Below are 450,270 nucleotides of genomic sequence, written 5' to 3' on the forward strand. Positions count from 1 at the left end.
TCTTGAAGTGAAGCGAGCTCACAGTCTGGGGAAGGGTGGACGTCGGGGCCTTCCATCCTTGACCACCCTGATGCTTCAGGAGCTTCCTTTAGGGGAGAAACAATCCATGTTTCTGCACCTGGGTACCCCCGCCCCCTAACAGGTCCCTTTGTGGGAGAATTCCTGGTCAGAGAAACCTGTGCCCCTGCGCTGCCCCTTGAGTTGAACACCTCATCTCCATCTCTGCTCCTTAGTTAGATCTTTCCCACAAGGCCCAGGCTTCCTGGTGTCTTTCTGTTTGGTGCAAGAGGTTGTAAGTGGTGGGACATTTTGCCATCAGTCAGAGGGGAGGAAAGCGGAGATTTGGACAGAAAGTAATGGGAAACCATTAACAGAAGTCCTCCCTTTCCTCTGAACGCCTTCCAGGTTGAAGCAAAGTCTTTAGCACTTGCTCAGTGCTCTGAGGACCCTTTGCTTCCTGAGACTCCCTCTACACCTTCACCCCAGCTACCTGAAGCCTTGGAAGGAAATAGTGGTCTGGAGCTCACCTGGTCAACAAGTGGTTCACTCCCAGCCCCGGCTGTTAGCTCATGTGTTGACAGGGCGGCGGGTCCTGCTCAAATTCAAAAGGCGGGGTGGTGGGGTGGTCCTGGGAGAGTCCCAGGTCTGAGCCGTCTTTCCTGCTTCAGATTTTCTGCGGGCACAGCGCTCCTCCTTCACGTGGAGGCAAAACCCAGAATTGAACAGCAGGGGGCGCGCGCAGCCCGTCTTTGGCGCTCAGCCTGGGCTCCAGTCCAAGAGCTGGCTGGCTCCTCCCCATGGAACTTAGGCCACACAGAAAATACAGAACTACTTAAGAGAATGCCTCCCAAGGGCCCACTCTGGTTTCCTTCCAAATCCATCACCTATGTCGCTCTCACATGTCCACCCAGGTGGAAACACAGCTTTTGCCTAGTCAGGCTTGTGTTTCTCAGAGACTTACAGAGGGAATATAACTTCATTTCTGATTCTTTTGCAGTAGACAAGCCTTCGCCTGCCTACTGCGGGAGCTTAAACGTCTTCCTCCTCCCTCTGTCTCACGAGGAAGGGGTAAATCTGTGGACACGTGGACATGCAGGAGAGGAACGCTCTGCTTCTGAGGGCCCCGAATCCTCTATAAGAAGCACCTGTTGGTAACGAGGCCCATCAACTCCTCAGCTAAGGGATTCTTAAAGTGAGCCCCCCGCCCCCGCGACCCCTGCACTTTGTGCTTCAGTAATATCGTTGCCAAAGAGGGTGAAAACCCCATCCCAGCAGAGCCCGGGGTGAAATGTTTCTTGAGCAAAATGTAAAGAAGTCGGAGCAGAGGCAGGCTCCGTCACTCCCAGCGCCACCCGAGGCCGGGGCGCCCCAGGCCAGGAGTTCTGCTCCTCTTTGCGGGGGAGTCTGGATCCCACGCGACTGCGGCGCCCGGTCCGCAGCCCGCGGCCGCGGCGCAGGTGCTGTTGGTTCCGGCGATCGGCAGCGCCGGGTCTGCTCGGACAGGCAATGGCGTTCCCGCTCCCGTCTGGCACTGCGGGGATCTGGTTGTTTTTTAAGGTCCCCTTTCGGTGGCATCACGGAGGTCTCAGCCCCACAACTTTCAGCTCTTGTCTAACTTTCACCCCTTGTCGGGAGACGCCACAGAGAAACCCTGAGCGTAGTGATGCGGGGCCGACGTTGCCAAGGTGTATCAGAGGAACTGAGGTCTGCCGTCCCCTGGCTCAGACGCCACAGGAGCCTGGGCTGGAGCATCCGAAGGCAGTGGGGACCAGGGTGAGTATGAAATGAGAGATTCCTAACTGGCTGAAGAGGCTTCTCGAGGAGTCCCGTTTAAAATGATGGACCGCGGCCTGGATGGCAGTGGTGGTGGACGCAGGCCCTGCCCTCGGCCTCGGTTGGCGTCACTGGCCTCCAGGACGCACATGGGCCACCCTTGCATGTGACACTCCTTGCGGGTTGGCTTGTGCTAAATGACAGAACCGGTATTGTTAAAAGGATTCAAGAGACTGAAACAGTCAGTCACATCTCACAAGATGAAATTTAATGCAAGTAAATGTCCAGTGTTGAGGGCGGGAGGCACACCCTCCGGTGCTGCAGGTGAACAAGTCACAGGTTTGGGGGGTGCCTGTGACCTCATGTGGGATTTGGGGGTGCGCAGAGACGGGCATCCTGGGCTGCATGGCAGGGACCTGGGCCCCAGGACGGAGAGGTGGTCTCCAGTGCTGGGATGTTGTGTCGGGTCTGCACGTCACCTTCTGAAGGGCACCCAGGCAAACAAGTCTCCTGACCGTGAAGGGACTGACGAGACAATGAGAAGTCCAAGGGCGCTTGGTCCCGGAAAAAAGCCTGGGGTGTAAAGAGGCCCAGGAAGAAGGGTGACACTTTTCTTTGGTGTTTGGAGGATAGAACCAGGCTCGGCTGGCTGGGCGGCACAGCGGTCCAGAGCCCTGGGACCCCACAAACCTGTGTGCAAATGGAGCTGAGACTCAGTGGCCTCGTAGCTGTGAAGCGGGGATGCTGGGAGCAGGGCCCGAGGGCCACCCCCGGGACAGGACTGCAGCAAACAGTTGTGAAATGCTCATTAACCAAGGGCCAGAAACATTGCTTGATAACATGTTCCTTTTGTTACTACTAGGTAACAGTTGGAGGGGGGCAATTTTGGGTTTGAGTGCAAAAGAACCTCTAGCACTTGGACCTTCTGGCCACACAGTGCCATTTGGGCAGGTTATGAACATTTAGGTGGTTATAATACTGAAGACAGAACACTCTTGTGCCCTGGCTGGTATGACTCAGTGGACTGAGCACCGGCCTGTGAACCAAAGGGTCACCAGTTTGATTCCCAGTCAGGGCACATGCCGGGGTTGCAGGCCAGGTCCCCAGTGTGGGTTCCATGAGGGGCAACCACACACTGACATTTCTCTCCCTCTTTTTCTCCCTCCCTCCCTCCCCCCTCTCTAAAAATAAACAAACATTTTTTAAAAATGAAAAAAAAACAACACTTGTGTACTTCGCAGCCCTGGCTAGATGGGTGGCAAGAATATTTCCCTTTTGCCTCAAGGCAACCCCTTTAAGGGAGTCCTGCTTTGAGAGAAGAACTGTGCGGGGCCCCTATCCTATCACCCGCTGCGGAGCCGCTTCTGCCTCTGCGCTGCAGAACGGCCCGTCAGAGGAGAGGCGTGAGTCCCACAGCCGGACAAGGGGAAGCGGAAACGAACCTGGGGCTGTGCTCACATCACCCCAGTGAGTGAGACTTAGTGGCGTGAAGTCAGAGAGAGGCTGGCCCAGACTGGGAGGTTGAGAAGCATTTAGGTCTGAGAGGGAGGTGGGTGTCCCTTTCCATAGCTGCTTTCTTAAAGTCACAATAATGCTGTAATAAATAGTAAAAAATAATGCAATGAAGTCACTGCTCCCCCGCCGAGGGCTTTCCTTGATTCCTCTTCCTGCTGCTCCTTGTGGCCAGTTCCCTGGCACGTTCAGAGCTTGGGCCCAGCTGGTCAGGCTCATGGCTGAGCAAAGGCTCACAGGAGGGAGAGGTCTGGGGGATTCAGCCGCCAGGTCTCCCACCCTAAGCTCACCCTGGCCTGAGGAACTGCAGGCAGGGCAGCCGGCCTGTCTCCCATCCCTCTGGATGGCAAGCAGAGGGTGTCTCAGCCCCACAGACTGCAGTTCTGGTGCGTCACTTCCCTGTCATTGTTTTGCAGAGGCAGCTAGAGGACTTCCCCAGGCCCTTGGCTGCTGGCTCTGCCTGGGACCTGAAACGCTGCCTGCTGGCCCGGGGTTTCTGGTACCCCTCATGCCAGTCACCTCTCCACTGCCCTGCTTGCTCCTTCTGGTCCTTAGCTGGTCTGTTGGAGGTTGTAAGGGCTGTGCAAAATAGGTAGCAAACCCTGCCTTCTCAGGAATGAGTTGAGAACCTGGGGAGCCTGCATTTTCTTGGTCTTTCAGGGTTGTAAGCCCTCTTGGGACCCAAAACAGCTATCGCAGTTGTCAGCGTTTTGGGGTGGAGAGTCTTGGTCTTAACAGGCAGAGGGGCCGGGGAAGGTTGATGTCCTCTTCCCCTGCCAGTCCCTTCTGATGGGGGGCCGTGGCACTCAGACCGGCTGGCGATGAACATGGGAGAGCGTGCCTGTCATCTGGGGAACTCCAGGCACGTGGTTGGAGGAGCGGGGCAGGAGAGGAGAGGGAAACAGTGGGGCTTCCTGGGCCAGTGGGCAAGTTGAAGAGGGTCTGCCCGTGCCCCCGGGGCTGCGTGAGGAAGGGACATGTCCTCAGGAGCCATTACTATTCATGTTTTTATGGTTCCTGGAAACTTCTAGTATTCCAGCCTTTTAAAATTGAGATATAATCAACATATAGCACTACGTTAGTTTCTGGTGGTTCTCAAATCTCTGTGATATCCACGTGGCCTACGTTATTTTCAGTGACTCCCCGCAGTTGAGGGTGTGTCAGGTCCATCAGTGTCCCAAAGCGGAGGAGCTCTGTTAGCATGTAGATTCTGGCAGCAGCTTTTTTTTTCTTTTTTAGTTTTATCGCAGCAGCTTTAAAAAAAAAATTGTTTATTTCTAGAGAGAGGGAAAAGGAGGGAGAAAGAGAGGAAGGGAAACATCAATGTCCCAGAGATACATCCATTGGTTGCACGCCCCTAACTGGGGACCTGGCCCAGACCCCAGGCATGTGCCCTGACTGGGAATTGAACTGGTGACCTTTTGGTTCACAGGCTGGCACTCAATCCACTGAGCCACACCAGCCAGGGCTGGTAGCAGCTTTTAAAGTATGCAAATACATGTCTGCCACAGGAAGCCTGGGAGATGACCCTTTCTTTCAATGCCCTCTCTACTGAGCCCTGGGGTGAGAGCTGGTTAAGGGCTGTGTCTCTCTTTGCTACCATCCATTGAACTCATCAACACCAGCCCTGCTGGTCAGAAGAGCCAGATAATCCAGGGGTGGCAGCTCCAAGAATCAGGGCCCCAGACACACGTGCAGGCTTCTCAGGAGAGGCCAGCCCTGCGAAGTGTGGCAGAGGGACAGTGCGAAGATAGTTCCCACCCTCCAAAGCCTTTGGAGAGGATTACAGTGGGCACTTAGATGTGTGTTTAATGAGAAGCCTGCCCCTCGGGCCACAGCTACGAAAATAAGCTAACAGGTCTTTTTCACAGAGCGACTGGGTGCCTCCGTTGCCTCTCTGCTGTGCCCTGGGAGTGGTAGCAGGTTAATAACACTTTCTCCATTTGTTACAGTCCTGTGTGGCCCATGGGCATAATCGCCACTGGCTACCAGAGCCAGGCAACCTAGAGGTGTCCTTTGGGCTGAAGCTGCAAAAATTGGGGTGCCCAATAAGGGTACAAGCGCCTTTCTGGGAGCTACTGAGGAGCTGGAGTGAGGGAGCGGAGGGAGAGGACAGACATGGCATGCGCTGGCCTCCATCTTTGGAAAGACACAGTGGGCCCCTAGGTGTGTTAAATCAGCTGCCTGCTCCTCAGGTCCGCACTTTCAAATCAGCAAATAAGCCTCTCCCACAGAACGGCTGGGTGCTGTTCAGTCTGCTGCCCCTACCCTGGGCCCTGGGGTGTGGGTGTCCATGTGCAAGCCCTCGGAGAACTATTTCTTAGTTTGCTGTAGCCTCGTGGGTCTTGTGGACACAAGCCCCCTTGGCTTTCAAAGTTAGATGATTTGGGCGCTTGTCTCTCAGGTGCAAGTCTTAAAACTTGGGGTGCCAGGTGTAGGGCTCAAACCCTTCATGCCTCAGGGAGGACCACAGGTGTGTGAGCTTCCTCCAGACGGCGGGTTGCCACTCTGGCGCTGAGATACATGGCGAGATATTGTCTCAGGCTTCTCCTTGCCACTTTGATGTGTTTTTCTCATTTGCCCAATGTGTAGGAGTTGCTCAGCTAGTTTTGTTTTGTTTTTTTCCCCCGAGGAAATTTTTCTGTACATAGCTGCACATTTGTTGTGTCCATGGGAGAAAGTGAATTCATGATCCTCCTATATCGCCACCTTGAACTAGAACCTGCTCTTCTGGTGTTGATTAAGGGTTTAGGAGCCCGTGAGGGTAGAAGAGCTCTCCTGTGGGAACTGGAGAAGAGGCTGGCCATGGGGGAGCGCAAATGCTGTGGCAGCTTCTCCTGGGGAGGTGGGGTCTATTTCCCCTGCCTTTGACTCTGGGTTTGACAAAACATGGGAAGTGACCTTATGCCATCTCTGGACCTATTGGGTTGTCCAAAAAGTCCATATGATTTTTTTCCATAAAAGATACATTTTTCATTTTCACCAATAACTTTGTTAATTTAGATATTTTTAGTATGTCGGCTATGTCCCACATGGTAGAATGTTGATTGTTCTCAATAAGGTTTTGGTTTGATTGCTATCAACTTCATCTGGTCTTCCCAACCATGAAGCATCATCCAGCGAGAAATTTCTAGCACAAAACTTCGCAGACCACTTTTGACATGTCTAATCAGTCACAGCACCTTTTCTATACATTGCACAAATCTTTTTGCATTTCAGTTTTTTCCTTTCTTGAAATAATAAAGCATAATATGCTAAAAATATTGCATATTTTCTTCTGTTTTCAATATTAAAATGGCTATGCAAAAATTCACCAATTTTGATAAGTTTTTTTATTGAACACTGATATGACAGGTGTCACCATACAATCTAACAAAATAGTTTCAAATGAAGTTAAAGACAACTAAGCACTACTAGAGCCATCTTATGGGGAAAAAAATAAACTTTGGAGCCTTGAGTACCATGTTAGAAGCCTAACCACCCACTGGAAAGGGCACACAGAGAGGCTCTGAGGCTGAAGAGAGAGAGCTAAAGGGCCCGGCTGAGCCCAGCTTTCTGCTCTCTCTGCTGAGCAAGCAGGAATATAAGAGGAGCCATCCTGGGCTCTCAACCAGCCCAGCAGAACACCACTGAGTGATCCCAGTTACAGCCCAGGGGATAGAAGAATCACCCAGCTGAGCCCTGCTCAAATTCCTCAGCTGTGAAACTGTATAAATAAGATGGTGGTTGTTTCAAGCCATCCAGGCATACCTCATTTTATTGCACTTCATTTTGTTGCATTTCACATAGGTTGCATTCTTTTTTTCCCCACAAACTGAAGCCAAGACGCTCCACCAGAAAGATTATGACTAATTTTATTGCAGTGTTCTGGACCCAAACCCGCAGCAGCTCTGAGGCATGTCTGTAGTTTCAGCAGCCATCAGTCACCGGTGCACTGGCTAAAGGAAGCGGTCCTGGATGGGAACGCTGACTCCCAGGTGCCCTGCCACGGTCTCGACGGTCGGGAAGTATTTGTGGTTTTGCCAGGGTTTGTACTTGGGAGCTGGGCTTGTTTTATTCCTCTCAGTCTGTTGCTTTAGCAAGCAGACTGCAAGGACCTGGGGCACAGTTTTCTAACAGATGGGCTTAGAAGCATAAACTGGAACTCACTACTTTGGCTTTTGGTTGCTGAAAACAGTGACCGGCTTTGAAATCCATGACCCCTATCTGATCGCTGATGGGATACAGCCCTGGAAGCGGGATAACACAGCAACATCAGTAACCAGATCCGATTAGACCAGAGTGTGAAATTAACATCATTGCAGTTTATCCTAAGGAGGGAAGAGTGTTATATACAATATTTAGAAGTTGGTTTTGAAACAAAGAATTTAATTGGCTTCCACTGAGCAAATGCTTCTTGCTTAAAAAAATGAAAGAAAAAGAAAAGGAAAGTCTGGGTGTAGAGTGGGCTGAGAATTTATGAGCCCCTGAGTGAACGGCTCCTCAAATGGCAACTGCACCCTTCTCTCCTAGGGGTGCCTGCCCGCCGCCCGGGCTCGGCCAGCCCTTCTCCACCTGCTGAGGAGCAGCAGAGTGTCGGGGTACGTCAAGCCAGACAACACCTTGCCTTAGCTCACTGCTCCCTGGTCAGAAGAGCCGCCCAGGAGCTTTTCAAAGCTTAGGGTGGAGTTTCTCCAAGAAGCTGGTTCAGGAACCATCTGTGTCATAAACACTTGGGGTGCTTATTAAAATAAAGATTCTGTGGTCCACCCCAGACCCGTTGATGCCAACTGCGTCTAGAGCTGAAGAACAGGAATTTAAACAACCTCTCCAGGCGGTGCTGATGTCCAGGAACTGTCAAAGGACGTTTCATGGCTCAGGCTTTTCAAAGCCTTTCATGCCTCTAGATTTGGCCGAGGATTAGACGGAGCAGGTGTTTTCTTGGACTGAAATTCGTGGAGTGAACATCTGCGTTGTAAGAGAATGTTGAAGCGCTTCAAAGCTCCCTCTCTGCTAAGGGTCCCCCAAAGGGGTGGTTCCCTCGTCCTCTGGCCTTCGTGTACACGGTTAGTTGTCTTCCCTGGCCCGAGCCCCACCCCATTCATGGCCCAGTGTCCATGACGATGCTCACTGTCCAGGTCCCTTCAGCAAGGACCCACGCATCCAGGCCACGCAGAGGATGCAGAGGCTGTGACCAGTACAACTGAGAAGGTACAGCTTCATTATTGTCTCTGTAATCAAAGGCCTGGTTTGAATCCCGGCTCTACCATTCACCAGCTATTTTACTGCAAACAAATTATTTGACCTCGCTAGGCTTCAGCTTCTTGTTTTGCAAAATGAGGACAATAGTAGCACCCAGCTGATAGGACCATTGAGGGGACTCAGTAGGCTAATGCACATAAAACGGTCATGTCCTCAATACATATTATGTATGATGATGTTCTTGCGGTGAAGGCCAGTGTCCATGACCTGGGAAGAAAAGTTGAAATACTGCGGAAATTTTGCCCTGGGGAAGAAATAACTGTGGGAGGGTGACATTATTCAACTGTTTGCCAGCATATTGATGGTTATTTACTGGGAAGAGAAATTTATATTCATATAATCTGAAGTGGCAGGACTGGCAGTAGTTACACAAATTAAAAGGAAATGGATGTTTCATGAATAAAAGGAAGGTCTTACAAGAGAAGTTGAAATGTAAAATGTGCTGCCCCAGGAGGTAGTAAGCTCCCCGTCATTGGATGTGCTCAATTCCAGGTGGCTGAATGCAGGGTAGCTGGGCGATGAGGAAGAGACCGAATCCTGGGCTGGGAGTGAAACCCGGATAACTTCAAATGTAGGTCCCTTTTCATGTGGGGTCTGTGACTCATGGCTCCATGTTTATTTAAAGAGAGCAAGAGTCCACTAGAAAAGGTGAAAGGATGGCATTTTTCGCAGAGGGCTTTCTCGTCTAACTCCTGCTCCTTGGCTTCAAGCCACGGAAATCGCCTTTGATCAGCCACCTCAGGTACAATAAGCTGAGTGCCACAACTCACGTTCACCGAGGCCGATTTTGCCCCTAGAACCACAGGGACCAAGGCTCCTTCATACCAGGGGGTGTCATATCCTTAAGACAGTGCTCAGTACAGTTGCTTGTTCCCAGTGCCTGTGAATGGAACCCTAGTCCTGTTCTAGCTGGAACTTTAATGTCAAGCTGGACTCCACAGACAGTCCCTGTTTCAACAGGCATAGCCTCGTCAGTTTGAAATGTGCTTACACTGAGCTGAGTTTGTTTTTGTACCAACTAAAACAAAAGAGTTCGCTAAGCATTTTCATTGTCTTAGGATTGCAGAGCAATGTTTAAGCTGCTTATGAGACATAACTGTTCAAATACCTTAAGCACTTGAGAAAAATTAGTAGGTCAGCTATCAATCCATCCTAGCTCCTTACTAAGTGACTAAAGGAGCCCCTCCAGGCACCTTTATTAGTCACTTCTCATTTACTAATGAGTTTGAGTAAAACTCCTTTCTTAAATGTATTTTCTAAAGGCTTTCACTCCCAGGAACACAGGATAGGCGAGGGTGGGGGTGTGGGGGGAGAAGCGTGTGTGTGTGTGTGTGTGTGTGTGTGCGCGCGCACACACACATGCACGAATGACGGGTCTGTGCCGGGTGAAGGAAGTGGATGACTTGGTTTTGACGATGGGTCACAGAGGATACCAACTCAACTGTCCACCTAGCGAGGGGGACGGAAATGTGTGCCGTGAGCAGGGAGTATGTGAGGCAGCAGGGAGTGGCGGGGTCCGCGCTGAAGTGCGGAACACATACCCTCCCAAGCCGTTTATCCTTTTGCAAGGGAGCCTGGATTTTGTTGGTGGGTAGCCATTTTGTGATGCTTTGCATACGTGCTGGCTTACAGACGTGCATGATGGGTGTGCCTGCACGTGTCATGAGGCGACCCAGGGGAGTGCTAGCAAGACTGACAGAAAAGAAACATGGAGAGAGATCAGCCCATTTAAAAGAACACAGCACTTCAGTTAAGGAAAAGGAGTGCTAGTTACATCCCCAGAACATGTGAGGAGATCCCTTGCAGAATCCATTTATCTAAAGATACAGGGCAAGGTGCCCAAAGGGTATTTTGCCTGGGAGATCATTCAGGTTGAAATGGATCACGAGGACCAAACAGAAGGATAAAATGAGCTGCATGTGTTTAAATGGGGTGGTGCCCGGCAGAGGCGCTGTTTAAGAGGCATAATGGGATGTGCATGTTTAGAGTAAGGAAGGAAGTTTGAGAGAAGCATGTTCTCGGGACTGAAGGCAAGCACAGTCGAAAGGGTACAGTGAGGTGTGATGAGAGGAGAAGATGAAAGCTCTCTTGGGGCTCAGGCATGAGGAGTCAGGTGCATAAAGGGGAGACAGGAGGAGGTGGGTTTGCAAGGAGGGGTGTTGGAAAGGCTAGTCTGGCAAGGAATCAAGGGAGCGCAACGTGGCAGGCCTGGGGAGGGTGGGAGACCGGCAGAAAGATGAGCAAGATGGTGCCAAAGCACTGGGAAGTAAAACCAACTTTATAATGATCTCAGAATAGACAGCCAGTGTCTCCAAGATTTTGAGCTGCAGCTTATTAAAAGCTATAGAGGATAAGCAACCCTTCTTTCTTTCCATATAGTAGCAGAGAAATGGGCTGTTATGCAGCAGAAGGGTATAAGTAAAGATTTATTGTTTGTTTGTTTACTTGTTTAACTTTAATTTTTATTGACTCGTTAAATTATAGTTGACATATACTAGTTTTAGGTGTACGGAATAGTGGTTCAATATTTATATACTTTACAGTGTGATCACTGCAAGTCTAGTAACCAACTGTCACAAAGTTATGATATTACTGACTGCATTCCCTGTACTGTATGTTATATCCCATGACTGATTTATTTAATCCCTGGACATTTGTTGTTCTTCTTCCCATTTACCTTTCCACCGATCCACTCCAACCCCCTCCCCTCTGGCAACCATCAGTTTGTTGTCTGTATCCATGAATCTGTTTCTGTTTGCATATTTATTCTGGTTTTTGTTTTGTTTTGTTTTTTAGATTCCACACAGAAGTGAAATCATACTGTATTTGTTTTTCTCTGTCAGACTTATTTCACTTAGCACAATATCCTCTAGGTTCATCCATGTTGTTGCAAGTGACAAGATTTTAATTTTTTTATTGTGGAGTAATATCCATTGTGTATATATATGTGTGTGTGTGTGTGTGTGTATATATATATATATATATATACACACACACACACACACAAATACTATGTTGAAAAAAGTGCCGAGGATGGGGATCCTTGTCTTTTCCTGATATTACAGGGAAAACTTTCAGCTTTTCACTGTATGATGTTGGCTGTGGGCTTGTCATATATGGCCTTTATTATGTTAAGGTATGTTCCCTGTATAACAACTTTGTTGAGAGTTTTTAATAATAAGTGGGTGTTGAATTTTCTCAAGTGCTTCTTCTACATCTATTGAGACAATCATGTGATTTTTATCCTTGGTTATGTTAATATAATGCATCACATTGATTTACAAGTATTGAACCATCCTTCTATCCCTGGAATAAATCCCACTTGATCATGGTGCATGGTTTTTTTAATGTATTGTGGAATTTGGTTTGCTAAAATTTTATTGAGAATTTTGCAGCTATGTTCATCAAGGATAGTAGCCTGTAATATTCCCTTTTTGTAGTGTCTTTGTTTAATATTAACATCAGGATAATGCTGACCTCATAGTGTGAGTTTGAAAGAATTTATTTCTGTTCAATGTTGTGAAATAGTTTGAGAAGGATAGCTATTAATAGCTATTAATTCTTCTTTAAATGTTTGGTAAAATTCACCTGTGAAGATGTCAGGTCCTGGATTTTGTTTATTGAGAGTTTTTTAATTACTGCTTCAATTTTGTAACTAGTAACTGGTTTGTTCAAATTTTCTGCTAGGTTGGTTGTCCAATATGTTGGACATATAATTGTTCATAGTATAATTTTTTTTAAATTCTCACCCAAGGATATGTTTATGATTTTAGAAAGGTGGGGGGAGGAGAGAGAGAGAGGGAAAAAACGGCCAGTGGCCTCCTGTGTGTGCCCCAACTGAGGATCAAATCCATAAACTAGGCACATGCCCTGACTGAAGATCAAACCCTCAGACCTTTGGTACATAGGATGACACTTCAACCAACTGAGACACATGGCCAGGCTGTTTGTAATATTCTTTTATGATCTTTTGTATTTCTGTGGTGTCCGTTATAACTTCTCTTTCATTTCTGATTTTATTTATTTGGGCTCTTTTTTTTCTTGATTGTCAATTTTATTATCCTTTCAAAGAACCACATCTTAGTTTTATTGACCTATTCTACTGGGTTTTTTTTTCTTTTTAGTCTCTATTTAATTTACTTCCATTCTGATCTTTATTATTTCCTTCTTTCTACTTACTTTAGGTTTTGTTTGTTCTTCTTTTTCTAGTTTCTTTAGGTATAAATTTATGTTCTTTATTTGAGATTTTTTCTGCTTCTTGAGGTAAGCCTGTACAGCTACGAACTTCCCCTTTAGAACTGCTTTGGCTGCATCCATAAATTTCAGAAAGTTGTTTTCATTTGCATTTGTCTCATAGTTTTTTATTTCCTCTTTGATCCACTTGGTTGTTTGGTAGCATGTTGTTTGATCTCCATGTATTTGAGTTTTTCTGCTTTCTTCCTGTAGTTGATTTCTAGTTTCATGCCATTGTGGTTGGAAAAAATGTGCTTGATATAATTTTAATCTTCTTGAATTTGTCAAGGATTGTTTTGTGCCATAATATATGGTCTCTCCTGGAAAATGTTCTATGCACACTTGATAAAAATGTATATTCTGCAGATTTAGGATGAAATGTTCTATAACTGTCTATTAAATTGATCTGATCAAATGTAACATTTAGGGCCATTATTTCCTTATTAATGGTCTGTTTGGGTAATCTATCCATTGAGGTAAGTGGGGAATTAAAGTTCCCAACTATTATTGTATTACTCTTAATTTCTGCCTTTTTGTCCATTAATATTTGCTTTATATACTTAGGTGCTCCTATGTTAGGTGTGTATATATAGTTACAATTGTTACATCCTCTTCATGGATTGACCCTTTTATCATTTGGTAATGTCCTTCTTTGTCTCTTTTTAGTCTTTGTTTTGAAGTCTATTTTTTCTGATGTGAGTATTGTTACCCAGCTTTCTCTTCATTTCTATTCTCATGAAATATCTTTGTCCATCCCTTCACTTTCAGTCTGTATCTTTTTATCTGAAGTGAGTCTCTTGTAGGTAGCTTATAGCGGGTTTTGTTTATTTTTATCTATTTAGCCTATGTATATTAATTGGAATATTTAGTCTATTTACATTTAAATTAGTTATTGATAGGTACGTATTTATTGCCATTTTGTTAATTGGGTTTTTGGGTTGTCTTTGTAATTCTTCTATGTTCTTCTTTTCTTAATCTCTTCCCTTATGGTTTGCTGGTTTTCTTTAGTGTTATGTTCGGGTTCCTTTCTCTTTATTTTTTATGTATCTTTTGTTGATGCATGGTTTGTGGTTACCATGAAGTTCATATGTATCAACATATATCTGTTTTAAACAGCATATTTTAAGCCAATAGTCATTTATGTTCAAACATATTCTAAAAGCACTGTATTTTTACTCTCTACTTCCACTTTGTTTTCAACATTGTATTTTATATCTTTTTGTTTTAGGTTTCTCCTAACCACTTATTGTAGTTATAGTTGATTCTGATATATTTTTATTTTAATCTTATGGTAGCTTTTTAAGTGGCTGATCCATTGTTTTTATCAGCAAGATTTTTTTCTTTCACATATTTTCTTATTTCTGGTTATGGCCCTTTATTTCCTACTTAAAGAAGACCCTATAATACTTATTATACAGTTGATTTAGTGGTGATGAACTCCTTTAGGTTCTGCTTGTCTTGGAAACTCTTCTTCAGTTCTGAATGATAACTTTGCCTGGTAGAGAATATTCGAGATTGTAGATTCTTTCCTTTCAGCACTTTAAATATATTCTGCCCTTTTGGCCTGGAAAATTTCTGCTGAGCAATCAGATGATAGGCTTTGGGAGTTTCCCTTTTATGTGAAAATAAAAATCTTGCTACCTTCCAGATTCTCTATTTTTAACTTTTGCCACTTTAATTATATCATGATATGGATCTCTTTGAGTTCATCTTGTTTGGGACTCTCTGTACTTCAGGGACCTGGATGTCTGCTTCCTTCCCCAGGTTAGGCAGGTGTTCAGCCATTATTTCTTCAGATGGGTGTTCTGCCCCTTTCTCTCTTTTCCTTCTGATACCCCTATAATGTACATGTTAGGACACTTGATGTTTTCCAAGAAGTATCTTAAACTGTCCTCATTTTAAAAAAAAAAGTCTTTTTTCTTTTTGCTTTTCTGATTGGGTGATTTTCTACTAGTCTGTCTCCCAGATCTCTAATGTGTTCTTTTGTATTATCTAATCTGCTGCCGATTCCCTTTAGTGTACTTTTCTTTCAGTTATTGTATTCTTCAGCTCTGATTAGTTCTTTTTAAATATTTTCTAACTTGTTGTTAAATTCTCACTGTGTTCCTCTATTCTCTCAAGCCCAGTGAGCATCTTCATGACCCTTTCTTTGAATTCTCTATCAGGTAAATTACTTCTCTCTGCCTCAGGACTTTTTTCTGGTTTTATTTTCTTGGTCTTTCATTTGGAACATATTTCTGTGTCTCCTCATTTTGACTGTCTGCATTTGTTCCTATTAATTAGACGAAACAGCTGCTTCTCCTGATCTTCACAGAGTGGCCTTGTGCAGGAGTGACCTCCATGCAGGCTGTGTGTACCAGGTGGCTTTGGCAGGTTGACTGGAATTGAATGGTTGCTCATGGGGCCAGGGATACCTCAGCAGGCCAGCTGGCTTGACTGCGGCTGGTACTTGCTGAGAGTTCCTGAGACATGTGGCTCCGGGGGCCCCCGGTGGGCCAACTGGCTGGGCCTGCAGCGGGAGCAGGGCAGAGCCGTTTTGTTGCCGGGCCCCAGGGGAGGTGAGTCTGCACAGGGGCCTCTCAGTGATTTTCCTCCTTAAGGCAGGGGGCCACACTGGGGTAGCATTCGCACAGCTACCGGGTCTCCAGCTCTCCTGCCCTGCGTTTCTGTGGGGTCTCTCTCTCATTTGTTGTGCAGATGCTGTTCGATCAGCCCTTGGTTGTTCTTCAGGAGGAACTGAGCTATATGTAGGTGTATATTTGGTGTGTTCATGGGAGGTGAGTTCAAGGTGTTTTTACTCTGCTATTTTGAACCCTCCTTTAAGTGAACATTCCTTAACAGTTTTGGGTAGGTATGAGGGCAGGAGGGAAACTTTGTGTGTCTAGTTAAGTTTGAAGTTGGATAGGTTCTTGGCGATTGGGGCAAGGTGACTGTGCTGGGTTTGGAAGTCAGGGACTGGAATTCAGCTCTCCGGCCTGGACACCAGGTCTCTCTGCCTTTAACCCCCAAGTGGCCACACACCGTGGGCCTGGCTAATGGCCCCTCCACTGCCATCCCGGGGCCTGCTTTCCTCTGCAGCACTGTCTTCCAAACTGTCAGGGCCCCCCCACCCCACCCCAGTCACCAAGGTCATTCCTTGCTGACCTGGGAACTCATCTCATACTATTAACAGTCGGCGGAGAGGACACACCGATCCTGTCCAGGAGACAGAGGAATTAAAATAATCAACTGGCAGGAAGATTCATGCAAATGGGGCTCTAAATTACCTTTTTAGTAAAAAAGAAAATTCTTTTACCTGACTAAACTCTGTTTAGCTACAGTTTAAGCCTGTTTCCCCCTGCAAAGTGCTCTGTGATCAGCTAACCTGTCAGAGTAACACTCAGGTATCAGGACGTAGTTAAGTGCCTTGCCCTGTGATATCTATTTCTTTAGTTATTGATGGGTATGGCTATCCTCCTGTTAGTCCTATTTTCCAAAAGCCCTGCTTCTAAACCATCACCTGGGAAATTGTAAAAAATGTAAATGCTAAGCTCCCACCCCAGACTTGCTAAATGACAGAGCCAGGGGACGCAGTTGAGCGCCCTGCGGTTTAGCAAACCCTCTGGGTGACTGACACAAGCTCCAGTTTGAAAGTCGCTGTCCATAACACACAGCAAAGGGTTTAAAGCACCTGACCCGTATTAACCAGAGTGGGGGAGCTAATCCCGGCTCTTCCATTCAAACTCTGCTATTAATGCATCAGGGATCTCCTAGAAAAACAATGTAAAAGCCTTAACATATTGGAAATGGAGAATGAAGGAAGACATGTTTGAGTGTCTTCAATTTCCAGTCATTGGCTTTACATATATCCCATTTAATCCTTAAAAAGTACTTATTATATGTAAGGCTGTTCCTATTTCACCAGATGAGTTAAACCAGGCTCAGAAAGATTAGCTAATTTACCTGAAGACACAGTGCTACATAATGGCTGGGATTTGAGTCCCCATCTAAGTCAAATGTCTTTTTATTTTTTAATTAGAGAATGAAAATTCCATATGGACAGGTCATATGGGGAAATGATATCCAACATTATTGTGGTATCATTCCTTTAAAAACACACGCACACACACACACTTATGTTTAGCTGTGCGCAAGTCTTTACTGGTTATGTGTGTGTGTTTCTGACCAAGGTGTGCCATCTTGCACTTCAATCTCAATTTTGTTCGGTTTGGGGAAGTGGCACCAGAATGTTGCTGGAATGTATCTGCTGTGAGATGGGAATCTGTTCAGGTCATTATTCTGCATTTAACTAGAGGCAAGTGACTCAAGCTTGCCTGTTTCCTTTGCTCCTGGACTATCCTTTGTATCTGCATCTGAAGAGTTATTAATCCACCCCAATCCGACCTGTTTATGTCCTGCAGCAGATCTGGAGTGCAACCAACTGGCTCCACCAGTCGACTCCTGAACTCAAGACCCTACGTCAGTGTAGGCCAGCGTCACCTTCTCCCAGGGACGCCCAACGGACACCCGAGTCCTTCAGAAGTAATGTATAAACTCTCCAGACCAGGTGAGGATCATGGTCTGAACGGACCTTTTGAGCTTGTTCATCAGAGTATCTTGTGGGATTCCGTCTTATTCTTTATAGTTAATTCTAGAATTTGTAGAATTGTTGAACCAAGTAAAGGGAAGAAACTCAACTGTTAGCTCTCAATTAGCTGCACCACTGGAGAAGAACAGTGCCGTGGTAGATTTTAAAATTTTGTTCCATTTGGCTTTGGAATGCACTGTTTTTTTTTTTTTTCCAGTAGATTAACTTTTCTAATTACATTTTGCACAGCCTAATATTAACTGGCATTTGTATTCCCTGAGCACACAACCTCTAACACTGAGAGCTGGGAGACACAGTCCAAAAATGTGCTGGTCGCAGGGAATGACAGTGTCGTTATGGAAAATCCACACATGGATAATGAAGAGAGAACTAATTATAAAGAGCTCTGCAAATATTAAATCATAAGCAGAGAAGGCAAATTAGGGATTCTCTATGGACATGTGAACGGAGAGTAAGAAATCTTTTTAAAATTCTAAAAGGGACAGAAAGTTTCAAGAACTATCTTCAGTGTCAGTGGAGCCTGATGAGAAGATTGGGCTGCGAGGAGGGCCACTGGGTCACTGGGTGGTCTTTCCAATAAGAAAACCTCAAGCAACAATACCAATGCATTTTAAAAGAGCATTTAAAATGAATTTTATTGTTTGAATTTTACAAGTAGTCTTTAAAGGCTTCAAACAAGAACTCTGTTGCAAAACTCTAATAAATAGCTTGCCCCAAGCCCCCAAACAAAATGTCAAACAAAATAAAAACTAAACTCAGAAGGATACGCAAGCCTTCAGAATGCTTAAATGTTACTGATATTTCTCATTTATAAAGAGATATCAGGCAATGTACAATCTCCTTCATACAAGTCAAAGGGAGAAAGAGACACTTGAGACCTTTACAAAGCACTCTGAACTCTTCCTATTTCCATGATAGAAATCTCACCAGAAAAAGAAAACCCTATGGAGAAATCACATCATGAATGAAACTGTAGCGTAAAAGTCTGGTGGTGGGTGGGGAGAGAAGGGAGGAAAACCAAACCCATTCTGTGTTTTTCAGGGATGGAGAGAGGAGCGAGTTGGGATGACTTGGGGCAGGGAACGTCCAAGCAGATGACACTAGATGGCTGCACGTTCCCCCTGAAAGGGCACAGGTGTCAGTTTAGTGACAATTACGAAGGCTAGAAACCGGGCCACCAGGGGCTCCCCTGAGGTCCCTCCACACTGGTGGGCCCCGTGTCTCTGTGCTCTGCAGGACCGAGGGCCTTGGAACAATGGCCACATGCCCAAAGCAGCAGCATCACTAGACAGGAGAAAGAGCACGCGGACCATTTCTGCAGCAGACTCCTTTGGATGCCACAGAAGGATGCAGAAAGTGCCGTGCTTCCACTGCACACCGGGACATGCAGGTTTCAAAAGCCCATTCTAGCATCACAGTCATTGCTCCGAACAAGCAAGTAGTAAAATTCACAAGTTAACACTCATTTCTCCTAGTTACAAATACTGGTGAAATCTTGCTTTATAGACGAGGAAAGTATTAATTTTTTAAAAGTCATTTTGAGTGAGCTAAAAATACAATTTTGCTGCATTTTCAACTTTAAAAATCTCCGACACTGTACTTTTGGCCAAAATGCACATAAATAATATTTCAGGTTGAAGGAATTCTGAAACCAATTAATGTTTGGAGCCAGGAAGTTGTAGGGAAGCTGATTCCAATTTGCTGGGATTTGCTTAAGCCGAACCCCAAGGGCTCTAGCTCCGAGGAGCACACAACACCTGGGACCCTCTCCCTGGGGAAGGAAGGAGGGAATAATGTCACAGGGCAGGACTGAAAGGGGCGTGGCCTGTGGGCACTCACTCTGCCTCCCTCCGGTTCACTGATTTGCTATTGTCAAATAACACCGTCCCACTAATAATCTCTGTAAGACAGGTACAAACAGCATTCGTTCATGCACAAGTCATTCAAGAGAGGTAGGCCCCTCCCTCCCCAGGCATTTTAGGAATGAAGGTAAGGACATGCCCCTCCCCCAATAAACAATTTTTAAAAACATTTACTTTCCTAGGAACAGTGACATTTGTCAGGATAGTAAGGGAAAGCTTGGGTTACCTGAAATAGTCAAAGAGCTGATGGAAATAGAGGCAGATGGGCCGGGGGAACGTTATCCTAGGCCCAGTTTCTTTTTAAATACATAACAGATAAAGATATTGTGCAAAAAAAATAAAGACATTCACATTTTAGCAGTTAAACTTTATTTTACTTTTTAAAATTTTTACTTTTTTTTCTTTTCTACAAAAGGCAGATAATGATTGTTGACCTGCAAGTGTTGTATTGTGCGCCCCCTGCAAGAGGGCAGAGTAGGTAGGAAGCTGGGGAGGGCGGGCTGAGGACGCGTCCATGGGCCTGGCTCGGGGTTGCAGAGCCTGCCCTAGCTCATGTCTATGGTGTTGAAGACCCACTCCGTGAACTTCTTCAGCTTGTCGGAGGCATTCTGGGACTCCTCTTGCAGCCTCAGGTTGTCCTCTCGCAAGTGCTGAACTTCTGCCTGAAGGTGGGCTTTGTCTTCTTTTTCCTGGGAGGTAGAGCAGAAGGGGACTAAGGGGGTGGCCCCGCCTCGCTGGGCTGCCAGGGAGAGTGGCTACGGGTCTGTCCGACCGTCTGCCTGTCTCCACTTTTCGTGTGTCTAAACATCTGTATGCAAGGCCTGGTCCTGGGTTAGAACCCAGGGAACAGGAATTCCAGAGAAATTCACTACAGGTTTATTCTGGAATGTAAATAATGTATATTTTAATGTCTTTGCTAATAAGGGCTGTCTTAAATTTTAGATATTGGTTTGGTGGTTGCTGTCTTAATATAATCAAAGCAGCTCAAGAAACAAAACAGGATGCAGATATTTTGGCACAAAAGTGTGAATCACAGTGACAACACGTGGTCTGGGCTCTTCACCCACACTATACGAGGGACCAGGAAGCCAGGAGGGGGCTTGGGGCGTGCTGGGGTTCTAGGCTTCCCCACAAAGGAAACAACTGACGGCCTTCTCGCAATGCGTGTCAGCGGGAACTGAGCTCCAGGCAGCTGCTGAAGCCCGGCCTCTCACTGCACTAACACTCCTTTAAAAGGGCCGCTTGCACATCCTGGGCAATCTGCTTTGAGAATATGTTTACCTTCTTCAGATCTTCCCGAAGCATCTTCAGCATGCCTTCCAGTTGGTCCACTTTAGAAGCCAGAGTGGGAGAGGAATCTTTGCTGCTGGGAACAAGAAACAAAAGACCACGTTGGCAGGAGCCTCTGTGCTGGGTTTGTTTGGCATTTTTAAAGATGACGTGGCTGTGTTTGTCTGACGGCCGTCTTAATATGAGGTTATAAAAGCAAGAGCTACAGATAATCAGTAGCTTCCTTTGTTAAAGATTCTGCATTTTTGTGTCACAAAATTTAGGATAGTAAGGGAAAATGGTCTCTCTGGCAGGCACCACAGTCAAGCAGGGAAATGATTCCTCTCTCTTCAGTGGCTCCGAGGAGAGGAGCGGGTGGGGGAGGGGCAGATGCAGCCTCTATCGCGCCTTGGGGCCACTAGGAGACAGCAAGCCTGGTCCCCCCAGGAAACAGTCTGTGGCCGCTGTCCAGTTGCAGTTTAGTTGCTGTGTTCATATCTAAAAACCTAGTCTAAATAGCTTATAATATTAAAAAAAGACGTACATGTTTCTAAAGCTTGTCAGTCCAATCTTAATGTCTTATATATTCTCTGCTACTATGATCAGCAAGCTCGACACACAGTTCTCCTATTTTCTCCTATGTAAGGACTGATCATGAATGCCCTGCCGGAGGAGTGAAAGAAGGTGAGCCAGAGGGGGAGACGGCCGCCCCAATGGCTCGACAGAGGACATGCTGGGCGAGGCCGAGGGCCCCTGTCAGCTGTCCTCCCACGGCTGCCCTCGAAGGAATTCCAGGCGAGCCAAGCTCCGAGGTGAGCTCTACCCAGGCGCGACTGCAGAGCCGCATGACTGGGAGCCTAGCGCCTTCCACGGGAATAAAGTGCGGCGGCCTCTTTCCAGAGGTCAAAGGGGACGAGGAAGTGACTCTGAATTTTCAATATAATGGAATAGAAGGTATTCTTTATTTTAAAATCAAAGTTCGAATTCCTGACCTAAAATGAGCTGTGGTGTTGTCTTCTGCTCATTCTAGAGCTGTAACAAGCCCAAAAAGTAAACTCACAGTGGCATGAGTGCACAGGCTGCAAATAAGTGGGATGATAATGATCTTCAAACTCCTAGGACAGGACAACCAATTAAAAGCTGACAACAAGTGGACTGTCAAAGGTGAGTGGTCAGCTGCGGCCCCCACCGCACATATGGCACCACACGCCGGTCGGGTCTGGGTGGGTTGAATATGCCGTGGACGGTGAGGGTGGTGCTGGACAGGATCACTGGGGAGGCCTGGGGCGCCCTCACGAGGCACCCAGCCCCCTCTCAGCCATGGCAGGGCCGACGCGGCCGCTGTGCGCTGTCAGCGTGCAAGCGGCTCCCAGCAGCCTGTCTTGACTTCTGGAGGTTTTTAAAATGAATTGTGTGTGTGTGCACACTGGTAATTTTTAAAAATAAATTTAACCCCTTTTACATTTGTTCATCACAGTGAACAAAGAGCCAATCATCGTATGATTCCACAAAGGTTTAAGAACTGCTCAATAGTCAGTCCTTCCTTAGGAAAATGGACTTTGCCTGCTCTAACTTCTCTCTGCCGGAGACCTCATCCTAAGAAGGGAGGTCCTGGACTCTCCCGCCCCGAGCCTGCAGTTTGAAAGTCATCAGCAGCCAAACTAAATGCCACTCTTCTTCCCCAGCTGTCCCAGCGGTGACAGTGAATGCAGCATCTATTCGTCCCACTCATGACAGATGACCCACCGCTCTCGTGCTTGCCCTGTGTACAGTGTCTCCTCGCAGGCTCACTCCTTCCGAGGGGCCTTCAAGCACAAGCTCCCATGTACCTGTGTGCTCTGTGCCTGCCTCGCTTTGCCTCTTACTCAGTTTAAGAGAGACCTGGATTCTTAACCATGCTCAAGAGGTTTTAAGGGAAGAGGTTGCAAACTGATGAAATTATTCTGCATCAAGGAGGGCGCACTGCGTGTTCCATGGCTGACTGCCGAGGTGCCTTCATATACAGCGAGCCCTCACTGACCGCCACACACAGGTTCTGCCACCGATTTCCCCACAGGCTAACTGGCACAACCAAGAGTTATGTTCCTACAGCATCTCATCAACGTTACAGCAAACGATGTTGTTGAAGGGTCTTTGGTACAATAATATCACACACACGGATATCCAATATCCTTACCATGTGGGACTGGGGGAAAATGAGCCTCTGCATCATTAAACAGAATTCAAAGTCCATGTTTTCATACGAAAGCCCCTGGGTCTCAGTTACTGCTTATTTATTTTACACACAATCTGAGCTGTCCTGGTGGCCCAGATGTAACACGGATTGGAAACAGCTAAGACGCAGACATGTACATAAGCGCGACCTGCAGGCAGCCGCGGAAGAGACTGAGGGCTGACCACGCAGCAATCGGAGGCTATTTTAGTGCGAATGATTTTTCTCACCTTACCCAATAAATGCCAAGAACATAACTACAGAATAGTTTTAAATAACAAAGACTATTCATGATTACCATTTTGATCAAGGACAGTTTGATTGTGTTTGCAGTGCTGAGGGACAAAGTGTTCTAACTAAAGTGTGAAGTGCCTGGCGCTTTGGCGATGAGTCTCCCTCAGCTGACCCATGCGCCTCCTCCCCGACACCCGCCAGCTGCGGAGGTGATGGGTGGCAACCTCGCCACGCGGGGACCCACCTGCTGTACGACTTCATTGGGGCCAGGTCCTCAAGCTGGTCGTTGTTGGAGGCAGCACTCAGGGGCCGATGGTTTTCATCATTAGCAGCAAAGAATGAGGCTCTCTGGACTGGAAAGGAGGCAGAAACCGCGCCGCAGTCAACAGGCAGCAGATGGCCCGCACTGACCCGTAGTCAATGTGCGGGGAAGCACCGCGCACCTCCTCTCCCAACCCTCACAGGAAAAAACTGTTTTAAGCTATCACACTGTAAATTTCCCTTAAAAAGGGGGTTGTCGTGAGTCAATTTTTAGTCCTTCCTTTCTCTTGCTTATTAAAGTAGCATTCTGTTAAATGTTTCCCTGGAAACAGGCCTTGTGCCAAATTTCCAGACCAAGGCTTTCCACTCAGTGATGACATCAAATGCATTGATGAGCTCGTATTAAGCTTCCTGAGACTCTTGAAGTATGTTCTCCACGAGACACCTGGCCACCTGGGAAGGCTGTAAGTAACCCCAGTCCACACACGTGCTTCAAAATGTACCAACTTAAAACTTGAGCAAAAACAGTCAAATTTAAAAAAACTCCCATTAGAAACACAAAACTACTACCACTTTATATATATATATAAAACAGAGTGCCCAACACACTGAAACTTAAATTGGGTTAATATGGGATTGCAGTCAGCTACCAGGGGACCCCTTGCTTCTGACTTCTGAATTCAGTGGCTTCATCCGTTTCTCCTGGATTTGGGCTCGACGGACGAGCTACTTTCAATTCTTTAAGGAAAACCAATACCGCCCCGGCCGCCACTAAGGAAATCACCTGCTCCCATCCTCATTTTATGCAGAACTACTTAACAGCTACAAGTTGGGAATGATAATCTTAGAATGAAGTCAGTCTGTTCTAAAAAAGGCACCCGACAGCCTGTGACAACATATAGGACAGCACTACCTGTAGTTTTATAGACGTCAGCACCGTCGAAGGGCCTGGATTTAAAAACCAGAGGCTGAGGCAAGCCCCAGCCAGTGAGCCGGCCAGGTAGGATGCAGACGGGAAGTGTGCTGCCACGCTCGGGGCACGGATGGGAAGGGCAGGGGCACCCTGCATTGGGCGACATGGGGCAGGGCCCTGCAGGACAAGCATCCTAACAGATCCAACTGTGCGCTTAGCAATAATGTCTTTATGATGAGATGAAGGACCGTGTTATTTTCAGTCAAGTGGCAGCTGGGATTCCCCTGCCACCTGCCCTTCCCACATACAGTGAGGCGGGGCGGGGGTGGGGGGCGGGGACGGCATCCGTATTAGGAATTCCTAAGCAGAGGAAACACCAGGTTCTATGTGACTGAATCAGACGATGTGTGTGTGCCCTTGCTAAGTGCTCAGTTACTGTTAGCTCCAGTGGTTCCTGGCTGTGCCAGTGACGTGTGTGAGCTGTCACTGTGTCTGAAGAAGCAGAGTGAACAGAGACTTGACCAGAGATTTGAACAGAGTGTGGCCCTGCTGAAGTCTGGAGCGGGACTGCTCGGACCGTCAGTGGACTCACCCTCATAGGCCTTGGCGGCATCCACCAAGTTGGACCAATCCAAATCCGCAGCAGCGTCAGGCAGGGGCATCAGGCCGGGGTCGGGCATGGGCCTCCGGGTCTCTTGGATGTCGGTGAGGGAGCTGTCTGAAGCCGAGAACTCTCCTGTAGGAAGAGACGAGGGATCAGATACTTCTCGTGCTCACAAGAGAGCCACTTGAGAGCTTACCTATTTCCTGTTACCAGAATAGATTGCACGTCATTCGGGTTCTACGATCAGTCTAGCCTAGCAGCCCATTAGTGGCCATTCCAAAGCTGAGTTCAGCTATAAATGGACTTCCTCCAGTCTTAAATCATTCTTTTTAACCTCTTACTATCTCATCTCTAGGAATATGACTCACAGAAAAGTTAGTGTTGCACCAAGGCAACAAGTCTGCTTTTTCAAGAGCTGTTTGTCTAAGGGGGGTCCAGGGCGGGTCCAGCATCTGCTTTTCCTCCCAGAGTCAAGGGGTTGAGGCTGGAAGGGATGCTTCTCCTTCCCAAAAACACAAGGAGCAACTCCTGGGGTCAGTTTTGGGTTACAGCATCCAACATCCCGAGCCCCTGCCAAGGTGATCATTTTTAAAACACAAATAGTGACCCATTATAACAACTAGCCTCTGCTCGGCCTGGGCCTGGGAGGATGGAGAAGGAGCCGCCCATGCAGTGCACGGCGCGCTGCTGCCACTGAAGCTCATGCACGCGGAGAGCAGAGAGGGGAGGCTGGTGGGGCTCCAGAAATGTAAACGCTCTCAATAGGGCAGGAGGGGGAGGTGATGGGCCAGAGCACGCAGTTTCATGAGAAGGGCCTGCCCCTGGGAGTGGGACTGGGACATGAACATCCCGGCAGACACAGAACCTAAAGTGACGCTCTCAGTAAAAACATGTAAGCAACTCCAGTAATACCTGTTTACAAGGAGTTAAAAACTGCCATCAATTATGAGAGCCTGGTAAACTAGAGTATATTTAGTGCTTGTTTTCCCTTTCAAATTACATGAAGAACTGCTCTGAAATGCAGCTGCTAGTTATTAATGTGCTTAAAATTAGCAAAATTATGAGTGAATAGGAATCAACAAATACTGCCAGATATTAAATGCTCAGTTCTATTGAAACTTGCTCCCACGAAGGGTAAGGAGGTGGAACAGACAATTTTGTGTGTCACTCATAACCCTCTGCCCTTTTATATCTGGTGCTCAAATTTCCATATGGGAGAAAAAAGAAGTCAGCACCCCGCCCCCGCCCCATTGCCCAAACACATTGCAGTGGTATTCACACCCAGCGAGGCCAGGCTGGGGGGCAGCTCAGCAAGGATCGCTCAGTTTAGGACACAGGATCATGGCACTGCTGCCTGACCTTCGAGAAAGCAAGATGATGGGCAGGTGCTCAGAGAAGGAGACTTCTCTTTCCATTCCTCAGGGCTGGGTCTTTAACCCCAGGCTTCATCAGCTGAGCAATGACCGTGTGTGGGTTTTCCGGGCTGCTGTCTCAGAATGTGAGCCTCTAGAAGACAGGGCCTACCCTGACAGACACATGCAGAGAAGCCTTCACAAAGGGTTTATTTTTAGTGCTGCAAAGGCTTAAATGAGTGCAGGGAAGTTAGAAAAGCCCCCAAGACAAGCAGAAGGTTGTAGGGGCACTGGAATCCAGGGGACAGTGGCCCCGATGTGGGGACAACAAGGGAGAAAAGGTTGCTGGCTACTGGGGTACCACCAGGCAATTACTTCTAGAGTCTGGATGGTAAAAAGTGGACATTTCATGCATCTATTTTGGTTCTTTGGGCATGGCCTCCTGGAGCAAAGAGAAACAAGATTCAAGCTGCAGTTGGATGGGGGAGGGAGCAGGGGAGGCCGGCACGGTCCTGAGTGACACCTGCCGGGGGGGGGAGGGATGGGAACAGTGAGTGGGATGGGGACGGCGAGGGAACATTCATGAGTGGGCTGGGAGCTCACAAAAGGTGCACGGTGAGAGCAAAGCAGGCAAGCAGCAGATTTAAAGAGAATACTGCTCTGAGAAGCGGCAGAAGGAAAGGAAACACGGATATGAACGAATGGCACAGAGTTCCCAGGGAAAAAAACGGGTAGAAGGGAGGTGGCGTTACAGCTGTCTGGATAATGAACAAGCAGGAACACCAGTTCCGTAACAGGTACCTGCTGTGCTGGGTCACAGTGGGGAAGGAGTGGAGTTGGATGGAGAGAGGAGAAGGAAAAAGAACAAATTCAAACTCATAGTCCCAGAATATGGCCCTTCATAAAACTGGGATCTAGACAGAGCAAACAAAGCATTTATGAAGAAAGGCGGGAACATGGAGATACTCCCCCAGCATCAACATCCTTTTCCTAAAGTGCCTGCTCACTCACCTAATCAATGAAAAAGTCAACAAACAAGTGGTTGACACGACAGGTGACATCTTCACAGCCTGGGAGACAGGGAACAAGGGCAAGCCGGGGTTCTGTGGTAGCTGTGGCCGTGAATAACGTCTAAGAAATAACTACACTGTTAGCCAAATTTACCCAATCATAACAGCCTCTGCGATGTTTGGTAAACTACTAATTCTCAGACTTTTATATTCAAGCTTCATTTCGGCAGGTCTTGGGGAAAGGTCTGAAAATCTGTATTTTTAACAAAGATCCGAAAGGGCAGCTTTTACACGCCTTCTGGTGCCCTTGCTTCTGCAGCTGTGAACCAGGAGGGGGGTCCTTGGACTGCCTGGCTCTGGTGGCCAAGGGGGCTTGTATTCCTGGGTCCCCTGGCACCGCAACAATCGGAGTCTTTCTGTGCAAAAGACTTATTTGCTTGTTCGGGAACTTTGGCCTAGGGGAAGGTTCAGATTTGGCACACAGCTAGACTCTATGAGGGGGCTCCCGGGGAACAGAGGCCGATGGAAGCCATCTTTCTTCTTGTCCTCTCTCCAGCTCCCCAGCATCTCCCGGAAAGAAGTTTATACAGTCGTCTGGCACATCGATTTTGTGTCTGCCACCAGGTGACACCTCTAGATTGCTTGGTCCTGAAGACCAGCAGGGCTAGTGTTTCCAGTCCCACAGGACTACATATATTTGCATACTTTAAAAGCTGCTGCCAAAGGATCTGGCTGCCTATCAGCCTGCGTATACATATTGACTGATCTCCTCCCCTCTGAGACACTGACAGGTAGGTCTTGGCACACCCTCAACTATGGGGAGTCACTAAAGTAGAGCTGGCTGCTTGGACATCACAGAGGTTTGAGGGAAAAGAGTTAGGGCAGGCGTGAGCGATGAGGTTCACTCCTTCAAGGCTTGGAGAAGTGGTTGTTTCATCTAGTGCATAGAAACCAACACAGAGAATCAAGGGAGATAAAGAAACAGAAAAATATGTTCCAAACAAAAACACAAGGTAAAACCTCTAAACTGGTTAATAAACAGAGATAAGTTATTTACCTGACAAAGACTTGGAAATACTGGTCTTTCCAAGGTTGTTTCTAAGGTTGTTCACTGAACTTGGGAAAAGAATGGATGAACAAAGAGACAGAAAATATAAGAAGGTACCAAGGAGAAGTCACAGAGTTGAAGAATACAACAACCGAATTGAAAACCACACTGGAGGGGTTAACGGCAGGGCAATGAAGAAGAGAAGAGGAGCAGCGAACTCAGAAGACAGCAATGGCGCTCAATCAGAGAAGTAAAAAGAGAAAAAAAAAAAGGAACAAAAATTTGTGAGGGAAGCTTAAGGGACTTACAAGACAATATCACGTAGACCAACATTCTTATTATAAGAATTCTGAAAGGAGAAAAGAGAAAGAGGAAAAAACTTATTTGAAGAATTAATGGCTGAAAACTTCCCTAAGCTGTGGAAGAAACAGACGCACAGTTCCAAAATGTCAAGAGAGTTCCAAATAAGATAAACCCCAACGGACCCACACCACGACACACTGTAATTAAACTATTAAAAACTAAAGACAAGGAATTTTAAAAGCAGCAAGAGAAAAACAACTTATTAGGTACAGGGGAGTGCACATAAGACTATGAGCAGAAACTTTTCAGGCCAGAAAGCAGTGGCGCGATATATTCAAACTCGTTAATGAAGAAACTCCCAACCAAGACTGCACCACTCAGTAAAGTTGTCATTCAGAATTGGAGAGAAAAAGATTTCCATACACGCAAAAGCTAAAAGAGTTCAATACAACTAGACTGACCTTATAGGAAATGTTAAAGGGACATCTTTATGCTGAAAAGAATGAGTGTTAATTAATAACAAGAAAACATGAAAGTATAAATCTCACTAGAAAAGGCAAATATATAAAAAGGTGGTAGATTAATCACTTATGAAACTAGGATGAATGTTAAAAGACAAAAGTAGTAAAAATAACTATAATAATTAGGTAAGGAATACACAAAATAAAAAGATATAAATTTTGACATCAGAAACAATACTGGGGGAAAGAGTAAAAGTATAGAGCTTTAGAATGCCTTTAAACTGAAGTTGTTATCAACTAAAAGTAGACTTATAAGTTGTTATATGTGAGCATCATGGTAACCACAAAGCAAAAAAACCTATAGTAGATACACAAAAGATAGAAAGGAATCTAACCACTACCTAAAGTCATCAAACCACAAAGGAAGCAGAGTAAGAAAGAAGGAACAGAGAAATTACAAAAAGAAAAATTAACAAAATGGCAATAAATACATACCTATTAATAATTACTTTAAATATAAATACACTAAATGCTCCAATCAAAAAACACAGAGTGGCTGAATAAGTAAAAAACAAACAAACAAACAAAAAAACCCCCCAAAACCCCCTCATATATCCACTGCTTAAGAGATTCACTTCAGATCTAACTGCATACACAGACTGAAAATGAAATGATGGAAAAAGCTATCCCTGGCAAATGGAAACCAAAAGAAAACTGGGGTAGCTATACTGATATCAGGTGAAAAGACAAAGGAGGGCATTACATAATAATAAAGGGGTAAATTCAACAAGAAGTTATAACATTTGTAAATATTTTCACATTAATAGAGGAGCACCTACATATATAAAACAAATATTAACAGATCTAAAGGGAGAAATAGAGAGCAATACAATAACATAAGGGACTTTAATACCCCATTTACATCAATGGATGGATCTCAACCATATGGGAAATCAATAAGCAAACATTGGCCTTAAATGCCACATTAGACCCAATGGACTTAACAAATATACTAAAAACATTCTATCCCAAAGTGACAGAATATACGGTCTTCTCAAGTGTACATGTAGCACTACCCAAGACATATCATATGCTGGACTACAAAACAAGTCTTAATGAATTTAAAAAGACTGAAATCAAATAAAGCATTTTTTCCTACCACAATGGTATGAAGGTAAAGATTACAAGAAGAAAACAAAAATTCATTAATACATGCAGTTTAAACAACATGCTACTGAATAACCACCAGGTCAAAGAAGAATCAGAAGGGAAATAAAAAATACCATGAGACAAATGAAAATGGAAACATACCACACCAATGGGATGCAACCAAAACTTTCCTCTTTTCTAAAAGGAAAAATTTTAGTAATAAATGCCTACATCAAGGAATAAAAAAAATCTCAAACAACATAATTTTACACAAGGATCTAGAAAAACAATAACAAAGAAGCCCCAAATTAGGAGAAGGAAGGAAATAAATGAAACAAAGACTAAAAAGAAATTAAAGATCAATAAAACTGAGATCTGGTTGTTAGAAAATATAAACAAAAGAGACAAACCTTTAGTTAGACTCACCAAGAAAAAAAGAGAGAAGACTCAAAATCAGAAATGAAAGAGGAGACATTACAACGATACCACAGAAATAGAGAAGATCATTAGAGACTACTATGAATAATCACACACCAACCAACTGGACAACCTAGAATAAATAAATAAATTCCTAGAAGCATATATCCTACCAAGACTGAATGATAAAGAAATAGAAAATCGAAACATATTACTAGTAAGAATATCAAATCAGTAATCACAAACCTCCCAATAAACAAAAGTCCAGGACCAGAGAGAGGGCTTTACAGGTGAAATCTATCAAATATCCAAAGCAGAATTAAAACTAACCTTTCAAACTCTTCCAAAAATGGAAACGGAAGGAACAGTTCCAAACTCATTTTATGAGGCTAGCATTACCCTGATACCAAAACTAGACAGGGATGCCACTAGAAAAAATAATTACAGGCCAATATCCTTGATGAACATAAATGCAAAAATCCTCAAAAAATATTAGCAGACTGAATTCAACAACACATCAAAAGGATCAAACACCATGATCACGATCAAGTGGGATTTATTATAGGGATGCAAGGGTGGTTCAACACTTATGAATCAATCAATCAATATAACACTACATTAATAAAGTATAAAAAGCATATGATCACCAAAATAGATGCAGAAAAAATGTTTGACAAAAATCAACATCCATTTATGATTAAAAAAACTGTCAGTACAGTGGATACAGAGGGAATGTACCCCGATATAATAAAAGCCATATATAAGCCCACAGCTAACATCATACTCAATGGTGAAAAGCTAAAGCCTTTCCTCTAAGATCAGAAACAAGACAGGGATGCCCACTCTCAACACTTTTACTCAACTTAGTATTGGAAATCGTAGCCACTGCAATTAAACAGGGAAAAGAAATGAAAGTCTTCCACATATGAAAGGAAGAAGTAAAACTCACTATTTGCAGATGACATATTAGAGAGCTTTAAAGATTCCACCAAAAAACTGTAAGGACTGATAATGAATTCAGTAAAGCTGCAGGATGCAAAGTCAGTGAACAAAATTTGTTGTGTTTCTATAAACTAAAAACAATCAGAAATAGAAATTAAGAAAATCATTCTATTTACAATTGCATCAAAGAGAATAAAATACCTAGGAATAAATTTAACCAAGGGAGTAAAAGATCTGTACTCTGAAGATGATAAGACATTGATGAAAGAAATTGAATATAGCACAAGTAAATGGAAGGATATACCATGCTGATGGACTGGAAGAACTAATATCATTAAAATGTCTACACTACCCAAAGCAATCTACAGGTTCAGTGCAATCCCTATCAAACTACTGATGGCATTTTTCATAGAACTAGAACAAACAATCCTAAAATTGGTTTGGAATCCCAAGAGACCTCAAATACTAAAGTAATTTTGGGAAAGAAGAAGAAAGTAATCTTGGGAAAGAACAAAGAATAAATGTGGAGGCATCACATTTCCTGATTTCAAACTATATTATAAAGCTATAGTAACCAAAACTACAGTATTGGTATAAAGAGACATATACATCATTGGAACAGAATAAAGAGTCCAGAAATAAACCCACACACATGGTCAATTAATTAACATCATAGGAACCAAGACCAGAAAATGGGGAAGGGACAGTCTCTTCAATAAATCGTGTTGGGAAAACTGAACAACCACATACAAAAGAATGAACTGGACTATTATCTTACATCATACACAAAAATTACCACAGGATGGATGAAAGGCTTGAATGTAAGACATAAAACCATAAACTCCTAGTGGACAACACAGGTGGTAATTTTATAATCCACTGCTCTTAGACATACTCCTTTAAATCAGTTGTGGCAATAACACTGGTTTTAGCAATAAATTTTTAGATTTGACACCAAAAGCAAAAATAAACAAGTGTGACTACATCAAACTAAACAGCTCCTGCACAGCAAAGAGGCCATCAAAAAAATGAAAAGGCAACCCACTGAATAAGAGAAAAATATTTTCAAATAATTAATGGGATAAAGGGTTAACATCCAAAATATACAGACCTCACAACTCAACAGCAAATACCAAACAATATGATGACAAAATGGGCAGGTGATCTACAGACTTTTTTCTAGACATAGAGATGGCCAACAGGTACATAAAAAGATACTCAATATCACTAATCATTAGGAAAATGCAAATCAATACCACAATGAGATGCTACCTCACACCTGTTAAAATGGCTGTTATCAAAAAGGCAAGATATAAGTGTGGCCAACGGTGTGGGGAAAAGAACCCTTGTGCCCTTCCAGCAGGAATGTAAACTGGTGCAGCCCCTACGGAAAACAGTGCAGAGGCTCCGCAATAAAACTACCACGTGATCTGGCACTTCCACTTGTGGGTATTTACTCAAGGAAAATAAAAACTCTAATTTGAAAAGATATATGCAATCCTATGTTCATTGCAGTATTATTTGCAATAGCCAAGGTACGGAAACAACCTAAGTGTTCACTGATGAATGAATGGATACTATGAAATATTATTCAGCCATAAAAAACCAAAATCTTGCTATTAGCAACATGCTGGACGTTAAGGGCACTGTACTAACTGCAAACTGTCTGACAGAGAAAGACAAATCACGAGTACATACAGCATGGTGACTACAGTTAATAACACAGGGGGGATAAGTACGTTCATAGTCATGACTATATGAAACACAAAGTTTATTCTTGTATTATTAATTATTGTATTCTTTTCCACATGAACAACTGTGAACCTATTTTGGCCCCATTCTGTACTGTACTGTACAGTTGAAAGTTGCTAGGAGAGTAAATCTTCGAAGTTCTCATCCAAAAACAAAAAACCCAACAACTTTATGTGGTGATGGATGGTAACTAGACTCATTATGGTGATCATTTTGCAATATGAATATCAATCATTTTGCTGAACACCTGAAACTAATACAATGTTATATGTCAAGCATACCTTAATTAAAAAACCCCCACAAGCATCCCAGGTGACTTATGGCCTGGTGAGGTTGCCTGTTTGTGCCCTATGGTCTGGGACTACTGCTGAGAGGCTGAATGAGGGAGGTGTGTGTAAGCTGAGATAATGTGAGCCTGTTAGCAGGACTTCCTCCAGCTGTCATTCCCTGAGCAAAGTGAATCACAGTTGTTTCTGGGGACACTGTTCCCCACGAGCAGGGCGATTCAGCTGAAGCTACAAACTTACCATGCAATGACTTCATTCCCAAGGTGTACGAAGGCCTCCGCAATGGAAGAGACTTGGGGAGAGAAGGGTACGTGCTACTGAAGAGGACATCGTTGGGCAGAGCTTGGTCCAGAAGCGAAGCCCTTGAGGCGAAAAAGTGCTCCCTCTGGCCACTGTAAATACTCTCATCCGACAGTGTTCGGTGCAAGGTCCGCCTTGAGGTGGGGGTGGTGGGAAAAGGAGACTGCGGCGAGGAGAGTGCCTGGAACTGCAAAACAGTGCGGACAACAGAAGGTCAATGTTCTGGGTCGCACGCACAAGACCCAGGTTTTGGGGAATAAGTGGTTTAACAAAATCACTGTTCTTAGACACACCCCAGCAAATCCCGGAGCCCACAAAGGAAGCTTCTATGACCACCACCTTAGAGCCAAAATGGGAGTTCCTGGTCGTCATATCCTCATAGACCAGCACGCTGCCCATCAGTGTTCAGTACATAATTCAGATATGGAATTAAGTGAACTCACCAATATTGTGTCATGGTTAAGAACAAGATGAGGAACAGACAAATGTGAGTTGTATTTGAATGCTCTGTCATTGACCAAATCATGCAATCTCTCTGAGCCCAACTCCTTGTCTATGAAATGGGGCACAACATCTCTCAGTATTATTAGGAGGTTAAATGAAACACTGGGCTGTTTAGAGTGGCATATATTAGTAATATGTTTTATGAAATAATGTTGTGGCCCCCAAGAGAGCAGCCACGGTGCCAGGAAGGTATCCTCAGAAGCTTGCCAAGTGATTACACGTTTGCTGGGCTACAGGAGCATTTGGTCGTCACAAAATATTAACTCAAATAATAGGTGGCTCTTGATGAACATTAACTACTATAATTATATTTAATGAGTGTTGGCAATAATTTATTTTTTGAGATAGATTTCTATTCATGGAATGAAAATAGGGAAGTCATCTTTATAAATGACAAATATTTATGTGTGTATAGAAAAATGACACGTTTCCAGATAGCTGTATCTCTTATTGATGTCTTTTGTCTTTGTGACCAGACTTAAGTTATATGAGATTTTTCTGCAAACAGCAAGCTTTTGAGAATCCCATCATTGAGAAACAACAGACACACTAATAATATTTAAATATCCAGTATCCTAAAAACCAATGGAGTGTTTGATCTATTAACAATAAAGCTTTTTTATTCAATTCCTCTGAGACTACCATTCACCTTGGCAGGGAGAACAATGAGGGGAACAGGTAAAGATGTGAGTAGGAGGACTGAGTCACTGCTGGCAGAAAGTCACGGTGGGACTTTCCATGACACTTTGAAGAGGCAGAGAGACAATCACACAGCAATGGCTCCACTTAGAGAGTGCTGAGGACACCGAGCTGACACTTGGGTTCATTCTTGTGCTCCGGGTCTAACACAATTCCATTCAACAAACCAAGGGTTAATCAAGTTGACATAACCCATGATGTGGTATGCACAGTTGCTGCATAAATATATTTAAAAAAGTATTAATCAAAAACATTGTGAATGAGTCTCAGGAGTAGCCAATTGTGTAAAAATTGTGCTCACTTTTAAAAATTCATGATGAGCTAAGCCCAAGGTACATATGTGCTTACCTAGAGAACTAAGCTGCTGTGATAAATGCTTTGTGAGTCTTTAAGTGGAGGGAAGTTGGTATGGAAATAACGATTTCTCTTCTCACAGAGAAGAGTGGGCATTAGAGAGGTTAAATGGCTTGTCAATTGCAATTTAAAACAGCAACAAACACACCAGGTCATCTTTCTTCCATCTAGGACTATCCCATGGGCTTCTGTCTACCAAGTCAGACCTCAAATCTGTGTATTCAAAACCTGCTCTCGATCTTTTTTTAGCACTTCTGGGTTCAGCAAAGAGATTTCCTTTTTCAGTGAGTATTTCCACCCTGGTGGTTTCATAGGAGAGAAATGTTTCCCCAATTCTAGTTTCAGCCTCTTTGGGAAATATTAGTATACCTCATAGCAGTAAACAGTTGCGTTGAAGAGAGGTCCTTTTAGCGGTGTGCTTTATTAAAAGTTGTAACATCCTGCAGGAAAGGGAGGCAGGATACATGGCGGAAGGAAGCAATATGCCTAGATGCGTTCTGCCCATCAAAAAGTAGCAGGACTGAGTCTTGCCCAAACTCGTTAGGATGGTCCCTCCACCCATTCCTCTTCAATTCCTACAGTGTGCATACCTCTCCGGTTCTTGCAACACCTCTACCTTTCTTGCAGGTCAAACCTGAGACTGCCACAGGCCCTGCCCAGGGCAACCAGCTTCTGAGAAAGAACCACAATGAAATTGGTGGCCGACAGGGAAGGGATCTGAGAGAGCATCAGGCTGGGGGGTTTCAAACTGTACTCCGCGGAGCCCCAGGGCTCACCACAGCATCGCTTCCTGAGGGGAGGAGATGTTCAGGTGGAACCCAAGGGCCGTAACACCCACCCCTCCCATCAGAGAGATTCTGCTTTCTCAGTTCTACATACTGGCTTCCACGGATAATTTTATTTAAAAAAGGGGGGAGGGGAGAGGTTTGAGCTTTAAAATCATTTGTGCACCATTGATCTACCCTGGTCCTCTTTTTCAAAGCCGAGGAACTGGGCCTGGAGAGGTGGTGCCTTGCTCCAGGTCAGTCTCCTGTTCTCTCTTGTTTCCAGTCCTCGTGGCTGCCAGCAAATTGGGTTCCCCGCACCTGCAATAAGCAGGTACCAGGTCTTCCTAAACAAGGGAGCTGCACGGCTCTCTTCCTTTGCTCTGTACCTGAGAGTGTTGGCAGGGAAGCAGGACGATTGGTTTGCACTACTGTCTCTTCGCTTGCCGCTGTATGCAGCCCTCACAGAAAACAAGGCTGTCCCCCTCTGCCTGCCAAGGGGGTTGCTTGAGTGCCGCGGCTCTGCCGTCTCCCTGGAGGCGGAGCCCCCACAGCCTCTGCACGGCCCGCAGCCCCACCTCTCCGCACAGCCTGCCCCGGAGGGCACCACCACAGACATCGACGTCTCGCTCTGCTGGCAAATGAGCCTGGGAGTGACCCTGTCACTTGCATTAATGATCTCTCGTAGGTAGCACTTGCTAGCCAATGAAGCCAGTGTGGTGTGCGCGGGCTTCAAGTACCACAGCCTGAAGCTGGCCCCGGCTGGCATCTGAAGTCTGCTGCAGTCACGCCTCGGGCCAGGCGTGACCTGGAGGACTCTCCAAGGGCACGCTGGCCTTACTGACACAGCAGAGCCACTGTCATTCAGATGATAAATCTCACAAGACACACCGAGCTCCTTAGCTGAACTTCTCTGAAACCAAACCAAAAAGGATGAAAACTGGAGAAAAAAACAGGATGTTTCCAGCTCCCGCTTCCAGCTTTTTTACAGTAATAGTTTCGCTGGCAGAAGCATTTTCTTTGCAGGGGGTCTGACAATAATATCATCACAGCAGAAAGAACGGGCACCCCCGTTTCAAATAGGAATGTTTTAAAGTAATTCGTTTTGGAAATAAAAGCCAAGACCTAAAATAATGGCAAAACAGACATTTGTTTTCAATTATTTCCAGTGCAGGAATGAATGAAAAGAACGAAAGCTTTAAGCTTGCCCCTTTCCAAAAATGTTCAACTAAGAAGTGGAGGAAAGATGCCTTTCATGGCAAGTTTAATTTTCCTCTAAATCAAAGGAAAAATGTGAAATAATTTTTATTTTTAAACTTGTCTTTAAACACTGTAATACACCTCTCTGGGTTTTGATGGATAAAGAAAGAAATTTCAAGCACAATCTTTTGCACGGTTGCTAAGGAAACCATTTGTACTCTGGGTGATGAGTCAGAACTCTTAAGTGCTGGCTTATAGAACAGAAATTACAGAAATCAAGAATGGCAAGTCTTTAAAATGATTTATGATCTTAATGTTTATGTTAATAAATCATTTCTTTCGCAAAACTCCAGAATGGTCTTTGGAGTGCACTTCAGTCCTATGAGCGCTGAGTGTTAGGTTCAGGAGGCATATCTGACCCATCTGGAGGAAAACGCGCACATGTGCACGCTAGAATCGCGGCGAGAAAGCCTGGACGGGACAAGACCACACGGCTCCTCCAGACAGGCACGTTTCCTGGCATTCTGATCACAGTTGGGGGATGGCAAGTAGTTAATAGCCTAGCTTCCATTTCAATCGAGACTCCAAGTTCTTAAATTAAGCTTGCTAGTCACTTCAGACAGACTTCAAATCATTTAACGAAGCACCCAGTGAACGGAGCACGTTAACTGCTATGACCTTCCTGGGGAAGGACACCCTTCCCCTGGGGCTGCCTGGGACACCGCAGCCAGGTGGGCCTCCCCCTCAGAGGGGAATGTCTGTGGGCGCTGCGCGGCACATGCCAGCTCCGAGCCCCGGGGGGTGAGCCTGCATGTCTCGGACGACCAGAACGGGGAGCCTTAAGGAGGCTTCAGGGGTCCTCCAAGCTGAGGTGAGCCGAGCAAACCCTTTCACATGGGCGCGCAAAGGTGTGGTCACTGACACGCAAACATCAACTCTGGGCAAGCGCTTGGGGCTTGACAGGGAGGGAGGCTGGGTCCTCGAGGAGGCGGGTGTAGTCTGGAATTCTGAGAGGGAGTGGAGAGAAGGTTTCATGAAGTAGAGAGCCCAGGGAGTTCTGAAGGCAAGTGTGTCGACTTATTTTGCCGGACCGGGGAGAACACAGGGTACAGCCGGCACGACTGCCTGGCCAGGGCCGGGGCAGAAGCAAGGCCGGAGCGCAGAGCACTGCGGGCATGTGGGGCGGGGGCTCTCTGAGGGAGAAGGGGAGCCCTCTGGGCGAAGACCCTGAGGAAAGTTTCTGTCTGACAAGGGGCCACAGAAGCCTCTGCAGAGGTCTGAGGAGTGATGGCACTTGAGTAATAATGTTCAAGGAAGAGTGCAGCTCGTGCAGTACGAGTAGGGCACGCTGGGAGGAGACAGGGCCACGGGGGCTGGGACAGGCTGATTTAAACCCAGGCTTGAGGGATGTGGCTGCAGGAACAGACCATTCAGAAAATGCTGTGAACTAATTATTGGGAAGATGGGGGAACGGCAGGAGGAGCTAGGGACTCCGCTTCTTGGAGGGTGTAACTGGTAGGCAGCTCCGTCCCGCCTGGCCTCCCTCTACCTGCTATTTACCCCCAAGCTGTCTTGTACCTTAAAGTTCTTCTGGGACTCAGGAGTCGGGCTTTCAAGGTCGATGAGTTTCTTGAGATCCTCTTCAATGGTGGACTTGGAGCTTGGCTTGGGAGACGCCCGGAGGTCCCTGGTTGAGGCGCGCAGCCGGGTGTGGGCTATTTCGCTGCCATCACTCTGATGACGTCTTGAATAAAAGGAACAAGATGGCAGGAACTAAATCAGTAAGGTTGACTGAAGGGCACAACGAGCTCGGAAGGATGTTAAGTCAATGGAGAAATATTATCCGAGAGAAAAGGAGAATTACTTCCGTTCGATTACATTAGAAGCTGCTCAGATGAATTCTTGTTACAGAAACAAAACCAATTAAAAAACAAAATAAAAAGTCTGATGAAAAAAATCACTCTTTAACAGGAAATAATTAACTCTACTAAGCCAAAATTAGCAACAGGCTTATTAATAAAAGACCACAGGTTATGAATCCCAAATGCAATCTTTGTACCGACAAAAACAAAATAATCGAATGAATCATTTATTTATTTATTTTTTGCTGTACTTTGTAAAAAGCTCTTTATATATGTAGTCACTTTCTTTCTAACACTCCTGGTTTTCTAACACTCCTTCTGGTGGCCCCTGGCCCAGTTAAGAAGTAAATGGAAAGGCTGTGATTGGTACCATCAAAGGGACAGGGGTGGCCTTCGCACCAGAGGGCTGGTTATTCTGAGGTTTGTTCTTCAAGACGCGCCGTTAGGCCCCCCTTATCTGAGGTTTTGCTTTCTGTGGTTACATTTACTCACGGTCAACCATGATCCGAAAGTATTAAATGGCAGAATCCAGAAACAGACGATTCATGAGTTTTAAATTGTGTGCCATTCGGAGTGGCAGGACTGGAAGGGAACCTTGTACCCTCCTGTCTGGGACATGAATCACCCCTTTGTCCAGTGTATCCGGAGATGTGCATACTACCCACCTATTAGTCACTTAGTAGCTAAGTCTCAGTTATCACAGAGAGACCACATTTACATGACTTTTATTGCAGTATATTATTATAATTGTTCTATTTTACTATTAGTTGTTAATCTCTTACTGTGTCTAATTTATAAATTAAATTATCAAAGGTATGTATGGATATGAAAAAACATAGTATACACAGGATTCAGTATTATCTGTGGTTTCAGGCATTCACTAGGGGTTATAGAATGTATCTCCCATGGATAATGGGGGCTGCTGTACTGTTTCCTGGGAGATCGAAGATTCTCAAATCTGAGTATATTATATCTTTTTTAAGGAATGAGGTGTAGAAATAATTTGAGACAAGTTTTACTTAGGAAAATAATGATCATCTATCCCCCTAGCAAATCAACTCTTCCCCACCTCCCAGCCTGGCCACCTTGGTTACAGAAGATTGTCCCAAACTTTTCTGTTTTCTGTCACGTTAAAAGCAAATCACCAAGAGATGCAAAAGAATTCTTACTTTCTTGTGTCCATAAATCCCACAGAGTTTATGGTTCCCTCGGGTTTTTTCCATCCAATCAGGTACTTGCTAGTAGCGCCCTGGCGAGGGTAGAAAGTCCGAGGACCAGATGAAGAGGCCGAGGAAGAGGAGAAGGAAGGTGCGAGCTGCGAGGAGGCGGCAGGGTGGAGCTCTTCTTTGGGCGAGCTTCTGGCACTGGTGAAGACGACCGGGCTGGCAGAATGACGGGAGCTCATGGTGCTGAGGGGAAGCAGGGCAAAGACAAGAGGACCCAGCTGTGCATGTGTGCGCCCGGGGTCAATCTGTCAGCTATGAAAGTGTCATAAAAGTGTCATCCAGGATGAAGGTTACAGCTGGGGTAAGAACAATGAATATTTCATAAAATTCTGGCTGGCCTGCCTTGCTTCCTCACTATAATTTAAATGTCTGCTGTCAAAGGGAAAGACAAGTACAAACAGTTAAGACTGTCAGGGACACTTTGACACATGTTGGCACCACTTAAGTTTGTTATAGTGAAGTCGACCGGAGGCAAGTGACTGGAAGGTCTGCAGTGAAAGATCTAGCAGTCTCGGTGCCTCTCTGTCTTGTCTTCCTCACAACTAGGGGTCGTGGTGACGCTGCCCTGGCCCAAGCTAAAAGTGGGAGAGGAGGCTGGATCAGGCATACAGTTTTCCAACATTCACACCCAAGGTCACAGGGGCACACTGAGGTCTCCTTACCCATGGCACCTGGCACCTAAAAGCTGATTAGAAGGAACTATCTTATACTAAACACAAAACTCAACTCAACATGGATTAAAGACTTAAGTATAAGATCTGAAACCATAAAACACCTAGAAGAAAACATAGGGGGTAAGTTCCTTGACTTCACAACGATTTTTTGGGTTTGACACCAAAAGTTAAGGCAACAAAAACAAAAACAAACAAGTAGGACTACATTGGTTTTAAAAGCTGCTTACAGCGAAGAAAACTGTCAACAAAATAAAGAGGCAATGTACGAAATGAGAGAAAATATCTATCTGATAAGGGGTTAATATCCCCCCAAAATATATATAGAACTCATACAATTCAACAGAAGAGAAAGACACATTGATTAAAAAATGGGTAGAGGATCTGAAAAGATAGTTTTTCCAGAGACATACAGATGGCCAACATCAATGATCATCAAAAAATTGATGCAAATCAAAAATCACCTCATACCTGTTAGAATGGTTATTATCAGAAAGACAAGAAATAACAAGTGTTGGTGAGGATTTGAAGAAAAGGGAACCCTTATGCACTGTTGGTGGGAATGCAGACTGGTGCAACCACTATGGAAAACAGTATGGAGGGTCCTCAAAATATGAAAAATAGAATTACCATATGTTCCAGCAATTCCACTTCTTGGTATTTATCCAACAAAAACAAAAATATGATCTCAAAGATATCTATGCCCCCTTGTGTTCACTGTAGCATTATTTATAATAGCCAATACATGAAAGCAAGCTAAGTGTCCATCAATAAATGAATGGATAAAGAAAATGTGGTATATTACACATACACACGCAATGAATAGTATTCAGTCATACAAAGAAAACTTGCCATTTGCAACAAAGTAAATGGACCATGAGCGCATTATGGTAAATGAAATAAGTCAGACGAAGACAAATACAGTATGATTTCACTTATACCTGAAATCTAAACAAAACAAAAACTTCACAGAAACAGAGACCAGATTAGGGGTTGCCAGAGGTGGGGGAGGAGCTGAAATGGGTGAAGGTGGTCAAAAGGTACAAACTCCAGTTGTAAGATAAACAATGTAGAGCCAGTGACTAAAAGTAAAAGATAAAAAGCTGTTCACCATCAACGTATTTTAAACTTTGGTTAAAGATTATGAAACTCCAGACTATTGGGTTTAAAGACAAGGCTACTTACTGATTACACTTTTAAAACTCAGACAGGCAGAGTACCTGGAGGGCCCTTAACAGCGGGATTTCCGCCCTTCCTTCCCAGCGACCTCACAGGATCTACATTCACACCACTTGAGGCCTGCTGAGTTCTCTCAGCTTAGGCTGAGACCAAAGACAGCTGTCTCTTACTCTGGTGGACTTTGTGACTGCAGATTTAAAAGGATGTGATCTTAAACCATCCTTTAACAGCCCTTCCATTAGTCAAAACCTGATGGTGCTACTCTGGATAATGTCCAGACTTCAGTGCATAATAACATATCAATATCGAGGCCTTAGCTGTAACCAATGTGCTACAGCACTGTGAGATGGTAACAAGGGAGACTGCTGAGGGGCACACAGGCACTCTCTGTACTACTTATGCAACTTTTCAGTAAATCAAAAACTACTCTACAATTTTTTTAAAAAGGAAAGCAAAACAAGCAAAAAACCCCAAACCATAATGGTCCTGAGACAATACACATAGGTGAAAATGAATCTTAAATCCCCACCTCATACCTTACATAAAAATCATTTGCAGTTGGATTGTGTATTTAACTATAAATCAAAAGATTCTAGATTATAATGTGTAAGAACATTTTCATGAAAGAAGCAGAGGTTCTTTAATAAGATCATAAAGGAAATGACTGAACCCCATTAAAAGAACTTCTATTCATCCAAAGATACAGAGTAGGAAAACATGTAAAATACATGTCCAACTATGGGCTCTATCCAGAATATACAACTCCTAAGACAAGCCAATAGGAAAATGGGTAAAGACCTGGAAAGGAATTTCACAAAAGAGGGTATCTAAAAAACCAATAAACACTGGTGCTCAGTATCATCAGTTATCAAAAAATGCAAATTAAAGTCACAAGGAGGGACCACTACACGCCCTTCAGCAAAACTAAAACTATATACTTACAATAGTAAGTGATATAAAGGATCTGAATCAATTAGAACTCTTATACAGTATGGCTGGTGGGAGTGTTACCTGTTACAACCACTTCAGCAAACTGGTTGACAGTCTCTATTAAAGTTGAATGTGTATATACCTATCCTGTGACTTAGCAATCTACTCCTAGGTAGACATGCAAAAGAAATTCATATATGTTGTATACCAAAGGACATGTACAAGAATTTGTAATATCCCCAAACTGGAAACACTCAAAATGTCCATCAAGAGTAGAATGGATAAATGAGTTGTGGTGTGTTCCCAAAATGTAATTATATTCCAGCAATGAAAATAAGCTACTGCAACCTGCAGCACATGGCTGAATCTCACCAACATAATGTTGATAAAGACACCAGGCATAGAATAAAACTCATGGTATGATTCCATGTATATAAAGCTCTCAAATAGGCCAACTTGAGTCTAGGAGTTTAGGATTCAGGGTTGTTTACCTTGGGGAGGAGACAAGTGTGCCTGGGGAAGGTGTGTGGGAGGATGGCTGTCTGGATGTTGATGGTGTTCCAGGCCTTGATCTGGGGAGTGATTACATGGGTACGTTCACATTGTGAACATTCATCTTGATGTACACACACGACCTGTGCCTTTCTCGGTATGTGTGCTGTATTTTAGTGGAAACACCCACAAGAATGAAACAAAAGGACCTCAAGGGAAAGGAGAAAACCCTCGCATAACATCTCTAACATACACTGAAAAGCAACGCAATCTCATTTAGTTTTTACCTCCTGGTAAAAATTATCCCATTTGTTTCCTTTTAAAATTAAGAAAAGGGAATGCAAAACTCTTGCATAAGTGCAGTACATTAGGTCAATAAACACAAAATAATAGTAGGTCTCTCTTATGGAAAGAGACTAAATGGGCAAAGGTGAACTAAGAGTGAACAAGAAAGTGGGGACAGATATAAAGATAGAGGCAGACAAGCTCATAGAGAGCTACACCGAAACCCAGGTCAACAGCCACATGAACTAACACAGGGAGAAGGTTCTGAAATGGTAGAGTGCAGCCTTCAGGACACTTTAAAACACTATGACAGGCTTGTGGCTATTTGTTGGTTACTTAGCAACAAGGTCCAATCTTTGGTTTGCAGATTTTTTTCACCTGACTATACCTACCCCATAGACATTTATAACACAGATGTGGTGAGTCTCCGCCTCAACTGTGGTGCGTGTCGGAAGCAGATGTCAATAAAGTGAAGTGTAATGAATCAGGATCTAACATATGCATCTCTCAGCTTTGATAATCATGTGCTTGCTTTACCTGCCTTGATTAGTGTCCCCAAGTGAGTGAAAGTGTGTTAGAATTACTGGAGCTGGTTCTCACACTCTAAGTAAGTGTTAAAATAGAAGTGGCAGGGCCCCGCCTGAGGTTCTGATTCAGTGAGTTGGGAGGGGTGGAGGGACCTGAGAATTTGCTCTTTGAAGGCGTGTTCAGCTGATGCTGCAGTCACTGACTCATTCCGAAAACCACTGCACCCAAGGCACATATGAATTGCCCATTTTTATCTTTCTCAGCAATGAGCATCTTCGTATGATAGCATCAGTATTCAAAACGCTGAGGCTTTCAAAGCCTAAATGTTTGGTCAGAACAGAAATAATTAGTCATGAAAATAGAAAGTAGATTGTATCATCTGTTAATTTACAAATCATTCCTCCATGTTTTACAAAATAGCTATGCTGGCTGTAGCCAAATGTGCATACTGCATAATAACAAAAGTTATAAAAAAGGGTAAGAAATGTCAAAGGAAAGAGCAATATATATAGCATGTACAGTTTGTGGAGCTCTTTCCTTGCTGTCTGAATTTAATTACAAACATTATTATTCTGAGAGGCATTTAAGTTTTTGTGCTAGACTATAAACTCTTTGAAGATAGAAGTTTACTTTAGTACCCTTGTATATCTAACAGTGCTAGAATATAGTGGACTCCAAGTAAAATAACTGTTGAACAAAGAGCTTCTCTTTCGCATTTATGTAGCACACTATATATTTTACTTGTTATTCTTGTTTATAGCCTGTCTCCTTGTTTAAATGTAAGCTCTGTGAGGAATAAAATTTTTGTTTTGTTCACTACTATATTCTTCATTCCTAGAATAGTCCCTGGCCATTGTAGGCAGACAATTTTTGATGAAAGAAACTGTCAAATAAATGATAAATTAGTCAGCCCTTTAACTCAAAGGAAGAGTTATGCATGAAGATACTGTATTTTACTCATAGTGTATTTAAAACTAGATGTTGCTTAACTTTTACTGCAAGAAATTAAATATACAGTTAAACTTCTGTTCACAAGTGTATTCTTAAAAGGGCAATCGCTTAAGTAGGACCATAAGCCCTGATAACTGGTTTTATCTGTGAACGTGATGGCTGACACTAGCTCCCGGATCTGAAATGCCAGCATGATTTTGATCACTAACAGTTATAATCTAGACAGCCCAACTTAACAAGTGGTTAGGTTTGGGAACAAAGATAAAAACAAGTCATTCATTAATGTATATAACCCACACATGAAGGTGTACACTTTAGTATCTACGCAGCCTCTGATTCAGTAGGCACGTGAGGGTCACCTGAGAGTTTTTAGAACACACATTCTTGGGCCGTAATCCCAGTGACTTTAATCTGGGTGACCTGTACATTTTGTGAAACCAGAAGTGTGTACACTGCTCGAATCCACTGAATTATTCCTATTGTTGTGACCTCACCAAAATCCTACTTCATATTGTCAAGATCAAGAAGGTGACATCATTGGAGCAGCGTTTCTCCAGACGTGGGCTGTGGCCACCTGCAGCTGTCGATGTGAATGAAGACCACCTACGGCACGTGGGGTTTCTGTACAGGAATTGTGGAAGAAGGCAACGAGCCAACAACAGGTATGTTACCAGCGACAACAGCAATGTCTGCTCTCTCCTCATTATATCAAAGTGAGTTTAATGACGAGTATGGCCAAACTGGAGGGACCACTAAAAATTCAGTCAGGGTGTTTCTGGATTCCATGTGAAGAGACCACTAGCTTGACACTTGACATAAACAATAGGGCATTTCCCTTTCCTAAAAGTGAACTGACCTTTGATTCACTGGGTCATTCCACAACGTGAATTTTGAAGAGAGAATACACACACATACATGTGAGGCCTCGTATAACTGAGAAAGAGAGAGGCAACGAAGTAACTGAGAGTTGGGGATGGTCTGAATTTGTCCAAACTGCTAGCCTTGATCTGATGAAACCATGAACCAAGGACCTGCGGCCTGGCTATTTGACATTCCCAGCTGTGGAAAACTTTGCAGGAGAGGATGCTAGAGACCAGTCTGCAGAAAGGGTGCCCATCACGGCAGTGCCACTTTACAAAGGAGGCTCTGCATCTGCCTGTGGGCCTTGCAAAGGGATGAACGACACAGGGTGGGGCAGCCTGGATGATGCAAACCTGAGCCCCAAGGGCCAAAGCTCTGCAGGTCTGGGAAACTGCGCTGCATCTCTGCATCGCCATGGAGACCACCTCCTCCAGTGGGAAACATCCGCCAGCCACCCTTCTGTGCAGCTGAAAGCCACAGAAGGAAACACCTGGAGTCATGTTCTGCTCAGGGATGACACGAAAGGACAGACTTTAGACAGGCTGGGCCTGCTAAGCGTGGTAGTTTCAGGAAGGGGAGAGCAGCAATTAATCACCTGTCAAATGGCAGTGGCAAAGCTGCATGGTAGCCTAGTATCAAGGGAGGGGAGCTGGGAGGATGTCCTGATTTCTTGTACAAGTAACAAGTAAGCCTTTGGGTGACAGATAATGTGGAGGATAATGAAAGAGGAGGTCTGTGTCCTCCCACTGTATTCAGCACTAGCCAATCCTGTCCAACACTAGACTCTACAATTTAGGAGGTCTTCAGAAGACACTGATTCTAAATGATTAGGGGGAAAAGAAATAAGTTGGAAGGATTAAGCAAAAGGGACAGTCAAGTGACTGCAGTAACGAAAACTGTTCATCAATGACAGGGAGATAGTAAGGACAAGAGCACCCTGGTGCATAAAGCACAGGGAAACGAGGCTAAGCGTGTGCAGCCGGAGGGACCTCCAGGGTCACTGCGGACCACAAGCTGAGTACGTCTGCAGTGCCGAGCTACTTACTAGGAAGCTAACAAGGATATTATAAGTATTATCATTTTATTAGGCACAGCTGAGAAGAGTGTCATGTCCAGGTTTGGCATCTCAAAGAAGAGAGAAAACAAAGAAGGAAAACTGAGAAGCAAAACTGTGAAAGAGGGCTTGAAAGAGATACATGTTTGTCAAAGGAAAAGTAGCTAGATAACTGCATTAAGGTGGCTGATGGAGAACTTAAAGAAATGACCAAAACTTTCTGTCTTAAAAGGATGTTACAGTTTGCAATACATTTGATAAATATTTTTGCTCTCAACAAACACATAAAAACAACCATTTAGTAAGTGGCCCAGGTATTATTAGGTCACTGATCAGGGACCAGCTCGGGGCTGTGGCATGGCTGCCCAAAGGCCACATCGCTGGACAACAGAGCTGAGGCGTGGACTTGGCTCTTGGGATCCAAATCGGCTTTCCCTGTACTTCCCTCTGGACTTGCCTGGAAGTGGAGGGACGTGACAAGGTTTCCCTCTTTTTTAAAAATTGTTTTCAAACGGACTTTTGATGGTGCCTACAAATTCCATAATCTTTGACTTCAAAAACCTTCATGTTTAGAAAGACTCAGTGCCGCCCCCCCCCCCCGACATTTATTCTTTCTTAATTGCCAATTTAAACTGCAGCTCAAGGACTTTCAAATAGGCAGACATGGGACAAAACTTTGAAGAGGAAGAGGACTTCAGTACTGAAATTACTCAGAAAGGTGGTGGGATCTCTCTTCTTGAGATTATCCCTCACCTCTTTTTAAGCAATTGGATACATTCTCATCCTGGTAGGATGGTTTAAAGATGGCAAGGAATGGACTCTCTGTCCATTCAGAATCATGTTGCTCTTATAATTTAATGGCATTTGGAGAATTTGGGCTTTCCACATTGACTGAATAAATGAATTAGTTGCTTCACAGAACAAAGTAATGATACATTTCGCTGGGGAGTTCTACATCAAGCAATCTGACATTTGTGGCTTGACAGAGGTCTCATTTTCTCAATGTTCACTTGAAATTTCAACCACAGTGGTTCTGTATTTCAGTCTTTGAGGTTAGTTCTGGATAAAATAATTACCCGCTCCCATAAGCTAGAAGAAACGGGGGCAAGAAAGCATAGGACAGATCACCTGTAGTTCTGTGGTATGAAAGGAAATTGAAATACAATCTCGAATGCTAACTGTGGGTGGAACCACAAAGCAAATTTGTCCATGAAAACGATCCATTAATGTAAGCCATGTTGTGCCCACCCCAGGTTGAGGAGAAGTCCTGGGTTCATCTATTTAGAGGCTGCACTTTCCAATTCTGAATTAGTCCATAAACCTTAAGAAAACAAATAGCCCTGGCTGGTGTGGCTCAGTGGATGGAGTGCTGGTCTGTGGACTGAAAAGTAGTCCGGGTTCGATTCCTGGTCAGGGCACATGCCTGGGTTGCAGGCCAGGTCCCCAGTTGGGAGCGTGCAACAGGCAACTGATCTATGTTCCCCTCACAAGTATTTCTCTCTCTCTTTCTCCATCCTTTTCCCTCTCTCTAAAAATAAACAAATAAATGAATAAATAAAATCTTTAAAAAGATTTTACAGGTGAGAGGCAAGTAACTGTCAGCAAATAAAAAAAAAAAATCCAGGAAGATGTGATTTAAGAGAGAAATGTTAAAGATAAAGACAACAAAATAATTTCTAAACAAAGAAGGAAGGCACATACATACACGCCAATGAGGACAGAGAATAAAATGTAACCACCTGGCTGTAACACACACACAGAGGCACATGGCAGCCTAAGGCGTGCCTTCAAGTTCATGTAAACTAACTACAAAGAAGCCCTTCTTTACCTCTCCTCTGAAGAAGCACACCGTTTTCTTTGGCATGAAGAGTGAACTTACTAGATCAGCCAGAGAAAGCATGTTCATGAAACTGAACTGTACTGACAACTATAGGCAGCATTTCTCCTGGTCTTTAACCAGCCCCTCTAGTGAGGTTCAGAAAGTGACCATCTTATATCCAGATTTAACTGATATTTGCATCTCAGCTGTTAGAAAGTCCCTCCTTATTATACAGGGTCCAGCAGAAGTGAGGCTGTTTGAGTGGTTCGTAGGGTACGTGAATGTCTCGCACGAGACGGACAGCAATTTGAACATTTCACCTGAAATGTCCTAGGGTGTGCCTGAGTGTGATATTGTTATGTTACAGAATTACATGCTTATGCTTTTGTAATAAAAGATTTTCTAACAAAAAGGGGGTATTATTTGTGCCAGACCCTGTATTTTTCAGATTAAAAAGAAAATCTTACACAGAAATGACTTTACTAAAAATGTATGCTGTGCAAGGGCCTTATGTATAATATTCTCATACATACATCTATCTATACATCAAACACTACAGCTCTCTGCAAATACTGATCACTCTATACAAGCAGCTTGGAAATGTAACAGTGGTTTTCTATAAGCCAGGAGTTGAGGATTTATGTTCTTTTTGAAATGGTTTGCAGGTCAGAGGCCTTGAGTCATCACGCGAAAAGTGGGAACATTAAGGAGTCATTCCTATTTATTCAGCAAAATGAGCAACTATCTACTATGCACAGTGGCACATGCTGGGAAAAGGTGTTGAGGATGAACACAGTGGGTGAGAAATCCTCTTGAACTGGGTGGCAGTAAGGATGTACGAGCATATGTGGTCACCTAAGTGGGTAGTAACTGGCTCCCTGAGGAACCAATGGGAGGCAAGAGGGAGGCAGCAGAAAGGCTGGCCAACGAGGGTAGGTGCAGAAGCCTGGGTACTCCGGTCAGGTCAGGAAGTGAAGAGATGTGCATAAGCCCGCACGCAGTGGGGTTTTCAGCCTTACAATGTGCCTTCTTTAACCGGGTTCTAATGTTGGCAATGCCAATGGTTACCAGGACTGGAGCTCTGTTTACTAACTAAGGATGTCTTTGGTCACCACAGAAACTGGCCCTGCCTACAGACAAGGCCAGAACTCTTGAGAAGAAAATGAACCCAGCTGGTGAAAGTATATTAAAATTAGAATTATTCTTACCTGTCCTACGCTTTCCACAAATCATTTTATTGTGTCATTCATTTTCAGGACCAGAAAGTAAAATAGCCATTACAAAAATAAAAAAAATTAAAATCTCTCCCTAATTTCTAAGCTTTATAGAAAATATGTAATTTTTTCTAGGGTGCAACACTTTAGAGCAATTAATGGACTTTTTAATTGTAGAAAGTTAGTGTGTATGGCTTCTCTTAATGACATTCGAATATAACAATCCTATGTAATTACCAACCTACATTAATGCAGTTCTCATGGGGTGCCATAAAAAAAAAATAAAAAATAAACACTGCATAATCATCAACAGGGAGACTAGGGGACGGAGGGGGTAGGAACACAGCAGAAATACACAGTAGAGCTTAATCACTGTAATTTAGATTTTGTCACCAAGTCCCAGGTACAAGCTCTTTCATGCACTGTCAAGAGATCTCTACATTAATTGCTGTTCCTGTCTTCTGAGGACACAAAACACTCTAATTTGCAGTGATTTTAGTTTCTCTAGCAATGTGCATTTGGTGGCTAAGTTCTCCTTTCCTCCAGAAAAGGAAGGCTGCTAAAGCTCTGATTACCCAGCTCACTCTGCCAAGATCAACAGACTGAAGTCACACAGCATCCCCGTTTACCAGAGTCCAGAAGCGAATGTGACTCAACCCATCAGTGAGTGGGAGGCCCTGCCATCCTCCCTGAGAGGCTACATTCTTCCCTTCTCCAGTGAGTTTGACTTACAACAGAAGAGTTGTTTTTACATGACAATTTAAATAATTCCTGCATGGTCAGTTGGAAGCAGAAAATTTGCATTATCCTCTGAGGCCTTCAGGCGGCCCCAGTCAGCACATTCTGATAATGCAATTCCAGGTGCCTGCTTTCCAGCGGAGACTCTGTAGGTCCCCTGGGATTTGTCTGATTGGCTAGGTGGTGTAGAAGGTGCCCGATGCTCTCTGCTTTGGCTTCGGAGGCCGAGCCTTCCCAACCGCACTCCCTGCTGATGCCATGTGAGACGAGACCTCTATAACCAGTTTTCTTCCACTACCATCAAATGAGACCAGAGATATATCCCCAGGTTGAATATCATTGTTAAAAAAGACCACCCTCTTTTCAAAACAAAGAACTGGAAATCAAAGAAACAAGAATGAATCTAAGCTGAGAAACCACAGAGAAACTATTCTGAACTCAAAAATGGGGCGTGTCAAAAACCAGTGAGTGTCCTAATTCCATGTCATGTGATTCTTCCATATTATATTGTTATGGTATTTGATGCCCAGCTTTCTGTTCTACTTTTCCAAACACTTCCTTAACCCACTTGAATCACATTCTATGTCCTGAATTGTGGAAAGGCAACTGGGTGTCTGGTGCTCAGGACTGAGGCTACTTTGCTAATATTCTTTTTGTTTGGGGGCCATGTAGTTTCCAGACCTACCACAATAACTTTTTATTACTGGAATGTGGGAATGTTAAACAGAAACAAACATGTAAAATGCTGGGCCAATCTGGAATTTTAGAAGATAGGAAATTCAAGAATCTTATCAGTAACATCACAGAGGCAACGAGACAGCTGAATATTTAACTGATCAAGTTAAACAAAACCAAATTAAGTGGAAGATGTTCTCTCTCATGAAGGTTATCTGAAGTTTACTGACAGATTTTTTTTTTTTTTTTTTTTTTCGGGGGTGGGGGAACCTGGATTCCCATTTGAAAAGTAAAACTAAATTCAGCTTATCTGCTACTTTTCCTCAGGACATAATAATAAAAGAGGCCCAGAGGAAGCAAGGTTAGATGCTCTCACACAAGCTGGTCAATGACAGACAACAGCAATAAAAGGTAAAAGGAGAAGCCACCACAGAGATCAGAAGGCCCCAACAGATAGTGATGAAGTGTTTCCTCCCCAAAGGGAAGAATCTTGTCATCCTTTGGGTTTTAGGCCCAAATCCAGAGGAGGAGATGAAAAATGGTACTTACTTTGCCTATCCAAGAATACAGGGGAATGTGTACTTTTCTGTTTTGAAAGGTAGATGGGATGTCTAATTTTAGCTACACTTTTCTGCTGTATTCCCCCACCCTCAACGCGCTGCTGTCAGGAGCCAATTAATGAAAAAAATTACCATGTAAGCACAGGATAAGTAATGTTCTCGGAAGAACCGGCAGTTTAAAAGTAAAGGTTGTGTTCAGCAGCGTAACTAACGCCATGTTAGTCTTAGAAAAAAGATCCCTTCCTTTAAAAAGTACAGTCAAGATTTTCTTTTAATGTCTTCAAAAGACAGTTCCATTCTACTTTCTCTATCACTAGCTGAAAGCCTAAATTACAAAATTCTTTCTAATTCTGGTACACACTAGGACAATTTTTGTAAAATATAAGACAACTTTACAAAGAGCAAATCTGTAACCTTTTCTTACAGTTTAAAATAAAGCATTAGGATTGGAAGAAGAAAGTATTTTGGTGGCAAATAAAAGGCACTAGATAAATAAAAACAACTGTTGCTGCACGAAAAACCCCTTTCTTTATATGCTACTGAGCAAAGCGAAGTGGGATGGGGCTGGAACTCGACTCAGGAAGGGGCTGCGGATGGAGAAGCAGCAGGGAAGGGCAGTTACCTCGTGTGGGACGCGGCATCGTTTATACTGAAGGTGCTGTTCTCCCGCATCAGAGGGCTGGAGCCGGCCTGGCTCTTGCTGTGGATGTCCAGGCTCAGGGAAGATTCTGTTTTCCGGTCCATGCCATGGCCCTCTGTCTCCAAAGTCCGATCAACCATGGAGATCACTTCACTGGAACTGTGCCACAGGGGTGCCACTTTCTCCTTGCCTGGCCCCGAGCGAGGTGACGACGTGGCAGCCCCCAGGGAGGCGGTGCTGCCGTGGCTGGGGCCATAGGAGGTGGTGTCGATGCCGCTGTCAGCGGAGGTGCCTTGCAGATAGTTGTAGCTGTTGAGCTCAGATTCCGCGCGGTCCCCATCATACCACTTCTCGTCACTGTGGGCGCTCGATGCGTTGCTGGAGAGGGTGTTGCTGCTGGAGTGGCTCGAGTAGTGGCTGTCAGACTGCAAGCAAAGCAAGATTTACTTAGTGTACAGGTTTTGCTTCCTGAACACCAGGGAAAACACACGAGAATGGCCCTGCGGCATGTGTCTGGTTGTGGGGTCCTCAAGGCAAAACCTTCTAATGATGATAAACTGAAGTAAGACTGGAGGTGCCTGGAAAACCCCTGCAAAAGTTTCAATGGCAGAGAGCACTGGAAGAGTCATTTTAAGAATCCATTTTTCACTATTTGACTTATGCCACAGTATGAATAGTACTGAGATAATTTTAATCAGAAAATAAATCTAATCTGTCATTAGTCTTTCATATTTTAATCTTAAAATAGAAAAAACCCCCAACACTTCCAAAAGGTTTATAATTAGAAAAGACCTACTGTGCTCAGGGTATAAAGAAGGCAGAATATAAGACTTATTCCTAAAGAGAGCTCTTTTCCAATTAGCATCTATTTAGGAGACAGCTTCTGGGGAGTTCTTAGAGGTATAATTTATACAGAGGCGCCAAGTCAATCCGAGGGTTGGGGGAGATAGCCTTTTTAAGAGACAAGCTGGGACAACTGGATATCCACAAAGAATGAAGTTGGATCCTTATCACATAGAAAAATAAACTCAAAAGGATCAAAGGCCTAAATGCAAGAGCTAAAACTATAAAACTCTTAGAACAAAACATAAGTACACATCTTCATGACTTCGGATTATGTAACGGTTTCTTAGAAATGACACTGAAAGGGCACAAAAAGGAAAGAAAAAGATAAATTGGACTTCGTCAAAACTCAACACTTTTGTTTCAAATAGCCAATTAAAATATGGGCAAAGGATTTAAATGGACTTTTCTCCAAAGAAGATATACAAATGGCCAACAAGCACGTGAAAAGATACTCGATATCTTCAGTCACGAAGGAAATGCTAGTCAAAACCACAATGACATAACCCTTCACACACTAAGAGGCGAAGTCTAAAGGGCAGACAATGCTGGCGGCTGGCACTGCTGGTGGGCATGTAAGATGGGGCGGCCGCTGCGGGAAGAGGTGCAATTCCACTCTTAGTATCTAGTCCAGAGAAATGAAAACGTATGTTCACACAAAAACTTCCACATGAGTGTTCATAGCAGCATTATTATATCAGCCAAAAAGCACAAACAACCCAAATTTCCATTGCTGATAAATGGATAAGGAAACATGGTATTTCTATACAATGGAACATTATTCAGTCATACAAAGGAATGAAGTACTGACGCATGATACAACATGTATGAACCCTGAAAACGCGAAACTACATGAAAGAAGCCAGACACTAAAGTCCACATATTCTACTCCATTCATGTGAAATGTCCAAAATAGACACTTCAACAGAGATAGAAAATAGATTAATGGTTGTCAAGAGCTTGGAGTAGGCGGGAAGAGACAGGGTGACTAAGGGTAGAGGGTTTTTGGGGTGGGGTGGGGATACAAATTTCTAGAGTTAGATCTTAGTGCTGGTTGCACAACTCTGTGATATTAAAAACCACTAAATTGTATGCTTTAAATGAGTGAATATTATGGTATGTGAACTGTATCCCAATTAGTAAAATGAGTACAGAACCCTGTCTATTCAGTGGCTACTTAGAACACTTTATAGTTTACCAAGGAAATTGATAATTTACACAATAAATTTTCAATTCTGAATAAATTAATATTTTACATTAGATGGCAGCAGAAAGTCCCGACACAGGGTGGGGATTAAGAGGAGAGAGAGAAGAGGAGGAATTCCGCTGGCTGAGGGTGGGGCAGGGGGAGGGCACTCCAGCTCCAGTGCAAAGTGAAAAGAGAAAGATCTCTTCTCCTTGAACAAGAGTCCACCCCAGTTGCTCCCTCACTGCTAGTCCAGTTTTTCTCAACAACTTTGACATTACAGGCCTTCATTTATTTTTAATATTAGTTGGGCAGAATTTCTTTAGTCTCGTGTCTGTGCTGTGGAACCGGCAGCCCCCAGCCACGCGTGGCCACAGAGCACCGTGGCAAGTCTGCATTGAGATGTGGTGAGAGGGTTAAAGTATGTTTCTTTTCTAAAGAAATATGAGCTGGACCGCATTTGTCATTTTAAATTTTCTAGTGGCCAAATTTTAAAAAGAAAAAAGGAACAGGTGAAATTAATTTTAAGAAGGTATTTCCTCTAACTGAACCTATTTAAAATATTTTACCATGTAATCAATATAAAAATTATTAATGAAGGTGAGGAAATGGATAGGTTAATTGGGGCAATCTATCAATTACAAGTGGAACTGCGATAACATCAAGTTTCATCAGCTCATCTCTCTCTGCCCAGTCTGTGCACGCATGGGTGCTCTCTGTCACCCTCTCTCGTTTTTTTAGCTTCAATATTCATTTCACTAGAGCAAAGCTTACAAAAGCCCTCGCATTAAAAGTTCTCTGAGCATTTTATAAATTAGTAAACATGAAATACAGTGTTTCCTCATCCTATAGAATGCCATAAATATAAACACATATTCCAGTGAACAGACCAAGAAATCAAATACATTTAAAGGGGGGAGGAAATGATAATCTCCCATTCCAGATTAAGTGATGAGGAACTGTATATAACTATGGTAAGAGGGCAAAAATGTGTGCAGCTATGGAAGGTAAGAGAAGCAGTAGCGGGAGTTAACAGGAAGTTGTCTGTTGACTGTTGCTCCAACTGTATTTCATGTTTGCAATTGTGTGGGCAAATAAAATCCATTCCTAAAACACCCCTGGTCCCTAATGTTTTAGGATTGTTTGTGATTGGATCACACGGCCTTCCATCCAGATGGTGGGGGTAGCAGGTGAATACCAAAGAGGTCAATTTACTCAAAGCACACTTGCGGCCACTGGCAGCAGAAATTCCGGGGCCATGACAGCAAGCGCCCTCCTTTTGCCAGGAGGACTTCCTCTTTGACCATGTGGAAGAAAGCACAACAGATCTGTACTATTTTCACACTGCAAGGAAGGCATGTAGCTAGGAATCTATCACTTTTATTATTTTACAGTGAACTTACGTGCCCTTGTTTGTTTGGAGACAAATGAACCACCGGATCCTGCCGCATTAGCCTCCCACTGGGGCTCTCCCGGAAAGCTGGCAGCACCTTTGATACTGCTGGGAGATGGCACGTTGGCTCTGGAATACAGCACAGGGCATTATGGTGCGGGCACCAAACACACCCAAGCACATGTTGACAAATGAAGACAGCTTGCCACTGCATCTCTTAGTTGACTGACCAGCAAACTGTGAATTTCAGCAATAAGCTTATTGAGAGTTTACACAATAGACAGCATGTCAGAAACTAAGTGGCTGATGGGTAAAGCTGGCAGCTGGTGACCATGTGTCATGTCATACACATTAGCATAGCCAAATACCACCAAACCAAAGGCCATGAACAATGTGGCAAAGTTAGGAATCAACTTTTGGTTTGGGGGAAAAGTCTAAAACACATGGACTGAATTTATGAAATTCATTCATTGCAAAGTGTAGCTAACCTGGCTCACTCTATGATACCTAGACAGGCATGGATGCAATCACGTGTTACTTACCATGACACTTTGGAAATATTTTACCTGTATATTCATGCTGCTCGAGGAAAAAAGAATTGAAATCCTGAGGTCCTCTATAACTGTAAGCTAAGCACAACAGAAAAGACACACAGCAACTAGTTTACTCAAAACAATTGCTTCCTTTTGGAGTCTAAGCTGGCGTTCATGATGGGGTTCCAAACGTGAAAGCTAAGCGATTTTGCTTCTTTAACACACCTCTAGCTAACAGCAACGATTCTGGACTTAAGCAACACAGTCCCTAACACATAATGGAGTGGGCAACACACTCTTTTACTCTGATTTTCAACCATTTCCAAAAGCAGGGAGGCAGAAAATGAACATCCACGGACTGGAGGGAGTTAATTAAGCAAGCTAAAGTCCGCATCTCCACTGGGGCACCAGTGGATAACACACTGAGGTATAAAGGCAGGAGCCTGGCTAACAAACAAGAATCTCCTCAACATTTTCAATGAGTGACCTGAGAGTCATTAGAGAATTTTGTCCTTACAAACTGAGTGTATAAAGGTCTGACCTTTATACATTCAATATAATGTAATGAGAACATAATTATTTTTATCGATTTCTCATAGCGTGGCTTATACCAACTAAGCCCCAGGGATTCCTTCTGACATGCCAATTAGAAAAGGCTGGGTTATTCTTCTGGAATGTAAAAACTTATACAAATTTATTTTATTTTAACATTTTATTTCAAGCCTTATATTTTGGATAGAGAAGGACCACCGATTGGCGAAAAGCCTTCTCTGGCAGGGTCTTTAGGTATCTTAAAAAAAAAAAAAAAAAAAAAAAAGTAAAGGTATATCTTTATCTTTATATACCTTTATATAAAAAGGTAAAAAGATGAACAAGTGATATTAGTTTCAGAGTTTTATCTATGAAAAGTGGATGCAACTAAATTAAAGGGGATGCAGGGAAAAGAAAGACCAGAGGGAGGTTTATGTGAAAGAATGAATACGGGTCTAGGATGAACCTTATAATTACCCTTTCCAGTCCCAAGATACCTTTTCATTCCTCACATGACTTCACATGAGTAGGAAGGGTGACACTGAACACCGAACAAAGGGCTTGCTGGCAGCTTTGCTCGAAGCCTGTGCTAGGGGCCAAAAAAAGCTGCTAAAGTCATGATGAAGAAGGGATCCTTTGCATGTGTGTCGTTACCATCTCAACAGTATCAAAACATATGGGATTAAAAACATTCTGTCAAGAGCAGAGCAGCAGATCAGAATATGCTCAGGTTTTCTGTGTGCTGGGTGGGTGGGATGAGAGGGGAATGACAGATGGCTTCAATAACAAGGCACATCTCACTGAAGTTATGAGAACGAAGCATGTCTTCAGAACCTAGGAATTACATTTCTTTTCCTCAACTCGTGTGTGTCTCAGCTCAATATATCTCCAGTCTCTCCCATGTTCATGGTCAGTACCTTTACGTGGGCATGGTCATTGAAACGGAACAAGACAATGCATTTGCTGAGAGAATAAAAGGATGGGCCTTGCCCTGGCCAGCTGGCTCAGTTGGTTAGGGCATCATCCCATACACCAAAAAGGTTGCAGGATGGATCCCTGGTCAGGGCATAGGTACGAGAGGCAACTGGTCAATGTCTCTTTCTCAAATCAATAAACATATCCTCAGGTGAGGATTAAAAAAAAAAGAAAAGAAAAGAAAAGATGGTCCTTTGTCTTTAAAAGTATCTTCATCTGACCTGAAATTTATTTCTTTTTAATACCACACTGATGGTAATGCTACTGAAGATAAAGGAAAAAACAACTAACAGTAGATTCAACACCCTGATGTATCAACTTTGTTGATATTTAATCTGATGCCACTGTGTTGAAACTTCATCATGTTTCATGGCAAAATTTCATTGTATCACCTAGTGTTATGGTGTCATTTTAGCAAACTGCATATATAGAGAGAGAAAGGACTATGTACCAGAAATCCAAATGAAGGCTCACGAGAGAAAATCTTCCCCATCTGGCTGTTTTATCCTGCTAAGACATGTCCTTAGTTGACAGCTTAATAGCAGAGTAGAGGGGCAAAAAGTATATGGGGGAGGAAAGAGACCCTAACCAAGCTCTACATGTGTGACTAAACAACAATTGTATCTCTTTCCCATTTTGTACATAATTTTTTTTTTAACTCACAGTATGAATACCAACAAATCTTTCAGGGCACTTGTAAGGGGCAAAAACAGACAAATAAGGGTTGGGGGTGATGCTTAGGACACCTGTGGTTTGGCAGTCTGCATTTTAATTTCGGTCCTGAAAATACTTCCTATGTCACTTCTATTTTTAGATTTGGGGTCACTTAGAATTCCTTGACCTTTCCCTTAGGTCTTGTTGCTTTCACTTATACATAATCTAACCGAGACTTCGTTCTTGTTCACATTTACTAACCAGCACTGTATTATATATCAGGTTGCTCTGATGACATCATCAAGAGGCAGCCACAGTCACCTTGGTGTAAAGGCAAGCTGCATTTTGTAGAAATTTAGTTACTTACCCATCTGGTCGGCAATGCTATCCTCACTTCTTTGCCAGCTGGGTGTGGATTTTCCACTGCCGCCAAGATCTGACTGAGTGTTCTGCCTGTCAATGGAGGCTGGGGATCGGCGGCTTACTCCAAACCTGCGGTGATGTCCCCAAACAAAGGCAAAGACGACATCAGAAACCTCACCCAGGAAGGGAAGGTAGTCCTGGGTGTAGTGAACTACACTCTAAGGACAGGTTCTACTAGTTTCGCTTGCGTGTCTGTACTTGCGTACTCATCCTTGTTTGCCTGTGAACACGGGTGTCAGAACTGTTTGCTACAGTTAAAACACACCGCTCTATTCAGAAAGCTGTATGTAGGTTAAGTCTGTAGACTGTAAACAAGGCTGGAAGCCAACAGGATTGAGCTAACCTAAGACGCATAGAGTAAGAAACCAGAATTTTCTCGCCCCTGTGTAGCTAACTTCAGACTATCACTCACAGCCAAAGAAAAACTTTCACCATCCTAACGTGCTATGTGTGTCTTTCAATTGGTACATTTCAGGAATTTCTCTTAACTCAGTAATCTGCTAAATCACTAAGTCACTAAATTTGCTGAATTACTCATTCCTGGAACAAGTATTTGTTAAGCACTCTAAGGTCTGAAAGACAAAGATTGCTATCATTTACAATACCTAGAGACCACTTTCAAAATATATACATTTTATACTGCCTTTGGGAAGGGCATCTTAGTAGTAGGTAAGCTGCCATATATAAAGACAAATGTCTATTTATAGAAAGAATATTAAGCTATTTAAAGAGCCAGTTTTATTTTTCCCTGTGTAGAATAATAATACTTTAATAATTTAATTAATAATGCTTTAATTAAAAAAGCATGGGCTTTGATTAGCAATATCAGCCCAGTACATCCTGACTGAGCCCAGGAAAAAGGGCCAGAGCATAAATTCAACATTCAGGTGGAAATTTACAAATTTGTGTCTGTTTACAAATGAACATACATAAGTGATACATACAATAAAAAACTAACGAGGGCTTGAATTGTCAATGCAGGTGACAGATGTCTTATTGACTACCAACTGGTAAATGCATGGGGAGAGCCACCAACGTGGTGCTGGAAGGAGCAAGAGGTTCGGAAGAGGAGGACCTGGAGCCTGACTCCAGCTCCCGCACTCCACGTCACTCAGGTTTCACCTTTGTGCCTGTAACTGTGAAATGGCAGTTCTATTATATGACTCCAGGGAGGAAAATCCTTGTGAAAGCATTTGCAAAGCAGAGAATTAACAGATTTTCATAAAACTCCTACTGTACCATTTCCCTAGGTACTTTTGCACAAATGGCAATCGCTTAGAAATGCAATCACAAGCCCTAAACAGAGTTACCTCCATTATTAAAAACAAAAACCTTGATTTATGAAAACCTTGATGACTGCACATTTTCCCCTAAAAAAGAATTTTCACTAATTATGAGCTTTGCCCTCTCCTCCCTAAGTAGGGTCCTTGTTTAATTTAGAACAGCAAATATCCTTGAAATGGCAGAATGATACTATTCTAAATTTGCACTAAATTAAGATTTTTTCAAAGAGGAAGAGAGAAAAATTAGAATTGGATTCTGACTTTGCTTTTACTTTTGGTAGAAATGGAAACTAAAGACAACTTCTGAAACGTCCGGATTTACAGCCGAGCCCTTTTCTGGCTGTCTGGTTTTAAATAAATGATAAAGTAAGGCTGTCTTTAAATTTTGCCTTAAAAAATATTCTTATCCTGTGGACTTTTAATTTCAGTTCTCACACACTCATTTACTATGCGCCAGGGTATTAGGGTTACAAAGGTCCCATTCTTGAGCTCAGACAAAACCTGCTCAAATTTTACACTCTACCTCTTTTTGAAGAGATTCATTGTACCTCTGGAGGAACACCTAATACAGGTTAAGAGCCACAGTTCAGATTTGATGGAGTTTTTAAGTGATTATTTGGCTGATGCATGAGACACGTTCGGTGCCCAGGAAGTCTCCCCCTCAGGAACCAGTGCGTTGCTCTCCGGAGCTGGCTGACGGCTTGGAAATAGCTCCCTCAAATGGGCTGAAAACTTCTCCTATAACTTGCATTTAAAGGTAGCAGGTGTTCACAGACAAGTTTAATCCTTCACCTAAGGGGGCCTCCTTGCTCCACAAGTCTCTTCTGCAGCTTGTATGTCCTTAGTTATATTCCTCACGTCATGGTCTCCAAAATCCTCAGTTAGCCAGTCCATCCCTCCCTCTGGACACACCTTGCCCTATCAACGTTCTTCAAAGTGTGAGGCCCAAAAGTAAGTCTCCAAGGATAGCAGAACAGAGCCTACCTAAGTCTTTTCAACAGAGCTGCTTTATAACTACTGCTCATGCTCATCCTAAACTTCTGCAGGTGCCGTATTTTTCTCACTCACTCAAGTGGAGAAGGCATGCTCAGCCACCCAATTAGATTTTGCCCCTCAACTGATTTGGATGGTTTCAATGTCCTCAGGCCAGGGAGTGAGCAGACACACATCCTACACGTGCAGACACTGAGCCCAATGAGTCAAGAGAGGACAACAAAAAGGAGATCACATGTATGGACAACAATTGTGTACTGACCTATTGCCAATGTCTCACACTTTTGAGCTTTTTAAAGTTTAACATTAATGAGTTTGTAGCAGACTACACTCACTCTTGTTTTACTGTCAACCTGTATGTACTTATTTTTACTGGGCTGAGTTGTAGAGGAGATGTAATCATTTTCCACTTGGTATGGGTAACTTTAGAATTAAACTTGGCCCATGAGCAATATATATGAATCAGACAGTGAACCAGGTCCTCCTGCCTCACTGATATAGGCAAACACTGTATTGCAGGGGTTCAGAATGAGTCACCCCAATATGTGAATCTGTGGTATGTGGATGATTTTTGAGCTACAGGCAACCAAGACCTTTGGGCTCAAGAGAAACTTTGGCCCCCTCCTTAACTACCTAGAACTTAAATTAGGGGCTTTGTCCATAATAGATTATTACTGACAACTTTTTATGGTCTATCCATAGGATAGGACACACTACCAATATTGAACACCTGCTCTCATTGTCCTGGGAATGACCTTATTCCTTCTGGAGCCCCAAGTGTCTCACCTTACGCTTAGCTCAGCATGTCATATATATCTCATTTTCCCTGTCTCTGAACCTCTCATGTATGTGGGGCTCTCATTTGTACATATGTAATTAAATTTGGTTATTTTCTCTTGTTAATCTATTGTATGTAATTTAATTATTAAACCAGAGAAAGAACCTTGAAGGGTAGAGGAAAGTTTCTCCTTCTCCACAGTATCATCGCCATCTCGTATATCATTCTACATTAAAAAGGATGTTATACAGTATGGTAAATAGTCACTGGGTAAGCTCACAAACAATGGGGAAAACCCTTAATACCACTTACGGTACACTCAGTACTCGACATCAAGTTGAATAGTAATCAACTTATTAAAAAAAAATTGCACAGAATGGGCATTGGAACCATGTTTCTAATATAAATATTCACCAAACATTAATGTTTCAACTTACATTTTTGGTATACATTAAAAGTATATCATAGAAGAAAACAATGTTTTTTTGCTATTGTTGCTAGCTCATTTATATTTTATTGCTGTGCTAACACTGATGTTGCAATGAATTCTTATTTTTGAAGTCAAACTAGGCCATTTAAAATCTACTAATTAAAAAAATAATTAGTTGGGTTTATGGTATGATATAATACTACTTAACTCATAAAAACTCTGTCTTAACTCATAAAACTCATGAATAAGGGCTAAAAGTTTTTTCTAATTGTCACTAAAGTAATTAAAATAAGATGTGCATTTTAGATATGCTACCAAGGGAATCCTAGGGGAGATATTGAGGATGGGAGGTGGGTAGAGAATATATGTTATAGTGGTTTTATTATCTACTTTCTGCTAACAAACATTTTGCTCCCCTCACCCACCCCCAAAAAACCAAACTTGATAGCTGTGAAAACCAACAAAACACTATAGGATAGAAATACCTGCTATGAAGGTGTTCTTGTAACCATGATTATTTTGTAACAAATAAAATAAAATATTTTTCAAATAAAATCTGAAGAAAATAAACAAATCATGTGTGTATTTGTTAAAATATATATATTTGGGGGAAACTCAGAACAAAAACATCAGTTTTTATAAACTCCTTACATTTGATCTTCAAATGGTCCCAAGTTCTCCCAGAGGCACAGCCCCCCAGGAAGTCACTGACGGTTCCTTTGCCGCTGCTTTGGTCAAAGGCTAAAGCTCATGTGTCATGTGTACTGTTTTGTTGCTAATTACTTCCCAACTTCAGATATTCCAATTTTTTTTTCCTTTTTAGTAGCCTCTAAAATCATGTACATTTAGCTTTTTTGTTTATCTTATCAGAAGCAAATAGTTACTTTGGGGTATTTAGTGTTTTCAAAAACCATGAAAAACAAAGCCAAAAACCAACCCACAGGCAGACATCATAGAAGACTTTTAAAGTGTGAAAATAGTAATTGTAAGCTTTGGGTATGATGATCATTTCTCCTACTTCAACAGCAAAACAAACTCCAACGAGTGCAAGCAGTAAACTGCTGAGTTCGCTTCGGAGGAAATATTAAGAAATCACAAAGTCTGTACTATGAAAATAGACAATATATATCATGGAGGAACAGATGTAATTTGATTTGTCTGTCACTGAGTCCTTAGAGAGGAGAATGATATACATCCTACAAAGTGGTTTGGAGTAGCCATTAAAACATTTTTCTATCTGAAATATTAACCACATTTTCCCTTTTGTTCTTTTGTAAATTGATCAAGGCTGGCTAAATGGAAATCAGTTCACACATCTGAATTACAGATGAACGACAGAGATGTCCATGGGACCACATATAGTGGGGGCAAGGGCATACCTACCCTTCGGGCATGGACTTCTGCCGGTAAGTGCCGCCCCCAGAGCCAGTCTCGCTGGATGAAGACAGGTTGCTGGGGGAGTTACGACACTGCTGGGATCTTGCTAAAGCCATGGACGAGACCGTCACGTAGATGTCGGAACCAGGAGACAGGCTGCATGTACAAACCAAAAATATGAAGTCAACAATTCAAAGGGAAAAGTCCCAAGGCAGGCATGATGGATAATGTCCTACAAATGCGACAGGCAGCGACTTCATGCAGATAGTGAAAATGAAGCCAGCTGGAAGCCAACAAAAGAAACTTCCCCATGAAACCACTCCCTAAGGGAACAGCTGGAAAACTGCCCTGAAGGGGGCGGGGGTGGGTGGGGGGGGTGTCAAAAAATAACAGGGGAAAAAACATGTATGTTTCCAAAAACTGCCAGAATTCAATGGGCTGAATTGTGTATGCAGTTTCCTAGTATGGCAGCGTAGAGCATAAATGAACCCCAGTGACATTAACACAGCAATTAATTCCACTTTTTCACACTAGTTCTGCCAGAGTACACAACCACAGTGAGCCTGGTACATTCTTTGTGTGCTCCTTTGTTTTCTATGTAAGAGTCTGGAATGAGTATTCAGAGTCTGCTATTTAGTTATTTATGAATTTGGTTGATAGTACCATCACCATATAAAACCTTCCATGAAAAAAAATGACTGGAACTGCGGTTGCTGAACTTAAGTGGAATTAGTGAATTTTGGTATGCTCCACATAACCACCCAATACATCTACTTCTAAAGCTATGGGTCCTTCACCCTGCTGGCTGGCGCTCCAGACAGCAACTGGAGCTTTGTAGTCAGGGCAGATTTATTTTTTTACCTCTACTCTAGTTGGCGACGAGGTAACCACTGGAATACCAACGTGACGCTAACAACGGTTACTAGGTGTGAACTAAACCGTAATAGCAAGGATCTTTTATTCCCTAAGTGGAAGCCGGGGCTAGGCACTTGACCTCTGCAGCAGGGCGGTCCCTCTCCCTGTCAACAGCCGCAGAAGCGCAACTGAAGGCATCTGCTCACTAAGCCAGGTCTTGTGATTCTAAGCCCACCATACCGTGCAGAACTGAGGCTGCCCTCCAGAGAAGCCTGGGTTTTCTTTTCTTAATAGGTCAGTTTGCAGCGGGTCTGCACAGTCAGACGATTTTGCACATAAGGGCAGCTTACACTCAAAGCTAAATTCTGAAGCCTGGGGATAGAACTTGGCCCACTGAACTATGGCAGGCTCCCACAGTGAAGCTATAAACTTTCAGGGTGGAATGGGGTTTTGGGTACAGCAAGTTGGCAGAAGGGATAATAGAATCACAATGAGGAGTTTTTCTAACAGAAAAAGAATAAGGATAGATACTAAAAAGTGTGATGCCCAAATCCATGTATGCCCAAGGGCAGAACTGACTTGAAACAAACGGTTTTCAGGGACAGACCTGCTGTCTCCAGCTTTCTCCGAGATATTTCCATGGGACAATTGTTTGATCAGTAATTCCGATCAAACCTCCTAAAGACTAGCCAATGTTTTCTCCAGTTCCACCCCGATACTCTAAACCTATCCCTCTAATACGTGTTGTTCCAAGTTAAATATTTTGACATCCCTCCCCCCTCTTCATCTTCCATCGTCAATTGGTCTAATTAAATTCAACTGTTTACTGAGCACAAACGCTGTGCTCAGGGACCCCCGGTGCCAGTCTGGAAAACAGAAAGACAAAGAAGATAACTCATCTGCAACCTGCTGACTGCCCTCTAAGCTCCCCTCCTCCACCCTGGCTCAGTACAACAGTGCTCTAACTGGCCTTCTGACTTCCACGCTTTGTCCACCCCGTATCTCCCAGGTCCCCTCCCATCCCGAGTCGTGTGACTTCTAGCACCTCTCCATAGCTTCCCTGTGCCTACACGACAGAAGACCAAATAATCCCTGGCACCCTCTTCCAGACCTTGGACCATCTCACCCAAGCCCATCCTCACAACCATCCTAATCTGCGTGCCCTTTACCTGCCTCCACGCACCCTACATTCTGGTCACACTCAGCGCACCCCTTTCTCAGACTCACTCTCCAAATTCATACCTTTAGTCAGCTGGTCCTTTCTGCCTGGAATACCTCCTCCCTTTTCCACTTACATAAAATCCTTTTTGTCCAAGGCCTAATTCCAACATCATATGCCTGAATTCACAGATTAATTCGATCCTTAAGTCCCACAACAGTCCCTTCTTTGCACCACTATAGCACATCCTATGGAATGGTCACTTTTATGTGTTTCCATCTCCTCAACTAGAGTCCGTCCTGAAGAGGCAGGACTGAGCCCTATTTATCTTTTTATCTCTGCTTGCTTAACACAGTTGAAACAGAATTCCCATCAGCGATGCAGAAAATGTCGAAGTACTGGAAGTGGTTCAGGATGACGAGCCACAGTTATATCAGGTGCCCCATGCCAGGGTTCTCAACCATGGTAGGTTTACATCAGATAAAAAACAGTTGGTCACTAATACTACAGTGCCAAGATTTTGTGAATTATTTGCTAAAAACAATCATAACACACTCAAAGTTAATAGGCTTTCTTAAATGCAAGAAAAGGGGATGATGGAATTCTACCCAGGCACCCCTGTACATATATCATCAATCTGACATATAACGACAAGAGCACTTACTGGCATTGCCAGCTCTATGTAGTGTGAAATGGGCAAGGAAAGAGACCTGGGATCCTAGGTCCTCGGGCAATGTGATGAGAAGCCAGGAAAAGAGGCAGAGTTCCTAAGTCCTCCTGGTTAATTAACATCACCAACCTAACCTGGTCACTGACACACAGATTCAGAGAAAACGGGCTAACTGCATGGCCGGTATCCTGGCTAGGATGCCAGGGTCAAGAGAGGGACCAAGCGTGGGGCAGTGACGGGGGGGTCACGGGCTGTCGGGGTCTTGCAACCACAGGCTCATCCCTCCTTTGGATTATGTGTTTTGATAAAAGATCAAGACATGTATCTGGGTACCATAAAATGGGTGCCCCTTTATCCTTTTCCCCTAAGACACCTTCCGAAGATCTCACCAGTTATTCTGGGATGACTGGAAGGGGACTGCCGGCTGCAGCGCAGGAGGAAGGGGAGGTGTAGAGTACAAAGAACAAAAATTAAGTAAGGGTTAAGGAAGGGCGTAAACCCAAATGTAACAAGAGACCACACTACCTGCTGCCTTAACAGTTTGGCTTTTATATGCACTTAATACAGAGAAACTTCAAATACAGTCTCATTTTGTAGCTGCTTTGATTTTCTTACTGCAAAGAGGAGGAGGTGTTACGGCAAGATGGGGAAAAAAGGAGACGGCAGTAGAATGTTAACATGGTCGGGGCCTAGAGATTTAACGCTCTTCAGGGTAAACAAGTAATGCCAATGATTTATATTTATGGTGAATGTGAAAATGTTTATGCTTCTATGAGGAAGTGACAACATGATTCCACAGGGAAAGTCAAAATGTAACATTTATATTTGTATTTAGAGCTTGCATTTCTTACCCTACTCTCCAAAATGTACGTTAAGCTACAATTTCTCATGCTTGTCTCAACCTCAGCTCTTTTATTTGGCAAATGCATCAGAAAATTCTACTTGGTTACTGGAGTTATCCCAAAGTGAAAAAATAGCATTTCCAGAAGGCCAGCATTCATTTCCATCCCTTCTCTGCATTTATATAATTCAATAGTGGCTTTGTTTTCTGACTGTTCACACACATAGAATATACATACAGCAATTGATGGAATGGTACCTAAATGTTTTTTAGGACTCTAGATACATGTATGATGGGGGGAAAAAATCATAATTATTCTTTATTCTCATGCCTTACAATCCTTTCCAAATATTCTGAATTTGATACTATTCCACAGATATTATTTGAGAACAGGCCTAGTTTAGGGAGAGGGAGGCACTGGCAGCCCACCTCTGCTAGAGGCAGCCTGCAACAGATCATTCTCGGACGTCGGGTAGGCTGCGGTCCTGGCACTTTGGGGACGAGTACCCCCACAACGGGCTCACAGGGGAAGGGCAAGGTGACCGCTTGAATCTCTGCCCTCCCACTCACTCTATTTTAAAGGTTGCTGAGGCCCATGATGAGATAGAGCAAGATTACAAGCCTTTCCTTCCCTTTTGAGATAAAACCAGGTCTTTGTGCATTCTCTTAGTCTTAATAAACCTGGGAAATTCTAGATGTGAGGGCCCAAATAGGTCAAGAGAACTAAAATTATTACATCTTTCAGTTGCTGTGAGACCTTTTATTTCTGTGGAATAATATTTTTAAGGAATCCTCTGGTCACCATCAGAAAGGAACTTTCTAGACCATTTAGCATTAATTTCAGATTTTCTTCCCTCTATTTTTATAAATTTAGCCAAGAAATAACTAAATGTTTTTAAAGTAACTGATGTTAAATGTTCTCTTAAATGCTTTCTCTCAAGTCCCTCTGCAAATAAAATACCAGGGTTTTCTGATTTTATAAAGAACGCAGTGATTGAAAAAGTCATGCTCATGAGCCCAACAGACAATACTTCCATAGTCCGCAGGATAAACACCAGCTTTTCATTTACATGCAGTGCGCTTTGTTGCAACAAAAGCAGAGTTGAAGGGGACAGACATTTAAGAAGAGATGGTCCAGGATCAATATCAGTTCCTCATTTTTACAGAAGCGGTCTCACACCAGGATAAAGGAGAGCAAAGAACTGCTAACAAGTCTCAGATTTCTAATAAAATAACCCCTGCCCTCCACTACATCCTTCCTATGAATCAATTCACAGGACTACGCTGCAGTGTTAACATTAACAGACTCTGATTATTAAATCAATCTCCTCAGATTGTGACTAATTATAATTATCAATTTATGGATAAGGAATTTTCAGTGTCTGTGTAACTAATGCTAAAATCTTTTCTCTGAGTAGTGATTAAATATAGGTCAAATTATGCCTGTATTTCCTGCTTTTTACTCCAAAGTGACAGCACTGCTTAGATGTGACCAAGGAGATAAGACCCTCTGTAATTCTAGCGCAAACAGAGGATGATGGCAAAAACAGCTGAGAGGGTCTTGAATAGCAGCAATGACTGAAAAATTAGATACTGGAGTCTATAATTAAGCACAGCATTTTACCACAACTTAGCAATTAAAACACAAGTCATCCAGGGAACAGGATCAAGTTCAAGTCTGTCTTCAGCAATGTATATCCACCAGAGATTCTTCCAGAATTATGTAAAAAAAAAAAAAAATTCTCTGGAAATGATTCAAGGTAATGCAATTTGGGTGCTATAATCACAGTAGATCCGAAGAAGATGTGTTCAAATTTGAACAACTCATCTCTTTGTCTTCTCCTATTTTCCCACTGTGCACTTTGAAAACCAGCGCTACCCCTGGCTTGAGGACCATATGATTCACATCAGCTCTTCAGACTGGATCATGGAAATCCTGTTCTGATGAGCCTCCTGTGTGACAAGGTCAATTTACAACAAGGAATAACTCTCTTGTACAGTTAGGAAAATAAGGCAATTCATCAAGCTGTGATAAACGGGTCGTCACTTCGCAGCTGTTGGCAAGCTGTTGGAGGTTCACAGCCTGGCACACGTTATGGGTGCCTCTGGAGAACATTCGATTTGATATCTAAGGGGGATTGCAAAGAAAAGAAAGTAAAAATGGATTGCAGGCAGGACCAGCTACATCATTTGTGGGACTCGGTGCAAAGTGAAAATATGGGTTCCCTTGGTCAAACACTATTGCAAATTTCATGGGAGAGACAGCAGAGCATTAAGCCAGCGGGGGCTCTTTCAGGGACGGGGACCCGTGCAACTGCGGGCCCTGACTGCAGCACGAGTGCCGGGCCCCTCAGCAGGCCAACACGCATGCGTTCATTCGGCAAGCGTGTCTTGAGTGCTGTATACATGTGGTGGTGGGTTAAATTCACACGGCATGGGAGCTAAAATAGGGGCAGTAAAATCTGACCGTCTTAATGCTAATCTCAGCTCCACCACTAACCAGCTATGACTCTGCACAAGTTATTTCATCTGTCAATATCTGGGCATTCTTATCTGTGAAAGCGATGAACAGCAACCAACTCAACAGGCTGTTGGGTGGATTACCTGAGAAAAGTTGCACAAAGAACTTTGAACAGAGCCTGAGCCCAATAATAGCTACCTATAGTTTTTAAGAAAAACCCAAGTAAAATGAGACTGTCACGAGGGCAGTACAAAGAGAGAATAAAGGGGCTCCGGCAGGGTAGAAGTCAAATCTTGCTGGGAAACCCAGGGGAAAAACGCCTTAGGAAGGAGGGCACTTTAGAGGGGTCTTTTAGGAAACCAAGGATTTTCGCAGCCATCAGGAATTAGGACAGGGGAACGTGAGGCCACCACAATGCATGCCAGGTGCAAGTATCCGACCTGGGCGGGGGTGGGCGGGGTCCATGACCAGAAGAACGAGCGGGACTTGCAGAGTGAGCTCTCACATGGTAAGCTGAGGAGGCAAAAAACTTCATCTGTGAGGGAGCAGGGAAGGACCGCAGGTTCTGCAGCAAAGCAGTGGTGTGGTCAGAGCTGACCCTGAAGACCCTGAAGACCCTTGGTCAGCAGGCGCAGAAGGGAGAGCCCAAAGAATGTTGTGGGTTTTTTTTTGTTTGTTTGTTTTTGCCAAAGAATGAGAGAACTGATGAAATATGTCTAAAATTTGAGAACTGTACAGACAGGTAAGGATCATTAGCCTAACACACACACACTAACCTCTTTGGTTAGTTCTATTCTCCACCAATACAGATATTTCACCTAAAGAAGTCAACAACCAAATCCTTTGGTGAGACGCTAAGGGGGCTGGTTTGGGTTTTTTTTTTGGGGGGGGGGAGCATTCTAGGATTTTTAAGACTGGAAAAAACTTAAAAAAAAATTTTTTTTTCATTCCCTATCCCATTATACAAACAAAAACAAGGGACCAGAAGCCAAAGTACAGAACGCCACACGGGTGTGAGCCTGGGCAGCTGCCCACATGCGCCTTCCTCACATGGTCCCCAGAATCCCAGTCCCTGCCTCAACCGCCCTGAGCCGGGAGAGGCGCAAACCACCGCTCAGGCTACTTTCCTTTCCCAGAGAATTCTGCCAGTACTAATGCTCTTGGTTTTCAGAAATGTCAAGTTCTACAATAAAGTCCCATCTGCAAACTGGCTCATCAATTACTTAATGAGCACAGCGCTGACGTGGCTCAGGGCTGCATCATGTCTTATATCTACATCCCTGCTTTTACTTTGTGCCATTTTAGTATGCCGCTATCATTCACTATTTGTTAAATATAATGTGAAACCAAAAAGAGGCCAAGAAAAAGCAATAAATTGGGAGTCCACAGGCTGTTTAGTTAGGCTGGTTTCTGATCCTCTCTGGGCGTGGAGACTGGTGGGGAGATAGTGACTTTCTACATACACTGCAAGCAGAGCCCCAAGCAGATGAGCCAAACCCCTCCTCTGCCATTTCTCCTAGTGTGTCTGTGCTTGTTCCTTAAAATGAGCCTGCAGAACCTAAAGAAGTGGGTCCAGAGCAAATGGTGCAGGGCCATCCTTATGTGACGTGAAACAGTGTCCATCAAAGCCTCTTGTGGTAGAGTCACCAGCTTAGTGCCCTGTGGTCAGAGAGCACACACCCAGCCCACAGACACACACGCGGGTGAGAGACCCACTGGACTCTGCGGGCCCACCCTGAGGACACTCCGCCCACCTCGCTCTTTCACGACAGTTGTGCCTTCAGGTAGAAGGGAAACTAAACCCACTTTTCTCCTCAAGCCCTGATGGGCCGGCTTGAAACTGCCATTTCACAGGGATTTTCACAAGTGGAAGCAGACCTTGGTCTGGCAGTTCAGTGTCCAGGTCTCTGAACAAGAGGCTTATGGAAAATTTCACACTGATGATGGTGGGGCTGGGTTTAGGTCGCTAATTTGTCTTAATTATCACTAATTTCTATCAATACATGTTTAAAAGTGTGTTGTGCAATCAACAAATCTTAAAGAAAAATGCCAGTGGTTTCAGATACAAAGCAGAATATACTTTCTTCCCTGGAGAGTAATTTAAATTCCCAGTGATAGATACATTCATGTGTCTGAAGTGCACTCATCAGGCAAGGGGCCGACTGACCTCGCCCCTTTCTTCTGGCTCCGTGTGCAGGAGGGTTACAGCAGGACACAGCTTAGCTCTGGCTTCTGGGAAGGCCTTCCCCCAGCTGTGCGCGTCGGGGGGGGTGGGGCTTGAGGAAGGTCCAGGGCCACTGTGGGCCTTTGTAGGCCCTCCTATAAGATATGACTGGGCCAGGCCTCTCGGGGTGGTCCCAAGGCAGAACACTCCCTGAGACGGGTAGGAGGGCACAACCCCACGGCTGGATGCATACAGAAGCATGGTTTCTTACTGACACACAGAGAACTAGGACCACAAGCCACCCCACTGCTCTTCTCAGAGTACACATAATGATCTTTTTTTTTTTTTTTTTTTACAAGATCGTCTCTCAGGCCCATTCTAATTTGCAAGGACAGTTTTTGCAGTATTCCCTACAATGCCTGCATCGGCACAGTTCATCATGCCTCCTTCTAGCACTGCAGGCCTCCTGAATTAATCTTCTGTGTCACCAAAGTTAACCACGACACCATCACTGAAGACAACACAACTTGCTTGTGGAAACACTGACCCACGCCACTCGTAGCCTAGACGAGGCTGAAGACTGACCTACCAGCCTAGGCAGCCGGCTCTACCCATACCCTACAGCGCTCAGTTCAAACAAGCTCTCTTTGACCTCTACGTGGCTGGGTTTGGGAAAGTATTGATGAAATGACAACCTTCATCTTCACATGGGACTGAGAGGTGGGGCTAAGCCCCATTTAATTCTTGGGAACACTGAGGGGTCGAGGGGATAAGGAACTTCCCACTGTCACATCACTCCCAAGGGGTGGGACCGGAACGCAAATCAGGTCCCTGCCTGAGAGCCAGGCAGGAACTCACAGGGGGGATGGCAGTGGAAGGCATGGCCCCAGGAGTGCTTCCATTTCTAGTGGACCCTCCACGCACATGCAGCATAGGACAATGGAGAGGTGCTGTGGCCAGAAAAATCTTCCTGTGAAATGAGAGCTGCTAACACCAAGACAAGGAAGAGGCTTAAAAATAAGGAATTCAACCGATGTTAAGGACTTGAAAAGTGAACGGTGGAATGGTATGGAGATGGGGACGAGGGTGGAGAGGAAGGTGATTATAAATCCTAGTTCTGCTCTGGATACTCAGGTAGATGGCAAAGTCCCTCAGCAAAGTGGGTTAACATGTGAGAACGGAGAGGTGATGGAGGAAAACTGGTCGGTTTGTACTTGTAGGAGACACTGTGACATTTAAGCGCAGGTGTTTCAGTAGGCAGTTAGGATATGAATATAAAAAGTAAAAGAGAGATCAAGGCAAAATATATACTATTGAGGGACAGCTCACATGGCTAAGGTTACTGAAATAAACGAGCCCAAGATAATGCACAGTGTGGGATTAAAAGAACAATGAGGAAGAAATTGTAGGGGACACAAAATTTTGGGAGTGATGAGACAGGTTTGAAAGAAACGACCAGAACAGAAAGAGAGCAAAGTTTTGGAAGACAAGCAACAGGACTTTGAGGGAGGGCGCGGCAGCTTTCGAAACGTGGAGTCAGGGGCTGCAGCCCAAGCGGCCCCAGGGAAGGGCCGTAGTTCCAAGGTTTAAGGGTCCTTAGGTCCAGTCGAACAACTGTGATGCAGATAGACTGTATTTGGAAAATACAGGTCCTGAAACTTTGAACCACAGCTAATATTCAAAGGACGAGTAAGGATTAAACAGGTGTTTGCTTTGTCTCAAAGCAGTAAATGACGCAGTGAAAATTAGCCCAGAATCTGTACGAAATAACTTAAAGAGCATTTTCTTAAAAATAAAAATTGGATGAGCACATGACTAACGTGCTCTCTGAGGGGAGAATTCTACATTTGCTTCAACAATATCCACCAGGCATACTCTTCACCCCCTGTGGGCTGCTATTAAGGTCTTCAACTCCAGTGGGCCATGCAAGATCCAGTCATGGTGAATGAGGCCGGCAGGTTTAGTTGCGGAGCATGCGCAGGGCGGACTGGAGATGGCTGCTAACTCAAGCTCACCCAGCGGGTTTCTCTATAGTTAACACAACTTGCCTAACCTGGGAGAGAAGAATGAGTGTAATGGAAGTATGTAAAGGCAATATGTCGGTCCCAATGTTAGGCTCACGCTGTTATTGTAAGGCAAGATTCAGTTTATGGCAGACCTTGTCATTTGTTCTATTGGTGATTCATCTGAAAGGTTCACACCATATGGTAGTGACTGCCCAGGTACAAATGTAAGTGGAGCCCAGGGCAGGGCTGGTTTGAAGGGGAGAGTACAATGGATGAATGTCCAGCCAGGGTCCTCACTTCCACATCTCAACAAGGTGTTTTGTTCTCAGCAAAACTATAAAAGGAATGTTTAAAATTTCATCTATATTTTAGTATATTTTATGGAAGAAATTATATTCCCAGGTAAACTTCATGAATCTGTGGATTCACGAAGGACTCAAGAATTATTGCTGGTGATGTCACGAGTCCGCTCTATACCCGAATATTCCTGAAATAGTAGCTAGCAAAAAGTGTTTCTCAATTATAACTTTCTATGTGATTCAAGTTAAAACTTAAAAAATAAATATTGTATGCCCTGGCCAGGCGGCTCAGTTGGTTGCAGTGTTGTCCCCTACACCAAAAAAAGTTATGGGTTCGATCTCTGGTCAGGGAGCATGCAGGAGGCAACTGATCAACATTTCTCTCTCACACAGATGTCTCTCTCCCTCCCTACTTCCTTTCTAAAAAAGGAAAAAAAAAAAATCAATAAACATATCCTTGGGATTATAAAAATAAATAAATAAAAAGAAATACTGTATATTACTAAAAATACAGAATGATGGGATAGGAAATCTAACTCTTAAATTTTCACCAAAAAAGACCCATCTAAATTCATATACTTCAAAATGAAAATGAGCCTAATAACCTAAATATCTTGAAAATGTAGGGCTGGGATTTTCCAAGTCACCTATACCCTCCATCATAACGTCTGAAATCCGAGCTCGCTGTCCTAAAGGATACCCGAAACTAAGAAGCCCCACAGGGAACTAAGTAGAGGTAAAATTTCCCCAAAAACCACTGGTGGCCTCACTTTTGCCGCTTTATCTATATAGCTTAGAGAGTCACAGTCTTTTATGGCGAGCACGCCTTAAGACTCATTTCTCTCTGGGTAGAGTTAAGATGAAAGGCAGACACAAGGACACACAGAAATACCCTCTAGAACTCAACGAGCTCCATCTGGGGAAGAGATGGAGCTGATGCACTGTCTAGCCCTAAACGTTGCTTGTATCATGGGATGATAATTAGCTACAAAAAATATTTTTACTTTTTTGAGGTCAGTATGTTTAGCAACAATCTTTGGTTTCTATTGCAGAAATTAAACTCAGTGTGGGATTGAAATATATTTTGTTATTGTATCATATGGAAGATTGTGTAAAGAAAATAATGCAAAACCAATCTGATTTGTAAAAGCCTGGTGATTGTTCTAGAGAGAAAATAGCATTGGGAGGAAAAGAAGGTCCTTCTCTAAACAATGGTTTCCTGGGTTCATCTTTCAAAATGCAGGCCAAGTCATGAATTCCAGTTAGCACACACCTCAGAGCGAGCCAACTTGGGAAGGTGTAGGACAAAGAATTTATTCAGAGATCTCTTGGATGTTTTCCCTTCTCAAAAATAACGAAAACGAGGAGTCCAGATGGGTATGTAGCTACTTTGGGAGAGGAATCATTTGAGATAAATAGCTAGGCTCTGTAAATAAATCTCCAGGATTAAATGAAGAATTTTGGAAAGACAACTCATGTTTTTTGTTTGTCTGTTTTTTCACTAAATTACTTATATATGGTTTTCTAGTGGTTTGGAAATAACTAAGTGACAATGTTTTTATGCAATAGCTCAAAATTTAGACTAAGATAAAAGATAACATAGTGTGATTTTTAAAACCTCCAGCTTTCTGCTCCCAATTTGAACCAATGACTGTTTAAGCATCAGGCCCATTTTCACTAATCCATGCTGTTCTTGTGAGACCTGCTTCCTGCTGCTCAGATGATCCAGGATCACATTTGGTTCCACAGGGACCTTCCTTCTACCCAACCCGGCTTCTGAAACAGAGGCTTCTCCCCGTTGAAGTTTCTGATCCCTCTCTAGTGCAGAAGCCACATATACTTTTGGAGATGGGATCAAGACCAGCAGAGGTGATGGGGAAAGGACAGCGGATGGACAGAAAGAAGCTGCTTCCTTTAGCAGGTGACTAGCAGATTACAAAATTAAACTGCCCCCTTCAGTAACCTAGGTAAGTAGGGGTAACAAATTTAGAGGGCGATTTAAAATTTTATAGCCAATTTTTATTTACATTGTAAAAATACTTAATCTAGTTTAACTTTTGGATTTTTGGCCTATTCTATTTCAAAGTGCTGCATTTTACAGTGAATTCCAGATAAAAGTGCTAGGGCGTCCTTGTGAAGGAAGAGTTAAACCAGTTATCGTTTGCAAGGGCATCTTCGGTGCTTGGTTTCTCACTTTCTGGATCCCTCAATCCCTCTTCCTTTTGTTTATTTTACTCAGGACTGAGTGTTTTAACATATCTGCTATTTTTTTCCTCCTTCTTTCAGAGCAGTGGAAAATATGCTTATGCTGTACTGGTTCTTTTCATTTCTCACAATTTTTTATTAACGAAGGGAAAGATCCTCAACCAGAAACCTGCATTCTGTTGCTATTATATCACTTATCCCCAAGAGACAAGACTGTCAAAGACGATAATATGGTCAATGTCACCTCAAAGTGTGTGTTGAGTTCTAATCCATATGGCTACTAAGTGTGTGTGAATGATTTCTGCTGGTCCCACGTGGAAATGAAAGAGCAGAGCGCAAACACCATTACACGGAGCCGAATGCTATGTGAGAAGAGATCCTCATTTGTCCTTATGGCTTTGGGATGCTACCATGCTTTGAAAGCTGCTTGTGCTACATCTCTGTTTTAATTCTTAATTTCTACTAAAACATGGGAAGACCTAAAAGCTTCTGCTTACTTATGAGTCTGCGGTTATTTAAATCAGGGGCAGAGATTTAGAGCAAACCTGAGCAGGTGTACTCACCGCCTCTCCAGAGGGCGCCCGTCACTGGAGATGCTGCGAGGAATGTTGGCAGCTCTCTCTGGAGGAGGCATCTTCCCGTCTCCTTTCCCAGCATTCAACCTCGAGGTCATGGGGCTCTGCACCTGGGACGGGACGGGGGGAGCGTGAGGCCCCTTGTTGGCGTTCCTCTGCCATTTGTTATTATTTCGGAAGGGGAACTTGAATTCGTATGACACCCCTTCGTTCATTTTGTACTCCATCACTGGCATGCGGTAGGTTTCAGAGCAACTCCTATGGGGGAGGGGCAAAGAGAAGAAAAATTAATATTGTTTTTCCTTGCTGGTGCAACCACACTGCTTCTCATTAACAGTTAAAATGGATCAAACACTTCATCCTCTGTTTCCAACCATCTTTTAATCACTGATCCCTATAATTAGTTTCCTTTCAAAAACCAGAACCCCAGGAAGTCTTACACTTCCTTTGCTCAATCCTGACTGTTAAGTCTGAGGCATGGAGTCCTTGAAAAACAGAGACCCAAGGTCACCTTGGTAGGGCCGGGGTGGGGGCAGGGGGATGTTGGGGGACAGAGTCAGTACTGAGACTTGAGGAGGGAAGGCCACCAGGGCAGCCTGCTAGGCAGGGAGCAGACCCCCTAGAATGGGGCCTCAGAGGAAACAAGCACCCAGTTTCACACACCCGTCATTGTGTATTATGGATCAGGGATCTATAGAGGTGTACACTTTTGAATTTGCTGGGATCCTGATATCAAAAAATAAAGTGGGGAGAAATCTTAAAACCCAAACTGAGAGCCAAATTTAGCTCAGAGGGGAAAAAAAGCTAATTATAGAAATTCTGCAATTATCAAATTACCACGGAACAAAGGATAATTTGAAATCAGGTGTTCTTTTTTGCTTCCCCCAGAGTTATAAATCTCCCACAGTGGGGCTGTCCCCAGGTAGTGAAGTTAATGGCAAGCAGAGATGTCTCCTGCCACTTTAGCCCCTTTTAGTGCCATCATCCCAACCCCCAAACCTTAGGAAACGTGAAATCCACTTTCCATTCCCTTCTCCCAAAACAACCAAGGAAAGATCAGGAAATCATTAACTTGATTGATAGATAATGATTGAAAAAAACCTATTCCCACTAAAGCATCAACTCAAACCGTTTTTGAATTTCATCGCTAAGTGGGGAGGAAAAAAAAGGGGACTTTCTTTCTTAAAGGAATTTCCAAGATTGAGAAGCAGGTGGGAAGACCTGGAAACGAATGGTTAGGGTGATTATGAAACAGCCCTTGAGGGGCACTGCAGAGGTAACATAGGAGAGTCCAAACCAATGCTCTCCAACAGAAATAAAAGGAACTTAAAAATGTTTAGCATCATATTAAAAAAGGAAATAAATCAGGTAAAGTTAATTTAATGTTTTTATTTAACCCAATATATCCAAACATTTAATACTAAAACTGGTTAAAAGAACCCATGAGCCAAAGATTTTGTCTTCTCTATAGTCAATACTTCATTTCCATCTCTCTTAATACATAACTAGAAACCTTCTGCATATTCTCTAATTACAGAATGTAGTTTAACAAAGCCTAGGCAAGGAGAGAAGATTCAGCCACAGAGAACGGAAGGCCAAGCCTCCAGAGAGCCACGCCTCAAGCTGCCCTGCCATTTCTGACTATTTCCCAAGGCAGGCTGGACTATACACTTGCTTCTGACAATCAGTTACTGATCTCTGTAACATGTAAGAATTATACACAGGATCTAGAAGTGAGCAGTCCACTGATGAACAAAGATAAAAGCAGATGTGTATGAAAATTCCTAAAGGGATTTTTATTATACCGTCCCAAGTGGTATCTGGTGTTGAACAACAGTAACTCTAACACTCAGAGCTCACCATGGATCAGGTACTAATCAAGCCTCACTACAAACTCTCTGAAGTGTGTACATCATCATGGCCACTTATCAGGTGAAAAACTGAAGGCCTGGAGAGATTAACTTGCCCACCACCACAAAGCCACAAAGTGGAAGAGGCAGGATATGAACTCACAAAATCAATCTACTTTTGGTTAGTCTTAGTTCAGTCACTAATGAAAGTATACTTCTACTCCAAGTCTTCAAGTTCCTTCACCTTAGAGTGTCTGTCACATTTCACCAAGGGCAGAGCCTATGACAAAATGGAAAACTCAGCAATTTTTAAAGAGCTATGGTCAACAGGAATTACAAATTCAGTGCTAAAAGTGATACATGGTGACATGCTGAAACCCTAAGTTAACCGAAATACGACTTTATCTCCTTATTCTCTTTTTCAATTTTTAAAAACGTTATTTGTTTCCTTTAACTTCTTATTACCTATTACTCTCTCCTTTTTCCTTAAGACACTAAGAAATATAGATAGAAAAACATTTAAATGGTATATTGAACAAAAAACATCATTAATGGACTCTTGAATCAGAAAAATTAGGTGTTTCGGGACAGCTAGGTCCCTGATAAGCCACGTGACGTTGGCTTAGGAAAAACACCCTCGTCTGAAAAATAAGAGATTTGAACCAGATGATCTCTAACAGCTGCTCTTCTAGCTTTTGCATTTTGAAATACTTGTTTTTTAAAATGAAGAAAAACCTCTGTGACCCATTCTTATTTACAAGGTAATTTGGTCCTTTTATGTAACTTGTTTGTTTTTCGTTCTTCCTCTTGAATGGCCCTTGATTGCTTTCTTTAAAAACTGTGGGCTATTGGCTCCCCACAGCATGAAGGTCTCCGCTCCCAGCAACACCATCACAGCATCAGAATTTAATCTGCTCTCTGGGTGTTTTTCATCTTGCCAAGAGAATGCCTGTTGAAGATTCTGAGGTCATAGACACCAACAGATCAACCCTGGTCATGAACTCCAGGGTCTGTGAGGGATGGAAGGGGGTGGAGGTGGGGGTGGGCGATGAGGGGCCGTCCTGCGGTCTGACACCTCACTCCAGGGAGCAGGCCTTCTGGTGAAGCCCACAGGTAAGTACTGAACCTGCTTCTGCAGCAGCTGGTGGGCTGGCTCCTTGGGCTTCTATGGAACCTTTCTGAGCCTCATTCTCATTGTTTTAATGGAAATAAGGCTGCCATGAAGATTCCTTTAAAAAGCCCACTACACAGGAAGGGCTCAGAAATTTTGCTTGATTTTCCTTGTCCCTTCTTCTCCTTAAAAACCTTTTCTTAGAAAAATATTCACAGACAGGGCCTTTTTTAAAATTTCCTGAGAACAGGGAAAAGAGCCCCATTTTATATTTGTTATTGAAATCCCACTTTGTTGTTGTTAAACTGGACTTTTTCATTAAAAAAACCCCTGCCTTTTCAAAACTAATGAGGCTCCCACGTAAACACACATGGGTGCTTGTACTTATGTACGATCACCAGATCACCACTTCAGGTACCTGGTGATCCTGAGCAGGGGGTGGGGCGTGGCGGGGGGCGGGGGGCGCGCAGCGAGCCTCCAGGAGGCCTGTTTTGCCTCACGCAGCACAGGGGTAACAACTGACAAAGAAGAGAGTGACTAGTCAAAGGAGAGAATAATTAATTAGTTGTGAGAAAACAGCAGTGGGAGTGTGAAGTGTACAGGAGAAAGAAAAAAAAGACAGAAGAGAATTATCTTATTTTGCTGAAAGTTGTAGCAAGGTATTGATGCTCCCGCTGTTCCTTTGAAGGCGCTCTAAAGGCGGGGTGGGGAGAGCAGGGCTCAGGCTGCCCAGAGCCACCCCTGCTCAGAAGGGGGGGCAGGGCCCCTTCGGAGGGGAACTGCAGTGAAAGGCGCAGAGGGCCTCTGAGCGCACTGGTCCTTCATCCCAGCCTCCTGCCCGCGCCCAGACCCCCTCCGTCATGTCACCATCGGCTCCGCTGGCTCGCGAGGGCAGCAACTACTGAGTTAGAAGCAGTGTTGGGAGAAGACAAATTCGGCTCATTCATTCAGGGGTGGGCGGGAGGGAGCAGCTTGTTTGGGTTTGCAAGAACAAATGGTGAGCCTGTACCCCAACTTTGCATTCAGTGGTGTCAAGTTTGTAGCTTGGAATGGGCTGCACCGGGAGTATTTACACAGCAATCATCAGAAAATGTTCCAAGCGCAGGGTCTTCTCCCCAGTGGAAAGCTAGTTCATCAACCAGGCCTGGCTCATGCTGGTATATGAGGAAAGGATTTGTACCCCAAGCATACAAAGCAGCAGTTAAGAGCTTGACTGAATCTTGGTTTCTTTTAAATATTATAGAAATTATATTAACAGTATCACCTCACAGGGCTGTTACAAGGATTAAATGCACTAACCCCTATAAAAGTGCTTTTTCCAGGACCTGGCTCATTAATACTCAGCAAATGTTAGTTATTTTTACTAACACAACACCGGAGACACACCTAGTATAGTATCTTACAGCAGATCAACCATCTCTTATCGCAGACCTCTCTGTCCGGCACCAGGCCCCTGGGCCTATCTTCCTGCAACAACCTTCCACAATGTTGCCCACTCCCTCCTTTTTCCTCACACACGTTCACATACCTATTTCCCTCCTTGCCCTTGCCCCCGCCCCCCACCCCCAATACAAACTGGAGACTATAAATAAGGGGAAAGATCTCTGAACAAACAACATGGTGGCATGAGATATACAGGCTTTTTTTGAGTAAATCAGTCCTTAGACTAGTAGCTATAATGTATTGTGTGCAATTAGGGTTGAGAAGTTACGAAGCCTGGTTTTCTTCTCCAGTTTTTAACTGCTTGTTTAGAAGCAACAATGCAGGCAATCTGTAGGAGAGTTCAAGGGACAGAGGACAGACGAGCACAGAGCAGCCAGAGTGTTTGTAAGAACCTAACTACCTTTCTGATGCACTTCAAGAGCCATTCTTGAATCCTATTGAACAAAATGCTGACCCTCAATGATGATGGGTTTGAAGGAGCCAGAAGAGACCTGATTAGCTCAAAGGCAGGGTATGTGTGTAAGGCGATTTCAGAATATTTCCTTCTACCCATCCTAAAAGGGCTCAGGTAAAAAGCTCATCATATATATTTTGGATTCCAGAGAAATCATCCAAAATGGAGCACTTCTTAAAGCTGTTAGATGAAGGGATTTCACCACAGGCCATCAAGGGGGTAAACAGTATTAAGAAATACCATCACAGCCTGGTATGTAATGTTTGGTTTGAAGAATGGAAGTACATTTAGATTGTCATTGCTGCTTACTTTTTAAAGGACACCAATGACCCATTGTAACTTCCATACATTCCACCATCTGCTGTTCATGAATCTGTGAGAGTTCAGGTGCAGACTAGTCATGTTTTGGGGAAAAAATAGGATAAAGAGTATTGTCTTGGCTTTAGAAGGCCTAGGAATTAACTGACAAACATTAAGATAACCCTCTTAGAAAAGAATGGGTTCAAAGCAAGGTAACAGTTTGGGGGGAAAAAAAAACTAGCAAAAACAGGGTTTGTGTGCCCAAAGGAAAAAAAGAAACAGTTGATTAAATTTGTTTCATCAAGAAACCTCCCCAGAGGCAGAGAAATTAAATTTTCAACAGTGCTGCTGGCTTGGCAGGAGCCAGGAGGGGCAGGGAGCTGGTGGGTTTCCCTCTGGGAAAAGGCCAGAACCAGTCGCCAAAGAACCAAGAGCAGGATCAGCTCATCTGAAGCCAGTTCCTGACACACGGATGCAGTTCGGAAAAAGCCTGGTCAGTCACGTTCAACCCTCCAGGCTGAGAGAGCCGGGGTCAAAGCAGCACTGTGAGTTTTGGACAGCACTTGGGTACAAACAGTAGATTCAGACACGCAACACAAAAGAAAAGAGTCTGACAGTCTGTGATGCTGAGCATCTTTTAATGCTAAGTGTGCAATGTTTCTCAGCTACTGGTGCAAGATGTTTAGATGGCTATTACCAGACTCTTCTATCTGAAACAGCAACTTTATAAATTGAGAGCTATAAATCCTGGGAATGATCCAAGTTAGTCATTCTTTCCAGCTGCTGCTGCCACATGCTGAGAGGAAGCTGCGTGCTGAGTCAGACTTTCCATGGAGAGGCCGTTCGCCATCGCGCCCCGCGCCCCTACCCAGCAGGAGCCCTTCTACGTGAAACATAGACGCGGCCCTGGGCTCCAGGCTCACAGCTGCCAAGGCAGACCTACCTCCGCGGGGTGCAGTCATCATGGGGCGGGATGATGACAACCTTCACCGTGACGGACGTTCTCAGGAGATCGATCATCTGCTCATGGCTCAGGGTGGCCACCGCCACCTTGCAGATCTCCACCAGCCGGCTGCCCTGCCTCAGCCCCGCCTGCCAGGCATAGCCGTAGGGCTCCACATCCGCCACGATGCCCTCGTAGTTGACATGGAAGCCGAGCTGTCCTAGCCCATTCCTGCGTAGAGTCATCTCCACCGATTCACAACCTTTTGACACAAACTAGATGAGGAAACAAGAGGTAGCATGGTTTAATGACACAGGGTATTAAGTGGTAGACATGGCCTGGCAAAACACTGTAAGCAGTGTCATTTCTGAATACTCTACTGCCAGCTGAACAGCCGTCTGGTTATCTCCCCTACTCTAGTTTCAGTTCATTAGGCCAAAAGGAACATGCTTATTGCATCCAAAGAACTCAATAGCTTCACTGAAATTACAAGGAAACCTCAAACAGAAACCTACAAGGAAGGGGCAGACAAGAGAAACCATATTCTACTACTCATTTTGTCCTTAAGAAATTCAAGGCGGCAGATGCCCAATCAAACAATTCTTTTCAACAACTAAAGCAGACTGGCTGGGCTACCTCATCAGTCATGTGGGCAGCGGGATCAGGTCACATGCAAATGGGTCTCTCTCTCTCACCACACACGCACATACGCACACAGTAAGTGTGCCTCTCCCGCTTGTTCTAAGATAAGCTTGGTGTTGCTTCACATCATCAAGGGGAGTTTTCAAGGAGCTAATAAACAGTACAAGCTTCAGTAACTTGGCTCTGGTCTGTACTGAAAGCTTTGTAAAAGGGAAACTGCATAGGGGTAAGTGGGAGGGAAAGACTCACCTGTAGCCTTTTGACAATTTCCTTGATATCCTCATTGTTAATGAAACTCTCTACCGAAACACATTCCCCTCGTTCGTAGAAGATTTTGAGGTTGGTATCAGTTGAAGTCCACCCTATCACGTCTCTGCAGGAGCAGTTGAAAACCACACTCTTTGTTTCCTGTTCAATGAGGATGATGAACTCATTGGAGATTCCCAGAAGGCAGTCTATTTCCATAGCCTTGTTGTAGTCTTTGGCACGGAGAGCCCACACAATGGCCCCCATGCTGCTGAGCTCGGCTCCTGGGTATGGCTTAGACTTTTCCTTCTTCTTGGAGGCCAGAGAGATGAAAGGGAACTTGCCAGATGGGTCAATAGGGGTGTTGGTAACATTCTTTTCTGCCAGATCTTTCAGGTACTCCTGGCGCGTCCGAGTTGCCATAGCCCGGAACTTTTCTGATTTATGAGCAGCGTTTTCTGCATTTATCACTTTGGCCAAAAGGAAGTCCCTGAACACATTTGACTTAGGGAAAGTGACTCCTTTGGGGATGGGAGGTCCAAAGGAAGGCACATCTCTGGACCTGGTGACAGCCACACTACAAGGGAGAAAAGCAAAGATCAAAGAGAAAGGGGTGAGTCAACAATTCTCAGTCTCAAAGCGTGAGAATAAAATACACTTTCCCCAAGACTAAGATGTCCCTCAAAAGGAAAAGAACTGTCATTGTCCCACAAGAAATAATGCACATTTCCAATTAATATGAGCACATTTTTTTATTCAACCACATTTAGGATTTATAGAACAATTTTTTTCTAGGCCAAAAAACTTAAAAATAAAAATATTATTTTCATTGACAGATGGCAAGCCAACCATAACTCCATGGAAAAAAAATATTTACTGACTTAGTCTTCATAAAAAGACAAGATTTTAAATATCTACTGATTATTTCCAAGAGGAGTTACTATAATCGCATGACCTTTCAGAATAAGCATAGATTCTCGAAGAACATTAACGTGGTCTTCATTTGAGATAAGATGCCCATAAGTGGAGAGCATACCGTGAAAAATATAAGATACATGACATAAGGGACATGGGTTAAAATTCTTTCTAACTAAACAAACATTACTTGTTGGCCTATATGTCAGGTATTATGCAACAAACCAAAAGCATAATTTAAAAGTTAAAATTGACATTTGAATAAGATATTAAAATAACTTTGATCTTTATAGTAATAGCAACAGTGCTTTAAAATCTTATTTTTAAACTGAGCTGCTCTTTGGTCCACACTCACTTTTGGTGTTTGACCATTTGTTTGTGAAGACAGTATTTTCCTTTTCCCATTCCTTTAAGCAAGGCTGATTTAAGAAAGCATGTTCCAGTCATTTCGGTATGTTGCTAAAATTGGGCCTAAGAAAAGGATCATATGAGCATCTGTAATAACCTATTATTTTTAATCTCAGAAGGAAAAAGAATTTCCTAAAACAACAAGAACAGAAGTTAAATAACAACAAAGAGGCTGTTTGTCTTCTATCATGTTCCATGATCTTGTCCAGGGCTGCAGCAAAGTTTGAGAGTGCTGGAAATGACGATTCTAACAGGTCAAACTCTCTCCTTTCAAATTACTTAACTATTTAAAAGTGAGTCAATTATACGATTGTACTACATATTAGAAGAGCAGTACAAACCTGTTTCTTCTGAACTCCCAGAATGGAAAGAACATACACAGCATGCATCTTTCAAATTAAATTGAAGCACTCTGCTTCATTATTTTATATATACATTATATATTTTATATTATATATAAAATTATATATATTATATATATATAATATATATATATAGCCTTTGCTTTTCAAAAAAAGAGATTACTTCTTATGACAATAGAATAACAATTAAAAACAGCAACCTCAGGATACAAATTATATATTTTGTCAGAAAATGCCACGGAATGGCCTATTTGTTGCTTTTCAGAAATTTATTTTTTTTAAAAAAAGACTACCTACTTCACTTCATGACAAACAAAGGTAGCAAGCCAACACTCCATTTTTTTAACTGGAGAAAGAATTCACAGAAACCTCCACATGCATTATACCCTAATTATACCAGTATTAGAGAAGCAATTTCTCTTGTCTATTGTGAACTCTCTGGCTTAAATTCTGACAGCTGTATAATTTGAATTTGATCACATTTTTTTTTTTTTTTTAAGTCAAGCAAAGATGATAAAATTCAGATTTGCTGGCTTTTCTAAGAGGAATCCTGTGAGGATCCAGAAATATTTAACATCTTTCGTTTTTAAATTGGCAATTTCTTTTCTTGCTAATTTCACTTTGTTATTTTTTTCTCAAGAAGCAGCTGTGATTTTATTTTAAATAAGGAGAGGAAAATACTTGGCAGGGGGTATGAATATGAGCACCATTCATCCACTTGCCCCTTAAACTCACTGGCTTTCCACAGATTCATTTATTAACTGATGGAACTTGAGACATATACTGAAAACCCAGCAATAATTAGAAACCTCTAGAATGCACTATGAGGAAAAGAACCAAATCCTTAACCTGTAATTATCACTGATTCACCATGTTAGGGAGGTAAATAATACAGACACTAAAATCAGCTTTACATCATTAGAAACAGAATCCTCATTGAAGAAGGTGAGGAAGATGGTACCCTAGAATGCTCTTTTCAAATAAAGGGTTTTGTTTTGGGTAAATCCAACTTTCAAGGTTTTCTACAAGGTTAAAAGCCTGTTGAGTTATATGCCACAAATTCTGAATGCTTGATAATAAGGCTGCCTAAAGCTAAGTAGAAAGAGTATTTTTGTCTGTATAAGAAATGTTTCTAGAATTCCAGCTTGCTATATATAGGTACTTAAAATGTATTAATTTTACATTGTTCTTGCTATTTTAAAAAGCAGATTCCAAAGGGCTTCTGCTTGGCATTCTCATGTTTGTTGTGCGTGCAATATTGTATCTCCTTAGAAATCATACATTCTTTAAAATCACAGCCATGCCTTATTTACCCGGAATCATTGAGGGTTAGGATGTTCTACTAAAGAGGGTTATCTGGAGGACGGACAGACAGACAGACAGAAGTTCAGAGGCTAAAACAGTTATGGAAAGTGAGCACTAGAAGGAAAGGAAACTTGGAGAATTCAATGTTCCTCAAACTATGCCAATAAAATCTTGAGTTTCATCTTAAAATTCATCGTGATTTTGCATTCTATTGAAGAATATTTGTGTTCCTTTTAACACAAAATATGTTCTGTGTCCAAAATCTTGGAGTACGACTGAGGGACCAGGAAGGTGTTCTGTGTCTTACTCATCTGATATATCCTTGAACCTGCATTTGAACAGCTGGTACAAATTCTTCATTTCTCCAGGAAACAGACTCAGAGAAGTAAAATGATTTGCCCAGAGCTTGTTAGAGCCAGGATTGGAATTTGAGCTTCTGGACAGTCAACAGCCTGCTCTATGACAAGGCCACACTTATTTTCCCTGAAAGAACATTTTTAAACCTCCCAGTCTTGAGGTACTTGCAAAATGGACCATCCATAAAAGTCACAAGGCCAAAGAGATCACCCTTAGGCTGTTTCTAATGGGCCTGGACCCTGTAACATTTGCTTCATCCAAACACTTTGGATGAAGTAGCAATTCTCGATACCCAGAGCCAATTTCCAGTTAATACATGGGAATGTTACAGACACATCTGAACATAAGTCTCAATGGAAAAAAGTGATAAGACACCTGAACTTTTGAAACACCATAGAACAGCAATAAACAATTCCCATCCCCCCAAAAAATTTAAAAGGAAGGGGATTTAGCATCACAACTGTAGAGGGAAATTTCCTTTTCTTGGAGCCTGGATCAGGTTTCCAGCTTTTTAAGAAAGCAGAGCAGGGGGAAGGAGAGAAAAGACCGGTGGCAAAATGAACGTGTGCCCCCCATTCCCTGCCTGGGGGCTCTTGCCTTCTCATAGCATTCATTCACCATCATTCACTCAACACCAGCTACACACGAGGCACCGTGCTGCTGTTGGGGATCAATGATGAGGTGCCACAGGCTCCAGAAGCTCAAAGGCTGGTGGGGGCTATAGCCAGTGGTTTGCATGCTCCCCTGCGGAGGTGCAAGGTGCTACTGGAAACGCTTAGGAAAAGCACTTCAGCTAGCCCTGGGAGGTGAGGGGAGCCTTCCAGAAAAAAAGAAAAGCAGTAATTCACCGGAGGAAGGAGGGTGTGTGAGGAGAGCAGTCCTGCCCAGACAGCAGCACGTGCAAAGAGGAGGGGCAGAGTACGGTGTGTTCTGGGAGCTGTCAGTAGCTCCACATGTCTCAAGGATGAGAAAGAGGGTGAGGAGAGGACTGGCTGAGGTGCCAGTGGAGGCTGAGACAGGGGAGGCTAGACCGGCAGTCTGAACTTTTCCCTAAGGGGGTTAGGTATGCATGTAGAGTGATGTGTTCAGATCTTTGTCTGAGGAAGTTCAGCTACATTGGACAATAGGAATGCTAATTATTCATGGCTTGGAATAGACATTCTGAAAGAAATTTCCACCACTTGACCCACTTTGATTTCTCCTGCTAGTTGAAGCTTGCATATTTATTTATTTTTATTCAAAAGAAGAAAAGAAAAAGTGTATGGGCATTTAAAGTGCATGCAGCACACTCCCTGCCTCCATGAGATACTTTACTTATGAGATTTTAAGATGTCAAGCAACCTTCCACTGCACAGGAAGGGAAATTTAAGATCTGAGAGGTTTAACAATCTGGTCTGATTCCAAGTGCTTTTTGGGCTACATCATACTAACTCCTTTCAGCATGTATTACATTTTAACCACTGGATACGGAAATCTTTCCGAGAGGAACAACACATATTTCTACCTCGCTAAACATAGTTACTGACCATAATGTAACATTTATTTCAAAGGCTCAGAGTCATTATTATAAACACATTACTATACTAGTTCTAAAATTAGTAATTCTTTAATTTCATCAAATAGCAAGTCAATGTTCCAATTTTCAATTAAAACATTGTACGATTTATTAATAGCTTTTTTGTCTCAATTCGTGCCAAATAAGGCCAACACATTGCAATTAATTCTATCTTTAAAAAAATTTATATTCTGTTTATTCCACTCCACCTCTCTCACGTTGTTTTTCTTGTAATTTATTTATCGACAAAATTAGGCTGTTTGTCACACAGAGCTGTCTGGAGTGTGAATTTTGCTGAATACAAACCTGCTCTGTCTTTTGTATTTCCCTTAAATTGGCTTCTCTAAAGGTTTGATCATATTCTGATTCAATTTTGTTTTAGGTGGGGGATGGGGTGGGGACAGGACTAATTAATTCATGGGTTGCGTTCTCCCATTAAGTTACATTGGTCTCTTTTGGTGATATTTGCAGCAGCCTTTCATGATTAATGCCTATATCCATTAATTCATTAGTTGTCAAAAAATGGTGAACAATAATTTTGCACTGTTTTTGCACAGTGAGGCCCTCAGGTGTGAGTGAAGTATATTTGGTTGGTTGTTCTCAAACCAAATGACCCCAGATTGCAGTGCTTATTAAATTTGTATTTTTGATATGAATAGTTTTTCTGCATCCCCCTTATCAGTAATCACTTACCGATGTTTTCAGTATATCCTTTATGCCACTAAACAGCTTCTTTATCTTTTTGATTCGTTGCATCTAACCTGCTCCATCAACTGGGACCAGACAATTAAGCTCATTGTAATCACACAAAAAACAAACAATAGAGACTGGAGGGCTGTCTTATCAGAGATGGGCATAAGCTTTAGTACACAGGCTTAGTGATTAATTTCTTAGTTCTTGGCTCTACTACTCAAGGTTAGCTGGCCGCTGTAATTCGTATGAATTAGTCAGTTTTTCCTACAGAAACTTTCCAGGGAGAGGAAACACCCGTTCCAGGGCCTCATTTCCATATCTACCATAAGGATTTTCTCTCTTGGTTCCCTTGTTGCATCCCAGGGCCTTGAATAGTGCCTAACACATATATGACAAGGTCTGTCAAGAAATGGTGACAAATAAATGAATAACAACAACAAGTTCTAAATTTGTCTTTTTGAAATTACCTTGTATGGTTACATTGGATAAATTTTCCTAAAACTTTGTTTATATTGTACAGTGTTATTTGATGCCCTAGAATTCTAAGAGTCTCTACTGGCTAGTAAGCTTTCATACAGTAGTAGTCTTCTTACTCTACTTTCTACCTTCCTGTGGCTACACTTCCATATATTCCGCTGGACTCTTCTAGAATTATTTGTTTTCCCCACTGAATTCCATCCATCTGTGCTTTGAAACACACACCAACTCCCATTTTCTCATGAAACGTTTCTTATGACTTACGTCTATACAGATCCCACACATCTCTGCACAATTATAGCAAGAAGCTCCTTCGAGAAAACAACTTTCGCACTTTCTACAGTGCAGGCACTGGGTAGATGTCAGTAAATAAACTCTCACAGTGGGGAGAGTGGGGAACAAGAGGTTTTAAATGATAAAGAGCATTTCAATTACTCTACATCACTTAGGGATATTCACATAAATTTAAATAAAATTTAAATTAAAAGATTTAATGAAATTAAATATTAGTATAAGTAAAATTAACAAAAATTAGTATAAGTAAGTCCATCGTTAAACTCTTCAACCAAAGTACTCCTAATGAAAGGGGTCCATACATTCCCTAGGAGTTTATCCCTAGGAGTTTGGGGAGTGGCTCAGCTATGAGAAAACTCACAGGTATAAAAACTCTTTGAAGACCCATGTTTTATCTTAAAATCGATACAAATTTTCCATTCTACTTCATAATATTGTACTTTTCATGAGAAAATAAACCCATTCACACCCTTTCTCCCAAGCATTAAAGACCACGAGAGAGGTTCCCTCCTTCTTCTGGGCCACTGAACCTCTCTGACCTCACCTCGCGCACCGGGGAAACTTGCCTACCTCAGTTGGAGAAGGACTGAAAAAATTAATGCACCTTACGTTTACAACAGGAAAAGATCACTATTTTAGTTGCTTGTGATTCCTTCAGTGAAGTTACAAACTGATTATGCTGGCTTCGATTTACAAAAGGGCAAAGTTCAGTTTCTAAGCAGTGAACTGTGTCTCCAAACAAGCTTGGCAACTAGGAGACTGAGACTGCCTGTGTGGCTTTGAGCAGAGTGTTTGGGGTCCCCCTGCAGGGGCTCCCAGCATCGGGGTTAAGGAGATGGGCTCTCCAGGCAACACATTAAAAGTGAAAAGAAGACAGCAAAAATCATGATTGCTAGGGCTGGGTGGGGGGGAGGGGTGCAGGCTTGAAAAAACAGGTGTCACCTCCTCCTCCAGCCAAGTGGTGAAGAAGGTGGAGAGAACTTTCCTCCTTATCCTTCTGTGGAGACTAGCACTGGCCCCATGTGGCTACTGAGCACTCCAAATGTGGCTAGTGGGACTAAGGAATATTAAAGTATATTAAATTTTAAAAGTTGACACTCGATTCAGTTCTGTAAAGAGGTTTTTTAAAAGCATGCTTAGAAAAATATGAGTATGTGAATCTACTTTTCCAACTGAAAATTTTAAGAAATCTAAATCCAGATTATTCCCAATAAAAACTGAGTGAGCAGTAAGTCTAAAATGCATCCTAGATTTCATAGTCTTAGTCCAAAAACTTAAGTATCTCGATAACTTTAAAATTAAAAAATTACTTGTTGAAATAATATTCAGGTATTAGCAGGTAAATAAAATATATTAGTGGGTCAAAAACATATCATTAAAATTTTACCTATTTCTTGTTACTTTATTTTTTAAAAATATTTTATTTATTTATTTTTAGAGAGAGGGGAAGGGAGGGAGAACCAGAGGGAAAGAAACATCAATGTGTGGTTGCCTCTTGCACGCCCTCTACTGGGGACCTGGCCTGCAACCCAGGCATGTGCCCTGACTGGGAATCGAACTGGCAACCCTTGGTTTTCAAACAAGCACTCAATCCACTGAGTCACACCAGCCAGGGCTATTTCTTGTTACTTTAAAAAGCATGGCTATTAACAAATATATAATTATATATATATTATATTGCATTATATAATGCAGTTGCATTATATTTCTAGTGGATACAAAGGCTTTTTGAAGAAGAATCCCTCCTTAAAGGGAGCTACATAGGTTCCTGTATTCCCAAACTTCTAGTGACCATTCACAAAGGTTTAGCTTTCTATATACAAAATAGCATGGAATCCTTTGCAGGAACACAATACAGGTCGCATGTTACAATGGCTTGAGGAATTTTCTAACTGCAAACGGTTATCCATCTCAATTATCGTCAAATGTCCTACATTTATTTTTTCATTCCACACCTAACTAAAGCAGCTTTCAGAGGCCATATTCTTGAGAAGAGGCTTCAGATCCAGGTCTCCTCTGTTTATGTTTTCACCCCTAAGCCTAGGAAACCACAGACTTAGCTGGTATGTCAGCAGCAGGGGCAGCAAAGACCCCTGCTTCCCATGGCATCTGAGTGAGGCACTAGGAGGCTGGGCTCTAGAGTCAGACTCAGTGCATGTGAACCTCAGCTCCGCCCAGTACCAGCTGACCTCAGACAAGTTACCTCTCCCCACATGCTTAATTTTCCTCACCTGAAAAAGGGGATGGAAACAGTACCTACATCATAGGTGTTTTAAATGAGGGAACACATGTAAAGTGCCTAGAATAGCTCAGGGCTTATAATAAGATCTCAACATATGCAGTTATTATGGAATATCCAAGGGCAGTGACAGCCAGCAGTAGTCTAAAATAATAACCTTTATTTGTTTTGTTCCTTGAACTTGCTCACTCTATGCCTATAATTAACTTGCATTACATGTAGAATTAGACAGTTGTGGATCTCACAACAATCCAATTACCAGTCTGTGTAGGCCACTTTCTGCAGAGGTGGCTATATAATTAAAAAATACATATTCAAAATTAACAAAGCCCCATCTTCCAAATTTTAGGGACTGATCTCATAAAATTTCATATTTTGAAAGGATAGATTCATATTAGGAACATCTTACAAAGGCTAGAATATGCTTTCAAGTCTTTCTTTGGTACTACCCCCTATCAACCCAGCATCTTACTCGACACCAAACCCCTCCAGTATTTTTGCACAAAGGCCTCTCTGCAGATAGATGCCTGAATTCTGAGACTCGTGAGACTAGGTCAACGAGGGACATTGAAACAATTCCACCAAATGCTTAATAAAGCAAAGAAATGCCTCTAACATTGCAACCAGAAATCTTAGAGTGAATCAGTCCTCAGCAAGGGTTTAGGCTCTTTGAATGTTTAGTAATAAATAATAATAATAAAAAAGAAAAAAACCACCTTCTCATCCCTACTTGTTAAGATCAGTCTTCTCTGTTCTTGCCATGCCAAAAGCAAAATACAATTAGCAGTATGAGTAATTAGTTGGTGACCAGATGGCACAGATGAAGGATCCCACCTAAGGAGGAGGTGCGAATGGAAACGGCAGGTGTCTAACCAACATGTCTGGGTAATGTCACTGCCATCAGGTTACGTCACCATGTGAATAAACCATCAGCACGCACAGTGTAAAGACAAAAATAAGTAGTAAGAGACTTCCTATTGCCCATTAGAAAAGCAGAGCTGGACGGGCCCGCCTGTGTGCCCAGCCGGTGCCCACCGGGCCACTGTGGCAGCACCCATACCTGTAACAGACACTGTCCGTGCAGGGGTTGTGAACCCGGACGATGACGAAAACGTGCTGAAAGTGGGATCGAATGTTTTTTGGGCTGAATGGCTGTGCTCCAGGCTCTTGGAAAACAATTGTTACGATATCATTTCCAATATGCCGCTTCCGTAGGAGCTAAAAGAAAAAAATAAGCAAATATAAATAATGTTTTGCTTTTTCCTCCTCAGTTCTCTAATGTAACAGTATTTAAAACATTCATTATTAATCAGTGCATATTAAGGTACGTAATCTACACGGTTACTGTCAATATTTAGCCCGCCTTTTCATTCCAACCAAGGAAGAATGTGGAAAAGAATATTCTGAAATTTACATAACATACATAGCTGATTCAAATACATCTATCCAATATCTGGCATATTATTCCAAGTCCCAGTGTCTCTGACTCCTTAGTTTCCATAACAACAGTTTCGTTCCATTTTCATATAAGAAAGGAACTTGCCATAGGGAAAATTTTTTTAGAGATGAGAATGGCTGAAGTAATTACAACACAATTTATGTTCTGCTTTAATTAGCTCCATTTGAAGAAACATGGCAAAGGTGTTTTCTGATATCTTTTTGTGTCATAAACTGGGAAAGTAGAAATTAGTAATATTCCAGAATGTTGTAACAATTTAAAAACAGGTTAAAATTCAAGTTTAAACAGCATCTTTAATTATAGTGAAAGCTACTTAAGACCACCTAATGTCCAACATTAAATGCTGTTTAGGAAAGTTGGCTTTCAAATTCAGGCACCCAGATCGTTCTAGACCAATGCCTTTTCAGGAGGCATTTACTAGATAGTTTAATATTATGAAGAAAAAATAAATGAATTTTGTATTTCTCGTGTTTATTACACTGAGGCTTTTATAAGAAGGAAAATAACATGACATTTATATAAACTATCCACCATTAGACACAAGCCTGAACTTATAAAACTTGTTTTTAAATGAGGAACCAAATTTTTTATTTTTTTAAGTTTTTTTTTTTAATTGTTCAAATACATTTGTCTCCATTTTCCCGCCACCACTTTCCCCCGCCCCACCCACCCCCACCTCCCACCCTCAGTCCTTCCCCACTTTGGCTTTGTCCAGGGGTTCTTTATACATGTTCTTAATTTGACCCTTCCCCTACTTTTCCCCATTCATTTATAAAACTTTAAAAAAATTCTCCAGTGACTCTAACTTACATAAACTACATACCAGTAAAATCAATGATCTAGTATTGGCTGCCAGCTGAGAGAAACAATGGCCTTTTAGATTAGGGTTGAGAATTGGGAGTTAGAATGTTCAGAAAATGTACTTTTAACCTTAGGAATTTTAAAGAATCCCAAATTAACCTCTGTTCAGGCCATTTACTTCATTTCTACACATGACATATTATCAGATGTTACTGAAATAAAGGCTAGTCTGTATTGATTGCTACACAGAATATACTCATTATTAAAGATTATTAATCCACTCAGGATCACATACATACCAAAAGCACATACAATTTGTCTCTGCATTATGTCATTCCTGGCTACATGATGTCATTGTCTATTTGATAGGTTCTTTCTTCAAACTATAGCTTGATATGTATTAGTAATGTCTTAATAAAGGACCCAAGTAGAAATAAATCTATCCATCTCACATTAAATAAATGAAAATATTTATAAACAAATTCTTACAAAAAGATTTTTTAGAAAAGATTCTATTTATTTTTAAAGAGAAGGGAAGGGAGGGAGAGAGGGAGAGAAACACCGATGTGACAGAGCAACATCGATAGGTTGCCTCCAGCACGCACCGCAACCAGGGGCTGAACCTGCAACCTGGGCATGTTGCCCTGCCTGGGAATTTAACCAGCAGCCTTTCACTTTGTGGGACGATGCCCAACCTACTGAGCCACACCAGTCAGGGTACAGAAAGATTGTAAAAGATGCATTCTCTCTGGTTTTCCCCGCAAGCATAAAGTAATCTCTATAGAGGAAGTAATTTCTTTAGCTAGAAAATGAAAATTTCTTTTTTTATTATTGTTCTATTACAGTTGTCCCAATTTTCCCCTGTTGCTAAAATTTGTTAATATGTAACAATACCAATTATGCTTTCATTCTAATTTAGGAAGATGATATTTTCCCTTGATTGGACTTCAAAATTAAATAATTTAAGTAGCTGCCCATTTAAATGCCAACTCACTCTGCTTAGCGTTTCAACTCATGTAGTTAGAATAAACCATTAATTGAATCTTGTTAATAATCAGGTAGAGAAAGACTTTATCTCCTCTTTAAAGATCATTTGTCAATGTTACTAAATCTTTTGTCTACTGACTGGTCAGAATAAGTTTAGCACATTTTTCTTAGCATGATGTTTTTCCTCTCAGAGAAATCTGAAACTTGGAATTTGCATAAAACAAATTGTCAACAAACTCAGATCAGAGAATTTATCTTAAAATTGGCTTATTTCAGAGTTATAGCTGATTCACTGTTTTGCTTCCTATTTTTGATTACTTTGGTAATCATAACAGGCAAAACTTTATTACCCAGATTTGTGATTTAATCAAACAAAAAGTGACAAAGTGTTAGATGAGATCTGTGTTTGGTTAAATTTTATGAAAGTGGCTGTGATTCATTCTGCAGCAGGCCCGTATTCTGTCAGTACAAAAACTGACAATAACAAAATCCATACCCATTTTAAGGTCAGAAGTAATATTGGACTCCTTGTGTTTATAATAGTTGTTGAAAGGACAGTAACTCTGGTTCTTTTAAATTTCAGTTTGGTATCATTTATTTTGAAATCTTTTTTTAAAAACAACTACCATATACCCTAAAACAATACTTACTGCCAGTTTCCATTTTGCTCTGTAACAATCTGACACTTCTTAGTTTCCACACTGCAGTGGCTACAATTGAATAATAGGCATTGTGCTTTTACATGTTTTATAAAGAAACTGTGTATGATATGCATAAATGCAATTGTTATTTATGTCCTTTGCTATTTCCTGACAAACATTTCAAGAAAAAATTTTTCTGAGATCCCACTGCCACTTACTCTACTTTTTCTCCGCATTAGTGTACCAAACCTCCTTTGCAATAGGAAATGAAACATCAATACTTTCCTGCTCTGTACAGGGGCCTCTTGAGATGAAACTTCACCCACTCATATACGTTCTTTGCAACCCTGCAGAGTCATCTAATCACCGTGATTTCAACTTGTTCTCTTCAGATTTCATAAAAAACTCAATCTCCGTGGGTGAAAAGCAAGCGATTAATTCACAAAGCTATCCAGCTGGCTGTTAACCTAGAATTTGTGTCTCTTCATTTTGTTTTCAGCTCATTTGCTGTTTCTTACTTCCACAATGTAAAAAGTTTCCTGCTGCTATGGCAGGTGCAACATTAAATTCTGGTTTAAGATTTTACAAACTTGCCACTTAGGCTTCTGGGGGAAATAAAACAAGGGTGAAGAAACACAATAACACAAGGATCTCTTACCTGTTGCTTGTTGTTGGGTGTGTATGGCAGCATGGTAGAAACATGGAACATAATTTCATAGTCTTTGTATGTTGTATAGAGAGAATGGGTTCCAGTGGAGTCAGCTACAGTAAAAATAATAATTATAATAATAAAATAATACAAGAATGATAACATGATTATAAGAATAGGGAAAATAGTTAACATAAAAGAACTATCCCAAAACAAAGGAGATAGTTTATGATGAAAAGATCCAAGACAAGATCGAGAATAGGTGTTCTCACTCATTTTTCTGTACCTTGATTCTCTTTGGCAGTCTAGTGAAGCTCAGAATAATATTTATAAATGCATAAAATAAAATACGTAAGGTTTAAACAAATCAATTATATTGAAAATTCAGGTATCAAAATAATTTTAAAATAAGATACAATAACAAAAGATTTATTTAACAAGTTTTAGCAGCTGGTCTAATAACTATTATAAATTTGTAGTGCTGCAGTTTTTTAAGATATCTATAATAACCTACAATATGATCTGAAAAGACCTGTGCTTTCTTTTGACAATAAAATAACAGGTAGAGCTTATACTAACTACTGTGGTTTGTTGCCTACATTCTTAATTGAAGGAAATGCTGAATTTTACTGAGGGGTTGTGGACCCTGAGGGAGAAGATACCCTCCAAGGAGGACTCCTGATGGCTAACTGGGCTCAAACGTGAAAACAGAGCCTAGCAGCTCTTTCTAACCTGCAGCCTCTCATGTAAGCCATGCTTTATGGAGAGGCCTGCACTGTGTTCCTGCCATCTAGCCAGCCCTTACAAAGGAGTTTCTGGAATCATATTTCAACCAATAGAACTGAGACCTTCCCTGTGCATTAGCATCTTTTCCAACCGATCACTAACAGAACTAAGACTTTCCCTGTCCAAACAGAGCCACACAGCTATATCCCCATTGGCATCTTCTCCAACCAGTCAGGACAGTGCTTTTTGGACCAATCACATGGTGAGGATTTGGAGTTCTCATCTGCATGTGGAGGGACCAAACAGGGACCAGGGTGGGCACTTCTGTAAGTCAGCTCCCCTCTGGCTCAGGGAGGGAACTTCCCTTTCCACAGCAGACTGCATTTTCCCAGCTAGTGCTGAAACACCAAAGACAAAACAATGAAGACATCTCTCGGACCAGCCGAGCGCAGAGACGAGCAGGCAGAACAGGGCGGGGCTGTCTAGCCAGAGAAGCACCTTGCCCTAGGGCGGCCTCGCTGCCGGGTCACCTCAAGGCCATTCCACAGCCATGTTGTTTTTACAGCTTTGCTGTATCACAATTGAGCTGTTTGCACTGAATAAAGTTTCCTTCTTCACCACGCCCCAAATTGGGGACTCCTGTTGGTGTTGAATCAGCACCATGACCATCAGGTCACAGGTCAAGGAAAATAAATGTAAAATTATTTCTCATTTAAGTTTATAAATTTCTGACTTCTTTCCACAGACATCAAGGTAAGAACATCTTTTCAAATATTTCTGATTCAAGCAAGAAAACTACTTTGTTCTTAACAAATAGACTGAAATTTAACATGATTGTAACAATGAATAACATAGGTATTACAGCAACATGTAACAATTTTTAAAGACTGTTCTATCTACTCTCATCTTCCTTAAGGGGGGAAAAATATCTCTACTCCCTTAATCATGAACAAATCAATGTGCCCCTAAATACCTGGAAACCAGAGAATTACCAATTGCTCTACTGAAAGGAACTACCTTTAGATTTGAAGGACCAGGATTTACAAGCTGCTAAATGAACAGAAGCGCATTCATCCTGGATCAACCCAAACCTCCCTCACCCATAATTTTGAGGACCAAAACACGTCACTGAATTTTAGAGAATGATGCTACAAGACAAAGTCTCTGGCATATAATTTCAAAAGGATAGTAGGTCTCAACATTTAGCACGCACACGGTCTCTTCGGGAGCTAGTTTAAAAGACAAATTCCCATGTCTCACCCCCAGAAACATTGCTCACTAAGTGTAGCGCTGAGTAGAGGAATCTATTTTAATAAACACCCCCGGGGAGCCAGTAATGCAGTGGCTCCACTGCCCCTCAGGCACTGCTCCGAGAATAGACCGCAGGGTAACTTGCAGACGCTTGTAAAGAAGCTCTAGAGCCCTGAGTTTCAATCTTGAGCTTCTTGGAGGATCTTAATTTTGAAGCTGACATAAAGTGCAAAGGCTTTTAAAAACAAGCTAAAAGAAGAATAAAGTAAAGGCTCCTTTTCAAAAATAGCAAAAATATGTACCAACATATATAACTCTCCAAGAAAAATATCTTCTAAAATGTTAATGATTACCATCACACACACACCCCCCAAATTACTACAATAAATAACTGAACTATTTAAGACAGGTCATGAGTCTGAAGAACTTATCTATTGCTAAGGATCCTTGCTATAAATACCTCTAGAACAAATTAGTACATTTTAAAATTTTAAAGTGAATGTGTCAGCTTTGACATGTACTTACATGTGTTTCAAGTCAATTTTAAGCAAAATTAATGAACTAGAAAAAAATGGTCAGCCCCTATCCATTTATTGCATTTTGCTTCATATGTCTGTCTAATTCTAAGAGGATTGCTGCCAGAGAGGAAAACTCCAGTCAGAAAGCCCTGAAGATAATTTGTTTTTGTTTCTAGTTCTTTCTCTTCCTCCTCTGCATGCCTTGTTTTATGTAATGTATGTTGCTTGAGCAGCCTTTTTTCTAGAGACCTTAGAAAACCCCAGTTTTGCTGATAATTTAAACCAGTGTGGAAACAGTTTCAAAAGCTTTAAAGATGAAACTAGGGCCAAAAGAATGAAATTTTCCTTTCTGAGAAGAAAGGAATTCCCAAATCTTGAAATTACTACATACATAATGGAATTGCTAAACTTTACCAGAAAGAATGGAAAATGAAATCTTGCTATATTCACTAAAGAATAAGGCATCCAATGTTGTTATTATATTTTTAATAACCTTAAAACCCTGAAACCATGAAAAATGTAATGGAATGACAATCAGGAAAATGACAAATCCTTTTTTCTTTGGGTGAAGAGTATATTGAGCAATTTTTAAGGGAAAAATGTCTGTACAAGAGGAATGAAAAGAAGATAATGATTCTTCATATTCGTATGGAGCTTTCAAACTTAAAAAGTGAATTCAGGCAGCATACGGGTCATCTTGATAATCATGAGGTTTGCCTCTAAGTCATCCTACTAGCAAGTGGTGTATATCCACTATTAAGGTCAGCATTCTATGCTAAGCCGTAGAAAGTAAAATTTCTAATATTTAAACTAGATGATAAGAAGACATTGAATCATTTAGGAATGATAAGAACAGTCTTCTCAGCTGCTTTGAAAAGTATAGATAAGTGAAAATATCCTACACATTAGGTAGGCATTTCTATTGGAAGACGGTATGAACAGGTTAATAAGCTTGCAGAGCAGTTCCAGAGATGGTCAATGCTGTGTCATCCTTGACTTCTCTTTTGGCTCAACTCTTTTGCTTTTAGTTAATCCAAAACTTGGAGGATAAAGGTGTACATGTATGAATCTGAATCAGGAAAAAGCTAGTTAGACTCTTATATAACCACTCTCTGAGGGTTACTAATGGATATGTTTGAGTTAAGAAAAGGTAAGTGAAGGAAAACAAGCCTACGCAATTGACTTTTGGAAAGTTCCTAGTTTTAAAGATTTGTGAACACAAGGAGAAAAGTAATCTTGTTAAATAAACGAATGTAGACTAATACAGTCAATAGAATGAAGAAACCTTAAGCTCAGTTTGTTCATGTCCTCACCATTGGAGAACACATCAAATGCCAAGACAAAAATCACAGGTTGTGGGTCTGACTCTTACCAGAGTTTGCAACATTATAATAGGTAGCTGCTGGGCACCACCCACGGAAGACCCCCGAGCTCCCATCCATGCCTCAGGCTCTGAGTCAGCGCTCAGAAACACAGCCAGGGATTGATCTCTGGGATGCTGCCTTGGATTTGTGAGGGGGCACACTTCTGCCCTGGGGTACCATTTCTCTTACTCACTAATGAAATATTCAGGAAAGTCAAGAATTCCACCTGAGTTCCATCTAGCATATTTACTAATATTTTTCCATGTATCTTTAGCCATGATTAGGAGATGAGTTAACTTTAACCTCAGTGAGGACGGTGGTCGAGAAGAGTCTGTGCTAACCTTTGCCATGACAGGCAAATCCATACTCTGTGTCAGTGTCAGGAATCTGTGAATGTGCAAGAGGATGACTTCAGGCTTCTCAACACTGCTAATATACTGAGAGGACAGGACAAGAGAAGGGGCGAGGCTGATACATAGGATACTACACTTTCTACCTACTGCTCACATGGCAAGATACCTGCATTTACCTGGGTTCCCAACTTGGAAGTAAGAAGATCTGAATCTGAATGCCAGTAGCATCATTTGCTAAATTACCACAAACAAGCCACTTTACATTGTCTCTGCTCCTATATAATCTCACTGTTCTGAGGATTAAGTGAAATAATGTATATGAATGTTATAGCCCATAAAAGATGATCAAGAAATGTGTTGATAAGAATTTAAAATTCTGTGCAGGCAAAAAGTGTAGTTTCCTTAAATAAGGCCTTCTATATATTTTAATTTCTTTGCCAAGTGCATCTCAGGAACACTCAAAGAAGAAGACCTTACACTATAACACAATTCACAGTTAAGGAGGTTAAAAAAGAACCCTCTTCTTCATCAGTCTCCAGGACTCCAAGGAGCCCTTTCCATGTGCAAAGCTTTTAAAGATCTAGTTTCACCCTTTTCCCTATCAAAGTTTAAATATTCCAAGTAAAGAAGCGTTTATTTTATGAAAAGTCTTAATGTCTTCTCTAAGACCCTGAATCTCAATGTTTTTTTAACAACACACACTTAAAAAATGGGAGAAGAAACAAGCATTCACTAATATTGTAGCAAATTAATGAAGGCTTTAAAGGAATGATTAACATAGGGCTTCTAAGTCTCTTATGTGCTGACTTAACAAATAAGCCTCAGGCAAAAAAGAATTTCCAAAATAATAATCCACACGCACAGCTTAAAATAAGGGTGGTCTCCAGCTTTCAAATAACAAACTGCTTGGTGGGAAGTTTATTTTTGTATTTACTTCGGAGTGAGAGGATTCAGTCTGTAAGTTCCTAGAAGCTATGTCATCCAAGTAAGGAAACAGGAAAAGGAACCAAAACTACTGCAAACTTCTTCATTATAGAACTCTTCCAACCTCTGACACACTTGTAGCTTATTTGTTAGAAATCCTTATTTCTGAGATGGGAAATGGACTTTGTAAAAAAAAAAAAAAAAAAAAATGGGGGAAAAAGAATGGTTCCGTAACTCCATCAAGTCTTCCTTCCTTAGGCCTCTCTCTCCTTTACAAAGCACTAAAATATGAATATAGTTATAGTTCAGGACAAGTAGAACGGTCTCATGAGATGGCTTGGGTATTTTTGGCCCAAGGGCTCAGAGAGGGGAAGACAGAGCCAAAAGGCAGAGCTCTGGGCTTCGCTGGGCTTAATTCTACATTTGTGTTTTCTCTGAGTACTTCATTAACTGTATCACTAGGATCTGTTCATTTTCCCTAATGCTTACTAGCTGCCTAACCATGGACTTGTTGGTTAATTAAAAAAAAAAATTTTTGTAAAAGGGGGGCTAACTGATATCTCCTAGGGTTTGTGGAGATTACATGAGATGGCATCTATGAAAAGTATCAGGGGCTTCCCTTTCTGGCCATAACAGTACTTAGTACAGAACTTGCTCTCCCATTGTAAGTAAGTAGAAAAGGTGACAACATATCTGAAGCAACTGTTCACACATTTTACAATAGGTAGCACTGCACAGTGATCCTTCAGAAAGGAGAATCAAAGGTGAGCCCTCTGATTCTACTTGGCTTTCCACCGCGGCGGGGGCACTTTGGGAACAATGGCACAGAACAGGGCTTTGAGGAGGGAGCCCAAAATAGGCCCGTGTTTAGGAAGCCTGTGGTGGCTGGTATTTGCTGAGGACAGTACCACAGAGGAGAAAGAGGTTCACAATCTGCATAGGGACCCCCTACAATATGCTGGCTGAATATTAAACTGCACATTTATAGAGTGAAATTCCAAAGTAATGCAAAGAAAAACTATTAGTGAAAGAACCATTACCAGAGAACTATAAGCCAAACAGTTGTCACAGTTGACATGGGAGGGCCTCAGCAGAGACACCTCACTGAGTATGCAGGCATTCATGTGCAAGGGAAGTCATGCCTTAGTGGTAAAGCTAAATTAGCTCTGCTTCAATAAAGCTCAAGAATAAGATTCATGAAGATCAGGCTGTTCTATAATTTAACTGCCTACCAGAACAAAATTCAACACATCCATACATTCTACAGTGAAAGATTTATAATGTCTACTACCAGGCATATGAGGCAGAAAAATGTAACTCAGAGGCAGGAGAAAATTCCAAATGACAGAGATGATGGAATCAGCTCATGAAGACTTTAAAAGCAGCTGTTGGAAGTATGTTCAAGGATTTAAAGGACAATATGAACTTAATGAGGAGTAAATGGAAAATATAAGAGAATCAAATGTAACTGAAAATTACAATATTCTAAATGAAAATTTCACTGACTTGGATTAACAGCAGATTAAAACACCGTGGAAGAAAAGAAAAACAGTGAATTTGGATATATATTAATAGGAATTATACGAACAAAAACATACAGAAAAACCAGTTAAAAACTAAATCAGTGGTGTCTCATTATAATTGGAGATTGAGAGGGAAGGGGGAGGCAGAAAAAATAGAGAAATGAAGATTGGCAAATAATATTTTAATTTGATGAAGACTCCAAATCCACAGATCTAAGTGACTTCTACATTGTCACATGTAGATGACCTCACTGTTTAAGAATGTTTGTTCATTGTCTCTTTTTAAGGATTACCCTGAAAGAAAAAGTTTCTTGACACAAAATAAAGCTAGATGAAGTGTAGTGCTATTACCTCACAATGCACGGAGCAAAGCCCCACCTCCCCTGTGCGTGTGCTGCGGCCAGGAAGGGGCCAGGAAGGGGCTGCTGGCGCGTGCAGGGGCTGGCTGTTCCCTATTTCTGTGGTCTGGTATTTAACACCTGTTTAAATGATGACACTAAGGGTTCCGTCTACTTTTTGACCATTTAGCTTGGAGTAAGAGAGATAAATATACATAGTGTCTTCTTCAGGGCTTTAGAATAAAAACCCTTTCCTAATTTTCACTCACTTTAAGAAATGCAACACTGAAGGAACAGACAACTAGGAACTTGTCCCCAAAGCTATGCTCTGAAAGGCCACAAGGAGCCTTAAAGGAGAGTAGGTTAGTGAAGAGGAAGCCTTCCCTGCTGCGTGTAGAATATAACGGGAAACCTGGCTGTCCAGGCTCACCCTCTCTAGCCTTTACTGTCATTGAAATATTGGGGCAAAACACCCACAGAATGATTCTTTTGCTTATCCATGGCCTTACTCAGTGCCACAGTGCTCAGGTATGGCCTTGCTATACATTTCTCACATTGTTTTTCATCATCAAGAGGTGGCTAGGAATGGGTAAATACACAAATAATATATAATCTTATCTTTCCTGAAGTGGCCATTCATTTACAGAATCAGGGTGCTTACTACATTCTCTTCCCAGACCTTTTCAGTAGCTCTTTGTGGTGATGATAATTTATATAATACAACAAACTGGGACAACATGAATGATCTGTACAGAGTAAATGTCAGAATATCTGGATAAAAAGAGTTTAAGGACATATTGAAATTTAAAGGACAAATTGAGATTTAAAATTTTGTGCAGCTGCAAGCAGAGCATGGAATGTTAAAATAATATTTAAGAGTCTAGGCTATCTATGGGTTTAATAGTCTCTCTAACATGTCGTTTCCAAGTTGGCAACAGCAAAACCATGGCAACAGGAAATTCTTCCCTGCAGTAGTTTATGAATGCTTTTCTGTTTTCATGACTCAACTTCTTATTTAATTTCCTGTGCGGAAAATCAGAGAGATTACTACAGACTGCGATACAGATGTGCTAATCCAAAGACCTTCTCAAAGAAAAAGGTCGCAGATGTATATCCAGATCCATCCAGACAACTTAAAATTGCCTTCACATAGCCACACAGCTGTTCTTGACATACTCTAATCAAAACAGGTACTTGTGAACTTAACTATTTTATTAATGACTTGGGGAGTGAGAGTAGACAACCTTGTATGCTCATGAGCAGTAAGTAAATAGATTGCTTCATTACTATGCTTTTAATCAACACATTTTATGAGCCAAACTAATACTGAACTAAGAAGCTTATTTTCTTAGAGATTTGACAATGGACAATAATAATATAAAATAAACAAACAAAGCCCTCCTAGATTGTAAAAGAATACAAAAATGAATAAGAAGAACCATGCAAAGCCTCACTCAGAGATAAGCATGAGGATTATGAAATGCATTAATGGAAGCTGAAAATTCTAGGGCTTATGACCAGATGGTTTTAAACTGCTAGAGTTTTTAATCACTTTAACATTCAGCTAAATACAGTGGGATTTAGGCCACACTGTCCAGAAGCAACTCTGCACCCACTACTCTGTTCCGTCCACACCTCTGACAACACTGTTGTTTAGTCTAACCCCAGATGCTTTGATTATGGTCTTCACTTATTCTGCAGCCACATACCTCCCTCTCCAGCTGCCTCTCCTTCCTCACTAGAAGTTTTCTGCAACAAGTGGTGGCAAGTGGTGGTGGTTTTATGGGCAATTGAGCAGGTGAACATCAACACAGCAGGAGGAAAATAAACCTAGTAGGAAGATCTAAGTTTTTCTTACTTTTGGTGTCAAGCTGTGCACGATACTTCTCAAATCCTTTGAGCCGAACACGTTCTCCCAATAGCTGAAGGAATTCTTCAAAGGCTGGGCCAGCTGATTCATTGTTGTACATCTCTTCCTCGGTGCTCTGTCCAGCTTTGCAGTACATGATGCCGACTTTTTGCTGATAGTTCAGCTGTGAAGGCAGGCAACGCAATACAAATAAACAGAGGCCGATCTACTTTGGCTCACTTAAGTGCTACTAAGTCCTGTAGAGCACATGCCCATCAAAGAACTAACATCTCTATTCTTTTGAAGTCCACGTTTTACTTCTTCTATCTCTGTTCTAAACAACATAGTAGAGCAAACATCTGTAATTATAACCTTCATGAATTAAGAGGAAAGGCCGGAAAAATAAAATCTCCTGTATGTGAAGATCATGCATCATTAGAACAAATGATACTTTACGGGATTTTCTGTTGATGGATTACAGAGTACAAGATAAGACTATAAAAAACACCTTGACAATAAAAGACAATTCTTTTTCAATGATCTTCCCATCCCCGCTCATCCTTTTAAAAGAAAAGCCTTTACAAATTTAAAAGCAGAGGCTCACTTTACAGAAGTTTAAAATAAATTGTTTTGCCCTACAAAGCTCATTAATGTCCTTGCAATTTTTTTTTTTTTTTGGAAAAATTGGAAAGACATCGTGTAATGCCATTTCCAATATACTAAATTATAAACCTCAGTTATATCTCTGCTTGAGCGCTGACATCATCAACCACGCCCTTTTCAGATATTTTCCTAAAAGATGAGGGACTGGACAGAAACTGTAAGAGGGCCTCATCATGGCAAATATTGCTTCCTCAGATACAGTTATAATGAAGCATTCAGGAGATTTAAATATAATGATAATCAAAACATGCGTTCAGCATTGAGAAGTCTAATCAGTTTGCAAACAAATTTTAAGGTGGGATTAGTCATTTAACAAGAAACAAGTTTTCAATATAAAAATTTTGAGTTCTTAATTCTCCAGTGAAACCAGGGCCGCCCCCACGGCGGAGGCCCCTTTCCGGAGCAGCACCGCCACCGCAGCTCAGTGACTCTTCATCTCACACAAGGCGGGGGCAGGGACGAGGCAAAATTTTAATAGCTAACATTTAATTCATACTCATTATATGCCAATCACTATGTCCCTATTAATGTTAGCTTATCCTTACAACAGCCCATAAAGCAAACATTACTCCTGTCTGACAGAAAAGCAAAGAGGATGGAAGAGAAGGTAGCTCCGCGAGGAGAGTCACAAGATCGCAAGGGTCAGTCCTGTGGCCCGGCTAAATTGCGTATCACCAGGCCTCAACCAGGCCTGTCCTGCTCCATTTCTATCACTGCAGCTTACGCCCACAGCCCCTTACTCACAATTTGAAAGTGGAAAGATAAAAACACATCTGGCAGCAAAACTTGATATGAGCTGACATGAGTGCTTTTAATTTATTCCTCATTGTGTGAATATTTTTTTCCTGAAGAAATAGTAATGTGGGGTGCTGTCCCCAATCCCACTGGGAACATTACTATACGCTACGTGCATTTTATTACCCTGCTAAAATCTGGACATTTCTGAATTCTGAAACCTACCTAGCTCTTACGATTGTACACAAGGGACTGTGAACCTGAACAACACTTTCCAACCTTTCAAACCAAATGTTCCTGAATAATGATAACACAGAAAACGCCACAGGAGAAAAATCTTTCCTGCTTACCCCCGCCACTGCATGCTACCTAGTTGACAAGTAGCTCAGCAGCCTTTACATGACCCATGGACATGAGGGCTGCCCAGAAGCTCTGTACAGAACTGACTCTACCCTGCCTGCTCCAGGGAGTAGGAGGTAAAATTCCAAGTCTGAAACTTACAAATAACTGGATATATTGATATATTGGAATATTTTTAAAATAGCATACAACCTTACATTATTGAAGCTTCATTGTAATTATTATTAACAGAAACAGATTTAGGACTTAGTCATTTTGTATACCACACTTAGGAAAAACCAAACAAAACAAATCAGAGTAAAACCTATTGCACATCACTGACATTTCAGCCTTATCTCAGCTCGTCTGCTTCAAATATTGGAATGTAGCTGATGCTTAGATCAGATATCCCACAGGTAGAGATTTCATCCTGGCGTTAGAATTAAGCTGAGTACCCTATCAGGTCTCAACAAATAAGACAGTAGTGGCAAGCTCTGGTCTACTACAAAAGAAGTCCTTAATATAGCCAGACCCTTGCTCTCTCCCTGCAGGGAGAACTATGGAGAGGAAGCAATCCAAAGAAAGGAAGGGGCTTTGAGTCACTTGCTGTTTGGCTCTGTGCCTCCAAGATCAGCCTTCTCATGCAACAATGTAAGACAAAAGTCACCCTGTTCAATAGAAAGCATCAGTGACACTGGATTTGTGGATGGCTTTTTAAAACTTCTTAGATAAAGGCTTAAGATTTCACTGTGCAACATTCAAAAGGAATCACTTAGGAAAAAAGAAGAGAGGGGAAAAATAAGAGTTCAGAGGAGAGAAGGTAAGTAAGGAAACTTCCTCAAAACCACTGGAGAAGCAGAATCCCAGGACAATGAGACTGTGCGCTGTCTTGTTTGGACTGATTTCTCATAGTCTAGAGAACTCCACTTACAGACAGGAGAACAAACTTTTTTTCTGGTTGTGAAAGGAAGGCTCTTTTAAGAGGGTTAGGAAATTTCTCAGACTGTCAAATTTCCCCTGGTTTGAAACTGTGCCAAATGTCACTGCTCCATCCTATAAGGTGACAACATGACTGCATCCTGAGTTTCTACTGCAATTAAATCAAGGTAGGTGGCATTCTCTGAACTCGAGCTCCTAATATCCTCAATTAGCAACCATGTGTCCTGCCAGAATATGAGAAGTTATTAAGGAGGAGTTATGGAAATGTGATAAGGAACATTCCAAGCAAAAGCACAAATGTAGATGGCATTACCACTAATGTTTGGGGGTTTTGAGACACACAGACATACATCTGTATGGGCTCATGTATGTGGACATATAATACTTTCATGCAATGCTCAAAATAGAGCTCTGATGGCACCAGAAGCTACCCTGGGAACAGGATGGGTTTCTCTTCACCTTGCTTCAAATAATCTTAGGGTCATGCTATCCAATTCCGTGCTTACACATCAAACATTCACCTGGAGCATGGATGGGAGTGTCTGGAAACTCAACAAATGTTTGTATTAGGGATGATTTGAAAAAGGGATGATTTTTGCTGTTATTACAGACAAGATTATTCTGAAATTCACATGGAAAGGCAAAGGAACTAGAATAGCTAAAAGAATTTTTAGAAAGAATAAAGTGGGAAAAATTATTCTTCCTGGTTTCTGGACCACAGTTATATTTGAGATGAAGGTAAATCTCAACAAAGCAAAGTGTTTTTCAACACCCGTCAAAAGTGACTTCTATAGCAGGGAACAGACAAAACATAAAGCTGCTGTTCCTCTCATCAAAAAAAAAAAAAAAAAAAAAAAAAAAAGGAGAAAGAAAAGAAAGGAAAAGGAAAAGGAAAGGAAAGGAAAAAAACCAAACCAAACCAACAAAACATGGACTGCAATCTGACTTACACAGCCCTGAGTTTCCGGAAGGATGAATGAGAGTTCAGAGTCCCCTCCCGCTGGAAACCACTGAGGATCACCAAGTTCTCAGAGCCTGCTCCAGAAGTTCTGCCTTTGCATCTCTTCTTCCCTGGTGTCCCAGCCAGAGAAAGGCCACTGGGGCGGCATAGACCACTAGAGAACCCAGTTCTTACCTTTCTCACAAAACCATCTAAATTGTCTGACTTAATCTAGAAATTCAAAACAGTCACTATGAAGTATTTCACTGTATCTCACTTTGGAGACAGTTTGATCCTTTCATTTCTTGCTGTTAGGTTGTACCAGAGCAGGGTTTAATTCGAGGATAATTTTGCCCACTGCTGCAGCAAGACCATTCTGAGACTTGGCCCAATGCCGTGTGAACTTGGAAGTTTTCCAGGCTGCCTGGTGGGACCTGCTCCCACCTATGTGTGAGGACTGAGGATTTGCCCTTCCCAACCTTTAGGGTGATTCTGACTCTGGTCTCAAGTAGTTTCCTCAAGTGCATGCACTTATCAGTGTTCCGCTCTGCGAACCCAAGCCTCCCTGGCCTCACATCTCAGTCTCTCCCAGGGGGACCCCTGCGCTTCAGCTGGGCGCCCCGCCTCCCAGAGACCACCGTCTTTCATTGCCTGATGTCCAATGTCATAAAAATCACTGTTTCTTTGTTTTGTGTAGTTTCTAAGTTGTTTCAGATGGAAGGGTAAATCTAGTCCCTCCTTTCTTGATCTTAGCCACAAGCAGAAATCTGCCTTCAGTTTTTAAGTCAATTTATTAGTATGTAATTTCTAAACAGTAAACTGCTTCTGTTTGAGGCATACAATGTGATGAGTTTTAATAAACCTCCACTACAACCAAGGAACAGAACATTTCTTCCATCACCTCAAAAGGTTCCTGGTTTCCATTTGCAATGCATCCCTGCATTAACTAAGAGCCTCAAACAGCCACTGTTCTTTGTTTTCCCACTAAAAATTAGTTTTGCCTACCTTTTAAAAGAAAATTTTTGTTGTGTAAACTTCATTGTGAGAGTTAGTATCTCTCAGCACTCTGGATATGTTTTCTCACTTCCGCCCTTTCTTCATGCTTTATAGTGAGCAAATACTAATTTTTAATAGCCAGTCTGTCTCACTGTTCTTCATTGAAGGTATTTTTCTTTTGGCTATTTTAAAAATTTGTCTTGTTTTATTTTCAGCAATATTCTCTTTTCAGCAGTTTTTTATTTTCCTATAATGGGTTCATGTTTGATTTTCTGTGTATTTATCTTGTTTTAGGCAAGCAGAGCTCCTTGACTCTGTCTTAAATCATGTCTCTCATCAGTTTTGGAAATTTCTCTGTAAGTAATTCTTCCAATGCTGATTCTTCCACTGAGTAATGCTTTAATCTCTCTGCCTCCTCCTGGGAAGTGAATTATCTGTATGTACTCCACTGTGGTTCACATGTCTCTAGGCACTTTCTCTATTTCTCATATTGTCTTTTCCCCATTTTTCAGTTAAAATTTTTCTGATAACCAGTCTTCAATTCATCAATTTTCTCTTCTGCTGTGTCGAATATGCTCTTAAACCCATCTTACTGAGATTTTAACTTTTGGTTATTTTCTTCAGTTCTAGAATTTCAATTTGATTGTTTAACATACCTGAGTTCTCCAGTGACCCCTGAACTATATTTTTTTATTTCTGCAGCTGCCATGAAATCAATGAAAGTTGATCTGTCACCAAACTTTTTAGTTGTAGCTTTATGCTGGACCTAAGTCCCAAGTCTTATATAAATCAGCAAATGTCCAAGGAAAGGAAGCACGCAGAATGTTTTGAATTTGGACGAACTCTAATTTCTCAATTATATCTTTTCTGAATTAAGTTTTCGGGGTTATGCCTAAGAACTCTTCACCAAACCCTAGGTGCCAAAGATTTTCTATGTTTTTGTAAAAAATTTTTATCATTTTACATTTCAAGCAGAGATCCTTCTGAATGAATTTTTGTATAATGTAGTAAGGTTTAGGTCAAGTTTATTATTTTTGTCTATGGATGTCTAATTGCCTAGTACCTTTGTTTGAAAAGCCCATCCTTCCTCCACTGAACTGTTTTCACACCCTTGTTAAAAATCAGTTGGATATATTTGTGTGGGGCTATTTTTGGTTTCTCTATTCTGTTTCATTGATCCATGTGTCCTTCTTTCCAATAAATAATAAGATATAGTTTTGATTATTGTAGTTATATAGTAAGTCTTGATATCAGGTAGAATAATCTCTCTTACTTTATATTCATTTTCAAAATTGTTTTAGCTATTCTAGTTGCTCTGCCTTTCCATACACAGCTCAGAGTAATCTCGCCTATAATCACAAAAAATCTTGCTGGTTTAACTGTGTTAAACTGTACCAATTAGGGTAGAACGGACATCATTAATATGTTGAATCTTTCAATTCATGAACATGGTATGTCTCTCCATTTATTTAGGTCATCTTTGATTTCTTTCATCATCAGTTTTCACCAAATAAGTTCTATGTATATTTTGTTAGATATATACCCAAGTATTTCATTTTTTTTTGTTGTTGTTGAAGGATCACAAAAGGTACTATATATAAATTTTTGGTTTCCCCATCACCAAAAGAAATCTAACTGATTTGAGTTGATGTTGAATCACACAACCTTGCTGAAAACACCTCATAGTTCTAGGAAATTTTTGTAAATTCCTTGGTGCTTTGTACATAGACTACCATGTTATCTGAAATAGGGATTTTTCCCCCCTTGCCTTTACCTATATGCCTTTTATTTCCTTTATTTTTTTTTGCCTTACTGTGCTGACAGGAACTTCCAGTACTGTGCTGAACAGCAGTGGTGATAATGTACATTTTTGTTCCCATTAAGTTTTTCATCATTAAGTATGATAATATAAGCTTTAGGTTTTTATAGTTTTTTTCAGTCAAGTTCAGGAAATTTCTCTGTATTTCAGTTTTGATCATGAATGACCACTGGGTCATTCCTCAAATCCTCAGGTCCCTACCTAATCTGCTTTCCTCTCTCCCTTTTCTGATTTGCTTTGTACATTACAATGTACAAGGTTTTTAGTTGTATGTAGCAAGAAGAACGGGGGAAAAAAAAATCTATTCCCTATTTCCAGAAATCCAAATTTATTTATTTTTTAATATTTTGTCTAGTGCTTCTAGTTATTCTCAGTGGGTGGGCTAGTCTGTGACAAGCTATGACATTACTGAACATAAAGGCCTTGGCCATTTTTTAAAAATCTTCATGGCTCATATTGATAGCATTTATTTTGGTTTGTTCTTCATAAATATAACGGTCTTAACTACTTCCTAAATATTCATCACTATACTGTCCTCCAAAAAAAAAAAAAAAAAAAAGTCAAAGACACAGAAAAAATTCTGTATTGGGAACAAAAAATGCTAGTTGAACATTATATCCTCATTGGAAATTACTCAGGAAAATCAAATTGCTTTTTAAAATGACATATGGATACTGGGTAGAACAGTTATTTAAAAATTCTGACAAAGATGCTGTCAAAATTATTTATATATGCGCATAGACATACTCTAATCTATTTTTATCTGTGGCATAATGTATAGGAAATATTCTGTACACACAATAATATTCTCTATCTTCTCTCATGCTTTGTTATGTAAAATCTGTCATACAATAAAATCTTCATGTTGGGTATTAAACTGAAAATAAATGTATGCATTTTGATTTGACATTGAGATGAATTTCAGTTATGCAGGGAAAGGCTCTTCATTGCAACAATGTTTGTAATAGGAAAAGACTGGAATCAACCCAAATGCCCATCAATAGGGAAAATAATGAAATAAACCATGGAATAGCAATAACATGCAGCAGTAAAAGCAGCAGGAAAGCAATCTATGTACTGACACAGAAAGATCTCCAAAACACATGACTAAGTGAAAAAGCAAATGCTTACAGCATACTATATTTTGTAAAAGAAAATGGAGAAATAAGACTACACATGCATATTTGGTGATACCTGTATAAAGATACATAGGAATACATAAGAAAAAGAAGAGCAGTTACTAGGGGGAGGAGAGGAGATAGGAACGAGGTAGAAATGGGATCGTCTGATGCACACACAAGTATCAGTACTTTGGTTTTTGGACCATTTAAAGATAGTAACCGGGTAAATCCTGTAGGAAAGCAAACTATTTTAACTTTTTATTTTAAAGCTGAATTTAAAATACAATCCATAACTTAAAATTAAGAAGACTGAAAGATCTGCAATCAGTTATTCTGTCTTTTTGGACTGTGAAACAGAGAATCCTCACGCATGTCTTAGCCATGCTGAGCTCCGTCACTGCAAACGGCAGTCCTTCACAGCCAAACAATTTCAAGTGCTATGCTATCAGTCACAATAATCACGGAAGCTATCACAAAAAAGGACGCCATGCAGTCACCCCACCCAGCCTCAGCTGGGAAAAGGAGCATGGATGGGCCAGTAGAGAGAAATCATTACTTGTGAACAGATGAGGCAAGGCTGCCAATGCCCCGCCTTCTTTCCCTGTCCTGACGGCTGTCGTGTATATTTCCTCCTGATAATGTGCATACGGGCCCATGAGTTGTCTGGAACCAATTTGGCCATTTAACTTTAAATATGCATTAGCTGATATCATAATCTAAGAAAAGATTAAAATTTCAGGATTGGTAATTATTCTGCCAAAGCTTCCTTGAAAATGGGTTTTAAGAAAAGTTTTCCCCATAGTTCATTCTTTAAATTTAGTGGCCTAAATCAAAGGAGAAGGTGACTGGTCAAACTCATTCATCTTCAATAAAATAATGCAACAGGGCAATGAATTAGGCTAGGACAACAAGGAATTTTACCCATGTCCTCAATCAAAGGATGAGTGCTATTCACTATCAAATAAACATTGCTTCTTTCCTTACATCTATTCTTGAGATATATATTGCAGAACTAATTAGATAACTCTCCCTCTTAACTTCAATAACTTGAAGGTTAACTTTTTAAAGAACAGAGAACTCAAATATTTTCATTTCTTTGCATTTTTAATAAGTATCTAGAAAAACAGTGGAGATATTCATTTAGGTAAAATCACTACTGTGTACATAAAACCTGACATATCCTAATAAAAACAGGATAGCAATTTTCTCTACTGCAAACTGGCAATAGCACTTTAAATATTTTTTAAGCTCTACACCAATTTTACTTGGGTTTAACATGTTACACTCAGTTTTGGGCACTGAAGCCTACAGCAGTAAAGCGTGGATTCCTCCTTCCAGTTGCTTCTCCCTCTGACAGGGAGGGAAGCGGAGGACAGAGGTATGGGTGCTGGTTAACAGTGCGGCTCTCCAGTCTGAATGCCTGGATGTGAGACCTGCCTCCACCGGGTCCTAACTGTGATCTGGGGCGTCTTTCAGCCTCTTAATGCCCCAGTGCTCTTGTCTGTAAAACAAGGATAAGAATAGCACCTACATCAAAGGCTGCTGAGTAGTAAAACAGTCCATGTAAATTGTTCACTTAATGCCTCCCTTAGTCACTGCTCAATAAGAATAATCTATTTTTACTATCCTCTTGCCTGTGCCTCACACTCCTGCTCAAAGGGACAGCTTGCGCCCTTTCCGCTCTCTGTGTTTTGTTCTTATTATTCTGAGTCTAGACCACTGTACTGCTTATTCTCTGGCCTGGTGAATCCTCTTTCCTCCCAAAGGCCATCTCATCCCAATCCATCTAATCAATGATGACTCGGCCCCACTGGTTGCATCTCCATTGCTCTTTGTTTACAAGTCTTTTATTATGCTCAGTATATTAAACCTGACTTCCATTACAGTAATTTAGGGCCTTGTCTCCTCTGTGGGTAAGGACTGTCTTACCAGCCTATTTATTCTTTACAGTATTTAATAACCTTCAAAGAATGGTTACTCAATAAGCATTTATGGATTTGAAAGTTATGCTTATTTATAAAAGTAAGCATAATACATTCTACTACCTATAAGTGAGCAGCTCTCTCATAGGATACTTATGAAGATTAAATGAGAAAATGCATGCAAAAGGCTACTAACAGGTTATCACTTTATCATTATCAATCACAGCTACTAGTTCTTCAATGCTCACCATGTGCCTGGCATTGTACCAAATGCTTATATGTGTCAACCTGAAACAGGGCCTGGCACAATGACCTTCCATTCCCCGTGCACACAGTAGATGAGAAAAAGATGTTTTCTAAATGACTGATGAAGAAAAATGTCGAAATTAAAAGTAGATGAACTGGCCATATTATTAAAAAATTGGCTTGAATAGGTAATAAAATTCCTGATATTTCACAGCATAGTTTTGAGGATCAGAAAAATTCAAGATGTGAAAAAGTACATGAAAACTCGCAAATCATAAAAACACAAGTTAGTATCATGAAAATTTGTATCCAGCGTTCAGGGACAATAGCCCCGAGGACTTCTCCAAGTCTCAGTCCTCTCAATTAAAACAGGCCCAGAGCCGGAACCTACCGCACAGGGAGCTAAGGAGGTGAAATCAGATGATGCCGGTGACAGGCTTAGAACAGTATAACAGGTAAATTTATATACTCACGTAATTTGTTTTTATCCTAACAGATGCTCTCAATTACCTAATAAATGAAGAGCTAGGATCACGGTAGATAAACTAAATCCAGACTGGAACCAAATTTTCTGAGTCACAACCTGCTCTAAATTCTTGACAGCAGGAAATCATTGACAGGTCACTTTCATCTTTTTACTGCGCATTATCTGATAGTGGGAGTGGACATCAGTAAATAGTGAAGGGCCCAGAAAGTTTTCAGGAAGAAGAATGCGAAAGCTTAAGTACATCACAAAGCATATATTCATTTTCTAAAATCTCAGGAATTAAAATGCCAACTCTAGTTCCCACATACATATCAAGAGTCTAGTCAAATAAAAACCAAATTTTTATATTTCTGTGAAATGCTTTCTTTCATATTTTATAGATAAAATTTTCATTTGTTCTCTGTTCATTTCCACTTTTAAAAGTGGTAAAATGAGAAAATAAGATACCAAAGAACTGAAAGGCAAAATGCCATCATATAGCAATCAAGTAGTTTTATTTCCAAGCATAATTATGTAAGCCATTTAAAGTAGAGAAGATATTAAAGGAATCATGTAAGTAAACTTTAAAAGGAGATTTAGAATTACCTTTTAGTGAATCTAATTTCTTGGTATCATACTATAAATCCCTTCACATATAAGGATGTACAAAGCATGAAATTTTAAAGAATAATGATACAGATAGAAACCAAAAGTGTTTTTGTAATAAATCAAATGCGTAATTTGCTGCACTAATAAGCATTTCTGTTTTAAAATCTGTATTTGTAAAGGCGCCAAAATAATCAGTTTCTCAAAATGATTCCAAGGCATTGAGATTTCCTACCAAAAAAAATGACTCCCCAGACTAAATGACTAAGTATGTGTATCTGTTTTCTATCAGCATAATCCTGGCTTTGAATGCTATGAAAAGACAGGGGCTAAGTGGAGGTGCCCCTTAGTCCAGATATATTGCTGCTAGTATAAAATAGCAGTTCCTGCTGCTATTTTAATATTCCTAGCCTCCACTACCTAGTAAAATTTCCAAAATAAAACTGAGGAGACCCACTGAGATTGCCAAATTTTAATTTTTTCAACAAAGCCATTTAAAAAACAACTGACCCATATTATTATAAAAAATTTATGAAGAAAAGTATGTTTTAATACCCCCAGGAATAAAAAGCCCATAATTGCAGAATAATGGACAGTTTTGTGAATTAAATAAATTTAGCTTTAAATTAAACTCATTTTAGTGTTCTTATCGTTCCCATGTTGATAAGACCGTCACAGACAGATCAGCCCCCACTGTGGTTCAACATTTGCAGTCATAAAGAGGGCATCAAATGTGCCATAGACCTCAAAATTTGTACAATTGTGGTGCCTATTTCTTACTTAATATGGGTAAAACAAGCGAGAAGAAATGGCAACAAATACCTCCTATATATAAAATATATTCTAATATAGCACTTAGAATGTTTAGTATATGATTATATTATCAATGTCTAAATGTTATTTTCCTTAAATGCACAGTAATTAAAAAGACTGACTCCATAAAGTTGAACCTCATCATCATTTTCCTGCTCTTCCTTTGTTACAATAAGCATTCAAAATATTTACTTGAAAACAGCCCCCAAATAGTTAAGTTTAGGCATTAGCATCTTCTGAAGCATACAAACCACTTCATATTTATATGTCCTAAAAATGAATACTCACAGCATACTTGAAATAGACATACAAAATAGACACCTGTGCTTTATGACAAGTGAAATGAATACACTGTGCCATGACGAGAAAAGATACATCCAACTATTGGTCCACGGTACATCCAATTGGCTGAATTAAAAGAATAAATATACCTTGAAAGTGATATTTTTTGAACTTCCATTCATTTTGATAAAATTGAAATTTTTGATTAATTTTGGAAATCAAAATTGTTCATAAAATGGCATTTGCAACTTGACCTAATGGCCCCCACATTAAGGTATAGGAAATATGGAAGTGAGAAAATCTTGAGCATTTTCATTTTGTTACTGATTAGAATCCAAATTTTTAAAACTTCGTATTCAGAAATCTTGGCTTAAACACTTTGTTGGTGGACTTTAAAATTTTAAGCTTTCAAGAAACGATGTTGTAGCAGCTAACAGTACAGGCTTTGTGTGAACTTGGACTTACTACTTAATTTCTCTGGGCCTCAGATTCTTCATCTCTAAAATGGATAATAATGGCACCATTCTCACAGGGCTGGGGGATTAAACGGCATAACATATTCAAGGCACTCAAAATTGAGTGTGGTGAATATGTTCATTAGTGTTAGCTATTATTATTACTGTTATTGCTGCAACTTACGGAAGATTACCAAGGGAACTGAACATAGTTTAAGTACCATAGCTCTCAATTCTGACATAGAGAATTTCATCAGATGAGAAACATTCAGAAAGCCAAGAAAAAAAAATGAGTAACTGCAAAGAGAACATCCTTCACAATAAATGACGTCAGTTCTCCTTGTCGAAAAATAAATATCAAGGTCTATACTCTGGAAGCCTAGCAGGAAACCTGAGCATTAAGAACGTGCTCTGGAAGCCACACTCACCCCTTGTTCATCCAGTTTCATGAGCTGCTCGGTGACTTTTGGAGTGTTGAAGGCCAAGCGCAGGCACTGGACGTTCAGCTCGGGAACCACGTGCTCCAGCACTTCTTTCAGGGGCAGCCCCCTGGCTGTCGAGTGCTTTGCCGTGGAGGGAATGGCGTCCTCCAGGACCGAACCTCTCAGTGTCATGAGCTGAAAGACAGAAACATGTTCTGGTGAGAGAAGTAAATATAGTGGCCCCCCCCTTATCCATGGGGATATGCTCCAAGACCACCCAGTGGATGCCTGAAACTGCAGCTAGCACTGAACCCTATATACACTGTTTTCCCTACACAGATACACCTATGATAAAGCTTAATTTATAAATCAGGCACAGTCAAAGATAACAATAACTAATATTAGAAGAGAATGATTATAACAATATCCTATAATAAAAGTTATGTGAATGTGGCCTCTCTGTCTCCTCAAATTATCTTCACTGTGCTCACTGTGCTTCTTGTGTGATGTGAAATGATTTGCCTGTGTAAGGAGATAAAGCAAGGTGAATGACGGAAGCATTGTGACATAACATTGTGCGTCTGACGATATGCCAGACGGAGGATCATCTGCTTTGGGTGACCCAGGATCATCAAGCCATGGTGATGTTGATGGGTCATCGTCAGGAGCAGACGATGTTGACGGTTGGGGAAATTTAGTATTTTTGATTTGCAGTGGACTGTGGGTAAAACCATGGAAAGCAAAACCACTGATAAGGGGAAACTACTGCACATCAGTCAAATGCACTGAAAGCCTCGACTGTGAGCCTCCTTAGTTATCTGGAAATGACTTCTGACGGGTTAAGCCAGAGAGGGAGAAAGGATGAGGGAAGTGATGAGATACTTTATATATGAAAAAACAAGGCCAACACTTTGAATAAGACGAAGGCAAGTCCAAAGGAACTCATAATCAAGCCTTCTAAGGACATTTAGTTAAAGGTCAAATGTAATATTTCTTTAAGGAGCTCAGTAAGATAGAGGGCTCTATGTAGCTACAAAATGCCACTAAGTACACTAACCAGGAAATTAAGAAGGAAATATTCCAGAGAAATATCCGAAGAATAAATGCTTAGAAAACCTTTTTGAATGATGAAAGGTAAGAGGAGGGATAAATTTTAAAATTTCATAATGTACTGCTGGCAAGCATAAACTATTCATATTCCCAAATGCATCTACAACAGGACAATGATTATAGTTAGTTTGGCAGCAAAATCGACAGCACTAAAATTAATTTGTCCCTCATTTTTTGAAACATCTTCCATTATTATGAAATATAACAACAAGCAAAGAAATTTCTCTATGTAACAATTTGTTGGGGCAAAGTTAACCAGACATGAAGCATAAAGTTGTCATAATTTCCAAAAGTGGTCACATAGCAAAGTTGCTAATATAATCAAAACATGGTATGCTGACTAAGAAACACCAGCACACTGGATAAGCCTGTAGGCTATGGTACTGCTCTGCAATAGGAGCTACAGTGGCGCGATCAGAGGAGGAGTGGATGGGAATGGTGTGCCACTCGGTGAGAGGTAACAAATACAGAGGTGCAACTCAGGAAGGCTGTATGTACTAGGAAAAGTGTAACAAGTTCAAGTCCTAACAGAATCCAAAGGCAGAAGGCGGAGAGCTGGGGTTCAGGGCATAAGGAAAGGGCCTCATGGAAGGGGTGTGGCTAAAAAAGGGGCCATGAAGTCTAGAAAAATTCTACCAAAGTGAAAAAAAAAAAAAAGGTCAGAGAGCAGCAGTATGGAGGTGAGGAGGAAGAGGCTGCAAGCGGGAGAGAGTGGTTGCTAGAGTTTAGCTGGACCTAAAGAGAGCACAAGGGAGAGGTGGGTGTGGGGCGAGTCCCAGGGCTGGGACCCTGGTGTGGGCTTGGGGTGTGCACCCCATCCGTCTCCAAAGGGCAATCTCAGAACTAGTTTGAAATGGGATGATGACAATGACATAAACGTTAATTAAGTTGGCAAATAATGTGATTGCAAGAAGGAAGTTCTAACAGTGTCCAAGGAACAAGCAAAGAGGGCAAGATACAGGACTAACAGGAAAATAGAAACCAAAGGGAGAACCATCAGGGAAGCAAAATCTATAGTATTTTCCAACAATGGAGAAGAGAGACAAGGGGAGGGAAAGTATAATTCACCAACCTCTTACTCTCAACACAATAAAAGGGCACTTGAGGAATTCGCAGTCTATTCATCTGATTAATATCTTCTCTTTCATTTTTAAAGTTTTAAACAACACTTGTGTAAAAAAAAACAAAACATCATTTCTCTATGACTTAATATCTAATAGGACATAAAGAGTTTTGTTTTGTTTTTTAAATCATGGGAAACTACTGGACAACTCAGTTACCATGAGCTCACACGTGACTGGGGACAGGAAGCTACAAAGGAAGTATTTTCAGTGGAGAACCAGGACCCGGCATGCTAATCATTGCTCATTCTGTGCCACAGAAAGGTAGCAGCTCACCTCAAGAGAGCCAAGGCAGATGAGAAAAACAATGACTGGTTTTTCTATTTGGATCACTAGTGTAACCGGTATTTTTGTTAATGACTTCCGGAAAGGAAAGAATCCTTGTACATTTCTGTATACCTATGGTTAAAAGCATGCACGTGCCATAACATTTTGTTCATAAACACACTGTCATGCTTACAAAGACATGCAAGTTTTTAAAAAATTTGTTATGAAATGAATATTTCTATTGAAATGAAAGATCTGTTTGTATCTCTGTTATCTTGATGCCATTTACTGAAGCAACTGGAGGGGCACTGAGGTGTCCATGTTCTTTCTTCATGATGTATTTATTAACACGAGAAATTAACAGCAGGAGAAGTCCCTACAAAAGCATGAAAACTGTCTTACTTTATTATATATACCTGTCCCACAAAGTCCAGGAGCTACAGACTGGAACCAACACCTGAAACATCTCTACCAAAAGACTTTTGTTAAGTTCTATGAAAAGTCTCATAAAGATATTATAATTAATCCACATTAAAGATTATTTTCACTGGAAAGAAAAAACTTTTACAAAAGCCAGTGGCAATTAAATAAAACAGGAGAACGAAAGGAAAAAAGGACAGTACTATTGATATTGTGCATTAGGTGTGTAGTAATGAACAACTCATAAAAGTTCCACACTCACTGGGTTTATATTCTAGTGGCAGAAGCAGGAAAAGAACAACATTCTAAGTGCAATATGTGAGACAGTGTTAAGTATTCATGAAAAACTAAAGCTTGAAATTGGATATGAAACAGGGTATGAGGGAGTAGAAATTTGAGATGAAGACCCCTGTGATTTATGAGTAAAGGCCAGAAGGAAATGAGGGAGCGCTGGCCAGGAAGATGCCTGCGGAAGAACATCACACCACGGAGGAACAGGGAGCATCCAAGGCCTGACACAGAGGTGTCCAGAGGTCGTCAGGAGAGAAAGGAGGCCAGTGTGGCTGGAAAAGACTAAAGAGGGGGAACAGGACACGAGTTCCCTCGCAGATGTGCGTGGTCTCCTAGGTCACCAGGGAGCCTGGCTTTTACTCAAAGGGAGATGAGAAACCATTACAGGATTTTGAATTGAGGAATGACAAGATCTGGATTACATTTCCGAAGGCTCCCTACTGGGCTGAAAGAATGCAGGGTTTAAAGGCTGAAGCAGAAACACTTCTCAGGGAAAGATGCTGGGGGCTTGGCCCTGGCCCAGACCCAGGCAGAGGGATGGGAGAAGTGGCTGAATTCGGGGCATACTTTGAAGACAAAGTCAACAAATGCTGCTTATACTTGGAGGTTCAAGAGGAAGGAGAAGATTTGGGGGGGCGGGGTGGACGGAGGTAAAAAGAGGAGTCAAGTGCGGCTTCATGATTTCTGGCCTGAACTAGAATAATAAAGTTGTCATCAGTTAAACATTAATTTGAACATGAAAACAAGTGTTAATGGCTTTTTGAACCATGAACAACATTTGACTTGGATGTCTCAATCAAAGGCTAAGGAACTGGACCCAAGGGACCCAATTCACTCTAATGGGTTAGCAGGAAAAGGACTGAGTACAAGACCAGAGAACCAGAGGGAGGCGCAGGTGGAGCATTTTAGGCTGAGGTAGCAGGAGATGAAAGAAGAGAGGTGGGGAAGGCAAGAGTCAGTGTGGTCCACCCACCGCAGCAGGGGGATCATTTTCCTGTAAGACGGGAGTTATCTTGGAGAGGGAGGCTGGGGCCAGCTGTGGTGTGCCTGGACGCAAGCTGAGAGGAGCGGGCGTCAGAACCAGTGACCAGCTCAGAGAAAATGCTGATTTAGAAAATGTCAACCTCTGGCTGAGGGATGATAGAACAGTGGCAAGAGGAGTGACTTAAATGGATTGAAAACATAGAAAAGGAAGATTATGATGGGAGGTGGCTTAAATCAGAGTGGCCTTGGGAGGATGAAAAAATATGAACAGGAAGGGAAAAAAAACACACTTGGGAGCAAGGTAACTGAGGCTCACAGCAATCGGGTGGGATCTGTGTGGGCTGGGTGGGGGTGGGGGGGCGAAGGGGCAAAACACCCCCCCCAAAAACCCAAACCAACGAGACATCTGTAATAGCATAAACAATTAAAAAAAAAAAATCTGGCGGGATCTGAGAAGCTAGAAACGAGCAACTACCTACACTCAACTTCAAAACCACAGTGTGTTCTCAGTGTTTTCATGTTCAACAAAAGAATTTGCACTGCTTAACAATTAGCTCTGTTGTGGAGGAAATACACTGGAGCGTGTTAGTTCTTCATTTCACTCTGGCCGCTATATAAAACACATTAGATATTAAAGTCATGCCTTTAAAAATCTTATTTTTAATTTCCCTAGAGTTCAAGCTTAGTAACTTAAGTGAGACCAATCCCTGAAACTCAATGAGGGAAATAAAGCCAAATGCCCAATTTAAACTAGTTTCAAAACTATTATTTTCTAGATACCTCAAGGGGGTATTAGACATGAATGTATAACAACAATCCTAAAGTGCTCAGAGGCAATAAATGGATAAGAGGCAGAAATACATATGTTTAGAAAGAAAACAATAACTTTATAATCCGAAACTTGTTCTTGAGTTTTTAAGAAATGGTTTGTTTGCTATTTTATTTTTCCTTTTTTTTAAACCTGGATTTCATTTTAAAATAAAAATGTATAGATTCCTAAACTGCTCCAAGATCCTGTTTCACCCACATGAGACAGCCTGTAGCGCCAACAGTCTACATCCTAGGCCTCAGAGAATAGATCCAAGAGACAGCAAGGTGAACGTGGAAGCAGAAAAATCTTTCCTCCCTTCTTGGGTCAAGAAATGTCCTATGCAACAGTTTGGAAGAGTGAGTTAAGTGCTGGGTGACTCCCTCTCATATGTAAGTACTCTAGCTCCTCAATTGCCTTGGTGTTTTCAGCTGCCCAAGCAGGATAGGCAATATCCCATTTGGGATTCTGAGGGCTCCAATTTCCTCGCACCACACTTAATGGACATCGCTTTCTTGGAACCAAAACTCCCATTCATTTAATGCATCTACCCAGAGCTAAGGGGAAAGAAAGGATCCAGATCTAACCATTATATCCACTCCTATCACCACCAGAATAAATGAAAAGGGACTTTGTTTCCTCTAAAGACATTTGTAACCATGCGATATTAAATTTAATTGCTTTGCTGCTGCTACTACTATTATACTTCTTTCTCACTTTCATTAAGCTTCATCTTTTCATTTGCAACTTACCTCACTAGTTCTAAATATTATTCGGTAGTTGTAAGGAGATCCATTGTCTTTCATTTCTTCTGGTTTTTCCCTTCGAATGCTCACAGCCACTGGGCCAAGATTCTCATCAGCCCCAAAATAGTTCCAGTGTTCTTAAGTAGAATAAGACAAAACAAAATTAAAATGTTATGTTCTGCTTGATATTTATTTAGATCATCCAGAAATCATATCAATAAAATGTAAACATACTTAACAAATGTATTCTTGAATATGTTATAAAAACAAAGACTTGGCTACATAAGTGTAGTTTTAGAGCAGGCAACATTGAAGAGAGGTTTGTTTTGTTTTGTTTTGTTTTTTTACTACTGTACGACTTGCTGCATTACTATTTTTTAAAAAATTTTTGTATTTTCTCCCTATATTCTACCATTTAAATAGGCTACATTGTGTGTTCTTTCCTGCCTAAGGGAAAGTTTGTGTCAGAGCTTTTTAAAAGCTTTTCTTTGAAAACAAAACAAACAAACAAAAAAAATCCTACATCTATTGAAAATAGAATTTGAAGAAGGAGGGACTTCTCTCAATTAAAAAAGATTTCCCTGGGCCCAGGCACGCTAGCTCAGTTGGTTAGAGCATTGTCCCGCTACACCAAGGTTGCAGGTTCGATCCTTGGTCATGGCACATATAAGAAGCAAACAATGAATGCATAAATAAGTGGAACAACAAATAAATCTCTCTCTCTCCCCCACTCCCATCCTCTTTCTAAAAGTCAATAAATTAAAAAAAATTTTTTTAAATGAAAAAAGATTTCCCTGGATTGGAGTGAGATGAAAGGTCTGTGAGTCACTGAGCAGCACTCTGCTCCCAGGGAGCCCAAGCAAGATGGGCTCAGAGGAAAGAGCGGAGTGCCCCAGAGAGGCAAGAAGCCCAGTCCCGGAGCTCTGGGCCTCACCAATGGTTGTTACCATGTAGTGAGCACCAAAGGCCTCCCACAAAACCACTGAACCCCGAAGGCATGTGTGGCCTGGCGCGACAGGCATCTCCTAGGTAAACTGTGTGGCCAGGGGACATATTATGATTCAGGGAACTCTCTTCAAGACTCCCAACCTTCGGACAACCGTGGGGGTTGGGGTAAAGTCTCCTTATGAATGGTGCCGACTCTGCCTTCTCCTGACAAGAACAAAGGTCAGCATCAAAATGAAATTAATTTATAGAAAATTTTAAAAAGTGGTATTTACTGTGTACCTGAGTGCGTGTATATACACATATATATATTTCTTTAAAAATTAAAGTTATTGATACATGAGATATATACAGATGAGAAAGTCCATAACATATAGAAATATATGAAAAGCTTGAGTAAATAACTTATTTTTCAAACTTCCAAAATACTTTAGATTGTCCTATTTCATTTACATGTGACATAACTGAATGACCAAGTTGTGACATGATATGTTATTCTCATCCAAAATGCAGAAACATTTGAAAATACACATTATACCCATACAAAAAATGTATTTGAAAATCCATGAGAATAATAAGAAATAACAGCATAAAATATCTAATTTGTACTTTTAAAATTCAGGTAATACATATGAAAATACTTTGCAAATATTAAACTATATGATATAATCATAAATATTGAGTATTCTCTAAGATTATCATAATCCATGGAGATTCAAAAAAGTACATGAGAATACAGGCAACAAGCATCTCATATATGGACAACTGAGAAACAACCCAAGAAGTGTCACACAAAATTTATGTACAAACACTTATGTACACCCTCAAAGCACAGCACGTGAGAATCACACTCAGAGGTGATTTACTCTTACTTTGCACATAATTTTAATAAGCTTGGTTGTCTGGTCTTCAAGCCCACAGCTTTATTTCAGAGGCGTGATAATTCCAGATGTTGACAAAGTCCACAGTGTAGGGCTGATACAGACTTGCATGCAGACAGCAATGTGATAGAACAACTGACAACAAGGAAGAAAACAAAGGGAGGAGACAGAAATAGCATAAAAAAGCAGACAAGAACTTAAAGAAAAACAAGACAGCAGTCTGGGGCCATTTACTGAAGGAGCAAGAGTTAACACACTTCAATAACTTCAGAAAATAATTTAATACTGCAGCACAGAACAATAGCGGAGGGGTCAAAGGTGAATGTGAGATGAATTCATTATATTCTGCTCCTTGCGTATCAGGGACTCAACTGAAATCCAACTCTCTAGAAACTCCTCCATCACACCCAACAAATCCCAGGGAGGGCAGGTGCGAGGGCTGTTCCCTGCTGCTGGGGAAATTCACAAACAAGTATACTGGGCCACTACTGATTCATCTTCAACAAGCTCAACTCATTCCCAAGCTCTCCCAGGTCAGCCCCCTTCTCCGGAGTAGGTATTTCAAACATCCTCTATCCTCCTTCAGCACCCCCAACCTGCTTTCTTCTTAGTCTTAGCAAATGAAAATGCTCTGTAAATTGCAGAAAAAATAAAGGAAGCCAGGTCATAAGCAAATGTCCTTATATTCCATCATACATACAAACTTACCTGGATCCAGGCTGTTGCTTTCTTTTCTTTACAATCCAAAGCTCAACCACACCCTAAATTGTGACTCCACACAGTCCGCCTCCCCAGGGACTCTGATGCTGTGACCACCCTCTCTTGATCTTTGACTTGTCCTTCTCTACTTGCTCATTTCCACGATCATCTAATCAAGCTCCAGCCTCCTTCATCTTCAAATATAACACACGTTCAACTCCTTATCCCCCTTCAGGACAACTCCTCTTTTTCTTCCATTGGAAAATTACTGTAAGGGCTGCCTAACTCCTTACCTTAGAAATACTGTAATCTGACTTCCATTGCAGTAACCAATGACAGCCTTGAAGTTAAAAACAAATAGACATGTTGGTCCTTCTCTTGCTCAAGCTCTTCCTAGCATCTGGCACAGTTGATCATTTCATTTTTTTCTAGAAACCCTCTTCCTGGCTTCTATGACAGCACCCCCTCCTGATTTTCCTTTTACTCCTCTGGCTGTTACTCCATTTCCTTTCCTTTTCCCATCCTGAATATTCCATACACTCTCAGAACTTCAACTGCCATCTTGATGCTGATGACTCAAAAGTTTACATGCCCACTCCAGACTTCTCTAAGCCACTGACCTTTACGTCTACCTAGTAGTGGAACTCAACTGTTTGTCCCATGGGCATCCGCAAAAGTGAACCCTTTACCTTCCACCAAACCTATGAAACTCTTCCTGCAGTCCGATTTCTACCGACTGATACCACATTCACCTAGCTGCTCAGGCCAGATTCACTATCATACTGGGAGCTGTAGTTCCTAAATCTCTCTCAAATCTATCTCCTTTTTTCCCATTTCACAGCTACTGATTCCCCCACATCATCATTTGCTTGGATATTTGTAAGTCTTCTAAATTGGTGTGCTTTTTATCCAATTCATTTACATAGCAACCAGAGGACCCTTCTAGAATGCAAATCTTACCATCACTATTAAGTTTAAAATCCTTCCCCAGGATTCCAAGGGTCCTTGCATACTTTTCGTGGCTTCCCAAAGGCCCTCACAACCTGTCACCAGCCCATCACTCCAGTTTCAACTTAAACCTTTCCATCATCCTTCTCACCTCTAAGGACCACGTATGCTGAACTTCTCTCAGGTGTTCAAACTCACTCTGCCCCTTCCTACCTGGAATATTCTTTCCACAACTCTTCTTTATTTGACTACCTCCTCTAAACCCTTCAGGTCTCATCTGAAATACTACTTAGACACACTCTAAAAGAGTGACTGAATAATTGAGATAAATGAAAGTGTTTACTTTGCATTTTAATACTAATACTTTAAAGTGTTAAGAATTTATAAAAATACCCATCAGTGAAACAAATATTTAATACATTTTAAATACAAAAATTTAGAAATGCTACAACACAAAAATGTAAATTTATAAAAATATTAATAAGCACAATCATTTTAGGATAAATTGTCAAATAATACAATGTTATTTTAAAATTAAATTAAACCCTACATAAAAATGACATATGCTAATTTTTAAAAAATGGAAAATTAAAGATAATTCAAATTTTTTTTGGTGTGTCATCATCAACACCCGACTATATTTTTGTGTAATTTTCCCCAGCTGCTTAGGAAGTACATTTCTGAGTTGGGGGAATGGAGATGAGATAATTATAAACTAACTTCTAACACTCTCTGCAGGTTGTACCTTTAAACAAACCAATCTCTGGTTTGATAACTCTGGGAAGATCTTTCAAAACTTCTATGTGTGTGTGTGCAGAAACATCAATCTTTTTTTTACTAAAAGAGAGCTTTAGCTATTATTTCCAGAAAGCATTTCCATTTGGTCTTTCTGTTAAATTTACTAGTATCACAATTAGATTAGACTCTGTTTATTCAAAAAGTCTTTCAACTTAAGCCAGAATTATCCTAACAATAAAAGCCTTGTTTTTTTTTTCTTTTTTTTCTTTTTTTGGCCCGTTTGCTCCTGAAAATTATAGAGGTGTAGAAAAACAACCATTTCTACACAAACACAACTTTAATTCTAAATCCTAATACAGTGGCAAGAGTCTGGTTCAGCAAGTCATCTTAGATTGAGTTTGAATCCTTAAACTTTGATCCCGAGACAAATGCCTCAGATTTTTTTCTTGAACTAAAAAATCCAGCCTTTTAGAGGGACCCTCAGTCTGGTCCTTCTGGCCACTCTGAGTTCTGCCTGTCCCTCCCTTTCACTGGACTGCAGGACCCTCCCCTCAGACCACAGCCTTCGGGCAGCACCCCTTACTTGCTACTCGCTGCAGCACTTCTCATTTATTCCTACCAGCCATCCTCCATCCTTTGTTAAGGAGCCATCCACCAACTGCAGAGAGCTCTTCCAGCCAGACTCACAGTCAGCTTTGCCTTGTGGGGGGGGGGGGGGGGGGCGGGGGCGAGAACGGGGTGGGGGGGGGCAGTGCAGAAAGGGGAAGAGAAGGAACAAGGACAGGGGAGCTACAGCCTGTGTTAAAAAGCTGGGCAGCCTTTGATCAGAAAACTCAGGATGATGAAAGTCAAAGAAGGGAAGAGCAATTGGATAGTAGGGTGGATAAGTCTGCTGATGGATGAATTGAAATGCAGGTATTACATGGACCAAAAATAATAACGAATATTTTAGTGCCAGCATACTGGAATGTTCAAAGCCAATACTGCAATCACTGTATTAGAATCACTATATTAGAATCATATAAGGCAGCGAAGTGAGGCACTTTGCCAAGCATTCCAATATGCACATCAACCATGAAAATACAGGTATTTCCTTCTTTTTCATAGATGTGGAAACTATAATTTAGAGAGAGTAAGTCACTTCCCAACCACAATGAGTAACGAGCAGTGCCAGAGTTCAAATGTTACTTCACTGATTCCAAAGTTCATTTTCTTAGCCAGTACATACAATGTTATCTTCCCCAAAGTTCCTAAAATTGTATTATAAATAAAACAGCTACATAAAATTTGGTACCTAAAGGGATCAACTTGCCAGATCACATATAAAGCTTTAGTTCTTCAGGCGCTACTATTGAAGGTTTCACTGTATATAAAAGGAGAGATACTAATGCTTTTCCCTTCATTTTTCATATTTAACACCTAAACAAATGTTTAGCCTGAAGTTGTCTTATTAGTTCTGGTTCATGAGTTTTAACAAGGATGGTACAGAGTGCCAATGAGTAGTTCTGCCATCACTAGAATATTCCATGTATTTTTGGTTCACACATTTACAGTAATAAATAATAATTTCACTTTCTTAGGGGAAACAGTAAATAGTTCAAAGCTCCAAGAAATTAGATCAAGTACCAGTCACATCACCAGGTTATGACATATATATATATAAGCATGTGTGCACAAGGCAAAAAAAGTTAAGCCTGGCATTTTAATTGTAAAAAAGGGAAAGAAAATATAATCACAAGAGCTGAAGGGTTTCAACTAGCAGGTTCTGATTTCTTGTACCACTTTTTTCATGATATTGCAGACTTCACATTAATATTCAGTTGTACATTTCCCTAGTGAGACCAGTATACTCTGGACTGTGTATAGTTATAAACAGAAACACATTTTTATTTTTTTCTAAAAAATATGCAGTTATAATTCTTGGCTTAACTATTTCTTTAGAGTTGTTAACATAGAATTTGAAATAGAAAAATAAACTGCTAAACACAAATCAAAGAAACAGAAGGCAAGTAGCACTTAGCCACTATCTCACACCTAAGAAAATTAGCAACAACATTTCTGAAGTGAAAAACAGTCTGTGGGAAAGGAATAATACATTCTTTCATACACTGCTGGTGGCACTGGGACTTGGTACCAACCATTTCAGAAAGTATTTATATATCAACATGTTATATATAATACAGTAATATATGTTCTATATAATATAGCGACTAATGTTAAAATCACAGAAAGGTTTACATTCGAATCTTAGTTATTGCAACGGACCACACAGAAGGGAAAATGAAAACTCACTTTCTCTAGAAAAAGCATCAAGTCACACACAGTAGGGGGACACTAAAGATACTAGTAAAGAATGGAACAATGGCAACTTTACTAGCTGGAATTAAAATTATTTCACAACTTTAAATTATTTCTTCATAAAATAGTCTTATGGGGTGTCCAACCTGCGGCCCGTGGGCCACATGTGGCTCAGGATGGCTATGAATAGGGCCCGACACAAAATCGTAAATTTACTTAAAACATTATGAGATTTCTTTTGTGATTATGTGTTGCAATGTATTTAATGTGTGGCCCAAGACAAGTGTTCTTCCAGTGTGGCCCAGAGACACCAAAAGGTGGGACACCCCTGGTAGGCTCTAAGTGTGCCCCTGTTAGTGCAGTCCACAATATGAACTTTGACCCTCAAAATATATTTTCATGAGACAGAAAATTTGGATGAAACTAGGAAGAAGCTGGATGCAACTGTAGCTTCTATAAAGCTGCTTACATCTTGCCTACTGGGTTCAAGTTGTTCAGCTGTTTTGTTCTCATGCAACTTATTACATCTTCATATGACTAACAAGTGGATTAGAAAGGACAGGCACAAAAGAGAATTTTTTTTAAAGTCAGCAGCAGCATATTCTTCTTTTCAAATGAAACACAGATTTGACAAAGTGAAGGCAGTAAGCATCCAACTGTTAAAGAACAGCTCTTTCAGAGAAGTGCACTGCACCGCTCAGAGATTCCCAGTTTCTGGCCCTCACAGGGCTCATCCTAATTATAAGGGTGGAGGTTCCATGAGAACTAAACAGTTTAAGACTTTGCATCATAATCCAAAGCAGGTCAGAGAAATGGATGGGGGAACATTTACATAGGACTGGCCACCTGCCAGAATTGTGTCCCAAAACAATCCCCTAAGCTTATAATTACTGTTACATAAGAGTAATTGCCCACATTTACATAGTGCACAGTACTCTGAAGTTCCAATTCTTCTTTCCATAAGTAACTTAAGAATTGGGGTGGTCTATCATGAATTCATGGATACAGAGAATAAACTCATGGTTGCCAGATGGGAGAGGGTTTGGGGGGGCTGAGTGAAAAAGGTGAAGGGATTAAAAAGTACAGAATGGTAGTTACAAAATAGTCATGGGGATGTGAAGTACAGCACAGGAAATATAATCAGTAACATTGAACTACGTTGGTATGGTGCCAGGTTGCTACCAGACCTATCGAGGGGACACTTCATAAATTATAAATATCTAACCACTATGCCATTCACCTGAAACTATTATAAAATAACATTCAATGTTGGCTATAATTAAAATATAAAATTTTTTTAAAAAGGAAAAATATGTAGGGTGGTCTATTTGCCAGAGTTGCATTCAATTGTGGGGCTTAAAACTGCAAGTGACTAAACAGCTCTTAATAGGTCCCTAACTTGCCAATAAAAGGTAGACTTTTATATGACGTTAGGTTGACATTAATAAATTTATCAAAGTGATTAAAGAAAAAAAGTACAAAGAAAACTCTATTTGAAACAAAGGGAGAATAAAGAATAACAGTCAAAACGGGAGATTATTTTATTGGCCACTATCAACAACTAGTGATCAAAGAAAGAAAAATGTTTTGGGCCTATAATAAATATTCAAAAATAAAAACTGTAAATATTCAATGCAGGTAAGAAAATGTTAAACTACGCAGTCTTAAACCTATCAGTCAGACCTTTCTGATCTAAGGTCTCTTAAGAAACGCCTATAAAGTTCACACCATTCCATTTACAAGACTCTACCTTATGGAATAATTGAACATGTGGGAAAAAAATTATATAACAAGGGTCATTTATATAAGATCAGAAGTTTTTAAACTTCTCAATGGATAGAAATTATAGGGGAGGGGGATCTACGAACATGAAAAAATTGTATCTTTATTTTCACTAACTTCTAAATGAAATGTAGCATTTCTGTCCATTAAACATGTAGGCAACAAACTACAGTAATATTAGTTGTACCCACAATTTTGACATTAGAAATCATAGTTACTTTCATAGCACATTACATTTGTTGCAGACATATCAAGATATTGATTATGCTCATCACAACTTTGAAAATATGGCAGTTATCATACCTGAAGCTAGATCTTTTGTCAACGCAATAAGAAGTATAGATATTAGTATGACACAAAATTTTAAACACTCTTGTAATTGTATTTTAATATGCTTAGGTTGCTTTGTATTTTCATTTAATGCACTTAAAAACGTTTTAAGTACAGTTAATACATTTCATCAAACTGCAGAAGGGTCAATGGGAGAAAAATTTAGGAACACCTGATGTAAGCATTATTTATAATAAGAAACAGGAAAACCTGCATTTACAACAGCTGAAAACTTTAAATGATGGCATAACCAATTATGAAATTATGAAAAACTATATAAAACTGTATTTAATGATCCTTATTTGATTTAAAAAATGAATATGCATGTATTAAAAAAGGTGAGACCAAAATAATATCACTAGTAATCAAACAAGATTTTATTTTCTATCATCACTACTTTTTCTGTAATGAATGTATATAACTTTTGTAATAGGATGATTTTTAAAAGTATAAAAATATATTTGATTTGCAAATGGTCCATGAGTATTAAATATTTTAAAAGGTTGTATATTAATGCAAGTCTTTACTTATAATGTTAGTTAATATTAATTCAAATGCCAGCTCAGGGGGGGAAAAAAAGCATTTAACATCCCAATGAGAGAAATTACAATGAGACACCTGTTTCTAACTCATCTTTCTTGTTTTTAACAAAACACCCTTTGTTACCTGTTACCAGAGATATTGTGGTAAGATGACTTCCAATATGAAATGCTTTTGAAAGGGAAGGAAGGCCCTCAGGGACAGTCAGAAATTTAGTCACGGCAGAAGTCAGTGTTGCTCATGACGGCAGGGACCATGCATAGTCTACATGCTTGTTGACTAACTGTCCATATGAATTTAGAGGTTGCTTCTGCTGATGTTTTTACATCACCAAATGTTTCTACTTGACTTGATTTCAGTCAGGAAGATCTCCCCTTTCACTGCTGTGAAGCTCAGATGATGGCCTCCCCTTGAGAAGAGGAAGCTCCATGAGAAGACTAGGAAAGAAATTGATACAATAAAGCAAATGGTTTTTTGAGCCCCGAATTTTGGTGCTCAGGCTTACTGGTATCCGAAGGTATAATGAGGTATGCATTTGGAACACAGGTGATAAGCTCTATTATGTGTTATCAACTGTACTAAAATAATAGATGTAAAGGGCCCTTTTTATCTTGAGACACAGAACAGCATGGAATTCGTTGGACTCTGGGAATCAGAAAGCGTGACATCATTCTGATGCACTTGGACACAGGAAGTTGGGGAAACACGGGCTTTTTCACATGGATGGTTCATGTGTTAGCCGTTGTTATTGACTGTACCTGAAGGGTTTTTTGTTTGTTTTTCACTTTTTATCTTAACTGCTTTTAGACTTACAGAAAAGTTCCAAAAATAGTACAAGGAGTTTCCGTAGATCCCTAACCCAAGTCTTCCCCAATGGATGTTAACACCTTGTGTCATTACACACCACACAATCATCTTTGATCAGAACCAGCAAATTACCATTGGTACAATCCCACTGACTAAAGACCTGACTCAAACTTCACCAATCTTTTCACTATGCCCATTTTCTGGTTTCAAAATATCATTTAGAATCCCATGTTGCATTTAGTTGTTAGTTCCCCTTAGTTCCCTGCAGTCTGTAACAGTTTTTCAATCTTTAGTTGTCTTTCATGACTTTGACACCTTTGAAGAGATTTTATTACTCAATTTGGGTTTGGTGATTCCACATAATTGGCCTGAGGTTACGCATTTTGGACAAGTGAACTGGAGAAATGATGAACCTTCTCAGTTCATCATTTCATGGGGTTCATGATATGGACCTTGATTCACTTGGTTAAGGTGCTGTCTGCCAAGTGTCTTCACCATAACGTTACCATCCCCTTCCTTATGGTTTACAAATATCTTAGGTGAGATTCTTTGACATGATGCAAATCTTGCTTCTTTTCCCATTGCTCCTCAAACTGTCACCCACTGATTACAGCATCATTAGTTGTGTCTAATAAAGTTTACGGTAGTAAAAATCAGCCTCCATAATGGTGTTTTGGGCCTTTGGGGATCAGTTGGTGGTCCTGGTTAATTTCCACAAAACCACGGTGACCACACACAGGCTTATTTGTGGTCTCATTTCCTGAAAAGAGAGGAAAAGGAACTACAATATATTAATTCAGTGTTTGGCATATAGCACAGGTCATATAAACAGAGGGCCCTCGTTGCCTCTATCTGATGTTGTAAATACAAGATTCATTGGCTCCTCAGTTCGGTAAATCTTATACTTTGCATCAAAACCAAACATTCATTCAACGCTGAAACATCCACTGGGCCTGCCTAATCTGTGGTCCTTGCCTTCAAGTAGTGCTCAGACTGGCTGTGAACCAGTGCATGATGGAAAGCATTGTACAGAAATGAGGGTGCAGGGAGACTCAGAAAAGTGGTGGGAGAGCCATCTGCACCTTTGGGTGGTAGGGGGTTACAAAGACATCACAAGCCCAAGGGAGGCAGGAGCTTTTCAGGTGGGTAAGAGGAGGAGGAAGTACAACCCATTCATTCCAGGGTATGCATGGGGCAGAGGAGGAAAGGAAGCTCCATGCAGGAATGCATGGAGCATGATAAAGCCCTCCCAACTCTGGTGCTCACGTGGGCTTCTAATCCGCACCTTGTTCACTGGCCTTCTCACTCTGCAAAGACACTTCCCTAGTAAGGGATCTCACCAGTTTGCTGGTGTTAGCCCTCAGCACCCCCTGTAAGACAAGGCCGGTTGGGGATGAAACCCACAGCACTTCAAGGGAAGCCTGCCGCATACACTGACCCCCATAGATCTTCATTCATAAATATGGTACGATCACTAGACCACCAAGGAAAACCAGTAATAGCATGACAGAAAGAATGAGAAAAGAGAAAATACAACTCAGAAGATACAGATCATACAAAGAAAAGAACTTAGATAAAAATTTTACAATAATACTAATGGAGAAATGTGGGGTATATAAAATAAAGATAAGCTATTATTTAAAAAAAAACCTATATTAGAAAAAAAAAATAAGTTCCTGGGGAATAAAAATATGACTGCTGAAATAACAGTGAAAGGATAATAGAATGTAGAGAGCTACATGTCAATTCCTTATCTTTAAGATAAAATTGATGAACATAGAACAAAAATGAAAAGAAATGGAATTACAAAAGAAAAACATGAAGAACAAAATCCAGAGCTTCCCCCATCCATCAAAATGGAGTTCTGGACAGAGGGAACAAAGAAATTATAGAAAATATTTTAAAAATCAGAAAAAGAATAATGTTCACTATCTTCTCATTTGTCTTAATAGCACGAATGGCAGACTGTAAATACCATGAAGATAAGTGTACCTCCTTTGTTCTCCTTCAGGCACCATAGCTGGCACAGACCAGATGCTTAATAAGTTTTACCTCATGAATGAATAAGTAAGTGTATAAATGGGCAGTTGTTAATTTTTAAAATTACTTACAAAACATGAAGGGCACTCTTGTTAATAGTAAGCGTGATAATAAATGTGTGTGTAAGAAAAGGCATAGATTACAAACCAAATTATTGGAATGAGAGAGGAATTACTTTTTCCACCTTTGTATGACTAATTCTTATAAGCAGCACACGCGCACATACACACTTTTGTGTGATTTGTTCATTGCCTGCTTACTGCCAAGCTCCATGGAGGCACTCATGCATATGCGGCGGCTCTGGAGGTACAACACTTGGATCTCCCTTCCAGGAAGGACTTGCAACAGATTCAACCACAAGAACTACAACCAGCTGGAAGTCTCTGGCTGTAGTGTCCTTGGACCTGGTCCAGCTTTCCAGCCCAGCCACACTCCTCCTGGGCAGCCCCATCCAGGAACTGAGCACGTCCCAGGGAACAGGGCCTGGCAATTTCTGCCCAGCACGGGACTTCTCCAATGCTCCCTCTTTGCTCCACTGCACTGGCGGCATCTTGCCAGATCTGCCTTGCAGTCTGAGACTCCCAGTGCCCATCTTTGCTTCCTTTCCCCTTTTCCCCTGCCTGCCATCAGATCTGCGTTATAGACCAAAGGCTTTCCCTGCTAAACTCTGCTTCCTCCCCCTTTTTTCTTTCACAAGTCCAACAAACCAACTGCATACCTCTACTGTCAACATCTGCATCCCAGAGGATTCAACTGACAACACATACTCGTCACATGATTAAATCGTAAATTTAACCATGCAAAATGTAAGTTGTTATATGATTAGATGGCATTTGACAAAGGCAAGAGGCTGGACTGGAGTGGGGCAGGCTAGAGATGGAGATACTAAGACACCTACTGCCAGAATCTGGGCAGGAGGCCATGGGGGCCTGAGGCCCTTGAACTGGGAATGGGGCATAAAAAACAGGCCATCAGCAGCAATTCTGAGGCAGGAGGAAAGGCCTTCCCAACTGACTGGAGGTTGAGAAAAATGGAGAGAGAGACATCAGTGTTGCACATCCTAATAACTGATAATAATGGTGGCATTTATAGCAAGAGGGCAATGACGAGGGAGGATTGTTTACAAAACCTGTGTGTATGGCTTTGAGTTGCCAACTAGATAACCATCCAGGTGGAAGCAGGTAACAGTTGCTGAGAAACATAGCCAGAACTGAGGAGAAAGCCTGGGAACAGAGTTATTTTATTTGGATATAAATGCATATTAATTACCTCCTCCAAAAAGAATTTTTAAGCTCACTAATAATAAAGGAAATATATAAACTCTGCTCAATATAAAAATGCAAGAGGAAAGTGGAGACAAGTGTGTTAATAATGAAGGCCGTATAGTCAAACATCAACTTTGGCTCTGGGAGTTGAGGTAAAACAGAAAATGCAGTACACAAAACAAGTAAGCAAATAAAACATATCTATCATTAGAAAGGCAGGCACCTGGTAGCTCCCAGAAAACAATCCCTGGCATCAAATTCTAACCCACATCTGTCCCACGGAACTTGTTAAAAGGGCCAAAGAATGACATAATGAGCAATGTCTTCATCATTAGTTTTACTGCAAAAGCAAATTCTGTTTCTATGTGACTGGACCTTCAGAAAAGATGTCCTTGAATAGTCAAGTGTCCAAAAAAACATGGCCTTCTGATACTCTATGCTGATCTTAAAAATAAAACCTACGGAGGAGCAGTGGAAGCGTAAGCCCTTTTAATCAACTTCCACCACCCTTTAACCTGACATGGCACAGGGGACAGGGAACCCTGAATGCTTTCCAGGTCAGCATTCAAACAGCAGTGCTGGGACACAGGAGATCACAGCCAGGAAGGGAGAGGATGTTTGTTTTCAAAGGAGTAAATGCTCACACTGTCACACCTAATGGCCCCCTTGGTACTAGAAGCCCTGAGCAGATAAAAAGACAACAGCAGAACATTCCTAGGTTGGTTTCTCAAGAAGTAGGTTAGTGTCCCAAATTATCCTGAGGACTACATAGAGCTCCCTTCAAATTATACACAGTTTATGTGATCACAACATAAAGTAAAAGACAAGTAAGTACATTAAAACAATAAATTATACATATATAAAACCTTTCCCTATTAATTTTGGCAGAAATTAACTGTTAAGTTCAAGAGCACAGAGTACAACATGGTTCAATGAAACAGACTTGTGTTGAAGTTATCACTTACTTGAAATATAACACCATCCAAATAAAAAAACAGTATAACCCCCTTTTAAACTCTGAATTATAAGGCATCCCATAGTAGTTTCTTCAAGCCTAATGTTGCTATACTCATAGGATTTAAAAAAGAAAAACAAAAAACAAAATAAGCAAGATTTTTACAAATAAGCTTAACTGTATGGTGTTCCCTGATGTTCAAGGGGGTGAAAGACAAATAAAGAAAACCAAACACTACAATAGCAACTGAAACCCAAGTTGTTTGTGACCTCACACCAATAATCCTGGCCCCCAGCATACTGCTGACCTGGTCTGTGTGTGGGTACGCGCATGTGTGCTCTAAAACATGGGTGTATGGTGGGGTGGGGAGAAGTGGGGGTATAGGAGGAAGGTGAACAATAGAAAACAATCAAATCTGGTGGTTTAAAGTTATCGGAAGAATAATCAGGTGCATAAGCATTAGTATTCCCTCTTTTCAGGAGGGGGAAAATATCCTCAGATGAGCTTCAAATCAGGTGATGGCTGTGTCTCTGGGCCACTGGGCAGGGAGAGGCCCTTCCCTATCAGAGCATCTTTAATAATGACTTTGAGAGTGACACCCCACCTAGCATCAGATAAGGCTATCAATATTTTGATCACTGGAGAAACAAACACCTCAGCGGAGGCAACCACGGGCTCCTCTCTTTTCTATTAATGCATAGCTCTGAATGGCATTCAGGGAGGTCATGCCTCAAACAATCTATGCACTCAGTGCAAAATTGAAAAATGTCCTGTATGGGCACGGCAAAGGAGGTGAGTAATGGTGAGGAAAAAGTCTCTTCCTCAGTAAGCCATGCTGGCTATAGGTAACAATTATTCTATAACTTCATATTTTCCACTTACAAATTTCCCTGGTGCTTTGATCATGGTGACTGTGTAAATAAAAGCTAAATACAAAATATACACGCACTCAAAGGGAGAAGACCAGATTAATCTGAATGCTATCTACTGCCAAGCGTGTGCCTCCTCTCTAGGAAGGCTGTGGTTGCATCCTTTGGACTTATCGCAAGGACAGCTTCACCTTGGGGTCCTCTGAGCCCTAAGTGTGGAGGTCTGCATAAAGCACAAAGTAACAATACAATACATCACTTCTACCATTTAATCTCAGTAAGTCTTAGTAGACACCTCACACACACTCGAAAAGCAGCAGAGAGAAGTAGGCAGCAGGAAGGGCCGGAAAGAACACTACTGATGGTGTGTTGCTCATGTTAATAGGTGCAAACAGTGGGATTCCTCTGTTGGTCCAGCTTCTTTCCAGCAATGGACTGGACTTACATGTTGAAGCCAAATACCCTCTAAAGACTAAATTTTCAAAATAATGATGTTTATAAAAACAATGTAATATTTAAAAAGTAACTGCAGCTTCATCATCCAAACACAACTGAATTTTACATCTAATGTTGCTGGTAGAGTATACTAGTAAAGTGAGTTGTTTTCCCTAGAGACTTAGCTATGTTGAAGTCAGGAATGCATTAAACAGAAAAATGGAAGCTACATGGTGATAAAGAGGTTAGAATGACAGCCAGGTCAGGAGCACTCTACCCTGTTGCTGGAAGACAAATTACATCTGACATTGATGCAATTCTTCAAAAGGACAGACTCGCCATAAGGTTCTGAGTAGTAAAAATGAGTTAGTGCACTCACTTCAGTGGATCAATTTGTATGTAAAAATTATAAGACAATTTCTTAACTATATTACATACAGTGATAAAAGTATAGATATTATATAAATGTTTTAATATACAGATATACTTTCGGGGGCTTAATAACAGCTTCAAATGATGCTATTCATCGTCATGATTTGTTGTATGTTATTTTGTGACAAATGACTTGTTTGATTTAAAAATTCTAAGTTGTGTTGCCCAAGAAAACACAGCAGGCACTAACTGCCTTTCACTGGCTCAACTTCTCAGATGAACTACAGCTCCAGTTCCCTCTGTAAACCGTGATGACGAACACCCACTAGCGATGGCATGCGAACTCTAGTGCCACACACGCAGGATTGCTGCTCCCACCAGCTAGACTGCATGCTGATCAGACCTGTTTATGCCAGTTGACTTGTTACTGTAATTATGAAATTTAATTAAATATTATGAAAGCTTATGGAATATGAGGACCAAAGATAAGTCTTGTTTCTACTAAAAACTAGGTTGGAGGCTTTGGAAAGACTTAATAGAGACAAGTCACACACACACAAAAAGGCTGTTGGATTAGATGTGAGTGAAATAAAAAAATATGAAACCTAAGATTTTATAATATTCAGATTGTTTTGCTAATGTCTATGTTTTTGCTCTTGTGGTTTATACTACTAATATAATATAGAATTCAAAATAGTAGAATCTCTCTAAAAGAAAAGCCTTTGGCCTCACAAGAGTTTGGTAAATATATTTTAATGAAAATATTTTGAATATGTACACTTTTAAAAGATTTCCTAATTTAACCGATATTTTCAATTAACCAGTTCTAATTATGTTGGATAATAGGGTATTTTCCATGCTTCAAATTAGAACGTAATTTGGATGGGTGACTTTTAAATTAATGAAGTATTATGATCTAAACTGGATTACTCTGGAATACAGACATTCAGATTTTCATCCCAAACTTTGGAGGGGGGAAAATACTTTAGATTTCTACCAGGCTTAAACATAAAAATATACTCCTCCCCTTTAGACTAATATAAGAGAACAGGGCACAGAGGTTAAAAATATGGCCAGTTCCAACATTACCAGCTCTCCATGACAGCTTACCCACTAATGTCACTTAAGCCCAGTTTTTTTATCCAGAAAATATCACCAATAAAAACATCTACCTCAGTGGGCAGAGAGGTTGAAATGAGAAAATGAATGTCATATCAAAGTTTGGCAAAGTGCCTGGTACATAATAAGTGCTCAAAAAATGTTCATTATTAATACTATAATATTGCCTAATTGGAAAAAAAGTGCCTACTATCACATAAGTAAGATTATAACTAATTTGTTCTCTCTTATGTTAGACTTAAAGTGTCAGTTTTTAGTAAGATGGCCTCCACCTATAAATAGCTCAGAATCACCTGTGGAAAGCTTCCCCAGGTACAATGAATCAGGCATTCTCAGCTACGAACAATATCACTACTGTCTAAGGGATATTTGGCAATGCCTGGAGATGTTTTAAATTGTCACATCTGGGGTGGGGGGAGGGGGACTCGTACTGGCACCTAGGGTGTAGAGGCCAGCGGTGCTGCTATACATTCTACAATGCCTAGGATAGCTCCTCTTCAAAAAACTATCTGTCCCCAAATGCCAAGATGGCAATATTGAGAAACCCTATATTTTAAAGGACAGTATAAGAAAAAAGTGATTTCCAAAATCTGAACTCCAGAAAATTATTCTGAGAGAATAAAGTTTCCTTAAAAATGAAATTGGGGTCTTCGTTATCATCATATTGATTCCAGGGCCGCTGCCACAAATATTTAAGAGACATATGTACTTGCAACAACATTAAGATTCTTTTGGTCAATAAACCCTCTTAAAGGGGGTCTATCATGTAATAACCTTTATGACAAGGTTCATTCTAAAGCCATAATAATGAGTACTAGAAATGAAACATCATTTGGAAAAATAAATCTAAAAAAGATTCAAAACTCCAAAACAGTGAGTGAGAAATCAGTACTGTAGTCATTTGCATACAGGGGGCCACTCAGCCGGCTGCAGAGATTGATTGCTCAGCCAGGCAGTGCAATGGACCGCAGGTGAACGCCCTTCCTTGGTAAGCACCCTGTTTCCTAGCTTAGATGCTTCTATGACAAACTTATTCTTCAATTAATAATGCTGCTCAAAAACACTATTAGAAAGCTCTTAAGAGTTCATTTAAGTTACTTTTTAATAAATCACAGGGCCTTTTTTCAAAGTATGAGATAAAACAATATACAAAGTATAATCCACCAATATAGGTATATATATATGTTTTCCCCCCACAGAACAAAAAGGACTAGAAAGGAAGTCACTGACATGTTAAGGGTACTTATCTCTTCAGTGCTTTCTTCTCCTCCTCAAATACAGAAGACCTAAATTTGATTCCTGGCTCTGACACTTATTGGCTCTGTGACTTTTGTCAAATAATGTAATTAATTCCCCACTAAAATTCTTGTGAAACAGATAGAAATGTATTACAATCCCCATTAACTGATGAGAACATTGGGAAGGAAAAGTAATGATCTGGTACTAACTGCAAAAGAGCTGAATTAATGAAACATAGCATTGTTTTTGTAACCTTTAAGATAAAGCTATATTTAAAGTATTTTCAACTTTAAAATTTATCCCTAAAGGTGACACAAGTCTTCTACACAGAGTATAATCTCATCCACTAAATCAAAGGGTCTTTATTATTTTTTTTTTTTGAAAACATGAATATTTAACATACATGGCATTACCTGAAAGGAAAAAGTAACTCAAAAAAATGCAAAATAAAAAATACATTGCAGCAAATATCTATTTTACCATCAAGAAAAAAGCAATATATGAAAATCTTATATCACACTGTTGAAAAAAAATAGCACTCTTTCAGAAAGTACAGCACAGAAAATTAAAATAACAAAAGCTATCTACTCACCCTTCTGATAGAAGAATTTCCTGTAATAGTATGCGCCGAGGTCCACATGTTCCACAATGTACCTTTTCACTCGATCCAGATGCAACACCAAGTTCTCCTTGGGCACTTCAAGTACTGCCACTCCTGCATTTGTGCAATGGGAGCTGAGTGCAGACTCAAAGGAGGCACTTTCACATCCACTAAAGGAACCAGAATTGGATTTTGACAGACTGATTTTCCTTTCACCTTCTCCACCTATCTCATTCCGAAAATAAGGGCAGCTCATTACAAGCTCATTGCTTTTATCGTCTCCCTGGTCCATGCCTAGGCTTCCTTTAGAATTCAGATCCTCTGTGCTGCCCATTGGGGAGCTAAAACTGGTTGAGTGAGACAATGGTCCTGAAACCAAGGATGCCACAGCAGCTGCCGAAGCCCCCGTGGTGGTGTTTCTCCTCTTAATAACATTGTGCCTGTTCATAATCGCCTCATTCAAGTCAAATAATATACTCTGGACATCATAGTGGGCAAAGCACTTTGGGCACGTCCAGGGTCTGACCGAGTCTTCTGATCGGTTATCTTCAAGATCCGACGATTTCCCAAGTTCATCACCTTTGGCATTGCGTAGTTTACGAAAAATGGATGAGTCTCCAGTTTCAGACTTAGACCGTCGCTTGAGTGGTTTTTCCCTTTCCTTAAAGAGCCTGAGGTTCTCTCTCTGTGAGATGGGCCCATCTATAACATCCAAAGAGAAACCAGAACCTTTGCCCCCACCGGCAATGAGAAAGTCACTGAGCTTGGTTGGAGTTGGACCTCGATCAGATTTGTCATCTTTGTAGCCCTTTAACAAGTCAAAGAAGCTCTCTCCGGACGTTCCCTGCTTATCAATGGAAGATGTGCTACCGTATTCCCTGTGCAGTGATGGCCCAGTCTTGTATGTGGGCGACATACATTCATCAAAGCTATCCACGTCAAGTTCACTTATGGTGATATCACTGTTGCTCCGCTGTCGTATTCTGCGAAGAGCCTTTCTAGGGGAGCTGGGATAGGCTTCAGGCATGAGAAATCTGGAGTCCATGTTCTCCAACGGTCTGGTCTTGTTTTTCAGCGTGTTCTGTATGCTTTTTAACATGGCTGAGTCACTGGAATTGAGGCTAACAGAACTTCCCTGACTCACAGGACTGCTTTTGGAGGACATGCTCTCAAGGCAACTTGAGGTTTCTATTTCCTGGCTTGAACGACTAGATTCTTTTACATTTTCCTTCCTTGGGGGCCAATCTGCAATTCTTGCCCTGACCCCCATCTTTGGAACTCCAGGGGTCGAGGTTATATGGTGAGGACCTTCACTGCGGGGGGGCCCTACGGGAGCCATGACCGATGATCCCAAGCTGCCATTTTGGGACCTGAAGCGCCGCATGTAGAAGTCATCAGTGTGGACTTTGGGAGGGCCATCTGTGCCGACCACGGAGGCCCTTTCGGTGGCAATAGGCCTCTCCGTCTGCGACCGTTTCAGGCTGGTCATGATGGAAAAGCAATCAGACTTAAATCCCTGTGGAAAGGACCATCGTATCTAAGTTGTAAATGTGCACTTCCCTTACGGAGAATGGTTTCCAGCAAATACAGCAGTTGCTCAAGATCTTAATCTTTTTCATTTAAAAGGTTAAATGATGCCTTATTTTCAAGCTTCTGAAAATCCAAATCTTCTAAACATTATAATCCACTATTGTTCCTTTGCTTCACTTTACTAAATGGCTTTCTTTCAGACAAAACTGAATGGAACTTGTATTACTGGGACTCTGTGGCTGCTGTAATCCCATGCTTTCTCTAAAAGAGAGAAAGACAATTGGAATTAGCATTTGATAAATACATCTAAAAATAAAAATGCAATTGCCAAGACCAGACACATGAAAAGACTTCATAATGAATGTAGTTCACAGCTCACAACCCCATATTTTAGTAAAGCAGGTTTGAAAGGAAGAAAAAAAATTGTTTAATAAAATCAATCCATCTTTTAAATTATATATATTTTAAAAGACTGTTAATACTTCAGCTTCACTGAACTGTTTCATATAATTGGGGGACAGAGAGGACCTCATTCCAGGATACCAAGGCTCCAACCCTTAGTACAGACCAAGTAGAGACTCCAGTGACCTCTGACAAGTGGAGTATCTCGAACCGCCATGCTGACCAAAAGTTTGAGACATAACCAGCAGGGTTCAGTACTTAGAGCAGCACACAGTCAGTTCTTAACAAGACTAAAAACTGAAAAATTACTTTATTTAATATGCTGCAACACTCACTTTTTAATACCTTCCATATTTCAAAATCCTATCTTGTCTTTTGTTTCTTTACAAAGGCTTAACATAGTTGGCAAGAGCAAATACAACAGAGAGAAAATAGAGTGCTTTCCCAGAGCCATTATACCCAGGAGCACTCTTCTGTATTTTCCTCCACTTTATTACTTACCCTGAAGAGGATTATTTCAGAGCGAATCCAGCGTTCACCACCACCTCTTCCCAAGCTCTCTCCGGTGACATCTACTCCTAAAGCTAGAACTATTCCACAAAATGCCTGCATTTCCTCATGCACTGCAACCTACCCCACCCTTCGGTGTTAATTTGTGAAGAAAGCAGAAACAAAATGTTGCCGTAGCTAGATCTCTGCATACTCCCCAAGAGACGACAGAGAACTGCTAGCATCCTTCCAGGTGAGGGCCGAAGAAAACCAACTTCCTCATGTGCACATCAGTCAGGAGGCAAGAGGCACGATTTCGGAGTATGAAATCCTGCATGGTGGCGTGCTTCCTGAAAATAAAGGCGGAGGACCCTCTTCTAAGACTCCACGAGAGACACAAGAGGTGGCCTTTAAATTCTTGCCAAATCCATGCTGGGGAAGATGCTGCTGAACCAGCACTGCGCTGACAGGGCTGCATTGTCTACAAATCACGGCTGACACCCCGAGGACGACCCGCGCACTCCCCGCACTCCACGCAGCGGTAACAAGCACTTACTTCCACAATAATTAAGCATCTTGCTCGTCGGCTTCCTGCCTGCAAGGCAGCGGCTTTAATTCCTCTTGCACTACGCAGCAGCGTTTTAGAAGACTCGCTGCTATTTAAAGGCTGGAACATTTAGGGGTGTTTCAAAAACTGCACGCCGCCTGCAGAAGGCAGGGCCGGCCTAGCTCCAGCTGGGCTCTGGGCTGGGCTGGGCTTAGCTGATCCGATAAATGCCAATTGTTCTCCCGCCCCTCCTCTTCCCCACCTTTTGTGAGGGGGATAATGGTTTTGCACTGCTACCTAATTAAACCTGGCTTTTGCACTTTCTAGAGAGTTCTGCTGTCTGAGTGCTCTCATTTCCTTTACGTTTCAGAACTTTACAGGCTCTCACTGAACATTAATCCTTCAAGTGGAAGAACGTGCTAACTGTTGCGTCCAAAGGCAGCACATGTGGCCAAAGCTAAGAATCAAGAAGTGCCCCTCATAAAACAGAAGGAAAATCAGTCAACTGAACCAAGATGCAAAGTAAGCACCAGGCCATCTCCAAGAAAAAAAATCTTCTGACAATCCAAACCAGATCTTATGAGCTATTTTTTTTAACTGGGGAAAAAAATGCTCTTTATTTCAATGAAGTGAATATCTTTCAGAGAAAGAATACACTAGCATAAAGAATAATTCTAAGTAGACTTACAAAAACCAGATGCTGTCAACACTTCTCACAATCTCAAAGAAATCAAGATAAATCATCTTATTGCCAGAACAGTCATTCTCAAAAAGGCCAGTACACCAATCCCATCATGATAAAAACTCATTCTTGTCACATTTCTTTTCCCTGAGAAAATAGTTCATTGCAGGACTGTCTTTTTAAGGCTATGTGAAGTTACATCCATTGTAGGAGGAAACTAAAAGCTGGCACTAACGTCCAACAAATTGAACTATGAACTGACTTGGAAATGCCCAGTCTCGGTCACTACTATTGACCCTGCAGTACTCCTCCTCAGAACATCACATATGCTTCCTATATTTTTAGTGGATTTTTAAAAATCTTACTTTAAACATAAAAATTCATCACAATTTTAAAAGACATGCCAAGCCTCCTATTACATCTTTATTATAAAAACTCCATGTTGGTTTTTTTTTTAAATTTCAAAATATAAATGGGCACATGGCAGGAGTGGGTGAGAGTGCCCACAGTTTAATGACTTGTAAAAGCTAAGGAGGTTCAAGACAGATAACTCCTGAGTTAAATGGTGATTTCTCCCCCTCTTGGCTACTGTTGTAGAAAAGCAAACAGCATTGCTCGAACAGGTCAGACATTTGATTCAACAGGAGATCTGCAGTATAAATTACAAACTATTTGATAACAAACTGAGAGAACTGACCAAACGCATTGGGAAGATACAGTGCAGGAATAAACATGAAGCAACAGCTGATGAGCAATCGCGAAAATAGCCAAACTCAAAGATGTATTAAAAAAGTATTTTGTTCTAGAGTATCGATCCCACTTTTAATTCTTTCTTTTTCCTCCCTCCCTTTCTCCACCCTCATTTATATCATCAAACCCCTTTTGGTGCAATATAAATTTTGGACAGTGACTAAGCCCATGCAGAAATACAATACATGCTGTGGATTAAACTACTAGTAAAAAGAGAGATGCCATCCATGTGTGCAACGCAGGCATACCTTGGAGATGCTGCAGGCTCGGTTCCAGGCCACTGCAACAAAGCCAGTATGGCCATGAGGCGAGCTGTAATCTTTTTGCTGGAAGAGGGTCTTGCCCTCAGTTTACAAAAAGCACAACAATGGTGAAGCTCAGTAAAGCAAAGTGCAATAAAATGAGGTATGCCTGTATTACAGCAAATCAGTAACACCTAAGACCTATTTCTTAGGGTTGATGGAAATAGCAAACATGCTGACAATTATTAGTAATTCTCTTGATTGTCAGCAAACCTGCCTAAGCATCACTAAATATGGCAAAAAGCAACAGAATTAAACAGAAGAACAACACCTATTTACAGCATGTCACCTCCATCTGCTGAAAGAGCAGGCTATATAAAAAACTTCCTTGTTACATATTTAATTGCACAGCTCTAGCTAGTATTTGAGCCCATGGTAGATCCATTTAGCTAGAATACCAATCTCACTTTTAGTTCCATGAGTTGTTGGAAACTATCAGAAAACAAGAATATCCATTCAAATCCTACCAGCTGAAAATCTTTTCATCAAAGTCTATCACCATAATCTACCACCCTTTTCTGAGAACGCCATTCTTCCAGAAGAAGTGCTTTCTCCTCACCTCTAAATCATCCCCAGACTTTCTGCATTCTCTTCTGAGCATCAACAGCACACTTGGTGTTAGGGATATTTGAGAAAAACAGTCCCTCCTTTCAAGGGAAGCTACAGGTGTAAAACAATCTCTGTCTTGCTGAGACATTTACACTTTCGACCCCTCCCTCCTTCCTGAAACTCTCCTCTTTGGACTTCCAGGATAACCCTGTTCTTCATTTTCTCTTGCCTCTCGCTTTGCACTCGCTTCTCAGTATCACCGAGAGGCTCCATTGAAAAGCTGGTGATCCCAGGGTGGGTTGCTCGGCTTACTTCCCTCACCATTCTTCATGTTTTCTGGAAGGGATTGTGAAGGGTATAGTATAAAGATGCACGTGAGCCCTGAGTGCCTTAGGATGTGATCGCAGGCCTGGCTGCACTGGAGTAAACATACTACTCTGGAAAGCAGGATGTTGACTTGATTGGACCACAGTTGCCTGTACAACTGAATAAAAATGGAATAATGAAATTATGTGAGGATACACGTGCATGGTAGCCAGTACTTTCTGGTGATGTTACAGGTACCTGCAGCTTTAAATATCTATGTAGGCACTTCCAAATCTCTACTCATGATCTTCACCAGATAAAATATAGGCAAGTGCTCATGTGATATCTTCCTTATTCATGTTTTTTATACGATTAACAAGGAAAAAGTGAAAAAATCATTTTTTCCAAGAAATGAATAGGTGGTAAGGAAGTGAAAACAATAAATAATTCAAGGAACCAAGTGAAAAGAACAACATGGGAAACTTTCCTTGTGCCAAGGGCATAGAGAATAGTTTAAAGGCTACACTAAAATACGTGAGAAGGAAAAACAAAACAAAACAAAAACAAAGAAACCACCAACAACTTATTCCGAAATAACTTGTAATACAATACGCTACACTCACCAAAAAGATGTAGCATTCTTCATCAAACACTTCCATATTCCAAAATGGTGTTTTGTTAGATTCCTTAACTGGTATAACCCCATACAGGGCTAACTTTCTCTATTTCAGGGCAATAGGAGTTTTAATGGTAACTAATGAAATACTTCCATAATTCAAAACTATATACAATCTTAAGAGTATTTATGAAAATGTCAATGTAAATAGTTTTTGAAGTTGAAGATTTATAATACCCATAAATATTCTTATTTTAGAATATAATAGAAAACTTTATTTCAAAACAGAAATTTGACTTCACAGTGCTTGAACATTGCATTAAATGAGATAACCAAATAAAAACTATTTTCTTTATATTTCTTTTTGGCTTTTCTAAATTTTATTCACATTACATACAGGTACCATCTCAGATAAAGGGACGTCTCACTCTTTCAAGTTAGCCTGAAACACATACAAACATCTCAGGGCAATGTCAAGGATAATTTAAGCTTTATGAATCAGCAGATAACTTTTTAGACTGGAATTTCCCCCTTCAACAAAAAGCAGGAAGGACTGGGAAAAATGGAGTTGATAAATCTGGTTCCTGCTCTCCAAATGTTCACTATCTGAAAAAGATAACGCTGATTTGAAAGTCAATTTATATAACTTGCCCTGAAATTAACCAAGTGAATAAAGAAGTTATGGATACAAAACATATATAACAGGATAAAGTTATATTTAGACATACGAAAGCAATTTATTTTTATCCATCTATCTATCTACCTACCTACCTACCTACCTATCTATCTATCTATCTTCACCCTAGCACAAGCCCACTGATTTTTTAAAAGGGGGGAAGGGAGGGAGAAAGAGAGGGGAAACATTGATCTTTTGCCTCTCATACATTCCCCAACCAGGGACCTAACCTGCAACCTAGGCATGTGCCCTGACCAGGAATCAAAACTGCAATCTTTGGGTTTACAGGACAATTCTCCAACCAGCTGAGCCACCAGGCCAGGGCAGAATGAAATTTAAAATATGTCTGTTTGGCAAAGTAAAAAGCAAAAGGGAGAATAACACTTGTCTCGCACCTACCCTCCTAGTTAAAAAAGTTCAGTAAAAAAAGTTATATTTCAAAGGCCTACTAAGGCTTGAAGATATTCTGTGTATCTGAGGGTGAAGGAAAACATGAAAAATTAGCAGAAAGCTTGAAGACAGAAGAGGGTTGATAGAAAAGAAATTATGGAGCAAGTTACATGATGGAATTATTGATAAGTAGTGAAATGATTCAATAGCTGGCAAAATAAAAAAAATACATAAATGTGAGTATCTCTCATACTTAAATATGACTGAATGTATGCAACAGCAATTATTTAATGCCAAAGAGCTAGGTTTGGGGAGCTTAAAGCAGGAAGGTAAAAAGTAGAAAAGTAACAGTGAATCAGAATTAGAGGAAAAAGAATAAGTGTTTGAGGAGCAGTAAACTAATACTTCCAAGGAAAAGAAATTGGAGCTCACCAATTCATCAGGGGTATTGTGAAAGTGTCCACGCCTGGCCCCAGGATTTCAAGAGACCAGACTTAATAAAAGCCAATGAGTGTTTTTAATGTACTAATTTGAATGTTAATATTTATTTAAAATACATTACAAATGTATTCATCAAAACTGTAAACCATGACCTGGTACTGTACGGCTGATTATCAAATATGATCTGATACGAAACAACTTATCACAAAGTGTAAGCAGAGGACAGGGGATATGAGAAGCAGACAACAAGGTGGCCAACAAGTGAATGTCTCGTAGGAAGGGGGAAATGCTTGTCAACTCTTCCCAAACTGTGCTTCAGCTCCTTCAAGGTATTTATTTATAGGGAAAGGGTTCTATAATTAACACACTATGTATCAACTTGCTTAGAACATGATAATACATGCTAGTATGTTAAAGTCTCCATGAAAGCTTCAGTTTTAAAAAAAGCTAACCAACAGCACTAACTTTATTAAAATAAGAGCTTTCTTAACTGATTTCACCATGAGTTCACTTTAAAAAAATAGAACATTTTTATACTGACCATCCTATTGAACATGATTGGAGAAAAACAGGGCTAATTTTAGAAGAATTCAAGATAAAAACAAATTTGTATACACCTTACAAATTTAAGTTACATATAGATACATAAAGAAGTCAAAGGAAGTTCACCAAAGGATTTATAATACTTTTCTTTAGATAACTGAATTATGACTATTATTAAAATATTTGTCAATATTTATTTTCTAAAATTGGCATGTATACCTTTTATAATCAAAAGAAAAAACTTAGGGAGAAAAAAATAAACAAATCCATCCTTTTGTTGCTAAAAATTTTTTTTAAAAATATGACCTGGGAATGTGGTATTATGAATGCACATTTGAATACTAATTGTAAAATACTGCACTATGTTAAACCTCCAACTCCGACCATTCAAATCACTGAACAAGTCAAAATTCAACAGATGTCAGGTCCTTCCAATGAGATGATCTTGTGCTAAATCCCCTGATTAAAATGAAATAAAAGAGAACTACATAAAGTGCAGAATATTATAAGATTAGCAGAATTTGTAGGAGTTAAATAATTACTTCATAGATGATTAACACAATTGCTTACATTTCCTTGTCTACATATGCCTTCTTTATAGTTAAAATTACCCTAAAAGCCCCTTGTGCCCACGAGTCTCATTTCCTAGGTTGCAATGACCTGGAAAACCAGGCAAGGCTGTGAAAGCAAAGCAGAGATCAGACCATCGTCCCTCGCCCCCCTTTCCTGGGACACATCTACCGTCCCATGTACAGGAACACCTCACCTTTGGTCTCACGATCCCCTTGCTGCAGAGATTCGGGCTAAATGTGAAGGGTGTCACCATTCAGACTTCTGGGCTGACACGCTGGAGAGTTTTATGAAAGTGCTCTAAGGCTGAAGGACTGACACTGTCTAAGGCTGACACTGTATGTTTAACCTAAAGAGGAAGAGTCTAGTAGCATTGACTTTCTCCTCCAAGGTCAGAAGGGAAAGGATGGGCCAAACTGTTTTGTCAGCTTTAAATTAGACAAGACATGAAACCTGCCCTGGATCCACACGTGATGACCCCCGGCGGAGAACCTGCATCACTAAGACAAGTTCCAGGCTGCCAACAAGGGCCATCGGCACTGCTTGGTGCTTGCTCTAAGGCATCACTATCTAAAGAGGGAACAAGTCCACCTTCGAATCCCTAATAATCTAACTGGAAAAAGCAGTCTAGAATGTGGGAAACCAGAGGGTTCAGTAAGGCAGAACGTTGCAACAGGCTTATTAAAAATATCAAGGTTTTCCCACTTGAATATTTATATTCCAAAAAGAACTCAGGGACACTTTGAAAGCAATTTAAATTTAGCTTAGGAAGAGAGAATGGATGATTAGTAAGTGGAATGGATGAACATAAAGTTCCTTCTAAGCACAACTCTAATATCCAAATCATTATTAATCATTATTAATATCAACAGTAACCATATTTCACTTAGCAGATTTTAAAATACCACCCAAGGCCCAAAAGCTTAAAAGAAAAATAAAATTCACAACATAAAATCACTTCATGATGCCTTAGCATTTCCCTTAAATACAGATGGCTCATTTGTTTCATCATACTCTTATTTCTGAGTATAAACTCCCTCCCTCCATGGCTCTGAGAGAGCAAATCTGCCCTCCATTCCAGTCTCTCTGATGCCTGTTCACTCCTTCAGTCCCCACCGGCACCCTGTGAGGTGAGTATCGCTACTTTCCGCAGGGCAGGCACAAAGCACTCCTCACTACACAGCAGCCTCTCTCTCAATAAATACTGGGCTGCCAGTTAGAGAATTCACGGCAGAAAAACTTTGAAAATACATTATAAAAGGAAAAAAGGCCTCCTCTTACAGCCTGAGTATCATTTCTGAGTCCAATCCAGGCATGAATCTCTACATCCAACAGAAATACCTCCAGTGGGAAAAAAATAATGATAATTAACTTCCTTTCAATGCTAATGTGGTCATGTTACCTATCTTTCAGGAACCTTCAGTGGCTTCTCAACTGCAACCCCACCGTGATTTAGGCCTGGGATTCAGGACCACTTGGCACCTGACCCCAAAGTGCTTCCTTCTTCCCGTAAGAGCAGGAAACAGGTCTGCCCCAGATGAACTGGACCTTGTCACAAGGCTCTACCAGATGACTGAACCTGAACTGAGGGTGGCCCTCTCTGACCTTCATTCAGAATTTAAAACTGTGAGTTGTTAGAAAGAAGACCTTGTCTGAACCCTTCATTTTCCACATGTGGTGTCTCAGGGCCAGACAGGATAAGGCCACCAAAGGTCGAACAGCGAGGGGCAGAGCCCGCACGTGGAGCCAGGTTTCATCTTTCCCGACTCCAATCCTATCTGCCCCGCCATGCTGTCTTTCCAGAGTGTGCTTTCTTTATGGCCCACTGCTATCCTTGTAACTTCGGCGAGAGCGCTCGTTCTGCACCCTTGACTGCGCGCTACCTCACTTACCGCCACTGCAATCTGCAGGGAGGGGTCCTGCAGCAGTGCGCGAATGGACACCTGCTGCTCAGAGACACTAGAACGCTGCTCCAGGGGTCTGGTCCAGGGGTCTGGTCCGTCCTGTTCTTGGCACCGGAGCATCCCACCTCCTAAAAATGCCTCTCCTTCTACTACTTTCTGAAATTCTGTGATTCACTCTACACATGGTTGGGTCTTTCCTCCTCACTTAGATTCTTACGTTCTTGAGGGCAGGGATCCACCCAATCCTTATCCCAAAGCACCTGAGTTCAATGTCCTTGAAACAGAATCAGGAGACACAAAGGTCACATGGTCTCAGCTACGATGAATTAGAAAGTAAATGATACATTAATAGAATTTATATTGTAATCTAAAATGTAATTATGGTTATCTCATAAATAACAGTGTGAGGGAGACATGTCAAAAAAATCCACATAACAAAAATTTAGTATAGATTTCAGCTGCATTTTTCTCCCATAAAAAGCCTTCACAACAGCAGTGAATGAAAAATAACCAGTTTGACCTTCTTCCCTTCTATCCACTCATCACTAAAGGACATGAAAAAGCCATTAAAAAAAGAACAGAACTCTTCAAAGAGTAACACAAAGTGACTCAGTTAGAATCGGATAATGCACTACCTCAATGAACTAACTGAAATGTAAACCAACATATGATTGAATCAGCTAGTAGGCCCTGGCCGGGTAGCAGAGTCGGTTAGAGTGTTGTCCTAATACACCAAGGTTGTAGGTTTGGTCCCGGGTCAGGGTACATGCAAGAAGCAACAAATGAATGCATAAATAAGTGAAACAACAAACTGAAGTTTCTCTTTCTCTCTTTCTGCCTTCCCTCTTCTCTATCTAAAATCAATTTTTAAAAATCCTAGCAAAGTAAATAAACTCATTCACAGGAAAATGGAAGGACAGGTGGTTAGCATGGCATAGATGGTAAAGGTGACAGAAACCAGAATTTAGAAAATACTAGTATTGCCACCAAATCAATGATAGTCAAAATCTTTTATCTTTTACCCTCAAACAATTTTTCCCATACAAAGCCCCCCCCTCCAACTGCTTGCCTCCTTTTTCAAAGTTGTTTCTAGTAATGAATTACATGCTTCCTTCTCGTTTAAAAAAAAATGAAATAGTACAGAAGAAGTGAGACAACCCAACCCCTAATAATTTTTGAATTCTTCCACACATTGTGTGTGGGTTGGACACACACACACACACACACACACGCACGCGCGCGCGCGCGCGGACGGACTCTCTCTCTCTCTCTCTAAGCCGAGCACCGATTAAGAGCAGGGGAGAGGAAGGAAGTGGTGTGCAAGACAGCTTACTTCTGAAGAGACTTAATCCAGCGCTTACAGAGCCACAAAGGAAAGGCAGAGGGTGGGTGATGAAGAATGAAAGTTTCTAAGTTCAGGGGAGACAGAGGACTTCCCCTTGCCAAGCTGAAGTAAATTACTTGATGAAACATTTCACAACTGACACACTTTGAATCTTTTATATATATCCTGGTTCCGAAACTAGGAGCCTTATACAACTATTTTTAGCAACCTGTCAACACAAATTAAGACAAGAGCAAAGGAAATAACTTTAATTCCATGCACAATGTTTTTTACTAAGTATGTACATATACAAATATACATATACATGATACGTAACCTTCACATAAAATTATTTTTATCTATTTCTCCAAACTTAAAAACCCCTGATTTTTACTCAAAATTAAACTTTCACCTACAAACTAGAAAAAAAGTTAAGTAAAATGCAAACCAACCAAGTATTCAAAGATAAAACCTTGTAACAGAAAGTTCTTCTTTTGTTTCTTGGCACCCTTTTCATTTTTGTGGCAAAGTGAAATAAATCCCCTAACTGGAACGGTAAGTTTGATCTTAAAATGTAGTCTTGTGTTTGCAGAGTACTTGCTTTAAAATTCCATCACTTTGCCTCTTCAATAGACTGCTTGTACCGTGCATGGATGCAAGCACAACACTTACGTTCTCCTGCTTAAAATCTCACAATAAATTCCCTCTACTTTCAGAATAAAAGAATTTCCTGAATGCGTGACAGATCTCCCTAATTAAGAGCCAAGTCTCTTTATACTCTCTGAGCCTTCAGCGCCAGTCAAAGGGAAAGGGAACCAGGGAACCGGAGGCAATTACTTGAAAGCACCTTGAAAGCACTCATGTGCCCTCAGGAGAAACCAAGTGGCAACTTCGGCTTCATACAATTCTCTTCCTTCCTACTCTGGGCTTATTCCTACCTACTATCCCTGTTTCTCCTAACTCTTCCTTCTCCTTCAGGATTGCAGGTGGGTATACTCATAGTCTGTTCCAGGAAGCTGTCCACACCCCATCCCATCCCCTGCCAGGTTACCTTTTTTTTTTTTTTTAAATTTTCATTTATTTATTTTTAGCGAGAGGTGAAGGGAGAGGATCTTTGATTGGTTGCCTCTTGCACACACTCTGACTGGGGACTGAACCTGCAATCCAGGCCCCTGCCCTGCCTGGGAATCAACCGGTGACCTTTCCCTTTGTGGGACAATGCCCAACCTGCTGGGCCACACCGGTCAGGGCCCATGTTTCCTTTTTTACAGCATCCCTTGAGAGGACTGCAGGTAACTTATTAAAAATCAAGGAAGGGGCTGTCTGCTTTAAAGAAATTATTATTTCACTATGTAGTATTACCTCCTAATATCAGCTCTGCTGGAAATAAAAAGAAGACCGTCGGTCTGAAGTTTTCTGACAAAATAACTGATTTTGAAGATTTGTATTTTTGTTTTTGTTTTACAAAACTGTAGTTAAAACAGGCTTAAAAGAAAGAATATGTTGGAACAAAAAATAAAAATTTCAACACAAGCAAAAGGAAAAGCCTAACCGGTATTCTAACAATCATGGGTATAATAAGCAACAAAGACACACAGATCAAAACAACACTGAATCATTTTATACCAACTAGGAAAAATTCTAGGAATGTCAGTGTTCACTGTTAACGGTGCTACAGTTAAAACAGACATCCTTATGTTGCTAGAAGCAAGGGAAAACAGGTAGAACCTTTTCAGGAGTTAAAGAACAGTAGGTAAGCCAGAAAATCCTCATATTGTTGGGCTGTCATCTTTCTTTCAGAGCAAAGGGGAATTTCTGCTGCCGAGCCCTAGGACTCCTCCCCTCACTCACACCAGCTCTCTGCGACCTTCTTGCCTCCAGCAGACCCCGGAGCCCTGCCCCCGCTGCCAGAATCCCCATTCCCTGTAAGCTATTAGCGCATGCTCTCTCTCTCTCTCTCTCTCAAAGTCACCAAAGACACTCATACAGAATATCTTGAGTTTTCAAGGTTTTCTGACCCCTCCCCCAGCCCCTGCAACAAGTGCTTCAGGCAAGGGACTTGCCTACTTAGCTTTAGGGCACTTAGTCCTTGGGCGAAGCCTAATGATAAATCCAACTGCATCTGAATAGGAAAACAAGTGGTACAAAAAGACTGAGACGTGATTTTACAATCTTTAACAAGGAAAATCTATGGTACAGAGATACTCACTTCCATGCTATTTATTTAGTTTTTCGTGTATGTTTTTATCAAGTATTTTGAAAGTCAATTTTATAACATGGTCTTTGTAACACATTTAATAACAGGACAACACATTTTTCAAAAACATTGTATTTATTTACTTTTAGAAAGAGGGGAAGGGAGGGAGAAGGAGATAGAAACATCAGTTGATTGCTTCTTGCATGCCCCCAACGGGGGACCTAGCCCAGAACCCAGGCGTGTGCCCTGACTGGGAATTGCACCGACCACCTTACACCCAACCAACTAACTGAGCCCCACTGCTCAGGGCACCACCACTACGTTTTGAATAGCCTGCTCTTTCCATGGAGATTTGTAATACAATGTCAAAACCAAGTTCCCATGCACAGGAAGGTCTCCTTTTGTGGCCTCTCTTCTGTGTGGATGGTCTGTTCTCTACCCGTGTGGCATACCACAACGATTCAACTATCACAGCATTACAATAAATCCTGCTGACCTCATTTGACAGAATGATACTAAAATTAATTGAAGAACTTCTTTAATTAATTTCAGTATCATTCTGTCAAGTTTCATAGCAAACTCTCTTTGTTTTGTTGTTTTATTTTCTTTTTGCTTCAAATTTATAAATTAATTTAGGAAACTTTAAATTGAGTCTTCCCATTCAGTATTATCTATAACTCCTCTTTATTTAAATCTTCTTTAAAATCTCTTAATCCACAAAATCACTGCATATCTTTTGTTACATTTATTAGGAAGTACATTATAATGTTTTGTTATTCTGACTAGGATCATTCATGCAATCATGTTATCTAATATACTGCTGCTGGTATACTAAAAAACTACTGATTTTTTGGTTATTTAGTTCATATCCAGCAGTTTTATGAACTCATTAGCATTAATAGTTTAATGATTTTCTTTAAATTTTCTAGTTAGACAACAAATCACTTGCACGATGATAATTTTTCCTTTTGTTGCTTTATTGAGTTAGCTAGTAGCTAACATGGGTTAGGTTTAAAATATATTATTTAAAAATACCCACACAGCAATTTTTTCACCGATATGTCTCCTAAAGCAAGGGACATAAAGGGAAGAATAAACAAGTGGGACCTCATCAAAATAAGAAGCTTCTGCACGGCTAAAGAAAACATCAGCAAAATGAAAAGGGAGCCAACTGTATGGGAAAATGATACATCAGATAGAGGTTTGATCTCCAAGATATATAAAGAACTCACTCAACTCCACTCCAAGAAGACAAATAATCCAATAAAAAAATGGGCAGACACTTTTCCAAGGAAGAGGTACAGAGGGCCCAGAGACATTTGAAAAGATGCTCGGCATCACTAGCCATCAGAGAAATGCAGATCAAAACCACCATGAGATACCACCTCAGAATGGCCATCATAAACAGATCAACATACAACAGGTGCTGGCGAGGCTGTGGAGAAAAGGGAACCCTAGTCCACTGTTGGTGGGAATGCAGACTGGTGCAGCCACTATGGAAAGCAGTGTGGAATCTCCTCAAAAAGCTGAAAATGGAACCGCCTTTGGATCCAGTGATTCCCCTGCTGAGACTATACCCTAAGAATCCCAAAGCACCAATTCAAAAGAACCTATGCACCCCAATGTTCATAGCAGCACAGTTTACAATAGCCAAGTGTTGGTAGCAACCTAAATGCCCATCAGTAGATGATTGGATCAAAAAATTATATTACATTTACACAATGGAATACTACGCAGCAGAAAGAAAAAAAAGAACTACTAAACTTTGCGACAGCATGGATGGAACTAGAGAGCATTATGCTAAGCAAAATAAGCCAGGGGGCGAAAAATAAATACCATATGATCTCATCTATAAGTGGAACCTAACCAACAATACAAAGATGCAAGGAAAATAAGACCAGCAACACTGAAAGGCAGAGAAACCAACAGAGACAAGAGTGAAGGAGGGACGGGTGGGCGGGGGAAAAGGAAGGGAAGGGGAAAGTCAAGGAACATATAGCAAGGACTCATGGACAAAGCCAAGGTGGGGAAGGACTGAGGGAGGGAGAAGGGTGAGGGGGCCAGGGAAAGTGGTGGGGGGAAGGCAGAGACAAATGTATTTGGAAAAATAAATAAATTAATTAAAAAATTAAAAAATAAAATATATTATTTAAAAATAGATATGTTATATTCTACTTTGTAAACACATGTATGCAAAAGCACAAGGACTTAAAGGGAATATAGGAAAATAAAAATAGTTCAGTTTTTGGAAGGAAGGAATTACTTCTTTATAGATATTTGCCAGAAAGTAGTTTTTGAATAAAACGTAATTACTTTGGAAGTAATGTGCAAGAAAATAAAATATACTCCAATATTTTTATTAAAAGTAATGAAAGATCAGTAAGAAAGCCATGGAAATATGCCAGAATATCTACAAAAAGACTAAATCCTAGCATACATGGGTATTTGTGCAATGACAAAGGATTTGTCAGCTAGCCAAATGAACCTGCTCCATACAGCCCATCATCTTCGCTACATCCAATGGCAAGGAGTCCACTACAGTGTTATTATATTCCCCGTAGCACGACTTTAGTAAGATAAAGAGATGAATTATACAATACTTTCAAAAGCACTTTTGAAATGACTTAGGATTGCAAAATTAATGGAAGCTGGAACCTGCAGTAAAACTACAAGGCATGCCTACTTACATCCTTCCCCAAAGCAAATTCAAGATCAATATAAGAACACACACAAGAAATGACTTCAAAAAAGTCACTTATAAGACTAGGTCTCTAAGTCCTAGAGAGTTAAAAAACAGACAAAAATAACACCCTGGCCCAACTGAAAAAGCTGTGTAGGATAGTAAGTAAAACAAACTGAGCAATAGAATGGGGGGAAACTGTCACAGACAGGAAGTGAATGAAACACATTAGGGTTCATATGGAAACAAAAGCTGGGTAAAAATCAAAATTTCCAAATAAAAATTCCAAAAGATAAAATATCAACAAATAGAAAAGAATCGATGTTCTTCAAGAGAGGGCCAATCTCTCCACATTCTCTTCAACAACTTCTAATTTTTCTGAATTTGATGATGTGAATGAAGTCCAAGCGCTCTCTATAGAGAGAAATGAAGGGCATGATTCAGAGAACGAAAGAAAAAGAAAAAAAGGTATTGTTACATGAGGCATTCAAGTATGGTCAAGTACTAATAGAAACTTGTGGAAGTAACTAGCACTTATTTTTAAATGAAGTAAACAGCTACACTGAGTGGAGAAAGTCTGAGGATAGGATAGAAAATACCAAGAACAAGAATTGATGACAAAAAGGAAGGGAAAGAAATAATGCTCATCTTTAATAAGTGAAGTGCATGTTGAAACAGATCAGGCCTCCGTGCATTAAAAACGAAACAAAACAAACAAAAACCGCTTAAGAATTAAGTGATTTATTCACATCAAACCAAAGAAAGAAAAGAGGGCTTGGAGTATAGAGAACAAAAAAGTGCAACTACTTTGTAAGTTATAAAAAATAGTACTGGGGGAAAAAAAGAAGAAAAAACACAGGTGACAGTATTTATTGAGCATATGTGTATCAGGTACTATGGAAAGCACACTGAATTAGAAGAGGTTACGGGGCAATAAATGGTGATGAGAAAAATAAAATTAAAAATAAAGAAAAAATGACTAGAAATGTACACACAGTGCAGTGGAATACACAGGATAGATACCTAGGATTAGCAGAGCATTAAGGAAGGCTTTAAAAAGATAGTTGAGCTGAACCTTGAAGGTAGAATAGGATAAGCTAGGATGCAGAGCTTGGAGACAGAGTAGTTCACTAAAAAGAAGCATGTGCTATAGCAGAAAGGGATGAATCAAAACACACTGCAATGTAAGGTCCACAGAATAACACTACTAGGTTCAAGAATGGGGATGCAATAATAAATAGATTATGAGAAATGGTTTAGCCCAGAGATTACACTCCAAATCACATGAGGCTATAAAAGAAAACAAATCATGGTTAATGTCAGAAGGAACTGATTATAATTCTTAAGGATTCATAGCTTTTAAACCATCATACAGGTTTTCAAAAAAAAGAAAACTTAGTTAATATAAGTATGAAAACAAAAGCAAATCTCTTCAACTTATTGAAAGAATCTGTTTGTAATTTAAAAACCCCAACATGTTGCTTTTAACATGTATAAACCAAAAGAAGACAAAATTTTAAAGGCAATACTTAACAAAACTGTATCTTTAAAAAAAAAAGAAGCAGCAATATTACTGGGTGTCAAGATTAAAAGAAAAATATCAACCCAGGTGTCATGATAAAAGAATATTTGTAATAAATTTTATGTCAAGTAGCAATAAATTAAATCAAGGCAAAACTGAGACATAAAAGGAGAAATCAACTGAAAAGAATAACAGTTATTAAATCCTGAAAAATGAAAAGCAAAATTTCTAACCTACTGGATTAAGCCAAAATCATACACTGAAATAAATTTGCAACTTTTAATATAAATGATAAATTCAGAATTCAACTCAAAACGTCAGAAAAGTACAGGAAAATGTAAATAAGAGTAAAGTTTAATGAACTATAAATTTGCATTATCTGATGCCATAAATACTTATACATTTAAAAGATGATTCTTTTGACCATATGATCTCACTTATATGTGGAATCAAATGAACAAAATAAACAAACAAACATACAAACAAAATAGAATCAGAGGAACAGAAACATATAACAGACTGACAGCTGTAAGAGGGGAGGGGGAGGGAAGGACTGGTTGAAAGAAGGTGAAGGGATTATTACTCAAAAACATAATACGTGTGATCCCTGGACAAGGACAACTGTGTGGGGACTGCCTGAGGAGGGGGCTAGGCAGAGGCGGGGAAGAAGGAAAAACTAGGACAACTGTAATAGCAAAAACAATACAAAAATAAAAATAATTAAATAAAAGATGATTCTTTGATAAAAAACAGTGAAATCTTTATATCCCTAGAAGTCACATTAATGGAAATAAGAGGGAAACAAACTGGGAATTGGCATAGATATAAACCAGTGAGAATTTTTAAAATCTGAAAATGAATGATAAGGACATGGATGATTTCCTGTTACAAACACTATAGCACAAGTAGCAGAATAACAGAAAAGACTGAGCAAACCAAAGAAGAAACAAAAAATTATCAATAAAATACTTTCCAAATTTGAGATACAGAAATTGCAGGTAATTCTTTCCAACTTGAAGAAATATTAATTTCTTAATTAAATTAAAACAAAATCACACATTATGTGTTTCACATGCATAGGAAAAAATACACATAATAAACAAAAAAAAGTAAAATAAAAAGTAGCAAGTTATCCAGTCAATTCTGAGTTAAACAAAGTTCTAACCACAACACTCATAACGTTAGAAAGTAAACTACATTATTATATTTTATTTATTGAGAAATTATTACTTGCCAAGCACTACAGTAACAACTTTATGTATATTGTTAACATACACAAACAAAATTTTGGGCAACATTATTAAGTCTGTTAGTAGTCCACATAAATAACTAAAACAAGATCACTTAAAATAAGATCTCTTAATAAACATAAAGAAGGCATTTAATAAAATTCTATATAAATTTCTATTAGGAATGGTTTTATTTTTGATAAAGGTACTGATTTTAAACACACACAAAAAATCCATTAATTATTATGACTAAAGACTGTTTAATTTATAATGACCTAAAAAGAATTGACAAAAATACCACACATTAAAAAAGAGAAACAAAAGTGCCATTATTTTTCTGATATCATAGACATGATAACCAGTTTACTGACCATAGTATTCCCAAGGTCTAATACATTATCAGGTACATAGACTGGGACAAATGCATAGTACATGCATTATGAATAAAAAATTACTTACATATAGAGCTTACACAAATTGTGCAGAAAAAAATATTAATAGTTGCTCTTTGTCAAGTGACAGCTATGGCTAATAAGTGTTTTATAGGGAAAATATATAATTCTACAATGTAAAAAAATGTATGTTGTTATTTAGAGAAGTAACACGTTGAAAAGAACAGAAAGTTGATTTGTAAGAGAAAGAAAAGAAAAAAATATTTCACTTGAATATGAAGTGAAATGAAATGTTTCATTCAATATGAAATGTTTCACTTTACTACAATAAAAAAAAATTCAAACAAATTCTTTAGTACAATACTATAGGAATGCAACCAGCAAACTGCTTCAAAAGCCATTAAAATATGGGGATTCTCAAGAAAATAAACCAAAACATTAAAAATTAATCTACACAAATAAAGATAGAAATTATAACAGTATTAATAGCGGCCTAAAATGGAAGTAAACTAAATGCAAAATTGGAAAGTAGTTAAGCGAATTATGACACCAAGGCAATTTTTAAAATGGCATATTCTACTACATGGGAAACATTTTAAATATAATTTTAAGCATAAAAAGTAGAATTTGAATTTGTATATATGATAATGATCATTGTTCATGCATTTTGAAAATGAATCCTTTTCGAGGTATTTTAATCATAAATAAAACAAAATTAACCTTCTAGATGGCTACTAAAAAGATCTCGTTTTAAAAAGCACAAATTCTTGAAACAGATTTAAAAATCTCATTTTAGGGTATAATGACTAAAGTCCCATTTTTTTCATCACAGTATTAAGGAAGCCTAAAACACAATATCGCTGTCCTAATATATGAGTCACCGGCAAAAATGACAGGCTATGATAACTAGATAAGAATATCTGAAATGAAAAACATGTATAATTTATTCCAGGAAATCAAAGGTTCAGGGGAACTGAAAATGCACAGGACTTCTGAACTTGCTGTCCTCATTCCAACACGTGCGGCAGACACTGCTCACTACCTATCCTGTGCACATCCCTCCCAGTTCTTCCCTGTGACACATTCTCAATTTGTTCAGGCAACCCTGGAACGCCTTGGCAAGCAATCTCCATCCTCGCCCCAGAAGATAAATTAGGAATTCTCTAAATCAACCCTGGATTCTCATGCCCCTTGGCTACTGATGGGGGTAACTGACCAATGAGAAGTAAGCAGATATCTGCACCATGTAACTCCCTGGCAAACTTTAGCTTTCCTGATAAAAAGTAAAAAATTAGCAAGCCCTCTGCCTCATTCCTCCTGGGGTACAGGAATTCTGGAAGAGCAATAAGCATCTTACATTCTTAAGGGCCAGCCTGAGCAAAGATGTCAATGGAATGAAGGACAAAGATCCAGGTACCGCTAGGAACCCCAGTACATGTGCGCTTGCCCTGGAGCATTGACTTCTGGTGCTGCTTCTTATGTGAGAAAATAAACTTATTTTGCTTAAGTGACTAGAGTATTTGTAATGCTTGTAGTTGATCACTTTCCTAGCAATGAAGTAAATAAACCTGAATAGGTAAATTCACAAATACTTGCCATTTAATTTTTTCCAAGAGTAGACAATATTTTGATCAAAGATATTTAAACAAGAGATTGTAGGCAAAACAAAAATAATTAAAAAAACACATGAATAAATGATAGATGACAACAGGATCCTTAAGATGTATCTCTAAATTTAGTTCCTGTATTAGTCAGAGCCCATTAAAAATACACAAAAATTTTATACAGGAAGTATAAATCTGGCGTGTTAATGAAGAAGTCCCATTCCTTCAGCCTATATTTTAATGGTTAAGAAAAAGTACTCCACATCAAACCTGGCTCAGGAAGATGAAGAGACTCTTTACACAAAAAATAAACTTACAGAGTTCTCCCACTCTAAAAGGGACAGAGATGGCTTCTTATTTTTTCAATAGTTAGAAAACCAACTTTTGGAAATTCCAAAAAATTTATATTTGGTAGAAAAAAAAAGCCCAAAACTTTTTTAAAAATTCTGTTTATAGAAGCCCATCAGTAAGAACTGATGCTAGTAGGTAAGAAACAGCTGACCAGGGATCCCGGTTTTAGGATTATGTATCAAGGGACTTTAAAACGTTTACATACTTTTACCTAGTCATTTTATTCCTAATGATTTCTTAAGAAAATAATCTAAAAGACAGAAATTTATACAGAAGATATTTATCAGAGCATTATCTACAATAAAAAAGGACTATAAATAACCTAAATGCTCCCAAACTATATAAATTATGGACTGTCCACAAATGCAGTATTATATACTTATTAAAATTATGTTCAAAGTGTTCTTAATTACATGAGAGAACACAATATAATGTCAGGTTTAAATTTTAAAAATTTTGTGTGTTAATATGATCACAACAATGTAAAAAGGAAAAGAAACAAGTCATAATAGCATACTCATGGATGGAGGCAATACCACAAGCAAGCAGTATTTTAGGACTGGTGATGTTAATAGCTTAATTATCTGTCCCTTTGTACCCTACTCTATATTCCAGGTTTTCTAAGGCTCTAAGAAGACAGGATCTCTTGCAGCTCATCACTATGCTCCTAGCACTGTGCCTGATGCACAGTATGTACTTAGAAAAATTTGTTGACTAAATTTAAAGCCAAAAGAAAAATATAAATATTTTTATTTAAAAAATAATAAACACACACATACATGTACATATATGTATGTATATGGAAGTGTATATGTGTATATACTTCCAAGCAGAGTGGCAGTATTAAAAAAAAAAAAAGAGAGAAACTTCTCTGCATCTATATTTACACTCCTAATATTATAAAAAGCAGGATAGTAAGAACAAGGAAAAAAATCCAAAAATGGGCCAAAAAATTTCTTATAAGAATAAAATCAAAGGATGCTGTAATCTGTGAACCATTTTCTTTGTTCTTATCAATATACAAATGAACAAAGAAAAGTACTCAGCACTAGCTCTTTATACAGAAGGTCATCTTTGGGGAGTTTTATTGAAGAATGCAAAGAATGTCTCCACATCTTTCATATTGGGAGTAACTGATAAAGAGCTAAAGACTTAATGCAATAGAAAAATACCATACTTTCCCATTAGTCCATATCTCAAAAGCAGATATAAATTTCTAAACTTTCTGGTTTTTAATCTTTGCAATTATTTTTAAGCCTCTGATGTTTAAATTCCATAGTTTTCTTTAAAATCATCCACTTTTAAATTCAATATCATGTCTTCATTCATGCAAAAGAAAGCAGTAACATTTAAAAAAGAAACATGTTTAAAAAAGAAATAAGGTGTCTCAACTTCCTGAAATTAATGTTTGAAGGTTTCAGCACAGTGAAACCACTATTGGATTGATAATTAGTATCAAAAGACATTAATCTGTTTAGAAAAAAATACTTCTGTATTTTAAACAGACGAATTTTTCAAACTATCTTTGCTAAGCAGAAATAACATATTAGCACATGTTCCTACAAGCCAACAGAATAAGCCACCATTCATAAATATTAGGGAAAAAAATTTTCCCCCAATTTCATATTAATCCTTGGTACATGTGAATGTTCCATTCCAATAAGCTTAAAGTCAATAAGTGGGTGAGTATATGAATTTCAAATAAAAACCTCAACTTGAAAAATATGAAGGACAATCAGAACCATCTTTAGCATTTCCTGTGGCAATTAAGCACTTGGTTCAAGAAACCTGTACCTACTAACCTCCAGCATCTCCACTACGAAGGGGGCAAGAACTCACATTCTTCAACAGAGTGTTTGTGATGACTTAGTATCCCATACATAACACTGTGCTCTGGTCTCAGTTTAAGAAAGCTGGTAAGAATTGCACTTACTCAATGAATCAATCATTCTACATGAAAAACTAGCATACACACATTTCCTTTCTTTATGGAAAAAAATCTGGAAGATGTAGAGGTGTCCTAAGCAATTCAATGTAACCTTTGATGCACAGAAATCTATAAAATGGGTGCAGGACATAGAAAAAGGTTCCCTTCCTACAGAGCTCTGGTATACTTTCCCTCACTTTAGAATATTAATTCCTAAGTCTGCCCAAATTCTGTTAGCTTATTCCAGAAAAAAAAAAGTTCCTCTGAAAAACATGCCTTTCCTACCTTGACGCCCAATTTTAAAACATTCAAATTAAATATCCCATTTGTTTGACTGATGGGTAAGGAAGAAGTGAAGAAAAGAAAACAGAAGCAGAAAAAAACATTTTCTCCTCTTCTGTCATTACTGTTTTTAACCTCATATGTCTCTCCAAGTGTTTAGCTCCATGGTGATGGGAGCAGGCGAAAAATATAGAAACACTGAAAGAACAAATTCCCTCAGAATATTTTAGAGTTTCTAACTCAAAGCTTACCGTGGCATTACAGAGGCATACGTTGAAAATAGATTCTTAAAACTCAGTAATGATGTAAAATGAACAATCTTCCATTATAACAACTTTTTAAAAATCTGCTACATTCCCTCTTCCCCCCAAAACAGCCTTCTACTTGATTTTTTAAATTAGTAATTTCCCAATGTAAAGGACATAGGAAAAAACCATAATTATCATTTAGAACAGTGTGTTTCCATTGTGTTCCCCAAGGGTACACTTGGCAGTATTTGGAGACATATGGAGGTCACAACATGGTTGGGGGGGGGAGGGCAATTTGCTCCTGGCATCTAGGACTAGAGGCCACAGACAATGCAAACATTCTACGGTGAGACAGCCTCCCTAACCAAGAATTATGTGGCCTCAAATGCCTGAGTTCCATGGCCGCAATCCTAGTTTAAAAGCATCTTTAACACTGAAATGCAAAGAATTATCTGGAACCCAAGTTCTCAAGCACAGTCGCTTAGGTTAAAGCAAGTGAGGAAGGCCCCCAGGCTCTATGCACTCGGCACAGACTGCCGTATGCAATGGTTCTACCTTCACACTCAGGGTACAGTCCTGAAAACAATTATAGGAAGAGAATTAACCAGTGAATAACTTAGGAACTTAAAAGAAATACAGGGTATGAGAAAACACATTTGTAAATAAACCTGGAAAGGTTTTTAAAACATTTCAGCCAACACAAAATAAGGATGACAACACATCGCTACTATACATTTTATAGTAGTAGTAACAGATATCGAACAATTTCCACCTATCTGTGAAGTCATTTAAAATAGGAGGATCTGAATGTCAAGAAAGAATCAGCTATGCAAATGCAGGACATTCCAGGCAGATACAAGAACAAGGAGAAAGACCCTAGAATATGAATAAACTTAGCGCGTCCAAGGTAACGAGAGGCAGTGTGGCTGGGGGAGTGGGTGCAATGACAGGGGGTCAGAGAGACAGTTGGCATCAGGCTGAAAGCAAGCCTGGGGGCCTTGGTAAGAGCACGGTGAAGCAATTCCAGGGTTTCACAGCCTCGTCTCCTGACACGGCCCAGCACAAGATGCAAACGGCATGCATTAAAGTGAAATCAGCGGAGGTGGAGAAGGGTAGAGAGTTAGGTATTTTTGGAGGCAGAGACAACGAGGTATGCAGACAGATTCGTTGTCGTTAAGAAACATGACATACTGATGGATTCAGAAAGAGATGAATCAAGGATAACTCTTGAATGTTTATGTGGAGCAACTGGATGGATGAATCTGAGGAATTCAGTGTGGGGGAAAGGTGGTTTTAAAAACTGTTAAGAAGGATCACCAACCATCTTGGTTTGCCTGGATTGAGAGGTTTCCTAGGATGTGGGACTTTCAGTGTTAAAACTGAGAAAGTCTTGGGACACCAGAATGAGTTAATAACCCTAGATATAAACCAAGACTTCTGTGCTGACCACCTCTCAGGACATATCAGAAAGGCAGTTAAAAATACAACGTTGAGCTGGAGACACGGAACTGGGAATCAGGGGCAGATGAATGGCATTTGAAGTCACAGACTAGGTGATATCACCACATGAGAGAAGGGAAGGGGGCTCAGAACAGAGCTGATATTTCTCTTTTTCGCAGATAATATACTTAAAGATGTTTGCCTCAGTCCAATTCTCTACCAGCACAGCCATGGCCTTTCAGACTTAAGACTCCATGTTTTTGATTCTTACTTTCCAGGTCTCCTGCTCCTCACACCCAGAAAATAAGAAACACAAAGTAAAACACATTTCAGATGCTCTGTGAGACTTCTTTAAGCTCCTTTGCTTAAAGCCTCTGTCATACCCCATACCCTTCTATGCTCCTCTCCTAGAAGTCACAGAGGAGCCCAAGTATATGGAACAGATTTATTGTCCATCCTTGCTCTTCTTTTTCCCAAACTTCACTGCAAAGAAATCCCGTTATTCCCATTTCCCCTTTTTTCTGATTATCTTCAGCAAGCATGACCCTCAACTTCCATAATCAAAACCTCTCACAACTGAGGAAAAAGAATACAGAAGGAAATAAGTGGACAATAAAAACTCTCCAAGGGCAAGTTTCAGTTGAGAAGAACCCACAGTTCAGTGCATTAGACTCTTTGGAAAGACTCCCAGCATCCTTGGCTGCAACTTAACTTGCATACACTGGCACTCAAAAAAGGAACAATTACCAGAGGAACTCAACAGATGGCTCATTTAAACTATGGGATTAATACAAAGTGCCTGGTGACCTAGTTCAAAGTATTGGGTTGGCCAAAAAGTTCATCTCATTTTTTTCCATAAGATGGCTTTAGCAGTGTTTAGTTGTCTTGAACTTCATTTGAAACAATTTTGTTATACTGCATTGTGATGGCTGTCATATCAGTGTGCATTAAAAAAACAACAACTTATCAACAGTGGTGAATTTTTGTGTAGCCATTTGACTATTGAAGATGGAAGAAAATAAGCAACACTCTCAGTTTATTATGCTTTATTATTTCAAGAAGGGCAAAAATGCAACTGAAATGCAAAAAAAGAAAGACTTGTGCAGTGTTGGGGAGAAGCTGCTGTGACTGTCAAGCATATCAGATGGGATTTGCAGCGTTTCGTGCTTGAGATTCCTCACTGGGCAATTTTCTCGCTCAATGATGTTCCATGGTCTGGTAGGCCCGCTGAAGTTGATAGCAATCAAACTGAGACATTAATTGAGAACAATCAACGTCCCGCCATTCAGGAGATAGCCGACATATTCAAAATATCCAAATCAATAAAGTTATTGGTGAAAATGAAAAATGTGCCTTTTATTTTATGGAAAAAAACCATACGGATTTTTTAGCCAAACCAATAACTAAACAGAAACCTCCCAAATGGTTAACTTCTGACTGAAAACATCAAACGGTTAAAGCTGACCTTGCCCAATCTATGCAGAGATAATAAAAGAATAAATACAGCAACACAAATGATCAGAAGGGTCCTAGGGCTTGAAACGGACACAGCAGAATTACCCGCCCCCTGTGGGAGAGCTCCTTCCAGGGAGGGCGAGCATCCTAGTGAGGGAGAACGAGAAGACTCGGGGCATTAAAAACAAAAAATGTCTCACCAAAATGAATGGACCCTCCATTCACAGTGGGGCCCACTGTAAGGCCAAGGGCAACACTGTTGTCACCCTTCAAAAGGACTTTCCAAACCTTTGCCTGGCACTTAAAAACAGTCACATACTGAATCACTTTGAATTCTTATTAAGCTTCACAGAAGTGAAGCATTTTTAATCCAACGTAAGGAAAAACAAGAGCAAACTGGAGATTAAAAAATAACAATAATAATAACCTCTGCAGGGCTGGGCTCAGCTGCTTGCGGGCAAATAGTCCACGTCATGTCTCATTCTATAATCACACTTTGCATTTCACTTTTATATTGATCTTTTTTTCAATTAAGTATCAGGGAGAGAAACATTTCCCCATACCCTGGTTGGTTATTTTGGCTGGTCCAATCATTAAATTGACACAAGACAAATTAACAGAAGAAAAAAAAATTAATTCACATACACAAAGTCTCTTCTCCTAGGAGTCACGCAAGAGCCCAAGTATGTGGAACGGATTTATGTCCATTCTTGCCCTTCTTTTTCCCAAAGCTTCACTGCAAAGAAATCCCATTATTGCTACTGGTGTGTCTGGTTTCTCCTAAAGGTATAAAAGAATAATAGAGTAACCCTCCCCCTCCCCCACTTTTTGTTTTCCCCACGCTAGAAACAAGAAAGAGAAAATGAGGGGAATTGGGGGAGGTGCGGAGGGGATTTGTGAAGGGAGCTGAAGGATATTTACCGGCAAAGGAAATGCACGAGGACATGAGGGGGAGAGAGCATGGAATGACACGACCACAGGACTGGCATCTATAGACGGGGAGAGGACCGCAGGATAGACAGGATGGAGAGGGTAACGGTGGGAAGGAGCAGCACATCACAATGCATCGAGTTAAGTATGGAGAAGGGAGGAAATGAAGGTATTTGGGTACTGGAATCAGGTTTATTTTCCCACAGGTTGGATCCATGAGCTTGACATAAAGCTGTCTTTGATTTCTTCTACTCTCTTAACCCAACAGTCAACCTCTTACTACTGATCCTTAGTTCTTTTTCAATTCCTTTGTGCCATCCAATGGAAGATGTATCCAAAGGAAAACCTTGAGTTGTGCTGTGCAGCAGCTATCATACTTGCCTAAAATAGTGAGAGAATATCTGACAAAAGACTAGAATCTTCTGAAATGATGTATGCATTGTGTTAACAAGGACTAACTTCTACAGAAAGTATGTAAGGGCCCATCTGTTTCTTGCTCTTTAAATGACTTGTTTTGCTACTTTGAACAAATGACTATGCATTTGGGCCTTTACTTATCCTTAAGATGGAGATGTTGCAGACCAATAAACATGAGAATCTTTACATCAACCAAACATTCTATATATGGAACATGCTCTCTAGGTTAATTTACTCACCAATAGGTGGAAGTTAACATTTAATAGTCTAATAAAGGAGCTAATTCACTTCAGATGGAATATACTTACTAGAAGTAGGGACAGAAATTATCTTCCATGTAGCATGAACAGGTCTGGCATTGTGGAAGCTACAACTTTCTTTTCTCTGTACTTCTGAGTATTCTTTTTGAGAACTACATGCTCAAACAATTTAAGAAGCCTAAATAGCTGATAAGTATAAATATCATCTCTCTTCTGAAGGAGAATTCTTTCCAAAGAAATAAAACGTTTTCATCAGGGTCAGTCTATTTCCATTGCTACTGTATCCTTGTCTTCTTTTTGTTCTTTTAAATAAGTTTCTTTGAGCCAAACTGATGACATGTGCTGGGGAGCAAAATCTCAGATTCTCTCAGTTTCATATTATTTTTCTTATTCAGCAAAGACATCACTTCTAAGATAACTTTTTCATCAGCCCTAGCTATAATAATACCATACTTTACAACATACAAACATTGCTTACAACAAATTCTACGGGTCACCGTGATGACAGCCTTCCACAGAATTTGGTTTCAATATGGACTGGAAAGGAGAGAACAGACAATGCGAGCTCCGAAATGCCCTCTCATCAGGCCGTCTTACAAAGCAGGCAGCCCTCAGCCCAGCTCTTCCCCTGAGCGGAACAAGCTGCTGACAGCAAGAGATTAGTGTTCTGAAACAACTCCAAGAGGTTTGTCAATGTAAACTCTAGGACAGCTCCAAGGGGTGTCAAATCTCCATGACACAGTATTTTCAGGGTACCTTACAATAAGCACAGGTTGACTAGGAAATGCAAAAGCATCTGTGGTGAGGCGCTGCCACACAGAAGCAGAGTCAAGCTCCCTTCCCAATGTGACATGGCACCAACCCACTGAATGAGGCGCCCGCTTGGATAGTATTTGCAGCAAAGCAGCAAGCGTCTCTTTACCCACAGGGCCTTGGGAATTTAAACAATAGTTCTGCTCTCTGATTACTCTGGCAGAAAGAGGAAGGGAATGTCTCCCCCCATCCCCTCAATTATTCTTGCAAGTTAAACTGTCTATAGTCCAAGACACACATCTCTCCTTGAGAGAAGTCCCTCACATCTATTTGTACAAATTGAAAAGGCTGGGGGCAAAGAGTTAAATCACCCAAAAAAGGCAATATTCTATATAAAAGCTTAACAAAGGCTACAAGTCTAGCTTTCAGAGAAACAGTCTCCTCGCTGAATGAGAAGTGAGGCTGAGTCTCTGAAACAGTAATTACAGAAGCCAGTTATTTTTCACGTGGCCAGGACGTTCATGGCCATTGCCAGCAGAAACTCACTGCCATACACACAGAGCAGTGACTCCTCTGCTGTAAACATTATGAAATACCAACTCATTTTAATGTAATATATGCCACCTTTGTCCCATACGCAGACATACACAGTGTTTTGTAGAAGGTCCAAGCAGGTAAAAGTGGCTTAATAAAAGAATAGCTCCGCTCTGGAAACAGGGTTGTCGAAAGCGCCTCGTTCTGAGACAGCAGCCAAGAACTAAACAGAGGCTACTTACAGCCAGCCACTCAAGCAAAGAATAATAGTGACGGCAAGACCCCCCTCCCATTTATGACACTACAGTTTACTAGAGCACATTTTTGTATTCATGATCTCACTTGGGAAAATGGGTCAAGCCCGCGCAGGACGGCAGGAGCATCCAAGCACCAACAAACCACTGGCCTTCTAAAGGTCACAGGAAAAATAAAGCAGCCTCTCTGTCCCTGGAGTAAAGAAACTAACAAAATCAAAATACTTGCATCTTATCTTGTGCTGAGAAACAGTAACTAAGAAGATATTTTGTAGACCATGGTGTCTCCCAGATTTGAAAACAATACCACATGACTACAGTTAGTGGTGCCCTACATTCAATAAACATGCCTAATAAAAGGGGGTCTGAAAAAGAAAGAGAGCGACTACTTAAGAAACCTGGTTGGAGCATTGTCCCATGCACCACAAGGCTGCCAGTTTGATTCCTGGTCAGGGCACATACGTGGGTTACAGGTTGGATCCCTGGTCTGGGCATGTATGGGAAGCAACCAATCAATGCATCTCTCTCACACTGACATCTGTCTGATTCTCTCTCTCTCAAATCAATAAACATATTCTTGGGTGAGGAGCAAAAAATAAATAAATAAATAAATAAATAAAAATACCATGACCTTGCCTCTTCTTTATAACAAGAGGAAGAAAGAGAAAACTTGACAGTGAAGTTTAGAGACCTGGTACCAAGGACCAATAGATGTGAAGGAATAAACTGTAGAAGGCCAAAGAGAAATGTTCAAGCACCCAGATCTCATTTTCTGCCAGAAATGAGTGACAGATTAGTGCCTTCCTTGCCAAAAATGATAGCCCCATGTACCAGGTAGAAGGATTATCCCTAAGGCAGTGTTGATTTGAACTGTGGTTCCATACCGCCTCTGGAGACTCTAAGAATCTCAAAGAATGGCAAAATTTCAGAACAAAATTTTATTTCAACCAATTTATGGAGTACTGATGAAACAAATATCAAATGGTTGGAAATCACCTCTCTGGGAAGTAGAAAACAGTGTACTCTCTTGTTTAGAAACAAAAAATATATAACTTCTTAAGATCTAATATGGCAGAGAAGTAAGTGAAAGCTATATTCACCTCCTCCCAGGACCAATCTGGAATTACAACTGAAGTGTAGAGGAAACATCCTGAATAACCAACTGAATACTAGATGGAAAGAAGTTTTATAACCATGGACAAACAGAAGAAACCACTTCACCACAATGTGACTGGTAGGGAGTGCTGAGACACTAGAGAGCTGGCTAGGCTCCCTCAGGCAGGAAGATCCAGAGGGAAATTTCAGTGGCTTGGGGGCGGGGGAGGCAGCGTTCCCCATGAGAAGTGTGGGGTAAACCCCGAGCTGGACTGCACAGCCTACAGAACCAGAGCAGGAAAGGAACCCAGCTAACACACAGCTTTGAAAAGCAGCAGGGTTTCAGTCTGCTAGGGAGACATGGCTGGAGACACAGAGAGTCTCTTAAAGGGCTGACACACAAAAATTTTTTTGCAACCATTTACCCTGGGCTCCATCAGAGGGAGGGCAGAGTGGACTAGAGATGCTGAGGAGAGTCTGGGGTTGGTGACTCTGGGGAGAGAGCTGAAGGGACCGCCACCAGAATCCCTGTGCTGAGTCATGCCCCACACTACAGAAGCCATCTCTCTCAAGCAGAGCACTCCCCTCCATGCGGCATCAGTCTGAGGGAAAGCAACAGACCCACTCTGTGCAGCTTAAGCCAGGCTGCTGCTCATAGCTCGATTAGTTTAACAACTGATCAGTTTAATACCTGATTAGTTTAACAATTAAGGTGGACAATATAAAGAAGCAGCCAAATGGGAAGACAAAGAAACAGACCCCAAGTGAAACAACAAGAGGATTCTTCAGAAGAAGAATGAGATGAAATGGAGGCAAGCAATTTATCAGATAGAGAGTTTAAAGTAATGATTATAAGGACACTCAAAAGCATGAAAAAAGACACAGAAATCATAAAAAAGGACCAGCCAGAAATAAAGAATTCAATATCTGAAATAAACAATACACTCGAAGGAGTAACAGTAGGTTAGATGAAGCAGAAGATTGCATCAGTGATTTGGGAGACAAAGTAGAAAAAAACACCCAGGCAGGGAAGCAAAATGAAAAAAGAATTATAAAAAAAAAAAATAAGGAGAGCTTAAGAAACATTTTAGACAGCATGAAGTGGAATAACATCCACATCATGGGAGTACCAGAAGGAGAAGAGAGCGAGCAAGGGATCGAGAACCTATTCGAAGAAATAATGATTGAAAACTTCCCTAATCTGGTGAAAGAAAAAAAACACACAAGTCCAGGAAGCTCAGAGTCCCAAACAAGTTGGACCCGAAGAGGACTACACCAAGACATATCATTATAAAAATGACAAGGCTTAAAGACAAGGAGAGAATCCTAAAAGCCTCAAGAGGAAAGCAAGTAGTTACCTACAAGGGAGCAGCAATTAGACTGTCATCTGATTTCTCAACAGAAACATTTAAGACCAGAAGGAGTGGCATGAATATTTAAGGTGATGAAAAGCAAGGGCCTACTACCAAGGCTACTATACCCAGAAAGGCTATCATTTAAAATTGAAGAAGAAATAAAGAACTTCCCAGACAAGAAAAAGCTAAAGGAGTTTGTTAACACCAGTTAACTAGTACTAGTAAAACGAGTACTGCAACAAATGTTAAAGGGTTTGCTTTAAGAAGAAGAAGAAAAAGAGAAAGAAAAAAACCAGAGGAAAATAGTCTAGTTATAAAAATGGCACTACATAGGTATCTATCAATAATCACCTTAAATGTAAATGGTTTAAATGGTCCAACCAAAAGACATAGGGTAGCTGAATGGATAAGAAAACAAGATCCATGTATTAGCTGCCTCCAAAAGACCCATCTCAGATCAAAAGATACACACAGACTAAAAGTAAAGGTATGGAAAAAGATATTTTATGCAAATAAAAAAGAAAAAAAAGCTGGGATAACAGTACTTATATCCGACAAAATAGACTTCAAAATCAAGGCTACAGTAAGAGACAAAGAAGAGACAAAAAGACTACATAATGATAAAGGGAACAATCAAACAAGAGGATATAACCCTTGTAAACATTTAAGCGGCCAATATAGGAGCACCTAAATATGTAAAGCAAATCTTGATGGACATAAAGGGAGAGACTGACAGAAATACAGTCATAGTTGGGGATTTTTAACACCCCATTGACTTCAATGCATAGATCTTCCAGGCAGAAAATCAGCAAGGAGACAGTAGCCTTAAACAACACACTAGATCAAATAGATTTAATTGATATCTTCAGAGAATTTTACCCCAAAACAGCAGAATATACATACATTTGAGGTGCACATGTAATGTTTTCTAGGATAGACCACATGGTAGGTCACAAAACAGGTCTCAATAAATTTAAGAAAACTGAAATCCTATCAAGCATCTTCTCTGACCACAATGCTATGAAACAAGAAATCAATCACAAGAAGAACACTGAAAAACATGCAAAAACATGGAAGCTAAATAATATGTTATTAAACAATGAATGGGTCAACAAGGAGATCAAGAAAGAAATCAAAAGATACCTTGAAACAAATGAAAATGAGGACACAACAATCCAAAATCTGTGGAACACTGGGAAAGCAACCCTAAGAGGAAATTCACAGCATTACAGGCTTATCTCAAAAAAACAATAAAAAGTTCAAATAAATAATCTAACTTCACACTTAAAGGAACTTGAAGAAGAACAACAAACAAGGCACAAAGTGAGTAGAAGGAAGGAAATAATTCAGATCAGGGCAGAAATTAATGAAATAGAGTCTAAAAAGAAAAAAGATAAATGAATCCAAGAGCTGATTCTTTGAAAAGACAAGCAAGACTGAAAAAATCCTTAACCAGACTCATCAAGAAAAAAAGAGAAAGGACCCAAATAAATAAAATCAGAAATGAAAGAGGAGAAATAACAACTGACACCAAAGAAATTCAAAAGATTGTAAGAAAATATTATGAACTATATGCCAACAAACTGGACAAGCTGGATGAAATGGATAAATTCATAGAAACATACAATCTTCCAAAAATAAATCAGGAAGCATCAGAGAATCTGAATAGACAGATTACACCTAGTGAAATTGATGCAGTAATCAAAAAACTCCCAACAAACAAAAGCCCTAGACTAGATGGCTTCACAGGGAAATTTTACCAAACATTCTGAGAAGACCTAACACCTCTCTTCAAACTATTTCATACAATTCAAGAGGAAGAAGGGATCTCAAACTTATTTTATGAAGCCAGCATTATACTAACTCCAAAACCAGATAGACACTACAAAGAAAGAAAAGTATAGGCCAATATCCCTGATTAATATAGATGCTAAAATCCTCAACAAAATATTAGCAAACCAAATATAGCAATACACCAAAAAGATCATACACCATGATCAAGTGGGAATTATTCTGGGAATGCAAGGTTGGTACAACATTTGCAAATCAATATTGTGATTCACCACATAAATAAAATGAAGGATAAAACCACATGATCATATCAACAGATGCAAAAAAAAAATCTGATAAAATCAAGCACCCATTTATGATCAAAACTCTCAGCAAAATGGGAATAGAGGGAACATACCTAAACATAATAAAGGTCATATGTGGTAAACCAACTGCCAGTATCATACTTAATGGGCAAAAACTACAAATGTTCCCCTTAAGATAGGGAACAAGACAGGGATGTCCACTTACACTTCTCTTGTTCAACACAGTACTAGAAGTCCTAGCCACAGCAATCAGACAAGAAGAAGAAATAAAAGGCATCCAAATTGGAAAATAAGTAGTAAAACTATCTTTATTTGTAGAGGACATGATTCTGTACACATAGAAAACCTGAAAAGTTAGCTATTGCTCAAAACCTGTCCTCTGAGCTTGCTCAGAAAATGGTAGTTACCTGGCGTGACTCAGGTCAACAACAACACACAACAGTTAAAGGAGTAATGACAGAGCTAGCATATTCCCTTTCATATTTTACTTCTTAGACCAGAAATTTCTCACTTGAACTCTTTTCCCTCTAATTTTCTCCAGGTCAGGTCCACTACTTCATTCTTTACCTGAACTTAATTTTATTCCTACCCTCTACTTAGAACAAGGTCAAATATTCAAATATTCCCCTCCCCATTTCTCTCTTTCTTCCTCTTACATCAAAAAAAAGGAAAAGAAAATGAATATAGAGGAGGGGAAGGATGACCTGCTTTGAAGGAACAAGAATGAGGACTGGGAGACTAAGTGAAAATGACCTATCCAAAATCCTTTCCAAAAGGAAATTACACTGGATTCCTATCTAAAACAACAACAACAACAACAACAACAAAACCTACCTCTCTTTGTATCTGAGAAATAAATTTCACAGAATCAGATACCCACTGATAGTATAATAACTTGCTAAGAGTCTAAGTAGCAAGTAAACAAATAGAGAGGTATGTTTTTTTTTATTTCTGGTTGAGAACAGTTCACTGTAATAAATCTGAGTATTATGCAAGAAAACCAACTAAAATATAACCCAACAATGTAGGTAAAAATACAGCAGTTTAAGAACTACTGAACATAATTATGCAAAATCTAAATGTCCCATGAAGCTACCCATTAGTAAAACAGGCAGGAGAGATGGGATTACTATTATTAGTGACTAAATTTTATAAGCAAATTAAAATTTGCTTTCTAATTTAACTGTTTAAATACTAAAATTCAATTTGATGTTTAAAATTGAAAACATACTATCACATTCATGACTGAAAGTTTGAGTGTCTTCCAATACTCAATACAACAATACAAACATAAAATAATCTAAAACTTGGCAATATTTGCCTAATATAATTCAAATTAGCCTCTCAATGGAAAAGAGTGCAGTTGTAAAAGTGAAGCCCAGCAAGCTGGGGCTGTGCAGCCAGAGACGCTTCAACGACAGTGCAGTGTTCTTGGTAACATTAACAGCTGCAGAAACACATTCTTTTAAAAATCCTCACTTTCTTCCGGGTGGAGTTTCCCAAAGAATTCCAGGCTAAAATCTAAAGGAACACAGTGCCAAAACTAAAGGATACCACAAAATGCAGACTTCCTTTAAAACAACTTTAACACTCTTTACTGGGGAGAGAGGACAAAAGACAAAACTCTCATCATTTGCTCTGATTACACAATGGCTTCAGGACAAGAAACTGCGGTCGGGGTGGGGGGGTGGTCATTACTGGCCAACTGGCTGAAGTGCATCACTGCTCAGGAAGAATGCCTCTCTTCGGACAGGCGCTTAAATGCAGCCTACTGGAAGCTAAGGGAGCTGTGGCACATCAAGCTATTTTAAGCCTCAGAGAAGGAGGCCTGCAAACAAATGCTCAGAAACTATCAAAACACCACAAAGGACAAATACTTTCAGATCCAGGGTGATGTCTGTTGTTTGAGTCTTTGTGGTGTGATGATCTGAAAACCAGACAAAAACCCAAGTTATTGTAAATTACAGCATGAAGTGGGATAATCAGAGATCTGAGTGAGGGCAGAAGTCCCTAAGTTCTGCAGTGTTGCACTGCTAAGTTATATGGGGCTACTCCCGCACAGGGGAAGAAGCAGAGAGAATGAGGCTGAGGACAGATATATCATATTAAAAAAAAAAATCCAGCAGAGACTCTGTCCTACAATTACCCCTTGGAAATGACCATGTGCAGCCCTTGGTCACTTGACTTTCCTCTCCTATCTCTCTATCAGGGGAACAGAAGACATTTCTTTTAAAAGTATATTGTTCTACTCTTTCTATAGAGCAGCTTAATTTGCACGACTCTTTCACTTAAAAAAACAAAAATTAAAAAAAATCTCACGCCTATATAGAAAAACACAGTCTATACACACACGCATGCGCGCGCGCCCCCCCCCCTTAGAAATCACTGGAAATAAGTTAACCAGAATAGGTGAGAGTCCAGCGTCTCTTTAAAGAAGCTCTCTCCTTATCCTATGATGAAATGGTCACAACCTATAGAAATAAATGCTTGTAACTTAGAAGATATTAATAATTGGTGTGAGGTGTTTTTCCCTTTTTGAATGAAATGCTCTGTGTTCTATGAGAACATATTACTAGCCAATGTTAACAACAGCTACTCTGGATGGTAAAATTAGAAATGGTTTTTATTTTCATATTTATTTTTTTCTACATTTTCTGCTTTCTACATTTTCATAAGTATATATTATTTTTATAAAAGTTATTTTGCTGGGAGGCAGAGTATTAACCAGGATTTTCTTGATGCTTCAAACAAATACAACTGAATGGATATCATTCCAAATGGTCAGCAAGACACAATTAAAGGATCAAATTATAGCAACAATGAATGCTGTACCTTGGCCTGAATCTTTACAACCAACAAGTTCTATACTCTTGCCACGTGAATGGATATATACTGGTGTTTCCATCTTTCAAACAAGGTCACTTGTACATAACAATACAATGGAGATAACAAATTTTAGGGATGGGGCCAATTATTCAGACACAAACAGAGACAGCTGGTCTACCTTCACATACTGTTTATCAGAGCTTTTCAGATTACAGAGGGGATGCTAAGCCCACAGACCAGACTGGTGATATTTAATTGGTTTGAGGAGAAATTTTTAAAAATAAATAAATAAGGGTGGGAAGCTTTCATCAAAGGTTAGCATTCATTCAGAAAATTGAGAAATTTCACAAAGTCAGAAGGCATCTGCTACTGAGGGAATAAGATGGAATCAAACACAAAACTCCTTTAGATATTTTTACACTTATTAAGAACTTCAGAATTCTTGACTGAAGTCTTACAATCACCGCACCAATTAACAGGAAATTCTGACTGCTATGGAAGAAATAATTTACACCAAGTAATCTAGAGGCCATAAAGCGATGTTAAATTCCCACTAAAAGTAAACCTTTTGCACCCCTCTGTTTAGGTGTTGGTTAATGACCCAATTATTTACACAATATGCAAACTAAGGATAATAAAGTTGGGCGTTTGTGTTTGGTAGTGAAACATGATCTCTTGGCTCCTAATTGCAAATAGAGATGAAGTGAAAAGGTTAATTGGGCACTAAACAAGTCCTTCTAACAAACAGGATCACAGTTCTTAGTGAACAGCCACTCTTCATAAGCAGCCTAAATCACTAATATGAAGGTCTCTGTGATTTGTATCAGGGAAAAGAGCTTAACTAACCATATAATAAGGAATTTTATCAAGGGTATTCACTGATATGAAATACTTTACCAGTTTCTTAGAAACTCACTCCAAAATCTTTCAACTTAACTTGGCAGATGTGCTAAGAATTTTATAATCCAAGTACCTGACTTTTAACAACTCCAAAGTGAATGATAACAATGTCTAACAAAGAGCAATGTCATAAATGAAGACAACCTATTTCTCATGCTTATGCACATCTACCACAGACACAAAACAGTAGTTATGTCTGAAACACACAAAACTCCACAGCCAGCTATGACTTTCTTCTCCTTCCTGTCAGAAGATGCTTTCCGTTGACAAGCCCACTCACACATATTCCAATATGAAAATAAACATTCATCCATGCATTAAAAAGTCAAACCGCATTACATGTTGAAATCTGGTGTTTTTGCTGTGGATTGGATAAGTCTGCTTGTCTTTTTCCTTTGGAGCGTACACAGTAGGATAGTAAGTACTGGGCAGGCCCCTTAATGCACCATCGGAGAAAACCCCAAAGGGAAAAAAACTAATTAAAAAGTTTACTTTCTATCTAAAAACACTCTTTATCTTTATTCCTAAGTGACTTCTAAATGTCCTCCACTTCAGGATTAACACAATTATTTTAAAGTCTTGTTATAAAATAAACTGAAACAAAATTAAGTTTATAGTGAAGACAGAAAAAAAATATGACTTTTACCCACTTCATTGCCAGGTGCCTAATAGGCTCAATAAATCTGTTGTCCCAACATTTTGAGAAAGGGGAGAAAAGGATATAAAAAGTCCATTCTAAATAGGAAAGATAACAATGAAGGACAAGTTAAAATAAGCAAAATAAAGACAATACAAACTTCTAGAAGTTCCTTCTACCTCAAAAGTGCTGTGGAGGGTTAAGGCAGCAAGATAGCCCCAGGACTCCCCTTTCTGAGAGACATGGTGGAAGGGGATGAACTGGAGCCAGAAGACAGGCAGCAGTCACCTCCTTCTTCACAAAGACAAGGTTACCAGGTATGGAGAGGACTGTTGTAACACAGACTCGCAAAACTGGAACTGCTTATAGATGTCAGATAACCTGCTTTGCATTCTATCTAGAGAAGACATTTGCTTTCACAGACATGTACCTACTCTCTAAAATACTTTAAAACTCAAAGAACAAGTCTCCCTTTCTAATTCCCTCAATCAGAATAGAGAGTAGAAAACGTTTAATAGCATTCTAGATAATCTGTGCCAGTTTAGATGATTCATGCATTGCTTTCCCAGACTAAATGGTCTATAGCCAGCACTCTCAAGTCAACAAGAGTGCGGAGAGCAGGACCTAATTATGATCTGAGTCACTGTCTACAAGCTCCCTCAGCCCAGGGGGCTATCCCCCACAAAGGCACCCTTTCATTTTGAGGTATAAAAACAAGCCAAGTCTACAAATCCCTTTATATAAAAAAAATAAATTAAGAAGACCTCATTCCACAAGAAACAAGACAATATCAGTTTACTGAATTCATTTTTTAAAGAAAAATTTTAAAAAGGCCTTTCTCTTTAAAAGTACCCATAACACTGAAGTTTTTAAAAGAAAATGGGTATAAGACATATTACAGTATTATAGCTTAAATATCTTAAATTTCTCATGTCTGTATTTAGCCTGATGCACAAAATTACTTACGACCTTGATTTTGGTTATATCCCAATGGGAGAGATTTAGTAACTCTTCATAGCAGCCTCATTGATTAAGTGTTTCAACTTGATGGCTATAATATTCTAACATTGGCAACATTTAAATTTAAGATCCTGGGTCCACACTTAGAAGAGAAAAAACCCCTAAAGATAAGTAACGCTTAAATAAAATTTTAAAAACAGACAACAACAACAACAACAAAGCATGCACAAAGCACAAAAAACTAAGTTAGGTTTCAACAAAAGATGTTTCTGTTTCCCTTCTTGTAATATAGATACAATATATATGAATCAAGGGTTAAAAATTTTTTGCCTTCACTTGTTCATATGTTAAACATTTAAGCAAAGATAACACTCTGAAAAAAAAGAGAAAAAGAAATCCTCTTTTGATTGTCATCATTCTTTCTCTGGCAATTTATCAATAATGATGTTCCCCAAATGAAAGAATTAATGATCTCTGAATGGAAATGACTACTCAGTTTCCAGTTCCAACAACAACATTCCAAACAAGAACAAGGGGTAGTAAGACTTCTCCAACAGCAAAAAAAGAAAAAGAAAGAGAGAAAGAGAGAAAGAGAGAAAGAAAGAAAGAAAGAAAGAAAGAAAGAAAGAAAGAAAGAAAGAAAGAAAGAAAGAAAGAAAGAAAGAAAGAAAAGAAAGAAAAAGAAACAAAAAGTTTTTCAAATGCTGAAGTTAAACAACTTAAAATACATTTCAGACAAGAATAATACAAAAGTATCTCCAAGGCTCACACTGGGGCACAAAAGGAAATGACAATACAGCAAAAATTTCTGAGATTTCCAAGTGACTGAGATATTGAGGAAAAGCAGAGTTTGCCACCCCAAAATATACCTTTTGGGATGTTGACTATTTTAAACTGGTTATTTTTTAAGAAACAGAAGACTCAGAACCTTTACCCTGCCTTCTAACTGCCTAAAAGAATTTAGACAGAGAACTTGCTTCAGGAAGGAAAATATCATCACAGATAACTAACTATAGTTTGATATAAACTAGTATGTGACAGGGAGGAACCCAGCAAAGCCTTTTTGATCAAAGTCCTGTGTCCCATTAAGCACGGTCCAGCAAACATTTACTTATGAAATATTTGTTTTCTATCTCCATGTGAATTACTTTCCTCCCATTTGAAGTCCCAAACCACAACTCCCCTCCCACCCCCCAGATGGCAAATAAGCCTTATCTGCCTATCTGTCCTCAAGTCTCATGGTCATATAGAACCCCTACATGTACACATGTAATAAATTTGGTCATTTTCACCCTGGCCATGTAGCTGAGTTACTTGGAGCATTGTTCCATACATCAAAAGGTCCTGGGCAGGGCACATACCTAGGTTGTGGGTCTGATCCCCAGTTGCGGCACATATGGGAGGCAACCAATCGATATTTGTCTCTCATACTGATTGTTCCTCTCTTTTCTCCCCCGACCTTTCATCAATAAACATATCCTCAGTTGAGGATAAATAAATAAATAAATTTGGTCATTTTCTCCTGTTAATCTGTCTCATGTTAATTAATTAGTCCAGCCAGAAGAACTTAAAAGGGTAGGAGAAAAAGTATTTTTCCTCCCCCATAGTTTTGGCAAGCCAGCCTGGGGACTTTACTGGCTGGACACTGTTCACTTTGGGAATTTGATTATTAGTCTAGCCAGAGGAACTTAGAAGGGTAGAAGTAAAATTATTTTCTCCTCTCCCACAGTCCTATGCTTCCATGCTTCACAGTCTACCCATAGGAGTAAATGTTCCTTTTATAACCAGCACAAGGAAAAAACTGACAAATTTAGAAAGCACAGAAGTAAATTCTGTAGGTGTGATAACTAATTGTCAGAGTGCAGAAAAACGCATAGATTTGCCTAAGTTTGCCACAGGCAAGCATATGACCACAGAAGGAATAGAGCTATTTAAATCAAAAAAGCAACCAAAAGCTCATTGATGACACCACTGGTCTAAAAGTGTTCTGCAGGTGCCAGACTTGCACGGGAGTGCAGATCAGGCACAAAAAGGGAACCCAGAGCTGACCAAGCACCAGATTCCAGAAGATAAGATAAAAGGCTGTCAGTATGTTGATTAAACTCATCAAACACTTAAAATCTAACACTTTTCAATACAGATCACTGAGATGCCTAGTAACCAATCTTTGCACAAATATCTGAGAATAAATTTATAGCCTCTTTCTGTGATCCTGAATTTATTTTAAACTGAGATTTTGAACAAGTCACATAGTATCTACATTGCCTGAAGTTTAAAACATGCAAAAATCATGCTACACATGTGTGATAAAAGGACAAACAAAAACATGAGGAGAATAAAGACCAAAACCAGGACAGCGCTTCCTCAGTAGCAGAAAAATGGCACTGTCGTTAGGGAGGCGTCCCTGGGTTTTCAATTGTTCTGGAGAACTGGTAAATACTTCATTTCTCTGATGTTTGTGAGAAGGCACCTATGGATGTTTGTTACAGTAGTTTTTATGTAGGTTTTATATTTGCAATATTCATATTAACTTTTGAAAAGCAAACAAAGCATTAGAAGTTTGGGTACAGACTTCCCTAAGAACAGGTCCACACTGCTAAATACACACCTGTACAAGGGGCTGATTTGTCAGACATAGTCCAAAACCCCTCAGCATTCATAGCCCAAGTGGGCTGATTAAAAGGAAACACCTCCAAGGGGCGGGGGGGGGGGGGGGAATCTAAAAGCGATACATTTTATTCTCCTGTCTTTGAATACCAAACGACTACCTGTTAACTGTTAAGTGTGAAGAGTGTGCCAGTCAACAGCAACACATCCTGCCAGTTTAATTTAACGGTACTATTTTGCCTCACTTTGCAATTACTCCCACATTACCCAGGGAAAAACTAATGGATTACTAAAAATAAAATGGAAATTAAGTGAATCATTTGGGATGTCTTGGCTCCCAATGTAAACTGGCTTCAACAAAAAGGAAGTGTATTGGCTCAAAAGCTTGGACTTCTGGAGGAGAGACAGGCTCCAGGGCTGGCTTCTCTGTCCTCCACTTTGTGTGGCTTCTTGCTCAGCCTGCAGGGACACCAGACCTCACACTGGCACAAAACAACATCCAGAAGATCAGAGAGGCAGGCTCTCCCTGTAGCTCTGTTAATTGGAAGACTTGTGCCAGAAACTTCTGGCAAGGCTGCCTTGGAGTGTCATAGGGTAGGACAAAATTACTGGACTATTCCTGAAACTATCCCTCTGGACAGGTAATGCCCCACACTAGCTGGTGTTTTGTCCATGATGCGTCGATAGGATTATGGGATAGGATTGCCTGTAATCATAGGGCCCACGCTGGAGCTTCAGTAAGTCCTCCAACTCCATAACATAGGGAATCAATTGGATATATGACATGGTTCCAACCCTAATATCCGCTCTGCTAGTATCTGCAGGGAATAGCCTGAACAAGACCATGTTTATCTCGATCACAATATATATGTATATATGGCTAAAGATTCAAGAAGCAGATGACCAAATGAATTGACCTCTTTGGGAAAAGTAGATTTTGAAAACTTTGTTTCTAAATATCCACTGCTCCAATGAGAAATTTAAAGGCAAAGCACATTTTAAAGAAGGTGGGTCACAGCAAGTATGGTGTAGTACTTACTATAGTCTTGTGCCATGGCTACAGGAATTTTGACAATTAGCATCCACAGTAATAATGTATAACCTGAAAAAAAACAACCAGAAATAAAAAGTCAAAAATAGTTTAAAATAGAAAAAAGTTAAGTACACAAGAAATTTCACTAAACTAAAACAGGTGTATAACAAAAGTTTTATCTTTTTAAAAGGCAAACCAGTCTTTTAAAAGTAAGCAGTTGCACTTAAATTAGAAATTAGAAGAAGTATCTGTAGTATTTGAGTATCTCTAAATATTTTCAAGTTTAAATCATCTGTGTCTACTGTAGATCTACCCACCAAAACACAAAACAAACAAAATGCATTTGAATCAAGTAATACTGTCCTGAAATGCTATTTATAAAATTGAAACAAAAACAGAATTATTAAATTGACCTCAAAAATCATGTAGTCTAACCCTACAACATGTATCTACTATATTCCATTTGATGCAACCTAAAATTAGATAAATCAGCTTCAGTTTCTAAATTTCTAATCTCAGGGATTTGAGGAAATAATAGTTCTCAAAAAAATACACATATCTGATTCAATATTTGACACTGTATCTTAATAAAATCTTTGACTATTCGGCATGGATACAGAATGCTAAAGAAACACACCACAGAATTGTAAGACGCTAGAATGGTTTTTAATATTCAAAAATGAAAGATAAAAACTTTGTCTCTACTCAGATGCCAGGACAAATAAAAATAGAGCAAATCACACTCTTAATTAAGCAGGACTTAAGTATTTAAAAATCGATGGATGCGGTGGTGTTCCCGGGGATAGTGCATCTTGACAAGACTGAGGGCAGCCACGGTCAATGCGTCCACACATACCAGTTTCACTTCCCTCAGTGTATGAAAGATTCACCCATGTTGTTGGCTTTAAAGTTTGCAGGGGAAGAAAAAACTTCCTCTACCCTCTCAGGTTCAGATCCTGGGGGCATGCAAATTAAACTGACAAAGAAATTAATAGGAGAAAAGGCATTATGTCTTTATGGATGTTAACATTTTTACATGCAAAAGGATATCACAGAAAAGAAGTAAAAACTCAAGGAGGCAGTTGGACCCAAGGACTTATATGCCCTTTTAACAAAGGGCAATTGCTTTCAGAGGAGTGACTAGGCACAGGAAAAGGTATGGATTCCTAAGGATGATAAATTGTGGTAAGATAAATAGGAAAGGTATGGCAGATGAGAACTGGTTAGTAAGATTTGTTATGCAGACTCAATTTCTGGTGTTAAAAAGTCATCCTCCTCTTCCTGGTTTGGAAGATGGGTGTACCTTTAAAAATGAAAATGTATGCTGCTTTCAGGCAGATAGAAGAAAGGCCGTTTCTCAATTTCCTGATCCCATCGGGTTCAAAAAAATAAAAACACCTTAAAAAATAAAGACGCAAGTAAGAATAAAGATATTTTCCATACGTACGTCCTCCAAAGGACTCATAGAGAATACATAAAGAATTCACACAAAGCAGTAGAAAGGGACAACTGTCAATAAGCATGCGAAAAGGTGCTCAACCTCAATCACTGCCAAGGAAATACACATTAAAACCGCAGTGACAGAAAATTACATACTGATCAAAATGACTAAAAGTGAAAATCTGAGGACATGAAGTCTTAGGGTCTGGAGCAACTCAGCTCTCACACACTGCTAGCGGGAGTGTGAACTGGGAAACTGCTCAGCAGCACCTAATAAAGCAGAGCGTAAATGCACACTGTGGCCCAGCAAGGCCCTCCTAGGGAAACGCCTGGCAGGAATGCACACACAGATACAGCAGCCCTCAACACGTACACAGTAATGTCCAAAGAAGCCAAAACTCAGTAACACATAAATTGTAGAGCATTCATATAACTGAATACGACATATCAGGGGTCAGTCAGCTTTTTTCTGCAAAGGATCAGATCGTAAATATTTCTGGCTATAGTCCCCGTGCCCTGTTGCAAGTATTCAGCTCTGCCTTTGGAGCTAGAAAACAGCCACCAAGAGTATGTAAATAAGTGGGTGTGGCTTCCAATAAAACCTATTTACAAAAACAGGCAGCCAGCACAAGCTGTAGTTTCACTGTTACAGAGTAATAAATATAAATGGACTATACTTAATGCAACAACACAAATGAATCTCACAAACACAATATTGAAAGTATAGTATATGATGCCACTTTATAAAGTTCAAAAATAGGTAAAACTACTTAAGTTAGGACAGTAGTTACCTTTGAGTGTGAGTGGATAGCAGAGACCAGGATGTGGAGTAAGGGGGAATTCTGGCGGGCCAGTGGTGCTGGATTCCCTGATTTGAGTGGTGGTTTCATGATTATGTTCAATTTGGGAAAACTTATCAAGTGTTCACTTAGGACTCGCTTGTCTTTACATGTATTACGCTTGCATAAAAAAGTAAAATATTTTCATTTGTTTAATAAACAAAGAATACAGGCCAATTCTGTAAGTGGGTCCTTTCTCATAGCTCACTCTCCCTGGACATCAAACAGTCTGATGCACCAGCCAGCCAGCACCCCAGCAGAGCACGACCAAGAAGGCTCCTCCCTTTGTTGACCGCCACGCATGCACTGCAACTGAGCCTCTCTGCTCTGAACTCCAGGTAGGACTTCAGAGACTTGGATGTGATTAGATGGAACACCCCAGAATGTCCGGCAGAGGACGCAGTACTGAGGGGCGAGGAAAGGAACAGGCGGTGGATTAAGAGACTGGTGGAAATAAGCCCCTACATTTTAACATAATCTGCTGAATAATCAATACAGACTAGAAAGTAACACAAACAGCTTAAAAACACAGTTTGGAAGGTCGCTGAACTTGCAGGGTGGACAAAAATAATGACATTTTAAAAGCTGACTAGGGTTTTTACATGACTGTTGAAGGGATTTATTTCCAGTACGATTTCTTCTAATCTAACAGATTAAGTGGGCAGAAAATTTCAGCTTTTCAAGTGAGGAAGCAACCCTGATAGATACAATGGTCTTGGCTTTCTAGGCCTGCGTATTTTAAACCATTTCTATACCTTGATGTCACCTTGTCCTGTATACTGTGTCTAAAATTTAATTGAATATTGTAAGTTTCCAGGGGTCATAAGAAACCATTACATTACCAGGGTTATGCCCAAATATATTAGGAGTGACAGAAAATGTGAAAATTCTAATGACAACAAGTTAATGGGCATCACATTATATGGATTCACATATGAGTGTGAGCTTATATCATGAGTGAAATAAAGAGCAAGGAGTAAAGAATAAATGAAAAGAACTGAAATCCATTCCCTATCTGCATTTACTGCACAACTGATATGTGTGAGAAATTGAACTAGATGCAAACATATACCTATGCATCAATAATTTAAGTTGTCATAAAAATTACACAAAATTACAAGTGCTATGGGGAGAATTACTGTTAATAAATGTAGGAGAAGTGAGAGGAGGCCCAGGAAAGGAAATCTTCACATAGTATGTAAGAACTAAAATGGGTTTTGAATAATTAACGATAAGCAAGGTAACAGGGAATAGACCATCATCCCAAGCACAGAGAGTGAATGGCATGAATAAACCAGTCGAGTTTGAGGAATAACAAAAAATCTGAGGCGGCCAGAACACGGTGTACAAGAACAACCTAAAATGGAGGTGATAGAGGGACTTGACGATTACACTAAGTATGAATTTTATTTTATAGGCATTATGGAGCCATGGGGGTAGGAATTAAGAGGAATGAGAATAGAACACAGAAAGAGAGAGGAAGTGAAAGTTCTCCAAATATATCTTCTTGTGTAGTTTTGACATTTATAGCCATGGAAACATTTCACAAAATTTAAAAAGTAAATAATCAAAATCAACCAGTATCTGGGGTTAACTCAAAATGAAACACAACCAGAAAAAAATGAATTACATTACCAATGCACAACGTCACCACACTTACAGGAATGCAGTAAAAAAAAAAGTAGCCTAACTAGTATCTTGACTATGTATTCTGAAGCTAGAGACAAAACAAATAAAGGAAAAAGGCCAGAATGAACTCTATGATGTTGGACTTGAATCACAGATATCATGATTTTTAATATATATTTCCATAGATGACAGAGACATATAGATAGATGTAGGTACAGGTATATATAATATATACACATCCTAGTTCTGTCCTCTGAGGGAACCCAGAGCAATGATACCCTATAGCAATGAGTACACCTGACAGCCAGATATTGGTTTCTAAACATTGCCTTCTGATAATTAAGACAGAGAGAGAGAGAACTACTTAGAGAAATGTCTAGTTGCAAAGCTGGAGTAGGGAAAGGATCAGATGAACCTGGGACATCTTAAATATGAGAAAATAAGAAAGGGCTCAAAAAAGATGAGGACTTATCAAAAGGACACAAGACTTAACCTGAAGGGGTCAAATCTGGGACAATTTGAGAAATAAAAAAATTCATTAATAGATTATAACACATAGGATAAAACAAACATCCATGAGTCCATACTGATAAAAATAAATACCTGAATACTTAAATAAATGGGGGAAGAAAGATGAAATTTAATCCATACTCCACTCTTTATATAAATCAATTCCATGTTAAGATTCTATAAATCAATTCCATGTTAAGATTCTAAAACCTTTAGTAGACGAGCAAACCATACTTTGTGGCCTCAGAATAGGTTAACAATACAAAGAAGAAAAAGAAACACTGCATTAAAATAAAGAAGTTCTGTTCTTTAAAAGACATCATAAAGAAAATAAAATATAAATTAGAAAATATATAACCCATAAAATATAAGATCTAGAATATATCTCTTATAAATTTATAAGGAAGACAATCCAAGAGAAAAATGGACATTGTTATAAAAGAAAAGAAAATGCAAAAGGTCCTTAAATACAGGAAATAATACTTAGTTTCTTTGATAATTAGAGAAATACAAATAAAAAGCACCTTTACACACCTTCCAGCTTAGCTAAGTTTAAAAAGTCAAACCATGTCAAGCGTGTGGCAAAGCTGTGGAGCAATGGAGACGTCAGAACGTCAAACTCCGGTGAGAGTTGTACAATGGCACCATCACTTTGAAAATCATCAAGTATGAGTATAACCTACCAGCAAGCAATTCCACTGCTAAGTTTATGGTCACAACTGTCAATTATTCATAACCACACAAAACGGCAAACAACCCAAATTCCAAGAGGAGAATAGAAAATATATGGTTTGCAGCAAAATCAATGAACTCTGATACTAAATTCAACAGTGTGAAAAAATTCAAGAGGACAATATCCCTAAATACTTTTCCAGAAAAAATTAGGTATGATCTAAAATTTTAAAAATTAGATAACAAACTCACTGAAGGCTGGCTCAATTCTTCACAATAGCCATTAAAAGCTTCCCATAGTTTTATGTTTGGTATTGTGAGTGTTTCCAAGACAGATAAATGAGTCCTCCAAGGGATAATAACATAATCCTTTATAGCTCTGAATACAATATTGAGCCAAACACTAGGTTAAACAAAACTGTAGTTCTCATTTGCTATTTTAAACAGACGGCACTTAAATTCCCAAAGTCTAAGTACAACACTTGAAAAAGCCTCATCCACATTGGAGCTTTTCAAAAGGAAAAAAAGTATTTAAAGACCCCCAAAATCTGTTATTTTGTTAGCCGGCTACCACAACACAAGGTGTAATTGCTTCTCTTAGGCTCATACCAATTGACTTTGGATTTGTTTAAAAGTACATTTTATAGAGACATAAAATTATATATATTTTCTACCAAAAACTGTGTATGTATAAACCTGTAAACAGCTTTTCAAATCAATACAGCTGGATTAAAACCACAACCTTCACGTGAGCAGAGGTGCTCACAGCTGTACCCTCACCCTCTCACCGCGACGGGTCCCGTCGTCATCCTTTATCTGCCGAGTGCACTCGCCCAGCCTGGGTCAGAGTGAGAGGCGCTCAGGAGCCTACCAGCCACCCTCGGGGCAAAGGCTCCTCACATCATGTAAAGTCAACAAATTTTCACAACTGGGAAAAGCATAAACTGTGTATTTAAATTTGGCATCAAAGACACAATTTTTCTTGATTTTAATGTTATATAATAGTGTCCAGAATGTAGAATAGCATGGTCCATATTTTATATAGGTAGGAGTATGTACAAAATCTTTACAGCAGATGGTAAATTACATAAAGACATCAAGTGACAGTTCTGGCTGATTCAGCTCTAATTCATTTTGTTTGCTTTCTAACAGCACTATTTTAAAAAGAGCAGTTCCATGGTCCATAGAACAGGTTTCTATTTTAAGCAGAAGTGACAATCTTTACTTACGTAAGAGGCAAATTATATGGGTTAACAGAAGAAATGAACTGCAATGGAATACACTAGAGATACATTAAGGGAAACCATTAGTTTTCATTCTCAAGGGTATGTACTAAATGTATCAGTCTAACAGTCATTGAATTTATTAAGCCATAATTTTGCTACACAAATTCTCCATTCTTTTTCTTTTTTTTTCAGAGCACACTGAGTAATCAGAAGGCAGTGTTTGCTTTCCTCTCTACAGTAACAACTGTGCATTTGGCCTGAATTCTAAATAACCAGGATCTTTATGAAATTTTTGAAATTCAGCCAATATACAGATCTTTTCACTAAAAATAAGCATGAAGCAAACAGGCTCAATTCATAACTGTCATATTTACTCAAATGGGAGACCATTCTTCTCAGACGAGTTGGTTAAACATGCAAAGACCTCACTATCACCGTACATGCTCTTCTGTCACTAAAAACAATATTGTTGTAAAGAACTTCCAGCATGAATTGGATGCTTGATGACTTGGGTGTCTATGGCCTAAAATCTACTGATATAATATTTAACCTATCAGATAGTGTCTTTCTACATTGGTTAAGACTACACGCTAGGTGTCATGATTGGTTTTATATGTTAACTTGGCTAGGCTATAGTTCTCAGTTACTTAATCAAATATTGATACTAACCTAGATGTTGCTATGAAGGTATTTTGTAGCTGTAATTAACAGTAACAAATCAGTACCCTCAATAACGTGGGTGGGCCTCATCTGATCAGTTGAAGGCCTTCATCTCAAAGACTAAGGTTTCCTATAGAAAAAGAAATTCTACCTCAAGACTCGAGCATCAACTTGTATATTCCTAGTGGTCCTGTTAATCTAGAGAATATGGATTACTACACTAGGCAAAATGGGAATCCCACTATGAATTTTACAGGTTTTTAAATTTAAAGTCATACAAGCAAGGAAATGCCTTAATTTAATTCAATTTTCACCTGGGGATACAAAGGCATCACGAACTACCAAAGGACCATACCCAATGGCTGAGATACTCTCTGACTAACTAAAAAACACTCAACTGTGAGATGTGCACCACAGTATCAGTACAAGAAAAATGCTGAGGGAAGAACTGGGGAACGTTAGTGCTAACTTGGGGTCTGGGAGGGCAGGCGGGCAGGTGGGAAATCAGGCGACACAAACAGAAAACGCCACACCTGAGCGGAGCTGTCCAGGTAAAAACCTACTGGTCTAAGCTTTTTATGCTAACAATGTTTCAGCTCTTACTATGTCCCAGGTGTTTCACCTCAACTCTCCCATCTGATTGGTCACAACAATATTAAGTGGTAGATGCTATTACTTATCCCTAATTCTCAGGAAGGATACGAGAGTTAGAGACATAATTCTATAAGGTGACACAGCTACTAAGTAGTAGTAGAACCCAATTTTGAACACAGGCTTTGAGTTGAGTTACTAGACTATCTGCTCCCCGAATAGTATTTCCCAGGAGGAACAGGGCAAAAATATTCCAAATCAAAAACCCTTATGAACAATGAGCAGTGTCATAGATGTATCAAAAGTAAATGGCAAATTGTATTTTAGATCTGTACAGAGAAGGGATTAAAGGGAAACAACATGAACAGAAATAGAAAAAGCAAAACCATACAAAAAGAAAAGATGTTTTGGTCAAAACTGTTAACACCCTACAAATTTACCTTTTCGTCCCCCCTCCTATCTCAATCAATTTAATAAGAAATGTAAAAATACATATAAATTTCCAGAAATACAGGCAATCCCAGTACAGATGACATCAGCAGACCAGAGGAGTGAGAAATTCTAAGAAATTGAAAGCATTTAGATTGAAGACAAAACTCAACAGATCTCAAAGACCAATAACCCCTTAGAAATGAGGCTAGACCTCCAAAAAACTTCTTCCTAGCAGAACCTAGAAAAAACTAACAACTGTGTCAGCAGAAGAAACGTATCATGGATGGTAAACCCGGTAATTAAAGAACATCATACCCACATCAGTCCCTTCTGTCTCTGTGACAAGCTATGGGTGATATTAGCCCTTACATTAAAGCCACGAGAAATACCAGAGTGATCCTTGGAACAAGACAAACTGGACAATGTTCCAGATAACTTATAACTTACAGTTTACCTGCACTCAGACATCAAGGAACCCACGCATCTTATGGGAAAATCCACCCCACCCAATATGGCCTGCTTACCTGCCATGGCTCCTACAAATCGAACCCCATAGGCACTGCAGGTGAACAGAATCTCTACAACACTGATTTCAACCTTTTGGTTTTATCATTTGCTACAAATAAACACACAATAAAAAAGCAAAGGGGCTTAGAACACGACACCCTCAAACGTGCATTTGGATTACTATTTTGAGTTAACGTGACTTAGAAAACAACAGGTGCACATAGGCACTCTGATCTCCCTTTTCTTCCAAAAAACAGAAGATAAAACTCCCATGTGAAAGATGTTCTCCCTGCACCTGGAGGAAAAGAACACTCTGATCATCAGCGACAGGGAGTTGAGGCTGAGAAGAATCTGTGCAAACAAAGCTTTTAAAAATAGCCCTATTATTTTCCTTTAACTTCCCCATATATTTTATTTTTTCACAATGATTGCTCTTTGTTCAATCTCATATACAACACTTAGGCCTAACTGGGTGTTTTGTGTCTTCATTTTCCTGTGAAAGCTCCCATGTGCATGTTTAAATAAAAAGTGGTAGGCTATTCTGCTAATCTATATCAACCTTCTTCTCCGGCCCAGCCAGAGGCCCCTAGGAGAGTGACAGAAATGTTTACCTCCCCTACATAGCCATTGTAGGAAATCTGCAAAGTGAAAAAAAGCACCAAGTTCAAGAATACCTAAGAAAAATAATTAATATAGGGAAACAAAGAACACGTTTTAAAGTATAATACAGTTCTATAATACAGTTCTTCAAGCAAGTCAAGGAAATAGGACATCCACAAAAGAGACAATGATTGTTTGGGGTTAAAACAAGATTATTCGGCAGTAAGATATGAAGGGTAGACCAGTAACAGGTCATACAGGTAGCAGCTGGACTCCACGTCCTGGGTCCCACCCCCGGGGGACACACTGAGGTCTGTCCATTATCCTCTCTCTTGGCCTCTGCCCTCCTGCCTAGAAACGTGTTCCAATCTTCCTTAGTTCATGAAAAGCTTTTTCCTTGACCCAGATCTCTCTCCAAAATTAAGAAGCAATGAGGGAGAGAGGTGTGAATGATGACTTGGAAGTTCCTAACTTAAATAACTAGGTGGATGGTTCTCCCAGGAGATGAACAAAGAAACAAAGGGAAGAGTAGGAGACACAGGAGTACTTGGTGATAACTTAAAAAATTTGAAGTGCCTTTACGGGATGAGGTTATAAACTAAGAGCCTATAAACTGAACTTGGTCCATAGGTATATTTTCTTTGGCCCATGCAGTGTTTTAGAAAAATTCAAACCAACCCTAAAAATTCAGGATATTCAACATGCAAGTCCTGATTTACAGCTTCTCCTGAAAAACTGTGAGGTCTGGTAACTTTGGGCCCATATTCCCAAACAGCAACCATGGCTGGAGCCAAACAGCCTGTATGGGGCCTGCGGTCTCCCACTCGCTCCCGTCCCACTGCTGTCCTCCTGGCCCGGGGCCTATGTCGGTGGCCATTTATCACTCTCCTCTCGCTGTTGTTTTTCTTAGAGTAGAAAAATATTTTTTCTCACCCTAAAGCCTGCTTTTACTCATTTACATTGTTGGCCAGGCACTTAAGCTTGTGAATCTGCTGTAAAAGAACAGGGTCAAGAAAGGAGTTAAAAACATGAATGGTAAGAGAAGCCAGGGCTCAAGCTGTGGTTTAAGGTAGGTTTGAAATAGTCTAAAATGGAAGACAGTTGAGCTCATTAAAAACAACAAAGGAGACGATAACTATGGATGGAACTTTAGGAAATACCGATGATGTCAATAAGAGAAAGGTAACAGTTAAATAAGAGTAAATGAAAGGCAAGTTCAAGGAGAGAGAAGTTCAAGATTTCAAAATGAATTAACTGGATGGTGCATAGATTACAGCCCAAATGCATCCAGCTCTGAGGCTAGTGTTACAGAAAGAGATCAGAGTCCATTGTTAAATAAACAGCAAAAAAAAATCAAGCCTAAACTACCCCTGAAACTGTACTCCATATCAATTGGTTAAGGTTAATTCAGAAAGAGGTCTCTTTCATTACTGTCAACATAAATGTTATACCAAGAACTTACAAGCCATTTTTCATTGACCAGAATTATCATATAATATCTAAACTACTTTAGTTTTATCTTACATGTTAAAAGCATTTTCAAATAAAAAGCAAAGGCAGAAAAAATATTAGGCAAATTCAACAACAATATTTTCCTCCATTTGCTGCATATAAGAGAATCACTTTATACTACCATAATAAGAAGACTGGCCAGTTAACAAAGGGAAAAAGTTACTAGGTTTTCCTCCAAATTTCTATGTAACAGGAAGAGGGGAAAAGTCCATTTAACATGAGAGAATTTGCAAGAATTTAAAGCATCACACTTAACATGCAGGAATACACCTGCAAATTTTTTGTTGTTGTTGTTTTTTAAAAAAAAAGACCATTTAGAAATTCTACAATCTAAATAGGTTTCTTTGTTATGGCTTTTGTTCTAGATTATTAGATATATCAGATATAGAACATGGATAGAATTCATAACGAAATAGTAATTAAATATTAAACATAAGGGAAATGCTTACTTTCATTAACAATCAAGAAATAAATATTAAAGTAAAAATGAAGTAGTCATCATTTTAGAACTATTAAATTACTAAAGTAATATTTTGTACACTTGTAACTATTAAAGTAGCAAAATAATTTTTGTACATTTGATACTGGTTAGCCTGAGTTGAAATTGCTTGTGACCCTGAAAACTGGGATCTCACCTTTAAAAGCAGGTAATATTTAGCCAAATGTTCAAAACCTTTGTAATCAATGGCACTCCCAGGAATGGATTTTATGTAAATAATGCAATAAAGGCAAAATATTTTATGAATGAAAATATACTCTGCTACAATGTTATTTTAAACAAAAAAATCTAGAAATAACTGTCCAACAATAGAAATATTATATAGAAAATCATAGTTTATCAACACTACAATCTATAGTTTATTGTTCTTTAGTGTGACAATAATGAAGACCACTGGACCATGGAAAAAATAATTGATATCATGTGAAGGTAGAAAATAAAATAATATGCCGACCATTATAACTAGGAAAGAAAAAAGAAAGGAAAATACGTTATCATGTGGTCAAATCAAGGATGGAAATGCTCAAAAAGTGGAAATAATTATTAATACAGAGGAATAATAGATTCATGGAGCATTTCCCTCATGATCCAATATTCTTTTAATAATACAGTGGATGAAAGAGGAAGAAAATATGGCTTGTGGGATTATAAAATGGGCACAAAGATTAAAACTGCAGCCATAGTGCTCAGGAGAAAGAACAGAGAGATCTGGGAGAGCCACATTTAAGAGCAGTAAGAGTTTTAACAAATGAACTAAAATTAGAAAACTACTGGGACCTCAGAGAACAGTTTCAGCAAAATGGTAGAGGTATAAATCTTTTGCAAAGAATTAATTAAGTAACTGAGATGAGGAAGTATCTGGGACTCAGGCAATGCTGGGAAAGAAGAAATGGATGGTAATCTGATGGAAAAAATAAATGTAATAGTTTGGGGAAGAGTCAGGGTTGAGAAAAGTTTTTTTAGGTTACAGCCTAGGAGAGTGAAAAATCAAGCAATAAAGTGAAAACCTGAAATTTTGGAAACAAGTAAATGTCTCTTGGAGGCCGCATGGCACAAAGACTCAAGTTGCACAGAGCAGGATTTGGCTCTTTATTCTCTGTCCTTGAAAAGCACTCAAATTTATCTACAGAAATTATACTTCATTGAAAATTTTTATATCTTCTTAAAATAAGAGACAATGATTAGATCATGTCTCCAACAGCATTTGAACATAAAGACAGGCAACAACATAATACAAATAAATGATTTTCACATTGACTTCTAAAGTTAAACCTCAAGTAAAATAATTGTGTCAGCATGATGAATGTTTTGCATGGATCTAAAACTCACATTTTTCTTTATTTTAACATTGCTGAAATGAGGATGTATCTTATTATCAGTGACACATCTTAGCATTGTATCACAGTTTAAAAAGTTGTGGTCTTTTAATGAGATTATGTCTTACAACTGAAAGCATCTTAAATTCAATAAAATGTGGTATTTTTCTGTTCTTATAAATTACTCTCCCATGTTACTATACTCCTACGACAGAAAAGAGAGGGGAATAAAAACCTAGCACATGCAATTTTAAACCACTTTATTTTATAAAAATATAAAATTGTGAACATTTCACCAGGCAGATTTCTGATTCTATAATTAAATGATCGCCGTGGTCCTGATTCAATAGTGTTTATTCATGCTCATAAACGCAGAACACAAAGCATACGTATAGACGTTTCTGTTTCACAGCTCTCCCTGTAACTGATAGCCATTTTACACTGCAGGAAAATGGACATTTAAGGGAAAAGGACAACCAAACCAGCATACTTTCCCTTAAACGTAACATACTTTAAAACAATACTTTTCCATTGAATAAAAATCAGAGGCAAGGGCATTTTTATCGAAAATATTACACTTTAATAGAAATACTGATTTTAAAAATATCACTTAGGGCAATTTAAAATGCATATTCACATCGTTACAAGTTTTTTGTAAATCTAAAATTATTCCAAAATAATTTACTAAAGTCACTAAATATATACATGCATATTAACAATTTTTACTGGCAATGTCATTGGTGCTTTAACATCAACAAATGGATTGCCTGGAAAGATAAAATTTTAAAGAAAAATACTTACGAAACATTTATAGCATCAAACACCTTTGGAAATTAACATAATCAACAATAATTAGCCCCTCCAAATTGCAATGCACTGCACATTTTTTAATGTTTTACAACTGAGGAAATCAAACTTGCCAGCCAATAAATTTATTATACCCCTGCCTTACACGTGGGAATGAACAAGATAATCGAATCAATAAAATTAGCATCTTAAAATGTTTCTACAGCATAATCAACTTATGTTAGACCAGTGACTCACCCATAAAATATTTTAAAGTGATTCTGAATACAAAGGTGGGTTCAGCATCAAAGCCAAAATAGGTGCCATGCCAGAAAATTTCTTCACAAGCTTCTAATTGTACAATTTTGCAATTTACAAAGCACTTTCACAAGCATTGTTCTTTGAATAAAATGAGCACCTCTATCAACCATAACTCCAGATGTTGCAATTTTTTAATAATATCATCTATATACCATTTGAGGCTAAACTTGGACAAAGTTCATCACACTAATATATATTAAGCATATTTTATCCCAATGGAGTTCCCAGGTTTGACTACAAAATTTCAGTACCATCAACCAGGATAGATGTTCCAAGACACTGCAACTAATTTTGCCCCATATACAGTAAAATTCACAACTTCCAGGATTTTATCACTGTCTTCTATAAAAAATGAAGGCAACATTTTCTTTTCTTATTTGCTAATTGATTTTCATTCCTTTTAAAAACATTTTCAGATTATTTAATGTAAGCAACACATTATGTTAGGAGAAATAAACAGTTCCTGCCCTCAAGAAAATTATAGCATACAGGGGAAAGAAATATAAAGAACCTTAACATATGGCAGAATATGTTATGTGCTAGAGTTGTGAAAACACAAAGATGATAAAAAATTACATTAGCTAAGAAGTATATTACACCATTAGTAGATTTCCATTATTGCAAATATAAAAAATATTCTCTCTGGTCTAACAGGATCACTAGTAATAAGACCTTACCAGCACTTTAGTTTAGTTTTCTGCAACATGTTTTTTAAACATTGACATGTTTCACATTTCATAAACCCACTGTAGTTTATTCCTTACCTAACAGTCAAGAAATTTTGTGTATGACCTTTTAAAATATTCAGACTTCACAAAGATCCTTATAGTAGTATAATATTGTGATATATTATATAAGAATTATGTCTTTAGTCATTCGGGTGACCAAATATGTAGATGATCTTTGTTCAGTCAGTTTCCTAGCTCACAGCTCCCACAAACTCTTGGAATTTCCTAAGTGATGAGAGCGATTTAATGTTAACGAGGTGACTTGCCAATGGAGCCAAGCATTTGATTTAGAGGGTTGGAACTTTCAGTCCCACCCACTCCCAATTTCGAGGGAGGGGGCAAAGACAGAAGAACAGTCGATTGTTTAATCAATCATGTCTATGTAATGAACCATCCATAAAAATCGAAAAGGACAGGGTTCAGAGAGCTCCCAGGCCGGTGAACGCCTGGGGATTTGGGAGGCGTGGCTTGCCTGCAGACGACAGGGCAGGCCTGCGCCCTTTCCTCACACCTCGCCCTACACATCTCTTCATCTGGCTATTGATTCATATCCTTTAATATCCTCTATAATAAATCAGTAATAAGGTGAGTAAATGGCTTTCCTGAGTTCTGTGAACCATTCTAGCAAACTAATCAAACCCAAAGTGGGGGTTGTGGGAACCTTTGATTTTTTAGTCCGTTGGTCAGAAGTACAGGTAACAACCTGGATTTGGGGCTGGCATTTGGAGTATTTGAGAGAGGGAAGGGGTGGCAGGGAGGGGAAGCAGTCTGGTAGGCTTGAAGCCCTGTCCTGTGGAATCTGACAAGATCTCCAGGTAGATAGGCATGAAAATTGAGGCGAAATATAGGACACCCAAGTTCGTGGCTAGAGAATTGCTTATTAGTGTGAGGAACCCCACCCCCAACAGTGGAACTGGTCAGGAGGCCCAAAAGAAATAGTAAAACCAAAATAGCCAAATAAAGGCATCAGTCCTTGAAGATAAACAGGTTTAAAATAACAATTATAGCAAAGAATTCAAATTACTTGTTCCAACTTCAGGATATAACATGCAGAAGAGGAAAAAAGACAAGTTCAATGGATTTTTTAAAAGTAAACTTTTATAAAAATTGAAACATACATATATAAGTATTAAAATCCTAAGTGTACACCTTTCAGAATTTGCAAAGTGAACCCACCCATGTAGCTATTACTATACCACCTAATCAAAAAAAAAGCATTATCAACAACTCAGAAACCAACCTCCCAGGTCCTCCTCAGTAAGCTCCAAAGCCAACAACCATTATGACTTCTAGCATCACAGTTTGGTTCTGCCTGTTTTTGAACTGGCCTTTCTAGAGCACAAGAAAAGCAATTTATTTAAGAGTATGCTGTCTTCTTTCACTCAATCCTGTGAACCTCATCTAAGTTGTAACATAAAGCATTGGTACCATTATTTGAACATACTAAATACAATGTATTTCTCCACTGACAACATTTTAATTTTTTCTAGTTTGGCATTAGTGCAAATAATGCTGCTATGAATATTTTTGGACACATTCTTTGGGGTACATATGCGTGTGTTTCTGTTGCGTCTGTACACACCTAGGAGTGGAATTGCTGGATCAAAGGTCCCAATAATACTCCCATGAGCATTGTGAATTAGTTACAGCTGCTCTACACTTGGATTATCATTCTGGTGAGAATATAATGATATATCATTATAATTTTAATTTGCATTCCTCTTATAAGAAATGATTTTGAAAACCTTGTAAAAAACTTACTGGCCAACTAGGTATCTTCCATTGTGAACAGCATATTCAAATCTTGTGTCTTTAACCAGGGGAATGGTAAAATGGAATAAAGAGTCTGACTTATACTGGTTTGCAGTTCTTTATATATTCTGGATATGAGTCCTCTGTTGGATATATACCTATATAGATATACATAGATACATGAATACATATATAGAAGTGTCCTCCCACTGAGGGGCTGTCTTTTTGCTCCCTCAACAATGTTTTTTGATGAAGAGAAATTCTTAACTTTAATGTAGTTCAACTTAACAATTTCTTCCTTTCTGGTGAATCGCTATGGAATTCAAACACTACTCCCCAAATGTAAAAAGAGGAACATTTAGGCTACTTTCAATTAATATAACTGGAATGCTTATCACATAAAGTTAATCACTTTAGACAAGTTTATATAAAGATTTTAAACTCTAACAAACTAAGTGTAGATAATTATTCAATAAAAACATCTCAGGGGTCATTTTAGTGTGAAATGATTAAGAACTGGATCCCTGGTTACTGGGGGGGCACATTGCATTATCAGTGATTTCGTCCCACCAGGGGAGTTTTAAATTCCTACTCTCATTTGCACAATTTTGAACTGAAGTTCTTAAAGATAAGTTTTACTTGAATATCATAAAGATATCTGGAAATCTACGTAAATACGATAAAAGGGGCCCCCAAAATAAATTCTATCCCTGAATATCTCATAACTAAAATTCGGGTGCTGATCATTTAATACATTAACAACCATTCTCTTATCCTTCCCCTTAGATTAATTTGGGTTAACATAAAAGGAAGTACTATCTTACTTCACATCCTGAAATGAGAACCAAAAATAACTGAGGAAAATAAAGCTATTAGATTGATAATTTAAGATATGATATCTACATAACAAATTATCTTATTATGATATGATTGCATGTATTTTGAAGAACTCGTTTGACAGTGTAAGGCATGCAAAGCAGCAAAGTATTTTGGAGATGTGAGTGAGAATCTGATGGGGGGATAAATGAACTATTAAAAAAAAGAATACACAAGTAGACATTGTGCTTATATAAATTACATGCATGGGAATAGGTTCCTTTTCTACTTTTATAATATTTGTGTTAAACCACCAAGCTACTAATCAACTTTAATTTATAGCCAATGCATCCAATGACATGATGAATATGGGAAAAGAATAACCCTACAATCCATGATTTAAACATTTCACTTATGCAATGATGTTTTCCCATCACTCTTTAGTTTAGCTTAGGTTGATATTAATAATAATTCATATAGGCCCTCTTGTTCAAAGAATTCAAAGAGCTTACAAGCATCCTACCTTTCATAAAAAGACTTTCAACAAAAATATGCCATACTACATGTTGTAAAGAACATTTGGTTAACCACCTACCTATGTTTGTGGTTAAACAGCACAAACTAGAAATCGTACTTCACCTTGTCCTGGCTAATCACAAACAACAACTCACTTAGCAGGAAACCTCCATCTGACAACCTCTGTTCACCCCACACTGGGCAAAAGAAGGGGGTGGGGGAGGGAGAGACGAAACAATAGAGCTGGTAGAAAAATTACACTGGCTGGGAGGGGGTACTATTATAATGAATCCAGGGTTGCTCAGCAGCATTCACATTACTTCTGAAAAATAGTAGAACATATACTGCAAGTTATGTTGTTTATTCTGCTTATAAACAATGCTTAGTGAGAAGAGATTCACATTCACAGACCCCTCACATCAACCGCATGGCCCCAGTGTGAGAAGCATTAAAACAGATGGTGCAGTTTATGGCCTTTGCTTACAGAACAGCCCCTGCAGCACTTGCGGAGAGGCACTTCACTATATTCGTTTTCAAACACAACAGGCTTATTCATGATCATTTCATGAAAACAGTCAACTGGAAAGGGAATGGGAAGTGGAACTGCTGCGTGGGTCCGGTGCAGCGGCAGCAGCAGAACAGCAAAGCCTGAAAGGGCCCTAAGCAGCCCTACACCACTCACTAGGCCTTGAAAGCTCGCGGTCATTCCAAGCCCATACGATAATTACAGTTCATAACAGTGACCTCCTCTGTCGAGAAAACATTATATTCAGTGTACTTAAAATAACTGTTCTCAGAAATGGTTAACACCAAAAATTTAAAGTTTAAAGAAGACACTTCACCAAAGAGGATATAAGGATGGCAAATACATGATTGATGTCTAAAATCATTTGCCATCAGGGAAATATAAATTAAAGCCATGATGAGGTACTGCTACACGCCTATTAGAATGGCTCCAATGAAAACTGTCGGCAATATCATGTAGTGTGGGAAGCAAGGGGAACTCTGAAACATCGCTGGTGGGAATGCAGAATGATAGGCTGCTCTTAAAAAACGTTTGGCAGTTTCCTGTAAAGTTAAACATGCACTTACCCTACAACCCAGAAACCACACACCTGGGTATTTACCCAAGAGAAATGAAAACTTACGTTAACAGGAAAACCTGAATACAAATGTTTATAGCAGCTCTCCTTCTAATCACCACAGCTAGAAACAACGCAAGTGTCCTTCAACAGGCGAATGTATAAACAAACTGGTACATCCACACAATGGACTACTCAGCAATAAAAAGGAATGAAGAGCTGATACATGTAACAACAGTGAACCTGGAAGGCATGCTAGGAGAAAGAAGCAGGTCTCTCGAGGTCAAATACTGTATGACTCCCTATGACATTCTAATTCATCAAATTAAGTAACATTCTCAAAAAGACAAACCATAGGAACAGAGTGTAGACCAGCGGCTGCTGTGGGATATGGGTGGGAGGAGCAGTGACTCTAACGGGACTCCATGAGGGAGGGCGTTGGCGTTACGGAACTGTTCCGAATCCTGACTGTGGTGGCCGTTATAGAAGTCTAAATATGTGTTCAAATTTATAAAACCGTACACGTGTATGATAGTTTAAAACTGTGTGGTCATTTAAGAGGGTTCTCCTTTTACTTTAACTCACTATCATGGATATAAATAAAATGCTATGAAAATGTGGCAGATGTGAAAAATATACAAACGATTACATTATAACATTCTCATATTAACACACGACTGAGTCCATAGCCTTCAAACATAGAAAAACCTACACAATAAACTGTAACCATAGACAGCTGAAACAGCTACACTATCACTAGGCAAAGGGACTTTTGAGGTAAGAAGCAGTACCTTAAGGGGTGTGGGGGGGTGGGGGTGGGGGAGATGGACAGTTTACAATGATGGTGAAAGGGTCAATGAATCAGGGACATAAAATAATTATAAATGTTTATGCAATCTAACAACACAGCCCCAAAATAAATGATACGAAAATAGCTGAAAGGAGAGACAAATCAACAATTAAAGTTCAACACCCCATTCTAAATAATTGATAGAACTAGACTAAACGTCAGCAATACTCAAGTTTACATCTTAAAGAGCACGACTAACCATGCTGGCATAGCCTGCACCGACAGAAACTCCATCTAACCACAGTAAGAAAACGCATCCTTTTCAAGGCTAAATACCACTTTCAATGTCACAAAATATGCCTCAAATTTAAAAGAACTAATGTCACACAAAATATGTTTGGAACTCCAAAGAATTAAATCAACAAGTGAAAGAAATTTAGGAAATCTCCAAATATTTGGAAATGAAACAATACTTTCTAAACAACCCACAGGTCAAAGAAAAAATTGCAAGCAAAAATTTTTAAATATTTTGAACCGAATTTAAAAAAAGTTAAAATTGATAGGATGGAGCTAAAGCAGGAGTTAGAAAATTTTATAGCATTAAACTTAAGTCTATGTTAGAAAACAAAAAAGATCTTAATTCATTTCCACTTTAAGAAACTAGATGAAGGGTAATAAAACCCAAAGCAAACAAAAGGAAGGACATTAAGTAAAGTTTAGAGGGAAAAAAGATCAATAAAATTGATAAACAACAGAGAAAAAACTGAAACCAAAGTTGGTTCTTTGAAAAGGTCAATAAAATGACAAACCTTTGTTTAGACTGACCAAGAAAAACAGAAAAAGACATCAGTTACCAAAATCAGGAATAGTGAGAGGAAGCGTCACTACTGACCCTAGAGAAAAAGGTTTATTATAAGAGAATATTATGGAAAACTGTAAACCTCCAAATTAGACAGTGTAGATGAAATGAACTAATTCATGACATAAATTAGCAAAACTGATTCAAGAAGAAACAGAAAATATGAATCAACTTCTAACAAGAAATGCAACTAGTAATTTAAAATCTCACAGAGAAAATCTCGGGCCCAGATGGCATGTGTGACTGCTGAATTCTATAATACAGTTAAAGAATAATGCCGATTCTTCACAAACTCTCTCAGAAAACAGAGAACACTTCCCAACTCATTCTAAAGCCGGAGAGACATCACAAAGAAAACAAGTGGATCAATATTCCTCATGAATATATACATAAAAAATTCTCAATTAGTAAACCAAATCTAGCAACATATAAAAAAGGTTAGAACTATTACCAAATAGGATTCATCCTAGGAATGCAAGTTTGATTTAACTTCTGAAAACAGATTAACATAACATCTGAAAACTAATTTAACACATGTTAATATAGTAAAGGACAAAGAAAGCATAATTATATCACTACGTACAGACAAAATTCAACATCTACTCATGATTTCCTTTTAAATCCTAGCAAACTAGGGACAGATGGGAGCATCCTTAGCCTGATAAAGGGTATCTCTACAAAACCCCCAGCTAACATCAGGCCTAACGGTAAAAGATTTGCCCCCAACATCAGGGAGAAGATAAGGATGTCCACTCTTACCACTTCTATTCAACATTCTACTGGAGGTTCTAGCTAGTGCAATAAGGCAACAAACAAACAAACAAACAAACAAAAAGATATCCAAATTAGAAAGGAAGACTTAAAACTGATAGCTTTTGAAGCCTCAATTTTCTAGATTTTTCAACGGCCTCAGGCACGCATTCCCAACTATACAAATCATGTTTAAAGACAAGAGCCAATGTGCTTTTTGTATGGTAAATATTAAACCACCCATTTCCCTTAGTCTGGCCTGTCAACATTGTCAGTGATCAGGGGCACAAAAGTCCTTCGATGGAATTAACAAATACAAATGAGAAACTGAATATATCAATTTGAAGACTAACAGAAGAAAGAAAACATTTGCTAAATTAAAACCTATTCATCTTAATTTATCTGACATGTTTTCCAAGTGTAGATATAGCTTAATGTTATCTTAATCCACTGGAATAAAATTATATAGGCCTTATAATATCAGTTTCACCCCTGACATAACAGGCATAATTTTCTTTTTTCACTATTTGTGTGAAAGGAAACAATAACTCGAGTTTTCAATGTGAACTCAAGTTATATATTCTGAGGAGGACTACTTTCACAGTGATTCTTATGATGAAATACTTCTTTTTATTTGTCAATACTGTGTCCTTAGAGACACAGACATAGTCAAGTTCTCCTCAGTCATTTGGGTCCATCAGTTTAATTATTTCACTAGTCCCTAGTCACATACTCAAAACACGCAACTTTGTGTTGTTCACACATACTTACAAAACAATACCTGGCACCTACCCGAGCAGTCGTCCAGGAACTATCTTTTCAGGGATGGGGAGAGGGACAGGCAACACAGATGCCCTCCCTGGGTGAGAACTGCATTGGAAATTGCAGAACAGTACAAAGGTGAGAAAGGACCCCTGCCTTCCGGTGCAACAGAAAGGGGGTAAACATGTGAAAGGGCCATTTACTTCTCTCAGGGACGAAGTGAAGAAATCTCTCTCAAGCTTTCCCAGTTCAGTTAAAGCTACTTGTAGACCCCTCTATGGAGCAAGTAACCACCTTGGTGAAGCTTAGTAACCAACAGCTGAGGGAAACAGATGCCAGCGTTTACCCACAATTCCTGGCCTCTAGGGCAAAACCTGAATCGGTCCCTCTGATGCTGCCCTCAGAAGGAACACTCAGAGAGTGTTCCCGCACAGCAACTCTCAGACCATTACAGAGAGAACGCATGAGGCCGGGCCTGTCGCACAGCCTACAAGTTTGAACCAAAGCACAGAAATCGTTTATGCTCAGAGTTTATATTAACATGATCTGTATCCAACAAGAGAACTGCTATCTGCCTCAACGGACGTTCACGCTATTAAAAAGAGCTTTATCTGTCAAGCTGTTTCAAAGTTTTCTCCTAAATAAAAAGAACGCTCGATTACACACTGAAAATGTACCCTCATATCTCTTCTTTTGCTGCTGCTGCTTCTTTTTCTTTTAATAAAACATCAAGCTGATCCTTTGCACTGGTGGAAAAACATGATTATAGTGAAATTTTAAAATTCTGAACTAATGAAACTAACACCATGCTCCCCTTGAAACTTCAAGCAATCCGCACGTGCTCCTCTCTGCAAAGCCCTTTCAGCACTGCGCCGTCAGGCGGCCAGCACAGAACATAAAGCTCATATACCGCGTCTCTCCGCCTTCAGAGTCCCCAGTATTTCCCAAAGCATCCAAACAAAGTCCTTCTTGTCAAGAACAGGAGTCTGTGCCGACCTGGCTGCCTTTGCCGGTCACCATTAGAAGGGTTTCAATACAGTCCGACCACCAGGGAGCAGGGGAAAATGTGCTGACAGACTCGGATGAGCGGAAAACAGAAGCTCCTTCTTCTCAGGCCATCATCCATCAGTCGGTTCAGAAACACGTGAGCACTTACTGTGTCAAGTTTTGTTCAAAGTTAGGGGTGCACTGCAGTGAATACAACCCAAACCTCAGGACCCTGGGGAGCCTTCACTAAAGCTCATCCAAAATGCAAAAACTAAAAATCCCAGCTGTACTTTGAGAAAGGAAAAAAAAGAAGTAGTCAACCCCTTTATGCCCCAGACTGTTTGGTGGATCTCCCTGCATCTGCCTAGGCTACCTTCTAATACATTTTCTCAACACAGCAACTGCGTGGCCTTTGTAAAACACAACACGCCCTTGCCTAAAGCCATTCCATGGCTTCTCATTACATTGGGCAGAAACTTAAAAATGCTTGACATAGTCTAAAGGCTCCTGCATGGCAATCCAGCAGCACCTCCCCAGTGACTAAGCTCCAGCCACACTAACCTTTAAGCTTGTCAAGTGCATTCAGCTTTCCAGCGTGTGTTGAAGGGTCTGAAACATTTTCTCACCTCCCAAGTCGAAATCTGGATCATTCCCACTCATCTTTGTTCCAAGTGCTTTCTGCCATCACCCTTCCTCCTCCTCTCCCACCTTCACTCCAAACACATCCTGATCTAAATGAGGATATCAGGTACATTCTCATACTTCTAAACAACTTGTATCATGTACCATTTGCTGAAAATGTAACCCAAAACTCCACCTCTTGCTTCTGGCAGTTTAAAAAAACAAAAACAAAAACCATCAAGTTGCTCTTTTATAGTATTGAAAAGACATGGTTATGCTGCTTCCAGAGCACATATTACAATTCAAATGTATATATTTACTTGCATGACCATACTATTTGTTCATTTCTCTTCCACTAGTCTATATAAATTCCACGATCATAAGTATGGTATCAGTTTCAGGAAGTACAATGTCCCCAGAGCCTACGATGATGCCTGATACAGAGAAGGGACTCAAGGAAAAAAAAAAAAAACATGAATGAATGATTACTGACCAATGATGCCAATGACATTAAACTTCAGAGAACTCTGTCCAGAGATAGCTTAGAGTTTAAGAGCCACATTTAGTTTTTTGTTTGAGTTTCCATTATAATGAAGGCTTTACTGAGAAAACAAAATCCAGATTGACTAAAAGACTGATGAAAATCTAGTAATTGATAGTTCCTTTCCAGTTGTTTAGAAATGTGTTTATTATGTGGATCTGGTTTCTTTTTGGTTTTAAATGTGATGTTCTATTTGAAAGGATGAATCTTAGGATCAAAAAGGGTTTCGATTATTTAAGCACTGAGCAACCTACAGAGCAGCATAAAAATTAAGATATTATTGCCCTGGCTGGTGTGGCTCAGTGGACTGAGTGCCAGCCTATGAACAGAAGGGTCACCAGTTTCATTCCTAGTCTGGGCACATGCTTGGGTTGTGGGCCAGCTGCCCAGTTATGGGTATGTGAGAGGTAACCAACTGATATTATCTTTCGCACATTGATGGTTCTTTCCCTCTCTCTTCCTCCCTTTCTCTCTCTCTAAAAATAAATAAATAAAATCGTTTTAAAAATTAAGATATTATCAATATTATTGTTACTAAGTTAAACAAGCACCCCACTATTAGGAACAGGCATCCTTATTCCTATTAAAACACTAACTTTGAAAATGTTCTCCATTGTAAATCTATATCATTATTAGGTAGTTACTCAATACCTACAGCTGCCTTTCTGAACAAAATTCTACTTTTTATAGTTTGCGCTTTTATCTTATCAAAAAAATGACAATTGCAGATGTTTTGCTCTCATTCTAGCAGGTGTACAACAACAACAAAAAATACGTAAGTGCTTCCACAAATGTTGTCACATATTGTTGCTGTATGACATTTCTGTCCTAGCTAGTAAGGCCTAGTAGAGTTTTGGAGATGTCTAAACATTACTTGTGTAATGCAAAAGCATTCAGAGTTGCCCTCTGCTGAAAACACATTAATCATTGCAGTAACATAGGCCACACACACACACACACACACACACACACACCACACAATAAACCCTAACCTCTTATAAACAAAAAGGAAGCACAAATTCCACATTTTCTCTTCTTAAAAGTCATTTGATTTCATGTAAAAGATAACATTACAAACACAAGAGGGTCACAAAATAACATATAATTCCACGTTGCTAAATGTACCAGAAGACTTAATGTTACACATTAACTTTGCTTAAAGGTAAAAGCCTCAAAGAAACTACTATACATATGTATTAGTGAAAGTGATAACCATTAAGACTATAAGAAAAGATGTGTCTAGAAATAAGCATAGATTTAACTGCATAAAAAAATGTTTATTTTACCTTTTTAAATCATGAAGAAAAACATGCCCTTAATAAAGGTTACTTTTTTAATGAAGACTAAATAACTCAAGTACTTAAAACTTATCACTTACCTTTGTGTTTCAGTTTTGAACAAGATTTTAGGCCAACAAGTCCACACAAGCTCAATATATGCTTGCTGCTACCCAGCCCAAGCTTACCCTAGTAACTTTTCTGCTGAACACATTCTCTGTAAACCTTAGACTTGGGTGTGATAAATGAGAGGTAAAAGAATTACTCCATATTTTGATAACTGATTATTCACTTGCAGATCATAAATGTTTACTTACATCACTTGATAAACCAACTTTGTGTCCCAGATGAGAGCAACCAGTGGTTTTATCTTTCTCACCCTCAGGGTTGCCCACACTCACCCTGTCCCCTGAGGAATATGTCTGACTCCTCTAAATAAAACTGAAGAATATAACATATGTTGGTTTTATTACCTTAAATTTAACTAGTTAGGTTTTCTATGCTCTGTAGCCTTCCCTAGCCAAACTGGAAAACATCCAATAAAATCAATGTACAGAAATCAGATTTCCTTCTACGATGCATAGTCTCTTGCCTTGCCATGAATTCCATGGAAGTAAAGCATATGGACTGAAGGAAGTGACATATCACATGAAGACTGCAGTCCCAGGACACAAGGGCCCTGGTGGCATCTAGCCTAAATGTGTACTGCCTTTCTGAGTCTAAAACAGAGCTATGCAAATTATAAGAAATAGTCCATCAGATCCCCAAGCCCAAAACACACCAGAGGTCAGCTTTCTTAAGGCAGTGTCTATTTTTAAACTAATATAAGTTGGGTTCTAAATTTGACCTGCATTTAAAGTATCATCTGGTGAGGAATGTCCAGCTGGACACTCATGTACTTGGAGTTGCTTGAGGGAGGTCCAAACAAAGTTCATTTTATATGCAATAGACAAAGCCTCCTCTTAGCAACTGGCATCCTCTGCAAAGGAAGAGCAGCAGCTGTGAAGACAGAGACATCCTGCAGCTGAGGGTCCCTGGGATTTACTTCTTCACATAACTAATAAAAGCAGGCCATTCTTTACATTGAGATGGTTTGGGAAAACCAGTTTCCGATTGCTCAGCACAACAGAATAATGTAATAAAACATATTTTCAATGGGGTATAGAATGCATGAATGTTGTCCCAAAGAACAAGCCAACAAAAACGTATTTTGAAGGTTCCCCACAGTACCCTTCTCTTCAGAAAGCACAAGTTCACAGGGCCATGCTGACTAAAATAGTCACTGACAATGAAGAAAGAGTTTCCTTTTTTAATTTTGGGTTCAGAAACTAGAAGATAAAAGAAACCCATAAATATCCTATCAAAATATCAGTTAAATAATTACAGCACTGATTGCTGATAATTTTGGAAACTGTTATCATCCTCAATTTTGAGGAAACTTCAAAGCACTTCAAACTTTTACAATTTGAAAAAATACATATTTCAAGGGTACTGCAGTGATATGAGGGCGGCACCAGCACACTGCATTGCTTAGGAAACTCTGTCCTCCTAATTTTGGTGTCCACATTAGAAAAATCGCGGCCAGGACAGAGGTGAAAAACAAAAAATAAAACAAATACATCCCTGAAAAACATCTATAAATATAAAAGGACATAAGTTATGTATCTATTTCTATGAACCAATAAAAGTAATTCGGTAAAACCCATTTAAATAAATTAAACTATTGATCGTTAAGAATGAATGTAAAATACCAGAGGTGCCCATATGTATGTCACATACAAAACCTGTCTCCTCTCATTAGCCTACAATTCTGGCCCAGTCCAGCATGTCTAAAGGGAAAGTAACACTATGATTCAGAGGGCAGAGCAAATCCAAATATTTCATTTTATAGCTATCTGAAAGATCAATCTGACTTTAAGATTCAAAAACTATAGACGGTGAAAGTAAGCACATAGCATCTGCACCGAAAGCCTTGATCCCATCATGCTTCTTTCATTCCTCCTTTGAAGGAACACATACTGAGCAACGTAGCTGGGGCTTCTTGTTGTTCCCCAACATCCACCCTCCCCTTGTTCCTACCAGAACTCCAAATTTATCCCAGGAAAGCAAGGCACCTAAAAGACTTCCTATCATAGCCTCCCTTGCAGCCAGATGAGTCCAAATGACTAAGTTCTGGCCAAAGGAAAACAAACATATGTGTTTTGAGAAAATGAAGCAAAGACAGGTTGCTTACACAGAGCTGACTCTGTTCAGAAGTGCACCCCTTTTCTCTCCCACCTTCCACTCTTCAGAATAGGGAAGAGATGATTCCAGTAGCCATACTCTTCCATGCAAACACCCTAAGGATGTGTGGATGCATTACAGGAGCTCAGAGTGAGGGTCTACACTGTATGTCTTTAGTGTTGTCACCTCCAGGGAGAGAACGATCAAGGGTTTGAGCACTGCAGAGTATAATCACCTCTGATGCTATTTTTGCCTCCTTGTTGCTAGCAACAGTCTGGTGTCTCATACATATAAAATATAAACAAGCTTATAAAATCTCTGAAAGAACAGAGCTAAAGGAATAGCACTTATGAAGAAAAACAACATAAGACTCACCAGTTCTTTCTCCAGTCATACCTTTGATCTTTTAGTCAAGCACTTACACACTAAGGTATCCACTCTCCTGGTAGAACTTAAAGGTAACAATTACTCTTGTTCTTTCGCAGATACTCAATAAGTGTTAGGTGAACAACTTAAAGCAAATGAATACAGAGCTCCTAAATTAAGTCTTGCACTGACAGATAATTCTGTAGCTGGAAATTATAGCCCGGTGTCTGCAGAAGGGGCAGCTCATTCAGTAAGGCACAGAGCAGTAGAAAGATGGCTGCACCCTGCCGAGCTAAGGTCCCTTGGTCTTCACCTCCGGCATGGACAGACCTCTCTACCTCGTGTCTCCATGGACTGAAGTGAGCACTGGAGAACTCTCTTTATTTCTCCTCTTCCTGCTGATCCACTCACACTTGCTCATTCATTACACATTCACTGAGAACGCACTGCAGGGATGCCAGGAATAGGTCTAATGAACCTAACATGGCTACTGTCCTTAAGAAATCTATGGTCTAGGAAAAGCAAAGAAGCAATTACAATGCATGTACAAAAAAGATGGGTATACATGATGTGTGTTTCCCACGCAGAGGCTGGGCGCCACTCAAAGTGCTTTTGCAGGCTCTCTCATTTACTCCACGCCATCACTGCTGGGCTTCTCTCTGTGAGGCAGGAAGCTGAGACCAAGAGAACATGAGTAGGAAAGAGCTCCAAGACACTGAACCCGTCAGGACAGGAATGGCTGAACGAAGGACGTGAAGCCTGAAGGGTCGATAGAATTTTCCCAGATTAAAAGGGAGAGGCAGAACTTTGCGTGCAGAGAATTTACCAGGGAGAAAAATCCAGAGGGAACAAAAGCCTCAGTATATCAGAATTTGTTACTAGATGGCGAGTGTAGCTTCCCAAAGCAGTTTTTACCATCTGACAGACAGAGCTTTCATAAGTTATAGCTAAAGGACAGCCTTGTGAGAAAGAAAAGACTTGATGACTTTTCACAAATATTCTAAATCATATTGCCTTTAGGAGAGGCATGAAAGAAGTTTTCTATCTGAAGTACATAATATCAATCCTGCTCTATTTTTAAGCCCAGATTTAGTAATAATTATAGTTTTATAATTTTATTTATTGATTTGAGAGAGAGAGATATCGATTTGTTGTTCCACTTATTTATGCGTTCATTGGTTGGTTCTTGTATGTACTCTGACCGAGGATCAAACCCACAGCCTTGTCATTTCGGAATGACACTCTAACCGTCTCAGCTACCCAGCCAGAGCTTATAATGTTATAATTTTAAAGATTACTTACTAGAGAGTAGTAAAATGACATTAAGAATTTCACAAAAGCGTAACAGTGGATTAGGAAAAAAATGTCCTCAAACTGAAATACTTAATATACATAATATACTTCCCTTTAAACTTTGAAAAGATGGTTAGGCAGATTCATGACTTAAAAAATAAAGTCTGCGTTTGGTGGCAGAGAGTCAACTCTTTCAAACCAATTTCCACTCCCCTTCCCTTTTTCTTTAGTCATAGAAATCTGATTTTATTTGGACTGGCAACATGCCTGCTTAAACATCTCACTTGAATCTCCCTTGAAGACAGCACTGATCAAGGAGTTTCAAGTAGAACTTAATGGGTGGAGGTTCCAGAAAGTTCCTTTGACCCATTCCCTTCCCCCTCCTCTTGCAGACATTTTGACTGGATCTCCAACAGTGTCCTGTGGCTAAGTGGACAAAGGCCTTATGCTTAGGAAGCTAAAAGCCACAAGGAGACTAAGTCCCTCCTGATGACTTGGTAGAAGTATACTTTAAATGGGTTCCCTACAGACATTTTATATGAGAAAATAAAACCCTGTTTAATCAGATCCCCCTTCCTACTAGTCAACATAAATTTCACTGCAGATGCCAGAGAATATTTAAGGTATACATGGTAAGATCTGACAAAAAGCAATTTCAAATAAATTTACAGTATTAAAATATATTTCATGATTCACTGTCCTTTTTCATCTAAATCACACCTCCACATCCTTATTAAACATCCTTTCAAATCCAAATAAATCTTCCCATTTTTTTTCTTTGGGTACAAAGGGCATCTGGCTCTTGACACATCGGATCTACCCTGGGAGCTTAACTGGGCGGGGCGAGTGGGACCTGCAGACCAATCCCGGAGAGCGAGCGTGTACGGCAACGCAAGGGGGGTGGCGTGGGGAATTGAGAGGTAAACAACAATAACACACCACAGTGCAGGCTGTTGACAAAAAGCTCTTTTGTGTTTTAGAAGCCAGGAGAATTGTTAGCGAGCAGTCAGTGTGAGGCTCTATGATCTGAACCACTCCTTAGCTGCCACTGCCCTGTGCCATGGAAATCATGAGATTAAAGAGAAATCGTATTCTTAGTCTCCATCTTATTTTAAGTTATAGTTGCTTTATAGCAACTTGCCTGTATAGGTGCATACATTATTTTATTTTACTTTTTTGGAAGTGCTATTGTACTCCTTCCTCTACCCCCTACCATCAAAATAGCTAAAGGATTATGTGCAACAGATTGTGCCTAACACAGAGAGAATAACTCCGTAGCGCTGGCATGGGGTGGTAGAGAAGGCTCCTGTGTCTGGGAAGAATCAGAAATTTACTGACTACAGAAAAGTCAGAATCAGCTTCTCCACTTCAACTCACTTCAACTCAATGTATAGGTTTGGTTTAAACCTAGAAACAAAATCCAAATGAGGAAACTAAACATAAAATAATCTATTTCTGTATCTGTCTTCACTTCCTTAAAAAAGATCGCTGCTTTGCTTTTCAAATATTTTTGCCAAACTAAATAACAAGTCTACTTACATCAAGTCACTGCTACCTGACCACCGGGGAATTCCTGTTGTACATCAAGTCATTACATAAACATCTGCTTTCTTTATGAGCAAAGTGACATAGTGAAATGTACATGTTTAGATTCAAACCTAGATTTGAATCCTGGTTCTAATAATTACTAACTGCAGGAAAAACCATGGGAAGACTAATTTACCTCTCTCTGGCCTCAGTTCCTACCACTATAAAATGAAAATAATGCTCCCATTCTCCTCCTAGCATTGTTGGAAAAGTTAGTGCTAATATGTATAAAAGACAATTTGTAGTTAATAATGATGCTGATTTCTAAAAAGGTTTTCTTTGTTTTATTGTCAAAGATAAAAATTTAAAATAAAAAAGCTAACTAAAAGCATCAAGAAAAACAAAAACCAAATGAGAGGTAGAGTAATTTATGAGTAACGGAGTCCTCACAGACCATGCCTGAAACACTTCTTCCAGTGATGGAAACTCCCTCCCTCCCTCAAAAGGCAACTCCATCATTCAGGCAAGGCTGCATTGACACACACAGGAGGTGGGATCTACTGCTGTATGTGTCAGTTTCTGTATGAGGCCCGAGGAACTGAATATTAAGACGTGGTCCCCTGCTCTCACGGAATTCATAGCTGCATCACATAAATAGACAAATACAGCAGAGTAGGACACAGGCAACGAGAGAAGAAAACACAGTGTGCTCAGGAGTGCAGAGGCGGGGCCCACCGCCCAACCCTGTGGTGTCAGAAGGAAGGAACCCCTTGAGCAAAACCTTACACAATAAGGAGGTGGAATGTGCTGAAAGGGAACAGAACAAGCACCCTGACGTGAAAGAAGCATAGTGTGTCACGTCCAAGTCCAAAGCAGGAAGTGGTAGACGATGTGGTTGCCCAGGTTCCCCATCACAGGGCTAGAAGGCCACATGAATAATCCTGGACTTTCTCCCACCAGCGGCGCTGGAAATGTTTTAAGCAGGAGAATGACATGGTTAAATATGCTTTTTGGACAGAAACTATGGTAGCAATGTGGAAAATGAACTGGGTGCAGAGGCAGAATGAAATCCTAAACCAGGTAAGCAAGAATAATAGAATTAGAATTCACATTTTAAGCTAATCCAAGCTGTTAAAAAATTTTGTAAGATCACAATTAAGCTGGGTCTTCCCTGGTTTCTGCAGAGGTTTTGTATGTATGTAATCTCCCAATGAAGAACAGAATCGAGTGATCTGGTTTCAAAGTGAATTTGGGAACATTTTCATAAAGAGAAATGCACAACATCACAATGAGATACCACAGAGCACAACACCCACTGTCAGTTTCACACCCAAATGCCTCTGCGTATCAGTAAATTACTAATAGAAATAAAAACTGAATCTCAAATATTCACCATTTGTCTATGTGATGTGAGTAAACTACTATCTAAATAAATGTTTAGATTTAAGTAAAAAATGAAATTCTGATACTGATAGCCCTTATCTCTGGCCACTTTTAAGACCCGCCCCCCATCATGACTTTAGTATGTCCTTGGCCTATAACTATGAAGGCACTTACCAAAGAGACAGCAAAACAGCTCTGTTCTTAGGATCCTACCTAAGTCTAGCTATTGACCATCATTGCTCATAAAAAGGAAGAATACCACACAAGTTGTCTGGCTGACTATTAGCTGGCCGCTGCCTGTACTTTCCCAAAGAAAAATGTGTATAAACATGAACATCCAGGCACAAATATCCATCTGGACAGGATGTTAACACCATTCCTCAATTCCTAAAGGGCCTTATTCTCTCTTAGAAGTATAAAAATCAACCAACTGGTTTAAGAGCATTTTAATTAATTTGGGTGAGAAGGAGGGACAGAGAGGAAGAGTCATCTCTTTAGAACACAAATAAGGACTGTCTCCATAAGATCATTCGGGGAGTTTAAAAGATTAAGTGCACTAGGAAACTAAATTATCCATATGAAAAAAGTACCAAATTCTTATCTCCTTCAACCTCAACCTTTCCTCTGGACTCTGTCCCCTGACATAGGATTAACAAAACTCATTGCAGCACAATTCTACTGAGTTACACAAACTCAAGAAAAGGGTGGTGATTAAAAGTGGTAATTACACCAAGCTGATGTAGGGAAAATTGTCAAGAGACATAATGAATCATAAAATCAAGACCATTCCTATTGAATGGGCTGAAATTGGATAATCATGAAACCCAGTACTTGATTTCTGAAGCTCCTACATACCTAGTCAAAATGCTCTTTACTTTTAATTTTTATTGAGAAAAAAATGAGATAAGTTTTTACATAAAAATTTTTAACTTTAATTTTTATAATTGACAAAATTAGTTTCATTGTACAACATATGATTCAATATTTGTATATACAGGATGGGGCAAAATTAGGTTTACAGTTGTAAGTACATAAAACAGTATTCTTGTATTATTGTTCATTGATCATTGTATTATTTGCCATATGAACAACTGTAAACCTACTTTTGCCCCACTCTGTATTGCAAAATAATAACCACACTAAGCTATCCATCAACATACAGTTACAAAAAAATTTATTTTCTTGTGATGAGAATGTGGAAGATCTATTCTCTTAGTAACTTTCAGTATTATTAACTTCAGTCAACATGCTGTACATTATATCCCTATAACTTATTTATTTTATTACTGGAAGTTCATAACTCTTCACTCCCTTCTCTCATTTCACCCAACGCACCACCTGCCACCTCTGACAACCAGCAGTCTGCTCTCTGTGTCTATGAGCTGGGTTTTTGTTTTGTTGTGAATTTCTAGATTCTGCATATGAGATCATTATGGTATCTGTCTTTCTCTGTCAGACTATTTTACTTAGCATAAAATCCTCAAGGTCCATCCACAAATGGCAGGATTTCCTTCTTTGAAATGGCTGGATAAATACTCCATGGCATATATACCATATTTTCTTTATCCATTCACCTATTGATAGATTCTTAGTTTATTTTCCTATCTTGGTTATTGTAAATAATGCTGCAATGAACATTTTTAGTATTAAATTTGCTGTTCTCAATCCCTTCCTTAGAAGTGGGAAAAGTCTTAAAAGTGGCCAAAATTAAGAATTTTCCTGAATTCACTTGGGCTATCTCACATCTGAAGGGTTAAGGAGCAAAGAAAGGCTCTAAACCTAAATCTAAAGGTTTAGGATTCAATCTTAAGCACTATCTCCCCTGTGCCATTTCCTTCCCTGTTGTTCAAGACCAGCTTCATAGGATGACATGGGATAACCCATTCAAGCTCTGCTCAGAACCAGGTCTGACACAGAGGTCTTTAAACATTCCCATTGTTGTTAGTCTTAAATGACATAAAGCGAAGTAAGCACTAGGAGAGGCAATATTCAAGTCCTCGAAACTGGATCATTTGGAGGAAAAATAGATGCTAAAAGCAGGAAACCACTGTGATATATCTATACAGGAATAACAGGGTTATCCAGCTATCTTCCATATTCATATATTACTGTCACTTTATATAACTTAAATGCCAAATGGCTTATTCTTAATCACCTTAAACTTGGCCTTTCTAATTGTCTACTCCTATGTCCTGCTGTGATCCCATTAACATGGCATCCTGAGGTTGATTTCAAGACATTTACGATCACCTCCAGTTGATTCCTCCCTCACTAATATTTAATGGATTTCTGATAATTAATTTAAATAAATTTGCTAATTTCTAGACCATGTCATTGTTTCCACTAGGAATCCACGTGGCTATATTTGTTTTTCACCAGCTGTCTGAATAATTATATTTAGTCCACATTTTTTTAAAGTCAGTAGAGAATGAACATGTTAATAATTAGCCTCTCTTTTTTGGACTTCCCTAAATCCTCTAATTCCTCCTAGAGTTTATACAAGGGGTTCAGAATGAAGATGCATCAACTCATCTCTCAGAGGCAACTCAAACCTCGATAGGGAGGGCTTAAAAATAGGACAAGTCTTGATGTAACAAAAGATAAGGACTCCAACGTAAACAGAGTAGTGAATGTCTACCAGGCTTCCCAGGTGCATTCCTGCACCAAAAGTCAAGGGACAAAATGGAAACTCATATTATGATACTGAAAAGTTTACCTCGTTATTAATTTTTTTATTAGGGAGGAAGAACAAGAGAAAGAGCCCACTGTAATCTTAACACAGGATTTCTACAAAACTGGAAGGTTTGTACTTTGTTCTCATACTTATAAATGTAAATCAATTCAGCCAAGATAATAAGACTTTTGTTTTAAAGTCTGAGAAAGACTTGTTCACAGAATAACTATTATTTTAAGATGTATGTCACTCACCCAAAACACTATCCCAAATTTTGTACTTAAAAACAACACAGAGGGGATACTGGCTCTGGGCAAGAGGAAAGAAGTACACTCCGCCCTGTCTCACTGAAGGCAACCATGATACCTGGGCAGAATACATGAAGCAGCTACTGGATGGCTCTGACAAGTAAAATGATAGCAGACTGATTGGGAGCGAAGAGAAAAATTCATCACCAAACTGGTGAAGAATTTCCTCCAAACACCCCCAGCCTGGACTCCAGGCAGGCCTGCACCTGGGAGGAGGCGATGGCCGTAAACAAAGGGAGCAAATCCATACATCCTTTGAGTTCTAGCTTGAGAAGGAGGGAGGGATTCCTAACCCTGGAGGGATTGGTGGAAATCCCCCATTTCTCTTCTTTTTTTCTCTACTTTCTTGCATCCTTGTCAAAGGCAATCTCAAGGTAGTGGTGGGTAAAGGGGACCAGAGTCACCCAAACCTCTGAGGATCATGAAGCTTCTTCTCTAGATCTCCAGACACAGGGCAAACATCTGTAGCTCTTACTCTGTCGCTCCACCTCTCAGTCCCAATGCAGGCCCTCACAGGAAGAGCGCTGCCTCATCCTAAAATTCCATCTCTGTGGCAGGGAGACTATAAAAGGGAACCTCAGGGAAACAGAAAAGTGCCAGAGCAACTGACCCACACAAATGTAGCCAGCTGATTTCTGGCCAAGATGCAAAAGCAGTTCAATGGAGAAAAGACTGCCTTTTCAACAAATGGTGTTCGAACAATTCAACACCCATATGCAAGAAAAAGAAAAGAAAAGAAAAGAAAAGAAAAGAAAAGAAAAGAAAAGACAAGACACTTGACCTAAACCTCAGACATTGTACAACTATTAATCTAAAATAGATCATACGGTTCTAAATGTAAAATTCTAAAATTTAGAAGACTACATAAAAGAAAATCTTTATGACCTGGAGCTAGACAGAGTTCTTGGACATTATCCCTAAAGCACAAACCAGTAAGAAAATAAAAAAGATAAACTGCATTTCTTCAAAATTAAAAAAGCCTTGCTCTGAGTTAGACACTATTAAAAGAATAAAAAAAAATAAGGGACACACTGAGAAAAATATTTGCAAATCATAAATGCAACAAATGATTTGTGTATCCAGAATATATAAACACACACACACGCACGCACACGCACATGCACATTCACACCCCTTCTGAAAACTAAATCAAGAAATGAAACAACCCAATTGAAAATGGACTTAGACTGTTTGCCAAAAGTGTGTGTGTGTGTACACATATAATGGCTGCAAGTAAACTTCAAGTAAGCACATGAAAAAATGTTCAACATCATTAGCCCTTATGGTAAAGCAGATTAAAATACAATGAGATACCACTACACATCTAATAGAACTAAAAAAAAATATACTAACAATACCAAGTGCTGACAAGGGTGCTTGGCACTCTGGAAAATGGTTCAAAGTTTCCTCACAAATTTAAATGTACACCTACCACATAATACAGCTGTTCCACCCAAGAGAAAGGAAAGCATATGTCCAAAGATTTGTACACAACGGTTCTTAGTAGCTTTATTTATAATATCCCAAAACTAGAAAAACTAAAATGTTCATCAACAGTTAATGGGCAAATAAACTGCAGTACAGCCACACAATAGATTCTACTCAGCATTTAAAATGAACTTACTCTCCATTCCCAAGACAACTTGGATGAATCTCAAAGGCATTATGTGAGTGAAAGAAGTCAGCTTCAAAAGATCATATACTATATGCTTTCATTTAAATGACATCTTTGCACAGACAAAACTATAGGGATAGAAAACAGATCAATGGCTGCCAGGGCTTAAGGTAGGAAGAGAATATAGCGTGAAGAAACTTTTGGAGGGGATGGAACACTCGTGAGCATAGTTATACAAACTGACACATGTTAAAACTCATAGAATTATATACCAAATGAATAAAGGCCATTTTACTTCATGTTAATTTTTTAACCCATCTTGCTAACTAATTTATGCAAAGATTGTATTGAATATTGCCATAGAAATAAGTTCTAAAACAATGGAACAATGTAGTATTAAGTATTATTTAAACCAAGTTTATTTATAAAACATTTTAAAAGACCACAAACTCATTTCTTTCCAAAGTGAACTCGACCACAAAAATATGACTGTTTCATAGCAAGAAAGCCAATATTCAACAAAGCCCAACAGTTCTAGTTATTCTGGCATCTGGCTTTTGAGATGCTCATGTCACAAGCAGGTGAATCATCTGGGAAACAGATGCATGTGAACTCAGAGTCATCCAAAGGTTGTCCACTACAAGCCGGTCCCCTCTCCGCCCCATGGGGCTTCACACACCTCCTCCATTTCCTCAACAGGAAGCACTCAGTGAACATAGTTTGTTTTAGAATTTGAAGAGCGCGTATACAAAAGGAATAGGTCAAGGAAACCAGTTCCATTGAGAGCGGCTGCGCTCTGTCATCACTACCACCAAAAACGGTCGGTGCCTCCACGACGTGCCGGAAACAGACCCTAACTTCTGTGCGCCTCCTGTCAGAACCGATGCTCTTCTCCGCAGAGTGAGTGAAGGGGAGGGGCAGCTCTCCACTGCACTGCTACAATGAAATCATTCTCTAAGATAGATCTCTGCACTATTTCTGTCAAAATATGTTAGTCTTCCATCACCTTAGAGCATGTTTTATGGAGTTTCTTTTGCCTATTTCAAAGCCAAACAATAAAATCACTAAAAGGATAATATAAATGTTACCACTTTCATTAAGACTCCTTTCTTTTTTTGAGTATGTCCTGCATGATTTAATGCTGGTCATCTGAATGCATAAAATAATCACAAATACGTTACTTTAAAAAGTATTTTTAAAAGTATTTTTAAAGTAGAATTTGTACTTTAATGGTAAAGCTGTGGATAATTTTTGTTTCTATTGTTCTCTACTTCTCAAAGGTTCCCTAAAGGAAACATCAAGATAGTTAAGGAATTCCTTTTCCCTACTCCTGATATGATTTGCTATACATTATGGCTGTCACTATTATGTTTTCATTTTTAACACTCTTCTGGAAATTTGAAAAGCTCTAATATCCCACCACCACCATCCAAAAAGTGGCGGAGGATGGTAAGAGCCACTACACTTTCACATAGTATTACTTTCACCAATTATTACAAAAATAATTCAGATACAAACATAAGGAGAGTCAAGTTGTTTTTAATGGGAGAAACTCCTCCTTGATTTGTTTAACTCAGTTGAGAACAGTGCATAGGTACAGGTGAGTGTTTAATAAGCTGTTTTGATTCTAATATTTCAAGTCTAAAGTATATGCTACACTATTCTTTAGAAAGTGGTACTTCTAGGGGTTCTTTCAGACATATACTTAAAAATAATCACCTGGCTGAACACGGCTGAATCTTGACTCAGGGAATGCTGCATTTTGATCAATGTCAAAAGTGAAAGATGATGTTAAATGCTACCATCATGGCAGTATGCTCCTTTCTGTTATATAGGATGTTGTTATTTCTATTAGTCTTGGTGGCCAGCAAAGATATTCTGCATTCTAAATAAAATGAACACACAGAATTTCTCACCCACACAGTTTTTCAGAAAGAAAACTCAATCATTTTACATGATTTAAGTTTAAGGGTTTTTTTGGACTGAACTAGGTTAGCGATGCCATGCCTACTGGCTAACATTTAAGTTATTAATCAGGCCTGGGCACATAACTGTAAATAGCCAAATGAAGAAAGGAAAAACTGGATGCCATTCTGTGAAGTCTGATGACACCAAGTCAAGAAGGAATTCCGATGGCTGCCAGGTACCGAGAGCGGGCACCACCCCAGTGTGGCACGTGGCCGAAAAGTCTTCCCCTAAACAGTAACAGGCCTGGGCGAGATACTCCACAGATCCCTTACAGCTGAACGTCACATTCTGCAATTTTAGCACAAAATTAAGACCTTTTTAGGCTGTGAGCTCCTTATAGCCTCTCCTTCATCACCCCAGCACGGCACCTGGTACCTAAGCGATACTCAACAAATGGTTGCTGAATAGAAAGGATTTTTAAAAAATTGAACCATGTCAAACGAACTGTGGCTTCTGGGGGACATCGCCCACTGGTGCCCTGAAGCACACACAGACCACTCCTGGCGTCAGCCATCGACACAGTGCCTCCACTCTGGAGAATTTTTGTAGCGGCATAATGATCCCACAAAAGAGAACTAAGTTTTCTCAGGCAAAATTCATTTTTCAGTTTACTTCATAGTTGATAATAGCTTGTACTGGAAGAAGTTTCAGCTCTGCCAACTTTTCACAGGTCATTTGTGTTTGCATTATCAACAGCACCTTCAACCCAAGGTTCCCTGTAGAATTCTTTTTAAGCCAATCATCAATTTTGTAGCCCTTGTCTTATTTAAAACTGGTTAACATGATCTGTAAGTATACTGAATAAACTCGGCATGTCACTCTAAGCTGAAAGCAAATAAGAGAGCGGGGGTCCCTCTCTACTCTCTGCCTAATGGAGTCCCAAACAATACCCAGGATATCTGTCTCCCCAAGGGGACACCTATCATCTGACATAGAACCCAAACAAGGGTTCCAGTTTTCTTCTCAATGTTGAATATTAGTATATTGTAGTTTATTTCTTAGAGCAGCTTAATAATGACTCTAACATTTTCTTCCTTCACTCCAACATATGCACTCATTCTGAAAAACATAAGTGTAGGCTCCTTCTCATAGCATTTCTGTTCTCAAGTGCCTGTTTTAAAGAGAGATTTGTATCTCATCTAGTTTATTTAACCTTCTTCTATCCACAAGTAGTTCTTCAGTTTAGGACTCGGAAAGCAGATTCCCAGTATTCTTTCTTTCCATACTTAACGTTACTAAAGAAAGATTAGAACGGAGTGACAGGAGCAGAAAGACCAACAGATTCAGAATCAGAAAATCTGGGTTCAAAATCTGCCATTACCAACTGTGTAAGCTGGGGCAAGGGAGGGACCCTTTCTGAGATTCTGTTTCTTTATTTATAAAATGAAGAAAATTCTATTTGGTTCAACTATCTTGGTTATTATAAAGATTAAGAACTATTATAAATGAGTACCAATAATTATAAATATTGAAATCAATTTTCTATTTTTATGTGCATTAATTATATATAATAATTTTCATCATTATATGAACAGAAATTTTATGTATATACATGTTTACTTTGTTAAATGAAGATAATTTGTTTATATATTTAATTATAAGCAATTAATAATTATTTTAAAGACTAAAAGTAATTTTTACCATTTCCACTGTGTTCTCCCTTAATAAGTTATTCTATGAAACAGCAACTCTCAATAGTAACCAAATTTCAAAAGGCCTCTTTGTATTACAAGTCATCCATTATTATAATAAGGTTATTATGTAGTTACAAAAATAACACCTGTTTGTAATTTGTGAAAATTACAAAATTCAAAATAAGTACAAAATATAAACTCAAGGCTCACCCCACCATCCTACCACCCAGAGACATACTCCATTAACATTGTGGTAGTTTTTCAAATTGAGATCATATTATGTAAAGTGCTTTGTATCCTTTGTACTAGAACATTATCCTCTGCATGTTTCTCCATGTCATTCAGGGCTCTTCAAAAACCAGGTGCTCAACCACTGCACAACAGTCCTCTAGATGTACATGTCACATTTTTACCGTGTCCACAACACCTGACGCATAGGCTGCATTCAATCTTCATGTTAGAAATTCTAAAGCAATAACCATCTTTGAACATGGATTTTGTGAATTTTTAAAAAACATTTTTCCATAAAGTACTAGATGTGGTCAAGTAGTACATAACTATTTTGAAGACTTCTGGCATATGCTATAAAACTGTTCTTTATGAAGTTTCTACAGCAAAACCTCACTTAACCAAGGTAATAGAAAAACTGGCTTAGAAATTTAAAATGCTGCTTTAAACAGAGAACAACAAACACACACACATACACACAAATGCACACATACACCTTAGCCACTTTATTTTGAAATTAAAATAATACACATTTTTTTACCAATTTTCTGATGTAGGGTCAATGTCTTTCCCACAGATAATCAGTCCCTGGATTGACTGTTAGGCTAGTCATTCTTATAAAAACCAAGCCCAAAAAAGGATCATCCACAACTTCCAATTTCCCTTTTTTATTAGAGTGGACTCAAAATCTCTCCAGGGGCAAGCTGGGAACCCTTACAGAAGCACCGTTACTGCCCCAGTCCTTCCCAGTTGCCAGGACCACACCTAACTTAGCAGTGTTCTTTTTGGAAGCTTGCTTCTAGAAGCCTTCCAAGCTATTTAGTTTATTTTTGTAGAAAAATAATACTCATATTTAATCAGATTACATAAAATGTTAATCCTCACTCAAGGACATTTTTTCATTGCTTCCTTACAGAGAGAGGAAGGAAGAGAGAGAAATATCAACAGGAGAGAGAAACATAGACTGGTTGCCTCCCATTTGCAACCGGCCCAGGGGTCATATGCGCCCAGAATGAGGATCTCATTCACAACCTAGGTTTGTGCTCTCACCAGGAATGGAAGCCGCAGCCTTATAGTTACAGGACGATGCTCCAACCAACTAAGCCACACCGGCCAGGGCAAATCAGATTACATAAAATTTTAATTATGTAATTATAGTAACAAGTACCACAGGCTTTGTTATAAACACAACCGATTCTATCAACATCCCACTCGACCAGCCGACCCAAAAGGAAACGGGCCTGTAGGTGTTGGCGTCACGACCATCGATGTGTTTGACAGGAGGAGGAGGTAAGGAAGGCGGAGGTCACCGCAAAGAGCTCTCATCTCTCAGCACCTTGCAACTATTGAGTATCATGATTTTAAAAGTCATTTATTAATATATATACACACAGACTATAAACTTAGACACAGGTTGCCTGCGAGCTTAAAGGAAGAGCAGTGTATGTTAGTGCGTAACACAGACTTGCTGGATGGAAGCCAGGAACAACCAACCACAGTCTCTCTGTTCCACTCCTCCACCTGACCTCCAAACACTGGGGCCCAAGGTTGGTTCCCAGAAGTCCTCTCTTTTCTCTCTCAATTCAGTCACCAGCTGATCTCATCTAGTCCAAAGCTTCAAATCACATGTATAGAAAAAACATTCTCAAGTTTAAAACTCTAGATAACTTGTCTCCCAAGCAGGTCACACTGAGCAGAATATGGCCCCCCAACCCTGACCCAGATCTGCTCCATTTATCAGACCTGTTCCATTAACCACCACCCTCTGCTCAGGCTAAATGGCTCTGCTGTCCTTGACTTTGCCCATTTGTAACTCCACAGCCATGGCGATAGTAACTCCTGTCACCTTGCCCATGTGTTTGTGAGTTGACCTCTTATCTCCTCTCCTTAAAATGCAAGCATCCAGAGGGCAGGGGCCCTGCCTTGTTCAGGACTGTATCTCCAGCCCCCAAACTCCTCCCAGACACATAAGTTCTCAATAAACACTGTTGAATGAAAAGGGCTCCTAAAAAATGTCAGACTCCTCTAGAGGATTTTCCACATACAGTTAGAAGACAAGGAGAACATTTTCCAACCTTTTTTATAATATGCAATTTTCCCAGCTTGGGAGTGACAACAGGCCGCTACCCCAACAGTGTCGTTTTATAGAGGTGAACCTTCAGGTCCAGAAATTACATAATTTACCCAAGACCACAAGAACACAGAGCTCCAAATGCAAATGTAAACTGATGAACACGCAGCCCCATCAAATGATCAGCCGTACATCCGCTCTCTTTTTGTTTATATATAAAACATTTTTTGTAAGTATTTGGAGAGCTAAATTAGTATCAGAGAGGTGTATTTTTTCATTCTGGGTATGGAAGAAAACATTCAGCAAGCGGCTTCTCACAATGTTCCCAATTACACAGCCACTTGAAAAGCCCACAACTTGTTTTGAGGCTGCTGAAGCATCAGAGAGCAATGCACAGCAGACAGAAACTAAGTCAAGTTGCCCAGATTCAAAATCCCAAAGTCACTGCAGGAAGCTGTTGCTGCCTACTCCATTTCCTTTTTTCACAAACTTGTCCCTATGAGAAGCTACTGTAAATTTCCAGTACAGAGAGACAGCAGCTGGGTGCCTGCAAATTGGTAACTGTCATCTGGTTTCATATTTACAGCTCACAGGTTCTTCACGAAATACAGTAACAGGAGGTCTCACTCAGAAAGCTCCCCAAGGTAAACTGTTCACAGGTGTAAGGCAATGTTACCTTACTGATTTTATCATTTCCCTGTCCCAATCTGAATACCCTGGGGTTTACAAGCTCCTGGTACCCACACCCCCATCCCCAGCTGTTCCACCAGCTCAGGACCAGACCCAGTCAAGGTCAGCAAGGTCTCCCTTCAGCTCCTCTCCCTACTCACTTAACCACATCAACCTCCTGGCTAGGACAGAGCATGATGTTTGAACTTATCCAATACATGCGAACATTCATTGTTTGTTCTTTTATTATTTTTTTTAGAAACAACTAATAAGCACTTGAAAATTAACGAAACAGGTTTTCCACAAACACCTCTTCATCTACGCCTGATAAACACCACCCACGAAGTTTACAGCAACACTTTGCACAGGAGAATGTGAATGGCCAAAGAGGTTAAGAACAGGGCCAGTGCCACCCTGCAGTGATGCCCACACCTGCACCAGTCTGTCAAAACGAAGCCCTTGCTCCTTCGCCGTCACTGACCACAGGGCCTCTGGTGAGAGCCACACCTGCGCCCATGGTGCTCGTGCTCACCTTTGCCCACTCCTGGCAGAGCGTCCTTCAGCTCACTCAGTCCTTACAGCTCCCTAGTGCCTTGATTTCTTTCCAGGCTAAGAAGGATCAACATTAAACTTTTGATTTGCTAGGAGCTATCAGCTGATTTGGTGGGGTGGGGAGCAGGGGAAGGATGACAGGTTAAACATACAAGAGGTAAAAATACAATGCAGGGAAGATAAGGCAATGCGCCCCCTACACCTGTACTGTGCTTCATAGTTTCCAAGGAGCTTTCAAGTAGATTTCGCATCCCCCAGAATGATAACCAAGCACTAAGGCTGGAGCCTGGGAAGCTGGAACTTAATTCCTGTGGTTGGATAAGGTGTCCTGGAGCTGAGAACTATGGGATTCCAGAGTATTCCAGAATTAGCACATACTACAAGGGCCTGAAAATGGAAACAGACTGGGAAAGACAGGGAGCTCTAGGCTGGAGCACTTGGTTTTCATTGTGGAGTAACAAGAGCTCAGATGAAATCAAGGAGTATGCTTAAACAAGAACAGGGGACTTAGAACTCATGTAAAATGAATAGCTCTGCAAGAGAATAAAGATATGTGGTTCTCAGAGAACCAAGCTCAGACTTTTTATGATGGGGTTTTATGTTTCCTGTCCTCCAAGGTCAAAATTCACCTTCTATACTTCTTCATCTCCTGTGTTTTCGCTGCAAAAAAGCCCTCTCTTTGGACTTATACATTGCTACTTAATATTTTCATTTGTGTACCTATTTAAATATGGCACAAGCTTTCAAAGAAGGGACCATGTCTTTTATTCCTGTGTATGCCCTGGAGAATCTAGAATAAGACTTGTCATGAAAGTTACTCTTCAAACATCATTAACTAATGAGGACATCACAGACTTGCTTTAAAGAATTGGAACTGATATAGGAGAAGCCACTGTAGCACACACATCTACCTGTTTTGCCCTTGAAACTCTTGCTCATTTGTCCTTACTATGTGCCAGGCACTGTGCTACGCAATTTATTTGTATCAACTTACACATTGTCCTAACAACCTAAGAGGTTCACACTAGTATCAGTACTATTACCATTTCACAAAGGAGGAAACTGAAGCACAGCAAGTTTAAGTAACTGCCCAACATCACAAAGCTGTTAAAGGCAAGATCTGAACCCAGGAAGTCTGGTTCCAGAGTTAATGCACTAAACCTTCATGGATGACATAGTCTCTCAAAATAACACATTATACTTGAAAACACATGGGCCAAATTTTGCTGCTTCAGTTTTTAAGCTGTGGCAGCAATCACATTTTTTTTTTAATTTGACACAATGCACACTGCAATTACTTTCTTAAATCACAAAAAATACGGAGATTTTAATATGCTTCTAAATAATACATGTAGATTTGGGCTTGCATGCTGTTTATACTAGGAAGTGCATCTGCTCTTGGCATTAAACACAACAAAATTAGCTATTTTAAGATTACACAATAAGAATGTCAGTGCCATCATCTGATGGAACAAATAGTGAATGATGAATGCCTCTTCGTAGAGAAAATTCTTTTTAAACATATTAACGTATAAATAACTAAACAAATATTACTTGATTCAAATAACCCAATAGCTACAAAGACAAGAGAGTTCTTTACCTGTAAATAATAGTCAACACTCACTTGGACAAGGCAGCATCCACGGTGCGTTTATAAATGCTCACACACAGTGTTGACTCACAGGACCCCCCACCAAAAGTCAATAATGCTGACATAAGTCTGACTCTAGGATGGCAATGAACAGAAAGGCTGGTTTAACATGGCAATTAAAAGTGCTGTTCCAAACAGAAAATTTTCCTGTAGCAACATTCTAAAACCTCATCTACGAGTTACCAGACAAAGCCAGTTTGACTTATAGCCCTAAAATTATTCACTGCAAATAATAACTGATTTACAGATCGAGAGCATTCACATAACATTACTTCATTCAATTACAACAGGAAGAACAAATATGAAAGAGAAAATTGTTATCAAAATATGCTTTAAGAACAAATAACTAAGGCCATTAAATTTGGTTCCTGTGCACAATACAAAATAGTTCATAAAAATTGGTCAACAGACTTGAGATTAGAAATATCAATCTTAATCCATTTTAATCAGAAAAGGTAGCAAACACTAAGCAAAACAAATGTTCTTTAAAAAAGCATTCAGCCCTGGCTGGTGTGGCTCAGTGGACTAAGCGCCAGCCTGGGAACCAAAGGGTCACCAGTTAGATTTCAAATCAGGGCACACGCCTGGGTTGTGGGCCAGGTCTCCAGAAGGCAGTGCGCAAGATGCAACCACACACTGTTGCTTCTCTCCCTCTCTTTCTCCCTCCCTTCCCCTCTGTATGAAAATAAATAAATCTTAAAAAAAAAAAAAAAGCATTCGATTTAGCTCATAATGCATACACATCTCCACTTTAGGCACAATTTTTAGGTTAAAAAATTAATATAACCTTGCTGAGAGGATATGCTCAGAACACAATGAATCTTATTACTGTTGCATTCAGCATGGTTCTATTAATGCCCAGTTGTTTATCTCTACAAATAAAAAGCAGCCTGGGAACTGTCCTAGTTTCTTTGAGAGTTATCAGCTGAAGCTAATGTTTCCTTAGTGAGAAGACCACTTTAAAAGGGGACTGCATGAAGCTGGCCAGCTTCCTTCACTATTTACACAGACACAGCACACTCTGCAGCACAGGCATCACTGGCATCGCGATGGAATCTGCGTATATTCCAGTGGGTCTCCCCACAGTCCTCATTATGTTCGTTTGCTCAGTTAAAAATACAGGACAGCCTTTCCCCTCTGTGAATAACAAGTTTAAAGTGAGTGTTATCATGCATTTTGATGGATGGCAACCTGACAACAAAATGAAGCTCCTTTTAGAAGTAACATTAGCTTCCTCCTGTCCTGCTCACACCCCCTCAGCACACTGTCTTGGGCATATGCACATCCCATACACGAAGCCCTTCCCTTCCCCACAAAGTACTCCACACATCTCAGAATTGACTGAGTTTCCAGTATATTACAGTGTTACCTACCGCAACTCAGACATTCATAAGGGCTTATGAGAAGCCACCATGCAGATTTACTAGAAAACTCGCTCCACACACCACCCCAAGTGTGTGCTGTGAAAATCTTTCTTAAATTCCTCTTTAAAACCAGATTGTTGTAAGAAGCATAAGGCTTGCAACGTGGCCATCACGTAGTAAGAACCCAAAATATATACCATCAACAAAGCCACATCAATTGTGGAGAATTCTCTTTAGCCTGAGATGCTGGTGCTTAGGGATGTTTCTATAACGTCAGAGGAGAGACCTTAAACAGTATGAATAAGAGATACAACCCCAAGAGAACTGAAAACTAAGAGCAATTTTGAGCCCCATACTATATTTAGTAAAAACAATTAAGTAGGCCAGGTTAAATAGGCCCATCAATTTGATTTTTTTACTTCAAATCCTTATTGCAATATGATTTAGTATCTTAACAGGCAAATCCCACCAGGTCAGCTTCACAGGACATCCAAACAGAAACACATCTCTACCTGGTAAGATATACGCACATCAAGGTTGCAGTCTGGTTCTGCACCCAATGCCACTGGTTTCATTATGGGATGAATCCAGTTACCAAATATTCACTTGTTAATGACAATAGATTTGTGACAACAATGGAAGTATGTCTCAAAAAATATTTTGACCAAAATGCTGTAACAGACATGACCTAACATGTATCTTCATTGGGATCATCCTTTAAAGGTTCTAAAACTCTAAATCAAATTTACTATCACATATGATGTCTAGAGTGCCAAATTCTCAGAGCGCCAACATCCTCATTTCTGAAACGGAGGTAATGTCTCTTCTTGAAGATTGCTTGTTAATAATATAGCATGTGAAAAAAATTAATTCAAGATGGATCATAGACCTAAACAGATGCTAAAACCATGAAGCCTTCAGAAGAAAACAAATGAGAATATTTTCAAGATTGGAATGTAGGTAAAGGCTTCCTAAGACACAAAAGTAAAACCATTTTTTAAAAATTGATAAATTAGGTTTATTTTCAACTTTTCATTATCAAATGACAGCTTTACAATGGAAAAATCATGACAAAATAAAAATCTTTAAAAAGGCAGACTGACATCTAGGCTACCTAAGGAACTCCTACACTCAACAATAAAGTGTTCACTGCAGCTTGTTTATAACAGCCTGATTGGGAGGAAATAGCTCAAGAGAGGAAGAGAAGATGCTAGAAATGTCTCTTGTGTGAAAAGTTAAGGGTAGTGGCTAGAGAAGAGTAACTGCCTAGAAGGCTACTCAAGGGAGAACAAAGAAAATAAAAATTAGATGCCAGGACAGTTAGAACTGTTAAAAAATATACTACACACAGTGATAGTAAGTCTACATTTAAAGGACACTTGGATTTAAAGTGGCAGTTTTGTTGTCCTATTAAGTTAGTTTCAAAAGGTTTCTACCCAAACTTAATGCCAAAGCAATAATTTACGTTTATTCAATTATACAGATCAAGAAACATATATTTGTGTGGGAAATTTATTTTAGTTAAAAACCAGATTCATAGTGTATCACATTTTAGACATCTTTTGTTTTGTCTAAAAATAAACTTTAACTCCTCCACAACAGCAAGCCAAGAAAATAAGGATACAAAGTAATATAACATGGCATAGAGTTGCCAATAATTATTAAAGTTTTTCAGCCATAATTTCTGTGCTGTGTTTTTGTATAATTATACATTTGGTTCTGTCTAGACATGTCATTCTGTTGGATTTGTAAAGCATACCACCCTTCCCCACAAGAACTGGCAGACCAACATATAATAAACAGTTATCTGCTGTAGTATTACAGGACACAAAATTGATAGTTACGTTTTTAACATGTAGATGTTAACTACTTATAACAATAAGAATTTTTGACATTTATTGTTTTTTAAATTCAAATCTAAATATATGATAGATGATGGATCAGTTCATGTGTACCCATACTTTCTCTTTGGCTTATCCCTCTTTTCGCTATTTGACCTTAACTATGAAGGGGTTGCTTTGTTGCTATCCATACACTGCACGCTTGCACAAACCACACAACAATTTGAGATGCTGTTTTGCACAAATTACTAAGAAACATCTGAGTTCCAGGTTTCTCTCTGAGGACTGCTAGAACCTCTTTAGACTGAACTGCCAATCAGAAAAAGAACACATGTGAAAGCAAAAATAATTTAAAATAATTTATGTTCTTCCGTTTAGCTGTTTAAAAAAAATACAACTTCTCAGTATCAAACACACAATAGTAAATAAGAGTTTGGACCAGAATAGCTAAGATGTCAAACCAAAAAATATTAATACATAAAGATTAGTGACAACCAAAAGCATGCTATTTTAAACAAAAGCAAGAATGCATCCTACCACCAAAATATGTGCAGGAAGAAGCATAAATATACAGAAAAAAAACAGTAGAACATTAAATATAGTGGCTCAGGCATCAAAGGTAGACAGACAAGGGTTCGAATCACAGCTCGGCCACTTTTATGTGACCTATAGAAATTATTTAGCCTTATTAGTAACATAAGTACATCCATCAACACCTCACAGGATGAAAATGATGATTAAATGAGATAATGGAAGCAAAAGTCTTTAGCAATGTTTGGGGTACAAATAAAATACTCAGTAATCGTAACTATTATTATTATAGTTAACTTAAAATTTCTTAAAGATTAATAATTACCAAAAAGGCCATAATGTAAAAGAACACAATTTAATCACACAGAAAAAAATTTCACTAAAGATTTCTAGTTTAGGAATTTTTTCTCATGGTCTCAAACAACAAATGGTAGAAAACAATAGAAATTTAAAATGGCTATCATCAATGAATCAACAAACAACAACTGCTTGTGAGGATGTGGAGAAAAAGGAACCCTAGTGCACTGTTGGTGGGAATGCAGACTGGTGCAGCCACTATGGAAACCAGTATGGAATTTCCTCAAAAAATTAAAAATGGAACTACCTTTTGACCCAGTGGTTCCACTGCTGGGAATATACCTTAAGAATCCCAAAACACCAATTCAAAAGAATTTATGTACCACTACATTCATAGCAGCATTATTTACAAAAGCTGAGACTAGGAGACAGTCTACATCCCTATCAGTAGATGAGCGACTTAAAAAAACATGGTACATTTACACAATAGAATGCTAAAGCAGCAGTAAAAAAGAAGGAATTCTTACCTTTTGTGACAACATGGATGGAATTAGATGATTATGCTAAGTGAAATAAGCCAGTCAGTGAAAGACAAATACCACATCATCTCACTTATTTATAAGGGGAATCTAATGAATGGAATAAACTAATGAGCAAAACAGAACCAGAGGCATAGAAACACAGAACAGACTGACAGCTGTAAGAGGGGAGGGAGGAGGTGGGGACTGGTTGAAAGAAGGTGAAGGCAGTAGTCAAAGAACATGTATGAAGCACCCATGGCCATGGACAGCGGTGTGGGAACTGACTGTGGGGGTGGGGATGGGGGTGCGATGGATGGAGGGGGGCGAAAGGGGGAAAAACTGGGACAACTACAATAGTGTAAACAATAAAATATTATTTAAAAATAAATAAAAATTTAAATTAGCAATACAGGAAGTGGAATTAAATCCTTCTTCCTTTTTCTTGGTCCAAAGATTTTTTTTTTTTAAAGGAATGAGGGAGAGAAAAACAAAAACAATCATTTGGAATCAAACCATTTTCAGCAGCCATTCACTTGGTCAAACAATGACACACATGTAATCATGACTAACGACAAACAATCTCTGTATAAAGTTACAAAACCACACACTCAGTTCCTCTTACCTCTAAACCAACTTGTTGCAGTACAATGACTTTCTAGGTCGGGCTGCAACTAACCTAAACAAGCACCTGTTCATGTTAAAATATGAAGTCAGTAAAAAGGCACAATCTTCCGTTTCACTCAATCCTTCATTTGTACCTTCACTCATGAGGGATCTATCAAGTTCCTACTCAGTGCCAAGTCTGTTAAGTATTAACATGGTAGCAAGGGCGACACCTGCAGAGAGCAGAGCATCTGTAAAGAGTATGAAGAAAGTATGGCATAGGATGTCCTGTCTCACACAGCACACGTGTCTGGACCTCCAGAGCAAAGGAGCAGATGAAGGGAGTGACTGGGGTGATAGCTACTAGACAAAGCCAGAGCAAAAAGGGCCTTTGCCTGATCTTCATCCAAAATACTATGGTTTTACGACACATACCATTTTGTTGTAAACCAAGTTTTATTTACAGTACTCAACTGATCAGCATTTATTCAAAGTTAGGAAAAGATAAACTTTACCGTGGCTTTGCCCTCAACCAGATACCAACTTCTAAGTCTCTATATTCTATGCATTCTTCCAGGACAGTTCCGACATGACTTTCTCCAGAAAGCATTTGTCATGGTCTTTAGCTGAAATATGTCTCTTGTTGCTATGAATTCCTGTAGCATTTTGCCTGCACCTGCCTCATACCAGTTTCCCTTTCTATCTGTATTAAGGTTATCTTCCTATACAACTTAGACCTCTATAACATTCAGGTCCCTTGACAGAGCCCTTCAGGTACCACAAGGTCAAAAATAAACATTAATCATGCTTTTTTGGCTTTTTTTTTAAGATCAAGGTCCAGCCATAAATTTCTCTAAGTTGATCACCTCTGCCATTGATATACATTGACTGATATATGTACCTTTAATCAGGATGCTTGCTTCAGAACCTTTATATAATATGAAAAAGAATGAAACTAAAACAACTCTCTCCATAAAATGCCCTATTTGGCCTTCATCTGAGACTCAACAACTACCACTCCATTTTTATATATTTCTGGTGCTCCTGGGCATCTAAAGAATTCACAGTTGTTTGATTTAAGCCAGAGGTTCTAAATACTATAATTTTCCATCAACATAATCATGAAATCAGAGTAAGGGAATTGCCACCTACCCTAATTGTGTTGCTTTAATCTCTTTCAGCCTCAATTTCCTCATATATAATATGGGTATGACCTTGTCTCTCACAGTACTGATGAGGATTAAATGAGAAAACATGTATGACAATGCCTGGCACCAAGCCTGGGTACATGGGACTCACTGGGTCTCCATGTCATTTCAAGAGGCAGACTGAAGTCCTACCACAGAGCCTCCCTGTTCTAAGACCAACAATTTGATAATTAAAGGATCTTTTAGTTGCATTTCATGATCAAAGAGAATTTAATATTAAAAGCTAGGAACCAGACTCCAGGATGACAATTCTCCCACAAATATTCCATGGAGCTATTGGGCTCAGATGTATGTAGCAAGTTCACTTTGCACCTACATTAAATTTACTTGTAATTTTCTATTCTGCAGTGAGATTCTTTTCAAAGTTACTTTGAATAAAAACAGGGGATAATGAGTCACTCTTGACATACTGGTCTAGAGAAAATCATAGCACTAAAGCCAGAAAGTTTTTCCTTTTGAATTTCTTAAGTTGAATTCTTTGACCAACGTCTTAATTAGTCACAATGTAAAGCAGATAAGTAACCTGAAATATTTCACGATTTCAAACACAAAACAGAAATCACATTAAATCGGATCATCAAGCAGCAAAATTTGGATACATAACCAAGTTGTACCTACTGGTGATATCCCCACTTAAATGACACAGGATAAATGCTGGGTCTGGTGATCTGAGAAGCTGGCACATAATACATCCTCAATATCAAATGGAAGATAACAGTTTCCATTAAAATTGAAATAAAGTTAATTAGCACAAGATTAATAACAGATTTCCTCAAAAAGGAAGTTCTTTGGGTCAAAGTGTTAATACTCCCTAGTCATCAGGAAAATGCAATCTAAACAACAGATAACACTCCATACCCACCTGAATGGCTAAAATGAAAGGCTAAAAGTAAGCGTTGCAGAACACCTGGAGCTGCTGGAACTCTTACACACTGTTTGTGACAGTGAAATGGCCCAACTAACGTAATAAAGGATTCCGCGTCGTCTACTAAAGCTGAACAAACACACAGCCACCCTCATAATCCCACTCCTGGGCATAGATACACAACAGAAATGTACACATATGTGTCTAAAAAACAACTATAAGAACATTTATGGCAGCATTAATTGTAATGGTCCAAAATTGAGGGGGAAAAAACCAGATGCTCAGTAGTAAATAAATTGGACTATAGTTACCTGATGGAATACTACATGGGGGTGGGGGGACCCTGCTATAACCACAAATACTGAGCAAAAGAAGCCAGAATAAGGAGTACATATTATACTACTCCATCCAAAATCAGACAAAAGTAATCCGAGGGGACGTAAGTCAGGACAGTGGTTACTTCTAGTAACCATGGAGGTGGCAGTGGTGAAATGGGAAAGGACATGAAGGAGCTTCTGGATTGCTGGTAATATTTTAATTTTTAATTTATACATGTGTGTTGAGTTTGCAAAAAATAATCAAAGATAAAAATTTAGGATCTGTGTGCTTTTCTACAAGGATGCTACACTTTTTTAATAAGAAAAAACATGATGGTATTTATGAGTACGTGTATCTATATATTTTATGTAAGGACAAAAAAACATAAGTATATTTGAAAGAGCAGTGTTTTTTCTTAATAAAATTGGCATTGTGTACAATTCCTAACAAGCATTTTTCTTTTATTATACTATGACTATTTTCCCTTCTTTCAAATATTTTAGAATTAAAAGTTTCATGGCTGCAATTTTTAATGCAGTATTGAATAGAGTCATAAATTGCTGTACAATATTTTCAAATATTTACCTGCATAAACAATGTGGCAATGAACACCATGGTACAGACATATTTGTACATGTCTCTGTTTCATTAGGATAAATTCCCTGAGCCAGAGTATGTAGCTAGAGTGTATGCAATAAACTCTAGAAAATTTTTCATCAGTGTTTAAAAATATCTTAGTATTCATTAGTTAGATGAACACTTAACTGCATGAAAGATCTGGCAACCCAGAACCAATAATTTCTCTGAAGTTTTGCTTTACTAATAGACTCATCTTACAAAGATTTTGGAGCATTTTATATAAATGGGTACAGAGTCCCAGAGAAAATACTCTCTAGCTATAAATGGACATCCTGAGAAATAGTGATAAATTAAATCAATGACATCAGTGCAGGAGTAATTTAAAAAAGTCAATAAAGCCTCAAAACAAATACAACAGAATATAAAATCAAACAAAAAATTGTGCACATATATATGTATTTTTATATTATGTGTATATAAAAATTACACAAGAATATTTTACAAAAATATTAAATACATCTCTGGGTTAGGAGTTGGATAATTTTTACTTTATGTTTTCTTTTATTGCTTGCATTATTTACAATAAACCTGTAACAACCATTTTAAAACCCTGTTAAAAAAATAAGATAATAGACATCTTCTTCCCTATTCACAAAACAAATTAAATTGGTATGAGAAGATTTTCTCAATTTTAAGATTTTTCTCCTGGGGAGTAGTTTTCATCAACTTTATGGCTTTTGCAACATGGTTTCTACTGGCACATACCAACAAAGAACAAATAAGAAAAGAACAGTAGCAGGAAACTGGCACATTCCTCCCCACCCCACCAAAACAAATCGTGCTTGATAGAGGTAGTTCCCCACCTCGCCTCCAACCCTGAGCCAGTAGTTGTGATCCTGTAATACCTAACTGGTCATTCTTTGCTAGTAAAGACATTCTTAGTTCCTAAGATCCAATTAAATATATCGAAATTTCATAGTTCTCTATTAAAATCACCCTAACTCCCAGGTGCTCTATATCTGAACAAGAAAAATAAGAACCTAGAGATTTCTCTGTTGGCAGAGTGTAGCTCAGGTCTAACATTAGTTATATCCTATAAAGGTTAATTCAGCTCCCTAGCAAAACAGGATTAATTTTACCCATTATATCAATTACCCTTCCCAAGAGAACTAATGTCACATCACTGGTTCAGAGAAAAAAACAAAAGCCAAGTGGAGTTCACTTTCCCAGCCAATCAAGCCATCCACACTGAGCTACAGAACTGAAACCAAAATTAGTGTCTAAATTTCCTGATCCTTTCTTTAGGGTTGTGTCTTGCTTATTAACGATAATTAAAAACAGAGCCTTAGTACTGGACACATCAAAGAAGATCAAATCCTACATTAAAAATGGCAGCACTCTTTTTGGTGTCCCTTTGCTTCAATCACCGTGAAGGTCATTTACAGTTTTGACGCTCTCAGGACCTCCCCTACCTTGGAAGACACATGCTGACTCAAAGAGAAAACATTCCACTGAGAGTGAGGGTCTCCTTCGGGCCCACCCCAAATTCAAAAGAGAAAACTAAGAGAGTGAACAGCTATACTTACATTGTTGTCATTTTTTCTTTTTTTGGTACAATTGGATTTGAAATGCAGGCCATTATGAAGAGTTTCTTGGCTACGGTTCAAGGGAAACAGAACATCCTAATGCAAAAATATTTTCAGCTTTCCCAAATTTCTTTTCAGTCAACTTCACAACACTGTCTTTATCTCAACTTGAAAATTCATGTTATACTTGTTTTTAATGTCAGAGGATCTTTATAGCAGAGATTCCCCAACCCCTGGGCTGAAGACAAGTAGAGGTCCAGCCTGTTAGGAACTGGACTGCACAGCAGGAGGTGAGCTTGAGTGTAATATGCTCAAACCATCCCCAAACCATCCCCACCCCCACCCTTACCCTCCCTCTCCATCTGTGGATAAATGGTCTTCCATGACACCGATCCTTGGTGCCATAGAGGCTGGGAACTGCAGCTTTAGAGTACGCACTTCCAGTGGCTGGAGTTAGCACAAAGCTCGCTTTAAGTGTGTTCACGCCTCAGAACACAGCCAGTCCCATGGAAAGTGCCCCAGGCATGAGGGTGGATGGCCAGAATAAAGGCCTCTATGGGCTCAATATAGCACCAATCTATACCAATTTAAACTTGATTAATCAGGTGATTAACCAGATGCTGGAGAGCACAACTGAAATCAAACCCTAAAACCCAGAATACAGCTGCACATACATTCAATGCCCTCAGCAGTAACAGTAACACAGCACCAATTGTGAACAATGAGCTCAATGGCTAATGGAGATGATATACAAGCAGAAATTATAACTGTACACATGCTATAATCATCATAACTACTATAATTTACTGAGAGCTCAGTACCTGCTTAGAATTTACATATTTTCATTTATGATTCTCAATTACCCTCTGACACGAGTATTAAAAACTGGGCAGCTTACTTATTCTCTCTGTGCCTAAAAAGAGCACAATACCTACTCCATAGGATTGAGATGAGGGTCAATACATGCAAAGCTCTTAGAACACTGCCTTGGACATGGCAATTGATCAGTAAAGCTCAGCTCTTGTTATTACTATACTCATTGATGTGGATGGTGCATTTACTACTAGAAAGACGACGGAAATAAAGGGAGGAAAAGAATGGCAGCTGCCACATAAGAGCCAAAGGGCATCAGACAATCTTCCTTAGCTTCCCTATCTGTAAAATGGGATGACACCACCTGCTCCATTCTCCACCTCAGAGCGCTGTTCTGGAGGCCACAGCAAAGCATCTTTAGCCAAGAAACACAAAGCTAATGTCATACATTGTCTTTGCCCAGAGGCCCTCATAAACTGTGGAAAACAATAAACTTTCACAATGGGCCCTAAGTCACATAACTGTGGACATTAAAGAAATATCCTGGATGTTACTCACCAAAAAAAAAAAAAAAAAAAAAAAAAAATCAAAAGTATATGCTTTTTCAAAATCCCAGAATAGCTAGATAAAAAGTAAAGACATGGTAAACTCTCCACTACCTAATGACACCAAATACCACAACTTGAGCCTTTCACTGGCAGAACGATCAGAATTTGGGGGGAAGCATCTGAGGTCATGTTAAAGGCAACCTCAAAGTGCTTGGAGACCCGACTGAATTGAGGCAGCACAGCTCATTTTGGCTGCCACAACCAAATACAGCATAGCAGATCTAAACTACATTTACTTTCAGATAGGAACTTTTAAATAAAGTGATTTTTTAAGCTTTACTCTTTATTTTTTATGTCTTAGAAAGTTTCCTTTCACTACAACATTAATGTAAAAGTTAATAGAAGGTAAAGTTTTCAATTTGGGCTTTTACAACTTCAAACACATACAGAAAAGCTTCTGGCACTATTTTAATCTTGTGGTCAGCGCTGTAAGATCACAGACGTCAAACAGACGACGCCTGTCCTGTGAAATTTTCTGATTAGATGCCAACCCTCTTTAGCCGCAGGGTCTACTCAACTCATTAACTAGCAATGTGCTTTCAAATATGGTTTTAATACTTTAATTAAGAAAATACTAACATTAGAAGGATGAAGATTTCTTTTTTGCCCATTTCTGTTTTCCAAATTAGCTAAAATTAGCATCTATTACCTAGTCAGCAAAAAGAAATCCTTTAAACAAAAAGGCATGAAAAACTACTTGATTTTAATTGAAAATTCTGTTAAATTACCTAATATCTACATTACTTATTTTGCTTGGTACACCTACAACAATAACTAAAAGGGAAATGTATTTTGCAATAGCAATTGAGTAAGCAGTATTTGTCATACACCTGTTATAATCAACAAAGATTTGTAGATTCATCAGAGTAATATACACTTAAGAAATAATTACGCTAAGCAATATTAATACCAAATGCATATCTCCATATAGCATATATGCATTTAAGTGTTTAACCACCAGTACAACCAATCAGAGAGACTGTCCAGACTTTCCCTCCATTCACAGCTAAGAACAGACAGATTCTGTTTTAAAGAAAGTCCCCAGGAAAGAAACAGCGATCCGTGTAAGCATACGGGATTCAGCTTCAGCTCTGGCTCATACTTCTCCTGTCTCAAGACAAGAGATGGGGAAAATGGCTTACCTTCCTTAATGCATGGGATAGACACACATCAATAAATATTTTCTCCAAAGGGGGACAATGTGCCTTGATTCTAATCCTAGACTCTCATCAAGGCCTAAGACAACTGAGAAAACTCAACATATCAGGGAATATGAAAGAGGTCACACCTTTTGAAGAATAGTTTCTCCAATTTACCTCCTCTTCCCCTGTTCAGACATCAGAGTCAAAATTTCTAGTCATGTTTTCAGCTTACTAAATGGATTTTCTGTCTAACCTTGGATAAGTAAAAACTGCCAATGAAGCAATTAGACTGTATGCTGCCTTCCACTAAAATTGCAATTACTTCACATGAAAACGTTTTCTCTCCCCAACTAGAATGTAAATCCAATTTTAAAGTTGATTTTCATAAACATTTTATACTTAAACTTGGCATATGCTGGCTTTTGCTCAGCCTTTTACCTCTAGGTGCCAATTGGTCGTGGGGTGAAGGCGCCCCACCCCCACTTAGGAGCTGGCTCTTCTGGGCATAGAACGAGTGCCAGGAGCTAGCTCCCCTTCCAGACTTGAGTGGCAAGGACCACATAATCAATGTCTTAAAAATCTCCCAAAGCTCCAAGTGCCATTCCCAATTACTTCACATAATACAAACAGTACAGTTCAACAGCATGTGGGGGTAAAGTCTAGAGAGTCCAAGTACGTTGTTCTCTTATGCAAACAAAGGAGTGAGCAGCACACCCCTCCTGGGCGCAGCTCAGCAGTGCCTAGTGTCAACACCATTCTCCAGGAACCAAAAGGAAAGAGGTCTTGTTTCTCACAGTCCTGCTCAGTACATGAACTATTTGCAAAAAAATAAATCACGTCTCCTGATCTTCTAGGATGAGCAAAAGAAATAAAAACCTGGGAACTTTAGATGGGAAATAGTCTCAGGCATTGAAAAGTTTGATGCACATTCACTCTCTGTTCACAGAACCATGCATCAGCAAAGTCTGGGAATTTTTTAAGCTTCTGTCTTCTGGGGTTCCTCTGATTTCAAAACATTCTCCTATAACCCCCAGGAAAAGTACAGAATGGCGTACTTCTATTTTCTTCACAATGAATGCTAATTTGATTGAGAATTTTATACTGTTCCCATTGAAGTAAATAAACTCAATCTTTGTGTCCCAGGGGACTGGGAAGGGCTGTAGCTCCACACTATTTGTAAAGATTCGGGGCACCTAAGAGGTGGCCATGGATATTACTTTCAAGGGCATGAATTGCCTGGCTCTGTCTCTAACACACCTGCTAAGCACACACAGAAACTAGAGCCCCAGGTTCAGAGTCTCTAAACACACACAAAAAGGAACGCTCTAACACCGCTGACACCGAACCTTTAAAAATGTTCTGTTTCATTTTGATGACTCTAATAGGACTGCCTGGATAGAAACTGATAAGCAAAGAAAACATATCCAAGATTGTCTGGATTTCACATGTTATTTTATCCTCTGGGGGTCTAGGCTCTTCTTCTGCCTTCCGCCTACACAGGCACCGAAGGACGGACTCCATAGAGCTTGTGCAGGGCCGGGGGCGGGGGTGTGCAGGGGGGGAGTTGTCTCTTTGCAAGTACTTTTCAGCACCAGGAGGATGAGTCTAGGTCTCCATTGGGTGAGTACAGCACCTAGGAAAAGGGCTGTTGTAACTATAACTACAGATATATACACATGCCACAAAAATCTAAAGTCTATACAGTAGAGCCCTGGCTGAGTGGCTCCGTTGGATGGGGAGTTGTCTCGTGCACCAAAAGGTTCAATTCCTGGTCAGGGCATGTATCTAGGGTGCAAGTTTGATCCCCAATTGGGGTGTGTACAAGAGGCAGCAGATCGATGTTTCCCTCTCATATCGATGCCTCTCTCCCCCCCCAACCACCCTTCTTCTCCCTCGAAAAGTAATAAAAATATCTCCTCAGGTGGGCATAAACAAACAAACAAACAAACAGGTAAATAAATAAATATTCAATGTAGTGGAAACTACTCTGCTTAACCCACTTAGCACAGCAAGATTATAATCAAGACAAATTCTTTAATCATGACCGGGTGTGCCAGGAAGGGCTCCTACAAACATACTTGTAGGTTTTCCAAGGGTTCTGTTGTGAAAATCATCTTGAGTGCATTAAACATCAGTAATGTCTTTTTCAATTTGATAGGTGGCTTCCATTTGAAATCAATTTCACTTTTACTCATTCAAATCCTATCAGAAGGATTATGAGGAACTACGAGTATAAAAAGGTAAAGTTATTTATCAATAATGAAATTTGACCAGTTTTCAAAATTGAGACACTGATTGGCCTAAAAGATTACTTCCTTATAAAAATGTTAAAAACAGCAGACAGTATCCAGAATTCCACTAAGGTCTTATATACAATGCATCAACCACCTCCTTCACACTAGATACCAGGCTCCAAAATTATAATATGAAATTATAAAAGGCTAAATATTTTCAGAGACAGAATGACACTGTGAAATTCCTTATAGTATAAAACTAAAATATCAGGGCTTTTGAACTCAAAAGCTATAAGCATAAAATTTATCTCCCCACCTATTACTGTATACTGGCTCCCAAATGAATAGTGTCCAGAAGCTTCCACAGGATATCCCAATAATCACCTCATGTGCAACATGTCATATTACAATGCTATATTATATTGAAGAAATGTAAGGTTCTATTAGGACGATCGAATCTTCAAATAATCACCTTTTCCTTATGTTTTCTATCACTTTATTAGAAAAGCAAATCATATTTAATATTAAAACATTAATTTTTATTAAATGTTAACAATATTTTTTCATAATTAATTACTAAAATTACAAAATAAATTTCAATTTGCTAGGGCAAAATAAACCCCATTAGTGTTCCTTGCTTGTGCAAACTTTCTTGCACTTCCATCTATAGACTGGGCTTTGAGTCAAGTAACTGAAATCTTGGCCAGAAGGGAGACATCTTAATGAGACCCTTTCTGAAGAGAACAGAAGAAGATGTAATACTACATGTTCTATATTGTTTAAATTAGCCTACAAAATTTTATATTTTTAGTTATGTATGTTCTATTTGGTTATTTTATGTGAAAAAAATTTTAACTGTTATTAAAATTTTGAAGCAACCTATCTAAAAGTGTTTAAAAAATCTTCATCACGAACAAAACCTGTAGAATCCAGAGAAAGGAGACAGTTAAAAACCTCACCAGTCTTTCCATCAACTGCGATAACTACTCCATAGCAGCAATCACCCCTTCACTCAACAAGCACTTATTTTGGACTTACTGTGTCCCACGCACCAAACTCATACAATTAAGAACAAGACAAACTTAGTACCTGATTGTAGGAATCTCACAGACCGTATCCTTCTGCACCACAACCTTCAGGCTCAATGAAAAACCATGCTTCACAATCAGTCCTAACTAGTTTTGAGGAAATTTTTTCTTTACATTGATACTAATAAATGAGGAATATTTTATTAAGAAGTATAAAAGTATAATCCTCTCCAAAGAGCAGTATGATGGATACACTTTTACAAATAATCTAGATTATTTAGATAATCTAGATGGCTAACGGTTCAACCAGAACCCTTTGGGAACTTCTAGGCAATAATCCAAGTAAAGCAGCCATCAGAGGCCTGGCTGGAGTTCTCTTTTCTGGAACTAGGGAAGCTAGCCCAGAGAAGGCCATACAGGAGTCCCGTCTAAAAGCTTTGGCCGGCCTTACGCCCCATGGGAAAGACTCCCCATGCAAGACTTTGGATCTGAAACAGACCCATAAATAACCTCCATCTGCGGCTGTGTATATAAAATAAGTCACAGAATTAGCACTAATCAAATAGATTTATGAGAATAACACCATGTTTCCAGTCGTCTTATAGCCATGAACTCACCAAGCTGACAAAATTCTGAAGGTTTATACAATTTCAATTTCATTCAAATACATAGCTAAAATTCAAATTCATTATGAAAAACAAATCACCTCAGCCACCTTTACCAAAAGCACTTCACTTTGGAGCCAACCACCACCTCTCTTCATCCACCCACCTCTAACACAGCCTACCACACCCTGCCCTTCAGCACTTTACCTCCTCGGTCAGAAGCTGGAGGAGGGCAAGGCCTGTGCGCAATGGCCTTTCTTTCTAGTCCTTCCTCCCCACCACAGAACACGAATTAAATGAATTAAAAAGGAGTGTTGAAGTTTTAGAAACAAATCACCCAAATCATGAGGTAATTTAACATTGCATGATTGCTCTGCCAAGTGATTTATCACCTTTATGATCCCAAGTCAGGGTCTGAATAGATCTAGACAGCTGTCTCACATCTAGGGAATGTATTCAACAAAATCTCTCAAAAATTAAAAGAAAAAGTTTTCCCTGAATAAGGTTTTCATTAGTGGTAAGAGAATCAGAACCAACAGAAAACAGTGAACTAAAACCAAAAATGTCGGGGGAAAAATTTTCTGTCCTGTCAAACTTTGTAATGTCCACAATAATTTAATATTCTCCTCTCCTCAAGACAAATACTTTTCTTAGAAAAATAAACCAGTGCTTTACATTCCATATTCATGAGTAGTTATAAAAATAAACTAGCATATGCTATGCTAAGGCTTTGTGTCTTTTTTTTATTTTTTATGGTAGGGTTTTTTAAAGTCATTGATTAATCAAATTAATGAAGGTTGACTTATGAAATGTATTTTGAACTCACTATTTTCCAATGTGAGTATGACCTATTAAAACATCTGTTTTTGGCCCTGACTGGGTAGTTCAGTTGATTAGAGTGTTGTCCCCATGTGCCAAGGTTGTGGGTTTGATCCCCCATCAGTACACATACAAGAATCAACCAATGAACGCCTAAATAAGCGGAACAACAAACCAATGTTTCTCGATCTCTCTCCCCCCCCTCCTTTCTCTCTAAAATCAATTAAATAAATAAATAACATCTGTTTTCTATCTCAACATTTCAGAATCAGCAAACCTCTAACAAAAACTGAATGCCTTCCCCCACCCTCAATTTCATGAGGGGTTGTAGCAGTGAAGAAAAGAGAAAGGTTGTGATTCTGGAATTAAACATTGACTTTCCCCTCTCCTTGTCTGCAGCACATTCCTTGACAGTATAAAAAGAACTAGAAGCTTGAATTTAATTCTGAGTTCACTAAAGCCTGAGGAGCCAATTGTTAAAACAGAAATTCACCCGGCAAGCTAGCAATCCTTTGTGTTGCCCTCTTCTCTTGAAGTCTGCTCGCTCCACCTCTACTTGGGACGCCAGAAGTGAGCTATTAGAAATGTTCTCGCCAAGCGAAAATCAAGTTAGTTAATCAAGTCAAAGAACAGTAAGCAAGGAAGCCAGAGGGAGGGGAAAAAACTCTGCTCTCCTATGATTTTTGAATCAATTCCAAGAACTTTCCTTCTCCCACTGCCAGCAGCACCCATCAATTCCCATAGTAACCAGCCCACGGATTTCCAGCTGGTCCAAAAGGGAGGCATGCATGCTGCAGAAAGAAGCACAGGAGAGCATGACCCAAACCCCAGGCACCAATCCAATAGCTGCTTAGTTTTTTAAACATTCCAATTCTACCTCCCTGCTTCCCTTAACTCCCAGGTTACCAAATGGTTCCCTCCTCTCTCCCTTCAACCTAATGCTGAGACCATGAAGGAGGCTTTTTTTCTAGGACTCTGCACAAAACAATTTTCTGTTTTCGGATGCATCCTTGGTTCACGTCTACATGACATGAAAGCAATCATGCACCCCCCCAACCAAAGCGCACATGCACACAAAAAAAGTTTGCTTAATAAGGAATTCCCTGGTATAGAAGTAAAGATTTCAAAGATATGCGGTCTAGAGTTGAGATCCAAGACAGAAAGGAGGAGGCTGTGCTCTCACAACGAATGAAGAGCAGATATAAGGGCTACAGTGGGTGGAGCTGATCTAATCTTTGTGAAGAATAGGACTCACTGTGCTGACTGAGCAGGAGTGAGAACAGGAGGGGGAGAACGACGGGGGACTGAGAGTATTTCTGTCCCCAACGCGCTCATCAAGGACACTGCAATCAGGAACACTGGCTAATGATGGTGATTTTCGGCAGGGAAAGGGGAATGATCAGAAATGAGAGAAAATGTGGGTGATGATTTAAGAGGTTTGAAAGGAGAAAAATATTTAGCTGATTCTAACATGTTTCTAAGGATTACCAAGATGAAGAGCTTTGTTTTTGTTTGTGTTTTAACTGAAAGGTAAGGTGGAGAATCAAATTAAAAGTGCTCAGGATGGGCTATGACCCAGTTTTACAAGATTCCACATCTTCAACAGAATTTCATGGCGGAAGGGAAAAGGAGATAGAAGAAAAGGGTGACGGTAGGTGCTGCTTAAAAAGCAGTACTTGCCTTTGCCCATGGAACCTATGCCTCATTGATAAGACGCACATTTCCCTTAGGGTGGATGCTGAGTAATGCCACTATAAGGTTACGGTGTATGGATGCATACATGTTAAATTTTAACAGGTACTCCTGAATTACTTTCCAGTGAGGATCCCACAGCAGACTGAATTTTTTTTTAAACATTTACCTTCTGTATGTATGGTACTGTGCTAATTACAGAACATAAAGTAATAACATAAAGACTCTCAAACATGACTCAGTATACTAATAAAAGTATACATGGCAAAATTTACCATTAATGACAAAATATAAACCCAGTGGGAAAAATCAGCAACTCCTATCACAAAGTGCCAACTCCTTTTTTTTTTTAAAAAGTTTCTCTCACTAAATAAATGAGGAAAGGATCACAGGAGTCAATTTACAGGGAACAAAAAAAACACTGCTCTTCAACATACAACAGTATGCTGAACCTCGCTATGGCAAGTGAAATAAATGCATGGGAAGACAGCAACAATATTCCCTTTTCCAGGTATGAAATTGGCAAGAATCAAAAGGTTTCATCGTGCACACTATTGCCAAGGAGTAGGGAGGCATACAATGCTGATGGGGGTGTAAATCTGCGCAATGTCTATGGAAGGCAATTTAGCAATGTTTATCAAAGACATGAAGATATTCAATTCATATTTTTGAACCCAGAAATTCCTCTATATAAACTGGCACAGTTGCAAGTTCAAGGACAGCTACTGTAGCATTGTTAATACTATAATATCAGAAGATTGGAAACAACTCAAAATCCATCATTAAGAAATTGGATAATAAAGTACAACCATAAGCTAGAATGAAGGGCAATGAAAGCATGGTACAGTATGCTACCATTTGCGTAAAATTAAATTTCAAAAAGCATACATACTAAATGCAATATGACATTTCTGGATTGGATCCTGGAAAAGTAAAGGATAACAGCAGAAAAACTAGTGAAATCTGAGTAAAAGCTAAGCAGTTTAGTTTCACAATATAACCTTTTGGATTTTACTCTATGGGCAAGCATTAGCTATTTAAAACATAAAATTTAATTTAAAACAATTAATTACTTTGTAATTGAATTTATACCATCTATGGTATTCATATCCTTCTATATATCACTAATGAGAAACATCAAGGGTACATGTATGGCTTCAACACTTCGAACACTCCCACTATAGCACCTCAGTTACACACCTGCCTGACCTATTAGATTTTAGGTTCTTAAAGTCAGTGGGTCATGTCGACTCATCTCTGTACTCAAAGAATACGTATCTGCCATGTGGTAAGACTTCAACAACTAAGAGCTAAAATTATGTTCTGGCCCCCTGGTCTAATTTTTGATCAGTTAGAAATTTTGTATTTCAAATGTCCAAATAATTCTTCTTCCGGTTTCCTTTCATCCTTGGTTCACAATGACATGGAAGAGAAAAGCCAGGGACACAGAAGGGTGAAGTAATTCTCACTAAGGATTTGGGTAGGAAAATAGAGAGACATTTCAGATAAACTACCCTCCAAGTGAACTTTCTAAACATTTTGCTTTGTGCTAGGAGCTGCAGGGAATATAAAGATAAATAAGATCTAGTCCTTAGAGTAGAAGTTAGGCAAAATTAACTTAAAGTCGACACTTGAAAAAGTGAAACTGCCTTGGATTTTCAAAAATGTTTTACACAAAGCCTTTTCAAAAAATTACTTATTTTGCAATATAAGAAAATAATAAAACCCCAATTTAGACAATATTTTGGTTTTCTATGATGTCGTCTCGGGGCGGGGGGAACCTGTGGGCCCCATACTACAGAATATTCAAAGAAAAAAATTCTAGCCTCAAACACCATCAATAGCCTAATTCTCTAAGTATTCAAAATACAAAAGATAATAACTTAGAAAATACTCTGAGGTCCCTGAATGAGTAGAGAGACACTACAGTTTCTTAGAAAAGCATCAACAGTGACATCTATCTCCACAAACTCAGAGCTCTGAGCCTTAGCATCATAAAGTAATACAACCTTGGGCAAACTTTTTGATCTCTGTGATTATCCATTTTTCATCGAAAAAATGAACAGATGACAGCTAAGGCTCCTTCCCAATCTAAAATATGATTAGATCTCTTTTCCTTCATACCCCTAACATAAAGTAAGACCTTGCAGTCTTTTCATATGAGCTGACACACCCAACATATGCATTTGCCTGTGCACTGGGGGGAAGGAACTACCTGTAATACTTCCTCCCTGTTCCCAGAAGGGCCTAACACATACACACACAAATTTTTTATTACAAATAGATGTCATATATAAGCAGTTCTCCATTCAACTCTATGTGGAAATTACATTAAAATGTGTATGCTGTATATTATAGTGAAACACTCATTCAATTGTGCATTCATTCATGTTCAGAATTATAAAAGCTTCTAACCTGGCTTTGATATGATCTTGAATGGACTAATCAGTCCACATATAACTTCTTCTGCAGTTATCTTGGTATTTTTATTTTGTTCACCACTTTCGTAGCATAGGAAAAAGATAAGAACATGGGGAAAGTTTCAGGCATGCCCATCCACATGGAAAGATATCAATGGACAGTTTTGTTTCAATTTATTTAACATAATCCTTAGCTCTGACCTACTAGCTTAAAAGGCAGAACAAATGTCTGTGAGTAGGAGTTAATACACTAAAAACATAATACAGGTATTTATTGAGAGTTTAATTATATCTGTCAGTTGACATTTTCTTTCAAAACACAAAAATAGCATTGCACTGCTAACAAATATGGTTTTCTTCTAAGGAAGTTCCTTTTCCCAAAATAACCAGCATTTTATGGTACAGGTCCCTTATAAATAACTAATGAGGACAGCAGAGAGTTTTTCTAAGACATGCATATACAAATAAATTCAAATTTTGACAGTGAAAGATATACTTGAGTGGATGATGACATGAAATAAAATCCACCTGCAGGATTAGCCATAAAGACCTTCCTGAGGAAATGAACTTGAATGTGTTTCAAAGGAGGATAAGGTGGCTGACAGGTGGTGAGAAGAAAGGGAAATTCCAGGCAAAGAAAACGTTGTGCATAAAAGCTGCCTCTGTGGTTTCTTAAGAAACAGAGTCACAAAGTGATCTGATGTGTGGCAAAGATAGTTTTCGTCGTTAGGACAGACTGAAGGAGGATGAACTGCGTTACTTCACACTCCTACCCTCAGTTTTCTCATCTGTCACAGAAAGTTTTACTCAGTGACTTCTCTGGCCCTGTGCAGCTGAGAGCTTTCCTCCTATGGGGCACCGCAATGGCACCCAGGGCTCCAGCAACCCTGCGAGGCCCGTGGCTTATCAGTTCCATTAGACAGATGACAAGAACGAGGCTCAGACTCCCAACGAGGCCTCCAGTTACAGAGCTTTAGAAATTAAAAGGAAATATGCATAACTTTTATAGAGAAAGAAGTAGTGTACAGAGACTGACAACTTCAAAAATCAGAGCTCCTGATGATAATCAATCGAAAATAATTTTTACATTCTTTTCTTAAGAGATCAAAAGAGTATGGAGCTGTATCAGCCTTCCCCTTCATGCCAGACAACCATGCAAAGGAAAAGAAAAGGGTGTAGATCATCTTTACTTTGAAGAATGTCCTTTAAGGGAAACTAAAGGAGGCACTGTGCCTATTCCTGCCCAGTAGTGTCTCTCATTTAATTATGCATTCCCTCTGCCTGTGATGTCCATAATGACGTGAGAGTTATGCTGAATATACAACACATTCCTTAGCCATTACAACAGAGATTAGCAGTTAACTGAAGTAGCCTTCCAAACCTAAGACGCAATTAAGACAACCCTCATACCTAGCTTTACCTCCAACGCGCAAATTCTCAAGTGAGGTGTTACCTTTATACAAAAGCTCAGCGGACATTATCATAATTTACTTCTAACTATTTAATTACCTTATTCTCTATGTATAAATAAACTCACATCTGGTAGCAAAATATAGTCCAAAAAACAAAATCAGTCTTTAAGAAAAATTTCAAGATGAAATATTAGAACTTAGTGAGGTCTACTTATTTATAAACAAGGTAGTTCTTCAAATTTACCTCCCGCCCCATCCCATATCCTTAGATGAACATGTGGAATAAAAGAACCTGTTCACTACTGATGGGAGTCCCCTGGTAAAACGATTTGGGAGTGTCTATTACAGCATCCCATGACCTGACAACTGTCTAGAGAAACACACAGCCATGTGCACACAGCCAAGGACAAGGCTATTCTTTGAAGCCTCATTTGTAATCAGGACCTATCAAAAACAATCTAGGAGTTCAGCAGTAGATAAATGTTTAAAAAATGAATTAAATTAGATTTAAAACCTGTAGAACATTCCTGGGACTAGTCTATACAACACTAAGCAGCAGCCTAAAAGGATAAACTAGATTTACATGAACTAACATGGACAGATCTCCAAAGCATGTCACTGAATGAGACAAAAAAAGTTACTGATATTCAATATAATACCAATTATGTTAAGTTTTAAAGCACAAAAATACAGTATTTTATATGATAAATAGCAAATCAACACAGCATTTGCCTCTGGAGAGCTAGCAGGGGACCTGGAAGGGGGTTAAGGAACTGAGGAGGAGTAGGCCTTAGAGACCCATTTATTACTTCTATTAAAAATTAATTTAGAAAAACATATCATAAGGAATTTATAAGGTTATTAAGTGACTTAGTGTTAAAGGATAAGGTGAAATAAAGATATCTCTATAACCACTGCTAAATTAAAAACTAATCAAATGCAAGAAGACAAACTACTAGGAGCAACCATAATATCACAAACGAAGCTGGGTGTTAGTTTGTTTGTTTTTGCTGAAGAACAGAAGACTATTAACTTAAATGGCCACACACAGCTCTAGTTGGTATAATTAATTGTTACTAGTGTGAACCTGCACACATACTCTTTTTCCCAGGCTAGAAACTTGGCTGTAACTGGAAGAGAACCTAATACAGAAAAGTTAAAATTATGCTAACATCACTAAAAACAGTCATGCTCCCTTTTAACCCCTAGGAATCCTTCCCCACCCATAGCCTACTCTGATATGAGAACGCAAACTTAACTTTTTAATAAATGTCAGCTTATAATGTCAATAATAAGGAGGGTTCACTTTGCGTAGTGGACTCTCCAGAAAATCAGGGTCTGGATGGACACCATTCACCCTCTCTGTACCCAAACCTGTCAGCACACCTGTCTTTTACACAACTGTCTATCGATATTCCTCAGGGGGAAAAAATAAAGCCTCAAATCAGAGAATTGCATCATCAGTATTATATCCATTCATAACAGATGCTGGAGTGATAAAGGGAGGGAGAGAGGGAAGGAGGGAGGGAGGGATTTGTTGTTGTAATACATATCATTAATGTAAGATTTGCTTTAAATACAATCAAATGCATTTTTCTCACTTTCAGTTACTATAAAGCTGTAAGATTTAACAGAAAATAAAAACTAATTGTAGAACAGTAAGTGTCCTCATTATATCACTAAATATAAAAAGTAACTTATAAACAGCACATACAGTATGATCCCTATTTTACTTTTAAAATATATACATGGTTACATAAGAAAAAACTATTAAAATGTTAGCAGTCCTAAAAAACAAATGTTTCTTCTACAATAAATTGCATGAAAAAAGGGAGGAGAGGAAAAATGTTACAGATTAAATGTTACTTAAAAGAGAGGCATGCAAAGCAACGTGTTAATCCTACTTGGATCCCGGTTCCAACTAACTGTAAAACAGATATTTTTGACACAATGGAGGAAAATGAACATGGACTACAGGACAAGCTAGTAATATTAAAGAATACTCATTAATCTCATTAAGGTTAATGATATTGTGACTAATTTTTAAAGTCATTAACTGTTAAAAATACTAACAAGTATTTATAGGTTACATGGTATAAGCATATAATATCTGGGTTGTGTTTTAAAACTCCAATCAATCAATCAATCAAAGCAGGGAGAAGACAGATGCAGTAAGAATGATAAAATATCTATAAATGTTGAGGCTAGGTGATGGGTACATGGAGCCTCATTGTACTAGTCTCTCTACTTTTACGTATGTTTGAAAAATCTCACAAACATAAAGTAAAAGTGCTACCAGAGATAGTTACCTCAGGGTGGTGGAGGCTGAGTGATCTGGTAGGAACTGGGTGACTCTTCAGTCTGTTTGCCTTTTAGAAACGTCCAGATTTTGTTTAATAAATATGAATTACTTTGGTTACTTGGAGAAACTAATGTTCCTCTTTTAACAGATGGCTGGCTGGCTGGCTGGATGGATGGATAGACGGATGGATAAATCTTTCAGTGCCCACCACCACGGATTTAGTTCTCTCTCCACAGACACCTCAATGCATTTTACTTGTATTTCCACCTCTGGCCTTATTACATTTGGTAATTTATAATAACAATCTTTAATTATGTCTTGTCTCCCCTTCTAGAAAATCAACTTGATTACATGGGGAATTTCTTTTTGTATTTCTATCCTAAGTAAAAAATACCTCTATATAATAGCTGTCAAATAAATATTTCCTTAACGAATTAACTGTTCCACTAATAAATCCAGTGGCAACAAGTGGCAACAGAAGTAGAATATCTTACCTCTTGTAACTACAAAAGCTTTAAGACTAGAACATGCTAAGAGGTCCCCGTACAAAGACCAATAATCATCAAATATCACCTAGACAATTTCTCAAACCATTTATTTTTCCAGTTAACTGGAGAAAAACACATCGGTCAGTAGCAGAAAAGAGCCATTTACTGAATTAAGTTACAGGCTTTTTTTTTTTTTAAAGACTCCCTGAAAAGAAAATCAGTCCATGAGTCCTTCAGTAAGCATTCATTATTTAACCTCCCAAAGACTCATCCAGAGTACGCGTCAGTCCTTTTTATTCTTTTTTTTTAAATTAAGGAAACCCTCACGGGAAGAACACAGTTAGCCACGCGCTGAGACAAAGCGTCGTTGGGGGAACGCCCCTGCCCCGAAGAGGCTGCTGGCGCAGGGAGGGGCTGCACACCGCACCTCACAGGCGCTCCCTGTCCTCCAGGTGCTGGAGGCTTTGGTATGTTTTGTGCAGATGTGAGCAGTAGCTTTCCTCCAGCCTATTCAGTTCTCCACTATCTTGCTTAACAATAATTTCCAAGAGAACACAATAAAGCCCTTTTCCCAGGAGCACCGAGACCCCCAAAACATGGCATACTGGACTTCACCGCCACACGGCCTTCATTTTGCATGCCTAGTTTTGATGAAAGCCACTCAAATGATAGTGAAGATATTTCCAACTTCCTTTTACATATAAAATATGCTTCAGTACTGACAAACATTGAAGTCCGAGTTTCAAATTTTTAAAAAACCCCACCACCAAGTTTCGAGAAACATCGGAATATCGTGAGGAATTAGCAGATGCAAGCTCCCCACAAGTTTCATCTCTAGTTCCGCCATACGATCTGATCCCAGAAGCCAGGTCTTCAAAAATGCTCTCACTCAACCACCTTAGGAGGCAGGCAGGGCTGGTGGGCGCGGGAGGCACACTCAGTACAAATGCCCGCCCTGACCTCCACCCATGCTCAGGTCATGTTCTTGCTTCTCTCTTTTCTGATTCCTTACTTAAGACTTTTGTTCGTATCACTCCTATCAGCAAATTTTAAGTTAATTGGAGAGTCCAGAAAGTGGGTCACATGGTGGCATCATAAAGAATCATACCCATACAAATCCTGGGCTCAGAAAAATAACTAGGTACGTACTAAAAAATAAAGCACTCCTCCAAGAAAACTGAATTCAATTCTTATTATTGTGTGTTCTATTTGCCACTAGAATGAGTTTAAAAGAGGCAGCTATTTGATGTGGACAGCCGCACTCCAAATTTCTGAAGACCATCAAGGTGAGAATAAATTCTTCTTATTGAAGAGAAAAAGGGTATGATGGCATTAGTAAATGTGAAGGGGTTATATCACAGTTCTGAAGGCTGGTAAAAATATTTGCTAGCCCAAAAAATTTGATATAATCTTCTTTTTAAAGAACAAAGAAGGCTTTGCATAATCAATATGCATAATGAAATAATTCTGAGGTGACTTCAAGGTTTGCCAAACTCAATTCAAATTAGTCATGGCCACACAGATAAAAGGAAAACTCTGCAATCATCCCTTTACTACTCTAAATTTTTAACACTGTCATATTATACTTAGCATTTAATTCATACAATTTCATCTAGTATTTACCTTAAAAAGTTGTCTCCGTTTCATACCCTCAGTGGCACCATGAAACTTCAATTTAGGTTGACCTAGGAATCTAACAAGTCTACTCAAGGTAAACATTTGAGTTATATTCTTCTTAAGAGTTAATATAGTCAAAGTCTTATTATTATTTATTCTATTGTCTTTATGACTGGCAAGTGTATTGGATGTGAACGAAGACATAATTTGTTAGAATAATGAGAAGAGCCCTGACTATTGTAGCTCCCTTGGTTGGCCACTGTACCACAGACAGGAAGGTGACCAGTTCAATTCCTGGTCAGAGCAACTGATCAATGTTTTTCTCACACATCAATGTTTCTCTCCCTCTTTTTCTCTCTCTCTAAAAATAAATAAATAAATAGTTTATTTTAAAAGAATAATGAGGAGACAAGAGGCTGCATCAAGTAGACATGAGAGGGTAAGGTCACAGGTCTACATGATGGAGAGATAGGAAAGAAATTATTTCCAGGTTTCCATTGTTTTAAATTTTTATTTATTGATTTTAGAGAGAGACAGGAACACAAAGAAAGGGGAGAGAGGGAGGCTGGGCGCGGTGGGGGAGGGAGAGAGAGCAAGAGGGAGAGAGAAACATCGATTTTTTTCCCACTTTATTTATGCTTTCATTGGTTGATTCTCATATGTGCCCGGACCAGGGATCAAACCTGCCACCTTGGGGTATCAGGATGATGCTGTAACCAACTGAGTGAACAATCTGGCAAGGGCCCCAGGCTTCCGTTTTTTAACTGACCTTTGAATTTGCTATAATAATTCTATTGCCTGGATGGCCAATGGAAGGCATTATGATTATTAGGTTTCTTGCTATCACATATAACACAAGAAAGGTCTAGGAGAATGCACTAATATGCACTTTTTTCTTTCCTTTTTTCACTTAATAAATGGTTAGAACTTCCCATAAAACAACAAAAAGTATGTCTTTACTTTTGTGTATTATACCAGTCTAAGTAAACGTGATCAATGTTATTCTTTTTTATTTTATTCTCAAGAAAGAAATGGAGAGCTTTTCAAATTTTCCTCAATTAAAATCTGAAGTAAAAAAAATTTAAATAATAGCTGACCTACCTATGAGTACATAATTATCTATATAACAAAGAGAAAATCCGAAGTTAAAATATTCTTGAGAAAATGCTTAAAACACATAATTTAGAGATCACCATCAATTAACATCATTCTGTTTCTTGCTGGCTATTTACAAAAATTATAGCAATTTAACAAATGTTTAAAGGGAAGGGAAAAATGTGTTTTCTTAATTCAATTTTATAATTCTAAAACAATACTACTCAAAAAATAAATAAAAAGGTAAAAGATCAAAAGACTTAATAAGGTTTTGTGCATTTGGTTTTATGTGTGTGTCATTTTGGATTTTTGCTTTCTTTTGGAGGAAGGGAACTGTTGCAGTTGTCCCTGAGGTACAGAGCACTTAGGAAAGAAATACTATACATTCAGAAAGCCAAGAAAGAGTCATGCCACCAGCAGGTCTAGAAAACTGCCCAACGGTGGCCTCCCTCATCTATCCTCTGAGCGGACCTGAGCAAGTATGAATGCCTAAGAGAAGGATCGACAACCTGTCCTAATGCATGCACAGTACTAGCCTTGTTAGATATGACTGTCACTAAGAAAAAAGTGATTTAAGTGCTCAAGTTATTAAACTAAGCAATTAATTCAAAAGACAAGGTGCAGCTGCTACAACATCAAAGCTTAAACAAGCTTGGCCTCCTAATAAAGCTAAAACTTAAGACCTGTGCTAAAAACTGTCACATTCAAGTGTATCAACCAGCAATTATTTATTTAGAAGTGTTTAATACACCATAAGACATACAGAGACTTCACTGAAGGTGCGTATTTCTATACAAGTTCCCAGGAGGAAAAAAAAAAAATCAATCTAGAAAACAACCTTTATGATTGAGGTGAAAACCAGAGGGTGCTCAATAATGTGCACGGATTCGGCCCCTTCCGCAGGCACCTTCCTGTAGCACGCCCGCGGGGTGCTTGCTCACCACTAAGGAATTCCTGATGGCTCCAAAGACGCCACACTCTCAAAGACAGTTTTTCATTTGTGTTGCTAATAAAAATCGTTGGCGCTTCATGGATAAAAATTACAGAGATCTCAAATTCTTTCCTAAATTCCACCTATATTAAAAAAGAGAGAATGCTGAGAATGGTCCAATAAAGGCTACCAAGAAAATGTTCTGATGTAGTTTAAAACATTTTCAGAGATAATCATTCCCTAATTTCTCTAACTGAAATGCAAGGAAAGTCAGAAATAGCAAGCCACTTTGAAAGCAGTGCTCCAATTGCCCAGCAGGCTGCATATAACCTTGACCAACCTTGACCATCCTTGATAGGATGCAGCAGCTTCAGAAGAGCTGACTTCTTTAGCAATTGGCTCCTGCTCCTGAGGGAGCAACTGATAAGAAAAATCCCAAGACCTTTGTTTCAGCATCTTGCTGAGGTGAAGGTTAAGTACAAAGCAAAAGAAGCAAAGAAACCTATGCAACCCCAAACTACTTGTTTTATCTGAATTTATGAGTTTAGCATATTACAGCATTTTCAGCCTGTAAAAAAGTCTCTTTCACTCAAAGTAAGCTGTTATTTTTCTCAGTGGGAATACCCTTTCACAACTGATTAAAATATTTTGAGAAATGTCCACTAAACTATCAGGATAGGCCTAGGACAGAGCTGAGTTTCTACCTAGCAGTACCCAAGTGCAATCTCTGCAAGATCAAATGTAAATGTCAACCAAACAGATTATCCAATCATCTCTCAATTTTTCAGGATAAGCTTGGTATTCCCAATTATACAATAGTGCATCAGCATTAACAAGATTCTTATGTAGAACATGGGTTGAGGTATAAACTCCCATCAAATTTTAAGAAACACACAGACGATTTTTTGAAATGCATTTACTATGGAGTAAAAACATAAATATAAACAAAAACCTTCATATTATTAATTTAAGTAACCAGAAAAATATTTGAATTATTATATCTATAAAGATGACACCCAAAAACTGTGTAGGAGTTTCCCCTCTTCTCTGTGTTCATTTCTGCCTCTCAGAAGTAAAACAATGGAGGAAAAAGCAATGGGGGAAAAAATAGGATCCACATTTGGTAAATCATAATTTCACTATAAGCAGCACGTCTTCTAAGAATGAACATTTGAGTGATAGTTCCCTCCCCCACCACGATTCTGCGACTAATCCACCAACTCACCCTTTTCCACTTCAAAGTTAGCAGTAAATCTTGCTTTTGAGTCCAACTTGAGGTATTCTCTCAAAACCTGGATTAAAATAATTATAACCTTTAGTATAATAAGTTATATTCAAAGTTTGAAAAAACATAAAACTGTACTTCACAGAAATAAAGGCAGGAAATCCCTGCTGCAAATCAAATCATAATTGTGAACTGTTATACTTTACCTGTAAAACCTTTTTCATTTGTAAACTCTTCATGTGCAGTTCAACACATTTAAATTTAAGCCAACTAATAACTGCTCTCACTAAAACAACAAATTTATAAACCTGGCATATTTAATACCTAGACAAGTGGGGAGAAACCCAAGGACCTGTATGAGCAAGAACTCTCACTCACCCACCAAAAAAAAGGTGATTTTGATGTAGTTAGTCCATCATCTGCCTATGGCAACCCCTGTTCCAAACTAGTGGTTCTCAACAGGTGGCAGTTTTACACCCTAGGAGCCATCTTGAATACCTGTACATTTGTGGTTGTCACAACAGAAGGAGGGGATATGCTATTGATATTTAATAGGTAGAAACCAGGAAAGCTGCCAACCATCCTACAGTGCACAGCACAGCTCCTCACTACAAAGACTAATCCGGCCCGGATGCCAATAATCTGAATGCTGAGAAACCCTGGTCCAAAGCATCCAGCCATTCTGACGATTTAGAAATTCTACAGTTCCCACACTGGTCACCTCAGATAAGACTTACAGGTTCCCACTGCAGCCATAAACATTTTCTGTGACTACTGTGCATTATTAGTTAAAAGAATGCGCATATATGCCCAATATTAATAGTTTGCAGTACATGTACCTATTCTAAAAATATTAAAATAAATCAGACTATACATGTCCACATGTATAGAGCTTTCAAAAAAATCACTTTTTAAATTTTTGCTGAGGTCAAACAGTAGTGCAAGTTATTTTAACTTCCAAACTCTGTTCCCGAACATATAAAACAGAAGCTAAGAGTAGGAAGAGCCAGAGCTTAGTCTTACTCACACATATTCTGAACTCCCGGTGAAGAAACGACGAAAAGTTTCTGGCCTATTGCCTTGGATCATATGACTCCCATTTTTTATTCATCCAAATAAAAGGTACTTCAAAGATCACTTTAACTGAATGCAAAGTGAGACTTACTAAAGGCCTACAATGTCCCCACACTAGGATCTTATGCACAGAGCTTAGGAAGACCCTGCTACAGGTCTTTTCTACTCTACCATAATCAAATGATATAAACATCAGAAGAAAACTTCAGGGGGAAAAAACCTATAAAGGATATTCTGAGTCAGATATCCCAGATAATAAAACTTGCATTTTTTACATATTTGACTACAGGATGCACCCACAGAATGGGTCAAGAAACTTGTAAGACTCAAAATATATACTTTGTTTTGTTAATCATAATTAGTGAGCTAGAAATGTTAATGGCAAAATGACATCAGATGTTACTGGTAAAGTTAGACCTCAGTCCTTGAGTGTGGCTAAGAAAGAATTCAGAGCCAAGAACTCAAATACAAGTGAAAGTTTATTTAGAAAGTCACAAACGTAGAAGTGAGCTGGTAGGGCAGTGTGGACTCAGGAAACAAGTTAAAGAAGCAAAAGAAGGGCCCTTGGAGCTTAGGAGAAAGAAAGCAAGGGTACACACCTTAAAGGAAGAAAGGTGGAGGAAAGGCAAGGGCACGCTCTAGAGAGAAAGAGAGACAGAGCGTGCCTGAGGGAAGAAAGGAGTGGGGAAAAGAGTGTATGTGCTCAAGGGTCCTTGTCTTAAGGGGTTTATCTGTTTTCCAAAGGTGGGGATTTTAGGGGTTGTCTCAGGAGAATCTCTATAGAACATTCATCAGTTCTCCAGGTATGTCCTTTTAGGATCATGCTCAGAACTAACTGTTTGATACTAGGGTAGGGGGTCAGGGATCACTGCAGCTGATCCTGCTGTCAGCCTTGGCGACACTTGGTCTGGTTTTGCTGTTTTTCTGGGCCTGGAGCTGAAACACAACTGAGGCCTAAATGTTATCTCTAGTTTGACCAGAACTCTGTCTCTGTGTTCAACAGACCTGAGGCAAGGTTATTAGATGTGGGCCGGAACCTCACTGTCCTGGGGGCTTAATGCTTAAGGGAATGGTCATGCAAGGGCTTGTCTGGGAGTCCTACGGGGCTATTCTCTGCCCCCTTGCTCCTCCTCTGAGGGGGTCTACCACACGGCTAGCAACAAGCCGGGGGGAAAGGGCAGGGCAGGGTCTAAACTGCACAACCAATGATATGAAAAGTCAGGGGGTCTAAACTGCACAACCAGCAATGTGCTAGGGGAGCGAAGGTCACCCTACTGTACTTGTTTTCTCAGTTTTTCCTGTTGTTAGGCACCTGGGGCTTTCTGCCCCAGTGACCTTCTATATCTGACCTATCATTCCTACTCTGCTCATGTCTGTCTAACTGCCTACTATATCATAACTAGCTAGTTACAAAAATAAGACATGCCTGAGAGCTGATTTTCACTAGTAATCCACTTAGGTACATGAACAAACATGCAAATTTTAAACTCAAATGAAAGGCCAACATATGATTTCTGGACACATTGTAGAAAGATTCCATTAGAATGACCCCAGTCCACTAGACAACATTTCCATGGTGTGGCATTTGGGCTTATAATCTAATTATAGACTGGTTTCTTCCTCTGAATCCCCAGCTCTATACAGGAACTGCCCAAATCAAACTCAAGCACAAGCACCGCAGGCCCCTGGGTGGATGGTGGGTGGTGGGTGGTGGGTAGACTGGTATTCATATCCTAAAGCACCTGGGGGTGGGGAGGGGTGTTGGTAGTACAGACAGAATCTGTGGCAGATGCAAGGCTCCAATCTGGAACTCCCTACCCAGCCTAGGGGCCCTTTGTACTAGTCAGATCATTAGGGAGCTTCACTGAATGGCATACCTTTGCAAAGGTAGGGCTAACACACCCTCTGGATTCACAATGCCTGTTAAAACATTGTGGAACCGTCACACTTCCACAACTGGTAAAGGCAGCCTCATACAGAAGCCAGAAAAATAACAACCTGCTCAAAGATGACTTCTTAATATCCATCAATGACCAAAAGAACAAAACAAAGTAATTTTTGCTTTACTAAGCAAAGTAATGTTGGGGCCTTTGGACCTTCCTTTCTTTCTACAAAAAGAAAAAAGGGAGGGGAAGAGAAGGAAAGGGATGGGAGGGAGGGGAAAAAGAGAAAAGAAACAAAAATGGAAAGCTCCAAAATTACAAAGAAGGTTGAAAACTATTACTGCACAATATGAAATTTAACCGCACCTTGATTTTTCTAGACTTAAATTGATCTTTAAACAAAAACTCATCATAAAATCTCAAAACATAAACACTTCATTTTTTTTCTTTTCTCTCAGCAGTAAAATGTATTTATTGTATTCTGTTCCAGAAAAGAAAGGTTGCTCAATTTCCTGTCAAAAGCAATCTGGAGAAGGCCACCTACACTGTAAAGGCAGAGAGGGAAAAAAATAAAATAAAATGCTCAAGAAAAGCCTGTATGAGTGGGTGTATACTAAGTGCAAAGTAACTGCCACTTTGGGTTTTTAAAAGCTTTATTCCTTAATCCTTCTGAGAAACATGAAAATTAGTGTAACTGCTAAAGAGAAGTTTGTCCTCCAACATATTTAAGGAAAACAAGCCCTTGGATGGATTTTATTTCTACCATAGAAAAGAAGGTATGAGGTGGGGATAGGGGGCAATTCCAGGCCTTTAGCCCATGATTTTCTGGGCTGAAGGGAAAACACAGATACTACCAAACAACTGACATGTGACATTCTCAGAAAGAGAAGGTTGCTGTGAAAATTAACCTTCTCCCCATACCCACCCTACCCCCATTCCAAATTACACAAATTTTTAGAGTAGGACCAACTTGGTTCTAATATGCTTAATCCCAGTCTTTTGCAGGCCAATCATTCACAAATAGAGGCATGAGCTGACTAGATTATGGATTAGCACAGCATCACATTCATCACTGTATCTAACAAATTCCCCTTGCCCTGCTGATACTTTCTGAAAACTCTAAATCCTAAAATAACAACCATCCAGCCCAAAAGCCTATTGAAGCAGCTCAGTTCTGAGATAGGTGTAGTGTGATGAAAGAGAAAGAAAGCTTAAACAGCTCACTAGTGAACTGAGGAGAAAAGAAAAGCATAACAAAGTAAGGTAAAATGAAATGCAGCATTATCACAAAATTGTACTAAGTAAAATATCACACTTTTGTAAACCATACTTTCCCATTGAAAGCAGCAGTTTATTACAAAGACAAAACGTAGGTCATGGGAAATAAAGAATGGACAGAGGAGAAGAATGTATCAGTGAGGTGATAGGAAATAGCTACAAGTAGAATACAAAAAGACGATCAAGACAGAACAGGAATCCACACTGATAGGGCAGCTGTAAGTCAAGACAGCACAGAGAAGCAAACCCTTTAAACCCTCCAAATGGCTTGTTTGACAAGCAAGCAATTTTGAACTGCTAAGTCAACTAACGGAAGGGGGGTTTTGTTTTGTTTAATAACATCAGACCAACCTCCCAAAAAAAGTGCCAGACATAACTTGATTTCCCTGAATCAGTTGAGAGAAAGTAGCCAAATTAATGGCCTATTGCCCCTACAGAGTTATTGAGGAATTTCTATACACAAGGACACTCTCCTACAACACTACAAAAATTATGACCACCTAATTGCAGAAATTAACACTGATGCAGTACCATCATCTACCCCACAGACCATATTTGACTTTCTCCAATTACCCCAATAATGTCCACTTTTGTAACAGGATCCAATCCAGATTCTCACAGTGTACTTAGTATCCATATCTCATTAGTCTATTTCAATCTAGAATTCCTGAAACTTCCCTTGACTTTCAGACCTTGACCATTTTGAAGATTCCAGGCCAGAACTGTAGGATGCTCCTTAGGGTCTATCTGACACTTTCTTAACATTAGACTCATGTTACAAATTTTCAGCAGGAATACCACAGTAGAGCTCCTCTCGTTGTATCCTATCAGGCGGTATACTATTTCAATTTTTTTTCCCTGACTAGTAATGTGAACTTATATCACCTGATTAAGGTAGTATCTGCCATATTTCCCTACTGAAAGTTACTTTTTTCCCTTTATAAGTATTTTATAAAGTGATACTTTTAGACTATACAAACATCCTATTTCTGAATGACCTTTCCATTGATAATTGTTGGCCAAATTAATTATTCTATGATAGCTGACAAAAAGTGATTTTCTAGTCTGATCATTTCTACAATTTTGAGAGAGAAAAAAAATGGTATTCAGAAACCAAGATCTGAGTGTGCTTATTGCAATGGGATTATCACTGTTCCTGTCATCTGAGTGAATAGAAACATACACATATATGCATACGCACACTCTTTCTTCCTTTCTTTCTTTCTGTACCTATCTATGTACACTGAACACCGTGAGCCATACAGATACCCTGAACTCCAATGCAATACCACAGGGTTCATTCTCATTTTCACCTCTCCTTCAAGAGCATAAATCTGGCTCCCATTAACCTCAACTTACTTTCTTACTGGAGTCATATAATGCTACCCCTACCTCTGATCCAGTATCAGAAAACAAACGTCTGCTCTAACTAAAGGGTCAGTAAGGGGGAAGCCTAGAAAGACAAATAAGTTTTAAAGATTTCATTTATTTATTTTTAGAGAGAGGGGAAGGGAAGGAGGAAGAGAGGGAGAGAATCATCAATCAGTTGCCTCTCACACACCACCAACCAGGGACTTGGCCTGCAACCCAGGCATGACTTTTCGATTCACAGGCTTTCAATTCACAGGCTGGCACTTGATCCACTGAGCCACACCAACCAGGGACAGACAAAAACATTTTAAGTAAGTCACTCTACTCCAGCCAAATGCCACAGAAAAGATTGTAACTCTACACTCACTCCCATCAACATATGCTGAGTAAAGAGCTAAGAGTTCTATACCCACCTGGGTGTGATGAAGCACTCTTATTAGAGATTATACAGGCTGGGGCAAAAGTAGGTCTACAGTTGTTCATATGGAAAATGATACAATAAAAAATAAAACTACAAGAATAAGCTCTGTTTTGTATACTGACAACTGTAAACCTACTTTTGCCCCACCCTATTTATAAGATACCATTTTTATAGAGCCCAAATAAACAAAGCTAAAAATAGATAGTTTACAGATATACTTATTTTAAGAAGCAAGGGAATGTTGAACATAAAATTCAGGATAGTGGTCATTTCCAGAGGGAGGCAAAGATGTGATCATAGAGGAACACACAGTAGCTCCAAAGTACTGACCACGTTCTAGTTCTTAGGGAGAACCTGCAAGTGTTAGGTACAAATTCCTAGACACACACGACTGGGCATCACTAAACCATGAGGGAGGGGTCATTAGCAGTTTCAATTTTACATGTGAGATTTGAGGCTAAAAAAGTTAAGCATGTTGCCTATGGTCACACAACTAATAAGCAAGAGCTCAGGTGGAAACCCAGGTCTGACTCAAATCCTCAAATCTACTAGTCCTCAAACAGAAAGAAGACAGGAGAAATGGAGTTGGGATTCTGAAGGTAAGATTCCTGCTGTGCCTCTGAACCATTTCCAGCACAGGATATGGGCAAGTCTAGGCCCCAAACCAAGGGGGTAAAGACTTCCTGAAGGAAGGGAAAGGGGGCAGAGGCCCACAGCTGGGCCAGACTTGGCGCTGCAATGTGAAAAATCCTTCAGGAAGTGTTTCCATCACCATCCATAGGCTACAACGCCTGGTTCAATTCAGTCACTAAATAAAATCTGTGCAAGGCCCCTAGGAAAATCTCATTATTGAAATCCGGGATGAGGGAGAGAAGACTAGGATAGGAACCCATTCATGAAATTCCAAACAGACTTGATGGTAAAACTATGAATCACTTGGCACACAGCATGAAACATGAAATTAGTGACAAAATGTTGCTCCCTTTTTAAAGAATGCATATAATGGGATAATAAAACAGAACAACAATACTTCTCTGAAGAGCAAACCAGCCATCTTGGGAAGCTTAAATATCTCTCTACTTACCTGGGGCTATTTTACAACTGGAAAAACCCAGAAAGATGGGTCTTCACAAAAATAAGTAAATAAAAAACAAAAAAAAGCATATTAATCTATTTATCTTCTCAAAAAGTCAGAAATAACTGCATTCCTGGTAGAAATATCTCCCAAGTCTATTCAAGTCATGACAACAACTCAAATGCCACCTGGAAATGTTTCACGATCAGCACTAATGATGTTGTAATCATAGTTCATGTTTCCTAGTCTATCTTTAAAATGGGAAAAGCTTTTCCATTGTTGATTTCCAGAAGGCAGAGTATAGATTGAATCAGAAATAATTTTAGGCCTAGCCTTCCCCCCAACTAAAAAAAGAAAACAAAAGTTGCTAAGCTTTATATTCCCTTTCCTGTCAATTTTTTTTTTCCAAAGAGGAAAACTAGACCTAAGTCACAGACCAAAGAAAATGCTACAAAACAAAAGAAATAAAGGGACACATGCATGATGCTGCAAAAATAATTCAGAACGCACGCAAACTTCATGTGGTGGCCCAGAACTATCTACAACACATAAAAGTTAAGAAATGGAAAATCATACCATCACTATAATAAGCATATAAGAAGCACACACACAAAAACGAATCTCACAGGATAAAAAGGAAAGGCATTTAACAGAACTCTACAGGACCAGAGCCTTTAAAAAAAAAAAGTTTTTTACTTTCTTTTTGAAAAGCAATCAGGTGCTGCTGAAATCAGCATCTGGTATTAGGGAGACAAACAGAAGTTATCCTGAGGAATTCTGAATGAAGATAACAAACTGAATAAATTAATCCACAGGCACTTGTTCCTTTCATCCTGCTGTATTAAGCTTACATGATCACAAGACAAGCAGTAATTATCCTTCCTTGAGAGTTAAGGAAGAATAGCCCAGCTTTAAAAGAATTTTAAGATCTAAAAATTAAATAAGAAAAAAATGTATTACATTAACATCAAAAAAGGGAAAATCCTGAAACATATTATATGTTTCATTATAAACTCCCAGATAATAAATTTTGGGTAAAAAATCAATATACTTATTTGAAAAAGAAATCCTCCCAAGCTAATGTATTGTAATTTACTTGTTACTGAGACAACCCACTTATCAAGGTACTCAAGACTTGTATTTTTTAACTTTAGTGGACTTGACAACTCATAAAGATGCAAGAAAAATGTTCTTCCCAGAAAAGTACATACCAGTAGTTCTTTGATCCACGTTGTACCACCACTTCTTATTCTTCCTTGCCCTGCGATTCTAAGCATAACAATTCAACGGACAGAGAGAGGCAAGCAAATCAAGTGGCCGGAAAGAGGCTGAAGAAGTACGACAGAAGAAATAAGTCCTTCTACAGGCTTAATATCTTTATCTTGAGGCTTCTTCAACTCATTTAAAGTCATCTCTATCTTCCCATTTACTTAAGCCAAAAATCTAGGATTCATTCTTCACTCCCTTCTTTCACACCCCAAATCCATCTTGTCCAAAACTATCAATTCTGCCTCCTGAAGACGATCTGAATCTTCCACTCGTCCATCTCTCCACTGTCGCTACATTGGTCCAAGTCACTATTATCTCTCAGCTAGACGACTGCCCCAGATCCCTCATGAACCCCCTTTTTACCCACCATCATTTTCCACTGAGTGGTCAGACTGACTCTTTCAAAGGTTCACCTCCTGAAATGGCACCCTTCCAGAACAGGGAGCCCTAATCCCCCACAGGAAGGCGCAGGCTCTCATGACACCTTACAATGTGTGCCGCATACTCTTCACACCAGAAAAAGTCACTTTGGGTATTAAAGTGACAAGAGGGTATATTAAGGGCAAGCTTGTGGCCTGAAAAAAGTAAACAGATCTTTAGAAAGTGAGTTCTTCTCACTGAAAGAAGCAGCCCCATTTGCATGGTGCTTTTGATTCCATGGGTAAAAGTACGAAGTAGAAACTGCTGTCATATACAGGAAACAGATGGGGTGGATAGTGCAACTAGATAATCAACTGCCTCACTCTTCCCTTCACTAGAATTTAAGAAATGCCCAGTTAATAAGGAAACAAACTAGAAATGCTGGAGTTCATAGCTGAAGCAGAACTTCAATACAAATCAAGGAACATGTTATGAGTATCACAAAGTGACTAGGCCTAAACATGACAAAGAAAATTTCACCTATGTGTTTCCTTATTCTCAAAAATGCATGTTATACTTGCCACAGCCTCAATTAAAACTGAGTTCCATCTGTACTCTCACCAGTGAAACAAATCAAATCTAAATTGAGGTACAATTATTTGCTGTGTTTAAAAACAAGAATCTACGTTGACTCAAACACTTAAACATCAACAGGGTATTGAGCTCTGAGCAAAAAGCTGCAGAGTTCCAAAGACCACAAAGGCATAGTCTCTTTCAAAAAGTTTACAATCTAATTCATGGGAGAGGGTATGTAGAAACAGCAATAATACAAACCAAGGTGTTCATAGGTACAACTTCAAGGATGGCAAAGAACACAAAGGTTAGAAGATGAACTCAATGGGATAAGGAAAGAAAACGAGTAAATCTCCAATGGGCACAGAGAACAGAGAGAAAGCATTTCAGGGAAAGAAACAGAATAAAGACAGAAGAGACTCCTGTGCACATAGTGTTTGAGAACACAAAGGGTATACACCATGGAAACACATTTTAAATATCAAATATATAAAGAAACACTTACACTCTAAAGGTTGCATGGAAATTTCCCCAAGTGCCAGAGGAGATGAACTGGCTTTACTCTCCATTCAGTGTCTGTCTTCTAGCTTTGGCCTTGTCCTTCATTAAGCCACAGAGCCAAACACCTACTTCAATGTCATTTCTGGCTTCCATGTACTTGTGTGGGATCTATCATCTCATGACTACCAAGGTGACCATCAAATCTCATCATCCTAACAGCATCAGTTATCAGCTGACATTAACTAACAGCATAACTAACATCTGGAGTTAGCGGTGTAGTGTGAGTAATCACTTTCAAAGACGGAGAGGTATTCAGATAGAACTAGAAGATTTATAATTCTATCAGGCAGCTGAAGTATAAATGAGCTTTTTTTTAAACTTATAGTGTCACTAATGCCTTATGAAGCTTTGTAATCATGTGAATTGTACAAGAAGAGGTAGGCTAGCAGAGTGAGCAAGTGAATGTGTGTGGTTTTTTTCCTCCAGTTTTATTAAGATATAATTGACATATAACATTGTATTAATTTAAAGTATACAACATAATGATTTGATATAAGAATATATTGGGAAATGAATATCACAACAAGTTCAGTTAACATTTATCTCCTCATATATTCCAATTAAGTATTTCTTATTGCAAAAGAAAATGCTATAATTCTAATGATGAATTTGAAAAGGTAACTTTATGTACCAAAAAAAAATAGTTTAGAACATTCAAATAGTGCCTTAATTGGAAAATAACTTCCACACATTTGTCTAAAGAACTGCAATTAAATTTTAGTTATTTCACTTGGTTTAGGCCATAAGCCTTTTAATAAAAATAAAACATTCTAGCCCTGACCAGTATGGCTCAGTTGGTTGGGCATCATTCTGCAAAGCAAAAGGTTGCTGATTCAATTCCCAGTCGGGGCACATGCCTGGGTTGCAGGTTTGGTCACAGGCCAGGGCGCATACAAGAGGTAACTGATCAATTTTCTCTCTCACAGTGACGTTTCCCTCCCTCTCTTTCTCCCTCCCTTCCCCTCTCTCTAAAAATAAATAAAATCTTAAAATGAATATATATTCTACATGATAATTTTATAAAGCAGAATGCAAACATTGCTACCTTAGATGATAGAATTGCTTCATCATGTACTTATATGTTTGAAAAAGAAGAAATAGTGGCTTTTACATTTCTAAGACTACCTCGACAAAAGAATCTGAAAACCCTATGTGGCAAATAATGCCAACAAAGCATCCCTAACTATCAAACGGCAAAGAAAGTAATTCACTGACTGGAACCAACTGGAAGGGCAAGAAGGACGCCTGAGAGATTGGTGCTGGAAGCCTGGACCAGTCCACCGAGTTTTTAAACAACTGCTAAAGAGCTGCGATTACCCTACAAGCAACAAGGAACCACCAAAAGTGTATTAGTGTTTGTTACAATCAGAACCAAATGTTTGTGTATGTGTGTGTGGGAATAGAGAAAGGAATGAATTGAGAGAGAGAGAAAACTGACAACATTTAAAAAACAATCAGATGTGATGGCTGAGAAAAATGAAACCAAAATCACCCAAAATCTCTCTCTTGACGGACTAGAGAGCATGGTGCCGTTACTGCCCAAGTGAGGAGCTGCACCACCATAAAACGCGTAACTATGCTATTTTCAAAAATGCTATTTTTTCAAGGTTACGTTTAACTGATCTTTGAGAGTATTACTATTTATCTTCAACACAGTCTGAAATCATCCATTAGCCACACAGAAACCAGTCCTAGAAATAGACTCAGGTCTAAATCCACATTTGGAAATGTGTCAATTTAGTTCATGTGAAAGATCTATAAATAGTAAATAGTTTAGATTTATCAAAAGATACAAGGTGTTCTATAAAAGAAGCATTCTAAAAATGGGACTAACTCAAGTTCTCCATAATGAATAGCATTGGTTCGATGAATTTATTTCATAATAGAATATGTTTCATGTTCTACTAAATGAGTTCGAGCATTAAGTCATTACATCACACTTTAAAATACAGTAAACCTTTTAAAATAGCACATGTAATACATAATAAATATTAACAATGCTACTCAAAACAATACAAAAGTGTGTGTGTGTGTGTGTGTGTGTGTGTGTATGCACGCAATGCAATCAGGGTTGATGCCTAATACAAGAGCTAAAATGGTAATATTTTCACAAAAAAATTGTATTATTTTTATCATGCCAGCCTCTTTTTTCTCCCCAGATTTCCTAAGGAATACTTTGCAAAACTGTAGGATATTTAAAGTGTGCAACTTGATGATTTGATATACAGCGTGGAGCAAAAGTAGGTTTACTACTTGGTGAGTATACAAAACACAGTTTATTCTTGTATTACTATTTTTTTTAATTTTTGCAGTACTGTTTTTTTCTCTTTTTTAATTTTTCAGATACATTTGTCTCCATTTTCCTGCCACAACTTTTTCCTGCCCCACCCACCCCCACCTCCCACCCTCATTCCTTCCCCACTTTGGCTCTGTCCATGGGTCCTTTATACATGTTCCTTGATTTGACCCTTTCCCTTCTTTTCCCCACTATCCCCCTCCCTCGTTCCCTCTCGTTACTGTGGGTTTCTTTTTTCTTTCAATGTTTCTGGTTATACTTTCCTTGCTTGTCTGTTTTGTTGATTAGGTTCCACTTATAGGTGAGATCACATGGTATTTGTCTTTCACCGCCTGGATTATTTCGCTTAGCATAATGCTCTCCAGTTCCATCCATGCTGCCGTACTATTTATTAATTATTGTATTATTTTCCATATGGACAACTGTACACCTACCTCTTCCACACCCTGTATACACACATTGTGAAAGGAGTCCTCCAAGTAAGTTAATTATCTCACCCATCGCCTCACATATTTACCTTTGCGGGGCGGGGGGAGGGATTTAAGTTCTAATCTCTTAGCAAATTTTAATTATACAATACAGTGTTATCAACTACAGTCACCATGTTGTACATTAGATCCTCAGACCATACTCATCTTATAACTGCAAGTTTGTATACCATGCCACCTTGTTACTGTTCAAAATCAGAACAACTAACCACTTAGACCAAATCTCTTTGTGGAACATGCTGGTTTCAAAAGACGAACAAACTGATCTTGAACTGAGAAAAGCACAGAAACCCAAGTCAACAATGCAAATCATAAATGAACAAACAGGACTATAGTTGGCCAGAGGCATAAATATTAAGTAAAAATGGGTAGGCAAATAAACTACCCATTTGTCGAGGGCCTCCTGTAAGTCTGACACTTGGCTTATAATTCCAGACTCTCTCCCACCTCATCTTCACTGTACAATGAATGAGTCTGTGGATAATAGGGGATAAGCTCATGAAACCAGACAGGGCTTGGAAACCAGCACAGCTCCAGGTCCTCAAACAGCACCTGGCACAATAAGTATTCAATACAAATTTGTAAGATGCATGAGTGAATGGATGGATAACTGACTAGCTGGCTGATAGATGAATGAATAGGTATTTTTAATAACAGTGTTGATCTGGCTCAAGTATACAAAAAGATCCTGACACCTTAATAAAGAGGTAACAGAAATGCTCTTCTAGCCACTGTGATTCCTTCTTCAAGCACAGACTATCAGAGCAGAATGGAAAAAGCATGGGCTCCATCATCAGACCTGGACGGGACGCCAAGTTTCAGACTTGCCTTCAGTGTGTCCCTGGACAAGTTACCAGTCCACGACGGAAATGCACAGACGAATTCCTTAATCTTAACGTGTGAAAAGGCTTAACTGAAATAACATATTTTGAATACCTAGCAAGGACCTAGCACATAATTAGTACTTAATAAATAAAAACCCCTCCATGTACTGGGCCGAGGGAAGTGAGTCTGGTGCAGACACTGAGTCCCAGTGAAAGAGCAGCAGGATGGCGCCTGAGTCATTTTTACCCATCAGTCCAGAAGCCCAGCTCATCATACGCCAGAGGAATTAACAGCCATAGCACGAGCCACCGCGCAAGTCTGAGACGGAACCGGACCCTGCCAGGGCAACAAAACGCAAAACTAAACACTAGCACATGCTCTGTGCTTGACAATTTCACACTTGCCAAAATTCATCATAGTTTTCTTCACTATTGTAAAAGCTACTTTATTGATAATATCTGAATTACATTTTATTGACTTGATAAAATTATGGATCAACAAGGACTCTTTTTTTATTGTGTTTTTCCCATCACGATTTAGTTCCCTTATACCCACCTCACCCCCCCAGTCATCACACTTTTGTCCACCCTCATGAATCCTTTGTCCTTTTTGTTCCATCCCTCCACCCCATAACCTCCCCCCACCTTAGCTCTCACTCTGCTCTCTATGAGTGTATCTCTATTTCGCTTGTTAGTTCAATTGGCTCATTAGATTTCACATGTGAGTGTAATGATATGGTATTTGTCTTTCTCTGACTGGCTTATGTCACTTAGCATAACTGTTCACCCATACTGTCCAAAGGGTAAAAATCTTATTCTTTTTTATGGCCGAGTAGTATTCCATTATGTAAATGTCCCATGGTTGTTTTATCCATTCATGTACTGATGGACACTTGGGCCACTTTTATATCTTGGCGATGGTAAATAATGCTGCAATGAACACGGGGTGCTTCTGTTCTTTCGAATCAGTGTTTTGGGTTCCTTCAGATATATACCCAGAAGTGGGATCACTGGGTCAAAATGGAGATACATTTTTAATTTTTTGAGGAAACTCCATACTGCTTTCCACAGTGACTGCACCAGTCTGCATTCCCACCAACAGTACAAACAGTTCCCCCTTTTTGCACATCCTCGCCAGCACTTGCTGTTTGTTGATTTATTGATGACAGCCATCCTGACAGGTGTGAGGTGCATTTCTCTGATTATTAGTGACGTTGGGCATCTTTTCACATGTCTATTGGCCATTTGTATGTCCTCCCTGGAGAAGTGTCTATTCAGATCCTTTGCCCATTTTTTTAATTGGGTTGTTTGTTTTTTGGTGTTGAGTTTTTTAAGTACTTTATAAACTTTGGATATTAACCCCTTGTCAGATGTATCAGAGGATATGTTCTCCCATTCTGTGGATTGTCTTTTTATATTGTTGATGTTTTCCTTCGCTGTGCAAAACTTTTTAGTTTGATGTAGTCCCATTTGTTTATTTTTTTTTCCTTTGCTTCCCTTGCCTGGGAAGATATATCCAAAAAAAATTTTCTACAAGCAATGTCTGAGATTTTGCTGCCTATGTTTTCTTCTACAATTTTTATGGTTTTAGGTCTAGTAAGTCTTTAATCCACTCTGAGTTTATTCTTGTGTATGGTGAAAGAAAGTGATCTATTTAATTTTCTGTACATACTTGTCCAATTCTCCTAACACCCTTTATTCAATAAACTATCTTTAGCCCATTGTATGTGCTTGCTTCCTCTGTCAAATATTAACAGACTATAAAGTTGTGGGTTTATTTCTGGGCTAAGGATTCTGTTTAAGAAAAATTTCCTAAGGCCTTTCTCCAGGCTTTGTCTCGAAGAAACCAAAATAACTTTGGTTATAATTAGCCCCTTATACATTTTTCTCTTTCACAATTCAATAGCATTCTATCATACAATACAGCCCAAACATGATTAAAACCCCCAAACTTCTTATTGTAATTAAAAAGGTGAAAATAATTTTGACAAGTTCTAATGTTGTTTCCTCTTATGAGTTAGTAGCAAAATAAATCACACAAATTATTTTACCTATCTTTCTAGTTATTGCTTAACCATCAGATGAAGTAAATAGCAATACCTTTCCTTTTACTGAGTTAAGGAAAAATTTACCCTAACTTTAGAAGGTGCTTTGAGCATACTGCTCAACTGTAAGCTTCAGGAAGATCAATATGAATGCACATCATTCAACTGAAACATGGATCCATATCACTAAATCCAAATATGCAGTTAAATAGTTTGCTTCTGGATGGAGGTAACTTTACTCACTGCTGATCTTAAGTGAACATTTTACAAAGGATGTATGTAGCTAGAAAGATGAAGAACAGGATAACAATTTGGACAGAGTGAGACAGTCACACCAGAGAAGGCGTCTCAAGTAAGAAGTTCTTTCTTATAAATAAAACTCTGGGTATCAATCATCAAGTCTAGAGAGTAGATCAACAGAACAAGAGATCAGTAATATGCTGAGAACTTAAACCAATTTACAAAATCTCTACCTACAAAATAACAGTCCCTTACAGAGGGTTCCATTTAATAAATTAACATTTGAAAACAAATACGGTGTACTTTGGTGAACAGAGGAACTTAAGCTGCTTAGGATACTACATGAGGTATACCCTATTTTGATTAGAATCAACTAGAAGCTGTGAGAAAAAAGATTAGTGCCTTAGTAAAACAACTCCCTGAAGGAATCTAGGACAATATGTTGGCCTGGGAACAATGAACCAGACTTGGGTAGCAAGTCTTAAGCTCCACCTACAGAAATATCTGATCAGCTTCAACACCTTCATTTGCCTTTGCCAACCTTGATGCCACATACACAGCTTGCAGCTTCAGCCCCCGCAAGTATTATTATCCTGCCCTAGTAATCTACCAGCTGGGAACAGGACTCGTCTACTACACTGTAAAATACTCATCTGCTTGGAAATTACTTGTCATTGCATGGTAACAATTGATTTTCTAGTAGACATCAATGTTTAGAAATGTCTGTTTAAGCACATCAGATGTTCCAAGGTCTGATCGCCCCTGGGTAGCCAGACCACTAGTGTTGATGAATTACAAAGCTTTTTTTAAAGCAAGTCCTGCCAGCATGAGTGTGGCCCAGTAACATCTCATAAATCAGCTTTTGCAAACTCTGAGCTCTACACCACATTAGAACACAATCTGTTCTTTAGTTACACACAGCATACATTCAATTTTATTTGAAACATTTCTTACTACAGATTTCCTTCAATCCCAGATACTCACATTTTTCTACAAACACCTATCACTCTTTACCAAAATTACCTAAAAAAAAACAGTAACTTCCCATTTTTTCTTACCCTTTCTTAATCCTGATTAAGATGTGGTTATTCATGAAAATATAAATACAACAATTTGGTAACTCTGAAGGAGTTTTAAAAGATGATAACCCAAAATACTTTTAACAGAAACTACGAATGCCTCACTATATTGGCATCTTTAATAAAGAATTCAAGAAAACTGCACTCTTGTACTTCTCAAAGTTTTCATCTATTATTAATAAATAAATAAACTATTTATTTATTCAACTATGTATAACTATGTATAACTAAAGTTCAACTATGTATCTCATGTATGACAAGTTCCAAAGCCAAAACCACAATAAGTTATCAATATGATAAAGCAAATGAGAATTATATCCATTCATTCTGAATGCCCAGGATGTCCCATTTACTGAGTGCCTTTTAGATACTGAAAAGTCAAAGAGAATACTTAAGTCCATGTCTTCCAGGACTTCACAGTCTAGAGAAGCAAGCGGAACAGTTAGATTTAAAAATTTGGTAATACTATAACAGAAGTATACATTATAAAGTAACTAATGCTAGGAAGCCAGAAAACTACAGATGCTAACATTTAAGCTGCTCCTAAAATAATCATAATAACAATAATAATAATGTATTCAATAACAGAAAGGAGTGTTTAAGAAAAAGAAATAGCAAAAGCACCAAAGGACAAGAATGTCACATTATGCAAGGAATCTCCATGTCACTGGAATAAACAAGGCTCACTGAGGAGACAGGAGTAGGTGAGGAAGCAAGACAGCCTAAAACCCTGGAAAGCATTCAGACTGCATCCTATGGGTTATGGGGACTCCTACGTAGGAGCCTGTCCTCGGGAGACCCTGGTTATTGGGAATCGCAGCTCTCCCTGAGGTCCCCAAGCCTCTGTGGCTTTCTCTTGCCTAGAAGGCTGAGTTAGAGGGGTCACTGGGCAGGGAGCCAAGTGGACACTTCTTCCACACTTAAATTTACACAGGCAAACAACCCTCTGGGTCTTCTTGGTATGCACGGGATATTGAAAGGCTTCAGATCATCTAAAAATTGTGAAGTCTTAGAAAGGAAAGAGCACCCTCAGGGCGGTCTCCCTGCCCATCGACTCTCAGAATCCCTCCTATATGCCCTGATAAGTGCCTACATACTGGACAACAGCTAAAATGTCCTCCCTGTGTCTTCTTTTTCTCAGAATCGCTTGCTACAGTTGTTCTAACCAGCCATCATTTGAAATCCTTTCTAAAATCTTCTTCAGTGCGGGCTCCTCCCTTGACTACTCCACTTGGTCAGAGCTGAGCACAAAGAACCCCAATGTTCTCCACCACAGCAGAGCACTGTCGGCAAATTAGTTGGGTTCCTGGGGCGTGCAAGGCATTTCTTGGTTGCGCTGTTCTTTATAGGAGCACAAGACCTGGATCATATTAAACCTGCGGTCAAATAAAACACCTTGTTCTTATTCATTTGCACTGTTCTCATATGCACGACTTGCCTCGCCTTGAAATCATTTAACACAGTTATAAGTTAACATTTATTTGTGTGATTATCTGAATAACGTCTGCATCTCTCCAGGCTACAGACTAAGCATACTGAATGCAGGTACAAAACGGTTTGTTTCCTACTTCCTTTTCATTGCCATTGTACTGTGAGGTCTTATCATAAATAATACCTCTTCAAAGGAAGGGTTGGATAAATGCTGGTTGAAGAATGCGATGTATACACAGAATAATTACATGAGGCAAGACATGGTATGTGTGATAGGAACATTAAAGTCAACATTCCGTGGGAGCCCAGTGGAGGCTCTTTCAACACCCTCTGTGCAGGAGAGGCATCCAAGCCCATTCCTAAATAGTGTTTCAACAAATAGTGAAAGAAAACATATGGACAACAAACCAATGAAAGCCATGCTTTTGAAAAAGTTACTTAATGGGAAATCGTTTAAATTAATAAATAGGATATAAAACAGTATCTCCCTCCCCCCACCCCCACAACACACACACAAAAAGAAAAAACAGACAACGTCTTACAGGCTCTAAGATCTGGCCTCCTGGTCCCTCTTCCTTCCAGCCACCACCACCTCCCCAGCCCTGGGGAGTCTGTACCCCAGAACTTTCTGCAGAGGAGCCGGCCCTGTCTCACCTTTTACCAAGTCTCCTTGTCTCTGAGAGTCATCAGAACCACTACTAATAAAGAGGTATATATAGTTGTAAAGATTATATGAAATACCATGGTTCCAGATTCAAGACAGCTCTTCAGTGAGAACTTGATATCTTGACTGAATTGTAGGATGTGCTAGGGAGACTTTGATGTAAAACACATGAGTCTGGCAGCTTTAAGGTCCTAAGGCTCCTCAGGTGATGCTGAGGTTCAGCCAGGGCTGGAAACTGCTACCCCAGACCCTTGTCATCTGTCATTCATGCACTCAAGCGTATTTCAAGATCCCACCACCTTCTGTGGGGAGGACCTGCAGCTCCCTATCCATTCAGATTCCAGGTTACCCTGGCAGGAAAGAAGGGCAGGTGCAACTCTGCAGGCCACCATAGAGCCTCTGGCGTCTTGGGTTTGTCAGAGAAAGAGTGAGCTTCAGTCATTTAAAAAATTCATTTATGTGAATTTGTAGGATTCCTCCAGGTTTTGAAAAGAGAAACAAAAGCATATGTAGGAGCTATCCACTCAAATCCTTAATGTACATAGTAGAAAATGATTATTTATGGTTTTGTAGAATATTCCTTGTTAGTGATCCTCAAATATGCAAGATAAATGAGAATTAAGTTCTTTGCTTACAACTTGGGTCAATTAAAATCTAGGCAGTGGATTTTGCTGTGACAAAGACCTGCATATACATTTTTTTTTATCGAATAACATTTGCTTTACTTTTATTAAAATTCATGGTACCTTATCTTAAATTGAGTAATAGTGAACAAAATATTTTGCAGCATCTTCTGACTCAGGAAAAAGCTTAAAATTATATTGGTCCTGGCCAAGTGACTCAGTTGGTTTGAGCATTGTCCCATACACCAAAAGGCTGTGGGTTTGATCCCCAGTCAGGGCACATACCTAGGTTATGGGTTCGATCCCCTGTCAGGACATGTACAGGAGGCAACCAATCGATATTTCTCTCTCACATCAGTGTGTGTTCCTATCTCCCTTCTCTCTCTCTATCTAAAATCAATAAACATATCCTCAGGTGAGGATTTTTTTAAAAATTATATTGTAGGTCTATTTTTTTCAATAAATGCCATTTTATGCAAACTAAAGTTCTTTCTCACAAATTCAAATATTTGAACACCTTGTATAACATATGTACAATGCACAGATCTCATTAACACATTGCTCTGCAGAGTAGGATTTGGGTGCAAAAGTGATCAGTATTGGCCTCTTTCCAAAAGGCTGTTGAAATGCACTATTTCTGTAAAATCATACTGATATTCTAGAAATTAACTTTAATTCCTCTTCAACATTTTAGACATAACAAATTGAATCATACAAACAGTATCTGCTTTATCATTTTGTTTCAATGTTAAACACAATAAAACTAACCATTTTAATGGCTCAAGAAAGAAGCCACAACATCCAATAACTTAAGCACTAGAGGGTCGTCATGCTGGTTAAGTTACTTTCTCATTGTGTAAGAGACAAGATTCCTTTTCCATAGGCTAGAACAGAAACTTATGACACATTCCTCCTGGAGAACAATGTCTGTAGAGGTAAAATGGTTACACAGAGCAATAGTTTCAAACACATGCATATATATCTTTGTTCTAAATTCTCTTTGTACTCACCAAATTTTTGCATGCCTTTTATAATTCAGAAGACCCTAACACCGAGAGCAAGCCACACACACACAACTTTCTTGGCTATGTACCCAACCATGTCTTTGATTATTAAATAAAAAACACACTTAAAGATGTGGCTTTTTTTTTTTATCCTCACCCAAGGATATGTTTTTATTGATTTTAGAGAGGGGAAGGGAAGAAGAGAGAAACATTAATGTGAGAGAGAAACATTGACTGGTTGCCTCCCACACTCACCCCAGCTGGGGATGGAATCCACAACCCAGGTATGTGCCCTGACCAGGAATCGAATCCACAACCTTTGGTGTACAGGACAATGCTCCAACCAACTAAGCCATTTGACCAGGTTTAACAACTAGTTTTAAGTAGCTCTGTATTAACAATATTAATTCAGTCTATGTTTTAATATACAACCATATCTAAGTACCAACTGGTGTTCATAGGGCATACCTAACACAAACCAATGAGAAGGTACAGGGTAGGAAGAGACAGTACTAAGCTAGGACTCAGATGAGTTTTAATCCTAGTTAAACCACACAGTTCACTCAACCTAGCTAATCCTGTAAATTAAAGACAGCAAAACTTGACCTATCCAAACAATGTTGCTAAAAGGTATGCATCAATAAGATAACATATTTGCAAATGATTTTAAACTAAAATTTTAATAAGCATCATTCAGCTGCTGTTCTGGTTAGAAATTGCCAGGACAGTTTCCAACTAAAATCAAGTAAAATGTCGTTTCTCTGTTTACTTATCTTTGAACTTTTGCCATTTCCTTCTTCGCTTCCTCCTTCTTCCCCTCTGTTTCTTTCTTCTTCCTTAATTTAACAGATATTTACTGTGCTTCTTCCATTTATCAGATATACTTCTAGACCTGCACTGTCCAATACAGTAGGCAGGAGTCACACATGGCTATTAAGCATTCAAAATGCTAGTAGTCCAAACTGAGATGTGCTGCAGCTATAAAAAATACACTAGATTTTGAAGACTCAGTATGAACAAAAGAAGGTAAAATGTCTCAATTTTTTTAATACCTATTACATGTTGAGATGATAGTATTTTGGATATGTGGGTTAAATCTACATTAAAGTTATCAGTCTCTTTTTACTTTCTGAAAACACGGCAACTAGAAGTTTTAAATACATGGAGGCTCATATTATATTTGTTTGATAATGCTACTCTAGCCCTTAGGATATATTAGGGAACAAGACCAAGTCCACACCCTTACCGACCTTAGTATGTAAATGTCTACAGCCCTAAAATCTTCAGTAGAAAAGGAAAACTGAAAAACAGCAACTAGGTCCTGAGAGGACTCCGGGACGGAGGCCAGACACACAGGAGCTGGACGCACCCTCCTGGCAGTCCTCCATTCTACCAAAGGCAGGACCCTGATCCCCAGAACAGTCAGCCGGTCAAATGGTGAGTCTAGCCTTGGCCATCTTGGGGAAGGCTGCTCCTCCCCTGTTGGGCACTTCTAGCAACATCACCACTTCCAATCCAAACTTTGTGAGGGAGAAGGCTTTTATTTTGGGGCACAGGTAGTTGCAAGGCATCGTTTTTAATACTTTGGGTTATGCCTCAAAAGCACTTTAGAAGGTTTCCAATTGTTGGGGGATATTTACTAACAAAGACATCCTCTCTCTGGATTCCAAAACCCTCCTTCACTGTGAGAGTTCTTTATCATTCTTCCTCTCCGCTGGACCAATGAACCCTGCCTCCCCTCAATACCTTTAGTTCCCCACATCTCAGGCAGAGCACTTCTACAGAAAGGGCAAGAGGCTGAATTCAACCCCACGAGTCCACTACAGCGATCTGGAAGTCTCTCCTGGTCTAAAGAAGACAGTCAGAGGAAAAGCAAGTCAGGCTGACTATGTGCCAGTTAATGGGAGGTAATTTATTTTAAGATTTTAGGGAATTTCTGGAAGGTAAGTTTAATTTAGACCAAATGGGTCTAAGGCATCTTAAGCATTTGAATTTTATATTCTATGTGTTAGGAACTTACCTTAAATTCAAACCACAATAAGGCAAATATTTTGCTGGCCCAGACATCATTCTGGCAGACTCTAAAAGAAAATCCGGGCTTTCAAGACATTCCCTATGCTGTAAAATGCCCCACTGGGCGTAGCAGGAAGCCAAGAGGCTCGTGTTTCCAGGCTGACAGTATTATCTCATACTTGACCCCATCCCTGTCTTCTGCTCATGCTGCTTTCTCAGCTGGGTCTGCCCTGTCGCCCCTGCCAATGTAAATGGTGCAGCTCCCTGAACATCAGGCCCAAAGGCCAGCCTAAGTCAAATCATCCCCAGGAACCCACAATCCAGAATGATCTCTCCCCATCATTTTCACAGAAACCCAATCAATCAAGGTGTTATATCGTATATTACTTTACCTCTTCTCTAGGTATTTCAAACACATATAACTCAGAAAGAAAGCAATAAAAAAAAAAGTCAGTAAGATGTCTAAAAATTCATCACCCTCCCTTTCAATCAGTTGCGACTTATCTGGGCTTCCTTCAACCACAAAACTGAGCTTAACACCAGGGATACAAAAAGGACACAGTCTGAATGAATCCCTTCTTCTGTGGCAATTGGGAAAAGCCTCACAGAAAAGGTAACTTATGAGCAAAGAAGTGAAGACTGTGTAGAGTTTAACCAGGTAAAGTGGGAAAGGCATTCCAAAGGCAGCACAGCAGGGCACATTGAAAGAAATAAGAGAATGTGTTAAAAACCATCACATACAACCATTTAAAAACAAAAACAAAACAACAGTATCTTCCAACATATTAAATGATTCATGTGGGCATTCAAGACTCTACATAAACAGACTCCAATCCACGTCTGCTCCACTTCCCACAGGATAATACAGCAAGTCAGGGTGGGCTCTTTGAACCAGTCTCGGGTCAAATTCTACTCAGTTCCACTTGGAAGGTGTTTCCTTACCCTTTTAAGTTTCTTAACCTATTTGTACATCCATGTTTCCATCTGTAAAAAGGGGATGGATCTACCTCAGAGGGTTATTGTGTTATCGTTAATGAGGAAATAAATTAAAACAAGCAATAATTAGAACAAGTTAGGCATTTAATAAATGCTGGCACCATCATTATTTACTTCCCATGCTAGACACTGTAGCAAATCTGAAGTTCTTGTTTCCAGCACTTGCCCATGCCTCAAACTGATGAGCTCTTCATGTGCTCAGTCCCCAGCGAGCAAGACACTGCTCAAATACCCCTTCCCCCAGGAAGCTTTACTGAGCCTGCTCCCCTGGCTCACCACAGAATTGAGTGTCTCTCGCTCCCTCCTCTGGACTCCTGGCCTCTCTTGGGGCACTCATCACTCTATTTAATCATTATGCCCATGTCTGATTTCCCTACTAGGCTACAAAGCAACCTTTAAGAGCAAGGACTCTTAAAGTCAAGAACAGATGAGAGCTTTTTACATTACTGTAACATCTACCAAGTTACTCTTCCTTATAAAAACCCTTACCCAGAGAAAAGCTCAGTGCAGCTTTCTATAGTTCCTTTGTTACTGAATTCAAAAGAAAAGCCAGTAAGAAGATGGTTCTTAAGTAACTGACAATGGACACACCTGAGTCACACCTTTGGACTACTGCTGGGTAAACAAATCTTCCTTAATTCTCTGACACTGTTTTAACAGAAATTTGTTTAGGCTATTGTTACTTTTCTGTTACATATTTGCAAAAGGTGGAACAAAGTTTCCACAGCAATGCCGTTTTCATTGCTTATCTGGATTCTAAAGCCTATTCTGTCTGGATTTTGCTCCAGCGAAGGCAGGCCAGCAGGGAACCACCCAGAACACTTGGCTTGAGTAACAGTAGTGTCAATACCAAACCACACAGAACTCTGACCTTTGGTGCCCCCGTCCCTAGTGAAAGTACACGACAAAGCCAGCAGCATCACTGACCTAACTCAGTCAGATATTTATTGCTAAGTATAACTTGATTATACTTAGTTTAATTAGCAGAGAAAAGTGTTAACTAGGTAGGATTGGCTTCCTCTTACAATAAAAACATTTTGACATTCAAACACATGCAAGCAATTCAAAAACAGTCTTCATTTACTATGCAGTATCGGTGACTTTCTTTAAAAAAAGAAAGAGCCTTAAAAATTAAGATTAGCAAAGCAAAACAACAACAACAAAAAAAAGGGAAAATGAAATAAACAATTCAAATGGCACTGCCCTATCCTTAAAATACAGATATGCTAACAAGCTCACAGATGCAGAGAACAGACTGGTGGTTGCCAGTGAGGGGGCTGGGGATGAGCGAAGGAGTAAAAATATGTATGCATGCAATTATTTCCCATAGTATCACACTGAATACCATGGATTCAAAAAGAAGGAATTGGACAAAGAAAAGAAGTGAGGTTACCATCCCAGAAAAACATCCACAGAGACTAGGGTACCAAGAATGAGCAACCTGACCAGCACACACAAAGTATATCAGAAATCTATGACAGTGTCACACTGTAGCTGCCCACAAACTAAGTCTGTTCAATTTAATAATAATGCTACGTTTTAATAAAGATTTTGAGTATTTCTAGGGCCAAAAAGATCATAAGCAAGTGCAATGCACTCAAATGGCTTCTAAAACCAATATCCCCATGATTTTTCAAGCACTGAAGCTACGTATACCTTATGTCAACAAATATAAAAGTTCATAGCTAGATGAGTCTCTTTTCTATTTTTAAGAAAACATTTTTAATGTGCTGATCACTATTATCTGGAACTTGACAAAATTGTTATAAATTTATCATTTTCTCTATAATCTAGTTGCTTGCAAATAAACTAAACAAGAGCAGAAGAGGCAGGGTAAGGGAAGATTCAAATATTAAATAAGCAACACATCAATTAACACTTTATACTTTGTCTAAATGCCAATTATTCTATGGTAGAAATAGCCAATTGTTAATATTCTTTTTTCCCCAGTTCTCCCAATTGAGAGTAGGAAACCTTCCATTTTTCCTCACATCTAAAACAAGCTTTAAGAGGCTTACACAAGGAACACAGAAGTGTTGCTAAATTGCTGGTACTTATTAGACCTCTGGGATTCAAGGGCAATGGATTTTATGCTTGAACATGACCATAACCATGAAGCATTATCATGGTTAAGAGGTCAGACAGGGCTGGATCTCAAAGTTCTACAAAATCGCCATATTTCCCTTCTACTTGAGATTATTTCCTTGCTTCCCACAGCTAACAGCTAGCTGTGGCTCTCTATCCAGGCCTACCTACCACCCTGACACTGCTCTAGATTTTAGATGCGTTCTACCCTCCCTTCCAAAAAACATACCTATATCCTATTCCTTAAGACCCTGTTCTCCAGATAAACTAAATTGAATTGACATGCCATAGGCAGATGACATCTCAAGATATAACTTCTCTAGTGATAACACTGGCAACTTAACAGGAGTCTTTGGAAAGAATCCCAAAATTCCAGGTTGGATGTGGAGCAATTTAGAGATCTATGAATTCTTGAGCATCCTTTAAATAAACAGCATTTAGGCAGTTATCCATTCAACCTTCATGCAGGACTGAACCCGGGCTATACAGGCATCACAAAATGAGCGTTATTTTGCAAAGCATAGGACAAGTTTTACACAATGAAGAATACTGGACTAAAAGTTATTTGCAAGAAGCATTCAATTACCAAAGAGCATAAACACAGTTTAATTCCTGAATGTCCAAGAACACATTAATTACTCAACACACAGCCTTCCACAGATGTCCTACTTCATAATTCTTAAAACACTTTCCTGTCTATTATCTTACAAGTAAAATACCCTTAATAACCTGTGAACTGTGTATTTCCCATTTACAAGCTAAAAAATCTGGCAGTGTATTTAACTGACTTACCAAGGTTAAAACAGTAACTCAGGTCAAGGAAATCTCTATTTTATATAATAGGTCTAATGTGTTTATTTTCAAAAAGAAGGCATTTGAAAGAATACATCAACAATTAATACATTCTCAAAATACCAATATCACTAATCATTTATAACATTATAAGCAATTATTAGCCCCCTCCAACAACAAAATGACAGTACTATGAAAATCATAAAATGGAAAGTGTGTAAATTACTGCTCAGTGTTTACCAAACCAAGCATAAAAAAAGTAAATGCCACTATCACTTTCTAATGTAAATGAAATCCATAGCAAGAAATACATTAGTTTTCAAATCACTAAAATACAATGGGCGTCACCTCACAACCTCCCCCCACCGCACCACCCACCAAACACACACACACATTTTCCTTTTTCCATATATAGCAAAGGATAACACTGAACTAGTGTTGTATATCCTAAAGACTGGGTTAATAATAATGTATGACATTTAAAAGGCTTCACCTAAATAAACTAAAAAGTCCCTATAGGATAAAATTGGATGACTAAATACACGCTTACATTCATTCCCTCCAAAAATGACAAGTTAAAAAAAAATGGGAGAAAAAACTATAGCATATGAGAGATGTCTACAAAATTGTGAAAGATGGAAAAACAATGCATATCTGGGAACCAATTCAGCAAAACCTAACTGCTGGGGTGGAGGTGAGGAGGTCACCAGGAAGATAATTCAGCTTAAGAAAAGTCTACTTATGACGCAGAATTCTAGAAAGGCTATAAAACTGAGCTACTATGTAAAGGCTAAAGCTAAAAACAAAAGGAACTGGTTTCTGGGTCTGTGTAAAGGACCAGGTAATTTTCTAACCCAACAACTGAGCAACTTAGGAGCATGAGACTGGGGTTCATTCTGCAGGCCACTAATGACGGGATTTGGCCAGGCATGACTGAGCGTAGGAATGAGTCTCTGTACTGAAAATATGGGGCTCCCTTCAGATTTACAGACTGGAAGACTTTTTTCTAGAGAAACTAACCAACCTGAGAGAAAAGATCACTAGAAACTGGCATCTGGGGCTCCCAATGAAACAGCAAGGCCGAAGCTAAAGACTCAGAGTAGAACACCACAAACACCAGCCCCGCTGCACAGAAAGCGGCCGATCACCTTTTTAAGGCAAAGAGTATTATCAGAGAAAAAAGAACATTATAATTATAAAAGGGACAATTTATCATGAAGACTTAACAATTATGCATGTATATATACTTCAAGATACATGAAACAAAATAGAATTAAGGAAAGAAAAGGACAATGACACAATTATAATAGGAGATTTGTACATTCCATCTTAGTAACTGACAGAATAGGCAAAATAGAAATCAGGAAAGACAAAGATGTGAACAGCACTATCAACCACCTTGACCTTACTGACATTCATAGAAAATCTAACTGAAGAATACACATTCCTTTCAAATGTACATGGATACACATTCCTTTCAAATGTACATGGGACATTAATAAGATAGGACATGGGGTATGATAAAGTCTCAATAAATTTAAAAGAATCAGAATCACACAAAGTATATTCTCTGACCACAATGTAATTAAATTAGAAATCGGTAAGAATAACTTATCTAGGAAAACTCCATATATATGGAAATTGAACAACACACCTCTGAAGAGGTCATAGATCAAAGATAAAATTTTTTAAAACTAGGAAGTATTTTGAGGCAATTGGCCACAAAAATAAAACATCAAAATTTGCAGATTGCAGCTAAAATAGTTCTTGGCAGGAAACTTAAAACTTTAAATGCCTGGCATGAGAAAATAATGTGAACAAAAAAAGGGCTACATGGCAAACCCTACAAGTTCAGAGGGCAACAGGGCAGGGCTGAGAAGCTCAGTGACTGACAGTAACCACATAGGATGGTTTCGTCATAATTTCCTAACTAGGCTGATCATGGTGGGCAGCACCGCCCCAGGCCTTAGAAAGGTCAATCTTTGCAAAACTAACATCACAATTAAAGATGAAAGACCAAACTGTTTTCACCTGAGATGAAAAATAAGGCAAGAATGCCCACATCTACCACTTGCTAGTCAATGCTACACCGCAGGTCCCAGCCATTCCAGTAAGGTGAGAAAAAGAAAGGCATAGAGATCAGAAAGAAAGAATTAAAACCTATTTGTAGATCACATGATCATTTATGTAGAAAATTCCAAGGAAGCCATAAAACTACTATAAATGAATTTATCAAGATTACAAATATAAAAAATGAAATGTTCATATAAAAAATTGTGTTACATACTAGCAGTCAACAATTAAAAAATACTTTAATTTTAAATCCCATGCATGGATGTATGGATAATGGTATATATTTACACACACACACACACACACACACACACACACACACACACGTCTCCCATCAAAGTGAGGGAATAAATGAAGAAAGATGATAACAAAGAATCCAGAAAATAGAAGCGCCACAAAAGAGAGTGATCCCAAGGGAATCCCCAAAATGTTGGAAAAGAGACATTCCAAAATGGCAACTCTATGGAGGCCAGACTGTTAAAGAAAAGTCAGGGAGCTACATCTTCCTCATCATCAGCAGGAAGAAGCCAAAAGAGGATCCTTAGAATTGAAAACTCAAGCTGTAGAAGTAAAAATAAATTATTTAAATAAATGGCAGTAAATGCCAGAAGAAATTGCTTTAAAAAATAAAAATTAAAAACAAAAACAATCTAAAAATGGTTGCCTCTGAAGAGAGGTAAGAAGAATGGAGCACAGGATTTTTTTCTTTTCAAGATGTATTACTATTTTACTATTTAAACCAGGCATATTATTACTTTGCTAAAAATACAAATTAAATTTAAAATAATAAACACTTCTAAAAATCAATAGTGTCCAACTTTGGGGTCTCTGTCAAGGAAATATTTCCAGCTGAATTTGGTTGCTCTTATTACAGACAAAATCAGTTTGAACAAAACACGTGGGAAACTATATTAACAGGAAAAAATTAAAACTCCTACTTGTAAATTAAAGAAAAAGTGGTTAAAAAAACACACACACTTAGTAAAAGTCAAGACTATGGGAATACTGAGTCCCATATCAAATATATCCAATTTTATGATAAATGTTGCAAATGATAATTAAGGAAGTAAAAATTTCTTATTAAAATAGTCACATCGGGCTCAAGAAATAAATATGGCCAAAAAGCCTTTCTACCCACTGTAGTAAACATTTCATTTCATTTCTTTGGCTGCCCACAGTAACATGGAATATTGTCCAATACGACCTCAGAGCAGTTACTTACATCCATAGACACATTACCAGTCATTTCAAATTTGATGCCTCTAAACCCACTCCATCCAGTCTCTAGAAAGTGAATTATTTCTGAGGGTATCTTTTGCAAAACAGCTTTCAAATCACAAAAATACCAGAAGAGAACTCTACAGATGGTTTCTAAAGTTGACTCCATCCTGTGGGGCAGTTTCTCACTGAAGATGTACTTGGCCCATGTGCTCATTCCACCATTCGCAAAGTGTAATCTGTGATTATGCAACTGAATATTACAGATACCCCAGGCCATTCTGTGTTTAAAGAGAAGTGTTTATGGCCATACCCTGCCAAACAACCACAATACCACTTAACCTCGTTCAACTACTGCTTGAATGAACTTGTTAGGATTACACTGAAATACAGATGCAAAACAAATACTAGGCCAAGGAATGTAACGTCCACATATTAAAAGAGAGGAAGAACATCCTTACATAATGCCCCTTAGTCACTAGGACAGAATGTACATGAGTATTTAAATTCTAAAAGCTGGAAATGTAAGTACAGAACATGAATTAAAATAACAAACAGTATATTTTGGTAAAAGGAATGGATTCCTCTGAAGGGTGGAGCATGTCATCTCAGAAAGGAGCCCCAAGTAGGTGGCAATAAAGCACAATGCTGTTTCTGGATCTATTCAAGCAAATTAGCAAGTCTAGAAATAGGAGAAAAAGAGTCTGAAACCATTTCTTAAATGTATCATTTGGAATAGATTGCACTAGGTTATTGATTCAAATTTACTGCATATTGATTTTAATTCAAAGTCAGCACCACCACAGGAAGGAATTCTTCCTGTGACTTAAACCCACTTCATGGTGCCAGACTAATTTTTATTGAACAAGTCAACACAGGAAGGGGAGCCATCGCACTCATTCTCTTCTGTCAGTCAGTTGGCAAATATGCGTTGACCAAAAATATTTCTTTTAAAGAATACTCATAAATTAAAAACCGGAAATGAGACAGTATGATACTGTCTGAACTGTGATCTATTCAACACTTTCTCACTTCTTAATAAAACACAGAGTTTGTAAGGCTAAGAGCCTACCCCAAGGTCTGTCTTAACCATTCAGACACCATATTTCAGGTTTAAAAAGGAGTCTCATTCATTACGGAAATTGAGTAAGATTACAAAACACCATCACATGGACTTCGGACCATACCATTAAACCTCCATTTTATTTTATCATTCAAGTGAAATGTGACATAGGAGTACACAAAGATACATGTGAAACCATCTTGTATTTGCTAAAATTCCATTTATAATAATTGTTACTGAGAAATAACTACCGATGGCTCCTTAAAACATTCAATTATGCCTATAATACAATTATGAAAATATACATTTCAGTGTATTTTAAAAATTTGACACCCTCTTCTGGTACTTCCACCAATAGGGACAGATCATTTTAATCCTTCCTTTCTTCTGAATGAACAAACCCTTCCGGAAATGTCCTCCTTAATACTCCAGGTACGGGAAAGTATCACTAGAATTCTATTTCGCAATTCATCCGGATTACCACTGCTGAATGTTCTCACAAATATTTCTTATTCACACTAATATCACTCTGGACTGATGACAGATTAAGCACAACGTGAACTATTTAGCCCACTTCATTTACCACTGAGAAAAGAGCACTATTCTATCAAGGTTATCCTGTTAGTTAATAGAATTCAAAATAAGGTCCCAATTTACTGGCCTTTTCTAAAATACCATTCTTATTGTTAGATTCAATAAGAATTTGCTTGTATTATATTAGTACATTGCTTTTATTATAAACACTTTCTATAAAATAGAACTCCAGAGTACAGACTATTTCTGCATATGTTAAATTACTACTGGTATTACAAAGCAAAATACACAAATATAATTAATTTAGAAAGTAACTGTGATGTCACAGATGCAAAGAACCATCTCAGATTCTGCAAAATCCTGACATTGTAGTTGGACGTAGAATCTTTGAATCCTAAATCTAACCTTCACAAGTGACTTGACTTCTCTTTTTCATTTCTAAATGCTTAACCTGAAGAATACCACCAACTGCACTGGGTTACTGAGAGGAAGAAATGAGACCATGGCTCTAAGAAGCTCTCAGCACAGTGCCCAGCATAAAAAAGTACTGGCCGTTATTGTTGTGCTGCTGTGATTACTGAAGGGAAAAATATGTAGCAATCCCACCTGAAAGAGTTCAACTTGAGCAATACACACACTAGTCTTTAAGTGTCTATCCAAAGAATAAAATCAGAATACCACAAAAATAAAACAAGCAAAATTTACAAAAACCATGTAAACTTACCCTCCAAAGTCTAGTATGTTTTACCACCATTTTTTTTAAAAAGTCTAAATTCTGTTCTGACTTAAGCATACAATGTCTAAGATTTTATATATGAGACATTTCCTACTTCCTCTCAATAACCTGAAAACAATAAATCTTTTAATAAGAATTAACTAATACCTTTATGAAAAAAAAAAACTAAGAATGTTCATTAGCATTTTTTGCAAAAGTGAAAAACTGGCAATAGGGTAATATCTATCAATATGAAAATATGAAGCAGCTATAAACAGATGAGAGGTATTTATATATACTAATATGGCATTTAGTTAAGAAAAAAAACAAAACATAAAGTATGACTCTATGTTTAGACAGCCAAAAAGTAGCTTACATTACATGCATACATATTTATGCACTTAAATTTATACACAAAAAAATTGAAAGTATGCAACCAATGACCTCCTGGTTTTATTCTGTATAATTCTGTTATTTGACTATTTCAACAAGACTGTATTTATGTATTACAATCATACCTCGGTACTCATTAGCTTCAGACCTTGTCGAACCCAATACTCAACGCATTTTGACAAGAAAAAAAAATGTTTCAGCTTTTGGCATTTGCTCAGGACTCATAGCACTTGATATAACTTGTAGGCGTCACTACACTGCCCCACAAGAGAAAACGCTTCTCTCATCACTTGCTTGCTACTCATCGGTTTCCCAAAACGAATTAACAAGTACCAAGGTACCACTGTATGTGTATAATTTATGAACCCCAATAAATACCCTAGGCTAAACTCAAGTAAAAATAAGTTTTAGAAAGCACTCACAGTTTATAAAAGGATTTCATAATCTTTTAAACAAATCCTTGAACACATTACCTCATTCAATCCCTACAATAAGCTTCCAGAATTTAAGGTAGTATCCTTACTTTAAAAGTGAGAACAGACTCAAGTATTTATTAATTCACAATTAATAATGCAGAGCCAAAATGGAAACAAGTCATCCTGACTCTAAACTCAGTGTTCTGGTCTTCAGGCTGCAGTACCTCCATAAACTGGAAATGTTGGCATTTATACCACGGTTCTCTAAATCTCTGAAGCACTTCTCTCTCTTCACATGAAAGTTCATGGCATGGATTTAATTGGCGAGGTATTAACTCATTTGTTAGAAACTCCCCAGGTTATTCTAAGGTACAGCTTAGTTAAGACCACTACTTTAAGACTTAATATCCTTATCCGATAAAAAGAAGATAAAAAATCACTTGTGCCACGTACAATACTTCAGAGTTGAAAGGAGGGATGAATGCTGCATGGTAAAACCTCTTATAATCAATAAATGCCTTACAAATGTAAAGGAATAATTATTTATTCATTCAGAGGTGTATCACATCTTCTGTGGCCAGGATGTGCTTGGGACGGAGAGGAAAGGCATTACCCTCAAGAAGCTGGGAAGCTACCACGTCCTCAAATAACTACAGAGCAGCAGGGAAGCCACAGCAGCAGCACCAAGACGTGGTGGGCAGCCCCGCCTTGGGGCCTAAAGGTGCACAGGGGTGATGGTGAGACAGGGCTTAGAACGCCCTGCAGAGAGGAGCCCTTTGGGCTAGATCTTGGCATTCCCGGCAGAGCCAGCGGTTCTCGGGGAGAGGGGTTGGGATCCTGGAGGTACCTGAGACCTTCTCAGGGGGTCTGTGAGGTTAAAACTATTTTAATACCACTACTAAGACTCGTCATCACCAAAAGCTAGAAATAACCCATATTCCCTCCAGTTGGTAAATAGACAAACTGCAGTACATCCATACAGTGGAATAAGACTCAGCAACAAAAAGGAAGAAATTAGTGATAGAACATCTCATTTAACATAATGAATCTCAAATGCATTATGTTCAATGAAAGAAACCAGACTCAAAAGTCTACAGACTGTATTATTCCATTTGTACATCATTCGGGCAAAAGCAAAACTAGAGGGCTAGAAAGCAGGCCAGCAGCGCTGAGGCTAAGGGTAGGAAAATATTTCCGAGTGAAGGAAACGCTCTGTAACTTCGCTGTGGTTACACAAGCATGTGCTTGTCATAACCCAGTGATGACCTGTATACTAAAAACGGTAGGTTTCACTTCATATCTGTCCTACCTCAATAAAACTTTTAAAAATAATATCATAGTATTTGTCCCTTTCACTCTCATTTTCTCTAAAGTGTATCATGTTCTCCAGAAGCTGCATGGCTGTGATGATGCCATCACTCTGCATTAAGGAAATACAAGCTTGTACATTCTCACATTTTAAACTTTCTCCGTTTTAATTTCTAATACAATACATAGTGGAGAATATAATCAACCTAAACAAAAATATCTCTTGGGGCTTCCATAATTTAACAATATAAACGGTTTCTGAAACCAAAAAGTTTGAGAATCACTATTATAGATAATGGGGAGGCCCTGAAGGATTCCAAGCAGAGAGTAACAAAACTCAACTTCACAAAGGGTGGTGCAGGGAAATTAGTTAAGAAGTTACTGCGAAGCTCTGATTAAGGCTGATCCCAGCATGCACTGGAAAGAAATTACGTCCACACATCATCTGCAGTGTGTTATAAATCCCAAGCCGGTCTCTCTCTACTGAGCTGTCTCTTTGTTGATGTGCTGATGTTTTGCAAACTAAATCCTGTTAACTGGTAATATAGTTAGAAAACTAAATCTGCTACAAAAGGCATCCTACAATGCATTACTAAATAAGTGATTTTTCAAAATTTTAATTGATTTTTAGAGAAAGAAATGAAGCAGGGAGAGAGAAACATCAGTTTGTTGCTCCACTTATTGATGCCTTCATTGGTTGTCTCTTGCATGTGCCCCGACCAGGGATAGAAGCCCAACCTTGGCGCATACGGACGATGCGTGAACTGACTGAGCTAACTGCCACTGCCCCTTGCGAACAATGCCAATAATTTAAAACTGATTTTCACATATTCTGAAATTGGAAAGTCACAATCCTAAAGAGGTATAAAAACTAATTTACACATGATTCAATACCTCAAAATCAATTAGGAAAATTAGGTAATTGTTTTAAAAGCCAATATATTACTTCTCTGAAATGTGTTTTCATTTGTATTCAGAAACACTATGACAATCCCAACTCAGCACAATTTTTTCTGTGCAATCACTGTGGGGTTTGGGGGTTTGTTTGTTTTTCTTTGGTTTTTTCGAAGTTTGGCGGTGGGAGAGGGAGGGTTTGTTTCTGGTCTGCAGAGTACCCTTTCCTCCTGGGGAAATTTCATTTCTAAGTACGAACCCTGTAAATTGTAAATTATTTCAAGTACAGATATTTTTCTCTAATCTTCTCATGCCCAGAACTATTTTAAGTACTTTGGGATGTCACAAAGGTAGAGAAATTAACCTTAAAACCATCCATGTTAAAGACATGGATGGATGGATGGCTGGATGGATGGATGGAGAGACAGACAGATGGACAAATGACAGATCGATTCATCAATCTGGGAAGGAAATGGCGGATGTTAAAAGAAAGGATGATTTCCTTCCCCTAAAAAAAAATTTAAATACAGTTTTACAAGCCACTTTAAATGAACATGTATGTATGTGTATTAACTGCCATCCCAAATTGCTTCTCAAAATGTTTTAAGTAACCAACCCCATTAACGCCTCTCAGGTAATCCCCAACGGGTGAAAACCTATCTGGAGAATTCAATTTGCCATGCCTTAAAAAAATTCACTTATACTTTTATTCATGTGAAAGGAGATAAGGGTAACTCTAGACTTTTGCCACAGTAGCTGTGTATTATTTAGATAAAGTAAAATTAGGTCCTTACCTGAAAGTACAGTCGTTTTGATCTACTTCTTATATAAAAATCTTGGAAATTAGGTTACAGTCAGTACTACAGGAGATTCAAATTTGAAACTGAACCTATGGATTGAAGAGAGGGAAATAATTAATTTGAAATACACACAAAATGAAGATAAAAACATCAGTCTGATCAAAGATGAAATTTCCATATACTTGTTAAAGCCAAATGGTTTCTGCAGGAAACCTGTTTTCTGTGACTCAAATTCAAAATGGAAAACGTGGGTGGTTCTTCCTGTCTACTATTAAGAGTCAGCCAATTGGCTGATGAAGTTTTCACACAACTGAAGCTCAAACTCTAGCCTTCCATCTGCTCTAATATTGTCATACATTAGCAAAATAAAAGAGGAATAAAGCCTTTCTTCAGCCTCACAATAAGTCTTTTTAAATTTTATTTATTTGTTTTTAGAGACGGGAAGGAAGGGAGAAAGAGTGGGAGAGAAACATCAATGCACAAGAAAAACATCAATTAGTTGCCTCTATCACACCCAACTGAGGACCTGGCCCACAACCCAGGCATGTGCCCTGACCAGGAATTGAACCAGCAACCTTTTGGTTTGCAGGATGACACCCAACCCACTGAGCCACACAAGTCAGGATCCCAATAAGTCTTTAATGACTTGTTCTATCTAGACAATATTTGGGCAAACTGCCAAGTTCTTCAGAACTTCAAATCCAGATGATGTGAAGAACAATGAACGCAAAATCACAAAATAATTCTCTGACTTTCGAGCTATGATTTCTAAAAAATGACAAGGGAATATCTTTTGGGCCCTGAACTACAATAACAATGTAATTGTGCAGCAGGGGCTTCCAGCCCGGTCATATTAACCATAGTTGCACCTCTTCTCCACCCACAAGTCATTCACCATTTGTCAAGATGTGCCTGTCAACACATACCATATATGAACTTCTAAAACATGACTCTGCCAGATTGGGATAAAAATCCAATAATTCAGTAGGGTATTTCTGCATCTCCAGCTAGAGCTAGTAAACCAGCTGGTGAGATACAGACTTGACTGAAAACACACACAACAGTGCACCTTCCAGGAGAAAAAGACCTCGGGTACATGAAACGAGTCCAGTAACACAATTGTGTACAGCAAGTCTTCACTTAATGTCATCAGGAGGTTCTGCAATTTTAAGCAAAATGGCATATAATGAAACCAGTTTTGCCATAGGCTAATTGTTACAAATAAAAGTTATAACGGAACATTATTAGAGGACCTGCTGTATCCACGTCTGCCGAGGCCTCCTTACATTTACATCTACAGTCAACAAAAAATCTGCGAACACAAGACAATAAATAATCAGATGGCTACTTCCAGCATGAATAGTAAGACTCCCAAGTGGCAAACTGCTCAGGGATAATAACTGTCCATCACCTAAAGATTCCAGGCCCAAAGTGAACATTCCTCATGTCTTAGGAGGTTGTCTCACAAATGCCAAGAGGCTCATGTAGTCCACCCTGCTTGGCAGAGAAGGGCCTTTCGTAAGCCACCCATGACTGCTCAGCAAGTTCTTGCATGACCCCTCTGGCAGTCATGCCGGAGAACCCACTGACCAGACTAAAGCGAGGGGCACCGGTGACCAAAACATTCATCTCAAGGGAACTGCTTTGTGTGGAGACGACGAAACTTGAAATATGCACAACTGTCTGTACGTTTAAGTTACAGAAAATATGTGTATGGAGGCACTGAGCGGATCATGAGCAAATACAGATCCTAAGCTTTTAGAGCTGGAAGAGACCTCAATATCTCACTTACCATTGCAAAACCTTCATTTTATAAGTGATATTAAGTCAAAATCTCCTGACTACCAGGTTAATGTTCTTCCTATGACAACCAGCTCTCTAATCTATTGTGGAAACAATATTTTGGAGCATATTAAAATAAAGTCACTACCCAGTTGCATGGCAAATCTCATTTAACCATGTACTACAAAAGAACAATTTAGATAAAAGAGTAGAAGTAAAAAGTTTTGAGAGTATCCTCTGCTGGAGAGGGGGACTGGCTGTCTTTCTCCATACAAGTATAGTCTTATTTCTTGGTCAGGAAAAAGTATATACAAATTACATATACAAACATTTTCTTTTTTAAATGATCATTTCCAAATTACTATGTCTAGTGAAAACATACACACGATATCTTAGTTCACTTACACTGAATGTTGAAATGACAAAGCTAACAATCTTTTCTTCTCAAATAGAGATTTAAAATATTTTCTACATAAGGTATTTTCACTGTACTATAATTCATTCCCTCTACTATAACATAATTAATATCAAAACAGATCAAGATTTATTTCCCTGATGTAATTTTCTTTAAATTCTCTGATTTCTTTTTCAGCATTTCTAGGACAACAACCTAAGATGATCTTTCTTTTTTGGGTTTTTTTGTTTGTTTCTTTGCTTTATTAGATTTTATAGAAAGGGATATAATCAAATAGGATACGACACATACAAGTTGGATAATGTACTGTTTCCCAAATTCCAAATAGCAGGTTGCCACCTTTGAACACAATTTTCCTGCCATTGTCTGTGTAGCCACCCACAGTTAGGGAGCAACCTGTGCTTTCAGAGGAATTGACAGAGCTCTAGGAACATATGCCTGGCAGCAAGCAGGCGCCTGTGGTTAGGTAAGCAGCATTCATACATTGATTATAGCAGTGCGCAAATGTTAGCATATATCGGAATCACCTGGGCTCCCATCCCAGACTTTCAGGTTCAATAGGAGGGGGTTCAAGAATTTGTACTCCTACCATGTGTCTGGGTGATGCTGATATTTCACTCGGTTCATTTCCCCAAATTCCAAATGACAATTCCTCAAACAAGCACATTTTTTTCCAAACAAACAAAATAACAACAACCTAAAAAAAATACCACATGCTTATAAACATAAAAAGAGAAGGCCATAAATAATTTCTATAGAATGAAATACTTGCATGAGTGTAAAAAATTTTTAAGATAAAACATAAATCTCTACACAAATTCGTAATTGTTCCCTGGATTATCGTGAAAGACAGATTTATACACACCTATCTTATTAAGAATACTTGGATAAAAAATCTCTGACAAAAATTAGTACCAATTCTGCCATGAATTAGTCATGTGAGGTTAGGCAAGTCATTTAAGCTTTGGGCGTAACATCTTCCTAAGACATTAAGTATCATCTTTATTTCCCTTGAATTCAAAAGTCAAATATATCTTTAAATAATAAAATTAGCCTTTATAAACCACATTATACCCTAGAATTTAGTAGAAGACTATCACCAACTCTGTTAAATGAAAATTTTAGAACATTATAGACTTTAATTACATGAAATTACCTCCTCGTCTCATGTCTCAGCTTTTCCAAAAAGGTTCAGAATGTACTTTCACATCTGGATGACTCTGCCAAAGCATTTTTCCACTCTGCAGAGACCTCAGTTCCTTTCTCTTCCTTCCCTGATACTCTTAAACCTGTTAAGAGTATCTTAAACCTCAACCGGGTTTATAAATACATACAGAGAATATAAATACATACCAATAATATACATACAACCAAGAATATAAATACATACATACATACATACATACATGTGGGAAAAAATGAAAACCTAAATTGTTTGTTTAAAACCAGCTAATGTCCAAGTCTGTATTTCAAAAACTCTGTGTATGTTTTTATCATTTAGTAATCTAGACTTTAATAGCTAAAGAATGTGTTCCACTGACAATATCTGAAAATTTTATGATTTTTTTAAATCTGAATCCAAGTTCCCTGTTTGTTGCCAAAAAGCAAGGGTATCACACTGTATATGTAACACCTTACACACTTATTTTCTTTACATTCCAACCGATGATTCTGCCATCCCCAATGAGTTCATGAATAAATAATGACTAGGGTTGAGAATCTGTCTCTTTGCTAGTAGGAATCCTAAAGAGCAGCTGCTTTTGCCAAGTTCACTCTCATTCAACATTTATTTATTGCAAGCTACTATAGGGCAGGCACTCTTTATTCCTCATGCTATGGATACACAAACTGAGAAAAGCCTGCCTTTATGGAGCTTGTAGCCTGGAAGGGACCCAACATAGACAATAACCATGATGTACAAATTATATGGGGCATACATGCATCATGTTAGAGGGTATATGTGCTATTAAAAAGAGAAAGTCCAGGATGGCAGAATAAGGGGTTCAGGAATGAATGGACGGAAGGTGGGCTGCAATCTTAAACAGACCAGGTCAGGGTACGACATGTTGCAAAGGCCTGACGTTGACTATGCATGTAATAACAAATGCCTTATGAAAAGAGTTGTGTATGAGCAAATTTATGAACAGCCCAGAAGAGTAAATAGAAGAGAGCTGGGTATAAACCTCCTTCATTTTTGTAGCTTGGTTTACCAAGTAAAACTTACATCTTCAATTAGATATGCTCATTGTGCGTTTTTCCCAAATGTGGTTTAGAATAAAATTCTTACTTCTATGATTCATTTTCATTAAAGTTCAAGAACAAATTTCCAAGTATTTACTTGACATAGAAGTTTTACTATTTCAAATACATGCTGTAATGAGCATCTTTTATTCAAGGGTCTCAAAACTTGTGATCCATTCTCACCACAGTTTAATAGTTCCCTACTATGTAAGGCCCACCTCCTCCATGTAGAATTTAAAAAAGAAACAAACAAACAAACAAACAAATCAGGGATGGGGAGGATAGTTTCCTGCTTCCCCACCCTTTAGTACAGGGAGACCTATGAATTACGTTCTGCCAACCAGACACACCACAGGGGACTCGTTAAGGACGAGTTCCCTGGGGAAAGAAGCAAGGTGGCAGAGCATGTGGCATCCATTCTGCTGGCAGGCAAAGACAGAGTGATTCTGGCTCTAGCTTCCTGACCTGCAGTGTTCTGACCTAGGCCGGGGCAGCAGCTCCTTGGAGGCTCCGTTCCAGACTGCAGGGCCGGCAACCATTCCCAGAGAACCAACCTACAGTCACTTTCTTCCGCCCTCCTGATGATCTGCTAAGCTATCTACCACCCTTAATAAATCCCTTTGTGCTTACACTATCTAGAATAGATCTTAATGCCTGTAACTAAAAACCCTGACCGATTCAACGTAGCACATATTCCCTTCATTATTTCACATACAAGAGCTGAAACTGAAAGAAACAAGTGATACACAGAACATTCCACTATAAATCAAGAGTTCTTTGTTTCAAGCCAGGGCTCAAATCCACAATCAACACATCCAACCTTTCCTTATAGGTACTTTCTCATAAATTTCATCACCTCTTCCATGCAAGGAGAAGAAAATGATTTTTGCCTAACTAATTTTCTATCAATAAAGAGTCTGATGACAGTAACTTGGCAAGATATTTGAGAACACAATACAATAAACATCACTTTTTTACCAGTTCGAGTTTATGGAGAATACTGCAGTGCTAAGTATCACAGAACATTCCGAAACTGCAGACAAGGTGATCTAATGCTGTGTCTGAATGCCAAAACGATCAGCGCTCTGTGCCAAGGCATCACTTGATTCACAAAGCAGCAATGAACTTTTCACTTTTTTCTCCCATCCCTCAGGGCAAGACAGTCAAGTTAAAACCCAGAGACACATCAGGTAACTAAAATATGACAAAATTATCTAACACCAAAAGCAGACTGGAAATGCTGAGAAGTGATTATGCATGTTAAAAGTCCCATTCTTGGTAAAACCAGTTGGCCAGGATGGGAAAGTTGTTAATAATACTGTTCGTTAACATAGTCACAGACTTTTACAAAGGACATTGGATATCTTTGCATAATCAAGTTATTCTGTACTATCAAACTGCACAAAATATTTCCCAGGTAATACTCAAAGGCAACACTTTCATGGGAGATCATTTACACACTTCTGAAGCCAATTAATGACATTGATACTCACTGAGAAGGCGGCCCAATGCTCTGCCAAATAGAAGGTGGATATTTGATTCAAAGGAAAGCACAAGAATGCCACAGCAGAGCTTTCAAGACAAGTCTGCTTGTTAGTGCCAACTAAGCTCTGGGTCACGGGCACACACCTCCACCTCTGTTACTACAGTACCATTTTTCCCCTTCTGTTGCCCCAAATGACTTTTACCAAACACTTCTTAGTGCACTTAGCTTTTGTTTAATATTTTTTTTATTTTATTGATTTTAGAAAGGGTAGTGGGGTGGGGGAGATCTATTTGTTGTTCTACTTATTTATGCACTCATTGGTTGATTCTTATATGTGCCCTGACCAGGTATTGGCGTAACTGGACAACGCTCTAACCAACAGAGCTACCCGCCAGGGTATGTACCTTCCTTAGCTTTAACACTGGTGGAGGGTAGAGAGGAGGGGGAATATCTGAAAGTTAAAATATAACTACATTTGTCTCTAAGGATAAGGTAAATCAATTTGCTAAAGAAAACTTAGAACTTGGCTACTTCAAAACAGAATTTTAGGAACAACAATTTAATAGAGTCTGTTAGCAAAGAAGTTACTAAGATGAGTATCAGCTTTACTATGACTGCACGTGCAGCGTATGTGTTCTGTGCAGGCATCTGGCTCTCTTTTTTTAAGAAATGAAGTATTTCTCGGCGAGAAATGACACACGGCCTACTCTGAAGTTTTTTATGGTTTCTCATGTTTAGACTCTAACCTCAATCAATCTTACTGCAAATTGCAGGACGGATATGGTGTTCATTTATTAATAGTACCAAACAAGATACATAATGCTACAGATCAGTGATACCCAAAGCTGTTCTATAAAACAATACCAACATTTGTACATCCTTCGAGAAATGAGAAAAAAAAACTTGTTCATGACTATTTCATAAAGCTAAATTTATCCAATTTAAAAAGCTGTCTTTTATTCTGAGATTATGTCCTTCCCATTTTTTTATGGTAGTCAAATGGCCTTTTATAAAATGCTGCAATTTTTTTAATTACATGCATAAAATGCAAAGGTTTGAGTACAAGTAACTCCAGATCTTCTTTGCCCTTCCTATCTCCCACATCCCAACTCCCCTCCTTCCAGCTGCTCAGGCAAAAAGTGAAAATAAATAAAATAAAACCTAATGCCATTCTTGGCTTCTCTCTTTCACACCCCATGGTAGGCAGTTAGACAAGAGCAGAACAAGGACAATGGGCCAGGTACTGAGGTCACCAGGGTGGAAAACCCCAAGTGCCTGGCAACAGGCAAAACTGGGAAAACAAGAACCTCATCCCCAGGGTAACTTTTCCTCCCCTAGATCACTGGTCATGGGGTTCAGACTCTCCCCTGACCTTTCCTCCCCTGGCATGTCACTAGTCACGTGGTAGACACCCTTAGAAGAGGAACAAGAAGCCAAGGGGAAGAGTGGCTGCATGAAATTCCCACGTGGGCCCTTGCATGACCACTCCCTTAAGCATTAAGACCTAGGGGTAACATCTGGGCCTCGGTTGTGTTTCAGCTCCAGGCCCAGAAAAACAGCAAAACCAAACAATGCCATGGCTGACATGAGGACCAGCAGCACTGACTAATAACCCTCTGCTCTGGCACCAACCAATCGGTAGAGACCACGACCCTGAAAGGACACACCTGGAAAGCTGATGAATAGTCCATTGGGATCCTCCTCTGAGACCTCCAAATACCCTCAAGAAGGAGGATCCAGTGGGGCTCTCTCTATGGAGCACACCCCTGCCTTTCCCCACCTGCTTGCCTCTGGCACGTTTTCCTGGCCTCTCTTTCTCCTGAGCTCCAAGGGTCCTTCTTTTGCCTCTGTAACGTGCATAGCCCATATCTTCTATACTTCACTTCTTCTACCTCTGTGACTTTCTAAATAAAATTTTCCTGGTATTTGAGTCTTGCCTCTGAATTCTTTCTTAGCCAGAACTAAAGCACTGAGGTTGCTGAACCAAGGTCTGGTTTGACACCACCAACCCCCCTTCCAGACCTTGAGCATGTCCTGTCAGCCTTACTCTCAAAACATGTCCATATTCAACCACTTCTCACCATCACAATGAAGAAATAGAATATTTCCATTCAAAAAGTGGAATCAAGTGACCAGTAAACATGCAAAGGTGCTCAACTGCATTAGTCTTTCACAGAAATGCAAATTAAAGCCACAATAGAATATTTCTACACACCCACCAGAACAGCTGAATCAAATTGCAGGCAATACCAAGTGTTGCCAAGAATATGGAGCTCTCATATATTGCTGATGGATATATAAACTGGTACAAAGCACTTCAGAAAACTGTTTCTCAGTGTCTACTGTGTAAAGTGAATACACACATACCACAGGACCCAGCAAGTCCACTCCTAATTACATCCCTTACAGATGTCTTTACCAAAAAGGCATACACAGGGATGTCCATGGCAGCACTATTCACCAGCCACAGACAGGAAACCACTGTGGCATCATGCCATAGAATGCTCTACAGCAACAAAAATAAATAAACCACAGATACTTCTAAGAACACGAATGAACCTCACAAACACAGCATCGAGGGAAAGGAGCCAGAAACAGACTAAGATATTAGGCATGATCACATTAATATCAAGTTCACAATGTGGCTCAAATCACTAAACTGTAGTGTTCATAGGTGAGAGAGAATGTTTTGCCCAGCACTTCTGAGGGGCTAGCAGTACCTATCTAAGTCTGATTACACAAATATATTCACTTTGTAAAAATTTATCCCACTGTATACTATGCTTTCTGCACTTTTCTGTATGTTTGTAAAACTTAATCTATGGTGTTAGAAGTCAAAAGAATGGTTACTTTAAAGGCAGAAGGACAGCTAGTGACCGCAGAAATATAACACAGGGCTTCTGGGGGGCTGGTAATGTTCTTCCTTGATCCTGCAGGGCGATGACACAGGTGTACTGACTGTCTGACAATCTGCTGAGCTGCGTATTCAGGGTTTGTGCATTTGATGTGTACAATACTTAAAAGATTTTTTTAATCACTGTGGTAATTTCAAATTTTTTCCTACAAGCCATAGGTCCTCCTCAGTGTAACCTCTCTATAAACATTTATGGCTGGGCAGCCTACTGTTTTGCTCCCATGCTTACTATGGGCCCTTCTCTATTTTGTGCACCACTTAAAATCTGGCTTCCTGATAAAGTAAAGACAACCCACAGGATACAAGAAAATATTTGCAAATCACATATCTGATCAAAGATTTGTATCTAGGGTATTTAAACAACTCTTACACTCAATAATAAAAACGCTAATTTTTGAAAGCAAAAAGAATCTGAATAGACATTTCTCCAAAGAAGACATATAAATAACCAATAAACAAATGAAAAGAGGCTCAACATTATTAGTCATTAAGGAAATGCAAATCAGCCAGATGGGAGGGAGGGTTGGAGGATGCATAAAAATGGGGAAGGGATTAAGATACGCAAATTGTCAGTTATAAAAACAGTCAAGGGGATAAGGGATGTAAAGTATAGCAAAGGAAATAAAAGATATCGTGGGAACTATGTGTGGAGTCAGATGGAAACTAGACTTACGGGGGTGATCATTCCATAAGTTATATAAATGTCTAATCATTATGTTTTACACCTGAAACTAATATGTCAACTGTAATTGAAAATAAATTATTACAAAAGGAATGGTTTATTTCAAACTTATTTTAAAATTTATTTTTTAAAAAAAGGAAATGCAAATCAAGCGACGTACTGCTTCACACCCATTAGGAGAGCTAAAAGGAAAAACCAGTACAGCAGCAAGTGTTGGCAAGGATGTGGGCAAACTGCGAGCTTCACGCAGTGCTAGTGGGGATGCAAAAGGAGACGGCTACTTTGGAAAACAATATGGCAGTTCCTCAAAAGGTTAAACATAGTTACTACATAAGCCAGCAATTGTACTATGTTTGCTAGTGTATACCCACAAGAAATGAAGACATGTGCACACAAAATCTTATACATAAATAGAAGTATTATTCTTAATACCCAAAAAGTGAAAACAACCCAAATGTCCATCAACTCATAGGTAGCCAAAATGTTATATATCCCTACAGTGGACTATTACTAGGCAATAAAAATTAAGAGCTGATACATGTATGAACTTTGAAGACATCATGCTGAGTGAAAGAAGTCAGTCACAAAAGAACACATACTATGATTCCTTTTATATGAAACATCCAGAATAGGCAAATCTATAGAGACAGAAAGTACATTAGTGGTTGCTTAAGTCTGCGGGGAGGGCTGTCACTACAGCCAAAGGGCATGCAGTTTCTTTCTGTGATGAAAATATTCTAAAATTGACTGTGGTGATGGTTGCACATGGCTGATTACACTAAAAATATTGAATTATACATTTTAAATGGGCTAGTTATATGGTATGTGAATTATATATCAATAAAGCTATTATTTTGTATTTTTAATATCCAATCTTTATTATAGTTTTCCCTTTACAGCCCCCTTCCAGCCCCTTCTTATTCCCCTCTCCCCGCCGATCACCACCCCGCCGTCCACGTCCATGACTCGGCCTCTTCTGCAATGGCGCTGACAGCTGGGCCGCCTTCCTCAGAAGCGGGCCCCATTTTGGCTTATTAATATCACCTGGAATTGTGCAGTCACAACTTTTGTTTCTTGAAGCTTCCCACCCATCGGGATGAAACCATACTCCTTTTTATCTTTCTGTTGGTCTTGCAGGTATCCTGTCTTCTCTGAGCTTTGTGAAATCTCTTTCTAAAAATCTAGGCCGTAAGACTCTCTTCCATCACGAAGAAACCCCAAGGTGACATAGCCGCTTTCATCCAGAGTTCTCGTCATGAATCACTTAGTCACAATTCCCACCTTCTATCTTCCAAAGCTAGAATTACCAATAAGCCAGGTGTCTCCGTTTATAGGGTTGCAACTTCCGCAAATATACAAGTAGTTGAAATGCACCATTTATAAACTACCTTATTCCTGTGCCAGCTCTGAACTTATACATATTTATTCAGGGATGCACTTAGGATTAGGCTCTAGGAATACAAAATTGCAAAAGACACAGTCCTGGCCATCAAGGTCTAATAGGAGGAGCAAATGTAGAAAAGTAATTTTAATGTATTTTGACAAAGCGCCCCCAGCTTCCCTCTCCCCTGGTACTTTAAAAGTTCAGTTGTAATTTTCTGTTGCTTGTCTGTCAACTTGGCTTGCTCTCATGAGGATGGATGCTCCCTTTGGGTCCCAAGACTAACAGTGCCCTGAACACAGGAGAGCTTCAACAAACTGTCGACTGAACTGTTTGTGAACACACAAGTATGCAAGGAGAACCAGGTGACTGCCACATAAGTACCCATCCTCTGCTCGCTTTACCTCTGCTCGCTGTTACACACCTGAGCCAAGCCTGGCCACAGGGCATTCCTTGCTGAGGCTGGCAGGTAGCAAATTAAGACAGCAAAGTATCCAAGTAGATTCCTCCCTCTGCTCCCTTCCCTCTTACCCATCTCAGCAATTAGCTTTAATACCCCTAGATTTCCGCCACCTGACACCCAGGGAAAATGTTCAGGATGACCTTTCAAAGACGGCTTCTGATGAGATGGGATTTTCCTGTCTATTCAGATGAGCTTCATCTTACAAATCCCAAGTACCCACCATTGCAACCCAAAGGAAGGGTATCATTCAGTCAGTCTTTAAAAATCCAAGAGAAAAAGACTAAAAAACTGAAAAGCTGTGAGGCTTTTAAGAAGGAAGGTTGGGTAATTGACGCCTACGAGACATCTATTCTATGCCAGGCACTGTGTGTGCTGCCATCCAGCTAACACCGTTAAGAGCTCCATCTACGGGTACTGAATCCAAATTGTGGGAAGGGCATTACATGCAGCGTCTCATTTCATGGTGACAATAGCCTTGTGAGTTAAGCATCACCACTGTCCCTGTCTTTAAAAAGAAGATAGAGATTAAGGAACTGCTTGAGGTCACTCTAGTATAATGGATCCCAGGTCTCTGATCCCAGGGCCTGCCACTTACTGGGTAACCCAGACAAGCAACTCAGCCTCTGAATCCATTTTTTTAAATCTAAATTAGAAAAATGAGGAAAATCCCTTCCTCAAATACTCACTATGAAAATAAGACAATATACCAAAAAAAAAAAGTGCTAGTTCATAACAGACCCTCAAAAATAAAATTGTTTCTTTTCTTGCTTCTGTTATGAACTCTCCCAGCCTTAAACCACAGACATGCAGTGGACGTACCGCCATTTGCAAATCACCTCTCACATCCTGTCCTAAAAGGGCAGGCTCTGTCTTACTCATCTAGAATAGATTAAAATGTAATTAATGATCAAGAGAAGCAACTGGAATGCCAACTACCATTTCACAAAGTTTTAGAACACAACACACTAGTAATGAGGAAACTATGCACAGAGAAATCTAAGATCAATGCTGCTGCTGGTTTTGCTTCCAATATTTTCTTCCTGAGAAATCCCAGAAACCCTTCTCTAAGGCTACTATGTTCAATGTCACGGTCCCCCATGGAGCAAACACTGCTGCTTTCCAGGGACCTCTTTTCTTCTCCCCATCAAATTTCACCGTAAAGCCCTCTTTTACTGGACAGGTCTCTGTGTTTTGCTTATCTTTAGAAGCCATTTTTAAAACACGGGAGGCATGAAAATGTTAATGGTGATGGTATTCCTTGGGGGATAGGGGGATGGGTGACTCTTTTCTTCTTCATACTTTTTATTATTTTCCAAATTTTCCACAAAGCCTTATGCAATGTGTTTATAATAATAAAAAGAAAGTAGACAATATATTTAAATTATTTCCTGTGTCTCCTGCTGAACATTTTCCTCTATTCTTCCCAAGTTGCCTGATGAGCTAGAAACATCTTGTGACAAGGACTGCTGAAGCTTCTGCACAACACCCAGCACAGTGCTCACCACAGCAGGCGCCTGGCACAAAACAGCTCAATAAGTCTTTGTTGGGTGAATGATGACTATTCAGGTAGTATTTAAAAACGGCCTTTGCCGACCGATTGATGGCAGGCAGACCAAGGTAAGAATGGGGCATGCCCTTAATGGACTTAGATTATTTCAAGTGTCTATCATTATTGAAAAGGGAGCTCTCAAACAATCAAAGCAGTTAAACATGAAAGACTGCAACCTGAAGACAGAGTGAGCTGCTCAAGGTGACTCACTGCTGCAGTTGTCAACCAAGAACAGGACGGTGAACAAACTTAAGATCCTTGTGCATCTTGCCATACAGGGCATACAGAACTGAATTCCTTAAATGGCCTCCGAGCTCTCTGCCTCATTTAGAAGGCGCACTTTGGCCCTGGTCAGCCACCAAAGTTTAACAATAGTCTTTAAAATTAATCTCTGTTCTTAGGATTAAATAATAAGCCTAAATACTAAAGCAAATAGGAGATTAAGATAAAACCACCCCAACCATGTTATCAGGCCACCAAATCCTTATCTAGTAAGCCAAACCAGAAAATCTTGAGAATTTATTTAGAAAAGAGAAGTCTCAAATATTTGGTTTGGAGAAATGACCTGTGCATAGAGTGTAAAGAAGGGTGTAATAGATTTACTACACCCACAAAGCTCACAATACAGTAGAAAAATTAAAGTAGTAAAAATGTTCTTTTTTCACCCTGATCTAAGTTAACTTTTACTAGAGACTTCAATTCTGTGGGATGAATTGAAATGTGCTAGAAGCACACTTGATTGCCAAGATTGATCTTACACCTGTTTTGTATTTTCAATTAACTTCAGTTCATTAATCTCTCCTTAAGCATCTATGTATTTCTAATAGGTTCGCAGACTCTTAAGACACTTATTTCAAAACAAAGCAGATACTGACTTGATGGCAGCATGATTTTAGGGCCATAGCCAGAACTCAACAACAGGATGATATCATAACAGAACCCATGCTGCAAGATGAGAAAGAAAGTATTTCTCCCAAAATACATATTTCTCACATGTCCTGTCTTGCCTTCAGTTGGGAACTAAAGTGAAGGTAGTCTTACTAGGAAAAAACATTCTGTGGTTATCACAACCTCTGTGGAGATTTATATTTACTTCGTCACAATTATAAATATTTACATTTCATCTAGCGATTTGTAGTAGAAACACCTGCAACTCCGGCCCTTGAACTTCTCTAACACATGGGAGCCCATCGTGAAGTTGTTTCCCAGATCACAGCTAAGTTCAGTTGGTCAGAAAAAACATTCAGCGACTACCATCACCTTGACTCCCCTAGAAGTAAGAAAATTAAATATATTACCCAAGAATTTTCTCTAAGAATCTGAGATACTTGCTCTTCTTCACCTTCTAAAAGTTTACTCATCTGCCACTTAATTTTTCTTAGTAAAGCCAGCAATAGGAGGTGAGAGAAGTTAAAAGGAATGGCGTCACTCCTGTGCCAACCTTTGGAAAAATACAAACAGACGGGAGTCTGAAAGCTAGGCAAGCAACTAACCATTCTGGCTCCAGTTTCGCTGTCTGTTAAATGCTGACGATATCTATTTCCCAGGACTTTCATAAGGAAAAAATGAAGTGGTATTATAAAGACATTAACATAGAATTAATTATTGGTAAAGTTCAGGGAAAGAGATGTATGACCGTTATTAACTGGGCACTCTAGAAGTCACTTTGACAGGCTAAAGTCCTACAACACATAGAGGAGGAAAACATGCCAAATGGGTCATGTGCCAGTTCTGGGAAATCCTGATCATCACTGAAAATAGGAAAAAAAACAAAAAACAAAAAACAAAACAGTCCCCGACTCTCCTCTGTGGCTCAACAAAGATAAATGATAAAATGCATACCCAATTTTAAAAATCTACCAGTAAGACTAGGCTTTCATTAGAGAAACGGATAGAGAGCTTCTATCATCAGTGTGGCACAGTGTTTAAAAGGAATTACCAGTTAACCAACAGGGTGATGATTATTGCTCCCTATTCTATGTAGACAGGCTTTCTGGCATTCCAAACAGTAAGATGCATTCTCTGCACACAGCTAAAACATGACTGCCACTACTAGTCCCAACAGATGACTGCACTAGACCATTTCTCAACTCAGTAGCTGCTGCAATGTATGTTAATATAACAAGAAATTCTATAGCAGGAACTCAACATCCTGGCTCCCATTCAGAGTCCTAATGCCTACAAAGCATTATAAAGCATTGGTATAAAGATTGGCAATGATGTCACATGAAGTGCCTGGCACACTGGATACTCAATAAATAATAGCCAATGTTAATTTTATCGCTAGGAAGCAACAGAAGTCAAAAGGCTGAACCGGCCATGAAGCAACTATAGATAGAGCGGCTCCATCTCAATCAAGAAATTAAGCTTTATGAAAACAACAAAGAACATAAGGGACAGGCCTTACAACAAGGGATAAACCAGTAAACAGCAGATTCACCTCCCGAGAATAAATGCCAATGTGCCCATTCCTCTGGGGCAAATAAACATAAAGTGAAAAATGGTCCCTATCCTCCAAGAACCCACATCTATCTGATGAGAAATCATATGGTACCTGTCTTCTTCATTCCCCCCTTGAATCTGGGTCCTTTGAAGCCAAAACCCACAGCTTTACATTGTCACACACACAAGCTCTCAATAAATTTGGCACAAATGAGACACTCATAGGGTCTCTAAAGTTTCCAAGCAGGGCCTCACAGACTGCTTAGTCTAGACTTTCCAAAAGCTGAGAATCTGTGTACTTAAAATGCACCCCATTAGAACTATTAATGTCATTGAGCCCCCATGAACCATCTTAATGTCCCTTACAATGACCCTGTCCAGAATGATCAAGCCCATGCATCCCTGCCATAGCTGCATACAGCTCTACTAGAAAATTTCTTTCTGGTGCTCATTCAAATATCTGTGTTTACTCATTATCCTACCCTGTGGAGTCTGAGAAGACAAAGATAATCTCACCTCCTTCCATATGACAGATTTTCAACTCTTCTGACAGTGGATGATTTTCCTTCTGAGTTTTTTCCAGGTTAAACATTCTTGATGGATCATGCATTAATTACTTCATATATATTTATTCTTAGAGAACGAGGAAGGGAGGGAGAGAAACATCCATGTACGAGAGATACATCAATCACTTGTTTCTCGCACACCCCCAAATGGGCACCTGGCCCACAACATAGGCATGTGCCCTGACTGGGAATCGAATTGGCGACCTTTCTGTTTGCAGGCCGGCACTCAGTCCACTGAGCCACACCAGCCAGGGCATGCATTAATTATTAAATACAAAGCTGTTTAAGTATACAACACAGTACAACAGCATTTCGGAAAAGGGAGAAAGGTATCAGTGAAGGAGGTGGAACTTGAAGAACGAGAAAGATACAGATAAAATTAGAGTTCAGGAGCGGGCATTGCATCAGAGGGGATAAGGAGATAAGACAAGGATAAGCAGCATCACAAGTGGGGAAGCGGGGAAGAGATAAAGCTATGAGTAAGGAACTTAGTAGATTTCACAAACTGTTTTAATGGACAGAACTAAAATTGAAAATGAACAAAGGCTCAAAGGAAGTCACAACAGTTGGGAAGAGATTTTCAACTCTTCTGACAGTGGATGATTTTCCTTCTGAGTTTTTTCCCAGCATATGAAGGCAGAGACACAGTCCTGAAAAGGCCAAAGAAATCAGATACACAAGGAAGGAGAGACCCAAGAGAAAGGTCACAAAAGCAAGCAGGACAGTGTGAGAGTGTGGTGAGGTACTGGAACCACTTTAGTTCCTCCAGGGTGGCACCTGTACCTAAATGACACACTAGAAATAATCAGACAAGATGGGCTGGAGACAGGGCATCAGGTGTCAAGGCGGTCAGAAAGGAGACTGCTACAGCCACCTAGACAGAAAAGCAAAGTCTGTGCTACGATGGTGCCGATAAAACCAAGAGGAGAAGGCGAAAACAAGAATCAATTCGAAAGAAGAAAAAGTGGCAAGCTTGGTCCCAGACCAGACCAAAGATAAAAAAGAAAGAGAAGACTCAGAGATGATTTCTAAGAGGTACCTGGGAAGTCCAAGGAAGAAGCAGACCATGCTGAGGGCAGCAGAGGCAGGGCAACTGTGCGCCCAGGTGTGCTGAGGGCACTCGTGGGTTGGTACGTGGGTGGCTCTTCTGTTTAGGAAAGCCTCCAAGTTCACTCCCCACTCTACAAACACACGTGGTGATGTGCCTTTGCTACTTCCCAGTGCCAGCACAAGCTGTAGTTTCTGTGTCAGCAGACAGGGAGTATCTGGTTTTGATTCTGAAATCTGTAACCTTACCAACAAAGTTAAAATTCTTACAAAAAAAAGTCAAATGTGCTTTGATAGAGCTAGATGAAACAAACTAATCACAAAAGACGACATCTTGCATGATCCCATTCACATGAAACAAGCAGACTAGGCACAGAAATGCAAAGATGATTAGTGTGGCCTGGGATGGGAATGGCGAGAAGGAGAGGGGCTGGGGAGAAATGGGAGTGACCGCAAAAGTTTCTTTTTGGATAATGAAGGTGAGCTGACATTGTTTATGAAGATGATTCCACAATTCTATAAGTGTACTCAAAGGTAATGACTTGTACACTTCAAATGGGGGAACTGAATAGTAAGTAAACTATAACTCAATAAAGGTGCTATAAAAAAAATTAGGAGTGCATAAATAAGTACTGCGACTTAAGAAACTTAGATTATCTCCCCAATAAAAATGACTATTAGACTTCAAATAAAAACCATCAGATGATTTGGAAAATATTTTTAAAAATTTTAGAAAGTCTAAGTAAGTTGTATTCCTTCTAGAGGGAAACAAGCTTGGAAAAGATTGAAATTTAAATATATATATTCCTTCGAAATTGTTTCTCATGATTGGTCTAAATATTCTAATATGTACTACAAAAGCAAAGACAACGGCATGGGGGTTTTTCCATAACAATTATGTGAACTGGCATTATTCTAGAGACCTACGGTTCAGTTTTTTAGAAGCTGAAATAAAATGTAAGCCAATTCAGTGAAAAAGCAGGAGATTATGTAACCGCAATTACCGAGCAGATCAGTAAATCTATTTTATGAATTCGAGATGTGACAAAAACCATAACATAGATGTCCTCATTCGCAAGGTACCAGAGAACAACGCAAATAATTTCTGCCTCCACCACATCTACTGACAAACATAGCTCCTGGTACCCTGACACATTCCCTCATTAAAAACACTGCTGCTCTCTTTCCACTAAACACATAAAATACTTACTTAGAGTTCCCAACGACTGTCAATTACTCATCAACATGTGTCAGGCACTCAAAGGCACAAACTTCACTTTCTAAGTCATATAACCTGCACTGAGCACATAGAGCCGATGCCTAACTGAATCTTGTGATCCCGCAATTTCCAAACTTTTTCACCTCATGGCACACATAAATAATGACCAAAATTCTGCAAGACACCAAAAAATGTATTTTTTGCTCATGTGACAAGAAAACAGGTGTCATTTTGATTCATTCCCACTGGGCGGCTATCATTGTGTTGACTGTTGTCCTTTTCTATCTGGCAGCCTAAGGGAAAAGAGGGCCGGACTGCAGCCAGGAGCTGCACACTGTGCCTCCCGCAGTGCGCGGGCTGAAAGGCGCTCTCGTGGACAGATGATGAAACCAGCAGGGCAGCGAAGAAAAAGCGGTCGTGTTGTTTCTGCTCAAACTGCCTCGTGGATGAGAAGACCCAAGAACCAGCACCACATCTCTTGACTGAAGAGGTTCCTAAAGCAACCTCTCACTGTTGGGAAGAAATCAATTATCAACAAATACTACATTTTAAGGATACAACTATTTATATTACTACCTCTACGGAAAAACATTTAATAAATTCAAAATACCACCTATTGAAATATAAGACTGATGCTTTCAACATTTTTACTTGTATCTTAAATTTTAATTCAGGAGGTTCAAATATATATATTATACATATTTCCCCTGCTTATAACAAAGTTTTAAGCAATCAAAACACCTAGGAATACACTCATATAAATAGGTCTTTCTCAACCGAGAAACATGGAGAGTGGTCTCCCCAATAATTTTGACCAATGAGACCTTACTTTTTAACAGAGGTAAGTTATGGAAAGCCTAAAATAATAAAGACTTTGACAAAGGAAAGGGCCTGTTTGTTTTCCTACTACAATATCCTCCCGCCTAAATAAAATCACATTCACCGGAAACTCTGTTTATTAAGGGGCAAGTCTGGTGCCACACATGTAGTGCTCCAGTGGCTACACACAAAATGAAGTCCATGACACCCTGGAAGGACCCAAAGTAACAATTTCTCCCAGAAGCTGCCCAGGAATCACAGAAATGATCCAAGAAAGCTTTTCCATGCATTCAGAGAGAAAGCCCACCCTTGGAGGGCACATGCCAACTGTCTGCAATACATTCCGTCCTATGAGTTAAGTAGCTCAGAAGAGACCACAAAGTACATAAGATGGTAACAGTCTGCCTTCCAGAAATTATATTACCACTATAGGACATAACTTTGGAACCTTTACCGTTTTTTCCTCATTTGATCTCAAGAATCCTGAGAAGGGCAAATACTTTCCCCATGTCACAAATGAGAAAGCTGAAGCTCAGGAAGATGAACAGACCTGCGCAGATGCCAACATGACTTCTCCACCTGCGCATCTACTGGTGTATCATACCCGGCATGTACAAATCAGCTCTGAATTCCCCACCCAAACCTGCTCCTCCAGTCTTCCCCATTTCAGTAAATGGCACCTCCATGATTCCAGTTGCTGAGGCCAGAATCTTTGTGTTATCCTTGACTCCATTCTTTTTCACTCAATATCATCACACTGTTGGTGAATTACTTTAGTCCGACTTGGGTTATGTCCAGAATCCAGCCACTTCTCATCGCCTCCACTACTGCGATCATCACATCTCGCCTAGATCATTGCTACTACCCGCTAATATCTCCATTTCCATCTCTACCTTTGCCTCCCCCGCCCCGCTTCGTTCCATTCTGTACACAGCAGAGTTTTGCCCTTTAAAAATATGTCAGATCAAAACCCTTTGAACCATCTAGTGGCTTTCTATCCCACTCTGTTCACTGCGGGACATATATCCAGGATGAGAGCAGGATCTGCTATCTAGGAGGTATTCAATGAGTGTTGCTAATCAGTAAATGAAAGAAAAATGGCCAAATTCGAGCCAGACTACAATAAATCTCCCAATGTTCTTTAATGACAAGGAGACCAGATTTCCAATGCCCAACAATCCACATGAGAGAAAATTAAGTCTTACCTTATGTAACTGAATCTTATAACACATAAACAATATTCTGTTGAATTTCTAACAGATTAAAATGAAAATATCATTTTATAAAGCCACAAAAACTCAGGCTGGGTTATCTGAATATCACATATTTGGCAGCATGGCAACTGCCGGCTAATTATCACAGTGCTGTCATATCTTCAGTGTGACTTCTGCATTCAGTGACATGATATCGCCATATCTCAAGACTACCACACACAAAGTGACACAAGCTCTAAAAGATTCAGAACTGAGCACCTAGAAGAGGGTGAGAAGCATTTCTAAATCTCCCACACAGAGACTACAGCAATCATCTGAAACAGGAATTAAGTTTTTAGGGTGTTACAATTAACAGCAGAAAGGTTAAATTCAGACCTGCTTTCTTCCAAAAACACAAGGAAAGTCTCTTAGAGTTGAGTTAAAACATTGACTGTTTTCAGATGAGCGTGAAACTAATGCTAAAATTATCCAGCATTATAGAATTTTCTCACTAAAATGTTTTAGAGTTCAAAACAAAAACTCCAAATTTATGTTTCTGTAGTTCTTTGAAAAACACTTTTACTATCTGCAAAAAGCCCCAAATCGCACTAAACCACACTAATGATTCACAGAATTTTTAACAGCTGGCCTTTAGGGAAACTTAATTCAACCCTCAATCTTCTTCCTTTGCAAATGAAAATATTGCCTGGTATATAATAAGTGCACACTGAAAATTTGTTACACGAACGAACAAATGAGCAAATGAAAAAAGACCAGAAAAGGGTATATGGCTCTTTTAAGATCTGACTATGGAAAAATCCGGAATTAGCCAAAAGTAGGTTTCTAGATTCTCTTGGAGCAGGCATGAAAGGAGAACCAAGATTTAAAAACTTTATTCGGTTCCTCAGGAAAACCTTAGCCACTATTCATTAAAGCCAGTTTCCTTTAGTTGTTACTTAGAAAAGCACTTGAGAAAATAAATTTAGCCAAGATATATCTCCTTGGAAACCAAAAGGCAGAATTATCTAGTGTTTCTTTCTTCCTCTACACAAAGAATATTTAATATAAGGCCATTGTCATAATAAATAACTACAACTGTTTTAGAGAAGAAGTAACACATGTGGCCTTTGAAAAAACTAAAATTCCAGCAACTGAGGACAGAACACTGAAAAGAACCACAATAATCCCTAGAAGAGAAACAGTCTCATAAAAGCAGAAACCATGTATCTATCTTTTCTTTTCAATATATTTTATTGATTATGCTATTACAGTTGTCCCAATTTTACCCCCTTTACTTCCCTCCACACACCCATTCCCTCCAGCAATTCCCTCCCCTCTCCCCCACCTTAGTTCATGTCCATGGGTTGTGCATATAAATTCTTTGGCTTCTCCATTTCCTATACTTTCTTTTAACATCTCCCTGCATATCCTGTACCTACTACCAATTTGTACTTCTTAATCCCTGCACCTTTTACCCCCATTCTCCTCCTTACCCCTCCCAGCTGATAACCCTCCAAAAGATCTCCATATCTATGATTCTGTTTGTGTTCTCTTGCTTGCTTAGCTTTTTTTTTTTTAATTCAATTGCTGATAGTTATGAACTCTTTGCCATTTTAATGTTCATAGTTTCGATCTACTTCTTTTTCTTAAATAAGTCCCTTTAACATTTCATGTAACAATGGCTTGGTGATGAACTCCTTTAGCTTCACCATGTCTGGGAAGCACTTTATCTGCCCTTCAATTCTAAATGATAGCTTTGCTGGATAGAGTAATCTACGCTGTAGGGCCCTTGCATTTCATCACTTTGGATACTTCGTGCCAGTCCCTTCTTGCCTGCAAAGTTTCCTTTGAGAAATCAGCTGACAATCTTATGGGAACTCCTTTGTAGGCAACCCTCTGCTTTTCTCTTCTGCTTTTAAAATTCTCTTATCTTTAACCTTTGGCATTTTAATTATGATGTGTCTTGGCGGGGTTCTCTTTGCATCAATCTTATTTGGGACTCTCCGTGCTTCCTGGGCTTGTATGTGTTTATTTCCTTCTCCAAATTAGGGAAGTTTTCTTTTATTATTTTTTTAAGTAAGTTTCTAATTTCTTGCTCTTTCTCTTCTCCTTCCAGCACCCCTATGATTCAAATGCTGGTGCACATGAAGTTGTCCCAGAGGCTTCTTACACTTCCCTCATTTTTTTTGGATTATTTTTCCTTCTTGCTGTACTGATTGAATTTTTTTTTCTTCCTTATGCTCCAATTCATTGATATGATCCTCAGCTTCATCCACTCCATTGTTAATTCCACGTTAATTTTTCTTTATGTCACTTAGTATAAACCATTTCTTCCTGGGTCTTTTCTATACTGCTGAAGTACCCAATGAGCACTTTAAGCATCCTAATAACCAGTGTTTTGAACTCTGCATCTGACAGACTGCTTATCTCCATTTTGTTTAGCTCTTTTTTTCTGGAGTTTTGTTCTGTTTTTTCATTTAGGCCATATTTCTTTGTCTCCCTGTGTTTGTTACTATGTATTAGGTAGAAGTGCTGTGACTCCCTCTTGTAGTAGTGTGGCCAATTGCAGAAAAGCACACCTGTAAGTTGGATGAGGAAGAGCCTTGGGTAATCACCAGGGCGATTACCTGTGTGAATGAGGTCGATGGAGTCTCAGATATGGTGTCTCTGCTCTGTGGCTCTGTGTGGGGGAGGGCTCAGAAGAAGGACAATGGCCACTGTCTGGTCCCTGGAGTTTTGTCCAGGAGGAAGCTGTCCCCGAGCTCTCGCCCTGATGCCAGACACTTCAGTTTTTCCCCGTGTGCCACTGGTGCCCTTCAAGCTGCTGTCCCAGTCCTGGAGCCCAGAGAGGGGGAGGGAGTCAGCATTCCTAAGTCTGTTGTGAGCCCTTTAAGAGGAGATGCCTGAGACTCCCACAGTTTCTTCAACTGCCCCCACCTCCACTGGTTTTTACTGCCAAAAGTTTTGGGGACTTAATTTCCTGGCACTGGAACCCTGACTGGGTGATCTGGTGTAGGGCTGGGATCACTTGCTCCCAAAGTGCCCCTCCCAATTTTTATCTACCACACATGGTTGTGGGACCGCTGATTCCCTGTCTCCACATCTCGCATCTCCACGTCTCCTACCCATCTAGATGGATGAATGTGACTTTTTTTAATTCCTAGGTTGTTGGACTTCCATACGACTTGATTTTCTGATAATTCCGGATGATAGTTGTTTTGTAGTTCAGTTGTAATTTTTGCTGTGGTTGTGAGAGGAGGCAAGGCGTTTTATCTATGCCTCCACCTTGACCTAAAGTCGGAAGTCAACAAATACTTATGGGATAAATGAGTGAGTTACTGCCTAGAGACCTACCCACATGAACATAAACTCATTTGGTCACCATTAAATAACTCTCTACTATAGGCCTACCAAATGTAAGCATACTACAATTTTTCTCCACCGAAATTCTACTACATGTCCCTTCCAGTAATATACCCAACCCAAACTGTCCCCACAGTTTTATTAAGAAGGTGAGAAAGTAACTCCTAAGTATCCTAAATTAGTTATCAAAGCAGCCACTCAATCCGCTGCTCTGGCTCCACTCTCTCTCTTTCAATATATCCCATAGGACAGGTTAATTTTCTGGTATTTTGCACATTGTACAAATTAAAACAGTGATGTGGCTAAGTATTCTATCTTTGTATGTGCTCATTGCTATTCAATGAGCAGATATGAAAAATCAGAAACTACTGGATTGAAATAGGAAAGGCAATATAATGTCATGGAAAAAAATATCACAAGGGACAGTTCATATAACTGATCCCACTGAAAATCTTGAGATTACTACTAGAGGCTTTCCCTAAAGACTTCCCTACAGCACTGTGATGCAGCTGACACAGATGGTAGTGGGTATTTATACACATTTAAGTACATATCCAATCTTCAAGATCAATTCAAGGTCCATCACCTTTTTGAAGCTTTCCCAAGCCACTGGACTAGGGAAAGCACTTGTTAACTAGGTTAACATCAGTGAAAGCACTTGTTAACTAGGAACTGCCAGCCCACAGCTCTTACTACACTAGTTGCCAATTGATAGCCTCACATACATTCTGCCATTTAAATCACATTACCTCATTTTTTTAAGTGTGTCTAGTTCCCTCAAGAAAATGGAAAATTATTTGAATTGGTTTTTCTATTGTTCACTTCCCTATTACTTCTCTATTACTCAACCCCTACAACAGCATAAATTAAAAGTACAATTCATACTTCCTGATTTTGAAATATATTACAAAGCTAATGTAAAAAAAAAAACTGGGTGACACTGGCATAAAGACAAACAGACCAGTAGAACAGAATAGAGAGCCCAGGAATAAATAATCACTCACATGTTCAATTGGTCTTCAACAAAGATGCCAAAACCACTCAGTGGGGAAAGCACAGTCTCTTCCACAAATGGGGCTAGGAAACCTGGATATCCATGCAAAAGAATGAAAGTAAACCCTTACCTTACACCATGTATAAAAATTCACTCAAAATGTACTAAAGATCTAATGTAAGAACTAAAACTATAAAACTCCTAGAGGAAAACATAGGAGGAAAGCCTGACTTTGTACATAGCAATGATTTCTTGGATGTGATACCAAAAGCACAGGCAACAAAACCAAAAGTAGACAAATGAGACTACACTAAACTTAAAAACGTTCATGCATCAAAGGATGTAATCAAAAAAGTGAAAAGGCACACTACAGAATGGGAGAAATATCTGCAAATCATTTATCTGTTAAGGGGTTAATATCCAGAATATACAAAGAACTGCTAAAACTCAACAACAAAAAATCAAATAACTCAACTTAAAAATGGGCAGACTTGGATAGACATTTCTCCAGAGATGATTATAAATGACCAACAGGCAAATGAAAGATGCTCAATATTACTTATCATCAGGGAAATGCAATTCAAAATCACAGGGAAATATCACCTCACACCCATTAGGATGGCTACTATCAAAAAACAAAGTAAAGTGTCGGCAAGGATGCTGTAAGTTATAAGAAGTCTTGGACATTTCCAGTGAAAATGTAAAATGGTGCAATCACTATGAAAAACAGTATGGAGTTTATTTATTTAAAAATTAAAAATAGTCAACTACCACATAATCCAGCAATCCTACTTCTGGGTATGTAACCAAAAGAACTGAAATTCAGGTCTCAAAGAGATATCAATATTTGTACACCCATCTTCATAGCAGCACTATTTACAATAATCAAGAGGTGGGAGCCACCCAAATATCCATCTACAGATGAAGAGATAAACAAATGTGGTGTATACATACAATGGAGCATGCATCAGCCTTAAAAGGAAAGGAAATCCTGTCACATGCCAACATGTATGAACCTTGAGGACATTATGCTAAGTGAAATAAGCCACAAAAAGACAAATATTTCATGATCCCATTTATATGGGAATCTAAAATACTCAAATTCATAGAAACAGAAAGTCAAATGGTGGTTGCCAGGGATGAGGGACAGAGAAATGGAAGGCTGCTTAATGTGTATAGTTTCAGGTTTGCAAGATAAAAAACATTCTGGAGATCTGTTTCACAACAAAATGAATATACTTAAGACTACTGAACTGTACACTTACAAATGGTTAATATGGTAAATTTTATGTTATGTGCTTTTTTACCCCAATATAAAAAAAAAACGTGCCAATATGGAATTCCAACTGGATTTACACATTCTACCTCCGCTGCAGGGGTTAAGCAGCCTGGTCCTTTTAGCTGTTGACAGTCATCTCCAAAGTTCTTCCAAGTTGTCTTTTTGTCTTTTTTAATCAAGGTACAGAGGATAGGAGGCCCCTTTTTCACTCATCCAACATGAAGTTCCCACAATCCCCAGGCAGTTGCTTTCTGGTTTAAGCTCACTACTCATTTATCTTATTGTCAAGCACAGATCCAAAAATGGTATAAAAGCCATTGTGTTCTCAACTGGGTGGGAGAGAAGCCTAGCAGAACCACCTACTGAGTTTCTCCAAACCACCAATTCACCCAGCACACTCCCCCAGAGAAACGCCCCAGCGTTCACTGCGATCCTCTGCCCTCTCCACCAAGCACTCACTGCTCCCCCAAACACATCCTACCCCGGCCACTGAAAACCATTATTTTTAAACATACCTTGAAAATGGCCTGCAGAACAATTCGGCTAAATGCAATTATTAGGCTGAGGTTCCTGGACTTGTAATAAGTCTTTTCTGTGAATTGCATAGCGCCCCAAAACCTATCATTTATCTGCTGAAACAGTTTAGATCTGCAATTATTATACCTCATTTCCTACTACAAAGGATCAGCACTAAGATCCTAATTTTAAAAATAAAGTAACACTGAGACTCTTTGAAGAATCACAGGCATTTCTCAAACTGGAGAAGACACCGGGTTAGGGGCTACATTCAGGGTCAGGCAGGAAGAGGCTTCCTAACAGGTTTTCCAAGGGCACATCTTGAGCCAGGAGTCAAACCCCACCTCAAACTTACATACACACAGAGTACACTCTCTTGACACATGAAATGCCAGCTACTGAGAAGTTAGGCTCTGGCAAAGTATATTGGCAGAAACTTCTGAGGTCTTCACTGGCACAGCCAGCAGGATGGATGGCTTGGGAAAAGGGAGGAGTCAAATCGACTTACACACTAACCCTCATTTCAAGGCCGAGCACATGTGTTTCTGAAGTCTCCAAAAGAAAAGTAGCGTGGTTCTAACAAGTCACAGCCTTACACTTCTTGCAAAAAGAAAAGAAAGGAAAATACTGCTTTTCCCTTTTTTCCCTAAGTATACACCAGTGAAACAAGCAATAAAAGTTAGTCAAATTGGGTGAAAATTTTAGGACATTCTAATAATTTGTAATTACCTATCTTAGATGCATCTCCTTATAAGTACTCTCTCTTCTTAAAAGGGTGCGATAGATACCACAGTTTAATTATCAGCTGCTTCTCTGCCAGCATCAAGAACTGAAAATAAACTTCTAAATACAAATAGTCAACCAATTCTGGGAATTAAGACTGTTAGAGGAAATGCAAGGATCTCACAACATTTCAAACTAGAATTCCTACCTAGGCAAACAATGGAGAATATGAAAAAAATGAATTATGGAAAAATAATGGAGGAGCCAAAGTAAAAAACATTGATTATAGTCAAGTCTTGATTATAGGAACATCATTGTTCAACATATAGCCTTTTGCTTTTTATTTCTCAATAGCTTTATCCTGAGAAGTTCAGAATTCATTCTAAAAGGAAACAAGATGCTGAACCACAAAAAACAATCAATGACTACACTTGAAGCTTTGGTAAAAGGCTTTGTGGGAAACGTAGACAGAGGAAAGAGGAATAACCAAAATTCACTACTGCCTCTGTGAAATTCATTTATTTAGCTTGGGCCTGCTTTCAGGGAGGAGAGGAAAAAGGAATCCAGTGGCCGCCACGGCTGGATGTCCTGTCTGCTCAAGTTGCCTCTGGGTGACCCCTGAGTTTGTACAAATGTAACTCTCCCTCTCCAAGCTGGCATTCTTCAACAAGCATGCATTCTCCCCCTGCCTCTCCCGAATTGAAGAACAAGGGAAATCTAACATTATGCAATTGCCCATTTCCCACAGTTTAAAGTTAGGCATACCAGAATCCTAATTAAAGGGAGAACTTAGTGCAACATGACAAGTAACAAATGAGAAATCTAAAGGCTGAACATTCTCAGCACAGACTTCCAGAGGCAAAGAGAAACAGCTTCCCCTGACCCAGTCAGTGGCACACCCACCAAGCACTGCTATTCACGAACGTCCAACTAAGGAAGCCTCTGACAGTCCCCTGTGTCATTTGGGTGTCACCTCTCTCTAGATCTCCAAGAAAACATTCACAATCTGTTTGCAACTGAATTTACCTTACTCTCCCCAGGCCCGAATAAAAGGAGAAAACGGATGTGGACTGGCCTCTACCCTCAAAAGATACACCGGATAAACTGTCTAACCCCTTACGATCACAAACCCTAACACACTCCTGAGTCCATCTCTCACTCAAATCACCTGTGTTTAAGAGAGCCAAACGAAAGGGAGTCTCACTCAGGTTTCTCTGACTCACTCCAAGGCTCATCAAGAGCCTATCAAAAGAATAGATGAGCTTCATCTAAGCATAATTAACTCATATACAGTTAGCCCTTGAACAATGCAGGGGTGAGGGGCCCCAACCACCCCCGACCAGTGCAGTCAATAATCTGATTATAACTTTCACTCCCACAAAACTGAACTACTAATAGCTCACTGTTGACCAGAAACCTTACTGATAACATAGCCAATTAACACATCTTTTCTATATGTATTAGATGCTGTATTCTTACAATAAAGTAAGCTAGAAAAAAATGAAACATTATTAAGAAAATTATAAGGAAGACAAAATACATTCACAGTGGGTTTTTTTTTTTTTAATCCATGTATAAGTGGACCCATATTGTTCAAGGATAAACTGTTAACCTTTGAAAAACAAAATGCCATAGAAATGTGAGTACATAGGCTTTGTTTTATTACATTTTGGGTTTTGTGGGGGGGGGGGGTTGTTGTTTTTTTAGGAAAAAACAAAAAGCCAAATACCAATGAGGCCAATTTATTTCCTATACTAAAAAAGTAGAAGTGCAGTGGATAGAAAGTTGAATTGCCAAGCTCAAGTGATAGTGAAACACCCATATGTTAAGTAGGTCTGTATGTAGAATAAGACACAGTTTTGTGTGAGCACTGAAGGAATAACAGGAGGCCGAACCATCTCTGGAACGAGGAGAGCCCTTATTTAAAGGGCAGTCACCCAACTGGCAGGAATGTTTCTTGTCTCCTGGCTCCGATTACCCCAGTGGAAGGTAGGATAGTGCTATATAAATCAGTCCTGTTCTCAACAGGAAGTTCCTACATTTTCCTGTTTTCTGGGCAGTTATCCTTCCACCTGATTGATCCTCTCCACCCCCACCCCCTGCCCTCCCCCCCCTTCCCCCTACAAAGAGCTGAGAGAGAAAATCTAAAAGTTGCCACTGTCCCAGGAATAAGGAAGATACAACCACTTCTTTTACAAATGAGAAATGAGTTTAAGAAGGGAAGAAAAGGGTAAACTGGAATAAATTAAGTTTGGCTTCTTCTAAAGAACATACAAGTACATTGTGCTTTGAGCCAACAAAGATTCCTTTAAAAAAAAAAAAAAAGCCTACAGGCTCTACCACGTAAATACTTTAACTCATAATTTCTTTTTCCATAACTTTGTAATTTGAGTAACTCTAACTAAAGCTTAGTTACCAAACACTATATCAATGCTGTTTTCATAGCTTTTCAATCTTCACGTAGATTTTGTTTCCTTAAGTTTTACTGTTCTCATTTTAGACATTTAATGAACACTGAACACTTAAGTGCGAAGGGGAAAAAAGTAGTAAACAAATTTTAACATAATAGGCTCTAAGGTAGGGGGAGAAAAACAGGAAACGGTGGGGGGCGGGGGTACACTTACCTCAGAAAACCTGCCTTCCATGAATTGCCTGATCACTGAATAGCTCTATAACCTTCAACAAATCACTTCAACTTTCTGGTTGTCAGTTTACCTATCTGCAAAATGGGGAAGATGGGCCAAATGATTTTTGCTCAAAACCCCTTCCAGCTCCAACAATCTACGAATCTGTTCATCAGAAAGGAAGCAAATGCAATGGCAAATAAGACTTTAGGGTTTACAAAGTACTGTCACACAATTTTTGCAGCAAAGTTGTGAGGCAAATATTATGCCCATCTCTGCAAAAAAAACAAAGCTTTCCAGTAAGACAATTCAGAAAAATGTTCAATTATTTTTTTAAGGATCTCATAGCTGGAAAATTCAAGCCCAGACCTTTGAGAACAAATATTTTAGTATTTCATTACTTCAAAATTATTTTTCAAAAAATTATTTTTAAATTATTTCAAAAATTAATTTAAATAAGTTAAAATTCAAAAATAATTGCCTGCTATGCAAAACCTTTATGCAGCATCAGGGTATTAAAACACCAAACAAGGAAGGGTTACGATAAATGGCCCCACTGCAAAGACGTTCCTTAAAGCCAGGAACACACTTTCAACAAGAGCATGCCTTCACTAAATCCTGGCTGACTCACCATAATTCTCAAGAGATTAGGAATATAGGGATATTACTGGGAGGAGGGGGGCCGCCGGGGGTGGGGGGGAGATATGTCTGAATTTGAGATATGACCTTGTGTGATTTGAGTCAGAAGGAAGGAAGACACCTGCTACATCAGAGCTCTAACTCTACAATAATGGGGATGAGTCCATTTGTCTCCCTCAGAGAAAGTCCGATTTCATCAGTGAACCAAAAGGCTCAAATCGGAAATGTCACCAGAAAATCTTCAGACTATTCAAACTTCTCCTGTGCACTGTTGTGGACCAACAGAAATGATAACATGAGAGTGAGGACAGGAAACACATAACCATGTTATCATTAACACAATATTCTTTTCCCTTAATGGGAAAGATTCAGGGAATCTGTACTCTTAAACTGTTCCACCTCTTCTCATACTCGTGCTTCACAGCTCAAAGAGATAGAAAACGGCCATGTATTGAACTCAAACTGCAAACTCAAGAAATACATATCTCAATTCACAATCAACTAAAATCCCCCAAAGTCTACTGAATGGCTAATCTCAAGTAATCTTCCATCTATGAATTCGATGAAGTTACTACAAGGTGGTATTTAAAAAGTTGTTTTAAAACGGGAGGGGGTACGGGGGGGGGTAGGAGAGACACCAAAATTAAACATGTAATTCAAAGCAAAAGCAAATACAAAAGCCAGAAAAGACTAGTGAAAGTATAAAGTTAAAAGACTCTCAATACACAATTTCAATGAGGTGCTTTGGAATTATTATCAAGAGTTCAAGTCAAATGTGCAATGGAGTTCTACAATCGAGTCACTATTAACACTGCCTGATGCTTCAGCTCGAGGTTCTTTGCACTACAATTTCAATTTCACATTCAAGGAGCAGTACCAGCAACTGCAGAGAAGCTAACAGCAACACCTACTGACTGTCTTGAGCCACTTGCCAAACTTGTTCTCTCAAGTCAGCTAAAGAAATCTAATGATACAGTCAACTTCAAGAGTCCTTTACTTAAGCATAATGAGATAAGAAAATAAATTGTCAGCCACATGAAACCATTCATCCCCCAAAATCTCTCGTTTTGCCCCTAACCATTATGTGCAAATCATCACCCAAGTCGTTTTAAACGCATTGTTAATTGCTAATGCTTTGGTATTAATAATTTAGTCCATGGGAAAATGCTTTAATATTAATATTCTTGTTAATAACTGATATGTCATCTAATAGTCAGAGACATCAGTGACCATAAACTGCTTTATGTAAACCTTTTATTTGAAACTACTGTTATTACCACTGTTCTACATTACTCCCATCAGCTTTTTGTTCCATCTTCGTAAAAGTAGCTTAATTGCAGCTTTTGAAAAGTGAAAAAGTAAAAAGTGAAAGTCATTAAATCAAGATTATATAAAATAAAAAATACTGCTACAGAGAATTGATTCCATAGGACTTAATATTGTACTTTTCCAAAAGATTAAGTCAGAGAATCTTTGCCTTGGACGAAAAGCCCATTATGAGAAAATAAGAGAAAGTTGACACTTAATTCCCAAGGAGTACTAGTATAAAAACAATGGCTTTAAGAGTCTGAGTCAGAGTTTCAACATGAAAGGTTTGTTTTATAGAGGAAACTGCAACCCCAGTTCATCCAGATAGACCTGGAACCTGATGAAAGTCCACACCTTTACTCTGAAATTTGCATCGCATCACTGGCTCTCAGTTTAGAAATAGAATCTTAGCAGGTAGTAACAGTTTAGAAATAGAATCGTTTGGCAGGGAGTAACAATTTCAGTGGCTGATGCCTCCCGTCAAGAAAAATAAGTATCAGGTAAATACCGTCTAGGAGCTAGCAGTCCCCAAACGCTTCCCTTCAAAACGAATACCAACGACTCAATTAAACGTCTTCCCTGAAAGTGAGCCATTTCCCTTGTCTATATGTTTTCCAAATGGTGATCCCGATGAAATTTCAACCTGCCCAACACGGTTACTTGTCCTCCTAGAAATGTCGGGGAGCGATAAAGAGCCACGCAAATTTCTTTAAGGCCAGGAGGGAAGTTGGAAACAGATGGGGCGAGGGAGGAAAAGTTCTTTTTGCAGTACCCTCACGCCTCCCCAGCCCTCTTGCGGTGTACTTGCAGCAGGTTAGAGCATCCCGAAATTTCACTCCCCCCCAGACCCCCAGGAGAGAAATTAACCACCCGCAGCACCGAACTGCTCTTCTCTCTATCTCACGATTAAACCTCTCGGCCTGTCCCCTCTAGCTCAGCGTGCAAAGCGCTCACCCAGGTGACTGAAAGCAAAGGGTCGCCCAGTGAAGACGCGAGCAGCAGAGTGGGCGCAGTCACCCCAACCGCGGCGCCGGTCTCCCAGCCTCTCCCGCAGGCGCCAGTCAAATAGTTGTGCAGATTCGGGTTCCAAGGTGCGCGCGCGCACAGCTCGGACTCGCCCCCGCCCGGCTGAGCTATCTGCACGCCACCAAATCGGAAATAAAACTTTGACCGACCTCCCGGTGTCCTGCTCCGGGTCCTGGACCCGAATCCCGGCCAGAAATGGGGTGAGGACTGTCAACAGTCCTGCATCCCCTCTCCCCTGCCCGGACCCGGGGCGCGGGAGCCACTTACCGCTGGGCCCGGCCTCCCGGGGCCGCCGCGCGTCCCGGGCGGTTCCGCCGCGCGCTCTCCCTGGGGAGAAAGAGAAACCGTGTACACCGTCGGCGCGCGCTCACTCGCCTCCTCCGCAGAGAACGGCAGGCGGCGAGGCCGGGCTGGGGAGGGCGCCGAGCTGAAAGGGGCCCTGGGGAGGCAGTGGCGAAACAGCCTAACTCCCGAGCCGGACTCCTAGGGGAACCCGGAATGCCGACTAGAGAGCAGCCGGCTGGGGGACCGTTCCTGGCTGAGTAGGGGGCGGAGGTGCCCCGTCCCCAGGCATCAACTATTGTCTGGGCATTCGGGTCCCCGCTCGCGCCGCCTCGGATACTCAGCGCCCCCCATCCCGCCCCCACCCTCAAGAGAAAGACCTGAGGGGGCGGCCGGCGCAGGGAGCGAGTGCGGGGTGCCTGGGGGTCGGGGGTCCAGAGCTCCAAGGTGGGCGCCGGGAGAAGGAGAGGTGCGTGCCTAGTGGGGGAGGGGACAGGTAACTGCTGACGGGGGCAGGAAGGCCCGGGAAGATCGGTGGTGGGAAGGAAATGGGGAGGGAGCCACGAAGGCAGGAGAGGATGGAGTGGCCGGGGTGGGGGGCGGGGGCGGCCTCGGAAGCCCAGACCTGGCCCTCCCCGAGGACCTTTCTCCCGGGTACTCAGCGCCGCACTGACTTTCGCTCACTCGCTCACGCACGCACTGAACTCGTTCACAAAGTTGCCGGCGGTGGCGGTGCAGCACTCGCCCTTCCCGTCCCTCCCCTCCCCGCCCCATTCCTTCCACTCCTTCACAACCCCCCTCCCCAGGTCTCGGGTGAGATCACCGCTAGGCTGCTCGAGCAGTGCGCGCAAATCTCGCGAGAGAAGTGTCAGCTCTGCCCAGCCGACAGGGGAAGTGGAAGGAGTTGGAGGAAGGTGGAGGACCGCGGAAACTCCTAGTTGCTATGACGACGACAAAGCCCTGGATTCCTGTCTCCTGCAGAGAGCAGAGGCAGCAAACGTGGGTGCAGTTTTCAGCCTGCCCCCTCCCTTGCCCGGCGCCCTAATGGTGGGGAAAGCTAGAGCTAGAAGCTTGTGGAGGAGTTTCAGACAGACTCAGAGAAGACGTCGTGATAGCTGGCCAAATCTGGCAAATGAGGCTAATTGTTTTTTAAGAGTTTCTGGGGCAGATTTCTGCCAAAGAAGCCTGCGCATATCTGTACCCTTAAATTTCTACCATACATACATTTAGTTTTTCAACCACCCCTCAATATCGTCCTTCAACTCCCACCCCCTCCATACCCTGCCTCTCTCTTCCTTCCCCACCCATCACCCCTTGTGCAAAGTCAGGCCGCCACCACCACTGGATTGGGCTCCTTGAGGATCTGCCTGATTCATCCTGGTATTCTCAGCCCTTCCACAGGCTTGGTACATAGCAGATATTTACTTAATGTCTGAGATGAACGCAATAATCCGAACGTTTCTTTCACCCTACCCTGGAAAAAAAGCTTAGAATATAAGTTTTTGCTCCACAGTTATGTTTTTGGCTCTACAAAACTAACGTCTCAGTTCCGTTCCCACAGAATGTATCTTTTTTTTAATAGTTATAATCCTTTCTTTCTCCATCTTTGTTTCATAAAAACCCTAATCACCACGGTGGGGGGGAGGTATTTTATTTTAATCATTCAGTTTCTTCATATGCCTTCATACCGACTCCAAAATACTGTTAAGGATGAACATGAAATCTTTTCATCCCTAATTTTTTCTTTTAATTTTAGAAATTTTTCTTTGGAGGTTTTATATACCCACTGCCTAAATAAAACAGATACTGTAAATAGAAGTTAAATTTAAACTTTAGATTTCAAAATGGATAAGTAAAAATTGATTCCATGGTATATGAATTATATATCAATTTTAAAAATAGATTCCACCCCTATTTACATCAATATGGGGAAGCCATTACTTAACTCAATCCCATAGAACTATTAACCTAAAAAAGTACATAAAGACTCTTTTAGGTTACATACAAGCTTAAATGCTCTGTGGATGTACGTTTTTATATTAGAAACCTGTGATACAGTGATAAAAAAAAAAAACACTGGACAAAGTCAGAAAATTAGTGTTTGGGTTTTTTTTTTTCTGTCACTAATAATTGAGTCTCTGTGAGAAGTTATTTAGCTTTCTGATTCTTCATCTGTAAAAAGAGGGTAGCCCAGATGTTAGGGCATTACAGCTTTAAAATTCTATAGCTCTTAGACATAGGAAAAGTTCCAATAAGTAACAGATATTTTTTTACATCAAACAGAATAAAAACAACATGAGTGTTTCATTTTTTTTAGAGGTCAGTTTCACAAAGTTTAGCTACATGTTGACAAGTTGATTTTAAAGCTCTCTTGTCTCAAGTAAAAGACAACAAAAATATTGACCATGTTACAGTAATTTCAAAGGGAGTCCATTGTCCCTGGTTTGCTTTTACTCTAACTCAAAACACATTTCTTATTATTTAATAAATATGCTAACTGAAACCAAAGATCCAAACTAAATAGATCCACACCCCCACCAAAATAACTTTAAGAAGGAAGGAGGGAGGGAAGGAAGGAAGAAAGGACCTTAAATTCACAGACTGGTATTTTTTTAATCAATTGATTTTAGAGGGGGAGAAACAGAGAGAGACAGAGAATTGATTGCTGTTCCACTTATTTATGCATCCATTGTTTGATTCTTGTATGTGCCCTAACAGGAGATGGAACTGCAACCTTGATGTATCTGAATGACACTCTAACCAACTGAGCTAGCTGACCAGGGCCCCAGACTGGTATTTTTACTATCTAATTTTCGGAGCATCACCGTCAAGCTGTTAATCCGTTTTAAGGAACCATCTTTCATAGCATAGCCCACAGTCAGTTGTTCATTTGCTCTGGCTCAACTTTTAACATAGTTTTGCCCTTAAAGGATGGCTGCCAATCTATATCCACCAGACAGTGCAATTTCAGGGCCACCTGATTTATGACTTCCAGAGAGCCATTTGATACATTCGAAATAATTGACCCAAGTGCTAGCCAAATCTATTCATTTTATTCGGTGTTTCTTATGAGACTCAAGAGGTGGGTACTGACCTCAAATTGCAAAGATAACTTCCCTAACCTTCAGGCATAGTAAACTAGTAGAAACTGTTCCAGAGAAACATTGCTCCTTCCAGGGCTACTATTTATCCCTCAGTAGTGGCAGAACTTTCACCAATGTTTCTGAAGTAAATAAAAGGCAAAATCCGCCAAAGACAAGGTTCCAGCTGCATGTTCTCTGGGTGAGGGACTCCTTCTGTACCCTCCGTGACCTTCCAGAGGTTTCAAAATAGCAGACAAGGGGCAGCAGAAAAAGGAAAGGAAGAAGAGAGTTTGCCAAGCACAGATTAGATTTCAGCCCACCTCTTGTCTGCTGCTTTTCTTGGCTGTTCTTATCTCTGCACAACCCCTCCCCCACACACCTCAGGGCTGTGTAACTTTTCTTAGTGATAAGGCCCGCATCCAGCCTCTCACCACCTCCCTCCCTCCCTTAGTTTCGCCGTCAGTTTGGTAGAGCGTAGTTGAAGTCATTACCCTCTGGTTATTCACTCTTACTCAGCAGCATGCCCTAAAATATGGAATATGGAAGGAATTTTGACACGGAGGCCTACAAAGCAAGGAAAATCGATATATTTTTTAAATAATATAAACATTGATTCATATCTGCATGTTTTGCAGTTAAAATCTGGTTTATCCATCCAATTATCATAAGTTCAGAACTTCCTGTTATTAGCTCTGTGCAATATCTATAAAGCATTATTAAGAAAATATTCAGAAAAATGACTCTTAACTATTAAAAAGAACCCAAGTGCCCCCAAATCATCAAAGATTAAATTATATGTTTCAATTTTAGGGTTTTATTGTTTTAGCCCTATGTGGTGTAATTCTATTTACCTGGATACTACTAGATGTCTTAAAACACTGCATTCTCTCATCTTTATAACAGTATTTATTACATTTAACAACCCAGGCACGCGTCCTGACTGGGAATCGAACCAACAACACTTTTGTTCTCAAGCCAGAGCTCAGTCCAGTGAGCCACACCAGCCAGGGCTCTCCCACTCTTCTAAAGGACTATTTTATACCTTCTCCTCCTTCATCAACTCTCCAGCTTACTCAGAGCTAACAGTTGTGCTTGTCTTTCACTGGTATAATAGAAGCAATCAAAAGAAAACTCAGCGCACACTCCCTCTCTACCAACCTACTTGCATCTGTCTGCACACATCCTTCTCCCTTAGTGCTTGGGATGCAGTCTCTGTGCTCCTAGAGAAGATTAACTTCTCCACCCATGTTCTGGCCCCATCCCTTCCAACTCAGGGACACTGATGGAGAAATTGCCCCTCTTTCTCTCGCATCAGGAAACCTTCCCTCTCTATTGAATCATTTTAAGAGCTTACAAGCATGCTGTAATATTTTTCATGGTAAAAATAAAACATTTTCTAGATTGCATATCTCCCTCCACTTTACCACTGGAATCTTCAAAGTGTTTTTCCCACACTCGCCTTCATGTCTTCAATTCCCCTCCTCCCAGCCTCTTGAATCTACCTCAAGCAGCCTTTCGTACCCACCAGTGCAGGGAAAGGGTAACTTCTCAGGGCCCTTAGTGACCACCTCATTTCTAAATCTGGTGGTCATTTCCCATCCTCACCTCACCGTAGGGCTCAGTCGAGGGAAGAAGTTGATCACTCTCATGCCTGATACGCTTTCTTCATGAAGCTTCCATATTAAGAGACTGTGAAAGGCCCTGGAAGGCCTTGGTGCAGAGACGTGACCGGGGCTTCTCATCTCACCCAGAGAAAAAGCCGAAGTTCCTACTCTGGTCTAGAGGCCTGTGTGCTCTCTGACTCCTACCTAGAGTTCTGGCCTCAGCTCCTCCCTCTCACCCCCTGCCTCTCCACCCCAGCCAGGCTGGCTTCCCTCTGTTCCTGAATACACCAGGCGCTCTCCTGCCTCCAGGTCTTGCATTTGCTCTTCCTCCGCCTGGAATGCTCTCTCCACAGATATGTTTATGGCTCATTTTCCAAGTTCCTTTAGGTGTCTGTGCAAAGTCACTGTGTTAAGTCAGTTGCCTGCCTGCTCTCTGGCTCCCTCTTTTTTCCTTCTATATCTGACACTGCCCCCCTGTCTCCCTCCCCCAGCCAATCCCATCCTCTGCTGGGTTTTCCCGGCTCCCCTGGCAGGGGCTTACTGCTGGGGTCAGTCTTCGAGAAGCATGAGAGGAATTTGGACAGCTGGAAGGGGCAGGCCTTTCTCCTCCTCCCTCTGTGCCTTGGGCGGTGTTTCTGCAGCAGATGTATCTCCTCGCCGGCCCCAGGTTGCACCATCCCCAGGCTCCGGTCACATCTTCGGGCTGCGAGTGAGAGCAGCGCTATCTGGTGTTAAGAACCTCTGGGTGGCCTCATCATCCTGGTTAGCTAATCAACCCTTCCATCACCTGCGTAACAGTTCCCCTGGGTTAAGTTCCCTCTTTATAAATGACCAAAATGGGCTTCTATTCTCCTAACTGGACCTGGGTTGTTACAGCTGCCCTTTATGAATCCATAATCACCCCAATCTCATGCTTTCCAGACTCTCACCCAACTATTTTTCTCTAGAGTCCTCATTACTCTGACATACTGTGTAATTGTTTCATCATCTGTCTCTCATCTAGAACGTAAGATCCATGAAAGCAGAAGCTTTATGACTGTATGGTACTGTTATATGTCATTGCTGTATCGCCAGCACCTAGAACAGTGCCTGGCACATAGGAGGCATTCAATACATGTTTGTTGAATGAGCAAATCGGGCTGTTTTTAGGACAAAGTAAAAGGGCTGGCAGAGTATGGTAGACATACTAATCTCCCTGAAGATGTCCATGTCCTTATGTTTGGGACCTGAGGATGTTACCTTACTTAGCAAAGAGGACTTTGCAGATGTGATTAAGTTAAGGATCTTGAGATGGGGAGATTAACCAGGATTATCCCAGTGGACCAATATAATCACAAGGTTCTCCTAAGAGTGTAGTAGGAGAATGAGAGTTAGAGTCAGAGAAGATACGACCATGGAAAGAGAGTCGGAGAGAGGTTTGCATATGCTACCCTGCTGGCTTTGAAGGGGCCATGAGCCAAGGACTGTGGGTGGCCTCTAGAAGCTAGAAAAGACAAACAAAATGAATTCTCTTCTAGAGCCTTCTGAAGGATTAGAGCCCTGCTGGCATTTTGATTGTAGCCCAATGAAACGCATTTTGGACTCCTGACACCTAGAACTGTAAGATAATAAATTGGTGTTGTTTTAAAGCACTAAATTTGTGGTAATTTAGTACAGCAGTAATAGGAAACTAATACATAGAGTTTTCTCAGTGTGTAAATTCTTTGTAGGCAGGATATAATTCTTGTTCACTCTTAAATCCTTAATGCCTTGCATAGTTCCTATCACAAGCAAGGCACTCAATAAATGTTCATGGAATAAACAAATTACATCTAATAGCAAAACAGAATCAGAGCTCCCATCCTGGTGGAGTGGTGAAATCACTTAGCTGGCTTTACCTAGCCTCAGGAAGGGAAGAACACACCTTCCTATTAGGAAGCCTCACTGAGCTTTTCAAGCCGTGAAGATACAGGAGTCCAGAGCATGTAGACAACCCAGGGTTTAGGCATCAATGTCAGCAACAGAAATGAGAGAAATCACAAGAGGCTTTGTGTGATATGTTAAGGAGCTTGGGTTTTATTCTGTAGGCAACAGGGAGCCACTGAAGGATTTCGGCAAGACAGAGGCATAATCAAATTTGCATTTAGTAGGAATGGCATACTTAAAGCATGAGATTTAGAAATTCATGGGTCAGAGAAGAGGTCCGAACTAGAGTCATAAATGCAGGAGGCAGGAGCTTATAGTTGCTGACGCAGTTTTGCATTTAGATAACATTTTAATTAAAAGCACCCTCACAAATTATTTTTCCTTCTCGTAGATAGCTTCTTTTGAAACACAGTCCATTGAGCTATGGTTCACACCATTCCTGGTTTTCTGATGATCTTCTTGTTAACATGGGCTCAATAAAAATCCCACAGCTCACCCATCTTTTCGACCTTTTTCTAGGTAGGCAACAGCACATACTATTCCAGCTTTAATTTTTTTAAAGAATTCTTCTCTGAACCATTTCAAAAAATTTTTATTTGTCCCTCCAATAGTATTTCCTTTCAAGTTCTTTGCACTGTTTAAAATAACTTGAATATTTTCTTAGGAGCTGGAATTTTCCTTCCAACTAACCCTTGTCTCTATTCCTTTCATCAGATTTCATAGTCGAGAATGTGTCAGGGAAGGAAGGTGGGGGGAAGAGATCTCTCTGCACTCCCTTGTCTTTTTTAAATCCCTCGAAATGAGAAGAGGCTTGCTCATGACTTGGAAGTGGTGGGCTGAGGCCTCCTAGAACCATCTGGCTTTTTTCATTGCCAGCCTGAGTCAAGACGACATTTACAAGAACCCAGGAGCTGCAGGGCACTTGAGTTGCAACGCTCAGTGGCATCCAAGAAGAGTGCAGTGAGAATCTGCAGGAGAAATCAAACCTTGCCCGTTCCTGAGTTCAGGAAACATATGTACTGAGGCTGTCTGTTTGTGGGCATACCAAGGAGCATGGCTGAAATGTTGAAGCCATTAGAGCCTTTATTTAAGGGAAGAGAGGAAAAAATGAATGTGCTGATGCTTCAAATATATTTTAGGATCTTAAAACAGCTCAGCACTCACCCTGAATTTTAAAAATCAATTTCTAGAAATTAAAGCTTTTAAAAGTTTCTCTCCATGTCATTTGTTCTTTTCATTTTGTGGGGGGGGGGGGGGGAAGGGGTAGTGGTGAGTATATTTATTCAGGTATGAGAAATGGCCAAGGCCATTACATGTAATTTTTTATGTATCCTATAGACACACACAGAAAATATCACCCAGTAGAGTGGAAGAAAATCTACTAGACCTTAGGTTCTGGCTTGGGTTTCTGGACTCTAACTCAACCAGCTCCACTTTAATAAAGTAATTTAATTTTTCTGGACTTCTCTTTCTTTAAATGCAAAAGGAGAGGACTAAGGACCATCTTTTTAGACTAAACATTTGTATGTTGACATGTTGCCATCTCTGCAAGGTCTATATATGCTCTTGGTCCAGAATCTGAGGTCTGAAAAAGTTTCCTGAACCCTCCTTCTGTTCCCATTGGTGTTGTTCTTCTACCCTCCCTTCACCTCGTCTGTCCCCTTCCCACATTCTCAACTCCATCTCAGTACCAAGGGCAACCATTAGCCCTGCTGGTAGGGTGGAGATGGGTGGAGACCTCTGAACAACTCTCAGTCACCTCCTTCCGGTAGCGCGCTCCTGGTGGCTGTGGTTCGCGCTGCTACAACGGGTCTCCATCATTGCTTATGGCATGGCCAGCCCATACTAGCTGCTCTGGTTGGCAGTGGAACTCTCAGGACGGCTGCACCCAGCTGTTCCCACCTCTGCTAGTTTGGCTCGCCGCTGCTAGGTCTAAGAGTCACTGGGCAGTAACACGTCACTGGCTCCATACTTCCTCTAGAGGGCAGCACAAATCACAGTCCCTGCCAAGTAGTTGAGGGCAACTCAAAGATGCGGGACTGACTGGTGGGATTCATTCCCATCCCCCTAGCCTGGGTTGATACTTTGGGAGCAAGAACAGGAAGTGTCACAGCCGCTGGTCTTCACCTAAAGGCAGTTCTGCCTGGTGAAGGGAGACTGGCCTCAAGTTCCATTCTCACCTCCGTGCTTGTTAGTAGCCAAGTGGTTTGGGGAAAAGTTATTTAACCTCTCTAAGCCTCAGTTTTCTTACCTTTAAAGCAATAATAATAATAATAATAATAATAATAATACTACTTTAAAACACATAGTTGCTTTACAGGTTAAGTGCAATAATACATGTTTTGTTAGAGTGTGGATTGGCTCCCTAAAAACCATCTATGCCCCCTTTTCTCTTGTCCTTGTTCTTCCAGGCTTCCCTGGAGCCTCCAGGACTGGCTTACACAAAACAGGGACTTTATTCTGAAGATTCTGAGTTCCCACAGATTCCCAGGGATGGAAACACAGTGTCACTCAAACTCCCGCCATCCCTCATGTGTGTGGCCTCTCTCTGCAAGTGCTTCCATAGAATTCTTCTTTCTCTGTAGAATGTTTTCCTTGACTTTTTGGTCCACACAGGGAAAATACCTCCTAGTTCATTCTGAACTCAAACATCTTCAAAGTTTACAAAATACCTGGCAAGAAATGGACCCGGCTGACCCAGGTTTGGATCGAGTGTCTGCCTCTTGGCCAACCTGATGTGACCAAGAGTCCAGGCCATGTTGCATAAAATGGCATAGAGGAACCATGACAAGACTGTGGGGGATGGCAGGTCCCAGAGAAGAGAAACAGCAAACAACAATAAATGTGTAGAGTGGAGGAGTTACATAAGAGGTATTAGACTAGGTTTTAGCCGTTAATGAGATTATCATGTAGTTGAAAAACATTGAGAAACATTAAGTCTTCAGTTAAAATTGATTTTGATGTTGAAGGGGATAAGGTTTTTAAAAACAACCCAAAACAATCAATAGTGGTAGAAGAAATCTTGTGCTTCGTTAGGTCCAATCAATGAAGCCCAATGCAATGGTAGGTGCGGTGTGTTGGCATTGCCCTTCCTCCTGCCTTGGAAGAGAAGAAATAAAAGCACTTCTTCAAAACAAGAGATGGCTAAGAAACAGGCCTAATCAGAGGGCGGAAACATTTATAGTGGGATCTATCTGCCCTGGGCAGGAATTAATGGAATTAAGCCATGAAGGGGGATTGACTATACACATGAAAGAGGTTACAAAATAAGACAGGATTAAGCAGCATAATTAGAGGCTATTAAGAAGAGATCAAGAAGTTTGGTTGTATGAAGTCAGTGGACCTTGGCCCAAGTGGCAAAGAAAGTGGAGGGGATACAGTGCACAAAGGAAGTGAGGTTGGCGTGAACATGCAAGTGAACACAGAGCAGCGGTCCTTAAACTGTGGCATGTCCAGTGACAGCACCCAGAGAGCCTGTGAAATGCAGACTCCTGGGCTGCTGATGCAGAGATTCTGATTTAGTTGGTCTGGAATGGGTCCCAGGGTTGACATGTTTAGTGAGCACCTTGGGGGTTGTGCCTCAGGGGGTCTGCAGAACACAGCTTGAGAACCACTGGTGTCTACACTATTGCTGCCTATTAGACAAAAGAAATGGAACATACTTTTGAGTATGTTCCCTTGGTAACAACAGCTAACAATCAGGCTATGAGGTCCCTTCTGATGTCTCAGAAGAGCTGTTCTCAGCCAGTGCCACCTGGCCACCTCCTAGGCTCCTTCAAGTCCTCAGTCCCCAGAGGGTCCACTTGATCACCAACAGATCTCACCTCCATCACACAGCCTACGATGCAACAGAAACTGTCTGGATGTTGAATTCTTCTTAGACAGTGTTGCTGTTTATATGCCTCGCTAATTCATTCACTTGTCTTTCATTATCTAACCACAGTTAATTTTTATATAAATTAATATATCAGCATTTATACAATAATAAAAGAGTGATTTGTTTATCTTAATGTCTTTAAAGGAAAGGTTGTTTGTTTGAAGACTTTCTATTCTAAATGTCTCAAGAGTTGGTGCTATTTATTAATCATACAGTATTTTTTTTCTAAGCCACTTTTTATCTCCTCTCCTGTAATTCAACTTGTATAATTTATATTAAGGTATTATTTTACAATAAGAAACAGAGTTAAGAATAAGTCAAATCATTTTCAAGGTGTTGGGACTGAAACTGAGGTTTCTTAACACCCCACCCAAAGGTTTTCTTATTAAACCATTATCTTGTCATTATTTTATTCTTGAATTGTTCTCTTCTATTGTTTTCAGAGAAATTTTAAATGCTAGTAAGATGTTTTTCAGTCATTTTAACCAGAAATTCCAAGTACACACAGAATAATTAGATCTTCTTCCTTCTCTGCTCGAATTTATCTTATTCCTTGTGTCATCTCCAGTCTGATTTTTGCAACCATATTTTTCTGGACCTACCATTAGGACGAGAAAGACATCTTCTGTTATTATGTTCATTTAGTTCCATGGTTATCATTCTCCCATGAATAGTCTTTGAATCTCCTATTTAACTTACATCTAATCCCATTCTATTAGAAATGTTCATTCTATTCAGTGGTTAACTCTTCCAATGACGAGAAGAATGAACTATGATGACTCAGCTCTCTTGGGTTTCAAGGGCCAGACATAATCCCACCTGAAATCTCTTGTTGGCCTGGATCTCTGGTCCTCTGGTCTACATCACCCAGGAGCACACAATATGAGAAACAATATTTATTGGGCCATTGCTATCTGTAGAGAATTAGCCCAACTTTTCTTACATGTGTACCATCCTGCACTAGCCAGGTGAGTGATAGCTCCAAGTACACAAGTTAATCTGATTATTTATCATTATATAACAAATTACCCTAAAACAAAGAATCTTTTTTAAAAAAAGAGCCATTTTATTATACCCCACAATTTTGTGGCTCATAGAATTCTGGCAGTGCCCAGCCAGACGATTCTTCTGTTCCAAGTGGCATCCAGCTGGTAGTCTAGAATCTTTACTCACAAGTCTACACCTTGGTAGGGATGGGGGGAAGGCTTAACTTGGCTGGGAATGCCAACTGGTTTCTTCAGCAAAGTGGTCTCAGGGCAGCCAGTCTTACTGGCAGAACTTCTAGAGGGTTCTGAGGCACAGAAAGTGGAAACCGCCAGTCCATCGAGGCCTGAGCCCAGATATGGCACATCACTTCTGCCATATTCTATTTGTCAAACAATTACATCCCTGCATGTGCAGTAAGAGAGAGGAATAATAAAGAATAAGTGGCCATCTTTAGTCACATCAAGGAGATTATTCATCAAACGTTTGTAGAGTATGTGGGCTCAGGCTCAGTGTAAGACTCTGGGAACACAAAGGAAAGTTAACTTATTCCCTGTCACTAATAAACGTACAGTCTAGGGGAGAAGCTGATGTATTATATAATCCCTATTCACAATCTTTCAGGAATTCTCCAAGACAATAAATCAGTGAAATTAGGAATGAATTTTAGGAAATAATCTTAAAGGTAAAAGAGAAAAAAATTCACTGTGTAATAATCTCCAGTTGTACTTAATTCAAATGTCTTCATCATTAATAATACTTGGCATACAAATAAATTGTAATGTGGAGCTGAAGCTTGAAGTGTTAAAGAGAAAAATAAATGGCAGAGATAACTTATTTGAGGAATAGATTTTATACATACTAAGAAGAAATTGTCCTACCTCAGTAATAGTGGGATGAATTCTAAATGACTTTAGTTCTCATCTGTAAGGCAAGTGGCTAAGCCAATTATCACCCTTGGCAAGCCTGTCAATCACAGAGAAGCCTTACTCTTGTAGCAGATTATTAGGATCATAAAGGAAAGACAGAACAATCACCCATCATCTTCTTGGGAGAAGCAGGAAGACAACATTTCTAGTTCAGCAGCCTTCCAGCTAGGACGCTGCCTCGCCCCAAAGCAGAGTGTTAGGCATGAAGCCACTTAGCTTAATAGACTGACATGTCACAATTAGTTAAGGTTTGAGATTTCTAGCAAGAGTTTGGAATAATATGGCCAGACTGTAACAGGATATTGTATTCGGAAAGCAAAAATGTAGTAAAGATTTTGTCTATGGAGTATCTCATTTAGATTCTGCTTTTTAGGGATGTTTCCTGAGGGATAGGGCCATCAAGTCACTGACCTACAAACAGTTCTCTGAATGCCATGTTCTTTTGGGTCTCTGGGCTTCATCCATGTAGCTGACTCACCTGGAACACCTGGGTCATACTGGAAAAGGGAAAGGAAAACATGAGAAGCTGCTTGGTACTAAAGAAGTAGCCCCAAGTAGCTCAGTATTTGGAAGGCACATGTTTTCTGAACAGTGATGCAAATGACAACTGCTATTGTTTAGACAAGAGAGAGATCAGTGAAGGCCGATGTTGTGGGAAAGGGCCTTTTATAGGGTGTTTAAGCTTTCGCTAATCAGAGATGTCGAAGAAGAAGATTTCAGGTTGGCAAGACAGCACATGTAAGAAATTGATGTGGTTCTAGCCAGTGGTTTTTGCAACAGGCATTGGCTGTTAATGAGCAAAATATGGGACCAGGACACACTCCAGAGACCTTGAGGAGATTAGCCTAGCACCAGTGTCTAGGGGTGATTGAAGAATGTTAGGAGAGAGGGTTAGCAACATAGGCATGGCCAAGTTAAGAAGAGACTTGAGTCCTCTACTAAAGTCTTTGAAGCTAGTATTCCTCATTCTAGAAGTAGAAATTTTTTTGTTTGCTTCAAAGAAGTCTTGTTAAATTCCTTTCCAAAGTCATATCCATATTTCACAGAAAAAACAATAGTGCTTGCACACTATATATATCTCCACTATCATCACTGTTAAACGTAATTTATATATGAGATCAAATACCTACTGGATCTTGGTACCAGTCCCTGAACCCATTGACTTCTTGTTCTTATGCATTTCTTGGTTTAGACATGATCTGAGCTGTGTATTGTACAATGATTTTAAAATAGCATTGGATTCCTTAGATGAGCAACTATGAAATAAGCAGCAAACTATTTCACATGTTGTGTTTTTCTAAATTGCATCATTAAAATATTCCATTCACTCCAGGAAGATGAGGCTAGGAGAGGGAAGAACAATAATGTGTGTATAGAAGTCTCCTGAAAATGGAAGATAACTGTAATCCCTGTCCTCTCTCCATTCTCCCCAGAATCCCCACTTTACCCATCACTTAAGTACAACTTCCTCCATGGTATTTACATTTTCATTCTCAGCTGATTGTTTCCCTCCCTGACCTCCTCTTGCACGTATATAATTTTTAAATTCTCTTACTAATGTTTAGAAATGAAAGAAATAAGCACTTTGAGAATAAGAAATCAATCCTATATGTTTCACATTGTTCAAGGTCTAGCTAATGATAATAATGAAAGGCAACATTTATTAGGCACTTAACCGTGCCAAGAGCTTCACTTGAACTATTTGATTTAATTTTCACAATCATCCTATGGTGCTATCATTACCCCCAGTTTACAGATGAGGAAACTAAGACTCAATCAAGGTTATATGGCCAGCAAACGATGAATTTAGGATTTGAATCCATGTATTCTGACTCCAGAGTCCATGTACTCAACTCCTTCTCAAAATAATACTGATAACATTTATTGAATATTTACTGTGTTCCAGGCATTTACCTAAATGTATTGCATGGATTATTTTATTTATTTTTCATATATATCTGTGAAGTAGGTGCTATTATTGTCCCATTTTAAGGGTCAGAAAACTGAGAGACAGTGAGGTTTTCCAGTTTTTTGTTTTTGTAAGTGCATTTAAGTTCTGCTCTCTTAGCAAATTTCAATTATATAATACTGTATTATCAACTATAGTCACCATGCTTTACATTAGAGAGAGAGTGAGTTTTAATAGCTTTGTCCAGATTATGTAACTACTAGGGTCTGGAAGCAGCTATGACAGTCTAGAGACCATTCTACAGCTGCCTAGTATAGTAAAGGTGAAGAACAAAGAATGCTTCACCTCTGTGGGAATGCCTCCCACGTGACAACATCCTTGTTGCTACAGTTCTCTTACTTCAACTATTTCTTCCATGACATACTTGCCAATGTCTTGACTAGACTAGGCTAATCTTAGGTAATGTCCATCTTAAAACATAGTCTTTGAAATTAGAGCAAATATGGGATCTGATTAGACTGTGTCACAAGTCTGGTCTCCCAAACAAAATTACAAGGTTCTTAAGCCAGGGTCACTGCTGTTCTCCTTTCTAAGGCCCTCAGCCCCAAACACATACCAGTTCCTACCTTCTGCCACGTGTACACTCAGCACCAGTTTCTGAATGTGATAATGGTTAGGGTGTCCATCTCCATTATGAGTGGGATATCAGTTAGGGATGCTTTCTATTGTGAATAATAGAATATCTATCAATGGCTTAAACAAAAGATTTCTAGTTCTTACATAATAGCAGACAAGACAAAAGAGGCTGCTGGCATTATTTCAGTGGCCCAGTGATGACACGGCTAGCATCTCTTCAGTTCCCTCGGTCTTTTCTTCCTGGTTACAAGTGCAGGCAAGTCAGAAAAAAGAAGTGAAGGACTATGTCTGTTCTGTCCTTTTAAAAGAAAAATAAAAGTTTTCCCAAAGGCATCTTCAGCAAACTTCCCCTCTGTCTCATTGGCTCCACTTGGATCACATGACACTCACGGCTGCAAGGGAGTCTAGGAAGTTGGAGAACATTAATGCTGTGACTAGATTAGACCTTTCATAATCCATCACCTGGGACTGGGCACGTTGCTGCCCAGAAACAAGGAAGGGAGGAAGGAAGGAAAAGATCCTGGATACCAGAGGAGCATATATCAGTATCTGCCATGGTGGGGCATGAAAGTCATCTGCAGCCCTATATCCAATGTCTAAGTTTCTTGGGGATGAACTTAGTCTCTGGGCAGCAATACATACATCCAGGTACAGGCTCCCTCCTTACCCTACTGGTATCTTTTCCAGTTTTCTGCTATACCTGAAATCCAGCTACAAACAGAAGCAATGAATTCAGTTAATTCCTGACAATCTTCTTCTCTGGACCCTGCAACCAGTTATGACTTTCAGCAATCTCACCAGATGTCCCTGATCTTGGACTCTGACTTGACCCCTAAGAACTAGAACTTTTTGTTGCTCATAAATATCTGTTTCATGCCCCATTTTACCTTTCCAGTTCAGACTTCTTAATTTTGGACTTGGGTCTAGATTGGGTTTTGGTCTGGCTGGCTTTAGCTCAAATCCTCTTCCTAACTGGGAACTCCTAGCCAGCCTTGAAGCTCAACTCACATTGTTTATGACACATAAATAGGTTACTAAATAAATTCTTGTTGAATTGCTTTGAATATTTAAATTCCCAGGATGTCAACTGCTGTTACTAACAGCAATAGCCATCTGTCAGAAATGCTATTAAGGAAGTGACCTCATTCAATAAAGATTTGTAGCAAGTTAACTTCAATTTATTAGGCGATATGATCAAAGACAAATGAAGTTCCATTTTTTAAGAAAGATTTTTTTTAAAGTCTCATGCATCAAATAATGAACCACAACAACAATCAGACAGTAATAAAACAGGACAAGTCTGAATATGGGTTGATCTTGTGCTATATGGCCAATCTACACTGAAGATTTGATGACTAAGCTTTCAAATAAAAGAAGTAAAAGCAGAAAGTCAGAAAATGGAATAACAGAGTAGCAAATACAATAACATTATGTATGAATCCTGATATTTATATTCCAGTAAAGTGTCTCATCTGAAAAGTGCAAATACTTTCTTTTATCCAGATGAAAATTATTTAACCTATCATTTTCTCTATAGCTCAGAGCAAAGAATAGTGCATAACCTGGTATCTGTGCACCTACGTAATTCTGCAAAGCTTTTGATTTTCTGGGTTTTTTTAATCAGTTTATTGTACATATAGGATATAGAAAGCCAGCTAACAGTCTTTTTATAAAAGATAGTTTTTTGTTTCATTCTGTTTTTTGTTTTGTTTTTTGAAGGGTGGCAGCCCAAAGGGAATGAAGTTAATCAGTTCCTGTTATATAAATTTTTTGTGATCTAGCTTTTTACAAAATGTAGCTTATTAGAATAACTAGAAAAAAATAGGTGGAGCACATTTCATACTATGTCAATTGAGCATTTAACATGGTTTGGCAATATTTGAATGGCAATAACATCAAGGTTGAGCTCTCTGGCAAGAGGTTGCACTATAGACATGGTGTCTATGTTGCCAGCTGGGGGAGATTTCATGTGCTGTGGTTACTGGGTATGCATGTGTCAGGGATGATATTTGATTATAAAAGTTCAAAAATTCATCTTAGTTTCTTACTGTTCTGAGGGTCTCCTGACCTCTAAAGGTAAAGCCACAATAGTCCCTCAGGGAAATTCAAGTAATTGAATGAATGCTTACCTGAGACCTCAGAGAATCATCGACTGGCCAGGCAGGCTGACTCTGATTGATGTGTGGCGGCTATGGGCGCTGTGTTGAAAAGGGTTCTGAGATTGCAACCAGACTCAATGGGAAAGATGCTTGGCTTCACTAATGACATCTGTCAGGGGCGGAAGGGAAGTGAGAGTGTAGTTGGCCCTTTGTGCTCTTTAGGAACTGATGTCCTGAAGAAGTTGTTTAATATCGATCATTTGGACTCTAAGGACGTATTAGCAGTTTGAAGTATAGTCTAACTAATTCGAATTGTTCTCTCAGTGCTAATTAGATATTAGGAGAAGCTGCAGATTGAGCCTACTCTTGGCTCATGGATGGTGTAATTAGAATAGAACAGGACATCTGTCCTCCTATTTGCTGGGCCTGAGAAATGGCACTCTGCTCATCTAGCAGTTATTAATAACTGAGTACATGCTAGGCAGATTGGGTTTTACATATATTACCCCATTTAACATATTTCCACATTTAATCCTCATGTCAGCCATTGTCCATATCAGAAAACAGAGGCTCCAGAAGGTTCAGTACCTGTCCCAAGGTCACAGAAATAGTAAAGGGCACAGCTGGGACTGAATTCAAGGCAGTTAACCTCTAGGGCTGGTACCCTTAAGTATTACAATAGCCTGCAACTGCAGACCTGATCAAATTAAATAAGTGTTGGTTAAAGTGGTGAGAACTAGGATACAACCTGGCTTTATAATATTTGAGTCAGATATTGGGTGTTCAAAGGTGAATTCTCTCCACTGTGATTCTAGAAGTGCTACTTTAATGCAAGCCGGGTTCACCTGGATTTCTGCTGTCATCTGGCAAGACCCTCCTCCAATGACATGTATGGGATGTGTTACCAAAATAGTTCTACATAACTCATGCCATTGTCAGTCATATGTCCTTTTAAACATGCCCAGGGAACTGGTTATTTAAAGGAATCTATTGGCAAATGCTCTCTTTGTAAATAAAAAAAGTCTTGTAATGAAAATAATCAGCCCATGTTCTGTTTTATAAGTCTGATTTTTTTTTTTAACACCAGATTTTTTTTTCTTGGCAGGTGGGAGGTGTTCGGTTTGAGTGGGGAGAACTTAGCCCTGAAGAGAAATCAGGAGCCAAAGCCAGAAACTCATTTGCCTTTGTATCCTTCTCCTTCTAAAATCTGAAGGGTAAGGTGGATGGAGACCAGGGGTGGGCATGGGTGTCCTGGAAATGAACTTCTCTGCCGGGGTAGGTACTGCCCCCACCCCAGGCGACAGTTGCCTTACCCAGCAAGACTCCTCACAGTGGACTCAGCAGCCTGGTGAGCACACTGAACCAGATCACCAGCATCGGGAAGGCCAGCACCATTCAGTTTTGGGTAAAGATTAAGGAAATGACAGAAAAACATTAAATCAGTTGTCATACAGGAGGCCAAAGAGACCCTTTGTAAGCTTTCCACATACTTATCCAAGGCTGAACTATCAACAATTTCAACGGCACTTTCTCGCAGAAAGCCCCCATCTTGGGATTCTTCTCACGAATGTGAGTTTGCCTCTGTGTACTCAACTGATTTACAGAGCCATTTTGAACTGTGAAAACTCTGGGGCCATGAATAAGAAAGGGGAGGGAAGACACAAAACCAAGACTAAAACCCATGCTCCCAGAATAATTAATTGCTCTGCTGTGCCAGCTGCTTTACGAATCTTCACTTATTGTTATTTAAGTTGTGTTTAAAAGCAAAAACTTCTCCCTAAGCTCTGTATAGATCACTACCTCTCTGAAATACCTCTACCTGTAACAAGGTTGAGCCACACACTCTAGTCCTGGCCCTTCACACTCTCCTGATGTCTGGGAGTCATAGCAGGAGCCTGCTCAAAAGCACATCTTCCTCAAGATCTGTTTTAGCTAAAAAAAAAAAAAAAAAAAAAAAAAGTCACGTGGATTTTGCAGCGCTGCTTTGGCCCAGAGGGTGCGGGTTTCCTCAGCATGGGAAGATGGGTGCAGGCCCTGCGTCCACCTACTGAGCCATCGCGTGAGCCCTGGATCATCTAGTTTGGTACGAGCCAAAGTCACAGGCCTACTCGTGTTACTCAGGGTCATCTAACTAACGAGACTGTGCGCCACAATCAGAATTTCGGTTCCTTTCGCATTTGAGAATACACTAAAGTCAGGTTACGTTCAACTGGTGTGGTAAAGACTGAGGAGGCAGTACTGGGAGAGGATATGAGTAACTTCAGCCTGGGAGAGGATTTGTAAAATATGAACATCTTAAATCAGGGTTAAAAGGGGGAGAATGCAGTACGCAATTGACTATGCAGTCACATGCCACGTGACAACGTTTGTCAACAACGGACAGCCTGTGTACCACAGTGGTGTACCTATCTAGGTTTGTGTAAATAACACTCTACGGTCTTCCCACAATGACAAAAGCACCTGATGACACATTTCTCAGAACATATCCCTGTAGTTAATTGTGTATGACTATATTCTGAATCATAAATATAAACGTATTTTTACAAGGAGGATTCTGGAGAGAGCATGTTCGAAAACATTTCAACTCTTTGCATTGATCCTATCAGTGGTGAGAGCACTGGTGTGTTATCCGGAGTCTGTTGCGTACATCGTGAAATGAAGCAGTCGCACTCACTGTTTCAGAACTTCTTGTAGCTGACTGCCAGTCCCAGCATCTGCCTTCTGGATCCCCCACTGTGTCTGCCTGAGGCTACGCCCCCAGGGCTGCTCCTAACCAATGAATGAGCACAGTGCAGTCTTCTTTCTGCTGATTGCAGGAGTCCTACCGTGGCCTTTTTGGCTAGAGGTCTTCCCATCTGCTTGGCCAAAACTCTCTTAGAGGTGGGCAGCAGTCCGAGGCTCTTCCTACCCCTTTCCTTCCCCTATCCCTTTCGCACACGTTAGACTTGGCATTGCATTCTGCAGGCTGTCCCTGCTGCTCTTGCACCCTTCCTTTTACTCTTCGAAGGTGGTTCCCCTCCTAAATCACTTGCATGTCTGAACCCATCTTGGTGTTTGACTCTTGGAAGACCTGAACTAACCTAACAGCAAAGGGAGCAATTATGAGATGTTCTAAGTGCTAGGATTCTCAGTATGAAAGCAAGGAGATATAATATAGAATAAATAAAAACCCTGAATCCTTCATGTGAAATGGAAGTATCAGTATAAATGTGTGAGTTATTTTCTCTTTAAATACCAGCAAACCTCCAGGATGGTCCTGGATGTTCACGGCCTCGGGTAGACCCCACCCCTCGCCCGACCTGTATAGCCAGTAGGATAGCTTGGGAATGACAGAGTGTGACTTCCAAGGCTAGATCATAAAGGACATTGTGGTGTCTATTTTGTTCTCTTGGATCACTTGCTCTCGGGGAAGCCAGCTGCCACATCACAAGGATATTGAAGCAGCCTTTGGAGAGTTCCGTGGGTGAGGAGCTTCAGCCTCCTGCCAAGGTGCACTTGGTTGGAAGTGATCATCCAGTCAAGCCTTCTGATGACTGCAGCTTTGTAAGAGACCCTAAGTCACAACCACCCAACTAAGCTGCTCTGGGATTCCTGACCAACAGAAACTCTTTGAAACAATAAATGTTTATTGTTTTAAGCAGCTATGTTTAGTGGTAATTTGTTACATAGTAGTAGGCAACTAACACACTCTTTATAACTTTGTCCTTTCCCTGACAAGGCATAAAAAGTGTTTCTCCTAGCAGGCTTCCCTAGTGCTCAGACTGGCCTTGAAACACCATTTTGCTCTAGCAGGAGCCAGGGCTTCTTGGAGCAGTGATTTCAGGTCCAGGGTAGGAAAGTTACAAAATGAACCTGAACATGCTATATTCCAACTAGCAAGGAAGTTACCAAAGACCACTAGGGTCCTCTCAGAAGAACCTGAGTCAATTTTAGGTAACTCCCAGGAGACCAAGGTGGGATGATTTGAGGTTCAATAATGATAATCCATGAATCATGATTAAAAAATATTAAAAAATAATTGGTCACCTTTGGAGGATAATAGGGAAAAAATTCATTATCTTCAAAACTAGCTTAAAAAATGGGAAACAATCATGTATTTGTATATAAGTAATCAAGTATAACCAAGTAATCAAGTAATTTCTATACAAATTGTACCACGGTATTAGTAGAAGAGTGAAACATGTCTTTTTATATAAAAGTATCCTAGCTAATAAATGAAAGAGAAATGATAGAATTAGAACATCATTATTTTCCAACTCCTAATGAATTAATGAATCTAGACATTATTAACAGCTTCTAACATCACAAATGGAGAGACAACCGTACATTATGTGCCTTCTGAAGAAAGAACAGAATGCCACCTATAGTCTGGCCAACAAGATCAAACTGAAGTCTAATTAAGCTTCGGGATCCCACTACCAGTCTGCAGGAAATACAGAGGACAGAAGAATATGTTGAATTGCACTGTGCATTCAATCAGCAGATTCATGTATTCAAATTTGAATTGCACGTTAGTCAGCAAAGTCAAACTGCGGGAAGCTTTACAGGCCACACGGCCTGGGTCCTTTAACAGGTAAGTTGTAAGGAAAGGGGCTGGATGGGAAAACTTGGAATTAAAAGACAGTTAAAAGACACATTAACTCTTAAAAATAGACAAGAATAGATGACAGTGCTTCGAGATACATATTTTGGTGATAAAATTATAAAACACAAGGCAGTGATTACTATCAAACAATGGTTCTCAAACTTTAAACACACACCAGAACACCTGGAGCGTTTTTTCTAAATACTGATTACTAGGCCCTAGCCCTGCAGTTTCTGATATAGCAGGTCTGTGATAGGGACCAACAATTTGCATTGCAATCAAGTTTCCAGGTGGTGATACAACCTCTGGTCCAGAGACCACACAGCTCTAAGTCAGGAGGGTGGTTACTTGGGATAGGAAGGTGACCAAAAAGTGGACAGGCCCTGGCCCAGCTCTACTTCTTTGGTGTTGGTTATAACAATGTAGCCTCATTGTAATTCATTTAGCTATATATTTTTTAAATGTTTTTTTATCTGAATTTTATTTTATAATAATGAGGTTAAAATTTTAAAATTCTGCATATTAAACAAATATAAAGACTTCTAACATTTACAGTCTGACTGAGTGATTTCCTCAGGTTTCCAGACTAGAATCTAGCTATGGCACGGCTGTCTCGTATATTGCAAACACAGTCTGTATTTTAGTTCTAGACTCAGCATAGGCTGTCGCATTCCCTTCTGCAGAAATTAGATAAATCACTGAGAAAAGGAACAATCTCACATATGAGAGACATTTAGCAACTTATTTAGAACCAGACACATTTTATTGATATTTACCAGTGATATTTCTGAAGTGCCAATAAAAGTAAAGCACTATACTCAGTATAAAATATCTGAAGTTAGAAACAAAATAAAATGTAGTGTGGACTGATGGTGTAGCAGTGGGCACAGCTGCCTTCCAAAGAAAACATGAGTCCTCAAGGCATTTTTGGTCTCCTGGGGGAAGCAGATTTCTTTTTAAAGCTTCAAATAAAGCCATATAAAATTAGAAACATTGAGTATACTTTTCGTTGCTCAATTCAATACATTTTATTTTCTTTAAAAATTTACAACAGTATAAATTTAGTAGTCTCATTCATAATCCACGTCCAAAACTATTCTTAAAATATTTATGACACAATTAAGTTCTCGTAAAACTTTAAGGCAATGTCTTTGTAGTGCCTTATTTTTAGGTCATCTTGATTCCTTCTTATCACCATCAACTATTTATTTTCTTCTCTTCGTAAGACACTGTATTGAGGGTTTTACAGTAGCCTGATTATTGTTAAGTTAAAATAGCCTGGGCATATTGCAATTTAGCTAGGGCAAGAGTATAATATCAATATTAAGTAATCACCTTCCTATTTCTCGTTACTTCAATTCAACAAGATATTGTTCAACAAAATGTCATGGTGTTCAACTTTTCTTTCTATTTTCTCCCTTTGAATTTGGTATTAAGTGGACAATGCGGATATTGTGAGAGAGTGTAGGTTCCCACAGAACTCTGGTCTCAGAATTTATTGTTTAATGTTGAGAGAGAAGAGCAGGGGCTACACAATCACTCATTCAATAAATAGATGCTTCTATGGTTTTCAGCTGTTTGTTTTGCTCCCACTGTTGACAATCAGAGGAGAGCTATAGACTTGCACCTCAAAAGCTATCCCAATGTACCACAAAACTTCATGACACCTCCAGGCTGTTTGTCAACATACACAATTTCCCACTGGGTTTAAGGACCCGGCAGAACATACCTGTCTTCATTATGTTGTACTCCACTGAGTGCTGGGAATAGAAATAAGTAAACAAATGGTCCCTGTTTTTCAAAGTGCTTTCATCCCAGGGAAGAGCAAAATAGGCAAAATACATTTATTGCCATAAGATAATGCTTTAATTGAACTGTGTATAGGTAAAAAGGCTTTTGGTAAACAACACTATTATTTTTATATGTTTATACTGTTTTTGCAAATGCCTTAGAGCTCTTTATAAACCATATTTCCAGATGGAATTACAGGGGGAAAAAAGAGATCCTGAGCTTGCCAAATATGACTCAGCAGTCAATGGCATACCTAGAAATGGAAATGAGAAATGAAACAAATTGTCAACAATCTACCTTCAAACAAGCAGTGTGCCCATTAACACAGCACTGCGGTTCAGGGAGAGGCAGCTCCGACACGTAGGAGAAGGAAGCCAGTGAGTCAGCTCAGTGAGGAGAGAGGATTTGAAGAGACCTCCTGGGTGGAACAGTGCAGAACTCTGACTCCTCGCCTTAGTCACTTCCTCCCTGGTGGCTGGAGAGACCCTACCAAGCTTTATGTAGCTGCGTCATCCTGCCACCTGTATTTTCTTTGATCTATGACACAGTACCTGTCCCTTCTGATTTCTTAGAATGGTTCCTATTTCCTGCAAGTAGGCTAATTGGCTGGAGGTTGAAGGTGAAGGGAGTTTGGGTCTATGGACTCTGCCCTGCAGAATTTGGCGGGGGGGCGGAGGAGGGCAGAGTGCAGTTGTCTTGCTGACTCTGAGAGCCTCCTGGTGAAAAAATGTCCAGAGGAAATGATGTGTGTTTGTCCCCAGCACCTAGCCTAGGGCCTGGTTCTTATGTGGATGCTTAATAAAGATATGTTGTAAAATCAAGTCATATAAAGTCATAAAATCATGTAACCAACTTACTAAAATGTGCTACAGTTGTATGCTTAGTATTGTCTACTAAACTGTGGTTTCCTGAAAGGCAAATATGACATTTATTCATTTCTTTATCCTTAGTAATTGACATGTGACCTGGAGCTCAGTAGATGTCCAATAAATTAATGAATGAAAGAATGCTCAGTTATGGAGAATCTATATGATGATAGTTCTTGATATGAGGTAAAAAAGAGGGTAATTACAGGGAGAAAGGATTCAAACCAAATTGTTAAAATCAAGTTTTAAATGAATAGTTTAAAAAAAACAACAACAAATTGTTAAGGACATTTTTGTTAGACTAGTGCTTATTATTTTAAAATTCAAGCTAAAACCAAAAGTGCAAAGAATAAAGTAATCACTGTGCACATATTGCCTGAGTCCAAAAGTAACCATGATTAAAGTCTGGTTGCTGTCATTCCAGGCATCTCTTAACACACAGGTTCATGAATAATATTTTAAAATATTAAACTGATGCATTCTAATTCTCTTCTTAACTGGTTCCCCAGCGGCGTTCCATCGTCAGTGTTGAGTTGCTGAGTTAGAAGGCTTATCGCTCCTGGGAAATGAGGGATACTACCTAGAACAGGGAGATGGATCACAACGGATTTCCTTGACCTCTTTTTTTTTCAAAAAGATTTTATTTATTTATTTTTTTCAGAAAGAGGGGAAGGGAGGGAGAAAGGGAGAGACACATCGATGTGTAGTTGCCTCTCAAGCACCTCCCCCCGCACTGGGGACCTGGCCTGCAACCCAGGCCTGTGCCCTGACTGGGGATCAAACCAGCGACTCTGGTTTGCAGGCTGGCACTCAGTCCACTGAGCCACACCAGCGAAGGCTGATTTCCTTGACCTCTTAGTTTCATGAAAACATTCATGAAAGCCAGACATTATGAGAAGAGAAAAGAATTTTTAAGCCTTGCCATCGCCCCCTTTAACATCTTTGCTAGGTAACAGAGTTTTTTCCTTAGCACAGAAGGAAACTCTCCTTCCTGTGATGGTCGTGCCATGAGGCTGGCTACTCCAGGAAGAGGGTGTTAGAAGGAGGATGTGCTACAGAGGAAATGGAAGCCCTCAAACCTGTCCAGTTCTGACCCCAGAAATCATAGAGAAGGATCAGAAAAGGATTGAGATCAAACACACGGGTCTGGTTTTTGACCTGACTCACAACAACGCTCGCGCACACAGGAGAAGGTTTAGAATGTCCAGATAGCTGGGAGGAGTCTAGGAACTCGAGGGCTTCCCCTCCCATCCTGCAAGAAGTCACCAGCTTCAAGAGCAGCCTTGCATGCCCCTCCCTCCAAAAGGGCACACAGCAATAGTGTGGGGCGTTCGTGCTGCCCAGGTCGATAGTTCACCCTGAGGCAGGATCCCTCACCCCCCACAGCTCGTGCGTGGCCTGCAGGGGGCCCATGGATTCCTGCAGGTCTGAGGGCAGGAATGCAGAGGGATCACTAGGGTCTGTGGACAGGCAGAAGCTTGACTGTGGCCCAGGGTCATGAACACCAGGGGTGGGTGCCTCAGAAGTGACTGGTCCAGGAAAGACTCTACAACAGCCAAGTTCAAAGCAGAGATCCATGTGATCAGAGGGTTGAGCATGGATTTGAGAACTTTGTCTCCCCGCCCCTGCACCACCGCTGAGGCTACCATGAGTTCATATAACCCACTTTACCCGAAAAAAACAGATTTCACCTTGGAGAGAAGCAAAGAGAAAAAGAGGAAATCTGAGAGACTGAGGCTTTACCTGAACAAACTCCTTAAATCACTCCATTCTACGAAGTTTACCAGATCAGAGTACAATTTAGATCCCTCCTTCCTTGTATTCCACCAAGCACAACCACAATTACCTTATACAGCTGAAGGAGATTATAAGTAGTATCAGAGCATTTACTTTTTTAAAAGATGGTATCTTTTCTTTGTACTGATGAGTGTAGTAAATTTGTAGCTCTGTTATACAGATACACAAATAGAAGAATTGAGAGATAAATAGAAACAATTTTATCAACATGTGACCACACTGTATGTATTCATTAGGACTCAGCTGTATATTGGAGAAACACTTGCAGTTTAAACAGACAGGGAGTTGGGTGTAAATACAATTATGGACGTGCAGGGGGAGCAGGCTTCAGGCTTGGGCCTCTAGAAATGACCTACAGAACCTTCTTCCCTAACAGATATGTCAGGCAGTGTTTACTTCTGCCATAATTAGGAAGCTGGTGAATCAGGAAGCAACTGTCCCAAATTCAAGTTCCAGGATTATACCACTTGTGGTAGACTGAAAAATGCACCTCCCCCCCAAAGATATCTATACATCCTAACCCCTAGAACCCATGGATGTTATCTTACATGGAAACAGGGTCTTGCAGATGTGATTAAATTGAGGGTCTTCAGATAGGATTATCCTGGATTATCAGGGCAGACCCTCAGGGCACTCACAAGCATCCTTATAAAAGGGAGGTGAGGGAGATTTAATGCATTCAGAAAAGAGAAAGTGATTGAAGATGGAGGCAGAGACAAGAGTGATGTGTCCACAAGCCAAGGAATGCTGTCAGCTTCCAGAATATGGTAGAGGCAAGAAATAGATTTTCCCTGAGAGTCTTTGGAAACATTCCCATTCCCATTACAGACCATACAGAACAGGAAGTCACAGTAGACTGAAATTGGAAGAGCTATTAAGTAATCTACGGTACGTGCCATACTATCCATGATATTTTTAGTAAGCTTTTGAGTCACATTTAATATGACTCAAAAAAAAAAAAGAAACTGAAATGAAAAGAGGAAAGTGCAAAACTTCAGATTAATATATTTTTACCACTCAAGATAGTGTTTCCTACAAGAACCGCCTATAATTAAGACGAAAAGATTATTAAAAACAAACCAAAATGTAATAGGTTAGAGTGTTTCTAAACAACTGTTTCATTTTTAGACAAGCTATTTTGACTTTCTAGTATATATTTATAGCTTGTTCCCAACTTCCCTCCTAATACTACCTAATTTTGATTATGCTAATTTTACCTTGTCAGGGTTTTAACATTTACATTTACTTTTATAACATTAATCCAGTAGGATTCAATGCTAATGTCATATTCTTTTATCTTGGCCTGTCCATTTTTGACTTCTTTAATTTGATTCATCTCTCACCTGCCTGCATTTCAACTTTATCAACAGGTTATTTTTTCAAGAAGGATCCATGGTAATATATACCGAATTCTTGCATGCTTGAGACTTTATACCTAGAGCCTTTATTCTTATCTCAGTTAAATTCTTAGATCACAAATCTTACCTCAGAACAGGACAAACATTGTTTTATTGTTGCCTAGCATGGAGTACTGTGCCAATTTTTTTTTTTAACTGCAGTTTACCCATATATCCCCTGGCTAACTTGACTTTATTCTTAAGCCTTTAAAAAAAATTCTGGCAATAAATGATACTTTTCTCCTTGTTTTGTTGCTACTAGTGAGGCTTGTTTGTATGTTTATTTGATACTTGGTTATTTTTGTCTGTCTTGAAGAAGGAGATTTTATTATTTGCATATCACTGTATATTAATCTCAGAACCAGTTCTTTCTGCCAGCTTTACCTGAAACTCTTTAAGAATTAGTGTTACAAGCTCAATTTGGTAAGCAGCTCATAGGGCCCCTATTGGTCTAAAATGCTGAAGACACACAAAGCCAGAGTGTCCCTGCAGGCTGGTTCTATCTGCCAGAGCAGAATATACTCCTGCTGCACGTAGCAATCTGAGAAGTGGACCTTCATGTATTTGAAGATAGCTTTCCTATTCTGTCTCCTCGTTTCCAAGATAAGTATTCCCAGATCATTTCTACAGCTTTCGCAGCCTTGATTGGACCTCTCTTTATCCCACCCATCATAAAATGTGATTCCCAGAACAAACACTGCAGAAATGACAATGAGCACTGCAGGGTCCCAGCAGGCCTGCGCCTTCCTTTGCTTTGGACCCTCTAAGTCTATGAATATGACCCAAGTCCATGTTAATCTTTTCCTAACTCATGATGAATTTGTCTTTAATTAAAACCTCTAAGACTTTTACATGTGCTGCTGTTAATCCATCTCTCTCCCCTATTCCATTTGTGTAGCTGCTTTTTTGCTGTTGTTTCTGTTTTAGACCTTCAGTTATTCATTCTGTTTACATTCATTATTTTAAATCTGGTCTCTAATTTTGAACAGTTTATCTTTTGGATAATAATTTTATGATCTGATGCATTAGCTATGAGGAAAATGCATGTTATGAGAGTGTTGCCAATGTCCCAATCTGCCTATTGCCAGTTTTTGGGAATCCGTTAGGCATGGGCTAAGTCTTCCCTACTTACTGGTTATATGATATTGAACAAGTTAATTCTCCCTCTGAGCCTCAGTTTTCTTACTTATGAAATGGTGATAAAAATAATGTCTACCTTTAGGATTAAATGTAGTACTTAGCATCTAATAAAAGGTAACATTGTTAGCATTATTCATTCAAGAGCCAATAACGAGCTGATGTGAAAAGAGCCCGTGAGGAGGCCATCAGAAATCCCGCCCAGGTTTGCGCTCGATCTGTAACCAGCAGCCTCTGGGAATGGCCTTCATAGTGTTACATCCCCCAACGGCACCATCATAGAAACTTGATTTTGTTTGTAATGTTATGATGAGAGATGTTGTCTAATATGTTGCTCAAATCCAGATGAACCATACTGGGGCGTCCCACCCACAGCTTATGGCAAAGGAACTGAGGCTGGTCTGGCCTTGCTCGCTCCTGGGGAACCCCTGCTTCCTGGCCTCCAGGTTCACTGTTTCCCTTTACAGGGAGCAAATGAATGACTTATTCAGCAAATGTCCACTTTACTGATCTAGAGAGGTGGCTTTCACCCTGGGACTCAACAGGTATGCCCCGCAGGTATGCCCCCTCCCCAGGGAAAAAAGAGGGAGTCAGCCTGGGGGTGTCCCCAGCCTTCCTGTTCCTGTGACACCCAGAGCATCTCTAATGTGACCAGTTTTCTATATCTTAGTTCCAGGGATTTAAATTGCATCTATTTGAAACACGGCATCAGAAGGGATCTGAGAGCCAACATTTGAAAACAACTGATCTTAGCTATTTGGAGATCTCACCTTTTTAACCTTTGCTCCCCCTGAGTTTAAAAACAACGTTCCAGTTCTTATGGCTTGTCAAAGATCAATCACTAAGAATAGGCAGCAACTTTACTACTAGTTCTTTCTGACCTCTGGGCCGTAACTCACCCAGCCTGAGAGACTCAAGTCTCCCTGAGATGCACAGAGCTCTTGACCGTGGCCTTCCCCACTGCTCTCCGCCCCCTGCAGCCCCTTCAGGGCGAAGAGCTTCTTCTCTGCCAGGGAGGCAGAAGGCCAGGACCCAGAAGCTCTGTTTTCTCTGTCTGTTATCATGACACATCTTGCCCCCGAGCAGGGAGACTGCGTCTTCCTTGTTCTCCTTCCTCCTATAGCTGAAAAAGCTCTTTTCATGGCCTCAGCTTGTTACATAGGACCCAGCTGTTTAGGGTTTTAGAATCCCTGTGACATTTACAAGTTGAGTTGAGGAGGACTCTCTCCCTCCACCCTCTCTTTCTCCCTTTTCCCTTCCTGCTCTTTCCTTTTGTTATTAAACCAAGTATATGTGCTGGTCTTTCTAATCTTCTTTTGGTTTTTGAGGCTTTCTTTTCTCCCTTGTGTGTGTACTTTTGTTTTTTGTTCTTATACTAAGTTTCTCACAATGGCCCCTATGTATTCATATCTAATTTTTGGCTATCCCCCCATTTTTCACCAGTCTCCTTCATTTGCGTAGAAGATATTTATTAAGGTTGAACTGTGTGACAGACACTGGCTGAGCACTGGGGATACAACACACAGTCCCCATCCTCAAGAAGCTGGGTGGTACAGACAAATGAATAGGCAGGTGCCATGCAGTGCGATGGAGCAAAAAGGAAAAAGGACTCACAGACATGGACAGCAGTGTGGTGATTGCTGGCGGGAGGGGGGTATAAGGGGACTAAATGTAATGGAAAAAAATACACAAAAGATTATATTTTTTTAAATGACTGGAAAGAGAAAGAGAACTAGAATGTATTAAGAGCCAACTGCATGCTACGTGCTAAGCTAGGACCTCTAACATATAATATATATCTTATTTATTCTCCACAGTTACCCAAGAAGGAGGTATTATTACCTTCACTTAGCAAGGGAAAAAAAAATCAAGTTTAGAGAGCACCAGGTCACACAGCCATAAATGAAAACATTAAGATTCATATCCAAGTTTGCTTTTCCAGTGTCTTTGCAATGTCTTACAAAATTTAGCCACCTTTGACCTTCCATGTTTCCCCTTATTCAGTCTCCATTTTCATTTCCTTAGAACTTGGCCCGGCTTGGAACTCGCCTCTTCCAGTAGGCTTTACTAACTGCCCCCAAATATTAATTGTGTGCAAACCCTCTTTGGGGCTTTTCCTTACGTTGTACGAGTTGACATTTGCTTTATAGCTGTTTTGGCATTGTTTCCTATCTGTGTACCTGGCTCCCCCTCATCGCTGTCTGGAGGGCTGACTTGATCTCTCGTGGGTGACCAGCAGAAGGTGTCCCAGCTGTGGATTGCCACCTCCTACAGTCTCAGTCTCTGCCCTTTCCTCCTCTCCTCCTTCACTGGACTTCTGTTCTTTGTCCTTTTTCTCTCATTTATTTATGTGTCTCTTAAACCTTCCGAATGTTTACAATTTAGGTCTCCATTCCAAGCACATGGCAAGATGGCGTCAGCATTTGTCTTCATAGGCTCTGTCCACAGTGGGGTCGGTAGGGGGTTTTAGCCCACCAGCTGACGGGAATGACAGAGGCCACAGCGCTTGCTTCCCGGCTTCCACAGAGCTGTGGCCCCCCTGAAACACACCCAGTGTCACTCAGCCCCCTTGACTCCAGTTCATGAACGCCCCCCGAGGCCATAGCTAGTGCCCTGATGAATGCGGAGCTCTACTCTCAGCCCCTGCCATTTAACAACAGCCACAACGGCTGCTTAACTCATGAGACTTACGGCATTATCCTACGGGACCTGTACGCGTTATTCCCCTCCCCACGTTTTTTTTTCATTCACAAATATTTTCCAGACCTTGTCCAATGGGAGAGGCCACAGTTTTCATTGCCATCCCTGCAGGCAAATTCTTCAGACGGTTAGAGAACAGGTATGAGTGCCGTATGACATAACATGTGGGAGTTTGCTAGTTTTTCCTTCTCTTGTGTCTGCAGAGCACACGTATCCTCACTGCAGCCTGTGAATCATTCATCTTGCACACATGTTCCTAGCCCCTGACATCTTTGTGTGGCAACACTGCCGTCGTTCCCGAGCTAGGACTAAACAACTAGTCAATGCAGGGCAAAGGGTGAGCGTTCACGCCACCGCTGAGCTTCCTGTCAGTCCCTGAACCTGCCAGAGGAGGCCCTTTCCCGCTCTCACAGACTCATCCCACACTGACAATCCTTGGCGCAGGTGTGTTGGCAACTGTTGCCTGTCATTCTGTAAACAAAGAAAGATTCTGGATAAGAAACGTGTGGGTACGATCATTTCCTCACTTTACAAGCGAGAGAGCTGAGGCCAAGAGAGACAAATAACTTGCCCCAGATCTGCAGTCTGGCGCATGACAGAGCCAGGATTAGAAGGAATGCAAGCAGTCCAGCTCTAGAGTCTATGCACTTGACCCTCATGCTCTGCAGGCTCTGGGCTTCACTTCGCAAATAGGGAAGCAAAGCCCCAAGGAAGTTAAAGAACTTCTCCAGTCACAGCAGGAAGTCATGGCAGAACCAAGGACAGAGAGGAGTAGAAATGGATCCAGTCAGCCTCTGTGGGCAGAAAATGGGTTCGATTCTATCCTAACAGTTTCCTGGGAAATGTCAGGAATCAGACGCCTCTCTGCTTCTCCTGGGTCTCTCTCCTCTCCCACCTGAATGGATGTGAAGCCTCTCTCCTCCCCAGGCCAAGCCTGACCTGTCAATTGTCCCTTCCAAGTGTCAGGAGTCCCAGAAAGCTACCCTGACCCTCTGGCGCTAAACTTTACTTAAGAAGGAACAAAGGAAACTCTTTTTATTGGCTTGTACTGAGCAAACATAGGTATGTTAATCCATTTACTTTGAAATTCTCTTTGTTTACCGATAGAAATTACCTGGAAATGTTTTTAAACTAAAAGTAATTTCTTCTGAAAGAAAGAGGATAAAATAAAACCCTGCCTCTGACCTTTAGTATTAAAGTATGGTTACATTTCCTCGGAGTGTGGCGCAGCCCAGGCAGCGAGTACAGTCTCCTGGAACCCTCCCATTTCCTCTTCTCAAAAGCTGCCTCTAATTGTCCATTTTAAGTGCTGGCACCATGGCCCTGGGTCTATTTTCTGTGCAGAGAGATGAATTAGTGAACAAGTAGAGTGACCAGCACTACAAGGACATTATCAGAAAATACAAGTAAATGTAACACCCGGGGGCACTGTTACTAAAAATAAGAAGCAACGTGCAGAAGCCATTCTGAACTTCTTCCCTAGACCTTTCCAGAACTCAGCGGTTGCATGCATCACCGTGAAGGGAGGGCCATTAAGCCAGGTGCTGCTCTGGATGTCAGGAGCACGATGGTGCTCAAAAATAGATGACATTCCTGCTCTCGGGGAGCTCAGCTTCTAGAGGGGAAGAGACAGGCCATCAACAAGCGAACCAAAAAGTACATAATTTGTCAAGCGGCCATAGCGCTATGAAGAAAAAGAAAACAGGGTGAGCGAGAGAAACATATTTGGTCTTTGTGCCCAGTTCCTAGCACAAAGCTCCCGAAACCTTTGGAATTTTTTGAGTGATAGGAGTGTCTTTTGTGACTCATAAGGAGCCCCACCTAGATAGTCTCGGGATGGAGCTGGCCACTAGAAGGACAAGTGATTAGAAGGTGGGAGCTTTCAGTTCCCCCGCCCCCACTGACCTCTGGGCAGGGGAAGTGGGGGGCTGCAGGTTAAGCTTTATAAAAACTCTTGAACAATGAGCTTTGATGAGCTTAAGGGTTGGCAAGTTCACCCCCATGCCAGGAGGGCTGTGCCCTTCAGTTCCATGGGGACAGAAGCTCCTGCATTTGGGACCCTCCCAGCCCTCGCCCTATGTAAGTCTTCACCTGACTGTTCATCTGTATCCTTATAATATCCTTTATAATAAACTGGTAAATGGAAGTAAAATGTTTCTCTGAGTTCTAGCAAATCAATCACACTGAGGAGGGAGTTGTTGAAACCTACCCTTTACAGCCAGTAGGTCAGAAGCTCAGGGAGAAACTTGGACTTGTTGGGATCTGTGTCTTGGACACGGGCAGACTTGTGGAACTGCGTTCCTTAACCTATGGGATCTGATATTCTCTCTAGATGGACAGTGTAAGAATTCCATCAGATTTGTAGGACACCCAGTTAGTGTCTCCTAAGGATTAGGGAATGTCTTGATGGATTGGAGTTCGATACAGTGGGCCATGAAGGCTTCCCTGATAAGGTAGCATTTAAGCAGAGATCTGAAGAAAATGAGCGAGTAATGGGTTTTCCTGCAGAAGAAACAAGCACATGCAAACGTCCTGAGGCAGGATCATGTTTGCCTTAGTCAAGGAAGCCGGTGCGGCTAGAGCAGAGTAAGAGAGGGGGACAGAGACAGAAGATGTCAGACACTGTAGGGCTTTAGAGGCCAAACAGATTCAAAAGTATATTGAGAAAGCAATGAAGCCAATTAAAGTTTTGAGCAGAGGAGTGAGCAGAACTGATTTCCCTTTGAGGAGGACCTGCTTTAGAAGCATCGCTGGCTGCTGCGGGGGGGTGCCGATTCCAGAGCCGAGTATTTCCCACCGTAAGCAGCAAGAAAACTGGTGGCCTAGTGGGGAAGACAAGTAAAGAATAAATGGGAAGAGAAGAGCAGAGTGTTTAGGAAATCTCTAGTATCTGGTCTAGTCTGAGGATGTTAGGGAAGGCTTCCTGGAGGAAGTGATTTTCAGCTGAGTTTTAAGGGATGAGTAGAAGTATAGGAGAGAAAGAAAAGAGGGAAAGAGCTTACCAGGGATGGGAAATGCATATGGAAAGACCCTGGCACAGGCTTGAGAGAGCACAGGCTTGTGCAGGGACTGAAGCAAGACCAAGGAGGCTGAGGCATAGTAAGCCAGGAGCCAGGGTGGTGGGTGAACGCTAAAGAAGGGAGGGCCTGTTCCTACAAGGCTGTGTCTGGAATGGCGAGGACCGGTCGTGATCCTAAAGTTACAGGGAACCAGTGAACGATTTTTTTTTAAAGGAGTCACATGATCAGATTGGTATTTTCAGGGATGAGCTATGACTTTTGCCCTTGGGCGCCTGGACAGATAAAGGTGCCCTTCCTGAGAGAGGGAACCAGAAGCTGCGGTGCAGTTTGGAATGCTAGGGCCTTGGGCAACGTCAATTTCTCCTCCTGGGCAGAGCGAGGGCTGCCCTGCAGGGCGAGCATGCTGGAGTCAGCTTGTCACCATGCCCCGCTTTTTCAGCTGGGAGTTGAAATCGGCTATTTGGGTAGAAGTCACACAAGGAGGCAAACATTACAAATCGCAGTGTTCTTCCTATGAGCACACCATTGTCAGCAAGGAAGCTTGGCTCTGGTTTCAGGCTCTTCAGTGACTAGTTGTTGGTACTTCAGTCGCTAATATTGTTACAGAATGTTGACCTTCCTACTTGATTTCATGCACAGGTACCACCTTGTGTACAGATAGATGATCTTCTCCAGGCTCTTGCCAGAGTTGAGAATGGAAGCAGCTGTGGGACATTGGAAAGAACTCGGGGTAACCTTGCGGCACTCCCAGGAAACCAGTCTTGGCTGCTTTTCTGTTTTACGGCTTTCTGGACTTACTGCCTGGACACCTTGCCTCCCTTGGACCTTTTATCTGATGCCAAGATTCCATAATTAGCTGGATATTTGAGAAGGAGGCAGATACTGGAAAGCACAATAGGCAGGATGCCAGGAGATCCATCCACCCGCCCAGCCAACAAATATTTGCTGAGCATCAAGTATGTGGCATACGCTTCCTACGCTGGGGATATAAAATTGAAGAAGTCCTCTGAGGTTTTTAACATAAATGCGAAGAGAGATTCATAAATAACTCTAACGCCAATTTCCATCAGGAGGCAAGGCAGGCTTTTGGAGTCACTTATCCCAAGATTTTTCAGACATGAAGGGAAGCCAAAGAATGGCATTTTGTAAGGGAGTCAAAACTGAATGAAAAAAAAAAAAAAGGTGTTCTTAGAGTAAGGAGTAGGGATTAGAAGAGGTAGGCAAACTTAAGAAGGAGATGGGAAGAGACAGAAAAAAACGGAAATGGTTAATATTGGAAAGAGGGATCGTCCCTTCCACCTCAGAGACAGGAATGAATAAGGCAAGATGAATTTCGATAAGGCAGAGTTTATACCCACAGCCTCTATTCTCCTTGGGAAATGAAGGGGAAGTGAAAATAGAACTGCAGTGGCTCAACCAAGAGAGAGTTTATTTTTCTGGTTTAACATGAAGCAACAAGAGGTGGCCAGTCTATGGCTGATACAGAGGCCTCACAACATTGTACCCAATGCCCAGACTCCTTCTACAATCCTATCTGCCAGCCTTAGCGGGTAACTTCCGTCATTATATAGACAACATGGCTGCTGACACTCCAGACACTCTGCCTGCATTTCAGGAGGAAACAGGGAGAAGGGTAAAGAGATTGCCTGCCAAGTCTGGCTGGGTGGCTCTGCTGGTTGGAGCGTCTTCCCATACACAAAAAATTTGATTTGATTCTTGGTTGGGGCACGTTTCTCCCTCACATTGATCTCTCACATTCTCTCTCTCTCTCTCTCTACCTCTCTCTCCGATCGGTGGATGTGTCCTCTGGTGAGGATTAAAAACAAACAAACAAACAAACAAACAAACAAACAGAAATTACATGTTAGCTATGTCTTTTTAGTTTTTTTAAAGATGTTATTTATTTATTTTAAGAGAGGGGAAGGGAGGGAGAGAAACATCAATGTGTGATTGCCTCTTGCATGCCCCCAACTGGGGACCTAGTCTGCAACCCTGGCATGTGCCCTGACAGGGAATTGAACTGGCAACCCTTTGGTTCACAGGCCGGCACTCAATCCACTGAACCACACTAGGCATGGTGCTATATCCTTTTTTTTTTTTTTTTTTTTTTTTTTTAAATCAGGAAAACAATAGCTTTCCTGAAGGTCCCCATCCAGGAGATTTCCATTTTCCATTTATATCTCTCTGGCCAGAACTAGACCTGGCTGCAAGGGAGTCTGGGTAGTTAGTGTTTTTAACTCCTACGAAGGAAGAAAGGGAGGATGGTTATTGGTTCAACAACTATCTCTTTCTGTTGTACTGAGAGTAAGAATGAATTCTCAGGACACAGTTGGGTTTTGAGAACACAAACTGGGGTTCCATCATCAGTGAGTTGGGCAAATGGGGGTAGCTGTCTCACCTTACTGAGCCTAAGATTTTCTCATCTATAAGAGAAGACGGTCAAGCCATATTATCTCTAACATTTAAAGAAAAAATAAACTATCCACAATTCTGAGGACTTACAATAATATCATTTCTAAAACTGACTTTTTTGAAAGTGTGAAAAACCTTCAATAAAGAGAGTCCTCTTCAGAATGACCCTGTGAAGAACATAGGAAAAATATTCTCCAGAGGTACAATATGTTTGATTAGGCGAATTAGTACACCAAATTCAAGTTTTTCAGAGTTACGTAAATATACACTTACAAATAATTCCCTAATATAGACATCAAGAAGTGCAGTTGCAGGGTTGAAGCCCATGGGATTTAAACAATTTAATAGAAAAGATTGAATTAACTTCCATAAAGGCTGTACCAATTTATATTCTTACTGGCAACATGCCAGTAAGTACCAATTTCCCTAGCAGAAAATATCTATAAACATGACAAAATATATTGTATTATGAATGCTTTTATTCTTTGTCAGATATTGTCATATGCCCTTTACAATTGTTATTTTACGTAACTCTTCTAGCTTCCTATAAGGTAGATGGTATTATTATGCCCATCTTACAGATGAAGAAACTGAGGTTCAGAAAGGCCAAACAGCTTGCCCAAAGCCATGTACTTAATCATTGGCAAAATTAAGACTGGATCATAGGTTTGTCTTATACCAAATTCATTCTCTTAAGCCCTGAACCCTACTGCTTCACAGTTTGTTCCTATTGGGTCTGTAGTCTCCAAGGAGAAGCAAAGAAAGATCTCTCTATCTTGCTTCAAGATTCTGCCCAGATGCCCTACACAACATTGCCAAGGCTAGAATTTGGCAAAGAGCAGTGTTGCTTAGGATAAGTCTGAAACACCACAAAGCCACAAACGGCGATATTTACTGACAAAACTTCCAAGAATGTTAAAAAGCCTCACTTTGATGTTTTTCAGCAGTCTGAATAACATAGGAGTAAGGGACGTTTATTTTCACCTTTTCTTCCCTTATTCAGTAGAAACTAACTGTGTCTTCTGGTTACATTTTTAAAGAACATCTTGAACTTTTCTTGTTCTTTGTCCTAGACCTAAGGTGAGGTTCCCACAGGTCCTGCCGATTTGATCCTCCCTGGATAGATGCTTCCTCACACATCCAGATACTGAACTGCCACAATTTTTGTTGTAACACAGAACCGCCGTAGGCACCTCAGCAGGGAAAACACACCACTGAATGGATGGACCCTTCCTCGGAGCATGGATTTTGTTGTAACAAGGTCAACACGCTGCAGTAGCTATTCGTCCCTGACCAGTTCTTAGAACCCTGCCAAGACGGAAATGGCAGCACAGGGAAATCTTGTTTCACCTGGGGCTCTTGAAAGTGCCTAATAAAAAGGGGTAGTGGCAGGATTGCACGGTTATTGCAAACCATGGGGTAGCTTGACGAGAGGTAATGACATAGCTTTTGAAAGGTGGACACTCACAGAGTGGAGATGTGGTACACAGGCGAGGGACAGGTAGGGGGATGTCACTACTATCAATCAGCAACAAAGATGCTGAGATCAGTTTGAATAAAACAAAGTTAAAAGCCCTCTATTTCAAAGCCCAGAGAAATGGCATTGGCTGATACCATCATACTTTTAAAAAAGTGTATATTCATCAGGTGGATTACATTGATTGCTTCTTTTAAAGCTTAATTGGTGCATAACTTGCTTACAAATTACCCATATTTAAGCATGTAGTTTAATGTATTTTGGCACCTACATAGAGTCATGCAACCACCCCAATGTCTGTAGGACTTTACTCTTCTTTCATTTTTTTTTTTTTTTTAGATTTTATTTATCTATTTTTAGAGGGAGGGGAAGGAAGGGAGAAAGAGAGGGAGAGACACATCAATGTGTTTGCCCCCCACTGGGGACCTGGCTCACAACCCCTGCTCCCTGACTGGGAATCGAGCCGGCGACCCTTTGCTCCGCAGGCCGGCGCTCCATCGACTGAGCCCCACCAGCCAGGGCTCCTCTTTCATTCTCCATATAGGTAATTTATATTTTTCCTTTTTTCTTCATCAGTCTCACCAATTTCACCACTTTTAAATTCAAAGAACCCACTTTTAGCTTAATTTTTCTATTGTTCATCTGTATTCTAGTTCCTTGACCTGTGCACTTCATTATTTCCTAGTTTTTACTTACTTTGGGTTTAATGTGCTCACTTCCTAGTTTCTGATATTGAAAGTTCAGATAAATTTTGGGGGTAGCGGTTTTATTGAGATAATTCACATACTATTCAATTTGCCCACTTAAAGTATACAGTTCAATGGTTTAAAATATATTCAGAGTTGTGCAATCAACATCAAATAAATTTTAGAACATTTTCCTCATCCCACAAAAGAAATTCCATACCCTTTAGCAGTCACCACAACCTCTGCAGCCCCTTCCCCCAGCTCTGAACAACCACTAGCCTAACTTGTTTCTATAATTTGCCTGGTCTAAACATTTCCTGTAAATGGAATCACATACTATCTGGTATTTTGTGACTGACTTCTTTCACTTAGCATAATGTTTTCAAGGCTCATCCATGTTGTAGAATGTATCATACTTCATTCTTTTTTATTGCCAAAAATAATTCCTTCTGAGCACTCCTTTGCTGCACCCATCAAATATTTGCCATTATAATCCCATTCAAATATTTTCAAATTTTATCTGTGAAATAATCATAGATTTTTATAAATGTATCGATTAATTTCCAAATGTTTGAGACTTTTATCTATATTTTACAGATTACATGATCTCTACTGAGCTATCTTCAAGTTCACTGTTCACCTGGCTCCAAAATGTTGTTTAAAACATCCAATACATTTTTCATTTCAAGTATTGTACTTTTGAACTCTAAAATTTCAACTTGATCCCAACCAAGCTGCTCTGCCATAATCAGAAGTAAAAATTTGTTTTTAAACAGTTTCTTTTTTTAAACACAACACTTGCAAAGATCTGATGGGGAAGTGTTGCAGACCTGGGTATGACATCTCCTAAAGAATGTGGTGTTAGAAAGAATCAAGATTTACTGGGAATATTATCAAAATTAGGGAAGTATAAATCTATATGGGAAAATCGCACTCACCTCTCTGAGGTGCATATGTTAGTTTTTAAAAGAGAAAGAAAACTGAAAAGAGAACAAGCTGCTAAACTATTATGTCAACTTTAAAATTGGTATTTTTCGTAGAAGACTTTGTTTAATATTGAAGATATTTAGGCTCTGTTGCAGTTCATTCAAAGGTTCAAAGTTTAAACAAATTGGGATCAATTGCTATGTTAGATGGTTTCCAGTTTGATCCCACCTCATTCGTATCATAAATGACAAACAACAAGCATCCCCAAGGTTGTGACTAAAGTAGGTGCCAAACAGCTAATGAGACAGGGGGCAGTGGGACACAGAGTGATCCCAAGGTCCTAGCTGCTGGGGGCGGGGGTGCAGGGTGGGCAGGCAGAGAGAGCAGCAGCACATTAAGGACTGGCCTGTTTGATGAGCAAAGCTCATGACAGATTTTGTCCCCACAGAAAAATTTGGGATCACTCTTTGGCAAGAAAATTTATAGTAAATAGCTGGCGCAAATAAACAAATTTAACATCACATAATTGAAGCTAGTCTTTCAACCAGGTGACTGGGTTATGGATTAGTAAAATAAGCCACTTAAAAACTTCACTGTCTGCAAGACGTGAAGGAAATCAATGCCACTGAATTGTATACTTAAAGTGCTTAAGATGGCAAATTGTGATATAGATATTCTACCACAATAAAAAACTGTTTAAAATAAACAGCAAACAAGAAAAAAAAAACACCACTATTATCATTGATTTTTATAAAAATGAAGTTCCTCTTGTACAGGTTAAAAGGTCTTAACATTTTGGAATTAAACTATTTGAAAAATCTTTCTATCTCTAGAAATGTGTTAGAGCAACATGGGACTATTGCATTCAAAGTACCATAATTTTTGTTCTGAAACAACTAATCCAATGGGCCTAATTTAGATTTTTTTTTTTTAAACAAGTTCATATGACTCAATGAACCATGAAGACTCAGAAGCAGCCAAAGAGAGAAAAGCCTGATCCTCAGAGATAAATCGAGACCCTAGCTGAAAGACAGAAGGGGTAGGAGTGAACTATGAAAACATTATGAAATGGAAGCAAAGGTGAATTGGAAGGAGGCAAAATTAAAACTCCGTGTCATTTTGAGGAGTCGCCAACATTTAAAGTTCAAAGCATCATGCCATGTTATTTTAACTGGTGAGTGTATTGCTGGCATTTTAAAAACCTAAAAATTTTAAAAATTATGGCAAAACACATAACATAAAATTTGTTATCTTAACTATTCTTAAGTGCACAGTTCAGTGGCATTAAGTACATTCACATTGTTGTGCAACTATTGGTACGTTTTAAACATTGTGACTGTTTTGCCGGCCATATGATAGCACTTGCTAATGCCTGCTCTCTCTTAGCTAATGGTTTTTCTTTGAGGAAAGAAGACCTACCCAGGGAGAAGACATGCCCACTGATGGGTGAAAGTAACAGGAAGGAAGAATTTGGCTCAACATGAGAAAGAACTTCCTATATTTAGATCTGACCAACAGAGGAACGGGAGGCCTGGGAGCTCCCTTTGAAGATGAAGAGTGTTCACACAGGGGCCCTGAGGACACCTGTTGGGTGTGTTTTGGAAGAGATTCCAGTCCTGGGTTGGGGGAGGACCCTCTGGGCTCCTCTCCAACTACGAAATCCTAGAGCTGAACTGATTTAGAAGTTGCTGTACACTCAGGTTTCAGACGAGATTACGGGAGTTCAAGTATACAAGATTTGACCTTTAAAATAGTCACACTTAAAACCGTGTATCGATTTTACGCCGTTTTCATCCTTTTCTGGCAAGTTGGCTCCTGGTTTTGTCTAAACTATGAAGAAATAATTAAAAGTAAGGTACTTAGGTCTCAGGCCCAGTCCAGCCCCTTATTAACCAAGGGATGTGGAGTGGTAACCTCACGAAAAGCCATTTTTCACTTAAATGGGTTCTGCTGCCCTCAGGTTTACCCCATTCCAACCCATTTCCACAGTGCTGTCGGAATGATCTTTCTAAGATGTAAATTTCAGCATATTACTTTCTCCCACTTTAAAAAAATTCAATGGTACCCATTCACTTTCAAAATAAAGTTCAAATCTAAGCATGGCATCCAAGGCCAGCTTGGTCATCCTTTGAGACTTGTCTCCTATCCTCTAATGTGCTTGTCTTTAGCTAAAATTAGTTATTTTAATTCTCCAGTTCTTATTTGTCTGGCTAATTTTTACATAGGCCTCAAGACTCGGCTCAGGTGTGGTCTTTTACAAGAAAATGTGCCTATTTTCCCTTACAGCTTAGCCAGGGCGCATTACAGAACCCTGATCATCTGTGATATGACCACGACCATAAGCATCATAGAAAAAGCATATCTGGTACACTTTCATCTCTGTAGGGAAAATGATAAAATTGGATCCCTACCTCAGGCCATACATCATAGTAATTTCCCTGTGGATCAAAAGATAGGAGGATTAAAAATAATCTTGCAGTGGGAAAAGTCTATGACATAAATCATAAAAGCCACTTTAGAAAGGCTATTGAATATGTTTATATAAAAAAGATTAAATTCTCCATGTCAAAAAACATTATTAACAAAATGTAAATCCAAATAATAAAGGGCAAAATCTTGAGACATATTTCACATGGAGACCCTACACATCAATAAGAAAAGAAAGATAAAAATGGGGAAAGAATACAAGTTGTATGCATAAAAGAGTTACATATGGCTTTTAAAAAATGAGAACATAAACTTTATTATTCATAAGAGAAATGCAATTAAAACTAGAATGGAATACAAGTTTTTATCATCAGATTAGCAAAGATTAAACATTTTGAAAACATTGTTAGGTAAGAATATGTGGAAACAAGCATTCCGTTCATACACTGCAAATGGAAGTATAAATTGGTGTGAACCTTTATGTTAAGTGATCAAAATTACAAGTGCACATACCCTTGATCCAGCAACTTTCTTGCTGGGACTTTATCCATAAATTTGTTCATGAGCAAAATGACAAGTTGAAGATGAAACTTGCCTTCTTTTTCTATTCTCAGAAAGAAAAAAAAAGAATTATCCATTCTTTGAAAGTGTCCTAAAACTTGCCTGAAACACATTTGATGCTTGTAGCTGAAATTACTTATTACCTCTCTCTAATGGATATTGGTTTATACAAGTATTCTACTTCTTAGGTTAATTTTGGTATTTGTTTCTTAGAACATATATGTTATCTAAGTTTTTAAAACATAATTGTAACATTCATTTGTATTGTTATATTCATGATTTTTAATATATCTACTGTATCTGTTATCTCCTCTTTTTAGTTAATATTGTTTATTTGAACTTCTAAAAATATTATTTTGGTCTTTCAAGATATTGCATTCCTTAATTAATTCTTTTTCAAAGTAAAAGTCTTGGTTTTAGTGAATCTCTTTAATGTTTGTTTCCTATTTTTCCTGCATTAGCTCATATCTTAATTATTGGCTTCATTTTACTTTCTTTGGACTTATTCTGTTGTTCAATTTTTTTAGTTACTTGAGTGTAGGGATTTATTCATTTATTTAAAATCTTTCCTGTTTAAATAAATTCATGTAAGACTATAAATTTCCCTCTAAATACACTAGTTGTTTTCCATAGATTTTAATATGTAATGTTTTTGTTTTTCACTTTAAATATTTTAAAATTTCATCAAATTTTCTTTTTATATCATGAGTTATTAAATTTTTCCTAGCTTTTTACTTTGCAAAATTTTAATTTTATTTTGAAAAAACAACAAAACTATAGAAAAATTGAAATATACAATAAATTTAAAGAATATTTGTTGGGGCTGCTTTGAGTGGTATCGGGGACTGTAGTCCCACACAAGTGGGGGGCCTGGGAGAGACTCGGAGTCTTGGCTGGAAAACTGGCAATGCGGTTTATAGGCAGGACCCGATAATAGCTCCGAGGGCCCCCAGGGGAAATCAGGCCTAGAAGTTAATTACACTCCTTGAAGCATGCTTTATTTCTCCCTCAAGCTATGTTATTCTCACACCAGATGACCAGCGCACATTGGGGAGGAAATTTACATTATTCATGGACCCTGACCCGAAACCGTTTGGCGCCATTATGTTTACACTCACCTAGGAACCAAGCAAGTTGGTGTGTTTCCTGCCATTTGTCTTCTTCAAAGCATCACCTTTTCTCTGTAAACATTAACATACTGATATAATAAGATTACCTATACATTCCTGCTACCTATCCCCTGCTGGTAACCCTTTCAATATAAGCCATTGAGCCCGAGGGCTGGGGCATTCCCGACTAGAGGGAATTACTGTCTTCTTTCCTTGACAGGCAACCGGTGTCTGGGATGATTTTTCCATCCACTGCGAACCTGGGGACTTTGTGGGCTGAAGTCTTCCATCTCTGGTTCCTGAACAGGGACCATCCCTATCTGAAGCCTGAACAGGGACCTCCATAAACAGTAAAATGAATACTCCTATACCACTTACTTATATTTACACATTAACATTTTTCTATACTTTTTCTCCATTAACTGTTTCATTGGTGAAGCATTTAAATGTAAGTTACAGACATCACAGCACTTCATCCTTAACTAAATATTAACTATTACTACTATTGTTAGACTTTTCTTATTTATTGATTTTAGAGAAAGAGAAGAAGGGGGGTGAGAGAGAGAGATCAATTTGTTGTTTCACTTATTTTGCATTGGTTGTTTACTCCCTGTATATGCCCTTGACCAGGATTGAACATGTAACTTTGACGTATCAGGTAGATGCTCTAACCAATTGAGCTACCCAGCTAGGGCTGATAGGTAGGTTTTTCTTTTTATTGTTGTAAAGTACCATTCTTAAAACATACTAAACTCTTTTATCTAAATTCTATTTGGTCTGCTATTAATCTTGGTAATAAGCTTTCTTTTGATGAGCATCTGCACGGTAATCTTTTTTTAACATGTTTAGGTATGTTCTGTCATGTTCTTACAGTTATATTTGCCTGGGCTTTGCACTAACAATGATGTGAGAAGGAAGTTTGAAAAAAAAAAATCTGGTTTACAATAGTACCAGAAAGAATAAAATACTTAGAAATAAACTTAACTAAGGATGCAAAAGATTTGTGCATCGAAAATGATAAAGTATTACTGAAAGAAATGAAAGAAGACATGAACAAATGGAATAACATCCTGTTTTTATGAACTAGAAGATAAAATGTCATTAAATGTTCATACTACCCAAAGCAATCTATGTATTCAATGAAATATATACATTAAAATACCAATGATATTTTTTAAAAAATAGAAAAAAACCCATTATAAAATTCATATGGAATCAGAATGGACCCTGAATAGCAAAATCAATCTTGAGAAAGAATCAAGCTGGGACTTCTGGTCAAGATGGAGGCAGAGTTAAAGACAGCTCACCTCCATACCCTTGCATAACCATAGCAAAAATTACACCTGGACTACAAAACAACTATCACCCAGAATCTTCAGGAAATTGAGTTGTAGGGAAGTCCAACAACCAAAGAATTAAAGAAGTCACGTTCATTCAGACAGAAGCAGCAAAGATGCAGAGATGCAGAATTGGCAGTCCCACCACCCATATGTGGTAGCTAAAAATCAGGAGGGACACCTTGGGAGTGAGGGATTCCAGCCTCACACCAAACCACCCAGCCCAGGGTTCCAGTGCCAGGAATATAAGTCCCCATAACTCCTGGCTGTAATAACCAGTGGGTGGTGGAAGAAACTCTGGGATTATCAGGCATCTCCTCTTAAAGGGCCTGCAATGGATTTAGGACTTAACACAGACTCAGTCCCTCTGGGCTCCAGCACTCAGCAGCAGCTTAAAGGGCACCAGTGGCATATGGGAAGGAACTGAAGTGTCTGGCTTCAGGGCAAGAGCTAGGGGACAGCTTCCTCCTGGACAAAACTCTAGAGGCCAGACAACAGTCATTGTCCCTTTTCTGACCCCTCAAGCATCCAGAGCTATATATCTGAGACTCCATCAACTTGGTTTGTCTGGGTTGCCCGACCCAGGTGATTACCTAAGGCTCCACCCCATTGAACTTATAGGTGCGCTTTTCTACATTAGGTCATGCTACTAAGACAGGGAGTCAAAGCACTTCTACCTAATACATAGAAACAAACACAGGGAGACAAAGAAATACGGCCCAAATGAAAGAACAGAACAAAACTCCAGGAAAAAAACACTAAACAAAATGGAGATAGGTAATCTATCAGATGCAGAGTTCAAAACACTGGTTATTAGGATGCTCAAGGAACACGTTGGGTACTTCAACAGTATAAAAAAGACCCAGGCAGAAATGAAAGTTACACGAGGTGAAATAAAGAAAAATTTACAGGGAATTAACAGTGGAGTAGATGAAGCCAAGAACCAGATCAATGATTTGGAACATAAGGAAGAAAATAAAATCAACCATAACAGCAAGAAGAAAAAGAATCCAAAAACAATGAGGAAAGGGTAAGGAGCCTCTGGGACACTTCAGACATACCAACATTCAAATCATAGAGGTGCTGGAAGGAGAAGAGATAGAGCAAGAAATTGAACACTTATTTGAAAAAACAATGAAAAAAAACCTCTCTAATTTGGTGAATAAAACAGACATGAAAGCCCAGGAAGCACAGAGAGTCCCAAACAAGATGGATGCAAAGAGGACCACACCAAGAGTCATCATAATTAAAATGCCAAAAGTTAGAGTTAAAAAGAGAATCTTAAAAACATCAAGAGGAAAACAGATAGTTACCTGCAAAGGAGTTCCTGTAAGACTGTCAGCTGATTTCTGAAAAGAAACTTTGCAGGCTAGAAGGGACTGGCAAAAAGTATCCAAAGTGATGAAAAGCAAAGATCTATAGCCTAGATTACTCTATCCAACAAAGCTGTCATTTAGAATTGAAGGGCAGATAAAGTGCTTCCCAGATGAGGTAAAGCTAAAGGAGTTCATCATCACCAAGCCAGAATTATATGAAATATTAAAGGGACTTATCTGAGAAAAAGAATACCAAAACTGTGAACATTAAAATGGCAATAAATCCACAACTATCAATGACTAAATCTGAAAAACAAACTAAGCAAACTATCAGAACAGAAATAGAATCATAGATATGGAGATCATTTGGATGGTTACCAGTTGGGAGGGGAAAGGAGGGGAATGGGAAAAAAGGTTCAAGGATGAAGTGGTAGGTACAAAATAGGCAGAGGGATGTTAAGAACAGTATAGAAAATGGAATAACCAAAGAACATATGCATGGCCCATGGCCATGAACTAAGGGGGGTATTGTCAGAGGGAATGGGGGGTACTGGGTGGAGGGAGGAAGAGGTAAAATTGGGACAACTGTAACAACAATCAATAAAATATTTTTTTTTTAAAAAAAGAACAAAGCTGGAGGCACAGTGTTCCTTGATTTCAAAGTATATTACAAAGCTACAGTAATTAAAACAGTATGGTACCAAAAATAAAGATAGACATATAAACCAATAGGACAGAATAGAGAGCCCCTAAATAAGCCCACACATATATGGTTGACTGATCTTTGATGGTGCCAATAATACATGCTATGGACAGAATAGTTTCTTTAATAAACAGTGTTAGGAAAACTGGATACTCAAATGAAAATAATAAAATTAGACACTTGTTTCTACACCACACATGTGCAAAATCAAGTTAAAATGGATTAAAGACTAAAAGTAAGACCTGAAACTGTAAAACTCATGAGGAAAAGAAAACATAGGGGGGAAGCTTCATGACATCAGTCTTGACAATTATTTCATAGCTGTGACACCAAAATCACAATAAAAAAAGCAAAAATATACAAATAAGACTACATCAAAGTAAAAACTTCTGCACAGTGAAGAAAACAAGAGAGTGAAAATGCAAGCTATGGAATTGGAGATCCTTTACAAGCCTTATAAGAAATTGTTATAACTCAAAAACCCCTAATAACCCAACTTAAAAATGTACTAAAACTTGAATAGATATTTCTTCAAAGAAGTCATACAAATGGCCAACAGATATATGAAAAGATGCTCAGTGTCACTAATCATCAGGGAAATGCAAATCAAACCTCCAAAAAACAAAGACATCAAGTGTTGTGGAGCTTATGGAGAATTTGGAAGCTTGCACAATGTTTGTAGGAATAGAAAATGGTGCAGCCACGATGGAAAACTGTGAAGATACCTTAAAAAATTAAAACTAGAAATATCTTATAATCTAGCAATCTCACTTCTGGATATTTATCCAAAAAGATTGAAATCAGGATCTGTGAAAAATATAAGCACTCGCATGTTCATTGCAGCTTTATTCATAATAGCCAAGATGTGAAAACAACCTAAATGTACATTGATGGATGAATGGACAAAGAAAATGTGGCATGAACATACAATGGAATTTAAATCAGCTTTAAATTCTGCAATATGTGACAACATGGATGAGGTCATTATGCTAAGTGAAATAAATCAGTCACAGGAGGGCAAATACTACATGACCCTACTTTCTGTGTGATATCTAAAATACCAGGGGCTGGAGGGAGAGGGAAGGGAGGAAATAGAGCATTGCTAATCAATAAGCATAAAGTGTCAGTTATGCAGGATAAGTTCTAGAGATCTAACACTGTACCTATAGTTAACAATAATACTGCATTGTATACCTAAAAATTTAAGAGGGTACCTCTCATGTGAACTGTTCTTACCACAATAAAATGTGTCTTAAAATGCAATTTGTTAATGTCTGTATTTCAATTGTAGAATTAATTAACTTACATTTATTCTTATTACTAACATATTTGGAATAATTTCTATCATTTCATTTTGTATTTTCTGTTTGTTATATTTTTCTCATTTTCTATCATCTGTGGGATATGACAAAGTTGAGGATACTTTCCTTTTTTCCCTTCTGCTGGATTGGAATAGATTGCATTTCTGTTCCTTTGGAGATTACTGTTAGTTTTTTTTATTGGCTCCAGCAAACTATGCCATACATGTTTATTCAGGTGCTACTGTTCAATGTCTCTAAATCACTGGTTGCCAACTCCAAGCAAGAGAAAAAACCCAGAGGTTCCACAGTGCTTGATAGATTTGTTTCTCCTGACGTCACCACGTGTTATTTTGTCTATTACTTTCTCACAAAATGTTCTTCCTTTGTTTTGTTTTGAAGACAGACACCATGTTTTATACTTCTTTGTATTTGTTTACAAATTCTTTTTCTCTTTGCTATACAATTTGATGGGTTTTAACAAATGCATGCATGTAGGCAATCTATCTCTCTACCAAGATAATGAATATGTTCACCACCCAGGAAATACACTTGTGTGAAAAATTTTTTCAAACTAGACAAGTTTTGATATTATAAAAATTTATATATAAGAACTCATGCAGTATGTATTCCCTTGTCTCTCTCTGCTTAGCATAATGTCTGCAAAATTTATCCATGTTGTTTTGCATATCAGCAGGTTTTTGTTTTTGTTTTGTTTTTTGCCAAGTTGTATTCCACTGTATTGATGTACAAAATTTATTTGTTTATCTGTTACCCTGTTGATGAACATTTGATTTGTTTACAAATTTAGGCTATTATCAATAAAATTGCTATGGACATTTTATATAAGTATTTTTGTGGACAAGTTTCCACTCTCCTGTTTACCATATTTTGTCGTGCATAATGCACACTTCTTGCCCAAATTTTTGAGGGACAAATAAGGATGTGCATTATACACAGGTAGTCTAATTCTGTATCTATACAAATTTTTAAAATTTTTTATTTATGCTCATGCATTAAAAGTATAACTCTAGAAAGCAATAATGATATCCATATGCAAAATAATACCTTGGAATACAATAATCAATTTTGTTTCTAAATATAAATACATTAAAAATTGAATTAAAAAATTAAAACAAAAGATTTTTTTCCTGAAAGTTTGGGCAAAAAACATGGGGGCCCATTATACCTGACAAAATACAGTAACTACTTAGGAATGAAATTAATGGTCTATAGATAAGTGTGTGTTATTATGATGACATGTCCCTTTTATTGCTGGTAATTCTCTTTGTTTTAAAATTTATTTGTCTGATTTCAATTTAGCCACTCCAACTTTCTTATGTTTACCATCTGCAAGGCATGTCTTTTTCATCTTATTACTTTCAACCTGAGTCTTTACATTTAAGGTGTGTCTCTTGTAGACAGAATACAGGTCAGCCTTGATCTTTTTTTTTTTTTAATCCAGTTTGAGCATCTCTATTTTTTAGTTGGAGTATTAGTCTATTAACTTTTGATGTACATATGGAAAAGACTAGAATTAGGTGTATCAACTGTTATCTGTTTTTCCTTTGTCCATCTGTATTTTTGTTTCTCTGTCCTTCCTTTCTTACTTTGAAGGGTTAATCAATTTTTTTTTTTTTTTTACTGTTTGAGTTTGTCTTCTGCTGGCTTTGTAGTTGTCATTCTTTACATTATTATTTGCATTATTAATTTTTTTAGTGGTTGTTCTATTATAAATATGCATCTTTAACTTATCACAACCTCCTCAGGGTTAATGTTGTACCACTTCACCCTCCTTCAGGAAAGCTGCTGTGAGGAGAGCGGTGCATGGACACCTTCCGACCAAGGCACGTGCAGGTCCGCTGCAGCATTCATGCGGAGACCACAGCTGCCCAGGCTGCTCCCAGTCGATGACTGAGCACAGCAGAGCTCCCTGAGGCAGGCCATTCTTGATGACATGGGACTCCTCTTATGGCTGCTCTGGAGATTTGAATTGGCCTGGCCAAGACTTTCTAAGAGCTGCACTTCAGTGAAGGCTTCTCCTCCACAATCCTTCTTCCTTCCTCTCTCCTTTCACAAATGTCAGACCTACATTGTCTGATGCTCTGTATCCTTCACGGCATTTCCCTCAATAAGTCTGATGCAAGTCTAATTCTGTCATGGCATCTGTTTCATGGGGAACTTAAACTGATGTAGTCTTTCATATATACCATGTCTTTACTATTTCTGGTGCTCTTGATTTTCTTTTTTTCTGTAGAAGGCAATTTTCAGCAGACTTGCCCAACCCCAGACCTAATGGGTGAAAATATACTTTTAACAAGACTCCCAGCTGATTTTGCAGACACTGTATTTTTGAGAAGCACAGTTCTAGTTATTGTCATACTACTTATCACACTATTGTGATGTTTGCTTTTTTCTCTTTCTAGGATGTGAGCTACAAAGAAACATTGTCTTTCGCAATTCTATCCCTTAAATCTACACAATTGGTACAGAGTAAACGCTCAATAAATGCTTAGAGAATGAATAAAATGGAAATGACACAGCTACTAAGAGGTGTCTGCCTTTGCTGAGGGCTGCACCTGAGGCTGGCAGGCTGTGTTTCATTGCTAGGTTTGCATTAACTGTCCCCCCGACCCCCGCAAGCAAATAATAGGAACCACACCACATTGGGCCTACCAATACTCTCTGTCACCTCATAACTACATAGTACATTTATTTTTTAGAGAGAGGGAATGGAAGGGAGAAAGAAAGGGCCTCTTAGCTGAGGACTTGGCCCACAACCCATGCACACGCCCTGACCAGGAAGTTCCCCAACCAGTAATCAAACTGGTGACCCCTTGGTTTGCAGGTTGGCACTGAGCCACGCCAGCCAGAGCACAAAAGCTTTTTCATCTCTTAATGAAGGTGTTGGTGAAAAATGGCCATCAAGACATGGTTAACATCTCTGTTTAAATTGAAAACATGGTCAAGGGATACTACGATCTTCACAAAAATCTCTGCGGACATGCGATTTGGAAGAAAGCTAGAGCCTCTATAAACAGCTCCCCGTTCACACAGTTGGGAGTTCTGAGATCGCCAGGTATCCCCTTGTGAGCGCCAATGGGCTGCTAACAGGCAGTCCGCTGTCATCCCGCCTCCCTTGCAGCTACCCCATCCTATCCCTTAGATCTTAAAATTCAGTTCTTACGCTCGCTCTCTTTGGTCTCCAAAGCCAGTCCTTGCCCTTGAATTTGATCCACCCCTCTGGCCTTTCCTGGTATCATTGACATCTTATGTTAGTCTTCCTGCCTCTACCATTCTTCTTTCAGGGGAAACTTCAGTATGTAGGAACCCAGCAAAGTGGACCCATATTGTTAGTGCTGTAAACCCACAACGATTGTTGCCCTATATATTTTTTGTGTGCTTTCATTCAGCTGTATTATGGGTTAAAAGGCTGTGCTAGGCTGACTTAGGAATGTTATCACCATGATCACATCATTTCTATGGGAACATGTGTGGGAACGCCAAACAAACAATTTAAGGTGGAATATAACTTATCTCTAAGTTGAGGCCACCTGCAGCCCAGTAAGGACAGGAAGACCATTTTGACAGACCCCAGCTGCTTTAGTGTTTTGTGCAAAGCTGGAATTTGTGTGTAGAGCTATAGTATGTCACTGTGTGTGTGCGTGCATGCATGTGTGTGGGCAAGCACGCAGGCAGGCATATCATGGTCGGGGAGGGGAAGGAGGGAAGGAAGGATCATCACAGTTCACCCAGTGTTCAGATTCAAACATTTGACTTTTCAGGATTTTGGCCCTTGTAGGCTTCATGTGTTCCATTTCCTTTCTCTTTTGTTATTAGGTGCCATCAGCTGCGGAGAGGCAACCAGCTAAAGAATATCCTTTATTCCCAATCCTCACCTGAGAACACACTTATTGATTTTAGAGAGAGGGGAATGGAGAGAAAGAGAGGAGGAGAGAATCATCAAAGTGAGAAAGAAGCATCAATCAGTTGCCTCTTGTACGTGCCCCTGACCAGGGACAGAACCCTCATCCTAGGCATGTGCCCCGACTCGGAATCAAACCTGCAAACTTTCAGTTTATGGGATGATGCTCCAATCAGCTGAGCCACACGGGCCAGGGCTAAAGAATATCCTTTGAATTTCAGAAGAAATTTACCAAGTTCACAGGGCAACAAATCCAGGCATGGGCAGACTTCTTCTAGAAGCTCTAAGCCAGTGATTCTCAACCTGCATGCACATTAGAATCAATAGGGACCTTTTAAAACCTACCGATGCCTGGCGCCACCTCAGACCTATTGAATCAGATTCTCTGGGGTGGGGGCCAGGAAATCGGTGTGTATGGGTATGTACACACACACACATATACACACACACACACACACAGAGTCCCCCTGACGATTCTAATGTGCAAACCGGGTTGAGAAGCACTGCTCTCAGGCTGTGACACTCAAGTTTGTACCTCTTTGAATGTGATACTAAGACCTAATAATCTTATCTGAGCAAGGATCCTCTACCACTTCTGCAGAGCAGGCTGTTAAAGACATGGTTTTTTTTAGTTTTTTTTAGTTTTGTTTTGTTTTGTGACACTACAGGCACCTGATACTTTAGAAGGGAACTGGATCTCCTTTTTAATAAACAATGTTCTCTTTCAAGGGAAGAGGAGGAGGTAGAATTGAAATCCAGTAAGATAACTGAAGCAACTCCAGGCACCGATGATAAAAAGCTCTTCCACATATTCATTACATAAAGGCAACTGCTGCTTTTAGAAGAAACAAAATTTGTACTAACTCTTCCTCCCTTTGGAATTACCTATAAATCTCTAAATTCATTTGCACTTACTGAGGCATTTCTTATTTTTGAGAGAATACTTCCTTCCCCTGTCTCTGCCCCTTTCCCCACACCGTGTGTTTTCCTTTTATTCCTTTTGCTACATGTTGAGAGCAGGAGAGGATTTCCTTTAGTGTTTATTTTAAAGGCAATACATAAAATCTTACCAAAACAGGGATCCAATTGAAAATACTTTCTCTTCAGCTCATTCAGCAGTTGAGTAAAGGGTTAGCAGGGAAGGGATTTAATGTTAGTTCCCTTGGAAAGAATTAGTCAGTCTCTGACATACCTGGGATGAGTCAAGCCATCAGAAAAGTGTAATTTGTGGAGTTAACAATGAGGAACCAACACCCAAGGCCTTAATCGAAACTGGAGGCTATATCAATTACTGTCTCAAGGCAAATTTGAGTGAGGAAAACCGATCTGCTTCAGAAACTAAACTGGTTTTCTTGTGAGGTTGGGGCATATGCTCTTCCCCTGTAAGGTCAGGCTGTCTGGTTGGATGTGCTGATTCACTTTACCCAGCTCCGCAGCCAGGGGCCTTGGAGTCAGCGGCTCTGCAGTAAGGAGGGGGCGAGGAGGGCAAGAAGCTGAGGCAGTGAGGAGAAATGGAATAAGGTGAGGAGTAGCACACAGTAGGAGCAGGGGTGTGAATGGGAGGTGTGAGAAAGGTGTGCATTTAAACATCCATATCTGTCGACCCCTTTTATAATTCATTTATTCTCATTGCACAATGACTCATCTCTGAGCTGGGAGAAACTTGCATGGACTACAGATGTCTGGCTCTCGAGTTCAGTACAGAATAGTGACCTGTCGTCACTCGCTGGTCGTTGATGAGTACAGGGAACCGAGTGTGGCTGTGCTGAATGGTCAGCTGGAGTCACCATCATTCCAGGAGAAACTACTCAAGAAGCATGCACAATTGATGCTGTCATCATTGCAGAAGACAAATGGCCTTCCACGGTGTCATTACCACAGCTTCTGTCGGACTTGTTTATCGCGTGCCTGTCTACACTGACAGGTCAGTTTAGTTCAAATGGAAGAACATACCTGGCACAAAGACAGCTTGAGGGGGGCGGGCCTAATGCATTCACACAGGCAGGAAGATCACAAAACCAAAATCTCACAGGTTTCCTCAGAAAGATGAATTTCAGTAGGTAGTATTTTCCTTTAGCATACCTTGATCTCTGGGTGAGAGGAGAGAGGAACGGGAAGGTCAGAAGCCCCAGTCCTTACCACATGGTCTAGTGTGCCATGTTTGTTTCTTACATATGGGAAATTTAACTATTCTTTTTTCTAAAACTTAACATCAGAATCCTGAAAATAAAAATAATATCCATTTATATCCACGTATCTGGTGGTATATACCAGGCACATACAACCGTACTGGCTATCCTCCTTTACAATACTGCCCTGCCACCCCATCCATTCCCCATCCTTCTTTATCTTCTGGGCTTCTTGTGGGTCTGGCCAAGGTAGGGGGATTGCAATGGAGATCAGCGCACTGGAGGAGAGAAAAATGGGACATTTGTTTGTTCTGCCTCCTTGTCCACAGCCCTCAAGCCAGCACTGTTTTTTGGTAGACTTACAGAATTCTTCATTTATTGCCAGGCATTGCTCACAACTCTGCCTCCCATGAAAGAACTCACATGCCAAAGGACTTGTGGTGATTAATATGGGTCTAGGGAAATGAAGTAATGGCCCCCTGCCTCTCAACCGGAAAATGTATTCAAGAATAAAGCCAAGCCTGTGAGATTCTGAACCTCTTGTTGTTTTCACCAAATGACAGCATCTCATTATTGCCACATTGGACATGTCTCAATTTCATGGCAAAATAAGTTTGCTCTGACCTGAATAACACTATAGATCAAATGAAACTAACGGATATAATAGAACATGATAATCAATACCAGAATATACATCCTTGTGAAAGGCACATGAAACATTCTCCAGGATAGGTCATATGTTGGGTCACCATTCAAGCCTTAACAAATTTAAGAAGATTGAAATTATGTCTACTATCTTTTCTAATCACAATGGTATGAAACTAAAAATCAGTAACAGTAGGAAAACTGAAAAAAAATTCAAAACACATGGAAATTAAAAATATTCCTGAATGACCAATGGGTCAATAAAGAAATCTAGAAGGAAATCAGAAAGCATCTTGAGACAAATGAAAATGAAAACACAATATACCAAAACATGGCACGCAGCAAAAGCAGCTCTAAGAGGGACAGTTATAGTAATAATTGCCCATATTTAAAAAGAAAGAAAGAAAAGAAGGAAGGGAGGGAGGGAAGCAGGGAAGGAGAGAGGAAGGAAGAAAGAAAGATCTCCCCTGGCTGGTGTGGCTCAGTGGATTGAGTGCCAACCTGCTAACCAAAGGGTCACCAGTTTGATTCCCAGTAGAAGGCAATATGCCTGGGTTGTAGGCGGTCCCCAGTGAGGGGCACGCAAGAGGCAACCACACATTGATGTTTCTCTCCCTCTCTTTTTCTTCCCTTTCCCCTCTCTCTAAAAATACATAAATAAAACCTTAAAAAAAAAAAGACATCAAATAAACAATGTAACTTTTCATGTCAAGGAATTTGAAAAAGAAGAACAAGCTAAGCTCAAAGTTAGCAGAAGAAAGGAAATACTAAAGGTTAGAGCAGATACAAATAAAACAGTAGAAACAACAGAAAAAAAGTCAATGAAACTAAGAGTTGGTTCTTTGAAAAACTAAACAAAGTTGACAAAACTTTATCTAGACTAATCAAGAAAAAAGAGAACTCAAAAAAAGTATAAATAAAAGAGGAGACATTACAACTGATACTCCTAGGAACAATTACACACCAGCAAACTAGATAACCTAGAAAAAATGGATAAATTCCTGGAAACATACAACCTACCAAGATTGATTCATGAAGAGACAGAAAATATGAACAGACCGATAAGGACTAAGGAATTAAATCAGTAATCAAAACCTCCTAACAAAGAAAAGCCCAGGACCAGATGATTTCATTGGTGAATTCTACCAAGCATTTAAAGAGGAATGAATGCCAATCCATCTCAAACTCTCCCAAATGTTAACACTCCCAGACTCATTTTATAAGACCAGCATTATCCTGATACCAAAGCCAGATAAGGACACTATAAGAAAAGAAAACTACAGCCCAATATCCTTGATGAATATAGATGTAAAACTTCTCAACAAAATTCTATCAGATTGAATTCAGCAGCACATTAAAAGAATCATATACCATGATTAAGTGGGATTTATGCCTGCAATACAAGGATAGTTTATCATATGCAAATCAATAAATGTTATATACCACATTGATAGAATGAAGTATAAAAATCATACAATCCTCTCAGTAATGCAGAAAAAGCATATGACAAAATTCAACTCCCTTTCATATTAAAAGCTCTCAACAATTTAGGTATAAAAGTAACATCCCTCAACATAATAAAGGCCATGTATGAAAAATCCACAGCTAACATCATACTCAACTGTGAAAACGGAAAGCTTTTTCTTTAAAATCAGAAATAAAAGAAGGGTGCCAACTCTCATTACTCCTATTCAACACAGTCCTAGAAGTTTTAGCCAGAGCAATCAAACAAGAAAAATAAAATAAAATAAAAGGCATCCAAATTGGAAAGAAAGAAGTAAAATTTTCTCTGTTTTCAGATATCATGAATAGATAGATAGATAGATTGATAGATAGATAGATATGGATATATATATATATATATATATATATCCTTAAGACTACACCACTGTTAGAATGGATAAATACATTGAGTAGGATTGCAGGATACAAAATGTACAAAAATTAGTTGCATTTCTATATATTAATAATAAAGTATCTGAAACAGAAATAAAAATGTCTCATTCACAATAGCATCAAAAACAATAAAATACTTAGCGATAAATGTACTAAGGTGATGAAAAATCTATACACTGGAAACTATAAGACATTGATGAAAGAAATTGAAGAAGACACAAAAAAATTAAAAGACAGGCTGCAGTTTTGCAAGAATTAATATTGTTAAAATGTCCATATTACCCAAAGCCATCTATAGAATCAATGCAATCCCTATCAAAATTCCAATGGCATTTTTTTCACAGAAATGGGAAGAACCCCCTTAAAATTTTTATAAAAACCATAAAAGAAACCTTGAATAGCCGAAGCAATCTTAAGAAGAACAAAGCTGAAAGTGTCACACGTCATAATTTTAGGCTATAGTACAGAACTATAGTAATTAAAACTGTGTGGTACTGGCATAAAAACAAACACATAGACCAATGAAATAGAACCAAGAGCCCAGAAATTAACCTTGCCTAACCAGCCAACTAATATTTGACAAAGGAGGCAAGAGTACTCAATGGTGGGAAAGATAATCTTTTCAATAAATGGTGCTGAAAAAACTGGATATTTACATGCAAAAGAATGGAATTGGACCCCTATCTTATACCACTCATAAAAAGGAACTATAAAGATATTAAAAACTTAGATGTAAGACCTGAACTGTAAAACTCCTAAAAGAAAACAAAAACTCCTAGACATTGTTCTTAACAATGATTTTTTGGATATGACACCAAAAGCACAAATGACAAAAGCAAAAATAAATTATTGGGACTACATCAAAATACAAAGCTTCTGCACAGCAAAAGAAACAATCAGCAAAATGAAGAAGCAACTTATGGAATGGGAGAAAATGTTCACAAATCATATATCATATAAGTGGTAACACCCAAAATATATAAGGAACTTATACAATTCAATAGAAAAACCACAAATAACTCAATTAAAAAATTGGCAGAGGAACTGAATAGACATCTTTCCAAAAAAGACCTATAAATGGCCAACAGGTACATGAAAAGATGCTTAACATCACTAATCAGAGAAATGCAAACCAAAACCACAATGAGATACCAACTCACAGATATTAAATTGGCTATTATCAAAAAGACAAAAGACAAGTTTTGGCAAGGATGTGGAGAAAAGGGAACGCTTGTGAACTATTGGTAGGAATGTAAATTAATACAGACATTATGCAAAACAATACAGTGGTTTCTCAAAAAATTAAAAATAGAACTACCATATGACCCAGAAATCCCATTTCCATGTCCATATCTGAAGTAAATGAAATAACTGTCTCAAAAAGATATCTGCACTTCCATGTTTATTACAGAATTATTTACAATAGCCAAGATATGGAAACAACCTAAGTGCCCATCAATGGATGAATAGACAGATAACACATTACACACACACACACACACACACACACACAGAGCCTTAAAAAAGAAGAAAATCATGTCCTTTGTAACAACATGGATGAGCCTTGAGGGCATTATACGAAGTGAAATAAATCACACAAAGACGAATACTGTATGAATTCACTTATATGTAGAATCTGAAAAAAATCCAGACTCATAGAGGCAGAAAGTAGTATGATGGTTGCCAAGGAGTGGGGGTGGGGAAATGGGAAGATGCAGGTCAATAGATACAAACTTCCATTTATAAGATGAGTAAGTTCTGGGGATCTAACTTACAGCATGGTGACTATAGTTAACAATACTTTATTATAAGCTTGAAATTTGCTAAGAGGTGATCTTAAATGTTCTTAACACAGACAAAAATAAGTGTGCGAAGTGATGGATATGTTAACTCACCTGTTGTGGTAATCATTTTGAAATATATAGGTGTACCAAATCATTGCGTTGTACACCTCAATGTTATACAATATTAAATGTCAATTACATCTTAATAAAGTTGAAAAAAATATTTGCCTGGCTTTGAGCCTTAACTAGGATGGTTTAAAATGCTACCAGGAAAGAGCAGTGGTGCGGTAAAAAGGGCTGAGTCAGGCAGGTGCAGTGGGAGAGCTCTTTCTTCCTGCCTGAGGGGCTGCGATGGGTCATTTCATTTCTTTCAGCCAAGCCTTGGCTCTACACGGAGTCAACTCAGTGGCTTGGCAGGCCCACTCTGCAATCTCATGGTCATTACCCAGAGCAATTAATCCTGGGTGCAGTTTGGATCCTCAATCCTTCCCCCTCACAGACTGAATCCCAGGTCTGCTCTCCCGGCCTGAGTAGCCCGGTGCATCAGGGAAAGACCCCGCAGAAGGAATCTTTACCAGCCTCGGCCCGCCTGCGTGTCCAGCGTTCCCCTGGCCAAAAGACAGCCGTGGGCCACCCCGTGGCTGTGGAATGTAACCTCGGCTGAAAAGATGGGAAGTTGTAGGAAGCACTTCTGGGAAAGGATTTCTTGCTCTTAAGAAGTTACACCAGGGAGGGGCTTTCTTTTTTAACAGCCTTGAATATCCTTGCCAGCAAGGCCGCCCAACACTGTGGAAGGCGAGAGGACAGCCATCCTATGGGGACAGTCCGAGGGTGAGAGAGGAGAAATGGAACGAACGGGGTCCTTGCAGCTGGTGTGCGGCCCCCGAATGGAGGAGCCCTGGCACGGCCCTATCTCACCTAATTTCTTGTGTTATGAGATAATAAATATTCCCTATCGTTCAGACTCCTTTCTGTTGGTTCTTGTGGCCAAAAGTATAGCAGCGACAGATACATACAGATTGTGGTTCTGGTGTTAACTTCGAATGTTCAAGGACATTTTCTAAAGGAAATAATTCTGTCCTGATCCCATGTGGATCCTTATTCCATTGTCTTTGTCCAAACCTCTATGTAGTTCCTTTAAATAGTCACCCTCATTATACGAGGTCAAGCATCATCGAAAAGAACTCCAGAAATTGAAGACTCACTATCTTGGTTCTGAATCTACTGCCTTTACCCTCCCCTGCCCTCGACTGTCCCAGCTTCTGACTTTGGTTTCCACCCGCCAGTATTCAACGCCCCCTTTTCCTCAGGCTTGACCTTGAGGACTACCTTGTCCATTACAGTGTAGACTTCCCACTGGTTAAGACTTGGGGCCTCCCTCCAATGGCATGGCCCCAGCGGGACCCAGGGAAATGTTCCTGTGATTTCCCTTCCCACCTTACCCCTCACTTGGGTCATCTCAGGAGTTTTGCGTCTTGTCCTTTTTGGTTTGGGGTTCTCTCCTGGGTTCTACTGCTGCCACGTCTGTTTACTCAGAACGAAGGTGTTAGCACAGCGGCTGAGACTCCGCGCTCTCTCTGTCTGAACCGGCTCGAAGTCCTCCCGTCAAGTCCTGAGGAGTCTTCAGCTCTGTTTCCCCAGATGGTTGCTTCTTTTCAGTATACACCTTATGGAAAAAGCCAGCTGCAGCTGTGACCTGGGCGGAGTTCCCCCTCCGCAGTTGCCTCTGCCCCGTCCCTGACAGACAGGAATGGAAACCTTGCTATGGCTGGTTTGGGTGGAAAGGGAAGCACTTTCAGATTGGACATGATTCTGTGTTGTGCCCCCAATGCTCCCTATTCCCAGGTTTAGCAACCAGGGCTCTGTCTGTTCTGTTTTGCAGGCCCACAATAGGAAAGCTATTGTACATTAGGAGCTGAGAGGTATGCAAAAACGTGCAAAGAGGCCCTCTGACCTTGTTTGACTAGGAGTTGTTGCCTACCTCGCAGGTCCATTCCAGATCTTAAATTCCATGCTTCCAAATAAGATAGTAAAAATGCAACTTTGGGATTGCTAACAGATTCTTGGACTGAAGCATGAGCCGCCCCCAACACGCTGGATTGGATAACAATGCAGAGAACAATGGTATAACATATGCAATGCATTGTCTTTCCTTTTTAAAAACTCATTTTATGAAATCCCTTAATTAAATCAGGCTTGAACTTCCTGTGGCATAAAACCAAATAGAATTACACTGATGCTAAAAATGTAAATGTATCCCAGATACTGCTAAATGATGCATTCACGGGAACATTTAAGCCTGAACTCTTGCATGCACATACTGTGGTAATAAAGCAGAGCCCGAAGATCAGGCATTTGAAATATAAACATGCATGGGAATGTTTTTAATCCCCGGCTTTCTTAGGATTGTAAAACTGGTTCTGACCTTGGAATCCTGGGGCAACCTCTAAGACATCACTGGTTCATTTTCCAGGTGGTAAAAAGGATGCCTGGAGGGGTAAAGAGACACCACAAGGGCACTCGATGAGCAAACAGAGCCAGGCCACGTTCAGAGCAGCAGAACTATATTCAGCTTCCTCTTTGCTCCTATCACTGCTTTGGGGATTGCGATCCAGAGTAAAGCAGAAACAACCCCTGCTTTCGAGGTAGCCGCAAGTGTCTGGAGGTTTGGGTCAGACCTGTTTCATCTTCTTCCTCATTCTGAATAGACTCCTTGAGAAATAGGAAACTCATTTAGCAGCACATGACTAAGTGACTGAGGAAAAAATAAATAAAAGGCTATCCGCTGGCTCCCTGGTCTCGGGCTCTCCTCTTCAAGCGGAATCCTCCGTTCAGCCAGAGAGTCAATGAGCTCTGCCCTTTGCAGCTTCATCTCTGTGCCTCTCGCTCCATTGCAGAAGCTCATGTCTTATCTTTCATTCCTAACATAGCCATGGACAGCCACAGCTGGGTGACATTTCAGCATCAGTCTCCCTGCTTGGTGGCAGGGCAGGGGATATGGTATAGAGAAGGCAGGTACCAAACATTTCCTTTCCTTTCCTCGTTTTTTTTTTTTAAGAGTGTAGTCGGCTGACTGAGGAGGAAAATTGTGCAGTGTGGTGCAGCCACTAGTGTGAAGATTCTGGCTCTGATGTTGGGGTCTAATATTTCTTTCCTGGTGCTGTTGCCAGGCAGACTTGTCACTGACACACATTTGCGCCCTGGGAAGTGAGCTCTCCCCCCTCCCGACTTCATTATGCCTGCAGCCGGAGCTCTGCTGCAGAGGAAGCCACGCCAGACACCCTGATTCACGCTCCTAAAATATCGGCCCGGCCTGGGTATGCGAGCGATGCGATAAATCTGGAAAACATCATCAGATTGCCCGATGCTATATCTGTGCACACAGGCCGCAGCAGGCACACCAACATGCGCTCCAGCTCTTTGAGGGGCACACCGAGGAGGTGGTTAAACGACAGAGCTTCCAGCCCTGGCAGCGGCGGGCAAGGATGTGTCGGGAGTTGACATGCAGAAGAGGCCTTAAAGCTGTTGACATACATCCCAAATCCCAGACAGGAGACTGACATGGAGTTCAGCTTCAGAGGTTGTGGGGAGGAGCTGGAAAAGGAAGCCTAGGAGAGGCCTTGATGTGAGCAAACTTTCCAACGTAAAGAACTTGAAAAGTACCTGAGTGTGGATCTCCGAGGAAAGGTTAGCTTTAGTTTCGCTAGGAACCCAGTCAAGGTGGAAAATCAAATACAAAGAATCAGCCAGGCTGGCAGGTTCCTTAGAGAACGCTCTGGAAAAAGCCAGCCCACTAAGTCCTTCCTTTGGTGAGCACAGAAACGTGCCTTCACCGAGCCACTTAATCATCCCAAGGCCCTGAAAAGAAGGGCTTTGTCTGCTGAGCTGAGTTCAGGCTGTTCAGTCCCAGGGTTTCTTGACCGGGGCCTGGGGACAGCTGGCTTGAGACAAATGACAGTGCTCCTCTGGGTTGGACATGCCAGGATTCTTACTTAAAAAGTAGTTTTAGAATCATAGGAAGTCACTATGCCCTATACCTTAAACTTACACAGCACTATATGTCAATTATATCTCAATAAAACTGGAAAAAAATGAAGACTGAGAGTAAGGAGTATTCATACCTCAGCTTCTTAACCCTCAATCGTTGCTTTGCTGGGTTATGTCCTGCTGCCTCTAAAATCAGATCAGATTTTGCCCTAAAATCAGATCAGATTCTCTGGGGCTTTGGGCCTGGGGGTGCAGGGGAATAACTAGAAGTGGGCAAGAGACAGAGTGGGATGAGGTGGGGGCAGCACTGAATGCAAATGGAAGGGAATTAAGGAGCAATTAGTGGCCCACCCAAGAGTGTCCAAGAGTTATATCCTGGGGAGCCAGGAAGGACCCACGCCCAGACTTGCAGGTGGTAGGGCCAATGGCTCCATGGTGGTAGCAGATGAGCGAACCCAGGTGTTCAGATGAGGGAGATCATCAATAGGCAATGAGGTAAGATATTGAGAAATTAATTGTAGCTTATCTTTTTTGCTACCCTGACCTATCAGCCAAAACAATGGAAAGATAATTTTCCCCTTTCACTTCCAAGGAAGGCAGCCAGAACTTTGTGTTCCCAGACCTGGGTGCCCTGACCCCAGGCGGGGAATTTCCAGCTCTTCATGAGTCAGGCCCACCTGTGGGAATTCAGGAACCTTCCAAGAAGGGAAGAGGGTAGAGGTTTTCATGTTTTGTGACTAAGAGAGTGTCAGGGCCTGACCCCTGAGAGGCGGTTGAATCCTGGGAACTTGGCAAACAAGAAACGGTGGGTTTGTGTGATTCTCCAAGTAGCCTGTCCCCTATACTTTGTGCCCCAGCCATGACCAGAGGAGAGATGGCTATGGGTGCTCATGAATACTAGACACTGTTGTGGCCTTGGCGGCAGGGTCAGGGGTCCTCCCAGGGGAGCCTGGAGATGTGTAGAAGGGCTGTGAGGATGGTCTTTGTGGTTGGCTGGAACAGAAGTGCCCAACAGAAGGCAGGGGGCCAGCACATGGCAGAGGCTTTAAAGAGCAGAAATAGCCACAATGACAAGAGCGACACACACAAATTGACCATGTGAATGAGTTGGCTTTGATGATCTTCGAGATCCAAGACATAATTCTTTCACAAGTTGATTTCCTTGCATCCCATGACTCAGAATGGCTGACGCAGCACCCACAGATTTCCAGTTCACAAGCACTCTCTGTTCTCCCCTCAACCTAGGTCACGGCGCTGATTGTGCAACTGTGCGCCATTTCCACGCCCTCATCTCACATTTAGCCCATGCACACGGGTATGGTGGGGAGACGTGCGCTGAAGATTGGCTAAGTCCCAGATGCCAACACAAAACATTGCATAGCTTTTGGATTTAACGAACAAAGTTTCTATTCCTCTTGGTGTTGGACTACAAAATCAACAGCTGCACAGAATAAGGCCCCAACATGCAGGGGGCCCTCTCCCTGTTCACACAAGAAGCTTTGGCATGTTCTGTGCTGCTCTAGAACCACACCACCCAGCCAGCCACAGTCCTAACTCTGGCCCTGACCCATGGCTGGCTTAGACTTTGCTTTCTGAGGTCAGCCCACTTTCTGGTTCATTTCTCCAGGAGAGACAACACTGCCACATTCGGGCCTGAGCTTGCCTTCCTGCTGACCTTCAGCCAGAAGTGTTCAGAGCCCTACAGGCCTCAGGGGGTGGCACTGGTGGGTCAACTGGTTTTCTCACGTCCCAGTGCTATCCCTCCATGTCTCTTTATCCCATTTTCTAAAGTGTCCCCCACTATCATCCCATCTTCTCCATTAGTAAAGACTCTTACATGTTCTTAAAGGTCAAGTTTAAATACCACTTTTCTGGGAAGCCTCCCTCACTGCCCAGGCAGAATTCACTGCTTGTATCTCTGCTCTTGGCCCACTATGTCAGTTAATTGCTTACCGGTCTTTCCAATTTGTTAGATAGCAAATACTTGGAGAAGAAAAGCCATATCTTATTAAACCCTGAGCCTTGTGTAACATGGGTATAATAAGTATTTTTCCTTATGGCACTTTACAAATTTATTTTACGAGGAATACTGTGTACAGGAGAAGCCCAAACTAGTGAAATATCTGCTATTCAAGAGAGATCACAGCTGTCCAAGTCAAAAATTCTTGGAACATTGCCTGTGGAAAGATAAATTTCTTTTAAGAAAATTATGGTAAAATATATATAACAAAATTTACCAATTTAACCATTTTTTTGTTTTGTTTTTTAAAGATTTTATTTATTTACTTTTAGACAGAGGGGAAGGACCAAGTGAGGACAGGCTGATGACATTGGAAGAGATGTTTGGCGGGGGAAGAGCAGTTCATAGAGGACTTTGATTACACTTCTCTCTCCATACAAGGTCTTCAGTAAAATCATTTGCCAATAGAGAACCATCATAAGGGTACCAGAAACACAACTTGACCGGAGAAGAGCAAGAACAAAGGCTTGTCATAGGCCCAAAACCAAAATAGACATGGCTCCTGACTTTCTGGATATGGGCCTCTAGGAAGCGTGGGCTGAGAGCTATGCACAGTGCTCTGTTAGCATTTTCTCATGTAATTTAATAACCTCCTTAAGCATTCTATGTAGTTACCAAAAGCCCATCTCTTCTTCTGGGGTTCCTTTGCAGTTGGATGTGGCCGTGTGACTGAGTTTCAGCCAAGGGAAAATGGAAATGGTTTGTGCCATTTCTGGGCCAAGGCTTTTAAGAAGCAGGGGTATGCCCTTTGTCCTCCTCCCCCTTCTGTTAGCTTGTTGAGGAGGATGACAGGGCCCTAGGGAGTGGGTGGGCCAAAAGAGGGAGGGAGCCTGGCTTCCTGGAAAACCAATTGAACACTGTGGAAGAAAGCCAAGTGCTGACCAGGAACACTTGCTTCAGACTGTTACGCAAGTGAAAAGTACATTTCTATGTATAGCAGTCGAATCTGTCCTAGCTAATACACCATCAATGGATGCCATTTAATTACCCAATATGTTGTTGTTACAATGGATAAATTTCATTTGGGGGTATAGTATTGCATTTTAGTTCAACTGCCCAGTAGCTGGATGTATTTGGGCTGCAAGTAACAAAAAAACCTCATTGAAATTCATAATCGAGAAGGGATTTATTGGCTAATTGGGAGTCCAAAGGTACAGTGGACTGCATTGATTGCTGAAATGATATGAAGACTTGATTTCATTTCACCTCACTTCCCTTTTATACCCCATGTTTGTTGCCTTGTAGGGCTAACTCCCTGATGATCATAGGAGGGCTGGCAACAACCTGGCCTACAAGCTGCCTTATTCCCACAAAACAGGAGAGGTTGTCTCCCGCAATCAGTCGATGGCAATCCAAAGCTTGGAGCTGACTGGCTCATCCCTGAACCAAATCCTGTGACCCTAACATTTAGATTGCCAGTGGCCTATGCCAGTGGCAATCAGGGCTATCTGCTGGAGCAGAAGGCAGGCTTGGTTCCACCCACACTACACGGCTGCCGCCAACGTGCATAGAAGATGGAGAGACTGGGCTGCCCAGATATAGGGAAGAGTCTCCTGATTGTAGCTTTCTCTGAAACAGAGAAAGTTTTTTTTAAAGATGCTAAATAAAAGTCAAGTAATTTCCTTCTTATATGCATTAAAATATGGCTTTAGGAAAATTATTTTCTGCAAAAAAGAGAAGATTGAAATTGTGGAAAAGGTTTAAAGACAAGGACATAGAACCAATGACCTAGGGAAAATGAAATGACTTGCAAACAAAGTCTGATGCTTCAGAAAGAATATTTTATATGAGGTACTTTCAGGGGGAGGTGGTAAAATGTGGAATAAAAGAGAATACTGGTGTGTACAGACATCATGTGTAGGATACTTTAGTTTCAAATTTGTTTCTCAGACCGCTCCCTTTCTGTTATCGGAATACCTTGCTCTCTTATCATATGTGTCACGCATTACTGCCAAGGGCACTGTCTGCACGCTAAGGTCAGACTAGATACGCTGATCTCACCTCTTCCTCCAAACAGTATAAAGTAATTTTCCTGGACATCATACCATGGACTAAGAGTAAAAATGAGGCGCTTAGCTGAATGCTTTCTTCCTATACTGCATTACTTAACTCCTTTAAACAGGAATTAGATAGGCTTTACTTGTTGGTTCAGAAAGGAATCGGGCCAATTATTTTGATGCACACAAAAATAATTCTTTTAGCACAGATGCTCTTTGATTGACTTAAAACCCATGCGTGCAAAATCTGCACAAACAAAAGACATGTGATAATAATAAAATTAAGCTCAAATGGCAAGGCAGGTGTAGAATTTAAAATTAATTGGTAATGCCAACTACAAAATGGCCCAACTTTTCTTCTCCCTGGCTCTGTGGGGGAAAAAGCAGAAGCAAGAGAACCTGCTGTTTGTCCTTCTGCCCTACCTCTCCCCATGGCAGGGCTCATCTTTCCAGCGAATCCTCAAAACCAGTTCGGCTTCTACTTCCTGCGCGGAATCTCCCTGGACTGCTCCAGCTCCTAAGTCCACTCTTCCTGGCACTCACTGAAATGGTGCTGAAGAGTAGGGGTTACAAGCTCAAACTGTGAAGTCAGGCCAGCAGTCAGCACAGATCCTCAATCTGATAGCTGAATGATAACTCTTCTATTCTGAGCCTGCCTCTCTGGAAAAAATGGGACCAAGAGGGTGACAGAGAAAATGAAATGAGATGATGTGTGCCATGAGATAATGTCTGATGTGAAGCAGGCATTAATAAAAGTTAGTTATTATGGATATGTAATGTAGTGTCCCCGCCCCCCAACTTGGAGCAGCGCAGCATCCGACCGACATGTCGTATCTGACCGACCCATCCCTGTTGCACTGAACTGAAGGGAACTGAAAATGTTTTTCAAAGTGGAGGGTGGCTGTGGACCAGGTTGGGACGGGAAGGCCGGGGACTGCAGGGCAAGGGTTGCACTCGGCTTGAGTGGCCTGCGGTGAGTGCTGCATAAGCAGCCCAGAACAACCACCAGACTCCAACCCACTCAAGTGATTGAAAGAAACTCCAGGGCTGCTGTTTTCACAGAAAGAACATATGCAGGGACTCTGAGTGTCAACACAATGTTCAAAAGCGCACTGCTAGTTAGAACTTTCTGTTTGATGGCTGGTCGAACAGAAATGTGGGTCTTCTTGGAACTTAGAAATGAGCCAAACTTACTTATGAAAATTTCATTGGTTAGATTGTAATGGGGTTGTATGGGAGAGGCAGTGAGTGCTTAACATTCTTAAGAGAACAACCATTTTCAATAACCTAAAAAAAGAGTCAACAAATGAGCCACTTAGAAAAGATCTTTACGGATTTGATCCTTGAAACAAGGCTATTAGCCTCTGAATTGAACAACACAAGCTAACCAGCACTTGTACTTGGCATGAATGGAAGTTCGCTCCTTTCTAAAATGCAAATGTACATTCCTTGTTCATGGCCAGTGGTAAAAAACTGGACCACAAAATAATGTAAGTCAGCACCCAAGCTTTGGCTCTGCTGCCCACCGGGCACTGTCTTGGGAAAGTTACATAAGCTTTGCAAGGTTTAGTTTCCTCATCTATGAAATGGCAATAATAATACTCCCTACCTCAAATGGTTGCCGTGAGGAATAATCAAGTTCATTCAGGCAAAAAACTCAGCTTAGTATCTGGCATGTAACAGATATTCAATAAATGCAAGTAATTATGACAATGATTATTCTACAACTCAGGTTTCTTACTATTTTTTTCTTTAGCATTTTCTTCAAATGCTGACAAATTTATTTAACCACATCTTTGCATGAAACTTGAAGACAGCACTATGCCATTTTATGGAATTTGCATTTTTTAACCAATAAATCTTCTGAACAGTGATCTTCAGATACCAAGAATAATAAGGATAAGAGCTGTCACTGAAAATCTGCGTAGGAGATGGGAGAATTAGACCCAAAACTGAGGGAGATTGATATAATTTACAATTACTTATTTGAGAAATCAAGCCCTCTTCCAAATTGGCTTGTTTTCCTAACCTCAGCAAAACACGCTTCAATTGCTTCTCTGACTTGAGAAAACTTTGATAAATTAAATGCCTATCAAATCATCAATGGGCTTGAACTGAATCTAAGAAACACTGAGTTATGATATGCACACCTAATACAGCAAGAATGAGCCTAAAGTAATGCTTCTCAGAGTGCTTTACAGAATAAGCTGTCCTTTGTATATATGTGGAGGTGATGTCATTGTCTCGCTGTCATTGGGAGGCTGCCAGGAGTTGTGATAGGGCTGGGCCCTGAGCAGTGATGGATTGCCCCTCTCACCTGGACCCCTCATGAACAATACCCCCTTTGTGGGGCTCCTGGCCAGGCCTTTCTCCTTGTGAAAGGAAGCACAGACACTTGACCTGCACGAGGGCTGGAATTCCCATCAGCCTTGTTATAAGAAGACTAACAGGGCTAAATAAAAGCCACAGCCTCGGACCAGCACTGGCAAGCCACTGAGAATTCCCTGAGCAGGATTCACGTGGCTGCTGCCTTCCTGGAGCTCACAGTCAATTGCGAAAGACACCACATGAATAATTGGGCGAATGTGAATGAATGACAATTGCAATGAGCCCCGTGACATGCCCAGCAGTATTGGAGTCATACTGGGGAATAGGAGGTAGGGTTAGGCATGACACTGAAAACATAATTTTTATATCAAATCAAGCACTGATACATGATGTAGAACACAAACTCTGCTTCTGTTTTAAAGACAAAGCTGGAAAGAAGTTACATGCCTGGGGCATGACTACCTACCATGACCTGCCTAGTTTGGAATTTATGATCAGGTCAGCCTGTGAGGTTACTTTCCGTAGAACTCCTTTTTTGTCCACAATGACACTTTGCACACTCTGAATTGAAGTTACGTAAGGAATAGCAGGTGCAGAAAGGATACTCTGGCCGTCCTATGTCCCTGGAAGCAGGAACAAGGCTCCTTATCAGCCAACATAGGGGACTTGGGCCCAGAGGGCTCTGTAAATTGCTGAGAGTCTTCACTAATGAAGCACCCAAGCCTAAGTTTCTTTGTCTTGTCAATTCCTCTCAAATTTATGGTTTCTTGGCCTAATAAGTATAAAAGCTGTCTGCCTAATAATAATAATAATAATAATAGTGACAAAGCTGGAGACAGCAGAGAACTACCACATTTGCCTGGGGTGGGCCAGGTTACTCCGCAGAGGTCAGGGGCAAGGCTTCCAGCTGCAGGGGTGGCTGGGTAGGAAGAGTTTGAGATAACTGAAAAGATAACTGAAAAATTGACCCCTTAAAATGACCCCTGATAAACCTTAATAATCTATTACTATAGGACTCTGGTTATTTATACGAAACTTCACGCTCTTAGATCTCTTGACATGCATCATCAGCCGTTGTCTTGCTATCACAATAGCTTCTCATACCTAAGAGTTTTTACCTTTGTGACAATAATTACAATGAGCAGAGAACACCTGTGTTAATGCACAATTGCTGGTTATTAAATATCATTGTCCCTAAGACGTGCGCTCTGGTATACCAGCTCCACAGTAAAATGTGATGCCTTACAATACAGAACACATTTTTTTTAAAACCCTGAGAATTTAATATATGGTGCCTTTAAAACCAATTAGAGAAAGGAGGACGTATTCAATAAGTGGTATTGGTCTGAAATGCTGCCTGTCTAGAACACAGATAAGGTAAACTCCGTCTACCTTACCACATGCCTTATCCAATAATCAATTCCTTATGATTAAAGAACTAAACATAAAACAAAACTAACACCTGTATACAGAGGAGGATTTTTTTGAAATAATCCTGAGATAGAGAAACTCTCTTGAAGCAAGACTTCAAATCCAAAAACTTTAAACAAAATAACTGACAGATTCGATTACATGAAAATGGCAAATTTTGCAACTAAAAAAAAAATGCATGAACAAAATTTAAAACAATAGTATAGTCACTATGGAGGACAATATGGAGGTACCTCAAAAAATTAAAACTAGAACTACCATATCCACTTCTGTGTATATATCTTAATGAAATGAAATTACTATTTCCAAGAGACATCTGCCCGCCCATGTTCATTGCAGCATTATTCACAGTAACCATGACATGGTAACAACCCAAGTGTCCATTGGCAGATGAAAAGAAAAAGTAAATGTGGTCTATGTATACAATGGAATATTACTCAGCCATAAAAAAGGAGAAAATCTTGCCAGTTATGAAAACATGAGTGAATTTTAAGGGCATGCATTATGCCTAAGTGAAATAAGTCAGACAGAGAAAGGCAGATACTGTATGTCACACTTAATATGTGGAATCCCAAAAAGTCACATTCAGAAACAGACAATAGAATGGTGGTTAGATGTTGGTCAAAGGGTACAAACTTCCAGTTATAAGATGACTAAGTACTGGGGATCTAATGCACAGCATAGCAACTATAGTTAACAATACTGTATTGTATTCTTGAAAGTGGCTAAGAGTGTAGATCTTAAATGTTCTCATCATACACACACACACAAGATAATTATGTGAGCTGGTGGATATGTTAACTAACCTTACTGCAATGATCATTTTGCAATATATACATATATCAAATCATCACTTTGTAAATCTTAACCTTGCACAATGTTATATGTCAATATATGTTACATCTCCATAAAGCTGGGGGGAAAACCCAAAAAACAAAGTGGCCAGACTGGGAGAAAATAGAGCCACATCTTCCCAGCTGCCTCCCAGGCACTGTTTGCTCAGTGGAACTCCTCAGTTCTCTAACACTCAGGCCTCACAGAGTATACCTATCTCTCCAGTAGAACATGTTTGGGGCCATGAGACAGAAAATTTATTTTTACATCCCCCAAACTCAATGTAACTTTTTTTTTTAAGTAGTATTTGTATGATGGGGTAGGAATTCTCCAGTTACATTCCAAATATAATGCAGGAATGTCAGAATTACATGCAGATGTTTTGAAAAGCATAGAATGTCAACAAAGTAATGGGAGTTGAATGTTGACGATGCCCATATTCACTGTTTGGTCACCAGGAAGCAATGTTTTATGCATCTGGCATACTGAGGAATTTGTTACACTATAGACATTTTTCTGTATTTTAGGAAATTGATTGGTACTGATGGATTGACAGGAAAGGAGCTGCTGGTTTACATTTTCACAGTGTCTGGTTTTTTGGAAGGTCCCTGATGGTAGAAGAGAAGTGTTTGTATTCACAACCAGGAGTACAGACAAAAGATTAATATTGAGGAAAAATAAAAAGTAGCTCACTCAAGTGTGAAAGAAAAAACAACCACTAGAGAATAGAGGAAGAATAGAAACAGACAATCCACAAAAGGCTAATTGTGAAATTGGTCAATAAATACAAACAATACCCAAACTCACTAATAAACAAGAAAATGCACCAAATACATATAAAACAATGAACAATCACTTTAAAAATTCATCAGGTAGACAAAAAAGAAAAATGTTGACAATATTAAGAGTTGTTGAGGATTTGGGAAATCAGGCAATTTTTACATTGCTGATGGCTGTGTGCATTTTTCAGGACAAATTGGCAGTATCTATTAAAAATCATAATGTACATATGCTCTAGTTTAACTTATTTTTAGAAACTTATTATCCAGAAATATACATGTACTCAAAAATATGTACATCGAAGGATAAATATCATGGCATTGTCTGTAATAGCAAAACATTTTGAAAAGATCCGAAAGTATACCAAGAATTGAAATATATTATGGCATGAAATGCCATATAGTTGTTAGAAGGAATGGAATAGATTTAAATACACTGATATGGGAAGGTCTTCAAGGCATTTTAAGTGGGCAAAGTTGCAGAGCAATGTGTACAATATTCCATATTTATGTGTATGTATATATATTATACGTATGTGTATGAGTTCTGTCCGGAAAAAGTCCAGCCATGGTTAATATGAACGAGAACGGTTTGCACAACATCAATATAACCTGGCAGCCAAGGAGTGTGGACTGGAATGTGCATGAGTGAACAATGACAACTTCACTGTACTAGTCAGTGGGGGCGGTAGATGCAGTTGAGTGAGCATGTGTACTGTGTGGCTGTTACATTCAAAATGACTGAGCGAGTAGAGCAACAAATCTGCATCAAATTTTGTGTTAAGCTTGCACATTCCTCCGTGGAAACTATTCAAATGATTCAGAAGCCCGTAGCTATGGGCAGCTGGTGATTGGCAGCTTCATCATGAAAATGCTCATGTATCACGTCTCGTGCAGAGTTTTTTTGCAAAACATCAAATCACCCAGGTGACTCAGCCCCCCTCTACAGCCCAGATTTGGTGCCCTGCAACTTTTGGCTTTTCCCCAAATTAAAATCACCTTTGAAAGGGAAGGGATTTCAGACCATGGATGAGACTCAGGAAAATACAGTGGGACAGCTGATGGCAATTGGGAGAACTGTGTGAGGTCCCAAGGTGCCTACTTTGAGTGGGACTGAGGTGTCATTGTCCTATGTACAATGTTTCTTGTATCTTGTATCTTCTTCAATAAATATCTCTATTTTTCATATTACATGGCTGGATACCTTCTGGACAGATCTCGTATGTATTGTGTATATTTACATACACATAAATATGGAATATGTATGTATTTAGGCAAGTACATAAGAAAGGAGATTGAACTGCTGAGAGCAGTTACCTTGGGAGAAAAGGTGCCTGAGGAGGAGGTAGAAAAGATGCATTCTCATTCACCAAATGTTCCATCTTCTTCCTTGCAGTGTTGCTCTCTGCATGACGATATATTCCCATGCTATTGAATTCAGTAATGGTCACACCACGTGCTTTCACCAAAACAGTGATGTTGATCACTTGTGTGCAAAGTTTTAGAGGTCAGGACATCATTTGCCTTGTCTCTCTCTTTCTCCAATGAGACTGAATGTTGCAGATAGAGGTTGCCTTTTCCTATCAGCTTTGGCTCTAGAGTGAAAAAGGCAAGAAGCAGGGCTGTAGCCAACTTGTGCAAAAGGTGTAGGGTGAAAAAGAAATAAACGTTTTGTTACTATAAGAGGCTGGGATGTGGGAGTATGTTTGTTACTCTAGTGTAACATGGCCTACCCTGACTGATACAAATAAAGCAAGATGTCAGCAGGTTTTCTTTTTTCTTCTATTTCTCTATTGCATGAGCCTCTGCCAATACCATATACTAATGTATAATTTATGTAATAAACGACATGACTATATATTAAGGACCTTTGGGACTGTTGACAATTGCAACTACAAAGCTAATTTCTGGGATTCCAAGGGCAACATTGACGTGCCTGCCTGAGACCTGTGGGCCAACACACCACGGCTGAGACCTGTTGTGCTGAGAAAGGTAAAAAGTGTGTCGTCAAACCAGGGTCCAAGAGATATAGTAGTTAATTAGACACTTGAGAAATCTTCTCATGCACAAGTGTGGATGAGGTCAGGGCAGCAAACATGCTACCCACTAAACCCCAGTGCGGGGGCGGGGGGGCATTCTAACCAATGGTAGGACCCCAGGGGTTGCTTTTAAAGACACTGGGGGACACTGTTCTTGAGTAGTAAGGATTGCCTTGCCCGTATTGCTGATGCACTGTTGTCTGAATGTGGCAGTCCCTTCGGCTGTGTCTGGAACACGCAAAATTGAGAACGACTGCCCCAGGAAATAGAGCAGGTAACTGCATGGAGACTCTTGTTTGGTGATGGCTGCTGCCCCGACTCAAATCCCAGACTCTCAGCATTTACTCAGTGACTGAGCACCTCCTCTGTGCCAGGCACTGTAATTGCCATCAGCAATACAGATGCAAACTCAAACTCAAAGCTTAAATCAATAGTACATTCCCAGAGGCAGGGGGAGCAGCTATAGCAGTAGTAACCCTTTCTTTGTGGTTGGGGAAGGGTAGCAGTTTCCCAGAATTGCACCAGGTATATAATTTCTAATTCTCCAAAAAGATCCTGTAAGCCCGTTGTGATCATCCCTACCTTTTTCGTATGAGGACACCGAAATTGAGAGAAATTAATGAACCTCCTTCGGTCCAACAGCCCATAGGTTAGGGGTCAGTCTCCAGTTCTTTTTGTTGTCTATACCCAGTCACCTCCTCTACAAAGGGGTGGATAAATAATAGCACTGAGTGGGGAGTGAATAAGCCTTGAATCAGAACTTTAACCTCCAGAGCAGGGTACATGGATCCAGCATGCATGCCGTCCCCAGATTGTGACACAGAAGCTGCTTAGCGGCCAGCCTGGCAATCTGACTTAGGTTAGCTATGGTTAGCATTCCTCCCAGTCTTGCCCCAAGCCCTGCTTCTTCTAGTGCCGAAAGTAAACATCTGACTTGCTAGAGGCAGGAGGGTGGGAGTAAGGAAAAGTCCCCACAATAAAACCTGCTGTTAGGCAAAAGAATTCGAAAAGAAGCAGATCTAGGTTGTGGTGACTCAGAAGGTGCCCAGTCCCTTCCGTGACTGAGTCAGTTGGGGAATTGGTCATGTATTTACCACCAGCTCAGTGCTCTAACATGTATCCTGGTTTAAGCCCTCAGCACAGAGAAATGCGCTGGGACAGGAGTCCCCAACCTCCGGGCTGCAGACAAGTACCCAACCAGGCCTGTTAGGAACTGGGCCTCACGGCAGGAGAGGAGCTTGACTGTAATGTGCCTGAATCATCCCCAAAACATGGTCCCACCCCCACTTGTCCCTGGTCTGTGGGAAAAATGACTTCCCTGAAACCAGTCCCTGGTACCACAAATACTGTGGACCACTGCCCTAGGAATTCTAACTCAGACTTGTCCTTGGTTACTTAAGCAGGTTTATCCTGAACAAGGTGCGGCAGGCAGGGTGCCCAGCCCCGGACCGTTTCCCCACTGCGCAGGGGAGCTAAGAACAGTGAGCAGAAGACGTTCACTCCAAAAGCCCAGGAAGATCCCAAGCAAGAGACACTGGCGGTGGCCTCCTTTCCAGGGCTCTGCCTCTGGACTGGGAACCCAGGGTTCAGCTGGCCTTTGTGCCTGAAGACTGTCAAGGCCCGGCGGGCACTCATGACAGAGCCAGGGATTTTTAGCCAGCTGAGCAATTTCAGGACAACCTACTGGATGGTGAACCAGGTGCTGATGAGTCGCTCACCTCCAGATTGTGCACAGAAGTTGGAGAAAAGGGAGATACATGAAATTCTCTCAACAAGCCCTCCAGCTGGTGCTACAATGGCAAATGGAGAGAGAAAGAACTTGGGTGAGAGATGAACAGAGGAGGAGGATACCAGCGGGGAACCCCTTCTCCTCGGGATGTGAGAAAACTCCGCCAGCACATTGATGGAGCCATCGGTGGCCAAGGTTTCATCAGAGTTATGATTCAATAAAAAGGAGCAGAGCTCCTGTTAGTGTCCAATTTCATCTTCACACCATTATAAAGCACTCTAGACCCTTATTTATGGAATCATCGAGGGTCCGAAGGTGTCACTTAACATTGTCCATTACACTCAATTGTGCTTTTTAGGGGAAATTTTGTGCCCTTGAGAAGTTAGCAGTTGGGGTTCCAGGACACAGCATTGTGCTGTTTTTGACTGGCTGTCTCCTTCAGCTGTGTGTGTGCCTTGAGGAAGAAAGCATCTCTTTAAAAAAAAAAAAATCCTTACTGAGGATACATTTTATCAACTTAAGAGAGAGGAGGAGGAGGAAGGAGGGAGAGAGAGAGAAACATCCGTTGAGTTGCCTCCTGTACATGCCCTGACCAGAGAGCAAACCCGCAGCCGAGGTATGTGCCCTGACAGTGGATCGAACCCACAGCGTTTTGGTGTACAGGACAGTGCTCCAGCTCACGGAGCCACCCAGCCAGGGGGAGGAAGAAAGTCCCCTTAAAAACATCTTAATTTCCTCTGTGCCTAAGACCTGAGCCAGGATGAAGTGAGGTGTGCAAAACATCAGGTGGCACTCACTGTCGCGGTCACGCAAAGGAGCACCTCTCTCAGTTTTGTCCCCTAGGCACCCCCCTGGTCACACCCTCGTTCTGGCCCTGGAGGGGAAGCACAGTGCCAAGAGAGACTGGGAGCTCAGCTGCCGAGGGAATCGACAAATGAGGTGTACAGGGAAGGACATACTCACTGGAAAACTCTAGATCCTGGGTGATTCACAGCTGTTGAACAGCCTGTTTCCAGAAGGTTCACGTTGACATAGACTAATGGGATCTTTAATAGTGGAATTGTGTCAGCTGGGGCTGCTATAACAAAATACCACAGACTGGGTGGCTTAAACAACAGACTTTTTTTTTTTTTAAACAGTTCTAGAGGCTGGAAAAATCCAAGATCAAGGTGCTGGCTGGTTTAGATTCTGGTGAGAATCCTCTTAGTGGCTTGAAGACTATATCCTCACATGGTGGCGAGGCAGCCCTGGTCTCTTCCTCTTCTTATAAGGACACCAACTGCATTGTGGGGGCCCCACTCTCAGGACCTCATCTCAACTTAATCACCTTGCAAAGGCCCCATCTCCAAACACCATGCCATTGGGTGTAGAGGCTTACACATAGGCATTTTAGTGAGACATAAACATTCAGTCCATAACAGAAGTGTATTAAGATGACATGTTTTAGGTCTCAGCTTCTGTAAGAAGTTTGATCGCTGAAGCAGACAAAAATTCTAGGATGACCCCAAGGTTCCTGGTATGCACATCCCCTCCGCTGAGGTGGGAGGACCTAACCCAATGAAGTGAGCTCTTGAAAAGAGGGTCAAGAGGTCAGCGGTGGAAAAAGTCAGAGAGGCTGGAAGCATGAGAGGGATCTTCCTGGGGCCTTGAAGGAGCCAACAGCTATGTGGTGGGAGGGGTTGAGGGGGGCCACGCGGTAAGGAAACATGAGAGGCCTCCTGGAGCTGAGGGTGGTCCCTGGCAATAGGCATCAGGAAAATGGAAACCTCAGTCCTACCATCACAAGCACCTGAATTCTGTCCAAAGCCACATGAGCTTGGAAGAGGACCCCATATTTCAGATGAAGCCCCAGCCCAGCCAACACCTTGATTTCAGCCTTGTGAGACCCCAAGACTTGTGAAAATAAATTTGTGTTGTCTTAAGCCGCTTTTCTACATTGCATAGGAAACTAACACAATCTCCTTTCTACAGTAAGTCAGTACACATCACCTGGGTCCCTTTATCTTATTAAAATCAGCTTCTGTTTGGCTGTTGATTCCATTTCTCTCTTATATTAATATACCATCTTCTTTCTTCTTTTTTTTTGTAGTTTCTTTGGGAATTCACATAGTAATGCAAATCTCCTATGCCTACATTGTTACTTTAACACTATTGAACACAGCTAACCATATTATCTTCTCCCCTAACCTCCACAAATCATGTCCAGGGCACATGCCCTTGTGAGGCTACTGTTTTCCTCCTTCCTGACCAGTGTTCAGGGCTTCCAAAGCCTAAAATTGCATTTATTACATAAAAGTTAGACATAAGCCCAAACTGCTGCTGGGCTTTTAAATATAGCAACAGCAGAAATCTCTCTGGGCTTGATGATGAGCCACTTCCAATATCTCCTCATTCCAGTAGTTTTCTGGTCTAAAGAATAAAAAGTCTAAGAAAGGCTCTGCAGGTATTTCGGGGGCACTCACAGGAGCCCACGCCTCCCCCAGCAGACACCAAGGTTCCAGGAGGCGCCAGTGGGCTGGGAGGCCGGTGCTCCGGGGCGTTGGGATTTGCAGGCAGCCTCTTGAGGAGAATTGCCTGTGTGTGAGCTGCTCTCTGGGGAGAGAAGGAAAAAAGGCGCGGAAGCGGAGCCCGTCCAGGCTGGCACAACAACAGGGGCTCAATGGCAGAGCCGGCCCTCCCTTTGTGGCCTTTTCTAATTGCTGTGGCCATTAGCAGTTTTATTTATCCAGAGGACTCTTAGTTGCATTAAGAATCCACTCAATTTGGTTTAAGAGCAGTTTCTTGGCTTGGATAATTGGTTCCCCTTGACATGCCCTGTGTTGGTTTTAACCTCACCAACTCCCCACACAGTGGCCCTCACCCCACATTTGGGCTTACCTCAAGGGGAAAGGGTGCTTGTCTCCTCTATTCCAGCCATCTGCCCTGTGCCAGCAGGTCAGGCTTGGGTCGCATACCCGCCTCTTAAATCGGCACCATGGCCAGGGAGATGGAAGTCACCATTTGGCCAGGACAGGGGCCCATGGCCACTTCTAGAGCAGGCATATGAGGTCACAAGAACAGAACGTGGGGGAAAGGCAGGTGCCTAGAGGAGAACAAGGCACTGTTACCGGAAGAGGCTGGAAGGGACACTGGGCGGGCCAGAGCAGCCGGTGACCTCCAGCAGCCTGACCCATGCTGCAGGGGGCTGGACCGGAACAACTCGAGGCCCAGAGAGGCAGTGGGAGTGGAGGTATCTCCCGCCCCTGTGCTACCACTGAGCTGCCCAAATCCTAATGGTCATCTGTCTGTGCATATGCCTGTCACCTAGGTCACAGCCTAGAAGCAGAGATAGGTGTGAATTCATAACACATTTTTCCTTTGCCCTAGGCCCTTAGATTGCCACTCTCGGCTACAAGGTGCCCCTGTGCGCCCACTCCTCTGACAGCGCACTGCTTTCCCTCAATCCGCAGAAACCTGCATCCATGTGAGGACCTCACCTGGAGGCCTGGCCAGCCCTGGGTGGGAGCTGGCTGCGGCGAGAAATGGGAAGGCTGGAGAAACCCTGTGTCCCAGGCCTGTGGGCGTCCACACTGCCCCCGGAGCTATTGCCTCTCCCCGTGGGCTCACGGGGTTGATCTGCCCCCATTCACGTGCTATCAGCTCTGCCACCTGGCAGGACCTTTCTGCACCCACTTCCTACGGGCTCTCCCTCGTGCACCTGCTGGCAGCCCTGGGACCCCTGCTTCCTGGACTGGGGTGCAGGGAGGGTTCTCAGAAGTTGTTTCTAAGCTCCGGCCTCAGCGCTCCCTGGGACAGACTCCATTTCTGCTTCGCTTGCAAGACTTCCCTGTTCCATCAGAGGGCTCAACAACTTTTTGACAGCAATGCACATTTTCATTATATAGGACACATATTTGGAAGCTGAGCCCTTAGCAGCTGGGTACGCCATATGCCAAAGAAAAGTGCCAGTTTGTTTTGCCCAATTTTATTAATATTGGGGTCTATTATAAAACCACTGTAATATGTAACAGTATAATTTAAAGTAGATCCTAATTGGGATTATCTATTTGATTATTGGTATTTAAATTAATTTCATACTTAGCATGAGGAATGTGGTTGAATGATTCATTTATGTATTAAACCTATATTTATTGAATATTTACTAAGTGTAAGGATGTGAACCAAGGGATACGGATATTTACACTTCTCCAAAAGTTTACAATCAACTAGATGAAATAAGCACATAGCACAGAATAGCTAAATGTGGTTCTATATTAGAGTCAGTCTATTTCTTTAAAAAGTTGGCTCACTGACTATAGTCAACAGTACGGCATTGTGCCATTCAAAATTTTTTTTTTAATACTTTTTTTTATTAATTTATTTACTTTTTTTTATTTTTTTATTTTTAATTAATTTATTTACTTTTTAAATACATTTGTCTCTGCCTTCCCCCCCCCTTTCCCTTGCCCCCTCCCACCTTCCCTCCCTCAGCTCTTCCCCTTTGGTTTTGTCCATGAGTCCTTGCTATATGTTCCTTGACTTTCCCCTTCCCTTCCCTTTCCCTGCCCCCCCCTTCCCTCTTGTCTCTGTTGATTTCTTTTCCTTTCAGTGTTGCTGCTCATATTTGCCTTACTTCTTTGCATTGTTGGTTAGGTTCCGCTTATAGGTGAGATCATATGGTATTTGTCTTTCGCCCCCTGGCTTATTTCGCTTAGCATGATGCTCTCCAGTTCCATCCATGCTGTTGCGAAGTTTAGTACTTCTTTTTTCTTTCTGCTGCGTAGTATTCCATTGTGTATATGTACCATAATTTTTTGATCCAATCATCTACTGATGGGCATTTAGGTTGCTTCCAACACTTGGCTATTGTAAATTGTGCTGCTATGAACATTGGGGTGCATAGGTTCTTTTGTATTGGCGTTTTGGTGTTCTCAGGGTAAAATTTCTTGAGGATAGATCTCATGTGAAGTGTTCTTACCACCAAATCAACAAGCAAACAAAGGGACACAGGGAAACTTGGAGAGGTGTTTGATATGCCTCTTACCTTGACTATGTGGATGTTATAATGGATGTTTGCATCTATCCAAACTCACCAAATTGTATACATCGTATATATGCAGTTTTCATATCTCAATCACCCCTTAATAAAGCTGTTTAGAAAAAAAAGAAGTCAGCGTATGCAAATTCACCTGACTCTGAAACCCTGAGGGGTTTGACTGAAATTGGCTAAGGTCTGGCTCAGGTAGCTGGTGTAAAAAGGGCCACACAGAAGGCCTGGGACAGACCCGGGAGCCTGGGGAAGGACTGCAGCGTTGAAAGGAATCCTCCTGCTTCCAAATGAAGTCAGGATCTCTTGACTGCTCTGAAAGAAGCTGCGTGAAACCGAATGAAGGCAGTGACTAAATCATTCTTGATCTTCTGGCTCTTAACAAAAGCAAGGCAGGAACATCAGATTATCAATGGCACATTAGCCACTTGGAGAACCTGCCAGTCAGTACATTGTGTAAAACTCCATTAAAGGCGATTCATCACATTAAGTCAGAATAGATAGCAAGCATTGATTGACAGGGTCAGCTAGCATCACCATGGACAACCTGCCTCAACCACTTGGATCCCAAGTTTAAACATCTCTGGGAAGGGCCCTGATCAGCCTATCTTCAGTCGGATGTCACCCTGGGACCAGTCAACTGGGGCAAAAATTATATCCTAGAAAATAGCTGATGATTCTGTAGTAGCCATGGCTGTGTGGGGAAGGTAACTGTGTGGAGAGTATAGTAATGGGAGTGGGAGGAGCTGGATGGACAGAAACACGCGTCCAGTATGCCTGACTTCAGCGAGAGCGATTTCAGTAGCTCAACTTTCATTTCCTGCCACACTGCACTGACTTACTGCAGTTACTTCTGTGACTCAGATATTAAGCCTCAGTCCTAAAAAATGAGCTGTGGATGAAATGACAAATCCCCACCTGGACACTGATACTCACCCTGCACCACACTAGCACTGGACCCCGGGGGTGCTGGGATCTCTACCCTGAGGCTGGCCTATGTCCCAAGCTGCACTACCTGCCGGTAGACTTCTCGCCGTTTCCTGGATTCCCAGCGGCCATGCTTGGAGCTCCACGTCTGCCCCCTTCCTGGGGCAGCTGAGTGAGCTGGATTGCCACCCCACAAAGGCTGCCTTCAAGTCAAAGCTCAGTGTGAAGGCTTGGCGGAGCGTTGGCGGACGAGTGAAGTGGTAAGAGACTGAGAGTTAACGTGGCTGGAGGCAGCTGGCCCCAAAGTTGTCTGTGAGCGCTGGGTGACCCCCAAAGACCATCTGGGGAGTCGTTACAGTTTTCCTGATGTCTTCTTCTCTCCAGACTTCTGGCATAGGGAATCTGAGCTGGCTGGATGAGGAAAAATATGGGGAAAAAAACCCATGACGTGACAATAACAAAATTTTACTACAGATCCCGTTGTAAGTAATATTTAGCTAGCTCATAAGGATGCTTGGAAACCACATGCAACAAACAAGTCACAGAGCGACCAATAGACGGCCGTCCTGTGCTGTCCATTTTCCCGGATGTGACCCTTCAGAAACCTCCACGGGGTCTCTGCTGTCTCCTGCCCTGCCTAGGAGATTGAAGGGTGTAAAGAGGGCAACACACGCATCACTTCTTAGACCACTGAAACCCCAGTTTGAGGATGTGAAAAGACAGCCCAGCATCCGTGCGGTTTCCAGAGCTCCTGGGATGGTCCCTGAGACAGAAGCCATGGCCCAGGTGTCAAACCAAAATGCTAACGTGGTGGCATCGGGTAGAAATTTTGGGGGTAAAGAAATGATCAAAACATCCATTTTTTAAAACTCCAATAATATGAGGTGACAATGATTTCCAAGCTTCTAGTCTTTAGAAAGAATCACTAGAGTTTCTAAGTGCTACAGCCCTAAACATTTCTATGTGTTTTCTCCTGCGTGAAGACAGCCAGCTGCTGGGTTTCGGGGGAGGCAGCGCAGCACAGCAAGATGGATCTTGAAGGCAGGCAACCTGGGAGGGATCCCAGCTGGGCCCTTCCTTAGAGGTGTGACCTTGGACAATTTATATACCCTCTTAAGTCTTAATTTACTTATCTAGAAAATGGCCGTAGATCCTCCCTGGTGTGAAAACATAAATGAAAGAATGCACGCAACCCCTTAGCTCCTTGCCTGGCACACAGCAGACTCTGGGGAAGACAAGCGTTTGGGAAAGGGAGGCGGGGAGAAGGGGAAACAGGAAGAAGGCAGGCGTCCTGAGAAGTTGTCATGACTGGGCCATACCCACTTGACAGCAAGCTCCTTGAGGCTCTGGCATGTGTTACTCAACCTGGAATCCCTGGCACCAAGCCTGGGCCTTGTGTACAGTAGGCGCTCAGGAAGCGGTTGTTCAATTGAATGGAGCTGTAGCTGGGCCCCAGTCGGGGACAGGTTCCCAGAAGGGAAGACAGGCAGGTGACAGAGAAGAGGACAGAGAGGCAGGAGAGAGGCAGCTGGCGGGGAGGAAGGACACAGATGACAAAGCCTGAACAAGGGAGATTCCAGATGATGAACTCTAACTTCGCCCTGTCATTAAAGCCCCTGTAAAATTAATGGACTTGTGATGGAATGGTTTCAAAAGTGCTTTGGAAGCCAGATGGGAAGCTTATGTCATTGTTTTCACTTGCAAGCTCAACTGAAAATAACGCGCCCAGCACCGCCTGCAGGGGAAGGCTCAGGCCTCCTGCCGCCTCTTCGGTCCCGCGCTGCGAAGCTGGAGCCTCCCGTGGCGCTGCAGGTGCCTTCTGGAAGCTGTACGGCTGGCCCAGCTGGTGTAGGGAGGTGCTCGCTGCGAGGCAGAACGGGGCAGGGGTGGCTAGAGGTTCCAACCTCACAGCAAAACACATCCCACCGCTCCTGGTGGAGGAAAACGAAACACTGGAAGCGAACGAATTCTGAGGCCGGGCGCCTGGACCGGGGGCTCGAAAGCCTTCAAGTGAAGTTGTGTTATAGTGACACGTGAACACTGTTGGGAAACTGTAAGCTGCTACCTAAATATAAAGGCTTGTTAATCATTAGTGTGGGGAGAAGAAAAAAACCCAGAACAGGAGAAACGGCTGGGTCCTTCCACCTGCTTTACAACTCACCCTGTCAGACAGGCTCACTAGCCTTTTTGACCTTAGTCTTTTCATTTACAAAACAAGGACAGCTTCCCCAACCGCACAGTGTGGTGCAGAGGACCCCTTGTTTCTCTGGGCTCCCAAGCCACTTAGCCCAGCTTTTTACTTGACATATAATTCACTCTGACATGAGTTTTTGGTGGTTTTTTTGGTAATACATCAGTTAGTTGTTTACCTAACTCTGACACAGCAGCGTATAAGCTCCGTGAAGGCTGGGACTGGTGGGAAACAGTTAATAATTATCCATTTTCATTCATTCATATAACAAGTACTGACTGAGCCCACTTGGCACCGCAGTAAACTCTAAGAGTACGGCAGTGAGCAACTCATAAAACCGTTGCTCTCGGAGAGTTTTCTTTCTAGTGTGGAAGACAGGTAATAATGGCAACACATAGCATATACAAGGAAAATAAAAACAGGACTCCTGCATTGCACAACTTCAGGGGGCGCTATTCCGGGGGGATACGTTAATGGTGCTCAGGACTGTACAAGAGCAGCTGCCCTGGTGGTACCACAGCCCCAGGGTCTGGCCCAATGCCTGATACATTGTGAGCATTTTGGAAAAATAATGAAGGAATGAGTGAATGACATAAGAAGTGGCCTTTCTCAGTGTTTTAATGTCCTATTTTCTTTCTCCCTTTCTGCATCCACTTCCTGGCCCCTTGAAGTCAGGTAGGGCCATGTGACATTCTGCCCAGTGAAATGTCAGCGTAAGTGATGGGACTCGCCCCCCACCCCATGTCTGCCCTCCAGCTGTTTCTTCTCCTGCTGCAGGCCACGCAGCTGCAAGATGTGGATTCTCTATCAACCAGCGCCCCTGACTGATGCTGTGGAGCAGAGCAGAGCAGACCCTCACTGGATACGAAGCGTTTGCAAGGTAAGCCTTCGTTATATGAAGCCACTGAGGCTTGGGGGTTGGCCTGTGGCTTGCGGCTTGCCATAGCCTCCCCTAGTCTGGCTGGTGCTCTCACCCTCCTGTAAACTCTTTGACGGTTGGACCAGGGGCCATTTCTCCAGCCCAGCACAGAAGTGATCCGTGGAAAAGAACTGAGAGATGAGAGAGCAACTAGGAATCATAATTAATAAGTATTATCAGTGCCTTTTCCTCTGCGGACATTCCCCAGCTCTTAGGGAATGCACTTCTGGGGGCCCTGGGCCCGACCACAATGGCTGGATTGTTCATTTCCAGTGGGTGGGTTTCCTGTTGTACAAGGCCATCTCGATGGTGAGGTAATGCTGCCCTTCCCCCACGGGACAAAAATCACCAGCTTCTTTCCATGTGGTGCAAACAACCTAGAGAAAGGACATGATTTAGGACATCTCTGGACCCCTCAAATTGAAGCAATTGGGGTCACTGGCTACCCAAGCCCCCCAGTCTGGCTCACACCAAACAGACAATTGCAGCTGTGCTGTGAGTGTAGACAGAGGTGCCGACCGACACTCTCCTTTCCCCACAGGGTCAGAAATACAGCTCCAGATCCGTCTCAGTAGACCAGGGCGCCTCAGATCACCTGGAGGCCTTATTTGAACCCAGATACAGAGTTTGTGACTCAGCTGTGTGTCTGGGGCGAGGTCTGAGAATTTGCATTTCTAACAAGCTCCTGGGCGCTGCTGCCCCTGGTTGCCGGACTACGTTGTGTGAAACAATTGCTTTAGACAATGCTCTGCCTCTCACAGTCAAGGTTAAATGCCATGCAGCCGAGATGAGAGCTACAACCTACTATCAGTAAGGATGCGGGACAGACTTATTTATATTCAGATTACCCAGATCAGAGGTGGGGAAAGGATGGAGGGAAGATCCGTTTTAGGGAGCGGAGGTACTGGAAAAAGTCCAATTTGCCAGCTATTGCCCAGAAGCAGGGCTGGTGGCTGTCACACAGGAAGGTCCCGGGATGAGAGCCAGGAGGAGGCTGGGGCCGTGAGTGCAGAGGCGGTCAGGGAAGACAAGTTTGATCATTGGCAAGTGAAAAGAGCACTGGACTTAGAGTCCAAAAACCTGCAGTCCTCTCCCATAAGGCCTTGCAGCCGCTGGCAGCAGCCAAGATCTGCCTCTCTGAAGTCACTGAGGCAGGTCTAACAGCACTCGAGGGTAGATGCTGCCAGGCTGCTGCGTGGGTAAACCCAGCCCAGGGCCCTATGCCCAGTGTACTATCTGTACCAGGCCTGAGACCCAGGACAGGAAGCCACCAGGCACTGCAAAGCACTTCTGCACAGTCCAGCTGACTTATTACCCGTGGTCCCAGCAGGGCTGTGCTGTGCTGTGCCAATGGGTAGCGGGGGCGGCTGTGACTCACTGAGCCTCGTGAGGAAGCAGATGCGGCCACTGCAGCCAGCCGCCACAGACACAGGCTAAGTCAGTCCCAGATGCCTGCAGGGGACAGAGAACAAGCTGCCTGAAGCCAGTGGGCCAGGCTTCTCTGGGTGCAGGCACCAAATCAGGGAGCACAGCCTGTGCTGGGCTGTCTGGGAGCCGCGCTGAGAACAGCCGCAGCAGCGCTGGGGCAGGGACTGAGCATGTGACAAGCAACAGATGGGAGGCTGTGATGGTAACATGGGAGCACTAGGCTGACTGTGGAACATTTATCCTTCATTGGTGGGGTGGGAAGAGGAGATGAAAACCTCAGTATTGACTCTCTCCCTGATCTCTGGTCTAGAAAGACCTAGCTCCTATGAAACTGCTCCCTCGCTAGGCAACACGGACCTGCCCTTCATCCCAGCTGGCCAGAAATGCACCTGGACAAGAAGGGGAAACTGAGGCCAACAGCCTAAGCAAAGTCCCACCACTCTCAGAGGCAAAGTCAGGCTGAGCATCCTGTATCCTGTGCACCAATTCCTCATTGTTTTAATCTTTTTTTATCCTCACCCGAGGACATTTTTATTGCCTTTAGAGAGAGGAAGGAAGAGAAAGAAAGAGAGAGAAACACTGATGTTAGAGAAAAACACCATTTGGTTGCCTTCTTGTACAAGCCCCAAACAGGGATTGAACCCACAACCTGGGTGTGTGCCCTGACCAGGAGTCAAACCCTCCACATTCGGTTTACGGGACATCGCTCCAACCAACTGAGCCAGGGCTATCCTTCATTGTTTTCCACTGGACACGGGTCCTAAGGAAACAAACCGATGGGCCTTGAGGATTTGCTTTGCCTTGAGTATCTGCTCTCCGAGGCCGTGGGTGGTGCCGTTAATAACAGACCCTGCTTTTCCCAAGAGCAGCAGTGCGTCTCAAGCCAGCTTTCCCAACCTTCTTCACCCGCTAAGCCAGGTGAGTGAGTTTCCACTGGCTCCTCCAACCAGACAGCGGAAATCCCAAGAGTTTCCAGGTTTCCCTAACAGCTATCAGTACCGGGTCAGAAACAGAGCCAGAACTGGGCCTCCTGGGTTTTCACAGCATCCCTCACTGGGGTAGGTAAAGGTCTAAACTCACCCATCCCGTCTGGGGGTTCTCAGGCTATGTCCCCAGTTGTCCCCTCTATCTGTTTCCAGCTGAGGCTTACAGCTGTCGGTGGCGATATGGGCGCATCTTCATGCCTAGAGGACCCTCAGCCCTGTGCTGTATCTGCCCCCAGCCCAACCACAGCCGCTGGGGCCTTTCTTCCCCTTTCTCTCGTGCAGAGGGGACAGTGAGGGATTTTTCCCCTGCCATTTCAAGGACGGGATGAAGGCCATTGTATGGGCCTCAACCTCCTGTTTCCCTCCCACCTCCTATTTAAGGAAAATCCCTTTGCCCACGTACCCTGTGTCTTTGATTCATTAACAATCTCCTTTCTCCTAATTGTTCAGCTTCTTCTTTTCTGTGAGCTCCTCTTCCTCAGTCTATAAGCACACACTCGTGTATCCCATGTGAAAAAACAACTGACCCTAACACATGTTCTCCTCTGGTTACTCTCCTTCCCCAACTGAAAGGCTGCCTCTCAGAGTAGCCTGCACTTCTCTTTCCCTTTTTGTGCCTCCCAGGGGGGTCCAAACCTCTGTGATGCCAGCATCTCAGCTCCCCGTCCTTTCCTCCGCTCCCCTCCCCCATCCACAGGGACAAAACAGCACCTGAGGCTGTTCCCCATCGGTCTGGTCCTCAGGGCACCGGAGGGGGTTGGGTTCCAAGGGGGTTGAGCAGGGTGCCTCCACCCCAGAGCAGTTGCACATGTGCTCACGGTTTCCTGAACAGCCTCCTTCGGCTCCAGCGCTTGCCCTCTCTACCCTCCCCTCTTCCCAAATTGGCTGCTGGGATGCAAGGCCATGTGTGTGAAAGCAGAGCTCAGGCTGTCACTTTGCTCTGCCCTGGCTTTCAGCACCCATCTCTGTCCCTGGAGCTTGTCGGCTGTTGGAAAGTGTGCAGAGAGGCCAGCATACTTCCAGCTTCACATAGATCCTTCCCCAAGCCCTTCTATGTCCACCAAAATGGAGACTCTCACATTTCAAAGGGACCTTCCAGCCTAGGGTCCGTCCCTCTCACTGGGGACTGCTGGCAAGGGATCAGCCTGTCTGGCTTGAGTAGTTCCCAGAACAGAAGGCTCTCTGCTTGATGAGAGAGTCTCTGAAGGCACTTTGGTTAATGGAAACATCTTCCTGATTTTGATCTGAAATATGCCTCCTTGGAACTTCCACCCTCCTGGTTCTATGTCCCAGTCCTTGGAAGAAAATGTCTCTCATTGATCATTTAATTGGTCTTTCAGCTGCTGTAAGAGGTGAGTATGGAACTGTTTGCCTCTTTTATAGGAAGCAGACACCTGGTGAGGATAAACACCTTGCGACAAAGCTCGAGGTGTAGTTGGACATAGAACCCAAGTGTCTTAGCTTCCCAGGCCAGCTCTCCTTCCATTACTGTTTCTTAAACCTTGCTAATTGTCGTTGAGTACCTACTGTGTGCACCTGGAGGCATGAGTAGGCGGAGGCATTGGAAACCTTGATTTTCCAAAGTATCATTGATTCCAGCTCAGAAAACACATGCCCACATACCCATACACACTTCACAGCACCTGCTCTGCCAGCAAACTGGGTGGCCTCAGCTTCACCCGAGAAAACCAGGCTTCTTCCTGACTTTCAGCTGCTCCCCCAGCACAGGCTGACAGGTAGGAAAGGGAAAATGTAGAGAAGCTTATCTTAACCAGAGAAGAGAAGAGCCTGCACTTGAAGAAAGGCCAGAAAAAGAGTTTGAAAACGATAGCTGTCAACACTGGGCTTGGAAAACCCGCACAGAGAGCTCGTGGGTGGGTAGGTGGGCAGGGCGCTCACCGGGTTGCCAAAGCTGAGTCCCGTGGCTGAGGGAAGTAGGGGAGCAGGCCGGAGTGGTGCCAGCCCTGCACACCAGACAGCAAAGACCTGGTCTCAACAACCGCAGGCGGCCCTGGTAACCTGCAAGTACCTGGCTCTTCGGGCCAGTCTCCACCCCCTGAGAAGCTTCTTCGTCTTCCTTAAAGGCACAGTGCTCAAATTCCCATGCCTGGCTGAGTATCCAGCCACCAGCGTTAGCACTCAGCACTCCAGACTTCACTTCCCCTCCCCTGGATGGTAGCATTTACTTCACTGAGTGCTGCAGGCACAGAGAGACCCAGGCTCTATTCTCTGAAGCTTGTGGATGCACGTGATGGCTGGCATCTTCTGTTACGGACTGAGCCTGTCCCCCCACCCCCAAAATTCATAAGTTGAAGCCCTAATCCCTGATGTGATGGTATTTGGGGTGTGATTAGGTTTAGATGACATCACGAAGGTGAAGCCCTCATGATGAAATTAACATCCTTACAAGGAGAGAGACTGAAGCTTCCTTTCTCCGCCATGTGAGGACACAGCAAGCAGCCATCTGCAAGCCGGGAGGTGGGCTCTCACCCGGAGCCAAATCAGCTGGCACCTTGATCTTGGACTTCCCAGCCTCCAGAACTGTGAGAAGTAAATGTCTGTGGTACATAAGCCACCCGGTCAGTCTATGGCAGATTGCTGTAGCAGCTCGAGCTGACTAAGACATCCTTTAGGATGCTCAGAAGTAGAACATGCAGAGATCTGATACCCCAAACAGCATTTACAGACAAGGCAAGACTTGTTGAACTCTTCAGTGGGAAGGAGCACCGTCACCTCTGTGATGGCTGCATTTGGCTCAGGGTCTCCGAGTGTCAAGTTCAAGGGCTAGCGTTGGGCTCCAATGTTCCCACGGTGGATCTGGTGAAAGGCAGTCCCAAAGGAGATGGCTATTCCTGAGAGTGAGCCATGGAATTCCTGACAAGGGAGAGATGAAAGCATGATCCGGGCACTCATCCTGTCTTTGCCACTATAGCTGTGTGGCCTGGGGAAATCACCCCACCTCTCTGAACCCTGGTTATTTTCTCTCTCAGGAGGATAAGATCTGAGCTGCTCTACCTCCTTTGAGTGCAGTTGTAAACTGACATATATGAAAGAGCTTTGAAAAAATTTAAATATAAGGATCAATTCTTACTCTGAAATATTCTAGAAGGGCTCGGGCAGTCATGTAATAAGGAATTTCCCCTATTTTCCTGAAAACGTGCTTAAATATTATTGTACTGAAGCAGGCTGAGCAACAGGACCCCCCTCACCCCGGCGTGCCACGGTCTCTTCATGGGAAGGATGAAGCCTGTGAAATACAGCTGGGGCATTTTGGGGTTGCGCTGGCCAGTCCAGTGACCCTGCTGGAGGGGTAGCAGGAATTCTAGGGCATCATGCAAACACCTACTCTGCTGCGGTGCTCAGTGTCAGGGTTTTGGCCTGCCTGAGAAGCGCCTGGGGTGCAATGGGGGAGGCAGAGGCTCCCAGAAGGCGACATGCCATAAGAACCGTAACAGGGGCTTGCACAGATCATGAGTGTGGAGCTGAAGATTAATTAATTAGCACTGAGGAAAGAAACCTGGGAAGGCTTCAGGAAAGAGGCGGCAAGTGGCCTGAACTGATACCTTTCACGATGACAGGTTCATCTGGGCCAAGGCCAGGGCAGTGAGTTGCCAGAGTCGTCAGGGACCCTGGGAGGCTAGGAGTCCAAGGGGTGGGCAAAAAGAGGCCCACAGGCCCACAGAGCTGCAGGAGCACAAGCAGACCTCTACCCTGGAGGAGCCAGGGCCAGAGACTGAAGTCAGAGTCCCTGCAGCCAGAGCCCAGACTTGCCGCGAGGGAAATCCACCTACAAACAGCTTAGGGACAATTAAGGCTTCCTGGTGACCCGTGGATCCCTGGCCTGTATTTTGTACTTGGTTTTACAGACCCCGGGGCGCAGGGCGCACGGAATGATCCTACTGATTTAAAGGATCGGGTTCCATGCAGACAGTAAGGAGGATTTCAGGAGGTGAAGACTGTAGATGATGGGCAGGAAGGTAGGTGCCAGACCCCTGCCACTGTCTCAGTGTGATGGCAAACCCAGTGGTGGGAAGGCAGAGTCCACGGGCAGCATCGGGGACTGCTGACAGGGCTGATGTGGGTGTATTTGGCAAAGTGGGGTTCAAAAGCTAGGATGGGAAGCCAGCTAGGGCTAGGGCTTCATGCGCACCCAGAAATGTGGATTCTTTTCTGCAGGCAATGGGCAGGCTGGGGGAATGGGGGCACTTTGGCTGATTTTGAGAATATCTCAATACGGCTGGTTACCAGCAACAATGTGGGGAAACGCAAAGCACAGAGACCGCTCGGCAAGCAGTCATAGAGACCTTTACAGAGCAGAAGTAGCAGAGAATAAAAGACAGATCTGAGAGACTGTGGAGGCAGAATCAACGATACCTGATGATGGGTTAACATGGGAGCCAGGCAAGAGGAAGAAAGCCTGGGAGACCTTAAGCCTGGGATGGGAAAGATGGCGACGTAGACAAAAGAAACACAGTACTCAAAATCAGGAATACGGAAAGTGTGACGGCACAGAAACTCCACTTCTTTAACATGACCCTTTCTCCCTCCTGTCCGTCCACTGCCTTCCTTAATCACTAAGCCCGTAGGACATGAGATTCTGCTCAGTGTCCAACTATCTTAAGAACAAAGCCTCAGGTGTGTTGACCACAGAAATAGAGTTTGGACCAAGCTAAAGATAACATCTTGATTTCAATTGTGTTTCAGCCCCAGGCCCATGAAAGCAGAATGACCCTCTGGACAAAGCCCTCATGAAACCAAACAGAACAAGGCCATGGCTGACATCAAGACCTGATACATCGATCAGCTACTTCCTGCCCCGGCCCCAATCACCGAAAGAGCCCACAATCCCAACTCCTTTAGCCACCATGATTAATAATGTCCCCCTATCTCCTGAAAGCCAGGTCTTTGAGTGCTAGCTCACCTGGGACTCGGGGATTTGTGCCATATTTTCAAGTAATTAAACTCTTTACTTTCTTGGATGCAGACCCCTGTTTGTGTTTGATTGGGCTTTGATGTGTGCAGACAATCCTCTGGTAAAAAAAAAAGTACAGGATGTTTGGGAGAAAGATGATGAATTTGGGTTTAAGTACACTGAGATTGAGGTGTGGTTTGGATCATCTATGTGCAGCATTCATTAGGTACCTAGAAACACAGATCTCTAGCAAAGGAGAGAGGTATATGGGAGACAGCATCACTCAGGGTCCCCCAAGATCATGGAGATAAGTGATATGTGAAAGGAGAGCGCAAGATGAAGAGAGAAGAGGTCTTGAAACAAACCTTGAAAAATGCACAAGTGGAAATTCAACGGAAGGGAAGGAGACAGAATGAAGGGACGCAGGGGGCAGAGCTGCCATCCGTGAGGTAGGAGACCGGAGAAGGCTGTATTCTCGCTGCCTGCCGAGGGAGGAGCCTCAGAGAGACCAGGAGTGTATCAGTCAGGCCTCTGAGTGTAAGGGCATGGAAACCAACGCTTACACAGACATAGAGTGGATCTATGGGCTCAATAACCAAGCAGTGGGAAGTAGTGATGTTGGATGAAGTGACCTTCATTGTTCTCTGGCCTCTATCTCTTCTCCCTTCCTAACAGCACACAGGCTTCCTTTTGAGGCTACTGGTCCCTGATAGATATGGTCTGGCAAGGCCCATCCCTAATGAAGGAGCAGGCCTGGGCCTCCAGCTGGGCCACTCTACAAGCCCTCCCTGGAGCCTGAATCTGGAACAGAATAAAACAGAAAAGACAGAAGGGTGGGATTCTCACAGCTCCAGCATTCTGTCTGAGCAAACTGTTCCACCATAAGACCTTTTTTTTTTTTTTTTTTTTTTTTTTTGGTCTATCATGCTTGTTTGGCCTTGAAGTGGCCCAGATTCCCACCCATTCCAAGCCTGGCTCTTCAGACTTCTATTAATTCTGTAAAAATCTGTTGTCCTTCAAATAAATTCTCTTTGGACAGGAAGAACAAGGATGCTTGCAACTGAGAAATCCTGACTGATAAACCAGCCTAGGGACACACTCCACCCTCTTTTTCCTCCATCCTGACACCCTTGTTCATTGGAATCTGACCTCCATAGCCCCAAGATCAAAGAACACCAGGTCCAGGGCTCTAATTCTGTCTATTGCTCAGCCTGGGAGGTGAAGTCATGGTGTGAAAGGACAGCACTCCTTTAAAGCAGAGGAAGGAGCTGTTCCCCAGTCATCTTGCTAAGGTGTGGGTTGATTCTGTGGGTCTGGGGAGGGGCCTGGAATTCTGCATTTCCAATCTGCTCCTGGTCAAGAGAGGTCCACGCTACTGATGCCTGGAGACATGCATACTTGAGTAGCAAAGCTCTAAGGGGGTATAAACAGGGAGATTTGGTAGGCTGAAAAGGAGGCACTTACGCAATTTAGATCCCTGGTGATCAAACAGCTGTTTCAGTGGACTTACTGGGGTGAAAGCCAAGTTCCCAGGAGCTGAGGCAAAGGGTGGGAGTTGGAGGGAGGGAGAGCAGATGCCAGAGGGTGTGGAACGCCTTAGCGTGTGACAGTACCTGCCCACCTCCTGTCACCTGCCCACCTCAGGATGTCAGAGGGTGTGCTTCTCAGGGGAGCACTCTGGGAAAAGGCAAACCCATGTTTGTCGGAGGAGGATGGGAATGTGCGAGCCTGTCCAACTCACTCCAGCCCAGTCTTGTCTCTGGCTCCTCCCAGCGTCAACCAAGCTGCGCGTCACAGATCTGAGGCATCGCGGCCCCTCTCCTTTGCTCATCAGGTGTTCCTCACCTCTTAAGGGCCCTCCATGCTTTTCTCCCCTCTCTCCTTCCGTCCTACCTAGTGTCTTCTCATCCTCCCTCTCACCTCAGAGAACCCTTTGAGGTAGAATAGAAGATTAGACATAAGTCATGTCATTTTCCTGCTCAAAACTCTCCCATGGCTCTCATGTTATCCAGTAAAAGCCCAAATCCTCACCATGGCTTCCAACGCCTCATGTGACTGGGCTGCCCATTTCTCTCAGCCCTCATCCCCATCCCCCACCTCACTCCCAACACCGCCTCACCTTTCCTCAAACACTCCTTTCCCTCAGGCTCCCAACCTAGGGCCCTTCCACTTTTGTACATGGTCAGTTCCCTCATCTGCTTCACATCTTTCTTTAAAAGTCACCTTCTGTACACAAAAACTTGTACTCAACTGCTCACAGCAGTATTATTCACAATCACCAAAAGGTGAAAGCAACTCAAGTGTCCATCCACAGATGAATGGATAAACAAAAGGTGATATATCCATACAATGGAATATTATTTGGCCACGAAAAAGGAGCCAAGTACTGATACATGCTACAAATTGGATAAACCTTGAAAACATTGTTATGTGAAAGAAGCCAGTCACAAAAGGCCATAGATTGTATGACTCCATTTATAAGAAATGTTCAGAATAGAGAAACCTATAGAGACAGAAAATGGATTGGTTGTCCAGGAAGGGAGGAATGGGGAGTGACAGCTGATGAGTACAGTGTCTCCTTTTTGGGATGATAAAAATCTTCTAAAATTGATTGAAATTGTGTTTGTACAAAATCTGTGAATATACCAAAAACCCAGTTAACTGTATATTTTAAATGGACTATGGTATGTGTGCATTATAACTCAATATAGCTGTTACCAAAAAAAAAAAAAAAAAAAAAGTCACCTCCTCAGTGGGTCTGCCCTGGCTGCTCTGTTAAGGTGGCAAGCCCTTCTTCCCCTAGCTTCTTCAGTTCCACACACCCTGCTCTACTTTTTGCCATAACACTTAAGGCCTTCTAACAAACTGCAATTTACTTTCTTTTTAACTTATTTTTTATGTTTCTTTTCTCTCCCCCAAAGTAATTCCAAAATACTCATGATCTTTCCTTGTATTTTTCTAACCCCATGAAGAGGACTCCAGTCCCCGGCTGCTGCGGTCTCTCTTAAAGCCCTTGGGGAAACCCCCAGCGGCCGCCAGACCTCCCTAACTCCGCTCCTGCTCTCTTCCCCATCATTCTGTCAGACTCCTCTTCCCTGCCTCTCTCGTCTCTCTAATTCGCTCCTCTTCACCATGGCACCCAAGAAAACCATTTGTCTGGACAGACTCTCTCTTTGTTGAATTTTCACAAAATGAACACACCCATGTAACACAAACCAAAAGACCGAATACCCTCATCTCCCAGAAGTACCTCCTGCTCCTCACTCCCTTCTAGCCCGAGTCACTGCTACCTCGACTTCTAACAGCACGATTAGTCCCACCTATTTTTGAACTTCACATCAGTAGAATCACGCAGCCGCTCTTTTGTGTCTGGTTTATTTGCAGCAGCATAATTGTGTGCACTTAACTAGCCCTAGGCCCAGAGTGAGACCCTCCCTGGCCAGGGGGAGTACAGTCCCCTGCAGGCAGCTTTGAGGCTGCTGAGAACAGGCCTCCTTCTAAAGGGAAGCCAGGACACGTGGACTTTGGCCTTGACCCTGCTGCTTACCAGCTGGGTGTGTATGGTCACTGGTCTCATTGACTGGGCCTCAGATCACCCTCGGTATAGTGGGGTCTCCAATGTCGGCCCCTTCTGGGAGTTTCCTAGCAGTCCTGGGAACCAGGGGAGCCCCCCGGGCCTTTGATCTGACCCCTGCAGAAGCAGAAAGGGGGAGTTCGATCACCTGAGCTATTGGCACAGTGGCTGACATTTGCTGGGAACACCATCCCCAGAGGACCCGTCAGGTATGGAACTCCTCTACCAGGATAGGGGAACGCAGCTGAGGAAGAATCAGAAAAGCCGGGAGGATCCCGATGCTGATCACATGTCCGTAATTAGCAGGGGGGTGGGCGGAGGGGAAAGGAGGCAGCAAGTGGGGAGGATCGCTGAGCCCTGCCCCTGCCCTGTTTCTCTGCCCTGGCTGCACTTCCAGCCCCCGGGGGCTTTTTCAGACACCCTCCCCGAGCCCTGGCCCTGGGGAGTCTGACTAGTCCCAAGTGGGACTGCCCAGCCATCAACTTTAAAGCCCCCAGATGACTCTGATGTGCAGACATGACTGAGAACTACGGCGGAAGGACAAGGTGTCCCCCAGCAAGTCTTGTCTGGGTCGGTAGGAGCCAAATTTGTTTCTTCATGAGCAAAATGGGGGGCTTTGCTAGCCAACCTCTAAGGGTCTTCTGGCTCTAGCCGATCATTCTAAGTACCCCTTCTGTCCTGGAAGATTCCTCTTCCCTGCCCCTGCCCCTCAGAGTTATCCCTCCCCTCCTCCGCCACACCTGCTGCCCTGGAAGGAGCCATCACACCGAAGTGCAGATGCCTGTAAGGTTCAGTGTGTCCCGGGCACTGACACCCCCTGCAGAGGGGCAGGCCCCGGGCTTGGTGGATTTGGGGGAAGGTCACTCGCTTGGAGTCGGAAGGCCTGGGCTGCAGCCCGGAGGCTGCAGGGAGCCCCTCACCATCTAGCCTGAAGTACACTAGGTGGTACCGAAGGCCGTCTATACCTGTTTAGATTCATTCTGTGTTCAGTTATGGCAAAATATACAGAACACATAATTTACCATTTCAGCCATTTTTAAGTGTACAATTCCGTGGCCTTAAGCGCATTCACACTGTTGGGCAACCACCGGCACTGTCCACTCCAGGCCATTCTCCGCTTCCTCCCCCGAAACTCCACATCCACTGAACACTAACTTCTGGTGTTTTGAAAGCTTCAAGACAAAGAGTAAATTTCTAACTGGAATTTCTGAGGGTTTTGAGGGGAGAGGGCCCTTTGCAGAGTCCCTCAATCTGGACCAACACCTAAGGCTGGCACACACCCTGCCTCTGTAAAGTGGAAATGTGTACTCTGTGTGGGCCGGTATTGCGCCCCGCTCCCTAAGGACTGAGGCTGTGTGTCTCTCATCGTCTCCCACTGGCCTTTGGGCTTTGTGCCCATTTGGTCCTTGACAGCCCCGGGACAGCTCCTTCCCCTGGACCCCCAGGCCTCATGAAGAAAAGACTCGCCTGGGCATCCTCATTATTAAACCCTGGGCTACTGACCAGGAGGGCTCTGTCACCAAGGCTTGGACCGGGGTACATGTTGGTAGATTAACCACTCACCTGATAAGAGAAGGGTGCTGGGGACCCCTGCTGTTGCTCTTTCTCCCATGATGACACCAGAGACCTGCACCCTCAGTCAAGTGAACTTTTCACATCCTTATGGATAACACAGAATCCCTGGCAGCTGCCTGTGCCTGTGCCTGTGCCTGTGCCTGTGCCTGTGCCTGTGCCTGTGCCTGTTCCTGTTCCTGTTCCTGTTCCGTGTAGGGTCACAGGTGAGCTCCCTTTGGCATCTGCTCAAGTGGAAGGGTAGTGACTGAGAGTGTGTCTTGGAACCTGCAGCCCCAAGTCACCTAAACCCTGTCCTGATCCTTAGCTCCCTGCCCAGCCGGGAGGTCACAAGTCTGAAATGGGTTTCACTGGGCTAAAATCAAGCTGTCAGAAGAATGGCATTCAATCCAGAGGCTCTAAGGGAACATCCATTTCCTTGCCTTTTCCTTCTCCTAGAGGCTGCCCGCCTTCCTTGGCTTGTAGCCTCCTACCATCACCAAATCCAGCTACACTTTCCAAACCTTTCTCACGCTGCCTCTCCCTAACATTGACTCTTCTGCCTCCTTGTTCTACGTTTAAAGACCCTTGAGGTTACACTGGGCCCATCTGGATAATCCAGGATAATCTTCCTATTTAAAGGGCAGATGATGAGCAAACTTAATTCTGTCTATAGCGTTAATTCCCCTTTGCCATGTAACCTAACATATCAGTTTCCGAGGATTAGGATGTGGACATGTTCTGGAGGTTACTATTCTGCCTACCACAGTGTCCCAGGCCACACCAGATCTCAGGGCCACCACTGGTGAGGGGGGAGACGGGCAAATCAACGAGCCCGTGAGAGGGTGGAGAGTCATGACGGGCCTAGATTACTCATGGTTCATCATCTGAATCTGGTCCCTTTGTCACCTCAAATCAAACCAGGGTGCTATTATCAAGGAAAAGGGTGAAGGGATAGATTTGGGTTGGCTGCTAACTGCCTGGCACAGCAAGGTGTAGCTGACTTGGCAGATTTCCCTGGTCATGTGCCACGTTTGCATTTTGTGATGAGATGGGATGTGAATGTTTCCAGGTTGTGCCCAAACCCTACACTTTCCAGAGGACTCAAGCTCTGCCAGCCAGAATTTCATTCCCTCCCCTTCTTCTGCCCCCAGTCCTTTAAAGAGAGAGTCTGTACAGACAAAATGGTTTTCTTGGGTGTCATGTGCAAAGAGGAGTGAATTAGAGAGATGAAGAGGCAGGGAAGATTTTCCTGAGAGAGCGTGTCAGTGTGCCTGAGAGAAGTGTGATAGAATGATGGGGAAGAGAGCAGGAGCAGAGTTAGGGAGGTCTGGCGGCCGCTGGGGGTTTCCCCAAGGGCTTTAAGAGAGACCACAGCAGCCGGGGACTGGAGTCTTCTTCATGGGGTTAGAAAAATACAAGGAAAGATCATGAGTATTTTGGAATTATTTGGGGCAGCACAGTGGACTGTGTCTCCACTCTGGAGTTCAACCAAATGGTAGATTCAACATAAATTATTACAAGTGACTGTGCCGTCCTATCCCCGGCCCCCTGGTGCTAACGTGATAGTCGGCAGGGCTAGTCAGTGTCTGGCAAAGGGTTAATGCTGGCTTCGGAGGCTCGTATAGGTAAGTACCGGTACAATAGGTATTTGGACAAGAGGACTCTGAGTCCCCTTCCAGCTTTGATAACTTATCATCTTGTGATCACCATGTGGAGTCCAGGACAAGCTACGTTTAGTAACCTCAGGTATCCGGGGTATCACTTTCTCGTGTTCTTAGAGATAGGCTCAGGGCATGTAATCTGGAACTTGACCATCCCTAAGATCACTTTACTTCTCTGAGCTTCAGTTTCCTCCAAAGCGAATGGCCTCAGTAATACCCAAGCTGGGGAGGTGACGTGAGGGTTAAAGATAACACGTGTAAGGTGTGTGACACCTGGTAGGCACTCAAGGGATTCTTACTCCTCAATACAAAGGTGTAGAAGATGAAATTTAATGGTCTGTGATTACAGAGGGAAAAAAAAACAGTGGTCTTTTGAGTGGTGGCAATTAAAAAAATTATCAAAAGCCAACATCTTGAAATGTTTTCATTCTGCATCTCAGGACTAGTCAATGTTTTTTCTGTTCTTTATTTTCCACACTCAAGCTGACCAGTCACCCCTGCATCAGATAACGAACAGGTTTATGAAACAGCACACCTATCCGCTGGAGAGGGGAATATTGTTTGCTTGTCCCTTTCAAAACATTGCACGAGATTCTCTGCTATAGATGACCAGGGTCCTATCAATGTCAAACAAGACTTGAGGAACTGTCTGTATTCACAGATTTGTGTAATTTTTCATTTCAATACAAGATCCCTGAGCCCTGCACAGTCCAATACTGTAGCCATAGCCAACTATGGCCATTGAAATTTAAATGAATGGAAATTAAGTGGACTTAACAATTCAGTTTCTCAGTCGCACAGGTCACATTTCAGGTGCTTGATAAGCTGCATGTGACTAGTGACTGTCACGTTGAACAGTCTGTTATAGAACATTTCCATCACCACAGAAAGCTTGATTGGACGGAGCCACCCCAGACTGATAATAAAATAGCCTTTAATAAAAATAAACCTTAAGGAAAAAAAAAAAAAAACCTGGCAGATGAAGTAGAGCCTTGATAAAAGGGTTCTCTGCTGCTCCAGCGAGGACCGTTTTCCCAAGAGCCCTCTGCATGGGACAGAGTCAGCTGGGCAACCTACTGAGGGATGAGATTTTGTAAAGCCCGTCCCCCCGGGCTCACAAGGGCTCACTGGGAAAGCCTCTGCAGTCCAAGTTATGTGCCAGCAGCTGAGTGACCGATCGCTTAACCACCATTCAGCTCTAGGGCTGATCGTTCAGATCCAGGCTGCAGATGGAAATTGAAGAGTCTAGTCAAAGGCCCCTCCATGCTTTCCACTGGAGGAGTTAAGAGCTGCTGGCTCTCCTCACACACTTCCCAGGCCACTGAGAAGTAGATAGGCATGTTCTCGCCACATTTTCTGCCTGTCAAAATCTCCCCAGTCTTCTCCATGTTCTCAAATGCCACCATCTTCGAGGCCCTCCTTGACTCCCCACGAAGCCCTTCTTAGCAGTGTCTTAGCAAATCACCAAGCGCACTTCTGTATCTGGCCTTGAACCTGAGGGGTCTGCAGGCCTTCTCTTCTCCCCTACATTAGGTAGCAAACGTCTTGGGGGGCAGGGCCCTGTGCCTGTCACTCAGCCCAGAAGGGGACGCCATGTGTTGACATGGCAGACATTAATTAGCAGGACTTGATCCTTGTAAACTCTGGAGGGTTTATCCTGGGGAGTTCTGTGGACGGCTTCCGCCCCATACACTTGTCACAGAGCAACCCTGATGGTTGCCACTGGCTGCAGCTTCATGCAGCCACTGCCAGAGCTCTGATCTCAGGAGAGGTACAGTGTAACTACAGATGCAGATGCCACCTCTGCCCCTGACCCTCTGGGTGACGCCAGGGAAGTTATTTCACCTTTCCAGGCCTCATTTTCTGTAAGAGGCAGGTATCAAGAATATACATTCCCTGAGGCTGCCATGAGAAATAAAATAATGCACCTAAAAATGTCTGGCAAGGAGCAAATACTCAAAACTCATAGCTATTGCAGTATTACTATCATTCTCTGCAATGGCCTAATTGTTCTAGGGAGTAGTTTCCTGATTTCATTCATGTCTGTACCTATTCCTGCCTTTGACCTTCAATTGCCCGACCTCTGTCATCAGTCAATTCAGCCAAGCGTCTTCCAGGCCTCACTTGTCTTGCCTGCGCAGCCTGCCTGGGCATCTACTTGCCTCTCGTGCATGTAGACCTTCAGTTGCCCAGCATCCTCCAGACACGGCCCAACTGCACACTGGATAACGGTGCCTTGCTCAGGCGGAGGATGCTCAATAAACGCTGGCTGGCTGCAATTGCTGTTCTCAGAAAATACTAGCTCTCTGCAAATATATTGGGCTGATCTCTGAACACAAGTTTCCAGGGGGCTGACCACCCCAGCTTCAATATGAGTACGTTTCCAGGAAGGGTATTAGAGAAATGCAGGGAGTGAGCCTTCTGAGAGGGTGTCATTGGGAACAGCAAAACAAGAAAACTGAAGTCAACTCTGAAAGCTTTAACTAAAATGGCATTTTGGAAAAAAGGATTTGGGACCCACCAAACTGCCAGTGATCAGAAAACAATGGTTTACAACCTTGGGAGGCATGCCACCTGACAGGGATTCTCGCAATGATGGACCCCGAAAATGTGGAAAGAAGATGAACAATATTTATCGCAATGTCCATATCCTTTGAACTAGAAAGATACTTCTACAAATATTGTCAGTGATATAGTCAAAATTTATATACAAGCATATTGGTGGCAGCATTATATCCAAAAAGAAAAGTTTGGAAACAGCCTAAATGTCCAGCAACATTGAAATGCTATTGTGAGAGCAGAAATCCCTGACTGATTAGTGGAATGCCATAAAAACATATTTGGTCTCTTCTGTTGCCCAGGTAGCTCGGGGGCCCACGGCCTTCTCTGTTCCACTTCAGGATCCCAGCTGGCCAGGTTCTTAACACAGCAGAAGCAGCACCTGAGCCTCAAACAAAAGCCCAGCCCTGCCAACCTCAGCAGCGTCCCTCTGCACTGGAACCTGCAGAGCAACATTCCACCTGGAGAAACGGTGGCTCTGACAGCCCTGTGCCATTAGCTAGTCACCACTGTTTCCTAGGGAGAGATCAGGATTCTTTTCCCTAGTTTAGCAGGAGACAGAGGAGGGAGGACAGACCGGCCCATCTCAAGGTCATGTGCAGTGAGTTCTGGTCTCAGAGTGAGGATGAAGGTTGGGCAATACCAGCCCATCCCAGCACTGAAGCAATTCTTTTATTGCATATGATCAAACTTCCTGTCCAGTCAGGTGGTAATTGAGAGATTCCAAGGAAAACTGGGAGAGGACTAAGGGTAACTTGGCTTTTGTCATACATTAACCCCAGGGTATTTCAGAGGGAGACCCTAATCCTCAGCCCTGGCGGGTGTGGCTCAGAGGATTGAGCGCTGGACTGCAAAGCAAAAGGATTGCTGGTTCGATTCCCAGTCAGGGCAAACACCTGGGTTGCAGGCCAGGTCCCCGGTGGTGGAGTGTGTTTGTGAAGGGTGCTCACAAAAAATAGGTAAATAAAATCTTTTTTTTTTTAAGTATTTATTTTTAGAGAGGGGAAGAGAAGGAGAAAGAGAGGGAGAGAAATATCAATGTGTGGTTGCATCTCGTGCACCCCCTGCTGGGGACCTGGCCTGCAACCCAGGCATGTGCCCTGCGCTGGGAATCGAACCAGCGACCCTTTGGTTCGCAGGTTGGTGCTCAATCTCCGAGCCACACCAGTTAGGGCAATAAAATCTTTTTTAAAAAAAGAGAGTGAGGACCTAATCTTCACAATAACCCCATAACACATGGGGTCTCTGACCCATTTGAGAAAGGAGAAAGCGGAGACTTGCCCAGGACACTGCCATTGCTGTTCTGCCATTGGGTCTGTTGGCCCCGGGGAGCAGCAGCCAGCCCAGGCCCTTCCCACTCCTGTTCAGCCGCCTCATGCAGTTAACAGAGTGAGAGCGCTGCCGGCGGCGCAAGCTGCGGCTCAGGAAGAGACTTGTTTCTGGCTCCAGGGAGTTCCGATCTGTGGGCTCCTCTGGCACTGAGGCTCCAAAGCTTCCAAAGCTTAGAGGGCCAGCCAAGGCCACCAGGGTGGGCAAGCCCCGCAGCGGAGCTGACCCTCAGACTAAATTTTCAATGTCCAGGCAGCCCTGGAGGCAAGGGGCAGAGTATCTGCCTATGCCCTGTTTTTCCTGTGCCAGCATTTTACTCTAATACCATTTTATTGATTCATTCATTCATTCATTCATATTCTTTTATTCACTCAGTAAAATTTTACTGAATTCCCCTTCAAGCTGATCTAGCACTTATGTGGGAACCCTCCCATTGAAAACATCAGAAGCCAAGGCACCGGATGGACGAGAGCTGATTCCTGGACTAGGACTGTGCCTTGGACTGAACTGGGGGGGGGAGGGGTTCCAGTGGTGGAGGGGTCCAGTGATGAGGGGCCCCACTGAGGAGCAGATTTCTCAGGGGCTGCACAAAGCCGCCCGTAGGTGTGTCCAAGCTGCCTCAGTTGGGGCAGCCCCCAGGGCGACCATCAGAGATGGTACAGGGAGCAGAGACTCAGGCCCTATCTAGAGGTCTGCGATTCTCCTGCCTCCTCTGGCCAGCTCTGTCTTTCATTTCTCACTTCATTTTGGGCCTCGGAATTCTTCTGGCAATTTCCAGACATCAGCCCGCCCCCTCCCCCTGTCCCCAGCAGGTGGCTGCGGATAGCGGCCCAGGTGGAAGAGGGAGGCCAGATGGCAGGTGGCAGTGCCGACCTGCTCTTGCTCCAGGGCTGCTCAGGGTCTGGCCAAAACTCGTGGAGAACCTCCTGACTTGGCCCTTGTGTGTGCCCTGGGCCTCGCTGAGTGAGGATGAACACACAGGGGCTGGAAAAATTCCCATTTGAGCCGGCTGCTCAAGTGGGCGCATGCCTGGGAACGCCTGTGCGGGTGCACACACGCAGGCCTGCTTCCGTAGAAGAATGTGAGGCAGTGCTAAAAATAACCACAGCTCGTATGGCTGCGGTACTTGACAGTTTACAAGGAGCAGGGATGCTGCAGACACAGTCTCCCCTCTCTTCCTGCAACCGGGACACACTGGGCTGAGTGCGAGGTTGCTAATTAGGTGGAGGGAGGCCAACAGATGAGGCTTTCTGGTGAAATGAGTAGGGAGAGAGAAGCAAAATAGCCACGTGACTTTGGGCAAATAAGTCAACCTCTCCAAACGGCAGCTTCCTTCTCTGCAAGGTAGAGATAAAATGCTGCCTACCTGAGCACGCCTGGCTCCCAGATCTTGGTTTTTAGAACTATTCTCTAATTTAAAAGGGACCAGGGCTCCTGGGAGAAATGGCTAATCTCAGGCCTGGTGCAGGAATTACTCACGATGAGCCTAGAGCACCTGGTTGTGCCAGAAAGTAAGGAAATACTGGGGAAAAAAAAACACCCCATCCAACCCACAGTCATGGGGCTGGGGCTGGGGGGTCAGGCCCTCTGTCAAAGGGACACAGGAGGGGAAAGAAAAGAGCTCCCAACAGCAAAAACTGGAATAATTTGAGCAACAAAATTGATAAAGTAGCATTAGATTATAACCCAAAGTACAAAATAAATATCTTGAGTCCATCTTGATATAAGGAAATAATAAAAATAACGGGGTGAGAAGAGACAAATCTTTCATGCAGAAGAATTCCAAATAATTTCTATGGCTGCCCTGTCCCCAAGGAAGGCTAGCACAAGCCCGCCTTCCACGGAGGACAGTGTGGAGGCGGGGGAACAACTTCACAGAGGAGGGACCTGACACACTCCCTCAGCCGGGCAGCCGGGATGAGCGGCGGTGGGGCGTCATCTCAGCCGTCTGTACCCTTGGTGTGATGAGCACGACACCTACCTCTGCAGTCGCCCTCCTCCAGAGGCCTTAAGACTGGCCTAATCACAAGCAAAACATGATTCAGATTACAATTGAGAGAGATTCTACCAAATACCTGATCGGCACTCCTCAAAACAGCGAAGGTCATCAAAAACAGGACAGGCTGAGAAGCTACCGCGGCCAAGAGCAATCTAAATGCAATGTGGGATCCTAGGGGGATCCCTGAACAGAAAAGGGATATCTTATGTAAAAGCTGAGCGAATCTGAATAAAAGAGCGACTTTTATTAATGATACTGTATCGATATTGAATCAGTCACTGTGACAAAAAGTACCACGATAATGTAAGATGTTAACAGCGGGGGAAACTGGGTATAGTGTATACAGGAACTCTCCACATTATCGTCAGAATGTTTCTGTAAATCTAAAACTGTTCTAAACTAAAAACAGTTTATTTAAAAAAGTATTATCTACCTCGTAGGCTTGTGAAGATTAACTATGACAATGCATGAAAAGCACTTAGCACAGTGCCTGGCGGCTGGAAAGTCAACAAGTGACAACTCAGTTACTATTAGGCACCAGGGGGAAAAGGTTCTGGAAGGAGGGAAGGCACCAGCGAGTGTGTGAACAGAGGACTTACGGCTCTAATTCCCAGTCTTGCCCACAGCACCTTGTCTGCCCTGAGAGAGCGTGGACCTCCTGGAGAAGACCATCACGTCTTAGCTCAGCGTGTGAGCGCTGCCTGATTTGCATCGCTGTAAAATCCTGTAGCTCAGTGGGTGGGTGGAGGTAGCAGAGCCTGCTGATGACCTGTTCGTGGTCAGGGCCCACACATTAGGGCTTGTGGATCTGCACAGAGCCCATCAGAGTGAAGGTGCGAACACCAGTGCCCGGGGAGGGGCGGTACCCTGCAGAGCTTTCCCAGCCGCAGGCTGCCTGCCGCTGCCTCTCTGATTAGAGATGGAGACTCTGGACACCTGCTCTAATTGATTCCTTGTGGCAGCTGTTAAAGTGAAGCTCCCAGGCCCCAAATGGCGTCACCTGCGCTAAAGCGCATGATGCCAAACCCAGATTTAATAGTTGGTCTGATTGCTTTTTCAACCTCTCCCAGAAACATAATCTTATCAGTCAGTCTAGAGTTTTCTGGCCCCTCTTTATCCCCCATAGAAAGAAGAGGCAAGCTGCATGATTTAAAAAAAAAAAAAAAAAAAGATAAACCAACAAACAAAACCTTGTCATTCCCTTCCCCACAAAAGAAAGTGCCTTGGTCTAAAAATAATCTTTTTTTTCTTCTTTTCTTTTTGTGAATAGCTCCCTTGCTCCACCCTACTTCCTATAAAAACCTTCCGTTTTGAAGAACCGTGAGTGCCCTGCCAGTTGCTAGATAGGACACTACCCAGTTCATGAATCGCCTCATAAAGCCAATTCGATCTCCAGATGGATGCCAGATTTACTAGGTTGAATTTTGTTCTTTAACACAGCCAAGGATGAGGTCCTTCATGGCAGCCACCTGGCACAAGGAGAAACTGTCTACACCTTCCAGGTAGCCTGTGTCACTACAGGGCTAAGACCCCAGCGGCTCCGACTCAGTCTCCCCCCAAAGGGGCCCTGCCATCCAGGCATAGACCGGAAAGATCAGTGAAGGCCCCAAGGGCTGCGGGCCTGCCCCAAAGAAATCCAGGTCATGGAGAAACAAACCCAGAGACAAGAAATCCAATACTCAGTGTGCTGCTTGCATATTTGGGGTTGCAAGTGAGCCCCAACTCAGTGAGGTTAGGGCATGAGGGAAGGAGACGATGCTGGTTAGGAAGACACGGAAGTAACTCACCCAATCAGGCCCTGAGACGCAGGATCTGGGGTGCTCCATGGATCCCCCGATGGAGCCAGGACTCCGGGGCTAGGAAGAGGCACTTTCTCTGAGTGTCTCGTACCTGCCCCCCTCCGCCCCCCTCCGCCCCCCTCCGCCCCCCTCCTCTGCCCCCCTCCTCTGCCTCCACCACCCACGGGCCTAGCTGGCTGTGTCCCCTCAGGCCTGCTTTCTCCGGGCACAGACAGCACCACGCTCACTATCACCCCACTTCACCCACAGAGAGCAGAAAGAAGCCACTACCTCCCTCCCCGAGCCAAGCTTCAGTTTTAAAAAAAAAATCACAGGGAAGGAGCCTGTTTAGTCCACCTGGGCTGACCTGCTCACCCTCAGGTGGGTCAGGAATTTGGATGTTTGCTAATCAACGGTGTTGGCTCCCATTCAGGCCACACATTGCAACCACAGCAGTTATTTGACCACCAAGAAATCTCTGTGAAAAATTCCTACTTGTATGTAAAGTTACACGGAGTAACTGGAAAGGTAAGGAGAGGATTCTGAGGGATCGCGGACGGAGCAGACAAGGACACAACCTTCCCTGAGGACGCTGCACTCTGCCGGCCGGACAGGGTCTGCTGCCATTGAAGGTCTGTGAAGCTGGGCGGGTGCTCCCGCCGCGCCCACCCTCTCCCCTCTGGCTCCTGAATCTGAATCATCTCTGTGTAAAGTCCCAGGCACTTCTCTGCCCTCCACTGCTCCTGTGGCCTCGAGTGCTTGTGGCTTGAGGGTCAGCCTCCGGGCGCCTTGGTTTTTGGCTCTGTCCTCAGCTCCACGCTTCTGTGCAGCCTGAGACCGGGATTCAGGGCAGGGATTAGGGTCCAGGGCTGTGGGCTCCTACCCAGCTCTCATCCTAGTTCTGCAGAGAGGCTACGGGGTTACGGCTTGGCTATTAATAAAGTGGGATATTGACTCTTATTCTGCACTTGTCATTCTGCGTCTAAAAAAATAAGACATTTGAGCATTTCTGATCTCCTGCCATAAACCCATCAAAATACCATCCAAGCCCCAGTGATAATGCCTTAGAGCAGCAGCCCCCAACCTTTTTGGCACCAGGGACCGGTTTTGTGGAAGACAATTTTTCCACGACTGGGGTTGGAGGGAGGGTTTCGGGATGATCTAAGCACATTACTTTCAAGCTCACCTCCTGCAGAGCGGCCCGGTTGCTAACAGGCCTGGACCAGCACGGGTCCGCGGCCCGGAGGAGGGGACCCCTGCCTTAGAGCATCCCCAGTTGAACTATCAGGATGTTCCATCGCAGGTTTGCAGGTTCAGACTCTGGGCCTGCACTGGAAATGCTGGTTGCTCACAGATAAACCTGGGGATTCAGTAGAGCTGCTTTCCATGCTTAATGTGAGAATGTGGGTCTTGGGGGGAACCTCCCTTAACACAGATCCTGATTCAGGAGCTCGGGCAGTGCCCTCGATTTTGCATCTCTCATCAGCTCTGGCGATGCCCAGGCTGCTGGTCCATGGACCCCATGCCCAGTAGCCTGTATCAAGAGCTTCTCTGCCTGAGCCGCCAGGCCTCTGCTGTTTCCCCTGCAGCCCCCTCCTCAAGGAAGCGGGTGAGTCTTAACTGAGCAGACGCTAATGGGAGTCCCTAGGCTCTCCTAGAGCACACGGAGGGACACTCGCCTCTGCAGCAGGTCCAGGCTCCATGCCCTGTGGTGGCTGTAGGCTGGGACAATAGCAAAGGCCGCAGCTGCTTCACCCACCCCACCCCCCGCAGAAAGTGATAAGCTGCTGATGAAGCACGAGGGACCCACTCCAGCTGAGATCAGCCCTTCACCACCACTCCCTCAGTGTGGGAGCAGGCAGGCGCCGAGCGTCCCCTGCTCAGCACCTTTGAGGCCGCCTTCTGCAGGTGACGGATGGGCTCTGGAGCACTGCCAATAACAAATAAGAAAAAACTTGCTGCCAAGGCAGAAACCCCCCGCCCCCAACTCACGTGGCTGCGCTCGGAGTCAGAGAACATTTGTTTAGCATCGCTGGGCACAAAGCCCTGCCGATGAGCAGAGACGGTGCAGACCCGGCCCTGGTGCCCAGGAGCCCCCTCCCTCGGGGCAGCGTGAAATGTGCACGACCTGCGATGCACCACAGGGTGAGAAGGAGGCCCAAATACAGAGAAAACCTACTTGGAAAAGGAGACCCAATGCGAGTAGGGAGAAGAAACTCACTGGGAGGCCATGGCATTGGAACTGAGTCTGAAAAACCGGGCAGGGCTGTGGCCGGAGGGGTGGGGCGCTGTGCGGAGCGGAGACGAGGACCACAGTCTGGGACGGGGGAAGCTTGGAGTACATTTGCAGAACGAGTCAGAGGCACCTGATGGGACTCAGAGACGTAGGGTTAATCATGCCCATTCTGCTTTCCCCATGTGCCAGGCACTTTGTAGATGGTGTAGGGGCTGCAGGAAGTAACAAAAAAGCAGATACTCTTAAAGACGACAGCACAGTCCTGCATTCTAAAATGTACAGAAGTCGCTGGCAAGAAGGGCCACGAGGAAAATGTAGAGCAGTGTAGGGGTTTTACAAGGGACATATTCTTCTTATGTGTATTCCACACTGGAGACGCAGGGCATAGCAATTACGCACATGCTCCCCCATAATTCTTACCCAACCGCCGGAAATATATGTGATTAGTATTATGCCCATTCTAAACACATACACAGATCTTTATTCAGCAAGAGCCAATCAAAAGCTGATTGTGCTATGCTCACCCAGCCCTGGGGATGGGGAAGGTCGGTAAGAGCAGGGGAGCGGGTGTGGGGCCGTCGGACGATGTGAGAAAGTGGCCTGGAGGAGAGCCGGGGGGCTGGCCAGAGGTGAAGGGCAGGCTCGGTCCAGCGGTGATGGTAGGGAGCCTCACAGTGCCTGAAGGACACAGCTCCCTGAAGCTCCCAGGGAGCAGGTTTGAATCCCCCCCATAGAAACCTCTAAGGGAGGATGACCCCTAAGGGCTGGGGAACAGGGAACCTATGAGAACATGAACCAATTTAGGCACTGAGTCCTGAATATGTGTGAAGCGCTGTGAACTTTACGTACACTGCCGGGGAGTGGGGCGGCGGAGGGGGGGCGGAGTTAAAACTTAAATACATGAACATGCTTTTGTAAAAGTTCAAACAATTCACACAAACCAATGTGTATAGAACAAAACGGAAGTCGCCCGTGACATGGCCGGCCTTCCTCTTCGTCCCGGCCTCTCCTGTCCCTCATCACAGATGGCCCCTCTCCCACGGTGGACGGCTCGGTGTGTGTGAGCCCAGACCTGCTCACAGACAGGGATACCTGCACTGCGACAGCGGTCCGCGTGTGTAAGTGCTTACGAGGAGTCAGACACTGGTTTGACTTGACACACAGGCACACAGTTGTGTTGTTGTTTTTTTAATACATAAGTGGGATCACACTCTACCTGTTTTTCTAACTTGCTTTTTACTCAGTATGCTCTTGAAATCCGTGTCAGTGCTGATAGGTCTGTTGTCTTTAAGCAATTATTTTATTTTTAAAAATGTCGTGCACGCATATGGTAGGGATGGGTTAGAAGGATGAGAAGTGGAACACAGAAGTTTCCTGACTGCCCAGTGCATTTTGTTCTGAAACACATACTTCCATCAATTGTCTAGCACCTCAGTCACATAGAAGTATTTTTTAATTTTTTTTATTTAATCTCTTTGCAATTCCCTTCTCACTTCCTGTATGTTGGGCAACTTTCCTGATTAGCAGATACATATCTACCACACTCATTTTTAACTGCTGTTTAGTATTCCACCAAACAAATGTATCATCTAATTAGTCTGCTATGGGTAGATATCACTCAGATTGTTACTAGGATTTTCCCAATTACAAGAACACCACAATGAACACCTTTCTGCCCACATCTGTGCCTCTGTGTGTGAGTGTTACATCAGGGGTTGCCCGATGGTCTGTTACCCAACTTCCTCTGCGTTCTTTAGTCACAGAGCCGCTGCATTTCAGTAGGCACATGGCCACTCAGAATAAAGAAGACATTTCCCAGCATCCCTACATTTGGCTATGGACATGTGACTAAGTTTAGTCACCAGGATATAGCAGAAGTGATGCCTGCAGCTTTGGGATGGTGGCCTTAAAGCAAAGGAGCTTGCCCCGTGCCTCCCCACATTGGCTCTGCCGCACTGCGGATGTGGCGAGAGCTGTCTCCCACCACGCAGGTGCGGGCCACACGCTGGGGTAGCAGGGTGGCCCCCAACGCCGCAGAATCACCTTCTCCCCACAACTGACACGCACTGCCTCAGACCTACATTGATTAAGCTGGGCTGTTTTGTTCCAAAAAAGAAATATACAATACTTATCTTTTGTTTAAGCCACTGTTATTTGGAGTATTATAATAATCAATCCACTACCGTAATTAAAATTATTATATTCACAGGATAAATCCAGAGCAGTAGAATTGCTACATCAAAAAGTACATGCAGCCCTGGCCAGTGTGACTCAGTTGGTTGGAGCATCATCCTGCGCACTGAAAGGTTGCGGGTTCAATTCCCAGTCAGGGCACATGCCTAGGTTTCCGGTTTGATCCCCAGTCAGGAAACCTATGAGAGGCAACCAATTGATGTTTCTCTCTCTCCCCACCCCCCCACCTTCTCTCTATAAAAACAATTTTTTAAAAAAATGTCCTTAGGTGAGGATAAAATCATTAAAAAAATTTTTAAGTATATGCATTAAAATATTGATTTTTAATGCTAAATTGCTTTCCACAGCTATTGCACTGATTTACACGCCTATCTACAGTATATGAACATACCTGCTTCAACACACCCTTGCCAACATTGTGCACTATCAAACTTAAAAGTTTTGCCCATGAAGACAAAAATATCTCATAATTTCAAAATTTGCATTGGTCTAATGATGATGGAAAGTCAGAGTCTTTGCCTGTGTTTATTATCCTTTTCATACATTATCTTCACTCTTTATCACAATCCTGTGGCATGTTGTTATCCCTGCTGAGTTTACCTCTAAAATGTTAAGTGACTTGTCCGAGATGACAGAGCTGGTAAGTGATGGAGGCAGCTTTGCATTCAGGTTGGACTCGGGCCAGACCAGAAACCAGAGTTCTTTTTCCCCCACACCCCACCCTTGGCCTCTCACCTCCCCCTCACCACCTACATATTTCCTGAACTAGCGGGGTCCCTTGAGGCAGACGGCCCACAGAGCCGGGTGTGGCTGGGCCCAGTGGAGCACGCACGTTAGTGCCATCGGCCCTGACTTCAGGCAGCTGGGGCTCCTGAACTCCAGCGCAGACAGAGGTAGCTGTGCGGCCTGTTTCTGCATTTGAGTGGGGAGGTCGCCAAGACCGACCATCTCATAAGCATCTTCAGAAGTCTTTTCTTTCCTTTTGTTTTATTGTGCCTGACACCAGTAGAGAAAATTATCTTTCCAAGTAGAAGTTGTAACATCATCTTCAATACCTTACATTCCAGGCGAAGAGAACAGCATCCTGACCAAAACAAGAGATGGCCTTTAAGCTTCAATCTCCTCATCTTTATATGGAGACTAATTATAGCCTCCTACACTTGGGGGTGGGTGTGTGTATGTGTGTGTGTGTGTGTGTGTGTGTGTGTGAGAGAGAGAGAGAGAGAGAGAGAGAGAGAGAGAGAGGAGAAGGGAGGGGAAGGAAGGAGAGAGGAAGAGAAGAGGAAGGGGGAGGGGAGATAATAAATGTAAAGTGCTTTGCATATAGGAGAAACTCCATAAACTGGACCTTTATTTTTATTATTAGGGCTCTACTCCATTGCATACACGCTTGCAGCACACAAACCTGTGAGGTATACACATTTATGTGGATCCTGTTTCTCCAGCCTCATTTACTCATTCATGCAGAAAATATTTGTTGCTCAGCCTTGACATCCTTGGACATGACATGAGGCTAACAGTCACAATATTAGTAACACATGCATAATGTGTACATGGGCCAGGCACTGTTCTGTCCTCTCCTGTACCCACTCACTTAATCATCACAACCACAGCTCTAAGCTGTAGGCTTCAGATCCCGGCTGGTGGTCCCCCTGACTCCCACATTGTCCCCCGAGCACGCATGTGTGTGCTCGCGCACACGCACGCACGCCCCCAGCCCTTCTGGGCTGAGGCTCTCGGGGAAGGCTCCAGCGGGGAAGATGCTCTCACTCAGCCCGCGAGATTCCTTCGCACATGAGCTACAGAGTCTCTTCCACGTTGTCAGCAGCATCTGTCCCCAACATGGACCCCCCGTCAGGTGCCTGCAGGCCTCTCTTTGTGAAATGGAAGACTCGGGGTCAAATCATTCAGACAGACATGAATTCAGGCCTTGACAGAAAAGCAGGTCAAAGCCTTTAACAAGCTGGCTTCATTTCCACCTAGGGAGGTAAGGCAAGCGTAGCAGCAGAGTCTTTTGTTCCTGCGCGGAACCGCGGCTTATCTAGCCTGACCCTCTCACGTTACAGCTGAGGACACCAGGAAGCTAAGCATCCCTGCTCAAAGGGAGCTGGGGACAGAGCCAAGACCAAACCCAGGTCTCTCCTCTCGTGGCTCCGCTACACTTTGAAAAAGTCTAGCTTTTGTCACCAGGGAATTAGCACACTTTGGGGACCCAGGGACTTTTAGGCCAGAGCTATTGGCATCCAGCAGACATCAGAGATGAGAGATGCTGCTAGATGTGGCACAATGCATAAAAAGCCCACAACTAAGAACCATCAAGCCAAAATGTCAGTTTGGTTGGCTGTCAGTGGGTGTAGGTAACAATCTAGCTTCCAGGAATCCCCTAACCTCCAGGAAATGTGGAATTGTAAAAGGGGAAAATTTTAGTAGAAACAGGTTGTAGTTTAACAATTCCACTGTTTGGTAAGAACAGGTAGTGTTTCCTCTTTTTTTTTGTTTTTGTTTTTTTTTGACACTAAACCTGTGGAAATTTTTCCCACACCAACAACCAATGATCCCACATGAGCTGGGTGTCAACACTGGAATTCATTTCCGACACTCCCTGGAGCTGGCACAAACCCCCCAGGTCACGGGCTCAGCCCCACGGAACGGCCTCCACTTCAGATGCCAGGTACAAGCCCCGGCGGCCAACCCCCTGTGCTTCTGACCAAATGGCTGTAAGTGTGAAGGTTCCCATTACCCCCTCCTCAGATTCAATAATCCACTAGGACAACTCACAGAACTCAGGAAAACACTCTACTTACATTTAGGTTTATCGTAAAGGATACAACTCAGGAACAGCCCCAGCGGAACGGAAAGATGGAAAGGGCAGGGGCAGGGTGCAGGGCGGGGTGTGCAGGGGGGCCCCATGCCCTCTCTGGGTGCCCCGCCCTCCCAGCACATCATGTATTCACCCACCAACCTGGAAGCGCTCCTAAACCCATCGGTTCAGGTTTTTAATGATTCATTCATTACACAGGCATGGTAGATTAAATCATCGGCTATTGGTCGTTGCCTGCAATCTCCGGCTCCTTTCCTCCCCGGGGGGCTGGGAGTGAGGGGCGGGCTGGAAAGTTCTAACCCCCAATCAGTGGTTGGCTTTTCTGGTGACTAGACTCAATCCTGAAGCTATCTACTCCACTTCCTTCCCCGCCCCCAGCCCCAACACTTTGAATCATTTCATTAGCATACGAGACAGGAAATTCCAAGGATTTTGAGGAACTCTGCGTCAGGAACTGGGACAAAGGCCCTATATTTATCTTGTCTTAAACCACAGCAGGTTAGTGCCAAGCCCTAAGTGTCTTGGGCCGAAAGGAAAGGAGATTTCTGTAGTCAAAACACAAGAGCGTGACGGTGCCAGGTGTCCTCCGTGTTCCAATCTCCTGTGTGGTTCAGTGAGCCTCCGGCTCACAGGACGTAGGTGGCACAGGGACCACCAGGTGTCCCAGATGCCAGGCTTTTTGCATAAACTGGAGAGAGGGCAGGGCAAGCTTCTGTTTTCATCCTTTCTCCTCCTGCCACTGGACAACTGCCGATGGAAAGAACAACAGAGTTCACCACGCTGATCCTGAGTGGAGGGGGAGGGAGGAGTCAGCGTCTGCCTCCTCTCCCTGTGTCGGTGGCAACATCTTCCAGAACCCAGCAGAGGGGCCATGACTTGAGCCTACCAGGTGGTCTCCGTGGTTGTGGGTAGAGACAAGAGGACTGTGAACACAGGGTGCTGTGTTTCCTGTTGTCGGTGGTGGCATGATTTCTTAGGGGCCTTTCCCTGTCTTGACTCAGGCTGAAAGGTACTCACACTAAGGGAAGTGGTGAAGCCATGGGCCAGTCTACATTTTAGAAATCTGACATTTGGGAACCTGCAGACATGAAGCGCCAGGGCCTTCTCATAAAGGTCTGATACACAAGTGCTAACCAGACAAGGAGCTGACGTGTCAACAAGTGTGGTGGACCTTCACGTAAAGCCTCAAACCACAAATGTTTTACCTCTATAATGTGTCGACTTCGTTCGGCATTTTTGTAAAGCACTACGTGAAACAATGGAACAATTGGTTTCTTTCTCTCCTCCCCCCAGTGACTACATGCGTTTTTTTATAATATGCCCATGCCATGTGGTCAGCTTGCAAGAAAGAATTCATTGGTGTGTCTGTTTGAGGGTTCTTAAGTGGAAGGCCTTATAGGAATGCAGAGTAGCTGTTCTTTTTGTATGTAACCACCAGGCCTCACCCCTCGCCAGGCACCCTGGTGGGAAGTACGTGGCCGCTGATGGTGGGGGAAGAGAGATGGCAGAGTGTCCTATGGAGGGTCCCGCAATGAGGAAATCTCGCCACCTCCCGACTGGACCCAGGATCTCCAGGGATAAAATAAAATTCAGGTTCCATGGGGGAAACCCAAAAGTCATCATTCTCCAATTCCCAGCCCTCCTGCCTCATCTCTCCAAATTTTCCATCACACTCAGCTCCCAGCTGAGCAGTATGGGTCTGAGTTCATCAGATGGCAACAGAAAGGGGCGTCTTTCCTGGCGCATCGAGAAGGGTTCCTGAGGGCCAACAGCCCCGTCTCTGACGCTGACTGCCCAGCTCGGATTCCAGCTCTGCTACTCACTAGCTGTGGCACTTGAGGCAAGTGCCTTCAGCCCTTGGGCTTCAGTTTTCTTCCAGCCTGAGTCTGTCAGGAGCCGGATGGCAACTCTGCCCTCCAGCCCAGGCAGGCCTCAAGGGAACTATGGGGCTGGGGTCTGGCCTCTCATCGCTCACCCCTTCCCCAGACCTCTTTGGGGTCTGTTAAGAAGGGCCAGAGGGAGACTGGAAGGTGGGAGGGAAGAGGGACAGCCCCTTACTTTCAGCATCGCTCTACCAAAAGCCCTTGGGGTTCTTGTCAGTCATAGCTGTTTTTCCCACTCTCCCAGGAGGGGCGCCCCACCTTAGGGGTCCGCAAGGCTCCAGGCAGAGCCCCCTCCTCAGAGGTCCAGGTTGTAGATCAGCAGGGCCCCTTCTCCAACCAACTGGGCGCTGAGAACCCCCACCTCTTCCCTTTGCTCTCCCCACCCCAGCAGGAGCTGTTTCCCGTAATAACCAGCCCTGCTCCTTCTGGGGTCTTTGTCCACTCTGTTTTCCCTCATCTGTTTAACCAAAGCTTCCTATTAAATCCTGTTCAACCATCTGGCATGGTTTCTACTTGTCTTAAAACAGTGTGATGGACCCCGCCCAGCCCCCACCCAGCAGGTCTACAGCACCTGGGCTCCTGCATGGAGGTGCTGGCTCTGGCAGTGCCCTCAAAGGAATGCCCAGGATGAGAAAAATCATTTTGAGTTAGAAGAACACCAGACACTCAGCTTCCTCCACGACAGCACATTCAGTGTGCCACTGTCTCTTGTCCCCTCGTGTCAAGGTGGAAGCAGGCAGGTTACTGTTTGTCCTCCACAGGTGGCCACCTGCTTGCTCCCCCCCACCCCAGGGAAAGGTCGAGTGGCTGCAGACACACAGAAGTTCCTCTCAGCTGTGAGGAGCACCACTTCCGACCCTAAGTGAAGTCTCTCAAGAGGCACAGTGAAACAACAGCAAAGAAGCACTTTGTACAACACAGTTTTTCGACAAGACGGGATGTTTAAGGGGCAATCTTGATATTTAGGTTTATGACCACAGGACCCATGCCTAAACTGAGGGAAGAACTCAATTGGGACAAATGTAAATAGATACAGGAGTCAAGTAATGAATGTGTGGATCTGGGAGGGTATAAGAAATTGTGTATAGACCACTGATTTGAATAGGTTCCATTTGAAATGTCAAGGGGCCCTGACCGGGAGGGCTCAGTGGGTTGGGCCTCGTCGCACAAAGCTAAAGGTCACTGGTTCGATTCCCAGTCAGGGCACATGCCTTGGTTGCGGGTTCAGTCCCCCCAGCGGGGTGCATATGGAAGGGAACCCATCAATGTTTCTCTCTCACATAGATGTTTCTTTCCCTCTCTTTCTCCCTCCTTTACTTTCTCTCTAAAATAATAAATAAATAAATAAATAAATAGAAAGAAAGAAAGAAATATTAGGGGATCACTTCGTAAATTATGATTGTCTAACCACTATGCTGCACACCTGTAACTGCTGTAAACTAATACTGAAAGTCAATTGTAATTTAAAAATAATGGTTTCATATACCTTTCTGAGTTTATCTCATTTTCAGATTAGAGTATTACCGGGTTTGACATTTTCTCATGAACCAGTGATGCCTACATAATTGTAAAATTACTTGGATTACTAAAATGTTCTTTACAAGACCTCTCTGTGTATTGATTTTAATAAATAAAATAAAGGTGGAACAAAAGGCTCCCGAGTCTTGTCATTACGTTATTTTTTGCTCCTCACACCTCTTCTGGACCACGCCTGTCAGGGAGACCAACCAACTGCACCCCAATACTCTGTCCACCCCGTCCCGAGCGTGGCTGAGCTCCTGCTGCCCTCTTGTGGCAGTTTTTGTGAAGGACAGTAGCCTCTGTTCCCTGTTCCCACTGTACATTGGTTTGCAGAGATGTGGGAGCTTTCCTGCCTCTGCTCTCATCATTTTCTTCATGAACAGAAGGAAAGTCCACTCCTCAACACACCACTGCCCTTTGTGAGGGTCCCACTGGCGCTGCATGGGAAGGGAATCTCTAACTGTCCGAGATCTCCCATCTTCATGTGCAGAGCAATCCAGGGAGATGGACAAGGGGCGCGAGTGTCGCCACTGATGTGGCAGGTAGGAGCGAGCTGGGTACTAACGCTGTCTCTGTACTTCAGAGTCTTCGGGGAAGAAGTTGTCACCTTTTGAGTTGGA

General features: G+C 40.9%; 1 protein-coding gene across 1 annotated transcript; it reads right to left on the reverse strand.

Annotated features, from left to right (window-relative positions):
- Positions 1 to 19,607: 19,607 nt before the first annotated feature.
- SIPA1L1 (signal induced proliferation associated 1 like 1) lies at positions 19,608 to 331,720 on the reverse strand. The gene is made up of 25 exons (XM_054567334.1): positions 331,705 to 331,720; positions 299,100 to 299,194; positions 263,247 to 263,313; positions 187,926 to 187,988; positions 143,906 to 145,705; positions 125,058 to 125,188; positions 119,311 to 119,499; positions 106,550 to 106,724; positions 97,704 to 97,807; positions 94,218 to 94,375; positions 84,556 to 85,129; positions 83,665 to 83,939; positions 77,552 to 77,821; positions 64,335 to 64,484; positions 59,412 to 59,536; positions 56,918 to 56,980; positions 56,362 to 56,480; positions 52,912 to 53,354; positions 40,276 to 40,515; positions 38,823 to 38,988; positions 33,664 to 33,910; positions 24,691 to 24,834; positions 23,169 to 23,277; positions 20,491 to 20,575; positions 19,608 to 19,898 (listed from the first exon to the last, which is right to left on the reverse strand). The coding sequence occupies exons 5-25, from the start codon at positions 145,401 to 145,403 to the stop codon at positions 19,755 to 19,757; spliced, it is 5,409 nt and encodes a 1,802-aa protein (XP_054423309.1). The 5' UTR covers positions 145,404 to 145,705; positions 187,926 to 187,988; positions 263,247 to 263,313; positions 299,100 to 299,194; positions 331,705 to 331,720; the 3' UTR covers positions 19,608 to 19,754.
- Between the last annotated feature and the right edge of the window lie 118,550 nt (positions 331,721 to 450,270).

The sequence above is a fragment of the Pteronotus mesoamericanus genome, unplaced genomic scaffold (genome assembly GCF_021234165.1).
Source record: "Pteronotus mesoamericanus isolate MK-2021 breed Mesoamerican mustached bat unplaced genomic scaffold, CSHL_Meso_final contig_182, whole genome shotgun sequence".
In the NCBI taxonomy this organism is placed as follows: domain Eukaryota; kingdom Metazoa; phylum Chordata; class Mammalia; order Chiroptera; family Mormoopidae; genus Pteronotus; species Pteronotus mesoamericanus.

What these genes read in the sequence shown, in the direction of transcription:
- SIPA1L1 (XM_054567334.1), bottom strand. Translation starts at nt 145,403, where the DNA reads ATGACCAGCCTGAAACGGTCGCAGACGGAGAGGCCTATTGCCACCGAA. An exon ending in GAAATTCTTCTATCAGAAGG is followed by an intron (nt 125,189 to 143,905) that starts GTGAGTAGATAG and finishes ATTCTACTTAAG; the next exon opens with AACACTGGAACTATTTTGGG. An exon ending in GATGCCGCGTCCCACACGAG is followed by an intron (nt 40,516 to 52,911) that starts GTAACTGCCCTT and finishes GCTTCCCCTCAG; the next exon opens with CACCATGAGCTCCCGTCATT.